Raw genomic sequence first — 446,497 nt, 5'->3', positions numbered from 1 at the left:
TTATAATAATAATTTTTTATTAATTAAAGCAAGGTACATAAATGCAGTTTTGTATTTGCTGAAAAATGTTTTCTTATAAACAAAATAACAAAAAATTTTAATAACAGTTTTTTTAAATTGCATTTATTTGTATTTCAATTTAATAATTTTAAACTATTACTAAATAATTTTTGTTTCAGTAAATTTTTTTATTTTTTTTTATTTCCCAAACTTGATTATTTTTAATTTATTTTTCATTTTCTTCTATTTTCTAATTATTTGCAGAAATTTTTTGCAAAATAAAATTTTACTTTGGCAATTCTGTTAAATTTATTTGCATATTCGATGAATTAAAAACGAATAAACAAAAACATTTTTCGAATTTGTTTATAATAGATTTTACGTATTTTTCTTAAGGGAATGCTATTATTATTATTTTGATACCCTTAAAAGCACGAGCCTTCTTGATTGTCTCTATAGTATCCTAGGAATACTATATTATAATATTCAATTGTAAAAATACTGTTACGTAGTTAAAAGATTTGAAAATATTGTTCAATGCTTATAATTTATTATATTATATACTTTTATTTATTTATTCATTTTTGAATTATGTATGAGTTTCGTTTTTCTACACGAAAACATTTTTTTGAACCAGTGTCTTTATTTTTTTTTGATAGAAGTGATTTTTTCAGTTTTTTAATTTAGAGAATAAGATATAATTGAAAATTTAAATTTAAAGATTTATGCTAAATTTGATAATATAAATATTTAATATTTTATCCAAGGTAATTTACCTAGATTCGTAACTATCGTTTTAATCGCAAAGGAATCAATTTATTTGATCTCTAAACAATTCGTTACTTTACGATTAATTAAATAAATTTTCACTATTTCTCAAAATAATTAAATTTGAATTTTCTTTTTCAGGACTGACGATTTACTCTCGATTAATGTATTAGAATATTACATGAAAGCGAGCTAAAATAATCGAAATTATTTTAGCAGAGAGTATTTAGAAAAATTATTATTTTATGATTAGTAGAAGAAAAAAACATTATTTAGGAAAAAATACAATTTACAAAAATTTATATCGACAATTGATTTCAAAGAAAAAGTAAAAAAACTTAATATTCGAGAATAGGAGAAATTTTTTTAGTTCCCTTCTTTCAATATTTAACAATATCCAAAAGTTTTTGCAATAAATATAATAATCAATTGATTTTTATCAATTTTGGACCAAAAAGGTCTCTTGACTCGAGGGCGCGTGTGAGTAAATTTTTTTTATCGTCAGATAGAAACGAATGTTAATTTCCGTTTATTAATTCATTTAGTCATCAGTTTTTAGGGTATCAGTCATTTCATACCATTTGAATAGTATAAAATTTAGATTTTTTTAAAATGGAATAATTTGCTGTTACTTTTGTCCAAAAAGAGATTTTCAGTCCGCCCTCAAAGTTATTTAAGTAAAAAGTATATTTAAATAAGAGGAGCAACGTCCCAACTATCTATCTCGTCAGTAGAACGAGTTCCTCTCTGTTGGGCATTTAAAAAAGTACAACTATTTTTTGGACTATTCGGAGCTGATTTACAAGCAATTCGTAAATAGTCACTGGTCCCTAACCAAAAACCTTTTGTCTCAAGACTCGTGCTTGTTGAATCTTCATTATTCAGAAAATCATCATTTCTCAACATTGGTGTAATGTTCAGAAAATTTTCATTAAAAATATTATTTGACGATAATGAATCGATATTAATTGGAAACACTTCGGTGTCACAAAGTTTTTCCACGCATGGACACGAATTACTGGAAATCATACTTTCAACTTGTGATAATCTTCCAGGACAAGTGATTGTTCCCTTGCATGGACTATTATCGGCGATTGATTCAAGTTGACTTCCATTACGAATACTTTTTTTATCAAGTTGATCGGAACTGGCGAATCGTAATCTTTTTGGTGATTCACTCGAACATCGTAGAAATGTTGTCCTTGTGAGAGCTTTATTTTTTAGGGAACTCCTTGGCACTAAGGGATCCATTGTTATCGCTTTCTTTGTAATAGAACAATTTCCAATACGTCGTAAAGATCGTTCCTTTGAACGAATTTCTCGCATAGTTGGATCTTCACCTATCAGCCAATAGGTCATTCTTTCGCCCTTTCCCTTTAGTGAAATGATCCCTCGTTCTATTAAATTAAAGCCACATTGCTGATCGAGGAGGAGCTTTGTCTCGAGACTGCAGTGGATCTTTAATGCTGTGGGGGAAAAAAAAGCAATTCATTTATTTTTGTTTCGATGATTTTTTTGAAATTTAAAAAAAATTTATATTACGTGATCCAGTGGATTCCATTCTGCTCGCAGTGTTAACTGTATCTCCAAATAGGCAATAACGTGGCATTTTTAAACCAACAACACCCGCACAAACTGGACCTGAAAATTATTTTTTGCTTCTTCCGTTAAAAGAACAATCAAATAAAAATTATACTACTCTAAAAATTAAAAGACTTATAAATAATCAATCATTGCAGCGCTCATAAAGAATTTTAACTAGAATATCAACAAAACATTTAATAGTTGTATAATCAGTCGTAGATATTAAAACAAAAAATCGTCTCTGATTACGACTAAGTAAATAGATTTTATGTTCAATCAATGAAAATTTACGTTTAATGTTAATGGATTCCCAAGAGATAGTAAACTTGCGTTGAATATTCTGAATAAACCGCCGAGAGAAATTTACATTGATTTCAAAGGGAATTGTTTTTCTATTTTTTGACATGTCCTACAAATCTGTTTAGATTCCAGAAATTACAATTAAAAACTATTTTTTTTTTTCATTTTTAAGAAATTAAAATTTTATTTAAATATTTTTAATTGAAATGCTTTGTAAGCGATAGTTCAAAGGAAAATATTAATTTAGAATATATATGTACGTGTTGCATTACTCTCACCTGAGTGTATTCCTATGCGTAACTGCAATTTGTCTAACGGTCTGTGACGAATCGTGAATTGTTTGACTGCATTTAGAAGACACAAGGACATACTGGCTATTTCACTTGCGTGCTGAATTCCATTTCGTATTGGCAGTCCACTCACCTGAAATAGAAAATTAAAATGATACCCATTTGAAACTAATTGATTGCCTTGAATTATAATTTAATTATATTTACGTTAATTGCATATTATTTTTAAAAATGTTTTTCATTTCTTTGACTGCGATCTAAATTGATAAGAAATTATTTTCATGTGGATAACAAGTGGTCGGGTGGAAAAAGAAGAGTGGTGTTAGGAGTAACACATTTCATTGATTTACTATGTGCGCCGTGTTCCCGATTTTATTTTTGTAATAGAGAGCTGATCAAATAGTTATTCCATTTGTAAAGCTGAAAAAACTTTTTATTTTCCCTTAAATTCTGCAAAAGAAGCATATAAGAAAATTTAATTCCCAAACAGCAACTGACCATATTCTGTATTTTCTTTTCTTTAACGTAACAAATTTATTTTTTCATTAAATGATTAGAAAGTAATTCCAAAATCAAAATGCAAGTCGAGCAGACGTATCCAATTAGAGAAAGAGAAAGAATTTGACGAATTGTCACCACGGACTCGGATTGTCTAGAATTGCAAGATTTTCCAGATTTGAAAAAAACTTCTGCCGATGTAGAATATGATTTCATCCACTTTTCCTTAATGCCAGACTCTATAAATCTTTGTACTACTTGATCAAAACGAGTGATATAAGGTGAACCTGCACCCAGTGACGCAATAGTAGGAGCCGATGGAAAGTGTCCTCTCAAAAATTTAACCAATGACTGTCCGCATTTATCTCTTTTATTTCGAACCAAATTCTCCGCTCTTGGTATTTCCATAATACAGGATAAATTTTTAAATCTCAATAAATCATGCACGCATTCGTCTTCTTTGGAATACATAATTGTCGATTTGTTTAAAATCTTTTGCAGAACATCGTTGGTGGTATTTTTCATAGCAAAAAAGTAGTTTCTATCGATCATGATTGTTAGATTTGAGGAGAGAATATCTTCGAATGTTTCGTATTTAAATGGTGGTTCAGGATGCATTTGGACTCGTGTTATTGACGTGAAAATTTCCGAGGAGAACATAATACATCCGATGACAAATGCTACGAATACTATTCTCTCCATTGTTGCCGTAGGTTCTTTTGGAATAACTGATCCTAAAACAATTCGGATCAAGTAGTCACTCTTCCACTCCTCACTATTAAAGTTCATAATTCTTGAAATAATCCACAAGAAAAATGGTAAAATCATTACTATTAAGATATTCATTATTTGCCATTGGAATGTTAGATAATTGACATCTTTTCTGATGAGCGGTACGACTAATCCGACTTCTGATCGTCGTAAACCTTTATTGTTTTCAAGACCTTTTCCATTACAAAACGCGATGGATGTTTCAATCGCAGATATCTGAATTTCGTTATAGTAAAGAGCTCTAGAAATTCCTGAACTTTCTGTTTTTATACAACTTAATGTTCCCCAATTTGTAATCTCTGATTTTACAACCGTAAAATTTAAATGTTTTGTCAAATGTTCTAATTTCGTGATTCCTAGACCGGAAATTTTCTTCGATGTTTGTGAGACAATTACATCCGGAGGAGCATGTAGAAGATTACCAACAAGTCGATAACCATGCAGATTTTTTAGTTTGTCAGGAAACCAAATTGTTTTGCAAGAAGCTGTATCATTAGTAATCAACTTCAAAAAAGGATTGTAATGAAGTACTTTGTAATTGAGGTTCTTGTCATTTGTGAAAAGAGTCTGTTTGACGATTTCAATAACAGTAAAATCCAAAAATTGTTCGATCCAGAGTGTTTCGAAAAAGCGTCGATAACTTGGAATTTCATTGTATAGCAACAGTAGACATTTAGGTCGTCGTTTTAATTGTGAGAGTTGTACTAAAAAGTCGATGGTTGCATTTAGTTTGCTGTTAATTTCAGAATTTGTGAGAACAAATAGCGAAATTCGTGGATTGTAGGTAATAAAATCCGAAAATGAAAGTTTGTTAAAATTTGCCAGGGTGCATTCATGAACTGGAATAGTTTTCGATAATTTTTGAATAATCTTGTTGTAGATGGGATCGTCAATCACTGATATGTCGTGAATCAAAAATATCACCTGATAAATGTTTCGATCATTTTTCACACTTTCTTCAAGACTCTCAATCCATTCGGTATCATTACCTCCTATTACCAAACAGTTCGAAATTATCAATCCTGAAACGGTGATTAATTTTATCAGCATGTTCACAATTTTTGCAATTTGAATCAGTACGATTAAATGGACGTTTAAGATTTCAATTAATTTAATTTTAATTTAAAATTTTTTCTTTTTTTAGTATACTTCCTATTATATGAAATTTTAAACAGTTTGAAAGTAAACAGGTTTAACTATTATTCCGCAAAGCAGAATTAAACTAAAACTTTAACTCTCTGACGAAGCACTTCATTTGACTACTCGTATAGAAGCGATTTGCCAAATGACAATTTTTTATTTGACATGGAAATTTGATGGGTACAATTTAGTTGAAAGCAATTTTTTAATCTAAATGATTTTCAAGGTTACAAATGGCATTTGAAAAATGCTTTTATATTTATTATAAAATTGGATATTCTGTATTTTTTTTATAAGAGATCGCAATCTCTTGACCATTGAAATGAAATTGATTAAAGAAATTTTAGACAATAGAATTTACTTATCTAGAAACAAATATATTAAAATTTAATTCATTTAAATATTTTTCAGGACAGGCGATGGACTCTCAATATGATGCGTCAGAGCAGTACAATAAGGTAAAGTAAAAAAACATTATTTATGATCAATAGAAGAAAAATATATAAAAGTAAAAAACCTATTCGTACACCAAATTATCACCAACCCTATTATCTGATAGAATACAGCAATGTAACAGATTGTTTGCAAGTTCCAATATCTGCAAATTAATTTCCCAATTACTGTATCAATTACATCATTATATTCATCTACACATTATTGAGGAGCCATTAAATTGCAATTTTCATTAGAACTACCGTATTCTAAACAATACATATTTTGCAAATTCTACTTCACCAGATAATGTATGCATATTTTAGGATAATGAAATCGTTATTAAAACAATTTCATAATGTTCTGAATTTAATGGATAAATTGATTAATTCGCTTCTAGTAGTATTCACTATAACTAATAATAATTAAGGGGGTTACACTTGTCGTAACCATCGTGATCAATATAATTATATAAAAAATAGATATAATTTATTTTAAAGTCAGTATACAAGCGCTGCATTGCAGTTTCGTCTATTATTAGATTTTTATGAAAGTAAAAGTATTTATACAGTAAAATTACTCACCACCATGTAAGCGTCGCCTATAGTCTCCACTTTATAAACATCGTAATTTTCAATCGTCGAGTCAAAGCACGTGTACAAATCATTGAGGAAGTCAACTACCTAAAAGTAAAGCATTTAAACTTTTCACTAACTCCACGCTGGTTGTTTTATTTATGTACAAGAGTTATTTTTGAATTTCGAACATTTGCATTTGGAATTTATTTCTCCAAGGTGAAAACAAACGGGAGGGTTTATTTTTTTAAACTTTTTTTTTCTTTTAATGGAATGTATCGCTGAATGGAAAATTTAATTGGTACGTATCTTTCGTGGATTGAATTTTCACAAGTTAAATGTCATATGCGGTAATTTTTGTTCAGTTTTTACAAATGGAATTAAAAATAAAACCTACCTGTAGTGGTGTACTTTCTGCTGACATTGAAGTAAAACCAACGATATCGCTAAAGTAGATGGTGACAGAGTCAAAACTTTCAGCTTCAACTTTATTGCCTCGTTTCAATTGCTCAACAACGTATCTTGGCAGCATTTCGAATAATAGTGCATCTAAATGAAAACTCTAATTTGTGTTAATTTGCTTAATTATAAGGTCAACGAGTATTAAATTCTACTCGCAAGATGAGAAGTAATATTACTTTAATATTGAGAGTAATTTATTTCTGACTCTATTTAGTTTAATTCTGGAAGAGTCTTATTCTGTGTACTTAAGGGAGAGTGACACCCCTGACTCGAAAAAAATTGATCTTTTTTTATATCTACTTTCATTCGTCGGATAGGGTTCGACGTGTGCTACAGATAAATAAAACATTACAAGGATTTAAATTTTAAACTTTTCTAAAGTAAGACTACGCTTACCTGTTTTTTTCTTCTCCTCCGTTAATTGATCAGTTCGTTCATCAACAAGGGCTTCGAGATTATTTGCATATTTCTCCATCATCGCCATCATATTGTCAAAAATATTTGGTTTCCTGAAAAATTATATTTTTATAAAGTTGAATTCAGGAGCACATGAAAAGTTACTTCCATCCTTAGTTGTTTCAGGAAACTTACATTCCTTTGCGTAAGGGTCGAAGTTTATTTCTTATGATTTTAAAATCAGGTCGTAGTTCCGGATCCTCTGACCAACATTCTATTAGACAATCCCGTATAAAATCAAAATTATTTTCTAGCTGGCCTAGTGGTGGTCTGAAACAATAAGTTTCAAAATATAAAAAGTAATTCGAATTTCTGTAATATCATTTATAATAAATATATTTTCTTACCTATAAGGAGGTGAACTTATTTCTCGAGTTATAATTCTTTTGAGAATTTCCGGAGGTGTCAGATCAGTGACACCAAAGGGTCCATGACGTCCTTGCAATTCGTAGAGAACTATCGCAAACGAATAAATATCTCCTTTTTGATAATTTCTTGCCGTAGGTTCACATATTTTTGTTGCTCGTATCAATTCGGGTGCTCGATATAATAATGCTATTAAAAAAGTAGAGTTTTAATCTGATTGATAATTTTTTTCATTGTCGAAATTTGAATTTAAAAAAAAAATTAAAGTACTTGTGAAACATTTATAACCTTGATATCGCTTCATTACATCCTCTGGATCATAATCAGCATCGCGTTTAAACTCATGAAATCCGAAGTCTGCTAATTTCACCACCCAACGTGAATCTACTAGACAATTTGATGTACTTAAAGAGCCATGGTACTTCATGACGGATTCATGTAGAAAAATCATTCCCTTGGAAACGAAATAATATTTTTTTATAAATACAATAGTGTGGGCTATAATTAAATAATTTTAATATTTAGAAATACCTACCCTTACAATATCACCTACCAGGGAAGCCATGAACATATTGTCAAGTTTGATGTCTTCGTTTTCTAGTATGTCCTGCACATAAAATATTTTTGTAAGCTACTATAATTTAAAAAGGCTTCGAAATTTGCAATTTGTTTGTGGTAATAAATTATTTTCTATCATTGCCATGACCAGGAAATACATTTCTTGATTATTGCGAAAAGTTCTCAAACTTCTTTTAAAGCAAATTTTTCAATAAAAATATTTAATTCAAATTAAACATTATAATTTTCTGATCACGTCCTTTTGGTACGTACCAACCTTTAAACTTCCCCGGGCACAATATTCAACGACAATGCAAATATTTGGTGGATCCGTACAAGCGCCGATGAAAGCATTTAAATTATCATGTCGCAAATCTCTCATCTAAAATTAATGAAAAGAATCCTTTTATAGATAGAAGAAATTGTTATTAAGTTAGAAAGCTATTCGAAGATTTTTAATTATTGAGTCTAAAGTGGAATTAATTCAATGGTCCATTTAAAATAACAACCTCAAATATCTGCTTTCGTAATATTTTCTCAATTATTCTGTATTCAGAAATGATACAAAAAAAAATTATTATTTCAAGAAGGGAGAATTATTTGCTTTCAATACGAACCACTTTTAGCTCCTTTTTCATTTCCCTTGTAATCTCGATTGATTTTTTCCTCACTTTCTTTACGGCGAAAATTCTACCCTTATAAACGCCTACTTGTGTGTAAATCATCGAATAGCGAAAGTCAGCATCCGGATTTGAACTCAGCGAAACTTGACTAGTTCTTACGAAAGGCTGACTCTGCAAATATATTTAATTTACGGTCAACATCCTCCTGACAGAAGTAAATAGTAAATTGTGCAACGAGTGGAAATTGGTGACGAAATCCTTTGTGGAGACAAGTCTTCATTTCCCACAAGAAATTTACGATTAGATTTTAGAATTATAAATATTTTACATTTGCTAAGGGAAAAACTTTTATGTAATTTAAAAATTTTTTTTTACCTTTGAATTTGTTTTCACTATTTGATCATTATTCGCTGTGACATCTTTAGATTCCTTTAATTGGATATCTTTATAATTAACCTTCCAAAGAAGCGAATCAAGTTCTTGTTCGTATCTCCAGTTTCTGTATAGGATTAACAATATTGCTAATAAAACCAGCATCAATCCGCCTACGGTTCCTCCTACTATTTCGCCAGTATAAGCTGTTGGTAATTAGAAATAAATTCAATTTACATCAAATAAATTTGGTAGAATTACTGAAAGTTTATTTACCATTTAAGTAATTCAAATTAGGGAGATTATTCTTAATTTAATTAATAATTTATTCTTGATTAATGCTTAATTATTTAAGATCACTTTACTAATTTATATTAATCCCCTCGATTTAATAAAATTTTAGTATCTGAAGAGACCATCTGTGCATGGAATCGTTTCTTTTTTATTACCACTCGGAATAATCGTTGACTTTGTTGTTTTATTAGATGAATTTAAATTTAATCTACGAAGTGGTAAATGAGTTAGGGTATTTATTATCTCGAAAGCAGAGTATGCAAATATTTTGAAAACAATCCTTTCAAATACTGAGCATACGATTTCAAGAGGATTTAGCCTAGAACTTTGCATTCCTGGCAAAGATTACGCTATGCACCTAATAGAAAGTGCCGAAAGCATTTGCAAATGCAAAGAAGCATAAGAATAGCTTTTCCAAGGAGAAAAGAGAGAGGGCAGAATTTCTGAACGCTTAAGTTTCTTCAGATCACAATAGACTTTTTATTATACTATATTATATGGGTATGCTACAGATGTATTTGTATGTATAAGACGGTATTTGCATAAAACTACTAGACGTTCTTCTCAAATTTAAAGTTTTGGATAGATTCCAAAAAAATGTCGAAGATAAAAATAATGTTTAGTATCTGGAAATTAATTTAACTGGACTACAAGGATATTTGAAGAAATTCTAATCTCAAATATTATTTTTAATTTTTTTAAATAGAATTATAACTCTATTGCAGTTGCAAAAAATTATGAAAATTCTTGATAGATTAAAATGTCGTAGCGGGGTACTTCACTGAAGATCATTTGAACAGCAAGAAATAAAAGATTATAATTTTGGACGTCTCTTAAATGATAAAATGACAAGACCACAAAACATGATTATACTTCTACTTCAATATTTACTTACAGTTGCATTTTTCTCCATGATATCCACAGTAGGGCTCCGCTACTGGTGGTCCATTCCCCAGCCATGTTATTTCTCTAATGAAATGTAATTTCTGTTGGCGAAAAGAACATAGATTTTGCATTTGTAAAATAACTTTGTTCAGAAATGCGATTAATATCAGAAATTTAATTAATTTTAAAAAATTCCAATAATAATTTAAATCATAATAATTCACACTTAAAATATTTTTTAAATTTTATTTTAGCAAATATTTTCTAAACACATTATTTAAAGAATCATTTTAATTTTATAAAAAATAAAACCAATAAACCAAGCTCAAAATAGATAGTAAAGGCGTAAAATTTACCGGAAGATTTGTCTTTTCGTCTTTACCGATAAAATGTGCAATCGGGTAAAGTCCATGTCCCTTTGGGGATCGATTATCTAAAGCGATTAGAGTATAATTGCCCTCTGCGTCGCCATTTTCATCCATGTACACCATGTACCTGCACATAGACATCACAGCCAACAATTTAACAATCTACCTGTTGCTGTATATGACCAGCACTTAATATAAAATATAGTATCATGTAATCTGATAACAGTTTCATGTGCATTAATCATTTTAATGAACTGTTAGTTTGGAAGAAAAAATGTATTAAATTTGAAAAAATTTCATCACGTAAATTTACTCTTTATTAAATTATAATAATTTCCATCTGCGTTCTCTTTTACATTGATAGTATTCTTTAAAGAATTTATTACTTCTATTGAAGGTTTTAATACAGTTTAGTAACAATTTTAGTTTAACCAAAGTGAAAAGCAGGCTTTTCACTAAAGAAAATTTGAACAGCAAGAAATAAAAGATTATAAACATTTAGAGTTTTTAGTTCAGTTAAGTAATAATTTTGGTTTTGATTAAATTTCTTGGGAATGTAATATCGTGATGGCGATGCTTTTCACCAAGGAAAATTTGAACAGCAAGAAATAAAAGATTATAAACATTTAGAGTTTACAGTTCAGTATATTAACAATTTTAGTTCAGGTAACATTTCTTGGGAATGTAATACCGTGGTGATGGGGCTTTTCACTAAAGAATATTTGAACAGCAAAAAATAAAAAAATTATAAACATTTGGAGAAGGTATCCATGTGAGCAGCTCAGAAGCAAAAAGGTGATGAATATATCCGAGCCGAAGCAAATCGATAATAAAGGATAGTTCAAGGTGAACACGGAAAATCTTGAAACCGGGGACGTGAATATCCTAGGATCTAATAAGTCAGGGATGAAATTAGTAGTCATAGTCACTGATCAAGAGGAATAAGATAAAAGAAAACTTACCCCATGGCACTTTCATAGTGAACACCATGCAATGTGGATATCATTTCCCTCCCATTCAACGGGTCCCTATTTTCGTCTAATGCCTGAAGTAATGTCTTCCCGTAAAGGTGAACTGCGTCATACAAATATGCCGTCTCTGGTACAATCTGCCTTGTAACACAATGTGACAGAATCAATATTCATATCTTCAGTAAAACATTTTATTTTTATTTTATTTAAATGATTGCACTATAATTTTAATGATTTATATTAAAAGTGCACTTTCTATAAAGATGGGATAAAAAATGCAATTTATATTTTAAAGAAAAATTTGTTAGCCACCTGAACAACCCCTCCAAGATTGTCCACTGGATTACTAAAGTTGAATGGTGGTTTTCGTCTGTATTCGTTAATTAGTGTTGTGAAATTATCGAAACTAACAGGCGGTGAAGCGACAATACTGAAATAGTTTCGAAATGCTTTTAACATTTTCAAATCAGTTTGTTTCTGCCATAAACCCCGTAAATACTTATCAGGTTCGTGTTGGTCATATTGTTCAATGTCCACTCCAACCACCCAATATTCACCTGAAATAATAAATCCTTTAACATGAATTGTAGATTACAAACACATTCGAAAATTTAATGAGTTAAATTATTAAAGCAAATATTATTCCTCCTGTAAATATGTTACAATTCTGCTATTGTACCCCGTACTCTTTTTTACAAAATCCCCATCAATATAATAATTACTTGCTATTATTTTCTAAACAGGGAAATATTTTTTGTTCAATTTTATTTTGGGAGACAAATGTTTGTTACTATAATCTGTATATTGCTGTAGATAATAAATTAAAACAGTATTAAATTAAAAATAACGGTTATAAAAAAGAAGCATTGTTGCGTTCTAATATGTACCTGAACGTCTTACAGCGGATTATACCTTTTTCCAGGAGTTTTCTCTCGTCTAAAGCCATTAATAATCCCATGTGCTCGTAATAATTTCCGAGTATGATATATACTGTAAGGAATCAAAAACGATTTAAATAGTAAACATTGTTGTAGTTATATTGTTTATCAAATATTTATCCAGTAAAGTATTTAGCAAGAAATAAAAAATTATAAACATTTATAGAAGCTACTGAACAGCAAGAAATAGAAAATTATAAACATTCAGAGAAGGTACTGAACAGCAAGAAATAGAAAATTATAAACATTCAAAGTATCTACTGAACAGCAAGAAATAGAAAATTATAAACATTCAGAGAAGGTACTGAACAGCAAGAAATAGAAAATTACTGAACTTCTTGTTTGTGGCATATTATTGAACAAATTTATCACTGAAATTAATTAATTTTAAAGTATTTGCGCGACACCAGATATTTTTGACATTTTTTTGAGAAGAGAAAAAGCTTTAAGTAAACTAATTAGGTTTTCAATATTCCGACAGACGATAACTGTCATGTGGACTTTTAAAGTTATGCGGGTGATTTTTTATGCAAAAATACAAATCAATGTTAATTCAAGTCTCGCAGAGTGAAATGCGGGCTGCTATAAATAAACAGAAACAACATAATCATCTAACAATTATATTGATTTCTGTATTTTATAATTTAATTTATAAACATTTGAGTCTATTATTGTGATACAAATATACGTGAATTACATTTAAGATATATTTAGTAGTTGCATGGTAAACTAAACTCCCAAACAGTAAACTCTGTCCTCCAATCTGGACTTCATGTTTAACACTCCATAGTCTATGGGTATTGTATATATATGCGTATGCAAGTTCAACAGAAACTTTAGTTTATAGTAGCTTTGTACTCAAGTACTTACTTCGCGTTTCACTATACGTCTCGCTGACAAGTTTGTGAAAAGGATTTTTCATATGAGTCACGTGATAGGGTTCCTCCCAACATTGCAAATAGTTGACTGTAATACCAGCTGCAGCAAATGATGACAAAATTGTGCTTGCCACTGTTGACATTTTATTGAATTCAAATAAACTTGAATTCATGTATAGAAAAGATACCTGAAATATCGTTAGCATTAATTAATTAATTTTACTAATTATTTTGATCATTCTTTTCTATAAAATTAGTTGAACATACTTTTGTCCAATTAAATGCAGTAAGTACCGAAACAATAGATTTTGATATTTGTGTATCAGGAGGTCGCGTTCTGGCAAATGTTGGAAATTCTAGTTTGTCTGATGTTTCATGATGTGTACAAAACTGTAAACATTAGTAAATTTATGTCACATGAAAATAAGTGAAAGGTCATTATTAGGAATAGAACAAAATTAAAATTAGGAATGCTTGCAGTTTGTATTGATCAAACATTTTTTAAGTTATGATTTAAAATTTTAAGAAAAACATCATAGGGAACTATGATCTTTTTTATTTTTACTATTAAATTCGGTCTTTTTAAGAGAATGACCCTTAAATATAAGAATTTGTTGAAAGGCATTTTCTTACATAAGATATCATTGGTATATTAAAGGCAGAGGCCATTCGTCCCTCGTGAACACAAGTTTCTTGTGGCCCAATATAAGCACTGACGTTCTTCGTCCAAAGATCTGCTGTCATCAAAATGCTTGTCTCTTCTTCGCCGTAGGTCTCGGCAATCAGAAATTCCAGTTTGTGACCACGTCTACCTAACTCACCAGCATTTACCTGAGGAATTTTTGGAAAAATCTGTTTACAGATGCCTTGGATTCCGCACTCTTAACATTATATGGCGTTGATATCGAAATAAGAAAGTAAAATAAAAATACAACTAGCACAGTTTTTGATAACTTTATTTAAGTATGAAATTGAAAATAATAAATGCATATATAACGTATGTGTATTATTCACGTGAGATTAGATCAATTTGGTTTAGAGCTAAAGCTTGGGGAGATTTGCGAGGAACATAGTGAAGATTATGTGGTTTAGGAGCAGGTAAACAGTAATGTGGGTGCATGAGTATAATACTAATCGTGTATACGTATATACCTCCTCTACAGCCAAGGTGATGGCGCCGGAAATCCGAAAGCCAGGACGTTGATACTCAAAGTCGTTTGGCCGTCTCTTTGAGCCTGTAATGTATCCCAAGGTGAAAGTTTTACCCTTTACACCCACCTGTAGTAATGTAAGAGTTAACAACGTCGTCACGAAGAGACTAGACCATTTCAAGTGTACCAGTGGCATGCCCAACTGCAAACCCTGCAAGAACATAATCGTAAATTCCCTTTCACAGCTGTCTACATTTCCACGCTCTTAGTTATAATCTTAAATCTAGTTACCTCTGATATACAATTATCATATTTTGTCTATTTTACAAAATTTATTTTCATTTCTTCCTTACAATGTTATTCCTAATAATAATATTATTCCTTCATGTCGTCCATTATGATTGAAATTATTTTCTGATTTTGTATTTAAACAAAACAAAAATCTGTATCCTCATTGTTTTTAAATGCAATGCGCGTAATGAATAAGTTTTAGATAGGTAAACTAACATGTCATTAAGTATGCAATCTAAACTCCATTTGTGGGGTGTATGGACTAAGTGAATGTATTATGCATACAAGTATAGGTTTCCATAGTAAGCAGCTTAAGAAAATTGTGATGGTAACATAGTTTCAATTAACTAGATAATAATATTAAGCTCTATTTAAACTGGTGGGCTTATGTTTCTGAGAAATTTACCCATCGCTTTGTTTTACTTTCTGCATTCACTTTATTTAATAATTATATTTGATTACATGCTTCATTTAACTATTATTATTTCAATTAACTATTAGAACCTGGCATCTATTAATTAAGATACTGTAGTTAGAACAAACGTTACTACCTTTGGGAATGTCACGTCGAATGATAAGTCAATTTGCTACTTTATCGACAACAAGAAAAAAGGTAATAAATTTGGTTCTGATAAAAATTCTTGTGGTGGTGGGGCTTTTCACTAAAGAAAATTTGAACAACAAAAAATAAAAGATTATAAACATTTAGAGTTTACAGTTCAGTTTAATAATAATTTTGGTTCTGATGAAATTTTAAGGAATGTATATCGTGGTAGTGGAGTTTTTCGCCAAGGAAAATTTGAACAGCAAGAAATAAAAGATTATAAACATTTAGGGTTTACAGTTCTGTTTAGCAATAATTGTGGTTCTGATGAAGAACGATGAGAATGCATATCGTGGTGGAGGGACTTTTTACCAAAGAAAATTTGAACAGCAAGAAATAAAAGATTATAAACATTTAGAGTTTACAGTTCAGTTTAATAATAATTAAAGTTCTGGTAAAATTAACGGAAACGTTATATTGTGGTGGTGGGGCTTTTCACTAAATAAAGTTTGAACAGCAAGAAGTAAAAGATTATAAATATTTAGAGTTTACAGTTCAGTTTAATAATAATTTTAGTTCTGGTAAAATTTCGTGTGAATGTAATATCAGCAAGGTTCTGATGAAATTGTAAGGAATGTATATCGTGGTGGTGGGGCTTTTCAGTAAAGTAAATTTGAACAGCAAAAAATAAAAGATTATAAACATTTAGAGTTTATAGTTCAGTTTAGTAAATAATTTTGATTCTTATGAAATTTTAAGGAATGTATATCGTGGTGGTGGAGCTTTTCACTAAAGAAAATTTGAACAGCAAGAAATAAAAGATTATAAACATTTAGAGAAGGTACCCCATGTCTTCTCAATGGTTTATTGTTAGACTGGTTGTTTGTACTACTGAGATATATGCTGTATTGTCTCCTTGGGGTCTCCCGTGTCACTCTGATTGTCGTCACTTCAAAACAAATTTCGATACTTTCGAAAATGCGTACATTACTCAAAAATTAAAATTCTTAAACATTTACTTTGCCAGCAATTGTTGTAACATATGGTTTCAAATTTGTAAATGTTCTAAAATTTTTAAATTGTGCATTTATTGTTTTTGAAATATTAAAAAAATTCTCACCCTCTCTCGTTCACAGTATATTATTAAAATAAACTTCTACAATAATTAATTGAGAGTGATATTTACTCTTTGAAACTCAGTTTCGAGGTTGTCGATCATTTTCAGTTGAACGAACTAACAAGATAAAACACGTGAAAGCGCCTGCCTATCGAGAAATTATGTACACTCTATAAATCATAGAATCGAGAAGGGTTTTCGATGTGTACAGTTTGATGCGTTGACGGTGTGTCAAAATGCGTCGGTGGCAAAACGTGGTTTCATCCATCAAATATACGCATAGGGTCGCTTAACATCCCAAGGCTTTAGCTTCATCTCAAATACATTCAGAATTGTTGTCCCATGACAGCATGTTGTCCACCAAATCACTCGCAAAAGCTTTTTTGTCGTACATGTCACGCACTTCATATAAGATTTTTCCCCTCAAAATAATTCTACATAAATAATCTTTCAATTCTGAAGAGATTCTTTTCTTTGATTTGAGGGATTTTATTTTATTCAAGACAGATGTCTTGGTAGTTGAAAAATTAATTCTTTTCTAATGGGCAAAAAATTAGTATACAATAACAATTCTTTAATCAGTTTTTGCAGAAAAATGGTTGTTCTAAATTTGTAAAATAATTTTTTAAAAATTCATATATGGGTGTTTGGTATATTTGAGCCTGTTACATCGATAATGTTTAAGTGTAGCTAGCTTTGACGTAATATCCATTTTCAAAGCAATAGTTAATGGCTTTTGGTGTTGTTCACTCACGTGACAATAGATTTCAAATTCAAACAATGTTCCAATTGAGAGAAAAAAAGTTACATTTATTTTCAAGTCTAACTTTTTATTACAATATTTTTGTTTGTAGAAAATAAATTTTTTAATTCATTGACAAGAGTAGAAAAAATTGGAGAATTGTGGTGTGATTTTTATTTAAACTAATGAAATGAGAATAAACTCCAAAGACATTAGGAAAAAGTGGAATTAGATCGTTGCCTTTTAGAGTGTTTCATTATATCATTCAGAGTAAGCAATTATTGTCAATCTATAAAAGGGGAATCTGATTTTTATAAGTGGATTTTACCGGAAAGTCAAAATTTTCTATAAGGAACTTAAGTGTAATGAAGAAAACCGGTAAAAACCACGGGACATCATTAACAATAATCGATCTCCTATGGAGTGGCTTGTGATACACTTTTCGTTCAATCCACTCTCACTTGTTTTACTTTAAGTAGTAGTAGTAGACAAATTTTTGTTTGCTGACCGTGTCTTTTCTTGAGAATTATTTGGAAACAAAAAATAGAATATAATTACAATTTATATTCACATTTATACAAACCAATTGATAGGCAAATTTTAATGATTTTAATAAAACTTTGTCCAATTATAGACGGCCACGCAAGTTCGTCACCTTTCTCTTCTTTCTCACGTGAGACACACCGCGTAATGAAGGGCTTTTTGCACTGGAGAATAACGATGAACGTGAGAATCTTTGAAGTTCGTGTACAGCATCAATAAATTTTCAAGTAGGCCTCGATAAATCTTGAATGTCTTTTAAAGAATGAAAGACCGGTCAAGGAAAAGCGGCAAAAATCCACAACTTATAGAAACACACGTAATACCTTATTTAAGATAAATAAAGTCTTATTGAATTGTTTTCTTAAAAAAAATTAATTTTTCATTTTAAAATAATACAGAAATCGAAAAAAAAATTGTATCCATATTTATTAATCTGCAGGGTACTGGAAAGTTTGCAGTCAATCTTGAAAGATGAATAATTTTCGCTCATTAGATTTAAGCTTGAAAGAAACGTGAAGCTCCTTCACTATTTTAATTAACGTCTGGTATGAGATTTATTGGATGAAATTTTATTTTTTATTGACTCTGGTCCCTTAATTTTCTTAGAGCTTTCAATTAAATATTCTAAGAGATAAAAATCGGATATAATTTAGATCCTGACAATAAAAAATATTACCAGGTCTTCGAATAAGTAAAAAAAAATAGTTCAGGTTCGAAACGAGGTCCGAAACTAGTATAGAGGACATGCGTCAGGATTTTATTTTTTGGAGAGCGATTAACTGTCATTCTGTCATCGTCAGATATAATAAAAAGTTTCACATTTCGAAACCAGTGAAAAAGAGAGTTTATAAAGTGAATGTTATTTTTAACTATTTTTTTATACTTTTAATTTTTTTAAATTTTTTATTTTATATAAAATCACATGCTATTTTATATAAATTTAGTATTATTATAAAGTTTAACAAATATAGAGTTAAGAGAGAAAAAAAGTTGCATTCAAGTTGCAAATGAAAGTATTGAGTAATGAGCGAAATTATTGTCGATCAAATCGCGTTACCGCTGGAGTAGAATTTAAGAAGAATATCACCCCGAGGCTGACTGTTGTTTCTATATGAAGTGATATTTCACGCTGATTTACATTTATTGCGACATAAAAGGAGACCGATATTCCTCAGGCAGTAACACATTTAAAAATTCTTGTTATGTCGAGTTTATTACAACACGAAGAGAAATAGTTTAATTTGGTTATATATATACTAAACTCTATTTAGATTTTTATCTGTTAATGCGGTTTGTTGGGTAGATATTTAGGATCTGTTAACTGGATCATTCTAAAACTTATCTATTTTTTTATGACGATATAATACTTCTAATGTAATTGAAATTTTTTTAATTGTGTCTGCAGATTGAATTTTCTAATTTTTTATTTACTTACTAAATCTAGTCACAAATATCTGTTAATGCTATTCCTTAGTCTATTAATAAGAGTTAACATAACATTAAATCAGTCGTACAATAAAAATAAACAATGTTTGAATCTATCGAAGATATATTATTCTTATTAATTGCGAATGTAGTGGCAATTTATTTATCATATAAATATCATGAAAAAGTAGTCGAAGTCGCAAAAGAAGTCCTACCAGAGCAATGGTACGAAACACTTAAACTTACAGAGTAAAAAAAAATAACATTAAAATAAGAAAACATTTTAAAAAATAAAATTTTTTTTGATCACAAGAAAATTATTAAAATGGTTTTATTTAACGTTTCAAAATGTATTGACTGAAAAACGTTCGAAATTGTTTTCGTTAATATTAATTAATAGCTCAGAAATACACCTGAAAAGCTTTTAACTAATGTCTCTAACTCCATAGATTAAAGTTGACACAATTTTTCAACTGGACTATTTCGGTTTCTTTGCATGTTCTCACATCTTAACAGATTTTCAGTCTCATTTTAACAGTCTTTTCCAGACAAAAAAGTAAGCTGAAAGATCTTTCTAATTGAAGGAAAAAAAATTTATTTTTTAAGACTTTAAATTTTATAATTTAAAACGATTCTTTCCATTTCGAACGTTTTTGTTGTACTCCGACAGGATTAAATGGCAAGAATTTCGCGTATATTATCAGGAACATGTTTTGTGACGAAATTTTGTAATTCAGCATAAAAATAATGCACTAAACAAATAGCACAAAAGTTCGTAAAAAGAACTACCATTAGCAAAGTTATAATATCCGTCATTATTGCCTTTGTTTATCTGACTGACCTTATAAAATTATAAATGTGTATATATGAATCTGTTTCTTTCTTATTAATAATTTGAACAGAATCGAGTCCCTAGGAAAGAAGAATTTTAATAAATATAGACCCCTCGTAGGATTTGAAAATTCTTTTCACTTAAAAATATATAATTAATAAATACGAGAACTAGAAAACTTATCCTTTACAACTGAAATCATCATGAACTCATCTCATAAATTTGTTCTATGGCCCAGTAAATGTGAACACGGGAATGACTAGAAAAATCTGGTATAATTTTGAAATTTAATGTTCAAAAACTATAGGTACTTATTATGTTATACCAATTCTTTTTAATAAGAAGAAGCAAATAAATATTTCATTATCCTCTTCTATTGAGTATCCATAAAGCAAAAAGAAAAATGTCTGATCATAGTCAGATAAGGCCTTTCTGGATCATGACTATTACTATCATTGTCACTACTATAATTACTATAACCTTCCTCGTACTGATCGCCACAGGAATAATCGGTCCACAATAAGTCTAAGCATGTCTTATAGGTAATATTTTTTAAAACTATATACATTTGGAAAAGAAATAAGTATTTGGATTAAAAATAGTTATGGTCCAGTACATATTTTGAGGAATTTCTTTTTCATGATAAAATTTAATGAAATATCTTGAAGTTTTAATATGTTACTCCACAAGCATTGAAGAAAATGAATTTTTTTTAATTACATGTAGCTGGATATGGGTAACAAGGTACCACCTGGACTACTTTCCAAATTGGGCAGCATCAAAGAAAATTTGAACAGCAAGAAATAAAAGATTATAAACATTTAGAGTTTACAGTTCCGTTTAGCAATAATTGTGGTTCTGATGAAATTTTAAGGAATGTATATTGTAGTGGTGGGGCTTTTCACTAAGAAAAATTTGAACAGCAAGAAATAAAAGATTATAAACATTTAGAGTTTACAGTTCCGTTTAGCAATAATTGTGGTACTGATGAAATTTTAAGGAATGCATATTGTGGTGGTGGGGCTTTTCACTAAGGAAAATTTGAACAGCAAGAAATAAAAGATTATAAACATTTAGAGTTCACAGTTCAGTTTAGTAATAACTAAGGTTCTGGTAAAATTGAACAGCAAGAAATAAAAGATTATAAACATATAGAGTTTACAGTTCAGTTTAGTAATAATTTTGATTCTGATAAAATTTCCTGGGAATGTAATATCGTGATGGCGATGCTTTTCACCAAGGAAAATTTGAACAGCAAGAAATAAAAGATTATAAACATTTATAGTTTACAGTTCAGTATATTAACAATTTTAGTTCAGGTAACATTTCGTGGGAAAGTAATATCGTGGTGGTGGGGCTTTTCACTTAAGAAAATTTGAACAGCAAGAAATAAAAGATTATAAACACGAACTTCCCGTTTCTGGTTTGCTCAAATGGGGTACTGACCTTGAATTCAATAATTACATTCTTGCTTTTTGGATGGCCAAAAAGGACAAGGACAAAAAAAAATATTTTTTTTTTGAAACATTTTTTTTTTGTAATTTGAAGACTTTTAATTTCTTGCAACACATGCTTTTTTAATCTTTAATTATGTTTCTTTTTTTACGTAAAATGCATAGTTTTATTTCCAATATATCAATACAGCAATTAAACTAACTGCGGTGATAACGAGGACAATAATTGAGGCAATAAAAAGCCATGTTGACGTATCCATTTCCATAGTTCTTCTTGTTGACTATATGCAATTGTTAGTAAAAGATTTAATACTTTTTGTTTTCTCTTATTATAGAAGGAGTATTAGATTTTAATATCAGCATACTATATTCAAAAGTAATGCGCTAGAAGTAGAATATTATCGGACGAAAAAAAAAATTCTGTTCCTTTACAACATTTAGATTTTTTTTCATTGCATACTTTTTCTCTAATTTTTAATTATGTTTCGTTTTATAAAAATGCATACTTTTATTTCCAAAATACTATGATGAGAATTACACTAACAATGGTGATAATCAGCAGTGCAATTGCTGACAACCAAAGCCATGTTGATGAGTCCATTTCCATAATTGTCTTGTTTACTATATAAAATTATTAGTAAAAGATTTAATACTTTTTGTTTTCTCTTATTATAGAAAAATTATTAGATTTAAATAGCAGCATATTGTTACTTTTGTGTCTTTTAATTTCTTTCATGGTTCTTTGCTTAATCTTCCATTAAATTCTGTTTCTGTGTTTGATTGCATGTTTTTATTCCTAAATTACGTAGATAAAAAATATAATATATAGGGAGCATATCAATAATAAAGAAATTGTGCTAATCCAGATCCATGTTGATGTGTCATACTCGACCATATTTCTTTTTTAGTCTATACAGTTGTTAATAATTAATAAAAGATCTAGAATTGTTATGTTCTCTTATTAAAAATGCAGTTATCGGCTAATATCAGTATACTGCTAGGACTTGAAGTTCTAGAACCAGAAATGCGATTGATGTGGAAATTTGAAGAAATATTTTCGGAAAAATTATTTTGCGGTAAATTCAAGTTTTCAGTTGAATGACTCGATGCATTTTTCGTATTTGTAATTAATGTTTTCCTCTAAATCTGTCAGTGGAATTGTTTTTTTCATAGTATCTTTTGATTCTTTCAGTAATACCAATTCTGTTTTACATTGAAACCAATTGTTGTACAAGTGAAGGGAATATTCCGTTATCTCTATATATTTGTCTAATAAATCAATGTAGTCATCGAGCAAGTGGATGTATTTACAATCATTTGACATATTTCTCTTCTTTTTTACTAGAAGATTTTAAATAGTTCTACTTCCTTTGACTGAACTTTTCTTCTCCTGTGAAACCAACGTCAGATTTTTGAATTCGTGGATAAATATTCCTGAAGTCTTGTTAACACGATTCTGCCTTTGCTGATCTTACATTTATTTTTCGTTCTTGTGATAATATTCTTTGCCTCCTTAAGGATTAGTATTTATTTTAGCGATGTATTTCTTCTTATATATAAAGAGCAATTTAGACTTTAATAACAAGTTAATAATAAATTGTAACAAATAATAACAACTATAAAGAACAATGAAAAGATTGTTACATGGGGACGAAGGGTGTAAAATGTCCACAAAAAAAAGCGTTACATAATTTAAGTATAGCCCCTGATCGGAAGTATTATTCAACTTTGTGAAGATATAACAAATATTCATCAAAAGATATTTTATGAGAATTACTAGTCCAAATTTTAATTATTACTATTTAAAATTAAATTGAAAAAACATTAGGGAAAGAAATGTGGATTAGTTGACGTAACAAATAATAAACAGAGAGTAGTGATTAAAAAAATCCGTAATTTAGTGAAAATTGTAAATTAAAATCCCCACTTAAAAGTAGTGTTAATTATAAATATATGTTTCACTTCGCGCGCGACCTCATTTCATCAATATCACTTGTCTATTAGGGAAGAAATGTTACGAGTACCTGACGCGTGATCAACATGGATAATAAAAAGACTTCTTTTTATATTATCAAATACTAAAATGTATCTCGCGCTGCTTACCAGAGTACCCTATCTATATTTTTGAACACGAAACACAAATCCAAGATTAAATTTTACTCGAGACTTCTAGGGATCACTGATTACGAGCCTGGAGTCAGATTTTCAAAATTCAAAATGGAGGATCCAATATGGCGGACTCTAAGACATAGTTAATTTTTTATGAAACTTGGTATCTAGGGGTTTTTGGGTGTTTAATTAATTTAAGGAATTTAATTTCATTCGAAATGGTTATTTAATTAATTGACAGTTTGTGATTACATAACTTGTTATTTGTTTTGGGTTTGAAAATCCTCAGGACAAGTTAACTGGTTATAATATTAATTAATAATTAATTATAACATTAACTGACAGTTTGTGATTACATAACTTGTTATTTGTTTTGGGTTTGAAAATTCTCAAGACAATCTTCTTTTCTTTATATGTAACATATTATCAAATTTACGAAATACAAAATGGCGGATCTAATATGGCGGACAGATTTTTAAGAAATAGTTGAATTTTTATGATGATTGGAAACTAGGGGTTTTCTGGGTCAGTGACTATAAATCTGAAGTCAGAAATATATTGACGAATATATATTAGCTGCCGGTTATGAAGTGAAAATAGTTTTCAATTGCACATTCCGTTTAGGAAGGTGGCAATATAAAAGCGTACGCTTTTATGAAACTTTTAATCAAACACTTTGTCAAGCTTAAAGTTAAGATTATCTCATTTCCTCAGTTTCAAGCTTTTTTCCTTCCTCTTTTTTTTTACGTTATCGCAATAAAGTACAAACGCCGAGGTCCTTTCCGCTAAGAATAAGTTGGTCACGTAATGCGTGCACAGTGCAAGAGAGGCAAGCAGCTCTATTTTATTCTATATGGACTCCTTTTTATTTGAGTCTTTCTTTGAACATCACTGTCATCATTAACCTTAATATAAGAACTAGAAAAATATTTTTTTTTTTATTTCAAAATAAGAAATAAAACAGGATATTAAATTAGTAAGCATATTACTTAAAATTTTGTTAAAATATATTAAATTTTGTTTTAAACATTAATTTTCTAAGTTAATTAAAAAATATTTATTTTGAAAAAAAAATTTTATTAGTAGAGTTATTATTTTTGCTGATAAATTTTTATATTTGTCTTAATTGCAAATATTGTTAAGAGTCATTATTGGGCTTTATTTGTTAAAAATGCAGTTCATTAAAGACTCTTCGCTTTACTCTAATTAAATTGCTCGATTACGCTTAATATATCGTCAAGTTGCAAAGGAATGTGCACGTTTTACTTTGCGAATTTCAAAGCGCATTGGCAATTCTATCCACGAGATTCCCGTTCATCGCAGAAAACCCCCAACATAAGGCGGCTATTGCAAAAGTTTCTTTATAGTACTTCAAGAAACTTTTATTTCGCGACGATTCTTCTTTTGAAATCCAACTTTTCTTAATTTCAAAGTTACTTGCAAACGTGTTCGTGTAAAAAATATATATAATAAAAATATTTTTTTGCCATAAGAAACTAATTTACGAATATACATAAAATATTTATTAATGATAATTTATTAAAATATTTATAATAGTTTGTAATAATTGTATACAATTTTGAACTTTTCTTCGGATCGAATTACCCTTAATCCCCAAGTATCTTTACTTGGAAGGGGGCTTAATTTTTTAAAATAAATAATATTTCTAATAATTTTTCTTAAAAAAAATTGATATTATATAAAATAATTAAAATATAGAATACAAGTGATATAAATTAAAGCATAAATTAATAAATAATTTTAAATTACTTGCATTCTAAATTTTAATTATTTTATATATCAAATTTTTTTTAGAAAAATGATTAAAAATATTATTTCTTTTGAAAAATTAACCCCTCTTTAATATAAAAATGTTTATATTTTTTTGCAAATTGACAAAATTTTACTTTTTGTTCCAAAAAATAAGTTTTACTTGAATTTCTTACATTCTGCGAATAGTTTTTTTCCAAAAAGTTTTGTTTATTTTAATTTTATATAAAACAATTATTTTTGCAAATTATTTTATAGGAAAATAGAAAAATATTCATTACCTCACTGGAAACTATTGGATATTATCACACCTATGACTCCTGATGAAAATGATTCATATCGAATTTTATTTTTTGAGTTGGCACTTGTTTAGAAAAAAAATTTCGCCGGCGCAAAGTTGTCTTCTAATAATTGCGCGAGTGTCTTGAAAATTCTACAACATTGAACGAAGGCGTGCGCGAACAGACTGACAACGCTTTCGTTTCATTCTCAAACGGAGAACGTGAACCGCTTCTCGATATATAATAATAGGAAAGGCGCATGATCAGTTTTTTTTTACTATATTTTTGAAATTCTTTTGACCCTATTTTTATTTATTTATTATTTTTACCCTAAAAACGAGATTTTTATATTCTTTTTTAAATTTTTTTTTTACTCATGATCGTAGACCGCATTTAAAGAAACTAGAAAAATTAACATCAATTTTCTGTCAATGGGAAAAGGAAAGATTGAAATTGATTTATAGTAACGGAAAACTAAATAAAAATCTACCAAATAGTGTAATCAGAAAAAAAAATTTTTTTGTTTTATTTTTTAATTTGAATTTAAGGATGTTTTGAACTATTTGCACTGAAGATAATTTTTACTAAAATTTTATGAACCAGTCGGTGTACCACTATTTGAAGCAGCTGCATCAGCAACAGGATCCTTATTTTTCGTAAACAACTTTTTTATTTTGTCATGACAAAAGTATATTGTCAAAGCAGTGGCAATTACTGCGATAAGCCCACCGATCACTAAGTAGAGGAATTCAATCTCCATTATTTAGCAGCCTGAAATATGTAAACTGTAAGTGGTGCAAAATATTAAATATTATGTTTACTCTTATTAATAGTTTAAATTTAAAACCAAGAGATTGTTGAGAATATTATGACAGAAGAAAATGAGAATTCATAATAATATAATTCTGTAGGTAAAAGTGATATGTCTAGATTGAAATTTTATTGATGATATATTTAGAAGGCGATATAACCTTCTATAGACTCGATATATACATATATAGATAGTTGTATTTTGTCTCCCGCATTATGTGACATGCACACAATTTCTTTTTACCAATGAGGGACGATTGAATATTGCGTAAGTCTACATAATGTGAATGAATCTGGAAAAATAAATATATATACTATGAAAAAAGGAGATTAATTAAAAAGGAAAGTAATTGTAATTTAATTTTTCACTTGATATAAGATAAATGAATAAAAATTTGTTAAATATATTTTTCATAAAAAGTAATATGAAAAAAAAATTTATATTTAAATTATAAAATGTATTTAAAACAGTTCCAAAAATTCGGTACAATAGGTCAACTTTTACGATTTAGAGAAATTAGAATTACGAATTTGTGGTTAGATTTGCGAAATTCAAAATGGCGCTCGATGATTATGAATTTGATGTCAGATTTACAAAATCCAAAATGGCGGATGAAATTTTTGGAAAATCATCAAATACGCAACAGAAATATTAATTATTCTTAAATTTAATTGTTGTAGGACAGAACAACAGTCGTTTTTTCAGTATAGGTAAATAGTTTACTCAAAGTACAATAGAGGTGAATTCGTTATTCTCTGAATGTGTTAAATTACTAAGATTATAAATTGGCAGGGTCTCTAAAGCAATAGTATATCCTTTGAATAGGAGTCCATAAAGGATTTTAGCTGTAGGTCGTATCGAGAACCAAACTGTCGAATGAAGTGCTTTACAACGTTTGTCACATAAATTCGCCTAGAATTCCTAGTTAATTTACAATTAGTCTATGTGCACAATCGATATTATAGCTAATTCACGTTCAGCATTTACATAAATTTATTCACAAATTAATTAAATTCCCCAATGGGTAGATTTCATCAAAAGACATTTTAAAGACGTTTTAAAACTTTTCTATGTCTTGGCCATTATAGATCTGTCTTCAGCGGCTAAGGTGCTTAAGGCGTAACAGTAATCCTTCTAGTCCAAGGTATTCGAGTTCGATCCCAGCTTCGTAGGAATTTTTTCATTATTTCTCTATAATTTAAAAGAATATAAAATTAAACGTAGAATAAATCTAATACAATATTACTGTGTTCCAACTTGGAAAATAATGTGAAAAAAGTGTCTTAGAAGATTTGAAGGGATGTGAAAACGACGTCTTTAAAAGACACTTACTTTTTAAAAGTTTTTTTTTGGATGTCTTTTGCAGACGTCGTTTGGACATCTTTTTTCAATTAAAACAACTTTTGGCTTTCTTGATAATTCACAGTTAACTTTCAAATGTAAGATATTAATAAGAGTATAAATATTTCTGATTTTTATTCAACTCCACATACATCACAACCAACTAAATAATGGAAGTAGATATTCTCTATTTAATAATTGGATTTCTTGTCCTAATCATTTTAACAGCTGTGCCAGTATATATCTTTCATGAAAAAATAAAAGAAAGGCTTACTGGAAAAAAAGAAGGTACTCAGAGCTAAATGGAAACATAAAAGCAAAATATTTAAATTATAAAAAAATAAATATAAAAAAAATTTTTTTTTGCGAATTGTTTTGCAGTTCTGGATGCACTATAAAAAAAGGTTCTAAGTTAGAGCTGATTTCGGTATTAAAAATTAAAATAAAACCAAATTACGATTTAGTACCAAAATTGATACTAAACCATCCCTGGAAACCAAATTTCAATTACTTTATTCCTGTGTTTTAAAAAAAATTCAGGAAAGAAAGTTTCAAAAGATACCTCAATGGTGTAACTCCCCCTTTTAAATATAGATATTAATTCCAAAGTATAAATTCAAAATTTAGTCTCTCTTCACAAAATAAAATTTCTTTATATTTTTGTTTAGAACAAAATTTGTTGAAGAAAAAGTAAATTAGAATTTGATATAAAATCTTGGATAATGTGAAATTTATTCAACATTCTCATAGACTTTCCTATCAATATATTGATTATTTTCAAACTTCAGTATCCGTTTTACTCGCAGAGATAATATAAAAATACATATAATTTTTTATTTGTAATTATCCAAATGTGGTATAAATTAGTAAAATTAGATATTTCTCAAGTATCAAATTTGTACATTAAAAAAAAAATCTTATGATTAATCTTTAAAAATATATATTTTGCTCTCTTCTATTTCCTGATTATGATAAGATTATTTTATATGTGAGAACCCTGTAGAATGATATTCTTTTAGAGAATAAAAAAGAATCTGTAAGATGGCACTAGAATTCACTTTTCGTCGATAAAGCAGAAAAATGAGAAACTTTTATTCGAGATTTTAAAGATACTTCAAACAAACAAAAATTCTAAAATTACACTTAAATATTTGTTTATTGAAATCTTTTTTCATTTTCGTGCATTTGATTCTAATTTTTTTCCTTACTTATATAAATAATTTCATTTACTTAGAAATAAATAAATTTGAACTGATCCTTTGTTAAAATTAGTTAAATCTTTAATTTTACTTTAAGTTTGTAATTTTTGAGTTTATTTTTAATAAATTTTTCAGAAATAGAACCACTGTCTAGAATCTTAGTCTCGATATCGGTAAGAATTGTAAATTCAGCATATATTAAAAATCGTTAATTTTGCTACTAAAACGAAGAATTCTTTTTAATTTTATTAAAAGGTTTATATTAGATGTATACAAATTGTACATAGAACTCGTGAATATGATATTTAATTGCTTTACGTGTTTTCATTTTATGGAAAATTAAAGGGGGGGGGATGAAGGAGCAAATTTATCTCTGAATGCGTCATTTTATTAAAAAAAAGGATACTAAATAAAAAGAGGATTTAATTTTAATTTAATTTTTTTCCCTTAATAATTCATACTTACTGCGTAATTTTCAATGGCTTTATTGTTGATTGCATTATTCTATATCTCGTTAGCGATTTAAATATAATCCACTTAATGGCTTTAACGAAAAAAAGGATATAAATTTTTTTTATTTAAACACCATTACAACCGGAAAGGTTTAAAATATTTAATTGCATGGTACGTAGGAATTTTTAGTGTAATTAGCAAATTGTTCCCAAGTGATGTTTTATTTTAAAAGTATTTTAATAAATTTTATCTGAATATTATAATGAATCACTCGAATTTTATTTAATATACATTACATTGTTCAAGATCGAAATTATATTAATAATAATTAAAGAGAGTATTAAAGATTATCAGGAGTATTATCTTTCCATTTATATAATTTTTTTTTATTGTTACAATTAAATAGCTTCTAATAATCAAAGAAGAATATATGATTCGATTTTCCAAAGACATATAGTTTTTACTTCGGCGCCTAATTGAACTCCCGAGGAGGCTAATCCTTAGAAATTAATGTCAGAGGAAAGGTATCATTAATTAATTATGCGTACTTTTTTTTCCTTCTATTCTTTTTGACTTTTTCCTTCTATTTCCTCTACAACTTCTGTTTCCGTTTATGTTTTACTTTCTTTTTTCTCTCCTCTCTCTCTTTTTTTTGACTTATTTTACTTGTTCTGTAGTCGTAATGCTTGCTGACTCTTGAAGGCATTCATAATTGCAAATCAATACTCACTTTACTATTTGATCCGGTCTCATCATCACATTTCGCATGCAAAGCGATTCATCTAGAAAAAAAATTTGAGATGCTTGAGAAAATAAGCATCTTTTCATGTTTTCAACGCTGCTTCAAAAGCTCTCTCTCTCTCTCTCACTTCTCCTTTGAAAGAATGATAAATTTTTGCAAAAAAATAATCCTAATGGTATTGATCGCAAATAAAGTGAGGAAAAGCATTTTGGACTTTCTCTAATAATTGATGGTTTTATTAAGCAAAGAAAAAAATAGAATTAACGAAGTGGAAAGTACGATTCAGTGAATTAAAAGTTTTATTCTTGTATTGTTTGGAAAAAAATTTTCTTTTCAAACGTATTTTAAAAGACATTTATTTATTGTTTTATTGATTTATTTATTTTGATAGTTTTTATTTATTTAAATTGGTTATTTTAATATTTGACAGTATGGGGTTATGAACTATTTTTATTTATTCCATTAATCTCTTTAATTTTCTGAAAACTACGCAATCTCTTCTCCTAAATGCGTAATTTATAATAATTTTGATTTTTAAGATTTAATTCAGTAAAGTTCATTTTGATTGTGTTCCGATTATAAAATATTAACTTCTAATTGTATTTAATTACTAGGATTCAAAATTATGTCAAGTAATTATTATTTTGCGATTATTTTGTTTCCTTTTAATATTTTGCATTGCTTTATGTTTTATAATTGATGTATGATTTGATTTTGAATTTAAATGAGTTTCGCGCCATTTTCTAGCAGACAGAAATGCGCTCGCGCTCCGGAGTTTAGGGTTTGGTTATAGTCTAATTCAGACGCGACTGGCTTCTCGAAACACGAGGCAAGAAACAATTGTGGTGAGTCGATATAACTATTTTCTATTATATTTGGTTAATTTAAAACACAAATTCCATTAGATTTACGCTCAAGTTTTTCTTTTATATATAAGCTGAGGGTTTAATTTATCAGAATGTCTCCATTATCGAAATATTAATTAATTATTAGTTGAAATTTTAAATTAACGATATATTGCGATATTCGTATGTATTTATGGTCTATAATTATTTTTAGGCCATAGGTATTATAGAATATCGAATTATTGTGGAGTGTGTCACTAGACTGACCATCCACGAGGAGCAAATGACTATCACAACATGCGACCCAACTGGAAACTGTGGAAGTTATTCCAGTAGTAGCATTCAAGTTAAGATAAGATGAATCTCAAGCAGTCATAACTGGAGACCCTTGTTATAGATTCTACCGGAACCGCCAGTCATAACTGCTTGAAACTCAAGTTGCGTAGACTTTAATGCTACTACTGAAGTCAGTCATTTTCTAATCAGGTAACAACTTATCCATTGTAATTAAAATTTGCTCAACGTCAAGAGATACATGCTCACTCATAAGCGATATCACTTCTTCTGACAGATGGTCGTCAAATTTAACACACGGATTTAATACATAACAAAACTTTGTTGCAATAACTAAAACAGAAGTCTTTCTCTATTTTAGACAAATAAGACTTTCTATTCGTTCTACAAATATTATTATAGTTTTACATATTATTACATGAGATCATAAGACACATTAATTTTTTTTATGTTACAAATAGAGAAAAAAGGATCGTGTCTTATACGAGAAAAGAAATTTTATATTTGCTCAAAGAGAACCTCAATTTATGGTAATTAGCTTACTTGTCCTGAGGATTTTCAAACCCAAAACAAATAACAGGTTATGTAATCACAAACTGTCAATTATAATGTTATAAGCAATTATTAAAGTTATAACCACTTTACTTGTCCTGTGGATTTTCAAACCCAAAACAAATAACAAGTTATGTAATCACAAACTGTCAATTATAATGTTATAAGCAATTATTAAAGTTATAACCACTTTACTTGTCCTGTGGATTTTCAAACCCAAAACAAATAACAAGTTATGTAATCACAAACTGTCAATTAATGTTATAACTAATTATTAATGTTATAAAAACTTTACTTGTCCTGTGGATTTTCAAACCCAAAACAAATAACAAGTCATGTAATCACAAACTGTCAATTAATGTTATAACCGCAATTATTAATTATTAATTAATGTTATAACCAGTTTACTTGTCCTGTGGATTATCAAACCCAAAATAAATAACAAGTTATGTAATCACAAACTGTCAATTATAATGTTATAAGCAATTATTAAAGTTATAACCACTTTACTTGTCCTGTGGATTTTCAAACCCAAAACAAATAACAAGTTATGTAATCACAAACTGTCAATTAATGTTATAACAACTTTACTTGTCCTGTGGATTTTCAAACCCAAAACAAATAACAAGTTATGTAATCACAAACTGTCAATTAATGTTATAACTAATTATTAATGTTATAACAACTTTACTTGTCCTGTGGATTTTCAAACCCAAAACAAATAACAAGTTATGTAATCACAAACTGTCAATTAATGTTATAACTAATTATTAATGTTATAACAACTTTACTTGTCCTGTGGATTTTCAAACCCAAAACAAATAACAAGTTATGTAATCACAAACTGTCAATTAATGTTATAACCGCAATTATTAATTATTAATTAATGTTATAACCAGTTTACTTGTCCTGTGGATTTTCAAACCCAAAACAAATAACAAGTTATGTAATCACAAACTGTCAATTAATGTTATAACAACTTTACTTGTCCTGTGGATTTTCAAACCCAAAACAAATAACAAGTTATGTAATCACAAACTGTCAATTAATGTTATAACCAATTTAAATGAAATCAAATTCCTGAAATTAGTAAAATATCTCCCAAAAAACCCTAGATAGCAACTTTCATAAAAATTAAAGTATTTTTGAAAAATTTGTCCTTGATCCTCTGTACCTGAGAGACATGAGATCCTGCTTGCTAAAATCCTCCCCTCCAAAAAGTTATAAGTTATTAATCTAAATTAAAATTATTAACCCCTGACGAAACAATTGAAAATTACCTTTTTTAAAAATAAGTAACAAACTTAAATAAGGGATATTCAATAAAATTTTAATCCCACGTAAAAAGTACTCTTTTTATTCTAAAAGTCAAAGAAAAGAGAAAAGGGGATTAAATTTAAAACATTTCTATTTAATAAACACACTCTAATTAATAATTATTTCCTTCCATTTGCAACTTAATGAAGAGTGTGCGATCTTGTAAAATTATATTTTCAGCTTTGAAATTATCATTAATATGTGCATTATAACCTATATATATATATATGACCAGCTAATATTAATTTATGTAAATTTTATTTAAGAGCTGAGAGCTGAGAAAAGCTTAAGATTTATATAAATTACTCTTATTACTTCTTGTTGAAAATTTGCATTCTCAATCTCGTGAGAAGTCTTTTCCAGTATACAAAATATGTATGTATAAGGGAAGTGAGAATAGAAAATAGCTCTCGTTACCATCTTTACTTTGCTCTGAAGGAAAAATTTATTCTATCACAAGCTTGACGATCGGTTTTTTTTTATCTTGACTATAAAGCTAATGAAGATTCTATGATCATTATCAAATTTTAACCCTCCATTGCAATACGATAATTATTTGATTTTTCCAAGCTGAAAAGTCTCAGCAAAAAGATGAATCGTCTCATTTTAAAAATATACTCAAGTGTTCTAATTTTTAATCTAGTTATCTAACACAATCGTTTTATGATTTAGTTAATGATGATTTTGAACTAATTAGTTTTGTTTATTCTAAAATATGAATCAATTTTTTTTTACGCTGGATAAAATCTAAATAGTTAAATAAAACCAAATTTAAAAATGTTTAGTAATAATATGAATTGTTATAATTTGATATTGCTTGTCTATATGTAAAAAATTACAACATGTTTTCCGATATAAACCATCAGTAGCCTAAAGGAATAATATTGTTCGATTTTCGTCGAACTTTCAGAAAAAAAATTTTGCTCTCGTCATGTACAAAATTTCCGCAAAATATGCTACAACATTATCAGGATGCAATGGCTATTGTGAGAAAATTTGGGAAACAATACCCATTTATTACTATGACATACAATCTAAATTGACGTCATATATAGGAAAATTTATTACTTTATCAAACTGCTTTTGACATATTCAATGTATCGTCGTCGTAATACGAGAACTTATTCACAATGGTAATAAATAATAAATAAGAACAAACATTTGACAAGTTTGGCTGTATATTAAATGTATATTATTTAGTTTTATAAAACATAATTTGTTAATTATTTTCTTTCTTGTAGTTTCTGAAGAGGACACGAGCCATAATGTTGATCAACTTCTTCATTCAGACGGCGCTAGTAGTCCAACGGTCACGGTGAAAACTGTAACAATTTTATTCTGACAAGTGTCAGACAGCAGTAGAAAGTGTTTCCAGATGAAATTCGCAGCTATTTCTTTAAGAATTTATTTGTAAATGCTGTGATTTACAAATTTTATTCAAACTAAAAATATTTTGAAAACTTAAAATTCAAATTTTTCAGTATATTAATATAAACGTTTGCAAACTAAATTTTTAACGCATTAAAGTGTAATGAAAATGCAAATATTTTTAGAGGTATATAAGGGTTTTATTCCATCTATACACTGTTCTTTTTTATATATATTTAACCACAAACAAATAACATTATTTAAAATTATTATACAACTTATCAATAAAATATTTACTCCCTTACAATTTTCTTTTTTAAAATTAAAATACGTCTTTTCTTCTCTCTAAATATTTGTAATTCTCCTTTTAATTGATTAAAGAAAAGAAACACGTTTAAAAATTAAAAACTTATTAAAATCAGTCTTCTTTATATTTTGACAGTAAAATATACGCATTAAATTCTAAATTAAAAAATAAAATTTTACTATCAGGTATCGTTTTAGTTTGATTAAAATTAAAATCAATATAGACTTTCTTTTAAAGTAAAAATTAAATATTTTCTCCATTGGTCGCTTTTTTACGTTAAAACTTGTACTTTCTTGAAAATTATTCTTAAGAGACAAAAATGTATGAAAAATTTTTCTTTTTTTGATAAAAATTGATAGATTATCGTTAAATGTATTATAATAAATATTCGGTCGTTTTTTAAACATTTATACACATATATAGTTTTCTCTAAAGCATAAATTACTTGTGTATTTTATAATATATATATACAATAAATTTACACGTTGTAGATAATATAACAGTCGTTAGCCCATTTTTGTTAATATTTAAAATTTCTTAAATATATTTATATACGTTCAGTCACAGTCATATATTATATATTTATAATTAACTTTATCTAATAACATCAATTAACTTTATCGTCTATCTTCAAATCGAAATATACTCCAGATAAATTTCTAAATATTTTTTAGTAAAAAAAAATTAATTAAATTTAACCCTATAACTGGAACTTTAACCATGATTCATTTTTAGTTATCTGATAGTTGATTCCGGCTAGTATTACTTTAATTTTGATTGGTGTGGTGTTAAACGTCATTTGGGGTACCTAACAATCCCAGTTTTCGTTGGAGGTTAAAAAAGCATATTTCCCTTCTAGGGTTAAAATCAAATTACCACTTTTATTGTCCTATTCGTGAAACAAAAAAAGATGCATGCAAAAACACATGTTTGATGTCTCGATTTCTCGGTGTTAAGGCTAGAAAAGAATTTCTAGAATTTAGAGAATTGCATTCAAGTTCTTAATAGTGAGGGAATTTTCTCTGAGAGTGATCATCGTACTGTGTAGTGTGCACTAGAGTGTGTGCACACGTACATACTTAAGCGCATACCTGTAACAAACCCAAGTACAGTTCCTACGGAAATCGGAATTTCAAGATCGTATCCGCTCATACGTTAACTATTTTATGATCCTCGAAATCATGAAATCTACATTTTGACAGACATATTCTCTATCTTGGCATATATTTTCTTTTTTTTATCTTCAATGGGGTCATTTAAAAAAAAACTCTTTAAAAAATATAAGAGAAAATGAATAGTTTGATAAATTTGAATAGGTACTTTCAGTTATTTAAAAAAAACACACATTTTTAAATTGAAAAATTCTTCCCTCAGAGTAATTTATTTAATGAAACACATTTTTTGCAAAATAGAATATGTAAAAAGTTTCAATACTATCCGGAACAGTGTTTAACTTTTAAATAACAAAATTTACAATTGCAGATGAATGTTTTTAAAATTAAAAAAAATTGTTATTTTTATATAAATTGGAAAATGTGAACAATAGGAAAACTATTTTTTGTTTCTACCTCAATAAAAAAGAAAAGTTTCATGTTCAATTATAGAGAATTTTTAAACTTGGAAGAATGGACTTTAAAAGAAAGTACGTTTTCAAATAAAAGGAGGAATCACATAAATTTAAAACTAGTGACTAATTGTAAAAGTTTTTGACTTTATGCGGAAGTAATTTTATCTCAGGACTTTAACACTCAACGTCTTTGCAGAAAGCCGACAAAAACTTTGCAATTGGTGTAAAATTTCATTTGACAAATTGGAAAAATATAATTTTAAAAATTTTTAAATTATATATGTATACAATTTTTAAATTGGAAAAATATATTTGAAATGTAGTTGAAATTGAGTAAATTATTGTGGGAAGGGGGAATTTTTTTTATTACCGCTGGAATTAATCGATTATTTTATCCGGTGATAAGATATTGAAATTTTAGGTGAACAAATTGGATATGAAAGGAGAATTTACGTAAAGGTAATGCGGCAGAGGAAATCGATAAGTTACACGTGATTGAAGATATTAGAGCATCACCACATCGGTAAATTTATTAACACCTCATCGTGCACTAGCTCTTTAATGCTACTGTAATATTATTATCGGGTTGGTCTTTATACTTGACGCCTAATATTTATATAATCTATATTTTTATTTTCATAATGATGAATATTCTCGCAATTAATAAAAAAAAAATGTTTTGGACTGGGTATGTATATTAAAATACAAAAATTGATATTTATTTTTTTATAATATGTTACAGATGGAGAAAAAAGGATCGTGCCTTGTACGAGAAAAGAGATTTTATATTTCCTCAAAGAGAACCACAATGTATGGTAATTAGTTTACTTGTTCTGAGGATTTTAAAACCCAAAACAAATAACAGGTTATGTAATCACAAACTGTCAATTAATGCTATAACCAATTATTAATGTTATAACAACTTTACTTGTCCTGTGGATTTTTAAACCCCAAACAAATAACAAGTTATGTAATCACAAACTGTCAATTAATGTTATAACCAATTATTAATGTTATAACAACTTTACTTGTCCTTTGAATTTTTAAACCCCAAACAAATAACAAGTTATGTAATCACAAACTGTCAATTAATGTTATAACCAATTATTAATTATCAATTAATGTTATAACCAGTTTACTTTTCCTGTGGATTTTCAAACCCAAGATAAATAACAAGTTATGTAATCACAAACTGTCAATTAATGTTATAACAACTTTACTTGTCCTGTGGGTTTTTTAAACCCCAAACAAATAACAAGTTATGTAATCACAAACTGTCAATTAATGTTATAACCAATTCGAATGAAATCAAATTCCTGAAATTAGTAAAATAACGCCCAACAAACCTTCGATACCAAGTTTCATAAAAATGCATCTATTTTCGAAAAATTTGTCCGCCATATTCGATCCGCCATTTTCAATTTTGAAAATTTGACTTCAGATTCGTCACCAGACGAATTAAATTTAATTTCTACAAAGCAGTGAACTAAATTTTAATAAAGAATTATGCTATTCAAATAGTAATTTTTTTTCTCATATGAAAAAACTTTATCCAATTTTTTCAAATAAACGTTTAATTCTTTTCGGGGGAAATTATATTTAAATGACTTTTAAAATAGAGAATATCATGAAAAACTTTCTCAGTTCAGTAGGAAATTTCCAATTTTGAAATATGTCTGGAGTAAAATTGAACGATTCGAAGTAGACATTCTGAATAATTTATCATTCATTACTTTGCGCATTAAGCTAATTGAAGTCTGATTTATCCATTCGGTCATAAATTTATATTTGAGCAGCGCCACTCTTTAAAATGATAAAATCAAAATTTTATCTAAATATAAACATTAGACAATTTTAATCGTATAATATTTCGACACTTATTGGACATAATTAAATGTTCAATACAAGTAAAAGAAAAAAGTTTAGAAAAAAATTTATTTAATTAAATATTTTATTTGAAAGTTAAATTTACTATTCGAATATAATAAAAACTATCTCTTTTTGTAATAATCCGCAAATTTTTGTAATAATAGAAAATTCGTTTTTTATTTCTAGTTTAAAAATGGAAAATGAGCGTGTGGTGGTCGTTTAAAAGTACTTTTAAGGATATGATTTAAAATTCTGAATGTGCTGCATTGGTTATTCTCCACAAACTAGACGATTTATGCCAACAACGCTTAAAACGAAAAAAATGGTTAACAAAAAATGGAGAAAAAGTTAAAGTGAAAAATGTTTGTAACTACAAAATTGTCTCTTTTGGTTTTACGTGAAGGTAATGTTGAGAATTTATATATGTGAGACGTAAAAGTATGTATATATATACAAATAATGTAAGTCACTAAAGAGAGTGCAACAAGTGTCGAAGAAGGAAAAACACATTCAGACCCTGTTCATTCTTTTTTAGAAAAAAAAATTTTGTTCCTTAACATTCGTGCAATCTAAAATAGATGTAGATTATTTAGGCATTTTTACATTTTGTTGAAAAATTACAATTCACACAATATACATTCTCATGAATGTTTTATTGAAAGATTCGAAAATTTAGATTCTGGCATTTTTTTGTTGTAATTGTATTTGATTGAGGTTAATAATTGTAATATTCAAGAAATATATTTCTAAATTTTTTATAAAAAAAATAGTATTTGAAAATAGGCCTTTACCATTAAATTATTATACAAATGTAAACGGCCCAATAAATAATTATTTAGATCTTTTCTTTCACACACTTTACGTTACGCTTTTGAAAACAGTTAAAATTGTTTCCATTATTTTATAGATGTAGAATTATAACATCTACTTTTTTATAATTCTAGTATTTATAATCTTTATCGTTTTATTTCTGTCTACAGTTATAAACTATATGGAGAGTAGACAAGAATTTACCTGCAAAATCTATTTTTGTTTGTATACAATTTAAGGATTATTTTGTTTGTTTTGTAGTAGAGAATTTGCACTGGAAAAATATTCGCGAACATAAAATTCTTTCTACCTTTTAGTTTTGTACATAAAGAAATGTTTGTTTTTCAAAACTGAATTAAACGATTTCGTCAAGTTTTCATCTTAGTTTAGGAAGATCTGTACAAAGGAATATATTTTTAGTTACTGACAATCGGAAGGAAATTCAAATTCTTTAAAATCTTTCTATAGCTTCTTAGACACGAATCTCAACTCTTTGGTTTATGTACTACACTGGAAAAAGTTTTAAACCCTCAAATTGTGGAAATTAAAAAACACCAGACCTCTCGTCGAAACGAGATAAATAACAAGTTATGTAATCACAAACTGTCAATTAACGTTAAACTCCTTCGAATGAAATTAAATTCTTTAAAATGGAAAATAACGCCCTAAAACTCCTAGACTTACCAAATTCGTGGATAAGCTAAGCCCATACGTCCGGCATACTTTTTTCGACGACTTCTTTAGTGTATTTGTGTTGCCAATAGAGTTGTAAGTTCGTGATGATAGAAATTGTAGAATTGATTAAAAAAATGATGAATTACATGCCATGACATTAGCCAAATTATCATAACATGTAATACCTCAGATGTTGAATTGAGATCCTAACCCTAACAGTCTACTCAACATTGTGTAACAATGACCCTTAAGATATTAAAAATTAGGCCATTAGAAACTAAAACCTAATTGTAGGTTTTTTCATTATGCATCTAAAATATTATATTCCATCTAATTTCACTTTCTCGAAATTGTACCCTTTTAGTGTCCGTTGCAAGATTAATTACTTGATATGATCACAAATAATCTCACAAATCATTTTAACATACAACTCTTATAATCTCTCTATCTTATTAATAAATTATCTATATAATAAAATGTTCATTCAACCACATTGATCTTGAAATCCTAAACTTTTCTTTGATGATTAATGACACAAGATACATCAGTGCTATTTTTAAGCACAAAAAATAGAACTTTAGACCTGCGTCAGCAAAGTGTGTTGTGCACCATTTTTCAGAAGATTCTTATCCACTATCTCCTGTTCATCCTGCTCTCGAGATCCACTATTAATTGTGATATTTGTCCTCGAAGTCATGGTAACATTTGTTGTTGATGTTTTACTAATTAACAAACCTCGTTCATCCTCTTTATCATCGATATCATCCTTTGATTGTGCAGATACAACCATACGATCAGCTTGTAGTCTTTCATTATTGCCTTTATTCTTCCTCGGGAAGACACTGTTTTCAAAATGTAAATTTGCATTCACCTCCTTACTGGCGGTGCAAGTGCAGGCCTTCGCGAAACTCTTTCGAAAATTATCACTAAGAAAGGCATAGAGAATTGGATTCATAGCACTGTTACAATAGGAGAATACTCCGGCCATGAGGAAAATTGTAATTGTCAATTCTGATTGACATTCGTTGGGTTCAGTGTAAATTAGTGACATTTGCGTTACCCAATATGGTGCCCAACAAAATATGTATGCTGCTATTACAGTTAGTACCATGATGGTGACTTTTCTATTCGAACGTCGTCTATCATTGGATCTATTTTGTGGTCCTACTGTTTGTAATTTCCTTAGGACGAGAATGTAAAAGACCAAGACTAAAGTCAATGGAATTGCATAGCCAAGAAGAAAAGTGTAAATGGTGAATGTTGTCTGACCGCCGTGTTCGTTAGGCCAGTAAATATTGCAGCTAAGTGAACCATTTTCACTAGGCAATGCATTTGCGTAAAGAAACACTGGTATCATGAATAGTGCACTCATTATCCAAGCACCAAGTGACACAATTCTTGAGATGAACGGAGTTCGAAATTGGGGCGATGATATTGGATGACATACGGCAATATATCTGTCAGCACTCATGATGAAAATAAAAATACTGCTGGTAAATTGATTGATACTAGTTGATGTCATGTAAATTTTACACATTACTGTTCCAAATGTCCAAGCACCCACTGACATTGTTGTTAATAGAAAGGGAATTCCAATTAGGAAACACTCATCCGCTACGGCTAAATTCAAAATATAAATGTTGGTGACGGTTTGCATTTTTGAAAAGCGAGCAACAACATAAATGACCATTGTGTTGCCCACAAGTCCAGCAATACAAACACCTGAATAGATGACTTGAGCTATTAGTGAAGTTAACGAAAAGTTCGTTTGGCAGTTGTTGATTGTGGAGTTTGTGGTATTGAAACCCTCGCTTAATGTCACGTTCATCATGATAATTGGATTATTCTTCGTATTGTTTTTTTTTCTTTTACTTCTAGGAATTCTCAATTCTTAAACCTTCGAGTTTTTAATGAGTTCATGTAATTATCAAGTGGCAATAATCGTTGCTGCGGTAATGATCGCGACGACGATGGCGCCATTTCATCGCTTCTCGATAAACAAACTTCTCTAGTTTCTACCGTTTAATACTCCAATCTGGAAAATAGAAAATTTATATTTACTTAAAAGGAAGAAAATAAAAGCAATTATTTTAATCTTATTCTTAAAGTTAATGCAGTACTTAAAAATGTTACTATAACCATTATCGCAGAAATAATACAGAAGCTTTTAAAACCAATGATATAATTTCTGATGAGGAAAATTAATAAGAAATTTTGACCCAAGAGCTGGAATAATAATGTTATTATTTTTTATTTGTATTCCACCTATCGAATTCATTATCATTTTATATGATAGCAATTCAGGTGGAAATATTAAAACGTACGTTATTAAATTACACTTGAAAAAAATTTCCTACGATATTACTTTTAATTAGACGTAATCCATATTTGAGTGTAGGTGTTATTTTTTTCTTTTATCAGAACCTTTTTTCCTCAACATTTACCTTATTAGATTCCCAACTCACGAGGGTCCGACTGGGCGTTATGAAAAGTTGGAAACATTGCTTTATCGATCTGAAGGAAAATTGAGAAGGGTGTTGAATATAAACCAAAGGATCTGTGAAACAAGTAGTTTCCAACTGAAATTGAGACGAAATCGTAAATGAATATATTGTATTCTCGACGTACAGTCTGCTATGTGAAATTCATTATTCCATATTATCACTGTATCGAGTTGGAGGATTTTTTCATAAGCAATTTTTATTTCATTCCAGGAATTATTATGGGATTGTGAAATTATTATTAATTGTAAAGGAAGCAATAAAATGAATTTTAAATTCCATCGGTCCCGCTCAAGTCATGTTTTTCAGCAAATTCATAGGATGTGTCTTCACGCATTGTCGCGGTGTATACTGATGCCAAAAGAAGAACAAGTCAGTATTTATATCGAAAGCACGGACGTTGTAGAAAGACCGGGCTTCCCCCACCAAGATTCATGGTACCCGCTCCGTACGGGTTACAAATTACAATATGTCAAAAAATAATTACCACTAAAAGGACAAGTTATTTTAAAAACTAAATAAATAATTACAAAGCGGTATGGAAATTTTCATCCAGTTCCGGAAGGCTTATGGCATTTCGCCCAAGGGACTGTCCCCATTTGAAAGTACATACATCCACATGCCAGAATGAAGAGTCAGGAGAAAATTTAAAAATCGTGTTACTACATGGGAAACGGGCTTATGAAATGACGCGTGTGGCCTCAGGAAAAGATACGATGCTGTAATATTTTCAAGGGAATTGAGAAATATTCGTATTTGAATAAAAAGGGTCCTCTTCCAAATCAAGAATTTTTGAAATGAAATATTTCAATATAAACCCGCTGAACCATAATCGAAATATAAGCCGTGTGGGTGTTGACGTCTTAAACAAATTACAGTAGACCTTTCTTGAGGATTATTATAAGTTTTGATATAGTTAATTAAAAAGTAAGATAAAAATATTCAACTTTATTATTATCTAGTCAAAAAACTTTCTTTAGAATATAAATTCTATTTTGCAAAAAAAAGTTAATGAAGTTCAATAAAATTTACTAATTATTTCGTACATACTTTATTGATTTCATTACTTTGAAAAGTTAAGGTGCATCTCTGCTTTCAGAAGATTTAGCGATGAAAGGTAATTTGTTAACAAATTCACTAAGAAAAATAGACCCTTTGTACTTAAATTTGTATTTACTTTCAAAGAAATTTTCAAATACTTACACCTTCTTAAAGCTTCAAAAGCATTAAAGTATCATGTATTCATAACTGTTCGTAGTTTATTAAGTTCATCATTTTTCATCATATTTTTAATTACTACTGAGAAAATAAAGTTAAATTATTTTAGTAAGTAGATCACCCAAATAGGATATACAATATTTTCTCGAATATTTCAAAAATATAGATGGCAACCGTGATTCTTGAAAGATTTTTTGTAGGCAACCTTATATCATAAAATTGTACTTTTAATTAACTATATTCTTGAACATATTATTTTAGGCAACCTATTCGAATGTTGGCGTTTATGAACAGTGCAGCAAACAAATGAAGAGAGTTAGTTGCAATGCTAATAGTGAGTAGTCGATTGGCGACATGGTATAACTGTGTAAAATGGTTTCATTATTATTGTTAAAAGAAAGCTCTCAAATGGATGCTTTGCAAGAATTTTGGAATTGCGAATATGGATGACAGCAAGGTAAGCGCTATTTTGCGACAAACATAATATTTAATTTTCATTTAGTTTAGATGTATATCTATTTAAAAAACCAAAAGTAAATTTGAAATTTTTCGCTCATAAAATATGAATAGCTCTATAAAAATATTCTGAAGGTATGACAGAGTTTTTTTTATGTAACGTTCATTTTTTTAAGGCTTCGCGAGTTAAATTTTCTAAGAACCCTCACGTAGTGCAGAGGATTTTTGTAATTCATGAAAATTATTAATTTAAATGCGAATACACGGATCGAGTCCGTTAAGTGGAAGTGAGCGTCCTTCAACTGCAAAGTGAGCTTCACTGCGAAGTGGCGGAAAATGGACCCTAAGGGATGAGTTTAAAATGTTTATAAGATACCACTTTACATCTCGAGCAACGAGTTAATGGCTTCTGTAGCATAATGTTTATAAAATTTGTTAAGCATAATAACAATAATAACAATAAATTATTAGCACCCTAAACTTTAGTTAAAAAATTATATAGTGGTGGTAGTCACAATTTTATTCAGTATTTAAAATTTTTTATTTTTACACACTTTATTTTACAATGGACATGAACAAAAAGCATACATTTAATGTATAATTATTTAAAAATTTAGAATTTTAATCAAAAGAACAACATTTTATTAATTTCCTATTAAAACATTAATAGTTTACAATTGAAATACAATTTCAAGATAATATAAAAAACTAACCGCAATTTATTTATTTTCAATTTTTTCGCTTTACAATAAATTCAAACTCCTTTTATAAAGTACTATACTTTCTTGTACGTTATAAACAGTTCCCTTGAATTCAACAGTAGCTTTGAGCAACAAGAAAAGTTTCAAGATAAGTTTACTTTGATTTATGAAATATAAATTTTAACTTTTGTAATTGCTTTCAAAGAAAAAGTGTCCAATTTTTTTGTGTGTTGTATTTCAGTAAAATTGTATTATTCGATTAACCAACTCAAGAAGTTTTATAAAGGTAAAAATAAAGGAAATTTTTTCCTTTAAACTCAAATAAAAGGACGTCTAGAGACATTTAGAAAGGGAGGTTTCGGTAGATATACTTTAAGACAAGGAAGATTACAGTGTGCGAAAGCTTAGTATAGGATTAGTCAATTTGAAACGGAACGTGACATGGATTCCAAGACATTCCTCTCAGTGTAAAAGTTAATTTCTCTCTCTCCTTGCCACTCGGTTTACAAGTGGAAAATACAAACAAAATCCTTTAAAAAAATAAATAATTCTAACACAGTATTTTTGAAAGATAAAAAAATTCTTTTTTAAATTTTCAATTCTATATGTTAATAATAACGAGTCCACTAATTTAAACAATCAATTACGATACATAGTTTGGGGGCAAACAGAATTTGACAAAAAATCGATTTTATTACATTTTCCTAAAGATGTAAGTCTCGAAAATTTACCCTGAAAACCTCAAGTATATCCAATAAATAATTTTCTACGTCCTACTGCAATTACAGTATTATTTGTGACATTCAAATATTGCAAAACATTTATTATATATTCCCGATACAGCTGATTCAGCGTAAGGAATTAAATAATCATTTCCACACGCAAATCAACTGTGAAACTTTAAACGCGTAATTTTTCAATTTTTCAAAGAATGAAAAAAATGAAAAGAAGTAGCAAAAGTATTTGAAATAATGTTTTCCTTTTTTTTCTTTCTATATCATGAGAGTAATAAATTGAATCAGATTCCGGTTGACAGAAAATCGAACATAAGTAACGAGGGGTTCGACAATTTCAATAAAATAGCATTTTAAACAGGAAATCCAGATAAACTCTCGATTCCATCGTACAGCGTCGATAAAGAATTACGAGCGAATAACTTTTAATGACCTTCCTAGAGAGAAGACGTCTTTCAATTGACGAGGAAACTGGGCATATTCCAGATTGTCATCGAATGAGAAAAGACAATGCCCAGGTGAAAATGGATTATATATTTTATGCTTTTTCAATATCATATAACAATCATTTTTTTATTGAATTTTTACTTTCAATATACTAAATTGAAAATTAAATATAATTTATCTTTCTATAATGTATCTTTTGTTCTTAACTCGACGTTCACAGAAATAATAAATTTGCTAAATTTTACACAATACTGTTACGTTCGTAACTTCTCATTAATATACCTAATTTAACACACACCGAGAGACCTACTAAATAGCCTAGTCCCGGAGTGGCTTTCAAAATACACGGCGATTTAAGAACCAGAAACAAAATTATTACTAACGTGAACCGTAAACTCTAAATGTTTATAATCTTTTATTTCTTGCTGTTCAAATTTTCTTTAGTAAAAAGCCCCACCACCACAATATACATTCCTATGAAATTTCATTAGAACAAAAAATATTACTGAACTGAACTGTAAATGTTTATAATCTTTTGTTTCTTGCTGTTCAAATTTTATTTAGTGAAAAGCCATACCACCACAATATACATTTCAATGAAATTCCACCACAACAAAAATTATTACTAAACTGAAATGTAAACTCTAAATGTTTATAATCTTTTATTTCTTGCTGTTCAAATTTTCCTTGGCGAAAAACTCCACTACCACGATAAACATTCCTTAAAATTTCATCAGAACCACAATTATTGCTAAACAGAACTGTAAACCCTAAATGTTTATAATCTTTTATTTCTTGCTGTTCAAATTTTCCTTGGCGAAAAACTCCACTACCACGATAAACATTCCTTAAAATTTCATCAGAACCACAATTATTGCTAAACAGAACTGTAAACCCTAAATGTTTATAATCTTTTATTTCTTGCTGTTCAAATTTTCCTTGGCGAAAAACTCCACTACCTTCTCTAAATGTTTATAATCTTTTATTTCTTGCTGTTCAAATTTTCTTTAGTGAAAAGCTCCACCACCACGATATACATTACCAGGAAATTTCATCAGTACCAAAATTATTACTAAACTGAACTGTAAACTCTAAATGTTTATAATCTTTTATTTCTTGCTGTTCAAATTCTCTAAAGTGATGATATGTTTGTCAAATTCTGTATTTAAGGGTTTTCGTGGCGGCTGATTAGAAATATAATGTCGACAGCAGAGTTTTAATGGTGCGTATTGGTTTTTAGCTTTAAGAATAAGTGTAAAATAGTTTACCTTCATCACGGTCATAAAAAATCTTCATTAAGTTGCTTATGTCCTGAAGAATAAGTTCGCCATTGTTGAATAGTTCAATTTTCAGAATGGAACATCTGCTGCTTGGTAGCTTTTGAAAAATATCTTTTTTCACTGATTTCTCAGAATATGTGTATTCTGTAACAGAAAAAAAGTTTGGTTGATAATTTTAATTTCAATTGTTTTTGTAATTTTTACTTAAAATTTAATATTTAATTGACATCACTCGTCATGATGGAGTCTGCGCGAGTATCGAGGCTAATTATTTTTTTTGCTATCGACCGTGGAAATTTTTTAAATCGCATGACAACCAGGGACATATTTACGGTTTTAATGCGACATCTGTTTGCTTCTGTAATCCTTTTGCATTCTCAATCCGGCGTTTCGTAAAAGTATACATTTTTCCAATATTATAAAAATACAGAACAATTTTTCTTTTAAGTATAAAAGTAATTTCATTAATATTTGTTAAATGTTAAGGCAGCTAGTGATCCTTCGAGTAACTGTTCGATATAACCAAAAATTATGGTAACTTTCTAAACATGTGTTAACATGTGTTAATCTGCGCAGAACAAAGTCTTCTAAGCTCTAATCAGTTAAGAAGACCTTCCTACCTTTACCGCAAGCATCAATTCCTTCCACACCTCTGTACATAGCTCTCTTGGTTCTAGACTTCACGCCCGAACACAAGGCACATAAGGTTCGTAGGAGTCTAGCCTATCTCAAGAAGTGACCACTTGATTCAAATGAGATGCGAGTCTATAAAGTAATTTCCATCCAAGAGGTCATTAAACTTTCCACATTGGAAGCATGTGGAAGGTGCAGTCGATAGATCGAAGAGTTACTTTCGAGATTCGCAACTTGGATTGCCTTACCCAAGAAGCAGAAAAAAGATTTTAATTTTCAGTTAGATTTCTAATTTATTAACAGACTTAAAAAGCTAAATTTAATATTCAATTTAAGTTAGAGGTAAACGTACATATGTCACAAGTTTTTAATTTTTGTTTTCAAATTCCGAGATAATATTTGTTCAGTGCCGCAACAAATATTAAGAAGTTTTTTTTTAACTCTATATATGTGTGTTGACCTATTTATTCAAAAAGCTTCTATATGAGCACAAATTATACGATACGTGGACTGCAATGGACGCTCGATACCCCTTTATGCAACAGTTTTTACTAATCATATTATAAAAATAATAGGTGTTATTGAATGTACGATAATTAAATGAACAACAACTAAATTTCTCATTATGTAATTTTGAATACTAAATTACTGACCAATAATCTTACGTGTTTACATTAACAACATTTGTATTTTATTATTATTAATTTTTTCCGATATTGGCACTTTTTTAATAAAAACTGAAAGTTAAATTTAAACTTCAAAATTAAATATAAACTTTTTTTTGTAATGAAAAGGGTAAAGAGAATATAGGGTAGAAGCGGGTCGTAAAAATAAAATTAAAAATAAACACTTGAATCTTAGGCTGAAGGTACCGAAAGATGTGCGTTGATATACATAAAAAGAAATGTATTTTTATCCAAAATGTAAGTCGGCGTGAAATGCCTCTGACAAATATGATTTTCAACGATCTCAAACGATGCCGAACCCATAAAAATGTTTACTACTTAAAATTAATTTTCCTAAGAGCGTAACATTTTAACAGTACTTCAAATAAACGAAATGTCTCACAGCTGAAAATGAGTTTCTCGATTTTTTGACAAATCACTGTTGTATTTTATTATTCATCCCCCGTTTTCATAATTTATTGAATTCGTCTCGGATCTCAAAGATGACCCTGAGTTATTATAAATACATTTGAAATTTAATTATTTTTTTAATTTTTTAGTTTAAATTCAATTTAAAATTGATTGAAATTTAATTTAAAAATTGTTTCCTTAAATCTGGAAATATCATCTTTAAGTAAATACCTTAGAGATGAGAATATAAAAAATCGCGCTTCATGAACATTGTCAATCTCAGAATATAGGTATACTATAGATTTTTATACAGTAAAGCAAGTTGTGGGGTGAAGACTTATGTAAGCAAGTGAAATTAATTACTCCCCTGCTTCGGAAAGGCCGACAATAAAAGTAGAAAACTTGATTGAGTGGATATGTATACACTTCAACAGCTACAGTATGTCTTGGATAACTTGACGCTTTTCTCTCAAGTAGGTCTTAAAATCGATAGTCTCGAGATATATCAAGCAGGTCGAGTTCAATTAATATATACTTACAAAAAGCCATTTAATCTTCATCTTACATATATTTTTTATCCAAAGGTGTATCTCAATACACGACTATTCCAGGAAAGTGTATTTGCTAATTTTACACAATACTGTTACGCCCGTAAATTCTTAATAATATAGTTAATTTAACAAACAGCGAGAGACCAACCAAATATCCTAGTCACGGAGTGGCTATTAAAATACAAGACGATTTAAGAACCAGAACCAAAATAATTACTAACCTAAACCGTAAACTCTAAATGTTTATAATCTTTTATTTCTTGCTGTTCAAATTTTCTTTAGACAAAAGTCTTTCACCGTGATAAACATTCCTATGAAATTTCATCACAACAAAAATTATTACTGAACTGAACTCTAAATGTTTATAATTTTTTATTTCTTGCTGTTCAAATTTTCTTAAGTGAAAAGCCCCACCACCACGATATTAGATTCCCACTAAATTTTACCATAACTAAAATTATTACTAAACTGAACTGTAAACTCTAAATGTTTATAATCTTTTATTTCTTGCTGTTCAAATTTTCCTTAGTGAAAAGCCCCACCACTACAATATACATTCCTTAACATTTCATCAGAACCACAATTATTGCTAAACGGAACTGTAAACTCCAAATGTTTATAATCTTTTATTTCTTGCTGTTCAAATTCTATTTAGTGAAAAGCCCCACCACCACGTTATACATTCCTTAGAAACTTTGTTAGAACCAAAATTATTACCAAAATGAACTGTAAACTCTAAATGCTTATAATCTTTTATTTCTTGCTGTTCAAATTCTCTTTAGTGAAAAGCCCCACCACCACAATATACATTCCTTAGAAATTTCATTATAACCAAAATTATGAAATTATAATTACTAAATTCTTGTTTTGATTTTTAGGCCAAAGAATCCAAATTTTTCATTAAAAAATTTTAAAGACAATTTTTAAGTTTGTCAACATATTTATTATTAATAAAATTGTCTCTACGTTTCGATGATGGCCACCATCTTTTTCATATAATTACTCAAGCTGTTATTGCTTTTAAAAGAGATGTTCATACACTGAGAGAAGAATACTCATAGTATAATTGTCAAGTCTTTCTTTTTTATTTGGTTTTAAAATAATATTCTCTTACAACATTCAGTATGGGTTCATTAACTTATCCTCATCTCAAATTAGGTTTAATTCTGAAACTAATTTAAAAAGGAGGAACATAGGTTTCTTTTAAAAGTTTTCAGTTTCTAACGTAACAATAGAATAGGTTATCCTAATTGATATCAAAATAACGAGTTTTTTTCTGTATGAATACATTTTTCCATTGAATTTAAATAATGGAAGTTGCGCCTGTAATAAATATTGTTGAGAAAACGCGGATCGTTTGGCACGGCAAATGCACGTTGTGTGTAGTATAACACGCATATTCAAAGTAAGCCAAGCAAGATATGCCGAGCTGCAATCTCAACATATATGTACGTGAACTGCATTTTATATTGGGCATCCAAACAGTCGAAATGATAAAATTTTTGAAATATACATTTTCCTTCATAAATGACCTAAACATTATTTATTGTCTAGTAGCGAAAAAAATGCAACATTAAAAAATACCGGTGATAATTTTTAATTACTATTATCTTGTATTTAATGTGGGAATAAGAATTTATTTTTTATGTGTGTAATTTATTTTTTTTTGTGAACTTATTTTAGCTAGAGTTGGTACACCGAGATTCTGTGCTGATAACTACTCTTTTTCTGCTTGGCCCACTAAAAGTGATCGACTTTACCGCACTTAAAGCACGCAGACGATCTAACCACCGCTTACGATCAATTTCTACTTATCGGACGTGATTTTCTTCTATGCTGGCCTGTTGCCTTTATTTTATGGCGTTTTTTATAGTCTTGATTTATATTTCTAATGTTTTTGGGTATTAAAATTAATCCTGGAATAGGGGATAGTTCTTCTTTAGCAGAATAAAAAAGGGAAGAATTCGAATTTTTTTGTATCCCTAGCTATAAGTTTGAATTTAGTGGATCCCACCGCTGTCACCATCTGTCTATTTAACGTCTCTGTTCAATGCAGGTAGTGTTTCGTATCAATACTATAAATTCAAATTGTTCGGTCTGTGTCCAAATTTGCTCGAAAGGTCACTTTGGTATAATGATAAATTTTTTTTTTGCACAGGGACTTTTGGGAAATCTGCTTAAAGATACCTTGGATTTCAAACTCCAAATTTATGTGGGGTTGGTATAAAGAAAACTAAATAAATAACAGAATAAAACGTAACTAATATGATCTACTGACAGTATTGATCCACGAAAATCCGTAACCTATTTGCTGCTGTCCTTCTTAATTAGTTTTAGTCCTTGCAAGTGTCTTCTTTGCTTCCTTAAGGATCGTTCGAAAGGCTCCGCAGTCTTCAGTACAATCTGCGATCTTATGATCGGCTTCACCACACTTATAGCACCCAGTCAATTAGTCCATCATCTTACAAAGTCAAAATTATTACTAAACTGAACTGTAAACTCTAAATGTTTATAATCTTTTATTTCTTGCTGTTCAAATATTCCTTAGTGAAAAGCCCCACCACTACGATATACATTACCAGGAAATTTCATTAAAATTAAAATAATTACTAAACTGAAATGTAAACTTTAAATGTTTATAATCTTTTATTTCTTGCTGTTCAAATCTTCTTTAATGAAAAGCCCAACCACTACGATATACATTACCATGAAATTTCATGAAAATTAAAATAATAACTAAACTGAAATGCAAACTCTAAATGTTTATAATCTTTTATTTCTTGCTGTTCAAATTTTATTTAGTGAAAAGCCCTCTCTCCCTTATAAATATATATACAAAGAAGAAAAATCTACGCCAGCTGTATAGTTAAAAATTCCATGAAAATGTTCTCCATGTACAAAATATGAAAATTCAGGTCAATAAATTTTACGGTTTAAGAATTGTGGTCACGTTTCGTAATAAATTATTTTCTTGATCGAAATTTTTTCGATTGTTGGTTATGAATAAAATCAAGCAATCCATTCCCCCTTTTTTTTAAATAGGTGTAAATCAATATGATAGTATATTACGCGGTTGTTAATCGAATTTTCACTTGGTTTGTGAGGATATTATAACGACCCCTGTATATACAGTTTGAGAACCGGATCGATGGTGCGTCAGTGCGTCGTCTATATGATTTTCTCCCCTAGCAAACCTCAAATCCCAAACTCTCATTTCACTTTTACCTCATTCTAGGAACATAATCAACCCCTTTCTCTAAAAGAACTACGACTCTTTGACGCCTGTTTCAAGTAGATACATAGCACCACTGTGTGACTTTGCTCCTTGATTAAATTAATTAAGTTGGTACTTCAGTGTCTTTTCTTCGCATCTAGTTTTTTTTTTGAATTCTTTCATCTCTTTTACAAACAGTCCAAGTACTATTTTAGTAAAAACCGATCAACTATCAAGTGTAGTAAAAATTTTAAAAGTATATTTTTGAAAAAAATAAAACTAATCAAAGTGAAATCAATCAACAGATTATAAAATTCGTTATTCATGAAAATCCTCTTATAAAGCAGTCTTGAAATTTTTATTTGAAAATTGATTTTTTTATTTTTAAAGCGTGACATTTTTCAACAGTGTTCTTAAGTGAGAATTGAGGTAAAATAAAATGATTGCTAAATATAAAGAAATCAAAGGAAAACTATTGAGGAAATGAAATTGTGATAAATTGACATTGTTATAATTAACTTAAAGCGGAAATAAAAGGTACCAAAATTCGTTTCAAGGTAAATGAAATAGAAGAGAAAAGAGGAGAACAATGATATTATTGACTCTTGTTAACATTTTTTTCTACTCACAGAAAAGTCAAGATGTAAAATTTTTTTCTAAACTCCGCTGCAAAAAAAAGAACATGAAACTAGATGGGGATTTCATTTAATATACATAACTTATGCATAAACGTATTCTTCATTCAGACCACTGAAACAAAAGACATCATAAATGGAATATGTTCCTTATTCTGACTGTAAATCTTTTTTAGAAACAGGAGAAAATATCTTCCATGTATTTTTCAAAAAACAATGAAATAATTCAGCATTATGGTTGAATTCATAATGATCCCTATCTGGATATATGTTTTAATGTTTAAAACAAAATTTATGTACTATTAAATGAAATAATTATGCAACGAAAATACTGTTATTTCTTATATTCTAAAAAATCGGATGTCACTGCAAATTATTTTCCAATTCTTCTATTTAGAGCATCAAAATTACTAAATTCTAGAAAACAAGTGGGTATTAATTTTCTAAAAGTTATAAATTGTAGAAATAATTTTATTAGAAAATATAATGTGTTCTTTGCTTTCGAGTGCATATGAATATTATACAAGAAAATGCAATTAGGAGAACAATTTTCAGCTATATTTTACACTCGATTATCTGTGAAATGAAGCTTTAGATGAATAGATTTCGTAACGCATGCGGTTAATTGTTTGGTTGTGCTCGAACCTGTTAGAACTCGGAAATTAGAATCGTTAGCTTTGAAAGCTGAGCTTACTATCAAGGGAACTAGAGTTCATAAGCTAAAATATACTGATTCATATGTCAACTTCAAATTTCCCTAGAAATTAGTATCTATCATAGAGCCACTTGTGCTTAAAACTTAATTCTCCACGGTTAACTTAGATATTGAAGTGAAATTTTTTTTTTTGCTTTAGGGTAATTAGTTATTAAACTTGATAATTAGTTTAGGAAATTTACTTTATAGGCACTTTATAATTAAAAGGGAAAATAATTTTTTTTTTATGACAAATATATGTATGTCCACTGCAAAGTATCATTGATATTCTTTATAGACGGTATATTTAGTATCAAGTTTGTTAATCCAAGGCATCTGTAAGATTTTCCAAAAGTCCCTATGCAGATAGAGATGAAATTTTAATATAATAATAATAATTATTATATTATTTTTTCCTTAAATTTGACAGTTTGAGATTATAAACTTTTTTATCATCAGTTCTTCCTGTTTCAATTCAGGTGACTTTTAGTCCGACGGGCCTAACGAACTCAGGGTACCTCAGTTTGAACGCCTGCTCTTGATGTCGACGATTAGAAAATTGCTCATCAACGGCAGAACTGTGTTTAGCTAGTAAAGAGAATAGTTAATCCGCTAGCCATATCCATTTGGTTTATAGCCCTTAATGGACCCAGACTTCATTACCCGTTTATTGGAACCTAGAATCGTCATCTTCTTTCTTCTTCATTTCTAGAGATCATTTTCCAGCATCTGATGGTCCTCTTCTGACTGAGTAAAGGCACATCAGGTCCCAGATCAGTAACACCTGGTGCTTAATTACGATTGAAGTCTGTTTTAAAAAAAATTCTTATTTGGATATTAAAGCTCAAAATATGCACGTTTAGCTAATAAATACTATTTATAGAAAAGTGTAGCGGTTTATTAGAAAAAAATTCTTGAAAATGGTCTTATTTTGACTTAAATATGGTGCAGCCCCCTTCAATAAAAACGTAAATTAATATAACACCTGCTATAATTTTAATTTACATATGGCACACATGTGCACCGTTTAATATTATTTTCCCTACATCAATATTTTCTGGAAGAATAACAGCCAGTCTTGGTCTATATATACGTGTATACGTTCCTTATTCGGGAGAATTTTTAAGAAGAAAAGCTTTCAGCTTTTAAAAATATTTAGAGAAGAAAAGTGGTTTAAACCGAGGAATTCGCCAAGTAGTTTTTAATATTTTGGTTTTCATTAGATTTATTCAAAAGCTGATTTTGTTAGTTATTATAAATATTTATTTATATTGACAAAATAAGTGAAAATTTAAACAAACTATTCTCTTCATCGACTTTGGTATTATAAGGAATTAAAATAAAAGTAATTACAATATTTCTTAAATATATGTTATTAACACATTCTCATGTAATGAGAATTTTATTAGTGAAATTATAAAATTAGATATATTAGCATTACTTGAAAATTCTACTTTTCTTTGAATTATCTCTTTATCTATGAGTCATAATTATAGCTTGTTTTTAAAGCAACAAAGTTACAACTCAACACAAGTTTGAATATAACTTAAAGTACCGATTTGTATAATATTACAGAAGAGGGAAGCGATAAAATAATATGTTCTCTCGTTAAACAAAGTTCAAAAACTCGTTCCATCTAAAAGTAAAAACAAGTGAATTAATTAGCGAACTATATACACAGGGATTTTAATATTTCTGCTGAAGCTTTTTTAGAAAAGCCAAAGCTGTTAGAGGGAATAATATGTAAGAATTTTTTACAGCAACCATTAGAAAATATCATAAGAATTTAATTCACGCTAAAAATACATAAAAATTTTAATGACTCTTTAATACTTGAGTATGTAGGATAAAATTAATGGGGTTATACCGTAGACATTTTTGGGGATATTTTCTCTGAATTTGTAGAATTTATTTACTATTTTTATTTTTACATCAAACCCTCGAATGTTAGGGACCTCATCATCCATTCCTTTCATGTCAGGTGGGTGGTAACGCAGATTTTGTCTACCAGCCTGGTGAAATCTGACCTTGTTTAATATGAGAGACAAAAATGTGATAGATGAAATATTCTGTTTTAAAAGACAATTCCAATTTCGATTCGCTTCATTGGTTCCTTGACAGAATATCAATGTAAGTTCAATTTTTCAAATATCTACTGACACATTTCTCAACAAAATGTATATTAAAATCTATTCTTTTAATTCCGCACAAATAATTTCCTGAAAAAAGGTGAATTCTATATTCTTTCAAACATATATATCATACTATTTCAATATTGAAAATAAGAAAGAAAGACTCAATTCAGATTGAAATTTAATATTGAAAAACTTATCTTCTTAACAGAAAATCAATAAAAAGTAAAGCTTAAATTACATGACAGGGACATTTAAAGAAAAACAATTTAATTTCATTAAACACGTGGCTGGTAGACTTTTTCTCATTTGCATAAGAAGCAGTTGAACTTCTTTTTACCATCGTAGAAATTTTAACAATTTTAAAAATTATCACTTTATAAATTATAACAAATCCAAGAAAGAAACGTAATATTTTTAATAATGTGAAAGGAATACAGTTTATTCGCCGAATACGAAAACCTTCGAAACAATAGGCCACACACATTACAGAAAGAATAACAAAAACCCAAAGAATCCACCAGACACGAAAGCATTGTTCCGGAGAGGCTATCAAAATACACGTCGACTTAAGGTCCAAAATTATCACTAACCTGAACTTAAAACTATAAATGTTTATAATTTTTAATTTCTTGCTATTCAAATTTTCTTTAGTAAAAAATCTTGCATCGCGATTAACATTCCTACGAAGTTTCATCAGAACAAAAATTATTACTTAACTGAACTGTAAACACTAAATGTTTATAATCTTTTATTTCTTGCTGTTCAAATTTTCCTTAGTGAAAAGCCCCACCACCACAATATACATTCCTTAAAATTTCATCTAAACCAAAATTATTACCAAACTAAACTGTAAACTCTAAATGTTTATAATCTTTTATTTCTTGCTGTTCAAATTTTATTCAGTGAAAAGCCCCACCACCACAATATTATATTGCCATTAATTTCACCAGAACCTTAATTATTACTAAACTGAACTGTGAACTGTAAATGTTTATAATCTTTTATTTCTCCATATTAGAGTAAACTTTCATAAGTTCAACAGAACAATAAACATCAAATCATTAAATAAAAATTGAAGTTCTTATATTTCAGTATGTATAATAATGAGTATTGTTTAAAGGTACAATGAAAGCGTGAGTTTCAAGCTTCATTAGGAATGAATATGGTGCTTTTGTGTATTCTCATTGTCAGTATAAAGTTTTAGATTCAAGAGTTATCCTCAAGCTGTCTAAAATATGAAAGCACTAATATTGATTCTAATAGAGAACAGGTGATTCCCGAGAGACATTCATCATCCTATAATTAATCAAGTTTCCAATTTTCAACTCAATCAAAATTATGAGTAATTTATTTTCTCCAATCCCATGGTATTTTGCTTTTAAAATTATATCGCATTTCAATAGTTATAATGAACAGTGACAATGGATAATGTTCAATTTATAGTATTTCAACTTTTTCTTATTATAAACCCTTTTTTCTGTCTACCCGATTTTTAATGAGGAAAATTTTCACATTAGCAAGTTTTGAAATGAAATATTAGTTGAGAAAAAGTTTTAATCATATAATAATAAAAATGTATTGCTACCTCAAATACATGCAGAACCACTCGATTTCTCCTCTATAGTCGGACGAATAACATTTTCCTTGCACTCATGAATTTCTAACCATATATCCTCTTGGCGTGACCTCTGACCTCACGTGATATGGCAAACCTTGTACTTTTCAAATAATAGTCTAACTGCGAGGACGAGTAATTTCCTCTTATACGCTCTATGCTTTTAGAATTCATAATTTCGAATTTTTGAAATCTTTTTTTTTCTATTTGGACAATTAGAAAAATTAAAAACTTAAAAATTTCAATTTTAGAAAGCTGACTTTTTTAAATTGCTTAGGATATAAAAAGGTAAGTTTTTAAATGATAAATTTTTTTAATGCTTTTCTAAGGATTGTTAGGATTTTAATATATTTTCAAATAGGGAGGAATGGTGAAAATTTCCATCGCTTTTAAATAAAGGGTTTATATTTCCTAAAAAGCTGTTTGATGGAATGTTTTTTATGAAAACAAAAAAAGAAAAAAGTTTGAAAAGCAATTCCCAAGTTGGGTTCAGATAACATTTCTTGAAAATTTAACACGACGTTTATGAACCCTTTAACGTCTCCCAGGAGTGAGTCTAACTTTACAAGAAGTTATCCCTAACACAAGTGAATCTCTGTTTGGGTCACATGTACCAAATGCAGTATACCTATCACAGTTTGCATAAACTCAAAAGGTGGATCCATTAAAATGAATCGTTGATTTTAGGACATAGAAGCTTCCTGCATATATGTATACTACTGATAACCGTAGCTCTACGTACATATACATATGAGAGATAAATATCCGAAACGTAGTTTACATATGGATTAACGGACGATCGATAATTTACCGAACAGCTATGCTTTATGCTAAAACAGAATCATCTAATTGATTTTGTATGTTATTCAATCGCCATAACGTTAAAATTTGTCATTGTTATAAAAAACAAAATTAGACATTCTTTTTTTTTGTTTCTAAATAATTATCAAGAAAAGAGAAAGAAAAGGCATTATCAAAATATAAAATAAACATTTTTTTCTACCGTGGGCAAACTAATTTTTAATTTATTTCTACCCCACAGAAATATAATATCCAGCCTTCTTTCAACTTCTTTTTTTTTTATCTTAAGTTCAGAATTGTTTATATGATTTTGGTTCGAGCTGGTCAATATAATATGTCAGGCCAAGGGGAGAAATTATTGTCTCTCTCGTAATTCTTAAAGTTTGAACGCAGGAGCACTGCTTCCTACGGCTTTCTTTCCCTTTTTTTGCCTCTAACCACAGTCAACCGACCGGAAACGACATGCACGATATTACCGTTGACGTAGGCGTAGCCCCACCGTTAATATACAACACCAAGATTTTTTTATGTGTGTTTAAAATTAATTCCTGATAACGCCATATAATTTATCACGGAACCATTATAATGTTTAATAACCGAGGGAATATTTTTCCACGTAAATTCAAATTAATCAACAATTTTTTTTTATTATTCTTTTTACTATTAAACACTTTAATGTTCGAGAATTCATTTTCTCGTTCAATTATTATCGCATTAAAATTGCAATTTTTTGTTTTGTAACTAAACGTAAATTCTGAACGTATAAAGTGACATTAAAAGCTTAATGTTTCTGCATTTTTCCAACCGTTCTATTTAAAAGAATGATTTTAAGAGGCTGACATGATTTTTGTTTGTAATGGGCGTCGGGTACCTCAATTAATGAATTAATACATTAACAGCTTCTCCTACAGTCGGGCCAAAACCAAAATTATTACTAAGCAGAACTGTAAACTCTAAATGTTTATAATCTTTTATTTCTTGCTGTTCAAATTTCCTTTAGTGAAAAGCCCCACCATCACAATATACATTCTTATGAACTTTCATCAGAACCAAAGTTATTACTAAACTGAACTGTAAACTCTAAATTAATGTTTATAATCTTTTATTTCTTGCTGTTCAAATTCTCTTTAGTGAAAAGTCCCACCACCACAATATTACATTCCCATTACTTTCACCAGAACCTTAATTATTACTAAACTGAACTTTAAACTCTAAATGTTTATAATCTTTTATTTCTTGCTGTTCAAATTTTATTTAGTGAAAAGCTCCGCCATCATGATATACATTTCCAAAAAATTCCATCAGAACGAAAAAGACTCTGGTAGCAATTGTTCATGGATCTGCCATCGGGTGCCTTTCCCCAAAAGGCAGTTTTGGCGTCTGGCAGTGTAAAATAAATCTTCTTGAAGATAAATTATGCTCAGGTGTTTAATTTACAATTAATGTAAAAATTGATCTTCTGTTACAGTTTGGTTCTTGTGTTTATAAAGTTTTGTGTTAATAAAAGAAATACTATTAATTAAGTGGGTTGGCTTTTACATTAAGAAGATGCCCCTTGACGGAAATGTGACAAAATTATATTTTAAAATTTATAACAATTTATTCTTTCAATCTAACTTGTCATTGTAACTAGAAAAAGAATTCTTTTGTACAACGAAACCTTTTTTTTGCAAATGACATCCAAAAGTTTTTACATCGATGAACACAATAGAAATATACACCATACCTGTGTATATACATCACCATGGTTATCTTTTCAAGAGCCCTATAAAAGAGCTTCCATAAAAACCTGAAAACATTTTTATACATTTGACTTTATTGCTAAAAAAAATGTAAAACTATTCACTGCGGAAGAAAGTTATTATCAATTTTTGAAATGCAACATTTTTCAGAACAAAGAGAACAGTGTTAAAAAATTTGAAATAAACATGAATAGTAGTTTAAAATCAGAATAATAATCCATGTTTTTTGATTATGAAAAAAAAGTTCAAAAAAAAAAATTATTCATAATTCCTCAGGTCACTTTCTGCATAAAGATGAAAATAATGAAGCTCACCCAAGTCAATTTTTTAATAGAGCAACTTTCTCGATTAGTTTTCTTCCATTCATTCAAACAGTATATACTGTGTCTAGCCTCGGGAAACGCCTTGAAAACTTTTCCCTACAAAAGTAAACGTTAGACTTTTCCCCCTATGTATCTGGAATGAAAATAATTTTTCTCGAAAAAATACAGCAGTTATTCTTTCTTGCTTGCATGATAAATCATTTATAAAATATTGTATAATATATTTCACATGTAATGTCATCAATATATTTTTGTTTTAATAAATTTTATTTAACTAAATTTTTTATTATCACTGAAATGAAGTTTTATTTAAAAGAACATTTGCGCAGAAAAAGATACTCAGTTCCCATTAGTAAGGTTTCTGTTATTTTTCATATAAGTAATTTCTGTTCACGTTCTACTTTCGCAGTATACGATTTCAGTATATAGGTATATATACATACACTTTTAAGAGATATATTCGCGCTCTTTTATGTTCATTCTACCGAATGTCATTTCTTAATGTTCCTCTCTTCGTTTCCTTAGAAATAATTATACCTTTGTTTTCACTTCAACGTTAGAGAGAATTCATAAAATGACGCATTCCATAAAATCGCAATGCTCCTTTTGTAAACGCCAGAGAGTAAAACACTTTTCCTTTAGAATGCCTTAAATGATTAACTTATTTTTTACTTTTTTTTACATTCAAAAATTCTTTCCTCACAGCATGAAGAATTTTTGTTATTTGAATAAAATGTTGGAGCAAAACTGCAGGAAGTTATCAATTTTAGTAAATAATTATTAATTAAAGTTTAATTACGTTTTGGTTATTATAATTTTTTTTGTTTAATGCGTGTAAAATTAGTCAAATCAAAATTATGCCGATGCTCGTAATTATTTCTTTGTTTTTCACATCATGAAAGATTTGCTTTTTTTGTAATGAAGCAAAAGCTTCGTCAAGCATTCACTTCGATCAAATTCAATTAAAATTTAAATTAACAATTAAACAGAGAGAATTTATGTTTCGTGAATATTAATAGAAATTTCCATTATACATTTTTTCAATAAAATATTTTCAGATACGTAATTTGAGTATAAAGTTTGGAACATGCAGTGGTAAATAAATTTCAAATATTACAAAACATTAATATGAGAGTTTTGGTGCAAAAGATTTAGAGATTTGATTTTGTTGTTTTTCGAAACTAAGTTAAATGTGGTAGGGCTTTTCACTAAAGGTTATTCAAACAGCAAGAATAAATGGATTCTACAAAATTCGGAGAAAGTCTTCGTTAAACTTATCTCTTTTTAAGTAATTCGCAAATTGATTCGTGACTTTTTTCCAAAGGTTTAGATAGAACACTATTATAAACCTCTGACATAGGTTGTTGCTGTTTTACCGCAACTCACACGTCTACAGTTTCAAAGAAGCCTGATCTCTTTTTGAATCAGTTTTTTCTCCAGTATCTTGTTATTAGCGATGTGAGCTTTCAACCACTGCCCCACGAGTCCAACACCAAATAACTGTGTAGAGTCTTTCTGAGCTTCAGGAAGAAAAGCTTCCAGTGATTCCATTAGACTCAGGTACGAATGACGGATTGAGGACTCTATTCAGTCTTCGAGCCTGATCCCTCATTCCTCTTCTTAGTCACCTTCTATGTCACGCAAAGGGCAACATTAGGATTATTTTGGGTCTCTGATATTCACTTCCTTCGTCCAAATACCACATTCGTACTTCACCTTTGAATCTCTTAAAGCTATTGTCCATACTATCCCTTTAAGTCCGCAATCTTATTTCACCTTTGTCTTTCTAGCATCGCATACCAAGTGATTCACCCACGTCTCAGAAAAATTAGCTTAACAGAGTTCGTTCTTGAGATTTACAGGATTAAGTTCATTCATAGGATGATCCAAGGAAAACCGCGCGGAGGTACCTGCCGCGATAGATAAATCCACTGAACTCTGCCGTCGTGAACCCGGGATAGAGATTTCTCTCTTTGCCTTTAATGTCATACGACTCACATTCAATAAGTGATAACCCATAGTGTACAGAAACTAGTTAGGCACACTTTGGGTCTGTGGAGCTATTATAGCGTCAACTCAAAAGCGTTATTAGAGATGCTCAGAAACGGAGGAAAGAGGGTGACACGGGCCCCAAACTGTTAAGCTTCATTAGGCCGACTGGAGCCGGTCAGGGAACAATGTATGCTGACGTTCTGAGTAAACTTCGCAAAAAGGTTAACGTCCAGGTCAACTCAGACATTAGCCATATGAGAGTGGTAGTAGCGAGAGCTACAAAGAAGGGGGACCTTCTCATTAAAATTGAAGCAGGTTTTTACCGCTGTGGTTACCAAAGCGGTTGGAAGTATGGGTAAGGTGCAGTCAATAGATAAAAGATATGCGCTCGAAATCTGCGACCTGAATTGACTTATTCAAGTAGCAGAGATCCAACAGGTGTTGGTAGAAGTGCTCGGAAAGCCAGGAAGCAGGAGGGTGATGGTCTTATGACCTAACTGCTAAGGGATGAAGATCGCAGTTGTAGTCACCAACCCAGAAGAAGCGGACAGTCTGAAAAAGTTTGGTAACATAAAAATAAATTTGTTCCTGATTAGAAGAAGACAGATAGTCACTAGATATCATCGATGCCTAGATTATGTCCACATAGGAAGAGATTGTAAGGCGGTAGACAGATCGGTTGCGTGCTTTAAGTGTTTTGAAACAGATCATATATTTGAAGCTATGATAATAATAATTCTTAACAGAAAGAGTATCCGAAAATAATAAAAGAAATCAATTTTCTAAAATACTTCAACATCTTTCGTAATTCTATATTTAATCATTTCTTTTCTTCGAGAAATACACATTTTCAATGTGTATCTAACAAAAATAAATTAAAAAGAATTATAGAGCGGAAAAGTAAATTAAAAATATGAAGTGAAGTATAAAAGTTGATAAGTAATTTAATTCGTTATTTTCTTGCCTCTAATGGAATGAATCACGGATAGAAGAAATGCATTGGTCGAGAGGAAACTCTGATTGAGAGCAGATCGATTGATGTAGCATGAGACAGGAACCAATATTGCCTCACCATGTACACAAGACGCCTTCAAACGTGGTAAACCACTTTATCACATAGAATTGTTACACGTGTAAATTGAAGTAAAAAGTTTACGCGGACAAGTTGGTGCTTCTATTGTTGTCTTGAAACGACTCTTCATTGTTCCATTCTCCTTTTTTCTCAGCAATTGGACACTCCAATTGGTCCAATAATAGTACAAGAATAAAAAGAAATCAAATAATTGTGTCTTTTGTTTCAAAAAAAATGGTTAAATGCAAGCTTTTTTCTATTTTAATCCCCCTCCCCTCCACCCTTTTTTAAATTAAGTAAAGAAACTAACATAGAAAAACGAAAAATTACTTGAAACTTTATCTCTCTGGTATTAACGGAGAACGGGAACAATATTTGCAATCAACTTTTTAGTTGGATAATTGTTCTTCTTTTTAACTCTTTCAAACACGATAGAAATTCACTTTATAAACTCTAGATTAACGATTTAAAAAGTGTATTTCAAAAACAGGAAAAATATTCATTTAATGGGAAAAGAATTTTTCCAACAATTTTTTAATATTAATTTTCCATGATAATCCGATCGTTCTATTCTATGGAGAAAAAATTCTAAATATTTTAATAAAACGGAATGTTTGATAAATTATTTTTAGTTTAGATAGAAAATAAATTCTTCTGAAATCGCCTTGTTTATTGAAAAAATTTTTTTTATACAAATAGAAGAAAATAAATTTAAAAATCTGCTATTAATTGATTGTGAATAAAACAACTTCTGAAATAAATGATTACAATATTTATTTGCAATGTATGCTTTTTGATAGAAGAGAAAAAAAAGTCCACAACACTATTCGACTAGTTTCTTTATTTACAACACAAAAAATGTGCCAATATTGCAGTTTACTTCATGATGCAATAAAGCTCTACCAATGTCCGAAGTTGAAACACTTTTTAATAAAAACTTTTCAAAAAAGTTGTCAGACATTTGTTATTGTATATCACAGCTTATAATCTTACGTGTGAAAATCTTTTATAAGTTAACTGAGCCTTCAAAACTTTCTTAATATATCTTATTAAGATTTAATAAATACAATAATAACTTATTTTATATGATGTGGATTGTACACTACAAAATTGTAATAGGTCCTGCTGCTTTAATTATAAATTTGTCTTTCATCAAGAATAAAATTCGATTGAGTAAATTACAAATCTTTTTTAAATGTTAGTGGTTTTTCTAAAAGAAAAGCAGAAAAACAGTTTGGTACATCTAGGGTCCCTCCCTAAAGCTTATAAAAAAATTTGTTTATTACATTTATCATGTAACATAAACAGAGAAATGAATGTTTCAGAAAACAGACGAGCAACAGTTGGTAAAAAGGAAAATGGTGTTCAATTAGGCACAGATTTTCGCAGCATGTATCAACCATGCGGTTAATTTATAAATAAGTGATTCTTTCTCTTCGGCTTTCTCGAAGGGTGTAAAGCCTTTGACTGACGAATTATTACCCCTATGACCCTTATGAGTGTTATTACCGCTCTCGATTTTAACCAAGAGAATGTAAGTGACAGATTACGTACATATCAAATTTTTTTATCGATAAACCGCATTTAGTTGTCAGCTTACGACGCGTGAACAGACGTTTGGATTATTAAATTAAAAATACTCATCCATTTTGACTGGAAACCCAAAAAATATTTATAAGTCATCAAAATTACCTCTCTAGCAGTTTTTCGTTTCTTTTAGCAAGTATAATATTAAAATTTAAATAAATAAATCATCTGTGAAAATTAAAATTGGTAGAATGAAAACTTAGTGAAATGAAAAAGCGATTAAATGAAAATTTAGTGAAACGGAAATTCGATCAAAAGGCAAAACCGTCCACGAGCCAACAAAATCAAAAGTCATTTTTGGTTCAATAAAAATGTAAATAAAACCACATAAATTTGTGTTTAAAATAACTCTTTAAATAATTTTTTAGTTAAAATCCAACATGAACTTTGATTTAATATCGAAGAATCAGAATTATTTTAACTGAAATTTTTCCAAATTCAACTAGTTGAATTAGATGCCATTTTTTCCAAAAGCCATAAGCAGACATTTTCATAAATTAAAAGTTTAAAATGTTTTGCAACTCGTGTCATTTAAAAATTAAAATTCTAAAATTCATGTTATCTGAATGTAAAATTAATATTAAAAATAAAAACAATTGAACATGAATTAAATCAAAATTTAAAGAAAATTAAACATCATCTACATTTTGTCTTTATAGCGGAAACTAATTTCCTATTACTATATATTTGTACATGAAGGTCTCTGTGTTATTGAGTTGGCGTGTCGCTTGCACCAGTGATTTCCGTCACACCCTTCGTCTATACTGTGTACCCGTGCGTTATTTTCAATCAAATGTCGATGAATTTAATTGTCAATGATGAACTATTGAAATTATGACTGCTTCTCTTTAATCTTCACTTTTAAAAAAATTATTTCCATAAACAAGTTTCTCCAATAAAATGAACGAGAAACAAACATCAATTTGATAACAGGTTATTTAAGCTCAAACTGTCAAACTATAAAATTATTTAAATATAAATAAATATTAAAACGATTGCCAAAAGTGAATATATTTTAATTGAACATCAATTGTATAACAGGTTATTTAAGCTCAAACTGTCAAATTATAAAATTATTTAAATATAAATAAATATTAAAACGATTGCCAAAAGTGAATATATTTTAATCAAACATCAATTGTATAACAAGTTATTTAAGCTCAAACTGTCAAACTATAAAATTATTTAAATATAAATAAATATTAAAACGATTGCCAAAAGTGAATATATTTTAATCAAACATCAATTGTATAACAGGTTATTTAAGCTCAAACTGTCAAATTGTAAAATTATTTAATTATAGAACGAAAAAATATTAAAATGATTGATAAAAGTGAATATTTTTTAACAAACATCAATTGTATAACAGGTTATTTAAACTCAAACTGTCAAACTATAAAATTATTTAAATATCAGATTATATCTTTCATCCAGAAAAAATTTGATTGTGTAAATTACAAATATCTTAAAATGATTATTAGAATTTACAACTAGGGTTACTCCCTAAAGGTTGCGGTTGTTAAAAAAAATTCAATTGCAGTAGACAATATGGTATACATCACCATTATATACGAAAATATTAAGATCGAGAATATTATTTCTCTTATTTTTAAATCAGTCGAAATAAAAATATACATGTGTCAGACTCGTGACACCCTCAAGTATGCCATATGTCGTTAAAACAGTTTTTAAATAAGTCTCGCTTTTTCACAGTTCAACAAATTTTGTGCTGCTTATCATATTTGACAGATACTACGCACAAGTAGAATCTATAAAATTTTATTATCCTTCATGGCAAAAATAAATAAAAACTAAAAGATTTTTGAGTACAAAGGAATATACAACTTACATATGAATACACGTCAATAATGTGAAATTGTTTATATTCTCGCATATTTTACAAACAAATGATGTCAAATGGAGTTTACATATTTTAACATTTATATCCATTTTATGGTTATTTTTGCATCCACGAATTTTTAATGCCAAAATATTTCCGATTTTTCCGACACAAAAATAGTTTGTTTTATTTACTTTACCGCAAAAATATGTATATTTGAAATTATTTCTACTTTCTACCGATAAAGCAGATGAGGAACGTTAAATAAAATTTTCAATTTATCGTTTACGTTCGGGTTTTAAATGTTTTCTAATATAGTAATAAATTATATATGTTTTTCTTTTTATTACTGTTGCCAGCATTCAACTATATATTTTTTTCAATGCTAAATAAGTAAAATTAGTTTGAATTCATAAAGGTTAAAATTGATCTGTGGAGGAATTAAATTTTCGTCCCTCAAACATATTGGGTTTTAATAAACATATATATTGCTTATTTACATATTTGTGTGTAGTAAAATGACATGCAAAGAATTCGATTTGTGTCACTCATAACATAACACAACTGTCATGTCATTAATGTAAACATTTTTGCGACTTTGTATACAGATAGATATAAAGATAAATGATAACATAAATATTCGTATGTCTAGAAAAAATGAACGAAAAACTAATAATGATGAAACTAAAATTAAAAAAAAATTCATGTCAAATTTTTCTTTTAAAATTATTTAGTTTCGTTAAAATTTGTCACATGTTAAATAAATGATTTTCTTCCCTTTCTTAATATTTTGTTTGCAGTTATATGAAATAATTTGAAGGGAAATTTTGTCTCTCAGTTTCCTTACAGGTTGTAAAATACAAAAAGCAGTAGAAAACAAAATTTCTAATTTTCGACAAACACTTCAACTAAACTGGTATCGTGTTGAACTGCATAACTGTTTCTGCCCTTGAGTGTTTGGCATTATTTATGGGTATAAAGTGATACTCTTATCCACAGAGAGCAATTCAAAAACTAGATCGTATCCCACACGTCTCTTTGTAACTCTTGATGATATCTTGAAGAATTCCCAGGCTTCTGACTCGAAATAATTGAAAATTACTTCAATTAAAAATAATCTTGAAATGTATAAGCATTTTCGGGTAAATACCCGGGACTTAATTTTAATTAAAAACATCACCATTGGATTGAATTGAATACACAATTTTCTTTAATTAATATTTTTTTTTGTGTATATCAACCACAGAAAAAGCTAATTTAACTGTCCGAGGTCGCTTAAATCTGTAACAAAATTGAGGTCACTAGATCATCATTTACCTTTTTTTTCAAGTTCCTAAACTACTGATTCTACAATTTGTGATTGCATCCTTTTTATTGAATATTTGAAAACTTTTTCATTTCCCTTTTTTTTTTGTTTCTTTATTAATCGATATGTTGTGGTTATAAATACATATATAGATATATGTATGATGTAGTAACATATATCATATATATGACGATAACAAGTTTTTTGCCAATTCGAATCCGCAATGCTCTTGTTTTCTTCACTTCATAAAAAAATTGGCTTCATTCACATCTATGTTATAAACCCAAGAACAAAAATACTAAAAATCGTTGATGGTTTACAACCGTAAATACGTACAATTCATCCTGCTTTATTGGGAAATTCAAACTGGCAAATACTGAAGAAAAGAAAATGATTTTTGTGAAACTATAAACAAATTTTACTTTATCAAAGTTTAGGTTTATAACATTATTACGAGCTACAACTATAGTTTCTCCCTATAACTATACGTTTAAGTGAAACGTACATATTTTAGTCAGACGTTCCTGGCATTTTAGTAGGACATACAGGTTTTAGTCAGCCTTAAGGCTGACTCTAAAAGCCTTCACGTACATTAAATTATTTATTTCAAAATATTAAAAATTAGAAAATAATCAATGTGAAGATTTTATAATAGAATATGTTTTATGTTTTGCACCAAATTTATTATTTTCCGTTTCAAATTAAATATTAATGTTAATTTTGTTTTCTATATAAATGTTAATCGCTTAAAACATCGTCGAGCTTGAAAATAAAATGTTACAATCTATATTATGTATATTTTAGTAAAAAATATTATTTGTAAAAATCATTTACTTTTATAAAATTATATAATATATAATATAAATGTGAAAGAGGAGAATTTTCTTTCAACGAATATGTACTTTGTACTAGAACTTGATTAATATAACTTTTTGTTAAAACAATTTTCAGCACAAAATGTATTTTTCTCATTTCTTAAATATGGCAAACACAAACACTAAGTGGAAAAAAGTAAATTTTTTCCAACATCAAAGTCTTTCTTTTGAGCATTTAATAAAGCATTTCAGATGCATAAAATCAATTTCCCTGGAAAAGTTTTCTTGTATTCTGTATATTTTATTGATTTGAGAAAATTCTTTTTACAAAAACATCAGTCCACAATTTTTTCATATAGTTTTAAGTTTACAACATCTCGTTCATTTTGTTCATTTAGTTAATTTTTCAAAACAAAAAAATTTTCACAACTTATTTCTAATGATTTTTTTCTGTTACAATTTAAAATTAATTTATTCATATTGAATAATAATTTTACTCATATAAATCTTTTGAAAGAAAATACTCCACTTCAAATTTAATCTCAATGTAATCTGTTTCTCTCCAAAAGCTCATGTTTTTGAACGATATTTAGACCCTTAAGAAAACTAATGAAAACTATGAACCCTCTAAATGTTTGTGTATACACGAAACAAAATAAATGGATCCAATAAAATATTGATAACGTCCTTTTATCTACTATTCCGATGATATTTCAGAATCTCATAAATTTTCATAAGACGATATATATAAAGTACATAAGACGCTATAGGCTATATAAACTGAAACATTTTATTGTACACTTAAAATCGTATAATCCTTCAATATCTGCACTTAGGAGATGGTCTTATCTGTAGTGTAAATAACAGTATTAAAATAATTATTATACTAAGATAATTAGTAAAAAAAAAATTAATAAAATACTCGGTATGTAGTAAAAGAATCTAGAAACTTTTATAATTAGAGCAAAATTTGTAAAGTATTTCTTTTACCTCCAGTTGAAATTTTCGATGTAGCTTACCAGAAATCTGTAATAGACAAAATATGAAGAAAAATTATACTATGTTTTCTGTACAAAATGGTAAATGAAATAAAAAGCAAGGAAGAGAAAAGACAAAGGAAAGTAGACGATGAAGAGTAGAAAAGTTTCCAATGAATGGTATTTTATTTCGAAAAATATGGAGACTTAATATGTCACTTTAGTTCTTCAGGAAAAAGCATTGTTGCCAATCGCTACTAGAATAAAATTTGTGATACCACGACGACAAAGGGAACTACTTTGTTCTCCCCTTTTATCGTTTATTCTCCTGATTTCTTTCATTGTGTCTTGAGATATACATATATATATATATATGTTATCTTTAGTCCTTTGGGCGAGTCTTTCTTATTCTTTTTTTTTTTTTTTTTGAAAGTGAAACATGCACCAGTGCAAAACTTTTGTTAGCGCTCTGAACTCTACTACCACTGTTAGATAAGACAATTCCCAGTGACACTCTTCCACCAAATTCACGCGAACTTAAACCAAATAAATAGAGAAGAAAGGGGTAAAAGAAAATTAGAAAACTCTCCTTGTGAAGGAGGACAGTTTTTCTCCTCTGTGTATAATTTCTATGTATTAACTTTATGTTAATGATTTCAAATTTTATTTTTCTGGAATTAAATTAATTTTCTGTCATTGGAGACTGATATTAAGGGAGAGGTTTTAAGAAAGAGTAACTGTTAAATAGAAATTAAATTAATGAAGAGAAAGAAATGTTTTATATTGTTAAATTTAGTAATTCTGTAAACAAACGTACCGACATGAACAACCTTAGTGATTTATATTTTAATCTAATGTCCGATATGACATAACTATAATTTTTTACAATTAGAATCAGAGAGAAAGAGTAGATCCAGATGTCTTCAGGAAAACTGAAACAAAATTAGAACTTTGTGGAGTCAATCGAGAATCGAGACAAAATTTAAAGTATTAGTTATTTGTTTTAAAATTATTCTTAGAGTTGTAGACCCAAGAAACGATAGCTCCTTCAGTGTGAGGTCGAAAAAATGACGTTGTCTAGCAGAAACAGAGAATGCAGTAGATTTCCCTCGAATTGTTTTCGGACCAGCCAAAGTGAAAGATTTGGCGTCCAGGTATCGATGTAAATTAGATAAAACACCCCTCCAGCCTAGGAGTGACCGAATTATTGATTTCACGTTGATGTCGTAATAATGCAGTCCTTAGAAAAATAGAAATGTGCCTCGTAGTAGAAATTATCTCCTTGAATGAATTTGACTAGGACGAGACGCGAAGAAGGCACTTGATACTGGAAGAGATTTTCAGGACTGGAGTCAAAGAATAAACTCGATGACAGTACACAACTAGTTAACTTGGTCACGGTTTATGGACTGACACGAAGAAGACGCGAAGTTAATTCGGTGGTGACTTGTGGACTAACTGAGTTGAAATCGTTCTCGTAGAACACAGGTAACTACCTGTGTAAATCATTTGAAGGTGACTTCTGGACTGACACGAAGCTAATTCGGTGGTGATTTCTGGACTGTCAAATTTGGCAAGGAACCTTCTATACTGTTTCTTTTTCACACCACCCACTTTTATTACTTTTGGGGTCAAGAAATCTATATTGATTTAATTTCTAACTCGTGAGGACCCAATAGATTTTTTTGCTATGCTACATAACTTTATATGTACCCTACAAATTAAATTCAGGGACAAACGAATTTTCCTTTTCTTTATAGGTTTATTTTATTAACTTGTAAAAGGTGGTGAGAAATTTAACAATTTCTCACCACCTTTTACAAGTTAATGAAATAAACCTAAATTTAATAACAAACATTTGTCAAATTGACCACATATCAAAGTTAATGTCCTTAACGTCGAGAAATAGAGAAAGAGCTCATCTTATCGGATTTTATGTGTTTTTCCACTCTGGATACTTTGATTATCCTCGCCAAGGCAGGTCGAGTCGTTCACCTTTTGTGAAAGAATCGAAATCAAGCAGAAACTTACTAGAACATACACACCACAAAAGCGCCAGAGAAAATGAATTCAATCTCCGCATGAAACGAAGGTAAACTTGAAAGGAAAAGAAACGTAAAATATTTTGTTTCACCTAGTTTTATTGTTGAAGATAATATTTTATTCATTCTCTATATATAAAGATAAATTATTTAATGAGTAATTGTCTGATTAATTTATCAATATACATAATTGATCCATTTTTGTAAATTTTTCCATTTTAAATCAATATGTAATCGTGTTCATTTTACAATACACAATCTATATGTAATCCTTTAACAATTTCCTTTAAATACGCTTTCAATTATACGTATGTGGACATAAAATGTATTGTATGCAATAAATCATGTAAAATGTATTAATCGTTCTCATAATACGCTTTTAATAAAGTTAATAACTTTGTTCTGTTCTCTTTTATGATCATTATTAGTCAGCTTATTCCAAAATGAATATTGAAGTTAATTGCGAAATTACCTAATTAAAAAAATTTTCAATTTTTCACCAAGAGTAGAATTCACAAAAAAAATATAATTTTTTAAAAAATTTTCCACTTAGATTACAAATGGAGAAACGAGATAAAGAGTTCCCTTTTTGAGAATTGTTATATCTTTGTAGTTAATTTTAAATATTAATATAAGGGGTTATCGACTTTTCTCAATTGTTAACTTTAAAGCTACAGCATAAATTGAGACTTCGTTTTAAATTACTAAATTAATTTCATTTAGAGACAATATCCAATTATAAGCGAAGAAATTAATTTCTGTCAGTAATATGAAATTTACATTATTCTGAGAAACGTGCATTCTTAGAGTTATTTCTTTTAATTCTCAAAAAGAGCGGCACACTAATTCAATATGGCATTCACTAAATTAAAGTTATAATTAAACTTAGTTATCGTTCTATTCTTCCAGGTTGGATTTTTTTTCATAAAGAAAACATCAATTTAATTGGGAGTGTGAAGGTTATTGGAAAACTTCTCTATCATTTTTACAGAGAGAAAGGTTCAGGAGATAAATATTTTATTACTTGTTCTATACATGTGAAAAAGTTATAAAAAAACGATTGGATATGGGGCAGTATGCCTAAAATATTTAACTAGAATATCAATATTTTTTTTGTAGTGAGATATGAAATTATTTTATACATATTGAGGTGTGAAATAATAAATTTATTTGGAGGTTGGAATTTCTATCATCTTAAGATGATAGAAATCTTAAAGATGATAGAATTTCTTTCTATCATCTACTGTCATCTTTATTCGATTGTATAAATTACAAAATCCTTTTTAAAGTTGGTTCGAGGTTGGATGGAAAGTTTAGAAAATTATGACAGAACAAATGGATTAGTCAGAGGACGATCCAAAAATGATCAAGCAGCGACCTGTTGCTACCTTGACGAATTTTCCTGCTGTGCATGCGCCGTTGCCATGACAACCCAGGATCGTACAATCAAAAACCTGATCGATGGTTCAATTAGAATTTCAAAATATTATTTATAAATTCTTCGTCGACCGTGATAATTTTTTTAAGCAGATATACGAAATACTTCCCATTAATTTAATTCAAAAACAAACAAAAAATTTAGAATCAGAATGTCATTTCCTAAAATAAATTCTCTGAACACATAAAAAACTATTCGTATATAGAAATTTTCTAAAATTCACCACGATTTTCATTTGATCTCTTGCAATATCATTTTCGTTATATTATACGTATAAATTTTTTACTGTATATATGAAGTTTCTCGTCTTCCGCTATTGCATTTCCGGCAATACTAGATGCTATCGGTGTTACTTCCATTTACAAATATGTTCGTAGCATGATCATGGTATAAGCAAAGTTATAATAAATGTCCTCTTGTGAACTTCTGCGTGCAATCGCAAGCCAAGTATATTTATAAGTACACAAGGAAAAATGTTTGTTAAATTTGTCTTTCCTAACTTGAGGGAAGTTCCACTTAATATACTGTAGTTAAAACAACTTTGGTCTGTAATGTTAATAAGTACTTGTAAATAGAGCAACGTATTTTATTTATTTTTAAATAAACTTGTCATTCTGCAATTAACATTTCTATTTACTTAGTATTTTTGTTACTAAGGTCCTTCTAATTAGAAATAAAGTATAAAATTTAAATCAGGACACTTCTTATTTTTTACTTTCAAAAATTTTTTTTAGTTTTATTTATTTTATATCTATTTTATATCCTCATATACAACGATGTATTACTCTAATTTTTAGTGCCTACAATGGTTTACCTTTGGATGTATTTTTTGGTTCAAATAATAATAAAAAAAACACTAATAATAAAATAAGATAAAATATTTTTATTTATGAAAACCTTTACTCTATTGTTTCAACAGATTTTGTTTAATTATCTAGTGACAAAATTAAATAAACCTTACAGTATAATGCTATACTTTGTGTCATGATGACATATTTTCTTTTTAAAAAGATAATTATTTAAATTTTTTATTTAAATTTATATATTTTATCGACGCTATATTTAAACAAAATTTAATTTAAAAAACTGAAAAATATATTAAGTTCCAAAGAAATAGGAAACAACAAAAGGACACATTTTTCCCAATTGCATCTCTCTCCTTCAAAGGAGAAAGAGGTGTACTATTGTACCTTTGACTTTTGTATTTCTTTGTAAGATATTTTTTTTTGTTCTTTATTATTTTTTCTTTGCAAATAGTCGATGTTAAATTTACTTGATGTGAAATCTCTACAGTCTTTCACAAAAGAATAAATTTTACAAGACTTGATTCAAAAAATCAATTTTTGATTTGGCAATGTAGTTTTTATTTAAAAAAGTAATTTTACATTTTACTTTTCAGAATACCGAAATAATATTTACATAAATAAACGCAAGTTGTCAAAATATATTTTTTGTCCTACCTGCACGAAAAGTATGTCATTTCGGGCACTTAAAGTGGGCGCAAAGTAACTTATTCTCGCCCGGGGCCAGGAAAGTGGTCGCAAAAGTTCTTTTACGCCCGCTGACGTCACACAAGCGGGCGCAAAAGTACTTTTGCGCCCGCTTCATCTAGCCCGAGCGGGCGCAAAAGAACTTTTACTCCCGCTTGCTGTACTTTTGCGCCCGCTTCGCTCGTGCCCTCGATGCCATACTTTTCATGCAGTTAGGACAAAAAATTATGTTCACAACATGGGCGCAAAGGAGATTACGACTTTGGCGAGATTTCGGGACCTCAGGGACATTTTCGCACCCTCGGCTTCGCCTCGGGCGCGAAAATGTCCCCTTGGTCCCTTCATCTCGCCATCGCCGCAATCACCTATTTTGCGCCCTTGATACGATAATAACTATTATTCTATGTTAACCATTACAGTTACTTGTTCTTTCTATTTTACTAAAAGGTATACTTACAAGTTTTATTAAAAACGTCTTATTTTATTTTAAGTATATATAATATTCTGTTTGTAAGTAAATTGAGAAAAGCTCATTAAAAACTTATATTTCAAGTGTCGTAACTTTTATTATGGATTCTATTGTAATGGAAGTTTAATAAAAAAAATTTTTTTTCAAACTTTAGCACTCTGAGTTTTGAAAAATTCTAAGTAATATTCGATTGTGTAAATTACAAATTCTTTTTAATGTGGCAACGAGTTTGGATCAGTAATATTCGATTGTATAAATTACAAATTATTTTGTAATGTGAGATTGAAATCTAAATAAAAGCCCTCTGCCAGCACGACAATTCATTTACTTCTTACAAACAAAGTTTTATTAAATAAATATTCCATCAAATAAAAATTATGTCCCTTTTGGAAAAATAATAAATCAAGGGAAAAATCGATTCTTAAGTAGACTTCCGGTATCGTCATAAGTGACACAAAATATTCCATCGAATATTTATGAGTTTATAAAATGCATGAAAGAAACTTTAATATCTCGGTAAAGGTCTTGGAATCTTTCGAAAGGATATCGAATCTTTTATTTAATAAATTATTCAGACTCTTCTACCTTTTTTGTTTCTATATTAGAAACAAAAAATCACTCACACAATGTATAAAAATATATTCCATTTTTCATCCTTCAAAATTAATTTATTGCGATGACGTAACAGTAGCCTTAAATAGAATTTTTTAAATTAGGATCAGATTAGAATTCAGAAACTCCAAATACCTTCAAGTATAACAAGCTTCTGGAAAAATATAAAAATACCTATAAGATAGAGGAAAAATGTCCTTACGTTAGATTTTATCTTGTCTCTTATCAAATTGAATCAATTATATATTGTGTTGCTACTGCATAATGCATATACGAGTTTTAAGTCCGCCGGAAACAAAAAGAAGATGAGTTTTGAAAATTAGGAAATGAAAATTACTTTTATAATTAATAAGTAAAAAAAGAAGACAAAAAACTAAAGTCCTGAATAATAAATTCTTATTTAACGAATACTAAAACTTTTGCGACAATGCTATTTTATTTAAACAGAAATATTTTTAAAAATAAATTTAATTAAATATTGTTGAGGAAAACAGTTTCAAAAAAGAACATTCTTCCTCTACTTCGTAAAACTAGAATTAAAGTTTTTTTTTTGTTTTTTAATCTCAAAAGACAAATTTTCTTCTTTAATAAAAATGAATCTTTCTGTTAAAAAGAATTTCCAGTGCTTTTGATGTCAGTGAGAAACTTTTATTCTAGATGCAGACAAATATATATAGTAGAATTTTATCAGGCAAATTTCGAAAGAAGTTTATCGTTGCTTCAAATTACGAACAGGAGACAATTCAAAAGGCAAACTATAATGTTGAACTGAAACAATTCGTTTTCAGCATAAATAGCTTTTGTTCCCCCGCTATACGTTATATAGTAGAACATTTATTCTTGAAGTTCCGATTTGCCGTATAGGAATGGAATCTATATATGCTGTTCATTATATAGTGTATAGTTGATAAGGTGAACCACACAAGAGCAAGAGACACACTTCATCGGTCTTGTATATTGCAGAACTTTCCCATTGTTACATCATGAACTCTGGAATTATTCTAAAAATTATTCTCAATTACAAATTCTTTATCTGGTAGATTGTAAATTATTTTTTTTATGTGGGTTCCAGTTTTGGACCCTCTTTCATCCTTAAGTAATATTCGATTGTGTAAATTACAAATTCTTTTTAATGTTGGTTCGAAATTTAAATAAAAGAAGTTTAGCTTAATGAATGTGGAAAGCAGAGGCAGTATACCTTTCAAAGAATTAAAAATCTCCCTACGTTCTCTAAACATAAACATCACTTCACTTTAATTCACTGGATTAGATTTACGAGATTTTTCACGTTTTAAAAAACGATTTTACGATGCTATTCAAATTTACTCAACTTTTAGGGGGCAATTTTAAACTTCACTTGGTGCTTCACGCTATAAAATTTGTGATATCAGTTTGAAGAATCGAACTTAAATTAACTTGGCAAGAAAAAGTATTCGACTCACGAAAAAGGTTATTCTTTGCTATTTGAATTTTTACGTGGGCTGTTTGATTCGAAGAAAACATTCTTTTCAAGTTATTCGCAGTTCTTGCGGTAACGAACTAATCCATACGGATTTCATATATATATTGGCATGACACCAGCTAACGGATTAGTGCATGAATTATGCAAAAGGAAAGAAAGAAAATAAAGAGAAAAATATCGTGATACATGAAGAGCTCATAGAATACAAAGTATAATACCCATTCGCATTGAAAATTTTACTCTAATATTCAAGTATAGATCAAAAGATACATATCTAAAGGGATTCAATTGAATTAGTATACGGCAATTGTTTGTTTATATTTTTTTTATTTTGACACCAAATAGAAAAAATCGTATTACAGAATTTAATTTATTACTACTGAAAATTGTTATTTTGTTTCACAAATATAAACTTTTCTCATATTTGTCTTTCATGTGATTCCAAAAGTGGAACATTTGGCACCTTTTGTTTTATTTATTGCCAAATTTTATAAGGCGGAATTTATGTGAAGTCTTCAGTACAAAATAGTTCTCAAACAATGATTCTGATATATCACATTTCGTTGTTTTATGCCACGAATACACACCCTTGTTATATCTTAAAAACCAGAAATTTTTTTTTAAAAATAAAGTTTAGAACAACAGAATTTTTTTAAGAACTGCAATTTGAGATTTTTTTAAATTATACATTATTGATTTAATTTATTAGAACGCTGTTTTCGATTTTGTGTCAAATTGTACGATCGATCATCATGTTTTAAAAAGCTTCTTAGAAAGAAGAAAAACGGTTCAAAGTATTCCGTCATTTAAAAAGAGCAACGAAGGCAGGAGAAGAATGATTGCTCATATAAAAACAAACAAGAGACACTTTCACAAGATTTTCGTTGAATTTTCTTTCAGAAAAGATTGGTGAACATTTCCCAATAGACATTCAAGTTGGAAGAATAAGATCTCCCAACAAGTTGCATTGTCAAGGGTGAGGAGAAACTTTCAACTACTTTCAACTTTACAACTCTTCACATGTTCCCAATTTATTCGTCACATATATATACACATCTAAGGCGTTGAGAACTATAATAATAAATTATCAAACAAATAACAAGATACTCTAAGAAAAATCCCAAAAAGCCCTGACATCTAAGTTAGCTTTTATCTTCTTAAAAAAATTCTTAAAGGTACTAATTTCAGACCTTAAAAGTAGGTTCGACTAATTTTTTTACAGCAAAACAATATTGCAAATTTTGAAAGAATAAGAAACAAAAAGCGGATAATTGATATACCCATTGACAGAAACATTCCCTTTTATTGTGAATTTAGAGAACTTTTAGAGAAGATAATTTTATCTTGAAGTCTAGAAACACTTTTCTACAGTAGGAAAGTCTCCATTAGAGGACGTTTACTTCCCTCCCCTATATAAAAAAATCAAGAGAAAGTTCCTGGCAACACTAATGTGACGTGACGGCTCGTTGGACAGAGCTTCTCCTCATAGAGCAAAAAAAAAAAAAGAAAACCTTTTCTGCCCGCAACTAATTGTTTTATACCAAAGTTTAAAACGAACGTCTATTGACGTCCACAAGTTGTTTTCACAAAACTTGGGTCACAGTAATTTGTCACCCTCACATTATTTAATTTTCTGTCATCATAAAATGGAGAATTAGTTGGAGAAAAAAAAAGGTCTATACTCAACCTTTTTCTATAACACTAAACAAACACGATTGTTATAAAGAAGTAAAATATATTAGGGTTGAAATTCACGTGCGAGCACCTAATTCTTATCCTAAAACAAAAGTTTTGGTAATAAAAATAAAAATGTTCGTACGAGTGATAAAAAAAGATTATTTCTGCGACATGGCACAGTTAGAATGTATAGTATGACTCTTAAAAACTAAGAGACATTTAATTTCAAATTTTATCTAATTATGTCATGCTCTTACATAATTAGACTAAAAGATACGGGGCCAAAAGTTCCAATGTTAAAAAAAGTAATATTCGATTGTATAAATTACAAATATTTTTTAATAGTATCATAAGAAATATAGAATTATTCCTGACCCATATCATGTAGAATCAGAAAACGGAAATATGCGATAATTATATATTTGTTGTGTTGTCGTTGAAATAACTTATATTTTTTAAACTTTCATTCATATTAATAATTCCTCTGATTTTAACCAGTACGCGGTAAGTTTGCCAATACTCAATATTTAACAACCAGTTGTGATGTAATTTTGCCTCAATCCTAACATATGCATCGAAGCTGCTGAAATTTGTCAATATTAAACCCACAATTACTTAATTCAACAAAGCATTGTACAATTTATGTTTATCTGCAATGATAAAATGATGTATTTCCATTTTAAACTAGAATTCATTTTGTTTAAAATTTTTCGTTTTCAGTAATTTATTTATCAAATTGTAAATGTTTAATATTTACCAAAACAGCAGTACTATGATATTTCACCAGTTCTGCATTTGTCAGTTTTGATTGTAGCATTAATGTCCTTTACTATTATGCCAAATCTCGTAGCATGTGTCTCCTGTTAAGTTATGTTATCGGTTTTGCAAATATCGAATCAATAATTGCGAAAGGTGTTTCAAAGTGAAAATTTATTTCTATTTAAATTCAATTGGAAAGTTTTAAATTGATTTTCAGAAATAAAAATAGAAAAAGTTGATGATAAAACAATAAAAGAAATTGAGAAATCAGTTAGAGATTTGGATTTATGAAATAAATTCAAGTCCCTCCCTGAACCAAGTGTATAAAAAATATATTTTTATATGTAAGAAAATGACGAATCAATAGAGAGAATCGAAATTGGATAGCTGAAAATAAAGCAGTTGACGATCACAAATGTACGAGGAGACGTGTCCAAAAGGTCAAAGGTAACAGCTGTGATCAAACGAAAAGTAATCGGCCCATAAAAAACCCTTCCAACTTTTAGTCAGACAGATTTATTTTTCATTGTCTCATTAATATTTATATCCAATTTTTTCTACACATATGAGTCTAGAAAAAAAAAACCGATTTAAAAATAATAGAATCATACTTATAAATGTTCGATCGCTTTCAATTTTCTCTTTCATCTATGTATGTATCATCTGGAACAAATTTACTCTTCTAGAAATCGAATTTTTTCTTGAATTAATTAAATTTGTTTTAATGAAATCCTAAATTATTATAATATTTGAGATCATAAAGTTTTTAAAGATCATAAAAATTTGTAGTTTAAGGTTAAGAACGTTTTTTTTTAATGTTCGAAGAGAAGAAATTTTCCGCCAACCATTTTGTTAGGAAATGGAGTTTGCAGAATTTTTAAAAGGTTTGGATCTTAAGGAAGCCAGGAAGACTTTTGCTGGGACAAATAATAAATCGTCAAAAGCATGGTCGCTCGAGCGAGATCTCAGGGACTTTCGCAGAAAGAAGAATTATTCAACCAAGGGGAGTTGTTTTGCTGTGGTTTGGGAAGGGAAAAAACAATTCTCACATTACCCTGGAGTACGGAATTCTTTGTACCTATTAACATGGAGTTGTACTTCTCCTCTAAAAGTTGAAAAGTTTTCCTGCCTTCTTCAAGCAAAAGGAAAAATTATAAATACTCTAATAAGGCAATTTTTTATGGGTCATGAATCCTTAATGGCATGGACTGATCACATTTGGGTAACTTAGATACATCACAGAATTTATAGATTCTTAAGTCAACTCGAGTCTAATCCTCATGTTCATAACTTTTCCAATTTTTTAAATATTCTTATAAACATTTTTTGAAAATTTCGAGTTCGGTCTACTATAAGACATTTTAAAATAAGCTGTTATATAAATTAACAATTATGTTTAATTGTCACGAAAATAAAACTCTAGTAAGACATTCAACATTATATTCCCACCGACTTGAATATTTCTAAAAAAAAATGTCTTTTAAATTTCATCTTTTATTATGATTGAATTGATGCTGCCTGTGAAAAGTGATATTTTTTCTTGGATGAAGGATGAGTTCTTTAGTTATTAGATTGAAACGTGACCCGCGGTTGTTACATTTTATGTTAGTTTTACGCACGAGGTGAGCTATTGCACATAAAACCCGCTGTACGGTTATAAATTTTAATGCTCGATATTTTTTATATAAAATAGAAATAAAGAAATTTTACATTCAAAAGAATAACTTCAGTGAAACATTTTTTACAATCCTTTGAAATATCTTTTGTGTAAGATATGTCATTGTACACAGATTTATCACTCTTTTACTATCATGTAAATTTTCCTTTCTTGCAAGTTCACTTAATTTTAATACAACGAATAAATAATCAAAAAAGCAAACTGTAATGAAATTAAATTAATATAATAATTATATAAATAATTTTTATTTACTGTTAAAGTAAAAAAGAAAAATATTTGAAAAGTTCATTTTAATGCTAAACGGATTTTCCTCTACTATCCAATAAATTTTACGGGAAATAAATTATATTAAAGGGATAACATTCTTTTTTTTTAAAATTATTTAAAATTACCAATTTGTTTGCTTCTTCGAAAGAAGGCAATTAAACTTAATGAAAAGAAAATAAATTTAATTTACCGAGACGTAGCGTAAAAAAACAAGAAGATTGTAACTCTTATTTTACAAAGAAGATAAATTTAAAAAGCAAAGTAGCTTGAAAGAACTGACACTGACTCGACTTTATTGGAGAGAGTATAAACCAAAGCTAGTTTGAAATTGAGTGTGGAAAAATGGTGGGAATTCTTTTCGCTGGAGGGAAGCTTGAAATAATATATAAAAGTATCCCTCATCGACAAGCTGCAATGAGAAATGCAGAATGCTGTTCAACTTTAAGAGTTAAAATCATCAAATTTTTCCGCTTTTAAGGCGTCGTTTATTTCATCCATAAAAAAAATTCGATTGGGTAAATTACAAAAACAATTTTTAAATCTAAAATTTAAATCAATTAACCGAAATTCATATAAGTAATTAAAATTAAAATTAATAATTATTTAACTGAAGTCAATAATTTGGTCTTATAAATAAAATGTGAAAAATCATACAATATTTACTGCAAGAAAGAGAATTTTTGCAAAAAGAAAAATTCTCTGTTTCTAGATGTGCAAACACAAACATGAAGTTTCTGGATCAAACGATAACAATTTCCTGTAAGCCGGAGATGAATGAGCTGTAAGGATGTTAAATAAAATATCCTTTGGTCGTATCAAACTACCCAATTGAGGCCGAGGAACTGCAAAAATCGATTCCTACGAAGTGCCTTTATCACATTTATACGTTCCTCAAATAAAGGTAATTTTTCATAAAATCTTCAAGTGATGTAATAAAAATTTAATGGAATGTAAAATTCAGAAATAAAATGGTTTAAGAAAAAAAGTAGAAATCATATTTTCAAAAGTTCACACCAGGTTTATCACATATAGCATAAAATATAATTTTTCACATTTTTAATATTCTTTTGTCCTGCAAAACAAGTGAAACTAATTTTGTAAACTGAAACTTTTTGATTTTTTTTTCAACAACAATTAACGTAAACAGATTATGACAGAGATTTAAGGTACCTTTTGTTAATCAAAGTTTTCCAGAAAATTAAAATATGAAAAATTTATAACTAATAATTGTACAAAGTTTCCAAGTCTATTTTCACTTTTAGGTATAGAATTAATTTTCAAAACTTAAAAAATAAGAAATCAATGTAAAAATATTTTAACGGATTTCCAATAACATATTTATCGTTTCAACGAAAATTTTTCAAAGCACTTTTAACGAGAAGCTTTTGTTGGCGAAAAACAATTAACTTTGCGTCACTTGCTTGACAATTGACAACTTTTATGCAGCTGAATATAATGAAACAAGTGCACGTGATTGGATAAAGTGTAAAATAAAAACTAACTATACTCGATGCACGCGCGTGCTTTGTGCTGAGATTAATTATAACTGTATTTTCTTTTCGTCATTAAAGATGGGCTTGTGAATAGCATTTTTTTTTATTAAAGGAAATACGATAACATAATAACGTAATCAACCGAGAAATTACATAATTTTTGCTTTATTTTACAAAAAAAAGTATATTTCACAAATACGTAACAAAAATTTTATATTTAACCAATTTTTTATGCAACAAAAACTAGAAAGCGAACAATTTCTAAATATTACATTCAGGAGAATTAAATAATTAACTTTTGTAATTTTTAATTAAATTTTACAACTTATTTTTAATATTACTGCGTTTATTAAAAATTTTCCAAATCTCTTTTAATAGTGCACACATAAATGTTCCAGGACAGTTAAAATCTAAAACTTTATGTCCTCAATAAAATCAAGCTACACACAAAGCCAAAGAAAACTCTCTACTTTCAGAAAAAAATATCTCTCTTTGCTCGAGGATATACGACGTGAATATATGCTGTATATTTTTTTCCCTCTGAAAATCATTTTTAATAACGGAATTACGCCGTCACTTTATGAAAAATAGTGCAATGACAAGGGTTATATTTTTAACGGGATAAAAACCGGTGACTTTATTTAAATAAACGGTAAAAATATTTTTTCAATACTAAAATTCATAGGAACAAAAATACATCAGATCGTAAAGTGTCATTTTGTCATCTAAAAAGTATATTTACTTTTCATTAAAAATAACACATTTCTATCTATTATATATAATTAATAAAATTTATTACCATGGTGAAGAACTTGGAGATTGGATCATCTTTCATCCTAACTAATGTTCGATTGTGTAAATTACAAATCCTTTTTAATATAGGTTCGAAATTAATTATCATGGCAAGATTTTCCACTAATTGTGAAAGTTGTTCACGATTTTCGATTTTTAATTGGTAATGCTTACTTCTAATGCGACAATTTATGTAAGAAGAGCTTCAATTATCTCAATCTTGCTGTGTTGACAAGCTTATTATTGTGAGATTAGTATACTAGAGAGAATAGAGAAGAGAATCTAATAGCTTGTCAACATGTAAAATAGAATACTACATTGTGAGCAATTATTCATCTAGAATTGTATTGTATAATTGGCAAGCGATTAAGATTTTAGAAGATACTATATTGAAATAGATGGAATATTACGAAAACGAAATAATAAATATTTTTTTTGAAGTAATTAATACTATTAGAAAATTGTTCACTCATTTATTTTGTTGTGAGTGGGCGCGCAACGCGTCCTGTTTTGGTTCTAGTACTTACTAAATAGTAAAAGATTTTCATAATAGATGATGAATAATAAATTGATTTCAAAAAGAAAAGATACTTCAGAATTTACATTAGTTTTCGCACCCAGACACAATTATCTAATGTTTGGATTTTGCATTTCTCAAGATTTCTTGAAAACGGCTGAACTTTGTCAAAAATTATTATTTTGTTTATTCCCCCCCATAAACAGTATTCAAAAATCACTTAATCAGATATGAATAATTTTGAACATGCATTACAGAAAGATGGTTTGATATACAAGAAATAAGGATACATTTTCACGTAATCGTATAGATAATCACCTGTTATATAAGAAAACATCACTAATATCGACATTTTCCATTGTCAGCCATAAAGAAATTGTAAATTCCCTATTCAGGATGGTTAAATCCTATATATATATATAAAGAAACTGCCAATCTGAAGAGAAATTTAAAAATGATTACGAGCTTCAATTCGTCTCTCAATTCTCATGATTCTCAATAAAAGAAACTTTAGACAACGATGTTTTTAAAAGTGAAATAAAAATAAAGCAGTGTATCATATCAGATAGATTTGTTTTTCAGAAGAAGAATTTAATTTACAATTTGAAATACCTTCTGTAAAAGGCAAAAGTTGGCAACCCTCTAAAAAGTACATATATTTAACATTAAATTAAAAAGGCAGTTCAAAGGAACAATTTTTATATTTATAGAGCCCTGGCAATATGTTAAAGGAGGTATTTGTTTAAAGGAACTGTTTACATACACAATGTCCATGATTATAAATCTCGTTAACATATTCTTTTTAACCGTGAAATCTCATAAAATCCACGCGGTAATTCACTGCTCTAATTAAATATTCTATTTTCAAGAGGAAATTCTCTGCTAGAAAATATAAGATAAAAATAAAATCACGTAGCGGTACTCTTTTCCTTTGATCCTTTACATGCTAGCGAGAACTGAAGAGTATTATCTCGCTCGTGCACTTGCTAACTATTATAACACTAAAACAATAAAGCGATCACAAAACATTAACGTATACGCATATGTAAATAAAGAATTAAATGTCTTTATTTCTAAAGTCCTGTTGCATAAGATTTCATTATACTTTAAAATTATTATTATCAGCGTTTTCCTTTTTATTAAAAGAATACACTTTTCATTTATATATATAATATAGTCGGCGGGAGAATTTAAATTAAAAGTCATTAAATGATAATCTCCTCACATTCATAGAGAGGAGAGTCCATACAATTTTATTGACTCGACTTAAACTTCATAGAGTAAGTAATAAATGGTACTGGGATATGAGAAACTTGTTGAGTTTAATACCATATAAGAATAAAATGAATAACACAAATCCTCCCATTTTTTTTCTTTTGTCTCTCTCTCTCTCTCAACATTTCTCTTCCCCTTTTATTTTGCCATTTTGGTCTACAAGAGACCTTACTCATAAAAGAGAACAAATTGGGAAGAAATTCGAGAAAATGAGACTACACTTTCCATTTGAAATTTGCTCCAATTTTTCTTTATATCTTTTGTTCAATGCTCGAGTTAAAATTTCAGTGGATAATAATATGTTCGCAGGGAGAAAAAAAACAGGGTCAACATTTCTACCTCTGTTCAGAAGACGATTTATTTTTATTTTGAAACTATAATAAGCATTCATGTTTAAAATTGTCGGTTTCATTTAAAAGCAAAATCACTTTCTCTAAATGTCGTGATCATTTTGAAGAACTTTTTCCTTTGTCAAAATAATTAAAAATTACTTTGTCATCTAAATTCTTTTTGCACAGAAAACAGATTGGACTTCTTTTGCAGTTCAGCGTCTGCTGAACTTCTTTTACTTGGGTAAGACTTCTCTGCACTTGAAGCATGCAGTCGATCTGTCCTTCGTCTTACAAAGTCAAAATTATTACTAAATTGAACTGTAAACTCTAAATGTTTATAATCTTTTATTTCTTGCTGTTCAAATTTTATTTAGTCAAAAGCTCCACCACCACGATATACATTCCTTAGAAATTTCATCTAAACCAAAATTATTACCAAACTAAACTGTAAACTCTAAATGTTTATAATCTTTTATTTCTTGCTGTTCAAATTTTCCTCAGTGAAAAGCCCCACCACTACGATATACATTACCAGAAAATTTCATCAGTGCCAAAATTATTACTAAACTGAACTGTTAACTCTAAATGTTTATAATCTTTTATTTCTTGCTGTTCAAATTTTCTCTAGCTGATCAGCTTCTTCCTGGTCGGTGACCACAACAACAGCATTCTTTCTTGATAATGAAAACTTACTGCAATTACTTAATTATATTTATCCTTTAACTTTAAATATTCTAAATTTGAATTATCAAAAGAAGTTAATTGTAATTTTTTGTTTTCTATGTGAGACTATTAAAAGTATTTCATTGCAATTCACTGTTTATTCGACTGCAATAGCTTCCTTTGAAGGAGATAAGGTGATTTATTTAAATTGCTTGTTCATACAATCTATTCGTTCTCTTCTATTAATATTTTATTTTTGGATGAATTCGAATGCTGCTAACTCAGAACAAAATCAATTTTAAGCAATTTGCAAATCGGAGATTTGTTCAGAATGTCGAAAACCACAAAATCCTAAAGTTACAGAAAAATCGATTGGGAGCAAAAAATTGATGTAAATCCTGTAGGGTCCTTTATCAATTCTACAAAAAAAATTCGTATACTGTAAAGAAATAACAAATACGAATATATAGTTCATTTTCGTATACTTATTAAGAAATTAGGTGTTCCTTTCATAGTACTCACACTCATTCAGATAAATTTCTATGGCATCATATATGTACGCATGATAAATGAATTACCATTCTCGTAACACAGTTCATTAATTACTACGCCCGGTTTATTGTATTCTTCATAAATATAAAGTTCTTTTTTACCCTTCGATAGAAAATTGTATCCATCACATTATACTGTCTATCCCATTCATTTTTCACCGGATAAACTTACAAATTTACAGACATCATTCTAAAAGTATATAATTTAAGAAAATGCAAAAAAAATCGAGTACTTGATCCATGCAATTGGCGTATCCCACTTGCAATGACGCATTTCTAGTAATAATTATTCTAAAAAATCTTATCACAATGAAATAACAATTAAAACAATATTAAATTCTAAGCATAATTCTTAATTACTTTGAAGGAAGAAATAAATTTTCTTCTTTCTCTTTAATCACACAAGTACAAGATCGAAAAATTATTATTCTTCGAAAGGGATTAAAATTTAATATCGGACATTAAAGAGGATAGGGCAAAACAATTTGGGAAATCGTGTTCAACTGACGTTAAATTCAAATCAAAATTTTCTTTTAAAGGCTATGAAGTAAAATACCTGTTTCAACCCTCAGAGGAAATTACTACTGAGGGTATTCAGATGCCGGGAGGTTGTATTTCAGGGTTATTAAATAGGGATGATTGCTCTTGTCTTTGCCGACACACTAAAACAACACCCTTTACTAAGACCATTAATTCCACCTACAAAAGTACCATCAGGCTTTACCGGTTAAATGAGATCCTTTCTTTGTAGCTTACGTGACTTTTCAACGCTGTTCTTATTATAGCTTTATTTCTTTAGAGATCCTGCAGAGTTCTTTTTCGTTTTTTTTTAAATCTGACCTAAAGAGTCTGCAAACTTGACTCTCTGTGACGTTATTGGGTTTGTTTGTTAAGGTCCTAGGAGCACCGGCTTCTCAATAATTGTTTTCAGTAGTTTGCTAGGATTCTTTTTTTTTAATGAAGGCAACCAAGTAGTAGATTCTACAGATTTTTTTGTATTCGTAAACGAAAAATTTAGTAAATCAGATAACTAGATTGAAATAAATCCAAAGTTCTGGCTGGTTCTCTAAATACCACTGATCTTGAATTCGATTCTTGCTGTTTGGATATCCTTTAGTGAAAAACCCTGCGAACACGACTAAATCGTGAAGTGTATTCTTAGTAGCGAACATCTGTTGGGAATTCTCAAAATAATTTTGATCATTAGATTTCTAACTGAACCTTTCCAATACTTTCACCCTTTTGGTCACTTCAGACGTGAAAGCCTCCTCTCGTTAGATTAACCAATTATTTTAATCAAGGAATCTCCCTTTTTTGTAGGTCATGCTCTCCCTTATGTCTGGCGTCTGACTAAGTTTGATTAGGAAGTTAGCACACGTTTCTCTTTCATCGAATCCGATAATTACCGTTAATTCTTTCGGTACCTTTTGCTCCATTCTACTGCTTTATTTTTTATCTTCGGGTCTCAATGTTTAAATTTACTAATTACTGTAAATTAGTCAATTAAGTGATATTATTTAATACTATGAGATAAGATTTTCAATTAAGAAGTTTTACGAAAGGAAAATCTTAAAAATCTTTAAGGGTAATGTTATACTTCTAAAATTTTAAAAGTTTGTTAAGAATTTTAGTTTGTTAATTGACAGTTTAGGTTACATAGCCTGTTATATTATTATTAATTTTTTATAGTTTCCTCTCATTTCTTTTATGGAAGAGAAAAATAATAAAATCAATTTATACTCAAGGTCAATTACCAGAAAAGATGTATTAATAAGAAAAAGCAAAGATCATCTTCCAATGGAAGCATATCAATTTAAAGATATATAGACAGATTATAGCATTCATGTGCAAGTATATTAATGGTGCAGAAGAGAGAAGGACGTAGTGTGAGGGGTGGAATGGAGAAAGTGTTACGTTATGGGTGTTCATATGGGATTGCGTGTAGAAATGCGTGTGTATTTGAAGTGATAGCTATATGCAGGTCATGGCGCATGTCAACCCCGAGAGGGTGCGGCAACAGCTAACAGGGAGAGCAACCGCTAAATCACTCGGGTGGATCCCAACCTTTTGTACCTACCCTCACAGCACCGGGATATTCAGGATATCCCAGAGACGTCCTGGGGATATCGATTTGTTTTCGGAAGTTTGGATATCCCTGGATTATCCTCTGGATATCCATGGACGTCCCTAGGATATCCCAGAGATATCCAAACTTCCGAAAACAAATCGATATCCCCAGGACGTCTCTGGGATATCCTGAATATCCCGGTGCTGTGAGGGTATGGATAAATGTCCGTGTATGTGTTAAGAATAGATTTATACCTACACGAACGCATTTGTACTCCACTGACCATTAGTATCAGTCAACCTGTTTTTAGTTGTTGTCTTTCAAAGATAGTACTTTTTTCCCTAAGTTAAATTACACTTTTTTCCTCGCAACTAAAGCAAAGAGAAAAAGAAAGATAGAGAAAAATATTACCTTGAAAATCAACACCGTGAAAACCCAGAATGATAAGTAATCCAAATCCCGAATAAAAATGATCTCATAATCAAGGAATATCATCCGAATGTTGTTAATAGACATATATATATCAAAAGAAGATTGCTTTTCACGACGTTTAATGATAGTAATTTATTTATTTTAAAAATGTGTGAAAAATGTAATTTTTCGTCTGAAAGATAATATTTCTTATTTATGTGTTTCTCGAATATTCAAGAACACCAGGAAGACGCGCCTACATGATAAAACTGTACTCTGTTTTATCTACATTCAAGACGATTCCCGGTAGACTCGCCAATGCTCTTGATAAATCGTCCATTTAATTCTCAGTATTGTTCCGTGAGCGGTAAGTACAACTCCTCGAGGGTCATCATCAAACCATAGGATAAATAACAGGTTATGTAACCTAAACTGTCAATAAATAAATAAAAAGTCCTGAAATTAGTAAAGTAAAAAATACTACTTTAAAAATTTTAGAAGTATAACCTAACATGAATTGTAGTTAAAATTTTAAATTCATAAGGCAGTTTCCTTTATAAATGGATTTGCCTATTATAGTCAAATATAAAACGGCATTACAACATAAACTTTTGAAAATTTTTCTAACATTTTACTCAAACCTTAATATTTGTATACGATGAAAAATTTCAAAGTTTATTCCATTTAATATATTCACATAAGCTTCAAAAGGCTTCGAGAGGATTTGAATGACATTTTTGAAAAAACGGAAATCCAGAAAAACAAATATTTTTAAAAACGAAAGAGTTAGAATTAGTTTTATCATTTTAAAAAAAATAACTATTTTAAATTAAAATATCAAATAAAAAACGCTGTGAAATTATGTTTAAAATCTTGTCGAGGAAAATAAAAATTTCAACGGTTGTAAAAAAATTGATGGTAATGGGAAAAACATTTGATGATATAAAAAAAGTAAAAATTCACATTTCTACTGTTATGAGGTGTATAAAAATTGTGGAAAAATCCTCCATTTCTCTATAATACGTCTAAATTGAATAAAGGAACAATGGTCTTACTGAGGGGACATTTTATAGTGATACCAACACGAATCAGTGGTGAACTATGAGCGGATAAGAAAATCCACTTACCACCTAGTCTCAAGTACTTTTCGCGGTAATGGTGACCGGCGTCTTCCTAACCTGGAAAGTCAAAACGTGCCAGGAATTTCAAATTAGAAAATCAGTGGCAAGCTGTTTCCAACTGATCTTCGTAAATTTCTATCCTTAAACATACCGCAGAGAATGAAGCACTTTTGTTTGTGCTTTGCATTTTAGATCATTCCAACAGCATGTGTTAATTTCACAAAAGATTCACGAATAAAATAAAAATATCCCCCCCTAAAACAAATAAAATTTACCATATACTAATTAAGAAACTCTGAAATAAATCAAAATTAAATTTTTTTTTATCTAGTAGAAATATTTTTTAATAGAAAAATTTATTGCCTCTCTCTCAACGTTGTTTTCATCGAAGTTCCGTTAATTGAAAAAAATTTTAATTAAAATGTTTTGACACATTCAGAACTGTTATGGTCGGAAAACATGTATACCTCGAATCTGTGCTGCTTCCTAGTTCATATGATTCACAAAATAACAATCATCTACTACAATAAATAAAATCAATCAAAATTTGAATTAAAATTATCAATAAAGTCATAACTTTAGAAAGTTAAAGTACAACGATTAAGCGTCGGGTGTTAAACTAAAAATTAAATTAAGAAAGATTTCCTTGACCATTAAATTCGGATTAGATTTTTCGGTGCTCAGGATAGTCTGCATTGCTTCATTTGTCAATTCCCTTTCAGAACTCTCCCTACTTTCATCTCATCACTTCATATTAAACATTCGCTGCTCATACAAGGATCTAGATAAATGTGAATATCCTCGCCCAGAATTAGAATATTTAGCACGTTGGCAAGATTCAGTCAGAAATCGCAACTAAAATCACAAAGTAAAACCGAATCCTTTAAAAATACAAGCAGTTCAAAATTTTAAAGCAGCAAAAAGCATCACAGAAGTACAACTTTTAGGATTAGTGGGATATTATAAAAGCTTTCTTAAGAACTTGGCTCATATAACCAAATCACACTGAAGATGAACATTCATGTTGTTATATTTCAAGAGTATTAAATAAAGCAGAACAAATGTATAATATAGTGGGAAAAAAATCTATTGACAATGTTCTTTGAAATTCTAAGACAATATTCATTAGGTGGAACATTTACTATTCAGAGACCACAAAGCATTCGTATCGCTAAATAATGTAAATATCCAACGTCAAGATTATTAAAATAAAGATTAAGCATAGAAGATTTTAAATAAATTGTGTACAATATAACTTAAAGGCAAAGAAAACAAAGTAGCTCAGTCTTATTCCTAACCTCTTTTAATAAATTAGATCTAGCACAATTCAAAACACTCATTTATTCAAAGCAACATAATTTTTACTGATTCTAATTAAACATTACCAAACTATAAATAACGATTATGTAACCTAAACTATCAATTAATAAAATTCTAAAATATTTATGATTTTTAGAATTTCTTGGTAATGTAATGGTGGCGGGGCTTTTAACCAAGGAAAATTTGAACAGCAAAAAAAAATTATAAACATTTAGAGAAGGTACCCTACATATGTCTTCTCAATGGTTGATTGTTAGGCTGGTTGTTTGCAACTCATTAGATATTCTGTATTGTCTTCTTGGGAAGATTTCCATGTCACTCAGACTGGTAATGTATATCGTAGTGGTGAGGCTTTTCAGTAAGGACAATTTGAACAGCAAGAAATAAAAGATTATAAACATTTAGAGTTTACATTTCAGTTTAGTAATAATTTTGGTTCTGATGTAATTTTCTGGTAATGTATATCGTAGTGGTGGGGCTTTTCGCTAAGGAAAATTTGAACAGCAAGAAATAAAAGATTATAAACATTTAGAGTTTCTGGTTTAGTTTAGTAATAATTTTTCTTCTGGTGAAATTTCTTGGGAATGTAATATCGTAGTGGCGGGGCTTTTCACTAAAGACAATGTGAACAGCAGAAAATAAAAGATTATAAACATTTAGAGAGAGTATCCCATGTCTTCTTAATGGTTGATTGGTAGGCTGGTTGTTTCTAATTAAACATGACTAAAATATAAATAGCGGTTATGTAACCTGAACTGTCAATTAAAAAAAATTCTAAAAAATAAAAATTCGTAAGATTAGTAAAAAAGAAAAATACAAATGTCAGTTCTTTAAAAATTTTAGAAATGTAACGACCTAAACATAAACTTTTGTAATAATATAAATAATAAATTATCAGTCTGGAAGTTATAAAATTATAAAGTCTGCCTTCCAATAAATTAGATCTAGCACAATTTAAAAAACTCAATTATTCAAAGCAACATAATTTGTACCGTATCTGATTAAACAAAACGTTCTTTCCTATTTAGACATTTGTTCGTTTCCATTGGTCATTTATCAACCCCTAATCCTATAGTGTCAGTGCTTTTACAAATTTAGTTTAGCTTTTAACACAGAAGAATACAATGTATTATATAAGAATTTCCGGTTAAGCGTGTGGACATTAAAAAAACCAATTTAAATTAATAGCAATTTAATCTCCTTTCATTATAGTTCCATTAGATGAAAGTTAATACAAAAAATAAATGATTACGAAATAAAACGAAAGTATATTTGTAGGGTAAAAATGTTTTTGCATGTACGTAAGCATTTATTTGTATATAAAAATAGATTTTTATCACATCAGCAACTTTATACTTCCATCAACATCAATTATTTCACTCGCAATATAAATCATTTTCAAAAACAAAATTTTTTTATTTTTAAATTTTACAAAAGGAAACATAATATGTTGTGTTGCTTGTTAAAATTTCATATATGTTCAAAATATATATAAAAAATATTTTAATAAAAATTAATTAACGTTTATCAATATTTTTACCTATACTTTATTATAAAGCAATTATATTTTTTTTGTTCTTTAAAAATCCCCCGACAACTTTTCTCACGCCATCGGAGTTAGAAAAGAAAAAAAACTTGATTCATTTTTATGTGAAAAAAGAGCTGAAGAATCTCATCTCTTGCCGTCGATAAATTTTTCCGCGCCATGCGTGATACAAGAAAAATTATAACTCTATACATATGTACCAAAATAGATTTAACCAGTTTGTGTTTTCAGTGAGAAAAAAAAATTAATCACCAAAGAATACGATGGAATCAATTACAATTATTCTATATTCGCCGATGAAACAATCGGTAACGGAAAATTAAATCATCTTTCATTTGAAAGCAACGCTTTTAATTATATTGCATATCACAAAATGATAATATATATTTCCTTCATATCAATACCAGGATTACTTTATAATTGAAGAATTGATTATACTCAAGCCTGTAAACTATAATAACAACATTAAAATTTGTTCGTGCTTTTTAATCAAATTACATATACTAAAATTTCACATCGCATCATCAAATCTAAAAAAATTTTCAATAAATAAACTAAAAACAATTGTTTTGCGAAATTTTATAATAATAGATATTAATTTTTAAAGAAAATAAAATTAAACAAAAAAATGGGATAGACCTCTTTTTATATAGAATTGATTAAAAAACATTTTCCATTGAAACACGCTTTGACGATGAAAAATAGCTTTTATACTTTCCATGAAATTTTATGAAACAAAAAAAGGCACGAGAAAAAAACAAATGTTTCTGCTCAAAGAGAACCATCGTTTATTTCAAAAGGACGTGCGGAGAATTGGTATCACTTTCTCAAAAGCATAGCTTAGTCTACGATTTTTCGGATCGAATGGGCAAAAGTAGAGTTACAAACTCATGCGAAACTTTTTACTAAAATAACAAAAAAAAAGAAAATTGCTTGGCAAAAAATTTGTCGAAATTGATTTAAATCTGTTAAACTCATGAGAAAGAAAATAATAGTTAAATATTTTCATACTTAAATATTCACTTAGTTATTATTACAGTATATTTTGCCCAGATAACATATTGTTGACCAGTAATACTGGATTTAATTTTTGACTTTTTTAAAAGAACTTTCTTTGCATATACACATTACCTTGACAAGTACCCATATGGGAAAAATGGATTCTAAAGTGGTATTGACTGTAGATCATTTAATGGATGTGTGTGGACACTAACGTCCTTGCAATATACTAAAAATCATAAGTATACATCGAGGAGCTATTCACTTGATCGTCGGAAGACGAGACGACAATAGACTGCAAGCGATCTCTAACAGACGAGCGATCCTAAATAATCTTCTGATAGAAGATACTAAAAGCTAGTAAACTACGTAAGTTTTTTTTCGATACTTAAAAATATTCCAATTTTGTGGTTGACTTTCCAGCAATTTTATTTTATCAAAATTAGTATTTTTTTTAATGTTAAAGCCATTTCTTTTAAAATGATATTTCTTAAAAATCCTAAGTAGTTCACTAGCTTTCAGCAATTATAAAAATTTAGAGTTTACATTTAACTTTAGTAATTATTTTAATTTTCATGAAATTTCATGGTAATGTATATCGTAGTGGTTGGGCTTTTCACTAAGGAATACTTGAACAGCAAAAAATAAAAGATTGTAAACATTTGTAGTTTACATTTCAGTTTAGTAATAAATTTTGGTTCTGATGAAATTTTATGGTACTGTATATCGTATTTGTGGGACTTTTCACTAAGGAAAATTTGAACAGCAAGAAATAAATGATTATAAACATTTATAGTTTACATTTCAGTTTAGTAATAATTTTGGTTCTGGTGAAATTTCCTGGTAATGTACATCTTAGTTGTTGGGCTTTTTACTAAGGAATATTTGAACAGCAAGAAATAAAAGATTATAAACATTTATAGTTTACATTTCAATTTATTAATTATTTTAATTTTCATGAAATTTCCTGGTAATGTATATCGTAGTGGTGGGGCTTTTCACTAAGGAATATTTGAACAGCAAGAAATAAAAGATTATAAACATTTAGAGTTTACATTTCAGTTTAGTAATTATTTTAATTTTCATGAAATTTCATGGTAATGTATATCTTAGTTGTTGGGATTTTCACTAAGGAATATTTGAACAGCAAGAAATAAAAGATTATAAACATTTAGAGTTTACATGTTCAGTTTAATAATTATTTTAATTTTCATGAAATTTCATGGTAATGTATATCTTAGTTGTTGGGGTTTTCACTAAGGAATATTTGAACAGCAAGAAATAAAAGATTATAAACATTTAGAGTTTACATTTTAGTTTAATAATTATTTTAATTTTCATGAAATTTCATGGTAATGTATATCGTAGTGGTTGGGCTTTTCACTAAGGAATACTTGAACAGCAAGAAATAAAAGATTTTAAACATTTATAGTTTACATTTCAGTTTAGTAATAATTTTGGTTCTGATGAAATTTCCTGATAATGTATATTTTAGTTGTGGGGCTTTTTACTAAGGAATATTTGAACAGCAAGAAATAAAAGATTATAAACATTTATAGTTTACATTTCAATTTATTAATTATTTTAATTTTCATGAAATTTCCTGGTAATGTATATCGTAGTGGTGGGGCTTTTCACTAAGAAATATTTGAACAGCAAGAAATAAAAGATTATAAACATTTATAGTTTACATTTCTGTTTAGTATTAATTTTGGTTCTGATAAAATTTCCTGGTAATGTATGTCGTAGTGGTGGGGCTTTTCACTGAGGAAAATTTAAACAGCAAGAAATAAAAGATTATAAACATTTAAAGATGGTATCCCATGTCTTCTCAATGGTTGATTGTTAGGCTTGTGGTTTGCAGTAATTAGATATGCTGTATCGTCTTCTTAAGGATTTCCGTGTCACACAGACTGTTTTGGATGATGTGCTACTGTCGGTTTTCAAATGAGTACTCTCTGCCTAAAAAATTGCTTGTCTTTTTTATATCGATTTCACCGATACTTTGTTGATTCAACAATTATACCATTGTGCTAGATTTGTTTTTCTCCCTACGAACTAGAACATAAGAGCAGCACTCTTATAGCATTTTCCTATGACCCTTTGTGTGTTTAATAGCAACTCAGGTAGCTCTCTATGTTATTTGGTGTTTCGTTGTTCCTTGTTTAAAAGCCTGTGTTTTTCTCCAGAGCGTGTCCTCGTTTTTCTTATCGAATGCTCTTTTTGTATTTGCCGAATTGATGGGTAATCGTTATCACTTTTGTGTTTATTATTTATTTTGCAGTGCATGTTCTTATTCAGTGACACTTAAAGTTTCAATAAACAGAAGAATTTGTAAGTAAACACTACATCAACATTTTTTTGTAACACAGTGTAATGTATTAATATCAAATATAATTTGCATAGAAGATATATTGATTAATATTAAATATAGATGAACCTAATTTGAGATAAGGATAAGTTAATGAACCTACTAAAGAACATTACCAAACTATAAATAACGGTTATGTAACCTAAACTGTCAATTAATAAAATTCTAAATAATCAATACAAAATATAATTTTAATAGAAGATATATGGACTAACATAAAATATAGAAGAACCAAATTTAACTGTAAGGGTAATCTGCAGAAATCTGGTTAACATAATATCCTAAGTTAGAAGCGTCAGCAACAAAAAATTCAAAAAGGATATTAAAATATAAGTAAGTATCCATAACCGATAGTAAAATTATAAATAGTCGGTAAAAAAACAGAATCTAAAAACGAGAGGCAAGCCATACAGGAAAATCAATGAAAAATTTTCAACGTTGAGACAAAGAAGCTTCATATTACGGATGGGGAATTACCCAAATTTTTGAATTATTCCTCAATGAAAAAATAATTTGTAAAATTTTCTAACTCTAGGACAATGAACTCCTGTGAGAACTTGAGGAAATGAACAAAAGGGACATTAATAGACCGAGGGTGGTTGTATTTCTGAAAAGGGTCTTGAGCCATGAAAATCTCTGCGGTTTGTCTTTTAAAAATAAGAAAGTGGAAAAGTTTTAGGCAGAATAGAAGTTATGAATTAGTATCGGATGAAAGAGTCTGCAAATATTTTTATAACATTGTCGAAACAAATATAAATTAAAAATATCTAGTTTCTTCCCTCATTCACAATTCTGACAAGAAGAATATCATGATTTATTCATTAACTTTCGAATGCGATTTTCTGAAAACCACGTTTTTCAAATCGCTGCCCATTTCTCGAAAACCACTCAACCGATGAATTTTATTTCGAGCTGTGTGCTAAAGGTTAACCCACTTTACGATTTTTGAAAGCAATTACAGAATGTGATGGACACTTTTGATGAAATTTGCTTATAATCTATTTTTTCCCCAACGCAAGAAATTTTATTGTTTGAAGATTAAATTGAAGAAATATAATTTTTATAATTGAAATTTCAAGAGTTAATTAAAATACAAAAGATGAGACTTTGAAGTGTATTGATAAAGCTAAAAGTTGAGTTATATTATTTTTAATAAGGCGAAGCTTTTGCGTGATAATAATTTAAATAAGAATTTATAAGAAAGATGAGTATCAACCTCTGTCAGCAGGTTTCAAATAATTAATTAATTGCCTTAATGGTAGAATCAATTACAAGTTTAAATACGGTCACCCCGTTGTGTGAAAATCAAAATTCATTTTAATATTAAATCAAGTCTCTTAAATTTTTTTTATAAAAATTCCTTACGTCTCTTATTCCATACCACGTTCTTTTAAATTTTGTTACTGATCTTAAAGATAAGATTTTTTTTCTAAATTAATGTCAATCAATTTTCTAATTTGCGAAGCATTTTCAATTATCAGATATTAATTACCAGGTGATCTTAATGAAAACCCAGCGTTGAAGTAAACTGTGTGTATATATTTAGGGCCAATATATAGATTACAACATGTTTGAAAGCATTCATACGTGAAATTTAATATAAATAAAAGTTATAAACTTTTATGAATCTGTTATAATATCAGGGACATAAAAGTATCAATTCAAAAATCGTGTGACGTAAAGTCCGCATATCGGTTTGCTTATTGCATCACTATTTTTTACGATAACAACTTATTGCAAAAGTGCATCTTTTTTTATTTATAACGTCGTGCCGCGATTTATGAGTATAATAATTATAAGGTTCCGGGGGTTGACGTGCGACGAGAATGATCGATCATGAGGGTTCTCCGACATACATGAAACAACCTGATGCATATTTATTATATTTCAACTAACTCACCACCAAACACATGACAAACAATACTCATTTCTAATTCTTTATTTAGTGCTCCTTTCCTATTACATTTGTATTTTTTTCCAACCCTACTATTTCACATCATTCTGTTTTTCCCCCTATTTTTTGTCCTTAATTTTTTTTCAAATAAAAAATTAATAGATTTCACGCACACACAAAAAGACATTTGCAAATAAAAAGAATTTTTATTTTCATCGAATTAAAATTTTATTTTTCTTCGTATGCAAAATTTTTATATAAATAATTATAATCGGTGTTTCTATTCAGTTTTCAGTTTTACAATCTTCGTAAAAGAAGTTTAATTATTCTTCTTATTGTTACCTGTTGCCTTCCAATTTTTTAAGTGTGAAAAAAATTCACCATCACGATAGGACACTTTATAAAAATAACAAAAATGTATAATTTATTTAATTAATAGCACAGAAACTATATAATTAAATAAATAGATGGCAAAGAGGGGAAGATAAGGAAACGACACCACTTAAACTAACTTCACTTTAATTTAATTGAATTTACTCGAATCTAGAAGGGTTCCGGAAAATAAATTAGATTTTACATTAATGTTAATCTAGAAAATTTGATTAAGCAAAGTTGAATTATTTTAAATAAATAAATCATTGAAATGGTCGAGAAAATTCACATAGACTACAGGAGACATTTGCACCATTTTTTTAAGCATCATCTCAAAATTATTTTTTACAAAAGAAATATTTTTACTTTGTTGAACATATTTTATCCCTTATTAAATATTATATGAAATTACACAGCGGTTTTCGAAGTCGCTGTATACGAATATGAAGTCAGATTTCAAAAATCAAAAATGGCGGCTCCAATATGGCGGCCGACTTTTTCAAAATTAATTGAATTCTCTTAAAACTTGGTACTCGGGGGTTTTCGGGGTCGCTGATTACGAATTTAATATTGGATTTTCTAAATTCAAAATGGCGGATCCAATATGGCGGACGACTTTTTTCAAAATTAATTGAATTCGATTGAAACTTGTTACTCGGGGGTTTTTGGGGTCGCTGAATACGAATATGAAATCAAATGTCAAAAATTCAAAATGGCGGACAAATTGTTATGAAATTAATTAGATTCGCTTAAAATTTGTTACTTGAAGGTTGAAAGAATGACAAAGTTATTAGAAATAATAATAAATAACGAAATAATAGTTTAATTAAACATTTTTGAATAATTAAAAAAATAATTAATCTCAAAGCAAAAAGTGTTGTACAATTAAAAGTGTATAAATATAATTTGTTCATATTGAATAAAATTGAAATATATGTTACATCAATAAATTAATTAAATGAACTCTCTTTGGAAGAGTAATAATTTGTTCATTTGTCTATGTAGAAGCTTATATGATGGACCACTGATATTTCTCAATAATGTTAATTAATATCTCGAAATAAATATACTTCATTTATATGAAAAATGAATTTTCCCTTTTATAGCAGTAATTAAATTTTAATTGAATTTTTAATTATAACTCTTTTTTTGGGTGTGTGTGAATATTTTCTATAATTAAGTGTTTTTTGTTATTGTTTAATATTTCAGAAAATTATTAAGAAAAATTTAAATAAAAATTGTTATTTCTTTACTTAATTTTATGGGGATGGTTAGTGGTCCATGAATGTAGGATGGTTATATTCTTTTAGATGGAGATATTACAGAAAAATATTCCATGAAAAAAATATTTTTTAATGGATCAATATTTTTTTTAAGTAATTTAGTTTAGTAATAATTTTTCTTCTGGTAAAATTTCATGGGAATGTAATATCGTAGTGACGAGGCTTTTCACTACAAAAAATTTGAACAGCAAGAAATAAAAGATTATAAATATTTAGAGAAGGTACCCCATATCTTCTCAATAGTTGATTGTTAGGCTGGTTGTTTGCAACTAATTAAATATTCTGCATTGTCTTCTTGGGGATAAGGAAAATTTGAACAGCAAGTAATAAAAGATTATAAACATTTAGAGTTTACAATTCAGTTTAGTAATAATTTTTCTTCTGGTCAAATTTCATGGGAATGTAATATCGTAGTGACGAGGCTTTTCACTACAAAAAATTTGAACAGCAAGAAATAAAAGATTATAAATATTTAGAGAAGGTACCCCATGTCTTCTCAATAGTTGATTGTTAGGCTGGTTGTTTGCAACTAATTAAATATTCTACATTGTCTTCTTGCGGATAATACGTTTGAAATTAAATTAACAAAATTAGTTAAATTGTAATATAACAAGATAATTTATATTTATGTAAACTTTGAAGAAATCTTATTCAATGGAAATTTTGTTATACTATTAATGGAAATTATTTACAATTCGAAATATATTAATGATTTATTTATGTAAATAATTCTGTAATTATTCAAACAAGACTTGATTTTATTCTTTCTATATACATACATAGTTTATCGAAAGTTTCTTGAGAAAATTAGTTTTCTTTAGGAAGATTAATTTACTTAAAATCTTCTCTACACTAGATATTCATTCCTAATTAGATTGGCCTTTATTAATTACTTTTTAAATTATTTTGATATCTTTCGCTGGAATTATTATACAAATAGAAAACAATTTTTCTTAATAAGTGTTTCAATTTGTTATTGTTAATTGTCAACTACAATTCATTGTTATTATAATTTGTTACAATTCTTGTTATTTGTAATTATAATTTGTTATTATTTATTATAATTCTGTTATTTGTTAGTTACAACCTGTTACTATTATTATTACAATTCTGTTATTTGTTAATTACAATTTATTACTATTTATTATTACAATCTTATTATTTATCAATTATATATTTGTTATTATTTATTTTTTATTGACAAATAACGTTAATTACTATTTGTTATTATTTATTATTGAAATTTTGTCGTTATTTATTAATTATTTGTTATTGCAATTTCATTGATTATAAAAGGTTACAATTTGCTATTATTAAACTGAACTATTAGTTTAAACAATTATAATCAACAACATGTAAATAATAATGATTAGTTGTTATTATCAATTATTTTAATATTGTTACCATTATTATTATTATTATCATTACTAGCATTATTATTATTAGTTACAGTGACGTGCCATAAGGAAAACAAAAACGTTCGAACTGTTTTAATTTTTAATAATTGAAAAAAAATTCATTGTCCTTGGGGTTTGAAATTGAAATGTCTATGAACATAAACTATTTAAGATAGTAATCGAAGTTATCAGTTGGTCAATGCTCAATAAATACTAGGTGTAAAATATGAATCGATCGAAGCCACGGCCAATAAAAAAATAAAAACAATTTAATGTTTCAACAGCATGGCTGTCTCTTTCAGAACTGAATGTCCCAAAAAAGAGAAAATATTTTTAATTTAACAATTTTATTTGTTGGAAGTTAAAAAACTATTTGAAACTAGTTCCTTGCAAGTTTTGCACATAACCTACTCTATTGAAAATCAGAAACTGATAAACATTTTCGTTCAATTGAAAAAAATGTTTAAAAATTTCATCTTAAACGAATAAATGAAGTTTCATGAACTTGAAAAAATATATTTTCTCTTATTTTGGAAATATTTTCTATTCTCGAATTTTCTGAACAACTCTCTTTTTTCCCTTCAAGTACCCCTCTTTTATTTATTTAAAAAAAAAATCTCTTTCCCTAAAGAGAATTTTTTTCTCGCACAAAAGCAGAAAGTTTAGGAGGGAATTTTATCGTTATCGCATGGCTATCACGAGGGGGAAATGAAATTTTATATTTCTTTTTTTTGGCAGGGAAAAAAACAAAAATAAACTACTTACTTTATTTTGTAGATTGATGAAAAATTGTAATCTGATGAATTTTCCCACTTGACATGAATGACACTGGGTTATAATATTACAAATGTTTGATGAGCGACACGCGATAGTTGATTTGAACACCGCGTGAATTGAAAGCCGGGAATGGTTTCGAAAAGTTGCGGGGTTGCTGCGGAGAATGATAGAGAGACACCACTGTTTCAAGGGATGCGGGAACGAGTACTGGGCGTCAGTGAGCGTCGGCATCTCGACGGTACGTATCCTTAAAGCAGGGGCGTCGTGACGCATGCGTTTATCCCGGTGACTATACACGAAAAAGTTAAAGCATCCTCAGTAACAGTTGCGTGACCATATACCTGTACGATTAAATTTAGCCTAGATCACTGTTATTATTTTTTTAAAATAATACATATAAATCATAAAAAAAAATTTTAATTATTTAGTTAATTTTTCAAATGTTTCAAATTGGTTGAAATACTATGATGACGGTCGCTATTGGTCAGAAATCATAGCGATAACGCTTGCTATTGGTTTATTTTCTGTGTTCATATGTCAAGAGTGTCAAAAAGTACAGAAGAATATTCAAAGTGGGTCTAGTAGTTACTAAATACTACAGTACAAGATTTTCATAGTAGATGATGAATAATAATAAAAATATCTACTTTTTTATTAAAAGTGGTTCTTACTTACTAAATACTACAGTATAAGTTTTTCATAGTAGATGATGAATAATAATAAAAATATCTACTTTTTTCGAATGTCTAACTGGATGTAACCCTTTAAATAAATTAAAAATTTCTTATAGTGGTAAAAAACTTATTGTGAATATTTTTAATGTAATACGGATTTAAATATCATTAGTTTTTAAATTAAAAATTTAATATTTAAATAAATTTAAATATCATTAGTTTTTCATCACTTAAAAATTAATAACCATAACCTACAATAATTTGTGACATATTAACCTTTTACCATATTCACAATTAATTATTTATTTAATTTTTTAGAGAAATAAATCTAATTATATTTACAACTATTTATTTAGCTAATTTTTCAGCTAAAGTCTTGATATAATAAATATTTAAATTTGAAAATATTTATTATGCCACAAGACTAATTTAATTAAAAAGTAAATTTTTCTCTCCCATCTAATTTTATTCCACATTTGAAATGATAATTGAATAAGCTAAAACTGTCAGGTTGCAACATAAAAGTGAGTTCAATGATTTTGTCTTATATGCATTTTGAAAAATAAACTCTATGTTTGTTTTGTAGTGAGAAAAAAATTCTATAGCTCCTTTATACTTTAATATACATATGCATATTGGAAAAGCGCCAAAAGTTATAAACCTCCTATGCACGTCTGTATACCCTTCTTCATTTTCCGTGACTTCTATTACTGATCTATATTTAATTTTGGCATGACAAACTGAGATTCATTTCGAGGGTATTGCCTTTATTTAGAATTATAATGAATCGTATGGGAAATATTTTTCATTTAGAAGAATTAAATTTTTTTTTTAAATGTTGCAATTAACTAGATATTTATTTATACATGGAATGCATCAGGTAGGGGGGAATTTATGTAAGAAATTGTAGGAGAAAAGAAATTCAAATATAATAATAGTCAAAATATATGGTCGAACTAACTAAGATTGCTTGTATATAGTTCAGCCCATATAGGATTAAATCCAGGGTTGAGGGATATGGGGGAATTATTACCCCAGGCATTGCCATTATGTACCACTTTATCAATAAATCTATGTATTAGAAGTAATTTGCATAAACGCACAGTAATATTTCAAATTATTAGGATTACACCTACATTCTTATCCCTCTAAATAAGAATAATTTTATTTATTCACATATAATATTACAGAAGTAAAATTTAATTACGTATATATATAGATTTATATATAAATTGAATCCACATAATTACTTATTTAATAAAAATACTTTTTTAATTATCATAATATGTAAAAATTAAATTTAAAAATTTAACATTTGAACATGAAAGAAATAGTTTATACACTTCATCGAGTTTATTATATTTGTATATAAATATTCCTATACATATGCATGAATATACTGTATCTCCAGCATATCTTGTTTAAAGAACGACCGATAACCACAACGTAGGAGGGTTAAATTAAAAGCAACTCGACATATCCAAACAAAAAATAACCTATCTTATGATAGGTCAAAATAAAATATAAATTGAAAAACAATATAAATCTTCACCCTATAATAAATGACATTTAAAAATAATTCATTTTAGAATCAATAGTTGCAGGAGAAACTTTTTGTGGAAAATTTTCTATCAGATCTTTGATGTTATTAATTTATCATGAATTATAAATACTAAATATTTCTTCTACAGAACGACTAATAATTAGGAGTTTGGGTGCAAAAACTAATTAAAATTCTGTGGGATCCTTTCTTTCTGAAATCAATCTATTATTCATCATCTACTATGAAAATCTTTTACTGTAGTATTTAGTAAACATTGTCCATTCACAAAATGCGAAAACTAATGAAAATTCTGTGGGATCCTTTCTTTTTGAAATCAATCTATTATTCATCATCTACTATGAAAATCTTTTACTGTAGTATTTAGTAAGTCTTCTTCATTCACAAACTGCAATAAAGAAAATCAATTTTTTTCATAATCCTAAGTGGATGTAACCCCTTAAAATTCAAAAAAAGTAAAATATTGAAGGACAGACAAGGTTATAGTCCTTCGGTTCTAAAATTTCAAGCCAAACATCCATCGATTATATAATCCAGTTAAAGAGTGAATTTTCCACTGGTTCGACAAGGTGAAGAGTGTCGACCCCTCAGAACCAAAAAATACTGCCTTTTTGGTATCTACCGACTGATTTACTGCCCATCGTAGTTATGGAGCTTTTCGCTAAGACACATTACTACCAAACTCGTGGTAAGCTCTGAACGGTGCAAAGATTGTAGGGACACCCAATTTCTTGCAGTACTACAAGTCGTCCTCAAAAATAAGATTTTAAAAAAAAAGCTTCATAATCTTTTTACTATCAGGCATAAAATAAAGAACGCATAATCAAAGTGAGATAAAAATAATAAAATAAAATATCCCCAAAAAAGATCAAAGAGAAAAAGACTTGAAACATTTTTTAAACCAAAAGCAATTGCGGCTTTTTTAAGTAAAAGTTCATAAAACAGTGATCCAAACTTTACACTTATACGAAATTGAAAACTTGAGTGCGTAAGTACTTGGGTTTAAAAATTACAGTTAAAGTAAGTTTCAAAGTAGCCGTAAAATGGTTTACAAAATAGGTCATAAAAATAGTTATAAAGTTAGTCATTAGAAAAATCGTAAAAGTCGCCTCTTAATCGTAGAAATTTTAAGTATTTTAATTTGAGTTACTTTTTTTTGAACTTTTTTACAGTGTTTAAAACTTTTATTAAATTATTATTGACAATAATATATTCTTTTCCTTTCTAAAGTATTTTTAAAAAAACTAGTTCCACTATCTTTTTCTAGTTAAAAAATTTTCCCCAAAGCTAACGAAATCTTCCGCTAAAATACGTTTCAATTTAGGGATAAACGTCTGACAGAGAATGTAACTTACTGTAAGTACTAAAACTTGGAGAGAAATATTATCAAGGTATACTTTACTGCAGGGAAGTTATATTAAACTTATTTTATACATAAAGCGTATTTTTGAAGCATTACAATTTTTTCTTCACGATTATAATTTTTAAATTAGATTTTCATACAAATTATTTTAAAAAAATTAACAATTAAATTTTCTTAATCGTAAAATTTGTAATATTAAAATTTTATTAAAAATTTTTTGGCAAAAATTCATGAATATTATTTCTATCCAAATTGAATTTTTTTTTTCTCTTGAGAGGGTACATATTAACAAACAATATACAAAGTTAAAGAAAAGAAGTAAAACAATCCACAACGAGATTAAAAGGGTCTAAAGAAAGAAGCATAAAGCTCTTAATAAAATTCCCCAGGGAATGTAAATTAACTTTCTTGCGTCTTGAAAGATTTTCACTAACTATACAGACATGAAAATATGTATTTGACCGACATAACAAGCAAAGAAACGTAAATATTTAAATTACTTTTTTTTATAAAACAGACAATTTAAAAATGATTTATATTTCCTTCTTTAAAAGAAAAAAAAGGAACAATTTACACATAACAAACGTGACTTTTTTTTTAAATATGAACATAAAACTTTGTAACGAAGGAATATAGGAACGTTAATAATATTTGTATTTCAGCCACAAAGTTTAAAATGAAATTTTACGATTTTCGATTTAATAATTTCAAATTATTATCGAGATTCGAAAATATGCATAAATATATAGTAAATTGTATATGTGCTAACATAAATAGAACAAATGGTTCTTTTTTTGAAAATAATTTTCAAAAATACGATGAGAATTCTCATTTTGAATAAAAACAGTGAATCGAACAGAGGTATGTATATTTATAATATATATGTAGGTATGTATATACATTTTGCGATATATTGAAATTTCTATGCCACAAACGTTTCAATCTATCGGTTAACCAGCAAGCTTCAATATCAGAAAACATTTTGAACACTTTCATAAATTTCAATCCAGTCTGAATGCAGATATCTATTGAAGCATGAACTACTATATTACGAGACGATTATTCAACAACAAATTGCAACTTAAATTTTAAATAGTGGGAAATATATATGTATATATTATACGAATTGTCATTTATGCAAACTGCCATTTTTTCGAATTGTCATTTTTACGAATTGCCACTTTTGCGAATTGTCATTTTTGCGAATTGTCATTTATGCAAACTGCCATTTTTTCGAATTGTCATTTTTACGAATCGTTATTGTTCCGAAATGTCACTTTTGTGAATCGACATTTTTACAAAATTGTCATTTTTGCGAAAAGTTATTTTTACGAATTGCCACTTTTGCGAAAAGTCATTTTTGGGAAATATCATTTTTACGAATTGTCATTTATGCAAACTGATATTTTTTCGAATTTTCATTTTTACGAATTGCCACTTTTGCGAATTGTCATTTTTGCGAATTGTCATTTATGCGAACTGACATTTTTTCGAATTGTTATTTTTACGAATTGCCACTTTTGCGAAAAGTCATTTTTGGGAAATATCATTTTTGCGAAAAGTTATTTTTACGAATTGCCACTTTTGCGAAAAGTCATTTTTGGGAAATATCATTTTTACGAATTGTCATTTATGCAAACTGATATTTTTTCGAATTGTCATTTTTGAGAATCGACATTTTTGCGAATTGTCATTTATGCGAACTGCCATTTTTTCGAATTGTTATTTTTGCGAAAATTGCTACAGTAAACTTGTATGCATATATATTAGATTTACTATAGCAATTTTCGCAAAAAATGACAATTCGTACCAGTGACATTTCGTAAAAATGACAATTCGAAAAAATGGCAGTTCGCATAAATGACAATTCGCAAAAATGGCAATTTGCAACAGTGACATTTCGTAAAAATGACAATTCGAAAGAATGGCACTTCGCATTGTCAAAAGTTTGTGTAGAATTTTATTAAATTTTTTTTTTAAATAATTGAATACTTTTGGAAAATTTTATGAAAATAATAGATATTGAAAATCATTGAATTGAGAAAATTTTTTGATAATGATTGAATTTCGGAGAAGAATTTAATTGTTTCTAAAGATAATTGAAATTTTGATGAGAATTTTTCAAAATTTTTTAACATAATTGAATTTCGGCCTCCGGATTTATAAATTTTATTTTTCCTAAAGTGTCTTGAACAAAGCCATTTGTCATTTTCTAGACAGTGACCCACATACAACAATTAAAATAATTTATGGAATTTAAAATTTTAAGTGGTCCATTGCACACATAAATTGCAAAAGATAATATTTAATCATATAATATATTATTTTTTTTGATCTTATTTATAAAATTGAATTTATGTAAAAATATATCTGATAATCTTTAGAATTGATTTTCATTTTGAATTAAAAAAAAAAAAAAAAGAATGGGAACAATTTATCTAGTTGATTAATTAGCTTGTTGTGTGTAACTTTTAATTAGAGGCTCTATGAGGGAATGCACGTAGAAAATTAATTTATTCTCTTATATTACTTGCTTTTCTCCATTTCATCATCTACATTTCCGAGAATATAAATGCAAAAATAGATATATACATACAATGCCTATATAATGAAATATAATTCAATTAACTCGAGTTTTTAAAATATAAATTATAAATTAGAGTCTATTATTTTTCACATTAACGCTATTTAGACGTCATTGAATTTTTGAATTTAAAATATAAAAAGAAAATTAATGATACTTTTAATTAGAATATAAATATTTTATCAGGGTTGTCATGCTTTTGCTCTTTTCAAATTCCCTGACTTTTCCAGGTTAAAAACGGAATTTTTACATAGGTTTCTAGAATTTTTAACTTAAATTTTTTAAAAATAATTTTTGAATCAATATTTAATCAATATTTATTAGAAAATTCTACGAGATTTCAATTATTTACCTATGAAAATGAATATTTTATTAAATAATTGAATGTTTCTTAAAATTGAATTTTCGTAAAGAATTTTATCAATAAATTTTTAAATAATTAAATTCTCTTGACAAATTTTAATAAAATTTTTAAGAATTTTTTATTTTTTCGAGAAATTTGATGAAAATTTTATTAAAAATAATTGAAATTCTAATTTTGTTAAAATTTTTGAAAATAATTGAATTCTTTCGTGAAATTGAGATTACAATTAATATTAAAATAATTGAATTCTTTTGAGAAACTGAATTAAAATTAATATTAAAATAATTGAAGTACTGCAAAGAATTTTATTATTTATAAAAGTAATTGAATTCTTGCAAAGAACTTTATTAAATTTATATATTTATTAAGGATTTTATTAAAATTTTTAAAAATAATTGAATTTATTCAACTAATTTTATTGAAATTTCTAAAAATAATTGAATTCTTGCGAAGAATTTAATTACTTATTTCTAAAAATAGTTGAATTTTTGTGAAGAATTTTATTAAAATTTTAGAAAATAATTGAATTACTGCAAAGAATTTTATTATTTTTAAAAATAATTCAATTCTTGCAAAGAACTTTATTAAAATTTCTAAAAAATAATTGAATTCCTACGAGAAATTTTATGATTTATGAAAATTATTTAATTCTTGTAAAGAAATTTATTAAATCTTTTAAAAATAATTAAATTGTTTTGAAAATTTTTTTAAAATTTGATTGAATTTTTTAATCAATTTTGAATATTTTTGAAAATAATTGAATTGAAGAAATTTTATTAAATGATTTTCAAATAATTGAATTTTGGAGAATTTTATTATTTATAAAGACAATTTAAATTTCGACGATAATTTTATTTTTTATAAAGATCATTTAAATTTTGGGCTTGGTGAAACTAGCAACCCGCCGGCCGCCAGCCATCAGAAGAATCCATAGGCGCCGACACACATAGTAGCGCGGCGGCCCTATACGGTTCAATCAACGCAAAAACAACGTAGACTAGCTATTAAAGTTTATAGAAAAAATGCAATTGTCACATTTTAAAGAGCAATAATCCCCCTTTAATTTTCGACCAAGAAATAAACATTTGGTCTAAAATTGTTCGAGTTATGAATTTTTTTTGAACTTTTTTTCCAAATATTCGTTTTTCTGATACGGGCGGGTGGGGACGCTGGCTATCAAAATTTTTTAAAAAAAAAATTCTTTATGTTCCAATCTAAAGAATCGTTAATCCCTTTTTAATTTACAACCAAGAAAAAAAATTTGGTCAAAAAAAAATTGTTCGAGTTATGAATTTTTTTTCGATTTTTCCCCCAATTATTTTCGTTTTTCTGATACGGGTGGATGGGTACGCTGTGTGTTAAAAATGTATAAAATAAATTTGCAATGATCTTATCTTAAAAATCGTTTATCCCTCTTTAATTTGCAACAAAAATATTACAATTTTATCAAAAATGGTTCGTGTTATGAATTTAATTTTGGACTTTTTTCCAATTTTTGGTTTTCTGATACGGGCAGGGGGAGACGCTGGGTATCAAAAATTTATAAAATAAATTCGCAATGATCTAATCTTAAGAAGCATTAATCCTTCTTTAATTTGCGACCAAGAAACAAAAAATTAGTCCCGCTTATATGAGGCATTTTACGTGAAATGTCCTAAGTTGAAATTTCAACTTCTTGAAAAAAATTGAAACTCGAGGAATTTGTTGTTGTATCAAGTAGAAAAATGACCCAAAAAATATTTTTGATTTTTTCGAAAAATTGGAGGGGGTAGAGGGGGGTCAATTTAACCAACTTTGCCAACACCGGCTACTTTGTGAATTTTTTCTGAACCTACTTGTAACAATTTTAGACCAAATGTTTATTTCTTGGTCGCAAATTACAGAAGGATTAATGCTTCTTTTTCTTGGACCAATAGGAATTTTTTAAAACAATTTTTGATAGCCAGCGTCCCCACCCGCCCGTATCAGAAAAACGAACCCAGGTGCGAATTTAGGTTGGCCGCCAGAGTTTGAAGGTTGGCCCAAGGTTGGCCTAACTTTGTCAAGCAAAGTTTTGGTTGCCAGAGTTTGCCCAACTTTGGCAAGTACTTGTGCCCACAGTTGGCCCGACTTTGCAAGCCAACCATTAAATGCAGAGTTTAACCAACCGTCGGGCCAACTTTGGCGACAAAGGTTGGCACAACTCATCCAAACGTAGTTTAAAAGACTTTCAGTTTCGGTTGGCCGAACTCTGGGCCACGGTTGGCCCAACGGTTGGCAAAACTTTGTCAAATGCGGTTTAAATGACTTAAACTTTCTTGGTTGGCCGAACCTTGGACCACGGTTGGCCCGACTGTTGCAGCTTAAAAATACATTTTGCGTTATGCACTCCCATGTGAGCGTAGCGTAGTGGTCAGTGTATAAGTCTTCGGTGCGTTAGGTTAGGGGTTCGATCCTAGCGAGCGATAGATATTTTCGAAAATGTATTTATGAGATTGTGTTTAATAATAATAGGTAAAGGTTATATCTGATGTTCCCGCTAATAATAACGTGTTAATTTTTTAAATAATGTAGTTTTTTAATAATTTTTTACCTTTGGCTGTTGAAGTTGGCCAAACTTTGAAAATTGTGGTTGGCCCAACTTACGCATCTAAAGTTGTGCCAACTTTGGCGTCAGTCTTTGGACCAACCATTGAAATATATAGTTGGCACAACATATGCATTGTAAGTTGGGCCAACTTCCTTATGAGTTGTCGGGCCAACCATCGTCGCCATTAGACGGCCGCCGTTATCATCTGTATGGTTGGCCCAACCTCTGGCACGAGAAGTTGGACCGACTTTGTAAAAGTTGGCCCAACTATGGGCCGACCAAAAAATCGCACCTGGGAAAATTTGGAAAAATAGTTTTAAAAAAATTCATAAGTCGAACAATTTTAGACCAAATGTTTATTTCTTGGTCGCAAATTAAACAGGGATTAATGCTTTTTTATTTTGGACCAATAGGAATTTTTTAAAACAATTTTTGATAGCCAGCGTCCCCACCCGCCCGTATCAGAAAAACGAAAATTTGGAAAAATAGTTTTAAAAAAATTCATAACTCGAACAATTTTAGACCAAATGTTTATTTCTTGGTCGCAAATTAAAGAAGGATTAATGCTTCTTTTTCGTGGACCAATAGGAATTTTTTTAAACAATTTTTGATAGCCAGCGTCCCCACCCGCCCGTATCAGAAAAACGAAAATTTGGAAAAAAAGATCAAAAAAAATTCATAACTCGAACAATTTTAGAGCAAATGTTTATTTCTTGGTCGCAAATTAAAGAAGGATTAATGCTTCTTTTTCGTGGACCAATAGGAATTTTTTAAAACAATTTTTGATAGCCAGCGTCCCCACCCGCCCGTATGAGAAAAACGAAAATTTGGAAAAAAAGTTCAAAAAAAATTCATAACTCGTACAATTTCAGACCAAATGTTTATTTCTTGGTCGCAAATTAAACAGGGATTAATGCTTTTTTATATTGGACCAATAGGAATTTTTTAAAACAATTTTTGATAGCCAGCGTCCCCACCCGCCCGTATCAGAAAAACGAAAATTTGGAAAAAAAGTTCAAAAAAAATTCATAACTCGAACAATTTCAGACCAAATGTTTATTTCTTGGTCGCAAATTAAACAGGGATTAATGCTTTTTTATATTGGACCAATAGGAATTTTTAAAAACAATTTTTGATAGCCAGCGTCCCCACCCGCCCGTATCAGAAAAACGAAAATTTGGAAAAAAAGTTCAAAAAAAATTCATAACTCGAACAATTTCAGACCAAATGTTTATTTCTTGGTCGCAAATTAAAGAAGGATTAATGCTTCTTTTTCGTGGACCAATAGGAATTTTTTAAAACAATTTTTGATAGCCAGCGTCCCCACCCGCCCGTATCAGAAAAACGAAAATTTGGAAAAATAGTTTTAAAAAAATTCATAACTCGAACAATTTTAGACCAAATGTTTATTTCTTGGTCGCAAATTAAAGAAGGATTAATGCTTCTTTCTCTTGGACCAATAGGAATTTTTTAAAACAATTTTTGATAGCCAGCGTCCCCACCCGCCCGTATCAGAAAAACGAAAATTTGGAAAAAAAGTTCAAAAAAAATTCATAACTCGAACAATTTCAGACCAAATGTTTATTTCTTGGTCGCAAATTAAAGAAGAATTAATGCTTCTTTTTCGTGGACCAATAGGAATTTTTTAAAACAATTTTTGATAGCCAGCGTCCCCACCCGCCCGTATCAGAAAAACGAAAATTTGGAAAAATAGTTTTAAAAAAATTCATAACTCGAACAATTTTAGACCAAATGTTTATTTCTTGGTCGCAAATTAAAGAAGGATTAATGCTTCTTTCTCTTGGACCAATAGGAATTTTTTAAAACAATTTTTGATAGCCAGCGTCCCCACCCGCCCGTATCAGAAAAACGAAAATTTGGAAAAAAAGTTCAAAAAAAATTCATAACTCGTACAATTTCAGACCAAATGTTTATTTCTTGGTCGCAAATTAAAGAAGAATTAATGCTTCTTTTTCGTGGACCAATAGGAATTTTTTAAAACAATTTTTGATAGCCAGCGTCCCCACCCGCCCGTATCAGAAAAACGAAAATTTGGAAAAATAGTTTTAAAAAAATTCATAACTCGAACAATTTTAGACCAAATGTTTATTACTTGGTCGCAAATTAAAGAAGGATTAATGCTTTTTCTCCTTGGACCAATAAAAAATTTTTTAAACAATTTTTGATAGCCAGCGTCCCCGCCCGCCCGTATCAGAAAAACGAAAATTTGGAAAAATAGTTTTAAAAAAATTCATAACTCGAACAATTTCAGACCAAATGTTTATTTCTTGGTCGCAAATTAAAAAAGGATTAATGCTTTTTCTCCTTGGACCAATAAAAAATTTTTTAAACAATTTTTGATAGCCAGCGTCCCCACCCGCCCGTATCAGAAAAACGAAAATTTGGAAAAATAGTTTTAAAAAAATTCATAACTCGAACAATTTCAGACCAAATGTTGATTTCTTGGTCGCAAATTAAAGAAAAATTAATGCTTTTTCTCCTTCGACCAATAAAAAATTTTTTAAACAATTTTTGATAGCCAGCGTCCCCACCCGCCCGTATCAGAAAAACGAAAATTTGGAAAAATAGTTTAAAAAAAATTTATAACTCGAACAATTTTAGACCAAATGTTTATTTCTTGGTCGCAAATTAAAGAAGGATTAATGCTTCTTTTTCGTGGACCAATAGGAATTTTTTTAAACAATTTTTGATAGCCAGCGTCCCCACCCGCCAGTATCAGAAAAACGAAAATTTGGAAAAAAAGTTCAAAAAAAATACATAACTCGAACAATTTCAGACCAAATGTTTATTTCTTGGTCGCAAATTAAAGAAGGATTAATGCTTCTTTCTCTTGGACCAATAGGAATTTTTTAAAACAATTTTTGATAGCCAGCGTCCCCACCCGCCCGTATCAGAAAAACGAAAATTTGGAAAAATAGTTTTAAAAAAATTCATAACTCGAACAATTTTAGACCAAATGTTTATTTCTTGGTCGCAAATTAAAGAAGGATTAATGCTTCTTTCTCTTGGACCAATAGGAATTTTTTAAAACAATTTTTGATAGCCAGCGTCCCCACCCGCCCGTATCAGAAAAACGAAAATTTGGAAAAAAAGTTCAAAAAAAATTCATAACTGTAAAAATTTTAGACCAAATGTTTATTACTTGGTCGCAAATTAAACAGGGATTAATGCTTTTTTATATTGGACCAATAGGAATTTTTTAAAACAATTTTTGATAGCCAGCGTCCCCACCCGCCCGTATCAGAAAAACGAAAATTTGGAAAAAAAGTTCAAAAAAAATTCATAACTCGAACAATTTTAGACCAAATGTTTATTTCTTGGTCGCAAATTAAACAGGGATTAATGCTTTTTTATATTGGACCAATAGGAATTTTTTAAAACAATTTTTGATAGCCAGCGTCCCCACCCGCCCGTATCTGAAAAACGAAAATTTGGAAAAATAGTTTTAAAAAAATTCATAACTCGAACAATTTTAGACCAAATGTTTATTTCTTGGTCGCAAATTAAAGAAGGATTAATGCTTTTTTTTCGTGGACCAATAGAAATTTTTTAAAACAATTTTTGATAGCCAGCGTCCCCACCCGCCCGTATCAGAAAAACGAAAATTTGGAAAAAAAGTTCAAAAAAAATTCATAACTCGAACAATTTCAGACCAAATGTTTATTTCTTGGTCGCAAATTAAAGAAGGATTAATGCTTCTTTCTCTTGGACCAATAGGAATTTTTTAAAACAATTTTTAATAGCCAGCGTCCCCACCCGCCCGTATCAGAAAAACGAAAATTTGGAAAAAAAATTCAAAAAAAATTCATAACTCGAACAATTTTAGACCAAATGTTTATTTCTTGGTCGCAAATTAAAGAAGGATTAATGCTTCTTTCTCTTGGACCAATAGGAATTTTTTAAAACAATTTTTGATAGCCAGCGTCCCCACCCGCCCGTATCAGAAAAACGAAAATTTGGAAAAAAAGTTCAAAAAAAATTCATAACTGTAAAAATTTTAGACCAACTGTTTATTACTTGGTCGCAAATTAAACAGGGATTAATGCTTTTTTATATTGGACCAATAGGAATTTTTTAAAACAATTTTTGATAGCCAGCGTCCCCACCCGCCCGTATCAGAAAAAACGAAAATTTGGAAAAAAAATTCAAAAAAAATTCATAACTCGAACAATTTTAGACCAAATGTTTATTTCTTGGTCGCAAATTAAAGAAGGATTAATGCTTCTTTCTCTTGGACCAATAGGAATTTTTTAAAACAATTTTTGATAGCCAGCGTCCCCACCCGCCCGTATCAGAAAAACGAAAATTTGGAAAAAAAGTTCAAAAAAAATTCATAACTGTAAAAATTTTAGACCAAATGTTTATTTCTTGGTCGCTAATTAAAGAAGGATTAATGCTTCTTTCTCTTGGACCAATAGGAATTTTTTAAAACAATTTTTGATAGCCAGCGTCCCCACCCGCCCGTATCAGAAAAACGAAAATTTGGAAAAATAGTTTTAAAAAAATTCATAACTCGAACAATTTTAGACCAAATGTTTATTTCTTGGTCGCAAATTAAAGAAGAATTAATGCTTCTTTCTCTTGGACCAATAGGAATTTTTTAAAACAATTTTTGATAGCCAGCGTCCCCACCCGCCCGTATCAGAAAAACGAAAATTTGGAAAAAAAGTTCAAAAAAAATTCATAACTGTAAAAATTTTAGACCAACTGTTTATTACTTAGTCGCAAATTAAACAGGGATTAATGCTTTTTTATATTGGACCAATAGGAATTTTTTAAAACAATTTTTGATAGCCAGCGTCCCCACCCGCCCGTATCAGAAAAACGAAAATTTGGAAAAAAAGTTCAAAAAAAATTCATAACTCGAACAATTTTAGACCAAATGTTTATTTCTTGGTCGAAAATTAAACAGGGATTAATGCTTTTTTATATTGGACCAATAGAAATTTTTTAAAACAATTTTTGATAGCCAGCGTCCCCACCCGCCCGTATCAGAAAAACGAAAATTTGGAAAAAAAATTCAAAAAAAATTCATAACTGTAAAAATTTTAGACCAAATGTTTATTACTTGGTCGCAAATTAAACAGGGATTAATGCTTTTTTATATTGGACCAATAGGAATTTTTTAAAACAATTTTTGATAGCCAGCGTCCCCACCCGCCCGTATCTGAAAAACGAAAATTTGGAAAAATAGTTTTAAAAAAATTCATAACTCGAACAATTTTAGACCAAATGTTTATTTCTTGGTCGCAAATTAAAGAAGGATTAATGCTTTTTTTTCGTGGACCAATAGAAATTTTTTAAAACAATTTTTGATAGCCAGCGTCCCCACCCGCCCGTATCAGAAAAACGAAAATTTGGAAAAAAAGTTCAAAAAAAATTCATAACTCGAACAATTTCAGACCAAATGTTTATTTCTTGGTCGCAAATTAAAGAAGGATTAATGCTTCTTTCTCTTGGACCAATAGGAATTTTTTAAAACAATTTTTGATAGCCAGCGTCCCCACCCGCCCGTATCAGAAAAACGAAAATTTGGAAAAAAAGTTCAAAAAAAATTCATAACTGTAAAAATTTTAGACCAACTGTTTATTACTTGGTCGCAAATTAAACAGGGATTAATGCTTTTTTATATTGGACCAATAGGAATTTTTTAAAACAATTTTTGATAGCCAGCGTCCCCACCCGCCCGTATCAGAAAAACGAAAATTTGGAAAAAAAATTCAAAAAAAATTCATAACTCGAACAATTTTAGACCAAATGTTTATTTCTTGGTCGCAAATTAAAGAAGGATTAATGCTTCTTTCTCTTGGACCAATAGGAATTTTTTAAAACAATTTTTGATAGCCAGCGTCCCCACCCGCCCGTATCAGAAAAACGAAAATTTGGAAAAAAAGTTCAAAAAAAATTCATAACTGTAAAAATTTTAGACCAAATGTTTATTTCTTGGTCGCTAATTAAAGAAGGATTAATGCTTCTTTCTCTTGGACCAATAGGAATTTTTTAAAACAATTTTTGATAGCCAGCGTCCCCACCCGCCCGTATCAGAAAAACGAAAATTTGGAAAAATAGTTTTAAAAAAATTCATAACTCGAACAATTTTAGACCAAATGTTTATTTCTTGGTCGCAAATTAAAGAAGGATTAATGCTTCTTTCTCTTGGACCAATAGGAATTTTTTAAAACAATTTTTGATAGCCAGCGTCCCCACCCGCCCGTATCAGAAAAACGAAAATTTGGAAAAAAAGTTCAAAAAAAATTCATAACTGTAAAAATTTTAGACCAACTGTTTATTACTTAGTCGCAAATTAAACAGGGATTAATGCTTTTTTATATTGGACCAATAGGAATTTTTTAAAACAATTTTTGATAGCCAGCGTCCCCACCCGCCCGTATCAGAAAAACGAAAATTTGGAAAAAAAGTTCAAAAAAAATTCATAACTCGAACAATTTTAGACCAAATGTTTATTTCTTGGTCGAAAATTAAACAGGGATTAATGCTTTTTTATATTGGACCAATAGAAATTTTTTAAAACAATTTTTGATAGCCAGCGTCCCCACCCGCCCGTATCAGAAAAACGAAAATTTGGAAAAAAAATTCAAAAAAAATTCATAACTGTAAAAATTTTAGACCAAATGTTTATTACTTGGTCGCAAATTAAACAGGGATTAATGCTTTTTTATATTGGACCAATAGGAATTTTTTAAAACAATTTTTGATAGCCAGCGTCCCCACCCGCCCGTATCAGAAAAACGAAAATTTGGAAAAATAGTTTTAAAAAAATTCATAACTCGAACAATTTTAGACCAAATGTTTATTTCTTGGTCGCAAATTAAAGAAGGATTAATGCTTTTTTATATTGGACCAATAGGAATTTTTTAAAACAATTTTTGATAGCCAGCGTCCCCACCCGCCCGTATCAGAAAAACGAAAATTTGGAAAAAAAGTTCAAAAAAAATTCATAACTGTAAAAATTTTAGACCAAATGTTTATTACTTGGTCGCAAATTAAAGAAGGATTAATGCTTCTTTTTCGTGGACCAATAGGAATTTTTTTAAACAATTTTTGATAGCCAGCGTCCCCACCCGCCCGTATCAGAAAAACGAAAATTTGGAAAAAAAGTTCAAAAAAAATTCATAACTGTAAAAATTTTAGACCAAATGTTTATTTCTTGGTCGCAAATTAAAGAAGGATTAATGCTTCTTTTTCGTGGACCAATAGGAATTTTTTAAAACAATTTTTGATAGCCAGCGTCCCCACCCGCCCGTATCAGAAAAACGAAAATTTGGAAAAAAAGTTCAAAAAAAATTCATCACTCGAACAATTTTAGACCAAATGTTTATTTCTTGGTCGCAAATTAAAGGGGGACTATTGCAATTTTTTTTAGAAACTTTAATAGCTAGCGTACGTTGTTTTTGCGTTGATTAAATCGTATAGGACCACCGGGTCCTATACGATGGGGGCGCCTATGGATTCTTCTGATGGCTAGTGGCCGGAAGGTCGCTAGTTTCACCGATATGAGAATTTTTGTAAATATTTCAACGTAATTGAATTTCTGCGAAGAATTATATTATTTTTGAAAAATAATTGAATTCTTGAGACGAATTCTATTAAAATTTCTTTTTTAATAATAATAGAAATTTCTACGAAGAATTTTATTAAAATTGTTTTGAAAAAAATTGAATTGTTACAAAGAATTTCATAAAAATTTTTGAAAATAATTTAATTCTTTGAAGAAATTTAATTAAAAATGTATTGAAAATAATACTTAAATTGTAATAAATAAATTGTAGTCAAAAGTTTTTTAAATAATGGAATTTCTTTGCTGAATTTTAATAACATTTTTTAGAATAATTACTTTTTTCGAGGAATTCTATTAAAATTGTATAAAAAATAATTCAAAGTCTGCGATGAATTTTATTATATGTATTTATGAAAATAATTGAATAATAATTTATAAATTTTATTTAATAATTATAATTAATTATTATATTAACATACTACTTTATTATGGTATCATTATTATTAAACCAGTATAATTTTTAATTAAAATGAACAATTAAAATCAAGTTTTCCTCATTATAGGGAAGAATTTTCATTTGTAATTCTATTTTGTTTTATATGAAATTAAACAGAGAGAGAATTAAAATTTTATTTCTGGGTTTTTACCAATAAACAATTCTTTTTATTTTTTTCTAAAAATAATATTCTTTTTTCTTAATTTATTTAAAATAATTGTTTTGGGATAAAAACAAAGAAGAATTGTTTATCCGTAAAAATCCTAAAATTCCATTTTGATTCACTCGCTCTTTTACTGAGAAATATATTGTCCACATGAAAATGTCTTCCGGGTTCTACTAGGAGGGTAAAGCTGTACTTTGTCAACGTTGATGCTTTTCGAGAACATCACGAACGCCTCTAATAAATAATTCCAAGAAGTACAGACTTAATTAATTTTTCTTTTTTAAAAACTTTTTTTTTAAAACACTTTTTTTAAAAAATCTATTTTAAACTCTTTTTTAAAAAATCTGTTTTAAAAAATACAATAAATTCTTTAAAAATACATTTTTATTAACATATTTTATCTCGTATAAATTATATTATCACAAGCTTACATATATATAAATCTTTATAAAAAGTAAACTGGTTGCAAATTTCGTTCAATAAAAAAAGAACAGAATAAACGAAGATTTAAAAATATTACTAATTGAATTTTCAAGTGTCTAAAAATTTTCTATGATTGTCCTTCATAATTTTCAACAGTGGCAAAAAATAATTCCCTTGTGAGATTTGGATAATTTTCAATAAGATTTTGAAATTCCGGAGTTGCAATTATCTTTGGAATTTCAGATTTTATAAAATTAATCGCATGAATTTTTAAATCTGTACAATGACGTTTTTCCGCCCAAATCAAACGATTCAAGGCATTTTCAATTTGAATTGAATATTTTAAAGTTGTTACAATTAACATTTTCAAATCGTCAATTTTCAATCTCAATGAACAATCGTAGAGTTCATCGATATATTGCATTAAATTCGGACACTGTCCAGTGTAAATAAATGCAATCAATTCCTGGCCAATCGAAAGCGGTATTGGCAATCTTAATTCACTATCTTTGAGGTTTTTTATTTTTTTATATAAAACTTCACTTTTCCCAGCGAGAATCACTTTATGAACTAATAAATTAACGTCATCGAAAACAATTGTCAAATCAGAGAAATCGGCATTTTGAAACATAAGATTTGGATATTTATTTTCAATTAATTCAACTGTAGTTTCCTTTTCATTCGCTTTCGAATTTTTCCCTTTGATTTCATATTCTGTCAGAGTGATTTTTATGAAAAATTCCACAGCATCGTCACGCAGTAGTTTATCATTGGGATTAAATAATTTATCCCACGTTATGAATTTAGTGAAACCGAATGTTTTTAGATTAATTGGGGAGAGATTTTTTAAGGACGTTACGTTACATTTCTCGTCATTTTCATTTAGTATTGATAATTCGAAATTCAATTTTAAAAATGATTTATCATTATCATTACAATTAATGTGAAAAGAAATATAGGATTCCGTACTTGATGAAAATTGCTCCTCGTCTTCTTCGTTGTGTATTTTTAAAGTTGCGAACCAACCGGAAAATTCATTCTTTTTCGATGACAATTCATTTGATTTAATTTCCAATGTTGTGCCCAGGAGTTCCTTGAAATTGCAAATTGTCCATTTACATTCACAATTCGAAGTTACTAAATTCGATTCAATGTGATCGACATCATCAAGGCGTCGTTTTTTGCAATTCATTTTTCCTTCGCCTGCAAAATTGAGAATTAAAAGAATTAAATTAATTTAATTTAAAAATTTAATTTAATTTATTAATATAAAAGTCAAAATTCTTCTAATTAGCAATAAAGAATTAAAATGAAACATTATATAACTTTTTGCTTGTTTTTTGGATTACTAAACTTATTCAATTATTCTTCTCCTTTAATTTTATGAATTATTAAAATTAGTGTATCGAAAATAATTGAATTCTCATAAAGAATTCCTACGAGAAATTTTATTATTTATGAAAATTGTTTAATTCTAGGGAAGATATTTATTAAATCTTTTAAAAATAAATGAATAGTTTTTATGAATTAAAAAAATTTGATTGAATTTTTGAATAAATTTTGAATATTTTTGAAAATAATTGAATTTTTACAAGTAATTTTATTAAAAACTAATTGTATTCTTTCGAGAAATTTTATTACAATTGAAATAATTGAATTCCTGCGAAAAATAGTAGGTATATTTATAAAAATAATTGAATTCTTTCTTCTTTATTAACAAATTTTGAAAATAATTTAATTCTTGAGAAGAAATTTATTAGAATTAATATTAAAATAAATTAATTCCTGTAAAAATTGTATTATTTATAAAAATAATTGAATCCTTTCGAATTTTATTAAAACTTTTAAAAATAATTGAATTGTTTCGAAGAATTTTTGAAATCAATTAAATTTCTTAAAAAAATCTGCTTAAAAATGTAGATAATTGAAAAAAAATTCTAATAAACAAGTTTTATTAAAATTTTTAGGAAATAATTGAATTCCTGCAAAGAATTTTATTATTTATAAAAATAATTTAATCCTTGCGAAGAACTTTATTAAATCTTTTGAAAATAATTGAATTGTTTTTAAGAATTTAAAAAAAAAAAATTTTTAAATAATTGAATTCATTCAAGTAATTTTAATAAAATTTCTAAAAATAATTGAATTCCTGCGAAGAATTTAATTACTTATTCAAAAAAATAGTTGAATCCTTGCGAAGAATTTTATTAAAATTTTGGAAAATAATTGAATTCTTTCGCGAAATTTAATTACAATTTTGGAAAATAATTGAATTAGCGCAAAAAATTTTATTATTTATAAAAATAATTCAATTCTTGCAAAGAACTTTATTAAAATTTCTAAAAAATAATTGAATTCCTACGAGAAATTTGAAATATGATTCATTAATTTTAATAAAAATAATGAAAATCCACAAAATTTAAAAAAAAACACTATTTTGAGGTTAGAACATGTGACAATAGAAAAATATGAAAATAGTTTTATTACCAGGCAGCTTATTATTCTTCGTTCATTTAATTGTAAAACATTCAAGAAAGAAAGCAGAGGAATAATTGACAAGTTTATAATCTTGTCATTAATAATTTCCTTTTATTATTGTTGCAACTGTATTGTTGTTGTTGCCTTCCGGCGGTTGATATATAATTTTTAATCATTAAATATTTCTGCACATATAGAAGGTATAATTGATGAAATTTTTCTAAACTGAGCATGTCTTTTCACTTCAGCGCCACTGACGCAACAATTACTAACTATTTTTATACTTCCCTTGAGGCTTAGGTGTCGGTAAGGTCAACAATCCCCAGGGGCAAGTGGCATGTTTGCACTCTTTGGCAAAAAAGAAACCTAACCTAAAAAATTCTATTTGACATATATTTACGATTGCATCATATTTCTTTATTTAAATCGTTTAATTTTAATCATATACAACAAATGAATTAAAAAAAACCAGGGAGAAATTATTTTACCATTTCTAGTGCTTTCATTATTATTGTTTATTCCAAACAAGGTGGTAGTTCTTCTCAATTTCTTTAAATATGGAACAACAAGGTGAGTCTTCTTTTCAGATTATTTTTATTTTTTTTTATTAGAAAAACAAAATGAAAACTAAATTGAATTTACTGTAGAAATATGCAGATATTTTAATGAAATTATCAGAAATGACAAGGATGTTTCGGCTGGTGTTGCTGCTATTCGAACACTTCTTGAAGTTTTGGAGCACTCAAAATGTGAGTTTATTTTTTTGTTTAGAAACGAATATTTTCTATTCTGATTAAATGTATAAAACAGTATTTTTTTCGAGAATTTGTAATTGTAATTCTTTTTTTTCAGCTGAAACCGTTCAGGAATTGCGATTTTGTTTACAAAATGCAATTGACGCGATGAGATCGACTGATCATCCGGTGACATCAATTGCCTCTGGAAGTGAACTATTTCTTCGATTTATCACTTTAGCAACATTAGACACACCGGTATGTTTACGTAAATGTGTAGGTTTTATTTTTATTTTTTTACTTCTTTTTATTTTAAAAAGACATTAGTTTTTCTCTTTATTTTTTTGCTTTTATTATTTTATTTAATATTTTTTCACCTTTACTTATTTAAATTTATTTTTTCTTATTTATTCTCCTTTTTTATATTTTTTTAAATTCAATAAATAATAAAATAGCAAATTAATTTGTAGCATTTTAGAGAAATTACGAATGATTGCAGAGATTCAATTATTTTCAAAATAAAAGTAATAAAATTCTCCGTAAAAATTCAATTATGTTCTTGTCAAAAATTCTTGTAAAAAATTCAATTGTCTTTAGAAATAATAAAATTCTTCTCCGAAATTCAATTATTTTCAAAACTTTTAATAAAATTCTTGGCAAAATTTCAATTATTTTTAAAAATTCTCCTCTTAATGATTTTCAATATTTAATATATTAATAAAATTTTTCAAAAGAATTAAATTATTTCGAATAAATTTTTAAAAAAAATATTCTACGCAAACATTTAATTATTTTCATAAAATAATAAAAATTTTGCAGAAATTCAATTATTCACAAGTTTTTTTTTATAAATTTCTACGCAATAATTCAATTATTTTCATAAATAATAATATTTGTACATTTATTAAAACTCGACGAAAGAATTGAATTTTAAGAAACATTCAATTATTCAATAAAATAATACAATTCAATTATTTTCATAAATAACTTTTAATTCGTCACAAAAAATCAATTATTTTCAAAAAAATTTTAATTAATTCTGAAAAAGAAAATTCGATTATTTTGATAATCAACAAAATTCTCCCATAAAATCAATTATTTTAAGGAATTTTAATAAAATTCTTTTTCAAAATTCAATTAATTTGATAAATATCAAAATTCATTGTAAGAATTCAATTCTTTTGAAAAGTAATAAAATACTTGGCAGAAATTATATTTTCAAAATTTTTTATTTAAAAATTCTTGTTAAAAATTTTATTTAAATTCGTCAAAAAAATTCAAGTTGTTTAAAAATTTGTTGATAAAAATCTTTACCAGAATTGAATTTTTGAGAAACGTTCAATTATTCAACAAAATTATTTATTTTTGTATTTAAATAATGGAATTATCGTAGAAATTTCAAATAAATATTGATTTAAAAATGAATTTCAATTTAAATTTTAGATAATAATTGAATATTAAAAGCAATATAGCGTGAATTTTTAAAAATAATTGAATTTTCAAATTAATTTTTTGGAAAACGTTTAGATTGAATTTTTTTTAATATTATTTGAATATTTTTATTTACCTTATTTTATAAAAAATCTCGGACGTTAAAAATTATTTAACTAACGTACTATAATTTATTTTAGTATTTTTTTCTCCTCTTTTTTACAGTCATTTGCTGAATGTAAGGACATTATGTTGCATAGAGGAAAAATATTTTACAAAAAACTTGTAGCAGCTCGTGGCAAAGTTGCTAAACATGCTGTGCGATTTATTTCCGATGGCAGTGTAAGTATTTAGATACCTATTTTTTTTTTTATTGTGGATTTAATAAAATTTACATAATGTGACAATTTTTCTTTTTGTATTTTAAAAATTCTTTAATTTCATTTTAATAATTGAATTAATTATCTTTAATAATTGAAAATTTCTTTATAAATATAGAAAATTTTGACTCATTCGAAATCAAGAGTTGTTCTTGAAACAATGAAAGAAGCTGCTCAAAATAGTAAATCTTTTGAAGTTTACGTGACAAATTCTGCGCCTGACAATAGCGGGTGAGTAGAAATTTTCTGTAATAAAATTCTTTTAAATTGTTTTCCAATTTCTTTAGAGAATTAATGAAATTAATAAAATTAATTAATTAATTTCTTTTCATTAGAGAGGAGATGTGCCAAAATTTACAAAAATTAGGAATTCCATGTACTGTAATTTTTGACTCGGCAATGGGTCATATAATGGAACGAGTTGATATGGTAATTGTTGGCGCTGAAGGTATCGCTGAAAGTGGAGGAATAATTAATAAAGTGAGTCATAAATAAATAAAATATAAACTTAATTTTTCTAGTTTGAAATAAATTTATTTCAACTAAAAAAATTTAATGAGAAGAAGAAGAAGAAAAATTTTCAAAAGTTTCTGAATATTTTAATTTATAAATATTATTTTTTCTAGATGGGAACTTATACGATGGCAGTTTGTGCGAAAGTTGCAAATAAACCATTTTACGTCTTGACAGAGAGTTTCAAATTCTCAAGAGTTTATCCCTTAAATCAGGCGGATTTACCCGATGAATTTAAGGTAAAGTTTTGTCTATTTTACTAAATATATTTTTTATTATTCTTAAGTAAAGACAATTAATTTTTAATTTAATTATTAATTTATTTAATTTTAATTTTCAGTATACAGCGAGTACATTAAAGAAGGATTTAAAAAAAGAACATCCACTTGTCGATTATACTCCTCCACATTACATAAATCTTTTATTCACCGATTTAGGAATTTTAACACCATCGGCAGTTAGCGATGAACTTATAAAACTTTATTTATGAAACAAGTAAATTTTGTACATTTATAAAAAGAGAAGCAAAGAAGTTATTAATTTATCTTTTACTTCTTACCTCGAATTCTATATTTTAAACAAAAAAAAAAACAATTTTTAAATAAAAATACAGAAAAAATTGTTTATTTGCAGTTTTTATTTTTTTTGTTGTCGCACATTTTTCATAGACAATTATGATGAGTATTTAAAAAAAAATTGCAAAATATTGCACTGTGTATGTATTTCAAGTTTCACTTGTAAAGCAGAAATAAAATTAATCACACAAAAATGGAGAAAAAAATAATTCATGACATACAAAATAATAGCAAATGCTAAATATATGGAAAAGAAGTGACATTTTTCCTTTTTTTTCACCGAAGGGAAGAAATTAATTAATAAAATGATGAAAATCACAGAATACTTCATTTTTATATTAAAAAAAAAAATTCTAAATATTGTTTCGCTCAACACACTTAAATTGCTAAATAAATTGCTTTGTAAACTAAAAATATTTGGACGTAATTTTATGACTTGCGTTGACTTAATTAATAATATTTTCAGCGATTAATTTAAAAATTGATGCTCAGGAAAGAAAAGTAACATATAACTATAAATTGCGCCTACAAATAAACAGAAAATATAAATTTCTATTTCTTTTCTATTTTTTAATAATAATACTCTTGAAATAATTTCAAAAAAAAAATATATAAACTCTACTTAAACTTTTTTTCACAAACATATATATAATTTATAAAAAAAAAAAGAAAACAAAAAATACAATTCTTTATACAAAAAAAAATTCTTTTTTTAACAATTTTAACAATGAAACTTTAGATCGCGAATAATAAAAAGAAAATCTTATCCATATCGTCAGATGTAGAAAAAATTTCTTTTGTCGAAATTTAAAAAATTTTTAAAAAATAATTAGATCTAATTCGAATAAAATTTGTTTTTTCATAAAAAAATATTTTGCAAAAAATTTTCTTTTTTTTTTGCATAAACTTTTGTTTTTTTATAAATAAGCTTGTGATAAAGTCTCGACAATTGAATAAATTTGATCGAAATGTGGTCTATTTTCGGGATCATATTCCCAGCAACGTGACATTAATCGATAAACCTCGTCGGGTGTTCCTTCCGGTGCTGGCATTCGATAACCTTAACGGAAAATGTAAAAATAATTAATAATTATAATTATTTATAAATTTTGAATTTTAATAATTTTCATTTTTTTGTTATTTCTGTTTTTTTTTAGAATTTCCACTACTTATTCGCTAATACTAGAATTCAAAAAACTATTCTCAAAAATTATAATCAAATTCTTTGAAACGATTCAATTCCTATTTTTAAAAACTTTTCCAAATTCAATGATTTTCAATATTTTCTATTTTCATAAAATTTCCAAACAGAATTCAATTATTTAAAAAAATTTGTTGTAAAAATCTTCGTAAGAATTCAATTCTGTTCGCATGAATAGTAAAAATGAATTCAATTTCTCAGGAATTCAATTATTTTTATATATTAGAATTTCCATAAAATTAGTCGTAAGACATTAATTATTTAAAAATGTTTCAAAAAATTCTTCGCAAGAATTAAATTATTTTTATAAATATTTAAAATTCTTTTGCATGAATAATAAAATTCGTAACAGGAATTGAATTTATTAACATGATAAATATATTTAAAATATTTTCTACCTTTGTCAATTTGTTCACGGGCTTGAGAATTTGACATTCCATGATAAGGACTTCCGCCTTTCGAAAATATCTCCCACATTAAAACACCGTAACTCCAAACATCACAAAGTGAAGTATATTTTCCTGAAATTATAAAAATTTTCTCATTAAAAAATTCCATTTTCAATTTAAAAGAAATATTTTAAATTTGATTGAAAATTTAAATTTTGAATTGAATTTTTATTGAAGAATTTATTTTTTCTTAATTCTTTATAAATTTACAAAAGAAAAAGATTGAAGGAAAGGAATTTTAATTATTGTCCAAAAATTTTCAAAAAAACAGTAAATAATTATTTTGCGAGGCGGGAGAAAATTTAATTTACCAAAATTAAGAGCCTCTGGCGCTGTCCATTTAATTGGAATTTGTTTCATTCCATCCGAGACAATATATTCTTCTTCTTCTCGAGACATTCCGAAATCGGATATTTTTACAATTGTCTCGTATCCTGGAAATTAAAAATTTTTTAGAATTAGAAACTTTTAGATTATTTAAATATTAAATTAATTTAATTTAAAGAATAAATTAAATTAAATTAAATTAATATTAAATTAGAAATTTTTTTCACAATTCTTTAAAAGAAATAATAGAATTCAAAAAAAAATATTTTCCAATTCCTGTGAATTTTGATTAATAAATAAAATTTATCCATTCAAAATAATAAATGATTGAAAAAAATTTTTAATAATAAAAATATTTATGAAAAGAAATAAAAATATTTTATTTTACTTTTTCTGTAAATTAATAATAATTTTTGCTTACCAACGAGACAATTTCTTGCAGCCAAGTCCCTGTGTATACAAGATTTTGATTCTAAATAACGCATTCCCGCCGCTGCGTCTTTACACATTCGAAGCTGCTCTTTCTGAGCGATGGTACTTTTATTATTTTTAAGATATGTAAGAAGAGAGCCGCCTGGAAAATAAATTTTTGCAAATATAAAATATTAGGATTAAGAGAGAAAAAAATAAACAAAAATTTTGCGTTTTAAATCCTTTTTTTTTATGCAATTTAAACCAAATTTATATTTCATTTCGGTATTTATTGTTTTTTTTTAAGATTTTAAAATAATTTTAAACAGAAAACAGTGGAAATTAATCCATAAGTAATTAAGTATTCTTTTGATCGTAGAATAATTAATAATTCCTTTGATAGTAGAATAATTAATAATTTATTTATATTTTTTCAAAATTATTAATTATTTTGTTGAAACGAAATTTTGAATTAAATTGAATAGTTTGACTAAAATAATTATTAATGATTAGTTTTGCAAAAAAATTTTAAGTATTATAAACATCGTCAAAAATAAAGAAATAAATTATTAATTTTTGTCAAACGAAATTTTGAATTAAATTGAAACGTTTGATTGAGATAATTAATAATTTATATTTATTTCTTGAAAAAATTTAAATATTAAAAAAAATTCTAATAAATAATGTAAAAAGAAAATAATAGTTTACCTGGAACTAATTCCATAACAATCATAATAGGCTGTTTTTGCACACAAATTCCAATTAATTTGACAATATTCGGATGATCGTATTGCTTTAAAATTCTGCCCTCCTGTAGAAATTTCTTCTTCTGCTCATCCGGTAATGTCACTTTGCATGTTTTAACAGCTACTTCAGTCTTACACGATTTTAACTGTGCCTTATAAACATCTCCAAAATTACCCTATTCACAATAAAAAACACAATCCTCATTAATTTCACATGAAAAAATATTTTTAAAAAGTACTTTCAAATTAATTTAAATTAAAAAAAAAAGATTTTAAAGTTATTTTCTCTACTTTTTTCAAATACGTCTTAGTTATTTTTCTCTGCGTTTTTAAAATTAATTAACGAGTTACTTTTCGCTATTTTTTTCAAATTAATTAACTTGTTCGAACCATGAATTATTAAATATTTTTAAACTTATTGAATTTGAGAATAATTATTAAAAACTTACACGTCCAATTTTTTCTAAAAGAATAACGTCATCATTGTTCAGTTCCCATCGTTCGCGAAGAATCGGAGTTTTGAGAATTGCTCCCGATCGACTAGTTACTGGCAAACCAGATTTTAATTGATGCATTATCAATTCTTGAATTGAGGGAAACATCGGTCCTTCGAAACGATAATGTCCCTATTAAATCGAGAAAAAAAACAATTAGAATAGAACATTATTTTTTATTTTGAAAAATACGCCACTATTTATATTCCATAAAAACAAAAAAAATTTGGAAAATTAGTTATAATTATATTATTGAATTATTTTATTAATATTTATTATTTGAGTTTAATTTCTAAAAATTTCTGTTTCATTAATTTGAATTATTTACCTCTGGTGTTGTTTGAACGATAAAATGTTTATGTCCATCCCAACAGACGGATAAAGCAATTTGACATTCGTCATTTCTTGTTGTTTCTCTCACTAGAAAATCGCCTTTATTTACCAAAAGTCTCACGACTTCTTCTCTCGGTAGAACACCGTGAAACCATTCTTCCTCCATCAAACCAGAATTTCCACTTCCTTTTTGATTATTCGATGAATTTGTAATTCCACGCAGTGGCACCTGAATTAGAAAATAATAATAATTTAGAAATAATTTCACTATAATTACTTATCATAAAATTACACAAACACGATTCACAAAAAGTATCCATAGGCCTAATTTTCTAAAGTTTCCTAATATTTCTTCTCATTCCTAAATAAAATTCAAATAATATTTAAAACATGGATTAATTATCAATCATAAAAAGAAAATCACGACACAAGTTAAAATTTTTTTTTTAATTAGTATCATGCATATTATTTTGAAATTAGGGAATTTTTTTCTAGTTTTGTCAGTCGCAAAACAACAACAGCAACAACAAACAAAGACGTACAACAGGTGGACTATCTACGCTTTTTGGTGTAGCGCCTTCGCTACCTGCTCTAATCATTCCATTTTGTGTTTCATGAATCATCGGTAATGATTTAAAGGGAGATTTTATTATTGTCATAAACCTTTGATTTCTTCTAAGCGTGAAAAAACCATTTTCAACGATTCTTTTCTTCTGTAAATGTAATTCATCCGCAAAATTGATATTAAACAAAGGAAGCAATTTTGTAAAAAAAAAAATTCTATTCTAAGAAAATGAATTAAATTTTTAAATTGAAAGTAGAAATAATTAAATTAATTTTTGATTTTTTAATCGATAAGAATTAGGATTCAAAAATTTTGTAATTTAATAATTAATTTAAAAATACCTTGCTTATTGTGGGTGTTTCCGTGAAAGATCCCTCGACAGAAAGATCGCAACCTGAAGGTAATTCTTCGCATCCTAGTTCATTGAGAGCACTTCTTATCACTTCGGCCTGTCTCTGTAATTTTTTTTCCTGACAACGAATTTTCAGCTCTTCTCTTTCTTGCGAATAATCAAGCAGTGGCGTTCTATTGAAAAAAAACAATTGAATAATTTTAAATTAATCACTCCGAATTATCGTTAAATTCAATGTTTTATTAAATAATTAAAAACAACCGAGTGATAAAATCAAATACTTTTTAAAATTAATCAATTTAATGAAATTGAAAATAAATTTGAATAGAGCATAAAATACGCTAATAAGAAAAGTATTTGAGAAAAATGAATTTCTTTATTTTCCTACTTTGAATCACAATTGTTATCCAACGATTGTGAAGTCTGTCGACTGTGCTGCGTTGTTTTTAAAGAAACTTCCAATTCTGACAAGCGATTTCGTAACCAGTCTATCGTTAAATTATCGACAGTCAATTTATTTGGCAATAATTTTCCCGACGTATCTTCCACGAGATTTTCATCAAATGTAAATCTTATTGGCGATGCTGGCCTCGTTCTGAAAAGGTAAACAATATTTTCGAAAATAGTTTCTCTTTTTTAAAATTAATAATCTCTACTAAAAATTCTTAAAGAAAATGGAAAAAAATTATAAAATTTATTCAGTTTTTAAAGAAAATTCGTAAAAGAAAATAATAAAAAAAAAATCATAAAAGTATTTTAGTTTCTAAAGAAAATTCGTAAAAAAAATGATAGAAAATAATAATAATAATAATAAAAGTAATTTAGTTTTTAAAGAAAATTCGTAACAGAAAATAATAAAATAAAAATAGAGTAAAAATAAAAAATAGTATTTAAAAAAACATTGTACCTATGTTTTCCCACAAAATCCTTATATTCTTCAATTGGTTTTATAGTATCAATTGCTTTCCTCATGCGAGTGTGAATCTCTAAAAATTTATCTGTCGTAAAATCTGAATACTTGACCACATCTTGCATAATGATTTTCCTAAAAAAAAAAAATCAAAAGAAAACATAATTATTTTGTTGTTCTTGAAATAAGAATGCTTATTTCCTGCTTGTAATTATTTAATTACCTTTTTTCATTCTCTTTGTTTTCACAAGAATGTAAAGCATATGACGAAAAAAACAAATTGAAATTAATTTTTTTTTCCTTTCTTCATTTTCGAAGAATTATTAATTATTAACTTTAATTTTTAAGGATTTTTCAACACACAAAAAAAAAGGAAAATTCCTTTCTAATTTTAAAATATGAGAAATAAAAAAAAATTTGTGTGCATTACCAGGAAGAAATAAAGTCCTGATGAATTGTTTGTTGCCGATTAAGTAGACTCGGTAAATAGCAAGTTCTTAAATCATTTTCACATTCGGTGACGGCGCCAAGAAGTAAAACGTATTCATTATGCGTTAGATGCAATTTTCTACAGGCTTTTTGATATTTTTCCCTCACTTCGTCCAATTTTCTTCCTCCCCTTCCAGCTGTGATTGAACAAAAAAAAATTTGGAAAATAAAAAATATAGGAACTATAACAAAATTTTCTTTTTTTATTCTGTAATTTTCATTTTATTTTCTTCATTTTTATGTAATCAATAAAAAGTAAATTAAAGAAAATGAAAAGAAAAATATAGAAAATAAAATGAAAATTACAGACTATTTTCTGTAATTTTCATTTTATTTTCTGTTATTTTTCTTTTTATTTTCTGTCTTTTTTATTCAATCAATAAAAGGTAAATTTTAGAAAATGAAAAGAAAAATACATCAAATAAAACGAAAATTACAGAAAATAAAAAGTAAAATACAGAAAATAAAAATACGATAAACAGAAATTTTTTTTTTAAAGGAAATAAAAGAAGTAAAAGAAAAAATACGTACACTTTACGTAATGCTCTTCGAAACGGGATCTCATTAATTTATACGATTCTAAACTCTTTTGGTAATCCGCCTTTTTTCTAGCCACATCGTCTGTTAACTAAAAGAAATAAAAAAAAGTTATTATCTTGAAAATATTTCATTTTTTTTAATTTTAACTTTTAATTTTAATTTTGAATTTTAATTTTGAATTTTAATTTTAATTTTCAATTTTAATTTTGAATTTAAACTTTTTGATTTTCATTGTAGTAAAATATTTTCGTTTTTTTTACTTGTTGAAATTGATTATTTAACCAGGTCTGCTCCTCTTGATACAATTTCCTCGCACGTCTACGCTCCGAATAGAGAAAGCTGATATGTTCGACAACATTAGTTTCCATTGAGTCGGCCTGATGTTTTATGAGTTTTGCCGTCTGATCTATAGAATCCATAATCTCTCGCCAACCCTGAGAAGAATTTATACGAAAATTAAATTTAAATCAAATTAATACGTATACAGAAAGAAAATGTCTTTCTAATTTTAATGGGAGGTTACATCGATATTTTTATGTAATTATATCAAGAAAATAATTTAAATATTCAACAAAATTATTTTTAAAGGGACATTTCGACTACATTTTTAATTAGATCAAGAAAATGATTTTAATCTTTTATAAAATTATTTTTATGTAGTAATTTAATTAATTTCAAGAAATTTATCAACATTTTTTCAATAATTGAATTCTTTCGAGTAAATGTAATGAAAATTGTATTGAAAAATAATTTAATTCTTGGAAAAAATTTTATTAAAATTCTTTAAAATAATTAAATTGTTTTGAAGAATTTATTTCAATATTCTTGAAAATAGTGCAGTTTTTTAAAAATAATTTTTACTAAAACTTTTGAAAATAATTGAATTTTAAGAAGAATTTCTATTAAGTTTTTAAAATAATCGTGTTTATTATTAATTGTAATTAATAATTTTCATATTAAATTATATTAAAATTGTTCATAAAAAATAATAAAGTAATTTTAATTAAAAATTTTGAAAATAATTGAAATTTACAAAAAATTTTGCTTAAAAACTTTTGAGAACAATTGAATTGTTTAGAAAAATTTTATTATAATTTTTAAAAACAAAATGAACCTCTTAGAGAAATTTTATTAAAATTATTTTGAATATAATTGAATTTTTTCAATAGAAATTTAATTAAAATTGTGATTGAAAATAATTGAATTTCTCGCAGAAGAATTTTGTTATTTACAAAAATAATTGAATTTTTGACAAGAATTTTACAATTTATGAAAATAATTGAATTGTTTCGAAGAATTTGATCAGAATTGTTGAAAATAATTGAATTTTTATTAAAACTCTTGAAAATTATAGAATTTAATTAATATTTTTAAAAATAATTGTATTATTTTGAGACATTGTATTATTTATAATAAAAATAATTGAATTCCTTTGAAGAATTTTATTATATTGAATAATTGAATTGTTTCGAAAAATGTTATCAGAATTTTTGAAAATAATGGAATTTTTTAAAAGAATTTTATTTAAAATTTTGAAAATAATGATTTTTTTAAAAAGAATTTCATCAAAATTGTCGAAAATAATTGAATTTATATTAGAATTCTTGAAAATAATCGAATTTAATTAATATTTTCAAAAAATAATTGTATTCTCTCAAGAAATTTTATTAAAATTGTATTGAAAATAATTGAATTGTTCTAAAAAATATTATTATTTACATGAAAATAATTAAATTTTTGCGAAAAATGTTATTAAAAGTTTTGAATAATAAAAATTAAATATAAATTTACTCTCTTCTTAAAAAAAGGATAAAAACAATATTCAATATTGTGATTTTAAATCTGTTTTCACGAGTTTAGGAAAACAAAAATATCTTTTGAATTTCATTAGAAAATATTATTTTTTTTATTATAAATAAAAAATTAAAATACCTGAGCAATCATACTTCCAATAAGTTCCTCGGTACGTTCGATTTTTCTCCCCTGAACAGTCAAGGAAGAAATAGTCGAAGCATATTCGCGATCAGATTTAACTTTAGTGGCGAGACACCGGCGCATCGTCTCCAGGAGTTTAATTTCAGCTTCCTGACGACCCAAAAGTGCCTCATGTGAGGCCTGACCCTGTAAACTCGTAGAAAAACCCATTTTTTTCTCCCAAATAAAAAATTTCACTTTCCTGTTTTCTTTTGAAAAATTAAATCACAACACAAATCTGGATCATTTCTTTTCAACTCCTCTGTTCGTTTTCATATAAACCAAAATATTCTTTTTACAATCGGATCCTTTTTTTTTAAATAATTTACAACACCACTTTGAATAATAAATTACCGAACACCCAACTATCCGAAAAATTAGGACAAAGATACATCACTTTTTTATTTATTATTTATTCTCTGACACTGGGATTTTTTTTCCTTTTTGAAATCAAATGTTGTATTTGAAAAAATTTCATCGTCGATATAACACTGAGATCAACATTATTTATATATATAGATATATATATATAAAATGTATAAAATGAGAATATCTTTCAAGTTGAATTATACTTTTTTGTGCTCACATATCTCCCGTCTGGGCAAAAATACATACCGCCGTGGATAATGTGAAAATCCCAGACGACAAGTGTCCAAATATGTATCCCAAAATATAATGCAATATAAATGTGGGACGACAATCAAATGTAATAAACAGAATGAGATAGAAGAGAATAGAAATATATTTTCGTTCTCCTTTATCTCGTGTATTGCTTTCCTGAATTTATTATGTGTAGACCTTTATTCTGCATTAGGGTACAGTCACAATGCGAAAATTGCACGAGAAAGTAAATTTTGAGTTTGCCTTTCTATGTTATTTGTTTAATGTCCATTTCGAGATTTTTCGATATAGTTTCGATCTCAAACTTTTTTTCACTTTTCAGTTAAAAAATTAAAAAACTTTAAAATGAGAATCTAAAAAATGTTTTCTTTCGTCTTTATTAGTGAATAATTAAAATGTTATTTATACTAAAAGAAGAATTTGACGACAATGATTTCATTGGTTTTTATGTATTTTATTATAAATACATATTGCCATTGAAAAATATGTTAATATTGTTACCGGCAAATTATTCATATTTTCTCATTTTTCTGATTCTGATTATTATAATCGGAGTGTTTCTCTCCTTTCTCACATTTCTCACAGGTAAGTAATTAGTTATTTCTATATTTAAAGAGAGTTTAGTAGAAAATAAAAATAATTGTCAAAATAGAATTAAACATAACCTATAAATGTTAGCAACAACAAAAGGAGCAAAAGGTAGGCAACCCGTTATACATGCGTGTTTTAAAGAAAAATATTAAACAGGGGCTTAAAAAAAAAATTCGCGCGCTAAAAATTGTATTCAAAATTTCTCGATTACTATTAAATGTAAATATTTTTTAGAAACTAAGGACGAACCAAATATCATTAAAGAAATGAAGTTTACAAATAATTGGCAATTTATAAGTGATAAATTGAAATTGCGTCAGGACGTTGCACTAAGTGAACTGCATAAAGCGAGTGATGTAGGTATTTTTTTATAACAAAATAATTACTATTGTAGGGCTTGAACTAGGTCCGTAAAAGTCAGTTTTTTTTAAAAAAAAAGTTCCTTAAAGTCCGTAATTTGATTAAAAAAGCAAGAAAAGTTCGTAAATTACACGATATAATTTGGAGAATATTTGAGAAGATACAAATGATTGTAAAAATTCAATTATTTTCAAAATCAATAAAATTCTATGCAAAAATTCAATTATATTCCAAATTTTTAAAAATTCTCATCAAAATTTCAATTATCTTTATAAATAATAAAATTCTTCTCAGGAATTCAATTATTTTCAAAAAAAAATTATTAACAAATTCCATTGTATTCAATAAATTAAAGAAATTTTTCCAGAGAATTCAATTATTTTCTAAAAATTTTAATAAAATTCAAGAATTAAATGTTTAATTTCAATAATTAAGAAACATGATTATTGGAAAAACTTGAATGAAATTGTTCATATTAAATTCAATTACTTTAAAAATTTTCAATTAAAATTATTAAAAAAAATCCATTATTTAAAAAAAATTCAAAAAAATTCTTCAAAAGAATTTAATTAGGATTTAATTAGATTTACAAATTTTTTATAAATTTTCTTGCAATAATTCAATTATTTTCATAAATAATATAATATTTTTAGAGGGATTCAATTATTTTCGTAAATAATAAAATTCTTTTTAGGAATTCAATTATTTTCATAAATAATAAAACTCATTACAAAATTTCAATTATTTTTAGTACTTATAATTAGTATATAATTTTTAGTATATTTTTTAAAAAATTATTAAAAATAATTGATTTAAAGAAGAATTTCAGTTAAAAATTGTTAATTGGTCCATAAATGGTCCATAATTTTTCATTTTTGGTCCGTAAAGCCCGTATTTTTAAATACTATCACTGGTTCGAGCCCTGCTAATGTTTTTATTTATTTACAATTATATAATAATTAATATTTGTAATAAATTATTCTTTTCTAATCTTTTTATATTTTATTTTTTTATTTATATCTATAATTATATTTATAGTAATTTATACTTGTATTTAAAAATACAAATTTTATTTATTCTAATGTTAAAAAATGTTAATTTTACGAAAATTTTAAATTGAAAACAAAATTAAATTCTAAAAGAATTTTTATTATAGAAATGTTATGCAAAGAATAATTGCAATAAATGCATTGAATTGGCGACATATTGGCCACATTTGATAAATGCAACTCTTCCGGATTTTGAAGGAATAACACCTTTTCATCGCGTTTGTTACAGAGGAAATCACAGTTTAATTGAATTTATGTTATCGAAAGGTGATGATAAAAAAATAATTACTTAAAAAATTAATGAACAAATAATTAATAATTACTAGAAAAAATTATATTTTTCGCTTAGGTGCAAACATATTTCAAGAAACTAATTTCGGAGAAAATGCTTTTCATATGTTATTTGCATACTATATTCGAAATCCCGCGCAAAAAAATTTTAAATGTCTCGATCTTCTACTAAAAAATGGTAATTTAATTATCTTTGATTAATAATATATTGAAAAATATTAAATTAATAATATAAATAAAGTCAAAATAAAAAAAATTCCAATTTTTTCAGGATATTCTTTGAGAAAAGATAAGACGTTGAAAAAATTGATTTTAAATGCCAGAGAAACTGAAAATACTGAATTGGAAAAATGGCTATCATCAAATGCAATTTGCATTGATAAGAAACACAAGTAAAGAAGAAAAAGTTATAATTTCTGAAAAAGTATTCCCTTATTTAAATACTTTAATACAAACTACAAGATTCAGTTTTCTTACTATTAAACACATAAGATTTTAGATAAAGTTAAAATTCTAAACTTACGTAAGAAATGTGTTGATTATTATTTTTATCAGACCATTTTCATTTTTAAAAAAAATGTTGAAAGATTGTTTAAAAACTATTGTAATTTAATGACTAAATTTAATAATTATTTAACGTCGTATATTTTGTAAACATAGTAATTCATAATATGCGCCCTTCTTTTCCAAAAGTTCTTTATGTGTTCCACTTTCGATAATTTGACCTTCATTTATAACACATATCTCGTCGGCATTTTCAACTGTTGAAAGTCTATGCGCTATTAAAATACAACTTCTTCCTTGCCTCGTTTTATCCAGTGCAGCTTGAACAACCTACACAATTTTTGAAATATAATTTGTTTTACTATTTATATTCGGTAGTTATAAGAAGGTAATATTAAAAATTTTAATATATTTATTATAGTCTCAAGATGATTAGTTATAAAAAGATGAAATAATACTGTTGAAATTCGTCTTAAACAATTGTTTTTAATTAATGTAACAATAAATCACGTTCTAATAAAGTTTAATTAAAAAACAAAAATTATTTGTTAATTTAAAGGAGGAGAACATTTCTGCTCTCCTCTATTTTTACGTTCGTGAACAAAATTTCTGTGAATATTCTACATACATTCGTCTTAATTCTTATGTTATGCTGATATAAGAAAATTACTGTGAGCAAAGTCTAATACTATGATTATTTCTAGGAAGTTTGGGATTAAGGAAACCAAAGTCTCTACAAGAAGACAGAAGAATAGAGAAGAGGGTAGTAAAACTACCTCTAAAGAAACTGGTGCAGAACGTGAGGAGAAGATAAAAATTGTTAATATAAAAGTTCTTAGTAATTAGATCTAATAATCAAAATTATTTTGATAAAAATTCTGTTATTAATTTACAAAATAAAGTATTTTTTCCGGAATGAAGTTGCAGGATGGTAAAAGTTGATGCTCAATTAAATTCACATTTCAAACTTGTTAGTCATCTGAACAATTTACCAATTTTTATTTAAATAATATTTGTAATAAACAAAATCAAATATTCACTGTGGGAAATGAGAGATGGCAAGATAAAATGTTGCTAGTAATTTACACAATCGAATATCATTCAAGAAAGAAGATGCAGCATGGTAAGATAAAAAAGTATTTGTAATTTATACAATCGAATATCATTCAAGAAAGAAGATGCAGCATGGTAAGATTAAAAAGTATTTGTAATTTATACAATCGAATATTATTCAGGAAAGAAGATGCAGCATGGTAAGATTAAAAAGTATTTGTAATTTATACAATCGAATATCATTCAAGAAAGAAGATGCACCATGGTAAGATTAAAAAGTATTTGTAATTTAAACAATCGAATATTATTCAGGAAAGAAGATGCAGCATGGTAAGATTAAAAAGTATTTGTAATTTATACAATCGAATATCATTCAAGAAAGAAGATGGAAAATAAAAAGTATTTGTAATTTATACAATCGAATATCATTCAAGAAAGAAGATGCACCATGGTAAGATTAAAAAGTATTTGTAATTTATACAATCGAATATCATTCAAGAAAGAAGTTGCAGCATGGTAAGATTAAAAAGTATTTGTAATTTATACAATCGAATATCATTCAAGAAAGAAGATGGAAGAATAAAAAGTATTTGTAATTTATACAATCGAATATCATTCAAGAAAGAAGATGCAGCATGGTAAGATTAAAAAGTATTTGTAATTTATACATCCAAGTATCACGCTGTATCACCTGAGTGTCATTGCGATATCTATCGGGGATATTCCTGTGATACTGAGGAAGTATCATAATGTCCACCTTTTTGAATATCCCTGTGACATTCCTGCGATATTGAGGGGATATTGCCGTGACATCGAGGAGATACTGCTGCGATATTGAGGCGGGATATGCTGTGATATTGAGGGAATATTTCACAGAATTTTTTCTATAAGTCCAAATTTGAACTTATAGCGAAAATTTTGTGAAGTATCCCCTCAATATCGCAGCAATGTCCCCTCAATATCCCGCCTCAATATCGCGGCAATATTCCCTCAATATCACAGCAATATCGCAGGAATGTCACAGGGATATTAGAAAAAGCGGACATTATGATACTTCCTCAGTATCACAGGAATATCCCCGATAGATATCACCATGACACTGAGGTGATACAGCGTGCTACTTGGGCAATCGAATATTATTCAAGAAAGAAAATGCAGCATAGTAAGATTAAAAAGTATTTGCAATTTATACAATCGAATATCATTCAAGAAAGAAGATGCAGCATGGGAGAAAAAAAAGTATTTGTAATTTATACAATCGAATATTATTCAAGAAAGAAGAAAGGAGTAAATACTCTATTACTGAATCCGCGAATACTCGTAATTTATTCTAATTATTGTCGCCATGATAAAATCTATTCGAGATTGAGTAAGTTCCGCATAGCGAAAATATTTATTAATCCGAGCAGAAGAAATCGTACCTTTTCACTTTCTGAGTCCAATGCTGATGTAGCTTCATCCAACAAGAGAATTTTAGGATTTCGAATTAGAACTCTAGCAATGGCGATCCTCTGCTTTTGTCCTCCGGAAAGTTGAGTTCCTCTATCGCCAAGTTTTGTTTCATAACCAAGAGGTAAAGTCGTAATGAATTCATGTGCATTTGCTTGTTTTGCTGCCTCTATAATTTCCCACATTGGCGCTTCCCTGGTATTATCGCCATAGGCAATATTTTCCGCTATTGTTCTTGCAAATAATGTTGGTTCTTGAGACACCAAACCCATCTGCATTCTCAAAGTATTTAACAACAGGGTATCGATGCTATTATTGTCTATTCTCTAGAATATATCATATTAGCTTTAGAATACTTGTTTTAAATTTGATATTAAATTTATTTTTGCCAAATTAATACTTGCCACTGTTCCTCCTAATGGATCGTAGAATCTTTCCAGTAATTGTACCATTGTACTTTTTCCACATCCACTGGGACCTATTAAGGCAACTGTTTTTCCAGCTGGAATCATTAAATTTAAACCGTCCAATACTTTTACTTCATTTCTTGATGGGTATTTAAATACTACGTCTTTATACGCCACTTGACCGTAGAACTTCTGTAAAAAAAAATTGCATATTGTAAGCAATGGGTTCAATTTCATTAATTGTTTTCCTTACCTCTGTTTTCTTAATTTCCAATGGGTTCTGGATTTCTGGAGGTCTTTCTAAAATCGACACGATGTTTGCTGCTGCCTGCAAACCTTTCTGAACATTTGGAACATATGCAAATGCACAAGCAACCATAACAGTTCCCATTATTAGAGCTTGAGAGATTCTGAAATATGTTGGTACGTTTAAAAATTATTGTTAGTGATGGATCTTAAATAGATTTGTTAGATTTGTTCAAAGTTTGTCTTTACCTAAATACAGTGGAGTATGGAATTCCTTCTTCTTTCATTAAATATCCACCGTAGTACATGCAGCAAGCTAAAGCAATATATGAAATTGATCTAGCCATAGCGAAGATTAACCCACGATAGTGAGTATTTCGTTTTGCAAGAGCAAGTGAAGGTTGCATTGATGCCACGTATGAATGATAACAATTATCCTGTATTCCGAGGGCAATTACAGTTCTAATATTACTCACTGCTTCAACTGCTATCTGGAATTTGAGACGAGATATTGTTACTCATCTGTTGAATCTCCAAAGATCGAATAAAATTAGTTAAATCTTTAATGCTAACCTTTGTAGACCTTTCCAAATTTTTATGATAACTGCACGTTTCTTCCTTGTACATTAAATTCTGAAGGTTTTTTGTTATTAATATAAGTGGAATGAAGAGAGTGCCAAGTAATCCAAGTCTCCATTCATAGTAAATTGACATCGCAATGGAGAGTACGATTGTGCTGTAGGATTGTACAATTATTCCAATTCGCTGACCAGTTGCTCCTTTTACTGCAGCGACTTCAGTTGAAAGTTTAGAACAAAGAGCTCCTGTTCCATTTATCGGTCTATCGAACCAACCAATCTCTTGTTTCAACATTGCTTGAAAAATTAATCCTCGTAATCTTAGAGTTGTACATTCACTGGCCAGTCCAAGTAAATAGTACTATAATTTCACAAATAATACATTTGTAAAAAATTTAAATCAAAAGATAAAATATTTTAAAATAAAAATTTAACTAACTTGAGCAAAGTTTGATAGTCCAATGAAAATACCAGCTAGTATAAAACGTACACAATATATTTTCGTACGCTTTCGTATTAAATCTGTATCTGGTCCTGAGAGTTCCTAAAATATAACAAAAACTATTAACAAACGATATAATAATATAAATATTTGGAATAAGAAATTTGTGAAATTAAAATGTACATTAGAAAACTAATTACATCTATAACATCTCCGAAGAATGTGGAAAAAATTGGAGGAGAGAGTCCAACAAAAATAGAAGCGAGACATCCAAAAGAAATATAAACCCATTCAGGTTTGCTAAGTTTTAGAATTTTCATTGTCGATATTTCATTTTGAATCTCTTCAATGGCTGCTTCAAATGGAATCTGTAAATTTAGGTAAAAATTAATTGTACATAAGCAAAAATTTTTAGGATTAAAAGAAAAAAAGGCTAAGGTATAGATAAGTCGAAATTCGACTTCTGTGGTGAAACTGTGGAAAGAATAAATAATACCTTCGATATAGCACATAATTCATCTTCATTTTCATTGGCATTCATTTCTTTTTTGTTTATAAATTTGTTCACCTCCTTTACTTGGATTGAGTCAATGCTTGTCGCCTATTTGGAAAATAATTTAAAATTGTAATCATTATAAAGGTTCTGAATGATGATTCATAAGGTTCTTAAAAAAGTCTTTAAAAATTGTAAATTAAATTTATTCACACCTGTGTAGTAACTAGTGAATGATAATGACCTTTCAGACCCATTAAGTAGTCATGATTTCCCTGTTCAACAACTTCTCCGTTCATAAGCACTATTATCTTGTCAGCTCCTCGTATTGTTGATAATCGATGAGCAACAATAATTGTCGTTCTTCCCTTGTGTACCTATTAATAAAAACACTTCAATTGATTAGAGAGTATTAAGTAGTTGCAGATCTGTTTTCAGCAATGCATCTGAATTTGACACCACAAATAGAAATAGGGACTTAGGCATAAATTTGCGATATAAAGCAAAATGCTAATAGCTACAAAAGAATGTCGACATGACAATCAAGGAAGGACTGAAAAGTCTAACATCGCTCATACAGGAAGTAAGATCCAAGCATAAAGAAGCGAAAGAGTAACAAGTAAACTAAAAACTAGAATAAGATAGATTACTTTATCCAATGCAGCTTGGACTTTAGCCTCCATTTTAGTATCAAGAGCAGAAGTTGCTTCATCCAGAAGTAAAATTTTTGGATCTCTTACTAAAGCTCTTGCTATAGCAATTCTTTGCTTTTGACCTCCAGATATTTTCGTTCCTCCTTCACCTACAAGTGTGTGATATTGCTAGAAAAAGTAAATCACTTTCTATTAGAAAAACTCTAGGTTAATGTAGATACTATTTTACTTTAACTATTCTAAACCCCCATAGAATCTAAACTTGAAGCAACTTTTCACAATTTACAGAAACTTACATAAGGTAGATTCATAATGAAATGATGAGCATTTGCTTCCTTAGCTGCCATAATAATATCCTCCATGGAAGCAGTCATATTGCCATAGCGAATATTTTCAGCTACTGTTGTATCGAAAAGGATTGGCTCTTGACTAACCGTTCCTAATTGATTGCGATACCATTTTACATTGAAATCCCTTATATCGTACCCATCTATTAAGATCTATTATTATATAATTAATTTTCTATTTTTCAATGGTTGTTAAAATACAAATAGATATTAATGAACAATTTTTCAATGCGTCTATTAATACAGCAAGAAACCAATTAAAAACAATTTTTAATTTATACAATCGAATATTATTCCGAATGGAAGGTGCAACATGTTGAGTTCAGCTATTCTGGTTTATTTAAAATTAAAAGCTATTCGTAATTTAAATAACATTTTCTGATATTGCTATAAGATAGTCCTCTTAATTATTGATCGGAATCGAATAAAAAGTAGTTTCGAAATAATTTTTCTTTAATTGCTAGTTTCTGTTAAAAAAATTCAATAGGTTCGAATTACCTGTCCTCCACTTATGTCGTAAAATCGTTGCACAAGTTGAATACATGTAGATTTCCCACATCCAGAACTTCCGACTAAAGCAATAGTCTCTCCTTTTTCTATTGATAAGTTAATGTTTTTCAAAACCTGAAAATTTGGTAATTCATAATTTTATCGTAAAAGTATATATAATTTATATTCTGTGTCAAGTAAAGGTTTTTATTCTTTAAAAAATAACTTACTTTGACATTAGGTCTTGATGGATATTCAAAAGATACATTCTGAAATTTTATAAATCCATCAACATGAGGCAGTCTTATGCCACTTGACGATAAATTATTGATACTCGATTTTTGTTCAATGATGGAAAACACTTTTGCTGCTGATGCTTTGCAAAGTCCGTAAGTTTCAATGTACGCAGCAGCAGACACTAAACTTACAGTCGCCATCATCTCGCTGAAGAAAATCTTGATAAAAATTAAAAAATAGTAAATATAATATTAAATATTCAGTATTAACAACTATTCAGTAATTAAAAAGATTAATTTAAAAAAATGTAATTCTCACTATAGCCATGGATTGAGGTGTGAAAGTTTGAGATCCAAATGGTAGAAGTCTTTCTCGCAGAATTAATTCAACTCCATACCAATATGCAAATGAGTATGTTGTATAGGTGGAGAACCAAATTAAACCAAATTCTAAAGCCGATAATAAGACGGCTTTTAGATTATTCTTGTAGGTGGATAAAAGATTTTTTGTATATCTTTGAAATTCTCGTTTTTGTCCTCCAAATGCAACAACTGTTCTTATTGCAGACAGTGATTCCTCGGCTATAGAACCTGCTTGTGCGTAAACTTCAACTTCCTTTCGAGTCATTTTTGCTGTTGCCTAAATACAATTCTTTATTTAAAAATCTATTTGTCTTTATACAATTTTCTAACATTGATTGCCTACCTTTGCAACGCAATAAAGAATTATTACAATTACTATGAATGGTACAATGCAAATACAGGCGAGTTTCCAGTCATTGTAAAATGCAAGGATTGTACTTCCAATTACGGCTATAAAGTGGTGTAGAAAGATGATGAATTTTTCCCCAATTCCTTCTTCGACTTTCATGACGTCTCTAGAAATAGAAAACATATTATTTTGTTATTTAAAGACGTATTGATTTTTTTGGTTATTAGCAATTATTCTTATTGTTCTTGGGATCAATGGAAAAGCTAAGATTCCAAAGAATGATTATGTAAAACGAAAATAATTTTCTTTCATTTTTCTGCAATCTTTCAGGAGTCAAAGTCGAGGTGAGGCAGAATGATCAGCAGCAGCATGTCGAAAGTCTGCTACAGACCAAAAGGGTCTCAGAAACGATTCGAGGAACATGTTCGTGGCAAAAATTAGTCATTTGTGTTTATCAGCCCCACGTGAATGTAGATGCAAGATGGTAAGTCCCAATCCCCATTTAAAAAAAAAGGTTTTTGTAATTTATACAATCGAATATCATTCAAGAAAGAAGAAGACTGATGATACAAATAGTAAACAGTACTGAAGCTGCTGAATGGTGAGTTTTAAATTTTTACCACCGAAATTAATTTAGATTTAGAATTTTTTTTAGCGATTTACATAATCAAATCTTCTGGCATAGTTGATGCTTTACAATAACCTAGGATAATCCCTTAAATTATTAAATAAAAAAAAGCTTCTTAAAAACAATCGAATAAGCGAAATGTAATGATAAAATTATTTTTACTCTGTTAATCTGCTTGCGACGTCACCGCAACTCATGACGTCATACCAACTTATGTCTTGATGTAAAATTGATTTTAAATACATGGATCTTATTCGAAGACTTTGCCTTTGTGAAGTGTAATTAAATAAACAAATACTGACGTAAGACAGACTGAATAAAATACAACTGATAATGATTGTGCCCACTGCAAATGTTGACACAGCTTCCATCACATCAGTATGAATATATTCGGAAATGTCAATTCCATATTCTGCAAATGTGCTTTTCAATTTAGCATCAACCATTCCTCCAGCTAATTTGCCAAACATTTGTACATTCCATGGCACAGCTATTCCCGTTGCTACACTGCTGATTATTCCAGCGAGCATTAAAAATGTTTCCCATTTAGTGGCATAACGAAACTGAAAAATATTTAATTAGTGAGTGGAATGATTTGTTGTAAATAATAATGGAATTATTCCCAATGGGTACTAGAATGTCTTAAAGATGCTAAGGTCCTAAAATGTACAGAGTAACTAAATGATCCTGATTATAAGCGTCCCAAGGACCTTTTGTGTCTGACTCAAAAACGTCTTTAAAATAACTCCAGGATGTCTTTAGGACATTGGAACCTTTTCCAAACGTAATTAGAACAAGTCAACAACATTAAAATTTAGTGACTAAAATGTTAAATATTAAAGCCTTACTTACAAAACGAATTTTCCACCGAAAATACGAGCACCATTTACAGTTTAAAGTATTTATAAAATTTAGAAACACTTTTTCAAAAAAATTCATTTGCAAAAATTTTATACCTCATAACAAATATATTTTAATTAGAAAAATTTTTATATCTCTAAAACTGATACTTTTTTTTAAAAATTCTTTTATTTACATTTTACTTTTGGATATTTATTTATTTATTTTTTTCAAAATAGAACAACAAATTTAGTGAGAAGTTTATAATTCTATTCACATTCCTCGTATGTTCACTATTTTATGCTATCGTGAACGATAATTTGAATGCCTTTCCAGTAGATAAAATTCGTACCGCTTGTGTATTACGTTCTTGACTTTACTTAAACCGATTTTCCACCATTACTTAGAAAATTATACAAAATTAGAATAATAAAATTGCAATGTTTATCGTCATTTGAAAATTGAAAAAACTTTTTTTTTAAAATCACTATTTCGAAATAGAACAAAAAGGAAAAACTTTAAGTTTGTAAACTTCGAAAAAATTACTACATTAATTTAAAATCAACATGAATAAAATTTCATTGTTAATCTAGTTTCTAATTATCGATACGATTATTCTTATAATTAAAATCAAACTCAATTCGCTCATGGATAATTAAAAGAATAAATTTTTACTTACAATGTCTCTAACTGGATTTACAGGATGTCCAATCAAATAAATTAGCAAGTATTTAGGAATATAAAGAAACTTCACAATAAGTGATTTTAATCTCATTTTTGAACCTAAGTTTATTTTAAATAGTATATAAGGAGAATATGCGACTGATATATTTCTACATTTGCGAAAAATTTGTAATTTATTTTTTCTTTTTTTTGTAATTTGTATTTATAAACGTATAATTCTGAAATGCCACGATGAATAGAGTGTACTTGTCATTGACGTTTCTGATAAAATTAATGGTTTAACAGTAGATAAAATTTTACCTGTAATATTGTTTGTAATAAACTTGGATTCTATAGTTTCTGCCTTAGATCCTTTTTGCCTTAATATATGCAAAGAATGATAATAGTGATGATAGTGAAATATTTACGTAATGTACAAATAATTTATATAAAGAAATTTTTTTATATAAAAACAGCAAAATTAAATATAATTAATTTTTTCATAAAATAATTGAAGAAAAAAATTTGAAAAGTGTAAGTAGAATGAAATTTTAATTAAAATCCAAGTTTATTTGACAAATCAGTGTGTATTCTGTAATAAAAATTTTTATCCTCATGATTGAAAACAAATGGATTAATTTTCTATGCAATGAAAGTGTAATCTCGGTTAATCGGTTTCTTGATTTAGTAAATGAATACTGAATTTGAAATAAGAAATAGTATGTCTAGTAGGAATGGAATATTAATAATATCTTTAGTTATTAGAACATATTTTATTATAAAAATAAGATCATTTTACATGAATCATATCTTACAGTTATGTTTAATAGAAAAATTTTTTTTTTTAAATTTTATCTCTCTTCTTTTTTGGAATCTTGTTTTATTGAAATAAAATTTCTTTTTCAATTAATTCGAATTGGAATATTTCAATTTTTTTTGTAACTAATAATAAATTATTGACGACCTTTATCTATACATAACAAATCGTAGTACATGCCCTTTTTCTCTATTAATTCATCATGTGTTCCACACTCGACAACTTGACCGTATTGCATAACACAAATTTTATCAGCCTTTTCCACAGTCGATAGTCTATGAGCAATTAGAATGCAAGTCCTTCCTTCTTTCGTTTTATCTAAAGCAGCCTGTACAATCTAAATAGAAATAAACATTTGTTAAATATCGATACATAATCGATTCAATTTTACAAAATAAATGTTTCCAAAGAGAATTTTCAGTTGAACATAAATCCGTTAATTTAAGAGAAAAATTATTTACTTTTTCGCTTTCAGAATCTAAAGCAGATGTTGCTTCGTCCAGGAGTAAAACTTTTGGATCTCTAATAAGTGCCCTGGCTATGGCTATTCTTTGCTTTTGACCACCAGAAAGTTGAGTACCCCTATCACCCAATTTTGTCTCATATCCAAGGGGTAAGGATGTAATGAAATCATGAGCATTTGCCTTTTTTGCCGCAGTAATTATCTCCCACATTGACACCTCCCTTGTATTATCACCGTAGGCAATATTTTCAGCAATAGATCTTGCAAATAATGTTGGTTCCTGAGAAACTAATCCTAAATTCATTCTCAATGATGATTGGGGCATAAAGTCGATACTCGTCTTATCCAATTCCTTAAAGTTTTTTTGAAGAAAATGAAATCATTAAATTGAAATAGAATCATTACCAAAATTTTACCAAATCATTACTAAAACTAATTAAAATTCTTCTTAACAATAATTGTAATTCGAACTAGTTGCAGTATAGATTACTTCAATTAACGGATTTGTATAATACTTGCCACAGAACCTAAAATAGGATCGTAGAATCTTTCCAATAATTGTACAATTGTGCTCTTCCCGCAACCACTACCACCGATAATTGCTACTGTTTTTCCGGATGGCACCTCTAAATCTAGGTCATCGAGAATACGTATACCTGGTCTGGTAGGATATTCAAATAGCACTTTTTTATATTTTACCGAATCGTTAGGAGTCTGAAATCAATTAACAATTTTGTTGATTTTTCACTTGTTCTGGTGATGATGTTTTGGTTTTGTTTTATCGATTGGAATGTAATTGGACCATGAGAGGATTGTTAAAGCGGAAACAATCTTATCAATTGTTTTAATTTAAATTATTAGTTAAAAGAAAACTACCTCTTCAGTTTTCGAGATGTACATTGGGTCTTGAATTTTCGGGACACGTTCTAAGAGAGCAATTATGTTTGCCGCAGCTTGGAGTCCTCTTTGAACGTTTGGAGCAAAGGCTGAAGCATTTGCTACCATTACGGTGCCAATTATAAGTGCTTGGGATACCCTGCAAAGTTAACATGAAAATATATTAATGGTTTGCATTTTTAGGGATTTGAGGTAAGATAGTTTAGAAGACTATCATTAACTCACTCACTTGAATACACTTGAATAGTACAAGTGCTCCTCATTTATTAAAATACCCCCATAGTACATGCAGGCAGCATAAGCGAAATAAACAATCGAACGAGCCATAGCAAAAATAAGACCTTTATATTTACTATTACTTTTAGCCATTTCTAAAGAAGGTTTCAGTGCTTTTATGTAATAAGTGTGACAAGTTTCTTCTAACCCAAGACCAACGACTGTCCGATAATTACTCACTGCCTCTACTGCCATCTAAATATTTTCAAATCAGTATTACCAGTATTTAATTATTAGTATATTTTTGAAATTTGGTATAGGAATAGAAATTTTGGAATAGTATTTTTAGTATAGTCTACTACTATTTACTATTTAGAGGTCATCACCTTCGTTGATGCTTCCAAGTCCTCGTGATGATTGCAGGATTCTTTTCTGTACATTAAATTCTGTAGATAGGTAGTGACCAGGATTATGGGAACAAAGAGAGTACCAAGTAACCCCAATCTCCATTCATAGTAAATGGAGAGAGCTACTGACAGTATAATGGTACTACTGGATTGTATAATGGTTCCAATTCTCTGGCCTGTTGCTCCTTGAACAGCTGCAGCATCTGCTGACAATTTTGAACAGAGTGCTCCTGTGCCATTTGATGGATTATCAAACCATCCTATCTCCTGACGAAGCATGGTCTTGAATATCAAACCACGTAATCTCACTGTTAAGCACTCGGCAGCAATTCCAAAACAATAAATCTGAAATATTTTTAATAAACTCTGGAAATGTAATCGTATTACACAGAAAAAAAACAGTGAACCAGATGTGATCCAGTCCACAAATATCTACCTGAAGGAAATTTGAAATAGCAATTACAGTCCCAGCTATTAAAAAATATTTGCAATAAACACTCGTACGTCTCAGAATTTCTTTGGAATCCGGAATAGAAAGTTCCTGGAATAAGCAATTCAAGAATAAATTCAAGAATAAATTCAAAAATAAATTCAAGAATAAATTAAAGAATAAAATTAAACACTTAAATAGATAAACCAATGAGATTACGAATATAAATACTTACCCCAATGACATCTCCAAATAGAACAGAAAATATTGGAGGCGAACAGCCAACGACAATAGTAGCGATACAAGCAGCCATCAGGTATGGCCATTCTTGTTTGCTGAGTTTTAAAATTTTAAACGTTGATATTTCCTTCGATGGCAATGCATCCAGATCCTCGTAGGCAATCTATAATTTCGTGCTTTTGTGCAAAATTCATGCACAGATCGTAAGTTCGGAAAAGTTAAACGTTGCCAGATTCAATTTACTGTTTTTTTAAAATCAAATCTACTGTGCAGAGTTTAAATATACAGAAAAAAATTTTCAAATTATAGAAATATATAATTATTTTGATATTAACACAAAAGTTTTATTTAATTTTTGTATGTATAATTTTTTAGAAAAGGCAAAATAGGAACTCAGAAATAATATTATTACCCTGAAGATATCAATATTCTTTTCTACACAACAAAATACAAGTTCTGAAAAATTGTTTGGTGAACTAATATTACAGTACATTAATTATTTATTTCATATGTTTGAGAAATTAATAATGATAAGATTTTGTTAAATTAATTTAGTGAAATTATTTTGAACCCTTATAGAAATTGGATAAGGGGTCAGGGGGCAGGTCGTTCTAGAAAATCTATTTTTTACTTCATTTTCTGAAAACTATACTGAAAGTAGTATATCTCGAATATATTCTATAAAAATTTCAAGTAAATACAATAAATAGTATTTTGTAATTTTTGACAATCTAGGTACCCTAAGGGTGCCTGTAAAATATTCTAAATATCCAAAAACTATAAGGGTAACAACATTTTTTTTCTTGAATCAAAGATTCTGGCTACGCTTTTTGATAAAAGTAGGTTAACTTATTTTTTATTAATTAAATATCGATACATTTTGATTTTGTCTTTCAAATTAAATCTAGTTGAACAAATGCATTCTATTGAATTTAAATTCCATCAGAGATTATAATTCGGAATTTTGTACTTTGTAAATAAAAATATATCGATATGTTTGAAACTCATTATCACAAATAAATTACATGCATAGAAAACTTGGTATTGGTGAAAATAAATGATTCCGACTATAGAGTCTTGTTTTTTTGGATAAAAAAACAAATGATTGTAAGCCGACTATAAATGACCATTTATTTTTACCAATATCAATTTAACTATGGAAGGATTTAACTCTTAATAAAAGTTACTTAATAAAACAGGAAAATAGAATATATTACATACCTCAGAACTGGAACTCGATTCATCATCGTTTCGTTCGTTTTCGTGACGTGTACCATAATTATTTTTTGATTCTCCCCTACTTGATTCGTTAACTCCAGATCCCTGTTTCATTTACAAAATTGTATATTTATACATTTTTTAGATTAAATGCAACATACTTTTTTTTTTGCTTGAAGTAACCTTTAAGTACAACTTAAATTTCACTAACCATATTAGGCAAAGACTATTTAAACGCATTAAGAGACTGTTAGAACCCTAAAATAAATGCTCTGTTTTTCTTTATTTGTTTTTGTATTATGCCTTTTATATTATTATAATTCTTTATTATTTTTTGTAATTTTTCCCATGTATGGTCCTATAGGACTGCGGGAGATATGATATAAATAAATATATACCTGAGCTGTGACGAGAGAGTAGTAGTGTCCCTTTAGACTCATCAGACTATTGTGATCCCCCTCTTCCACAACTTGTCCTTTTGATAGGAGAATAATTTTATCTGCATTTCGTATTGTTGATAACCGGTGTGCAACGATTATTGTAGTTCTCCCCTTCTTTACCTAAAATGAATAAACAATTTTTAATAATTGTCGCTAAGCGGATAATAAAATGAGAATATAAATGTGGTATTTATAAATTTTATAAATTTGACGAGTGTGTGAAATAGCAATTAAAATGTAATTAACGAGGTATGAATGATCCATAGACAATACCAAATATTATAAGACGAAATAATTTCAGTACTCGATATAACTTCGCACACGATAGAACTATATATAAGTTGAGACATAAGATTACAATTTACTCATGAAATTGAAATTAATCATTCAATTAATTTTCTAGATGTCCTTATAATTAAAGATAACAATAAAATAATAACGGATTGGTATAAAAAAACCTACTTTCTCTGAACGAACTTTAAATTATGATTCACAACATCCAGTAGCTCAAAAAATTGCAATTATTTATAATTTAACGGACAGAGCAATAAAACTATCACATAAAAATTTCCACAATAAAAATAATGAATATGTAAACAAACATCTTCTTCGTAATTATTCTATTGATTTTATAGATAAATACATTAAGAAACGCATTTCTTCTATAGAATTCAATAATCAAAAAAACAATGTAAATTCATTTTTATATAGAAGATCACCAAAAGTTTTTTTTACCATATGTACAAAATTTGTATGAAAGAACATCAACTCTTAACAAATATAATATTTTAACTGTACCAACTAATAATAAAGTTTTGAATCATAATTTAATCAAAAAGGTTAAGGATAAAAATAAAAAAACCGAGATTACTAATGTTGTTTATAAAATAAACTGTAAGGATTGTTCAGCATCTTATGTTGGTGAAACAAAAAGAGTTCAAGTTCAATGAACTTACTTTCCTCTTCTTCACACTTATTCTAATGACTTTACAATTGATCAGTGTCTATTAGCAATAGTGTCAAACCATCATTATTATTATATAAGAAAAACTTTTGAATTGTAAAATTTAACTTAATGATTATTGTGATTTAATTTAAAAAGAGAAATAAAATATTTCAAGGATTTCATTCTTGACCCAACAGTGCAGCAAATTTTGCCAATTACCTTATTTAATGCATCTTGAACTTTGAATTCACTTCGATTATCAAGAGCTGAAGTGGCTTCGTCAAGGAGTAAAATCTTTGGATCTCGAATTAATGCTCTTGCTATTGCAATCCGTTGCTTTTGCCCTCCGGAAATTTTCGCCCCCTTTTCACCTACGAGTGTGTCGTATTGCTTTAAAAGTGATAGAAATTTGTCACATTATTATATTTAAGAATATTAATATCAATCCAAATGTAACATTATCATTCAAAATAAATTCACGTATTTAGTGGTTTCAAAAAAGTAATTATACTGTAATGAATTTTGAACTAACCCTGATAGCATAGGGATATTCAGAATATCCGAATTCTGTTAGGGATGGTTTCAAACTAATGGTTTCATTTTAATACCTGAAATCTAATTTGATACTTTTCTTTTCTAATTTGGAGGCATAATTACGTTTGGTAATTTCATAATGAAATCATGAGCATTTGCTGCTTTAGCTGCAGATACAATTTGCTCCATAGTTGCCTCCATCAAACCATATCGAATATTTTCTGCTATAGTTGTGTCGAATAGAGTTGGTTCTTGTCCCACAATTCCAAGTTGACTTCTAAGCCACTTGATATTTAATTTTTGAATATCGGTCCCGTCTATTAAAATCTGAAATTCTTTGATTATTATTACATTCTTTATCATTTAGACATCCAAATGTCTCGGTATTTTTAAATTAAAATTTTAATTCGATACCTTTCCTTCCTTTACATCGTAGAACCTTTGGATTAGTTGAATACATGTTGACTTTCCACAACCAGAATTTCCCACTATCGCCACTGTTTCTCCTTTATTGACAGTAAAATTCAAGTCATGTAGTACCTGAAACCAAGTATTATTTTTTTACCCAAGAATTCTTTTTTCAAAAAAATCTTTTGCCTTTTTTTTCCTATCAAATGTATAATCAAATTTAAAGAAGCATAAAACAGGACGAATTGTTACAAAATCGATGCGATTACCTGAACTAGTGATCTTGAAGGATATTTGAACCCGACATTTTTAAATTGAATTTTTCCTTGAAGATCCGCTAACTTTAAACCTTCTTTAGATGAACTATCAATTGATGATTTTTGTTTGATGACAGAAAGAATTTTTGAAGCAGCAGCTCTGGATATAGCAAATGCATCAATAAAATTTGCAGCAATGTGCATGTTAACCGTTGCCATCATTATACTGAAGAAAATCTGAAATAGATTTCTAATTAGACTCCTAATTAGATTCATTAATTCTCTAATACTGTTAAGTTAACTTTATATCAAACAACTATTGTCATCATATTCATTAATTGAATATTCGTATTACCGTTGCCATTGATTTTGGTGTATAAGTTTGTTCCTCCTCGGACAGGAATCTTTCATCGAGAATAAAATTCACACCATTCCAAAATGACACGGAATACGTGGCGTAAATAAAAAACCAAAATAAACTCGTACCAATGGCAATGAAAATAACCCTTTTAGTATTGTGTTTATAGATTTGGGATAAATTTTTTGTATACATGTTGAATTCACTTTTTTCACCTCCAAAAGCGTAAACAGTACGAATTGCACTTAATGCCTCTTCTGCTATTGATCCAGCAGCTCCATAAACTTCCATTTCCTCTTTCGCTGAATTAGACGCTGTCTGAGTAAATACAAATTTTTTATTTGTTTGTTTCAAAAATGTGATAATTTGTAAATATTTATTAAAATAGTAGTAAGATTTCCATTTCGATTAAATTGGTTACCAAATTTGTTTAAATATAAATTAATATTAAAATTATAGTTTTAATTTAAGGGGATAAACTGAACTTTCTAAAATTGAATGGTTGTTAAAGGGTATTTTTTACAGAACCTATACCAGTTTGCATCTTTTATCAATGAATAAAATTCGATTAGTATAAATTACAAATTCCTTTGAGAATTAGAACTTTTTGTTTTCATTCAAGAATTTTTTATTTCGATTGTATAAATTACAAAAATATTTTTATTTAATTCATTTTGAGTAACCCTTAAAAATTTGTATGTGGCTTTTAAGAAATTTCAAATTTTAAAAATGGGAATTTTTAATTAGAAATCTAAATTAGAATTATTTCAATAGAAATGTGTTTTGTTATTTACCTTTGCTGTTTTGAACATGATTAAAATCATAACAGGAAATGGACTAATACAAATGAGTGCAAGTTTCCATCCGGAATGAAAAGCGACTGCCAAACAACCAAGAACTGCGAATGAATTGTGTATAAACATAACCCATTTCTCTCCAATTCCATCTTCGAATTTCATTATGTCCCTGGTGGTGTTGAAATAGACAATATTTGAAATTAATTATTAAACACTAATTATAAGTTTTTTAAAAAAAAAAAATTTTTTAAAGAGGACAAACTATGATTTTTAATTCAAGGTATTAATAAAAGATTTTATATATGAGATAAGTTTAGAAAAGCCTTGACAAAGAGTAATTAACGTACGCAGTGCATGATAGTGAATTTTTTTTAAATTTAAAATTACTCCTTACTCGGTTTATTAGAATTAAAATTTAAATCTGCAGCGCATGTTTAGTAATAAATTAACGAGAATATTAACTTACTCAGTGAGTCGGGATGATAGTTCACCGCTGTTAATCACATCGTACCAACTGATATCTTGATGCAAAATGCTTTTGAAAAATTTTTTTCTAACTCGAAATATTTGATTTTGCGCTGTGTAATTAAATAAATAGATATTTGTGAATGACAAAACAAACATAAGACATCCAATAATTGATGTTCCATAGGCATAAGTAGTGACGCTGTCCATAATGTCTGAGTCATTTTCCACTGACATATCGAAAGCCTTCATCATTTCTGTCTTTACCATTGAACCCACTAATTCTCCAAACATCAGAACATTCCAGGACACTAATAATCCAGTTATAGAGGCGCATAATGTTGATGCAAACATTAAAAATATTTCGCACTTTGTTGCAAAGTAAAACTGAAAATTTAATTTTTTTACCATAATTTTTTTTATTGTTATTAGTAACTTAAAAGTTTATAATCACAAAGAAGTGTTTAAATTAAATTAATTTTGTTTGTTAAAATAATTGCAAGGGAAGCAGATAATCATCGTTAAGTTAATTAGTATAATTATTTAGAAATATTAACAAGATTTTAATTTTCTAAATAGTAAATTTTTAAATACTAGAATGATGTTTACCGTAATTTAAAATTCGTTTACCGTAAAATAAATACAGTTAAAAATAATTACAATATCTTCTAATACCTACTGCATACAATTAAAATGTTTGTGTCAGTAATATTTTACTTGTAATAGTTTTCCAGCACAAAATTGCCAGGAAGTTTGTATTTTTAGTTAAGTTAAAAAATTTTAAAATTTAAACTTTAAATTATTTTTCAAAAAACAAAATTTGTCATAACATTATCTTATAATCTGCTTTATAACGAATTGAAAGGTAATATGTTTAAGAACATTTAAAAATAAATGCAGTGGTATAAAATGTGTGACAGCTAAATAAAAGATTATCTTTCTTTTTACTACCTCACTGCTTTGCCAATATTTTTAAAAATATTGAAAAATTTTTTTTCCAATTTTAACAAAATGTTTGCTATCTTAAAAAAATTTTCTCTTTTACATTGATATTTTATATTCAAACTAATCTCTAAAGTAATAAAAATGAAAAACTATTCACTAGCACAAAATTGTTCCACTGCAGTAGATTTTTTTTTTAACTAACACTTACAGATTGTTCATTAATTAAGTTTTCAATCATTGTTCTTTAATATATTTAAAAAATCTAACAATTTCATAAAAGAATTATTAAATAAGCCCACTCACTAAATTTTTAACAGGACTCAAAATAGCACGAAATTTTTCATTAACAACACATTTCTTGTCGCGAATAAACATTTTAATTAAGGACATATCAATTTTGCAGAAAGAAATATGAGAAGATTTTTAAGTTAAGAAAATATATGTAGACTAATATAATAGACAAAAAGGATATCCTGCGCGCGAATGTCTCTGACTACAGTCCAGTTGCTGATTGTTGTTTATATAACTCGTCAGAATTACGCTTTGAAGTGTTCGAACATAAGTACGTGAATAATCACTCTTTTTTTTAAACTATCGTTTTGTTAAAAAATATAAAAATTCATCAGTGTGCACGTTTTTTTTTTAAAGTGATGCAAGTTTTTGTAATATCCATAGATAAAATCCGTATTTCCAATATATACGTTCATGGCATTCAATGTATTCAAACAATAAATCCTAATACACTAAAGCATTGTAAACTATGATAAATAATGAAACAATTGATAAACAAAGAATATATATTTTAAAAGACAAATTGTGAAGAAAAAATTTTGAATACGTAACTTACTGGAATTTTTTAATTTATATTTATATATATATATGAATTAGAAATTGTTTTATAGATTCATTTTATTTCATATTTTTTAATCTTGAATCATATTCGATTGTGTAAATTACAAATACTTTTTTTTCTAAATAAATTAAGAATCAGGACTTACCACCTTGATTCCTTTCTTAAGAATATAATTCGATTGTGTAAATTACAAACCCATTTTTCTAAATAAATTAAAAAGCAGGACTTACCATTTTGATTCTTTCTTTAAGAATAAAATTCGATTGTGTAAATTACAAATACTTTTTTTTCTAAATAAATAAAGAATCAGGACTTACCACCTTGATTCCTTCCTTAAGAATATAATTCGATTGTGTTAATTACAAACCCATTTTTCTAAATAAATTAAAAAGCAGGACTTACCATTTTGATTCTTTCTTTAAGAATAAAATTCGATTGTGTAAATTACAAAGCCATTTTTCTAAATAAATTAAAAAGCAGGACTTACCATTTTGATTCTTTCTTTAAGAATAAAATTCGATTGTGTAAATTACAAACCCATTTTTCTAAATAAATTAAAAAGCAGGACTTACCATTTTGATTCTTGCTTTAAGAATAAAATTCGATTGTGTAAATTACAAATACTTTTTTAATCTAAATTAATTGAGAATCAGGACTTACCACCTTGATTCCTTCCTTAAGAATAAAATTCGATTGTGTAAATTACAAACCCATTTTTCTAAATAAATTAAAAAGCAGAACTCACCACCTTGATTCTTTCTTTCAGAATAAAATTCGATTGTGTAAATTACAAAGCCATTTTTCTAAATAAATTAAAAAGCAGGACTTACCATTTTGATTCTTTCTTTAAGAATAAAATTCGATTGTGTAAATTACAAATACTTTTTTAATCTAAATTAATTGAGAATCAGTACTTACCACCTTGATTTCTTCCTTAAGAATAAAATTCGATTGTGTAAATTACAAACCTATTTTTCTAAATAAATTAAAAAGCAGGACTTACCACCTTGATTCCTCTTTAAGAATAAAATTCGATTGTGTAAATTACAAATTATTTTTAAATCTACATAAATTAGGAATCAGGACTTACCACCTTGATTCCTTCTTTAAGAATAAAATTCGATTTTAATTTGTCAATATTAAACATGTCAAGGTGACGTAAAATTATTTTTGAAATGAAACTAAAATTTTACTAAAAAAAAATGTTACAAGACGATAAAAGAATGTCAACTGCCGATATGAAGATTTAAAGAAAAAAAAGTAAAAGTAAAAAATCAAAATATTCCATTGTATCAGAGTCAACGATCTGAAAAACAAAACAAGATATACGACACGTGAGGGAAAACAAAGTCAAGAGCTGAATACTCTGCGGAAAGGTTAGAATAATATTACAATTATTTTTAAAATCTAAACCCATGACATGTTTTTAATTTACAAAACATTAAATGCGTTTTGCTTTGAGTTGTCTCTATGTTTCACCATGAATCAAATTTAATATCTTATTGTATCAGAAAATACTTTTCGCGTTTCAAACCTCAGAGGTAGACGTATTGAAAAATGCAATGCGTCATTAATTAAGATACGTGACTTTCCTTGAATCATTACCTCTAACTGTCTTGAAGTGAGTAAGGCGCTATCGTCAACAGAATCGATTATAATTAATATCGATTTATCGAATTCTGTTGTAATTGACAATCCGATTTATATATCTTATTAACATCATTAGCAATTACGTGGAATTTAAAGTATATGGAATTTTTAAGTACATGGAAAATAAATTCATGTAGTGTTTAATCGATAAGAAGTGTGGTTTCTGCTGAAAGAAAAGCAGATGTTACTAACCTCTAAAGAGAGACAAAGAGTTAATATTTGAATATGAATTTGAACCCGGTATTCAAGATTATGTTGACTGGAAAAATTACAATTTTTCAAAAAATTTAAGAAGGCAAAACAAAAGGTTACTTCATTATTGTCGCACAACATGATTTATTAAAATATAGTTCAAAAATTCCGGAGGAATAGTACATTGCTTTTAAATAAATAAATTTTCATTTTTCCATGTATATAGGAAGAAGCAAAAGTTATTAGATATTTCTTTCCACTTTCTTGAATATTAAAAGCTTTCTGCAGACTCAGTCAATCAGCATTAAGTTTTCATTTATTCGTTTTCCTGATCGAAATATAAATAGTATAGTCAATGTTGGAATTACTTTGTACCTTGAATTAGGTTATTTGAATGACTTTAGATGGTAATATACACGATTTGTTTTAAATATGGAGGCAAAACACCTGAAATTTTTTAAAAGTAAGAAACGAAAGGTTCAAAATTTTTGTTTTGAAATTCAATTTCATTTACGTTTGTATAACGCAACATTTGTGAATGGATAATATTAGTACATTTTATTTACGTAGTGATTTTAGATTTGTCAGTGTTTCCAGCAAACATTGAAATAGCGCAAAGTAAAGCCACTGAGTTCTCCGGTTAGATCCCACTAATAGTGGAAATTCTCGTCGTGACTAACCGCAGTTTAGAAACAAACTTTTCCACTGGCTATTACAATTAAATGTGATTTTAGATACTAAGCAGAATAATACAGAATTACTTCAAATAACAAAACGAATTTAATTAAGAAAATTTTTGGTTTAGATACTAGATTATGTTAGCTAAAGTTTATTTAGATTAAAAAAAAGGTTTTTGTAATTTACCCAATCGATCCTTGATTGTCATATTGACATTCTTCTGGACCTCACAAGACTTCAGCATAGTCCTAATTTATTTAGATTAAAAAAAAAGGTTTTTGTAATTTACGCAATCGATTTTTGATTAATATGTTGACATTCTTCTGGACCTCACAAGACTTCAGCATGGTCCTAATTTATTTAGATTAAAAAAAAAGGTTTTTGTAATTTACACAATCGATTTTTGATTAACATGTTGACATTCTTCTGGACCTCACAAGACTTCAACATGTCTCTAGTTTAATTATTTTTAAAAATTAAAAAATTATTTGTAATTTACCCAATCAATTGTTATAGAAAGTAGAATTTTATCAGAAAAAGTTGTAAAGACAACATATTTTGAATTTAATTTCTATGTTTAATTTACTTTACCATCGAAGTGCTACCAAAATCCGTAATCTTTACTCAAGCCCTTATAGTAGACGAAGTTTAAAGCCAGGCGATAGTTACGTAGGATAAAGAATGTTCTAGCGAACGTTTCTAGTTTTAATGTGTCGACCTAGAAAAAAGCAATCATCCCCACATAATCTTCGACTACAATCTGTCTTGGAGTATCTACTGACAAATCTTCCTTCGTGAAATAATAAAAAATAGGGTTTTATTTCTTTCAATAATGGTTATAATATGATATCTTGAAAACTTGATTAGAGATCCTGTGCTAAATAGTGACCTATTAACCTTTATATTACAAAAGGTGTTTGTGGATGAAAATCGATATTAATTTATGTTTCTTTTAAAGAATTTTATTTCACCTAATATCACAATTTATTATTTACAGATTTCCAGTGAACCTAACATATTGATGTTAATATCGAATTTATAAGGTATTATAAAAACTAAATAATAATGTTATTTTCTTTTATTTTGTAGACACAGAAGATCGTAATAAAAACCTTTCTTTTCAATGAGCTCTTTATGAGTTCCATATTCAGCAACTATTCCACTATTAATAACACATATTTTGTCAGCGTTTTCTACTGTCGAGAGTCTATGAGCAATTAATATACACGTTCTGCCTTCTTTTGCTTCATCTAATGCTGCTTGTACAATCTTAAATGAAAATTTTTTTAAAAGAAGTAACTTATGCTTAAAATAAAATCTAAAAATTAGAATGTATAAGGTGCAAGAATAGTTTTTACCTTTTCACTTTCAGTATCCAATGCAGATGTTGCTTCGTCCAGGAGCAAAACTTTTGGATTTCTAATAAGTGCTCTGGCAATTGCAATCCTTTGCTTTTGACCACCAGAAAGTTGAGTTCCTCTATCTCCTAATTTCGTTTCGTATCCAAGGGGTAAGGATGAAACAAAATTGTGAATGTTTGCTTTTTTGGCTGCTACTATAATTTCTGCTAAGGGGACTTGTCGTGTATTATCTCCATAGGCAATATTTTCTGCAATTGTTCTTGCAAAAAGAGTTGGTTCCTGAGAAACTAATCCCATTTGCATTCTTAAAGATGATTGTTTTAGAAATGAAATATCTTTCCCATCATATTTCTGTTAAAATTTTTGAATTATAATCCATAATTAAATTTTGTTTTATTCCCTACGTTTTTATATCTAAGTAAACAATACTCGACGTCATTTCAAGTGCGAAATAGAAATAACGTAAAGATTTTTATTTCAAATAAAGATAAAGTTTTTTTGTCAAAGAATAAAGTGTGTATGACATAAAACAACTTATTTATCTTCCTACGAAATTCGGATGCACACATTGTTCTACGTGTTTCTATTATTTCCTTAAAAAAAATACTTGGAAAAGAACAAAGTAATTAGCATTAAAAAGATATTGTTAATAAATTCATTAGAATTTAAATGTTATTCAATATTGTTGTGTACAAAAATTTTTTTGAAGAATATTTATGTAAAATATATTTACCACAACTCCTGAAAAAGGATCGTAAAATCTTTCAAGTAATTGAATAAGAGTACTTTTTCCACAACCACTACTTCCAATTAATGCAAGAGTTTTTCCTGAAGATACCAATAAATTCAAGCTATTTAAAACTCTAGTACCTGGTCTTGTTGGATACTCAAATGTAATGTCTTCATATTCAACAATTCCTTCTGAATTCTATTAAAGTTATAAACGAAAGATGAAATTTAATTGACTAAAATAATAAAATTGTAATGTACTTTCTACTTTTCGATTAAAAGTTTACTTACTTTTATATAGATAAGATATTTCCAAGTTTTTAAATTTATAACTAGACCTAACAAGTTATTAAAAACATCAAAACATTTTAGTAAATAATTTTACCTCTGGAATTTCTTCAGCATTTTGCGAATCTCGAACTTTTGGCACTCGTTCTAAAAGCGAAATTATATTTGAAGCAGCGAGTAATCCTTTCTGTACATTTGGAGCAAACGCAGATGCATTTGCGACCATTACAGTTCCCATTATAAGAGCCTGAGATACCCTGGAAATTTAATCTTTTTGAATTGATTATATTTTTTATATTCAGAAGAATGTCAATGTGACAATCAAGGATCGATTGGGCAAATTACAAATAATTTTTTAAAATAATTAAACTAGAGACATGCTGAAGTCTTGTTAGGTCCAGAAGAATGTCAACATGTTAATCAAGAATCGATTGTGTAAATTACAAAAATCTTTTTTTTAATCTTAGAGACTTGTCGATATGAATTCGTATTACTCACTTGAATACATTTGCATAGTAGAGATTACTATGCTCTATCAAATATCCTCCATAGTACATGCAGGTAGCATAAGCAAAGTATATAATGGAACGTGCTAATCCAAAAACTAAACCCCTATAATGAGTATTTCTTTTGGCCACATCAAGTGATGGCTCCATGGCATAGAGATAAGCTTTATACATATTGTCTTCAATTCCCAATCCCACAACTGTTCGTATATTACTAACGGCATCAACTGCAATCTAAGAAACCAATTTTTAAAAATTACTCAAGTAATCTGTTCAGTTATTTGTACCTAGAATACTTGGCTACAATATTTGATGAAACTTGACATAAAACATTAAGTAATTCTACCTTTGTTGAAGTTTGCAAACTCTGATGATAATTGAATGTTTCATTTGCATAGAGCTTTCCTTGGAGATAAGTAACAACCAGTATAAATGGAATGAATGACATTCCTACTAATCCGAGTCTCCATTCGTAATAAATAGAGAGGATAATAGAGAGAATGATGGTGCTAATTGATTGAAAAGTTAATCCGATTCTTTGTCCAGACGCTCCCTGAACAGAGGCTGCTTCCGTTGAAAGTTTAGAGCACAAAGCTCCCGTTCCATTTGCTGTTTGATCGAACCAGCCAACTTCTTGTTTTAATATGGCTTCAAAAGTTAAACCCCTTAACCTCATTGTCAAACACTCACTTGATATGCTGAACAAAAAAATCTACCATGCATTTTAATTAAACAATTCCATCATTAATTTATACTTTCTTATATATCTAATCTGTTTTCATTTACATAAAATGTGTAACGTGACCAACCTGAGCGAAATTTGATAAACCAATAACTACTCCAGCTAATACAAATAATGCACAATAGATGTTTGTCTTTCTTCTAACTTCATCAGCATCTGGACCTGAAAGTACCTAAAAATAATTATATATTTTTAATAATTTAAATTATTTTTACTCGTAAATATATGTTTACTTACCCCAATGACATCTCCGAATAAAATGGAAAACAATGGCATTGAGCATCCAACAATTATCGAAGTTAGACAAGCAGGAAGAATATAAGGCCACTCTTGTTTGTTTAACTCCAGAATCTTCATAATCGAAATCTTCTTAATCGAATCACTTGAATCTTGGTTCAATTTCTGTAAATGGAATGTATCTTCTTTAAATTATCATCTTTAGTCTTGAAATTGAACATTACCTTAGAATTCACATCAAGGGGATCATCATCTTCGTCAACATCTTCGTTATAATTGATTTTGTTAACGTCACCATTACTCGATTCAGAAAAATCGGATACCTAAATATATGAATGAAAATATAGTTCAATTATCCCTAATTGAACTCCTATTGGATAGAGGGTCAAATAATTTCTGTGTTCATACCTGAGCTGTGACTAGGGAATAGTAATGACTTTGTAAAGACATTAAGTAATCATGGGTACCTTCCTCGACAGCTTTACCATTAGAGAGGACAATAATTTTATCTGCTCCTCGTATGGTAGTTAGTCTATGAGCAACTATAATTGTAGTCCTTCCTCGATTAGCCTACAAGATTTTTTTAATCAACTCTTTAGTCAAATTTTGATTTAATTTTGTATTCTTAACCAAGATTTGTATCTTAAAGATCTTAAAGAATTTACCCTATCTAAAGCTGCTTGCACTTTTGCTTCACTTCGTGTGTCTAAAGCTGAAGTTGCTTCATCGAGCAGTAAAATACTAGGATTACGTACTATTGCTCTGGCAATAGCAATTCTCTGCTTCTGCCCTCCAGAAATTTGAGCTCCTCTCTCTCCCACAAGTGTATCATATTTCTGAAAGAAAGCAATAGGGGAATTCTATTGAGGCTCATGTAATGTAGAATCAAAGCGATTGGAAGTATGGGTAAGGTGCAGTTGGTGGATGAAAATGTTCTAATTGAAAATTTTTGGCTCTAAACGAATTATCTAATTCGTTTGTATATCAAATTGTATCGATAGTTTTAAAATTATTAAAGTTTTTATTTGAATCTGTTAGAATTATAATCAGAGAAAAAGAGTAGATCCACATGTCTTCAGGGACACTGAAACAAAATTAGAACTTTGGGGAATTAATCGAAAATTTAAATGGGGATAAAACAGAGAATGCAGTAGATTTCCCTCAAATTGTTTTCGGACCAGTGAAAGGTACGGAGTCCAGGTGTCGATGTAAATTAGATAAAACACCCCTCAGCTTAGGAGTGATAGAATTATTGATTTGATGATGATGTCGAGGTAATGCAGTGCTTAGAAAAATAGAAATGTTCCTCGTAGTAGAAATTATCTTCTTGAATGAACTTGACTAAGACGAGACTTGAAGAATCCATTTGGTACTTAAAGAGATTTTCTGGGCTGGAGTCGAAGAATAAACTCGATGACAGTACACAACTAGTTAACTTGGTCGCTGTTGCTGGACTGACACGGAGAAGACGAGAAGATGATTCGGTGGTGACTTGTGGACTAGTGTTCCGTAATTTCGACATTCGGGAAAATGGATTCATGATTTTAGAATTATTTAGAGAATCATTTGGAGTTAATAGAAATATGATAAGTGGATAGTAAGAGAAGGGATAAGTGTTTTAATAAAACTGGCATCATGATGTTTCTTAAAGTCTGTCATCCAGTTGTACTTACGTTTGGTAATTTCATTATGAAGTCATGAGCATTTGCCTCTTTTGCTGCGGCGACAATTTGCTCCGTAGTTGCATCAAAATTTCCGTATCGAATATTTTCTGCTACCGTTGTGTCAAAAAGAACAGGTTCCTGACCCACAATTCCCATGTGGCTTCGAAACCACTTAGGATTTAATTCCTTCAAATCGTAACCTCCAATTCGAATCTATTAATTGTAACATAGTGATTTGATGATTTTATCTTGCACTGAAAAGGTAAACGCGTAATTATTATTATGAATCGTAACTAAATACCTTTCCCTCAGATGGATCGTAAAATCGTTGAATTAGTTGAATACAAGTAGATTTTCCACATCCGGAACTTCCGACTAATGCTACCGTTTGTCCTTTATTTACCGTAAAGCTTAAGTTCTTAAGGACCTTAAAAAGATTTTTATTTTTGTCTCAACATTAAATTAACAGTCAGAATTGACAAATTCTTACCTTCACTTCTTTTCTTGAAGGGTATTCAAAGGAAACGTTTTTAAACTCAATAATCCCTTCAATATCAATTGGCTTTAGGCCTTCAGAAGACATGGAATCAATTAATGGCTTTCGTTCAATAATGGAAAAAACATTTGCAGCTGCAGCTTTGGAGATGCCGAAAGCTTCCATGAAAGGTGAGGAAGCTCCCATATTAATGCTGCCCATCATAACGCTGAAGAATACCTTTATTTAGAAGTTGATGATTTAAATATTTCTGACATGCACTATTCAGATCGGCAATGAGAAATATTAAGTTACTTACTATTACCATTGTTGAGGCAGTGTAGGTTTGTTCGTTTAGGGGAAGATTTCTGTACTTAAGAATTAAAGTTACGCCGTACCAAAAGGAGAGGGCATAACTAGCATAAATAAATAGCCAAACTAATCCAAAACCAACACCAGCTAATAATCCCTTCTTTATGTTGGTTTTATACGTCTTCTGAAGATTTGTCGTATACCTTTCAAGTTCTGTTTTTTGTCCTCCAAAGGCAATAACAGTTCGAAAGGACGCTATCACTTCCTCTGCTATTGCTCCTGCAATTGCGTATATTTCCACTTCTTTTCTTGTCATTCTGGCAGTTGCCTAAAATTTTAATCACTATTTTAACGTTTCATGTCCGTTACACAACGGCTTAAGAACGTCCAATGTTTTAAAAAACGTTTTTAGAACATTTGACGTTCATAAGCCGTTATGTAACGGACATGAAACGTTCTACAAAAGGTTTTAGGGACATTTTAGAAACATTTCTAGAACAAAGACGTTTCCGTGCCCAGAGAGTTAGTATTTAACTAATAATTAGTAATTAAGATTTAACATTACCTTCGCTATACTGACGAGAATAATAACCATTACCGGAAATGCTACAACACAAACAAGAGTCAGCTCCCATCCATTATAAAATGCAAGTCCAACGCATCCTAAAAATGCAAACATATTGTGTAGAAACATTACCACTTTCTCTCCGATTCCATCTTCAAATTTAATCACGTCCCTGAAAAATCATTTATAATTTTAGCTATTTTTCTTTTTCGAGAGGGAAATTATTTTGAATGGTGTACTAACTCGGTTAATCTACTGGATACGTCGCCACTTTTCACAACATCATACCAGCTGATATCTTGATGTAAAATTGATTTCAAATATGTTGTCCTCACGCGAAATGTTTGCTGTTGTGAGGTATAGTTAAAGAGCATAACACTGACGTAAGTGAACATTAGCATCATTATGCCAATGATGGAATTTCCAATTGCAAATTTTGTCACTGTATCCATAATTGCGTTCAACATGTCTTCTTCTTCATTTAAAGTATCTGCAGTAGTAATTTCCAAAGTTTTGTTCATCATTTCTGCATTTACCATCGATCCCACTAGATCTCCAAAAATAAAGATATTCGATGGTACACATAGTCCGGAACCAATGCTGCATATCGTTCCCACTATCATAAGAAACGTTTCCCATTTTGTTGCATATTGGAACTAAAAATACACTTGTTTCAATTATTATAGTATTCGCACTTGTTTCGAATGAATAATGTCTGAATATACACACCAATTTAACAAGTGAAACTGATGATAACTTTTCATTTTCTTCAACGATCTTAGGTGGGCTAGAAGGGTTTATTCGATCTTTAGTTTCTGTCTAAAGTGTATAATAGTTGATAGTAGAACCTGATAGTTATGATGATGAAATTTTTTTATTAAAAACTCACTCATTTTTAATTTCCTCTTCCTCTTTGAAGTGTGGTAATTTCTTGGAGGTCTGTTCTCTATCTTGTATCTGAATGTCTCCGATACGTGATGTTACATTAATTCGCAAATTTTTTGGATTACGCATTTTCTAATTCTTCAGTTCTTCGATGAGTCTGTGAATCTTTTGACAGACACAAATGTTTTAATATAATTAAAATTGTTGCAATCCTTGATAAGGAAACATTGATTTGTCAGAGAGTTATCTTATCTTAACTATGATTAAATCTACGAACGATTTAATGTATAAATATATATCTCTTATTGACCGTATAAAAATTATTTCTTACGATAAAATACCTATTGTTTGTGTAATCATTCATGAGAGAGGTGAAGGTCTCTTTTTGTGACGTAAAATTTTAGGGAGCAGTTTACAAAAAATTTTTTTTCGTTCCAATAAAGCTTTCTGGACATTTTAGGACGTTCTTAGAATATCTTTAAGCTTAGTGCCCACTAGGTGTTTTCTCAAGTTTGAGCATTTTATTTTTTGGTGAATTTGGGGCCTTCATTTTTTTTGAAAAGCCTAAAGAAGGTTGAGCTTGTTTTTTTAAACTTTTACTTCCCAAATTGAAAAAAAGTTAAAATAACTTTAACTACAGATTCTGCAGATATTCGCTTGAGAAAACATTTTATATATAGAAATGTAAACAGGTGTGTAAATAAGTAAAAAAAAAATTGAAAAATATAGTTTGGAAAGAGAAAGAAGACAATATGTAAAATTAAATAAATTTAAATTCGAAAAAGAAAATTCTAAATAATGTGATAAACATTGAAAGTATAACAACAGTAGAAATTTAAAATTACATACGTGGATATTTGGCTGCATATATAAAAGGAGCTGTAGCACTAAACACATGATTTCTTTTATACACTTTTACCTACGTGTCGAGTTATTTTCAAATATCGATCTTCATAAATTAAATTTTTTAAATTCGCAAATTAAATTTATTGCAATTATTATTACAATGAACCCTTGTAATATCGGGGTATTCAGGATATTCACAGGACATCCCAGGGGCATCCTCAAAATCCCTATATGTTTGCGGGAAATAATTATAAAATTAAACTTTAAATTTATAGTTAAAAAAGTATATCTTTTACCTTCAGTTATTATTTTCATTTTTAGTAATTCATTTTCCGTGCGCAAAAATTTAAACAAAATAAAAAATTTTTTTTTTTCGTATAAAACTAAATTTTTTTAAATTAGGTAGACTCTTTACTGCAACACCATATGAAGAATGGTAAGTAAGTAGCAAGTACTTAAAGCAAAGACCTATGCTTGAACAAATATTGATTGTATATTAGACAAACGCAACAGGGTTTTAAAGTTTTCCCTCATATTTTAATTATTGAAAAAATGTTGTTAGTTTCCTGAAGTAATATACAATATTAGAAAATTCTTTCGTTTATATACTAAAAAATGTTAATGCTTCAAAATTAAATTTTTATTTCTACTAGCTCTAAATTTTAATTACTTAAAAATAACTGATTTAGAAGCAAAAAGTCATTTACTAATTTAAATAGTAATATTTCTACACTGACGTTTAGTTAAAAATAACTGATTGTCAGTTAAAAATAGCTGATTTTTTAGTAAAACTTTTTTGGTCTGAAATTATTCATGTTTGATTATAATATTCATAATTTAAATTTCTATTAATTTGTGAAAATCCATATATGATAACTTAAAATAATTGAAATATTTTAAGAACTGACCAAAATGGAGTCTTTTACAATTTTTTTTAACCCTAGAACGGAAATATAATTTTCTTTACTCTAATTAAATGAAAAAAGCTCCAATTTGATGAAATAAGCCAAAATTTGATTTTCAACTTCAAAAATTGTTTTAAAAAATTGTCAAGACCAGCGTTATTCAAATTTTTTCTGAAATTTGAAAATAAAGTCTAAAAAAGTTCCGAGTACCTCCATATTTCCACACTAAAAAAAAAGTTTTACTTTCAGCCTCTTTTTGAGGCTGAATTTATGATGTAAACGGAGTCAGCCCCGTTAAACAAGGACAGACTTATGTGAAATACATGGGCTGAATTTAAGGTGTAAACGGAGTCAGACTTTTTTTTTCCTGTGTCGGAAAAAGCTCTTATTTATTGAAAAAAAAACTTCAAATTGATGAAAAGAGCCCAAATTTGATATTTTTACTAATAACACAGGACCACAAAATTTTTTTAAAGAAAGTATTGACCGGACTATATTTTTTATATGTTTTTTGGGTCACTGAATTCAAATCCGAACTCAGTTTTCTGCCATCACGTCAAGTTTCTTCACAAATTAATAAAATTCGAAAAAACTGACTGTAAACAAGATTTAAATAAAATTAAGCAGAAGATTCTATTAAAAAAACAACTTTAAAACACTGAAAAAATATTATTTAATGTTAAACAATCAAAGAAACTCGTAAATATTCAAAATTTAAGATGGCGGATCCAATATGGCGTCAATTTTTTTTAAATTCACCCAATTCGCCTGAATCTTGTTACTCGGGGGTTTTTGAAGTTGCTAAATACGAATTTCACCTTAGTTTTCAAAAATTCAAAATGGCGGATCCAATATGGCTGACCAATTTTTAAAAAAATTATAGAATTTACCTGAAACGTTATACTCGGAGGTTTTTTGGGTCGCTGAATACGAATTTCACCTTAGTTTTCAAAAATTCAAAATCTGATAAATTTTTAAATAATTTGTTAGCCATATTGGATCCGCCATTTTGGATTTTTTAAAACTAAGGTGAAATTCGTATTCAGGGACCCCTAAAACCCCCAAGTAACAAGTTTCGAATAAATCTGATAAATTTTTTAAAAATACGTCAGCCAATATTGGATCCGCCATTTTGAATTTTGAAAAACTAAGGTGAAATTCGCATTCAGGGACCCTAAGAATCCCCGAGTAACAAATTTCAAGTAAATCTGATACATTTTTTAAAAATTCGACAGCCATATTTGATCCGCCATTTTGAAAAAACTTGACGTGATGGCGCAAAACTGAGTTCGAATTCGAATTCAGCGACCCAAAAGACATATAAAAAACATGGTCCGGTCAATACTTTCTTTTAAAAAAATTTTGTGGTCCTGTGTAATCGTTTACATCGATGTTTTCAAATTTTTTAAATTTAAAATTAAAAAATTTTTAAACCTAGGTCAGGAAATGTATTTCCTAATAGTCTAAAAACTCATCATGATCCTACATTGAAGATAAACTTTTTGAAAATAATCTTTTTTGTAAATGAAAAAATATTCTTTCTTTAAAATTTCTTTTTTTTTTTTTTATTTCACAAATCTAATCTTTCTCTGAAGAACTATAAAATTTATATATCTTTTGTGAGATAAATTTTTGAACCGAAATAAAATTTTATGAATCAATGATATTTTTTGTTGTAATCTTTTTAAATTATTGTTTCCTTGGAGAGTAAACATAGTTCAAATACACGTGTTCTTCTCTGTATATGTATATATATATATCATCGAACCATATATATACAGTCATATCAGTTTATATTTCGTTAAATAATGTATCAGTTTTTCAAATGCATTTAATATATTGTATGTCTGTACATATTCCTTTAAAAATTTACATATATTTAATTTTCTATATCAACGTCTACTGATTATATCAACATTAGATATATAGTGGTGGCAGGTATTTTCTTCTATATTATTTGAGTCCTTGCAGTAAATTGTCTAGTCGATCGCAGCAATATCGCGAGCGGTACATACACTCTATACACGAAAATTAAAGCGCAGACGCGACCTTTATGGATTTTCCCCTGGATTGCAACTCATAAGAGGAGGGGTTCTGATATGAACTTGCTCTGAGGAAGAATCATTTGGATAAGGTGTATCACAAGGGAAACGAATCGGCGAGTGAAAAAAGAAAAATTATTTTTTATTTGTCCAGGTCGCAAATAAATTCATCTTCATTTTATTTCAAAAAATTGCAAAAAATAAATTTGCAAAGAAAAAAAAATTTTCTTGGTTACAACCCTTGGCTGTATTGTCCTGGAGACTAAATAGGGACACAATAAACATGAGTCCTTATAGTGTATGTAATCGGATTTTGTCGCGTGACTTGGTGCGTGTGGTGTGAAAACGTGCGGCAGTCATTGGGCGTTGGGCCATCGATAGTCTGCTTAATACATGGCGCTACTACTACATCTGTCAATTTAAAAGTCTCGCGGCAATATTGCATATATAGTAAGTCAAAAACAACTATTGTTTCCCTCACAACCAAAAAATTTCTTCTTTTGTTTTCTACTTTCAGTTTAAATTAATAAAAAAAAAATTTCCCCTCAAAAAAATTAATTATTTATCCATTGAATAATTTATTTTAAACAAATAGTTTTTGTAACGGTTTTTTAAAAATAAATTAAAGATAGTTTGTTTATTTCAATCACAGTCATTAATTAAAAAATATTGACCCCGTATTGACGATTAATGATCCTTGGATCATTATGGGTCAATATTTTTTTTTAATTTACAAAAGAATAGCCCAAGGTATAAAACAATTAAAGGGCACTACATGATAATAAAAATTGGTAGAATACATTAGTAATACAGCGTAGAAAGTACAGTGAAAAATATTAAAAATAATTTTCAAATTTTTTTTTTTTTTTTTTTTTTTTTTTTTTTAATTTGCAATAGAATAGCCCACGGTGAAAACAATAAAAGGACACTACATGATAATAAAAATTGGTAGAATATATAAATAATACAGCGTAGAAAGTACAGTAAAAAATATTAAAAATAATTTTCAAATTTTTTTTTTTTTTTTTTTTTTTTTTTAAATTTGCAATAGAATAGCCCACGGTGAAAACAATAAAAGGACACTACATGATAATAAAAATTGGTAGAATATATAAATAATACAGCGTAGAAAGTTGGGTAAAAAACATTAAAAATAATTTTCAAATAGTTATTTAAAAATAGTTTTAAAATAGTTTATATAAAAAATAATTTAAAAATAGTTTACTAAAAATAATTTTATAAAATAATTTATTTGGAAATAATTTGAAAAGAATTTAAAAATAATTTTACAATAATATTTAAAAAAATATTTTTAAAAAAATATTTTTTTAAATAAGAAAATAAAAGTTGAAAAGTTTATGTAATAAAGGAATGATAATATTTTGGAAAAGTTTTTTTTTCCATGACTTCAAGAATACACGAGGCTAAAATTTCAACAAATAATAATTATTATTACAACTGAATGTTTCAGTTATCTTTTGACTGTATAACTTGAAAGTTGTAAAAATATATCGATTAAAAGAGCATTAAAAAATATTTTCAGACAAGTCCATTAAATATCGTTTTTGTTGACGCGCAATTTTAATCGTGTGCGAGGTGAATATTACCAAAAAAAAAAAATAATTTCAATATTTATAAATTATCGTAATTATTTTGTCCATTAAATAATCATACAACATTTATTAGTTTTAAAATTTTCATGTAAGTTTTGCATTATTTTTCCTACACTTGAAAATAATACTTTAAATTAATAAATAAAATAAAAAAAATTTTTAATTTACTTATTTATTAATCGTGTCTTGTAATAAGAATTGTAAATTAAAATATTAAATTAAATTAGATTTTTAAAAAATAAAATATAAAATTCTATCTTGAAATTTGAATTTAAGAGAAAAGATTTTGTTTTTAGTTTTATTGTTAACGAAATAAAACTGTAACATCGATTTTTATCTATTTGGCAATTTGCCTAATGCAGTTCACTCATTAAGGTTAGAGACATATCACGCGAGAAAATGCTGTTTCATTTATAATTGAAATCTGTAAATCAAAGAGCTAGGATTTAAAGGATTCCTTAGAGAGAAGGTAGAAAAAATTTTAAATATACAAAGATTTGAATAAAAAAATACAGAAAATTTTTTTTTCTAAATGAATTATTAATTAAAATCAGTTAACAATAACAAATATTAATAATAATAAAATTTATTATATTTCTATTATAATTTGTATTATTGATAATAAAATAATATTATATTTTTATTATAATTTTTTATTATAATTTTATTATAATTATAATTTTTTTTAATAATAATAATAATGATGATAATAATAAAAAGAAAATTGCACATTTCCGTTACTGAAAATAGGAAATAATTTTCTCTATAAAAAATCATAATTATTTTATTTATGAATCGCGCATTTAAAAATTAAATTCGTCACTTGATATCTTCTACAATAATATACGGTTTTGAATGACTAAAAAAGAGGTTTTAAAACTCATAATAACTCGTTTAAACTCAGTTACATTTATTTACGTAACACTTATGAACGAAAATTTTGACATATTTATTTAGATTATGACGATAAAAAGATAACCAAAGTTGTAACTAGACTTCTTTCAATTAAACACTATATGTGAAAATATTGTTGTCTACGTATACGACTCTAATGATGTTTTTTTAATGTTTAATATTTTTTTGAACAAATATTTGACAAAAAAGAAAAATTTTTCAAAATATTAAAAGAATTATTTTAGAAATTATTTTTAAACTTACTTTCACCTTGATTTTTATTATTTACTGATTTATTATTTCAATTTAATATAATCTTTTTTTAATAAATTACTTTTTTCGATTTATAAACATATAATTATTATTTATTATATTACTATTATTATTATTATTACTTTTATTATTCTTATTATTATTATTATTATTATTATTATTTACTATTATTATTTACTATTATTAGTTACTATTATTATTATTATTATTATTATTATTATTATTATTATTATTATTATTATTATTATTATTATTATTATTATTATTATTATTATTTAGTTACTTTATTTATTTATTATATAAGTCTGTTTAAAAAGTATATTTAATTTTTATGAAGAAACAGTTAAGAGTATATTATAAAGTATCTGTCAAATATTTGATATAATAATTGATAAGACATAATTTGTAATTTATGAATATAGCCATAATAGTGAATGTTGAATCATTAAAATTTTGCTCTGAAAGAAAATTAATTAAAAATTACAATTTTAGAATGTTAACTTAACTTCCGGTATTTAATCTTGATCGAGGCTTTCACCTACACCTGTAGATGCTTATCAGTCTGACAGTCTCGCAGAATTGGAATAATCAACATTTGTAAAATTATATTTAGTTTTGATTTTTAATGTTCCAAGTTTTTCGCATTATGTGAAAATTATTAACAACAATGTTTTATAGCCTGTGAAAATTATTTCAATTCATAAATTTAATTTCTCTACATCAATATATTTGTTATAATTTTAAGAGTTAAAATAAACTTGAGTATTGGAAGGTTGGCAATAAATTTTCATAATTTATTTATTTATTTATTTATTTATTTATTTAAGAATAACAAAGTTCCTAGGGCTAATAAGCCCTTCAAGGAACAGATACATCAAAATTAAATTTGGTTACTTATTCAAGTTAAATGTTTACAATAATTATAAGAACAATACTGAGAAGCATAATGCAAAAATAAGATAACAATATTAAAAAAATTATATATAAAGAATGTAACAACATAATAAAGTATTTAGTTAAGAAAAAAACTCTGCAACAAGTAAAAACATCAAGGATTACTGAATTTTTTATATGCCACCTATAGGTGAAATATGAGAATTTTTCTTTTCATAAATAATAAATGTTTCTTTAAAAATTTCAGATAAATCGAATGTAGCGAAGGATGATGATAGATACACAAGGCTAAAAAAAGCTTTGCCAAGTTGCAAGGCGGTATGGGTCTGCCACGATTCTCATTAAAAAGATGTTTTCTATACGTTTTTTGCTTGACGGGAATGTTTGTAGTGATTATGAATGTGCGACAAAAGGAAATATGGCACAGTACACGTGCAGATGCAGGACAACTGCAGGCAATGCGAGTAGTAGATGGTCCTCAAGTAAGAAATTTGATTTATTTCTATTTTTATACAATTTAATTTAACTTTAGTTTGTTAACTTTTTTTTCTCAACTAATGTATTAATTAATAAGATTTTTTTAATTTAGAAACAAAAAATTGAAGGAGCTGAAACTGGCACTTAATTTTAGAAATGAAATTTTAAATTTAAATATCTTTTTAATATCACGATCAAATGGAAAAATTGCCTACTGGTGATAACTAATTGGTTGTTATAGATTTTTAAAAAAATATTTAACATCAAAATTGTGCTGATAAATTCGTATTTTAGGTTCATTAGTTTTCTGTTCTTAATATTTGATTCTTTTTTAAGGTAATGAATACAACGGTTGTGCAGAATGCAATAGAGGCTATTGTAGATATTACAGACCCATCCAACAGACCCTGGTATATGAAAGGTGGAAAAAGAAGACCGCAACCTGCTTTAAAAAATCGACAAAGTGGAAGAAGATTGGCGCGTCTTTGGCCCGATGAAGATGCCAAAGATGACAGAATAACAAATCAGGTAAATTAAAAAATAATAAAATTATTTTTATACTTACCATACAATACAGCATCTTGGATGATAATCGTGCAATAAAATTCGATTGTGTAAATTACAAATTCTTTTTAAAGCTGTATAAACAGTACTACAACTTACCATACAGCATCTTGGATGATAATCTTGAAATAAAAGTCGATTGTGTAAATTACAAATTCTTTTTAAATCTGTATTTAGACAACTTACCATGCAGCATCTCGGATCATAATCTTAGAGTAAAATTCGATTGTGTAAATTACAAATTCTTTTTAAATCTGTATAAACTTGAGTACTAGAACTTAGCATACTGCTTCTCGAACAGCTTTACCCATCAAGAGAATTAATGTCGATTCTGAAAATTAATATTTATTTTTAATTCACAACATTCGTGAGAATTAGACTTCTTTACCTTCAAAAGAGCCTTGAGACGAATATTAAATAATCTGAAGTTAGAGATTTTTTCTTCTAAAGGGTTTTACTAATTGGGGCATATTGTCACGTAGGCAAGATCCAAGGTATTAATTAAAAACACCTCTTGAATCAAAGTTGCTATCTCTTTTGCCATCTTTTAACAATACTAGTCCCTTCTAGTCTCTTTGTTCCTGCAAGCTGTCTTGATCTTAGCATATACATTTCCGTCATTGTTCAATTATTATTTAACGAAGTGTTAGATTTTAGTAAAGATGAAAATAGTTTAAAATCAATTATTTCTTTGTGACTTTTGATATAAATTTTTCATTACTGATAATCTTGAACTTGTTTCAGCTAATGTTTGTACCTCCGGATTACAATAGAACCTCTGATCTACCGTACAAAAAGATATTGATTCCTCATGGTATGAGTGACGCAAAAGTGGGACATGATATTTTTACACAACATGGTTGCCCTGTTAATACATGTACAATAATTCGTGATAATCATGCTGATGCTGATTTGATTTTATTTAAGGACTATGTTACCCATGTGGGTCGAAGACGTCTTCATCAGGTATGACGAACCTTTTGGAATTAACAACATAGGAGTAATAGAAGCGTTAATTAATTATTACAATTGAAACTTTACTGCAGATTTTTAAAAATGGGGTATTTAGAAATTTTTTGTCTTTGAAGATGTCTGCTAAAAAGAAAACAAAGTCATCTTTAATTTAAAAAGCTTAATACAAAATGATTTTTTTTCAATGTTTTATTAATAGATAATAAAAATGAACTGACAAAATTTTTTCACTTTCACGAATAGTATGAATTGGCGATAAAGTTTACTGAATGCAAATGAGAATGATAATTCATGTCTTATCATAAAAATTCAAAGTCTCTTTATGTAAAAAGATTTGATGCTTTCAACCCGCATACTCTTGATCTACTTCGAATATTATATTCAAGTTTAAGTAGACAATTTTTTGATTAGAAAATAATTGTAACAGATTCTATGGAATTTGTCAATGTATGGGTTAAGGTCACTTATTGATTAAAATAACTGACCTCGTGATATTGAAACACGAGCTTTCTGCATAGAAAAAAGAAAAAAAAAATTCTGTAGACGAGAAAAATAAATTAAATAATTCCAGAGAAAAAAGGTTAAATAAATATAAATGCAAGAGTAGAAATAATTATTATATAAGAAGAAAGATAAATGGGAATCTGAATAAAATTTGATTTTCAGATATGGTTGTTGTACTTTTTGGAATGTCCGTATCATACACAAACTATTAAGAGTGTTCAAGTGAATTGGACTGCAACTTATCGTCGAGACAGTGACATTGTAGCACCATATGAAAGGTGGCAGTACTTTGATTCCAGTGTCACCCAGATTGATCAAAATTTCAATTATGCTGAAAATAAAACGAAAAAGGTGAGCTTTGGCTTTGAGTTGTAATAGAACTTTCTCAAAATTAATTAATTACTATGATTATGTTCCCTTTGTTCTCTAGATATGAGACGGTTTTTGTTTTTGACTCATAAATTTTAAATGGGTAAACGAAATTCTAAATAAAATATACCGTTCGAAAAGTAACTTGAATACGCAACTTTTATTCAAAGAAAGTATATTTTTCAGACAAACTCAAAAAAAAGTTATCATCAATTTTCCGAGCACATCGCTTTTGTCAATAAAAAGAATGTGTCCAGTTGTGAGACACTTATTAAAAATTGCTAAAATTTAAAAAGTTTGATATAAATAAATACTTTTTAATATTGCGTGTTAAAAAAATCGACTGTCTCACAACTGGACACTTTCCTACTGACTACCACCATACATTTTTGAATTCTGAACACAATTGGGTAAATTACTAACAAATTTTTAAATCTAAACAAATAGGTAGGTGCGGATTAGAACATGCTCTCTTGCATCTTCTATTCTGAATAATATTCGATTGTGTAAATTACAAATACATTTTTAAATTAAAATTAACTTGAGAATTAGTTCTTATTATCTTGCTTCTCCCACTCTAAACAATAATATACGATTGTGTAAATTACTAATAAAAATACAAATGTTAATAAAGTTAATAAAAAGAGTTTATATCTTACCATCCAGCATCTTCTTTATGGAATAATATTCGATTGTGAAAATTACAAATCATTTTTTAAATCTGTATAAACTTAAGTATACTACCCTCTGGGCACGGAAACGTCTTTGTTCTAGAAACGTTCCTAAAACGTTTTTAGAATGTTTCATGTCCGAAACGTAGCCATCTTGTATCTCCCTTTTGGAATAGTTTTTGTATATATTAGAAACAAAAATACTCAATAGCATCAAAGTTTATTCTTTCATGTAAATATATATGTATTCTCTATTCAGAATTTAGGTCAATGAATGTGGGCCATCATCTTTGAAAGTCAATACTGCAAAAGTCACTTGATTTGAAATTATGTCACTCGCTCGATTCCTGAAATAAGATTTTTGATCTAATGAATATAAAACTTGTTTTTATTTTCCTCAAAATAAAATGAAATACAATTACTGTTATCTTTTTACTTAAATTAAACATACTTGAAATATATTTATATACTTTACGTGTCACTAGACGTTTTACAACTATTATTTACCTAATCATAATTTGCAATATAATTTACAATATAATTTACAATATAATTTACAATATAATTTACTAAAAAAAATTTGATAATTCCAACAATATTTATGTATTTCATTCAATGAATTCTAGGTTGCCTGGTTTGTGTCAAATTGTCATCCACGTAATCAAAGAATGAATTATGCCAAAGAATTATCCAAACACATTCAAGTCGATATTTATGGTGCTTGTGGTAACTTGCGTTGTCCACGTTCGCAATCTCAAGCTTGCTTCGACATGTTGGATGCCGATTACAAATTCTACCTCGCATTTGAAAACTCTAATTGCCGAGATTACATTACGGAGAAGTTTTTCGTTAATGGACTTGGGTAAGGGAAATAAAAAATACTTTAATAGTTATGATTTCATAAACAAAATGAAAGATATTAATATTTCTGATGATTGTATTCTATGGATTGTTTGCGGACATCGTCATTGTCTTGGGAACTTTTGCAAAACGAAATTATTTTTCCAACCATTATTTTTCTATAGATACGTTGATGATCACTTGCATACCAAAAGATTCCTACGGAATCGCTAAAGTGATTGACATTTTCAAATGATTTCAGTTTATGATGAAAGATTGCAATTTACTTTTGAAACACAAAATAATAATTCTATTAACTTCTTGAACGTTCTTAAGGCAGTAGTCTGCTTTAGAAGCCGAAAAAATATAAAAAAAAGTATAAAAAACCTACCTTTTCTGGACGTACTATTAATTACGAAACAAAACCAATTCCTAATTGGCAAAAAATTGTCATAGTCTAATTGTCGACTGGTACCTTGGAGAAAACAAAGAATTACAAAAATTACTTTTTTTTTAGACACAACGTTCTTCCAATAGTGATGGGAGCACATCCAAGGGACTATGCTAAAAGCGCACCATATCGATCCTACATTCATGTGGATGAATTCAAGTCACCTAAAGAGCTTGCTGAGTACCTTCATCGACTGGACAATGACGACGAGCTCTACAACTCGTACTTCAAGTGGAAAGGCACTGGAGAATTTATAAATACCTACTTTTGGTGTCGAGTGTGCGCCATGTTGCACGACACTCGTGCACCAAAATATTACAAAGATTTAAATGAATGGTGGCGCGGTGATAATGTATGTGTCGTAAATTCTTGGCGAGAGAACGACACATCGGAAAATGATCTCAAACATGGTTAAAAACTCAAAATTAATCAGTCAATGGTATTAACAATTCAATTAATATTTTGAAAACATCCTGAAAATTTTGCAAAGTTCATTAATTACATGAATACGATAAAATTTATTAATTTTTTCTTATCACCTAAGGTTAATAGTTCTATAATGAAAAACAAGAAATATTTGAAATGTTTTTCACGATCTTTGCTTTTAGATTCTTGCTAAGTCAATTTTATATACACCCAATAACATATATGCTTTCCTTCCGGTTTGGACAACTTTTTTTTTTATTGGGTGTAAAATATTTATAGCGAAAAATAGAATTAAATTTTTTTTTGCTCTACACTTAGATTGTTAAATAATTGAATTTAAAATATGTGACGCTCCTCGGAGATAAGTCCCTTTGTTTGTGGAGCGCCAAATAACAGTATTTTTATTAAATATAAGTTTTTTAAAATAATATTAATGAATTTAAAAATAATTTATGAAGGAAACTTTGAATGTAAGACGCTCCGGAGGAAGGTACCTAAAAAAAATCCAGACTATGATTGTAATTGTAAGAATGAAAAAGGGGATCTTTAAGTCATTACATCTAAAAACAGAATTTAGTTTTGCGTAATAAAAAAATATTAACTTAAAAGTAAGATGAACGAAATCTTAAAATAATTAACTTCTTAGGTACCCTTCCACGAAGGGTCTTCATCATATTCATAAAATTTTAAATGTCCACACATTTTAATTTTTTTTTTTATACGTCAAAGAAAGAAATTTTATATTTTAACCTTCAGAGGGCTAGGGTGGCTACTATAGTGCCCACCATTTATTTTTACGAATCTTTTTATCGAATTGACTTTTTTATTTATAACTTCTTTTTCAATAAAAAAAACTATTATTTGTGCAAATTTACCGGCCCTCTAAAGATTAAAAAAATGTCCCCCTAAAAAATCCTCTATTCATGTAATATACGAACTTTGCAAAAAATTTTCTACAATTATTTGAAACTTGAATGAAAAATCATTTATAATAAAAATCCTTGCGAACATACTGTTAACTAGTTTGTATAATTGTAAGCACACGTAAGAAAAAAAAACTTCCACCAAAATAAGAAAACAAAAAAAGAAATGTAAAAGTTTTTTGGAAGTCACTTGTGCACAAGTGAATAAAACTGAAATTGAAAGCTCTCATTTTAGTAGGTAGTTCAATTTGCACAAGAGGTCTCTCACGAATCTGCCAGTTTTTTACGTACTGATTAAAAATTTTTTAAAAAAAATTGTGCTAATAAGTAGTTTAATGCTTATAATGACGTTTACAGGTGTATTTTACTGAATTTTGTAGTATAAGTAAATGTCGAAAGAGTTATTTGTATAAATGATGAGAAAAAAAAAGAATAACACGAAAAGAGTACAATTTTATGTTGTGTACTAAAAAAAAAGAATTTTTCAAGATATTTCTCTTTACAAAACAAAACAAAAAATAAAATAGGATATAGGGTTCGATTTATTTACCTCATATCTTTACAAGATTTTTGTAAAAAAAAAGCCATCCTTTTTATCTAGAAATTAATAAATATGCTCTGTGAATCTGAATTTAAAAAAAACGATTGTTAAGACACGACTGACATTCGTAACGAAATGTATGACTAGTGTATTAATTATTTTTTAATTCACATTTTGTTATAGATTTTCAAAATATTTATTTAATTTATTGCAATTAATTTATTATTATTGTTTCTCTTTTAGAATTATTTTTTTGTTACCAATAAACAATTAATATTTTTATTTTCTTTTAAATGTTACCATTAATTTTAAAATCTTTAGTAGATTAGTAGATAAAAATAAATCGGTGACTGACTATTATTAATTAATCTTTTTTGATTAATTGATAGAATAGGGAGTATTAAATTAGTGTGCAATGTTGAATATTTCGAGAGTAGCAGGGAATCATTTTTTCTTCTATATTTATATTTAATTTTCAAAGAGAATAATTTAGGCCAAATTGACTCGATTTGTAAATTGTTCAATTTTTTTAAAATGATAAACACGCTCAATTTTTTTATTATTTTTAATTAAACAGAAATCATTTGGAAATTATTATTTAATTTTGTAAATGTACATATAATAGTTTAGCTTCGTCTTGTGATATTAATTGAGTGATAATTTATATTTGTTAAAAAAAATACCTTCGGTTTAATGTATAATTCAACGAAATGTAAATTTTTTTTTGTTGCTTGGGATAATTTTTATAATTAATTTTTTAATATTGTGTAAAATATTTTAATGTTGTCACGATAGAATGTCAAAAATGTATGATAGAGAAGACTGTAAAATAAATTTTTAGCAGTATTGTAAACTATTCTTGTATATTGTAAAACAATTGACAATTTCGAGTCGAGAAAAAAATCTGTATTTTAAATTTATTTTTCGCTGTATTCAATAATGTTTTAAAAACGTTAGTATTGGAATCAATTTTTAATTCTATAATACAATGAAAAAAATTTGTTTATTGTTCCCTGGTATAGTGCTAAAAATGCAATAAACTTTTTTTTTGCAATTAATCGCATATTGTAAGAAGCTGGGATGTACAATATTTCTAAGTTTACTAGAGATGTGCCAATGGATTAATGATAAGTTTAGCTTTGTATTGGTTTATTGTTTCTAAAAGCTAATCTAAATCATAAATCCAAAATGGTTCTCTGTGCATGAATGAATATTAAGCTAATTTTTCATAATCGACTGAGAAAAAACTGTTAATTTAAAATTCAACGTAGGAAATTAATTACTGTGCACATGAAAGTGTGATTATTAGTTTTAATAATGAGGGGTGCCAGTTTAAATATTGTTATGCTTAGTTAATGTCAAATTTTCATTCTGAAATATAAAAAAAAATTCACTTTTTTTTCATTCTTATTTTTTACATTTCAATTATTGTTTGTTTAAATCTACGTAATTTACATTTTTTAATTTCACTTCTGGTAAATAATTTACTTTTCTGTTGTGAATTTCTGAAAATGAATGAAAATTTTCAAACTTATGTGAAATTTGTTGAATTTATTGTATGCAAGAAAATAAAGGTTAATTGATTATAAAATTATTCTTGAAAATTTAATTGTCTTACCTTTCCGTTAGTCGAACTCTAGTGCTTCAGAATGAGAAGCTTCTATTTTCCATCCTCCAGGATAAATAAAATTCGATTGTGTAAATTACAAAAATCTTTTTTTTTTGAGAAAACTTTAATGTTAGGGCATTACATCTTTCTTCCATGGGGGGTAAGAAGCAACTGAGCCTTTCGTTACATTCTTTGAACTTGTGGTCTAGTCATCGTCAACTCTGCATTTTGAAGGATCAGCTACCTGACATGAAGATTTCCAGGAAAGTCAAAATAGAAATCACGTTATGTGCTTCAAATCGTAATTGTCGAATCTTTTGGGCTCCTATTGTTATATTGAGAATAATATATGTAGAATGATTTTTGTACGTTCTTCATTTCTAGAGTATTTTCTTTTCTTTGATTTAAGTTTCCTCTCTTGAATGCTAAACCTCTTTCTTCTTTGCTCTTCCGGAGCTGGAGTTCGGAACTTAATCTCATAAATTAATTTTCTTTATCCGATCGCCATGGTTTTCATTTCAAAATAGAAATCGGCTAATCAGTTTTTTATGAGCCAGAAAAATGTCACATTACATTACCACTATAATAATTGCAATAGATTTTTAATTTTTTCTTACTACTTTAAATCAAGAAGTCCTATCCAATTTTGCTTTATACAGAAATTTAAATTCTGATGACAAAAAAATTCGTAGCAGTTTTTTTTTGGTACTTTTTACGTCGTAGCAAGCAAGAAAGTATAAGAAATATTTTATCCCTCCGAGCATGTAAATGTCACTGGTTTATTAGATGATGTTATTCAGTGAAAAAGCTTTTCCCTGCTAACCTGTGGAAGATACTAAAAACACCATGAAAGTATTCTTTCATCTTTGTGGAGTAAAATCAGCGAACCTTTTTTTTTTGTCGAAGAAGAAAAAGGTTTATCCCTTTGTTCGGTTTACAACACGCATCAAAATCACCTCCACCTCCTTTTTTTTTCTTTTGACTTACCCTTTTTTTCACATAAATTAGCATTTTCATTGCGGTTTTACGCTCAGCTTAGTAAATTATCAAACGAATTACTTACGGTTCTGATGAAAGTGTTTCTTGCGTGTATGACGCTTAGTCGACCCTAACGATCTTAATAATCGCCTATCGCGGATGAAGTGTCTTCGCCTTACGCTCTACTTCTCAATAACATACCCTTGCTTATACCCTCCTCACAATACTGATTTTAAAAATAAATTGGATAGAAAGTTAAAATATTTTTTATTTAAATAATATAATAATTTAGGACATACTAAAGAAACACTCAAATATTTAAGTTTAAAAAATTTATTAGAATGTTGACTAATGTTTTAAACATTTGGAACTAGTTAAATAAAACGTTACAAAATTTTGACAAGTACGAAAAGTAGGGTACATTTTAGTACCTTTTGTACAGTATTTTCTAAATAAAATTCGATTGTATTAATTATAAATCTTTTTTTATCTGAAGATGATCTGAAGATTGATTAAAGTTGCAGACAGCCTAGCGTCGTGTTAGCGGAAATAACAATAACCTTCGTGGTTATTTATGCTCGAGAAGTAAACAACAACAATGTCAATAAATATAAGAGTATTGAGTTTTCATATAATTAATATATAAATTCTAGTATATAATAATTTTACACTCGATGTAGTACTTAAGGAAACATTGATTTGTTTATCGATGATAAAAATAATAAATGCAAAATAAATTTTGTGGTATGATGATAATGATAATGATTACAAATGAAGCTTGAAAGTGACTAACACGTATACGTTACTTTCAAACGGTAAATCTTTAATTATTTATCGGAGCATGGAAGGTGTTTTCAGCTCACTGATCACCGAGGGTAATCATCTATAAGTAGAATAGTACAACGATGTTTACACTGTGAAATACCATGTAGTTTTCTGCTTAAGCTTTTGCAAAAGGTGTAAAGCCTTTTGAGGCACTGAACCATGAGCCAACTTCAGTGTGTTCGACCGTATATATGTGTGCTGAGGTTCATCATATTTCTGGAGTGAGTGAGACATAATGCACGGCTGAGATCTTCTGACCACGAGACTCAAAGGACTGTTAACAATCTTTCACAGGAGTGGATCCTTTTATTTTTAAAATTCCTGATTGCCCTCACTCAGAGGATCCTTACAGTATGGCTAAATGCAGCTTATTTATTTATTTCTTTTTTTTTGTAAACTAAACTTAGAAATCTACAATATACAAACTTCTGAATCTACTTTTGAATCTTTACTTGTTTCTAAAGCATTTTTCATCCTGAATCAAATTCGATTGTATAAATTAAAAATTACAACTTATGTGAAATTTGTTAAATTTATCGTATGCAAGAAAATAAAGGTTGATTGATTATAAAATTATTCTTGAAAATTTAATTGTCTTTCCTTTCCGTTAGTCGAACTGTAGTGCTTCAGAATGAGAAGCTTCTATTTTCCATCCTCCAGGATAAATAAAATTCGATTGTGTAAATTACAAAAATCTTTTTTTTAGAAAACTTTAATGTTAGGGCATTACGTCTTTCTTTCATGGGGGGTAAGAAGCAACTGAGCCTTTCGTTACATTCTTTGAACTTGTGGTCTAGTCATCGTCAACTCTGCATTTTGAAGGATCAGCTACCTGACATGAAGATTTCCAGGAAAGTCAAAATAGGAATCACGTTATGTGCTTCAAATCACAATTGCCGAATCTTTCGGGGTCCTATTGTTATTGAGAATAATATATGTAGAATGATTTTAGTACGTAAGGACTCTGATGCTTCTCAGCAGGTTAACTCTCATTTATCTAGGATGTTCTTGAAAAGGATCTTCTAAAGTAAAGGTGGGAATTTAGCCATCAGTTATGTAAAAAAAATCGATAAATTTTAGTTTAAGGTGTAATGCCATTATGAAAATAATATTTGCTCGAAGTGCATGAATGTCCAGTGAAAATATATAAATAGATGAAAGTCTTTCTCCGATAATCTAGGATCACCTGATATCTGAGCCTAGGATTTTGGCACAGTTCCAGATAGTGGACAGAGACGATGCAGGGAATATGTATGGTAGACCACGTATGTCAGTTGATACCTCATCCCCTAAGGAGTTGCTCGGTGAAAGTATCAGGGAGATATTGGAAAAACTAGTTCTCGAAGAAGTCTTTCTGTCGCTCAACAGGCAACATTTCGTCACTTTTCAAACATTCTACTGACAATCAGTCTACTATTCTTGTTTGTCAATGGCAATTCGAACCTTTAAAACAAAATGACCATTATCCGAAAATATAATAAAACTATAAATATGTAAATGATTTTTAAAGAGGTGACATAAAAGATGTTTAAGAACGCAAATAAATTAAGAGGATGATATTCTTTTCTTGTGCAATTTGTCATTGTATAAAATAAATAGCGTGAGATATAAATTCACCTTATCTCTTTGCTGGTCTGATGCTGTTTTGTATATCTGTCCTAGAAGATTCACGATGTCAAGCAAAATGCATGGAAATAAAGAGATAGAGTACAAAGAAACCATTTCAACAAACATTTCCACACTTTAGCACCTATTAAAAAGAAATAACCATTCAATCCTTATATTTCCGTATATAGGGGTTGTACTAGTTTCTCTGACATTTAGTAGCTTTGCTTTCTTTTTTTACTTTAGAAATAAAACAAAGCAAAATTTTCTAAAATTAAAATTATATCCTGGACTTTCTCTTTATATGTCCGGCAATAAATATCCTCACAATAACATAAAAAACAAAGTGACAAAACATGTAGAAGTGTTGAGAAAAATGTTATCTTTGCTTTCTTTTATTTTACGGTTCTCTCGATATTGTACACTTCTGATTCAGGTCAACAGTCGATTTACGTATGCAGATTCAACTTTGCAAATTCTCTGATCCTACAATTACCTGTGATGGGCTACTGTTTTTTTTTACCATTGTTTTATGTTCTTGGCGGTAACCCAATAAACGAATAGATGAAATCCCGAATCACTTTTACAACCCCTCTTTCGAATCGAATTACTTCTCTTTTTTCAAGTTCTTTTCTGATAAAGCGTTTTTCTCCAAACATCACGAATAGAGGTATCTCTAGTTCTCGAAGCTGTCGTTTAATTGTGATTGATTTCCGGAAAATTTTTGCCTGCTTCTCTGATTTCCTCAAATATCCTTTTCGGTTCTGGGAAACACGTTTTGACTTTTGATAATCAGTTATGTAATTATTGATTTTAAGATTACAATTTGCATCTTTCGGGATGGATAAAATTCTATTGTATAAATAACAAATTTTTTTTTAATTTGAATGAATTTGAATTCATCTTGCATCCATGGAGAGTAACCTAACTGAGGTCGAAGCAATGACGTTGTCTAGCGGAAACCGAGTATGGAGTAGATTCCTTCGAATTGTTTTCGGGACAGACAAAGTGGAAGGTCCGGAGTCCAGGTGGCGAATTATTGATTTGATGTTGAAGTCGAAATAATGCAGTCCTTAGCAAATAGAAATGTGCCTCGTATTAGAAATGATCAACTTGATTAAATTCTTTTTGAATTAACTTGACTGAGACTTGAAGAATGCACTTGGTACTTGAAGAGATTTTTGGAACTGGAGTCGTAGAATAAACTCGATGACAATACACAACTTGTTAACTTGGTCGCGGTTTCTGGACTAACGAAGAACGTGGGTTTCTGATTCAAGGGTGACTTCTGGACTGATACGAAGATAGCGCGAAGTGGTGACTTGTGTCTAGTTAAGTTGAAGGCTCTTCCTGGACTAGCGAATTCGGCAGGGGTGCCTCCCTTTATACTATTCCTTTGCAAAGGGAATTGACGTCACACTACCCACTTTTATTGCTTTTTGGGTCAGGACTCATTTTATTGATTAAAGTTTTGCGCCCTGTATTCAGCATATACCCAGTGGAAGGGTAGTCAATTTTTGACGACCGCATACACATAGGAAGAGTTTGTAAGACAGTGGACAGATCCGCTGCGTGCTGTAGGTACTGTGCGCAGCTTATCTTAATTTCGCAGCCAAAACTAGTTCTTCTTCACGGAAAACTATGATGACATGGTCAATATAAGTTACGTCGCTAGCAAAATTAGATACCGAGCATTCAGGACAGCCCTTGCGGAAGCCAAGAAGACTCCAGCATGGACCATGAACATATAGGTCAAGAAAGATTGGCAACAGCATGGGTCGCCTAGTTCCAAGGATCTATTTTCTACAAAGTGTGAATTCTAACAGTCGTCCCGTAAGAAAGAAAGAATGATTTTTCGTGGATCTACCAGAACAAGAGTGGTCACCCCTCTATATAGATTATAATGAAAGATTAATGGACCATGAATTAGGTTAAAAATTTTACACTTTGGAATAAAAAAATTTATATATTTGAGCTTAAGAGATACGCATCAGTGAATAAATAGTTCACATACTCATGTGGGAAATAGCATTTTTGATAGCTTTTGTGAGAAATTGATTTCATAACGTCATTCAGTTGATGTATGCCCTTTAGGGAGTTTGGTACTCCACAGCGTCACACCTCCTGCATTTTGAACACGTTTAACAAATTCGAAACATATTGATCAAATAGAGAAATCATAGGTGTTATTTTTGCACATTTGAACCCATGTAAAAGAGGAAGTTTCGCATTCTTAAAGTTTTTATATTTTTCTTTGGTAAAGACTCGCCGTGAGTTTCATTCCACTATTTATTTTCCGTATTACAATTATCAGATCGTAAGATTGGAGAGGGTCCAGAAGAGGTTTTTGCGATTTGCAGCTGAACAGCTAGGTATACCTTAGGATTTTTTAAGTCATGACTACAATGAGTTGCGTTCTATAATAAGGTATGTACCTTCCACGCAGAGTAAATTTATAAAATTGTGTTTACAATCTTTTTACAATATTCTAAATGGTGTTATTGATTGTCATGATGGGTAAGAACTAACTGAGTGTTATAATTTAAGGCGAGAACTTGGTTAATTTTAATAATTGCTTTATAAATTTAGGAGGAATGGTAGAATTACAGGGACTTTCTTTCTTCAGGTAATGCTACTTCTATTTTAGTCGGTGTAATAAATATATCAAGAAATTCTTCTTTCCTAACAGAATATCTGGTATTCAAGATATCCTACGAACGTCCTAAAGATATTAGGAAATTGTTTCCTAACTATATCTGATAATTAGGATGTCCTAGGACAATCTACCCTCTGGTTACGGAAACGTCTTTGTTCTAGAAACGTTTTTAGAATGTTTCATGTCCTTCACATATGGTCTTAAAAACGTTATATGTTCTAAAAACGTTTTTAGAACATTGGGCGTTCTTAAGCCGTTATGCAGTGGACATGAAGCGTTCTAAAAAAGTTTTAGCAACGTTTCTAGAACAAAGACGTTTCCGTGCCCAGAGGGTACGAGATCCTAATTACCGGACATGACTAGGACGTCGGTAGGGTATCCTGGAATATCCGTTAATGTTAGGGTAAGCAAAAAATAATAGTCATACTATATTGAAGAACATTCGATTGTATAAATTACAAAAATCTTTTTTATTTTATTAATATTAAATCCCTAACTGGTAATGAGTACCAAAATTACAATAAATCGAGTATTTGTATTTGGTTGAAAGTTATTACTTATGGTTTCTAGGGTTGGAAGAGACAAATTTAGTCTGTTGATATACAATCAGGACTTTTAGAATTTCCTCAAGTTTCTCCTTTTTGTTAATTGTACTTGTCAGTGTTAAATATCGTAACAGAAGGTATTTTAAAGAGTTTTTTTTGTTATAAAATGGGTGAAAATTCAGAAAGAAAAGAATCTCCTATGAAGCAATTGTTTCTGGGTTTACTCAAGCGATGAAACAACTCGAGAGTCTCTCTAACACAAGGGATGATTCTCAACAAGCCGACACTCCCCGTCTCTCTCTCTCACTCCTTTTTTTCTTTAAAAAAAGGGGTCGTGTGGTGCTCGCATTAACACCCCCTTGAGCATGCGGATGCGTGCCTATTACACGCTTGACGAAGCGGTGACGCGCCTCCAAGAACTAATGAAGACAGCGCTAGTAAAAGCGCGCAATCGGAAGTACAAAGCGGCATCCCATCAGTTCCGATTCCTTTGGACAATAGCGTAAGGGTTAATGCTTGTTGGTAGAGTGAGGGTGGGAAGGGGGGGGGGTCACTTGTGGCCGGCAAAGGGGGTGGCAAAAGGCGCTGCCAGCGGCGACGTCGGCCACCCGTGGGTTTCGTTGCGGCTTCGGTGTGAGGGGGCGTAAGGGGAGTTCTGGTATATTTGCGCAGGGCCATCCAATAGGGCGCAGTATCGTCGCGACGCCCGTCGCGTTCATACGTCGGCTTTTGCATCCCCCGCGTTTCTCTCATTCTCTCGTTGTCGTCGTCGCCGTTATCGTCGTTATTCTCATCGCGAGTGTGTGCTTTTCTTAGAGTGCTTCGAATATATATATATATATATACACATAGCATTCAATTTCAAATGCTACTGAACTGAATGGAGACATTCGTTTCCTTTCCACGGAAAAGCATCAATCACTTCCGCTAATCCATTCTTGAATTTTGTCGTATTCATCTTCTTCTTAAACGAAAATTCTCTTGTGATTGGGCCAAAAAGTGAGTAATACCAGAGAGTCAAAACTCTTCATACATATATCATATACTCTCCCACACAGAACCTTTTCACGCTTGTCAGATGATCAGAAATTCTGGCAGATGTTCCCGCTCACGCTTTGAATAATTTCTTACCATAGTTTTATTAATATTTACACAAAAAAAAATCACCCCTTATTTTCATTTGAAAAAAAAATTATTAATTATTTCTTTCCTATCAAAGTAAATAAAGCAAAAAAGTTTACAAACCTATAATAAAGATGATCATATTATGAAAAGTTATCTATCAAATCTTATTACTTTTCTCAGTCTATTCAATCGTTTCATTTAATCATTCCAGATAATATTAACCATATCTGTTAAGTATATCGTAGAGTTTGAAAAAATCATAAAAAAAAGATGAAATTTTCACAAAGTGTGTTAGGTGAGAAAGTATATATAGAGAGAGGGGCGCAAAAACTCAGGGAAAAAAAAGAGGGTCACAAAAGCGAGGAAACTTTTAACCGAAAAGAGGAAAGAAAGTTTTTACAGAACAGAACTTGAGAAATAACATTAGGGGCAATTGTGTGTGTGTGTGTGTGTGTGTAGTAAATAGGGAGAGTGGGGGGGAGGTGTAATTTCAGATCTTGATGAGATGAAAAATTCAATTATGAATTTTCATTTACTAGAAAAAATGATTTTTCAAAACGAATTCAATTAAACGAAATTTCTGTTAAATATTCAAAGACGTAAATGAATTATTTTAGAGTAAATTAAGGAATTTTTGATACTCTACATTTCAAAATAAACATTTTAGAAGAAATTTTCAATACTTTATAGCAGAAATTTCTACAGCTGAATTTATTTAGCTTCTAAATTCAAAAAGCAGAAAATAGTATTAGTATTCATTTCTTTTCGAAATTTCACCTTCATTCATGATTTATTATTAAATAAAAATTCTTATATGACAAATCAGAAATTTTAAAGCTTAAACGAAATCAAGGTGTTTTATTTAAATTGATCAAAAAACTATGTTTCGTTAAATTTTTTAAATAAATAGTATTTACCAATGCATTTTTAAAATTTATTTTTGAGATTTGATCAGTAAAAATTTTAACACTATATAGTGTATGATATATCTGATATGATTCTGTTTTTTTAATTAAAGCTTTTTAATTGGAACATAAAATTGAAAGTCTAACATTTTTTTCAATAATTATTTTTTAAAAAAGGATACAATTTTTTTGTTTATTTCATATTCATTTCTCGATGAAGTATTTCTTTCTATTTTTATATTTTTTACAAAATATTAAATAACTAGAACAGAAAATTCTTAATCATAATTGGATAATTTATAAATAAAATTATATAAACTTTCATTTTATTTTCTTTCAATTTGTTTGTTTTCCTTAATATTTAACCCCATATTTGAGAATGACGATAAATTTAGATTATTAGAAGAAAATTAGTCGTAAAGTTTCATGAAAAGAATCTGACCTAATATTTGATTTCACGTATAGAGCAAAAATTCCACTTAAATGAAATACCAGGTTAAACGAAATTTGCACTAATAATGGATTAACTTCATTAACAGAATTATCATTTTTAATATGCATATGAAAAAAGTTGCAGTAGAAAGGTATTAAAATGCTATTTGCTAAATGATACTATATTATAATTTATAATACTTATAATTTCCATTATCTTAAATTGAACATTACATATTTCATTATTTGAAGATTCAGAATCTGTGAACAAGACAAAAAATTTTTTTTTAATTATATAAATATTTTCTTATTAGGTTTTATTATTAGGTTCCTTAAATTTTCTGTAAGTACTATAAAAATTTACTTTTAGGTGTCTTTTACTGTTGCTATAATTTTTAACAATATTGAAGTACATTTCTGTTTCATTATAGAATTATGGACAATATTATTGCCAGGCAAATCAATATTTACTTTATCTCTATCACAATATTAACTTTAGTATTGTCTTGCTATTCTTTCTAAGGTAAATTTCATGCTTGATTAAATAAATTATATTAATTTTATTTTCTTTTGGCTAATAATAACATTTCGGAAAAATAAATTTTTTCTAAACAATATTATTTGAAATTAAATAATAAATTCAAATTTGTAATTCTTCTCTCTTGAATGATATTCGATTGTGTACAGATTAAGTTTTAATAAATTACATTAATAAACATAAATAAATTAATAAATTACATTCGATTGTGTGAATTTACAAATTCTTTTAAAATTTTAATAAAGTTTTAATAAACATAGAGAACTTGTGTTGTTAAGAATTAGAAAAATTAAAAGTGTACCTAATCATTAAGATTCAATTTTTAGTAAACATGAATTACAATTAATTTTCTAATGTACCTTGTAAATTATTAAAAACTGTTTGATAGCTTAAGCATAATGAGGGTAAAGAATAGTGTAAATATGTCAAAGGTAAAAAAGAAAGGATGGAAAGAATTAATATCAATCTTCTCATTATCATGTATCTTAAATTATTCATGAGTAAAAATTCAAAATTTCAAAACTTTAACAATAAGTTTTATGTAAAAAAAAATTTTTTAATTTGCATTTTTTACTTTACATAATGAAGTTAATTATTTATTTTAAACTACAAATGTTAGAATGACGTTTGGAACAACAGATGGATTTTAAAATTTTAACATGTCATTGTCGCAATTCTGCTTGGTTTTTTAAAAAAGTAAAATCCACATTTTACGTGCTCGCGGCTATGTAAAAAGTTTCATTTCAAATCTGTTATGTGCTTTTATATGTATGTAAAAAGTTTAGTGCCGCTTGGAACGCTTCTACTTATAATTAAACCCTCTCGATTTGCAACTCTGAATTGTTCACCAAAAAACGTTTGTAGCTTCTTTTCAGACTGTTTTTAATTTTCCTTCACTGGAGATTCATCTCGAATATGTATTATAAAAGCGTGAAAAGCTCTCGAGCAACTCAACTATTGAATTTAAAACACAATTTCATCAACAAAAAATGTATTTTTTTGGAGTAAATTTAAATAGTGATAAGTACATGAGAATTGAGGAATAATTAAGAATTTTTGAATATTAAATGTTTCTTGTAAATAAATATTAGCATTCTAGTTATAGGGATTGAAATATTTTTAGTTGGTGGCTTAGTTGAAAATGAAACAACTCGACTTTATTAAAACCTCATTTCAAAGTGTGTTTCATTCTAATTTCTTTAGGGAACTTTAGGGAAAGTTTCATAATCGAAAGTTTTCCACTTGATCTTTGTCTCAACTGTACCAGACAAATAAGAATGAAATTACTGTCAAATTAGAGAATAAATATATCTTTATTAAGATGTTAATTACCCTTTCTTGAAATTGTAATTAATTTTTTGAAAATAATTATAGAAAAGTAGTCATTTACTTCTATAAAGTTTTGATGACGATAATTATTTTAATAATAATAGTTTTCTGGTCTTCCTTGGCTATCAATTAAATGGTTTTATAGAAAAAATATTCGTTTTGTAGGGACTTTGGATTCTTTTCGATATTGTTAGTCTATGGTTTGGAAACTCCAGACTGAATCTGATCTCTACTATTATTTCTTATCTCGCGATATTCTCCAGCCAGCGTCTTTAGCACATTGAAGTCGTTTGTCTCAGTTATCAGTTTCCTGATGCTGCTCCTATGCCTTGCGATAATACGTTGGGAGGATCTTTAAAACGTCTTTTATCGTTTGGTACACTTTTATTTGAACGTTGCAATACCTCAAGTTGGCACTTTTTTTTATCGTGCCTTTTATAATTTCTAAACAGAAATAATGAAACCATTTTATTATGATACCATTTTATTATTATGATGTATCTTCTACTATATTATTGAAGACATTGCAAATTAAGAATAATGTAAAATTTTTTACTGCGCTTCTTTATTTGCTATTAGATGTGGTCCAGACAAGCACTTCTAATTTAAATGATTCTGTAGAACATGATACTCTTCTTGAAAATGCTTCTGAATACGATAGGTAGAATGACAAGTGTAAACATGTTGATCAGAGTCGACGAAGGAAAGTCGTATGCTGACGTGCTGAGCAAACAATTCAAGAAAGTTAATCCAGACGTCAGTCACACGAGAGCTGTAAGAGCAAAGGCTAGCAGGAAAGTACACCTCCTGATTAAAATCGTAGGTGACTCTATCAAGATGGCTTTTACTACCTAGGTCACGAACACTAGTATGGGAAAGGTGCAATTGGTAAATGAAAAACAGTTTGTCTAACTCTGATAAAAGAAGTCCAGGAACAGAAGTAGAAAAGTTGCTAGTTCGGGCTTCTCGATAAGCCAGAATGATAATGGATGAAAGAGAAGTCAATGTTAGATGGTAAGGATCTAGACTATATTAAAACTTAAAATGTTTTTGTAATTTACACAATCGAATGTTACTAAGAAAGAAAAAATCTTTTTTCCCCAAAAAAAATTGATCCTCCCAACATTCCAGAATTTAAAATTCGTAACAGTTCCAAGAGAGCTAGGATCATAATCTTCAACCACATTTCTAACTTTTCTCCTAAAAAAATAATTAATAAAAATAATAGTTAAGGAAATGTTGAATTTGTACAAAAGAGAATTTTAAATACACCTCTCAGTATATATATATGGTCAACACTTTTCAGTTATATATAAACTTGATATTGTCTCTGTTTAATATTTACATAGGCTTTGAAACTACAAGCCTTTTGTCACAGTCCGACAACCATTACTCGGTCCTGACACGTTCTTCATCCCCTTGATTTCCTGAAAATATAATAAGCCATTAATGCACCTCGAACATGCAATCGTATCATTGTTACTTATACTCTCCGCATATCCATTTAACTTTCTTGATGAATTAACTTATAACATAATTCTATAAAGAATTTTCCACTTGTCAATATATGTAAATTTAAATCCATCAATTATTTACTAGTCATTAGGTTATTGAGTTATAAAGTATAGACATGAGAAAATTTCAAGTTAAAATTCCCTGAAAGTATAAAGTTTTTAGAACATAGTATCAGAAGTTAAGAACTATTTCTTTAACATCGGCTATAAATTATTGTGGAAAAAAATTGTAAATTTTCTTTTTATAGTTTTAAAGGAACTTTTATTATTATATTTAATTTTTAATATAGGTTTAAAAAAGGTAAAATTAAATTGAAATTTATAGAAAAAAAGAGACGTTTATTAGGTATAGAAATAAGAACTAAGTTTTTTTAAATGTTAACCAATTACTAACCATAGGGAAAAGAAGTAAGCACTTTTAAAACTTTAATAAATGGTTCATTGTGGACTTTTAATAAATGGTTATGTATCATTGTCGTCCAAAATTCTCTGTGAGAAAGAATCGCCTAGGCTTTTTTTTTGTAGAAAATTAATGTATCGCAGCATATGTACATTCCCGTCAGGCCAGTGAATAATTTCGGTCGTTTTAACAACACTTTGCGGCTTGTTAAAAAGTTTACGTTTGCAATTATAATATGAATAACATTTCATAATGTAAAATTTAATTCAAAAACTGTAGTATTTTACATATATGCGGTATCTAATGTATTTTTGTAAAACAAATTTTAACTAAACTTTATACACGTACGTTCCGGTGCTGTACAAGTTGTGGTAAAAGGGATGAGACGTTTTTTAAAAAAAAGTTGTTCAGAAATATAAAATATAAATAAATTAATATTAATTAAATTTCTTAACGTCTTCTATCTTGAATTAGATTCGATTGTGTAAATTACAAATACTTTTTATGTTTTAATAAAGTTTAGATTCTCACCATTAATTAATCTTCCTACCGTCTTCTCTCTTGAATAATATTCGATTGTGTAAATTACAAATACTTTTTGTTTTAATAAAATTTGGACTCTTACCATTAATTAAACTTCTTAACGTCTTGTCTCTTGAATAACATTCGATTGTGTAAATTACAAACTCCTTTTATGTTGCACCTTGCATCTTCCACCTACAATTAAATTCAATTAACAAATTATAAATAATTTCAAAACTTCGAAATTTGAAAAGAAGACATAAAAGTTGTGTATTACTCTCAAAAGAATCTATTACGAAAATGATGAAAACAAAAATTATGTTTTACAATTAAGACTTACCTGCCATGGGCTCGAGATGCCTCACTTACTGAATACGAATGTTTGAATGCTTGTGCCACTGACTTGCACTTAGTACCAAGCTGCTTACAATTAGTGCGGCATTACGATTGGATCTGAATTAATACAAGTGCTTCTGTTTAATTATTGTTGTCATTAACCATACAAACACCAATTTTATCTCGAACATTTTAATTTAACCACAGCATGAATATTTTAATCCTTAATGAAATAATGACAAATGCATTTACTCGTTTATTTAACTACCCCAAATTTTATTATAATTAATTATAATATTTGCGCGATTGGAAAAATATTTTTTCTTTATTAAACCATAAGAATGTACCTATTTGTAATTTAAAAATTTTTTTGCGATAAAAATTCAAGTTATAAATTAAATTGAAGAGACGATAAATTGAAAAAAAGTAACCGTAAAATTATGTTTGTAAATTAGATATATATCTCTAAGAAGACGATGAAAGTGGAAGATGAATGGATCTTCTGAATCAGATGCTTTTTAAAGAGGGAGAGTAAATGATGATGATGGAGAATTTATTTAAGGGAGTCTGTCTACTCTCGCCTGTGAATAATCGATTAATTTTTATATTTTACTACCCCTATATAATCAATTATTCAATTTTTGCATGTCAATATAGATATAATGCGATTAAAATACAAAATAACTTTTTTTTAAATCTTTTTAACCCTATAAGATTTCGTCTGCTAGAGTAAGCAAAATAATCAGTTTCGTTCGATTGTATAAATTACAAAATTGCTTTTTATTCTAAGGAAGCAGATTTTTTTTAAGTAACTTCAGAATATTTTTTTGTTCAATCGTCTAGTTTTATAATTTCTATTATAGTAATATTAAACTTAACGTATAATTCCTTGACGACTTGAACATATATATATATATATTAACTTGTTCAGAACAAGTAAGTCATTAAAGTGATCAAATTAAACTAATTGCACTTGACGATCACTAAGAGAAGCGAGAGAAAAGCCGTCCAATAATTGAATTTAAAGTTTTATTTGATTCCACAAGTTTCTATACTTACAAATCAATTACTATTGGAAAAAAATTCCCTCCACATTTTTATATATTCGCATTCTCGAATTTCAAATTAACTATATATATTATACAAAAAAACTTGAAATTACATATAATGGAAACAGAATATAGAAGTTTGTCAAAGTTTCATTATACGGAAAACTATTTGATTATATGAATAATTAGTAATTTATTCGATAAATATTTGTCATTGTAATAAATAGGGGAAATTTAATTCATTGTCAATTTCACATAATTATTATATACATACAACATATTGTTCCATTTATTTTGTTTTCAGTTGCCATTGATTTACCTAAATGCTAATTTTTAATGAGATTCACATTTTAATTTGACTGATGAGTAATTTAGTTTAATCAATATTTTTTTTTTTTAAATGACCTTTTTAAGTTAATTATTTTCTATTGTAATTAATTTAACTATTCACGTACAATTGAAATGTTATTAGTGCTACATGGGAAATATGTTTGTAAAAAATTTTTAAACACTGAACACTGCCCCAATTTCATTGTTATTTCCATAAAAGTCATTATATACTCTCTTTCCTATTATTTTTCGATGGATATAAATAAAAGCTGTTTTAATATGTTCTCATGTTTTTCGTTTTATTGATTTAAAAAATATATAATTTGTTGAAAACAGAGAAAAATTTTCACAATATGAATGAATTTATGTTGAAATTAAAACGAAAATAATTCTATCTGACGATTCGGATGAGAGTTTTTTCTTGAATGGAAAATAAAAAACAGAAGAGTGAAAAGTAAGTCAATTCACTGGTATTGATATAACGATTGTAAATTTTAGACGACTTTGAGATTTCAGTTGAAACTAGTTTCGTGTTTCGTTTAGGATGGTTGAGACTGACAAATGCGAATGAAGCATTTATATAGATATAGTGCCAAGTTTGTATATTTTATTTACGCAAGAAGTAACTCTTTCACATATACATATATAAAAATTGAAAGCATGACACGAAACCAGCTTCGGAGTTACTTAAATTCCAGTTGAAATATCTGGATACGTTTTTACATAATATACTACAGGATTGAAATTTTTTAAATTAAATATTTCATTTCTAAGCTTGAAATAAAAAAAAAGCTCTGCATATTGAAAATACATACTAAAAGAATGCAAATCCTCATCTCAAAAAAAAAAAAATAAATAAAAAAACAGAACCTTGGGTTTGACATCGATTTTCCTTTGCCCTATACTTTGGACATTGGCTATATCATGCGCATGACTTCCGCTTTCCACTACAAAATTGTGTTTTTCACAATTCAGTTTTCAACACTCGACTGTGTATTTTTTTTTAAAAAAAAGAAAGCTTATACTTTTCACCCTGTGTACTTGCAAAAAGATGTTTTGTTCTCGAGTTCTTTTCAACGATTTCAATGTAACTGCTTCTGGCATTTGCGCCCCGAATCAAATGAAAGACATGATGAAAACTGAGACGAGTTCTAATTATTAAAAATTTTAGCCTAAAATGTTTCTAATTTTCTTCTGGAGGAAAATAATTTTATAATCTGTATAATGTTAGGAAAAAAAACTTAGTAGATTCTAGTGTTCTACTCAATTACATTTAATTACTATTCAGGAGCTTTAAAATCTAACGAAACTTAAGTATTTAACATTTTCTTTCTTAAGTATTCTATAAATTTTAAATCCTTCACTTGAATATTAGAACTTACCAATATCTAACATCGTCCTTCATGAATAAAATTCGATTATCTTGTTACCAAACTTCAAGAATACATTCATAACAAGAAAGATGAATTGTAGTGGTAAACTTTTTCAAAATCTGAATATTCCTGGCTAAACGAACAAAATATGTATGTTTCGGGACAACATTTAACCTCCTTGTTTGGCACAACTGGCGCTTGCAATTAAGGCAGCGTTTCGCCTATAACTGCAACAACCTCTGTGCCCTAAGTTGCCACCTAAATATTACAAGTGTCGATTCTGGAACTGCTGACCTATTTTCTGAAACAAAAAGAATTTTTTCCCAAATTGACAAATAGGAAAAGTTTTTCTTAACTTAGCAAGGAATTTAATCTAAAATTAAATTTTTCCCTATCAGAAAAGTGGCATTTTGATACGTAAATCATCCCCTCTTTATGAAATATTTGTTTTGAGAATAAACACTTAGAATAATATTTATTTATCTATTTATAATTGAAAACTCAGAGCAAATTGAACAGAAATGGCTCCAATGCTGACAGTTTCTGTTTTTAGAATCGTCTAAAATAAGCTGAATGTATGCAATCGATTTTATCACTATACGATTTTAAACTGTTAAAAATAATGTTTCTGCATATTGTATATGGCAAAATTTGAAATATGTGAGGGAAATTGAGAAAACAGTTTACTGGAGTGCAAGAAAAAAAAGCAGTAGAAAAAAAGTTAAAGGAGTAAAAATGAAAATTAGTATTTAGAGATGTTTTATTGACAAAAAAATTAACCCTATATTAACAACTGTAAAATTTATTTATAAATGAGTGAAAATTAAATCTTAAGTATCACGTCCTAACAGTAATTCTATTTACATTATTGTCAGCATTACAAGCTTTATTTAGAATGAAAGTCGATAAAGCTTCTTTAAATACTCTTTTCTTCCTACTTTCCTCTTTTAAAACAACTACTGTGAAAAAAATGCATTTTCTCCTGTAATTGAATTTATTCTCTATTGCGACGCTTTAATAGTTTAAATGTTAAATACTTGAATTCCATAAAAGGCAAATGATCTTATTAAATTTCTCTCGAGAACCAGATACAAGTTAATGTTGTATAACTTTGACATAAAAAGCATTCACATATACAGAAAGGGCTTTCACATGTACGCACTAAATGCATTCACATATGCATAAAACGCATTCACATTTACTTTTGCGCAAAACTCATTCGCATATATATACAAAATACTTTCACATATACATAAAACACGTTCACATATACAGAAAACACATTCACATATGCTTAAAACGCATTCACATTTACTTTTGCGCAAAACTCATTCACATATACACAAAAGACTTTCACATATACATAAAACAGGTTCACATATACAGAAAACACATTCACATATGCTTAAATAGCATTCACATTTACTTTTGCGCAAAACGCATTCACATATACACAAAATACTTTCACATATACATAAAACAGGTTTACATATACAGAAAATGCATTCACATGTGCATAAAACGCTCTCATATATACAAAACACTTACACATATACACAAAACATTTTCACATATACACAAAACACTTTCACATATGCATGAAAAGCATTCATATATACACAAAACACTTTCACATGTACATAAAACGGATAAACATTGACAAAACACATTCACATATTCGCAAAACACATTCACATATACATAAAACACATTCACATTTACATAAAACACATTCACATTTACACAAAACACATTCACATATACATAAAACACATTCACATTCATGTATGCGCAAAACGCTAAACGTCCCACGAAAGTAAGATATATGTGGACTTTTTGGATCATCTCTTGAGAAAGCCAAAAAAAGCTCCTCGCAAGGATGAAAAAATTAAAAAAATAATTTCATCTTTTGTCATTGAATAAAATTCGATTGTATAAATTACAAATACATTAATAATAAAATTACCATAAAATTGAAAAAAAATAAACAAATTGATCATAAATCTCTCACTATAAACCGATACGAAGTGTATGAAAAATTTGCACCACCTGTAGAATAATAATATATGCAAATATTATAGTTCAATGAATTGAATATCTATTTGATAAAAAGTAGTCTCATAAATTTTCCACATAAAAGTTAAAAAGTTATGAAACAACTTTTACTTTCTTTGTGGCTTAAAGTAAAGTTGTTTATGTTGCATTTTATGACTCTTTCTCGACGAATATATATATATATATATATATATATAAAAAAAGAATCTGAGAATAAACTTTTTCATAAGGGTAAACTTCAGTTATGTTATTAAATTTTCTAAAGCGAAATACCTTCAAGTTATTTTACTTTTTCTTTATTCTAAAGAAGAATAAAGTACATTAATTAAATTAAAAGAAAAAAAAATATTATAAAATACAGCAGGTTACATTGAAAATGAAAAAAAAAAAAAAAATTTTTACCTTTCATCTTGAAAAGTTTGAAGTCACTGAACGAATTTAAAACAGGGATGAAATGAAACAGATTTAATTGGAAGAACTTGAAGACCCCCTTCGCGTAATGAAAATGCAATAGTAAATTTCACTTGCAAACTTGGACAAACAACTTCTTTCATTTAATTAATAAAATTAATGAAACTTGATTGTATATATAGTTTTGTATGCGGATAGTGTAATTTGAAAAAAAAAATTATGAAAATTTCCAAGTATTTCTGGATATAATACCTGTCAATTTGTAACTGACTCGTGTTAAATTTAATATGAATTTGCATTCATTTTATTGTGAATTATCAGCAGGGAATACAAAGAAAACATGTTCACTGAAATGAAAATTTGCAATTTTACTTGTTTGAATAAAAAGCAGAAACATAAAAAAAAATGTGAGATTAAATCGTTAAAAATTTGCTCCTGGCAAAATTCACTTGAATCTGACTTTTCATTGTTTATATGTATAGCTAATTCTGGCAGTGTAGCATTTGCGTGTCAGGCTACCTAGCTATCGTGAATATGAATCTCTAGGGTGAAAGAAAATCGCTTTTTTTTAAAAATGTATGAAAAAAAAACATTATTTGATTAAAATTCATTATCAATTTTAATTATTATTAATTATTAAAAGGAGTTTAAAATTGTGTTTTTTTTAAGCAAACATGAATTAAAGTCATAATCTTTAAAGTTTGAACCTTCTTTTAGATTGCTTATAAATAATTTTTATCCTAACTTCTATAGAAGTTTCAAGAATTTGATTAAATTACAAATTCTTTTATATTATAAAAATGTATATTTTAAATGTATGTACTATGTATCTATATTGTATATACATTTTTAAAAAATGATTCAAATTTTATGGAAATTTGACAAAGTGGTTTAATCATGAATATTAAATTTATTTAAATATTAATTAAGCGATGTTTAGTGAGGGAAGCAAAAATATTTTCAATTAAAATTTATTTATTGTTGAATACTTTGTCGTAGGCGATAGGCTTTTATCAATTTTCATGCATCATATTATAACAATATTCGATCCCAGTATATATATATATATAGAAACTAATAATTATAAATTTTATTTTAAACGCTACAATGGATTTTGATCGAATGTTATTGATATATTCTAGGTATAAATTTCAATGAACTTTTGTTGCCACAAGCTGAGGTAGAAATTTAATAATCAATTATTGTTGAATTTTACTTTTTTGAAAATAATACAACAGTGTATTTATTAATTGATACATCTCGCTAGTTGGGAATTAATATTAATATTAAAACAGCAGCATATAATAATTTTATCTATAATATCGAATACAAATAAATTATTATGAAATATCTAATTATATTAAAATTATAATAGTAATTAATGAATAAATATAAAATATGCTATACGTTTGATACAAATGCAATTTGAAGAAGTTTAGAGATACGGGAATTTTCGAGAAGCAATAAGTTCATATTCTCTAATCGATTGGAAAGCTCAATTAGAAGATGTGTACTTTCTCTTAAGTTGTGGAAAAGCTAACTTAAGCGGTTTAGGTTTAGGTTTGTTACGATGTTCTAGACAAAGTAGAAATTCTCCTAATAGCTGTTGTAATAGAATGGATTCTATATCAATAAGTGTCTTAATGATAGTATTTTCACTTTAGGAATTTTGTTTGTTTAATGCAACATTTTTAATTTATGAACTTCTAATTACATGTAATACTTTTCACTATGAAAAAATTTATGAAAATTTTAATTAATTATGTTAACATTTAGTTGTTTTATTTTAATTGTTTTAATTCTGAATTGATGCAATTAAAGATTGACAATGCTGTCAAAGTGGAATTTTCTACAGGTGTTTGGACCAATTTGCATTGCTCCCTAGGGGTCTTCCTGTTGCATAGTTTCGTTGCTTGAACTTTTGGTGTTCTTGCAAAGCTTTCAACTTTCCACCCTGACAACGTCAGTCAGAAATGAAAATTTGATACTTTAAATTACTTAAATAATATTTTCTAATTATTAGCAAACATTAAATCTAAATAAATTTAAGTAACTAGGTCTTACAATCCTATATCTTCTTTTATGAATAATATTCGATTGTGTTAATTACAATAACCATTTTCAAATTTAAATGAATCTTGAGTTTGTGATGTTACCATCTAGGACGTTCCATACTAAATAAGATTCGACAGTACAAATTAACTATCAAACATCAAAACTGAATAAACTTCAGTACTAGGTCTTACCATCCGGCATCTTCCTGCATGAATAATAATATTCGATTGTATAAATTACAAAACTTTTAAATCTACATAAACTTAAATATCTAAATAAGTTTTAGTGATAGATTATCCATTTGTCAAAAACGATAATTTTAATTATTTGAGATGATCGCAATGATTACAATAATGCTTTACCAAATGTTACCCAGATTAGTCAAATTGGAAGCAATACATGAAGATAGTGTCAAGAATTGATGTTATAAATCTACAATTAAGAGTGAACTATTGATAAAAAAATGAAACAAATTTCAATTGATAAATGGGTTAAGGCTAATTACAAACATCTGTTGAACTCCAAAATTGATAGATTATATTTGGGAATTTCGTGACCCCTATCTTTTGGAAGATGTGTCGACTGTGACCTTCTTGCATAATTGATGACTATATTGTATCAACGGATTTGTTTTGAAGAAGTGAGTAAAGTTCACTTTAAAATATTTCTCTAAGTACATTCAAAACTGTTTTTTTCTCTCAATATTTTCAAATAAAGTCTAATTTAAGGAAAACTATTTGCATTAACAGTTTTTTATTTAAAAACAAGTGCTATTAATCTATAAACTGATTTTAAGAAATGAATCATAATTCTTAATTTTCTAATATTTTGTAATAGACAAATTAAAAATGATAGATTCTTTTTAACTGAGAAATTTCAGTTTAAAACATTTAGATCTGAGTTAATGTTTAAAGTACCATTGAATCGTCGAAAATCGATATATTACCCAGTATTAGATAGAGACCAACGTATTCGAAATTCCAACTTTGCTGAACTAATTTTAAAGTCAACGAGGAACGCTTTTGAATATCCAATTCGCCTCCTAACGCCATATGATAAAACTTATAATAGCCTGTTAGGAAAATTTATTTTTTGTTTATAACCTCGAATATTTCCTCTATCAGATTTTACAACAAAAATAATTGTTACTTTTAGGTGATGTTTTAATTTTTCCCCACAATATCAATTTAAAAAAGATGTAAATGTTCCTTGAAAAAAAAACTCTTTGAGGATTTGAATAATTTGATAAAATCTGATTGATTTTACAGTAAAGAAGGAATTTACTCCTATAATCGATTCCGTTTCAGAGATTAAGGAAATTTGGTTTAGTTCAGAAAAGACTTTAAAAAAGAGTTACTTTACTTTAAGATGAAAAGTGCATTCGGGGTTTTTTTTTCTGAATCTCAAGCGTATCTGGAATATTGATGTTAAATTGTGACAAAAATATTTGTTTTCTTATTTCTTTATTGCACACAATTTATAAGTTTTTAATTTTTAACTGAGGTAATTTAATTTTTACCGTATAAATGAAAAAAAAACGATAACAAGATGTAAAGAAGTGGTAAATTAATTGGGTCAAGTCAATATTACATAAAGTAATATATTACTACGCGAAATGAATTATTGAAATAAACTTCACAATTTCATTCGTTATTCTACCTTTAATATTTATTTTGAAAAAAAAGTAATAAAATTGATACGCTTTAACATGTCCAATTTAACATCATAGCGTGAAAAATTCAATCACGCATCGATCTCAAACCATGATACGTGCTTACTCAAGCTTCTTATGTCAGAAAAGTGTTTGGCCTCATCTCCGGTCAAGAGAGTATTTTTACTCGATATCGGAAAACGAGTGATTCCCATTAACGAATCGTTCTCATTTTACAATTCAATATTATATTAAATAAAAGAAGTTTAATTGAAATTGATGAGAGACATTAGACTTTTTCCTTTTTAAAAAAAAAACTTAAAAAATTTAAATTAGGGGAAATTTTTATAAATATGAAAACTTCAAATTTAAAAACTTTTTAAGTTCGATTGTGTAAATTACAAATAATTTTTGAAAATTTATAAAATTAAGTTTTAAAACTTGTCTGGTCATTATGTCCACCTTGATTAAATTCGATTGTATAAATTACAAAAATATTTTAAATATATAAATAAAATTAAGTTTTAGAACTTGTCAGGTCATAATGTCCACTCTGATTGAATTCGATTGTATAAATTACAAATACTTTTTTTAAATATAAATAAAATTAAGTTTAAGAACTTACCACGTTGTAATGTCCACCCTAAATAAATTCGATTGTATAAATTACAAATACTTTTTAAATATAAATAAAATTATTTTTCGATTGTATAAATTACAAATACTTTTTTAAATATAAATAAAATTAAGTTTAAGAACTTACCACGTTGTAATGTCCACCCTAAATAAATTCGATTGTATAAATTACAAATACTTTTTTAAATATAAATAAAATTAAGTTTAAGAACTTACCACGTTGTAATGTCCACCCTAAATAAATTCGATTGTATAAATTACAAATACTTTTTAAATATAAATAAAATTATTTTTCGATTGTATAAATTACAAATACTTTTTTAAATATAAATAAAATTAAGTTTAAGAACTTACCACGTTGTAATGTCCACCCTAAATAAATTCGATTGTATAAATTACAAATACTTTTTAAATATAAATAAAATTATTTTTCGATTGTATAAATTACAAATACTTTTTTAAATATAAATAAAATTAAGTTTAAGAACTTACCACGTTGTAATGTCCACCCTATATAAATTCGATTGTATAAATTACAAATACTTTTTAAATATAAATAAAATTATTTTTCGATTGTATAAATTACAAATACTTTTTTAAACATAAATAAAATTAAGTTTAAGAACTTACCACGTTGTAATGTCCACCCTAAATAAATTCGATTGTATAAATTACAAATACTTTTTTAAATATAAATAAAATTAAGTTTAAGAACTTACCACGTTGTAATGTCCACCCTAAATAAATTCGATTGTATAAATTACAAATACTTTTTTAAATATAAATAAAATTATTTTTCGATTGTATAAATTACAAATCATTTTTAAAACAAAGATGATACTTGGTAAGACACATCCGCCCGCTGGAATGTTTACTCGCCTACTGCTACTGTCACTTTAAGACAAAGTGTGTTGTCACGTAGAATGTTTCTCCAGCTCTGCCCCCACTACCAAACACATTTCCACAATATAAATATTCTCAGTTTATTGTTCACTTCTATAATAGCAGAAAATTTTTAATTAACAAACTTACCTTGTACCATCTTACTTTACTTTTTCATTTTTTCCACTTGTATTATTTTTTTTTTCTATTCTAATATAATTTTAATTTAATAAATTTTTTTCATTGCACATTTCTTTACAACTTTCATTTTACTGCAAGCAATAAAACTTTAGCGTAGAACTTCATATTCATATGAAATTAAAAAAAAAGAAATGCAGACTAATCAATACACGTGTCGTTAACGAGCTCAATTCAAGAAATAGTTCATAGACGTAAAATATAAAATCAAATTTTTTATTTTTCTTTAGATTTCATCCACGTGTTTCAAAAGTTTTTATAATAATAATAATTGAAGCTCATGGGAATTTTGTATGTATAAATTCAAATAATATACAAATTTTCCAACTAACAATATGCTCTGTTTTTGAATGCTTAATGAACAATAACACAAGTGAAATAATTATATTATTTTCGAAAATTATACAATAATATCAGAGGGATTTTTTTTTAGTTATCCTTTATGCTTATTTGATAAAAATGCTTCCCATTCAAAATTATATCTTGATTCTAAAATGGCATGATCAACTTTTTTGTGGATGAAATTATTTATTTTTTTTTTAAATGAACAGAGAGAAATTTTTACTTTTCAGGAGATAAAGAGAGGAAAATTGGTAAATTAACAAAAAGTGTTGATATTAAGGGGACTATGAATATAATTTTTGTTGATATACGAAAGTTGAAAAAGCGTTCAGTTCTTTATTAAATATCAATTTATTATACATGCAGCTTTTATGTATTGAAAATTGTGTCAGATATTGGAATCCTGTCAATTTGATCTGATGCTGTTACTGATAGAGTTTGCAGATTTTAAACAAGTGACTTTGTGCTCGTAAATTGTTTGTGCCAGTATCGAATTTGCCCCATCGTTAAACAATAGTTAGCGACCACGTTAAGGTACTAGGAAAATGGCCAGTTTAAATAGTCAGGTATATTGAGTTTTCATCGCAATTAAACACTAAAGGAAAATGACGTTTATTTCTTAACTGAATTCAATTTTCTAAACGATGCTTTTTCCCTCTCGAAAATTAAATTTCACAGGAGAATTAGATTAACCGAATGGTATTATAGCTAAAAACCACAAATTCCTAAATAGTTAAAATAACCTCTAAACTTATTTCGAAAAAGAATTTTTTTTCACATTTTCTACAAAAAAATACATTTTTAAAATATAACCAGAATAAAAAATATATTAAAAATCATTAAAATCTTGTCAAAAGATTCAAATATTCAAAAAAGAAAACTGCTGAAAAATTAGACGCTATTCGATAATAGAATGTAAATATTTATACCTAAAATAAAAATTTAAAAAATTTTAACTATATGTCGCTTTAAATAAATAGATCACAAATGATGAAAATATAAACATATCTTTGGCATCGATTGCGATAGAAGTAAAAACTGAAACACATGCATATACATATATATATATACACAATATATCCTGAGGGGAATCACGCATATCGATTGCTGGTCTCTATCTATACAAAAAGTGAATTTATAGCCACTCTAGTTGTACTAGATGAATTGTAAATATTGTACAATTCATGGGATATTACTTTGGAGAGCAATTCCTAAAATAGGATCGATATACTCGATTCAAATGTGTGGCCTTTTTTCTTCTCTAGATAAAAGAATGTTTATTTCTTTTAAACTCCGTTTAAAAACAACTTCGCGATGCATGAAAAAAGAAAAAGGCCTGAAAAAATAGAATGATTCTATTTCGTTTCAATTTTAAATTCAAAAATAAATCGTAAGGCAGAGAAAACGTTATGGAGAATAGGAATTCGCTGTTTCTTGATTTTCAAAAAAAAAAAAAAAAACTTTCCGCATTTGCTATCGGGCGAAAAAATTGCACTGGAATGGTTAGAATAAAAATTTTGAAAACTAATACAAAATTTTAAAATAAATTAAATGTTAAATTATGTCAGTACACGTGTGTAGTTCCTGATTAATATTCGATTGTATAAATTACAAATTCTTTTTAATTTAAAAAGAAACTTGAGTATAAGATAATGTTAGAGCATTACCTGATTATCTTGCATTAGGCTTCCAAAATATTTTTTCAATTTTCAAATTATTAACTAACATTAAATCTAAATAAAGTTTTGTACTAGGGTCTTACCATCCTGCAACTTTCATATTTATGAATAATATTTTGATTCTGTTAATTAATATTTAATTCCAAAAAGAAACTTGTGTATTGGAAAGTATCATCTTGCTTCTAGCATCCTGATAAATATTCGATTGTATAAATTACAAATCATTTTTTAATTTAGTTTGTAATGTTTTCAAACTTTATGTATATGATGTTACTATCCTGGACGTTCCATCATGAATAACATTCTATTGTGTAAATCACTAATGAAATGCAAATCAAAATAAATTGGAGCATTACCTGACCATCTTCCATGGTTATAGTGAAAAATATTTTTTGATTGTCCAAATTACTAACTAAACTTAAATCTAAATAAACTTGATTAATGAAACTTACCATCCTACATCTTCTTTCATTCTTAATATTCGATTGAGTAAATTACAAACCTTTTTTAATTTAAAAAGAAACTTTAATATAAGATGTTACTATCTTAAACGTTCCATTATGAATAATGTTCGATTGTGTAAATCACTAATAAAATGCAAATCAATATAAATTGGAGCATTGCCTGACCATCTTCCATCACCCTTTCAAAATCATTTTCGAATTTCCAAATTACTAACAAACTTTAATTTTAAATAAAGTTAAGTACTAGGTCTTACCATCCTGAATCTTCGTTAATGAATAATATTCGATTGTGTTAATTACAAATAGTTTTTGAATTTAAAGAAATTTAAGTATTAGAAGGTATCATCCTGATTAATATTCGATTGTGTAAATTACAAATACATTTAATTCATAACTTTTTTATTTAGTTTTGTAACATTTATTTTAACTTGTGCATAAGATGTTACTATCTTTGGCGTTCCATCATGAATAGCATTCGATTGTGTTAATTACAAATACATTTAATTCATAACTTTTTAATTTAGTTTTGTAACATTTATTTTAACTTGTGCATAAGATGTTACTATATTTGGCGTTCCATCATGAATAGCATTCGATTGTGTTAATTAAAAATTATTTTTGTTTTAAAATGAAACTTCAGTATATGATGTTACCATCTTTGATGTTCGCTACTAAATAACATTTGATAGTGCGAATTACTAACAAAATATAAGGTTAATTAAAATTGAGTATAGTAGGTCTTACAATTCTGCATCTTCTCCCATGAATTTGTTCGATGGCATTAATTACAAATAGATTTTAATTTCAAGAAACTTGGGTATTAGAAGGTACCATCTTGCTTCTAGCATTCTGATAAATATTCGATTGTGTAAATTACACATTATTTTTTAATTTAGTTTGTAACATTTTCAAACTTTAGTATATGATGTTACTATCCTAAAAGTTCCATATAACATTCGATTGTGTGAATCACAAACTAAAATAGTCTTGTGTATTGGAATGTACTATTTTGTAATTCCCAACCAGAATTGAATTTGATATATTTTTTTGCTGATTTGCCTCTAATATATTTTTTTTTAACATGAAAAACAAATTTTTCTGAGAAGAATTTTTCTTTTATTTCCACTGTCACCAATTCCATATGCATTGTATTAGATAATAAATTCTGATATAAATGGAGATGAAATGAAAAAAGATAATAAAGAAAAATTGTCGAGAGCTAGTTTTCAAAAGTATATTGCAAAAAAAAAATAGCGTATATTCTGGTTATCGTGAAACAAAATATATGTTAGAGAAGTGAAATGCATTGGTGAAATCTATCGATGATAAGAGGTGTGTTCCAAAATTTACGATCGGGTTTGTTTGTTTTTTTTTTAACTTTAGTGGGTGAAAACGACTCAATATAAATCAAATTCATCGTACAAGGGTTAAAAGGCTAGTGGATTCATCCTCTCTCTCTCTCTTCCCTTTCTCTCGCAATGAAATTGTGGTAACTGGATGAAAACGGCGACTGCAGGGTTCTCTCACAACTAGGCAATAAGGTCATTCCGCTTCGATTCCTTTCAATTGTTCTTCCATTTTCACTTCTGATATTAACTACCAAACTCATTTCTATTTCTCACCCCCCCTTTAGAAATGGAGCTTTTCATTCTCTCTCATGTCGTTCATTGAAATTTTGTCTTTCATTATTGTTAATTTTCAATGAGTCTTGCGAACAACGACGAGAGGTGTTTTGATTTCAAAAAACGATTACTATCATACATTCCATAAGGGACAAAGGAACTGTAAAAAATTCTTTAGCTTTTCAAGAAGGTGAAATTGTTATATGACAATTATTTTAAAAGGTTCTGAATTTTTTAATTTTGCCTGTCATTTTCCATATTCAATTGTGAAAATTACAAATTCTTTTTGTAAAGTGTATATACTCTGAGGTCGTTGATCTAACATCGAATGAGAATTGTCGTTATAAAAATGATAAAAAGACAGTTTAGGGACAAAAAAGAAAACTTTTTTATATAAAAGAATAAAGTGTGTAATCTGAAAAAATAAAAGTTACATTCATTCGACAGGATATATTTCAAATTATAAGACCGCAATTAGGAAAAGGTTTCGCCAGAAGTTCCTGGTTTTCTGAGAATTACCGTGAAATGTGATGAGGGGCGGAAAATCGATGGTCGAATTGGTGCAAAACGCCCCTTACAGAAAAGAAAAAGGGATGAAATGTCTGCTGGGATGGCAAAAAAAAAAAAAATAAGTTGGCCATGTTAGTTTTTCTTTTTTTTTTTTTTTTGTTTGTTCGGCATATTTTTTTCTGCTTGTAGCAAAAAAATTTTTTCTATTCTTCGTATAACAAATTTGTCCCCCAATTTTTAATAATTATATTTATTTCTTCTATTTTCATTTTTTTTGTTTTATATTTAATTTTTAGGAAAAAATTTTTTGTTTCTCGATAATGAATAATGGCAAGGAAATAAAATATATCTAACTATAAAATTGTTATAGACGGGAAAAGCTTCTTTTGAAGTGTAATGAAAAATAAAAAAGAAATGAGAGAAAAGGACTTTTCATGTATTTGAAAATATGAGAATTTGCTTGTATTTTTGCGATATAGCGTTGAATAAAGTAGTTGACGTGAAAACTCGTTGAGATCCGATATCAAAAGTTGACGTCTCATCTTTCCAAGAAAACTATACTGGCATTATTGCTGGTTGGAAGGTCAACACCATGGGTATGACAATAATAGTAATCTCTTGTGACTGGGAAAAGGGGGGGGGGGTGGTAATGTCACTACAAAAGGATATTTTTCATAAACTCTCTTTAAAGACAAAATAAATTTAAAGAGAATAGAAATTGTTATCTTTCGCTATAAAATCTTATTCTTGCATTTACACTTTTCTTTCATGCTTTTTGAATAGCGTATTTTCTTTTATTACTAATGAAATTTTTGAAAAGCCATAGACGGAAATAGGAATTTAATATCTCAACATAGATTTCTTTACCTTTGTTTTTATTGTAAGCGCAGGCACAACTTCTTTGAAAAGTGAAACAAGATTTGTAAAAATTTGAGGAAAAAAGTGAAGATTCATAAAACTTGTTTACAAAGTTTTCTTTAATATTGGAGGTTAACAACTTTGAGAATACAATGGCAGGGAAACCTCGAGAATAGTAAGTTTTCAGGTGCTTTTCAATTTTTACATTTTAAAAAAAAATAAATTACTTATTTTTATGTTGTCACTAATTCTTTTAGGAATAGTATTCGATTGTGTAAATTACAAATTTCTTTTGTTTAAGTAATGTAGACTCCCCCCGAGGACTCCACTCAAGTTCAGGACGCTAATGTTTCCCGCCAATTTGAGAACTGGCGCAAGCGCAAGATTTACTTTCTTGTCATATATTGAGAAAAAGTATATATGCAATATTTTATTAGTAAAATATTTTTCTAAATAAGAATAAAATATACTTTTTTATTATCCAGATGCAAGGGGAATAAAAAAAAATACATGTATTTATAAAATTAAAGTTTACAACCGTATCAGATGACTTTTATTGGCATTGAAATGTAATACCTGAGTCACTGAATACAAAAGGAGAATTGAGAATATAAAAGTTCGTCATTTCTTTTCACAGCAAAATAGCCCATCGACAATTTTCAAAGTACGGATTATAGGCTCTCAGGTGCTTTTTCCACACTCTCTCATCCCACCCTCTTCTGTCTGTCTCTCTCTCTCTCTACCTCCCTTTTCACTTTTTTCATATTCTTTTCTTCATCACCCTTCAAAGTGTTTTAAGCTAATAAAAATTCCATTCGCGGCTTTAGGCGTGGTATGTAGTTTCCTCGAGGGTACTGTAATTTAACCAACAGTGACACGCGATGCACGATGATTTATACACGTACGTGAAGAAATTGCTAGTCCCATCCTTCGACCTAGTAAGAACCTAATCAGATCTTTCGCGTCGCGGTTGTAGAATAAAAAAAAAAAAATTGGAACGTTGATTTTCATATTTATAACCAGCTACTAGATCGAATATTGACTGGGAATCGTGAGACACGAAACCGGAAGTTATGCATTTCACCTGTAGATAGCAGCTCGTTTAAAAATGATTTATATGAACTTGAAACTTTAACTCTATCTTTATATGCTTATAAGTGAGCAATTTAGATTTTATTTCTCGAATAATAATTGTTAGAAAAAAAATTTGAAAAGTTTATTTAAATTGTCATTACAGGGTTGCCACAGATCAGGAAAATGAGGGAATTCAGGGAAAAGATAGAAATAGTAGAATTAGTCAGGGAAAAGTAAGGAATTTTTATTAAAAGTGCTGGAAAAAATTAAATTTTTAGAATTTATGAGAAAATTCTGAATTTTTAGTGTCTTTTTCGTTTGCCTCATAAACTAGGAAAACTATACCACTAATTCTAATACAAAACCTTCAACAAAAAAATTTCTATTTCTATTTCATAAATAATAAAATTTCAGTTAGTAATTCAATTATTTTCTTTGCAGAATTTCAAATATTTTTAATACAATTTTAAATAAATTCCTTGAAAGGTTCAATTATTCTTAAAAATTTTATCAGAACTTGAGTGAAAGAATTCAATTTAAGAAGCATTCAATTATTCAATAAAATAATAAAATTCGTTACAATAATTCAAATATTTTCATAAGTAATTAATAAATTAATATTTTTTGAGTATCTAATAATTTTTAGATTGAATCAGAATATTCTTTAGAGTCAGGGAAGAAGTCAAAATTCTATCTGGAAATCAGGGAAAAAAGTTAAATTTTTGCGGCAAATATTGTTCAAATATTCTATATTTCTATTTTCTATTTTCTATTAATAATCAAATTAAATACCAAGTTGAAAAAATATCAATTTCATTCAAGATCAGCAGAAAGGAAAATAGTTTTTCCTCTCAGATTTTTCATATAGGTTATACTGTGGAGCGCAAAAGTATAACTATACATTAACACATTTGAAACGTAACCATTTTGTATAACGTTCATTTTTCTCACTTTTCCTTTTCTCCCATTGCTGTTTGATAATCAGGAAAATAACTTTCAACCGCACCTTTCGTTTAAAGTAAGCATTATACAGAAAAAAGGACACGGGAAAAAAAATGTGAAAATGCGCAAACTTTAAATTATAGAGGAAGAAAAAAGTGGAGAATTTAAATTAGCTATGGCTTTTTTATTTTGATCACAAATTTACATACATAAGTAAACAGTTTGGCTAATATACATTCTTTTTTATTCTACCTTTCATTTTTTTTCTTCCGCTGAATATTGTAATTAAAAAGAGAAATATAAATTTGCGTACAAATTAAATTATTTGTATGCGTTAAAAATTAATTTCTCTCTATTTACTTTTCTTCTTTGTTTGGAAAATATTTTTTATGAATGCATAAAAAATTCGATTGGGTAAATTACAAATCATTTTTTTTTTTTTTTTTTTTTTTTGAATAAGATTTGTGAAAATTACTAATATTTCACTTTCATCTTTGCAATTCTAAATGAAAAAGAATTTCCAGAATATTTTTATGAAAATGTCACAAACATAAAATTGAAAATCTTTTTCAAAATATAGTCAGAGTATTCTCAAAGAGTAAAATCAATTTTTGTTTTCTTATCAAAGAAATATATATTTGGATGTAAATAAATTTTTGTATGAACGGAATAAATGTTTTTTGAAGTGCTATATAAGTGTTTGAAAAATTGTTTAAATATTAAAGTGATGGTAATACCAGGGAAAAATTTAAAAATTCCAAGCGTCTTTGTATTTCTTTCAAGTTTTATTTGATAAGAATCTACAAGTAATAAATCAGGTCTGACATTTATTCGCTAAATCCAACAGGAGCGTTAACTCGAAAAGTTTAGCTAATCCAACTTGGTTTAATGCCATATAAACTTTCGATTTCATTTAAAAGGATACAATAACCTAATTTCGTCTTATATACCCCATACTCGAGACTTGCTTTATCTTGAGAATTTAAAGACTTCTCCATGTGACCTGGTATACATAGATATATATATTTTCCCGTAACTAGAAAATGAAAATTTCAAGACACCTTCCGGAACGTGCATGCTCATAACGCGTATGAAAAATAAGTGCTTTACTCTCCTTATATATTTTTAGCAACTTATTAAGTTTTCTTCTCCCTGGGGAGAAAAAAAAGTACGTTACCAAAATTCAGACACTTCATTTAAAACTGCAAATTTATTTCTCTTCACCACCACTTGTATTCTTTTTCCTATAATTACAAAATCTATAACTACAAAGATTTTATATTAATTAAATTTTCTGATAATTTTTTCAACTTGGAAATTGTTTCTGCTTTCTCCCATTAAACACAACTCAGTAAAGACAATGAATTTTCAATTTATTTGAAAATTGATATTAAAGCAAGTGATTTATCAGAATAATAAATTTTCTGCATGATATCATATTTCCTGTGGAAAAGGGAGAGAGAGAGAGATATTTCAATAGAAATTTCTCAGGGTCTAAGGTGGTTTCAGTGCTAATTTAAAATCTGCTGAGTCTACAAGTTGGAAAAGCCTTGAAGCGGTTGAAAATCAACCAATGACTCTTGACACAAAGCGAAATGCAAATTTTCATTCCATTCAGATGTGATTCTCATTGGAATGACGACGATAACTTCAATCACATTAAATTCAAATTATTTGAGAACCTCGGGGGTATTTTGCCAATCACAATTCAAGAACCTGTGTTGTTAAATACTCGAGTGACTTTAATCATATTGACAATGGAATTCAAAACCAATGTTTGAATATACGATACTATTAGAAAGTAAATCTTATTATAATTTCAAATCTGTGGAATAACATAAATATTTGTTAAATGAATTTGTAACCTTGATGATAATTAATAAACTATGTGTTAAAATTTAAAACAAATTTGTCAAAAATGTAAATTCCAGAAGTTTAAGATTTACAAGCAAACATTTCTAGGATTCATCATTCATCTTGACAGAAATTCGATTCTGAAAATTACTAATATTATTCTAAATCAAAATAAATTGGGAGTATCAAAACTGACCAACGTACATTTCCCATTTAGAATAATATTCGATTGAGTAAATTACAAAACTATTTTTAATTTAAAAAGAAATTTGAATATATGATGTTACTATTTTAGACGTTCCATTATGAATAACGTTCGATTGTGTAAATCACTAATCAAATGCAAATCAATATAAATTGAAGCATTACCTGACCATTTTCCCTGGCTAGGGAAAAAAAATTTTTGAATATCCAAATTACTAACTAAATTTAAATCTAAATCTTGAGTTAATAGAACTTACCATCCTGATTAATATTCGATTGAGTAAATTAGGGCACAAATGATCTGATAATTAGACACTTAAATACGTTAATTATACGTTTATTTAGACACAAAAAACATAAGTTGAAATGACAATAATTTAGACGCTAATCGCGTACAACTTTGGTGTAAATTACTTGTAATTCGTGACAATCTCTCGTCGTAGCTCGCGACAATCTACCGGTTGGCGTCGACTTTTAGCACGCGGTTTTGTCGTCTGCTCTTTCAGCAGCGAGAATTGGCGTAGTAACGATTCGCTATATCGCGTAATCGATTATCGATTCTCGAAACTTAAATGACGCGGAAATTCGAATATAAAATAATTCGGTTTGTTACAAACTTTAATGTAAGATGTTACCATCTTGGACGTTCCATCATAAATAACATTCGACAGTGCAAATTACTAACAAAATATAAGTTTAATTAAAGTTGATTAGTAGATCTCATCATTCTGTATCTTCTTTCTTGACTAATATAATATTCGATTGTGTTAATTACAAAGACATTTTAAAGTTAATTAAATTTCAGTATTCGAACTTGTAACCACGAATCAATTATCATAATTAATATTAGTTTGTCAAAACAGTAATTAGTTTAAATATTTAAATAAACTTGAGTATAGGGAGTATAGGGTCTTACCATCTTGCACGTTCCATCCTAAATGAAATTTGATTGTGCACTACTAAATCCTTATAGGGTAAATCAATTTTCTATCCATGAGAAAGTGATCTGTATTCCTTTTCAATAAACTGTAGATTGCTGTTGAAATATTTCTGTTAATATTATTCACAGAATTCGTAAAGTTCAGTCTCCTAATTAGAGAAGTGTCACAGTTGGGAATGCTTTTTAGATAATACGCTTAATTAGAATGAAAAAGCCAATGTTTGTAGGTTTGTTACTCAAAGTCATATCTAGAAATTAATTACGTAAGCATATATAATTGAAAATACAGGTCAAATTTACGTAAACAAACATAAATTTTGCAAATATAAACTTGAGAAGTGTTGTTGAAAACAATTGTAAACATCATTAAAAGAATTTAAAGAATTCTTCTAGTTGGAAAAATTTTATATATATAAAATTTATGAAAGGAATATGTAAAGACTTGAAAGTTTTGTTTTACATTCACGATTTTTTTTTCTAAATTATTTCAAAGCCTTATATGAAAGGTCACTCTGTAAAAGAGATGGTAACATTGTGTTTGAATCTTCCTTTGCCTTTAGGCTTTTCATATAATGATTTCTTCTTCTATTCTTTCCATTTAGAAAATTATATCTTCTGTCATGCATAACAATGGGGAATACAATTTTTAATTTTACAAAAAAGGAAAGAATTAAATTCGCAAAGAGTAAAAATTTAATCATTCAGTTCATTCAGTTCATTCAGTTCATTATACAATAATTAGATCAATCATTTCTCTTTTCTTTTTCTCTAATAGTGCGAACTCATGGACAATTACGTTTGAAATCAAGTTTATAAACGGAAACTGAGTAAAGCAGTAACGAAAGTTTTGAAACCAAAACGACGTAATTTGTAGAAAATTTAAGTTGAGAAACTTGTGAATTTTCAAACTGTAAGTTAAATATTTCTATTCGAAGAAACTTTACTTTAATTAAAAAAAAAAATTTTATTTAAAATTTTTATTCCAAGAAACTTAATTTTCCGGAAGAATGAATTTTATAAACTTTCCAAAAGAAATTTATCAGCATAATCAATGAAGAAAAGTTTCTAGAAATTAAATTTAAAAAAATGACAATTTAAGAATTGAATAATAGAGAACTGAAAAAAAGCTCTTAAATAACTAATTTTTAAAATGATCTTATTTATTTGTTAAACTTTCTTTTTATACATAGTTCTGGATTGACATTCGAAAAGGAGTCTTAGCACCCAATATCCAAACTTTTTCGCTTCCAATTTTCTCGGCGTTAGAAAAATTGTAACACGTAGTGGGTCACTATTTACATTTAAGAGAGGAGATCCGAGACTATTTTTCGTCGTCGTTTCGAACTGTAAACATTTATTCACTAAATCGAATAGAGAAAAGAAGAAGAAGAAACGAGTGGCAGAATGAAAATGAACGTTTATTTTACAAGATGCCTTTAAAGTTGAAAAATTTTTCGATACAAAAACAAATAAATTGAAATGTTAAACCGGTATCAATTTTTTTTTTTATTGTCGGTTTATTAATACTTTTCGTATTTAACTCTTCTAATGATGAGATTAGTAACACTAAGTACTGAAATTACTTTTTAGGAAAGTAATTTAAGTAAAATATTAGATTAACTTTAAGCTATTAAAAAAAATGGTATTCCAATTTTTTCCCTTTATTTCCATTCTCGTTGAATTGCAACCTTTCTGCATCACAAATATCCACAGAGCGATATGCATCACTATACAAACACATTTATTGGAAAATTTAAAAGTTAAGGTCAAAAGAAATGCGATCGGTGAACTCTTTTAATAGAAGAGAGTGTGAATGGATAAAATAGAAAAAAATGATATTGGAGATTTTCGACTTGTTTTGTGCCATTTTCCTTGAGCTTCCCCCTTTTTTCTATTACCAATGTGTTGAAGATAATCGATATTGTATAGAGTTGGTGAAAAAAAAAATGAGCACTCACTCAGTTCAGTTTGAAAAAAAGGGAGTTGATTGAAATATTGGCCTTCTGACGTGGTCCGTGTACTTTTACTCGGATATATGTATATTGTATATACATAAATGTGTATGCATGCGAGAGGACCAATTGGCTGTAGTTTGACATGCGAGTAGTGGTAATATGTGGGGCGGTCGATAAGATAGTGACTGGAGAACATAGACACTTTCGTATATGCTATGCTTCCTAGTCTCGACAACGACCTCAGGCTCATGAGTAGTTGAGTATGCTAACGTGTAACGGTTCTAGCGTGGAGTTTCCATGAACGAACGCTGTCAATGTTATTACTCACCCCCATCAACGGCAAAGTTCCATTAACTCATTCATCGTTCACCATGTGCTTGCGCATTAGTTATATTCTAATTAAGGGTCATCAGTGTCCTTTGCATTCACTCAAAAAGTTTTTAATTCTACAGCTTTTGAAGAAAAAATATTTGTAGGTTTAGAAATATTTTCAAAATAATGATAGCCTAGTATGACGAGGGAGCAAGGAAAAATTTTTCTTCCTATAGTTCTTAACCATCTTTCATCATCTTTCATGAATAATATTCGATTCAGTTAATTACTAATAATACTCACTTCTAAATCAATTTGAGCATTAGAGTGAGTAAACTTGCTTCTACCATTCTTAATATTCGATTGAGTAAATTACATAAACCATTTTTAATTTAAAAAGAAGCTTAAATATAAGATGTTACCATCTTTAGACGTTCTATACTAAACATTTGTCAGTGGAAATTGCTAACAAACATAAAGTCTGAATAAAGTTTAATACTAGGTCCCACAATCCTGTATCAGAACTAACCAACGTACATTTCCCATCTGGAATAATATTCGATTGAGTAAATTACAAACCTTTTTTAATTTAAAAAGAAACTTTAATACAAGATGTTACTATCTTAAACGTTCCATTATGAATAACGTCCGATTGTGGAAATCACTAATAAAATGCAAATCAATATAAATTGGAGCATTACCTGACCATCTTCCATCACCCTTTCAAAATCATTTTTGAATTTCCAAATTACTAACAAACTTTAATTTTAAATAAAGTTAAGTACTAGGTCTTACCATCCAGCATCTTCTTCAATTAATAATCGTCGATAAAGTTAGTTTCTAATTATTTAATTCTAAAACAACTTGAATGTAAGAGTTAGTCATTTTGCATCTACCATCCTACTTAATATTCGATAGTGTTAATTACAAATCATTTTTAATTTAAAATGAAACTTGAGTATATGATGTTACCCAACTTCGACGTTCGCTACTAAATAACATTCGACAGTGCAAATTACTGACAAATTATAAATCTAAATTTTAGTAATATAGGTCTTACAATCCTGCATCTTCTTTCGTGAATAATATTCGATTGTGTTAATTACAAATACTTTGTGAATTTAAATAAATTTGAGTATTCTAATATCCTTAAAATCTTCTATATTTAAATTAGAATCTTTCCGGAATTTGAAGCAGATATCGATGGCATGAATCTGTTAATCAGTCTTTCTGCATGAATTTCAGTCTCATTTGCAGCTCCAGTATAATCGATGATTGAAGTTGAAAGCTTCGAAAAAAAAGAATTAATTGAAAGAGCTTTGAGATTCTCAAAGCTGTTCCCACCTCACTTCGACACGTTTTTCAAAGTTCGGATATTTTTACCTAAAACAATTACAAAATCCGGCTCTTCGAATTATGGTTGTTCGTCAACCTTACGTTGACACAAAAGTTCTTTCATAATTATCAATCTTCAAAAAAGGAATTAAATTATAGGACTAAATTTTTTAATTTAAAATTTTTTCATTGGACAAGTTGAACTGCGACATACAAGGTAGCATATAATATTTGTATCATCTTATTAGGAATGCTCAAAGATACATAAATAAAGCAGGGTAATAATTTTTAATATCAACTTTCATAAGTATTTTGATGCATCTTCATAAACTATTCGGAGAAGAAAAATGATTCTTCTAGAAAATATATGAAATATGACTTTTACCCAAGTTTTTACTTTTACCCTAGAAGATCAAAAGAAAAATGCAAGTTAAACACAGTATCAATTTATTTTATAGACATTTCATTATAAATATTTCTTAATAATTTATGTAAAAAAATTCTTTTTCATAATTGTCATCTTAAATGTTGTTCAAATAATTCTAATAGACATAATTTTGTAAATCTAAAGTATAGAAATTTGATGCCTGAATTTTTTATTCAAAAAAAAATCGATCAGAAAATTAAAAATTTGCATGCGTCAAATATAAGATTAGACAAATATTTAATTTCTCGTTAACCTTAAAATACTTATTATTGATAACCGATAATTTAAAAAGCATACAAAAATTTCACTTTTTGACCCCATTACATGCTTTATACAATTATTTTATAACGAATAATAACTCTCACGATTTTCTGTCACCTTTGGCGGTTTTATATATATATATATATATATATATACAACAGGAAACATTTTAAACAACGTTAAAATACAAGTGCTTTCAATTTATTGGATTTCAACCACAAATGCTACTCCCCTAATGGCTTGTAACAAACTTTCAATTGTTTTTAATTTACATCCTTCGGATTTTATATATCCTTTACAGTTAAATTTGTACCAAAAAAACTTCAAAATCAATAAAAATTTCCAATTTCTAATATTACTGGAAAAATAATTTAATTTTGACTTCAATATTGTTCTACTTTGATTTGAATATTGTTATATAAATTTGAAACTATCAAATATTTCAAAGATACGTATAAACAGTATTATATTCAATTACAATTCATGTACCATCAAATAATAATATTAACATATAGTATACAATTTCAACTGTAATTTCAAAATATAAAAGAATTACAATTATTTTTAAAAAAGTTAAATTGCCTTTTTTCAGTAATTTTATTTTATCCGATAATTAAACAGAATATATACAGTAAAAAGTCTTTGTTAGTATTTCACAATTCTGTTTATTTAATCCTGTTTAATTTTATTGTAAATAATTTCTAGGGCAGCAAAACGAAAACTCCAAACTCCCATATGTAATATGCAATTATGTATTATGATAAAGAATTTTTCATCTACCATTTATTTGACAAAAAAGTATATAATATTTCAATGTATAGAATTATTTTTTGACAGGTGTATTATTGTTTGTCACGATCAATGTCATGTTTTATGAGGTCTTCTAATTACAATATGAAAATTGACGTTAATGGAGAAATGTGAATTAAATTATCGATTTTTCTTTATAGAAAAACTTTACCAAAATGTCAAGAGGTTATTGACCCAGTATTATAATATATTAAAATAGAAAAATAGTTCTTCAACTACACAATGGAAAAAATTTTTTGTTATTAATTTTCTTCTACTGGTCTTTAATTAGTTTTTATATTGATGTACCTTGGGACATTTCTTATATAGTTAACTAATAAGGGATAAGATTTTTTGTTTTTAATTTTCTTCTACTGATATTTAATAAGTTTTTATATTGATGTACCTTGGAATATTTCTTATATTTAACTAATAAGGGGTCAGTTATTGTTTTTCATTTTCTTCTACTGATCTTTAATAAGTTTTTATATTGATTGTCTAGAACATTTCTTATATTTAACTAATAAAGGGATAATTTTTTGTTTTTGAATTTTCTTCTACTGCGATCTTTAATAAGTTTTTTGTTATAATATTGATGTAGCCTGGAACATTTTTTTTTATATTTATAACTAATAAGGGAAAAATGATACAAAGTGTGATAAATGGAAAATATGTTTTGAAAGTTTATCCCACAAGTGGAACTTTGAGCATTATATCTATGTTCATGCAGATGGAATATAGTTATCTCCCTCCTTTATATTATATACAAAATAATTGACTTTATACTGTAAACAAGTATTTGTCAATTTCACTATTGTCTGCCTCTTAAGAGATTAATATGTTCCTTTCCCAACTTTCAATTATTACTTTACAGAGATAAAGTTAAATTTTGCGTGAACATATTTGCAAGGTCGAATAGGTAACAGTCATTACTTGATTAAGTTTTACGACTAATTTTTTCACAATCTTAATCCCTGGAGAGAATAAGGAAATATCCATAATATGTATACAATTCTCATGACTCGTTTCATTAGTATTGAGAGGAAATTTAATGAAGGAGGTATAACAGTATATTTCATACAAATTGAAATGAAAAGCGGAGTTATTAAATTGGTATTCTCTTTCATTAGGAACGATTAGAATTGTTTACATATGATATGCGAGAGTGTTGCATTTCATATATCATTATGAGAATCATGTATTTGTAGTTAGTTGGATTGTCTATATATTTTCGACAAAGATAAATGGCATCAAAATGGGAATATATATTCTCTTCCCCCAAGCGGCATGATTCTCTCTTTAACAATGTGATTCGCATTTTGATTCTGTTATAGTTCAATGCACGGATTCAATGTAAAAAAGGGGGATAATTATCCACAGAGAGAAAGAGAGAAAGAGTGCGAGGTTCGAATTTATTCAGTGTTCCAAAACCCATTCGGCACGCCGCTACTCTATTTCTGTCTACTTTATTAGAGCTAAAGCAACATATGACCTTATTTCACCGTTCAGTCGAAATTTTTCAAGTTTACCAAACTTAAATAATTCTAGAGAATTTTATATGTTGTTTTTCCATACCGAAAGATTTATAATTCTAAATAAACTTGACTGTTGGAAAGGTATCATCTTGCCTCTACCATCCTGATTAATATTCGATTGTGTTAATTACAAATCATTTTTTATTTTTTAACTTTTTTATTTAATTTGTAATTCTTTTCTAACTTGAGAATAAGGTGTCACTATCTTTGACGTTCCTTCATGAATAATATTCGAGTCTGCAATTTATTAACAAATATTAAATGTAAATAAATTTGAGTACTAGATCTTACCATCCTGCATCTTTATTTATAAATAATATTCGATTGTGTTAATTACAAATAGCTTTTAATTTTAAATGAATCCTTAGTACAAGAAACTTGAGTATAGTTACCATCTTGGGTGTTCCATACTAAATAACATTTGACAGTGCAAATTACTAACAAATTATAAATATAAATAAAGTTTAGTAGTAGGTCTTACTATCCTGCATCTTTTTTTATAAATAATATTCGATTTCGTTAATTTCTATAATATTTAATTCTAAATAAACTTGAGTATTAGAAGGCATCATCTTGCTACTATCATCCTGATTAATATTCCATTGTGTTAATTACAAATTCTTTTTAATTTAAAATGAAACGTGATTAATTAATCCAAATACAAAATTACAAACAACTCCAATTTAAACATGATAATCAATAATTTCTTTTATTATTTACATTTATTTTTTTATTTCGTGAACAAATTTTATTTAACAATGAAATCAGCAGATCTCATTGAAAATTATTATATAATTCCCACTATAGACGGATATATTTATAAAATTATTATATACCAATTGTTTCCTGTTTTTGACGGTTTATTGATATTCTCCAATCGATACAATTTTTCGAGGGGAAAATTATTTATAAAATATTTGAAGAGGCATATAAATGTCCTCTATTTTTGTACCACTAATAAAATACCGGCTATATTATATATATAAATCGGATAAGAAATAATCTTGATTCACCATTATATTTTCTCTCTATTTTGGTTATGAATAAATTGAAACGAGAAAGTTTGATATCAAACATAAGAAGAGAAAAGCTTCTGCTTCTTCTTCTTCTATTTTCCTTAAAAGAAAATAAAAGTTTGATGTCTGCTTTTCAGCCCCATCTTCATTCGTTTGGTTATTACAGAGAGGAAAGAGGAGAATGCCTGTCTAACGATTTGGACAGATTCGTTTGGAAAAGTCACAAATCACTCCCTGTGAGTTAATAATAAAACGAGACCTTTATTTTCATCTTCTTCTTTCTTTTTTTTTTATTTCAGAGCGCGGCATCGATGCGTACGAACGTTAAACAGAGAAAGAAGTATGGATAAAGGGAAGACGGCAGACGATTGGATTTATCGATGCAGTCGACTTGATGTAGGCTGGAAAAGTGCGAAGAGACGTTTTCTTCTTCAGCTGTTCGATTATTGAATGTGTACATGCTTTGCCGACGACGACAATACAACAAGCAAGTTTGCGACGACCCGCTTTCTGCGTGATTGCGTCTTATTTTTATATCAACACGATATTCAGCCACTTCCGCATCCTCCACACCCACGTGGCCGCATCATTACCTGATAAGGTACGCTTTTCTTATTTCAAAAGTAATGAGCCTCATTTTATAAAAAAAAAAAACATTCTTTTTCTTTCTTTTCTCTTTTATTTTCCCTCCATTTTTCTGCTTTCAAAAAGAAAAAATAAATAACAGTCGTAACTTTACGATACAGTAGGTCATTAAAATTTTAAAAACCCTTTTTTTGTTGTTCACCTATTATACCGACTTTTATGAGTCACTATACGAAGAGGGGATAAGTAACAAAACAGTGACTTGATACAAAACCTGACTGTTTTCCACAATTCCTTTCTATTTATTTATTATCATTTTAATATAAAATCGAAAAATTTCTTTCTCGTAACTTTTCAATATTTTTTTTACTTTAAATTTTTTTTTCATTTTTTTATTTCTTTTCTCAAATTGTATTCTAATTTTTATCAAACTTGCACAAAAATTTGACATTAAAATAATCATGAAAACGTGAAGAAAAAAACATAAACAGAATTCCCCTAATTCTATAAAGACTATGTGTGATATTAGAAAGTTCACTTAAAAGTAGAACACACACAAGACAGATTTTGATGAAACAGAAGTATCTATTTTTAAACCATCGTCAACCTACATGGTTTTCTTTTAATACATCTTAAAAAAAAGTAGATTACAAAAAATTTACTATATCTGACTGAAATCAAATAAAATTTTCATAAAAAAAAATTTTCAAAAAAAATCTAAAAAAATTATTTATTTTAGAATATAGTGAGAAGAAATTAATAAACAAGTTGTTAAACTTGCCTTGTCTACTTAACCTGTTGACAACGGAGTTAATGAGATAATTAGTCCTGGCGCGTAAGATAAGTTAAACAAGAAAATGTATCATGTGAATCCTCTCGGTACACATGAGAAGCAAATAAACATAAAATTTCAGGACATGTTAAATAAAATATTCTTTATTTTTAAAAGTTGAAATTGCATTTCCGGAACACAGGAATTTATATAATTTTCCATACGGGATCCTATAAGTTACTTCTTACGATCCTGTGTTGTGTTAAGAACCCAAATGCATTCAAACTTTTATTGTTTTTGAATTATAAACCAAATAGGGATATAGGGACCTACATTGATTTTTATATTTCAAGTGTTACATAAAATTATATTTTATAGTTCGAGTGAAAACCCATATAGTTTTGAATATATTTTATTATATTTTTGAATAAGAACGTTCATGAATAATATTGAATCATCATATGAATAATATTCGATTGTATAAATTACAAGTACCCTCAAATCTAAATAAACAGAATTATTAGATTGACCAACCTGCATATCTCCCATCCTGATGCAAATTCATAATAAATTTTGATTCGAAAATTGCTTCAGTAAATAGGTATCAAGGTTGCGTACGTAATTTACCTGACGTAAATTACATATATGTAAAAAAAAAAAAAAAAAAAAAAACTATAGTTTTTTACAGTATATTACATCCTTAATTTACGTGCCCAGTTTTATACGTAATTTACTTTTTCAAAATGGCTGAATTGTTTACATGATTGCCGTTGGATATTTTTTTATTCTTTGTCCCAACAAATTGCATTTAAAAAAAGTTTAGAGGTGCAAGGCCGCGTCAAAACTTTTGGAATAAACTATCATTTATATCAAAAAAGGAAATTGGGAAAAGTGTGGCTTTTTGTCAAGGATGCAAACAAACCTTCTCTAATACCCAGATAGCAAAGTGCGCGCACTGTGCCAGACACAGTGCTGGCATGCGTGCGAAATAATTCGCACCGCGTGCTATCACTGGACCACACAGATGCGTCCTCATATGCGTCGCATATGAGTCGCACGTCATGATGGTCGCATATTACTTGCATGACAAGATAGTACAGCGAGTAGCTAACCTATAATAACAATCAAAGTACCTTTAAAAAAATAATTAATAATGTTAATATTATAAATTAATGCTGCGGAAGCCTAATGCAGGACTAAACAAGACTGCTTTCACTATTCTAAAATTTACGCGTTGCTCGCGTTCATTCAATATAATATAAATTTATGAATTGTTAATAATTATAATAATAAATATTATTGATTGTTATTATTTTAAATATTATATTATTTTCATGTCAATAATAAATTACTAACAATATAAATGTCATTTATAATAGTAATTTTAAAAAATAACTTTAGTAAAAAAAGATAATTTGTGTTAATGTGGTACATTTTTTAACAGATTTTTAATATTATTTACAAATATTTTCAGAAGTTTTTATTCGCAACAATTATAATTTATACAGATTAAATAATAATTTTATTATCTAATATAACGCTTTGGATGAAAAATATCCGCCTCGCATGTGGGATCGAACTCACGTCCCCCCGCCCCGACGCATACCGGAAGCATATAACGCAACGCATTTAAACCGCACGGCCACTGATGGCTGAATGAGAACTCTTCTAATCTATTATATCAATGCTAGTGCTGCACGCGGTGCGAATTATGTCGCACGCATGCTAGCACTGTGTCTGGCACAGTGCGCGCACTTTGATATTTGGGGGATTTTATTACTAAAGCAACATAAAACATCTTGCATTTAAAAATGTGTAAATTGATTCAAGTTTGAATCAAGAAAATCTATTTTTGATTGATAACATTACAGATTCATGAAATTTAAAACTAATTTTAAAAATTATAGGTAAATTAATAGGGTCAAAATTCGTGGAATTTTGACTAAAAATAAAAAAAAATTTTTTAATCGAAATGTTGTAAAACATTTCTACTTGGCCTTAAATATTTTTAGTATTTATTGTAAAATAAGCATCTAAAGAAAACTCATTCACTTTGCAAGTGTAAAAAAATTATTGGAATTTAATAAGAATGACTTAGTTTATTTTTATAAATTGATGGAAACAATTATTAATAAAAACTATTAAATTAAAAATGATTTTAATGTTCAATTGACAAATAACCTAATTTTGCCATATTCATTAACTAAATGCGAGAAAGAAACATCATTAACTTAAATAAAACTTTATCAAATCATGAAGTACCTGCGATTAACTGTTACTTCTTCTTATCACTTTCATTCTTTTTTTTAAGTGTGAAAGAATAAGCAATTAAAATTAACACTTTGCATATTTTCACGATTTTAAAATGTAAATAACTTTCTTTCAGAAAAATGAATCATGGTTTCCACAACATATAAATATAAAATTCCAAGCTTTTTCCATGTTTTTCCAGGTGAATACTTATATGAAATTCCAGTTCAAAATTTAAATAATTTCTAGCTTGATAACAAAGCTTTGGCTCTTAAAATTTTTAAAAAAATCCAAATACAAAAAATTTAATAATAATTACGATCTAAAATTTTTTTCTTTAGTAAAGATTTTTATATGACGATAAGACAAAACATTTTTCAATTTTAAATTAAAATTTTGGTAAAAATCTTGAAAAACAGTCAAAATTCCAGAAATTTTTTTAAATTCCATACTATTTCCAGATTTTTCATAGCCTTTTCTAAATTCCATACCTTTTTCAGGTTTTCCAGGCTCTGTGGCAACCATAAAAATTTAATATTTTTAAATAAAAGAAAGAGTGACAGTTATTACGACCTCATATATATTTTAGATACTTATTTTACAATAAATACTAAAAATATTTTTAAAAAATCTGTTTTGTTTAATGATCCTAATTCCTTTAAGCTATTTCTCCGACTGCTACTGTTGAAAACATTGATTTTCGATACATTTTCTTCAAATTTTGAGAAAATGTTTCTCCGGGTGCCCTTTAAATATGGTAGAAATTTGAAAACCCTCTGCCATGTCAAAAAACGAGATATTGTGGTTGAAATTTTTTATTTTCAACATAATCCCATGTAAAAGATAAAATTTGCACTTGAATAACTCAAAATTTAGCATCGCAAAGGGTTTTTAAATTTTTACCACATTTAAAGGGCACCCGAAGAAACATTTTCTCAAAATTTGAAGAAAATCTATCGAAAATCAATTTTTTCAAGAGTAGCAGCCGGAGACATACCTTAAAATCATTCTTGCAAAATATATTTTTTTAATTAGTCGGCATTAATGGAATGATTCAATAGCTAATTAGTTTTTAAGAAAAAGAAAAAAATTATTAATGACATTTTTTGAGACGTTTAATTACTTTACTAAATTTTGACTTTTGGATTTTGAAGTAAATTTTTAATTTTTTGAATATTAAAAAATTTAAAACTACATATTTTCCAAAATTTTTGAAGTCTGAAAAATTTCAATTTCATTTTTTATACACGAACTTTAAGATCAACATTTTAACTAACAATATAAAAGGCTCAAGGCGATTTTTTAAATAAGACTTAAAAATATTTTGTCATAATCCGCATATATACTACTCATATGACTCGCACTTATGTTCTCATCAGTGATGACTGTCATGTGCGAACGCATCGTGCGATAGAGTGTGCTACAAGCATACCGTGATGCTCAGGTGCGACTCATATTACTCTCACCAGTGACTGCATCACAGGTGACTGCTAAATTGCACGCAAAATGCTATCACCAGTGCGAATCGCATGTGGTGCGAGAAACGTGCGACGCACGATTGTTATCTGGGTACATCCGAAGAGAGGTTAAGACCTAACCTACAGTTAGATTTGGATGAAGATTATATGTTGTTATATAAATAAATGTATTTTGAATATTACAAATTATGATTGAGTTATTTATTTATTACTTATTTATCTAAATTTTCTAAATTTATGTACAAATGGTACCATTGAATGGTACAAATAGAATTCGTAAACATAACCTATACAATATACTGTCCCGTCATAAACCTGTCAAAATCATCTTCATCATGAGCTTTTAAGCATTAAAAAGCATTCATAAGTAATGAATTATAAAATAATAATTCATATTTTCAAAACATTATTTATTTAATCATAAACTTTACATACCTGTGAGCAACAAGGCGATTATAAGCAGAGGTTTGAATAATTTTCTTGCACAAGCATTTCAAAATAGCCTTTCCTTTTTCTGTTTTTTGACGTTCAAACCCTAATTCTTCCCAGGGAATCGGTTGTCATTTTTTGTTTGGTCGATTCATTGTATATAATTTATATTTAATAATCTGATGAATTTATTATGCATGACATTGACGACGCACGTGTAATTTTCAAATATTATGCTTTTAGCGCTTCTTAAATTGTCCGACATCTTTTTTTTACATTCATTACAGCTTTCTTACGTATATTACATTTTTTACGTAATATACGTAAAATACTTCGAATTGCGCCCAACCGTGCAACCCTGGCGTATCATCAATCCTGTACTTTTCTTGGATTTACCGTTTCGTAGAATTTTTTTGTTAAAAATATTTTTCTTAATTGTGAAGACGAATTTTGCATAATTATTAGAATATTATGTCTCTTGCAGTAAATAGTAATTTAAATTAGTAAGCCAATCTATTAATTTATTATTTTGAAAGTGTTCAAAATGTATCCTCAAGGCTTGTCGAGATTCCTATTAAAGTTTCAGGAACATTATAATATTGTTAATGTATGTTAACTATGAATGGATTTTCATTTTCTTCCAGCAGCGAAATTAAATACTAAATTTTGTGATTAACTAATTATTAATTACTAATAACTAATAACTAATTACTAATTACGATTGTCAGTTATCCAATAACTGTCAGTTTATCATTTATAAATCTGGAAATATTTAGATCAGCAAATATAAATTTTTTAATAGAAATTAATAAGCTACTGTCTTTTTTTAATGATTCATCAAATGATTTATAATTAATGATAACAAAAATATGTTAAAAGTTTTTCATATTATACTATAGATGATAGATTTAGTTCTATTTTTTCGTTTGAAATATAGTTTTTAAAATTACAACCCAATATTTGAAAGTTTCTATTCGCTTGAACGACTCATATATATAGTTTATTATTGAATTTCAATTTTTTCCCTGTTCGCGTTTTTTTTTTTTTTTTGTAGTGATGGGTTTTTAAGAATTTATAGGAAACACTTGGACACAATGGTATGTGGGATCGATGTTTCCCTTGTTATTTAAATTCAACTCGAACTCCCTTGCTGTCCCTTAGGGAAAGAAAACTATACAAAGCTTTAACCAGTATCCGCGCACAGCATACCCTATTAATTTTCGCTTCAACTGTTTCATCCGTTCAAGTAAACTTAAAACGACGATCGGATCAAACTGAAGAGAAGTATTTAACCTTCCCTACGATCTGGGAACATTTATTCTTTTTTACGATTTGGCATTCGTCCTCTAATCTCATTTTAGATTCATTTCCAAGTCTCGATTTCGATAAAAGAAAAAGAAGAAAAGAAAAAAAGGGGAAAGAATATTCAGATCAAAAGAAGAGTAAGATTCAAGCATTTATATCAGTATAATTCAGATTTCTAAGGAATATGATAAGTTCGCTTTATGGGATTCATAATTCGAATTTGAAATTTTTATTATTTTAATCTTTAGTCAGAATGTATTCTTAAGGGAATGAAAACATTTTTTTTTAAATAATATATTTTCAGGGTTGTCTCAAAAATTTAACTTCATGGATCGCTGATTACGAATCTAAAGTCAGATTTTCAAAATTCAAAATGGCGGATCCAATATGGCGGATGGTAAATTAAAAATCATGAAAAGAATATAAAACTTGTTACTCGGCGGATCTTACGAATTTCTCCTTGAAATTTCAAAAATTTATAAACACTTAATTTTTGAATTGAATTTCAAGTTAGGATATTAATTTTAGAAACTGAAAATCATATTTCAAATATTCCTTTCCTTAAACTTCTTTAAAATATGAAACACTACTGTATTAACTTGTAAATATCAATTAAATGTTCTTAAAAAGTTTATGAGAAAACTTGATAATTAATGTACGTTAAACTTATGTAATAACGACAGTAATATAATGCCAGTAATTGCAATATAAAGCTGCACAGCACTATAAACTACATACAAAATATAATAGCTTTAGTTTAAAATAATTACAGCTTTTGCTATGCTAAAAAATTTTCTAAATACTTTTAATGAATTACATGTCCGTGATTTTAGTTTTTGTAATAAAGTGCAAAATACGCTTCTCTTCTTTTCATTAATACTTCCAATTAAAATTTTTCTATTTTCCCTCTTCTTTTATATATTTTATTTATAAAAATTCATTTTCATCTTGATATATGTTGCAAAAGTTCTACAATAATATTTCTTATGCTCCCTTTACTTATAACACTCTCTTTTAATTGACACAAAATATTGAAGTCTTTATTATATTTATGAAGGATTTCATGTGAGCAAAACTGTGTCAAATTTGTGAAATATGTGAGATAAAATGAAAAAAATTGTACAATTTATCTCCGAGTATTAAAAATCGATTATTTGACTGATAGCATGTCAGCGAGAACATTAGGAACATATTTTACATGTTCTCCACAGAGAATAAAACTGGTGGTAGGTAATACATTATATGAGGAAAAAGTTTCTTGAAAAAAACAAATTTATTAATTTTTAGAATAATCCGTTATCACTTTGAGAGGAAAGTAAATTTAAGATACTTTGTGTGTTGGTCTTAAAATTTTATCGGAAGTGTGTTGTTAAAGATTAGATCAAAGTTAGATTGATCTTATCAATCAATTCGATTAGCAATGAATGTAGGTGTTCCAGTTTTTAATGGAGTTCTTTCTTCTGAATTGACAGCACTTTAATAGCTGTCACTAAGGCACTTGTATCAATCGACTTTACTGCTGACACGGTATGACTGAAAAAAAATTATGAAAATAGTAGATCGTGTCACAAGTGAAATTCAATGGCGCATTAGTGGGTACTAAAAGGAATTGGATGAAGTTTGTTAAGCTTATTATTTTATATTTTCTTTTTTATTTCACCAATCCCCCGACATAGTATTGTAGTGCGGAATCCAAGATTGGATGCAGATTTCCCAAAAGTTTTGAAGCAAAAAGAAAATCATTAGTAATCGATCACAATTAATGCTTAATTGATGATAAACACTAGGAGAAAGATTTTAGGCTCTAAAGATTAATATTTAATTTGCATAAATCGTTCACATTGATAAATAATGTAAAATGTTTTCTTTTGTTGTAGAGCTGGAGAAGCGGCCGCAGCCGCAGCTGCCTCGGAGCTCTGAGGAGCTGGAGGATTTGCAAAAGCTGCTGCACTTCCCCGAGGAGGTGGCGCTCAGGTTGGCGGAGACTGAGTACCACTTATTCTATCAGGTACCACCCAGCGAATATCTGCGGCACGTGGCACAAGATCCCGTCTTATCCCAAAAGCAATCATCAGCCAGATCATCCACTTCTCTTGGTCTGGGTCCCAGTTTTCCCTGTACGACGAGCAGCGGAACGCAGACGGAAGAAGAGGCCTCCTGGCCTACTGCTTCTTCTGTTACAACCTCCGTGCAGACCCTCATTAACCGCTTCAATGAGGTATGCACTTTATCATCTTTTATCAAAACTTTAACAATTCATGCAACATTCATGATCTTTTAAATGATAATCCTCAGATTGACCTGATCTATACTGATCGTTCCAAAGCATTTGATAAAGTTAACTTTGAGTTACCAGTGCATAAATTACTGCTAGTTGGAAGTGGAAAATCTGTGAATTTAGATATCTGGTTATAAGCGGATGACCACTCTTGTCTTTAACGCAATTCGTGCGCACTTGAGCACCAGTCAAGGAGATGAGATTTTCTGTTTCTGGCTTTTTCCTTTTTGGGGTGCTTTCTCTGAATTTCTAGAATCCATTTATTCTTGCTGTTTAGTTGGGCGTTAATGAAAAACCCCAGTAATACTACAAGGTCTACTTAACTTTCAATAATATTCATGATGTTCGGTAGTATGGTCACCCAATAAACCCATGTTTTACAGAGATTTATCTAGTTCAACTGCTGCAGGTCTCCAAATTTCCTAAACTATAGTGAATTAATTAAAGATTGTTAGCAACAGAAAATAAATTTTGTTCTCAAAATTTTTAGGGGACCTACATGTACTGTTAGCGAGAATCTTGATTAAGGTCTACTACAATGACCTGCGTTCGATTCCAAATTTTTCTACTATCATACAAATCGTAATTCCCATTGCAAACTTGCCCTAGGTCAAAATATCTTTGCTAGAATCTATTACATTTCCCCTTTTAAGTTTCTGAGCTACTTCCTAGTTATACGCTTGACAAGCGTAATGACAGCTTTCAAGATGTAGATTGTTGATAATTGTAGGACCACATCATCAGGATTCTTTCCAAAAGTCCTTTTTAAGGATTTCGTTCAAATTTCATGATAAGCTCCTGATACCACTTTCATCAAATACTCAAGTCTTTAAGTCTTCCTAAATAATCAATACATCCATACTGTTAATTTTAATTTCAAAAATCCGTGCCATGCAATTGGCATTTGTTTCACATAAAAATTTCTATTCAATTAAAAGTGTTGCTGCATTTGACAAAGATAAAAAAAAATGGTAACAATTGTATACTTGTACTTTATCTTCTTATAAAACTCCTTTCAAAAGACTATATTTCTTTTTCCGTCAAAAGAATTTTATATCATTATATAGTTACGATTTGTTTTCTGCTAGAACAATTCGCAATCAATGCTCCTTTATAGCATCCAAGAGAGTAAATCAATAAGTCTTTAATGCTTCTTTTCAATTATTTTGTAGACAGTTAATTTTACGTTAATCAGTAGCCATTAAAATATATCACGTAAATTAAGAATAAATTTATTAATTTTTTTTAAATGATCTAATTAATTTTAATTCAGTCAAAGAATATATCGTAACAATGCTGATAGTATTTTTCTCATTTTATCAGCTACTGAGCACAAAACTTTTGAAAGTGGAGATTGCTTTTATTTTCCAAAGTTAGAAGAAATACCTTCTTTGACTTTGAGTCCCGCTTCTAAACTTTGTTAAGGAAGGATAGAATTATTGTTACTTTGAAAAATGTTTCAATGGACTAATATAATAAAAGTTGGAAATTTCTCTATCATTGTTCCTCTGTATTTAAGTAATTAATCAGTATAATAATTAGGTGTAAACTTATCTAGAAATTAAGTTCTAATCAAATTCGGCACTTTAAATAAAAGTGAAAAATTTCAAAAATTTTATAATTGAAAAATTTCAATTATGAAATAATACACCTAGGGTAGAATTCATCTTATTTCTCCTAGATCTTATTTCTCCAAGAGTAGAAAATTTATAAAATTTAACCGAATGTTGACGAGAATTAAATAGCCGTTTCTTTGAGATCTACTTTACAGAATAAATAGAAGAGTTTCGTGATCGTTTCAACGATCATCTGCTCCCTACACGAGAAGACTTGAAAAGTCGTAAAAGTTACGGAATCCGTTTAAAGTAGTCTATATAGTTTATCATTTAGAAAACTTTTCTACAAAGAACAATTCTTTTTAGAAACGATTCAACAAAATAGATTACAGTGACTGCAAAACGGTGTTTTAGTATTCTTTTTTAGGACAATTTATTAGGTACTGTATTTAAAGAATTTAAATAATTCTGAATTGTTATCAGTAGGACTTTTACTTACTCCAAACGAGCTAGTTTAGTTTCTTTAAAATAATATTCGATTGCGTAAATTACAAATCATTTTTCTAAACCTAAAGATTGGATCTTATGTTAGAATAGTAAAAAAACGTCTCTTTAAATTGTATTCTAATTCCCATCATTCCTAGTGCAAATGTTGATCCTTTGACGTATCTTTTAATGTCTCCTTTGGGTGCTGTAAGGTTGTACTGTAATCACAAAACAAATTCAAGGTATTTTTCATGTCCCTTTATGACATTTTTATGTCTTCCATAATGAGGAACTTTAGTAGCATCATCAGAATGTATTAGAACAGTTTTGGTAAAAATAATCATCTTACCTGCAACTTTTACTCGAGTGGCAGCTTCTCATCAACAATCTTTTATAAATTCTATGAATTCTATGCGATTAGTTCAAGAATTCGAAAAAACTAGATTTATTTATTAACTCTAACATGTAATCCAAAATTTATCTCTCTATGTGGCTCTGAAAATAAGGAAAAATGTTATACAGCCCTCCTAAAGCGCAAATTCTTTGTCAGTAAATAATAAAAACTGTTCCTTAAATTCTTTTACTTCATTTTTGGTAGACTGTCGTGTCCATAATACAAATGTCATAAATTTAAAAGAGAGAGAGAGAGAGAGAGAAAATCCAACTACTTTTCCCAAGGATCTATATCATTTGCTGAGGAATAGTAAAGTATATTTTGTTTGAGAGTTGAATTTTGCATGATTTATCTTTTACATGGAGAATGAAGTGTTATGCAGTAGTTTGAACAAGACAAGCCGAGAGAATCACAGTAGAAGAAGTTGAATATAGTCAGACTAGAGAATAAAGTACGAAAATGATACTCCATTGTCATTTCATCTGTCGCCCAGTGTATATATTGTGAAACTTTGTTTTGTTTGATTTCAAAACTGAAAAAAAAATATTATTTCAAAAACAGAAAAATTGTTTTATGTAAATATTAACTAAAAACTGGTAGTGGTACCATAAAAATAATTAGACATATAATCGTATTATTAGTGAAAAAATAGTAAAAATTTAAATAATGTTATCGAAGAAGATAAAAACTTGAAATATATTTAAAATCTTGTACTACATTTAGTATGGAATATGTTTATTAAGACTATATGAAGAAAGAAGTTGCGATTTACTTTCCTTAATATCCAACATGAATTTTACTTCAAGATGGAAATAGAACATAAAAAGTCATTCTCTTTATGAGAAAAATAAAATTTTATTTATGTTCAGAGTACATTTTTCATTTTTTTTTCTTTTTTATGAATCAGGTGAGCTCATGGGTAACCCACGCAATAACCAGTGGCGCGACTATCGAGGAGCGACAAGCCATCCTCTCCTGCCTTTTACGAGTGGCCCAAACTTGTTGGAATACTGGAAACTTTAATTCAGCTATGGAAATCGTTGCTGGTCTCAAGTGAGTAGTTTCTAAAAAAAGTTTCTGATTACTCAAATTATTTCGTTATTAGGTAACTACAATATTATTCTATTTATTTAATCCATTAGACACAATTTTTCAATAAGTTCATTTAATTTAAAAATACAAACCAAATATAAAAATAGACTTGAAACTATAAGTCAATAAGGCGTCGAAGAAAACATTACATAAATTGGTTCAGTTAATTACTGAAGTAATTAGATTCCAGTCTTGATGAATAACAAATTTCTACACTGAAAAAAAAGTGCTGTTGAATCAAATATCTCCATGCTATTGAATTCCCCGTCATTGATTCAATGACACATTTATTAATCGAAAAGTATATTGCTTAAAATGAAAAAATGAAACTGTTTAAATTAAAAGTACGGTACTGTAGAATTAATGATATTGTGCAAATTGTTTCTATAGTTCATCTATATATAGCAACAGAATTATTTTTTTGCTTCTTTGACATTATTCATTTGAAGCATCTAATAGGTAAATTTGAAGAAAATGCGTGTAAATTTAAATCAAATGAAAAATTGTTTGCTCTAAAGAAGCGCGCTCTGAAAACGAAAGCATATGCTTTCGTTTCAATGAGTGGTGCTATTGCGGACTGCCTATAGCATATGCTATAAAATTAAGAACACTATGTTTTGAGACATTGACAGGTACTAAATTTATTGAAATACTTACCCACATATATTTATATGTTTATTAAACCTGTCGTTTTTGAGATTCCAATATAAAAAAGTATTATTTAAATTCTTTTAATTAATTAATGACTAGTTAAATATAAATTCCCTATATAAATTCCCTTATATACGCGAAAAATCTCGAGCACGGTATTTAACCACAAAGTAAGTGCCCAACGTTGAGAAGCGGATGTATTACATTGCAGCGCGGCGGTTCTCGTCTATCACGGAAGTTAAGCGTCGTTGGTCGCGGTTACTAAATGGATGGGTGACCGCTTGGGAATAGCCGTATTTTTCTGACTAAAAAAGACAAGTGTGTTTGAATGTGTATGTGTGTGTGTGTGTTTAGCCGTTGGGAAAAATGAAAATAATAATAAAGATGTATATGTTAGTGTGAAAAATTGAAAAAAAGATGTGTATAAAAAGTGTTGTGTTAAAGGTGTGAGAATTAATTATAGTATATAAAAAACATGTGAACAAAAATTCCCTTTTTTCAATTTATCGTTGGTATATATTTAACCACATAAAAGAATTGAATTAACAGTATGGTGTTATTCAATCGATAGCAACAACTAAAAAAATTAAGAGTACAAATTTTTGAATCATAAAAATGATGCTTTTAAATTTAAAAGTTATAGTCATTGATTCAAAAGCATATACTGTTAAATTAAAAAATTTTGTTTATTGATTCAAAAGGATTCACCTTCGAATTAACATAGTATGCTGTCAATTTGAGAAATATGCTTTTGTTTCAAAGAAAGTGATACTATCGAATCATTAGAATCGGTGCTTTCAAAACAACAGCATATACGTTAGGCAGCCCGTTATGACACTATTCAATGAATCAAACCCATATGTCATTGATTCAACAGCATTTTTTTCTCCGTGTAGCTCCCCCTAATATATAGTTTTTGAGAAAATTATTTTTTACTATCCTAATGATTCAAGCTGATAATAACTATTAATCTGTATACATAAAGATAAAATGAAATATCCTACAGAATATATCCTAATATCCTAATATCCTTCATTATGCGAAGAAAATGAATGGCAAAAGAAAATTCAAATTCTTTAATTATAGAAAGTAAATTAAAGAGTACTTTTTCCTCTAATGAGAGGTACACTCACTCTCTAATGTTAATGTGACATTTTAATGTTATTAAAAGCCGAGCGAGGAAAGTCCCTTATCCATGGGGGAGGGGGGAGTTTGCAGTATCTTGACTCTACTGTAGAGAGCAGTATTCCAGTATACATGGTTTTGAAACGTAAGGGGAAATTGAAGCGGCTCATAAAGGTTTACGGACGTCAGCCTCCCGGAAGGATAATGGAAGCCCACCGGAAGTCACTCAGACCCAGTAGCCGTTGTGCACTATAATGCGTGAGGGAGAAATCAGACGAATCGTCTATTTAGTTCTAGTGCACTACAGAGTAAACCCTTCCCCACCAACCAACACACACACACACACACACACACACACACATATACACAGACAGTGCACTGAAGATCAAAAGCCGCAGTGAGCCACTTTACATGAAATTTTTATTAAAAAGATCAGTTAAGTCCAGTGTGCATCCCTATTGCACTCATTTTTCATTTCTTCAGTAAGCTATACATACACACACACACCTGCGGAGAGAATTTTCACCAACCAAGAGGAAAAACTTTTTCTCCCATCTTTCGCCTTGATATTATAGATCAAAAAATTGTGAGGATGAAAAAGTATGAGAGAATTTATGATTCATTTGTTTTTTAAGAACCGACATTTATTCTCTCTTGAGACACACTATACTGGAACGAAGAAAGTAATTACTGGAAATTAATTTTTATTGTCTAAAATAGACAGATTGGAAAAGACTTTTGAAAGACTCTTGAAATAAACTCATTTTGTTATGGAATAGATTTTAATTTCATTATCAGGGATGATACATTAGGAAGCAGGCATCTCGAAAATATCCCAATTCCAAATAAAATGCATTTGTAATATACACAATCGAATTTTATTCCAAAGAAAGGAAAATTAATGGATTTATCTATGTAACTTGATATTGAGAATTTTCTTCTTCCAATTAAAAGAAAAAAACTTTTGTTTTAATTAAAACATTTGTTATGTTGTAATTGAACCGTTGTTATTTAATTGTTTAATTATTTAAGAGGCCTTGTACGGTTTTTTTTCCGTAAAATCTAGGTGCCCAGCTGAAAAAAAGCTGAAAATTCTATAGAATTTCACTAGCGAATCATTCTATATGAATTCTAATGAATATTCTGTAGAATTTCACTAAAAACGATTCTATAGTATTTCTACATGAATTCCACTAAGTTTTAGTGATTTTTAATTAGAAAGAAATATAAATTTCGTGAAATAATTTTATTAACATTATATTATTATATGGTTACTACAGGGCTCGAACTAGATTCGTAAATCACGTAAAGATCCGTAAATTTGTTTCATGTCCGTAAAAGTCAATTTTTTTTTTAAAAAAAGGTCCGTAATTTGATTAAAAAAAGACAAAAAGTTCGCAAATTAATACGATATATTTTGGAAAATTTTTAGAGAAATTACAAATGATTTGCAAAATTTCAATTATTTTCAATAGTTTTTCGCAAATCAATAATTATTTTTAATATTTACTATTTTCATAAAATTTTATCAAAAGATTTAATTATTGAGAAAAATTTTTGATACAATTCTACGAAGACATTCAATTATTTTCATAAATAATAAAAATTTGGTTTAGTAATTCAATTATTTTCTTTGCAGAATTTCAAAATATTTTTAATTTAATTTTAAAAAAATTCCTTGAAAATTTTCTTTTTTTTCTTAAAAATTTGATTAAAACTTGAGGAAAGAATTCAATTTTGAAAAGCATTCATAGTTGTTCAATAAGATAATAAAATTCGTTGCAATTTCAAATATATTTTCATAAATAACATTTAATTCGACGCAGAAAATCAATTATTTTCAAAAATTTTTAAGTAATTCTGCAAAAGAATTTAATTAGCTTAATAAACAACAAAATTCTTCCCTAAAAATCAATTATTCTAAGGAATTTTAATAAAATTCTTTTCTAAAATTCAATTATTTTGATAAATATCAAAATTCATCACTAGAATTCAATTCTTTTGAAAAGTAATAAAATACTTTGGAAAAAATAAATTATTTAAAAATTTTTTAAAAAATCCTCGTCAAGAATTAAATTATCTTTATAAATAATAAAATTTATCTTCGGAATTCAATTATTTTCAAAAATTTTAATATAATTCTTGACAAAATTTCAATTATTTTCAAAAATTTTCCTCAATTTAATGATTTTCAATAGCTATTATTTTTATAAAATAATAAAAATTTTACAGAAATTCAATTATTTACTAATTTTTTTGTTAAATTTCTTGGCAATATAATTCAATTTTTTTTTTGTATTTAAATGATTGAATTCTAGTAGAATTTTATAATGAAAATTGATGTAAAAATGAATTTCAGTTTAAAACAAATAAGTTTGAAAATTCTCAAAAAATTATTTCAAAAATTATTAAAAATAATGGATTTATAGAAAAAATTTTAGTTAACACTGCACTAGAAAAAAATTTAATTTTGTAGAAGTTACAAATTATTGCAGAAATTCAATATTCTTTTTAAAAGTAAAAGAAAATTGTTCGCAGAAATTCAATTATCTTTGTTAATTGTAAAATTCATTTCCAAAATTCAATTGCTTTCAAAAAATAAAATAAAATCCTTGTCAAAATTCAAATTATTTTCAAAATTTCTCTCTATTTCATGATTTTCAATATCTATTTTAATAAAATTTTCCAAACGAATTTAATTATTTAAAAGAATTTTAATAAAATTCTACGCAAATATTTCATTACTTTCATTAATAATAAGAATCTTATAGGAATTCAATTATTCACAAATTTTTTTTATGAATTCCTAAGCAATAATTCAATTATTTTTATAAATAATAAAAATTTTCTACAGGAATTCAATTATTTTCATTAATAATAAAACTTATTGCAAAATTTCAATTATTTTTTAAATACAATTTTAAAGAAATTTCTTGAAAATCGAAATTATTCTTGAAAAATTTATTAAAATCCTTTCGCAAAAAATTGAATTATGTTTAAAAATTTTAAAAACTTTTCAAAATTTCAAATATCTTCAAAAATAATAAAATTCTTTTTCGAAATTCAATTATTTACAAAATATTTTTTATAAATTTCTTTGCAGTAATTTAATTATTATTATGAATAATAAAATTTATCGCAGAATTTCAATTATTTTTAATACAATTTCAATTGAATTCGTTCAAAAAATATAATTATTCTTGAAAATTTCCTTAAAATTCGTCAAAAGAATTCAATTATTTAAAAATTTATTTATAAAATTCTTTATGAGAATTTGAATTTTATGAAACATTTAACTGTTCAATAAATTATTTATTTGCATTTTATTTGTATTTAAATAATTGAATTCTAGTAGAATTTTTTAATAAAAATTGATTTTCATTTCAAAAAAATTGAATTTCAGTTAAAATATTAGATAATTAATTGAATATTAAAAGCAATATAGCGTAAATTTGTAGAAATAATTAAATTTTTGAAAATAATTTTTTTTTTTAAATGTAATTGAATTTTTTCTCTATTATTTGAAGTTTTTATTTTCTAATATATATATTAAATTGAAGAATTTACGAATAATTGAAATTTGTAAAATTGAATATTATAAATAAATGAATTTTGAAAATTATAAATGAACTTTTTTAAAAATTAGTTGATTTAAAGAAAAAATTTTGTTTCATTATAAGAAAATTTCTCTATGAGAATAATTACAAGGACCCTTAAATAATTAAAAAAAAATTTTTTTTCCTCCTCGACTTCTAAAGTTCAAATTAAAGTAAACCTTATTCTTCTAACTCCAGAACCGAAATCGTCTCCTTCTGTCATTAAATTTAATTAAGCTTGAACTCCATTAACGTTTTAGTGACTCTTGTTCAAAGAAGAGGAACCGTAAATATTTCCATTCTTGTTAGTAGCGAAATGGATACTTAAAAATTACCATTGACTCAGCTTATGTTCTTCCAGTTGATAGAAGTAATAAATTGATTAACGACTAAAAAAGCCATAAACCTTTTGGAAATTAAAAAAAAAACGATTTCTGTTGTTGGAAAATTTTTATTTTACTATATAAGATAGGTTTCCTATAGAATCTTAAACTTAAAGTTTAAACTTAAACTTGAAGCGATCTATTGATACTCGAAAATTTTTTGATCCTTTAATCAGTATCATAAATTTTTAAATGTTAAAATCACTTTGAAAAGATTTTTACGGCGTTCGGTTCGTTGGAGAATTATACGAACCTGCTGTGATGGTACTTTTTTTATTTTTATGTTTCTAAAATAGGGACAATTTTATACTCCTCTCAAAATATAGGAACATGTGGTGTTTTTGTAAAATTTTTGACATTAAATTTCAAATGTACGATACGTGACAATGAGAAAATTTTAGTTTGTCTTTTAAGAGACTAGTTATTATTTAAAGAGAATTTTTTTTATTTTTCATTTAAGGATCTATTGTACAAAAGCGGTACATTCTCTTAAAAAAAAAGAAACTATAAGAATTGTTAACAAGAAATTTTCTCGATCTTTGATCTCCTTTTTTTTTCTTTACAACTGTTTGAATATATTACAACTATTTTTAACATTTCTCCGTTTCTTTATTTTATGACTCCTTTTATCTTTGTGGAGTTATTTTTAGTTTCGCAAGTAGAAAATTTATTTTAACTAAAATTTCATCTTATTCTGCAATTTCATTCTTTTTAATGAAATAATCTTTTAAATTAGTGAAGAAAACCATAGTGAATACTACTTTAATAAAACAAAAATTGATTTTTATATTTAATGTCTCGGGTGATAAAAGTTGGACGGTGAAGAAAGAAGGATAAGATACATTTTGTAAAGAGCGCCAAGTCACCAAGAAGAGGAATATCGTTGGGATAAAGACATAAAAAATATCTTGAGACTCTTTACCGGTGTTTGGAATATTGTGTAAAGGAGAATTAATTTTCACTAACACTTGAAGGAGGAAAGAGCGTCACCCGCTTGAGATATGAGAAAAGCGAGTAAAAAGCCAAGCTGTTCTCAACTTAAACTTTTCTTACATTTTCCCCCACAGTAAAGACAACGGAAGCATTCGTTTTCTTGCTAGCGGAAATCTTGGAACTTTTCTTATATGTGACATGTCTTTCTGTCTCCACTCAATTTTCTTTTTTTTTCCCCCTTTATTTATATACCCATTAAAAAGAAGTGCAGAAAAATACTTTTTTTCAGAAGGTAAATCTAATTTACCGCTAGATTCAAAATTACATTTCACGGAAAAGCTCATTTAATAATTACTCTTGATAGACCAAAAATAAACCTGGCAAACAGTTGGAGTTAATTAACAATAAAAAGAATTTGATTCCACAGTAAATAGACTAAAATAAAAATTTTAGTAATATAATTCTAAAAATTTCTCTTCAAATATTTATTTTGTATTTAGTTTTTCTTTTTGAATAAATTTTAGTAATTTATTCCAACTTGATAAAGAATTGATTAAAACTTATATAAATAAGCTAAAGTTATTTTTGTAAAAATAATTTAGAAATAAATTCGAGGAAATAATTTTTGATTTAAAATTTTTTAAAAGAATATTGCTAGCCCGTAGCACCTTTTTCACTTTCAGAGTTGCAAACAAATTGATACTGTGACAAAAGGAGGAACTCAATGCGAAACAGGTGGTCAAGTGACCGAAGAACTATGACATAAAGGACAAATTGAATCAGAAACAATTCTTCAAAAAAGTTGAAGCAAGTCTCAAGAAACATTTTTCAAGAACATTGTTTATATTTTCGTTTTCAAAAATATAAGATACTCTAGAAATTGAAATATCTCGAGACTTCCTTTTTCTTTTGCGCCTTATGTTTCTCCGAAAGGTTTACATAAGTTTTTTCCTCTGCGTACTTTATGACTTTTATTCGCTGATAATAATTTCTCCTGTAATGGAAGTTGAACATTTATCTTTAAAACTTGGAAAAAAGGGGATATATTCTCAAAATCGTAGACAATAAATTCAAGCACCTGTACCACTCCCACGTATATTCATTATCGATTTTATGGTATTTATCCTCTCCCAAAGGGATTTTAAATCCAGCAAAGCATTTCTGGCATATTTTTAATATCAGGATTGCAACAAAAATTTAACTTTATTTTTCCAATTTCCCTGACTTTTCCCTGATTTCCAGATAGAATTTTGACTTTTTCCCTGACGATAAGGAATATTCTGCGATTCACTCTAAAAATTATTAGATACTAAAAAAAAATTCTACTATAATTTATTTACAAATTTCTTCAAAAGTAAAATTATTCGCAAACATCGATAGTTTTATTTAAAATAAATATTTAATCATTACTTGTTTTCACTGGAATTAAGATGTTAAAAAATTTCAAATTCAAACCTTTTCAAATTGAACAACTGATAAGGATATTATTATAACATCTTTTTTTTTAAATCTAAACTTGAAGATTAGTAATTTTTAAGTTTTAACATCTTATGTCAGCCATAATTATTAAATTTTAAATAAAAGTATGAAATACTTTTTGCTTTAAACATAAAATGTGAAATGAAACTGTAGACTTTAGGACCTTAAGAAACGGTGCGGTATTAATTCTGAAAGATTTCCTTTTACCGCAACAACAATAGGTTCTATAGGCTATGCGTCTACTATGGTAGCGCTACAAGGGGGTTGCTTGCTTCGCTCGTGTCGGACAATATCCATTGTCTAATTGTTTGCCTTATAAGATGATGAGTTTTCAATGAGACAAATTATCGGCCTTTGACGATGGACTGGTACCAATCTCACAAACAATTTCAAGAATTTTTCCAAGTTAACTTGTCATTATAACTTTTGAATAAAATTATGCCACTGACATTTGTTGAACATAAGTTTAATTAACAATTAGTTATAGATAAGTCACGGTGACGCGATCATTATTAAAAATATAATTTAAATCTACGTAAACTTAAAAGTCAGAATACTTACCATCGTCCATCCGGCGCCTGCATCTCCAAAATATTATTCGATTGTATAAATTACAAATATTTTTTGTTTATTTATATTATTATTTATTTAGAGTATAAGAACATACTATCTTGCATCTTTCATGCTGAATAAAATTCTCTAAATTTTCCAAAGACCCAACGTTGTCAGGACCACGAACTATATCTGCAAACTGAATGAATGGTTAACGCGAGGAAACTTAACTTAACCTTCTGCCGTTCGCGTTACTGACTTATCTCCACTCTAGGGGAATAAAGCACATATACTCCACCAGGCGTCTCTCACAGTAGAGAAAAGTGTTTGTGGACAAATTTATCTTCATCAACAAGATTTTTCGAATACTTAAAGAAAGTGAAATTTTTCCACATACTCTGCATAAAATTTAAACTGAATGCATTTTGCACTTTGCGAGGCAAGTGTCTAAGAGTTTTTTTTTAAATATAGGTCACCTAATTCAATAGCGACGTTGACAATCGAATTTAAATAAAATTGCAATGACTGACGAATTTTATGTTTTATTTTCCTACTAGAAACTGATATCAATTTTTAACATACATTTATTAACATTAACATTTATAAATAATATATATTTAATCGTCATTAGTTGAAATAATTATTGTTTCCAAATCATAATAATGATGGTGTTACTTTTATCGCGTTTTGTAAATATCATCTCAAAATTTGTGTCGACAATGCGATATGAATGATTATAAATTACATTAATGAAGCACATTGTCTATCGATTTTCTTTTTTATCGTATTTCCCTGCCTACCATCAAGAAAATATATTCATTTTTTTTCCCTAATGCTTGAGGTTTATAAGCTTTTTACCTCACTTTTTATATACATAGCAAGTATTGGAAAAAATATTTCCGTTTACAATTTTATATTTATTAATTCAATACATTCTCTTACAATCTTTTCATGAGAGAAAAAAAATGTTTTTATAACTTTTTTTTTCGAATTTTTTTTCATCCGGAGAATGCTTGATTAAATATTAATATTAATTTTCCATAAAATGAAAAAATGAAAAAAAACAAAACAAATATTATTGCATCAACTTTAGAAAAATTTTTTTAACCAATTTATCATTTTTAATCCATTAAAAAATATGCGGCCTCTTCACATTTTTTTCGATTAGTGGTTTTTTTATTGTTGGGGTAGAATTGTGCAAAAAAAATTGTATTTCTATGAAAGGAGAGAGAAGATTTATATTTTAATAATATTTTCAAAATCTTTTGAAGATACGAAGATATTACTATGACTTCAATTATTCTTTTGTAAATCCGCCAGAGATTTTATTTTTAATAATATTTTTCAAATAAAATTTTAATTCTACTCCCTAGGGCTTTTTTTACTGTTGCTCTGTATCATCTCAAGATCAAAAAAAAAAAAAAGAAAGAAAGAAAAATAGAACGGAAAATATTCAAACACTTAAGAGCATTAATGTTTGCTGAATATGCTTTAATATTTATTTAGGATAAATTTTACGAAAAGGTACAAATTTTTTTTTTAATTTAATTTTCATGAAACTTTGTACCTAGGGGTTTTCGGGGTCGCTGATTACAAATTTACTGTTAGATTTTCAAAATTCAAAATGGCGGATCCAATATGGCGAACTGAAAAATTTTAAATTTAATAGATTTTTATGAAACTTGATACCTAGGGGTTTTATAGACCTCTGATTACGAATCTAATGCCAGATTTTCAAAATTCAAGATGGCGGATCCAATATGGCGGACCAAAATTTTTAAATTTAATAGATTTTTATGAAACTTGGTACCTAGGGGTTTTCGAGGTCGCTGATTACAAATCTACTGTTAGATTTTGAAAATTCAAAATGGCGGATCCAATATGGCGGACTGAAAATTTTAAATTTAATAGATTTTTATGAAACTTGATACCTAGGGGTTTTATAGACCTCTGATTACGAATCTAATGCCAGATTTTCAAAATTCAAGATGGCGGATCCAATATGGCGGACCAAAATTTTTAAATTTAATAGATTTTTATGAAACTTGGTACCTAGAGGTTTTCGAGGTCGCTGATTACAAATCTACTGTTAGATTTTCAAAATTCAAAATGGCGGATCCAATATGGCGGACTAAAAATTTTTAATTTAATAGATTTTTATGAAACTTGGTACCTAGGGGTTTTCGAGGTCGCTGATTACAAATCTACTGTTAGATTTTCAAAATTCAAAATGTCGGATCAAAATATTTAGCACTTTAATATTTTAACACTGTATGAAGATAGGATTTTAATTTTTTTTATGGGAAAGCGTTGGACGATGAAGGGTTAAATTGTTTCGGAACATGCAAACGGGACTTGAGGTTTTATTTTTTAAATATAGCCTAACAGAGAATGTGGATTTGAACCAAGGGTATAAGTGCTGAGTAGAACCGGAGCCCTATATACTGTCTTCGAAAAAAACTGAACAGTGAAAGTAAAGTGCTTTTTACTACCTAACGTAAAAGCTATGCACCCAGGGCTCGTGGATGAGAAAATAACGTTCGCGAAATCCAGCCATTTTACTCCTCCTTTTTTATGTATACTTTCGAACTTGTGAACTAGGTCTGAGATTACGTATATATATTCTATACGCTTGCGAAAAACATTTTGCATAAGAAACTTATACAAACCACAAAAGAGAAACTTTTGTGGGTACAACTACAAAATTCTAAAAGTTAGATCAAAATTTAAAAATATTTCTAACCTAGGTTTTAAGTTTGATAATTTCACAATGAATTAAAATTAAGATTCGCGAATAAAAATTAAATTCTAACAAATGTAAAAATTTGAATTTTGAAATAGTTTCAAAAGAATTTTTTTTTTTTGGCTTTGAAAATATATGTAAAGTATTTGAAAAGAGAAAATTTAAAATTTGAATCAATTTAAGCAATAAAATTGTAAATGAGGTACGAATACTTTTCAGCTTGAAAACTTTTTAGCTCCGGGATATTCCAAGTTTTGAAACGCGGCATTGAAATTAATTGTTTGAGAGAAGTATACTTTAAGCTTAGTGTAATTTCCATACTTTAAAATCCAGAAACCAGAGAATGAAAAAAAAAATTTTTATGAAACAATAGTATTTAGAGAAAACCTTTGAAAATTCCATTTTGTATTGTTTTTCAATAATGAAATTCGATTGTGTAAATTAGAAATTTCTTTTGACAAAAGGACTATATGAGGGGGAGAGAAAAAAAGAACTCGAGATAAAATGTATTTAAAGTTTTATTCCTATTAGAAAATTTAATTTACAATTTTTAGAAAAATTTTTTATATACACATATAAAACTTGGCAGATAAATTCTTATAGCTGCGCAAGTGAAAAATAAATTTAATTTACAAATATAAAAGATATATACGTTGGCAAATTTATCTCACAAATATTTTGTACCGAACAATATGCCAAGTTTTCAAAGCTTTCGAAGAAGCATTACAGGAATGTATTTAATGCGGAAAATCCAATTTTCATTTTGCTTTTGCCTTTGATTTGTGAAAGTGTAGAAATCCCCCCCGCGCATATAGACCTCCCTTCCTCCTCCCACGTTTGATACATATATTTTCCGAATGGGACATTCTTCGCCCACGCAGCACGCAATATGAATGGAATATCGATTATGAGGAAGTTATTGCTGCGCACATAATGTATTCTTGATACGTGTCAAATGTATATTAGTTTCCCGAATATTGAGCAGTAAAAGCATTAGATTACTTTACATACATTTCACCATGTTGAAGCATATATCATCGTTTGCAATAAATTTATTTATTCCTTTTAAAAACGTACCTCTGTACCTTGAGAATTTTTTTTTTTTTTTTTTTTTTTTTTTGATAATTCATAGAGGTTGTGAATAATATTCGATTGTGTAAATTACAAATTCTTTTTGTACAATATAAATATAGACTGATTGAATTAAAGAATTGTTTTGTATTTTTCTTTCACTAGAGAATTGTATCTGGGGAAAAAAATTAAAAATTAGTTTATAAAAATGTATAATAGTTTAAATTTGCTTACCAAAAATTCGCCTTTACTTTTGTTGCAGATCTAACAAGTTGAAGCCATTTTGGCAGAGCGTGAACGAGCCTCTTCCGGTTCTAGAATATCTATCTTCCGCACTACTGTCTTCCGAGTATGAACACGCTTTGGCACGAGCTCTGGCAATGTCAGAATGCCCAGTGGTACCATTCTTTGGGGCCTTCCTGCGGGAACTGCGGGAAGTTTCCTCTTTCGTCTGCTCGAAGGTAATATTTTTTTTATTTAAAGAACCCTCGGAATTGTTCTTTGTTTTTTCATTTTATTCCTAGAGTATAATTTATTTTTCTATTATTTAATTTTCAATTCCTTACTCACTAATTCAAAATTTGTATTTTTTCTTACCTGTTTTTATAAGTAAAGTAATTTTTCGTTGCCTTAAGTACAAAACATTTCCTATTATCAAAATACAATAATATAAAAAATATCACTAACAATATAGGGGGAAGTAAAAATAGCAGGAAGAAAAGGTGGAAATACACTCCACACACACAAACACACACACGAAAAAAACTAAATTGATTTATTTCTCTTTCACATATTCACAAAGGAATATTCGCAAAAGCTATTAGGCGAGAAAGAAATTCATTTTTCCCTGCTATGTGATACATAAGAGAACATTATGCACATTAAGATGAATGACCTTTCACCTTAGCATCTATCTCATTAAAATCGTCTTTCTCTAGAGAAAAATTTGTATGCACAAATATGCAAAAAATTTCTGTCGTTGAAAAATATTATAATTTCTATTATTGAAAAAAAAAGTCCAGAAGATGTTGAACGGAGAATATTCAGAAAATTTAATCCATAATTCCTATATTTATAAAATTAAGATTAATTATGTAAAAAAGCTAATAATAATGTTTGTGAGTTTGTAGAATTAAATTGTAAATAGAGGAGCACACGAAGTTTTTTATTTTTTTCTTTACTTTACGTAGTGAAGATGGATCCGCATTGTTCGCTTATTTGCATGTACCATCTGCGGGAAGAGATCTCGAAAAAGAGACAGCTTTATGGAATTGTCGTTCACCAAGTACTTTTGCACCTGGAATTATTTTCTTATTTTCTCAGCGACACTTCGTTCAAATGTATGTTATTTGAATATTATTAGTAATCTTATTTTAATTTCTTGTAATTTACTTCTGTAATACTATTTCTAAATACAAAACATTCAAAAAAATTTTCTATTTCTGACAAGAATGAATTTTATAATATTATTTAATTATTACAAAAGTTTTTACGCAATTATTTTGATAAGCTTGATAAATAACAAAACTCTTCATAGACATTCAATTATTTTCAGAAATTTTAATAAAATTCTTTGCAAAATTCAATTATTTTCATAAATAACAATATTCTTGACAAGAATTCAATTATTTTGAAAAGTAATAGAATATTCTATGAAGAAATTCAATTATTTTTAAAAATTTTAACGAATATCTCGTCAAGAATTCAATTATCTTTACAAATACGAACAACCTTTTCTTTAAAAATTCAATTATTCTCAAAAATTTAAATATAAAATTCTTTGCAAAATTTCAATTATATTTTCAAAAGTTTTTCGCAATTCAATAATTTTCAATATTATTTTAATAAAATTCTTTGCAAAATTCAATTATTTTCATAAATAACAATATTCATCAGAAGAATTCAATTATTTTCAAAAGTAATACAATTCTACGAAGACATTCAATTATTTTCATAAATAATAAAATTTCATTTAGTAATTCAATTATTTTCTTTGCAGAGTTTCAAATATTTTTAATACAATTTTAAATAAATTCTTTGAAAGATACAATTATACTTAAAAATTTTATTAAAACTTGAGGAAAGAATTCAATTTTATAAAAATTCAATTGTTCAATAAAATAATAAAATTCGTTGCAATAATTCAAATATTTTCATAAATAACATTTAATTCGTCGTAGAAAATCGATTATTTTCAACAATTTTTTAATAATTCTGCAAAAGAATTTAATATGCTTGATAAACAACGAAATTTCTTTCCTTAAAATCAATTATTTCTAAGGAATTTTAATAAAAATTTTTTTTAAAATTCAATTATTTTAATACATATAAAAATTCATCACAAGAATTCAATTCTTTTAAAAAGTAATAAAATACTTTGCAAAAATTAAATTATTTACAACATTTTTTAAAAATTCTCGACAAGAATTAAATTATCTTTATAAATAATAAAATTCTTCTTCGAAATTCAATTATTTTCAATAATTTTAATAATATTCTTAACAAAATTTCAAGTATTTAAACAAAATTTAATAAAATTCTTCGCATGAATTAAATTGTTTTAAAAAAGTATTATTTAAATTCTTCTCAGGAATTCAATTATTCTTAAAAATTTTATTAAAACTTGAGGAAAGAATTCAATTTTACGAAACATTCAATTGTTCAATAAAATAATAAAATTCGTTGCAATTTCAAATATTTTCATAAATAACATTTAATTCGTCGCAGAAAATCGATTATTTTCAAAAATTTTTAAGTAATTCTGCAAAAGAATTTTATAAACTTGATAAACAACAAAATTACTTTCCTTAAAATCAATTATTTCTAAGGAATTTGAATAAAATTCTTCTCTAAAATTCAATTATTTTGATAAATATCAAAATTCATCACAAGAATTCAATTCTTTTGAAAATTAATGAAATACTTTGCAAAAATTCAATTATTTTCAAAAAATTTTTTTTAAATCCTCGTCAATAATTAAATTATTTTTATAAATAATAAAATTCTTTTTCGAAATTCAATTATTTTTAATATAATTTTAATAATATTCTTTGCAAAATTTCAATTATTTAAACAAAATTTAATAAAATTCTTCCCATGAATTTAATTGTTTTAAAAAATTATTATTTAAATTCTTCTCGGGAATTCAATTATTTTTTTAAATTTTAATAAAATTTTTCAAAAAGTTTTCAATTATTCTCAAAAATGGTTATAAAATTCTTTAATATAATAAATTTCATTAAAATTTTAGTTAAATTCCTTAAAAGAAATTAAATATTTTCTAAAGTTCGTTAATACAATTATTCGTAAAAATTAAATTTTAAGAAACATTCAATTAATAAATAAATTATTTATTTTTGTATTTAAACAATTGAATTTTCGTAGAATTCAATTATTATTTTTCCTACTTTTAACTAAAATTTCTGTAAAATTAATTTGTTTGAAAAAGTTTAATTGAATAATAATTGAAGTAATTGATTTAAAGAAGAATTTTATTTGAAAATTATAGAAAATAATAATTAAATTGAAATGATGAAAATAATTTTAAAGAAATTACAGTAACAATATTTTTATAATAATAAAATAATGAGTTTGTCACTCGATCGTCTTTAATTATTATCAAACATAAAGAAATGGAGCAGTTTGAGTCGAAGACTCGGAGTGATCCATTTTCTTTATGTTTTTATAATAATATCCTTATCAGTTGTTCAATTTGAAAAGGTTTGAATTTTAAATTTTTGAATATCTTAATTCCAATGAAAAAAAATAATGATTAAATATATTTATTTTAAATAAAACTTTTGATGTTTTCTCATAATTTTACCTAATTTGAAGAAATTTGGAAATCAAATGTAATAGAATATTTTTTTGAATATCTAATAATTTTTAGATTGAATCAGTAAATTCTTTAGGTTTTAGGGGAAAAGACAAAATTCTGTCTTGGAAATCGGGGAAAAAAAGTTAAATTTTTGTAGCAACCCTGGAAATTACAAATTATTTTTTATTTGATACAGTTTGGGACTGGGGATTAAATATTTTTAATGTATAGTGATAAAAGTGTTGTAAAAAATTTAAAAAATGCAATGCACTCTATTATATCTTTAATTAGAAATAAATTCGATTGTATAAATTACAAATAATTTTTTTTATTCAGTATGAGACTACAGATTAAATTAAATGTTTGCTAAATTTTCTGATTCTCGATTTCTTGCATCTGCTCCACAGTCTGCAATTATACTAATTGTAATAGCAGCACTATTATTTTTCCAAAAACGTTTAGGAGAAAAAAAGTACCACGTAGCTGATAATGAAGAAATGAAGAATGAAGAATGAAGAAAAAGAATGTAGATAAATAAGAACAGGGGTTTCTATCGGCCTCCAGCAGCGAGAAGGGTTGTAGGCCGGCGGAAACTACTTGCTCTTGTTGTCGATTAATCGTCAAGCACACAAGAGGAGCCAAACAACTTATTACTTTTACTAACATAAAACATTAGAAATTGCACTTCCTTCACATGTTCAATGAATATAATAACTTACGAGTGAAAATGCCTTTGGGGTTGCTTTTCGAAACGGAGATTTAACCTTGTTAAAAGCATATTTTGATAATTAGAGTAATAGCAAGGTAGATTACAGCTATTTACTATCGACGTTATTCTAGCGTATACACTAAGTTTATAGTTCACTGAAACATGAGGGTATAAATACATCGACGATATTTTCAGTCAATTGAGAAGCCAACAAAGCTCATAAATCCACTTACAGTGATTGTTCAACGTTTAGCATTCATTTAAGAGCTATTTTACTCCATAATTTCGCTTTAAAATAATAGAAAACAATTTCATTTTTAAAATAAACACTTATAAAGCTTTCGATTACTTTTTGTATAATCTAACTAAACTTAAGTATTTACAATTTTTCAACCACGAATCAATCGAGAAATAACTCAGGTGGAAAAGTTAACGTTAGCTAATGCTACTAACGTTAGACTAACATTAACTAACGTTAGACTAACGTTAGACTAACGTTAGACTAACATTAACTAACGTTAGACTAACATTAACTAACGTTAGACTAACGTTAGACTAACGTTAGACTAACATTAACTAACGTTAGACTAACATTAACTAACGTTAGACTAACGTTAGACTAACATTAACTAACGTTAGACTAACGTTAGACTAATGTTAACTAACGTTATAATCTGATATTAGTAATCAAAAAATGTCGTTAGACTAACGTTATAGCCTAACGTTAGTTAACATTAGTCTAACGTTAGTAGCATAAGTAAAGTTAACTTTTCCACCTGCGGGAATAAAATACAGATTCCTAAAGCTACATTGAATTATGATTTACCATTAAATGAGCATCAGTTTCATCCATGATTAGAGTTTGGAATTTGAAAGGCCATTGATTATTATGAACTATGTTCCATACTTGTGGTAATTGAGAAAGCTTATACATATACTGTGTGTATAAACCACGCCTACACTAATTATGTAATTGCTCTGAAAATTAACACAAGTAATTACCAGATTCACACCTATATATAGATAATTGAATTTTAGAAAAACTATTTTCCCAATAGATAAATACAGATGCTCCATTATGTTTGCAGTTTCTTTTTTTTTTAGTATTTCTTCTTCCGTCATATATATATATATATATTCATAATAGGTAGCAAAAAAAAAGAGAGAAAGAGAACGACTCAAGAAAAAAAAAATCGATTCAAATGAAACAACCGCCTTGGGACACACAGCAGAGTACACACATTATTTAGATAGAGAAATGCAGGGATGTATCTCTTAGCATTTTTTTTCCCCACTATATTTCAAGTACTAAAGTACAAAAAGAATCTAATTTCAGATTTACAAAGATTTTTTTAAACTTAAAAATTTGTAATTTTTTTTTAACTTATTTATAAGTATAACAGATGACATTTCACAAATATTTAGAAACTACATATATATTTTCTAAAAAGAAATTTAAAAGTAATTATATCTCTCTCTCTTTCTTTTTTTTTGAAATAAAATTCATGGTTTGAAATTGGAATGATCAAATAATCGTTAATATCGGCAGAAAGAAGAATTTTACGATGTCTGGCCTCAGCACCAGTGAAAATAGATCGAATTCTTCGAATCGCTTCTAATGGATAACAATCGAATAATGGTTACTAAATTTACAAACTCAAAAGTTTTACATTCCTAAAGATTTAAATTTTTTCATTCATCATGAAATTGTATTTTAGTAATATTAGATTTAGATAAATTGTTAATTAAAAAATAGTTTTTTTTTAAAATAATTATCCAAATGCCGTTCAAAAATTTATTTTAATCTGGTATAATACTTATCATAATTGGAAATCTTTCTCTCTCTGAATTTTTGTTTTCTAATTTTCAATTTATACAAATAATTGCATTTAATTGAACACTGTCCAGAGAGTTGAATATAGAATGTGAATTATATAAATTTTTCAAATCTATTATTTCTTCCACAAAAGGTGTCATATCAATTTGAATTGACATTTAATCAATTAAAATAACATACTACTATTTATGTGAATATTGACTGGGATTATAATTATGAATGTTTTATCATGTGGACATTATATTGACTTTTGTTGGAATTGACGAGTAATTATGTGCAGTGTGTAACACCTAAAACGACAATATAGTTCAGAAGTTATGAGCACGTTTTGCAAACATCAGATGCTGCATTTTGGAGTTGATTACAAATACATTGTATTGTTTTGTATTTAACATGTGGGAAGCACATCGGATATAATAATAATACCTTCGAAACATTTATTCTCAAAAATTTAAACTATTAAACTAATTTAAACTATTTAACTAATTTAGTGTGTCAAACATATTCTTTTAGTATGAATTTCGACTACCTATAAAGTGAAAGTTTTTCATGTGAAAAATTTGTCATAATGTTCTTAGAAATATCATGACTTGACATATATATGACGAAATAATCAATTTAGTATAGTTTTTTTGTTGGTTTGGATATATCCCTCAAAGTTACAATCTCGAAAGGGAATAAATAGACGTCATTTCGATTAATTCGACCTACATGTTTATCTTGAATTAAAAAAAATATATATACTCTACAGGAAATGTTGGATTGGGGCGTCTATTTTGTGGACAAACAGGGGGAAATGTATATATCATCATCTACCAATATGCTTCAATAAATCAAATTGAATTGTGTCATTTGTATATCGTGAAAAAAATTTCAAACTATAATTCTCTTCAACCAAAATTTTTTCATTAAGAAAAATAAAATTTTCTAGGGTAAAAATAATTATATATACGGGGACATATTAGTTTTAGAAGATATTGATTTATTGATAACTATTATCGTTAGTTACTATACAGTTTGAATTCTAATATCTTCCCTTACTGATGGATTACATTAAAATTTTTTTAATTTCTGACATTTTTTTCTTTATGTGAACAAAATAGGATAAATAAACGCACATAAAAAGTTTTATTTTGTTTTATTTGCAGCTTTCGCCGGAGCGCAAGGAAAAAGAGACTTTGCGTGATAGCAGTAAGGAGGGCGAGACCCTCGAAAACGTGCCTTTTCCCTCGCCTGGTGCGAGGGTCAGTATAGAGAGTGAGGTGGAGACAACAACGGGTTGGAGCTCCACAAGTAGTAGCGGTTCCTTGAAAAAGCCAGGAAACTCGGAAAACGAGAATCGCAAGAGGCCCGGAAACGTCAAGAATACAAGTTCTGTTCTTGACAAAATTGCCCTCTTTCATCAGCATCATCATGCACGTGGTAGAGACGCCATCACGTGTTCCCTTCATCGTACATTAAGTATACATACAACTGCCCTGGAACAAACTTACATGTCTGAGGAGTGTGATGAGAATGATTATCATCTTGACCTTGATTCATATAAGCCGGTTCAACCCCTTCATATTGACCATGGGGTCACTCTTTTTCCAGTAGCTGCAAAACACGTGGGAACTGATCTTCATCTTTTACAGGTATTACTTGTTTTTAATTTTAGTCTATTCATTCTTTAATTCACGCACAAAACATTTTTTTAAAAAAACAGGAAGAATTCTAACTGTAGATTCCTGCACCAACATTTACCGACACTTTTAGCTCAGACTCAAACCAGGGAATCGGGGTCAAAAATGACTAGCTAGTCACATTACCGACATTTCATTAAAGTGTCGGTAAATGTCGATGCAGGAATCTTTAATTATTTAGCTAAATAAATGTCGGTAATTGTCGGTGCAGAAATCTTTAATTATTTAGTTGATTTTGCAGAGAAATAGTTGGAGGTGAGGAGATGTTTTTGTAAAGAGTATACATTTTCCTTAAACATGAAAAAATTTATAACTAAATCGGTAAATTGTCGCCCGAGCATTAATCCGGGCTGAAAAAGTAATTAAACTCGAGACGGATGCGACAGTCGGTAATAAAACCCTAAAGTAAAAATGTGCAAAACATCTGTTGAGTTAAATAAAATAGAAAGTTTTAGAAAAAGAAAATAATAAATTTCTTCGAACAATTTAATCCTAAAAACCTAAATAAGTAAACGGTTAAAACAACTCAACAGTGGGTTTGAATCTCGGCTAAATAAGTGTCGGTAATTGTCGGTGCAGGAATCTTTAATTCAGTTAATTTCTAAGAGAAATAAATCTATATCCCTACGTAAAATTTGACATCGTTCCACATTTTCCCAGCTTGTAAGTGTGAATCTGTAAATGTCGGTGCAGGAATCTTTAATTATTTAGTTAATTTTTCAGAGAAATAAAAATAATCGTCGATTAAAAATTTGTCCCACAAGTTGTCCCTAATCACTGAATTCTAAATTTTCTTCTAAATTCATCGCAGTGAAATTATTTAATTGCATTTCTTTGCATACAATAAACTGTAAATTTTTATTTCAAAATTAATTTCTTTCACGAATTATTTTTAAATCACGTTTATCTTTACTTTTTTCATCGTCGTAAATAAGAGAAAAAAAAGACTATAAGTTGTATGAAATATATAATATACAAAAGTAGAGTGTGAGGACCTTAACCCTCAAGCACGTGAGTGTTTCGATCGATTCCCTACTTGACACTTTTCTTTCTCGGTTGCCAGATATATATATACTGAAGGCTGATAGGTACAAGGATGCGTACAGCTTCTTAACTCTTATCCACTTCTTCTTTTCCCACAACGACTTCCCTCTTTTCACCGTAAAATATCACGCGTCTATTTTATGGGAAAAGCCACCATAATCCAGTTACGCATTTAGAAGCTTAAACTTTTTTTTTTCTTCCTTTCTTCTTAGTAGAGCAAGTATTTTGTCTTATTTCTGAATTTTAATTTAATGTGAAAGAATAAAATAGAAATTGTCGCAAAAATGATTTAAAATTTATATTTCAAAATTCAAATTATATATAAGATTTATTATTTTAAGTGTAAATTCTGATTTGAAGATATCAATTTAATTGAAAATGATAGAAATGTTTTTCGCAACTCGTCTTACTGATTGCAAAATTTTATGCTAGTGATTTCTAGTGAAATAGAATTTTCTTTCAATTTACTGAAACTGTTGTCTTATCAGCACCTATATGTATAGTTAATTTTCGAAATTAAATTTTTCTTAAAAGTAATTTAAGAATTTTGAAAAATTAAGTGAATTCCATGGGCATAATATTGAAAATTATGATTGAAATTACAAACCATTTTTTGTAAAAATAAAGAACTTTAGTTTTGTTTTAAAATCAAAATGTCTAGAAGAAAATCTCATTTTTTTGAACCTTTTCTAATTTTAAATTTTAACTAATAATAAATACGATAAAAAAAAAACAGTTTGTACAAAGATCGGACATTAATGAAGACCATAAAGTGTCGAAATAATAAAGTGTGCACAACCGCAAATTACATGAAAACCTAGTTTACAAACAGGAAAAGAAGTTTAATGAGTCTAAACTCGTGAAAGTAAGTTTAACCAGATCTCTAACTTATGCGCATTATTTACCAAAATATAAAATTTATTAATACATTAATAGGCATTGATTAATAAATCTTAGTGATGTAATTAAAATTTCTCAAAATATTAGTTATAGACTTATATGAATCATCAATTATTTTCCTCACTTATAAATTTAAATAATTAATATGATTTCTGATCAAAAAATTGCTTTTTCAACTTTTCAAACTTTTTCAACTTTTCCAACTTTTCATAATAATATTTTCTAAATTTTCACTCACAATTGTTCTATAAATGATTTTCCAAAAGTTTATTTATAAATAGAAAATTGTCGCTCATAGTTCTTAACTTCTTTAAACTTTTTTCTAACTTGAGGGGAGAATATTTTTAAAATCCCATGGGAATAACTATGAGGGTGTAAAAAAGTTGTCAAGTAAATTCAAACTGTAAAGTTTCAAGCTCCATAAGTCATGGTGCACAAGGGAAATCTAAATCTTCTGTATCTCAGTTTTCTTGTCAATTTAACGTTATTCCGTTATTTGTGTATAAAAATTATCCACTTTATGGAAAATAATTTTTTTTTTTTTCTAATGATGAAAGTGCGATCATTTTATCAATTTTGTTATTCTCCGAGAATTTAAAAAAATAGACTTTTATTAAGCTGTAGAAATGAAATTATAAAACGTATTGCCTTTAAGAAATATTAAAAATAAAGAAGGCCATTTTATACGTTTTTATAAACATAAAATATTTTATGATTCTAATAAAAAAAAACTTATAACCATAAAGTGAATTTTAGTTCTGGAATTATGAAATATAGGATTCAAAATATCTTTTATTTTTTGATATTCTTTTTTTAACAAAAGGGAAATTGCGAATGTAATCATCATTATTTTTGAAATGTTTAGATAAACAGAGAAATTTATTTTTTATTTCATAGTGTTTAGAATTATTTTTTTTTTTTAAAGAAAATATTGAGAATCATAAGTTTACATATAAGTCAAGTTAAAATAAAATAATTGACCTGATTTTAAACATCTTTTATCTGTGCTTAAGAATATCCAGTGACTTCTCAACTCCGAGAAAAAGCTCATTTAGTTTGACTTTCCTCTTGGGTGGACTGAATAAGTAAAAATCGTGTAGCTAAGGCTATCTTGTGACTGAATAATTCAGCTATTTATTCAATTTATCAAAAGGGAGTTGAATTAAAAAAAAAAATTATTCATAAACTTAAAATAAAATTTATAATTTTGTAATCCGTAATAGTCTTTCAATTTTTGTGCTAAAAAGTTTTTTTTACAAACACTTTTAAAATAAAAGGGCTATTGTTCGATTTTTTTGGAGGATTATAAATGAGCTGATTCATCTGAAAGAGAAATTAAGTTTTATCCTAAAAAGATTTCCATCATCTTTGTTAACATATAAAATAAAAAATTAGATTTTTCACTGTGATATAGACTTGCACAGTATTTTAGATTTAGAATTAATTGCGCAAGCCCGAAAAAAGAGATTGCACAATTATATTCATAAAACTTTATAATCTCACGCTGTCAAAAAGTATTATGTCTGCCATTCTCATTTTAAACGATTTAACAACTTTCATAACAAACTTTTCTTTTTGTGGAGACTAAAATTTTCTTCGTCAAAATTGCTCTCTTGAGTATTTGCGTGAAAAGTTTAAGTTGCGGTTCGCAGGAATATTCGGGTACTGCCGAATCGATAGTAGCCTCCCGTTACATTTTTGCTACCTTGGGAATTGAAAGAAAATGTATCGAGGAGAAAATGAGTTTTCTTGCTACAATTGTTTTAGTATAGCTTTCCTTGATATCATTTGTTTTCAATCTTTCGGCACTTAACAATGTTTTGCTTCTCCAATTGTAATTCATTTGAGAAAACTAATTAAAATTGTAATTCTAATACCTGTATTGTTTATTAATATTTTCTTTAATGCGAATTTTAAAAAATCATCCCCCTTCCCCCTAAAGTTAGCAAAAAAATTGAAGCTGAGGCAAAAATCTTATATTTCATAGTTTTTAATTCAATTCTTAAATTACTTGTCATATTCTCTTACAGTTCTCAATTTTGTCACAAGAAACACTGGGAATTCAATATGAAACATAAAAGCATATCGAATTTACCTCATTGTAAGAATAGTCGAGAATAATGTTCACAAGTAGTACAAATATTTATTAAACTTAAGCAGAGTTGCTACAAAAATTTAACTTTTTTTCCCCCGATTTCCAGAGAGAATTTTTTCTTTTCCCCTAAAACCTAAAGAATTTACTGATTCAATCTAAAAATTATTAGATATTCAAAAAAATATTCTATTACATTTTATTTCCAAATTTCTTCAAATTAAGTAAAATTATGAGAAAACATCAAAAGTTTTATTTATAATAAATATATTTAATCATTATTTTTTTTTCATTGGAATTAAGATATTCAAAAATTTAAAATTCAAACCTTTTCAAATTGAACAACTGATAAGGATATTATTATAAAAAACATAAAGAAATGGATCACTCCGAGTCTTCGACTCAAACTGCTCCATTTCTTTATGTTTTATAATAATTAAAGACGATCGAGTGACAAACTCATTATTTTATTATTATAAAAATATTGTTACTGTAATTTCTTTAAAATTATTTTCATCATTTCAATTTAATTATTATTTTCTATAATTTTCAAATAAAATTCTTCTTTAAATCAATTACTTCAATTATTCTTCAATTAAACTTTTTCAAAAAAATTTAATTTTACAGAAATTTTAGTTAAAAGTAGGAAAAATAATAACTGAATTCTACGAAAATTCAATTGTTTAAATACAAAAATAAATAATTTATTTATTAATTGAATTATTCTTGAAATTTAATATTTACGAAAAATTGTATTAACAACTTTTGAAAATATTTCATTTGTTTTGAGGAATTTAATTGAAATTTTAATGAAATTTATTATATTAAAGAATTTTATAACAATTTTTGAAAATAATTGAAAACTTTTTGAAGAATTTTATAAAAATTTTAAAAAATAATTTAATTCCTGAGAAGAATTAAAATAATAATTTTTCAAAACAAGTTTTTTATTAAATTTTGTTTAAATAATTGGAATTTTGTCAAGAATATTAATAAAATTATTGAAAATAATTGAATTTCGAAGAAGAATTTTATTATTTATAAAGATAATTTAATTCTTGTCGAGAATTTTTTAAAAATGTTGTAAATAATTTAATTTTTGCATAGTATTTTATTACTTTTCAAAAAAATTGAATTCTTGTGATGAATTTTGACATTTATTAAAATAATTGAATTTTGAAAATAAATTTTATTAAAATTCCTAAGAATAATTCATTTTAAGGGAAGAATTTTGTTGTTTATCAAAGCTAATTAAATTCTTTTGTAGAATTACTTAAAAATTTTTGAAAATAATTGATTTTTCTTAATAATTAAATCCTTTTATAGATTTTGATGAAAATTTATAAAAGAAAAATTTTTGAAAGTAATTGATTTTTCTTAATAATTAAATCCTTTTATAGATTTTGATGAAAATTTATAAAAGAAAAATTTTTGAAAGTAATTAAAATTTTGCAAAGAATTTTTATTTAATTTTTAAGAATAATTGAATTTTTTGAGAAAAATTTTGCTATTTGTAAATATAATTGAATTCTTGACTAGATATTTGTTAAAAATTTTTAAAATAATTGAATTCCTGACAAGAATTTAAATAATAATTTTTTAAAGCAATTAAATTTATGCGAAGAATTTTATTAAATTTTGTGTAAATAATTGAAATTTTGCAAAGAATATTATTAAAATTCTATTGAAAATAATTGAATTTCGAAGAAGAATTTTATTATCTATAAAGATAATTAAATTTTTGACGAGAATTTTAAAAAAATTTTGTAAATAATTTAATTTTTGCAAAGTATTTCATTACTTTGCAAAAAAATTGAATTCTTGTGATGAATTTTGACATTTATTAAAATAATTGAATTTTGGAAAAAAATTTTATTAAAATTCCTTAGAAATAATTGATTTTAAGGAAAGAAATTTTGTTGTTTATCAAGATAATTAAATTCTTTTGAAGAATTTCATTTAAAAATTTTTAAAATAATTGATTTTCTGCGACGAATTAAATGTTATTTATGAAAATATTTGAATTATTGCAACGAATTTTATTATTTTATTGAACAATTGAATGTTTCTTAAAATTGAATTATTTCCTTAAGTTTTAATAAAATTTTTAAGAATAATTGCACCTTTTAAGAAATTTATTTAAAATTGTATTAAAAATATTTGAAATTCTGCGATGATTCAATTAAAAATAATTGAATTCGTAAATGAAATTTTATTATTTATGAAAATAATTGAATGTCTTCGTAGAATTGTATCATAAATTATTTTTTTCAATAATTAAATATTTTGATAAATTTTATGAAAATATTATTGAAAATTATTAAATTGCGAAAAACTTTTGAAAATAATTGAAATTTTGCAAATAATTTGATTTAAATTTTTGAGAAGAATTGAATTTTTTAGGGTAAAATTTTGCTATTTGTAAAGATAATTGAATTCTTGACGAGAGATTCTTTAAAATTTTTTTAAATAATTGAATTTCTTCGTAGAATTTTATTACTTTTGAAAATAATTGAATTCTTGTGATGAATATTGTTATTTATGAAAATAATTGAATTTTGCAAAGAATTTTATTTAAATTTCCTAAAAATAATTGAATGTCTGTGAAGAAATTTGTTATTTATCAAGATAATTGCGTAAAAACTTTTGTACCTAATAATTAAATAATATTATAAAATTCATTCTTGTCAGAAATAGAAAAACTTTTTGTAGGTTTTTTTATTAGAATTAGTGATAGTTTCATAGTTTATGAGGCAAACAAAGAAGACACCAAAAATTCAGAATTTTCTCATAAATTCTAAAAATTTAATTTTTTCCAGCACTTTTAGTAAAAATTCCTTACTTTTCCCTGACTAATTCTACTTTTCCTGACTCCCCTGATTTCCCTGACCTGTGGCAACACTGTTAAGGCGATGTCAAAGTCAATGCGATTTTCCCATTGAAGCTCAATGTAAAAATCCAATCGACTTTGACACCCCCTTGAGGTATGTTGCGATTTTTTTAAAATATTATTTTCCTAGGTGAAAAGAAATTTGTAATTTATACAATCGAATCTATTTGAATCTATTTGGTATTCGAATAATAGTTTCGTCTTTCTGGTGTTCGGGAATAATTTTGCAGAATTTTCTGTTGATTATATGCAGCAGGAAACATTTCCCCTAAAGACTTTAGTGATGACCCAAGTGACTGCACTTTACACTTGTTTCCGAGCACTTTGGTGATCTCTGGAATGAAAGCCACCTTGTTAGAACCACCTCCGATTTTAATCAGGTCTCCTCCCTTCCTTGAAGACCTTTCCCTCCCGACTCTGGTTTGGTTAACGTTTAGATTAACTTCCTCGCAAAGTTTGATTAGCATACGTCGTTTCTTTGGGGACACTGATCACCATTGTAGATCGATTCCTTGTCTTTTGCACCTTTTTTGCAGTTTCTTTCCGCCATTTCTTTTTTCGTAATCAAATTCTGTTGATTAATATTCGATTGGGTAAATTACATAGTTATTATCGTATCAAGGGCGCAAAATAGGTGATTGGGACGATGGCGAGATGAAGGGACCGAGGGGACATTTTCGCGCCCGAGGCGAAGCCGAGGGTGCGAAAGTGTCCCCGAGGTCCCGAAATCTCGCCGAAGTCGTAATCACCTTTGCGCCCATGTTGCGAACATAATTTTTTGTCCTAACTGCATGAAAAGTATGGCATTGAGGGCACGAGCGAAGCGGGCGCAAAAGTACAGCAAGCGGGCGTAAAAGTACTTTTGCGCCCGCTCGGGCTAGATGAAGCGGGCGCAAAAGTACTTTTGCGCCCGCTTGTGTGACGTCAGCGGGCGTAAAAGAACTTTTGCGCCTGCTTCCCCGACCCCGGGCGAGAATCAGTTACTTTGCGCCCACTTTAAGTGCCCGAAATGACATACTTTTCGTGCAGGTAGGACAAAAAAAATATTTTATATCTAAATTGAAGAAGAAAAATTGTCTGTACTGGAAAATAAATTTAAATTAGGTTCTAATATTTAGAAAATGGTAATAAAATTCTGTTGATTAATATTCGATTGGGTAAATTACAAAACCATTTTATATCCAAATTGAAAAATTTAATTTTCTATCCTGAAGTGTGTTTAACTCACCTGAAGTATTCACCAAACTTGATAGTGAGTTACATTCTGTACCTAATATAATTGTTGAAGACAAGACCACCGAACGAAATAAAAAAGACCAGAAACAAAACAAAACTGAACCACAGGGACCAAGAAGGTCAATTTCATTAAAAAAGTTTCTATTGTGAAAACAAGTGGCTCTTTCCCTCGGAGTGAGTTTAAATTTTATTTTCGTAATTTTTGCCAACAGACGTTACACCATGGAACGACCCTTGTGCACTGGGACTGTGATAGCGGAGCATCGCGAACAGCATTGGTCTATGCTCGTGTTGATCGTGCGTGTGGCACTTTCGTTTGGGAAAAGCCATCTTGGAGTTCGTTAAAAACATCAACGACATTGGGAACGGGAGCACAGGATTTTTGTCTGACAATCAATGTTGAGGAAACAATAACACCAGGATTGGTGAATAGATATTCGGCGCAGCAAACGGATTGTGCATTCGTTACACTTGAGGAGGGTTATCTTGACCTGGCCTGTGTAAAGGAGGTCATGATTGGATGCTGCGATCGAGATCGAGATCAGGAATTGAGAGGCATTTGCAAAAGATACGGCCTTCCTGGATCTGATTCTTGCATTGGTTTGATGTACGGGTCAAGTCTATCGGATAATCGGCTTATCTTTCTCCTCTGCCCGCCAGCGCTCAGCAAGTAAGTACATATTTGCAGAAAGCGGGAAATTGAATTTTTTTTTTTACAACTCATTCATTGTTTGAAATTTTTTTTTCACTTTTTCCCAAATCATTTATTTCTTCTAAAAAGATTTCTACTTTAAATTAAAATATTTAATATTTTACATAAAACTGCTTAGGAAAAGTGGTAATTAATTACTAGCATCAGTTAGAATTTAAAATTAATTTTTACAAGAGCTTTTTAATTTTTGTTTTCACTCTTAAAAGAAGACATTTTATTTCGTAAATAATCTCTATTGTATTTTATTTCAAAAATTAAATTTTTCGCTGGATTCATTTCGACCTTGTTCTATTTTATTTCAATGGCCTACATATTTTGATTGTCTCCCTCTTTCACACTGATATTTTCTTTCGTTCAAATTTCATTTTATCTAATATAGTTTTATGTTGACACACTTTTTTTCATATCTTCTTTGTTCTTTCACATATATCAAAGAATTTCACAAAATTAACGTGAATAATTAGGAAGATTCTTAGCTTTTAAGAGTTAAGCGAACTACTATTTGATTTTCAAATTAAAAATTTATTTTTTAAAACCATATACTAAGTTTCATTTGCAGAATTTTTAATTTTTTTACCAAATACATTATACTCCAGTAGTTTCACAATTTCTGATAAAAATAAAAAAAAAGTTGATCTCTTGAATTTACTCTTTTGTATTGAATGCCCTACATATGCAACAGTATAAGTAATGCGTAATCAATAAGGAAAATATAAACGAATTTAAGACGTTTTGCTTTAATTAAAAATTCACTTTTTAACTTCGAGAAATATTTCGTTGTTACTGGTTTTGCATTAATTAAGTAAAACTAATATCTCGAGAAAATAGAAAATAATGCAAATTTGTCTAGAAGACTTTTTTAATGAAAATAAAAAAAATTATTCTCCCTCACGAAGGATTTTCAAAAGAATATTACTTTTAAAAGATATCATGTCTCTTTGGTTTTTTTATTAAAAATTCTTTTTGATTTAAATAACTTCAGGAAAAAATTTATAAGTCCTTAGAAAAGTCTAACCTACATTTTTTATTCTAAATAAATTTTGATTATTTAAATTATTATTCTTAATTCTAAATAAAATTACTAGATCATAATTCGATTGTATAAATTACAAAAATCTTTTTAAATCTAAATAAACTAGTAAAGATGTTTATAGCCCTAATCTTTTCTCCGGATTGCCATTCAATTCTGTAAAAATTTCCAGTTAATTTAAGATCCATAAGTAAATCTAATTACTAGATTATAATTCGATTGTATAAATTACAAAAATCTTTTTAAATCTAAATAAACTTTAGTAAAGATGTTTATTAGTCCTCATCTTCCGTCCAGACTGACATTCGATAAAAATTTACAGTAAATTAAAGATCCAAATATCACAACTTACCATTTTGGACGTTCGATCCTAAATGACATTCAATTGTTCAAGATAATTAAAAATCTTAATTCTCTGAAAACTTATAAAGATTATGTCAATAATTGCTATTTGATGAATGATTTTTAAAAAAATGTTTACAAACCTTTTTTTTCAAACAGTATTTTGAAAAGATGTGTTAATTGTAGGTCACAATAAATTGATGGTTACCACACAATTATTGTTGTCCAATACAAACCATGCGAAATCGATTAAGGTGAGCAATTAAATGTGAAATGGCGAGAGCTACAGTAATTACACTGCAACAGTTGATTACGCATTTGCCAATGTGAATGAAATTCTGACACTGCATATATACTAGTATTGTTAAAATGTTGCTGAATTTCTGATATTCCTCAATATCATTCACGTTATACTTTATATCCTATATATCATCATGCAAGATTCAATTTTGGATTATTGAACTTACTATATGAGGAAAAATGTAGGCCACAAGTATTACGGTCGTGCGCTAAAAAGTATAGAATAAAAGAGGAACATCATGTGTATAGAGTGCTATGGAATAATGTATAAAATGTATGTTAAAAATTGTTTTTTTCAAAGTACCTACCAAGTGGGAAATTATTTTTATAAAAGGCACTTAGGCACTTTAACATTTGATGATGTAAAAAAAACAAACTTTAAAAAGTGGAAATGTAGTAAACTCCATTTATTGTAATAAACTGTTTGGAGAGCGCGATATCTAAGAAAATTCTTGTCATTTGTCTCAATTAAAATGAACATAATTCATGTAAAGCTTTTCAGCAATGAATAATTTACATTTAATGCTTTGACAAAACAATACAAGGCTTATGATTTGCATTCATTAGTAAAATTAGTTATAACAAAATAGGAATTTAAGCACTAGTCTTAAAAATTGATTAATAAATGTCTATATAAATTGTGTATTTTGTTCTCAGAACATGGTACATGGGTTTGTGTTGGATTCTACGGGGCTTAAAGAGACAACAACAATTAACAGATCGAAGATCACGTTGGCTTAAGGAGAAGTACCTTCAACTTTACTTTGAAGAGGGTTGCTCGGAACCAATGACAGCTGATGCAATTCGCATTTTTGGTGGTCGCGACTGGTCTGTGACTGAGAGTATAGGAAGTTTATCGCCAACCAGCAGTAGTACACTTAAAAGGCGTAATGAAAAAAGAAAGAAGACAAAGTCTATCGGAAACATCCATGCACTGTCGAAGGTAATTATCACTAGGGGGTTAGGGACAATTAACAATTTAAATAATTTTTTACAGTGGGTTTAAGTATCGATGACGTGACAAGGAAAGTTTGTTAAAAAAACAATTGTATTAGCTCAGAATTTCACCTGTAAACACCTTTGGGTTACTATCTCCTAATTTTCGGAACGTATTTGTCACCGTTCTTTCAGTTTAGTTTCGTCTGCTTCCTACTGGACAATTCTAACTGTCGTCTGAACGGAAAAGAGCTGCAAATTATTGCTCGTGGAAGTACGTGGCTGCTCGTATCGCTAGTCGCTACAGACGTGACACTAGTGACACGTACACAAGTTAACACGAACTTTTAGTCCGTGCTCACTAGCTACCATATGAACTGGACAAGAATATAGTTACAAAAAACAAAAGAATCCAAAATCTTATATATAACCGATCAAACACTTTTTTCTAGATTAGCCATTTTATTGTCGCTATATGAATACAGAAAGGAAACTTTCCAGTTTTACGATATCGATAATTCCAGAGTACACTTTCAGAAACTTTCCCTTATAATATCCACATAAACTTGGTAATTTTTTTTGCCTTGTTCTTCAATTTTAAAGTTCTAGGGAATCTTTTTTCTTTCGAATGCTTCTAATATATCATCCGTTACTTTTTAAATTGGATAAACTTTCTGGAAATCACTATATTTGCTTCAGTACTCTAATTTCTTGATCTTTTTCATTTTTAATTAATTTCTATTTTCTAACGATGTTTTCGCATCGGGATTTTGATATCAGAAGAAAATCAATGATCTACAAGGTGTACAAAGAGAATTTATTGTCAAATATTAAGAATTAGAAAAGTTAAGAGTATTCTATCTAGAGTTTTTTTTTATCTAATATTGGGTACATTGTGGATATTTGTTTTTGGTGCACAAGAAATTATTTTGACGAAATTAAAAAAAATTAATGATTTATTACAATAGGGCAGAAGGGGTGTTATTAGTTTCGTTAGCATACGCAACTGACATGAAGGAAATATACGAAAGTTCAGGAAAAGTACGCTGCATATAAATGGAAATAGGGAGCGACTTAAAGATATATAGTAGAGTACTGGTAATATTAAAGTGGCTGTACCATTAGGAAAATATATCACGGTTTGACAGTCGAAAGTCTTTGGCTATGAAAAATTCAACAATAGAATCAGAAGTTCGTCTGAAAATGAAAGAGTACTAGATGAGTTGGGTTTAGAGAAATAAATTCTAATTGATCTGGGTACAGGTCACTGGGGAATCGAAGGAAATGAGAGAGCTGATGACTTGGTCCGCACGGAGTCCGGGGTAGAAATAATTAACCCTCAATCGTCGGGGTCAAATCTGGTTAAAGGGGCATTTAAAAAATAGAGCACATGGATCATGAAAAACAGATGGCGATCTTTAGAATTCTTTACATGACAGGAAAGTATGTAAAACAATTTCACCTGAAAACACTTTAGGTTACAATCTCCTACTTTTCGGAACGTATTTATATAATTACCATCAGTAGAAACCCCTACGTCAGCATCTGAAGCACATTAAGCTACTAAATGCTCAACAACACTGAAAATTCATCTAATTCCACAACACCTAAAAAATTGCCTTCGTTCTCTTAATAACGAACTGGGTATTTTTGTATTTTCATCGATAATCATCAGCATCCAATGTGATTATGATAAATTTAATGAAAATAACATTATCCTTGATATTTCTTACTTTTAAATACTATTTTAAATTAAAAAAAAAACCGAAAGATGAAATAAATAATCTCGACGTTCACTGCAGATGAATAAGATTTTAAACGACTTGAAGAAGTATTTAACAAGATTTTTCTCCTTTTCTTTTTAGGATCTGAGCTTTAGGCATTATGATTCCTCAGCTGATGGAGGATTATCCATGGCCCCATTGCATTATATAACAGGAAGCAGAGAATCTTTAACTAAAGTTGTACCAGCTTCACCACGAACTGGCAGAGATAGAATTCCATCACGAAGTCCCCCTGGATCCGCCGAGCGTATTGTCACCTCAAATTTGCCTTATTCCAGTTTACAGAGGTAATTTCCACACATACAAACACATAATCAATTATTGCAGCCAGTCGAATGGATAATAGCTCACCCATTAATTGCATTATCAAAATCTTATTCAATTCCCTCAATAAGCACCACCAATCGAAATGGTGATTGATCTTTCTGATATAACAGTACGCTTGATGTGATGTGTAAACAATATGCTTGCTAATATCTTTGCCTGGCATTAATAGATGATTATTATTAATTGACGATCATTATCAATTGATTTTAATTATCAATTCTATTTTTATATTTGATTGCTTCAAAAAAATATTAATGTTGCTTTATTAATGATTGATTTCCAAAATGTTTTATTCACAAGCTCTGTAGTTGTTAACACTTGTTTCGTCTATTGAGCGATCTTTTTTTTTGAAGCACAAAGCAATTCATTTCTTTTAAATCGATAGTTTTTTACGTGATAAATTAATTTTTTTTAATTAACAATACAATTTCAAGTATTTTTGTCATTATTTCGAGATTTATGGTTTTATTAAAAGGAATTTGCTTCAGACTGACAACCCTATAATTTCTCGCTTGTCTGGTATTCGTGTTGATAGCTCATGCGAATATTATGCTAGCTGCCAGTTTAACATTTCAAGGGTCGCATAACTTTCTGTTAAAGGCAGATAATGTTCAGTAGCTGGAAGCAAGCAGAATCCTAATCATATTTCCAATTTTCTATTCAAAAATATTTCTCGTAAATTATTGGAGTTTCTATTAACAATTAGTAATTAGTTCCCTTCTTTTGGAGAATGATACATTAAAAAAAAAAAAGATTATTGAGAATTTAAAAATTGCAAAATTTAAAATAGAAAATTAATTTTTAACATATTAGGAATGAATTTGCTGAAATGACTTTATCACCGCTTGCCTATTTCCTCCCATTAATTCGAAAGCAGCCTTTTATGTCTCATTAGGGATAAAGATAAGAACGGTTCCAGTGGATTAGGTGGTGGAAGTTCAGAATCACCATGGCAGGTGAAGGCAAAAGCCACATCCATCATGTATGAAACACAATTGAACTTTGTCGAATTCGTTGCTCTGTTTCGTTCATTCAGTTTACGTGCAAGAAAAGATCTTCGCGATCTTTTTGGTCAATTGGCAATCACATGTCGAAGTCAGAGCGACGGTTCAATAAGGGACGTCAATAACATTCGTTCTTCCGTTCTACGTCAGACGAGTGACGCAACACCACAACGAATCGGTAATTAATTTTTCACCACTCACCCTTTCTCAAATTAAATTCAATTTCATACACAAACACCTAAATTCAAAATTACTATTTCCATTAAATAGAAAACTTTTTTTTTTTACTACTACAAAAGAAATAATTCACAAAATTTTCTACGTGCTTCTAATTTTATATGACAAAACATAAAGATTAATAATAAACAGCGCATGCTCTTTATTTATTCTTTAGAGCATTATATTATGATATTATATTTGCATTATAAGGTGACAACTCAAGCACGTTTCTGGAATAAGTAATTGCGTCTCAGAAAAATCAATTCTCTCGTGTTTTCATTCGAATATTTTTTTTTGTTTCGTTAGCTAGCTATATGAAAAGAGAAAAAAATAACTGAATCTTTTCGAAATTATTAATAGATACCTACTAAATTTGTAATAATTATCGATCAATTATTTTTAATTGTCATTCATTATCATTCATTATCATGCATTATCATATTTCATTTTATTCATTGTAATACATATCATAATTGCAAAATTTTAATTAGCTGAAATTCATTTTATGACATTCGGTAGATTAATTGCAAAATTTAATTCCGTTCAATGAATTTAAATTAATGACAATGGAAACTCATTATTTAGGTCTATTAACGAGGAACAACTCCATTGACTGCCATGAGTACAAATCACACAGTAATCTACACAAAAAACAGATACTTGACGCTGTTGCAGCCGCTAGTATTGTTAATAATTGTTCCGGAGTCGATACATCTAAATCACAAGTGATAACATTAGCGACATTCACGAAATTTTTAGAATCTAGACAACAAGAGAAACTCACTGATGAGGATATTAAAAATCTCATCAAGGTAAGGGAGTCTTTATCATTTTGTTGGATAATTAGAGAATAAAAAATTACTTTACTGCATTATTATATGTTTGAGTGTCATTCTAATAGAGTCGAAATTATCTCATCAGCTGTTGGAAAATTCATAATGACGAATTTAAAGTGTTGAGATAATTACGAACTTAATTCAGTGAATGTTTGCTCTAAATTCACTTAATATGATAATAATTTAATTTTCATAATTGATTTTTGTTTTGAAGAATAACGATCTCAATTATTTAACTTTTTAAAAGATTTAGGAGTTGTAATTAATCATTGTTTTGCTGGAGACATTCCTTGGATTTTGAGAAGTTAATAAATTGTGTTCTCATTCTAGAGGCATGAACCAGATCCGGTCCTCCGCACACAATGGTGTTTGTCTTTTGAAGGTTTCGCACGGTACATGATGGACAAAGACAATTACGCCTTTCCCAACGAGTATGCGACGCCATCAGAAACTGAAATGCAACAACCACTTTCTCAGTATTATATAGCGAGTTCGCACAACACTTATTTAACAGGGCATCAACTTAAGGGCGAATCTTCCGTACAATTATATTCACAGGTAGGATCAGAATTTTTTTTATCAATTCTATTTTGTCAAGTAATTATTTATTTGGTAATTATGATCTTCGGTAATTATTGTCCTCAATATGGCAATTGTTATACAGTGGCAAATTTTACCCTTTCGTGGTTGAAGAGACCCAGAGGGAAGCAAATATGTAAACATTTGTCGAAGTTATGCACAGGGGAAGTTAGCAACAGTTCTGGCGACTGGGTGAACCTTCTGGCGTCTTCTTAATGATCTTAGACATTTGAAAGGCTAATGGGGTCTTTTCACAATTTCGCAACAATCTTTTTCAACGTATCTGAAATGGAAATCAATTTCCACTTGTTCCGTGGCAACAGGGCTGATTTTATTATCATCCTTTTACATGGAGCATCAAAAATAAGTTGAGATTTTCGACTACTAAAATTTTTTATATTAGAAAGTTTGGATTTATTAAGCAACTTATTACTTGGTGTAAATGTAGATGAGAGTCGAACAATAATCTACCATCTAATCATAAGAATGTTTATTAGAAGCTGATGACGGCATTTACAGTTCTTAAAATTTTATTGTAACCAGGATTCTACTATTTCTTTTCTGCAATACTTTTAAGATGAATTAAGATTAGAAATGAAACTTAGGTTGTTAATTAAAAGACTCACAAATATTAACGTCTAACGTTAATCTAATATTTATTTATGATAACGATTATTAGAAGCTGATGATGGCATATACAATTCTTAAAATCTTATTGTAACCAGGATTCTACTATTTCTCTTCTGCAATACTTTTATGATGCGTAAAGACAAAAACCTCAGGTAGTTAATTGAAGTAAAAGATTATCACAAATATTGACGTCTAACGTTAGTCTAATATTTAATTAAGAGAACGGTTATTAGAAGCTGCTGACAGCATTCATAGTTCATAAAACTTAATTGTAATCAGGAGTCTACTATTTATTATTTGCTTCGCTCTGACGATAAAGCGTCGACAATAATAAGTATCCTAATCTCCTCTCCCCCAATTTAGGAATAAGATTTCAGATTATGGTATATAAAGTTTTTGACCCGAGAAAGAAGTAATTATTTCCGTATAGGAGATTTTTAGAAATCCTTAGAATACTTCGGATCAAACCAAATTAGGGGTTAGCTAATCTTGCATCTATCATGCTAAATAAAATTCGTTTCTTTGAATTACAACTAATTTTCAATATTCCAAATGAATTTTGGTATTAAAAAATTGTTATCAAATATCTGCCGTTCTAAAAAATTCGATTGGGTAAATTACAAGTCATTTTTAAATCAAAATGAATTGACTAGTAGAAGATTTGATCGTACATCATCCATTCTGAACACATGAAGACAAACTAAATATTAGGTGGACACTGTTTGAATTTACGACAATGTCGGTAAATGCCGGTAGAAGATTCCTGTAATTATCATTACAGTAGTTTTCAATTTCAATAATGCGCACCTTTTGGGGAATTATTATTTTGTTTAATAAGAAGACGCAAAATTGTCTAAGGCATCAAATGGATAGAAGAGAAAAGTACAATTGATAAAAATCGACGGAAAATTCCGTTGTTTTTTTTATTTTTTTTTTAAAAAAGACACGTTTTAACCGAACTAGAACGCAAGCTCCATTTTAACTGAAGAAAAATCTGAGTCCGATGATCATTTATAATTGAGACGTCGATTATAAATAGAAAAAAAAAATTTTTTTTGCGAAGGCAACGCAGAAATGCGAAAAATTTCTTTCCAAAGATTAAAATGGTTCACATATCTAAAAGCAATTACTATTTGTAGGTTCTTCAGACTGGATGTCGGTGCGTGGAATTGGACTGCTGGGATGGAGACGACGGTTCTCCACTCATTTATCATGGTCATACCTTCACTACAAAAATTCCTTTTCGCTCAGTAGTGGAAGCGATAGATAGGAGTGCCTTTGTTAGCTCACCCTACCCTGTAATTCTCTCCATTGAAAATCACTGCTCTCAAAGCCAGCAAGCTCGGATGGCTCAAGTATTTCAAGTATGTGTAAATAATTTTATTGATTTATCTTTTTTCTCTCCATCTTTCTTTCTTATATATATATATATATATACATATTCGACTGCCCTTTCTTTAATGCTAATTTCACAATTTCCATTCATAAAAAAAACTATATTAACCTTATTAATTTTTTCTTCAGCATATTCTAAATTTGAAATTTAATTATTACTTTTTCTTTCATATAGTAATAAATTTAGTTAATAGAAAATCGTTTTTATTTTTTTCCCCATCCATTGTATTTTATCTCTAAGAGTAATAAATTGTTAAAGTTCTCTTTTAAAGTACTTTTAAAAGATTTTTTTCTTTTTTTTTTCTTGTTGAAAGAAAGAAAATCGCATTCGTTTCGAGTAGTTTTCATGCCAGAAATTGTAATAAAAGTTTCTTTTGTGAAATTTGTCAAATTTACGTTCAACGTAGGTATACAATCGGAAATTTTTAAATTGCATTCGATTTCTCACATAAAAAGATTAAGGGTTATAATATTTACTAAATTCAGCTCGAAATAGTAATTTACGATTTGGAAACAAAAAAAAATTGTTTTTAACTTTCAGGCACTTTCAGGATAAATTTTTCTAAATTATTATTTGTTTGGTAAATTTTTTTTTTCTCAAAGTTTGGCATGGTGATAAAATTATATTTTACGACCTTTTATTTTTATACTATTTGTGAATGGCGGAAGGAAAAGAGAGAGAGAGAGAGAGAGAAAAAAATCTACATAAAACAGATACGTGACACTAAATTTTATTTTCCTTTGAAAATTATGTATTTGGAAAATTTGATTTCTTTTTTCCAACACATCTAAAAGTTAAATAAAATAATATTTAAATGAAATTTTTTTTATTCAAAACGATATTTTTTATTATCATACCTATGTAATACTTTTTTATGCAATACTTAAAACGAAATTTAAATCATTTTTTCTCCCTAGTAATGGGAAAATAAATTTTTGTCACGATTTTTGTGGAAATTTCCAGAAAAACAGGTTTTTTTTGGTAGAAAAAAATATTTTACTCTTGAGAATATGTTTTGGAATAGTTCCAGAAAAAAATTGAACCAGATGTAAAGTATTTCCTGGTACGTGAGAAAAATTTTTAACTACTGCTTTTAAAAAAATTCAAATAAAAATTTTATCTAGCAAAAATGTACCGTGTTGTGATATATTTGAAAATAGAATATGATTTTGACATTTAAGTTCAAGTTTAATTTTTTTACCACGTGGGTAGTTTATTAATATTTTAAAACATATTTTCAAATTTGTTTTTAAATTTAGAGGTTAGGGACAGTCAACGGCGTGAAAAGTAAAAAAAAATCGACATTTAAATTAAAAACGAAATTTTTTGCGTAGATTAAATTGATAGAAGTCATATGACGTCTAACAATGATTTAACATCTAATTATTCGATTGTATAAATTACAAAAGCCTTTTTTTAAATGAACTTGAAAATCAAAAGACTCCTTTTCCGAGCTTCTATTCTGAATGAAAGATGGCTGCTGACTGTCAAAAATATATTGACGTCAATACTCTAAAATTTAATTATGAGAAGAGCTTTAATTTTATAATTTGTTGGTTTTTTTACCGAATGTTTCATTTTAGAAATTTTTGACCTAAATAATATCAGAATCGAATCTTTACGACTGACACATAGCCTTGATGTTTATTGTAGGTTAAACTAGCTTAGAGCATGAATTGTGCACATTCGTGACACATTTAGGCATTATATTTGGCTGTTAACCACTTTAGGGTTCTCATATTATTCGGTTATATAGATTTCAGGATGTATAAACTGACACAAGTAAATATTAAATAACAATAAAATTCAAAATTATTTTCCTCTCTGTAATTGTTTTTTTTTATTAAATTATAGCTTGTTCTAAATTTATATAATGTTGAAATTTTACTTCTTCATTCAGATTTTATTAAAATTTGAATATTTCAATTTTGTTCTCGACAGTATATTTTAGTATTTATTTAACAACACTCAATTAAAATTTAATTCTACTTTTTATTTTTATGTTCCTTGTTTGTATAATTTTGATGGAAATGAAATTTTTTTTTTTTAATGAAAATAACATATTTTTGTTTATATTTCATTTTACAAATATTGTATCCCCATGTTTGCAAAGTAAATTATTTAAATTTTGTAATTTTTCGTGATGGAAAATTGAAATTGCTTAATGTTTGATTAATAACTTTTTTTATTAATATAAGTGAGGAATTTGTTTTTGATGATGAAATTTTTTTTTGCAGCAAGTATTCGGGGAAAAGCTAGTAAATAAATTTCTATACGAATCGGATTTTGGAGAGGATCCACAATTACCATCACCCTCGCAGCTTCGTTATCGTATTCTTATAAAGAATAAAAAAATGGTCGTCGACCCTTCAGGATCATTAGTTCATGCACCATTAGGTCACAGAGGCAAAATGCTCATGTCTGATCGTGCCTCATCTATGAAGCAAATGAAAACCGACATGAGCAGCACTTCAGTAACAGTCGAATATTATAGTGAAGACGAAGATGACGAGGAGGAGGATGAAGAAGATGATAATGTTGATGGTATGCTAAAATTTTCATTCCACCTCTTGTTTAACTTAAAAAAAAAATTTTTTTCTTTTTTATCTGAGGAAACATCTTGAAAAATTAATAAAACAAAATCTTTCTTAAAAATGAATAACTGTAAGAAAAAAACTAGAAGAAAAAGGGTGAATAGTAAAGAGATTGAATTAAATATGACAGGAAAAGAGGAATAAACGAAATATGCGGAAAATAAGAGATAAAATTGAAGGGAATAGTCTGGTAAAAATAAGATACAGTGAATAAAAAAGTTTACTAAATGAAAAAAAATTAATATCAAACAAGAAAAATATTTTGTTTATTAAATTTTTACTGTAAAATTCCATTATGTTACTAATTAGAAGTTTTAATTACGTTATAAATAGGTAAATATATACTCCTCTCATTTAATGAAGAAAACTTTATAATTAAAATATTTGCTCCTTTGAAGCGTTGACCTTTCAGAAAATAAAGTCAATTAGACACTTACAGTTTAATGTTAAATATTTAAATAGTTTAATTTAAATCTCCATTAGTCTTTTGACAATTATTTTCGTTTACAACTTTATGAATCTAATTGCATTTTGAAAATTCTATTTCAATTCATTTTTTTTTATTATTGACATATTGGAAACATTTTTTCACCCACTATCAATTTGGAATTATTTTCATTTCATTTCATATTATATGTACTTATGAAACTTTTTATAAGTTGACACTTTTTCAAACGTATAAATCGTTAAAGTTTTTCGAAGAGACTAAAAGCCATTAACTTTACTTTCAAAAAGTAAATTTGTCGAAGCTTGAAAAAAAAATTCTACTTAAAGTTTTCTCTTGATTTGTTGGCAAACCTCTTACAGAAATCTACCACTTTTTGCCAATAATCTTTTTTATAACTTGTTTCAACAATTTTTTCTTGGCGTTAGACACTTTTTGTTTAAGTAAACAGAATTTATTTAAATTAGTCTTTATGTACTTAAAGACAAAAAATAATTTCTAAATATTTATAATATGATTTATTATTTATATTTTGCAAAAAATTTGTTTCTTCTAAATGGGAGTTTTTTCACTTAATAAAAATGACCTCTTTAAGGTGGAAATGAGGTCGTAACAATATACTTCTACTAATTGTACTAAAAGTAATTTTCCACCTCAGCCAAATGGGACGTTTTTTGCATAAGTTGTCTTATCTTTTCATTTCGTAAGAAAAATATACTGTTATGATCATATTTAGTCCATTTTGTATTTTTAAACTCCAACAGCAGACTTGGATTCATTCATTACAAAAAATTAAAATTTTAAAACCCCGAAAACCTCATAGTTATGATCTTCAAGCGAATGTGGTCATTTTTCTAAAAATTGTCCGCCATATTGAATCCGCCATTTTGAATTTCGAATATCCGGCTTCAGACTCGTAATCCAATGGCTAATGTTCCTTTCTGTTTGATTTTTCGAAGATAACTCCATCTCCAGCTATGAGAAGTACTTGGGAGGACAATTGCCTCATGGGAGAATAAAATCAGACCTAGCTGAGGACAAATCCCAAAGGCAAAGTAGTCAAATAGCAAAGGAACTCTCGGATCTAGTGGTTTATTTGCAGGCAATAAAATTTCGTGGCCTGAACACAACGGCTGGCTCTGGTTCAATGGGTAAAATTCGTCATCCAGCTCATACGGGACCCGTTCAAAGACACAGTATCGCTGGAATTGGAACCGCCGGCGTTGCACCATCATCTGGCTCACCACAATCACTATCAACCTCGGCCTCAATAGCCAGCGGTGGAAGTAATATTGACAATATTTTCCGCATAACAAGAGGCATTCCAGCATGCTTTCAAACCTCATCATTAAATGAGAGTGCTGCAAAGAAAATTTGTCGTAAACAACCATTGGGTGTTGTTGCACACGCCGAAACACAACTTATTCGCACCTATCCAGCCGGTATGCGAATTGATTCATCAAATTTCAATCCAGTTATATTTTGGGCATTTGGAATTCAAATGGTTGCATTAAATTATCAAACCGATGATGCCGCATTACATTTGAATGCTGCAATGTATGAGCAAAATGGACAATGTGGTTATGTGAGGAAACCATCGGTGATGTGGGATAAAGAACATATGATGTACAGGTAAATATATATATATTCTCTTTATTTTGGGGTAAAAAAATAGTTTTTTTTAGAATTCGATGATAGGAGAATAACGAGCTTGTCACTCGAGATAAGAAGCCTGGACGTGGAGAACAAAAGATCCGGAACAATGAGATTTTCTAGAAGAGATAAGAACTCAATGAACTTGAGCTGTTTCAATAAGAGAATAAAGTGTGCTCTTGATAAAGGCGAAAGTTCGTCGAGAGGAAGCGATGAAATCAGTTTTTTTTTTGAAAAAAGAAAGAAAAATCTAACAAGAAATCAATGAAAGTAATTTCCTTGTCAATAAACCAGTCACTTTTACTTTCGGTACTTAATTACATTCGTCAAAAGATTTTCCAAGTGTATTCAATTAATATTTATTTATTAATAATACCCTGGGCTTATATGTCCGAGACTTCGTTAATCGTCAGAGGAAATTTTGCCTGAACAACTTGGCAAGTAGAAATGCTACTTTTAATCTCACCTTGACTGGTGGGTTACTCGACAACTCTGGCTTCTGACTTATCCTATTAATTAACGATCGCGGTTCGGGCACAATTCCGACAGATAGCGTGATAAATCACAGCATTACAAATTAAATCTTTTCGTTAAAGTTGACCTTATGGTGAAATATTTATTATTATGCTTTGTTTTTATAACCACTAAGGTTTAGGATTATGAGGTAGAGAACTAATTGCTTAGTAATTTCTCCAGCACCTTCGCTAGAGTCTGAGTACCCTATACCGTATTCTGGCGACTAATTAAAAAAGGAACCCCGCAAGAAGAAAAGTCTTCTTTGGAGAAGTTCCATTACGCCCGATTGTTAATGAGTGATACCAAACGGTGGTATCAAAATCAAAATGGATTTTTATTACACTAAAGCGTCAAACGAGTCTAGGTCAATCAAAGATAGAACCTGATGGTAAACTGTTAAAAAGGTAGTGGACAGTGTTATTATGGAGATAAAAGATCTCTCGCTTATCACTACTTGCCTCATCAGTAAGGTTAGAATTCGTTCCATAATCTATCGTGACTGACGCGACCAAAACGTGCACTTTGAGGATTTAAATCTGCTCTTCGTTAAGGCAGAAATCATCTCCGTACCTTAGCTTCAGGTGTAAGAGTAGCACTCACAGACTGCAGATCAGAAAGATTGTGAGAAGGTATTCACTTAGTGCAGGGGCTCCTACAACCAGGTGTACTATTCTTGCTTCAACGATATCGTTCACTAAAGAGCCTCTTGAGTGAATGTATCGAGGCATAGGGAGTGAGTTCGTAGCTATCCTTCCCGCGAACTCTTTGAAGCATGTCAAACCACGATCTGAGGAGTTCTTCTTCTTCTTCCTAAATGACTTGAGGCCCAGCAGGTATAAAACGTTCGCTCTGTCGCGGCATGAAGAGAGCGAGTGGTGGGGGGAGCATGTTTCCTGCGCGTTCGCTACCTTCTCATTGCCACCTGGTACCTGAGTTTGAACGCCCACTCTTGATGTCGTCGATTCGAAAGATGCTCACCAACTGCGGTGCCGCGCCGTGTTTAGCCGGCGAAAGAAAATAGTTAATCAGCTGGTTACAGCGTATCGTGAGAGGCGACTAAGTGGTATTTTGTGGCCCTCCCTAATTCACCCCCACTTCTGATGAGGTATTATCGAGACCAATACGACTGCAACTAACTGCTTCTCCATTTCATTAGGCACCAGTCTTCTTGCATTCTGGACACTGTCCATCTTTCCTCTAGACTCGCCTGAGAAAGCAATTCTCTCGCCATAGTCGATTAAAGGAATTCAATGCTATCTGAAACGTTTTTCCTATCCTGACGTATCCTAGCAGATGTTTCGGAATAAGTGGGAATAAGCATGCCATAGGGGTATAGTTCTACTGGACCCAGGTACCCGCATAGAATCAAAAAGATTATAAGGTCACGCTCATAGGTCATTCTTTTTGATCCTATGCGGGTACCTGGGTAATAATTAAGTAGTCTAATACTCTAACTACAAACACTTTAATAAACCTTATTTGTTTCAGACGTTTCAATCCCTGGGACAAGGAATTCGATGGACTGCACTCGGTACATTTGACCCTCTCGATTATATCCGGTCAATACGTTTCTCCAGCGAATCTTGTAACTAGTACCTATGTAGAAATCGAATTAGTTGGCATTCAAATAGACTGCGCAAAACACAAGACCAAAGTTATTCAAACAAATGCGCTTAATCCAATTTGGAACGAGAAATTTTGTTTTCAAGTAATGTTCCGTGATCTCGCATTCTTAAGATTTGGAATTGTCGAAGCGAGTTCACATCATTTAATTGCCCAACGTGTTTTGCCACTCAAGTGTCTTCGACCCGGTTATAGACACGTGAGACTTCGTTCAATGAAAAATAAACCCCTAGCTCTATCGACACTTTTTATTTACTCCCGAATGGAAGAGGAGAGTTTGGATTACAATACATGTTGTCGGGATCATAAGGAATCGTCAAAGCGTCCTTTATCGGGTAAGGAACCAGAAAAATTGAATACAATTGATCCGGGGCTTAGTGGTGTTACACTGAAACGAAGAATGTTTTTCCTGATGGTGTATCACGTTGTTCCTGAAGAACCTTACACTATTCTTAAGGTCACCCAGGAGAGTTCAACGCAGGAGGTTATGTTGCAAGCTTTGCAGAAGGCGGGAATATCGGCTGAGCATGTAGATGAGTATATTCTCGTTGAGGAGGTGTCTAGAGGTTGGGAGAAGAGGGAAAGGGAGGAGTTACCAACACAGAGGGTTTTGGATCCTAATGAACATCCGTTGCAAGCTCAGGCTTTGTGGAAGGGTCAGGGTCGTTTTCTTTTGAAGAGAGTTGGGAATGATCCAAGCAGTAGGGCGTGGCTGGCTTCAATTAGGAGTACGGCAGGTCATTTGAAACTGACCGACGATATGACGAGGGATAAATCATCGACGCATATTTGGGATGAGGAAGACACATTTTTGGTTTGTGTTTACAACGTATCGCCTGAGATTCCCTATGCTATTTTACGGGTACCAGTGAGCAGTTCGGCGCAAGATGTTTTGGCGCAGGCTTTGGTGAAGGCTAGAAGAATGGAGGATCCAACGAGATTTGCGCTGGTGGAGGAACTCGAGTGGGGCGGTGCTGGAGCAGTGGGAAGCGGTAATCGACAATTACGATTGTTGAGGGACGACGAGAACGTGTACACCACGCAGGCCTTTTGGAAGACATTGGGAAGATTTGTTCTACGCGAAAGAGAGCAGGCCATTCCGAGGAGACATCTTTTGCCAGCAACCCTGGACAGACTGAGCAAGGGCTTCTCCGTTGGGAGATCGGTCTCATTACCTGGCTCCAGTAAGGAGAAAGTCCCTGTCGCCGAAGCATTGTCCGATCCGACCTCTCGAGGTTTAAGACATCGACTATTGTTGTCAGGTCGAAGGAGAGAGGTGCATTCTGATGGAGAGGATGCGAGAGAGTCCGACCTTTTGAACGCAGCCCTCAACTTGAAGAAGGTCTCGCTGAGGAAGTTTCGTATGTGGAAGTCATAGTGGCAGTCGCGGGCGACGTCACTCTCTTCGGTCTTCGCCCCTCGGAAAAGCAATTAGGTATTAGGGCGCATTACTTACCCCATTAGTTGGTATTAGGACTGCAAGGCAGAATAAAAAAAATTAGATAAACCAATTAGTTGTAAAAGGAATTAATTACATTAGTATTTATCGTTAAAACATTTTAAAACGATATCAGCATGTCGAGGTTCAGTTTGAAGTCTGGAAATAATAATTTATTCGGTCGCACTCGGAATATAACCTGTGCAGTATTTATTTTAAGTTTCTAATTGGACTTTTGACCAGGCTGATGAATAGTCGAATTAGATATTTAGATATCACTAGGAATTATGTACTTTTTTCGGAAATTACAATATCCGGAATTTTTTTTTTCCTGAATAGGTTTCATTTCATCCTTTTATAACCATAGGCACAAAATATTTTCTTCTATGAAAAGAAAAACATTTCATTCCTCTCCGGCTGGTGAGAAATATGTCTCAGCGCCGTTAGGTATCGTTGACTTGTACTACTTGAAATTACCGACGCGCAAACTGAGAAAGTAGTTCGAATCAACACCACCGAGAGGCACTCGATGGAGTATAAAAACCGCAAGTTCAGAGTCATACGAGTCAGTGAGCATCTGCTCCTCACCCTGATAATAACCTCAATTTTCAAGATTTAATTTTTCATTTCTCAATTAAAATTCTACAATATTTGGAATATACAGAAAATATTATGTGCTTTAATACCTACATCATCCAATCATTTTTATCTAATAAAAAAAAACATTTGTAAATAATTTCATCACAAAAATGTTAATATTAAAATTTGTCTCACATTATGTTTCCATGATTTAATTTATTTTGAGAACATAAGAAAAAATTTGCTAAATAACTCGATTAGTTTCGAGATTTAAAATATTAAAAGCAAAACTTCTAAAGCAATTTAAAAAAATATATATGTAATTTATTATTTTCTAAGGATATCAAAAAATTTTGTATTTCAACTTTTTATCTGTAAAATATGAAAATAGTCCATTATTATTAATATTTAGAAAAAATAGTCTAATTGTTATAGTAAATTATTAAATTTTTGTAAATTTGATGTTTAGTTTAAAAGACAAAATTCTTTACGTTAAACAAATAATTAATTAACAATAATTTTATTATTTAATTGTGAAAAATGAATAAATAATATGAATAATAGAAACGAAAAATTTTAGTTGCTTCTAATGAAAAATTGTTTTTATAATCACAATCGTATTTTGTAATTACAAAACATGTTTCTTTTTTTACATTTTCAAATATTAATTTGTTTATTGAACTTTCAAATAGAAGAATTTACAAATCTGGAAATATCTTAAATTTTCTTAGGAGTTTGAAAAAAAATATTCTCACATTCTCTCGAATCTATGAAATGATGAAAATATTTAACAGTTGAAACTTGCAAAATACGATTGTACTACTAAATCATAAACAATTTTAAATTAATGAAAATTCTTAAGAATGTACATTAATTTTTTATTTTTATAAAATTATAATAATTAAGCTCTTCCTAAACAATGAGTTTAGAAATTATAAATATTTTTCTATCACCTAGAAATTGTGTAATATTTTAATTTCGATTATTTGTTATACAAAATTTTGTTTTATTTCTTTGATCTAGTTTTTTTTAAGTAGAAACATTCCAGAAAATAAATTTTAAATTTGATTTTTAATATTTTGAAAGGCAACTTTTTGGTAAAAATAATAAAAAGAGATTTAAATAATTAAATATGATAATTATAAATATAGTTGAACTTTCAAAAAAAAATTTAGAGGAATAATTAAAATTTAATGTATAAGGAAGTATCATAGCTATAGTCCAAAAATTCACTTTTTCAAATTCATCAACATTTTTTTTTTAAATATTTTTTTTTCTTTGTCGTACATATCTATGAAACGTATCGCAAGAAGAAAATTATTGACCAAATTAAAAATAAATTTTCCATTCAATGGAGGCTGTGGTTTTTTACAGGCTTCAGACTGAATCGTCCACTCTGGAGAATGGATTTGAAATAAAGAGTAAATAGAAATAATAATTTAAAAAAAAAGTTGACTCTCAGATCACGAGAAAAAGATTTTGTTCATACAATCTTCATTGATTCACAATATATTATTTTTCAAAATAAATCGCACCTTAAATTTGACAAATCACAAAATTTTAGAATTTGCGCCCAAAAAAAATTTGATAATTATGAAAAATAAACAAAATATTAAATTTATAAATTTCGTGATTTGTCAATTTAGTTGCTAACACATTATAGAAAATAATTTCAGTAGAATATGAGACATCTGTTTAAAATATGTTTTCTAAATTGTTTTCTCAAATGTTTCAGAACCGAAAAAGACTCTTGTGTAAATAAATATAAAAAAAATAATAGTTTATTAAAAGAATAAAAAAAATTTTGTTGTAGCAAAAAAGAATATTGCCGTGGATAATGTTTAATAATAAGATTTATTCTCGAGAAAAATAATAAAGTCTTCGTTCCAAGACGAAACAGGACCAAGGAAGCGACTCTTCTGATATCTTCAAGTTTCACTTTAAAAATAAGTAATGTAATGTTAAGAGGAATTATAATTAGATCTAGGATAATGCCACGGTGAAGAATTTTAATTTTTAAAAAAATTACTAATTTATTTCCTCCTAATCTGCGAGTCAAAAATAATAATATTCTCTTTAAGTCTTTCTCTAGTCATGATAAAAACAGAAGATCTTAAGCACTCTGTTTTTAAAAATAAATTTTAATTTAAAGGGTACAAATTTAAAAATATTTTACTTCGAAAACTTGTCGTTTCACATATATTTTTTTTTTAATTTTCTCTTTTTCCTTTAAATTAACTCATAATTTTTTGTAATTGCGCTATTCCAGAATCGTCTAACGGTCTACATATTATATCAAATACAGATTTCTTATCGACAATTTTAAAATGAAAACAAAAAACACATCTAACGCATATTTATATGTATGACTTATTCATAAATATGAAAAAATATATATTTGTATATAGAAGTACGTTAAAAATTCGCCTGTGCCAAGCTCGAAACTATCATCAACGCTATAATACCATTCATAATTATAAAATAAAAAATAATTTTATTCCGAAAGGAAAGAATGTAATATTTCTTCATTCTCAACGCCTATACTGTAAACTACGCATTACATGACAAAAAAAAATTAAATACAATATTAATTAAAAAGTTGGCCAATAAAAAAATGTTAAATGTTATCTTTACGTTAAAAATTGTAAACCTTGGCATATGGAAAAATAAAACGTAGAAAATTTTATCAATTTACAGTAGAAATTAAAAGAAAAAAAAAATTTCAAACAATTTATTGTAAATTCTATACATTAGCACGCAAATTTAGTGTGAAAATAAAAATCTTTCACATGAAGTTATTTAAAAAAAAGCCAATAAAAAAAATTGATCACCTCTTGAATTTTAAAGCGATTCGACTATATATGTTAAATAAAAAGTCGGCCGAGAAAGACCCGCGTCTGTTCGAATTTCAAAATTTTGTATTTTTCCAATATATAAATTTACGCAAAAATTTTTGCGTCGCTTGTATGAGCAAAAAAAAAAATATATATATAAATAATAACGTTCTCATCTTCGAATGTACCAAACGTATAGGGTGATCGAATAAGACAACTATTAAAAATATTGTTTTCTGTTTCTTCAATTTTTTTATTTTTAATACCAAATTTCTTTATAATTGTATGAAGATGATTGTTTTTTTTGTTTTATATTTTTAAATTATGAGAGATTTGAAAAATTGAAGATTTTAAAACAATAATCACACTTTATGGAAATTATAATAAAAGAGGAAAACTTTTAGAAGAGAGACAGATATACTGCATGCTGTGATTCAACGAGTGAAATGAATTTTATTCAGTTAACATAATCATCAAATAAAGGGTGCTATTCAATAGTATGAGTTTTATTCTGAAATTTTCTGTTTTAAATTTTAAAAACCCTTCCTGATTTAGAATTTAATTTTGTTTTTATTTAAATTTCCCGCGCGACATGAACATGCACGAGTTGTGAGCTGCAGCGCTTTTTCGTTCAGATGGCGTTAGCATTCGAATGGGACATACAGCAGTTTGACGTTGAGAATGGTGCTAACCTCATTCTGTAAAGTGGAAACATTAGTAAAAAAAAAGGGTTTTTTAAGGTGAATTTCTGAGCTATTATAAAAAGTTTATGACTTTTTATTACTTTTTTTAAGTTCTCCTATGCCTTTACTGATTTTTTATTCTTTCATTTAGTTTTAAATAATTTTTATAAAGTTGTTACAATTTACTATTAACTTGTTATTACAATTCTGTTATTATTTGTTACAATTTACTATTAACTTGTTATTACAATTCTGTTATTATTTGTTACAATTTATTATTAACTTGCTATTACAATTCTTTTATTATTAACTTGTTATTACAATTTATTATTTATAATTGCTTGTTTGCAGTTAATAATATGTAAATAAAAATTATTTGTTGTTAACTTTATTATTACTAAATTTATTATTATTATTAAACATAAATAATATTTTGGGAGATAGCACGTAAAATGTTGGACGAAGTCTTTAAGTAGGTAAAGTGGGGAGAGAGAAATGGGTGGGACTGAGATTATCTACAAATGATTCTGCACTTCACCACAGAAGCTTCAGTATATTATATTTTCTTATCATTGTGGTTGGACAATAAAATTTAAGTTAGATAAGTGTTCAACACTTTAGGCGCATAGAAACATTCGCTCAGTGTTGATATTTAAAACTGAAACATGACGGTAATTACTAATATTTATATTTTGTCAGAAATATTAAAACATTGAAAACAATTTCTACATGTGCTATTTAATTAACTATAAAACAATGTTTTACTTAAATTTCTCATCTTAATAACACAGGAATACTAAAATAATAATTTCTCAAAATTATCGTCATACTTTTCCATTAGAAAGTCGAATTCATGTTCAGAGGTCTTATTGCTCCTGTGTTTACACCATTCAATCAAGACAAGTAATTATATTTTTCTAAAAAAATTTAAGAATTGAAAAAGTACTTTTTATTGTTAATTAAAATTTTTTTTTTCGTTCTCATCATGTTTATTTAACATTCTCCTTTTTAGTTTGCAATCGTTAAATTTAAAAATCATTCCACAATATGCAAAATACCTGTCGGATAAAGGAGTCAATGGAGTGCTAGGTTTGTAATTCAAATAAAATTTCCAAATACTATTGAAATCGATAAAATTTAAAAATTTCAATTTTAGATTTGAATATTCTTTTTTACGAAAACTTATTTTAAATAGTTGGTGGAACATCCGGAGAGGGAACATCTTTATCGCTAATTGAAAGAAAACAAATTTCTGAAGAGTGGGCAAAAGCAGTAAAAATAACAGGGCAACATCTAATGATCCAAATTGGTGGTGCTCCACTTCCTGATGTTCTCGAACTTGTAGGTTGAATTTTAAAATTTTTTTTTAAATTTAATTTACATTAATATGTAGTTAAAAATTTCTATGTCCGAAATTGAAATATTTTGAAAAGAGTAATTTTTTAAGGCTAGACATGCTGAAAGTTTGAATGTGGATTCACTTCTCTGTTTACCGGAACTTTATTTTAAACCTTCTGATGCTGAGGATTTATCGAATTACTTGAAAATCGTTTCAAGCGCAGCTCCTAAGACACCTTTGCTATATTATCACATACCGATGTTCACTAATGTCAACAGTGGGTATAGTTAATTTTAAGAAAAAGAATTTCCATTACAAGAAGTAGCTTTAAAAATAATTTTACAGTAAAAATATAGTAATTTTTAAATAAAATCAGAAACTTCGAATCTATTCAAATTTGAATTTTTTTTTTTTTTTTGCAGTACATATGGGAAATTTTTTGCAATCTATTGGTGACAAGGTGCCAACATTTTGTGGCATTAAATTTACAAGTAGTAATTTAGATGAATGTGCTCAGGCACAAAAAGCAGATAATGGTCGTTTCGCAGTATTTTTGGGTAATGATCAAGTAAGTTTTGTTTTCCAATAATTTGTAGTCAACGACTTTAATAGTCGATGATATTATTAAATACGAGAAAAACACATAAATTAAAATTCTTTTTTTAGCTAATATCGGCTGCTTGTTCGATGGGAATTGATTCATTTATAGTTACAACACTGAATATATTTCCAGAGCATTCTCTTGAAATTCTAGAATCTTGGAGAAATAATGATTGTAAAAATGCTAATCAGATACAAGAAGAACTCTCGACAATCGTTCAGTTGATTTCAAAACATGGTTGGTATTAAAACAAAATATGGAATTTTAAATAAATTTTTTGAGTCGCTTCTTTTTTTTTTAGGTAATTGGGTAGAAACAATGAAATTTGCAATGAATTTCGTATCTCCACTAAATTTGGAAAATGCTCGACCACCTTTAAAACAACTTTCTCCAGAAATTAAGAAGTCGATGGAGTTATTTTTACAAGATCTTGAACGGATTTAATTTTTTTTTTTTTAAACGGGAAATATAAATAGAAAGACTTTAAAATTATCAAATAAAGTATATAATTTTCTAAATAACAAATAATTTTAATAAAACATGGAAAACATACAATTATACATGAACTGTAAATTGTAAAAAGGTCAATAATTGTTCGTCATTATTAGTTAGTACGAGTGTAATAAATTCTAAAACAATATTCATTTGATTCATTTGATTCATTCTTAATATTATTAAGAATTTCATTAAGTTTGTCTCATAATTGTAAATTAGGTTTATAATAACTACGACACTTTTCATTATATGCAGAAATTGTATGATTTTTAACTATTTCCTCAACACTTAATTCTGATTGTAATAAATGTAATGTTTTCTGTTCTTTGGAAATGTTTTTTAATAACGCTATATTATCTTTGCCATCAACTTTTTGTAATATTAAATTTTTCACATTCTCTCGTGATGTGTCTAGATACTTTTTTATCGCTATTTCACGTTGCAAATGACCCGTTTGTATTTGTTGAAATAAATCTTTGCACTGATTTGTTGGATCCACTTGTCCTCTGAATGAATCCGTTGGTAAAAATGTATTTAAAAGGTATATTATTTTGTCGTCCATTTGCCGCATTTTCTTCAGTGAATCCTATTTTTAAAAAAAAGGAAGGATTTTAAATAATTTTTTTCAATTTTTTCCATTTTCTGTTTAGGATGGTACATGATGGAAGGAATTCAATCAAGATAAAGCTAATTTTAGAATTGTTTTATTTACTAGCATTCTAGATTTTGAATTAGATTCCAATCTTTTAGTATTTTAGTACTTTTTATTCAAAGTTTAGATAATAAAATTTATTTTTGTTCACCGGGTTTGGAGGTTAGAATTATTTTCGAAACCATTTTACTATTTTTACCTAAATACCAATTCTGGGTTTTTGAATTCAATTTATTTGATGTTTGGTAAAGTTCACAAATTATCATTTTTAAGGTGGGCTGTATATAAAGAAGAGTGTAAATTTTACCTGGAATTCCAAAAAATCAGTACACTCCATGTTTTTGGTTGTGGACATTGTTGGTTAGAACACGTTATTATGTTAACATAGGAGAAGATTTTTACTTTTCATTTGTTGATAAAAAAGGATCTACAGAAATTTTAATATCTTTATCAAAAGTCGATAACTCTGTGATCTGCTTATAAACAAATAATTAATATATTTAAATGATTATACTAATTAATTTACTAATTTTCTGGAAGTAATTCAGAAATTAACGTAATAGGACTAAGAAACAGTTTCCAAAATTATTAAATATTAACTGTAGTCGGTAAAATAGGAATGGTACAATAGTACAGCAGTCGACTCAGAGGTGCCATTAGGGATCTGTATCATAAGCAAGAGATATTAATCAGTAATATAATAATATTAACCAGATATTAATGTTGTAATTCCAAAAGACTAAATGCCACTTATGTGTTTTTACACATAAATTTTTCATTAGAGGAATTTCTCTAATAAATAAGTACGTAAAATTTAATTATAAAATTAGCCCATGGCTTTGATGGTTAACTTTTGAAAGTGGATAAAACGATGCCGGAAAATTTAAACAGGATCTCTTAGAGCTCTGTAACTTGATGACACTCTAAACATTAAAAGACCGCATCTCAAAAGTACATTTAAATAATTTCCTCTGATTTAACATGAAGAAATAGTATAATTAAGAATCAAAATGAAGAAAGAAGAGATTAAGCCAAACATGTTGAAACTTGCAAAACAATTTCCTACTTGTCTTACTAAGTAAACACTTTTTGAACTTCCGCACTGAATAGATATGTATATTCACAAGCAGAATTTAACGTAGACGACTCTTCAAAAGGACAAGTGCTGGGAATTCACTGCGGCTTTTGTACAAATCCCCCTTCTGTTTAGGAACTTCCATGATGTATTGTGCATTCAAGTTCTATGCAACAAATGTAATATGTGAGAAATGCGAGTAATCGAAATTGCCTTTTGATCTTATCAAAAGAATTCAAATTTACAGTAATTAATAATACCTAAAATGTCCACGAGTATGAATTATTAAATTCGTTGGTAAAATGTAATTGACTCTAAAGTTATCATTTATTACGAAAACCCGCACCAATGTATAACAATTGATTAATAATCAATAGTTGGCGTATTAACAGTTATTATAGTGGAAGGATCGGTTTTCTTTCAATTAACTTTAGTGCTCTTATTTTATAATCCATTATCAAAACTCAATAATTCTATATATAGTCATTTAAATAATCAATTTACAAATGAATTTACAATTCTTCAAACAGAATTAAGTTTTTTTCCCACTTAATTCATTATAAAATGGTTTACACAAAGTTCTGTTTATCTAAAACTATTACTTCGAACAACTATACGATAGCACAGAAGTAAAATGTCGAGTTCGAAACAAGATATTTTTTCGGTTACATTTTCAAAAATTACCACCAAAAAGTTAAAAAATATTGCCCGACAAAATGCAGAGGAAAATTTAATTCGAGACCTAAAACCCATTTTACAAGTGTCTCAAATTTTTGGCATTGCACCTTATTCAATAAATAGACGAAATTTCACGTGGTCTAGAAATAAACTAATTTATTCGGGAATATTCTTCGGTTTATGTCTTTATGTGTACATTAAAAGAATTCAAATCTTTTTATCTAAAGTTCTACCATTAAAGGTAACACTAACTTATATTTTAATAATGATTTCTTCAGCAATCTGTGTTATTATGGATACTTTTACATGTGTATTCCACGATAATAAGCATCAAGAATTTTTAAATTACATTATACAATACGATGTGTCTACAAGATATGAAAATCGGATTAAAAATAGATTTGTTAATTGGAGTTGGTGTGGATTAATAGGATTTTTTCTAATTATATTTACAACAGAAATATTTTCATGGAATTTGGAAAATAATCCTGGTTTAGCAGCGGCTTCGGTTTTAATATTCTGCTCAACATTGTCACTTGCAGTCTTTAAGTTCATTGCTTTTGCAATTGTTCTTTATTTGAGATTTCAAGATCTTAATGGAAAGGTAGAAAAAGGTTTGTACTTTTATTATAAATAATTCTTTAAAACTTTCAAAAGTTACCTGCATCTTTCATGCTAAACTTTATTCGATTGTGTATATTACAAATCCTTTTAAAATCTAAAAAAACTAGAATATTAAAACCTAACATCATGCATCTTCCAAGCTGAACATTGTTCGATTGTGTAAATTACAAATACTTTTAAAATCTAAATAAATTGGAATATTAAAACTTACCATCCTGCATCTTCCATGATAAACAGTTTTCGATTGTGTAAATTACAAATACTTTTAAAATCTAAATAAACTGGAATGTTAGAACCTACCATCCTGCATCTTCCATGCTAAACAGTGTTCGATTGTGTAAATTACAAATACTTTTAAAATCTAAATAAATTGGAATATTAAAACTTACCATCCTGCATCTTCCATGCTAAAGAATTTTCGATTGTATAAATTACAAATTCTTTTGAAATCTAAATAATTTGAATTTTATAATATTGAAGTACCAACATCTTATTGATATTATAATTGTTTTCAGACCTTGATTCTTCAACGACTGCAGAGGATTTTAATAGAAAATATCATTTTCGAGAAGTGTGGCAACACCACGAATATTTACTCTCAGCTGGAAAAACTTTGAACTCCATCTACTCAACTAAACTTCTTATTTGGTTTTCCATAATATTTTTTACTTGTGTTCTTCAAATTTTTGGCGTTTTTTCAAGAAATTGTAACTTCTTTGTTGTTTCCAATCATTTTCTTATATCACTCATTTTCATTCTACTTTTATTGTCAGTGACATCAATCTGTGATTTGACTGCAAGTGAAGTAAGAATAACTGAAAAAAATTTAAACCATAAGAGAATTTATATTATATGATATTTTTCAATATATTACTAATTTTTGTTAATCACAGGCTAATAAGATGGGTAAACTCGTAACATCACCAAAGTTTTTTCAAAGATTTACTACAACTGAAAAGCAGGTAAGATAAAAATGTTTTTTAATTCTAGAGCGGAAGAGATGACAAATAAATATATAAAAATATATTGTTTGGAGTAAAATGTTTTATCCTTATTTTTTTTTATTTAATTTCAGGATATCTGTTTAATTGGACAATACTTTCATTTTAATACCTTTTATTTTACGGCTTTTGGATTATTCAATGTTGAGCTCAATGTTTTATTGACGGTAATGAAGGTCTTAGTAATTAAATTATAATTAGGAAATGTATCTTATTCGACGTCAATTTTTTGTTCTTCTTCTTCAAAGGTTGCCAGCACAATGACGACTTATCTTATAATACTAATGTCACCGAATGAGCGTTAATTACACCAGGATGAAAATTAATTTCAAGCAATGATAGATTTAACCGCAAATTGGACCATATTTCAATTTTTAATCTTTGGACGCGTACATCATTCTGTAATTGAATCTACAATTGAATTTCTAATTTTAAAAAATCTAAGGCTAATTCTAGTGGCATCACAATTTATACTTTTAGTTTTTAATGTATTTTATAGGTATGTAAAATTTCTAAAATTGGAAATAAAAATTTCACTTGACTAAAGAATCATATGAAGTACGAACTGTTGTCGGTTGTCAAAAAGTGATTTATATCATCTCCCAGACGCACCCAATTGAAAGGTAACATGAATGCCTTTGAGATAGCGTTGATGTAATTTATTTTTGACACCTTCTGTTATAAGAAAAATCTGAATTTTTTTTGAAGTTCCAAAGTGCGGATATTAAATTAACCTAATGGACGAAATTTAATTTTTACTGTAATAAATAAATTGTAATAAAAATATTTTCAAGTGAATTTTTTCATAATTCGATGTGCACAACTAATTAATTATTCATTGTGGAAAAACGATTTTTCTATTAAAAGCTTATTAATGTTTATAATATAGATATATTTTAATTTTATGAACTACGCATGTCAGGTACCTGTTTAAAACAATTACGTGGCACGTGTTCTACTTCTAATATCAAACAGTTCATCAAATATGGGTGAGGGGGTAGTACTTTAATTTAGTTCCATAAGAGAAAGTACATGTAATACGAACTCTTTAATATAAATTTAATCGAATAAAAAAAAAATTCATGGTCAGTGTAATTTATAACACTACAGTGGAAAGTATTTCCAATTTACTAATTTAGAATTGTTTCTATCCGATATTCCCCAGGTGCTAATATTTGAAATTTTTAACTTTTGTAACTTCGAATATGTATTTCCACTTGAAGAGATATAGTACTTTTAATATCAAATTATTTACCGTCTTGGGAAAAAATTCTAATATGTCTAATGGAATTCTTATTTACCACACAGTCTATTGATGATATTCCATAGTAGGTTTTTATTTCTATCGGATATGATGGAAATTAATTTTTTATTCTCTATACCATGTCGTTGCATTTCTTCCAACATTTATGAATTTTATCGGAATGTAAACGGAATATAAATATTAATTTTCATTTCTGGTAAATTTTTCCATGTATACAACAGGAGACAAAATACTCATTCGATTGTGTAAATTACAAATCATTTCTATCAAGAGTTTCTATCCATATAGAGTGAGTTAGAAGTGATACTTAGAAGTATGGTCCTAATTCTGATGCTCCGATGTCAATGAGAACAATTTCAAAATGTTTATTAACACATCGCCACGAATTTTTACAATACAAACAATAAAGCACCTACCGAAAGAAAACAGTAATGGTAGATTGTGTATGGAATTAGAGCCAGTTATACAAGTATCTCGGATCTTTGGACTTGCCCCAGTTACAGTGAAGAATGCCAAGTGGACTTTAACTAAACTAGGATTATTCTATTCTGCTCTGTGTTTTGCCTTCTATAGTTATGTGTTTATTGACCGAGTTATAATGTGCATTAATGGAAAATGGGAATATAAATTAAAATTTCTTTATATTACTATCGTAGTAGCAACAGGTTGCTGCATTGTTATGGATTTCATCTTTTGTATATTGGGAAACAAAAAATTACAAGCATATGTAAACAATATAAGACGTTTCGATACATTAATGAAGCCTGGAAATAAAGCGACAATTATGTTCATTAAATTATTTTGGACAGTACATGTCGGACTCTTCATATTTCTTCTTCCAATATCTGTACTCACTTATATGATAGATCTAAAACCAATATTGGGAGCATTTACTTATTTTGTATTTTGTGAAGTGTTGCTTATGGGAATACTCAAATTTCTAGCCTTCACTATACTCCTTTTGATCAGATTTCGTGAATTCAATGATAAATTAGAGAAAGGTTTGTTCTCTCTACAAAAATATATTTATATTTGTATTTACTGTTCACTATTTTTAAATGAAAATAATAAATTTAATTTTTTTAGATATTACATTTTTAATTGACACTAAGGAGAAAAGTAGGAGACTAAATTGGCATGGTTTGTGGAAAAAGCATAAATACTTGATAGAAGCATCAAAGAAGTTGAATTCAAAGTATTCTTTTCAACTTTTACTTTGGTTCTCAGTTCTATCTTTAAATTCCATTTTGCAAATCTATGAATTACTAAAAGGCAATCGTTCAACAAAGGAAAATGTTCGTGAAATGCTACTGGCTGTATTTTTTATACTACTATTGACGGCGTTAGCTTCAATCTGTCATTTTACTGCTACCGAGGTGAAACTTAGTATTATTTTTTGACTATTAAAATTATAAAATAGGTATAATAATTTTAGTTTAGAATATTTTATTCTTTAATATAGAAATGATTTTTACATTACAGGCTAAACAGATGGGTAGATTATTATCTTCTCCTGAATATTGTCAGGAATGCAATTTTCAAGATCAACAGGTAAGTGGAATTATAAATTAAAATAGTTTTCGAAAATTTGTATTGGTGGGAAAATTAAAACGAGGTTCTCAAGAATAAAGTCGATGTGACTCCATAAACAACATTCACAACCCATTGTCTGCCATGTTACTGATTTGCTTACCTAAGGCTATGACATAATCTTCGGATACTTCACGCATGGGTTGATAAATTTTTTTTCAAAATAAACTTTAGAAGAAGAGTTTACTATCATTTATAAATAAAAAAATTTGTTTTCCTTTAATTTCAGATTGTTTTTTCAATCGGTCAGTACTTTCAATGCAACGATTTTAATTTCTCAGCGTGTAACTTTTTCAACATTAATCTTGGTGTACTGTTAACTGTAAGTTACATAAAAAAATTAGTTTTTCAAAAATATATAATTAAATATACACTAATTTTTAGGATAATTTTTACTTTTTGTTAATTTTTCATCTTTTAGTGATATTTTACTCTTGAGAATGCTTTATATATTTATGTAAATTAATTTGAAGTTTTGTTTTTTTATAGATAGCCAGCGCTATAGTAACCTACCTAGTGATATTAATGTAAAAAATAGAATTTTAATTACATATCGAAAAACACAATTAATCTCCATTTCAAGATCTGAGTAATCTACGATAAAATTTATACTACTTGAAACAATTGAATTATTAAAAGAAAAATATTTTTCACTCCAGAAATAAATATATTGTAATCTAAAATTGTATACTCACCTCTTTGAATACGAAAAAAAATTTTTTTTTAATTAATTTTTTTATTGATATTGGGATTTAAGTTGCGAATAGTTTAATTAATTTTCTTTCATAGTCATAAAAATTTTACTGAGTTTTTATCTTACATTTAAATTTATTTCCACTAATGGATAATACACTCACCGAGTAGATATTATATTTCGTAGAATTAATCAACAATTTAATTTTCCTTCTGCAATATTTTTTTGCATTTTCGATTCGTTTGTTTCACACTACAAAATAAATTGTAACCCATTTGAAAATATTTATTCGAAATAATATAAACTGAAGAATTTACACGTTTACTAACAAGGTAAGAAAGAGAATAAAAATCTAATGATACAATTATAAAAAGTAAATAAATTTCTAAATATTTTATTTTAGCAAAGAAAAAAATTTTTTAATTCCAAGAAAAAATTGGCATATTTTTATAAAATGCTTAATTCAAAAATAAGTAAATTCTATTCAAACTCTTATGGAAAAGTAAGATGTATTCGAAGTCAACCACTCGAGGAGAAAGTAATGAAAGAATTAAAATTGATTTTACAAGTAGCTCGATTGTTTGGCTTTGCACCAATTTCAATTCACAATGCAAACTGGACATTATGCAAAAAGGGATTAATTTATTCTGCAATGTGTCTTGCTTTATATATTTACGTATTCACTGATAGAGTTATTATGTACACACGTGAAGATTGGGAAATAAAATTAAAAACTCTCTATATTACAATTGTTGTATCAACAGCATTATGCTCATTGACCGATTGCATTGGCTGTTTATATGGGAACAGGAAAATAAAAAATTTACTAAATTATATTCGTCGCTTTGATATGTCAATGAAAAATAGATATAACTCGTCAACGAGATTCGTCACATGGAATTGGATAATATTTATTGGAATTTTAATATTTCTTCTGGCGATTGTTTGCCTAACGTATGTTTTGGATAAAAAACCGATACTTGGAACATTTGGATATTTTATATTCTGTGTGATACTGATGATTGGAATTTTAAAATTTCTCACATTTGCAATGATAATTTTTGTTAGATTTCGAATGCTTAATTCAAAATTAGTAAACGGTTTGTACTAATAAATTATTTTCGAATTTCAATGATGTATAAATATTATAAAAGTAGAAGCAACGCAGGATTAAATTTATACACCTTTAGATTCGTGTTTCATTTACTAAATTAAATCCGTATTGATTTGATTATTTCTGGAATGTCTAAAAATGTTCTCTTATTATAAAATACATGAAAAATAATTTTTTCTTTTCAGATATGTCTTTAATTTTCGAAGTAGAAAATAATTTAGGTCGTTATATTAAAGTCGCATGGAGACGACATAAATACTTGACAAATGCCGCTAAACTGTTAAATTCCAAGTATACATTGCAATTGCTAATTTGGCTATCAATTCTTTCGTTGAATTCAATTTTACAAATTTATGAACTATTAAAGGGTCATTTGGAAATTTATAGTAATAGTCGAGAAATGTTTCTTGCGATACTATTTCTAATTCTGTTAACAGCTATAACTGTTGTTTGTCATATTACTGCTTATGAGGTAAGTCAGCATTTGTGCAATAAATTAAAATTTAAAATAATAAAAAATATTTCCTTTAGGCTAATAAATTGGGAAGAATTTTAACTTCTCCTGAATATTTCGATAAAGATAATTCACAAAAACTGCAGGTAATAATCTATATCAACATTTTTATGATGTAGAATTTTAATGATGATTGTTCGCTTCTGCTTTTAGATGATATTCTCAATTGGACAATATTTTCTATTTAATCCTTTCAATTTTTCTGCCTGTGGACTATTTAATGTTAATCTTCCCTTGCTGATGGCAGTAAGTCTTTTTTTCTATACATATTTTTGTATTTGTAACGTTCGCTACTAATAGCCAATTATCATTTTCAGATAGCTAGTGGAATAACTACGTATTTAGTAATATTAATGTAACTTTTCCTTTTTTTTAATTTAAATTTTCCTTTTATTAAATATGAATAACTCCATTCCTAAGAAATACATTACAAAAAAGTAAAGCTTTAAAAATTACAATTAAAATATTTGTGGTAGAGAAAATTGTTTCGCTCTCTAACTGAGGATATATGCTCTGTCAATAAACGTTTAGGATTTATTTAAGGGGTTCATCTAGGTATTCATATATATGAAAAGTTTATGAGTAAAAATAAGGTACATTTTTAGAAATATTAAATATTCATTTGTCATTAGATTTCTCTTTGGGGTTGCACTAATGAGAAATATTTTAGTCATCACTAGCTTTATGTGAATAGACAAACCTTTTCAAACTTATGTATAAACTATGATAGTGTAAAAATGAATCACAAGATAGAAACAAATGTATCAGTAATAAATTCTAATGTAAACAAAGAAAACGTTAAATCTAAGTATTTTCATTCAATTAAAGAAAGTACGATTCGAGACCTGAAACCCATTCTTTTTATTTGTCGACTATTTGGAGTCGCACCCTACACAATATCAAGTACTTCTATTTCTAAATCCCAGACTGGAGTTATATATTCGGGAGTTATTGTAATTTACTATCTTTGTGTTATTAGCGCACGTTTAAAAGTTGTTTATAGTCAAAATATAGATGTGAAATTAAAAATACTTACGCTTGCAAGAATTACATTTTTGGTTCTAACTATATGTGCTGATGCAATCCTCTGCATTCATTGGGATCAAAAATTCCAAAATTGTTTAGAAAATATTTGGTCTTATGAAAAAGTGTTTAAATCTGATAAAAAAGGATCAAACCTCATTGTAGTGATAAGTTGGACTCTATCGATTGTAACTATGAGTTTTTATCTTTTTATGGCAATCATGTCATACCTCTACGATAATGACAGGGGCCTAGTTGCTCTTATTGATATCACAATTTTTCCTGCTATAACGTTCAGTATTTTGAAATTCCTACTATTTGTGATTGTCATTCGCAAAATGTTTCGAAATCTCAATCTAAATTTAACAGAAGGTTAGTACAATTAATTTTCATATGACTACAAATAAGAACCAATTTTAAACATAGTTATTTCTAAATTTATAAACTTCTATCTGATTTAAAAAATCTAACCTAATTCAGATTGTAAATCATATTTATTTGAAACAGATTCTTCTGCGGGTGAAAAGGTCAATGTTAAGAAATCTAACTTTCAAGAACTATGTTTGCTTCATGATCAATTAGCTTCAGCAATGGATGATTTAAATTCTCTGTACTCGATTCCAATGCTCCTGTGGATATCGGCTATAACTTTTAATATATTATCAAGAAATTATCAACTTTTTATTATAAAAACTATCAGATATTTTTACAATGATTTGAGAGAAATACTTTTCTTGATATATTACATTTTAATATTAACAGCACTAACCATAATCTGTCAGATAACTGCTAAGGAAGTAGGTATAATTAATTTCTTAAAAGTTGCATATTTCTTCAGTGTATATTCATGTATATTCTATTATACATATTTCTTCAGTGTTAAAACACTGAAGAAATATGTAACATTTAAAGATATACATATTTCTTCAGTGTTATAACACTGAAGAAATATGTAACTTTTAAGGATATACATATTTCTTCAGTGTTGTTACACTGAAGAAATATCAAACTTTTAAGGAAGTGTTAAAACACTGAAGAAATATGTAAGGTTTAAAGATATACATATTTCTTCAGTGAAGAAATATGTAATGTTTAAAGATATACATATTTCTTCAGTGTCATAACACTGAAGAAATATGCAACTTTTAAGGAAGAATTATAATACTGAAGAAATATATAACTATTAAGGAAGTGTTGTAACACTGAAGAAATATGTAAGGTTTAAAGATATACATATTTCTTCAGTGTTATAACACTGAAAAAATATGTAACTGTTAAGGATATACATATTTCTTCAGTGTTGTAACACTGAAGAAATATCAAACTTTTAAGGAAGTGTTAAAACACTGAAGAAATATGTAAGGTTTAAAGATACACATATTTCTTCAGTGAAGAAATATGTAATGTTTAAAGATAAACATATTTCTTCAGTGAAGAAATATGTAATGTTTAAAGATAAACATATTTCTTCAGTGTTATAACACTGAAGAAATATGCAACTTTTAAGGAAGAATTATAACACTGAAGAAATATGAAAGGTTTAAAGATATACATATTTCTTCAGTGAAGAAATATGTAATGTTTAAAGATAAACATAGTTCTTCAGTGAAGAAATATGTAACATTTTAAGGATATACATATTTCTTCAGTGTTGTAACACTGAAGAAAGTGTTAAAACACTTAAGAAATATGTAAGGTTTAAAGATATACATATTTCTTTAGTGAAGAAATATGTAATGTTTAAAGATAAACATATTTCTTCAGTGAAGAAATATGTAACTATTAAGGATATACATATTTCTTCAGTGTTATAACACTGAAGAAATATGCAACTTTTAAGGAAGAATTATAACACTGAAGAAATATGTAAGGTTTAAAGAAATATGTAACTTTTAAGGATATATGTAACTTTTAAAAATAAGATTTTTTGAAGATGTTTACAAATTATTGAAAAGAATGTAATCTAACATTCGTTTGCAGGCTAACAAAATATCGTCAATTATGTTCTCACCTAAATGCTATCAAAGACATGCCCAAAATATGAAAAATGTAAGTAGAAAATAATCTTCAAATTCATGTTAAATTTCAAAAAGTGAAAACAAAAAATATTCAAATGTTTAAAATGTTTTAAATTCTTCTTTTCTAGGACATTTCAAATGTTGGATACTACTTTCACAATTATTCCTTTAAATTTACAGCAGCCTTTGGACTATTTGCTGTTGATCTTCAGTTACTTCTGACTGTAAGTCATTAATTTTAAACTTAAATAAAAGATTGCTTCGAATACGTTCGTGAAGATAAAAAAGTTTTTTTTATCTCCAGATAGCGGGAGCAGTGACCACGTATTTTGTAATCCTACTACACTGAGACAATTTTTTCATTTACCTTGTAGTGTATGATAAATTTTTTTAAAGAATAAAGTAGTGTGCAAAATTAATTAATTATTTGTTAAGTGCTAAAAGAAGGAAGTGTGAAAAAAATCGATTATTTGACGTCGTTTATGATACTAATTTATTTACCACGTTGATGGCTAATTAAGGAATTTTATTTCAAAAAAAAAACTTTAATGGACAATTTGAGATATTTATTATTCATGTTGTCATCAATCCTTAATTTTGGATTTCACTCTAAACGAAGCAATTTGTGAACAGTTTGTACTTCAAGTTAACAAAGCAACAATTTAATTACAATTTCATACTATAAATATGGAAGTTAAAAAGAAAAGAATTAAAAATCAATTGTGTCATAGTGAAGTCACCAAAAGGCGAGCCGAAAGGAATACAGTTCGTAATCTAAAATCAATTCTCTATATTTCTCGATTATTTGGATTGGCACCCTACACAATATCAAGTAGAAAAATTTCAATATCGCAAGCAGGAACGATATACTCGGGAATAATTATAATCTACTATATCTACATTATTTGTTTACGTACAAAAGTTGTTTACAATCAAGAAATAGATTTTAATTTAAAGGCACTTACAATTGCAAGAATAATGATTATGCTCACAACTACGTGTGTGGACGCTCTTCTCTGCATTTATTGGGACAAAAAGTTACAGAATTGTTTAAACAATATAGAATATTATGAAAAATTGCTAAACTTTGAAGAAATAGGAACAAAATTTGTAGTAATTACATGGATTGTAATTTTTGGAAATTTGATCTTATATTTATTTTTGGCATCACTTTCGTATTTGTTCGACAATGATGATGGACTAATTGCTCTTATTTATCTCACACTCTTTCTTGCCATGACATTTGGTATTTTGAAGTTTTTAATAATTGTCATTATTATTCGAAGGAGATTTCGATACTTTAATTCCTGTTTCGCAAAAGGTTTGTTTCTCTCATATTTACAAAATGATCACTAACCCTTTTGAGGCTTTTAGCTTCTAAATTTTATTTATATTTTAAACAGAGTTTCCTGATAGTGAACAACTTGATATTAAATTGTGTAATTTTCGAGATTTATGGTTAATTCACGATGAATTAACATCTGGAATTGAAGATTTAAATTCGTTTTATTCAATTCAATTGTTCCTGTGGATATCATCTATAAGCTTTAACATAATCTCAAGAATTTATATCTTTTTTATTCTGAACACTGTCAGATTTTTTTACACCGATTTAAGGGAAATTCTTTTTTTGATACATTTTTCAACGCTATTAACGTCTCTCGCAGTTGTCTGTCATATTACTGCTGAGGAAGTAAGCTGTACAATAATTAGAATAATTTATCTCATATCCTTCATCAGATGCATGACAGGTAGTTTAATTTTTTACTCGTTATTTTAAATATATTAATGGAAATTTCTTTTCTCCAGGTCAATGAATTATCTTCGACTATTTTTTCTCCTAGATATTATCAAAGGCATCAGCAAAATGAAAAAATAGTAAGCATATTTTCTTGTAAGATTTGTGAAAATTAAAAAATTAAATTATGTAATTATTAATTAATTGAATTTTAATTCTATTAATAGAGTCATTGTCTAGAAAGTAGAATTACTGGAATTTATTATAGTTTCTGGTTAAAAGAATAATTGTTTCTATCTTCTTTATTATTAGGAGACTTCGTTCATTCGACACTACTTTCTCAACAAGTCCTTCAATTTCACAGCAGCTTTTGGTCTATTTAATGTTGATCTTCAATTACTACTTTCTGTAAATTATCAATTTTGATTTTACACTTATAAACAAAGACTATTTATTTACTAATTGAATTTTATTTTGTAATTTAATTTCTCTCGTTTCAGATAGCGGGAATAATTACTACCTATCTTGTCATATTATTAGGACGATACTGAAGTTTTAGAACCCACAAAGTATTACACGCTCAGTGTCCCATTAAATAATCGTCTAATTTATCTAAAATAAGCATTTCTGTCTAAAAATTTTGTTTGTGGAACTCAAAGTATTTTTATAAATATCAAAAATTTCCTATAGTCTCATACAACTACAAGGTGAATAACCTCTTGCACCCTTGTCAGTAGTAATTAATTCAAAGAATATAAGACAAAAAGAGAATGGGCTATCAATTACTATTCTTGTATTGATAATACTCTGTCAGCATTCTCACATGTTTCCCTCCTCATTTATTTCTTCCTTTTCGGTAGATAATAATTCTCCCTATGCCATATTTTTCTAATTTAGCTCGCCAATAATCAAATGGTCAATGGTATGCCACACGCATCCTTTGGAATGTAGAAAACTTTTCGTTTTCCCTTTTTTAAAAGAACAAAATAATTTTTAACATTCATTGAACTTAAAAAAAAATACTTATTTAATACCAGGAAGAGAAAATGGAAAAATTTAACATAAAAAGTATATATATTTTAATAATTAATGATGCTTATTTTCAGCATTATTAAAAATTTATGATAAGTAGTTTTTGAGTACGACAATTACACCGCTCTTCTTTTTTCAGTTAATCCATTTTCCCACTAAACATGTGCTAATCATGAATTCCAATATCAGATAACTTGAATAATTACCGATATTCACATACTTCCGCTTTCGGGGCATTAATTCTTGTAGTCTTTAAATTATAAAGTTCAGTAAGTTAGTTGGAAAGATACGCTTGTGAACAAAATTCTTCTAATTTAAAAAGTAAATATGCAAATTCGTTAAAAGAAGAAATTTTTTTTTAGATAGAGTAAGAAAGAAATAGCGTTACCAGAAATAAGAAAACGTTATTTTAATTGGATATAGAGAAAGAAGTAAATCCTGAACAGAGAACTTGGATTAGTGGAAGAAAAGTGATGCCTTGAATCTTGTTGATAAAAGCTAAAGGTAAGAATATTTTTACTAATAAATTAATTATAATCCCTTTTTTTACAATTCACCATTTAATTAAAATCCCTTTCTTTAAAATCCTAATTCGATTTAGGAATTCAAGAATTAAAATTTCTAATTCGAATGGAAAAAGAATTTTTCAAAACGAGGTGAAAGTTAAAGAAGAAAAAAATGCAACATACAAGTATCTATGTGGCACCACTTCATAAAATAAATAATAAAAATTTCAAATCATTCTCTAGTCAATCACTTGAAGAGCGTACGATTCATGATTTGAAGCCAATTCTTTATGTTAGTCGACTTTTTGGAATGGCACCCTATTCAATGACTAATAAGAAAATTTCTCTATCTAACATTGGAGTAATATATTCCGGAGTAGTAATTATTTTCTACGTTTATGTTCTTTTTAATAGAACAAAAACTTATTATAATGAAACTATGGATATGAAACTCAAAGTATTATCAATTTCAAGATTAATGCTCTTAATATTAACTCTATGTGTTGATATAATTCTCTGTATTTATTGGGATCGAAAGATGCAAAATTCTTTATATAATACTTGGTACTATGAGAAAATGATAAAATTTAAAAGAAAGAAACCCTTCAGCTTTAGAAAAGTAACATGGATTCTGACAATTGTCAATGTGATATTCTTTCTATTAATAGCATTACTTTCCTATAAATTCGATAAAGCTGAAGGACGAAGTGCAATTGTTTATATCACATTATATCTTGCTATGACATTTGGTGTTTTAAAATTTTTGCTCATTGCAAATATTATTTGCAGGAGATTTCAAGATCTTAATTCCCATTTAACAGATGGTTTGTAGTTTTTAATATGTGTGGCAAAGATTAGAATTATGTAAAATTTGTGTATGTATAAATATTAATTTTAATCTAATTCTTCACAGAATTAACTGTTAGTAAAAGACTGGATGTTATCAATATAAACGAAGCCTGTAATTTACTTGACTTATGGTCCCTCCATGAACAATTATCCCTAGCAATAAAGGATTTAAATTCTCTCTATTCACTACAATTGTTCCTGTGGATTTCAACAATTGGATTTAATATAATTTCAAGAATTTATGTCTTCTGTACGACTATACTTAATAAAAATTTCTTTTGGGATTTGCGAGAAACATTATTGTTAATATATTTCATCACGTTATTGGCATTTTTGACAATCACTTGTCATATAACTGCTAAACAAGTATGAAAGAATAAAGAATAATTTCTATAAATGAAAAATATTTTACATTATAAAATATAAAAATCTGTTGCAGGCAAATAAGATGTCATCAATTATCTTTTCTCCCAAATATTTTCAACGAAGTCAACAAAGCTCTAAGGTACATACACAATTTTCAATCTTAACAAATTGAAAGTAACTTTGTAGGCAAAAAAGGAAATTGTTTAATACGTATTCACTTAATTTTAGGTGAAATTGTTCATGGGGCACTATTTACTCAAATACTGCTTTAATTTTACAGCAGCTTTTGGATTTTTCATTGTTGATATTCAACTACTTCTTTCTGTAAATAATCAAATTTTTTATAATCTACTGTTATAGTATTTAAAAAATATGTGATAATTATATATTTGCAGATTGCTGGATCAATAACAACGTATCTTGTGATAATAATTGGACCTAATAGTTTGTAAAATTAACTTGACTTGGCATTTAGGAAAATAATAATTAAGGAATAAATCTACAATTATATCAACATTATATTTCATACTAAATTTTTTTTATATTTGCTATACCATTATATTTATTAGAATGATGATGTAATTTGGTACACTAACTAAAGTATAAAACGCATAAATATTGTAAAGATATAAAAGTTTGTAAGAATATTTATTAAGAAAATAAATTTAACTGTTTTTAAATGGATAATTCTGAGTTTATTTATTAAACTAGTTTTCATCAACGCCAGGTTATTTTTAAATAAAAACTTTTACATCTGCTGTATATCTTGGTAATATGATGATTTGCACTCCCCTAGACATACGGCGTGCGTAATGAGTGTAATAGTAATTTTTTTCTTCGCAGTGGCGCTAGCGCAGTCAGTAGCTTATCGGTAATACGTATTCACTTTGTAATAATTATGTTTCAGATTAATTATCATAAAAAAGTATAATTATCCCTTAAACTAAATGAGATTTTAATGTTCTAGTAAAAATTGGACTACTAATTATGACATTAAGCTTATCTTTTGACCCTAGATCTAATTACAATTTACAATAAAGAACTTTAATGTCAACTCCTTAATTTTAACACAGCGCACCAGCGCATTTTAACACTTAACATTTTTGCACGTTTATCAACATTTAACTTAACTTCCGCGCTTACTGTATTGCTGCATCACAACAAAAATTGAAGGTAAGAAATATCTTTACCATTTTATGGTACTTTTATCACATTAGGAGTGTTTTTACTTACAAACCTCGAAAATAGTTATTATTTTAAAAATGTTCCAGATTCAAAATACATCACAATTAAATCACTTTTAATTCTTTTAAATTAAAGAATTTAGTGTCAAAATATTTTTAATAATAATGGATAATAAGAAATGCACGAAAATAGTTGTAAAATCTTCTAAGAATATAGTGCACAAGGGCAATAATAAATCAGAATTAAAGAATACAGAAATTCGAGATTTACAGCCAATTTTAATTGTCTGTCAATTGTTTGGCATGCCACCTTACTCAATATCCAAGACGAATATTCGTTTATCTAAAATTGGAATTATTTACTCGTCTTTAATTGTGATTTATAATATTTTCGCTGTGTACAAACTTGTGGAATCAGTTTATAATGAAACAATGGATAAAAAATTAAAATATTTGATAATTACGAGATTAATGCTTCTACTCTTAAATATATGCACTGACATTATTTTTTCATTACTCGGACAACTGAAGTTGCAGAATTTATTGAAGAATACCTTCTATAAGGAAAAATTTCAGAAAAGGGGAAAAAGTTATTTTTTCCCATTAAGCATAATTCTAGTAATTGAAACAATTATTTTTTTTCTCTTCATCGCATTATTACTTCCCATTCTATTTCACAAAAATAATGTACTAAGTTATGTTCTGTACATCACATCTAATCAAGCAACGGCATTTAGTATTTTAAAATTTTTATCTATTGTAGCAGTTGTTAGGAAAAAATTTCAAGATCTTAATTCGACTTTAATGAAAGGTTTGTTGAAACAACGTATTTTTCTTGTTTTTATTATTTTCATGTATATATATTTAATTTTACAGAGATAAGTTCAAAAAGTGAAATTAATACAAACAAATTATGTAATCTAGAAGACTTATGGTATTCTCACGAACAATTATCTACAGTAATAGAAGAATTAAATTGTTTATTTTCAATGCAACTGCTGTTTTGGATATTGACAATAATTTTTAACATAATTTCAAGAATTTATATCTTTTTTACTTTCAAGACAGTATCTGTCTACTTATATACGAGGGAAATTCTTCTTTTACTACATAATATTAAATTATTAGTATCTTTAGCAATCGTTTGTCATATTACAGCTGAGGAAGTAAGTATCAATTTGTTTTAAGATTAAATAATGTCCTTACGATATCTCAGAATATCGCTGGGACATCCTACGAACATAATATAGATTTCGGATTTCCTGAATATCCAGATGTAATTAGGGAACCTTGAATTTAATATTACTTTGACTCTATATACGAAATCATTTTTTTGCAGGTTAATAAGATGTCATCAATTATATTTTCACCTACTCATTTTCGACGAAGACAACAAACATTGAAAAAAGTTAATAAAATTTTTATTTACATAACTGAAAGATATAATTTTACTTTCTCGGGTAAATATTATTAAATACTTTGCTTACTTTTAGGACAACGTCATAATATTTCAATACTTTCTCAAACAATCGTTTAGTTTTAAAGCAGGCCATGGACTTTTCGTTGTCAATGCTCAACTACTATTTTATGTAAATTTTTTATTATTACTAGTAATAGGTACTCAGATTTTTTTCTACTCAGAAAAAAATTTATTAATAATTTATTTTTTAATGAAAAAATATTAAATAATATAAGTTTTATATTCTGTTATTACTGACAGATAGCTGGAGCAACTGCAACTTATCTCGTGATATTAGTAGGCCCCTATGCTTTCTCTAATTAATAAACAGGCAGATCTAAGACTATTGTTATTAAAAATATTCCATTTATTTTTTAATGACAAGAAATTCCTTTCTATGACACGTAAGTAACGTAAATCTACTTATTCTCAAATATAATCTCCTTAATAAATAAAATAAACTCTATAAATATATATATGTAACCACGTATTCATTTTGTAATTATTATGATTCAGATTAATTAACGTCAAAAAATTATGTTGATTCCCTAAAGTAAATGGGATTTTAATGTTCTAGTAAAAATTTGATCACTAATTGTAAGTCATTAAGCTTCGACCCTAAATCTAATTGCAATAAATGAGGACTTTACTGTCAACTGCATATGGTTTTAACACAACATGTTTAAAGACTGTTTACATGGGTCAAAATAAGTGAAACCGGCCACTTGAAAAATTTTTGTCCCCGAATTGAAAGTTATCTATGGTTTTTGATAGATATATGAGTAAACTTTTACCCGCTAAAATATTTTTCAAAAATTTTATTTATTTTGAAAGTTATCAGGTGTTAAACTTTTAGGTTACTTTTTATTCTTTTCATTATTACTCCGAAACGAATGAAGATAATTTCAATTTTTTTTTTGGAAATTAAAGCTAAAAGTCTGTAGTTTAAAGTGCAACTGAAAAAATTGCTGTATAATAAAAATTTTTAATTGTTATTAACAATTATTTTAAACAATTGCGATTTAAAGTATGTTCTCAATGTCGGAAAAAAATCAAACTATACTCATGTGATGCGCAAAACTCTAACGAGTAAATTAAAAAAAAAAAAAGTGAGTAACCTCTAAAATTACAGAAGTTATGCATATTTTTCTGACGACGCGCGGGAATTAACTGATTCGCAAACTCTCGAGCGCGCGGGAATACGCCCGCCGCACTGCTCACACTTGTGTTTTCAAACAATTTATGTTTACAGAGAAGGAGAAGTAATTAAAATATTATTTTCTTACTGAATAGTTTATTAATATTTTTACTTTTGGAGTAATTATATACATAAAAACCATTTTGTATGTACTCATAAACTGCTTTGCAGTTTTTATGCTTTGATAAAAAACTTTTTTCGTGGGTCTGATATTCTTGAATCGTACAAAAATCGAAATCGATATTGTTTGTGTAGAATTTCATCAAAAAATTTTTTAAATAATTGGATTTCTAAATAAAATAATTGAATCATTTGTCACTTCTCCAAAATTCAATTTTTATTAGTGTTTTAACTGAAATTTCTTCTATAAATTCGCTATTTTTAATAATTTATTATTTCTTAAAATTGTATTCCCATAAAGAATTTTATTAACAAATTTTTAAATAATTGAATTCTTTAAACGAGTTTTAATAAAATGTTTAAGAATAATTATTATTCTTAAACATTTTATTTATTTATTTATTATTATTATTATTATTATTATTATTATTATTATTATTTATTATTATTATTTTTTTTTATTTATTATTTTATTTATTTATTTATTTTTTATTTTTATTTTTTGTTTTATTTTTTTTTAATAATAATTATTCTTAAACATTTTATTAAAACTCGTTCAAAGAATTCAATTATTTAAAAATTTGTTAATAAAATTCTTTATGGGAATACAGTTTTAAGAAATAATAAATTATTAAAAATAGCGAATTTATAGAAGAAATTTCAGTTAAAACACTAATAAAAATTGAATTTTGGAGAAGTGACAAATGATTCAATTATTTTATTTAGAAATCCAATTATTTAAAAAATTTTTTGATGAAATTCTACACAAACAATATCGATTTCGATTTTTGTACGATTCAAGAATATCAGACCCACGAAAAAAGTTTTTTATCAAAGCATAAAAACTGCAAAGCAGTTTATGAGTACATACAAAATGGTTTTTATGTATATAATTACTCCAAAAGTAAAAATATTAATAAACTATTCAGTAAGAAAATAATATTTTAATTACTTCTCCTTCTCTGTAAACATAAATTGTTTGAAAACACAAGTGTGAGCAGTGCGGCGGGCGCGGGCGCGGGCGTATTCCCGCGCGCTCGAGAGTTTGCGAATCAGTTAATTCCCGCGCGTCGTCAGAAAAATATGCATAACTTCTGTAATTTTAGAGGTTACTCACTTTTTTTTTTTTTAATTTACTCGTTAGAGTTTTGCGCATCACATGAGTATAGTTTGATTTTTTTCCGACATTGAGAACATACTTTAAATCGCAATTGTTTAAAATAATTGTTAATAACAATTAAAAATTTTTATTATACAGCAATTTTTTCAGTTGCACTTTAAACTACAGACTTTTAGCTTTAATTTCCAAAAAAAAAATTGAAATTATCTTCATTCGTTTCGGAGTAATAATGAAAAGAATAAAAAGTAACCTAAAAGTTTAACACCTGATAACTTTCAAAATAAATAAAATTTTTGAAAAATATTTTAGCGGGTAAAAGTTTACTCATATATCTATCAAAAACCATAGATAACTTTCAATTCGGGGACAAAAATTTTTCAAGTGGCCGGTTTCACTTATTTTGACCCACATATTTTGTACGTTTGTCAGCATTTGACTGTTCTTTCGCTTAGTAAAAATTAAAAATGTTTTCATCTACAAAAAAGTAAGCAAAAACCAGGATAACAATTGCGGCATCACAATAAAATAGAAATTAGAGGTAAGAAATTTTTTTAATCCTCGATGCTATTTTTAACACATTGAAAGTGTTTACGTTACTTACAAACATCGAAAACAGATATTTTAAAAATTTTTCAGTTTTAAAATACTTCACAATTTAAAATACTTTTAATTGTTAAAATTAAAGAATATTTTAATATAAAATATTTTTAATATAATGAATAATAAAAAATGTACGAAAATATTGGTAAAACCTTCTAAGAATATAATGGACAAGGGCAATAATAAATCAGAATTAAGGAATACAGAAATTCGAGGTTTACAGCCAATTTTAATTGTCTGTCAATTGTTTGGCATGCCACCTTACTCAATATCCAAGACGAATAGCCGTTTATTTCAAATTGGAGTCATTTACTCGTCTTTAATTATAATTTTTAATTCTTTTGCAATGTACAAACTTGCAGAAATAGCTTATTATCGAAAATTGGTAATGAAAATAAAAATTCTATTAATTGTGGGATTTATACTTCTACTTTTAAGTATATGTGCAGACATTACTTTCTCAATATTCGGACATTTGAAGTTGCAGAATTTATTAAAGATTCCCTTATATCATAAAAAATTTGAGAAAAAAGGAAAAAGCTACTTTTTACCAATAAGCATAATTCTAATAATTACAATCGTGATCTTTTTTCTATTAATGGCATCAGTTCCTTTTCTACTTAAGAAAATTAATATATTAAGTTCTCTTGTTTATATCACAACCAATCAGGCAATGGCATTCAGTATTTTAAGATTTTTATCAATTGTGATAGTTTTTCGGAAAAAATTTCAAGATCTCAATTCGACTTTAATGGAAGGTTTGTAGAAATAATTGAAACAATATGGTGTTTATCTGTGATTTTTGTGTTTTTTATATAATCTGTTTTACAGAGATTAATTCTAAATGTGAATTTAAAACAAATAATTTATGGAATCTAGAAGACTTATGGCATTCTCATGAACAATTGTCTACAGCATTAGAAGATTTAAATTCTTTGTTTTCAATGCAACTGCTATTTTGGATGATGTTAATAACGTTCTGCATAATTGCAAGAATTTATGTCTTTTTTACTTTTAAACAAATATCTATCTATTCACTTATGAGGGAAATTCTTTTTTTATTACATTACATTGTATTATTAGTATCATTAGCAACAGTTTGTCATATTACAGCTGAGGAAGTGAGTATTAATTAAAGTGAGTATTATTTACAATTTTAAGATGATCATTAATATACTTTAGATTTTATGCGGTTAATTTGTATATATGGATATATTTTGATTTTACAAAATCATTTTTTCTTTGCAGGTTAATAAAATGTCATCAATTATATTTTCTCCTAGACATTTTCGACGAAGACAACAAACGTTGAAAGAAGTTAATACAAATTTTTATTTACATGACTTAAAGATATATTTTTGCCTTCTCAAGTTAATATTATTAAATATTTTCCTTACTTTTAGGATAACATCCAAATATTTCAATACTTTCTTCATCAATCGTTTAGTTTTAAAGCAGGTCATGGACTCTTCGTTGTCAATGCTCAATTACTATTTTATGTAAATTTTTTATTATTACTTATAGTTGATAACTACTCGCAGACTTTTTTTACTGAAAATTTATTAATGCTTAATTATTAATGAAAAAAAAGAATATGTAAATTTATAAACTATTATTATTGACAGGTAGCTGGAGCAACTGTAACTTATCTCGTGATATTAGTAGGCCCTGCAACTTTCGCTAATTAATAGACAGGCAGATCTAAGACTATTGTTATTGAAAATATTCCATTTATTTTTTAATGAAAATTTGAAGAAATTTCTTTTTATGACACGTGAGCAAATTATATCTACTTAGTCTTTAACATAATCTTCGTTATAAATCAAAATCTTTAATAATCAAAATAGTTTGATTTACAGATAAAAATCATCTTAGAATTCGTTACGAAATTTATTTGCAGTTTGCTGGTTATATAAAACAATTTATCCTGTGATAATAATTGGACACAACAGTTTTTGAAAAATTAATTAAAATCAATGTCCTCTATAAAAATAATTATGCAGTAAACCTACAAATATCAACATTAATTTATTGTTTTAAAAATTTGTTATGTTGCAAAAACTATTATATTTATTAGCATGATGAACTAATTTCAGTATAAATAGCTTTATTGTAAATATATAAATGTGTGTAAAAGTATATGTTAAGAAAAATAAATTATTATGTTTAAGATTAATTAACAATCAAAAAAGTATGTTCATTCCCTAACGTAAATGAGAATTTAATGTTCTAGTAAAAATTAGATTACTAATTATAAGCATTAATCATTAAGCTTATCTTTCGCCTATAAATCTAATTCCAATAAATGAGGGTTTTAATTTCATTCTGAATACTTCTAACACAACGTATTCAAATACTGTTTACATTTCGTACGTTTGACAATATTTGACTTAAGTTCCGCTTTATAGAAATCAAACATTTTTCATAGGCAATAAGTAGAACCTGGATAACAATTGCTGCATCACAACAGAATAATAAAAATTAGAGGTAAGAAAATTTTTTAATACTTGATGGTGTTCTTACCACATTATGAGTGCTTACGTTACTTACAAACCTCAAAAATTGTTATTTTTGAAAATGTTTCAGATTTAAAATATACTTCACTTTTAAATTTCTTCCAATTGATTTTAAATTAAAGAATAATTTTACATCTAAAATTGATAATAATGTATAATAAAAAATGTACAAAAATAGTTGTAAATCCTTCTGAGAATAAAATGAACGAAGGCAATGATGAACAATCAGAATTGAAGGATGCAGTAATTAAAGATTTAAAGCCAATTTTAATTGTGTGTCAATTGTTTGGAATGCCATGTTACTCAATATCTAAGAATACTTGTTTATTTAAAATTGGAGTCATTTACTCGTCTTTAATTGTAATTTATAACATTTTCGCATTATGCAAACTTGCGGAATCAGTTTATAATGAAACAATGGATAAGAAGCGAAAAATTTTATTAATTTTGGGATTTGTGCTCCTACTTTTAGCTGTATGTGCAGACATTACTTTCTCAACACTCGGACATGTGAAGTTGCAGAATTTATTAAAGATCCCCTTATATCATAAAAAATTTGAAAAAACAGACCGAAGCTACTTTTTACCAATAAGCACAATTCTAATAATTACAATCGTGATATTTTTTACATTTATGGCATCACTTCATTCACTATTTAACAAAACTCATTTATTAAGTTCTCTTGTTTTTATCACAACCAATCAGGCATTGGCATTTTTTATTTTAAAATTTTTATCAATTGTAGCAGTTTTTAGGAACAAGTTTCAAGATCTCAATTCGAGTTTAATAGAAGGTTTGTAGAAATCAACTGATACAATATGCTGTTATTCTTAGATTTGATCAATTTTTAATAAATTTAATTTTACAGAAATTAATTCTAAAAGTGAATTGAAAACAAATAAATCATGCTATCTTAAAGATATATGGCATTCTCACGAAAAATTGTCTATGGCAATAGAAGAATTTAATTGTTTGTATTCAATGCAACTCCTGTTCTGGATGATGATAATAACGTTCAACATAATTTCAAAACTTTATGTTTTTGTTAGCGTTAAGACATTATCTACCTTGGCAATTGTGAGAGAAACTCTTCATTTAGTACATTACGTTAAATTATTAGTATCATTAGTAGCAGTTTGTCATATGACAGCAGAAGAAGTAAGTATTTTCTTATAAATTTAAAATTATGAACCACAATACCAAATATAAAATATATTAAAAAAAAATTAATCTTTACAGGTTAATAGAATGTCATCAATTATATTTTCATCCAGTCATTTTCGACGAAGACAACAAACGTTGAAAAAAGTTAATAAAATTTTTATTTACAATACTGAAAGATATATTTTTGCCTTCTCAAGTTAATATTAATAAATATTTTGCTTTTTTTTAGGACAAAATCATAATATTTCAATACTTTCTCCATCAATCGTTCAGTTTTAAAGCAGGACATGGATTTTTCGTTGTTAATGTTCAACTACTATTTTATGTAAATTTTTTATTATTACTTATAGTAGATAACTACTCGCAGACTTTTTTTTACTGAAAATTTATTAATGCTTAATTATTAATGAAAAAAAAGAATATGTAAATTTATAAACTATTATTATTGACAGGTAGCTGGAGCAACTGTAACTTATCTCGTGATATTAGTAGGCCCTGCAGCTTTCGCTAATTAATAGACAGGCAGATCTAAGACTATTGTTATTTAAAATATTCCATTTATTTTTTAATGAAAATTTGAAGAAATTCCTTTTTATGACACGTAAGTAAATTATGTCTACTTAGTCTTTAACATAATCTTCGTTATAAATCAAAATAGTTTGATTTACAGATAAAAATCATCTCAGAATTCTCGTTACGAAATTTTTGCAGATTGCTGTTATATAAAACAATTTATCTTGTGATAATAATTGAACCTAAAAGTATGTGAAATTAATTTTAAAAATGTCTTCTACAAAAATAATTACGTTTTAAACGTAGAAATATCAACATTAATTTTATGCACTACAATTTTTTCTTAAGTCCTCATAGGCTATATTTATTAGCATGATACACTAATTTAAGATTAAAACGCATCCCTCACAGCACCGGGATATTCAGGATATCCCAGAGACGTCCTGGGGATATTGATTTGTTTTCGGAAGTTTGGATATCCCTGGATTATCCTCTGGATATCCATGGACGTCCCTAGGATATCCCAGAGATATCTAAACTTCCGAAAACAAATCGATATCCCCAGGACGTCTCTGGGATATCCTGAATATCCCGGTGCTGTGAGGGATTATTGTAAAGATATATAAATTTGTTAAAAATATTTGTTTAAAAAAATTAATTTGATCTTGTCTTGATTCATCTGACCACACCAATTGTTGGTAGAATCTCTCATCTACTTTTTTTGCAGCTGCGTGCTTTTCCTTAATCTCCTGTATGAGCGTTGTTATGCTTTTCAGTCCATCCTTAATCGTCATATTGACGTTTTTCTGAACATCACAGGACTTCAGTATTTTGCTGACCTCTTCCTCCATTCTTTGAATGCAAACTGCTTCCTCCTTCCGGAGTCTTGTGGCTTGATCTCGATCTCTATTGCAGCAAGCAATGTTAGCCGAAGAATTACTGAAGACAGAAATGCAATCTACACGTGTATTTATTATTCAGGGGTATTTTCCCCTGAAGTAAACGAGATTTTAATGTTCTAGTAAACACTAGATGACTAATTGCAACTCATTAAGCTTATCTTTCGATCCTGAATCTAATTCCAGTAAAATAGAATTTTACCATCAACTGCGTAGTTTTAACAAAGCTCAAGACTGTTTACATTTTTTTTAAGTTTGTCAACACTTAACTTGACTTGCGCTTTCTAGTCTAAACATTTAGTTTAAATTAAATGTTTTTTCATCAGCAAAAATAAGTAGAACCAGTATAACAATTGCTGCATCACAGCATAATGATAAAAATTAGAGGTAAGAGAATTTTTTAACACTTGATGCTATTTTTAACACATTGGAAGTGATGACATTGCTTACAAACATCGAAAACAGTTATTTTAATTAAACATGTTTTAGTTTCAAAATATACATCACAATTAAATTACTTTCAATTGTTTTTAATTAAAGAATAATTTAATGTCATAAAAATTTTAATAATAGATAACAAAAGATGGATAAAAATAGTTGGAAAACCTTCTAAGAATATAATGGATAAGATCTGTAATGAGCAATCTGAGGAATCAGAATTGAAGAATACAGTAATTCAAGATTTGAAGACAATTTCAATTGTGTGTCAATTGTATGGAATGCCATGTTACTTAATATCGAAGAGGAATTATTGTTTATTTAAAATTGGAGTTATTTACTCGTCTTTAATTGTCATTTTTAATAGTTTTGCATTATACACACTTGCGGAATCAGTTTATAATGAAACAATGGACATGAAGCTGAAAATTCTAATATTAGTGGGATTTATGCTCCTGTTTATAAATATATGTGCGGACATTACATTCTCAATAATCGGACATGTGAAGCTGCAGAACTTATTAATGAATTCCTTCAAGCATAAAAAATTTGAGAAAAAAGAGAAAAGCTACTTTTTACCAATAAGCATTATTCTAATAATTGCAATCCTGATTTTTTTTCTAATTATGGCAGCACTTCCTTTTATATTTAACGAAATTAATATAATGAGTTCTCTTCTTTTTATCACAACCAATCAAGCATTGGCATTTTCGATTTTTAAATTTTTATCAATTGTAGTAGTATTTCGAATGAAATTTCAAAATCTTAATTCCAGTTTAATGGAAGGTTGGTTGAAATAATTGAAATAATATGGTGTTTATCTGTGATTTGATTATATTTAATAAATTTAATTTTACAGAGATTAGATCTAAAAGTGAATTGAAAACGAATGAATTATGCTGTCTGGATGACTTATGGCATTCTCACGAAGATTTGTCGAAAGCATTGGAAGATTTAAATTGTTTGTTTTCAATACAACTGCTGTTCTGGCTTATGATAATAACGTTCAACATAATTTCAAGAACTTATGTCTTTTTTACTTTCGAGACAATATCAACCTTCGCATTTTTGAGGGAAATGCTTCTTTTAGTACATTACATTAAATTATTAGTATCATTAACAATAGTTTGTCATATTACAACTGAGGAAGTAAGTATTAATTTATAAATTTAAGATTATCCTGAATATTAGGATGTAGTTAGAGAACCTTAAAGATTTAATAGTATACTTGGACTGAACCAAATCATTTTTTTGCAGGTTAATAAGATGTCATCAATTATATTTTCACCTAGTTATTTTCGACGAAGACAACAACAGTTGAAAGAAGTTAATAAAATTTTTATTTATATAACTGAAAGGTATATTTATGCCTTTTCAAGTTATATAAATATTTTGCTTACTTTTAGGACAACATCCAAATATTTCAATACTTTCTCAATCAATCGTTTAGTTTTAAAGCAGGCTATGGACTTGTCCTTGTGAATTTTCAACTACTGTTTTATGTAATTTTTGTATTTTTACTAGTAATGGGTACACTCGTACATTTTTTTTTGTACTGAAAAAAATTTGTTTATGCTTATATTTATTTTTTAATGACAAAATAGCAAAGAATAAGTAATTTTCTATACTATTATTTCATACAGGTTGGTGGAGCAACTGTAACTTATCTCGTGATATTACTAGGACCTACAGCTTTTTCTAATTAATAGACAGGCAGATCTAAGACTATTGTTATTTAAAATATTCCATTTATTTTTTAATGAAAATTTGAAGAAATTCCTTTTTATGACACGTAAGCAAATTATATCTACTTATAGTCTTTAACATAATCTTCGTTATAAATCGAAATAGTTTAATTTACAGATAAAAATCATCTCAGAATTCGTTACGAAATTTTTGCAGATTGCTGGTTATATAAAACAATTTATCTTGTGATAATAATTGAACCTAAAAGTATGTGAAATTAATTTTAAAAATGTCTTCTACAAAAATAATTACGTTTTAAACCTAGAAATATCAACATTAATTTTATGCACTACAATTTTTTCTTAAGTCCTCATAGGCTATATTTATTAGCATGATACACTAATTTAAGATTAAAACGCATTATTGTAAAGATATATAAATTTGTAAAAATATTTGTTTAAAAAAATTAATTTGATCTTGTCTTGATTCATCTGACCACACCAATTGTTAGTAGAATCTCTTGTCCACTTTTTTTGCATCTGGGTGCTTCTCTCATTGATCTCCTGTATGAGCGTTGTTATGCTTTTCAGTCCGTCCTTGATCGTCATATTGACGTTTTTCTGAACATCACAGGACTTCAGCATCTTGCTGACCTCTTCCTTCATTCTTTGAATGCAAACTGCTTCCTCCTTCCGGAGTCTTGTGGCTTGATCTCGATCTCTATTGCAGCAAGCAACTCAGATTTTTTTCTACTCAGAAAAAAATGTATTAATAATTTATTTATTAATGAAAAAATATTAAAGAATAAGTTTTATATACTGTTATTACTGACAGGTAGCTGGAGCAACTGCAACTTATCTCGTGATATTAGTAGGCCCTATAGCTTTCTCTAATTAATACACTGGCAGATCTATGTTATTAAAAATATTCCATATTTATTTTATAATGAATATTTGAGGTTATTTCTTTTTATGACATGTAAGTATAAAGTATATCTACATTAATTTTCAAACATAATAATCTACTTAATAAATGAAATCAAGTATTATTTTATTTACAGATAAAAATTATCTCTGAATTCGTTACCAAAATATAGCAGACTTTTTTTATAGAGATAAAAGATGAGATAGTATATATATATATCCTCCTCATGATCACAATTTCTACAATACGCACACACACCTTTCTACAGGAATAAACGTACTGGTTAAAAGCTTGATTCAGAATCACCCCTCTGCTATTCTCCTTAGTTTGTTGGGCTCATAATTCTTGTACAAAAGGAGCTTTAATAACCTTTCCAAGATGTAACATTAAAGAGGTAAAAAATTGGGAGATACCTAAACATCTGAAGATCGTAAATATTCATAGAAACTTTAGAACTTAGAAGTTAAATGCTATTTCATTATGCAATTTAAAGATGTACTTAATGTAGGTAGTTTATATTTAAGAAATTGCGTGACTTGTAATTAATGTAATTACAAGATGCACCAATGCATTATTATAATAAGTTGTACGAAAATGTATGGTAATTAATTTACGAATAAATGAAATTTAGTTAATTATTAGATTCGTGTTTATGATTGTAATTATTGAAAATTGCTCTTAAAATCATCTTTTCTTCTAAAAGAAATTATTTGTCTAAGGGGGGGGGGGCTTTGAAAGATTTGTTCTATAATTATAGAACGAATCTTAATCTACTTAAGTAATAAACAATATTAATTAAAGTGTGACGCGTCCAGTAAAACAAAAATCAACCGTTATCATCAATCGATTATAACTTGATGCACAGGACTTAAAGCAAATTTGGAAGTTCCTTCTTAGTTGCTCCAGGAGCCATCACAAAGAAAGTTTCTTATCAGTTCACGTCAACGATGAGCTAATAAGCAACAACGTTAGAGAATGTGAAATTTTGTTTTTCTCCCCATATCAACGATGCAAGTATCCGATAATCTGACCTTGCTGCTCAATAGCAAACAAATTATTTAACGGTTTTCTTAATATCCCGCGAGGCACTAAATGACAGTTTTTTATTTCTACGTGAAATGTAAAAGTTAGAATCTGTTTTGAAGTCTAACATCTAATTAATCGATTGTGTAAATTACAAATCTTTTTTTAAATGAATTTTAAAATCAGATTGTTCTGTTTCGGATCTTTCATCCTAAATAAAGGATGCGACTTCTGATTGGCACAATTATATTGATGCCTATCTGTAATCTACTATCTAATCATAAGAACGTTTATTAGAAGCTGCTACCGGTATTTACAGTTCTTAAAAAGTAATTGTAACCAGGATTCTACTATTTCTTTTTTACAATATACTTTTAAGATGAATTGAGACTACAAATAAAACTTAGGTCGTTAATTGAAGTCAAAAACATGTCACAACTATTGACGTCTAACGTTACTCTAATATTTAACTATAAGAATGGTTATTAGAAGCTGCTGACGACATTCATTTAAAATTAAATTATATTTTTTGCAATTTTTTGTCATTGGATGGTCCAAGTTTTGTAAATAGTGTAAATAGTTAGTTTTTTAAGTAATTGATATAAGTATAATAATATTACTTTCGAAATGCCTACTCGATAGGCATTTCAATAAGAGCATAGAGCATACCTTCAAGTATAATCAATTTCCAATTCATTGAATCATTTAGCAGAGATAAAAATACGTCGAACAAACAAATACAGTTTTAAGTAGATAGTTCCACCCACTACCTGTTCTGGACCGGAGAATTTCTTTCTATCCGTTTTCTCGGCCAATCGATAGATGTTTGCCAGAATATTCGGCACTCTATTTAGAATTGTTCAAAGTTTCATATCATTTGGTTTCTCAAAGGAAGAAAGTTCTTTTGAGGATTTACACAGATGTTTATTGATTTACAAACAAGGATCATGTAATTTTAACATTGTATCCTAGATTGATTTTTCATATTTACATAAATTGCTCGTATGTTGGTCATTACTTTTATATTTTTCATTCATTTTAAATAACATTTCATATTTAGAGTGTCATCTAAAGGAGGTTACCTAAAAATGTATAAAGATTTTTTTACGACTTACTGCGCTCGTGTTAATGTCACGAGTATTTTAAAACAATTAATTGAAAATTTGTTTTCTATTTCCAACTTCGAGTTGGAACATAAAGCTTAAACGCATAAAATACCAACTTGACAAAAAAAAAAAATGTCGTAACTATTACCTATTTAAGAAATATTTAAAAGATTCTTTAAAAAAAAATCTGTGAACAAGAAATTTCTACCTAATTTTTGACTCTAATTTTATGTTTAACCCATTTAATGCGGATGATCAGAAAATATATAGTTTTATTCATTTTATTGAACATGTTCTCAGCAAGTGTATTTAAAATCAATATCATATTCCATGAATGACGGATTGCTCACTTCATGAACTTCTTCTGCCTCCTTATAATATTATTCTACCATTTCTCTAATGAGAGAACAGACGGTATTAGACCTGATCGTAAATTATATGAAAATGAGAGACACTTTAATTTGTCACAGTCAAATTGTATTTGCAGAATTGGAAAAAGCTTACGAATGCCCATTATCGATAATAAAAGGAGATTTTTTTCTAGAGAAAAAAAACCTTCATATAAGGGGAATATCATTGGAAAATAAAGAGAAATACAAAAATAGACAGATGATCGTTTAAATTTAAAATTACAAAATGAAATAATTAAATTATAAAGACATATTTTTTTAAAACTTTAGTGATTATGTCCCTTAAGAAATTATCGATTGATAGGTATAGGTTCCATAATCGTTATCTACATTTTAATTATATCTAATTTGTCGTCATATTATTATTGTCCAAAGAATTAAAGGATTCTAAAAGCTTATAATACTTTTCGTAATGTTCTACAATATTTAAGTTTTGTTAATTATATTTATCGGTGAAGAATTCAATGGAGGACCAACACGAGGCAAAAAATTTGATTCTGCATGAAGATTTTTGACTTCAGTGATTTTAAACGATTAGGGCTGAAGTTGCGGATTTCTGTAGCATTGAGCCCGGATTATATTTTCTTAAATCCACAAAGCCCAGATGTGCCAACGGTGGGATTCAACTATAGATCCTCCGTAACGTATCTCTTGGGATTTAAATTTTCACACGTAGACTTATTTGAAATTTTTCTATATCGAAATGATTGTTTGAATTCAGGAATTAGCATTTAATGAAGAAATTTCAATTCTCAAAAATCAAAGTATTAGGAATTCGCTATTTTTGAAATTCGTATCAAATAATTGTAAAATGTAATAATAAGTTTTAATACTTGGCCGGAGTACAGACAATAGACCACCCGCTAGAATAATCACTAATGGAAGAATCCTTTTAACAATAGGTCCTGCGTCAATAAGGGTTAGCCTTTCGGATTTAGTTACCTAGACTGGAAGAAAACAACTTTTTAGAAAGACACTTTTCTGTTCACAGAGAATTACATGAGATGTTTTTATTTAGTTAACTTTCTATTGAGTGGAATTTAGATTTTCTATTATTTTCTTTTTTGTAACTGTATTACTCAAAAGAAACTTTTGTTTGTCATTTAAGGTTTAAATCTATTCATGTACTTGTGTCAACTACTTTCAAAAGGCCAATCAAGGGATTCATTTCATCTTTAGGGAATGATTCTTTAATATTATGATAAGTGGGGTCGAGAATAAATAAACTGAAAATTAACAGTAGGGTCATGATGCTTAAAAGAAGAATTACTTCCGACAAGGCAACTGGTGCGTCCAATTTCCTTATTAAATTTAGGCATATCGCGAAAATCATTTAAAAATCTTCTATATAAAAGTAATTAAAATTAATTAACTCCTAAGTTTAATAATAATAATACCCCAAAAAAAAGTAATACTACAAATGAAGGTACATTTTTTACATTTTATTTCACTTATAGTATTTAATGAAAAATATATTTATTCCTCATTCTTTATATACTTGTTTGGTTAAAGTATTTTTATTTGGAATCATTGATCCGAAGTTGGCTGAAATCCAGATTCTAACATGATGTATTTCATTTCCCAAGCGGGATTCTGACCTGGTCTATTTTTCAAAAATTTTATTCACACATGTTTCAGTTGCTTTCCCTTTGCTTTTTATATATATTTACTTGACAGGAACTTATCTTGCAAATAATTTCAAAAAAGAAGGCTTTCAGGGAGAAGAATACATCTTGTAAATCATTGCTTTTAGGTCAGATTTTTTTTTATGAAAACAATCGTAGTTTCTTAGGTATTTTAGTCATTTTTGGTTCCAATGTCTTGGGATTATTTTTAAATGTTGGGATTTAATTTAAGTGAGGATTTAACACTTTTCTCTTCTCTGAATTAAGGAAATGCTGTTTGCCTCTAGAGGTTATAGGAGGAAATACTTTTCCCTGCCGTTTTTGTTTTGGCACCTTATTTTCTCCGCGTTCTTGACAAAGTCTTCTTAACTTCTTCCTGAGCTGTTCTAAAAAGTTTGTAAAGTTCCTGATCTTCCTAAGAGAGTATTTTTTTTAAGTCTAAGTTTATAGGAAGCAAATGGGGTCTTTCTTAAATCGACGATTAAAATTGTCAACTATGTTTTCTTTATAGTCTTCAATTTGTTTATGCAGAATATGTAATTGGACTCTTACTACATGAGTTTGTTTTCTAACTAAGTGATTGATATTAGCTTGATCCTCATCATCGTAGTTCATCATCTCTGTAACTGGACCTATGATTTTTCCTAGGATAATCCAAGCAATGACGTTCGTCTTCGAATCCTGTATGCTTGTGGAAGTCGTCATTTTCAAGCTCTTTCTTTAATTCCATAGCAGTTTCCCATTGGCCATTCCAGTCGTAGTTATTAATATGTGAACCAATAATTTGCAAATATCCAGTCATATCATTCCTATGTCGAAAATCTCCGTAGGACGATACAATGTTCCAAATCTGTTCTTCTCTTCGCTTTCTATCTCTATAAATGTGCCATCTACAAACCATATTTTACTCTTAAATAAATGTCTTAGGTTATCTTCAGTCGCAAATACAAGAATTCTTTCTTCTACGTTGTCGTCGTCAATCGAATCGTATAACAAAAAAATTTATCCCGCCAGAAGAATGTTTAAACCGATCAGGAATCTCATTTAAATCCTGAATTCTAGTAGGATTGGTTTTAATGAGTTCAGCCATTATTGTAAATATTTGATTTATTAATTAGTACTAATTGATTTTGCTTCCAAAATAACAAACGTTATGACAGGAACTATTTTAACCGCTTTTCAATTGTTCATTGAACACATCCACTCCGCAGAAAAAAAATACTTGCACAAATATCTATTAATTTGGGAAAATCTGATTTTGGGGAAAAAAGTATTTTGGGAAAAATGTCCTTTGGAAACCACTATTGTTTGGGAAACTTGATTTTGGGAAAAATATCCTCTGGGAAATCGTATTTTGGGAAAAATGTACTACAATCCATTAGGAAGCTAGTATCGGTAAAACCAGTGTTTTTTAAAAGTATAAGTGACAGTAGAAGAATGTAAATCAAAATAGATTAAATTCTTACCTTTTTTTTAACAAAATTGTATTTTTTTTGTTAAATAAATTGTAGTTTCTGAATAGGGTACCCTCGGCTTTTGAAACTTTAAACATTTTGTTGTTTTTATTTACATATTTACTGTTCTCAAATTTTATTTAATAAAAAAAATTGAAACGCATTAATATATTACCCGTTTGTTAAATTAACTTTTCTTTTTCTACAGCTTCAGAAAGAAAATATTCTTCTCTATTCTCTTTTTTCTTGTTTATGTTTATGTTACACTTGATTTTCATTCTCTCTCACTCACCCTCCTTGAGAATTCGTTTAGTAGTATAGCATGCGCACAAAATTCTCTCAGCTATATCCGCGCGGGAACTAACAGTGATTCAGTTTACTCGTAACTTCCTTTCGTAAAGTTTCAACCGGTTATAATCGCGTGTCAATTAGAATTCTTTTTTTTCTTTCACTTACTTTCAAAATTCTACTATTATTAAATAATAAAAAAATTTTTTTTCACATCAGAAAATGGGAAGAATTATCATTTCTAAATATAATTTAAATTATTTAGAGGCATTTCATTCAAAAAGTGTTAAATTTATAGGAACAAAATATAAAGTGTAATTAAAATGAACTCAACATTCGTCTGCAGAATAGATTTTTTTGGGAAATAAAAAAAAACCATCAGTAAGTACTTTTTACATGATGTAATGAACAGAATATATATTTTTTTAAACTATTTTTTTTTATTAAATACTTTTAAAAGAAAACACAGTTTTTCTTTTATTAATATGTTGATATATGTTGTAATTTATCTATTTATTTGTTATTTAATAATACATTGAAACAATTAGAAAAAAATGCATCGAAGTAAAAAATAGAAAAAAATATTATCAATCGTTTATAATTTTCAAGAATAATGAAAATGGTTTAATAAAAATTTCTTATAAGTAATAGTTAATTGATCTAAATTGTACGCACACCCTGTGAGTTATATGTATATGTATATAAGGAGTGACAGTTTGAAGATTAGGTTAATTTTAACTCTGTTGTTGCTTTCGATTTAATTAAACTGATTCCCTTACTTTGCGAGAGACATGAGAAGTTACAGGAGTGTAATTAATTTACTGAGTTTACACCACGCTGATGGTATAGACTTGAATCAATTTCTATTATGACTATATAAGAATCAATGAAAATTCCTCGATTCCATCCCGTGCAGAAATCGCCACTTTTGTTCCCGATTACCGCCCTGGCCCCGGTCGGGTTTTCATGATCTGGCCCCGACTTCGTGGCCCCGACCAGGACCAGGCCGGGTTTGCCCAAGGATCTACAAACAGCGCACAATGGGATTTTTTTTACAATTTACTGTTCAAAACTGTCTACAGCCTACAATTCTTAACCGGTTTCAGTATTCTTTATTTTAAATTAAAGGCAAATAAATTCTTAAGACATCCCTTAAGGTCAATTTTTTAGTTCTTAATTGTTTATAATTTTTATTTTCAATCAAAGTTAACAAATTAATACAATTTTTCAAAAAAGGAGGCTTATTTTCTTATTCCGTTGCTGCATATGATCTGAATCAGTTCAAATTAATACAATATGACCACCACACAATTAATAAAACAGAAAGTAATTTATATCAATTGTTATAAACAGTATTAATTAACAAATAGTTAACTTTGATTTCTTTCCACTAAAAAATGTTTTTTTCACCTTTTCTTTTTAATTTAAGTTCATTTAAAGAATATTTGTCCTTTTTGATTATAAAATAACTTATTTAAATTGTTATAAACAATATTAATTAACAAATAGTTAACATTGATTCCTATTCCACTAAAAATTTTTTTTCACATTTTCTTTTTAATTTAAGTCTATTTAAAGAATATTTGTCCTTTTTGATTAAAAAATAACTTATTTAAATTGTTATAAACAATATATTAAATAATAAATAGTTATGTAACTTACGTTCCTGTCCACCAAAAAAATTTTTTTCACATCTACTTTTTAATTTAAGTTCATTTTAAAAATATGTGTCCTTTTTGTTTAAAAAATAACTTATTTAAATGGTTACAAATAATATTAATTAACAAATAGTTAATTTTTGTTCCTTTCCACCAAAAATTTTTTTTTCACGTTTACTTTTTTATTTGGATAATGTTAAAAGACAACGGATATATAATATTAAATATTTAAATAAGTTATATTATAAGAAAAAAGACATATTAATATTTTTTATTGGAGAGGAATCAAAGTTAACTATTTGTTAATTAATGTTGTTTATGACAATTGAAATATATTACTTTATAGGTTTTTAATTGTCTGCTGGTAATATTGGATTAATTTGAACTGATTTAGAGCATGTGCAGTAACGGAATAAGAAAATAAACGTCCGTTTTTAAAAAATTGTGTTAATTTGTTAACTTTGATTGAAATTTGAAAATAAAAATTATAAACAATTAAAAACTCAAAAATTGGCCTCGAGGGATGTCTTAGGAATTTATTCTCCTTTAATTTAAAACAATAGGACAAACGCACCAATTATTTTTCACACTTAAATTGAAATTCCATGTTTAAGGCAAAAAAATAAATTATTATTAATTAATAATTTTTAGTATTATTGTGAATTATTAATAATAAAAATTTTTTTATTATTTTAAAAAATAGTTAAATTATAAATAATAGAGAATAAATAATTAAATTAATAATTTTTACCATATTATTATGATAAACATATTAATTTATATATATATATATAACATACATTTTTAATAATTTTTCTATAAATAAATATGATACAGTCAATTTATTATGATAATACTGTATATAACGGTCCCATGATTCAAAAGGAAGTTTAAGCGAGGTCGCTTCCAAGCTTGCGTGGCTTTGCGGTATGTGTATTTGACTTGCGTCCTCGAGGTCTAGGGTTCGATCCCCCGTGCGTGCGATATTTTTCCGTCTTAGTTTTAAGTGTTTTGTGTATAATTCTTAATAATGTTACATAAAGTATAGGTTTAAATAATTATTAACAATAATAATAATAAATTAGGCATTAATTTAAATAAGATAGTCTGTCTAAATTAATGAAAGAAAATAAGAAAAATATTTTTTTTAAAAACTTAGTTCAATAAAAGCAATTCTAATAATTATTTACATTTTTAATGACATTCATAAAAGTTTATTTACTACAAAAATAATAATAATTATTAATATTGAAGTAAATACTCCCCATGCTTTAATAATCAAATAACGAGCTTTAATATAATAAAATGCAGTCAGTATTGGATTTCTACCTGGGTAGCGAAAAGATCGGGGGAAATCCCATGGCCCCGACCGGGTCCCGACAGGGCGGACAGATCGGGCAAAGTGCCATGGCCCCGGTCGGTTTTAGTGTTTCAACCAGACCGGGGCCAGGTCGGGTTGCCAGATCGGGGCCCGGTTTGTCCCGATCTGGCCCCGATCTGGCCCCGGTCAAAATTTCTGCACGGGATAAGATATATTATTATCACACATCACGATATAATTAATAACTGAGTCCAAATTAATTATTTCTTTAATGAATTTTCCCAAAAAAATATCTCTTTTTTTGATATTTTAATTCTCTTATCAGCCTTTCAATTTTTGTAAATTAGATTATAAAATAAATACAGTAATAAATAATTAAATAATAATAATACCTAAACGAGAAGAATGCTTTCATTTAAAATTTAATAAAACAAGATTTTGCTTTGATGAAATAATGCCTGAAAGTTTTTTTGTAACAAAGTTAAAAAAAAAAGTTATTTCTCAATGTAATAAGTTTAATATCGGAAAATCTCAACTTTCTTTTTTATGTGTAAATTCGTCTTTAACTCCCTAAGCTTTTATTATATTTTTACCTCCTCCCTTTTTTGTTATTCATTGAAGATAAAAATCAAGACATTTCCAACTTGATAAATAATGATAAATTTCATAAATCTTTTTTTACAATCTCTATAATTATTTAATTAAAATCTAAGTGGAGATTAGTTAATGAAACTAATTATTTAATTAGTAGATTAAAAAGTATTCATGAATATAAAAAAATAATTGGAGTTTTGATTTTTTGGATTCGATAAAATTTTGAAATATGATAAATTAAAGATGATCTATTAATAAAAAAGTAAGTCAAGCATGTGCAATTGGAGACTTATTTACATGCATGAAAGCGCACTTTGAAATATTTAGTGCCCCTTAAGTAACCAGTCACTTGGGACTCTACAAAAGTTACTTGGAATTGTCAAAGTTTCTCAATTTCAAGAATTCTCAAAGTCATTTGAAACTTTATTAAAATCAATTATTCTATCTTTGAGTTTTGTAGAGAAAAATATTCCTAATTATTAGAAATTAGAAAGAAAGGTGATTTTTGTTTGTCTATTAAGATTTACATATAAATTTTATTCTTACATTTATTTGGTTTTTGAATTGTTTTTCTATTTTTTCTTTTTTTTTTGCCTTTTTATCAACAGTGCAAAACTATGAAGTCTTTGCATTTATTTTCCAAGAAATTAATTCATTTTGTCATTTAATTTACTTTCGTAGTGTCTTATTTGCATTTTGTTTGTATTCTACAGTGTTTTCTCTTTAATTCCTTTTCTTTAAATTAAATTCCATTTTCTTTTATTGTCAACATTATTTTTTCCTTAGAGAGCTTTCCACTTTGAGAAACTTTTATTCACCTCACCAATTTTTCTTCGATATTGTAGTCCAAATTTTTCCTTCATAAGTTTGTACTGACTTTTATTTTGCAAAACTAAAATATTTGTATAAATCAATCACAAACTATTCTAAATTGAATTTTCTCTGTGAAACTCCTTTTCAAGCTAAATTTTGAATTCAATTATAATTAGTAAAAGTAATTTAATTCGAAATCAATCATTGAAATATCCATGTATATATATACGTGTCTAAATTTCACAAAATCAATTTCATTTTTATGAATATATATTTGTGAATAGTGCAAATTTAAATCAAATGTGTTTCATAATCGATTTTGGAAAATATTTTCCGTTTCTTACAAAAAGAACAAAACTATTCTTTTCATTGTCTTTTTTTTCAGTAGCAACAATTTTATTATAGATATTTCAGAGCAGAATTTTTTTTTTCACCTTAAAACCAAAAATAAATAAAAGAAGAGAAATGGGATATAATTTTTCATTTCTTTTGTAGAAAGAAAAATACTATCATTAAATTAGAAAAAGATGCTCTAGGAGGAAGCATATATATACCGAAATACTTAATGAAAATTATATAAACACAAGTGCAATTTTTTTTCCCCCTCGTAAAGTATTTCTCACGATTTAACGATAAATGAAATTCCCAAGTGACTGCGGAGGAAATGGATGAAGAATTTTCACGAATGAATGCTGATATCAAATGTTAGTAAATGATCGCGTAGAAATGTGTGAGGGAATATATATCCTCTATAAACAGACATTTATTGTATGTAGGGTGGTTTGAAAGTTTCTAACTACTTACGTCGAGGATCGTGATATGAGTTCATAATTACTAGAGTAACTTGTAATTTAAATATCTCTTTTAATAGGATTATACCCTAGTGAATTGTGCGACGGAAAATATATATACAATATATGACGGCTTTTGAAAAAAGAAAATCAAGGCTGGATATTAACTTAATGGTAATGAGATAATAATGTTTTTAAAAATTGAACATCACAGATTTAAGGGGAACTTAAATCTTAAAAATCCCACTGAATCTTATAAATTAAATCTTAAAAAGATTTAATAACCTACTTTCATTTAACAGATGGAAATTTTTATAAATTCACTAATCGGGAAAGAAATTTAATAAATTATTCCTCAACGGTTATTTTGAAATTATTATATTAAAAAAGAAAAAAGAATGATAATAATTGACAAATGTAAAAATTATGTTTCTCGAAATATTTCCTATTACTTCATCCTCCCCTTAGAATCTGGAGAATGAAACTCAAATGATGTCATTACTTCCGATTCTCGGTAAGCTGATGCCATTATAGTGCGTTTGACGTTATCATATCATCGACGATCAATTTAGCATTTGAGTCCTCATAGCAAAGGAGGTGGGAAAATAATATGGAAATGATTATAATGATACTGGCGAAACGATTTTATTACCTTAAACTATGCGTTTACTGTACTTCTATGACCTATTTTTTAAATTCCCATTTTTTAATATATAAATAGCTATAAATAACTATTATAAAATATTTATATTTTTGAAAAAAAATATTTGTTACCTATCATTTTTATTTATTTGTTTTTAAAAAATTATATCTTTATTATTTAGAAACATATAGAAAAATATAAATTATAAATATTTATAAAAAAAAAATTTAAATATCGTAATATTTTTGATTTTTTTTTTTTTGAAGGTTGTACTTATAATATTTGAAGAGAAAAAATCGTATGATGCATTTCTCAACTCCATATCTTGAGTTTTCAGAATATTTATAAGAGAGTAAAATATTTTTTCCAAGGGAAAAAAAAATTGTTAAGGGTTCTTGATGAAAAGGGCCAACAATATATTCTCGCACCTAGTATTTTTTTTATCAATTTCTTGAATCTTGAATAGAAATCAAGGTACAAAGGTAGTGTGTATGTTTTTTTTTCATTTGAATTCAAATATAAATATTGCATGTTTCTTTGAATTAATATTATTTTTCTCTCCCTATTAAATTTTATATTGGATTATTCTTTTGACACGATTTACAAATATTTTTGAGATTTCAATTTTCACGCAGGACATAAATCCTAGAGGACAAAGAGTAATATGTTCCATTCAATTTTTTTTTTAAATTACACCATTGTTTATGTTTTTTTTTCTTCTTCTAGAGGTTTGAAGTTTTGACTGAGAATGATAAGTTTCCGGAGCTTATGAACAGGGAAAACTAAATGAGATTAGAGGATTTGAAAAAGTTTCCTTTTTTTTTTATCTAATATGGGTATTATTTATTATTATTCTTGGTATCTTTTCAAGGGAAGATAAATTTTATTCTATAAATTTGAATCAGAAAAATGCGAATATTATGAGTTAGTACTGCCTTGTAATATTCGCAAAAATTCACGTTTAATATTGGGAAAATATTCTTAGTGTATATTGTGCTATTTATTTACATAGAAATATTTTGAAATTGAGTACAAATATTTCCTACGCTACAAGTTTCTTTGATGAGTAAAATGTATTTGAATATTCGCAATCTATTATTTCTAGTTTCAGAACATTGATAAAGCAGAAAAAACATATCGTAAGCTAGCATTACGTAATTTAATTTTTTTCCGACGTTCAATTCGCGATGAAGTTTATTTCAACGTCGAATTTATTTTCCCTTTGAGGTTTAATTCAATTTGGAGGTTAGGGCAGTCAGCGGAGTAGCCACTTGACTTTTATAAATATATTTAAACCTAAACATGGTCTAACATACAATTATTCGATTGTGTAAATTACAAATTCTTTTTTTTAACTTCAGAATTTTTATTTTACAAAACAATACAGCAAAAATTAAGAATCATATGAAAAAAAATATTAATTTTTACTGTTTTGCTTTCTTTCAGCCTGAGCGGAAAGTTGAAAAAGAACCCTAAGCCATGGATGACAGAGGAGGCACATGGCTGAACAGCTCATCGAACAATGATGACAAGAGTTATAACGATACCTTCAAGATAGAGGAAATGAATGAAATCTTGCAAGAATTTTACGATAATCTCACAAATCAGACAAATTATTTATTAATTACTGTCTATGTGCCAGTTATCGTTCTGGCTATTGCAGCAAATATCCTCGTCATCGTCGTTGTATTCAAATATCATTACATGCGAAGGTATTTATGCAATTTTACCACATATATTACTTTTTAATTCCAGAAAAATTTATTTTAAACAAAATTAATAATTTTGCATTTTCTCCTTTATTCCACTTTTACAAATACCACATTTATTCATTCGATTTCCAATTAAGGGAATTTTTTGTTTTTTTCAAATAACAGTCTGTTTGTAAATGAACGTTCTTTTCCAATAGCGAAAGATTTCAAAAAATAATAAAATTGAGATAAAAAAAATATGTAAATTTGCATATGTGACAACCAATATTCATGCAAATATATTCAATAGATTTACTCATAAAAGAGAAATGGAGTACAAAATAATTTTAAAATACTTTCTTAGTAAATAAAATTAAAATTTCGTTTTGAAATTAAGTTGCAAATAGTATAAAAATTATTCGAAATTAGAAAAAGTAGACTTAAAGTTTCTTTCTGTTAATTTATTTTCATTTGTACAGTATATATGTGTGTGTTTGAAAACGTTAAAAAAAATGCGGGGAAAAGTTTCTTTTTTATTGACTACGCATCAAATGTTTCCCCTCTGTATATATTGGACCACGTTCCACTATTAAGGAATCAAGGAGGAAAGATAATTTAAAAAGAGAAAAAAGAACGATAAAAGTAATTTCTTTCGGAAAATTTTTTAAAAACTTTATATTAAGAAGAATTTTATTACGAAAAGTTATTAAACAGCCGTCTCAGGTATCACGTACCCAGGGAAAACTTCTCAACCAATTAGATTTAAATATTTAATTTTTAAACTAATTACTATAATTATATTATATTTAACTCATATATAATATTAAAATTATTAAGATCTCCAATTCGATAATTTAATTCTTGTTGTTTCTTTGTTCTAATGTCAGAAATCAGAAATAATATTAACGTCTGACAATTCTGTAACATCTAATTATTCGATTGTGTAAATTACAAATACTTTTTTCTAATAATTCTTCTGCCCCGATGTTCAAATGTCAGAAATATATTTACCTCTGACAATAGTGTAACATTTAATTATTCGATTGTGTAAATTACAAATACTTTTTTTTTAAACTTGAGAATTAGATTGTTCCAACTTGGATCATCCATCTTGAATAAAGGCTGACTGCTGACTGTCACAAATATTATTGACTTTTAACAATTAGAGTACGATCACATCACACTTCGAGAGAGAGTGAATATAAAAGTGCAAGATTCGTCACTACTCGAAAAGTCTAGTGTCAGATTTGTCACCAGACAGCCACGAACTGTTTGTTGCGCTGTTTCTCCGTTCGAACAGAAGCGCTAGTAGTCCAAGTGCACACCGACTAAAGAGAATGAAAAAATTGTGACAATTTTAGTGCAACTTTTCTCTGCGAAATGAAAGACAAAAAAGGTGTTTTAAGGTGTATTTCTGAGCTATCAACATTTATCACAATAATTTTTTCTGAGTTACTCGTCCACTTGTAAACAGAAAACAATTCATTTTAAATATAATTAAACGATTCTGCAAAAATAAGCAGTTTGGTTGTAAATTATCAAATTTTATGTGTAAAAATGAAAATTATCAGTAACATCAACGTAAAGAATGATTTTCAACTGAATAATTTTCTGTCATATATATATACAGAAATATAACCGTTCAATATGTCGGAACTATAAATCATGACGTGCTAGTTTCTTCGCTTGAATCTGCTTTAATTAATCCATACCATTGTTTGCGAGAATTGTTACCAACCTATATCCATTTCTAACTCAACTATCCATTTAATTACAATTTCATTCACATATGTGACGTTTTAGTCCGTTAGAACTATAAACGTGTGCATTAAACACTTAAATGACGATTTAAAAATTTCCGAAATTTTTTTCTCTTTTACATTATTTAAAATACATTTTTCCCCATTCATTCTTAGAAAGTAAATTTAAAAAATTATTTTTCTTTTTATTATTAAGGATTAATTCTAATTTTTATTATGGTAGTAAATACACTTAGAATCTCGAGTATATTTTCAATGACTTCAATCTCAAGTTGCTTGTTTTAAATCTTTTATTTAATCAAATACTGACCTTCACCAGTAGACATTAAAGATCTTCAATCTTCTTGTTTATTCATTTTTTTTTACTTTCCCGAAAAGTAAATAATCAATCTTTAGACTATAAATTTTTTATTATATTTATCCTATTATGTTCTCAATTATTATTGACAAATTTCTGCCTTGGAAATAAATAATGTCCAGAAAGTATATTTAACTATTTGTTAGTATAAAATTTATTCCTCATCTTCTATATAATAGTATTTTAATTTAAAATTAAATGTCCCTATAGTTTTCAAAATTAAATGTACGAAAACATATATGTCAAACAGTCAAAGAATTTGTGTTATTCTATTTTTTATATTAATAACGAAAAACCTAGCATACCCAAGTAACTCACTTAAAATTCCTTTAGGGTAGCGATCACTTTGAATTGGATATATTGAAAATTGTGTCATAAAAAACTTCCCCTTCTCTCCACCATCAGTATTTTTTATTACCATAAATTAACATTAGAATTTTTTTTTTAAAAAGGCTCTCAAATATTTTATTTTCAATTGCGAGATATTTTTGTTCTTTCATAAATAAATTTTCAATAGAACATTAATTAGTTTGATAAATTTCAATTTGTATCAATATTTTAATTTTCCAATAAAAAATTTCTTTCATTATCAGTTGTTATTTGACTCAATGGAAAATTAAAAATAAAAAAAAAATTGTATACAGAAAAACTGACATTTTTTCGATTAAGAGCACGTGCATCTGGACGAAGTGCTACTTTAATTCAAAGTGAATTTCTAGTCTGACAGGTTTTGATATGATAAAACAGACAAATTGCCAATTCGAAGAGGACTCTCCATTTGAATAAATCTATTCTTTTTTTTCTTTAATATAAATTATATATTTTTATTCCGAAAAAAAATTCTCTTTGAATCAAGGAATTTAGAAAAAGTGACAAATCATAATTATGCAAATAAAGCATACGAGAAAATAAAAATAAAATCATAGGACATTACCCGGAAAATAATTATTAAATAGAAATTCTAAATTTAAACTATACGAATTGTATTTAATATTATAGAAAAAGATAAAAAGACATTTCTTTTTGATAGTAAAAAAAAGAATTGAGATAAATCTTGACCCACTTATTTCGCCCTCTTTTTGTCCCTCAGTTTTTCGAGGGCGATACTTCCTAAACATCGACAAATGATATACAAAAACAGAAAACTTTTTTAAATTAAAAAAAAAACCTGTAATAAAAAGGTTTTTGAATGCTGTACAAAAAAAAATTCTCCATATATCAGTATAATAAATGTTTTTCTCTATTTTTGATACAAAATAAATTAGTTTGTTTCTCTTGAACTGGTTTATTTTTATTCTTTTTTCTTAATTCTACTAAATTAAAAAATCGCTTTTTGATTTTTTTTAAATGACTTTTATATTTAATAAATGACAAAATTTAGGTTTCAAATCTAAATATTAAACTATATTGATTAACGGAAAGATGTTTGATATACATATGTGAACGTGGAACGTGTTCTTAGTTGAATTATTTGGATTATAAAGGTGTTAATATAGATTAACACTTCATATATGAATTTTAGTACCATAATCACAAAAAATTCGTTAGTGATAGAAAAGTCTTTTTAATTAAAACTTTTTTTTAAATTTTGCAATAATTTTAAAAGTAATTTATAGTTAAATCAAAAATTCAAAACTAAATGATAACGAAAAAATGTAAGATTAAAAACAAATTATAATATTTGTATGACTTTGGAAATATTCATAAAGCTATACATGGTCTCTAACATATAATTATTCGATTGTGAAAATTACAAATTCTTTTTTTTCGAAATAGGTTGATAAAATAAAATTTCAAGAGATGGAAATTTTTTTAAAAAGAAAACTTTTTATTCCATAAGGAGATTAAATGAACAAGGAAGAGAATTTTAACATAAACCAACAAATGTTGTTCGTTTATTTTTTATTGGATGACTATTCAAAAATCGAAGAGTCACTATTTTCCAAAGTGAATTAAATTTCTATCTTTCTTCGACGCTCACTCTTCTAGAAACACGTTGACATCTTTTGAAGGTCAGAAGCACATTTTACAAGGAGAAGTTGTTCATCCCCTTAAAATTTAGTGCTATTTTATCCGTACGACATTTCACAGTAAATTAAATTTATCGTTTTATTAAAGTTACATTAAGACCTATTCCAGTGAATTAATTTAAATAAATGTTATTTCAACGTATAGGAAAAAATATTGACATGTGTATTTTTTTTCAACTTTATGTCAATAAAAAGATTTGAGAATTTACTATTAAAAATTGCTAAATGTAGATAATAATAAAATTATAATTAAACTATAATTTATTTATTAAAAGTGCAAGAAAAATCAGTAACGTATTGAATTCTCCAGACTTATTTTTTGCCCAGGAAAATTTTTTACCCATCCATTATTTTCAACAGCTAAGAAAACCACTTCATTTTTCATCTAAGCATCCATTAAATCTTCATTAACTTTAGCTGCGACCCCATTATTTCAAATGCACTTTTTTTTATAATTTTTCATTTCACAATTGGATCTCCATTTCTTAATGATATTCGAATTGTTGGGTAAAAAGTTTCGGTATGTATATACATATTTTTGATAATTTTCACTTCTTATTTTAATAACGTAAATAAAATTGCATCAAATATAAATGAAAATTAAATTTATTTCGAGAAAGATTTATATTATACTCGTTTGATATTAGTAACCGTACTTCTTTTTTTGATATATGTCAATTGCAGAACATGATTTTCCTCATTTCTATTCGCGAAGTCTATATATCTTACTTCAAAAGAAATGTTCAAAGAAACTTTCTATGAATTTAAACCTTATAATGCTGCAAAAGTCAAGTTAGAAAAAAAAAATGGGAAAACTATATTAGTTTCTATAGGAAATAATAAAACAGGATATCAAACAAGTTTTTGTGATAAATTTATAAAATTATATAAAAGTTGATGATGAGGAAGAAAAGGACAATAATACTACTTTTGGGATATTTTTTCTAAGCTTTATTTTTTTGGACCAAAAAAAATATTATTTGTAAGGAAGATCATAATTTTGATTATAGTATACAAAATGATGTTATTATCTGCCACACGTCCTTAATTATGATTCATACAAGTTTTTTCCTTTGGAATATAAGGTTAACTAGAGCTAATAGATCAAAGCTCATAAATGGGATTAGAAATGGTTTGTGAGTTCAGAAAGGTCTCAAGTTTCATTAATGACCAAAATAAAATGAGAAATAAATCAAAAATGAAAAATTATAACAGAATTATGAAAAATACGTTATTTTTTTTTTAATAAATAATAAATTATTTATAGTATAACTAAAAACTGCGAATTCTTTTCTGTTTCAGTGTAACGAATTACTTTGTAGTGAATTTGTCGATTGCTGATCTCTTGGTAACATTGATCTGCATGCCGATGGCTGTGAGTCAAGCAGTTTCTATTTTATGGGTCTATGGAGAAATAATGTGCAAACTCTTCTTCTATCTCCAAGGTAAGATTTTATCGTTTATGCCCCGTCATATTATAAATGAATTTTCTGCTCGATTATTTTTTCAGAAATTATTCAATTTTTGGTCAAAAAAAAAAGGTTTAGAATCAAGAATTCTAAATTTAGAAAAGAATTCATTATACCTAATTTCGACATTGAAATAAAATTTTACATGTAAGTTTGAGGAGATAATTTTTAGAAAAGAGGAAAAAGAATATACTTTTTCCACCTACGGATTTTCACGCACACTCAAATGTATCTGATTTCAATCCCGAGGACAGCATAAACATTTGTATTCATTTTTTCCTCATTTCTGAACATATTTTTCCTTTTATTTCGCCTACAAATGTAGTAATATCAAATATAACAGCTCTAATGAAAACATATCCATTTATTATATTCTCGTTTTTTTTGTGTAATATTAAAATTATAAATAAAAAATATAATTGTATTCAATGTTTTCTAATTTAGAAAAATATAATAACAACCTGAGGCTAAAATTGTAAGCTTGTTTTGGATTTTTTTTTTTATCAGACATTCAGTATCATTTGCGGTTGTTGTGTAAAAGGGGAGCGTTCGTAGCTGAGTATAGGACAAGTTAAGGGAAGGGAAGTGATAAGGGATCATGTGTCATGCATAAAACATAAAGCACAATTCCCATTGGTATCTTAAATAAAGTAACCTGTGACCTCTCGATGCAGCTTCCGTGTTAATTTAGTTTCATGAACTTTATTTCTAAGTACAATTATACAAAGCTCAAGGATGTGTATATATATCGTTTGCTAGGATTTATTTGCATTTCAAATATTTATCTATAACTTATTTGTTAAAAACAGAATTTTTTTAAAAATCATTATCTATTGCCTAAAAGTACTGGAGGTTTAATTAAAAACATTTTTTCGATTGTGTAAATTACAAATCTTTTTTAAATAAACTTGATAAGATTGTTTCATCCTGCTTCTTTCTTTCCTGAATGAAGGATGGTTGCTGACTGTCACAAATATATTGACGCCTAACGAAGATATTATATTTTTGGCAACACTTGTCGTCGTGACGAGGCTTTTCACTATAAAGGACTCCCCAAACAGCAAGAATGGAATCATAGAATTTAAAGTGTGATTTAGTAAATCACGTTGTTTATAATTTACTTTTTTGTAAGAGTATTGTTATTTTCCCTCTGAATGTATATGTCCAGAAGAGGCACTCGATGTTTAGATATAGTTAAAATGAGATTTCCTATTTACGTCAACTCACTTGAAAATCTCAAGAGATGAGAGAACAAGTAAAGTAATTCGAAATACCGAAGAGGACAATGATCCATCTTGACAGTGTTAACCGGAAGAAGATGAACCTTCACTGAATCACTGAATGTATAGACGTGCAATTCAGCTCGACAAGAGGATCTACTACTGATCCGTAATGACACAGTGTATCATGGTTCCCTTGATTTAGTAAATAATTTAACGATTAACTACTGCTGGAAGCTGACTAATTAGGATTCCTCTCAAATGAGAGTCATTCCGAATTTGGATCACCTGAATTGATCAGTCTTCTTGTCAGAAGATCCTGAGTGCAGTCAGTTTATTGATAGCTGAGGTTCAATGCTTCGGGACAATTAATCCACAGTGCATACCATTTTATCTTTACATCAAACTATCAGTTTGATATACGAGGATAGTACCGTAAAGATTTCTGTTTTTACTGCCCAAATAACTACTCATTTTATCCATAAGCAAAAAACCACAATGGATTCTCAAAAAATTCCAGAGAAGATAAGAAAAGAAATATATTTCCCAAGTCTGCAAATAGTACCCTAAAAACCTTTAGATGCCAACAATTTAGAAGTATACGTCTGTTGCCATACGTGTTAAATAATAAAAATTCTAGAGGGATATAAAACGGTTATAACTCAGTCATAAATGTAAAACGATTTTGATCTTTTACGTGAACTTTGTTTACACTTTATACTCTAGATATTTGCATAAAAATCATTTGAGAAAACACTAACAGTTTATATTTTAAAAATTGATTGTAAACGTTTATCTTCGTATTATCTATATAAATATTTAACATAAGTCAATTTTTAAAATTAGCATTTCTTTTTTTTTCCTCTCATCAATGACTTATGAATATTCGTCGATTCTTCATGAAATTATTATTTCTTCGACAGATTTTCAACTTGCTGTGTTTAAAATATTTTATTGGAACTTTTTAAATACAGATATGGAATAATCGATTTTGACGAATTAAGTTCAAGATATAGTCTTTAAATAAGGATGTATTTTTTACTTTTTATATCAAAATATAACTTGTAGTCTATAAAGTGGGTATTTTTCTAAATTGAAATTAATGGTAATTATTTATAAAAGTTATGATCTGGTTCAACGTATAAAATTGTAAAATAGATTGAAACTAGATTTTTCTTTTAAAGTTTCTTTCAATTCTTTTGTTTATTGGTAAAGTTCGCCTTTAGCAGATTACTTTTTCTGGTTGTAAAGAAAAATAATAAATGTCTTAAAGTTTCAATCAAAAATAAAATATTTTCTTATTATGTCAGTAAATCATTTTTTAAATATTAGATTTTGAAATAAAGACTCTAAATTCTTTTCTATAGTTTTATCGTTTTAAATTAAGTTATAATTGTAAAATACTTTGGATTAAAGATACGATGACTTTAAGAAATTATGGGCAATTAACGACATGGAATTAATTATTCGATTGTGTAAATTACAAATACTTTTTTCTAATAAATCTTCTGTCGATGTTCTAATGTCAGAAATATATTTACGTCTGACAATAGGGTAACATTTAATTATTCGATTGTGTAAATTACAAATTCCTTTTTTTAATAAATCTTCTGCCGATGTTCAAATCTCAGAAATATATTTACGTCTGACAATAGGGTAACATTTAATTATTCGATTGTGTAAATTACAAATCTTTTTTTATAAATAAACTTGAATTAGATTGTTCCAACACATCGAGAGATTTTAGTGAATATAAAAGTGCAAGATGCGACACTACTCGTAAAGTCTATTGACTGATTTGTCGCCACACGAGTTGACACGAACCGTTATGTTAGTTGCGCTGTTTCTCCGTTCAAGCAGAAGCGCTAGTAGTCCAAGTGCACACCGATCAAAGAGAATGAAAAAATTGTGACAATTTTAGTGCAACTTTTCTTCGCGAAATGGAAGACAAAAAGGTTTTTTAAGGTGTATTTCTGAGCTATTAACATTTATTATTATTAATTTTGTTTAAGTACCCTCTACTTAATAATGATATTACCCCTACCATCAGTAGATAAATTATTCCACATTTCATTAATTTTACACTTAATTCTTATGGCAAATAATTAATAATAATTTTACAATATTTAAATACAATTCTTTCAATAAATAACTTATTATTTAAACTCTTTTATTTATTTAAAAGTTGTTGAAACAAAACAAATTTCTAAAATCAATTAAATTCATTTGAAATTGAATCCGAAAAAAATTCAATTATCAACACTAAATAAAAATTAAACGTGTCTATTTTCAACAATAAAAACAGTGAAGGGTAATTTGAAACTTCAGAATACTGTAGTATAAAAGAAAACCATCAGAGAAATTCTACACTGTTATATGTTTCGTGAGTGGAATCTAGAATTGCTTTTTTATTTAAGGAGAGCATAGTGGGTAAAAAAAATTGCTGTTCATTGTCACAAATACTAATAATTCTATATATACAAACTTATTAATTAGTTCATAAAAATTGCAATTCACTTTCTTTTTGTCACTGAAATTTGTAACAAGTGTGATAACTTTTTTTAAAATGATAAAAAGATTTTTTTTAATGATTGTTAGTCTTATTAAAAAACTAATTTTTCACAAGAGTACCTTATGAGATTTTTATTGAATTATTATTTTTTATTTCTGACTTTTGTAACAATAATGAAAGTTGGTTAGGATTTTTGAAACTGCTATAAATTTTAATTAAAAAAATTAAGTTTTAAAAACCATCAATTTTATGGCATGAGAAAATATGATGCTCATGTGAAAAAAAAGTCAGTGCGTGACGTAACTAGCGACTTGATGTTCAACAGAGAGAATGTCAGAGATGAAAATATCATAGCGAAAAAATAGCTTTAAGCAAAATTAAGTAGTTAATTTTTATAAAATTATTTTTTATCCTACTAAAGTAAAAATTATTTTTGAAAAATGTGTAGTTATAATAATAGTAATTCGTATATGGAGAAATAATTTTCGGTTACGTTAATAATATTCTAAATGCAGGAAAAAAATGTTAATCCTCTAGGTAATAATTTTTCTAGTTTGTGTAGGAAATACTTTTATTTTTCAAGACGATTGACATTTCCGCTTGTTAGCTAACAATGTTGCACTTTAAATTCTTGGATTGTCTTACATTTTCTTTGGAAAGAAAATAGGTATAATAAGCAAGTAACTGATCCTCAAATGGAAATAACAAGGTTAATTAAAAGCGTTTGTTTGACTTTTGTTTCAACCTATTGTTTCTGTCATCTTATACTTTTAACAATTTAATTAAAAAAAAAAAATAGATGAATGGAAAGGAGGGACAGAAACCCTGGTCGAATAGTACAGGTAACTTTTCTAATCCTCGTTCGTTTCAATCATCTGATTGAACGTCAGGAACTTACACTAAAATTTCTAGTAACTCTAGAAAAATTATTATTATTTTTTATAACTATCAAAAATTTAGTGATAGTTAATATAGCTCAGAAGTTCACCTTAAAAACCTTTTTTGATAGTAGGACATTTTAAAAATTTTTTATATTATTTTTAAATAAGAGGAAAATATATTTTCTTTTTCAGGTGTTGCAGTAGCTGCTTCTGTCTTCACTATCACTGCTATGAGCATTGACAGATACTTAGCAATTAGGAGTCCCATTGCCTTTCGAAGGGTATTTAATAAGAAAACAACAATAATAGTCATTGTTCTCTTATGGGTCGTTTCATTAACTATCTTCGCTCCTATTTTAAGGGCTGTAAGTACTTCACTAATCCATTAGACTTATCATTAAAACCCAACGTATTTTTATTTAAAATTTTAAATATCAGATTAGAGTTTTAAATTTTATCAGAAGACATAATGGTTTATCCATTATTCGGACACTACGTAACTTTTCAATTCTTTTTTTGTTTCGTGTAAATACACGTGAGAGAAAGATGATTAACACATTTTTTTGTATCTTGTCGATTTATTCATCATTTTAACATCCTTGTCACGTTTTATAGAACCCAACATCCACATCGTGTCTGTACTGCACGTTTTTCCCTACGCGCCATCACTTTTTTTTTAAATTAGAGAAAAAAAAGTTCTAAAAGTGAGTTAATCCTCTAACATATAGCATACTAATCTAAATTGCTTCCACATACATTACTCTTTTTAAGCTTTATTTTGCTTTACTGCAGATGCAAATTTCCTTTTGGAGGGTATATACTCGACATAAGCTAATTATACGTAATTACATTCTCTAGTTCTAGTATCATTTTTTTAAAAATTAAACTCACTTATCCGACTTTTCTCATTTTGCACTAAAAATAGTTTTCCAAATTTTTAAAATGAGACAATTTTGTAAAACATAAGCAATGTCAGAATAAGAGGTTTTCCTTGGAATGGCATATATTTATCAGATTAGAAATGGTGCGAAAGAAGAAGAAAAGAAAATTGGATGTAATTTTCTACGAACATATCGATACAAAAGTAATACTTGTTTTACAAAATGTCAAGAATACGTGTCAGGTTCAATTTTCATTTCGTATCTATGAAATAGTTCTCTCATTCGACATTTATTGAACTATCGAGATCCCTCCAAAAACACTCTATCTTGATGAAATTTTTTCGATATACTGCACTTTTATTTTATATTTATTATCTCAATTGCAATTTGAAAACATAAATTAAAAAAAAAATGAAGATCGTAAGTTAATCTAAATTTTATCTTTAAAAAAAAAATTAAGGTCCAAAAACCGAAATTTTCAAACAATTATTTTGAAATAAATAAGAAGTTACGAAAGTCGTTAATTGATCTGGAAATTTTTCGATAAACAAAAAACGTATATTTGGTAAAAAAAAATAGGTCATGGTATTGTAAGAATGCGTAGGGCTTCTATCCCTCTTCATTAGATTTTGTTTGAGATAAAGAATTTCGATTTGGAAGAAAACAAGAACTTTTTCTCATCTAACCCAGATAAAATAAATAAGTTTCAGTCAAAGTATTATACCAACATTTGAGACGGATGTTTACTATTTTTCCGGAAGACGTCCGACTTGAAAGTAAGTTGGTGGGGAAAGGAAAAATTTGCTAAAAACGTTAGCGTCAAAATTTCTTTTCCTGATAATATATTTCTTCAATTCTTGACTATGATACATTCCCTTTTTCAATTTTAGATTTTTATTTATAAAATCCTCTACAATTTTAGCGTCAAAATTTTATTTCTTGCTATGTATTTCTTCAAGTCTTGACTATGATACATTCCTTTTTCAATTTTAGATTTTTATTTATGAAATCCTCTACAATTTTAGCGTTAAAATTTTATTTCTTGCTATGTATTTCTTCAAGTCTTGACTATGATACATTCCTTTTTCAATTTTAGATTTTTATTTATGAAATCCTCTACAATTTTAGCGTTAAAATTTTATTTCTTGCTATGTATTTCTTCAAGTCTTGACTATGATACATTCCTTTTTCAATTTTAGATTTTTATTTATGAAATCCTCTACAATTTTAGCGTCAAAATTTTATTTCTTGCCATGTATTTCTTCAAGTCTTGACTATGATACATTCCTTTTTCGATTTTCGATTTTTATTAATATTTAATTCTAAAATTCACTACGAACGTATAGCGTCAGAATTTTATTTCATATATATTTCTTCAAATCTTGACTATGATACATTCCTTTTTCTATTTTCGATTTTGGATCCCTTAGTATGTATATATATATATACATTTTTAATAATCCCCTTTAACAAGAATATCAAAATTTGTTTAGTGATTCAGTATGTACGATGTGACGTACCACCAGAAATAATAAAACGACCATGTTTTCACAATTTTTGTTTTTGATTAAATATACTGATTGTAGCTTTGTGACAAAATATTTATTATTTCATTCAATGGAAATTAATATTGAAATAGTTTAAACAGAAAATGAATAAACATTGCATGTAAAAATATCAAATATTTGTTTCGGAAAATATACAAAATAATAAATTTTATTTCGAATTCATATATATTTATATTAAATAGAAGGAAAAATAAGATAATTATTTTTGAAACGTAATTATAAATATAAAAAAAAATTCTATTAAAGGTGACACTACAAAATCCAATTACTGATTTGGATAATATTACTCTCGTTGGACAATGGATGAACGATAATGACTTTCAACGAGTGAAACCACAGCAATATTATGTATGTTCAGAAGACTTTAAACCAGTGGGAATTCACGCCCATATTTTCGGTGCTGTTTGCTTTGTGCTTGTTTACGCAATACCGGGTAAGTCGAAATGAAAATTGATTAAATAATAATTAAACTATTAATTATCTTGATTATAATATTAGGTTTCATTGTCATCATCTCCTATTCGATGATGGGCCGAACCCTTTGTGCCAGAAAGCCACCCTTCGATTGCGACAGTATCGAGGGAAGTGCCAGCTCTCAACAAGTTAGTTTAATATTTACTTAAAACCATGAAAAAAGAGGGGGATTCCGCAAGTATAACATATTGCTCTATTTTTCATTTCTGGATAATAAATTACAGTATAGGTTCATTAGATCGAAATTGTTCCATTCTTATTAATTAAAAGGGTTATATAGATTTTTAATTTGTAACATTAATTATATTAATTAAATTATCTTTATATTTTTTAATAGTGACTATTAATTACAAATCTAACACCTGAAACACAAATTATTGTTCAAAAGCTAACCAAAATATATGCTTTAAGAATTCACTGGGCATAACAAATTACACTTTAAATAAATCACAAAAAAATGAAAACAAAATATTATTAAATGCACTGCGTATCACAACTTGCACCTGAAATAAATTTTAATTTTTACAGGAAATAAAAAGTAATTAAATTCACTACGTTTCACAAAAAAAATGTTGTTTACATGAAAGAATTGGAGAATATTACAAATCGCAAATTGCAAGTTAAACAAAATGAGCTTTAAAATGCAGTTATTATAGGTATAACTATCATGATGACAATTATTGGAAAAAGTGACTAAAAGCATTTCTTTTAGGCGAAAAAAAAAGATTTAATAGCATTTGAATTTAGATGCATTTAGTATGAAAACGTCCGAACCTTTGGCAATTTAATACTACGACTACCAATGAATAGCGTATTCGAAACTCACGATTTTCGATTTGACACTCTCACCGAAATCCAATGTTGCATTATTGGTTTTACGAAATTATCTCCTTCACAATTTCTTTTTATATCCTCAAAAATTCATTTGATATCAATTTCTGATATCAAAATATTATTTCATTTCGAATAAATTATTATAATAACAACCTTCTCTCTTTTTTTTTGGTGGCTAATTACAAGTAATGAAAGGAAATTAATTGTATTTTGAAAAAAAGAAAATTCATAAGAATTCCTGATTGCCCAATTCATGATATAATATTTATTTATTTATTATTTTTTTTGGCAAGATTTTCTTATGTCCATAATAAATCAAAGAAGAAGGAGAAAAAAAACTGATTTGATATTTTTGTGCGTTCGTGCGAGTTCTCAAGCGTAAGAGAATCCTTTCAAGATTAATGGACGAAATGAATCTTTCATTTCTGTCAGTTGGGAAAAAAAAGGAGAAAGATAAGCACTCACATTTTGAGATATATGTAAGTTTTATTCGATTCATTGGTGTAATTGAAAATTATATTGAAAATTTTTTTGAATATTTAATATTCCAATGAAATGGTAATACACGGTAATTATTAATCATCAAGTGAAGGAAGGATTTAGCGATTTACTGGAGCGTAAACTTACATTAAATGTTATGGAAATTTTGCATTATTTGCAAATTTTAGTTTATGTAAATCAAATATTTGTGTGCTTAGTTAGCTAACTTCTAAATAATTTTATTAAAGTGTCTTTTGATTTTTTCCTGGAAATTCCCCTTATACATCTAGCATGCGTCAATCTGATTATTATTTATTCGTTTCCGCAAAGATATAACCGTAAATATGTAAAGGTGAAATTTACTTTATTTATTTCATTTATTTTCAAATCGATTTATTCAGAAAGTGAACTGGTAGGTAAATATTTTTATCATCTTTTTTACTTAAATTGAGATTGTCATTTAGGAACGATTTGTAAAGACTAAAGTTCATCAATCGAATAAATACGAACAATAAAAATTGGTATATTTAATTATCCTGAAAGTAAATTAAAGAGAAAAAAATTAATTATTTTTCCAATAATTGTGTTTTAGTTACTTTCTATCATCTTAACAGGGAACTGAAGTTATTTGAAGTATTTCGTACTGTTACACTGAAGAAACAATGTTCCCTTTTTTTTTAGAAAAATAGTAACAGAATTGAAGGAAAATATTTTCCCGTCACTACGATTCAATTTGTCAAGTAAAACAAAAGCGATAAAATCAATGCACAGAATGAGCGCGCGAGTAAATAATTTTCTCTGTCAACAGGGATTCCGACTGGTTCGTGAAAGAAGACGAGTGGCTTGGATTTTACTGATACTTGCAATTCTCTTCGCTCTATGTTGGTTGCCCTACAACGTTCTGAGATTGCTTATCGACTTAGGACTAATTAGTAAGTTTAAAGTTTAGTCAACTAATTATTTACTATTATATTTTATTACTGTCCCGGTTCGTTAAATTAATAATAACCTTCTGGGTAATCTGCATCTTAATAATCTTGAACTAGGATCTTTTACGTTATGTAACCAAATTAATACTTTATGATCTATCTGAATAATAAAAGTTCGTCCTGATAAATATTATTTCAACCTTTTTTGTAACCCACATAAATTGACAATAATTCTCTTTCCGCTGTATTATAATTTTATTCTATTTAATACTCTTGACATATAGCAACATGGATGTTCATCTTGAGAAAGTACAACTCCTATTTCTACATTGTTGGTATCCGTTGTCAAAACAAATCTTTTACTAAAATCTTGATTATTTGGACATCAAAACTTTTGCCACTGTCTATTTTCCACTTGAAAATAGTTTCCTTTGCTGTTAATCTTGTTAATTGTTAATGAGCAAAAGTTTTAATAAATTTTCTGTAATATCCAACTAGTCCTAAAAATGATTATATTTGTGTCACGATTTTTGGTTCTTTAAAATCTTGAACTACTTTGTATTTTTAAAGAAATTGGTTTCAACTTCTCCAGAAGTCTGAGTCTTATTGTCTAGATCGACAACCTTGACCATCTCAATTAATATCATATATCAAATTTCTCGAATGCATGTATCCATAAAGTATACCCATCATGGAGCCTTTCATCCTTTAGTTGATTCCGAATATTTACCCTAGAAAAATTGGCAAAGTATAATTCAAAGTATTAACAGTAAATTTTACCCCGCTATTAAAATCTTAATCACTAAAGTTCAACTAGACAAAATAAAAAAAAATCCAACTGTAAACAAATTAAAAAAACATTTTAAATGCAAATACCCCATATGTGTAATTTTATACAAAAGTTATTTCTCACATCATCTCCTCTTCTTTATTTTTTCTCTTTTGACGAGAGTCAATAAAAGTTACGGGGAGATAAAAGAAAATGCATTACAGGTGAAGGAAGAACGATATCGGACGTGCTCTCATATTGTCTATTTCTGGGACACGCAAACAGCGCCCTCAATCCCATGGTATACTGTTTTATGACAAGAAATTTTCGACGAAGCGTCTCCGAACTTCTGTGTCGCAATTCCCATGGGCTTTCACGTAGAAAAACCCATCGAAAAGTAAGTCTTGACTCTGCACTGATTGGATACCAATCTACATTTAAAAAAAGAAAAACATCTCAAAGGCGATTTTAAAATAAACCGCACTTACACATATATTTAATACTCAGGGTACATTTTTTCAAAATGTATAATTATAAAAATAAAGCAAAGAAAAAAAATCATTTGAACATGTGCCTAAACTGTTAAACTAAACTATTTGAAATACTCAATACAAACTATTTTTATTCTATACTAAAAAAGACTTTTTTATACATTAATTTTTTTAAAACAGATTTTCTTTTGTTTTAATAGAAGACAAAATTTTTCTACTTTCTACAATATTTGATACTCGTATTTAAATAATATTTTAAAAATATTTAAATAGCAGATTTCGATAATAAAAATATGCGACTAAAATCGATAGATTCAAGAAGTGTGTAAATGATGTGAAAAATGTTATTTTCGGAACAAATGATAAACACAACGTTCACAGATATTATATGAAATAACAAATTATTCATCAATTGCGGTGCATATGATTATTTATTCATTTCGACCGGACATTTTGCGAACGGATTTACCGACAATTTTACATAGCGTAATGTTGTTTTAAAAAACAAACGACCGGGAACTTTCTCGACGTTCCACATATAAGCCGGAAGCTTACGCACAGTTTCCGATATATGATTACAGAACTTTTTTAAGACAAATTGTTAAATAATTAAATATAAAACTTTTAAAACTAAATATTCTGTTTACAATTATGCACGCAAAACAGAGAGCACATAATATTTCATTGAAAGATTTTTAATATTTCAGTGGATAGTGTATAGAATAAGAATAATCTCTGCTTGTGTAAAAATATTGCAATAAACGTTGTGAGAATATTGAATATAAATATATTACTGATATTTTAAATTTTGTTAATGAGGAATTAGATAAATATTGTGACAAAGTGTTACTAGTATTAATAATGAGAAATATCCTAAATTTTATTCAATAAATATCCTACATTATAAAAAAAAAGAAAAACTTTACCAAAAAATTAAGGGGGAAACCACATTAGGAGGATGATTTTTAATAATGTTTTTGAAAGGGAGAAAAGGATTCTAATTTTTTTAAAACTTGGAAATTATTTTAGTCTATATTTAAGCAACATTTAACTAGTTATGATTTATATTTCTCGTAACTCTTTCTTTGATGAATAACACAAAACTCGAGCAGTACTTCCGAACACAGAATTCAGTAAAATTTGATTTGAAGATAGTTTGTACTTTACACTGACGTGAAGAGGAGCACGAAAATATTAGACTGGGGTATAGAGAGGACTATTTTTTAAAGATGAAAATTTTAGACTAACTTGTACGGAGCGCAAAACTTTAAAAAAAAACAAACGGCGCTAAAAATTGAAAACTAACAAAAACCGTAAATATCAATTCATCAAAGTTAATCTTCTTAATTTGAGACTTACAAATAAATTTATATTGAAATATTTTATAAATAAATAATTACTTACTGACGACAACATCTTATGACTACATTAACTCCAGGTGTCGATGAAGATTAGATTTCAAGATGTATTACTCTTGGAGTGACCGAGATAATTTATTCGATGCCTTGCACTATGCAGCTCGATGAGGTTTCCGTATCTGAAAAATAGAAAGGTAACTTGATGTAGAAATTAACTTCTCGTATAAACCTTGACTTGTACTGTGACGAGACTCGAAGACGACACTTTTACTAGACTCGAAGAAGGCAACTTGTTGATTTACTGGTGATTTCTGTACTGGAGTCGAAGAAGACACTTAATGACAGTTCACAACTAGTTAACTTGGTGGCGATTCCTGGACTGACGAATTCGGCAAGGATGGCACCTTTTAAGTTCCTAGGAAGAATAAAATATGATAATATCACCCACTTTAATTACTTTCGGGGTCAATGTTTCATCATTGATTTATTTTTGCCACATGGACTTAGTACCAAGGAAGGTGAGTGACCCGAAAGGAGGGTGATGAGATACAGATCAAGAGATTTGTTTTCTTCTGTCCACGTGTAAGACTATTGGATCGATGTTGTTTCAGATAAGGATAAGGATTCAGATATTTTGACTTCGGAAAATATTATTTTATAAATGTAAAATATAAATACCTCGCAATGACTAATGTGGTTTCCCTTCCTTTAGTTAGGCTCATGTTGGTAACCCAATGGCGCAAAACTTTCAAAAAAAACAAACGGCGCTAAAAATTGAAAACTAACAAAAACCGTAAATATCAGTTCATCAAAGTTAATCCAATTTTCACTGACAATGTGTAGGCACTAAACAACCAAATCATCAAATTTAAAGGATTTCTAACCTCAAGTCATATAAAACTTCAACGCCCACTGTAGCAAAAGATAGTGCCGTCTGCGAATGCAGAGGTGGATTAATTTGTGCAAATACAACCCAATGGTGAGAGTTCAGTGGGTGTGTTATCTGAGCAAAAGAAAAAATAGGGAGATTGAGTTTGGCGAACATTGATATACTCCTGCACTGTAATTCAACTTTGATAGATTTACTTTAAAGACAACACGATCTAAACCACCATCAAGAGATCAAGACTATTTATTTAAATCATTCCGGAAATATAATTAATTTAACATAACTGAAGAAGTAGATTTGGATACAGATTTCTATTTTACGATTCTCTTGACTACATTTTTAAAATAAATAATATTAAATATTTAGAAGAACATTCGATTAGAAGAAAGTATTCCTTTTGTATATTTGAAATATTACATTAAAGGTATACTAATTCGCACCGCAAACAAATCGATGACCAGAACATTGACTACTCGCTCTTTGGTACATACATCACATTCTGTGTCACACCACATTCTCCGTATTCAAAGATCGGACATGTCTATTATTATTGAAAGCTCCTATTGATGACAAATGTGTTTTACAATAATTCATTTTTCATTTAATCGCACCAAAAAGTTGTGTATACATTTATACGGAAAATTGAGTTAAATCAATTAAAATCCTTAATTTAAATTACAAATTCCATTCAAATGAAGCTAAAATTTAAAAAATTTTTAACAATACCCCTAGAATCAAGTTTTGGATCTCTGAAAAATTCTTAGGTAATTGGGTTTTTTCAGCTAATTAGGAATTTATTTAGTATACACATTTTTACGAACTGCGTACAGAGAAAAAATGGAAGAACGTGGATAAATATTAGCCTATGACCTTCTTTTACATTAACCCTGATCTAAAATTTGAAATATGGTATAAATTTAATTGACCCAAACAATTCAAGTTCACTAAAGGTATTTTGAAAATGACGCATCAATATGAATTCCTAACATACTTAGATGTAGGATAATAGCTAAAGCGTGATAAACTTCCATATACTTTTCCCCATAGAAAACGTTTAGGCCTTTTTTTATACATATATATATATATATATATATATATATATATATATATATATATATATATATATATATATTATATATATATGACACTTCATTATCTACACAATAAAATCATAAGAATTCGTAAATTATCACATTTTTTTGTACTTAATTTTATTTTTAGTAAAAAATAAATAATTTTCTTTGATTAATCACTTACTCATGTAGCACATAATATTTTCTAAGTATATTTCACTTAGAAAATGGTAAATATTTGTAAAATTACGAAGTTGAAGTCCACAACGTTGATCAATGAACAAAATTTATTTAATGCATTCAAGTATTATTTTTAATCTAATATTTAATTGTAAAATAATTATTATCTAAATATAAGCATCAACCTTTTCTTGCCAAATAGTTTTGTGTCAATATTGCTGCTATATTTATAATTAATTTGCTTAGTGAACCATTTTTTTTCGTTGATCAACGTTGTGGACTTCAACTTGGTGTAAAATTAATAATGCAACATAGATTAATTAATTGGCGCAAATATTTATGTCCAATTTTATTCAGACATGGGTTATAATTACATTGAGCTAGAGCTTTTAATTAATTAAATTTAATAGTACAATGAGATCGTAAGGTTATAGAGTAAATCGCAGGTGGACATAGTGTAAATCTGAGTAATAAACTAAATAATTATGAATATCATTTTTGAATTTCATTTTAGAATTATGTAAAGTGAATTAAAATTATTTTTGCAGAATTACAAGAATTGATTTCGGTTTTTATCAAAATATTTCAAATCTTTTAAATTATTACTATAAATTGCTTGCGTACATGCTTTAGAGAACATAAATTTGCCTCTATTAAATAAATCGGGAGAATTAGATTTTTTATAATTTATTATTCATAATAAAAATAATTATATTTATAACAGTATAATTAATAAATATGTGAATTCTACAAATAATATAAATGGCTTCATGAAATATTGGTTTTTTTTTTTATCAAAGTACGAATTATTTAATTCTTGTAACGATATTATTACTATGAATAACAGAATTAAAAGTTTCAAATGAGAGAAGAGAAGAAAAATTTAATTTAGCCACCGGAAAAGAAAGCTTTTAAATTGATAGGATTCAAACTTTTTTAATAGTGAGTTTAAAAATTGAATATTTGATGGTTTGGGTTATTTGAACAGCGGCCAGCTGGAGAAAAAAGGAAGAATTAAACTGAGTTAAAAAGTCTCATTTATTTACTGAAAAGCATACTTTGAGGCACTTGTCTCTCACCACAAATGCCAAAAATTATTTCAATGTAAAGGGAATTTTTTTGTTCTTAAAATATAAGTCTGAATATTTGTCAAATTTTATATTATAATTGGCAAAAAAAACTTTAAGAGAACATAACCTAATTAGATTTCATAATTTTTATTTCTTTATGTATTGCATACACATCGAGCACATATTTTCAGGATATTTCTAAAAATGTGTCATTGAAAGATTTGAAATATTTCAGTTCATCATCGTTTATAAACTATTCTAATTATTCGATTGTATAAATTACAAATTCTTTTTTTTCTAAACTTGAGAATTAGATTGTTCCATATCCTCCATCCGAAATAATGTTTTGTTGACTGTCACAAATATATTGACGCCTAACAATAGTCTAAGATTTAATTATTCGATTGTATAAATTACAAATTCTTTTTTTTTTAAACTTGAGAATTAGATTGTTCCATCGTGGATCATCCATCCGAAATAATGTTTCTTGACAGAATTCGATATCGATTATAATCGATTCTGGTGTCAGATTGTTGCGCACACGCAGTTCTGCTTAGCAGGCGGCTCCAAAGCGCTTGCGCAGCTAAGTGCAACTCACTTCAAGACAGTCAGAGGTTATGATCAATATATTTGTGACAGTCAATTTAATTAAATTAATCTTATTTCGAAAAAAAAGAATTTGTAATTTACACAATCGAATAATTAGACGTTGGACCATGTTTAGGTATCAATATAATTGTAAGTAATTAAATAATAAATTTGTAATTTCAGTGGAGTCACACAAATGTGCGTGTAATTTATTTAAAAATAAAAATGTTTTTACAGTGACTATAGCACTATCATTAACATCTTTCATAGTAAACACGAAGTAAAAATGGTAAAAAAGATCTCTGAAATATTTTAAAATCTTTCAAGGAAATATGGTGCACTGGGAAATAGTAATGTTGAATAAAAAAGGTTAAAAATCACAAGGATTTTAAAAAAATTTCTAAAATATCATCCGCTACGTCACGTTGGAAATAAGTGCCATTTTTTTAAAATTTATCAGTTGCAAATCGCTTGTTTTATGACAAAGTTCTACCTTACATTAAATTTAAATCTTTAGATTTGGTGATAAAATAATATTTAGAAACTAGATATTGATAATGGAGGTAATAAAACATAAAATATAGTCCTTAAATGCCACCTCGTTGAGTCTTCGCTAAACGTGAAAATTTTATGGAGACATTAAGAAATCTATAACTGAAACAATCATATCAGATTTATCTTTACTATATCTATACAATTTACTGATCCATTGACACTAAATGTCGACTTAGACACTTAATACCTACTTTAATATTGTTTCCAAAACAACTACTATTTAGTATCGTATTCAGCACAAGATATTGCTGAGTGAAGAATTAAATTTAAATAATTTAAATTTTCTTATAATTTAAAATTATTTAACGGAGCAACACTAGTAGAGCCAGAAAAAAGGATTGACTTATTTCTGAACAATATATACACTTTACTTTGAAGAATACTACAGAATTGTATCATTATCATCAGGTAATAATTATTCTGTAGATCTTAACAACTTTAAGTACTCTTAGTAGACTCTTAGTTCTCTCTAAGTACTCTAATTATTAAAATTACCAACAAGAAAATCTCCGAATACAAATAAGACCCAAAGTCTTCTTCACTTATTTAATTCAAGTTACAAAACTAAAATTCAAAGTTTTCAAAAAAAAAATAACTAGTGTTGCGTCCCTTTAAAATACGAAAATAATCGATATTGCTGCAATATGTTGTGCTCTTTGAGATGAAAGTACAATTGGTGCTGTTGGAGTCGATATTTTGTGGTTCCAGACTCTGGGGAGCACTATGGAAGTGTGCGTCGGCTGCCACGGAAGGCATCAGCGCGTTATCAAGGACCGTCAGATTGGAGGTACAATTATTCAGGGAGAAGGAGTGCAAGGAGTCCAGCAGAGCTTCCGGCGCAGTGCAACTGCTTCGAGCAGCGGCTGTGACAGCTTTTACAATCGTCACAGTCCACATCGTCGTTGCTATATGTTGAAAAATTTACCGCCAGAGATTAGGAGAACTCAGGAGAGTAGTTGCACAATTAGTAAGCTGAATTCTTGTGATAATGACAAAATTCGTAAAGCCAGTGTTCTTAGTGTCCAAACAAGTACTGTACTATTGCACAGTAATAATGGACATAATTCAAATAATTCTCATGACACTAAAAAGACTAATGTCACAACAACAACAACAACGGATAATAATGAACAAGCAAGTTGATTTATTTTAACCTCCTCTCATATCTAAATTATGTAATTATATTTAAAGAAAGTCATCTTTTCTTGGATGAAATTTTTTCTAAACTTAATCATAAAATTAATTTTATATTCTTAAATTGCATTTGAAATTTCTACTTATACGGATTTCTGAAAATTTAAAATTTTCTGACATAGTGTCGGTAAAAGTCAACTTATAATAAGAGTAACTCATGTACGAAAGGGCATGTCCCGTTTATAATTAAATAAATAATTCTTTCCTCGATTAAGTATCACAGCCACACAAAAAAAAGTTTCTTGATCTGGGGTCGAGACATGTATTCCTATGTATTTTTTATGCCAGTCACCCCGAAAACTAAACCCCCGAGTAATGATTTCTAACCGAATCTAAAAGTTTTAAGAAAAGTCCGCCATATTTATTCCGCCATTTTGAATTTTGAAAAACGAACATCGGATTCGTCATCAGCGACCCTGAGTAACAACTTTTATCAACTTTGGTCCAATTTTAAAATTTTTGCCACTTTTTCTTGTGTGGCTATGAATTTCGCAGAAAAGTCCGATCACTATTTTCGAAAACGCTGACTGATTCCTTAATTCCTTAATTTTATCCTAATAGGATTATCGTAAGACTGAAATAATTTTTTTCCCAGTTCTAAAAAAAATGCATAAATAATATTTTGTTATTAAGGGGGATAAATTAGTTGAAATGGTCAAAAAAAATCTTTTTAAAGAATTTTTATCTCATAAACCATGAAATTTTTTTTAAATTATTATTTATTACCTAAAAGTACATGAATTTTAATTAAAAAGAGAAATGATTTTTTTATCAAAAACTTTATATGAATAATGAACCATTGAAGTTGATGCCTTTGGGAAAAACATTGTCTATCCCCCTTAAAAAAACAATATTAAGACAATATTGCTGCAGGCATTTTGATTTTAACATGGGTATTTTTCTACTATTTTTGATAATGAATTTTAAAAACCATTAGGCAATAAGCAGAAATTCTTTACTGATATTATTTTTAAATAAATATGATTAAAAAGAAAGAAAGAGTGAAATACGGTGATAAAGAGATAAATACTTTTCTCCGATTGTTATATAAAAATACAAACAACTTTTTTTTATGTTTCATTAATATTTTACAAAACGAGGTTACATAAAGTTTAAAGGATAAAATATTTTATACCTGAAAATGACAATGATGCAATTTCATCATTGTGGTTTTATATCGTTTTGTATTTCAAACAGCTAAAAATACCGTTTATATATATGGAATATTAAATTAGTAATTAAATTTGTATATGATTGAAACTTAAATTGAATTATGAATAAACGCGAATAGATTTATTAAATTTAACAAATCATTAAAAAAAAATTTCTACTTTTTTACATGTAAGCTGTTTTTACTTTACTATAAAATAAATTCATTAAATATTCATTGAAATATCCAATGTTTTTTTTAACAATATTCGAATAATGCAGGAGATAATATTCAGAATTTATGAAATTAGATTTTATTTTTCAAACAGTATTTCCGGAATTTATTCTTCCTATACATTCTTCCATTCTTCTTGGACAATAAATTGAATAATTTTTTATATTTTTTTTTTAAATAATAGAATTAAGATTTTCGTTAATTAAAACTATTATGAGAAAAGAAATTTTTTTTTCTCCATTTCAGATCTTTAAGGGTTGATGTAAATTTTTGAAATTATATAAATTTCTCTCTTAAGACATTTGAATAACATTAACACACATTTGAAATAACTGTCCTCGTTTGATTATAGCACAAGGTATTTAAATTGACGAATGCACGTGATAGTGCTGAAATATTCTCCATTGTATCGTGATGTTAAGGTCAAAATGAGAATTTAGCTGTCAGGAATATATATTGTCATAAAGGATGTATATGAGTTCATGTTTGCTCTAAGTCATATGATATTTCATATTCAGTTTCTGCATTTAACTAATATTATATCGTAGAAAGTTATATTTCTGACAAATTCAAAGATGAAGCTTTACTATTGTAGGCAAAATTTTAAACATCAATGAAAACTTGTTTCGAACGTATATTATAGTTTGTCGAACAATAATATTTATTTGCCCAAATAGAGCGCAACATATTGTCTTAATATTAACTTTTTAATGCTTCTACCACTGAACTAAATATTATATGCAATATTGAGAAAATACTTTAGAAAAATTTACTCAAATTAAAATTTTCAAATTTGTCTTTTAAAAACGAAAAAAGATGACTTTCATTTTGAGGTTAAAAATACAGAAAATATTAGATGTAATTTTTCAATCTTTCCGAGTCAAAAAAAAAAAAATTTATAACGGACGTTCTTCTTAGAACTGCAATTCGTAAAATTAATTTATTATTGACAAAAAAAATTTTAAACTGTAATGCCAATGATCGACTGTTACAATTATATTGACATGGTCTAACATCTAATTATTCGATTGGGTAAATTACAAAAACATTTTTTTTATAAATAAACTTGAGAATTATATTGTTCCATCTTGGATCTTCCATCCTGAATAAAGGATGTTTATTGACTGTCACAAATATATTGACGCCTAACAATAGACGTCATTCTAATTATTATTCGATTGTGTAAATTACAAATTCTTTTTTTTTCGAAGTAAACTTGAGAATTAGTCTGTTCCATTTTGGTTCTTCCATTCTGAATAAAGGAGACATGCAATGCGTTATTAATTAAGACAGGTGACTTACCTCGAGTCGTTCATAACCTCTGACTGCCTTGAAGTGAGTTGCACTCAGCTGCGCAAGCGCTTTGGTTTCTGCTAGCAGAACTGCGTGTGCGCAATAATCACCAGAATCGATTATAATCGATATCGAATTCTGTTATTATTTATATTTAAAAATGTTTAAAAAATGTTTAAAATCTGTTTTAAAAAATCGTTAGAAATTATGTGGAGTATTATGTAATAATTATATGGAAATTAAATTTTTTTATTTAGCCGATAAAAGAAGTAAAATCATTAATTACATTTCTGGGATAAAAGAAGCAAATGTTGCTAACCTCGAAAAAGGATTAATATTCGAAAGAGAATTTAACTCTACATTAAAGGTTATGTTGACATAACCTTTAATGTCGAGTCAAATTGAAATAAAAATTTTACAACGATTTCAGGAAATGCAGTAAAATTAGAAGTTTGAGTGACTCAAAAAGATTGAAAAATTCTATCTAATACTCACCGAGTGATAATATTATACAAAATAACTTATTTATAAAAAAAATACCGATTTAACATATACTGCAGAATTTATTTACGATCTAGAGTAATAATTGTACATCAAGTCGTCCATATTAGAACTAATCTTAAAAATTCTCCATAATTAAAAAATTGATGTAAATAAAATAATAATTGTAAATATTTCCACATATTTTCCTTGAAATCGCAATTTTTTTTTAAATATAAAAACCATTGCGTTGTATACATGTTCAATATATAATTTGATATAAATAAATGTCTGAAACCATTTTTAGTAAAAAGGCCTTGAATTTTAATCCTACACTAAAAGTTCTGTTTAGGCGTATAGGTACTTTACTTTTACTTCCATTAAAAATGCTGTCTTTTAATCCAGAATTCATTATATATATTTAAATTTTTTTATATTTTTCAATTAACTTTCCATTAAAAATGATAAAAACCTTTTCTTTTTCATTTTATTTATTAAAATGTTATAATCGGTACACAAAGAGACGTCACACAAAACGTCGATGGGAATTGTAAATTTACAATAAAATTTGTACATACGCGTTATTATTAAATTTTTAATTTTTTCACGAGGCAGAAATGTTTAATTTACAAAAATGAAGCTTTCAGAGTGCAAGTATCACTTTCAAACATTCTTTGTTTTTTTCATTTTAAATAGAACTGTACAGTTACATTAACAAGGTTGAATTATTGACTTAGTAAACTAGAGTACGTGAGCATTCTACTTTTTTAATAAAAATTGTTTATCATTAAAGAAAAATTTTTTAATTAAATTTTTTCTCAAGTATTTCTCAACTTTTACATAAAACATTCGGTTTATTATTTTAATTATTTATAGGGAGAATTTTCTCTGGTTTTACCCGTGCTGTTTCTAATTTTTTTTTTTATATATAAAAAACTGTATAAAAATAGTGTAAATAATTTAGAAAATTTTATGAAAAGAAAAAATACAAATAGGAATTTTTTTTTGAAGAATGCTCAGTAGATTATGTGAGAAGGAACTTATAAATAATTCAACCTGTAATCAGTCGGGCGATTGCTTTTGAGTGATTATCTTAATTATGACGTGAAATTTAAATACTATACAAACATTCAGTTTTAGCTTCTCGAGCAAATCTTTAATTCCATCTAGTTTATGAAAAATTCTGATAATGTGATGTTACTTGTAGGAATTAATATAGGTTACTCAAATAAAATTATCAAAATATGTTTAAAAGATTTTCTGAGAAGCTACAAACTTTTGGGGCTACCATCTGATATTTCCATTTTTCAGATCTTTATATGCCGATGCAGTGATAACACCATGATTTTGACTGAAACTATTCAAACTTCTTAACGAACATTGTGTGGCTGTTGATGGTTTTTGTATATTATTTTTTACATTTTGACTACGAGTTATTGCACTCTTATGACGATGATTATCAGAATCAGAAATGTAGATTGGATTCTGACTAAAGTTACGCAATTGATAGGTGGTTGCACGATTCTTTAGGGAAGCAGTCGGGAAACTTTGGGTCAAATACCGTTCAATTACATGATTCTGAGTGAATGGATCACAATTAATTGGCGATTGATCACCACAATTTGTTGTGATAAAGTGTTTTGTTACATTGTTAGGAATTTTTGTTGCATACTTTGTCTGAACCTTTGGAGTCTCTTGATTTTGACGCTTCGGTAAAATTACTCTGTAATGATTGTTGTTCACAAGTTTGACATTTTGAGATGTCCTCTGTGCAATCTGTGATTTTACACCCCTTCGTAATTTTGGTTGTGTTGCACCGACTACTCCAGACCTATTGCCGATATTGCACTGGAATGGAAGTTTTGGATTCAGTGAATTTAATGTACAACGGGCATATACATATTGATTAGAAACGTGAGAACATTTATGGAATGGGTTAAAGAGATAAATGGCTTTGATTTATTGATGAAGAACGCAAACAGCAGACATGATATTTCAAAACTATTCATAAATGGTTTTCTGTTAATTAAAAATTCCTCTTTGTCAAAAGACTAGAGGAAGTTATTTACATTTGAAATATCATATTTGCCTTCTTCCTAAAGATTTCATATGAATGAAAACAAAAAAAAAATTTATACACTCTTTAATGGAATCCTAAAGTAGGTGCAAAAAAAATTAGCGTGCAAATTAAACCTTGGGATTTTAGAAATTACAGTACCTAAATAAATCCCATACGACAAGTTGTCTGTAAAGAGAAGGTCAATTTACACTAGTGCCAATTGTTTCATTAATTTGCCAATTTAGTGTGTGAATAAAAGCATTTTCTGGTAAAATTCAACTATACTTACAACCACCATTTGATCGGACTGAATTGACCTTTGAGACTTGGTTATCGACTGTTGTTGAGAGAGATAGAGGCAACTTTTTGCTTGACCGGGAGGCATTTTTTTAAAATTGCTACTCATCAAATTGTAGGCATATTGCGCTGCTACATTTTTTCCTATTTGCAAAAGATTGAATTTAAAAAAAAGGCCTTTCTACTATGTTTGAAATTCGTAAAATCTATATCATTTTTAATTTGATAGTCCTTACCATTTTTTTGTGTTACTTTATCGCCCATCATGCTTATTTGATTTTTATTGCTACGCCCCAGACTATTTGAATAAGCGGATCCGATTGTCTTTTTTACAGGCAGCTCACTTCGCGCTTTATTAAAAAACAAAACGAAATCTTTATACTTTTGTGGACAATTAGATAAAATTGGATTTTAAGTTAATTTTCTTTCTCGTTTCGAAAGTATTTTTAAAATCCGATTGTTGAAAAAACTATTTTTCTTTATAAACAATACTAATTTAATTTTAGGTTCTTTTTTTACGAGGGAAACCCGATAGTAGGAGAAAAGTATACTTAAAATTTATGTGAGAACAGATCTTTTGGCCCCTTGTCTGAAGATACTTCCATTTTAATAAGTTCTTTCATCGTAGGCAATTATAATTACGAAATAAATTTGAAAAAAAATTCTCTAGAACAGAATTGCTTTATAATCCTTACAATCTCTTACCCAAATTTTCAGCATCCGAATGCTTGTAACCCTCGCTTTTGCTCCTTTGCTTCATTAAGTCATCACAAGACGAATAGAAACTCTTTTTATGAGAAAGAGAGTCCCCTTGACCAACACTGGTCTCCTTCCTGATGTGTTCCGAGAGCCGTCGAATTCGAGATTTTGACCTAGAAAAAATAATTTTTTATTTTATTTCACGTGTGCTGGAAATAAATGCCACTAACTGTGAAGTGATACTCTAAAGGATTACATGTTTTTATGTTTTTTGTGCTTTTCATCCATCATTGCGTATAATTGATTTCGATACTCTTCAACGGATAATTGTACATCATCTCTCAAAAGAGGAATTACACTCGAACCTCTTTCAGGCTCATCGCCACGAATATGAAACCTGAAAATGAAAAAACAAATCATGTTTTTCACAAACTAAAACATTTTTAAAAGTATATTTCAATTATTTTGAAACAATTAAAATTAAATTGAATCAGAATATTGATGTAAAATCCTGAACAGGAGTTGCTTCGAATGGACGACTGGAAATCCGTCAAGCAAGAATATCTACTTTCCTTGATTGGTTTGTAACCGATCACTAGCATGCGATAAATTCAGTTTCGTCCGACACCGTAATCAAAATGTTACTTTTTAAAATAATTTAATTTATCACGCATAATTAATAGAAACTTGATTCTATAAACTGGGAAAAGATTGAAAATTTGTTTCTACTTACGCTGACACGTAGGGATGTTCAAGAGCTTTTACAGCTGTGAGTCTGTAATTTGGATTAAATACAATTAAATTGTTAATGAGATTCAAGGCATCTTCAGAAACATTAGGCAAAAGTTCCTCCAGACTACGACGCGGTCCCGCTGGTGTTTTATCCAACAGATTAGATCCATAACCAGCACAAACTGATAACAAATCTAAAAAATCAATTTAAAAACTTCTATAAATCTGTATATAGTTAATTTTGTTAATTATTATTGATATTAGAGTGATAACAATAAGATCAACATTTCAAAATACTTAAAGATTTACATATGTTCAATGAAAGGCCAACTGACCGGAAAATGTATGAAATGTATAAAATGTACAAAAAAAAACAATAAGAATAGATATTAATGTATAAGATGTAGAGTAATAATTTCTCAATAAATTTGGAATTGCTCCAAATAAGAAAGTTTATTGGAGAAAGTCCAATAGAAAATACGTTATACCTTCTTCAGTTGGGGGTGGTAAAGTAGCCATGATTCTTTCAACTTGATTAATTGTCGATGATCCTGGAAAAAGAGGTTTTCCAAGCTGCATTTCACCAAGAATACATCCTAAAGACCACATGTCGATTCCTTTCGTGTACCTAAATAGAGTCATTTGTCAGTTATTCAAGCGAAACTTATCTCCTGCCTTGACATTCCTTTAATTCTCCTCTTTATCTCACCGAAAAGGAGAAAATTAATTATATTAATCTTTATATTTCTTCATTTCGTCATTTATTCTGTCTGTCGCAGTGTGAGAGAAAAAGTATGATAAAGAGAAAGAGAGGGACGTCTATCCTACTTGTTTAGAGAAGGAGTAATTTGTGTTTCAGGTGTCAAATTTTTAATTTATTTATATTATATTCCTGTAAATTTCCATTTAAAATACAATGATTTTTTAAATTATTTTATAGCTAAGCCCTTCAACATATTAATATCCGCAAAAATTATACATTAAAAATATTTTTTTTTCATGAAATACTTTAATATGTTTATGTCATAATATTATTATTATAAAATCAGTAGATATATAAATTGGGTAAAGAAAGAAAATTACTATAGAACATTAAATTGAAAAAAAAAAAAAAATTAAAAAAAAAAAATTAGGCGCGCTTTAGCGCACAATTTTGCTAGTTATTATTAATTTAAAAAAGAGCCGATCATACGAAAGGACAAAGTTAAAGGGTGACTAATCACTACTTCTTTTTTTGTTTCTTTCTCTTTTTTTTAATAAAAATTGCGACAGTAGCTTTAAGATTAGATGTCCTTTAAAGTGAATTAAAGGGGAACGAAGTATAAATGTAACTACGCCACTTAAAATTTTTTAATTTTAAGTAGCACGAACTAGACCGTAGCTTACATTGAAGATATTGTGTATTTATTTCATTGTTTAATTTATTATTGTGTTAAAAATAATTATGGCCTTCAAATAAAAAAATTAAGGATAATGCAAAATTGGTAAGTCGAAATTCCTCTATAAGTTGAACGTCCTGGAAGCTCGTCTAATATTTTAACGTGCAGTACCTCCATTTATAGCACTAGGGTTCCCCAGGGAACATGGAGTCAACGCCGACAGGCGGTAGGGAATCCGTTACTCGACTTCTACAAGGGTCGGAGAAGCCAAATGACCCCTTAGTTTAGAGCGGGACCTTTTTAATCCCTGGTGCCTCTGTAGGTCACCGCCCGAGTTGCTACTACGACTCACGCTTCTCGTTCAGCCTGCGAACTTTTAACTATACTGTCAAAACGGAAAAGAAATACCACCTTTGTAAGCGAACAAAAATACCTTACCATCCAGGACTAAAATAAAAATACTAATTAATTATTAAAATACCAAGGGCCCCGAGGGGATGAAACATTGTCTTTAATATTACAAGCGTGTGCTGATTTCTAAACTTATTTTATATGAATGAAATTATTTCAGTTTTTTTGTACGGGGTACCGAATCAATTAGACTAGAATTCGACAAGTCATGGTAGTCTCGTGGAGCTTGCAGACTGCGCACGCTAGCCGCGCATCTCCCCCCACCACTCGCTCTTGCCTCTCTGACTCAGGCTTTATAACTCGCTCGCGCAGTCGTTCTCCCTCAGTTCGTTGGCTGACATGCAAACATCTCGGGCTAATAGGAAATAATTACCTCCACATCTTCAGTGGAGGTATTTCTCCCTGAATATGAAGTGCTAGAAGAAGCGAATGCACCTCAGGGTACTTCCTTGGTTAAGAATCATCCTCCCAGAGATTTACTATTTAATTCCTCTTCGGGGAAAAGTAATTCTAGTTCCTAATTCTACAGTGTATTGGTTTCCCTAGTAAAATCAGTTTATCAGTCCCCTAAAAGAATTCGGTACCTAAGGGAAGACGTTCTCAGTAGCATCATGGATGTAAATGGGACCCGAAGCATTTTTCTAATTACCGAATTCTTCAATTCGAGTCTAGATGACGTCATTACTGTCCCTATGGATTCTTTTATATTTTATTCAAAGCCTAATACACTTCTCGAAATTTCGTATATATGTGTACGTGCAATAGATGATTAGAAGATTTAACAAGAAGTAATTATAAATGCGTGTAATTTTCACCGCAGTATGCGTTCATATTGCGCGAGAGTACAAGGACTCTCTGATTCTAACTTGATAATAGAGAATCAATGTTAATCACAGGGGGTAAAGACTAATTAATAGATTCTTGCAAACTAGCAATGAATATATACCTTTTTGAAGCGATCAATATTTCAGGAGCTCTGTACCATCGGGTGGCAACATAATCTGTTAAGGTTGGATCGCTTCCGGTTTCACCGTCACCATCACCGATTTGTGTCACGGAACGGGCCAATCCAAAATCAGCAATTTTGCAATGACATTGTGTATTTAGTAATATATTGGACGGCTGAAATTGTACGAAATATTCTCAATTGTAATTAACTTATTTAGGGTATGATTAGTGAAATAAATATTTAATATCATTTTAACTAATTATGATATTATCTACCTACTTTTAAATCTCGATGAATAACATTTCCTGAATGAATATATTTAATTGCCTTAAGTAATTGGTACATTATAAAAACCTTATGAATTTCGCCTAAAATATTTCCTTTCTTTATCACATTATGCAAATCCGTTTCTGTAAATAAAAATAAATTTTATGTATCTTAATTAATTTTTCTAATTTCCCGAACAAATTGTTTCCATCATGGAACTAAGGGCCAGTTTCACCAACTCCGATGATTAAAAGTCAATCGATGATTAAATCCTTAACCGACCAATCATAAGCGGTTAAACTAACATTAATAATTTAACTTTTAATCGAATTTGATGAAACTGGACCTAAATAAATTTGTTTAAATCTTAGAAATAATTAGTAAGACACAAATTACTATTTGGGTTGTTTTAAACTATTATTCATAAGAGAAATTACCCATAAATTCAAAGACTAAATAAATATCTCTGTCATTATTTGCTTTGTGTAGGCCAATCAATTGAATAATGTTCTCATGATTGGAGAAGGACAGTAAAAATACAATTTCTCGAAATGTTCTTTGAGCATCAGTCTGATTTCTAAATGCGTCGAAAATTTTTTTCACCGCAACTGTTTCTTTCGTTTTTTTGTCAACAGCTTTCCACACAATTCCGTATGCCTGAAAATTTGAAAATTATCAACAGAATTCTAAAAACTATTCTTTCTTTCTATAAATTTTTTAAACTCGTCTCGTTTTGGTAAATAATAATACTTAAATTTTTTTTATATCTTTGATTGAAAATAAAATTATACATATTTATCGATATCGTAGCAGAATTATGACTAAATTCATGTATCTACAATATAAATTTTTTTTCTCAGAAGGTTGACATAATTTAACATCGATTTACATATAACAGAAGGTAACAAATGTGTTGTAAATATTTTATTTTTAGTTAGAACAAAATTGCAGTATATACTGAATTTTAAAAAAGAAAGAAATAACACAGAAACATAGAATGAACTCCGAGAAAAACTGTAAAAGTAATGGTTAGGAAAAAAAGTGAGCGGAAAAAAAGAGGAAAAAAAAATTAAACAAAAATATTATTGAAGATATATTTTTCTCTAAATATCACGATTATTTTTATTATTATGTTTTGTGACATGACAACCCTGGTATAGATATCGATTGTCTCATTCCATTCTAAAGGAGAAATAAAGCGGACCTTTCCGTTGTTTTATCTATATCACTATGCACTTCATGAATGTCGTACATTCCCAATATAATGCATTCAATAATTTTATATTTAATAATAAATTTTTATTTTTTGACTTCCTTCTTGAGATAATAAGATATAAATATAAAAATATCAAAATGAAACATCTTCAAAAAATCATCATCCAAAAGCCGCGTGTTTCTGTAACAATTACTTTTAAGTCTTGAATTATTATTTGCAATTAGATTAAAAAATTTTATTTTTCAGAAAAAGAAAAATGTTAATTAAAATATTTGTAAATATTATTTTATATAATATAAAAACTTTTTTAATTTTGAAATCAATTTGATTTGTCTGGCATATAAAAGTTTAATTTTTTTCAACAAACGGATAATGTGGTTAAAAGCAATTTAATAAATTGTAAAATTGTGTTGATATGTATTTTTATAATTCTGTAATCTTCTTGTTATCATAAACAAATTTTGTAAATGGAATTAAAAAAAAAATTTAATTATTTTATTACATACTAAATAATCTATTTGAAATACTTCTTTCACAAATTTTTTTGTTAAACTATTTTAATTATGATAAAAGGTTAATTAAAAAATTTGTTTTTGAACACATTACTTCAATCAGCTGATAAAGCATTTTTTTAAAAATGAAAACATTCAAACAGTGTTAGATTATCTTGCAATAAGAGTGAAGTTAAAAAGAAGTGAAGTGTATCTACAATAAAATCATTGTATATTAAAAATGAATTAAATATTATAAATTACCCCTTTGCCTAGACGTTTGAGAATATCATACTGCTTGGTGACATGATTGTCAATCACAGACACTTTTTCAACATTATTTTTTCCTGACATTTTTCTAAAATATGAGACTATTGAAAATTGTTAATGAAGATAAATCAGTGGAACCAGTGGTAATTTGAAGAAATTTATCCCGACCGCAAAAATCAGTATTTAAAGTGATGCGGCACGGGTTCAAAGGACATTCACATTTTTACACATCAGGAAGAAAAGGGAAATTCAGTCCGGTAGTTTTTCTAATTCAACCTCTGACACTTAAAATGTGAATGTATTGAAGGTATACATTCTAGTTGCTAGGGTGACGGCGTTCAACGTGCATGGCTACCAACAGCTTCACGTGACTACATGTTAATGAAAACAAACAGGTGTCCCCCTACTGTTAAACATGAGAAAGAAACCAATACAAATTAAAATTTTAAAATAAAAATATTAATGAAATATTTAAAAAAAATTTAAATAATTAATAATGTATTAAAAGAAATGAAAAATTATAATTTGTCTGATTTTTTTTTAAATATCTCCCTGACTAAAATTCGATTGTGTAAATTACAAATACTTTTTAATTACATGTTGCACCCTAAATAAAATTCGATTGTATAAATTACAAATACCTTTTAATTACATGTTAACTCATCATCAATAATAATAAATTCCCCTGACGCGGTACTTTGATATTTTATGCAAAAAATTACTATTTAAATAGCATAATAATATTTATTTACACTATAACTTTAGAAATGATTTTCCGGTCAAATATATGCTTCATGTTTAGTTGATGAAATATCCTTCGTATATTTGAAGATAAACATGAAAGGGTTGAATCATTCTAAAAATGCTTGAATAAGGTAATTTTAAGTTGAGTTTAGTTTGAATTAGTTTTCCAGGACGAGACTTAAATAAGGCACAAGGTCTTTGAAGTGTAAAGTTTTCTGGATGCAAAAGAAAGTAATTATTTCAGCATTTGAGAGATTTACTTCATGAAATGAAAAAAAAAACTTTAGAGATCTTTCATTTAAGGCAAAATATTCTATTAACATTGTTTCTGAAGAGCCGCATTGTTATACAGTCCTGATTAGTTTGAAACATGTTTCCTTACACCCTAAATTAAAGTAGTTGTATCTAATCTCAAGTAAATAAGATTTTCTATTCAAAATTTAACGAATTTGATAACTAAAAATTATATTATTCAAAGTATTTAAATTGATCTATTCCTTATTAAAAAGACTTGTGGTTTAAAATTTATAAAAAAAAATTATATTAATATCATTTTTGACAAATTATCCATAACCTATTAATTCAACATTTTTTTAATTAGTAGACTATTTGAAATTAAATAAATATTCTTGAAGAAATTAAATGAACCATTAAATTAATTTAATTAAACATTTTTTTAAAATTTTTAACATAACTATAACAGCAAATTTGACTTTCAGATTTACTTTCAAAGATGCACCTTTGAAATACACGTAGAGTAAAGGATCACCACTAAGATTGGGTTTTTAGAGCACTGTGTCGCAGACAACCACTTGTTATAGATAAAATTTATAGACTGAATTGCTGTGGATGATCTGGTCCTTCTTATACCCAAATTTGCCCATGCATTTGGAAAATGTTCTTTTTTCCATGTATTTGAAAATTGTTCACTTTTTTATGTATTTTTGGGAAACCTCTGTTACAGGAACACTTGTGGTGACTCACTATTAGCTTGCACGTGTACAAATTCTGTACTAAAACGTTCGTCCTCCAAGGAAAGACAGAGTCCGTACTTTTTTTGGCGCTGCTGATGTTCGATTTAAATACAGCATTTGCACAACTTCAAAGTACAGTATCTGTCCCTTCCCGTGTAGAAATGGTGGTCGGGTTCTAGTGGGGACCTCACCAGTTTACCCCATTTGAAAAAGGGCTCCAACTAGAGAAACTGGTGGGGTTCTAGTCGATTTTGTCACGCTCTAGTTGATAGGGCCCCGACTAGAAGTTCTAGTTCACTTCTACCGGTTTTAAAAATTATTATTTTTCAACTTAACTTATTTATAATTGAATTCTCCATTCATATTAACATTATTAATGATTGTTGCACACGAAAAATCTCGTGCCTATGAGGGTTCGAACCTTGGACCTTGGGGACACCAGACGGATACACATACCTCTCGGCCATGATAGGTTGGATGGACTTCCGCTTAAAGTACATCCCGTTTGGAAATTCCGCCATTTGTCCCTATCTCTAGTAGGGCTCTCGCTAGATTCTGACTAGAATCTCTAGTCGAGAAAAACTAGTCGGGTTCCAATCTAATTCTAGTTAGATGATTCTTACAAGCATTATTTATTAAAAAAGTTTGCATATTATTTGATTACTTAATTTTTTAATTATTTAAACAAAATCTTTTATTTATTAAGTAAATTAAAAAAGAATAAACCATAAATAAATATTAATTATGTGGATATAATTAATTTTTATTTATTAACTAAATATTGTAATATATTATTTATTATTATATTATTTATTATTATTATTATTTATTAAAACAATTATAGTAAATATAAAAATATAAAAAGTAATGTAATAAATTAGTTATGTTTAATTTTTCAATAACGTTATAGATATAATTAATTCATAATATTTTGAATTTTAGGGAGTTATTATTCATCACTCTTATTTAACTCTGCATTCCTAATGATAGTTAATAATAATTAATTATGACATTATTGAAAAATTAAACATTACTAATTGCAGTGCTTTTTATATTTACTATTTATTGTAATTATAATATTATAGCATCTTTTTAATTATTATTAAATACTTGCATTAATTGTGAAAAACATTTTAAAGTATAATTGCACATACATATCTTTTTAAAAAAAAATTATTTTTACGAATAATATTACAATATTTAGGTAATAAAAATTAGTTATACCCACATAATTAATATTTATTTATGTTTTATTCTTTTAATTTACACATTAAATAAAAGATTTTTATTTAATAAAATTGCTTTATTGGAATTTTTTGTAAAAATATTCTACAATATTTAAAATTTTGTTTAAAAAATGTTAAAAAATTAAATAATTAAATAATATGCAAAATTTTTTAATAAATAATGCTAGTAAGTTTTTCTATCTATTAATCTGAATTATTTATATCTATAGAAAGATAATTTATGTATGTCATACTTGTACACTAGTTTGTCTAGTTTGAAATCGATAAGGTCCTAGTGAGTTTTTTCCAGTCTGAATTATCTAACTAGAATTTGATTGAAGCCCGACTAGTTTTTCTAGACTAGAGATTCTAGTCAGAATCTAGCGAGGTCCCTACTAGAGATAGGGACAAATGGGGAAATTTCTACACGGGTTATTATGTGCCGGTGCTGTACGTCAAAGTACAGATGCTGCGCTTAACTTCTCTCAATAAGATGAAAAAAGAAAGAGACAGAAAAAAAATTAATTAATACTTCTTTCTTGTAGATTGGCATGTGAATGTAAGTGGTATGGTGTTAGATCGCTATAACAGAAAAATGTATATTAGTTTTGATTCTTTAAATTATCTTTTTTTAGGTTGAATATGATTTAAAATGAAATAAAGCTAAATTAATTATTTCATGCATTTTTATGGTTTTTGGCATCTAGAATATTTTTTGTTTGTTACACTGATTCGTTTGCAAAAAAAGACTATTTCTTTTTGATTTCTCTTTAAAAGAAATTTTATTCTTGTTCTTTTTAGATTTTTTTTAGGTCAATTGATATATACTATTTTGGTTCCTTGTATATTTCTTTATATATATTTATTATTTTTTTAGTAAATTTACTTTTGGAAACTAATGCTTTAGATAAGATAATTTGTCCTTTATTTAATGTTTACAATATACAACTCTCGTCGAAATTGTCAGGTAACATTCTTCTTTAGGTTTGGATGAAATCCACTGAAAAAAAGTAAGCTTAGAATTGGCAGAAGAACAGAAATTGGCATTAAAATATCCTGGGCCAACGTTGGCAACTCGTAGGGTTATAAAATAGTTTAATGTATGCAGTCAAATTTGTAATTCGTTTTTAGTATGTCGGCAACACGTTAGTACTAGCCTGGCACTAGATTGGCTACATGTTATCATTTTATCGAAGAGATAGTACAAGAACTATTTTGGTCTAGGCTGGGACTAGGTTGGTAATAGGTTAATAATGTAAGGTAAGTTATTGGCACATCACTGGCAATTGGTTGTCAGTATGTATAGGTACTACATTGGGGATAGAGCTGGAACTAGGCTGGCACTAGGTTGTCACTACATTGGTAATATATTCACAATAGATCGCAATTGATTGTCATTATTTGACAATTAATTATCATGTAACAATTAATTATAACAATTGAGCTCCCGCGTCCAATAACTCGATCTGCGCTTGAACTGAAAAATTCAAGCCAGTCAAGCCGGCAGAAAATGGAAAAAAATAAAAGTCGGAATTTTTAATTTTAAAACATACTACCGTATAGAGCATAAAAATGCCCAACTTTTTTGTCTTTGAAATTTTTCTGTAGAACTTTTATTTTTAATAATAATGGACAAAAACTGAATTTTTTTTATTCTTCAATTTCATTGAATTTCAAAACATAAATCGACTTTTCTCAAACAAATCTTAATGAAATTAATTAAAAATTGATATACTTACTTATCAGGGTCTACCGAAGACGATGAAGTGATTGAAACATTAAAAAAAGTTTATTGAAAAATTATTTGTTAATATAAATACAGACCTGTCAATAAATACGTTTTCTCAACTTTGACGAGAAAAAGTGTGCGGTGAACTTTCGAGTTGACACAACTTCCAGTGAGACATTTGTTTATTAACATGTGAAGAAGTTTTTTGGAAATTTTTATTTAAATCGGATGAAAAATAAAGAAAATACATAATGTTTAAAAAACTATGCGTCGTGCGGTGTTTTGACATTTCAACGCAAGAGGAGAAAACTATTGGAAACTATTGCTATTTTCTGTTGATTTATTTAAAAATAAGTTTATTCATGTATTATATTTAAAATAAAAACAATTCTATACATTTATAATATGATAGGCAGTAAAAGATTTATTTAGATTTACAACGACAGGAAGAAAAATAGGAAAAAGTTAAACAAATGCGCGATGCATAAAATTACCACCAGAGGGCAACACCTAATGGGCATATCTAATTCTCATATTTTACTTCCTAACGTCGTGTATTATATTGGATTTTCAATTTCTTGTGTACAAATGAAAAAGCAAATTTTCAGGATAACTGGTTTTTTTCTATTTTGCAATAACTGTCCAAATTAGGAGAAAAATCCTTTTGAAATTACGTTTACGTTCAAGCAGCCATTTTTAAAAGGCGACCACTGTTAGTTTCCAATAGTTTTCTCCTCTTGCGTCGAAATGTCAAAACACCGCACGACGCATATTTTTTTAAACATTATGTATTTTCTTTATTTTTCATCCGATTTAAATAAAAATTTCCAAAAAACTTCTTCACATGTTAATAAACAAATGTCTCACTGGAAGTTGTGTCAACTCGAAAGTTCACCGCACACTTTTTCTCATCAAAGTTGAGAAAACGTATTTATTGACAGGTCTGTATTTATATTAACAAATAATTTTTCAATAAACTTTTTTTAATGTTTCAATCACTTCATCGTCTTCGGTAGACCCTGATAAGTAAGTATATCAATTTTTAATTAATTTCATTAAGATTTGTTTGAGAAAAGTCGATTTATGTTTTGAAATTCAATGAAATTGAAGAATAAAAAAAATTCAGTTTTTGTCCATTATTATTAAAAATAAAAGTTCTACAGAAAAATTTCAAAGACAAAAAAGTTGGGCATTTTTATGCTCTATACGGTAGTATGTTTTAAAATTAAAAATTCCGACTTTTATTTTTTTCCATTTTCTGCCGGCTTGACTGGCTTGAATTTTTCAGTTCAAGCGCAGATCGAGTTATTGGACGCGGGAGCTCAATTGGTTGAAATGTCTTTTGGGGATACCACTTGGTAGCGGGAGTCTTAATGGGTTATGACACTCTAGAGGTTGAAAAAATAGGTGTTTTTTGAGAATTTTTTTAAAGCAAACTACGAAGGCAATCACAATTATGATCTGAGGACTTTATTGTACATTTATTAAAGTGTAAAAATATAAATATTATAAAATTTTATTGAAATTTGTGGCGCTGACGCTTCTAATCTAGTTTGAAAAATCTGCTGTATACCTGCGTAGACCCTTCAATTATCCCTCCCCCGCGCAGTGCAGGGCTCACCGCGCGCTGTAAAGCCCTGCACGAAATTAATATTAATTAAAACTAACAATTAGATTGTTAATAAAAAGAAATTTTTAATTTAATAAATTTTTAAATTCAATTTTAAGTTAATTTAATTATTAATATTTATTTATTTACAATAAAGTCACTCTGGCGTAACAGTAAAAAATATTTAGTTCTTTGAAATTTGAATTTACCATGTGAGTTTATGACTGATAGCACTGACTCGTATGGTAAGTTATCATTTGATGCATCTTCTTTAATAGCTTAGTCGACAATGTTTGAAATTAGTTCTCACAATTCTCACAAGAGGTAGTTTCAATTATAGAACCCTGTAAAAATAGATATCAAATTAAAGCTCAAAGAAAAGAGATATAAGGTTTTTTTTAATAATAATTCAATTTAAAAAATTTTAATCTTTGTTAATAAAATATAAACCTAAAATATAGAAAAAGTAATGTGCCTTTTTATAAGTAAAATTTTAATTAGTGTTTATAAAATGAAAATAAAATAAATAAAAAATGCTCTATAATTTATAAAACTTTTTCTCCAAGTTCATTTATTTCATTTATTTAGAGTACAAAGACTTTCTAAAATAATCTTAATTTAAATGATTTTTTTTATGATGTAATCTCGAAAACAAAAATGAGAACTTAAATTATTTAACCAAAGTACAAATTATTTTTTGGACTTTCCTATATAATTATTAATTTTATTAAGAAAAATTGGAACATTGGAATGCTGTTTTAGGTTTTCAAAATGCATTACAATGGTCCCTAAATCAATTACTTAGTTTTACATCGTAAAATATGTTATCTTTAAACAATAAATTTTTAATAGTTTGAAAAATATAGCCTATAAAGAAATAAAAAAATGTTTCAATTTGAAAACTATAAAATCGAGTACATCATTTACAGAAAAAAGTTTTGCGATAAAGACTACATACATTTGATAAAATATAAACCCTTTTTTTTAGCAACAGTAATAAACTTTTTAAATTTTTGGGTTTTCTTAGAATTTTATATACTAGAAACCAGCAAAATCTTTCACCAGGTGTAATATAATTTTTTTTTTCTTCAGTAAACTTTGAAATTTGAGGCAAAGTCATAGAAAATAATTTTTAAGGAAAAATTTGTAGGCCAAAAACATTTAAAATGAATATGTGACCTAACGATAATTGTATAATATATATTTTTTTTTAATCAATTTATATGCATATTTTCTATGACTTTGCATACTTTTATTATCAATTTTCCTTTAATCCATTTCTGATGATTTGGACTAAAATCTACTTCCTTGGCTGTTGAATAATAACGGGCCTGGAATTGTGAAAATGACGAGGTGGTTCGTGAGTTGGCATTGGTTTCTCGTGAAATTTCTGCACAGCTTCCGGCGGGAAGTCTGCATTTCCCTTTGCCAATACGCCACTGATCAACAGTTGCTTCGGTGGACTGTAATAAAAATTATAAATTTTAATAAACAGAAATACATTTTTTTTATCTTTCACCCTCTATAACAAACAAAGATTTTTTTTAATATTCACACTAAAAATACACATTTTTTCACACAAAAGCGAATTTTATCGAATATGATGATAAGGGACGATATTTATCTATGATTTATTAAAAAAATGCTTTTGAATTCAATCAATTAAGATACAAAATGCAAAAGAAACAAATGCTATTACGTCATCATAAAAAAAAGTTTTCCGTTAATTATTCTATTTTAACTGTTATTATTAATTATTGGAATTCTAAAAAAACATCCTCACAATGCACTTTAGAAAAAATACAAAACTATAAAATAAAAATAAAAAAAAATCACAATTATTACCAACGTGCTTTTTCAATTAATCTCGGCTTAACACAACGTTTGCGAACGATGAATGGAGACAATTGATTTCCTAAATCCACATCAGATAAAACTCTGAAAATAAAATGTAGTAAAATAAAAATAAAAAAAATCTCGCTCGTAATGGATGTATTATTTAAAATCTTTTATATGAACGTATTTGTGACTCTAGCAAAAAATTATAATGTTCAGAAAATTTTTCTGCTTGATTTAATTATCTGAAATCAAAAACAATTTTTATTAATTATTTAGCATAGAAAATAGTCGAGAAATTTTTTTTTAGTTCAGTTAATTAAAAATGAATCTTTAATCAAGTAGAAAAGTTCCTATAATTTTTTGCCGCGTAACGTAACGTCCCCCTAACGAGAAAAGCGTCTTAAATTTAATTTTAAATATTTGTTACTTATCCAAACATTTAATTTTCGAAATCAAGTTATTTATAAATTCACTTGTTCGTGTATATTTTCTATTATTTAAATTATAATTATTTATGTTCAATAGATTAGATATTTATTTATTACATTGTAAAATAATAGATAATTCTTTTAAATTATAAGCCAATCAGGTGTACAAGACACACAGGAAGTGACGCAAAACCGGTTAAAACCGTTTTAACCTTTTTTGCAAAATAAAAATAAAAGCAAAAAGCGAATGTTACAATGATAAATATAATGAAATCTCAAGAATGATAAAATATACAATATAAATATAGATAATTACTTCTTTTATACTGTGTATACAGACAATTGTTGATAAATGTTTACAAACAATATGCCACATCGACAATATAAAGAATAACATTGAGAAAATATCATAAAGTAAACAAAAGTTTAAAGAAAAAAAACACAACTCACCTAGTCGATGGCTTGCTTTCCTCGGCTTCCTTGGCCGGTTTGACCTCGCGTTCCTCCCTCGGTAGTTTATGTTGAATTATCCTCATGCCCCCGGCTTTCACTATATATATAAAATTGCGAAAAAATGAATTTATAATAAACAGAGATATCCTCAACGACCTTGAGCCGCTTTGTTTCCCTTAATCACGTAGCACCTCTACTACGTAGTTTATATATACATGTATATAAAATTTTAAAAAAAAATATTTTTTAACTAACCTGCTGGAGGATGTCCTCCTTTCAGTTCACCGTCTTCAATACTCGACATTATAATTCTATCAAAAAAAAATACAATAAAATACTTCTATTATACTTATTTTGAAGCAATATGTCTTGATACTTTTATAAATTTTTTTTTTAATAAAATATCTCTTCAAAAAGGATGAAATTTAACTTGTTTCACTGGCGAGCGCTCGAAACGCAATAATGAATCCAGTGAGACTTCGAAGAACCACATATACACACAAACACACACTTAGAATTACGAGAATACACGAGATATGCCGTATTTATACGTCTTTTTCAAAGAAAAATATTAATTTATTTTTATCAGAATCCACCATCAATTTTCTCCAGGAATATCTATTTTCATTTAAAAACATTTATTCTTTCATAAAAATACTTATTTTTTAAGAATTATAAATTTTCAGTATATAAAAAAAGAAAACAAACCGGTAAGAGCACGCGCACAAAAATGGCGGTTTATTTAAATTCTCACAATCACAACCGATTGTCTTTATCATCTAATAAATAAAATTTCATTGTTCTTAAAAAATTAAAAAATTATATATAAAATAATAATACACGTTATAAAATGCTAAAATTATTTTTTAACATAAAACAGACTTCGCACTCGATAATTAATTTTAAAAAAGTAGCTATCGAAAAATTAAACTTGACGACCAAAAAAACTCATTTTAGACGCACTTCACAAAACTGACAAAAATTCTAATTTAAATAATATTGAAATCCTGCGATTAATTTTATTATTTACGAAAATAATTGAATAGTTGTAAAGAATTAAATCACAATTTTCAAAAATAATTGAATTATTGCGAAAAATTTTATTAAAATCTTTAAAAAGAATTGAATTTCTATGAAAAAAAATTGTTATTTAATTGAAAATAATTGAATTTCATTTATAACGATAAAACAATATATTGACCTGTTTAATGCATCTTTTGAAAATAATTGAATTCTTGCTTAGAATTTTATCAAAATTTTTTTTTTAAAAAATTGAATTTTCATGAATTATCAAAGATGATAATTAGTTTTTACACAGAGCTTCAATGGAAAAATCGCATCGACTTTAACATCCCCTTAAGATTATCCCCCGCCCCTAGTAAATAAAAATACATTTTTACTTGAATCAAATTAGAAATAGTTTTATTAAACAAAAAGAGCTTATCACCTGTGACATATTAAAAAAAAGAAATTTTAAATTATGATGGTCCCTGAGCTTGTAATTTCTCATCCGCGTACATGTAATGAAGATCCTTGCAGTCATCGTTAGAAATATGAACCCATCCAGTTGGTTTCATGTGATAAACTGAAATATTAAGCAAAAACAGATTATTTTTAGTTATTTATAAAGTTAAACTTTGTTTTTAAAAAAAAAACATACCTCGAACAATTCCACCGGATGCAGCGTCCCTATGGGTCGCGTGATAAATTGAACGCCGACCAAGATCATAGGCTGCTTCATCTTCTAAATTCCAATCGTAAAGTGAATCTAAAACTCCATAAGCAAACAATGAACCGGAACCAACACTGAATACTTGTCCTGTTGTTCTTGTTCCCTCCGAATCAACATAGTAAAGTGAAGGTCCACGCTTATCCCAACCAGCAATCATCATTCCTGAAGATTTTTGGATTATTTAAATTTTTGACGATTTTTATCAAATTTCGAGGGGAATTTGATTGAAATTGAAGCTACGGATTCAATAACTCATCTGATGCTCTTAGAGATGTGGTAATACCAGTCAGTGAGCAGTGAGAGCCTCTAGGCCACTCACTGCTACCTGACTAGGATTAGTGCGTTATTGAATCCGGGGCCTCAATTGGACTAGAATTTTTATTATTAATTTTTTTAAAAATTCTATTACCGATGCTGAGACCCATTCCCTTGTAGTTATAGACCATGTTTGTCATAAGTTTACTAGCGGCAGCAATAGAAATACGTTCTCTGTTTCTCAATTCATATAAGCGACATTGTTTCGCTAAGACACGATCCCAATAAACGCAATCTGCAGCACCCCCGGCAATTGTTCCCAGTAAATAATCGTTGATTTCGACGACTTTCTTTACGCATTGCGATCCTATTGTAAATAGAAGATTATTTTGTTATTTTTATTGAATTCTTTCTATTTTTTCTCACAGTTCCTAAATTTTCAGCAATATGATAAACATTGCCTTAGGGGAAGACTTCGTCTATATTTTTAACTATATATCAAGAAAATGATTTAAATCTTCCATAAAATTATTTTTATAGTAATTTTTAGAGAAAAAAATCAATGTCTATAAAAAAATTACCGAATGAAAAAATTGATTTTTTATCATTTTTTTGGCAAAAAACATTGCTTTTAGGTTGGAAATGATAAAAAATAACATTGTTATTCAATTTTTTTTATATGGAAATTCACTTGCTTATTTTTCTAATTTTTAATCATAATATCATAATTTTTTTATATTTTTTATTTAAAAAAATTATGATTAAAAAATTTTAAAATCAATTTTTTCTTTCTGTAATTTTTTTGGAGATACAAAAACATACTATCTACAAAATTACGGATGGATTTTAAAATCTATCAATATTTAAAAAAAAAATAAATCCAAACAGGGTCTGAATATTTTCTATACCTTTACTTCATCTTCAAAAAAATTACTATAAAAATAAATTTATGAAAGATTTAAATCTTTAAGGATTTAATCATTGATTAATTTTTAATCGGTTTTGGTAAAATTGGCCCTTAATTTTTTTCAATTTTCTTAATTAGAAAACGTTGGTCAAATTTTAGGTTATGTTTCACAACGTTTCTTTTATTAAAAAAAAATTGTGAATTTTATTCCAATGGTTTTTTCTTAATTTCTAATTCTCAAAATACTTGACAGACAGTCAAAACGAAAGTTAGTCCAATTAATTACGTATTCAAAAAGAAAAAAAGAAATTGAATTTTGAAATTCCTTTTGCCAGAAGAGTAAAAAAACTTAATTTTTACTTTAAAGTTAAATTTAAATAAAAATTACAATTCTTTATCAATAAGAAATATTTATTAAATTTTAGGTTATGTAACCAAAATTGACAAACGTAATTTTTATTCAAATGCAACTTTAAATTATTTAAAATGTTGAAAATTCAATTCTTTACGCTTGTAGTAAAACGAATTTAAAATTTTTCTTTTTCTTCTAAAATACGAAATTATGACATTGGACTAACTTTTCTAATACAATTAATGTAATTTTCTGACTTTTGTCACTTGGTAGTCTTAATAGTAATTAAAATTAAAACTTTGGTGTTATAACGATCACTCCGAGTCAAAATTTTATTTTGATTCGAAGTGATCGTTAACCTTAAAGTTTTATTATTTTTTTATTTATTTATAATTTTCTTCCGTTTGTTTGTCAGATTCTTCCCCTTTTAATCTTTTTTTAAAAAAAGAAGAAAAAACAAATTTTTTACCAATAAAATTGCCACCAGTGGCTCGCGAGTCGACAGCGAGAATAATTCCATTTTTGTAAATAAAACCCAAAGTTGTTGTTCCATGATTGAATTTTATTTTAATCCCCTTTCCCAAAGTATTGGTATCGTTATTAAATTCTGCAAGTTTCTCTGCAGGCTAGAAAATAAACAGTTTTTTGAAAATTAACATAACCTAAAAATAATTATTAAAAATTTTAAATATTCAAAATATTTGTTTATTTAGTTTAAATTTTAACCATAGGTGACAAATTCACTTTCAATTATTAATAAGTTCTCTGGAATAACATTATTTTTATTGTACTTTTTATTAAAATTTGCTAAGTTGTCAAAAGAAATTGTGTTGTCATGATATTGCACTTTTTTGGAAAAATTCAAATTACTTACGTTTGCATAAGGAGGCAAGGACAGTTGATAACCGTTCATAAAATTCCCAACGTTGAATTCACTCTCCACATCGTCATTTTCTCGTGTTTTATTAAAATTAATTGTATTATTAACACCACAAACTTCGGTGAGCGCCATGTTTCACGTCTTTCACCAAATCACCGAATCACGCCGTTGAGTAGTTATTTAAATTACCGACCGAGTTTTGTGAGAAAGTTCCTAAAAATAACGCCAGGGCGCTTAAAATCTAGGGATTTTTGTGTTACCACTACTAGTGACTTTAAAACTAGTAACTTTTACTTTCTACTGAGAAAAACAAGGACTCTAATATATCTAGAGTCGATTTTGTCCAAATAGTTGTCCACACCTAAAGAAAGATGTCATTGTTCTCCTGTTTCAATAATTTACTAAAAGTACCATCTACACATCAATTTATTCAATGGTCGTGCTCCTTGCTAATCACGTGATCAACAAAATTCACCAATAACTTGATCGAAAAACAATCACGTGACATGAAAAATCGAAATGGTGGACGTATCAGGATGCAGGGTTGGATCATGGAACGCAGGATCCCGTTTCTGGCTATTGTGAAGGACGAAAAACTGGGCAAGGGCTGCCGAACACAGCCCGTCATCCGTTAGCCGTGTCATCGGTGATCGGTTCACGATAAAACGAGTGCAAGAAAAAATTTTTTTCCCCTCCCCCCGTGTGTGTGTGTATATTACTAAAAAAAAAAAATTTCTTTCAATTTTTAAATGCATGCGGAACAATTTATTATCATTACGACTTAACGTGTTGTCTCCTTCACATCAAGTGTCAACCTAGTCTTCTCCTCCATACGTACACTCCCCTCGTCAAAAAGTTTCTATATAAAGGGGAAAAAAAGTTAAAAAAAAAAAGAACGAAAAGAAGGAAAAGAAAAAGCAGGACGCTGATAATAGACGTAGAAAATATCATCGTGTTTTGTGGTTTTAAAACTGAATTGTGTAATTAAATGTGGTTGTGATTGAATAAACGCGATGCAATAAGCTCTTGGACTTAATTAATTAAGCAACAGTCTGGCACACGGAGGTTGGGTCTGCGAAAGCATGTTCCCAATCCCTATGGATTGTGTGCTATACGAAAGGATGTCGCGAGTATAATGGCTCTTATTAAATCATAAAGGTAAGTAATTTATTAATAAGTAGTTTTTATTTTACAGTATAGTTTTTTTTTTGTCGAAATGTTTGAACTTCCCGGAAGAATTTTTCTTTTTTATTATCACGGCATAAGTGATACAAGGACGACCTCACTGTGTTGATATTTGCGAGTCAATCTTGATTCTTATTTCATTAAAAAGATTTTTTTTAACTTTATTAATAAAAACACTTAAACACTTGATTTTCCTTTCGATTTTTTCGATTTTTCTTCAAAAAACTGATTAAAGAGGTGAAAATAAACAATAAGGTAAATGCAATTTTTCCATCTATTGATTTTTTCGAAAATCTTTTCTTTTTCAATTTCTTTTTAAAAGCGACTTATTTTTCGAAAAAAAATAATTTTTGTTTTAATTTCTAGAAAAAAGTTTCATTTCTTGTTTTTTTTTTTCATGAAAACGATTCCAAGATGAACGTAAATATGTCATTCGCAATGATTCACACACTGATTGTTTTTATCAGAAAAAATAGTCTCGATAAAGAATTTAATTTTCGTTTTTGGAAATTCTCGACTGAATTTTTAATCTGTAATTTTTTTTTCTTTTTTTTTAATAAACTTTTACCTCCGAGTTTTGGACAAATTTTAATTCCTTGAACATTTAATGTAAAACTTTTTTTATTTATTGACTTCCTGAAGAGAAAATCGTATTGATTTCGAAACGTTGGGGTAATTTTTATATTCAAAAACCACTTGACCGAATGTATTCGTGTAAAAAATTTTTTTTACCTACTATTCTTATTTTTTTATTTTTTTTTTTCTATTTAAGAAGAAAATTACTCATTTTTTTTCCTTTTTAAACTATTTTTTCCAAGTAGTTTATTAGAATCAAAATCTATTTCCTGTATTTTTTAATAGACAAATTATTCCTTTTTCTTTGTTGATTTTCTATTTTTATTTTTTAAGGACCTAGTTCCGGGCAATGAAAAAAAAACATTTAAATTACAATGAGAGAGAAATAATTTTTAACAATCGGTGATGAGTAATTTTTTGTGTAAAATTTGCCGACAAATTTAATTAAAAATGAATTTTATTAATTTTGTTAAAAGATTAATTTTAATTTTTCGAAATATTAATTTTAACTTTTTGAAAGATTAATTTTTATTTCTAAAAGATTAATTTTTAACTTTTTGAAAGATTAATTTTAACTTTTTGAAAGATTAATTTTTATTTTGAAAAAATTAATTTGTATTAATTTTTGTATTTTAATTTCAATTTTAACTTTTTGAAAGATTAATTTTTATTTTTGAAAGATTAATTAATTAGTTTTAAGAGATCAATTTTAAATTTAATTAAAAATGAACTTCCATTGACATTATTAATTTTGTTATTCTTTATTTTTCAGATGCAATCATAAGAAAAGAAAGTCGAAAGTCCAAAAAAAAAATAATAAATGTTTTAAAAGTGAAAATTTTTTTTGCCCAAACAAAATATGATAAAATACTCAAAAGGTGCAAAAAGATTCGACGAGGGTGGAAATTTATATATATTTTTTTAGCCCAGTGATGGAACTAAGTTACTGTATGACAACAATAGCTAACCCACGCGTAGTTTCCATTTGACATAATGAATGGCTTGATAATAGTTGAAAAGTTGTTAGAAGTGGGCTGCTGAATTCAAATAGTGTGTCATATTGTGATATCCAACATTAAATGCACAATATCGTGACTTGAAAAATACTCTCTGTAAATTATCCCTCTTCGCAAGAACAAAGTTGAAAAAAAACAAACAAGAGATTTTTTCCACATACACTGCAAAGATTAAAGTTTAATTGAAAAAAAAATCTATTTTTAATAAATGAAAATGAGAAATTATTTACAAAAACTCACCTGATAAAAATACCTCATCAATACGCTTAAAATAAATATTTTTTTGGCGTTAATTTTTTAATTTTAAATAATTTTTGAAATTTTTAAAGAAAATTCTGTAGAAAAAAAAAATATCAAAATGCACAGAATTTGTTTTATTTGCCAAATGAACAAAATAATGTTCTGAATAAGGAGAGGACAACATTTTTTTTCTCTATTGTAAAATGTACGGGAATTTAATAAAACACTATTATCGGAAATCTTCGAGAAAATTCGAAAAGGAAAAAAAAAGTTTTACACAATATTTTATGGATGATAGAGGAGAAAACTTTTAACCCTTATAGTCAAAGGTTAGTAAATTCTTTCTTATTTCTACCATTTATTGAGTAAAATTGAAATGTAAAATTAGATTTGTAACGAGAAGGCGCGAAAAATAAGAATTTAGTGCTTTCTCCTTAAAATTCATTTTGAAAGTATACGTTAAATCTTCGAGTTTATTTTTACCATTGGCACGCGTGCAGCTGTTTGTGATTTCATATCTTGGGGGAAATATTACAATTACGAAAAAGCTGATGGAATTTTATTTTCTACGCCGAAAGAAATAAAAAACTTTTTTCTATTATTTGCAATTAAGAATTGAACGTAAATAAGTTTAAATTGTGCCTTCATCGATGATGGTCAGTTTCGAATTTTTTAAAAATACGAACATAAAAATGAAGTGTAACTTGAAAAAACTTCCTTTTTGAAAACTTGAGTCCGTTTATCTGAAATTGAAATAGAATTGAGGAATTAAATTATTTTCATTGTTCCAGGGTTAAAAATCATGGACGGTAGTAGTTCAGGAGTGGTGCAAGTATTCGTGGGAGAATGGAGTCCCGAGTACGAGGCACTTTCAATAAAAGCCACGAAGCAAACATCTTCTGCTGAAATTGTAGAGTGTATAATTGAAAAGCTCAAACTTGAGGACAGTACAGCCTCAACTGGCTATGAATTGGCGGAAGTTGTGGGCAATTCTGTTGGTCAGGAATGTAAAGAAAGAAGACTTGGTCCTACAGAGTGTCCCGTGGCACTAATGTTACTCTGGCCAAAAAGTGCTGCTCAACAAGAATATTACAGGTAATGAGCAATGTTAAATATTATCTTGGTAAAGTTTTTAAGCTGACACTCAATTTAATCGAAAAAAATTCTAAACATAAAAGACAATTAGATTTCCTAAGATTTGTCTGTTACGTTCTATTAGTTTATCGAATTCAACAAATCTTAAATATAAATATAATTATCAATGGTGCCTCCAAGTTGAAAAAATGTTTGAATTTATTGGTGAAAAAATTACGTGGAAAGCTCAATATATAAAGGACAAAGAAAGACTAATCAAAACATAAAGTGGTTTCCTACGAGCAGAAGGTGTAATTTCTCTATCCAACTCTCAGACTTCGCACTCGATAATTAATTTTAAAAAAGTAGCAAAAAGTAGTAAAAAAAACAAGCTATCAAAAAATTAAACTTGACGACCAAAAAACACGTTTTAAACACTTCACAAAACTGACAAAAATTTCTATTCGATTTATTTTCCTAACTTTTTCCTAATTTTCATAAAAAATTAAACTTCTTTCTTATCCTGCTAATAAATTGAATTCCTGCAACGAATTTTATTATTCATGAAAGAATTTAAATATTTAGAAAAATAATTTAATTCTTGTGAAGAATTTTATAAAAAAATTTTAAATAATTGATTTCTTTCCACTAATTTTATGCAAATTCTAATTTAAATAATTGAATTCTGTTTGGAAATTTTATGAAAGTAGTAGATATTAAAAATCATTGAATTGCGAAAAATTTTTTAAAATAATTAAATTTTACAAAGAATTCTACTAAAATTCTTGAAAATAATAAATGTCTGTGTGACATTTTATTAAATATTTTTTGGGAAATAATTGAATTTCTAAAAAGCATTTTATTATTTATGAATATATAATTGAATTCTTGCGAACGATTTTATTAGAATTTTTTTAAATAATTGAATTTTCAAGAAGAAATTCATTACTTTTGAAAATATGTAATTGAATTCTTGTGATAAATATTGTTATTTCTGGAAATAATTGAATTTTTCAAAGAATTTTATTAAAATGCATCAAAATAATTGAATTTTCTGGAATAATTTTGTTATTGAATTCTTTCGAAGAATTATTTATGTAAATAATTTAATTTCTTCGAAGAATTATTTATGTAAATAATTGAATTCTTGATTATTAAAATATAAAAAAATTGAATTATTTCAAAAAAAATTAATTAAAATATTTGAAAATAATTGAATTCCTGTGAAAAATTCTAATATTGTTTTACCTAAATAATTGAATAGTTCCAAAGAATTATAAAAAAAACATTTTTTTAAATAATTGATTTCTTCGAGAAATTGAAATTAAATTTTTAAGAATAATTACATTTTTTGAGCAATTCCTGTAAAATTGAATTAAAAATAATTGAAATCCTGCGATGAATTTTATTATTTATGAAAATAATTGAACAGTTGCAAATAATTTTATTAAAATTTTAAAAAATTATTAAATTCCTGAGAAGAATTTTATTATTTATGAAAATAATTGAATATTGCTATTTATACAGATAAATGAAATCTTGGAGAGATTTTTTTCTTAATTTTGAAAATAATTAAATTTTTGACAAGACTTTTATTCCTTTTGAAAATAATTGAATTCTTGCGATGAATGTAATTATTTATGAAAATAATTGAATTTTGCAAAGAACTTTATTAAAATTCCTGAAAATAATTGAATTTATGGAAAAAAAATTTTTTATTAATCAACATAATTCAATTATTTGACGAATTTTAATAAAATTTTTTAGAATAATTAAATTTTTCGAGAAATTTGATTCAAATTGTATTAAAAATAATTGAAATCCTGCGATGAATTTTATTATTTATGAAAATAATTGAATTATTGCGAAAATATTTATAAAAAATAAATATAAATATAATATAAATATTTTTTTTTAATATTTATAAAAAAAAATTGTAAATAATTCAATTACTGTGAAATTTTTATTAGTTATGAAAATAATTAAATGTTTGAGTAAAATTTTATTAAAATGTTTTTTAAATAATTCTTTTGGGAAATTTTATTTAAAATAGGAGAATATTGAAAATCATTGAATTAAGAAAATTTTTTTGAAAATAATTGAATAGTTGCAAAGAATTTTTTACAAAATTTTCAAAAATAATTGAATTCCTCAGAAGTATTTTATTATTTATTAAAATAATTGATTTATTGCGAAAATAAAAATATTATTATTAAAAATATTATTAAAATATTTTCAAAAGAATTGAATTTCTGTGAAAAATTTTGTTATTTTTGAAAATAATTGAATTCTTTATACAAATTTTAGAAACATTATTTTAAATAATTGCTTTTCTCGAAATATAATAAATATAAAACTTTTATTTTAAATAATTGAATTTTTGTGGAAAACTTTATTTGTGAAAATAGTAGAATTTTTTGATTAATTATTTAAAAATAGTATTAAAAATAATTGAAATTCTTCGATGAGTTTTATTATTTATGAAAATAATTGAATTCTTGCTTAGAATTTTATCAAACATTTTTTTTTTAATTTAAATTTCCAAGAAAAATGTTATTATTAGTGAAAGTAATTGAATTATTGTGAAGAATTGTATAAAAATTTTGTTAAATAATTGATTTTTAGAAATTTTTTTGAAAATGCTATTTTAAATTAATTGAATTCCTGTGGAGGTTTTATAATTTATGAAAATAATTGAATTTTTGGATGAATTTTATCAATTTATAGTTTAAAACAAATATTAAATATATAAAAATAAATTAGTTCAGTAATAACAGAAAAAATAAATAATTCTTCCAGGTTCTATTTGAGAAAGAAGCAACCCGATTATGTATGGACAGACAGTAGATTTCCAATGGATCCACAATTATTAAAGGACTATTTCAATAGATTCCTTTATCAGCCACGTGACAAGGAATATCCGGATCTTTGTCAGCTTCCCGATTTAAATGAACAAACACTATTGGATAATTTGAGAGCAAGATTTTTAGCTGGTAAAATTTATACCTACGTGGGAAGTATTCTAATTGCTCTCAATCCATTTAAATTCTATCCAATTTACAATCCAAAATATGTGAGTCTCTATCAAAATCGAAGACTCGGCACCGATATTCCACCGCATATATTTGCAATAGCCGATGCTGCATATCATTGTATGTTGAAAGAAAAGAAAAATCAATGTATTGTTATTAGTGGTGAGAGTGGTTCGGGTAAAACGGAATCGACAAATTTTCTTCTACATCATTTGACCGCACTTAGTCAAAAGGGTTCGCATGGAAGTGGCGTTGAACAAACAATATTGAGCGCCGGTCCAGTTTTAGAGGCTTTTGGAAATGCTAAAACAGCGCATAACAATAATAGCAGTCGTTTTGGTAAATTTATTCAAGTGAATTATAAAGAAAATGGAATGGTTCATGGGTAAGTTTTTTCGGAAAATGGAAAAAAAATTTTTTAAATCGATGAATTTCTTTAATAACAAACAATTATTAATTAATAAAATTATTCCTTTTTTCACAGTGCGGTGGTTCAAAAATATTTACTCGAGAAATCGCGAATCGTTTCGCAAGGTAGAAACGAAAGGAATTATCATGTATTTTATTATCTGCTGGCCGGAGCTACTGATCAGGAGAGGCAAACACTTCATTTGGAGAGTTGCGATCGATATAATTATCTTAATAAAAGTGGTTGTTATGGCTTGGAGAATGTCGATGAGTTACATGAATTTTCAAGACTGAAACAATCAATGGAAATGGTGGGATTTACACCTGAGAAACAGAGGCGATTGTTTGCCGTTTTATCAGCTGTTTTATTACTCGGTAATTAATAATTTTTAAAAACAAACGATATACCTTTTTCTTTTGTCGATAAATTAGAAATTACTAAATTGGAATTTTTTACAGGTAATGTTGAATTCCAACCGAGGAAATCGTATCATCATCATGATGAGGCTGTGGGTGTGAAAAATCCAGAAGTTGTTGCACTTATTTCGGAATTATTGAGGGTAAAACAAGAGACACTGCTCGCTGCTCTTACGGCGAAACGTGCACGAGCTTCGGGAGAAACGCTTGTTATTAACTATCGACTTCCAGAAGCGATTGCAGCGAGGGATGCGATGGCTAAATGTCTATATGGAGCTCTGTTTGATTGGATTGTTCTCCAGGTTTGTTATTTATTTTTTTTATAGATGATCTGAGTCAAATTATCAAGAATTCAAACACAAAGCCTTCAATTTTTTCTATTTCTGACAATAATTTCTTTTTAAATAACTTAATTCTTGAAGAACTACCATTAAATTATTATTTAGAAAATATTTAATGAATAATTTTACTTTAAATATTTCAAAATTAATTGAATTTTGAAAGAGTTGTATTTAAAATTTTTATAAATAGATGAACTTCAAAAGGTTTTAATTTCAAATTTTATAAAATTTCAATTTTGAATTAATTTAATTAGAAATTTTAAAGAACTTAGATTTTTTAAAAATTTTAATTATTCAAATTCTTTAGAAATTAGTTAAATTTTTTAATATTTATTAATTATTATAAAAAAAGTTATAGATTTATAGAAAAATTTTAGTTAAAAACATTGAAATAATTGAATTTTGAAGAAGTTACAAGTTATTGCAGAAATTCAATTATTTTCAAAAGTAAAAAAATTCTTCGCAAAAATTAAATTATGTTCAAAAATTAAAAAAAAAAATTCGAGTCAAAATTTCAATTGTCTTTATAAATAATAAAATTCTTCTCCGCAAATTCAATTATTTTTAAAAAATTTAATTCATGTCAAAATTTCAATTATTTTCGAAAATTTTCCGAAAGAATTTAATTATTTAGAAAAAATTTTGATAAGCATTTTTAATACAATTTTAATCGAATTCCTCGAAAAATGTAATTATTCTGAAAAATTTTATTTAAATTCGTCAAAAGAATTCAATTGTTTTGATAAATAACAAAATACTTCCCAAAAATTCAATTATTTTCAGAAATTTTAATAAAATTCTTTGCAAAATTCAATTATTTTCATAAATAACGATATTCATTGCAAGAATTCAATTTTTTTTCAAAAGAACTAAGATTCTTTTGAAAAATATAATTATTTTCAAAATTTTTTTTAAAAAATCTCATCATGATTTCAATTATCTATAAAAATAGCAAAATTCTTTGCCGAAATTCAATTATTTTGAAAAGGAATATAATTTTCCTCCGAAAATGAATTATTTTCAAAATTTTTCACAATTTAATAATTTTCAATAATTTACTATTTTAATAAATTTTTTCAAAATAATTCAATTATTTAAAGAAAATTTTGATAAAATTCTACGCAAATATTTAATTATTTTCATTAATAATAAAAATTCCACAGGAATTTAATTATTTACAAACTTTTTATAAATTTCTTCGCAATAATTCAATTATTTATGTTTTTTTTATGAATTTCTTTGCAATAATTCAATTATTTTCCTAAATAATAAAATTTTTTACAGAGATTCAATTATTCTCATAAAATAATACATTTCTTTTTAGAAATTCAATCCTTTTTATAATTAATTAAACGGATTGCAGAATTTCAATTATTTTTATTACAATTTTAATCGAATTCCTCGAAAACTGTAAATAATTATTCTTTAAAATTTTATTAAAAATCATTAAAAAAAAATTCAATTATTTAAAAAGTTTGTTGATAAAATTCTTTATGAGAATTATTTTACAAAAAATTTATATGAGAAATATTCTATTATTCAATAAATTTTTTATTTTTGTATTTAAATAATTGATTTCTCGTAGAATTTTCTAATGAAAATTGATTTAAAAATTAATTTCTATTAAAGTTTTAGATAATAATTGAATATCAATAGCATTATACTTGAATTTTCAGAAATAATTAAATTTTGAAATGGTTTCAGATTAAAATCTTTGAAAATCTGAATTTTTCATACTTTTAACTAACAATTCTGTAGAATTAATTTTTTTGAAAAAAGTTCAATTGAATTTTTATTGAAATTATTTGTTGTTTTTATTTTCTAATATATTATTTAATTGAAGAATTTCCAAATAATCTTGAGTGTCTAATTTTGAGTGTCTAATCATTTGTAGAGTAAGTTTTTAAAATTACAAAATGTCTGAAAATTTAAAAAAAAAACGATTAAAATTAAAAATTATAATTTCATTAGAAGCGTCTAAATTTTATAGGTATTTCTCCTTTTAATGTGCAATTAAAAAAAAAATTTCTTGAACTCTAGGTGAATCATGCGCTTCTCTCGAAGAAAGATACACTTCGAGATCATCAAGGCAACAGCATAGGTGTCCTCGATATTTTTGGATTTGAGGATTTCAAAACATGCAATAGTTTCGAACAACTTTGTATTAATTATGCCAACGAACAATTGCAACATTATTTCAATCAACATGTATTTCAATACGAACAAAGGGAATATCGAAAGCAAAATATAAGATGGACAGACATTGGTTACAGTGATAATTCAGCTTGCTTAAATCTTATCGAGGGTAAGCCTAATGGACTTTTGTGCCTTTTGGACGATCAGTGCAAGTAAGTTTCTTTAATTTAATAATTTTTAAAATAAATAATAATAATTCTTTACTTTAAGCTTTTTTTTCGGCAAAATATTAATTTTTTTTTTATTGTGGAATAGAAAATAGAAGAAGAAATTTGCTTTTTCAGTTTTCCTGGTGCTACAAATGAGACGCTTTTGCAAAAATTCAATTCCGTTCATAAGGACAATCCATTTTATGAAGCACCTCAACGACGTGAGGCTGCTTTTGTTGTTCGTCATTACGCTGGCTCGGTGAAATATCAGACGTCAAATATGAGAGAAAAGAATCTCGATTTGATGCGACCAGATGGTGTTGTTGGTGTATTGAAAAATTCCTCACTTGCATTTGTCCGAGAATTAGTTGGTGCTGATCCAGTTGCTGTGTTTCGATGGGCGATACTTCGCGCTTTCTTTCGCGCTCATTTTGCATTTCAAGAGGCTGGAAGAATTCATCGGCATGGCAGAAGTAAGAATTTCTTCTATTTTATTTTATTTTTTTTTTATTTTTTCGGGAAATTTGCATCACAAATTCCCTTATTATCAAATGCAGTAGTTTTCACTACTTTTTTCAGTATTAAACCTACTTTTCGATTCTTTTTATTTAAAATTAATTATTGAGTGTGAAAGCCTGATATTATTATTATTATTATTATTATTATTATTATTATTATTATTATTATTTTAATTAATTTTTGTGTATAATTTCAGCGGACGGGAGTAAAACTTCTGTACAGAACAGATATAGAACACCAAATGAGAATTTAATAAGGTCAGTAGTATAAATTTACAATTTTGATCTATGTCTGTGTGCCTGATGATTTTTTTTTAAAAGGAGAAAGGAACTAAATTTAACTAACACTTTTCTTAAATGTTTGATTTTTAGCCTATTTGTCAAAAAAAAATTATATTATTCTTTGCCTTTGAAAACAAAATTCAGCAGTTTAAATTTCAATTACGAAGAGTTGAGAGAGAGTTTTCTTTTCTTTGAGAATAGTAATAATAGATAAAATTGCATTTACGATGGACACATTGTCTTTTGTCCTTGTAGCCATCTTGTGACGTTATCGGCCGTGAATCTTGCTATTAACCGAATAGCGTAAGTGGTCTTCGATCCACTATGTGTGTTTGTTCAGAAAATAAAAAAAAGAAAATACTTATGGATTTGCAAAACTTTAAATTAAAATGAAAAAAAGTTTCGTAAAGTTAAATGAAAATAGACAATATTGTAAATCCATAATGTTCTAGAATTGAATGTTTCATATTAAATTTATAAATTTCGAAAATTAATGTCTGTTCGCACTTTAATGTATTGTGTTTTAGAATTAGTTTTCATAATCGCGTCATAATCATTGTTTTTTGCCCCCACATTAATGCATTTACATTTCTCTACAACTCTTCTTAAGCCAGGGTTGCCACAGGTCTGGGGGAAATCAGGGAAAAGTCAGGGATTTTTATTAAAAGTAGTGGAAAAAATTAAATGTTTAGAATTTATAAGAATATTCTGAATTTTCTTTTTCCAGAAATTTCAATTATTTCAATTCAATATTCAAAAATTGTAAAAAAAAATTCTCGTTAACATTTCAATTATTTGAATATAAATAGCAAAATTCTCCCCCGAAATTCAATTATATTCAGGAATTTTAATAAAATTAATTGTAAAATTCAATTATTTTCAAATATAACAATATTCATCACAAGAATTCAATTATTTTCAAAATTAATAACATTCTTCGCAAAAATTCAATTATTTTCAAAAAATTTTTTAAAAAAAATATCTCAACATTTCAATTATTTTTATAAATAATAAAATTCTTCGACAAAATTCAATTATTTTCAGGAATTTTAATAAAATTGCAAAAATTCAATTATTTTTATAAACAATAGTATTCATCACAAGAATTCAATTATTTTCAAAAATTTTAATAGAATTCATGGCAAAAATTCAATTATTTTCAAAAAAATTTTCTTAATTCAATGATTTTCAATATTCTCCCTATTTAAAATAAAATTTCCCAAAAGAAATATTTAAAAAAAATTTTAATAAAATTTTACTCAAACATTTAATTATTTTCATAACTAATAAAAATTTCACAGGAATTGAATTATTTACAATTTTTTTTTATCAATATTTTCGCAATAATTCAATTATTTTCATAGATAATACAATTTTTTACAAGAATTCAATTATTTTCATTAATAATCAAACTCAATCAAACGCAGAATTTTAATTATTTTTAATGTAATTTTAATAGAATTTCTCGAAAAATGTAATTATTCTGAAAAATTTTATTAAAATTCGTCAAAAGAATTCAATTATTTAAAAATTTCTTAAAAAATTGATATAAAAATGAATTCCAGTTAAAATTACAGATTATAATTGAATATTATTTTCAAAAAATTTTTTTTCAAATTTCGTCAATATTTTAATTATTTTTATAAATAATAAAATCCTTCACAGAAATTCAATTATTTTTAAAATGTTTAAAAGAAATTCTTGGAAAAATTTCAATTATTTTCAAAATTTCTTCGCAATAATTCAATTATTTGCCTAAATTATAAAATTATTTTTAGGAATTCAATTATTTTTATAAACAATAACATTCAATGCAGAATTTCAATTATTTTTAATTCAATTTTAATTAAACTTCTCAAAAATTGCAATTTAAAAAAAAAATTATTTTAATTTGACGAAAGAAGTCGATTATTTAAAAATATAATTAGTTGTGGTTTGCATTTATGTATCTTAACGTTTTTAATAATATTTCTTTTTAAATATTTTCAATTTTAAAATTCTAATTAAATTATTTTTGAAAAATTTCTTTGAATTTTTTTTTAAATAATGGAGTTTTTTTTAATAATTTCAAATAAAAAATTTTGTAAATTATTGAGTTTTATTGGACAATTTTTTTGAAGTTTTTAAAATAATCGTGTTTGTCAAAAAATTAAACAATTAATTATTGAATTTTATTAAAATTTCAGAAAGTAATTGAATTCTTTTGAAATATTTTGAAAATAATTGAATTGTTGCGAAGAATTTATATTTATTTAAAGATGAAGTTATTGGTGTTTTGGAATAATTTTCCAATTATAAAGGAAATTCGTAAATAAATGTATAGTAGAACTTTTTTTTTTTTGAGTATCTAATAATTTTTAGAGTGAATCAGAATATTTCTTAGGGGAAAAGTTAAAATTTTGTGTAGAAATCAGGGAGAAATAAAATTTAATTTTTGTGGCAACCCTGTAAAGCATGACTGCAAAACTTTGGTAAAAATGTATAAAATTGTAGCGATATTAATCTGTTATAAAACTGTTCATTGCTATTTCATCATCATTATTGCATTATTAAAATTAAGAATTTGAGAAAAAGAGACGAGAGACATGCTTAACTTTTTGCAAAAGAATGAAAATAAATTTAGAACCAGGGGAAAAAAAAGTTTTTTTTTTTTTTTTGAAATATTGAAGAGAGAGAGGTAGCTAAGCATGAAGGCATTTTTCAGTGCGCACAAACAAATTCGCCCGCCAAGTTATCAGAAGCAGCGCAGTGTCTGCTTACCATCGACCACCCCATCAGCCACATTAACTGTCACACAAATTGAAAACAACGACAGTGTTAACAACAATCGTTTATCATGGCCACAATTTAGAAATATTAATCAGATGCAACAGCCTACGATTGTAACGGCAAAAAGTTACATTGTCAGGGGAAGGGATGAGCAGTCCAATAGTAATAATAAATTCAGGCGTGATACACACACGCCACTAGAGAGGGTACTTCCAAAAGACGAAGCGAACGTTATGGAACGTGCAAATCGAATTGTCATGTATGTAAATCTCATCGCACCTATTTGATAATTCATCATAAGCTAAAAATAAAAAAATAGAAATTAAATGTGCGAGGATAATTTTATAACACCACGAGTGTTTCTCTCTACCGCGGGTTTTATGGGTTTCTTCGTTTAGGTAATATGGTGTAATTATTCTTGTAGAATCTTTAAAGGAAGACAATTTTTCCTTGTAAACATTTTCTTACTTTATAAAGAAAATTGTCTCGTAGTTTTAAGCACACTTATACACAAATATTTTTGAAAAAAAAATGGTTACGGGGTTACACATTTTTCATTTTTTCGCCAATCACGTGTTTTGCACCAACGGATCAAAAAAGCATGTTCTAGGATTTTTATAGACTATGGTAGAAATTAGGTGGTAGTTTCTATAGAGTTTCTATATATATTTTAGATCTTTAGAAAAAAAAAAATTATTCGAGAGGAAAATTAATTCATTTTGCATGTTTATTTTTTATACAGTTTTTTCACTTGATTGGCCACTAATCAATTCTGTAATACTTGAGTTCATTGAATAACCCTGCATGAATGTGGCGCGCATTGAAAAAAGATACCGAAGAAGTTTTAAGGTTATGTTTCACACAATGTTACCTTCATTAATTCAAGCTTTTTAAATTTTAATTTAAATTCGAAAATTTAACACAAAAATCAGTTTTTATAATTAATTTCAGGGGTAATGAAGACCAGGGGAGGGTGGGGGGGTCCCATTTTTATACTATTACTTTAAAAGTTACGATTTTTTGCTATTTGGACACCTTTCTTCAGTGCGCGTTCACTTGATAACAAAATCATGCTTTCCTGCAGTCTTCAGAAAATGCCTGCCTGCCTGTATAATTACAGTCTAATGACTAATCCTTTGTTTCATTTACCAATGGGAATGGTGACTGAGAAAATTTTCTAGTAGATAGCAACATCAATGTCAAATACGGCGCAAAATTTTAGAACATGAATTAAAATAAATAAATTTTTTTTTTCTTTTAAATGACCTAATTCTTAACGAACTTTCATAAAATTATTTAGTGAATAATGTTACTTAAATATTTCAAAATTAATTTTAAAAGAGTTATTACAATTTTCATAAATGAATGAACTCTTCAAAAGGTTTTAATTTGAATTTTTAGAAAATTTCAATTTTTAATTAATTTAATTCAAAATTTTAAAGAACTTAGATTTTTGAAAAATTTTAATAATTTAAATTCTTTGGAAATAATAGTTAAATTTTTTTATATTTCATAAATTATTAAAAATAATGGATTTATAGAAGAATTTTAGTTTAAAAAAAACTAAAAGAAATTGAATTTTTGAGAAGTTAGAAATAAATAATAGCAATTATGGGAAATAATTGAATTTGAAAAAAGTTTCAAATTAAAAACTTTGAAAGATTTAAACTTTCTATACTTTTCATTGACAATTCTGTGAAACTAATTTTTTTTCAATTTATATTTTAATTTTGTTGAGATCTCACAAAAATTTAACGCAATTCTTTGAAAGATTTCAATTATTATCTTGATAAATATAATAAAATTTTTTACTGCCATTCAATTATTTTCATAAATAATAAAATTTTTTACCGAAATTCAATTATTTTCATAAATATTAAAAACTCATCGTAAAATTTCAATTATTTTTAATACAATTTTAATAAAATTCCTCGAAAAATGTAATTATTCTGAAAAATTTTATTAAAATTCGTCAAAAAAAATTCAGTTATTTAAAAATTTGTTGATAAAATTCTTTATGAGAAGTCAATTTTGAGAAACATTAAATTATTCATTAAAATTATTTATTTTTCTATTTAAATAATTAATTTCTCTTAGAATTTTCCAACAAAAAGTTAATTTAAAAATGAATTTCAGTTAAAATTTTACATTATAATTGAATACTAAAAACATTAGAGCGTGAATTTTTAGAAATAATTGAATTTTAAAAAGGTTTGAATTTAAAATTTTTGAAAATTGGAATTTTTCATATTTTTAACTAACAATTTTGTGGAATTAATTTTTTTGAGAAAGTTTAATTGCAATAATGTTGAAATTTCAAAGAAAATTTAATGCAATTCTTCAATTGAATTCAATTATCTTGATAAATAAAAAAATTTTCCTAAAAATTCAATTATTTTCAGGAATTTGAATAAAATTAATTGTAAAATTCAATTATTTTCGTAAATAACAATATTCATGGAAAGAATTCAATTATTTTCAAAAAATCTAAAAAAAAATATCTCAACATTTCAATTATCTTTATAAATAATAAAATTCTTCGACAAAATTCAATTATTTTCAGGAATTTTAATAAAATTTATTGTAAAAATTCAATTATTTTCATAAACAATAGTATTTATTACAATAATTCAATTATTTTCAAAAATTTTAATAGAATTCATGGCAAAAATTCAATTATTTTCAAAAAAATTTTCTTAATTCAATGATTTTCAATTTTCTTCTATTTTAAATAAAATTTCCCAAAAGAATTATTTAAAAAAATTTTTAATAAAATTTTACTCAAACATTTAATTATTTTCATAACTAATAAAAATTTCACAGGAATTTAATTTACAATTTTTTTTTATAAATATTTTCGCAATAATTCAATTATCTTCATAGATAATACAATTTTTTACAAGGATTCAATTATTTTCATAAATAATTCATAATTCATAAATTCATAAATAATTCAATTATTTAATAAATTATCTATTTTTGTATTTAAATAATTGAATTCTCATTGAATTTTCTCATAAAAATTGAGTTAAGAATGAATTTCAGCTAAAATTGTAGATATTGAATATTATTTTCAAAATTTTTTTTTAAATGTCGTCAATATTTCAATTACCTTTATAAATAATAAAATTCTTCACAGAAATTCAATTACTTTTAAAATTGTTTAAAAAAATTCTTGCAAAAATTTGAATTATTATAAGAAACATTCAATTATTGAATAAATTATTTATTTTTGTATTTAAATAATTGAATTCTCGTCGCATTTTCTAATAAAAATTGATTTAAAAATGAATAATTTCAGTTAAAATTTTAGATAATAAAATATTAAAAGCATTAGGGGGGAATATTTATAAATAATTGAATTTTGAAAAGGTTTCGAATTCAAATCTTTGAAAATCAGAATTTTTCGTACTTTTAATTAATAATTCTGCGTAGAATTAATTTTATTGTTTTATAATAAAATATTCTTATAAGTTATTGAATTTTAGAAATTTTAGAATATTCTTCTCTGGAAATTAGGGAAAAAGAAAATTGAATTTTTATGGCAACTCTGTATAATAAGTTCAAGTAATTTTAATTATAATATATTTAATTAATTTGAATTATAATAAATTCAGTTAATTTGAATTATAATTAAATATAATTAATTAATTTACTAATGATTGCAAGTTCTCGAGAATAAGATTTTATAAATCTCCTTTTTTCGTAACATAATAATTTATGCGCCGAACAAACTTTGCTATGATGTTGCCCTTTAGACTGAGCTTTATACATTTATAATCATTCCCATTAAATAAATACCATTTGGTATATTTTTAAGACACATGTAATTACGCACTTAGATTCCCCCTCCGCCCCCTAAATTAGTTTTTTTTTAAATTCAAAAAACGCTAAAAGAAAATATGTTAATTTCTTTCTTTCATGATTTTAGGAAAAATAAATCGTTTAGACCAAGGGAAAGGGGCAAGAAGGGTCTTAAAAATTTGCAGACTGTTAAAACACTCGCTGGTAGAACGCAAAGTTATGGAACTGGTCCTGGAAAGGCGCGCAAACAACCAATGACTGTTTCAGCTCAATTTCAACAAAGTTTACATAGTTTAATGGACACATTAAATCAGGCGAATCCATTTTTTATTCGATGCATCAAAAGTAATGCGAACAAAGTACCAAATGAATTTGACGAAGAAACAGTTCAAAGACAATTGAGATATACGGGAATGTTGGAAACTGTGAGAATCAGACAAGCTGGTTTTAATGTGAGATTAAATTATGAGGAATTTATTCAATTATATCGAATGCTCCTTCCAAAGGGTCTATTGAGCTCGCAAGCTGATGTTAGACATTTTCTATTGACATTAAATCTTGACAATGATAATTATCAACTTGGAGCAACCAAAGTATTTTTACGTGAATCGGAGAAAATTAAATTAGACATTAAATTACATCAGCAAATAATCACGAGTATTACGACAATACAAAAATGGTTTAGAGCTTGTTTGGAGAGGAGGAAATTTTTGAGATTAAAGAATGCTGTTGTGCAAATACAAGCGTTTTGGCGTATGGTACTGGCGCAGAAATTTGCACATTCTTTGCGAACGAGAATTGAGGCTGCCATTCATATACAATCGGCGTGGAGGGCTTATAAGATTCAAAATTGGTTCAAGAAATTAAAGTGCTGTGTGATAACATTCCAAGCTTGTGTTCGAGGTAATAATGTTAGAAAAGCAGTGGCCGACATGAAGAGGAAGAAGAAACGGGAGTTTATGTTCCGATCGGATGCAAGGGGAGAAGTTCGCGATAAAGAGTAAGTTATTGATGAATTTCTCTTTTTTTTTTTTTTTTTTTTTTTTTTGCTTTAGGACAATATTTGAGGAGTCTTAAATTTTTAATTTTATTCCAGATTCGGTAGTGAAGATTCAAGAAGTTTCTCATCATCCACAGAAAGTAGTGTCTTCACTCGTCGCCTTGAACCGTATGAACGAGTTTTGCCATCAAGGTATTTATTTACAGAAATGAAAATTAATTTAAAACAGGGAAAAGTCAGGACTTTTTATTAAAAGTAATGGAAAGAACAAAATTTTTCGAATTCATAAGAAAATTCTGAATTTTTTCTGTCTTTTTTGTTTGCCTTATAAATTATGTAACTAACACGAATTTTAATAGAAAACCTTCAAAAAATTTTTTCTATTTCTGACAAGAATGATTTTTTTAATATTATTAATTATTTCCAAATTTATTTTTATTTATCTTGATAAATAACAAAATTCTTCACAAAAATTAAATTATTTTTAGGAATTTGAATAAAATTCTTCACATAAATTCAATTATTTTTAGGAATTTTAATAAAATTCTTTGCAAAATTCAATTATTTTCAAAAGTTATAAAATTTTTTGTAGAAATTGAATTATGTTCAAAATTTTTTTTTAAATTCTCGTCAAAATTTAAATTGTTTTTATAAATAATAAAATTATTCTCCGAAATTCAATTATTTTCAAAAAGTTCCACAAAATTCTTGGCATTTCAATTATTTTCAAACATTTTCCACAATTCAATGATTTTAAATTATCTATGATTTCAATAAAATTTTTCAAAAGAATTCTATTTGAAAAGAATTCAAAAATCCGAATTTCTTAAAATTCAACATTTTTTCCTCTCTTTTATGGGATTTAGCTTCATTATTTTTGTGCTTTTGGAAAATACTTTACTTATTAAATTGTCCCGACTCTTTGGTAAAAAATCTAAAATTATGGAAAATTATCAAAAATTCAAAAATCCGAATTTCTTAAAATTCAACATTTTTTCCTCTCTTTTATGGGATTTAGCTTCATTATTTTTGTGCTTTTGGAAAATACTTTACTTATTAAATTGTCCCGACTCTTTGGTAAAAAATCTAAAATTATGGAAAATTATCAAAAATTCAAAAATCCGAATTTCTTAAAATTCAACATTTTTTCCTCTCTTTTATGGGATTTAGCTTCATTATTTTTGTGCTTTTGGAAAATACTTTACTTATTAAATTGTCCCGACTCTTTGGTAAAAAATCTAAAATTATGGAAAATTATCAAAAATTCAAAAATCCGAATTTCTTAAAATTCAACATTTTTTCCTCTCTTTTATGGGATTTAGCTTCATTATTTTTGTGCTTTTGGAAAATACTTTACTTATTAAATTGTCCCGACTCTTTGGTAAAAAATCTAAAATTATGGAAAATTATCAAAAATTCAAAAATCCGAATTTCTTAAAATTCAACATTTTTTCCTCTCTTTTATGGGATTTAGCTTCATTATTTTTGTGCTTTTGGAAAATACTTTACTTATTAAATTGTCCCGAATCTTTGGTAAAAAATCTAAAATTATCGAAAATTATCAAAAATTCAAAAATCCGAATTTCTTAAAATTCAACATTTTTTCCTCTCTTTTATGGGATTTAGCTTTATTATTTTTGTGCTTTTGGAAAATACTTTACTTAATAAATTGTCTCGACTCTTTGGTAAAAAATCTAAAATTATCGAAAATTATCAAAAATTCAAAAATCCGAATTTCTTAAAATTCAACATTTTTTCCTCTCTTTTATGGGATTTAGCTTCATTATTTTTGTGCTTTTGGAAAATACTTTACTTATTAAATTGTCCCGACTCTTTGGTAAAAAATCTAAAATTATGGAAAATTATCAAAAATTCAAAAATCCGAATTTCTTAAAATTCAACATTTTTTCCTCTCTTTTATGGGATTTAGCTTCATTATTTTTGTGCTTTTGGAAAATACTTTACTTATTAAATTGTCTTGACTCTTTGGTAAAAAATCTAAAGTTATCGAAAATTATCAAAAATTCAAAAATCCGAATTTCTTAAAATTCAACATTTTTTCTTCTCTTTTATGCCATTTAGCTTTATTATTTTTGTGCTTTTGGAAAATACTTTACTTATTAAATTGTCCCGACTCTTTGGTAAAAAATCTAAAATTATGGAAAATTATCAAAAATTCAAAAATCCGAATTTCTTAAAATTTAACATTTTTTCCTCTCTTTTATGGGATTTAGCTTCATTATTTTTGTGCTTTTGGAAAATACTTTACTTAATAAATTGTCTCGACTCTTTGGTAAAAAATCTAAAATTATCGAAAATTATCAAAAATTCAAAAATCCGAATTTCTTAAAATTCAACATTTTTTCCTCTCTTTTATGGGATTTAGCTTCATTATTTTTGTGCTTTTGGAAAATACTTTACTTATTAAATTGTCCCGACTCTTTGGTAAAAAATCTAAAATTATGGAAAATTATCAAAAATTCAAAAATCCGAATTTCTTAAAATTCAACATTTTTTCCTCTCTTTTATGGGATTTAGCTTCATTATTTTTGTGCTTTTGGAAAATACTTTACTTATTAAATTGTCTCGACTCTTTGGTAAAAAATCTAAAGTTATCGAAAATTATCAAAAATTCAAAAATCCGAATTTCTTAAAATTCAACATTTTTTCTTCTCTTTTATGCCATTTAGCTTTATTATTTTTGTGCTCTTGGAAAATACTTTACTTATTAAATTGTCTCGACTCTTTGGTAAAAAATCTAAAATTATGGAAAATTATCAAAAATTCAAAAATCCGAATTTCTTAAAATTCAACATTTTTCCCTCTCTTTTATGGGATTTAGCCTCATTATTTTTGTGCTTTTGGAAAATACTTTACTTATTAAATTGTCCCGACTCTTTGGTAAAAAATCTAAAATTATCGAAAATTATCAAAAATTCAAAAATCCGAATTTCTTAAAATTCAACATTTTTTCTTCTCTTTTATGCCATTTAGCTTTATTATTTTTGTGCTTTTGGAAAATACTTTACTTATTAAATTGTCTCGACTCTTTGGTAAAAATCTAAAATTATCCAAAATTATCAAAAATTCAAAAATCCGAATTTCTTAAAATTCAACATTTTTTCCTCTCTCTTATGGGATTTAGCTTCATTATTTTTGTGCTTTTGGAAAATACTTTACTTATTAAATTGTCCCGACTCTTTGGTAAAAAATCTAAAATTATGGAAAATTATCAAAAATTCAAAAATCCGAATTTCTTAAAATTCAACATTTTTTCTTCTCTTTTATGCCATTTAGCTTTATTATTTTTGTGCTTTTGGAAAATACTTTACTTATTAAATTGTCCCGACTCTTTGGTAAAAAATCTAAAATTATGGAAAATTATCAAAAATTCAAAAATCCGAATTTCTTAAAATTTAACATTTTTTCCTCTCTTTTATGGGATTTAGCTTCATTATTTTTGTGCTTTTGGAAAATACTTTACTTAATAAATTGTCTCGACTCTTTGGTAAAAAATCTAAAATTATCGAAAATTATCAAAAATTCAAAAATCCGAATTTCTTAAAATTCAACATTTTTTCCTCTCTTTTATGGGATTTAGCTTCATTATTTTTGTGCTTTTGGAAAATACTTTACTTATTAAATTGTCCCGACTCTTTGGTAAAAAATCTAAAATTATGGAAAATTATCAAAAATTCAAAAATCCGAATTTCTTAAAATTCAACATTTTTTCCTCTCTTTTATGGGATTTAGCTTCATTATTTTTGTGCTTTTGGAAAATACTTTACTTATTAAATTGTCTCGACTCTTTGGTAAAAAATCTAAAGTTATCGAAAATTATCAAAAATTCAAAAATCCGAATTTCTTAAAATTCAACATTTTTTCTTCTCTTTTATGCCATTTAGCTTTATTATTTTTGTGCTCTTGGAAAATACTTTACTTATTAAATTGTCTCGACTCTTTGGTAAAAAATCTAAAATTATGGAAAATTATCAAAAATTCAAAAATCCGAATTTCTTAAAATTCAACATTTTTCCCTCTCTTTTATGGGATTTAGCCTCATTATTTTTGTGCTTTTGGAAAATACTTTACTTATTAAATTGTCCCGACTCTTTGGTAAAAAATCTAAAATTATCGAAAATTATCAAAAATTCAAAAATCCGAATTTCTTAAAATTCAACATTTTTTCTTCTCTTTTATGCCATTTAGCTTTATTATTTTTGTGCTTTTGGAAAATACTTTACTTATTAAATTGTCTCGACTCTTTGGTAAAAATCTAAAATTATCCAAAATTATCAAAAATTCAAAAATCCGAATTTCTTAAAATTCAACATTTTTTCCTCTCTTTTATGGGATTTAGCTTCATTATTTTTGTGCTTTTGGAAAATACTTTACTTATTAAATTGTCCCGACTCTTTGGTAAAAAATCTAAAATTATCGAAAATTATCAAAAATTCAAAAATCCGAATTTCTTAAAATTCAACATTTTTTCCTCTCTTTTATGGGATTTAGCTTCATTATTTTTGTGCTTTTGGAAAATACTTTACTTATTAAATTGTCCCGACTCTTTGGTAAAAAATCTAAAGTTATCGAAAATTATCAAAAATTCAAAAATCCGAATTTCTTAAAATTCAACATTTTTTCTTCTCTTTTATGCCATTTAGCTTTATTATTTTTGTGCTCTTGGAAAATACTTTACTTATTAAATTGTCTCGACTCTTTGGTAAAAAATCTAAAATTATGGAAAATTATCAAAAATTCAAAAATCCGAATTTCTTAAAATTCAACATTTTTTCTTCTCTTTTATGCCATTTAGCTTTATTATTTTTGTGCTTTTGGAAAATACTTTACTTATTAAATTGTCTCGACTCTTTGGTAAAAATCTAAAATTATCGAAAATTATCAAAAATTCAAAAATCCGAATTTCTTAAAATTCAACATTTTTTCCTCTCTTTTATGGGATTTAGCTTCATTATTTTTGTGCTTTTGGAAAATACTTTACTTATTAAATTGTCCCGACTCTTTGGTAAAAAATCTAAAATTATCGAAAATTATCAAAAATTCAAAAATCCGAATTTCTTAAAATTCAACATTTTTTCTTCTCTTTTATGCCATTTAGCTTTATTATTTTTGTGCTTTTGGAAAATACTTTACTTAATAAATTGTCTCGACTCTTTGGTAAAAAATCTAAAGTTATCGAAAATTATCAAAAATTCAAAAATCCGAATTTCTTAAAATTCAACATTTTTCCCTCTCTTTTATGGGATTTAGCCTCATTATTTTTGTGCTTTTGGAAAATACTTTACTTATTAAATTGTCCCGACTCTTTGGTGAAAAATCTGAAAATATCTAAAATTATCAAAAATTCAAAAATCCGAATTTCTTAAAATTCAACATTTTTTCCTCTCTTTTATGGGATTTAGCTTCATTATTTTTGTGCTTTTGGAAAATACTTTACTTAATAAATTGTCTCGACTCTTTGGTAAAAAATCTAAAATTATCGAAAATTATCAAAAATTCAAAAATCCGAATTTCTTAAAATTCAACATTTTTTCCTCTCTTTTATGGGATTTAGCTTCATTATTTTTGTGCTTTTGGAAAATACTTTACTTATTAAATTGTCTCGACTCTTTGGTAAAAAATCTAAAGTTATCGAAAATTATCAAAAATTCAAAAGTCCGAATTTCTTAAAATTCAACATTTTTTCTTCTCTTTTATGCCATTTAGCTTTATTATTTTTGTGCTCTTGGAAAATACTTTACTTATTAAATTGTCTTGACTCTTTGGTAAAAAATCTAAAATTATGGAAAATTATCAAAAATTCAAAAATCCGAATTTCTTAAAATTCAACATTTTTTCCTCTCTTTTATGGGATTTAGCTTCATTATTTTTGTGCTTTTGGAAAATACTTTACTTATTAAATTGTCCCGACTCTTTGGTAAAAAATCTAAAATTATCGAAAATTATCAAAAATTCAAAAATCCGAATTTCTTAAAATTCAACATTTTTTCTTCTCTTTTATGCCATTTAGCTTTATTATTTTTGTGCTTTTGGAAAATACTTTACTTATTAAATTGTCCCGACTCTTTGGTAAAAAATCTAAAATTATGGAAAATTATCAAAAATTCAAAAATCCGAATTTCTTAAAATTCAACATTTTTTCCTCTCTTTTATGGGATTTAGCTTCATTATTTTTGTGCTTTTGGAAAATACTTTACTTAATAAATTGTCTCGACTCTTTGGTAAAAAATCTAAAATTATAAAAAATTCGAAAAAATTCAAAAATCCGATTTTCTTAAAATTTAACATTTTTTCTTCTCTTTTATGCCATTTAGCTTTATTATTATTTAAATTTTTATTCAAGAGAAAAAATGGAAAACTGAAAAAATTTAGAAACTTTTAAAAATTCCAGGCCTTTCCATGATTTCCCTGATTTCCAGAAGCCTTTTAAAAATTTCATACCATTTCCATGATTTCCATGATTTCCGGATTCTGTAGGAACCCTGCTTTTGTCTGACTTTCTTCTAAATTATCGAATTCAGTGATTTCTGGGGTGAATTTGGTTAAGTTGTAAAATGATTAATTTCTATTTGAATTCGTTTTTTTTTAATGTAGAAAATCTGATGTTAATTTAATTCTTTTTTCGTTATGCACGGCAAAAAATATTTAGCTGGATGAACTACAGATTTCACTTTAGTAGCGAAATTTTTCAGTGCTTCAATTAATACTTTCGTTATTCTAGAGAAACTTATCGCTATTTCAAGTAAAACTTTTTTCAGTGTGTAATAATTATTATTTCTTTAAAAAGTATTTAATTTAAAATGGCTTTATAAAATAAGCAATGGAAAAGATGACTTAGATACTAATTGTAATTGTTCTAGCCATAGATTAAGTCTAGTAATGTAAATTCTATTTAAATTGAGACCATTGAGTGAAATTATTTGAATTTTAGTTAGTTAAATCTCTTTGTTAGGTTATAATAATTATTTCTTTAAAATTTTTTAAATTGTTTAAAATAAGCAGCCCCATACAACAATCCTGCGCGCTTGCGCGCGAATAGTTTGGCTAGTAAAATAATAGAATTCGTTGCAATAATTCAAATATTTTCATAAATAACATTTAATTCGTCGCAGAAAATGAATTATTTTCAATTTTTTTTAAGTAATTCTGCAAAGGAATTTAATTAGCTTGATAAACAACAAAATTCTTTCCTTAAAATCAATTATTCTAAGGAATTTTAATAAAATTCTTTTTCAAAATTCAATTATTTTGATAAACATCGAAATTTATTAAAAGAATTCAATTCTTTTGAAAAGTAATAAAATACTTTGCAAAAATTAAATTATTTTCAAAATTTTTTAAAAATTCTCGTCAAGAATTAAATTATCTTTATAAAAAATAAAATTCTTCTTCGAAATTCAATTATTTTCAATAATTTTAATAATATTTTTGGCAAAATTTCAATTATTTAAACAAAATCTTCTTTATGTTTCATAATAATATTTTTGTTCAATTTGAAAAGGTTTGAATTTGAAATTTTTGAACATTTTAATTCCAATGAAAAAAATGATTAAATATATTTATTTTAAATAAAACTATTGATGTTTTCGAATAATTTTACTTTTGAAGAAATTTGTAAATAAATGTTATAGAAAATTTTTTTGAGTATCTAATAATTTTTAGAGTTAATCAGAATAATTAGGGTCAGGGAAAAAGTCAAAATTGTGTCTGGAATTCAGGGAAAGACAGGGAAAAGGCAGAGAAAAATAAAGTTAAATTTTTGTGGCAATCCTGATTTGTAATCCCTTAAAATCTGTTTGAAACACTTTAAAAATTAGTTAAATGAAAAATGGTTTTTGTAAATGGTATGTAAATTGTCTTTTTCAGAGTCGATGACATCAATCAAGAGCCATCATTCGATTCGAGTCTCGCTTACCGAAAGGTACCAAGTAAACGCTTTTTTAATGATCCAATATCAATGTCAAAGTCGAGTGAAACATTCTATCCAGATGTCAGCAATGAGAGAAAAGGAAGCTTAGAAAGTTTAGCGAGCCTCCGCAGTTATGAATCTCAGCTCAGTATTGATAGTTCAGAGTCACATCATTCGCAGGAAAATTCCAAACCCATACCGAGCATGAGAACAAGACGCAATGATCAACAAACATCCGTAACAGCAACTGCTAACACTAGCCTAACAAATACAACTGCCAGCCAATTGTCAAATAAAAGGACAGACAGTTCATCGACTGGTTACAGTGACGGTGATACAGATGCCGAAACTCCAAGTGCAGTTCACAGTGCCCCCCCGTTTTCCAACACCGCTCCATTCTCAAGTAATCGAGACATGGCCTATCATCTCTCCTCATTAAACATCACCCAACAAAATCCCAATAGTTCCGATATTTGGAAGAAACGTTCCGATTTACCGCCAACAAGTTACGATTATTTGATGCAAATTCCCCAAAAAGCAACTGTAACACGTTCGCCAAATGTTTCGCAATACAGAAATTTGACTGAAACACTTTTGGAACAAGCGAGACTTGAAAGACTCAACGAAGCCTCGAATTATAATGTAAAAATTGTGAATCCTACTTGTAGGGAACAAAGAAGACTCAGTGATAATACTTATCAGAACGAGGAAAATCTTCATTGTTCGCCCTCAAGACGGGATATTTACAATAAGTCCATCAAGGATTACGGTTATTTACGAAGGCAGAATTCGGAAGGCGACACAAATTTGAAACCCGAACTTGAAACTTTGGGTAAAATTGCAACCTCAAAAGAAACGGTTTTAAGGGATCGAACATTACGAACTAAGGAGAAGGCCGAACCTGACGTTCCTGTGAGAATTGCAAGGCGAAATAGACTTCCACGTGAAGTCCAATGTCGATCAATGGGTGAAAGTGCAACTGAAGTGACTACGAACGAGAATCGAAACCTATTTCTCGGGACAATTCGCGAAAGTGATTTAAAAGCGAACGTTTGGATGAATAAGGAAACTAATGAGACTAGTTTGAGAAATGTCACCGATTGGTCGGTGAATAAAAGTGATGTCCCATTCAAGGATCAGACAAAACGTGCGCGATCTAACGCCATATCTAGTTTTGAATTGAGAAGAAGAAATTCAGATCCAGCGACAAAAGTCTCGGGTCTTGGTGATGAGAAGCAAACGGACAATAGTCCTGATTTTAAACACGCATCGGAGAGTATCGAATGGAAGGGGAATTATTTCACTCTGGCTGGTCATCGATTTAGAAAAGTTGCCCGATTTTCAAAAGACGACGTCTGTGTTTGCTGTCATGCTAAAATGGACGCATTTGTCACGCAGGGTTATAAGTGTAATGATTGTAAGCAATTGTATCATGTCAAGTGTATACAGAATGGAGGAGTGCTGAAGATGCCTTGTAGTATGGCGAATGCACCGAATCGAAGGAATCGGAAGAAAACGGGACGAATGATCTATGAGAATGTGAAGCAGGGAGTTACTTCCAAGTTTAGTTTGACGGGGACGTCGGCCTTCTCGGACAGTACGGATAAAATTATTTCCGATGCTAAAGAATTGGCGTTGATGCAGGATTTTATAACGAAGAAAATTTATGCGATGGAGAGTCAGGAGGAAGGGGGGAAACGTAATGATGTGGATCGGGTTTTTAAACAGGCTCTGAGGAAATTTAAGGATGATTTGGTGATTACTTATAGTGTCGCGATTCAACAGGGGATTGAGGGGAATATCAAGTATACGGATCTGATTGCTAACTTTCTTCATGTGATTGAAACGGTCTGTAAGCAGGAGAATACGAGGGAAGATTTCCCGGTGTCAATGGGAGTGAATGCTTTTAGGGGTTTTATGAACGAGTTCATGAAGCTATCGAAGACCGAAGCTATTGAAAAGCAGAGTAAAAGTAAACGAAAAAAGGAGAAGAAGAGGAAGCAGGAAGAACCTATCCGCCATGGGAATCATACGTTCCAGTTGACGATCATAAACATACCAACAGCCTGCGAAGTTTGTACGTCCTTTTTTATGTGGCCGATTGAAAGGGGACTCGTTTGTCAGAATTGCAAGCTCACTTGCCATAAAAAGTGTTACACGAAAGCTTCCGAATGCGGTAAGGAAGGATCCATTAGCGAGATTAATTCAAGACATGTCTTCGGAGTTCCGCTTTATAAACTCGATTCTGGAGATGGAAAAGTGCCGTTGGTTGTCGATCGTCTAATAACGACAATCGAAATGCGTGGTTTATACACCGAGGGTATTTACCGAAAGAGCGGCGTCAGCTCAAAAGTAAAGGAACTAAAAACAAAAATGGACGAAGGCGATTTAGAAAAAGTGGACTTTGAGAATTATCAAGTCCACGTTCTAGCCGCTGTTCTCAAGAGTTTCTTCCGCGATATGCCGGAGCCATTACTCACCTACGAATACTATGACGACTTCCTGCATGCGGCGAGCTTAACGGATCCTCACGATCGGATCAGTACTCTATTTGCAATTCTGAAAAAATTGCCGAAACCAAATTTCGATCTTATGGAACGGCTCATTGTTCATTTGGCGAGAGTTGCACGACATGAGGAGGATAATCGAATGTCACCATCGGCATTGGCGATAGTTTTTGCGCCGTGTATTTTGAGGACTAATCGAGTGCTGCCGGCGCAGGATTCATTGCAGGACGTTGGTAGGCAGACACGATGTGTCGAGACGATTGTTCAGGAAAAATTGAGAGTTGTACGAGCGACATTGGCTGATATTAATACATTGGAGACTGCGTGTCATACGGCAACGCACAGGCTGTCGAGTTTGAGATCGTCGAAAATTTTCAGCCCTGAAGAATTGAATGTCACGTCGTCGAGCGCAGTGTCCAGGGGGACAACTGTCGAAACGGAGAGGGATCGAAGTGATGAGGAAGAGGCTATTCTTGTTGGTCATATCAAGGAAATTGAAAAAGAAAAAGCACTTCTTACGTCAACATTACCCAGTTTAACCAGAGCTTCATCGGATGACGACCTTTTACTCTCAGCTACTGATCTTGACGATGGATCTTTGGACGATCTACTTCCATCTGCTGGTACGTTACATTTTTCTATTTAATAAATTTTGTGTATACGTATTGAAAGCTTGCTTTATAGGTTAAGTTTGGATGCGCGCGCAAGTCTCGTCTGATTGGACGTTGAAAGTTGCGCGCGCAACGTACTTTACCTAACGTATAGCAAAACGTTTCAAGTAAAGAAAATAAATTCTGTTGACTAAGAACATTTCAATTTTGATAACAATAAAATTTTGCACTTTGAAATTAATGACGGGAAAAGAAAAAACTTTGATGTATAAAATATAGAAATTAGTGGTAATAAATTCAAAATGTCGACCAAAGATTTCTAAAATTAAACAGATTTGTTCGAAATTTGTTACTTGGGGGTTTTCGGGGTCACTATATCCAAATTTGATGTCAGATTTACAAAATTCAAAATGTCGGATTCAATATGGCGTCCAAAATTTTTAAAATTTAACAGATTTGCTTGAAATTTGTCACTAGAAAGTTTTTGGGGTCGCTGAGTGCAAATTTAAGGTTATATTCACAAAATTCAAAATGGCGGATCCAATATGGCGTCCAAAATTTTTAAAATTGAACAGATCTGCTTGAAATTTATCACTTGGGGGTTTTCGGAGTCGCTGATTCCAAATGTAATGTCACATTTACAAAATTCAAAATGGCGGATCCAATATGGCGACTAAAGATTTTTTAAATTAAAAAAGATTTGTTTGATATTTGTTATTTCGGGGTTTTCGGAGTCGCTGAATCCAAATTTGATGTCAGATTTACAAAATTCAAAATGGCCGATACAATATGGCGACCAAAATTGCAAAAATTGTCCAGATTGTGCTTGAAACTCGTTAACTATGGAAGTATTTTTTTTTCGAAATTTTTCTACATTCTCCTCATGGGGAAAATATTATTTCTTTTTGTGTTAATGAGTTTAATATTTGAATTATATTATTACTTTTTCATTTCTTTTTCTTATGTCACGTATAACTTTTAATAGAGTAATTAAAATAATTTTCATTTAAGCTTATTTTGCGTAGAATTGAATGAGAATTTTCCAATAATTTTTTTTTTTCTCAAAACTTTTTCTTAACTTTACATTTGACGATGCAAACGCTTTTTAAAGTTAAAGTTGATTTTCAATAGTGCTAACGGTAGTTGAGTGCACACTAATTAAATGTTTGATTTATTATCAAGTTAGAAAAAGTTTACTTTTTTATTTATTGAACTTTAGAAATGAAAATATTGCTTTGTAAATTGAAAAGAGTTGAGGGTATGAAGAAAAAAATATATATAGAGAAAGAAAGAATAAAAATTATATCTGTATGTTTATTTAAATTGTAAATTTTTTTTTAAATTTTATTTTTTAATTGTATTTTTTTAATTTTTATACAAATCTACAGTATTTTATTGAAATATTTTTAATTTCACCAGCAAAGTTTTATTAAAGTTAGTAAAATTTTATTGAAAAACTTTTTCCCTTGGATTCGGAAGTTCTTTTTTTGTTAAACGTCAAAAAATTTTTTTCATGAATGACAAGTAATCTCGTGTTTTTCATTTATTTTATTTTTGTTCATGTGGAACAGATGAATGATGTGTAATTTATTGAAAAACGTATTTTTTTATTTTTTTTTTTACTTTGTTTAAAAATGAGCTTTTTATTATTAAATAATTTACTAAGATATTCATTGATTGAACGTAATAAAAATTTGATTGGCTTCACTTTATTGTCAATTAACGAAAAAAAAATTTATATTTTACTATCCATACTTTTAAAATGAAACAAAATCAAATTTTTTTAAATTACTCTCACATTTTTTAGTTGTAAAAAAAATTGAAAATTATTTTCTCTATGAGGAAGCAAATTAAAAATTCATTCTTTTTTAGAGATTCAGTTTTGATTTATGTAAATGAATTAAACATCCAGGGAAATGTTTCCAATGAAGGGAAATAGTTTTTATTAGATAAAAATTTGAAATTCTATTTTTTTTTAATGGAATTTATGTTTACTATAATTTATAATGAGAACAAATCTCACAATACAAAAGTAAGTTTTAATTAATATTTGAGTCTCTAATGCTACATTCTAACTCTGACTAGTTAACTAAGGATGATATCATTGATTAAAAGTTTTAGTAACATAAATGAAACTGTACTTAAAACTTTCTCTGTGAGTGAATAGAAAATATGTGATTCATAATGGAGAATTTAAGTGACGTGATGCTTTTAATATATAAAACTTATGTTCGTTACGAACTAAGTAATGTAAAATTTTGCGAATGTCTCATTATTCAATTAAAAATTTAAAATCATTTCCTAAAATTGTCAGTTCTCAGTCATTTGAAATTTATTATTTCGAATTAATATTTACCAGGGAAACTTTATTTTTTTAATTATAAAATTTTCATACTTTTCATTAACAATTCTGGGAAATTAATGTTTTGAAAAATTTTTAATTCAAATCTGTTGGAAATTTAAAAATTTTAACTCAAATCTTCGAAAGAATTCAATTATCTTGATAAGTAACAAATTTTTTTTTTAGAAATTCAATTATTTTCAGGAATTTTAATAAAAAATTCTTTGCAAAATTCAATTATTTTTATAAATAATAAAACTGCCCACTAGAATCCAATTATTTGAAAAATAAAAAAAAATAGTCGCAAGAACTCAATTATTTTCATAAATAATAAAGTTCATCGCAGAATTTTAATTATTTTTAATACAATTTTAAATGAATTTCTCAAAAAATGCAATTAGTGTTAAAAATTAGAGCTGTGCAAAATAAAGTTTTTTTGAAGAGCACAAAAATAATGAAGCTTAATTCCATAAAAGAGAAGAAAAAATGTTGAATTTTAAGAAATTCGGTTTTTCAAATTTTTGATAATTTTTAATAAATTTAAATTTTTTACTAAAATGTGGAGACTATTAAAAAAGTAAAGTATTTTTGAAAAGCCCAAAAATAATGAAGCTTAATGCCATAAAAGAGAAGAAAAAATGTTAAATTTTAAGAAATTCGGTTTTTCGAATTTTTGCTAATTTTTAATAAATTTAAATTTTCAATTATTTAAAAAATTTGTTGTAAAAATCTTCGTAAGAATTCAATTTTCATGAATAATAAAAATTTCCTAGGAATTCAATTATTTAAATTTGAATTTGCATAAAATTAGTCGAAAGAAATGAATTATTTAAAACTTTTTCATAAAATTCTTCGCAAGAATTAAATTAAGTTTAATTTTTTATGAAAATTAGAACAAAGTCAGGAAAATAAAATATAGAATGTAATTTTTGTCAATTTTGTGAAGTGTTTAAAACGTGTTTTTTTGGTCGTCAAGTTTAATTTTTCGTTAGCATGTTTTTTTACTACTTTTTTTTAGTTTGAAAGCTCCTTTTGTGCAAATTTTTAAAAATTTATTATAAAGTGCGAAGTCTGGATTGAAAATTCTTTCAAATATTTTCCTTATATATGGAATATTATAATTTTAATTAATTTTTTTCTCTGAATTATTTTCAGACGGCCTAGTCAGGAAGAAACCGATTCAAAGACAAAGCTCGGCGGACAACTCGTTTCAGACAATCATTCATCATGACGAAGATATGGTGATGGTATGACGAGAATACATCGTCCATAAAACACGTCTCGGTTAAGTACACAAATCAAAGTATAGATTCATTATTAACTGAAAAAAAATGTCATTGCTACCTGCGTGATGCATTCACTGCGAATCGCAAGTCTCTTTTAAAGAAAAAAAAATAATAGCATTTGTTGACAGTTAACTAAATAATAGCAAAAAAAAAAAAAAAACTTGATTCTAGATAGGTTTAGTAATTTGTTGAATGCAGATATTTTTTTTTTGCGAGTGTGGATAATTATATGCGATATTATTGCATTTATTATTACGAAAGGTGTGAAAAAAGAAAAAAAAATTTTTCGTTTCTACCTTTTTCCCGTTAAAAACTTCCGAAGAAAAAATTAATATACAAAATCGCGTTTTCCAAATTGCACTTTGCAATAAATTATTTTTTATTAATATTATATTCTATTATATTACAATTATTATATATTATAATTCTTTTTAATGTTAAAGTTGTATGACGCTGTTTTTTTTGTGGATGAAACGACGTAGTTCTTTCATCTGGAAATATAAGATTCTGTACAAAAAAGCGCCAAGGCGTTAGACTGAGTTTTCAATTGTGAAAAAAAAAATAATAATATTGAAAGAACTTCAAAATGATGATTTATTTACATTTTATAAAATGTGATGATTAGATGCGGTGAGAAAATTAATAGAACTAAGCGAGAGGGAAACGAGAAAACCAAATTCTAGTTTGTAGTGATGATAAAAAAGCTAATTACTACTACTTTTTTTTTTAATTTTTAATTCGTTTTTTTTATTAACTATATTCAAGCAATATCGCTTAATTATCATTCCAATGAAACTGTATATTTTTTAGCAAACTTTTTTTTCATTTTCTTTTCGCATCTTTATATTTACGTATATGTAATTTTTTTATCATTCCTTATCATCATCATCGAGCATTTTTTTTGCACTGCTCAGAACTGAACTATTTTTTATTACTCAGAATCAAAATATATGGTTTTTTTTTTAGTTTTTAAAAATCATTATTCTTGGGGGCAATTTCATTTTTTTAAATATTCATTTATAAATATATTTTTTTATAAATTATTCAATGTCTTTCAATTGAAAGCAATGACTGGATGAATTGTAGAAAAAAGTTATTTTTAAAAATACTGTTTGGTTATTGAAAATTGAAAATTGAAATGTAAATGAACGTTTTGTGAAAATTTTTTTTCTAAATTATCGGCAGTTTGTATAATTGCTTCGACGATCGTCTTCTTGTCGCGAAAGTGTTTATTAGAACAAAAAAAAATTATACACTAGAAAATTTATTATACAAATTCATTGAAATGTTTTTTTTTCTTAAAAAAAAAGTGTTTGCTATGTATAGTATCTAGATGATGTGAGTCGAAATTTTAATTCGGTAATCGTTTCAAAACTCGTTTCAAATTTATTTTTTTAAAAGAATTATTTAGAGAAGCGAGGCTCTTTTTAAACATATTTTTTTATATGTATATGAACGTCTGTTTTCTAAAGAAAATATAAAAAATGCGTTGTATAATTGCTCTACGATATTATATATGTACAGTAAATCCATGACATTGAGCCTTCTCTAAAAAAACCTTTTCTAGTTTCTAAAAAATTTACTGAATTTTCAAGATTTCACTGACCAATGTTGTGAATAGTAAAAAAACGTGTTTTCTTTGTACGAAATTAAAATTTTTTTTCAATATTCGGACCAGTGAGATTCTCTTAGAAATAAAATTAAAGAAAATGATTTTAGTGAGTTGCGCACAGATCATTAAAAAAAAAATGCTTACAAGTCATGAACTTTGCACATATATTCGTTGTCGAGGAATAATCGTATTGTAAGAGTAATATTGCAAAAAAAAAAAAATTATAATAATTAATGTAAATGCATATACGCTTCGAAAAAATTTCAAGCTTTCTGTGAAGCGCACAATGCGCAAGCAATGATTCTACTCGACAGTTTCTTACACTAATACAAACAAAAAATTAATTGAGGAAGTTCACTAAAAGCTCTGAAAACGAGACGATAAACAGCGAATTTCCGGGGAATGTTCGTTTAAGTTATATAATAATATATTTTTTAAAAATTTTCTTCTTCCGGATATCGTTGCTCATCGTTCGAAAAAAAAAATTAAAAAACTGACAATATTGTGTATAATCCATGATCGAGTAGACTAAAATAATAGTCGGATTATTTTTCCGAAGATACGCCTGATTTATAACGACGCACATATTTTTTCATTTGAGAGAAAGAAAAAAATTACAGATTGTTAGGTCAATTTTTTTTTTTGTATTTATAGATACTAGGACTATTTTAGTTGATATCTTTTAAAGATATATAATAATTTCAACTAAAATGAAAATATCTTCGTACTTTTATTTATTATTTATAAAATAAATTTGTCTTGAATATTTTTGGAAGTAAAAAAAAAAGTCTCTTTCCTTTTTTGTTTAGAGCTGTTTTTCTCCTCAGCTGTTGGCAGGGAGGCGGGATAACGGGAGCGAGAGAGAAGTTTCGATTCTTCTCTCTCACTCCCATTTCCCCCGCGCTTGCGCAGAATAATCTAACCTAAAAATCCTCTATATTTCAACAATTTCTTCGTTTCAATTTTAATCAATTTTTTTTTTATTGATTCAACAATCTACGATTTAGACAAAAAAGAAGGCCTTTAAATTAAAGATTTTTTTTCTAATAATAATGGGCGTACCTCGGATCTCGCTTTTCCTGTGTTTACTTCCTCTTATGAAAAATTATAAACTAGAAAAAAATTTATTCTTAAAAAGGGGGATGTGGGTTAATTTTTTTTAAAACTTTTTTTACGTTTTCTCATTTTTGAGACTTTTATGATTTATGAGTTCTTTTAGGATATGAATTAAATTACAAATGTCTGCAAATTAGATAAACGTTTGAATATATTTTTTTTAAAACAACTCATGTAAATATTTTAAAAAGAAAATAAATAATGTGGGAACTCTCGCGTAGGTTCGATGCTTCCTCTTTAAAAAAAAAATAATAATCAAATTGTCAAGTATGTGAATGATAGAGAGTAAGATTCATTTTATGAATAATAAACGTCGCGAGAAAAAAAAAACCTGCAATGTTCTTCCTGTTGTACTTGGAAGTACAAAAAAAAAATATTGTAAAATGTATAATGCGATTTCGGATAAAAAAAAAGAATATGATTCGCAGAAATTACGATTCGAAATATAATATTGAATACGTGTTACCGGAATAGGGACCTACATATATGAATATATAAATATTAAATATTAAAAATATATAAATATAAATATTTATATTTATATATGTAAATATAGTAGCTAACTAAGTGAAAATTCCCCAGGCTATCTTTAACGCTATTCTTTTAGTGCCCCCGGGGGAAAAGATTTTTCTATTGACTAATGACGGTTTTATTGTCACCTAAGTTCGTGAAATTTTTTTTGAAAAAAATTTTCCAAGTGTTTATTTTTCCTGATAAAAATAGAAAGTTTATTATTTTAGCTTTAAAGAGAAGTTTGAAAGAAGAAAAAATAAAGAAGTTGTGGTAAATTAAATTTGAAACAGCAGGTCTTATATACGCTAAAGTCTTGGGGAAAGTTTAAACAAGTTTATGTGAAGCTTTAATCTAAAAAGTCATCTTTTATAGAGGGGATTAATCTCAGCTCTTATTCTTTAAGTTAGGTCGTAATTCCGTCATAAGTCAATGGGAAGAAAAAGCGTGACTGCCAGCATCATTTTTTTTTTTTTTTTTTTTTTTTTTAAGAATAGGTTTTTATAATCTCTTAGCTTAGTTCTTGTCATTACAAAAGTCGAACAAAAATATTCTTTCTTTTTTTAAATGGCATTTACTGAAAGAAAAAATGTAAGAATGAGATTGTATAACACCTCAAAAAGGAGTTCTTTATGTATATAAAAATAAGTAAAGGGTATAAAAAAAACCCCCCAATATGCCAATATTTGGCTTTCATCATTCGTTTATATATATATTTTTTAAGTTCATATACTTTATAAAACTTTATAGAAAATTCGGGAATCTAAAAAGCGCTTTAAGTGTTGGAGAATGAATTTTTAAACTCGAGAATGGAATTTATTAATATAAAATAAAGATCGAAAGAAGTGTTAGTCTCGCTGAATTTTTGAAGAGGATGTTGAGTATTTTTTTTTTTTTTTTTTTTGAGAAATAGAGCGAGATGGTATTGTTGAAAAACCACCAATGCTCCTTTTGTTCGAAGCTTTACTGATTTAATCCGCGAGCCTATATTATGTGAATGGGTGTATGAATGTATGTTAATGCGTGCATGTAATTGTTAATTTGAACGAGAGAAAGAAAATTTTATGTCAAGTGAGAAAAAGAGTGAATTGAAGAATGCTGATATTCTACGCGATTGACTGTAATTTTATATAATATTTGTAAGGAGAAAGAAATCTTATGTACAGCATACCTGTTAAATAATATCTACCTTATACTTAATTTCATTTTGTATTTTATTTACGTACTAATCACCTATATTTCAAAAATCCGTTAAACTTCAAGTCAGTCTGGTCAGGGAAAAGATGACCGCCATTTTGAATTTTGAAAATCTGACTTCGGATTCGTAATCAATAATTAGACCTACATTTTTTTTAACTGCTTCAATTTCGAAGAGTCAGCAAATATATTTTTACCACCCAATCAAGATTTAAATGTTGAAAATCTCTACTGGTATTTTTTTTTCTAATCGGATTTGTTTTGTCGAAGGGATTCAAGCGGAGTCTTGATTTCAGGGTTTTCAGTACTGTGTCTCGTATTCATCACTTTTATTTCTCTCACGTATAAGGGCGAAGTCCTTCTGTTTTTCACAACGAATCAGAGGGAAGAAGTTTCTATATATCTATAGAAAGAGAGAATCGAAAATGGCTTGTGGACAAAGGAGACGATCGAGAAAGGAATTTCGAAAGGTAAAACTACCCTCGTTTGCGAGGAAGGACTGTGAGCAGTAATGTCCCCCGTTCGGACAGAAATGAAATTCGGGTGATTTAACCGCTTGAAATCTCGAGTTCACGTACAATCGAAAAGAACGGACGACAGTAAATCGTATACCTATAAAATGTGACTTTTTCTTTCACTACTCTCTCTCTATAGTGCAAGCGACGCGACATTGGCTTGCCTTTCGCTCGTGACTCTTGTTGATTTCTCGGAAATCGACATCTTCTCAAATGCCTTGGAACTTTTCATCAACTGGTTTCAATATAGCCAGTTTGCAATGTTGAATCTTTCTTGATTTACTTTTTTTTTCTTCTCAAAGAATGAGAAAACCCCTAAGCACCAATAAAGAGATGTATCAATTTAAAGAATTGTTTCTCTGATTTATGATAAAAGAATTTGCAGTAAACTTTTATTCTTCTTTTTTTTATCTTGAAGTGATACTTTTATCAATTTATATAAAACGTTTATAGTAAGTCGTTTCAGAAAAAAGGAATGCAATATCGATCTCTCTTGGGGGTAAATAAATTGTAAGATTTCGGTATATAGACGTTAATTTCGAAATGGGAATAATTTATAATACCAGGGTTGCCACAAAAATTTAACATTATTTTTCTCCGATTTCCAGACAGAATTTTGACTTTTTCCCTGATCCTTATTATTCTGATTAACTCTAAAAATTATTAGATACTCAAAAAAATGTTCTATTACATTTACAAATTTCTTCAAAAGTAAAATTATTCGAAAACATGAATGATTGCTAATTCATGTGAATTATCAATTGTTCCAAATATATTGACGCCAAACAATGATCTAATATCTAATTATGAGACCGATTATTAGAAGCTGCTGCCGGCTACATGCCTTCGAGGGTCTAATTTACATCAGTTGATTATTGCAAACAAAGAGTGAAATAATTCTTAGTAATTATTATCCTATTATTATCACAACAGTAGATCACTTAAATAATGAACTCGAGTCAATTAAGAACTGTGAATTTTTACCTACATTCAATTAAAGTCAGCTGAGATACATATTTGACGTTCTTTCTTTTCCATTTTAGTTCGGTACAATTAAGCTCGTTTTTATTCAGAAATAAATATTTAATTTTTATCCTCTAGCTGCGACATTGTTTCGATATAAAGCAATATTTTTTCTACACTTTTTCATCAATGCTTCAATTTGCTATTTTGGATATTTATTCATTTGAAAATTTAAATGAATTTATCAATATTTATTCAGTTTGAAATATCACCGATAAAAATTAGCGATGCGAGTTATTCTTAATAAATGAACAATTTGGATAATAATTCCACAGTAGATTCTAAATAATTTATTATATTCTCTTTGACTTGAATCTTATTTAAATTAGCATCGATGAATTCGAAATAGTAATTTCAAGAAATTTCCTTTGAAGTATAAATATCTTTAGTAGTGCGAACAAAGAAGTTTTGCAAGCTATTTAATAGTGGAGGATGAAGAAAGGTTCATTTTGATCAGCAATCAACTATGACCTGTATCGAGTAAACTGGAAAGTTTTTGAAACTAGAAATGACAGGATGAAAGTTGAAGAAAATGAAAAAAGGAGGAGGGAAAAAAAAGTGTCTCGTGAGGGCGAGATAACACAAGGTTCTATATATATTGAGGAGTTTTCAAGTTAGTCTTATTTTCATAGTGAAGAGACTCTCAAAGACGCATTACCACCCGATTTGTAAGACCTTCAATCTGTTATACACTGTCTAACAGAAAACACTTCACCTCGAACTTTTGACTCGACAAACTGACGACTTGCAGCGACTTAAGGAAACTTTCAACAGAGATTAATCTGAATCCAATGAGCTTCCTTTTTGTCTTTGTTGAAGAAATATTTAACGATATAAAAACATTCAGTTTTCTTGTGTGATAGAATGAGGAACTACTAATTAGATGTTGTCATGTTCTATCTGGTCTTCGATGTCTTTTTAAATAAATAATTAAAGAAACAATCGATCACCTCGAATTTGCCAATATGATAATTTACCGATTATTGCTCAGTCGGGTCAAAGTTGATAATTTTTTTCTAATTAAATTAAATAATAAATTATAGACACACAACAACTGTCAATTATTATTGTCCCTAAGAATTTTATGTTCTTTTTACTTTTCAAAAATTTAAGATATATAAACCTTAATAGGAGTATTATATTTTCATCCAACACGACTGAATATCACTAAAAGATAAATTCTGCTAGCACGCTAAAAGAAATTCACTGATGTCAAAAATTTTACTCAATAATTCGTACAAGACATAAAAAATATTTTGTTATGAATTATTAAAAAGTGAACGTTTTGAAATAAAATGTACAAGGTGAAAAAAACCACCAGACGTCTACTTGAGTGTGTACTTGTGTGTATTGTGGTATATACTGAAAGCAGCAATATTATATTTTATTCATGATGAGTCTGTGAGTCATACAATTTATTTTCTCTAGGTCAACTTTCTTCAGAATAAGTTCTTCATCCAACCGCAAACTCAGTATCTCACTGTTATGTGACTCTATTCTCTTCCCTTCGCTCTTTTTTTTACCCTCCTTCCTCACGACAGAACATATTTCCAACTCTTATGCATAAATTTTTAAATCTTGAGAAATAAGTTAGATACAGAGCCTGCAATTTTCGCAATGTTAGTAATAAAACAAAATAATATTTTCAAACTAGAATTGTAACTCTTTTGAACAGTATACTCTAACTTTCCAGTGACAAAAAAGATAAAAAAAAATTTGTTATAAACTATAATTTACTTAATTAATAAATTTGTAAAAAAATTAACGCATCATTATTATAAAAATTAGGTGTAAAATTGCAAAGACGTGAAAATATTCTTACTTACCCCTGAAGACAGGTACAAATCGGTAAACAAAATTAATAATAATTAATGTTAATAGCTCAGAAATTCACCTAGTAAAACCCTTTTTGTCTCTTTCTTTTTGCGGATCAAAGTTGCACTAAAGTCACAGTTTTTCTGTCCTCTTTGGTCGCAGTCGTCGCAGTGTCCGCTTGGACTACTAGCGCTTCTGTTCGAACGGAGAAACCGCGCAACTAACGGTTCGTGGCTGTCTGGTGACAAATCTGACACTAGACTTTACGAATAGTGACGAATCTTGCACTTTTTTATTCACTAATATCTCTCGAAGTCTGACAGTAACCTAATTTTTAGACGATAATATATTTGTGACACCCTTTATTCAGTGTAGACTATCCAAGATGAAACAATCTAATTCTCAAGTTTATTTCCCCAAAAAAAAGAATTTTGTAATTTATACAATCGAATAAAAATTGTTAGGCGTTGCTATATTTGTAACAATCGAACATCGTTAGAAAACTTATTATACATATTGTTCCGCAATACATGACTCAGTTTAAGTATTTAAATAATTAGTATTTGTTTATTTATTTATTATTTTAAATCTTTTATTTATTTTTCATTTCTAAAAGTTGAAAATTTTTTTTTTGAAACTGCATTTCCGTCTCTTGTTTTAATTTCGTCGAATTTAACTTCGTCAAAATTAATAATAAATTTAACAAAAAATTTTAAACAAGAGTTGACTGAACCACAATTTCAAACTCATTGGATTGAAATTTTTTAAATATTTCAATGAAATAATAAAGAAATATTGTATTCTGTGCGGGATTGATAGAAATTGCATTTTTAAAAAGCTTTTAGTTTATTAAACTAGATATGACTATTTTTTAGAACATTTTACTTTTTTATTCCTCTTTTTTTAAAATAGAAAATTGATAGGAATTTAATTAAACCAACCGCATGTTTCAATTTAAAATTAAATAACAAGGGAATTCTATCTATTTTTATTTAAAGAATTTTTAATATTCAATAGGGATGAAGAAATATTAAAAATGTAATAAAAATAAAAATTTACAATTTCGAGTTGCAAAAATATTTTACAAAATTATTTTCAAATAATTACATTATCAAACTAAACGTGAAGAAAATATTACTTTTTACATTTTCTTGAAAATTGTACGTTAAATGAAGTTTACTAAACCCACTTAAAAAGTAAATTCTTTAACTGACTATTTCTTTTAACTCTTTATCCATTTCTTCTCAAAGTGTCTGTTTCTTGTAGATATCGAAGCTTATTCGGGATAAATTGATAATACCGTTGACGGGTCTTCCTTTTAAGAAATCAAATGAAGCAGAAAAGAATGCGATCAATTTTCTTTCTTTCTCCATTCTCTTTCTCTCTTTTTCTTCCTCTGTCTATTTATCTCTCTCCCTTGTTCCGTTTGTTTCTGATGATTTCACTTGAAAATTTAATTTAAATTTATCAGACAGATTTTAAACTGCTCATTCTGAAAGCCATCATTAGCCATAGTTCCACGATAACAATGTTGATTCATAATGGAACCTAAGCTTTATAAGCTTTCTATAAACCCTTTTGACTGCGAAATTATTTGGTACCCCAGATGCTAAATTGTTTTATTCAGATTATGTATGCAGATAGAGAACAATTTATACGTATGCAGTTAATAACTAGATTAACATTTCGATGGGTCCTAAATGAAAAATTATTATTCATGAGGGTGAATAAAAAAAAACCCATCTTCTTTTAAAAAATGGGTAGAAAAAATGTTTGGGATATATTTCGTGAGCTTTATGTAGATTCGAATTTTCTAAAAACTTAATACTTTGTTTTAATTGAAATTTTGAAATACGTCAATTGGACGTATTGCCTAGTAAAGTATTGATCCACTTAGGAGACAATATTAATAGCTTCGAAAATTAGCTAATAATACCTGTCGACATGAAGCTGACCAAGGTCTAATTATAAAAATTCATTTGTACAATATAATCATAAATTGAAATAATTATTATCCAATTAGTCTATTTACCAATCTAATAGAATATTGACATTTAGGATTTTGCTAAATCATTAAATCGATGATTATTAAATCAACATTCTTTATACTTTCAACTATATGTCTATTTTTGGAAGCTTGACACTGTTTAGGAAAACATAAATTGTTATTATCATTTAATGCCCCGTTGCCAAAATAGAACACATAGTTTGCGAAGTTTACATCACCTGGCAATGATCACACATAATATTCATCGCAAAATTGAATTTTACATATTTTTGAAATTATAAATTTTACAATACCAAACATTGACTTTTCTATTTAGTTCTTCTTGTAAAATCAATTTATTTCTTCTGAAAAATTAACTAAATACTTAATCCAAGTAAATTAATTGTTTGCCTTCCCCTCTGAGATCAGGATTATGAGGTTGAAAGTGAAAATTAATGAAGCTCCTCAACACCTTCTTGAGGACTGGACTTTGTACGAAATTTATTATTAATTTTCGCGTTAGAATTTAATTAACAGGTAGAAAGCTAATAAATTAGTTAGATTGTAAGTAAACTATTGCTTGCGCATCTTTTTGCTGTCCGCGAACTTGTGATCGACTTCTTCGCATCTGAACTTTTGCAGATTTTCCACTTTTAACTAGAAACAAATTTTAATTCTGTTAATATTCAAATTAACATATTTCACATTTACGTATTTTCCATTTTCCCCTCATAAATAATTAATTAATAAACCTTCGATTACAAAAGTTTTATTTAATGAAACTATTAAACATTTTAACATTATTGTAGTAAAATTTTCAAAATACCATATTTAATTCTAAAGTGCATTGTTGAAATTATCAGAAATTAATTATACAAATATTTTCATTTTATTGCATTTTTAATTGATAATTGTGGTCTAATTTATAATTTGATATCAAATCCCCAAAGTAAAATAAACGTGAATAAATTTTCAAATACTCGAAAATTTGTATTAATAAGTTTATACTGTAGATTTATACATATATATATATACATGTGTAATATTTTATTGCAAGCAATTACAAATATTGGTTCGCATTTAATGAGCAAAAACAGTACGCATCGTTTAATTGTTTTGCATAAAAGATGCATTAACGATAATATTATTAATTAAAAATTTTAATTATTGCTTTCATCCCAAATTCAATTTTTAAAAAACTAATTTTCATAAAATTTTGAAAAAAAAATTTTTAAAGCCCTACTACCAACTTTTAAGTTTTATTGAAAAATCATTTCTGTGTCATAAAATAAGTTTTAGTGAAATTACTTTTGTTGTGTTATTTATAGATAGTGTTTTCTATCCAATAATACCAACGTATAGCTATGACTATAAAATAGCTATCTCCCTATAAATATTATTTATCCCAACCAGAATGACAATTTTCACTGAATAAACTTTATATATAACTTTTCCCCACGACTGGTAAGTGCCTGACATTATCCAGATTTCGTCTATACGTATATATATATATTGAGAAATCGAAATTTACAAAATAAACCTGCTAGGTGTTTGCCAACTGTCGTACGAGTCTTCAAGTTTATTGGACGCCAAAATTTGCTACTAAGAAGACGTAGCTCTTGAAATGCTCAAGAAGAAACTTTATCCCAAGTTTCGTTTTATTCATGAAGCCCTCTCCCAATGAATTATGTCTAAAACAATCTTTTACTGGATAAATATATATATATAATGACAAATATTTATGATCCAATATTGGATTTTAACACCTAAACGAACGTCAGACTTTTATTCTTATTTTATATAACATGTTAACCAATATCAATAATGTATCATAAAAAAAAAGTTTTCCGGTTTAATGAAATTTTTATTTATGGAGTAAATAGATGTTTTAATACAGATCTATTCTTACCAAATTAATTTGTTATTCACAATTATAATTGTGATAATTCTAATTGTCTAATATTTTATTACTATTTTTTAAAAGAAAATTGCTTATAAAAAGTAATCTTTCAAAAAAGTAATCTTTATTTAGAAGAGGCGAGAGGAACTATGGTTTATAACTTCTGACATATGCCAACTTCTATTGCGCATATCGAAATTCGTCTATATTTGCTGTAACAAATAAATGGAGACAATTGTAGTCACCGACCTGATTCTAGCTCGTAATATGTTTTCATCAAATTTACATATTCTGGGAGGAATTCTAGTGTTTCTGTTGCAAAATGTTGGTTCGAATCAACACAAGGGACCTCTGAGAGAATATCTCCTGAAGTACCTGCGAAATGCGAGAATTAGATTTCGAAGAATGTTATTCAAAAATTATTATATTTATTAGGGATACTATCGTTGTTTTGGCAGTGAACGTTGAAACAAACCTAATTTGCCATGAGGGTTCGTCAAATGATCCTACTAATAGTTGTTACACCAAGTGACACTAATTTTCTTAACGAAAATTTTACTTTTTGACAGTTTGAGATTATAACCACTTTTTTATCTACTCCAGTAATTTATATTTCTGGAAGACGTTGTCTTGATTTTTGATCTTGGATGCAGATCAATACAGGGCCCCACCGGTAGCTCTTCTCAATGGTTGGACGTTTGGCTGGTTGTTTACACTAATGAGCTATGTTGTATTGTGTTCTAAATTTTACTTTTTGACAGTTTGAGATTATAACCACTTTTTTATCTACTCCAGTAATTTATATTTCTGGTAGTCGTTGTCTTGATTTTTGATCTTGGGTGCAGATCAATACAGGGCCCCACCGGTAGCTCTTCTCACTGGTTCGACGTTTGGCTGGCTCTTCACACTAATGAGATATGTTGTATTGTGTTCTAAATTTTACTTTTTGACAGTTTGAGATTATAACCACTTTTTTATCTACTCCAGTAATTTATATTTCTGGTAGTCGTTGTCTTGATTTTTGATCTTGGGTGCAGATCAATACAGGGCCCCACCGGTAGCTCTTCTCACTGGTTCGACGTTTGGCTGGCTCTTCACACTAATGAGATATGTTGTATTGTGTTCTAAATTTTACTTTTTGACAGTTTGAGATTATAACCACTTTTTTATCTACTCCAGTAATTTATATTTCTGGTAGTCGTTGTCTTGATTTTTGATCTTGGGTGCAGATCAATACAGGGCCCCACCGGTAGCTCTTCTCACTGGTTCGACGTTTGGCTGGCTCTTCACACTAATGAGATATGTTGTATTGTGTTCTAAATTTTACTTTTTGACAGTTTGAGATTATAACCACTTTTTTATCTACTCCAGTAATTTATATTTCTGGTAGTCGTTGTCTTGATTTTTGATCTTGGGTGCAGATCAATACAGGGCCCCACCGGTAGCTCTTCTCACTGGTTCGACGTTTGGCTGGCTCTTCACACTAATGAGATATGTTGTATTGTCTTCTTGGGGATTTCCATATCACTCAGACTATTGTCGCCCTGAAAATAAATGTCGATACTTTGAAATTAGCAAAAGTGTACCTAATTAAAAAATAATTTTTATTTACCCATGTACCACATTTTATAATGCACGAATAATGGAGTATTAATAAAGTGATAATAGAGTGAGAGCGTCAAAATACATTACCAAATTCTGTTGCTGGCTCCTGGACTATTAGTGAGTTTGAGAAATTGGTAGCAGTAAGTCACAAATGTTATTCCCTCCCTCTTAGAGAGAAATCGACATTTGTGGAACATAACCAGTCACCGCAATTCAAATGTCATTCAAATAGTGGAAATTTAATAACCAAATAAAAGGGTCAAGTTCGTGGTCCCTTAGTAGACAGATGTGCAATTTACAAGGAACAACGTACTCATAAATCACATCTATGGACATTCACAACATTTAATGATTGATCTAGTGTTTGAATAATGTCAACGCTATCAAATGATATTAAAGTGTAAATTGGTTTCATTATTATTGTTCAAAAATAATCAAGAACACTCTGCCTGAATATTATTGTGGTCAACCCCTAACGACATGATGGTAAATTTTATTCTTTCTCATGAATTGAATATTAATCATAATCAATAGTAAAAGTAGTTTAATAAAACAAACATTTAAAGTAATTAACTGATTACTTTAATTAATGTTTGTAAAAAAATTGTTATAGAAATAATAGTTTTGTAACAAGTTTTTGTAAGCAAATTTTCTAGACTAGGTTAGTTCGTATTAAAAGAAACAGGATTTTTTCGATAATAAAGGATTTAAGTCTACACTCATAAATATAACTCAATTTTGACATGAAGTATGCAAACATTACCTATCACAAGCCAGATCCTTCCATATTTCATACAATTTTTTCTGCTAACAATTTGTCATATATCGACACGAGCAGTAAAACTTTCCTCTTCTTTTAAAATTACTCGTCAAAATATATTAGATTTAACATTATATAGTGTACATATGACGAAGAATAATAATATTTATTCTTGTGAAATATGACAAATATAATGCATATTAAAACAGAATGGTATAATTTCTACTGAAACTAATTATGACCAGTGTTCAAAAATTTTAAAAAAGAGAAACAAATCAAAAGCGTAAAGCATGACAATGCAATTTGCAACAATTTGACAACTTTTTTTTTTTGTTCTCTGGAAACACACTTAATGAAAGAAATGGAAAAATATTTTCACTCTGCTTTTCTGACGAGCGAAACGCAACTTTTTTTTTTTATTTACCCAAAAAAAAGTAAACAGGAAGATGTATGTGTACTACAAACTCGAGTTGAACGATTTTTATATTTATCATTTTTCTGACATTTCTCAATATACGAATATGTAAGTAATTTTAAATATGTCAAAATTGATGTATTTTTATCAGTTATTTCAAAAGCAGATTTTCCAATAAATTCAGACTTCATTTGTAACCAATTTGTGTTGGGTCATTGCAGAAATTGTATCTTTGAAAAGTTATTTATAATTTATAAAAACTACGGTAATTGTTAATTTTAATTTAAAGATTTTGAATCTGCGCCTAAAAAGTCTTGAGATTGCGATTAGTAACAAAGAACCCTGCTTGATCGAGGTTTTTTCTCAATATTTGGTGTTTATTTATAAGTTCTCTGAAGTGTTCCTGTACTCCCAATAGAGGAAACACTACACGTTTTCTAATTCCACTTTTGATTAGCCACAATTAGCAGATCACCTTTCGTATTTTGGGTTGATGGGTAAATTCCCCGGTTAAAAGTGTCATGGAATGGGCACATGAATGAAGAAAAAGGAAGAATCCGATTAGAAAAAACATTGACGTGTTCAATTCCTTGACCTAAATTCCCAGGAGCACCCTCGAGACTTGAGCTTCACGACAGTTCAGATCTCGGCCATTCTCGGATAAAGACGAGCTACTTGAGCAAATTGCTGAAATTTGGCCGTAAATACCATTGTTTGAGTCTGTCACGCGACCACTGTGAAGTCATTAAAGCAAATTAGTTACTATCACCATGTCCGGACGAACAGCACAAATGTGCCGCATACTTTACAATCTAAATGAAATTATCCTAGAATGATAGGAATATAATTATAATTATTGTTCAGGGATAATTGTTCGCATATCTAATTAACAAAATTCGTAAGCAAAAATCCGTTAAATTCCATTCTAAATCCCTTTCGAAGTACCATTATTATCATTAACATATACATAAACACGCCGATCATTATTCAACTATTCAGTTTCAATTCAAATCCTACAAACATCAATAAGATACAATAACGTAGTTGTTCTCTGATATTGTTACAACAGGAAAAATCAAATCAATCCGAATCCTTGAAAGTTCATTAATAGAAACATGAAATCCATTAGTACCCTAATGAATTTATACTAACTTCCATTCATAAGCTGAATAATTCCTCGAAATTTGTACAAAATTGACTCTGGACGTAGAATTACTTAAAAGTTGGCATAATAGACGTATCCTTATATGAAAAGAGTAGATATGCAAATTAGATAATGGAAGACTTAATTCCAAATAATAAGAGTATTATTCAACCTTGTGGATCATCTTCTTTAAGAGATTCTGCATCCTTGTATATCCAATGCGACGTCAATTTCCTCTCAGCACGTATTATAGGTTCGACCACCTTTTGAACCAGTTCCAAATATGACTTACTTGGGTGTACGCAACTTAGATCCCGAAAGATTTCACCCTCCCGATCGATACCACTACTTTGCACACGACATGAACTTCCCTGCAGTGTTACCTGACACATGTAATTGGACGGGATTCCCAATTATTCAAGAGTACCATGAAATGTCGACGTTTGTTATTCGACTTTCAGTTTGAATATATCCATTACCGTGGTTTCACCTAATAAGGAATATCAATTAAATTTAATATGATTTTGATTTATTTTAATGATAATTAAATATAATTAATATAAAAAGTTTATTAGTGTGTTTCTTTCCTATACAGAAATAATTTTTCTTCACTTTTAATTCCTGGACAGTGAAATTAAATTTATTTTAAATAACATACGTTTAGAATTGTACGGTTATATAGAAATATAATTTAATTATCATCAAGTTGCTAGTTTAGAGGAAAGTATAAGTCTGTAAATAAGGCGCAGTGAAATTGCAGTGTCTGTTTACTTTCACAGCTAATTTCTCCTGGCAAGATGGGTGGATTATGCATTTGCAAGGGGTAAGACTCCTTTTATATGTATCTTGATAACAGTGTGATCTACCATCCTCAAGTAATCTTGTTCGCTTAAATCTAAAATCCACCTCAGCGACCGAGACTTTGAATTTCCACTGGATACACGTCAACACGAGTCTTAAGACATGAACAAACAGCCCCAGGTTTCCCTCTCTATATCCCTATATGAAAAACAAATTACGTGTACCAACAAACATATTCTTCTCTACAATAAGGCAGTCAATATATCGATATCAAGCAAAACTTATTTTTTATTTCCCATCAAAAAAATAATTACCAAAAAATAGTAAATTAGTTTGAAATGACATCATTTTTAGAACAACATAATTAGTAGTAAACGGTAATTTTATTCAGACAGGAGAGCAATAATTTCTTCTGTAACTTGGCATCAGCAGTAAAAGTCCGATTTAGTCAGGACATTTTAAATTCTCCAAACTTTTACTATCACCAATAAAATACACTTTAAATTCGCTTAATTTCAATTCGAAAAGTTATCGAATAACTATTTATATTATTCTCAATAAGTATGAGAATAATTAAATTTTTTTCGATATACTTGATTAATATTTATATTATATTTTAATATATAGTAAATTTTTGTTTGAAAACAAGATCGAAATAGGGGCAAAAAGAAAATCTAATACCATGAATGACGTTCCAATTTAAAAAGTCATAAAAGACACGTATTTTCATTAAATGTATCATGATGCACAAATATTTAAACGCATCTCATAAAACATGAAAAGTTGAATTTTTCATACAGCTATATTTTATGTGTCAAACGTTTTATGTATCAAGGAAGCATTTTAGAGCTCCTTTTTATAAAAGATTTACTTTTCAAAATATACTTTTATGCAAAAACGCTGAAAAAAAAGTGTCAAATTGAAATGCAAAAATAATGTCAGAATTCACATTCGGGAAGAAAAAGTATAGACGCGAATGTGATTATTATACTTGTTTAATGAATAAAATTTTTATTTCTGAAAAGTTTATAAAAGTGCGGTAGTTTTAACAAAGATATAATTTAAATTCATTACAGATGTTGAATTTTAGTATATATATATGACATATAAATGTGAACATGGGGCAAAAAATTTTAAATATTGTTGAAACTTACGAGAACGATATGATCTTCAGCAATTTTTCATATTGTTCGGTAGATTTATCAAAATGTGAAAAAAAACTCGCTGACATGACATCAAGCCAGAAAATCCAGTATAAACTTTTATATTTCTAGTTTACATTTACATATTTCTGAGTTGACGTTGTTATTTTGATTTCTGGTGGTTCAAAATTTATGTTTTTTGAAATGTAATTTAGAAAAAGTGATGACGATGTTATTTATAAAAGAAAAGGTTTACATTTATTCAAAAAACGGCTTTCAAAAATTGTGTATTTGTGAAGCTACTGTCAAAATTGCAGATGAATCGATGCAATAGGATCCGAGGAATCTGTCCTCCCGGTTTGAAAAATGTGGTTTCGAGGAAAACGGGATTAAATGTTTAGAAGCAATTAAATCATTGACGCATACTGACACCTTTAATTATTATCTATTCTAAACTCTGGTGGTCATCTTGGAACTCATCTTCTTTATGAAGAATCTTTTATTATTACCCTATAAATACTCCAAACTATGGTGTTAGGTTAGAGACAGGATCTCTTAATGTTGTACATCCTGTCACTTAAGCTAAACTGGATTTTTTTAAATTTCTTCAATGAATAATTCGAGGTACCCCAAATTGTATTTTGAAAGGTTGCTCAGGGTGCTAGCACTGAAGAATCTTTGTGCAACTATTAATTGGTTTATTTCGAATCAAAGAATTTTTTTTGTGAAGAATGAACAACTGTACTCATTAATACTGGACATCATCATCCTTCTTAAAATCAAAGTATTCTTCAGTTATGAAATGTTTCCTGCTGGTAAAACCATCAATAAAATCAAATCTTCCCATTAAAATCAAAGGTTCTTCGGACAAAAAAATAATCTCTATTTTCTAAAATGAAATTTTTTTTGATTTAGCCAAGTATTGAAAAAAAATAAATTCTCATTTTCTAGTTGGTCGAAAAAAAATTGATGAAATCATATTTCTATTTTTTTGTTTGTTTGTTATAAAACAAACATTTTATCGGAAACCTCGATTTTTTTCCAGTTTTGTATTTCCGAATGAAATACAACAGACCATAGAGTTTCACCGCAATACCCACTTGCGAACGCGAGGTTATTGCGAAAGAATGAGGAAATAAAACAAACGGATCGGACTCTGAAATGGGACACCTGTGGAGGTGTGCGGAACTAGGAAACTCCATTTCTACACACTTTTATATACAAACTCACAAATATAGATATACACACATACACATAAGAGACATAAATTCATCTTGGGTTAAAAGGGCCTTGCGCTTGGCGTGTTCCATGCTTGTATCTCCTGTGCTTTTAAGCCTTTCCAAGAAGCATCCTGAAGAGCTCAGAATGAATCCTAAGACTTCGTTCGGGAATTCAAAGCACGGTCAGGAGGCTTTCCTCTCGCTCTAATCGAATCAAATTGAATTTTCAGTCTCCCTTTAACATCCGCAAGGTCCTCAACCTTCTTCTTTTTTTTAATCAATAATAATTAAGGTTAATCTATAAAAATTGGCATCACTCCACGTCTTTAGTGATCAAACGAAAAAAGGAACGTCGCCTCACCTAATTTCGAATCAGAAAAATTTAATCATATTTCGATTCACGAGAGGGATGATTTGAAATAATTTATCTATATTGAAACACAAATAGGACCAAGTCTTTTTCTCTTCCCCCTATTTTCCTGAATAACTCTGTGACAAAAACTGGAGGGGATGAGCATGGATTAAGAAGTTAAACGGACAGACAAAAGGGACAGTGTTCATTCAAAAGTTGAGCTGATGACATGAGGGAAAATTTCTGATGCTTTTGATCGTGGAGTGCTAACAGAAGAAGAATAATAATTTGGTATGTTAATATGCTGCTTATGATTGCTATTAATCAATCATAATCTTATCAGCTGGTCTTCGGCCCCCTGCTGCTGATAAAACCTCTCCCTTTCTTTTCTCAAGGTAATACAACACTGAATCTGTTCAAATAACCCAACGAGGTAATACACTTCTGCTGAATTATCAATTTTACGTTTCATTTAAGAAATATTTGTTGTGCCATTTTCATCCCAGCCATATTTCATTTAAGAAGTCTTTGATTTTCTGCTCCATCTTCATTGTTTGATATAGAAAATAAATTTACACATTAAATTAAATTATTTCATTCACCAAAAAATGCGTTTCCCATTCCTTTGATTTTGCACTTTTGATTAAAATAAAGATAATCCAAGGAATGGTTATTAATACTTTATAATACTAAATGATGGGAGTAGACTAGAAGTTTTTTAATTTTGTCACGTAGCATAGTCTCGTAATCATCAGCTTCTAAATATCTCCAGTGTTATCTTCGACTATTGATTAAAATAATATGGAAAAAAAAATTAATTATAATTTAACAAAATTTTGGATTAAAAAACTGACTTTCGTAAAATATATGTCATATATAATATGTTTAAAAACAAATTTTAATGCTCAAAGGGAAATTTCAAAGGAAAAACGAATCTTGCAGTGAGTCATTAAAACTTTACGAGTCCTTTAGATTTCTCTGGAAATCAAGATTACTTTCTACACTTTGCGCTAAATTTTCCTTTCCCTTTTTGCTCGGTTTTTCCAGTTTGAAAATTAAATAGCGTGTATAAAATTAATTCATTTGCACTAATTCTTTATAATACAAAGGTCTTTAACTTTCTGAACAATGAATTTATGGAGGTGAGAAATTTTTTTTTTTTCACTGACTCCTTTGGTGTCGAGGAAATTTTTCTAACAAGAAAAGTTCGAATACGATAGGGTGGGATTTGTCAACTAGAATTTATTTTTTTTTGTATCGATTTGAATTTATCTAATGGGAGGAGAGTTGGAAATTTTGGAACTAGGCTAGCAAAAGTGAATGGAGAGTTCGTAAACCTCATGGTGGGTTCAGTTGTGGGATTTTATAAAATAGTAAGTGACCCTTCCTGAGGAGAGTTTCATGAGAAGGGATGAACAACCAAGATGTGGGTGTTAAGTGTCAAAAATTTTTTGGGCAGCTGAGAAGGCCGCCGGCCTCGTTATGCTGGAAAATCTGGAATCGATTGGAGCTTGGCCCTGGCGTCTGCGCGACGCTGACGTCGACGCGGACGCCGAGGTTGCACCAGGTCGATAGCAAAACCCTGGTTAAACTCAGCGAACGAATACTCGCCGTCGATATGGGCCCAGAGAAAGTGAGATAAAGCACGAAAGGAGCGAAAAGGAGTGTGTTGGAGTACAAGAAGGATGGAGGGAAAATTGTAAAAGTGCAAGGGAGAAAAAGAGAGATAGAGAGAGAGAGAGAGAGAGAAACAAAACCCTCTCGTCGCACGTCCTCCAATTTTCTTTCTTCTTTCCTCTCATTGGCAAATCCCTTTCTATTACTAGTTTTCTCACTCTCAACTACCATATAGTATAGCTTCACTCGACTCCTCCGCCCAACTACTTTCACCCTTCCATGTCTCACCTAGGGGTCGTCGTAACCGTGCCTTTACGTCGAGGAATTAATTACAGAGACCATCCGTTTAATGGCGCCTTCTGTCCCAATAAAAAAATTAGAATAATAATTTATTACTTTATCTTTTAAAAAGAATAACTCTCATCTTTGCTTTAATTAATGAACAGCTTATAGGAAAAAAACTTAAAAAAATCTTTAAAGATATTGTAACGTCTATTTTTTCCACTTTCCCCGATTTTTTTTTTGGTTACGAAGGTCGTCCGCCATATTGGATCCGCCATTTTGGATTTTTAAAAACGAACCACAGTTTCGTAATTAGCTAACAATAAGTGAATTTCCAGATTTGTAGACCTTTTATCTTTTAGGAAATCAAAAGACATTAGGGTTTATTGTCTGTCTTTTAGAATAAATAATAAAAATTGAAAAACTAATACATTTTTTTGAATCTATACATAATTAGATCTATTTATAAATACTACAACGAATTTCGGAGATCTATTACGAAAATGGTTACGTTGCGGTTAAGTGATTAAATTAAGCTAAAATTAGACACTGAGGTAAACCACAAAAATAGGTAAATTTAGAAATTGAAATATTCATAAATCATTCTGTGAATTTAGTTATATAATACAAAAACTAATTTTATATTCCCGTTAAATTAGTTGAAAATTATTTGAATAATTTAAAACAGTTCATAATAAGTTTTTTTTAATTTCAATTTTGCTCTATTTTTCTCAATAAAAAATTAATATTGAAAAATTTTGTAAAAGGCAAAAAAAATTGCCAAGGAGAATTGTAAAAATTTTTATTGTTCAGATGAAATTAAAACTATATAAAAATAAAAATATTAACACCCCTTCTCCTAAAATGAGAAGAGAGAAGCTATTTCAATTATAGCAAGTAACTTGATAACTTTTAAACAATAATAAAATTGAAACCAATTTGCACTCTCTATTATTGAATTGCAGAATTACCATTTAAAGTGAAAATCAAAAGTGCAAATGTTTACATGATTCAAACACCTAGTTCTAGAATATAAATACTGACAGTAAAAATGTACACGCTCACCTTGCATTGATGACTATCAATAACTCGAAAGTAGAGAAAAGGAGAATATCTTGATAGCTTTGAAACAATGATAATGAAACCAATTTACACATTATTACATAGTTGAGAAACGATTTTAGAATTGGGTACTAAAACTATTAACGTCTGCATTCCTCGAACATGAAACAGAGAATGATTGCGACTCACACGTGTGCAGAGGTTCAACTCTCATTCGACAATGACCACTTAAAGATTTTAGTACGGGGACTGTGATAAGTTTATTTACTCTTATTAATTGTTACTAGACAAATTTTTCTCGATAATTATCGATAAGTATTTAGAAACAAAAAATAAATAAAAAAGTTTTGTCTAACTATTATTAACATAATATAATAATATGTAGAATAATAATTAATAATAATAATAATTATATTATTAATAATAATTATAATAAAAGATAGTAACAAGATTGTTATTTACATATTATTATAAATAGTAACTATAAATAATATTAGATAAATATAACAAACAACAATAATAAACAATAATAAATTGTAATAATAAATATTAACAAATATTAAAAAAATTGTAATAATAAATATTAACAATAACAACAGAATTGTAATAATAATAAATTAGGAAATTATAACAACTTTAATTGTAACAAAATTAAACAATTATAATTAACAAATAACATAACAAATTATAAATAACAAATTGTAATAACAAATCATAAACAATTAATTGTAATAACAAAATTATAAAAAATAACGTATGAGTAATAAGGAATGGACACGTTCGATCTAATAGATGAATCAACGCAAGTGTCCCAGTAACAATAGTTTCCCAAAAATGCATGGTCTTAAAATAAAATTTGTTTATAAAATTGTTTATAACATTTTTAAATAATAATATTAAACAATTGTTATCCTCAACATTCATTACAACTGTCATCAAAATAAGAGCAATATACATAAGTAAACAAACAAATATTTTTCCAATATTTTTAACTTTAAAAAAAACAATTTGTTTATAAAAATTGTTTAAAATATTGTTAAATTAGTCATAGTGATAAAATTTCATCATAAATGTTATTTGCATACTAATTTTAGTCATTTGTGATGAGAAAATGTGTCTACAAGTTAATTTTCTGACTATTCAAATTTTTAGATATTTTGTCGGCCATTTTTGAGCCGCCATTTTGAATTTCGAAAAAATTAAAGTTTCTAGCAATGCCTGAATGAAAGGTCATACAGTTTGAAAGCTATATTTTGTCAGTAAAAATTTTTCCTAAAGCGATTTCCAATCGAAAATATAGTTTTAATGAAACAAAAACCAAAAAAAAGGTGTTTTTTGTTTAAAAAATCATAACTTTTAATTCTTAAGTGAAAAGTTAAATTATCTTTTAGATTCTGAAAGAGGACGAAAAAATACATATAAGAAACACGATGTGAATATAAAGTTATAAATATATATTTTCCAATATTTAATAAAAGAAATATTTGACAAGCAAATTTACTTTTTTTTTTTATTAATATTTATCTGAAATATTCCTTATTTTAGTATTTTTTGATACTAAGAGAATTTTAATTTTAAGAATAAACTTTTCTTTGACAATATTGTTATAATTTTCATGACTACTTTAATCTGTTATATTTATGTGATTTATTTTCAATTACCAAGCCTTCAATTATTATCGAATTTCGATATTTTTGTTATTTCAAATGTCACACGAATGGGTGAAATTAATTATTTCCTAAAGATATTTATTTTCACTTCGCGCAGTATATATATAAAATTGAATTCAAAACATATGGCACTTGTAAAAAAAAGAAGAAAAATTTAAAAATACATTTTCAGCAATAATTTATTGAATATTAGAGAAAATAGAGAAGCTGCAAATAGGGTTAAAATTGAACCCCGAGGAGGAAACAAGTGGTTAAAAATGACTCGTTTGAAGAGAAATTGCCGATATGAAAGTAATTTATATCCAACGTTAAAAAAAAAAATTCTCAATACTTTCCTGAGTCTGACACTGAATTTTTTTTTTAATTTTCACCTACTCGACGAAATACTTGACAAAATTCATTGTTAGAATAGTAGAGATATATTCTAATGGTTGTGGGGTTATTTTTAATTAATTGTTTTTTGTTGCAATAAATTTTTCTTTTCTTTCAGTTATTCTAATACTAGGATAAAAATTTATAATTAAGAATTTTTATTATAAATTATTTTGTTCAAATTATTAGCTAGTCAACTATTTCAAAATCTGACGATCAGATTTCCATATTAGAAATAATTTTCTATTTTGAAGAGACAAATTTTTGAAAAATAGATGTGTATGGGAGAGAAATGAATTCTTTATGATGAGTTAACTTCGAGTATACTTCAAAGGGAATAAATAAATTTTTCGTTTAGAATTCAGCAATTCATTTTAATTAAGATGCACCACATTACCCTTAAAAGTCACATTAACCGTACTATATGACTGTTACTCACCTTGGATTCTGACTTTTACAAATAAACTCGTTTCCTTTACCCACCCTATGGACCGTCTCGACTCAGACAAGCGAAAATTTCACGCAGTAGAATAAATTTTCTCCGGTTGGACTTAGTGGCAAAAAAAAAAAAAAAAAAAAAAATAGAGAGGGAAAAAAATTTATCGTACATTGCGAATTACACCCTACGTCGATTTTCTGTCACACAAGATGAAACACTTTTACCAAATGTTGTTTACACTGTGAGATAGAATCAACATTTTTTTGCCGCATATTCAACTGTTAAACATAATAGTCAGGAATTTTGTAAAATTTGCGATTTTGTCAGTGAAAGTAAAAGTATTTTTTTAAATAAATATCTCAGAGGTTTTATTCAAATATATTGTTTAAGTGTATTAAAAGGGTCTAAGACCGCTGATTACGATGAATCCATAGTCAGATCTTCGAAATTCAAAATGGCGGATCCAATATGGCGGATAAATTTTAAAACACAAGGTGGATGACTAGAAGAAAAATTTTTTTATTTAATTTAATATTACATTTTTGTATAGCATCTGCTAAATATTATGATGCTGAAAAAGATATGTTTAATTCAAATTTTTCTGTACTGAAATTAAACTCTGATTTTATTAATGCTTACAAAAAGTGGATATCATTTAGTGACAGAAATATGGAAAAGCAATATATTATAAATGAAAATGTCCTTTTTCACACTGTATATCATATTCTGAGTATGAGTTAGAATCGATAAATTACAAATTTTATAACGCATGAACGATTGATATTCAGTCTCTAGCAATACGGTACTGTGACCACCTCTCGAGCTTTTCTCGTCTCTCGCATTTTTCTTCAAATATTTGCCTCCGAGATTTATTCTTTTCGTTCCTTTGTAAGGGTGCGGTACATTATTTTTCAAAAAAAAAAAAAAAAAAAAAAAATATAAATATATTAAAAATATTATTCTGTCTTAAAAAGAAAGTCACCATGTAAATTGGAGAACTTTGAAAATCGACGTACCGGAAACTATTTGGATTATAGGAGAAAATTTATCTTTCGATTTTAATAATAATAATTAAAAATAGCCAATCGAGTCGTATGTTTTAAAATTCAAAATGGCGGGTCCAATATGGCGGACGAATTTTAAGTTAGATTTTTATATGATATTTATAGGGATTACTGGGGTCACTGATTATGAATTTAAACTCATCTTTATAAATGTTTTAATGTCAGAACGAATACGAATAGTATTTGGGATCGTCGACTTCGAATTTGATTAATTTCTGAAAATAAAACGTCGAAGAAGAAAGGCGTCAAGTGAAATATCCACAATTATCTCAATTTTCAAAGTAAGAAAGTAAATTTCAATTTAAAAAATAAAAAAATAAATGTAATTAATCATAATTAATTTTACAAAGTTTATAAAATTTATAAAATTTATAAAATTTATAAAATTTATAAAATTTATAAAAATAAAATTTATAAAATTCAATTAGAC

At 27.8% G+C, this 446,497-nt stretch overlaps 22 protein-coding genes and 1 long non-coding RNA gene across 36 annotated transcripts; 12 read left to right on the top strand and 11 right to left on the bottom strand.

Moving 5' to 3' along the window:
* Positions 1 to 1,118: 1,118 nt before the first annotated feature.
* On the bottom strand, positions 1,119 to 26,055 carry LOC122506471 (guanylate cyclase 32E). 4 transcript variants are annotated; one of them, XM_043618675.1, is made up of 23 exons: positions 25,789 to 26,055; positions 14,682 to 14,891; positions 14,163 to 14,360; positions 13,797 to 13,919; positions 13,522 to 13,717; positions 12,626 to 12,703; positions 12,026 to 12,270; positions 11,705 to 11,850; positions 10,731 to 10,869; positions 10,385 to 10,475; positions 9,199 to 9,401; positions 8,818 to 8,994; positions 8,478 to 8,582; positions 8,178 to 8,249; positions 7,931 to 8,096; positions 7,624 to 7,831; positions 7,412 to 7,546; positions 7,217 to 7,329; positions 6,756 to 6,907; positions 6,368 to 6,466; positions 2,931 to 3,075; positions 2,311 to 2,409; positions 1,119 to 2,234 (listed from the first exon to the last, which is right to left on the bottom strand). In XM_043618675.1, the coding sequence occupies exons 2-23, from the start codon at positions 14,874 to 14,876 to the stop codon at positions 1,459 to 1,461; spliced, it is 3,861 nt and encodes a 1,286-aa protein (XP_043474610.1). In that variant the 5' UTR covers positions 14,877 to 14,891; positions 25,789 to 26,055; the 3' UTR covers positions 1,119 to 1,458. The 4 variants fall into 4 exon arrangements, with proteins under 4 accessions (XP_043474610.1, XP_043474612.1, XP_043474611.1 ...); XM_043618677.1 differs by having other exon boundaries at positions 13,824 to 13,919; XM_043618676.1 differs by lacking the exon at positions 25,789 to 26,055 and adding an exon at positions 14,972 to 15,306.
* Positions 26,056 to 38,071: 12,016 nt separating this feature from the next.
* Positions 38,072 to 41,964, bottom strand: LOC122506469 (somatostatin receptor type 2-like). Its single transcript, XM_043618673.1, has one exon. The coding sequence runs from the start codon at positions 41,767 to 41,769 to the stop codon at positions 40,516 to 40,518; it is 1,254 nt and encodes a 417-aa protein (XP_043474608.1). The 5' UTR covers positions 41,770 to 41,964; the 3' UTR covers positions 38,072 to 40,515.
* Positions 41,965 to 47,269: 5,305 nt separating this feature from the next.
* LOC122506470 lies at positions 47,270 to 103,860 on the bottom strand. Its single transcript, XM_043618674.1, has 2 exons — positions 103,348 to 103,860; positions 47,270 to 47,419 (listed from the first exon to the last, which is right to left on the bottom strand). The coding sequence occupies exons 1-2, from the start codon at positions 103,630 to 103,632 to the stop codon at positions 47,393 to 47,395; spliced, it is 312 nt and encodes a 103-aa protein (XP_043474609.1). The 5' UTR covers positions 103,633 to 103,860; the 3' UTR covers positions 47,270 to 47,392.
* A 17,248-nt stretch (positions 103,861 to 121,108) lies between these two features.
* LOC122506468 (speckle-type POZ protein-like) lies at positions 121,109 to 123,745 on the bottom strand. Its single transcript, XM_043618672.1, has 2 exons — positions 123,587 to 123,745; positions 121,109 to 122,302 (listed from the first exon to the last, which is right to left on the bottom strand). The coding sequence occupies exon 2, from the start codon at positions 122,289 to 122,291 to the stop codon at positions 121,227 to 121,229; it is 1,065 nt and encodes a 354-aa protein (XP_043474607.1). The 5' UTR covers positions 122,292 to 122,302; positions 123,587 to 123,745; the 3' UTR covers positions 121,109 to 121,226.
* Positions 123,746 to 123,906: 161 nt separating this feature from the next.
* On the top strand, positions 123,907 to 127,408 carry LOC122506467 (translation initiation factor eIF-2B subunit alpha). The gene is made up of 8 exons (XM_043618671.1): positions 123,907 to 124,147; positions 124,225 to 124,326; positions 124,430 to 124,569; positions 125,968 to 126,084; positions 126,241 to 126,353; positions 126,458 to 126,602; positions 126,749 to 126,874; positions 126,976 to 127,408. The coding sequence occupies exons 1-8, from the start codon at positions 124,135 to 124,137 to the stop codon at positions 127,123 to 127,125; spliced, it is 906 nt and encodes a 301-aa protein (XP_043474606.1). The 5' UTR covers positions 123,907 to 124,134; the 3' UTR covers positions 127,126 to 127,408.
* A 686-nt stretch (positions 127,409 to 128,094) lies between these two features.
* On the bottom strand, positions 128,095 to 136,659 carry LOC122506466 (tyrosine-protein kinase Fer). The gene is made up of 14 exons (XM_043618670.1): positions 135,960 to 136,659; positions 134,288 to 134,461; positions 134,019 to 134,115; positions 133,429 to 133,624; positions 132,996 to 133,133; positions 132,477 to 132,683; positions 132,078 to 132,261; positions 131,167 to 131,400; positions 130,794 to 130,970; positions 130,307 to 130,520; positions 129,609 to 129,761; positions 129,172 to 129,294; positions 128,810 to 128,932; positions 128,095 to 128,270 (listed from the first exon to the last, which is right to left on the bottom strand). The coding sequence occupies exons 1-14, from the start codon at positions 136,170 to 136,172 to the stop codon at positions 128,128 to 128,130; spliced, it is 2,376 nt and encodes a 791-aa protein (XP_043474605.1). The 5' UTR covers positions 136,173 to 136,659; the 3' UTR covers positions 128,095 to 128,127.
* Positions 136,660 to 136,932: 273 nt separating this feature from the next.
* Positions 136,933 to 139,324, top strand: LOC122506465. Its single transcript, XM_043618668.1, has 5 exons — positions 136,933 to 137,207; positions 137,448 to 137,569; positions 138,730 to 138,889; positions 138,972 to 139,091; positions 139,185 to 139,324. Exons 1-5 carry the CDS (start codon positions 137,018 to 137,020, stop codon positions 139,307 to 139,309), a joined length of 717 nt encoding a protein of 238 aa, XP_043474603.1. The 5' UTR covers positions 136,933 to 137,017; the 3' UTR covers positions 139,310 to 139,324.
* Positions 139,307 to 148,947, bottom strand: LOC122506463 (ATP-dependent translocase ABCB1). Of its 2 annotated transcripts, none has more exons than XM_043618659.1 (18): positions 148,670 to 148,947; positions 147,313 to 147,713; positions 146,517 to 146,688; positions 146,130 to 146,450; positions 145,805 to 146,029; positions 145,584 to 145,709; positions 145,035 to 145,238; positions 144,736 to 144,906; positions 144,301 to 144,462; positions 144,089 to 144,193; positions 143,793 to 143,960; positions 143,590 to 143,694; positions 143,146 to 143,511; positions 142,822 to 143,063; positions 142,580 to 142,736; positions 142,324 to 142,518; positions 141,892 to 142,245; positions 139,307 to 139,747 (listed from the first exon to the last, which is right to left on the bottom strand). In XM_043618659.1, the coding sequence occupies exons 1-18, from the start codon at positions 148,763 to 148,765 to the stop codon at positions 139,547 to 139,549; spliced, it is 3,771 nt and encodes a 1,256-aa protein (XP_043474594.1). In that variant the 5' UTR covers positions 148,766 to 148,947; the 3' UTR covers positions 139,307 to 139,546. The 2 variants fall into 2 exon arrangements, with proteins under 2 accessions (XP_043474594.1, XP_043474595.1); XM_043618660.1 differs by lacking the exon at positions 148,670 to 148,947 and adding an exon at positions 148,003 to 148,153.
* A 474-nt stretch (positions 148,948 to 149,421) lies between these two features.
* Positions 149,422 to 169,797, bottom strand: LOC122506534 (ATP-dependent translocase ABCB1-like). The gene is made up of 36 exons (XM_043618769.1): positions 169,633 to 169,797; positions 169,473 to 169,530; positions 168,987 to 169,399; positions 168,744 to 168,915; positions 168,186 to 168,506; positions 167,882 to 168,106; positions 167,693 to 167,818; positions 167,401 to 167,604; positions 166,393 to 166,563; positions 166,136 to 166,297; positions 165,952 to 166,050; positions 165,728 to 165,892; positions 165,558 to 165,662; positions 165,095 to 165,460; positions 164,741 to 164,982; positions 164,340 to 164,499; positions 163,959 to 164,153; positions 163,223 to 163,576; positions 162,936 to 163,133; positions 157,548 to 157,933; positions 157,079 to 157,250; positions 156,282 to 156,602; positions 155,939 to 156,163; positions 155,676 to 155,801; positions 155,385 to 155,588; positions 154,947 to 155,117; positions 153,740 to 153,901; positions 153,345 to 153,446; positions 152,119 to 152,286; positions 151,890 to 151,994; positions 151,433 to 151,798; positions 151,060 to 151,301; positions 150,810 to 150,969; positions 150,453 to 150,647; positions 149,932 to 150,285; positions 149,422 to 149,807 (listed from the first exon to the last, which is right to left on the bottom strand). The coding sequence occupies exons 1-36, from the start codon at positions 169,755 to 169,757 to the stop codon at positions 149,607 to 149,609; spliced, it is 7,521 nt and encodes a 2,506-aa protein (XP_043474704.1). The 5' UTR covers positions 169,758 to 169,797; the 3' UTR covers positions 149,422 to 149,606.
* A 3,396-nt stretch (positions 169,798 to 173,193) lies between these two features.
* On the top strand, positions 173,194 to 185,410 carry LOC122506464 (glycoprotein 3-alpha-L-fucosyltransferase A). 6 transcript variants are annotated; one of them, XM_043618663.1, is made up of 7 exons: positions 173,194 to 173,317; positions 177,343 to 177,577; positions 177,909 to 178,100; positions 178,881 to 179,102; positions 179,775 to 179,963; positions 181,279 to 181,514; positions 182,010 to 185,410. In XM_043618663.1, exons 2-7 carry the CDS (start codon positions 177,416 to 177,418, stop codon positions 182,356 to 182,358), a joined length of 1,350 nt encoding a protein of 449 aa, XP_043474598.1. In that variant the 5' UTR covers positions 173,194 to 173,317; positions 177,343 to 177,415; the 3' UTR covers positions 182,359 to 185,410. The 6 variants fall into 6 exon arrangements, with proteins under 6 accessions (XP_043474598.1, XP_043474600.1, XP_043474596.1 ...); XM_043618665.1 differs by having other exon boundaries at positions 173,214 to 173,313; XM_043618661.1 differs by lacking the exon at positions 173,194 to 173,317 and adding an exon at positions 173,339 to 173,871.
* Positions 185,411 to 192,757: 7,347 nt separating this feature from the next.
* LOC122506462 lies at positions 192,758 to 236,744 on the top strand. Its single transcript, XR_006302006.1, has 3 exons — positions 192,758 to 193,050; positions 228,211 to 228,512; positions 236,608 to 236,744. It is a non-coding gene; the product is annotated as an uncharacterized LOC122506462 (long non-coding RNA).
* A 73-nt stretch (positions 236,745 to 236,817) lies between these two features.
* On the top strand, positions 236,818 to 288,418 carry LOC122506461 (1-phosphatidylinositol 4,5-bisphosphate phosphodiesterase epsilon-1-like). Of its 2 annotated transcripts, XM_043618657.1 has the most exons (15): positions 236,818 to 236,948; positions 240,352 to 240,497; positions 253,332 to 253,530; positions 260,581 to 261,066; positions 269,489 to 269,946; positions 272,318 to 272,603; positions 274,462 to 274,667; positions 275,585 to 275,889; positions 276,516 to 276,742; positions 277,097 to 277,324; positions 279,115 to 279,339; positions 281,609 to 281,915; positions 283,370 to 284,042; positions 286,068 to 287,386; positions 287,465 to 288,418. In XM_043618657.1, exons 2-15 carry the CDS (start codon positions 240,475 to 240,477, stop codon positions 287,578 to 287,580), a joined length of 5,058 nt encoding a protein of 1,685 aa, XP_043474592.1. In that variant the 5' UTR covers positions 236,818 to 236,948; positions 240,352 to 240,474; the 3' UTR covers positions 287,581 to 288,418. The 2 variants fall into 2 exon arrangements, with proteins under 2 accessions (XP_043474592.1, XP_043474591.1); XM_043618656.1 differs by having other exon boundaries at positions 275,603 to 275,889; positions 286,068 to 288,418.
* A 3,789-nt stretch (positions 288,419 to 292,207) lies between these two features.
* LOC122506459 (N-acetylneuraminate lyase-like) lies at positions 292,208 to 294,316 on the top strand. Its single transcript, XM_043618654.1, has 8 exons — positions 292,208 to 292,407; positions 292,578 to 292,639; positions 292,749 to 292,825; positions 292,932 to 293,077; positions 293,184 to 293,352; positions 293,498 to 293,643; positions 293,742 to 293,913; positions 293,978 to 294,316. Exons 1-8 carry the CDS (start codon positions 292,402 to 292,404, stop codon positions 294,118 to 294,120), a joined length of 921 nt encoding a protein of 306 aa, XP_043474589.1. The 5' UTR covers positions 292,208 to 292,401; the 3' UTR covers positions 294,121 to 294,316.
* On the bottom strand, positions 294,166 to 295,280 carry LOC122506460 (protein MIX23). The gene is made up of 2 exons (XM_043618655.1): positions 295,131 to 295,280; positions 294,166 to 294,757 (listed from the first exon to the last, which is right to left on the bottom strand). The coding sequence occupies exons 1-2, from the start codon at positions 295,176 to 295,178 to the stop codon at positions 294,374 to 294,376; spliced, it is 432 nt and encodes a 143-aa protein (XP_043474590.1). The 5' UTR covers positions 295,179 to 295,280; the 3' UTR covers positions 294,166 to 294,373.
* A 4,546-nt stretch (positions 295,281 to 299,826) lies between these two features.
* LOC122506533 lies at positions 299,827 to 301,622 on the top strand. The gene is made up of 5 exons (XM_043618768.1): positions 299,827 to 300,466; positions 300,552 to 300,841; positions 300,948 to 301,016; positions 301,285 to 301,377; positions 301,545 to 301,622. Exons 1-5 carry the CDS (start codon positions 299,827 to 299,829, stop codon positions 301,584 to 301,586), a joined length of 1,134 nt encoding a protein of 377 aa, XP_043474703.1. The 3' UTR covers positions 301,587 to 301,622.
* A 634-nt stretch (positions 301,623 to 302,256) lies between these two features.
* LOC122506532 (gustatory receptor for sugar taste 43a-like) lies at positions 302,257 to 303,736 on the top strand. The gene is made up of 5 exons (XM_043618767.1): positions 302,257 to 302,287; positions 303,085 to 303,335; positions 303,395 to 303,463; positions 303,531 to 303,623; positions 303,695 to 303,736. Exons 1-5 carry the CDS (start codon positions 302,257 to 302,259, stop codon positions 303,734 to 303,736), a joined length of 486 nt encoding a protein of 161 aa, XP_043474702.1.
* A 378-nt stretch (positions 303,737 to 304,114) lies between these two features.
* Positions 304,115 to 306,887, top strand: LOC122506531. Its single transcript, XM_043618766.1, has 5 exons — positions 304,115 to 304,772; positions 304,908 to 305,197; positions 306,381 to 306,449; positions 306,547 to 306,642; positions 306,723 to 306,887. The coding sequence occupies exons 1-5, from the start codon at positions 304,115 to 304,117 to the stop codon at positions 306,765 to 306,767; spliced, it is 1,158 nt and encodes a 385-aa protein (XP_043474701.1). The 3' UTR covers positions 306,768 to 306,887.
* A 3,516-nt stretch (positions 306,888 to 310,403) lies between these two features.
* Positions 310,404 to 311,380, top strand: LOC122506458 (gustatory and pheromone receptor 32a-like). The gene is made up of 5 exons (XM_043618653.1): positions 310,404 to 310,518; positions 310,608 to 310,909; positions 310,983 to 311,048; positions 311,138 to 311,233; positions 311,305 to 311,380. The coding sequence occupies exons 1-5, from the start codon at positions 310,434 to 310,436 to the stop codon at positions 311,359 to 311,361; spliced, it is 606 nt and encodes a 201-aa protein (XP_043474588.1). The 5' UTR covers positions 310,404 to 310,433; the 3' UTR covers positions 311,362 to 311,380.
* A 19,338-nt stretch (positions 311,381 to 330,718) lies between these two features.
* On the top strand, positions 330,719 to 362,384 carry LOC122506457 (orexin receptor type 2-like). 3 transcript variants are annotated; one of them, XM_043618649.1, is made up of 9 exons: positions 330,719 to 331,017; positions 337,903 to 338,168; positions 343,598 to 343,740; positions 348,570 to 348,742; positions 351,073 to 351,259; positions 351,325 to 351,428; positions 353,423 to 353,546; positions 354,537 to 354,709; positions 361,225 to 362,384. In XM_043618649.1, the coding sequence occupies exons 2-9, from the start codon at positions 337,936 to 337,938 to the stop codon at positions 361,657 to 361,659; spliced, it is 1,572 nt and encodes a 523-aa protein (XP_043474584.1). In that variant the 5' UTR covers positions 330,719 to 331,017; positions 337,903 to 337,935; the 3' UTR covers positions 361,660 to 362,384. The 3 variants fall into 3 exon arrangements, with proteins under 3 accessions (XP_043474584.1, XP_043474587.1, XP_043474585.1); XM_043618652.1 differs by having other exon boundaries at positions 330,721 to 331,017; positions 361,218 to 361,527; XM_043618650.1 differs by lacking the exon at positions 330,719 to 331,017 and adding an exon at positions 337,680 to 337,701.
* Positions 362,385 to 365,391: 3,007 nt separating this feature from the next.
* LOC122506456 (mitogen-activated protein kinase 15) lies at positions 365,392 to 373,936 on the bottom strand. The gene is made up of 11 exons (XM_043618648.1): positions 373,632 to 373,936; positions 372,098 to 372,317; positions 371,673 to 371,803; positions 371,391 to 371,566; positions 369,143 to 369,282; positions 368,656 to 368,848; positions 368,179 to 368,319; positions 367,929 to 368,095; positions 367,460 to 367,573; positions 367,216 to 367,367; positions 365,392 to 366,715 (listed from the first exon to the last, which is right to left on the bottom strand). Exons 1-11 carry the CDS (start codon positions 373,719 to 373,721, stop codon positions 366,152 to 366,154), a joined length of 2,088 nt encoding a protein of 695 aa, XP_043474583.1. The 5' UTR covers positions 373,722 to 373,936; the 3' UTR covers positions 365,392 to 366,151.
* A 6,524-nt stretch (positions 373,937 to 380,460) lies between these two features.
* On the bottom strand, positions 380,461 to 383,117 carry LOC122506455 (death-associated protein 1). Its single transcript, XM_043618647.1, has 4 exons — positions 382,895 to 383,117; positions 382,637 to 382,736; positions 381,765 to 381,857; positions 380,461 to 381,382 (listed from the first exon to the last, which is right to left on the bottom strand). Exons 1-4 carry the CDS (start codon positions 382,941 to 382,943, stop codon positions 381,220 to 381,222), a joined length of 405 nt encoding a protein of 134 aa, XP_043474582.1. The 5' UTR covers positions 382,944 to 383,117; the 3' UTR covers positions 380,461 to 381,219.
* A 915-nt stretch (positions 383,118 to 384,032) lies between these two features.
* Positions 384,033 to 386,939, bottom strand: LOC122506453 (proteasome subunit beta type-5). Its single transcript, XM_043618646.1, has 5 exons — positions 386,760 to 386,939; positions 386,355 to 386,511; positions 384,781 to 384,993; positions 384,300 to 384,533; positions 384,033 to 384,224 (listed from the first exon to the last, which is right to left on the bottom strand). Exons 1-5 carry the CDS (start codon positions 386,895 to 386,897, stop codon positions 384,118 to 384,120), a joined length of 849 nt encoding a protein of 282 aa, XP_043474581.1. The 5' UTR covers positions 386,898 to 386,939; the 3' UTR covers positions 384,033 to 384,117.
* Positions 386,940 to 387,298: 359 nt separating this feature from the next.
* LOC122506452 (unconventional myosin-IXa-like) lies at positions 387,299 to 424,885 on the top strand. 2 transcript variants are annotated; one of them, XM_043618644.1, is made up of 14 exons: positions 387,299 to 387,923; positions 389,299 to 390,111; positions 390,574 to 390,877; positions 393,656 to 394,273; positions 394,373 to 394,671; positions 394,756 to 395,015; positions 397,095 to 397,402; positions 397,535 to 397,872; positions 398,115 to 398,175; positions 400,904 to 401,227; positions 404,900 to 405,772; positions 405,869 to 405,964; positions 413,660 to 416,832; positions 420,317 to 424,885. In XM_043618644.1, the coding sequence occupies exons 3-14, from the start codon at positions 390,585 to 390,587 to the stop codon at positions 420,412 to 420,414; spliced, it is 6,741 nt and encodes a 2,246-aa protein (XP_043474579.1). In that variant the 5' UTR covers positions 387,299 to 387,923; positions 389,299 to 390,111; positions 390,574 to 390,584; the 3' UTR covers positions 420,415 to 424,885. The 2 variants fall into 2 exon arrangements, with proteins under 2 accessions (XP_043474579.1, XP_043474580.1); XM_043618645.1 differs by lacking the exon at positions 400,904 to 401,227.
* The last annotated feature ends 21,612 nt before the right edge of the window (positions 424,886 to 446,497 follow it).

The sequence above is a fragment of the Leptopilina heterotoma genome, unplaced genomic scaffold (genome assembly GCF_015476425.1).
Source record: "Leptopilina heterotoma isolate Lh14 unplaced genomic scaffold, ASM1547642v1 Lhet_42, whole genome shotgun sequence".
In the NCBI taxonomy this organism is placed as follows: Eukaryota; Metazoa; Arthropoda; class Insecta; order Hymenoptera; family Figitidae; genus Leptopilina; species Leptopilina heterotoma.
The sequence above is the reverse complement of the archived record's forward strand: the minus strand, read 5'-3'. Positions and strand labels throughout refer to the sequence as shown.

Bases quoted from the DNA above. Each gene is read 5' to 3' on its own strand.
- LOC122506460 (XM_043618655.1), bottom strand. From the start codon at position 295,178: ATGTCCACAACCAAAAACATGGAGTGTACTGATTTTTTGGAATTCCAG. The intron at 294,758-295,130 runs GTAAAATTTACA...TTTTAAAAATAG, and splicing joins CTGATTTTTTGGAATTCCAG to GATTCACTGAAGAAAATGCG.
- LOC122506467 (XM_043618671.1), top strand. The intron at 126,354-126,457 runs GTGAGTAGAAAT...TCTTTTCATTAG, and splicing joins TCTGCGCCTGACAATAGCGG to AGAGGAGATGTGCCAAAATT. The intron at 126,603-126,748 runs GTGAGTCATAAA...TATTTTTTCTAG, and splicing joins GTGGAGGAATAATTAATAAA to ATGGGAACTTATACGATGGC.
- LOC122506461 (XM_043618656.1), top strand. From the start codon at position 240,475: ATGGAAATCGTTGCTGGTCTCAA. The intron at 253,531-260,580 runs GTAATATTTTTT...TTTTATTTGCAG, and splicing joins CCTCTTTCGTCTGCTCGAAG to CTTTCGCCGGAGCGCAAGGA. The intron at 279,340-281,608 runs GTATGTGTAAAT...TTTTTTTTGCAG, and splicing joins GGATGGCTCAAGTATTTCAA to CAAGTATTCGGGGAAAAGCT.
- LOC122506458 (XM_043618653.1), top strand. From the start codon at position 310,434: ATGACATTTGGTGTTTTAAAATTTTTGCTCATTGCAAATATTATTTGC. The intron at 310,519-310,607 runs GTTTGTAGTTTT...AATTCTTCACAG, and splicing joins TAATTCCCATTTAACAGATG to AATTAACTGTTAGTAAAAGA. The intron at 311,049-311,137 runs GTACATACACAA...ACTTAATTTTAG, and splicing joins GAAGTCAACAAAGCTCTAAG to GTGAAATTGTTCATGGGGCA.
- LOC122506469 (XM_043618673.1), bottom strand. From the start codon at position 41,769: ATGATGAACGTGACATTAAGCGAGGGTTTCAATACCACAAACTCCACA.
- LOC122506531 (XM_043618766.1), top strand. From the start codon at position 304,115: ATGAATCACAAGATAGAAACAAATGTATCAGTAATAAATTCTAATGTA. The intron at 304,773-304,907 runs GTTAGTACAATT...TATTTGAAACAG, and splicing joins CAATCTAAATTTAACAGAAG to ATTCTTCTGCGGGTGAAAAG. The intron at 305,198-306,380 runs GTAGGTATAATT...ATTCGTTTGCAG, and splicing joins GTCAGATAACTGCTAAGGAA to GCTAACAAAATATCGTCAAT.
- LOC122506457 (XM_043618649.1), top strand. From the start codon at position 337,936: ATGGATGACAGAGGAGGCACATGGCTGAACAGCTCATCGAACAATGAT. The intron at 343,741-348,569 runs GTAAGATTTTAT...TTTCTTTTTCAG, and splicing joins ACTCTTCTTCTATCTCCAAG to GTGTTGCAGTAGCTGCTTCT. The intron at 354,710-361,224 runs GTAAGTCTTGAC...TTGTGGTTCCAG, and splicing joins GTAGAAAAACCCATCGAAAA to ACTCTGGGGAGCACTATGGA.
- LOC122506466 (XM_043618670.1), bottom strand. From the start codon at position 136,172: ATGGGTTTTTCTACGAGTTTACAGGGTCAGGCCTCACATGAGGCACTT. The intron at 134,462-135,959 runs GTATTTTAATTT...AATTCTTCTCAG, and splicing joins TTGGAAGTATGATTGCTCAG to GGTTGGCGAGAGATTATGGA. The intron at 128,271-128,809 runs GTAGAAAATATT...TTTTCCGTTAAG, and splicing joins CCGTGAACAAATTGACAAAG to GTTATCGAATGCCAGCACCG.
- LOC122506533 (XM_043618768.1), top strand. From the start codon at position 299,827: ATGTTTATTAACACATCGCCACGAATTTTTACAATACAAACAATAAAG. The intron at 300,842-300,947 runs GTGAAACTTAGT...TTTACATTACAG, and splicing joins GTCATTTTACTGCTACCGAG to GCTAAACAGATGGGTAGATT. The intron at 301,017-301,284 runs GTAAGTGGAATT...CTTTAATTTCAG, and splicing joins GCAATTTTCAAGATCAACAG to ATTGTTTTTTCAATCGGTCA.
- LOC122506452 (XM_043618644.1), top strand. From the start codon at position 390,585: ATGGACGGTAGTAGTTCAGGAGTGGTGCAAGTATTCGTGGGAGAATGG. The intron at 398,176-400,903 runs GTCAGTAGTATA...GGCATTTTTCAG, and splicing joins CCAAATGAGAATTTAATAAG to TGCGCACAAACAAATTCGCC. The intron at 405,965-413,659 runs GTATTTATTTAC...TGTCTTTTTCAG, and splicing joins GAACGAGTTTTGCCATCAAG to AGTCGATGACATCAATCAAG.
- LOC122506468 (XM_043618672.1), bottom strand. From the start codon at position 122,291: ATGAATTGCAAAAAACGACGCCTTGATGATGTCGATCACATTGAATCG.
- LOC122506455 (XM_043618647.1), bottom strand. From the start codon at position 382,943: ATGTCGAGTATTGAAGACGGTGAACTGAAAGGAGGACATCCTCCAGCA. The intron at 382,737-382,894 runs GTTAGTTAAAAA...TTATATATATAG, and splicing joins AGGAGGACATCCTCCAGCAG to TGAAAGCCGGGGGCATGAGG. The intron at 381,858-382,636 runs GTGAGTTGTGTT...TTTTATTTTCAG, and splicing joins GAAAGCAAGCCATCGACTAG to AGTTTTATCTGATGTGGATT.
- LOC122506470 (XM_043618674.1), bottom strand. From the start codon at position 103,632: ATGCGTCACGACGCCCCTGCTTTAAGGATACGTACCGTCGAGATGCCG. The intron at 47,420-103,347 runs GTAAGTAGTTTA...TTTCTGTTACAG, and splicing joins TCATCAATCTACAAAATAAA to AATACACATATTCTGAGAAA.
- LOC122506453 (XM_043618646.1), bottom strand. From the start codon at position 386,897: ATGGCGCTCACCGAAGTTTGTGGTGTTAATAATACAATTAATTTTAAT. The intron at 386,512-386,759 runs GTAAGTAATTTG...TTTATTTTCTAG, and splicing joins CCTTGCCTCCTTATGCAAAC to CCTGCAGAGAAACTTGCAGA. The intron at 384,225-384,299 runs GTATGTTTTTTT...TTAATATTTCAG, and splicing joins ATCCGGTGGAATTGTTCGAG to TTTATCACATGAAACCAACT.
- LOC122506463 (XM_043618659.1), bottom strand. From the start codon at position 148,765: ATGAGATTAAAATCACTTATTGTGAAGTTTCTTTATATTCCTAAATAC. The intron at 145,710-145,804 runs GTAAGTTATTTT...CCAAATTTTCAG, and splicing joins CATCAAGACCTAATGTCAAA to GTTTTGAAAAACATTAACTT. The intron at 144,907-145,034 runs GTAAGTTTCTGT...TACTTTTTCTAG, and splicing joins TCATTATGAATCTACCTTAT to CAATATCACACACTTGTAGG.
- LOC122506459 (XM_043618654.1), top strand. The intron at 293,078-293,183 runs GTAGGTTGAATT...TAATTTTTTAAG, and splicing joins TTCCTGATGTTCTCGAACTT to GCTAGACATGCTGAAAGTTT. The intron at 293,914-293,977 runs GTTGGTATTAAA...TTTTTTTTTTAG, and splicing joins TCAGTTGATTTCAAAACATG to GTAATTGGGTAGAAACAATG.
- LOC122506534 (XM_043618769.1), bottom strand. From the start codon at position 169,757: ATGCGTAATCCAAAAAATTTGCGAATTAATGTAACATCACGTATCGGA. The intron at 167,819-167,881 runs GTAAGAATTTGT...AATCTTTTTAAG, and splicing joins CTTCAAGAAAAGAAGTGAAG to GTCCTTAAGAACTTAAGCTT. The intron at 156,164-156,281 runs GTAATACGAATA...AATCTATTTCAG, and splicing joins CACCAAAATCAATGGCAACG to ATTTTCTTCAGTATAATGAT.
- LOC122506471 (XM_043618675.1), bottom strand. From the start codon at position 14,876: ATGCCACTGGTACACTTGAAATGGTCTAGTCTCTTCGTGACGACGTTG. The intron at 14,361-14,681 runs GTATATACGTAT...AAAATTCCTCAG, and splicing joins TCACCTTGGCTGTAGAGGAG to GTAAATGCTGGTGAGTTAGG. The intron at 12,704-13,521 runs GTAAGTACTTGA...GATTCCTTACAG, and splicing joins GACGTATAGTGAAACGCGAA to TATATATCATACTCGGAAAT.
- LOC122506464 (XM_043618663.1), top strand. From the start codon at position 177,416: ATGGGTCTGCCACGATTCTCATTAAAAAGATGTTTTCTATACGTTTTT. The intron at 178,101-178,880 runs GTAAATTAAAAA...AACTTGTTTCAG, and splicing joins ATGACAGAATAACAAATCAG to CTAATGTTTGTACCTCCGGA. The intron at 179,103-179,774 runs GTATGACGAACC...TTTGATTTTCAG, and splicing joins GTCGAAGACGTCTTCATCAG to ATATGGTTGTTGTACTTTTT.
- LOC122506456 (XM_043618648.1), bottom strand. From the start codon at position 373,721: ATGTCAGGAAAAAATAATGTTGAAAAAGTGTCTGTGATTGACAATCAT. The intron at 372,318-373,631 runs GTAATTTATAAT...TCAAATTTTCAG, and splicing joins TCAAACGTCTAGGCAAAGGG to GCATACGGAATTGTGTGGAA. The intron at 368,096-368,178 runs GTAATCCTTTAG...TATTTTTTCTAG, and splicing joins CACAAAAAACATAAAAACAT to GTCAAAATCTCGAATTCGAC.
- LOC122506465 (XM_043618668.1), top strand. From the start codon at position 137,018: ATGTTATTTATACTAAAAGAAGAATTTGACGACAATGATTTCATTGGT. The intron at 137,570-138,729 runs GTAGGTATTTTT...TTTTTATTATAG, and splicing joins AACTGCATAAAGCGAGTGAT to AAATGTTATGCAAAGAATAA. The intron at 139,092-139,184 runs GTAATTTAATTA...CAATTTTTTCAG, and splicing joins CGATCTTCTACTAAAAAATG to GATATTCTTTGAGAAAAGAT.
- LOC122506532 (XM_043618767.1), top strand. From the start codon at position 302,257: ATGTATTCGAAGTCAACCACTCGAGGAGAAA. The intron at 302,288-303,084 runs GTAATGAAAGAA...AAAATAATTTAG, and splicing joins GTCAACCACTCGAGGAGAAA to GTCGTTATATTAAAGTCGCA. The intron at 303,464-303,530 runs GTAATAATCTAT...TTCTGCTTTTAG, and splicing joins ATAATTCACAAAAACTGCAG to ATGATATTCTCAATTGGACA.